The 520,251-nt window shown below is 42.3% G+C and overlaps 3 protein-coding genes and 4 pseudogenes across 38 annotated transcripts, besides 14 other annotated features; 4 read left to right on the forward strand and 3 right to left on the reverse strand.

Moving 5' to 3' along the window:
• On the forward strand, nt 16,905-17,014 carry RNA5SP505 (RNA, 5S ribosomal pseudogene 505; annotated as a pseudogene).
• PHF8 (PHD finger protein 8) lies at nt 44,531-156,787 on the reverse strand. Of its 12 annotated transcripts, none has more exons than XM_005261996.2 (24): nt 156,756-156,787; nt 152,726-152,800; nt 150,482-150,671; nt 130,609-130,694; nt 130,110-130,218; nt 125,512-125,672; nt 124,446-124,587; nt 122,228-122,414; nt 118,973-119,135; nt 110,446-110,533; nt 110,006-110,112; nt 107,721-107,812; nt 103,544-103,633; nt 101,452-101,754; nt 100,587-100,690; nt 95,617-95,795; nt 94,929-95,014; nt 93,667-93,800; nt 92,765-93,078; nt 70,695-70,790; nt 51,985-52,094; nt 48,031-48,367; nt 47,013-47,097; nt 44,531-45,910 (listed from the first exon to the last, which is right to left on the reverse strand). In XM_005261996.2, exons 2-24 carry the CDS (start codon nt 152,739-152,741, stop codon nt 45,832-45,834), a joined length of 3,258 nt encoding a protein of 1,085 aa, XP_005262053.1. In that variant the 5' UTR covers nt 152,742-152,800; nt 156,756-156,787; the 3' UTR covers nt 44,531-45,831. The 12 variants fall into 12 exon arrangements, with proteins under 12 accessions (XP_005262053.1, XP_011529080.1, XP_047297890.1 ...); XM_011530778.2 differs by lacking the exon at nt 156,756-156,787 and adding an exon at nt 153,276-153,365; XM_047441934.1 differs by lacking the exon at nt 156,756-156,787 and adding an exon at nt 153,276-153,337 and having other exon boundaries at nt 44,531-47,097.
• Nucleotides 80,547-80,841: a silencer, noted in NCBI's record as "tiled region #5322; K562 Repressive DNase matched - State 9:DNaseU". NCBI's record gives its function as "represses a minimal TATA promoter and a strong SV40 promoter by Sharpr-MPRA in K562 cells {active_cell/tissue: K562}" and the evidence as "EXISTENCE:reporter gene assay evidence [ECO:0000049][PMID:27701403]".
• Nucleotides 115,614-115,814: a silencer, noted in NCBI's record as "peak7381 fragment used in MPRA reporter construct". NCBI's record gives its function as "represses an SCP1 promoter by STARR-seq MPRAs in K562 erythroleukemia cells {active_cell/tissue: K562}" and the evidence as "EXISTENCE:reporter gene assay evidence [ECO:0000049][PMID:32103011]".
• Nucleotides 151,996-152,245: an enhancer, noted in NCBI's record as "active region_29668". NCBI's record gives its function as "activates an Ori minimal core promoter by ATAC-STARR-seq in GM12878 lymphoblastoid cells {active_cell/tissue: GM12878}" and the evidence as "EXISTENCE:reporter gene assay evidence [ECO:0000049][PMID:35858748]".
• Nucleotides 152,266-152,435: a silencer, noted in NCBI's record as "silent region_20860". NCBI's record gives its function as "represses an Ori minimal core promoter by ATAC-STARR-seq in GM12878 lymphoblastoid cells {active_cell/tissue: GM12878}" and the evidence as "EXISTENCE:reporter gene assay evidence [ECO:0000049][PMID:35858748]".
• Nucleotides 152,456-152,915: an enhancer, noted in NCBI's record as "active region_29669". NCBI's record gives its function as "activates an Ori minimal core promoter by ATAC-STARR-seq in GM12878 lymphoblastoid cells {active_cell/tissue: GM12878}" and the evidence as "EXISTENCE:reporter gene assay evidence [ECO:0000049][PMID:35858748]".
• Nucleotides 156,247-156,541: a silencer, noted in NCBI's record as "tiled region #9958; HepG2 Repressive DNase matched - State 3:PromF". NCBI's record gives its function as "represses a minimal TATA promoter and a strong SV40 promoter by Sharpr-MPRA in HepG2 cells {active_cell/tissue: HepG2}" and the evidence as "EXISTENCE:reporter gene assay evidence [ECO:0000049][PMID:27701403]".
• Nucleotides 172,928-173,080: a silencer, noted in NCBI's record as "fragment chrX:54091510-54091662 (GRCh37/hg19 assembly coordinates)". NCBI's record gives its function as "represses an EF-1alpha promoter that drives an FKBP-Casp9 reporter gene in an ReSE screen in K562 erythroleukemia cells {active_cell/tissue: K562}" and the evidence as "EXISTENCE:reporter gene assay evidence [ECO:0000049][PMID:32094911]".
• FAM120C (family with sequence similarity 120 member C) lies at nt 176,175-291,105 on the reverse strand. Of its 4 annotated transcripts, NM_017848.6 has the most exons (16): nt 290,351-291,105; nt 267,221-267,467; nt 265,540-265,622; nt 259,096-259,224; nt 244,342-244,441; nt 243,379-243,455; nt 242,682-242,962; nt 241,624-241,897; nt 240,543-240,714; nt 224,396-224,645; nt 199,163-199,277; nt 195,606-195,815; nt 193,566-193,767; nt 189,173-189,311; nt 188,083-188,140; nt 176,175-181,138 (listed from the first exon to the last, which is right to left on the reverse strand). In NM_017848.6, the coding sequence occupies exons 1-16, from the start codon at nt 291,047-291,049 to the stop codon at nt 180,884-180,886; spliced, it is 3,291 nt and encodes a 1,096-aa protein (NP_060318.4). In that variant the 5' UTR covers nt 291,050-291,105; the 3' UTR covers nt 176,175-180,883. The 4 variants fall into 4 exon arrangements, with proteins under 4 accessions (NP_060318.4, NP_001287717.1, XP_006724652.1 ...); XM_006724589.5 differs by lacking the exons at nt 176,175-181,138; nt 188,083-188,140 and adding an exon at nt 192,874-192,927 and having other exon boundaries at nt 189,225-189,311; NM_001300788.2 differs by lacking the exons at nt 193,566-193,767; nt 195,606-195,815.
• Nucleotides 236,280-236,800: an enhancer, noted in NCBI's record as "NANOG-H3K27ac hESC enhancer chrX:54154862-54155382 (GRCh37/hg19 assembly coordinates)". NCBI's record gives its function as "activates a minimal SCP1, AML or CMV promoter by ChIP-STARR-seq in naive H9 embryonic stem cells {active_cell/tissue: H9 hESC(naive)}" and the evidence as "EXISTENCE:reporter gene assay evidence [ECO:0000049][PMID:30033119]".
• On the forward strand, nt 255,217-255,510 carry RPL37P24 (ribosomal protein L37 pseudogene 24; annotated as a pseudogene).
• Nucleotides 290,598-290,647: a silencer, noted in NCBI's record as "silent region_20861". NCBI's record gives its function as "represses an Ori minimal core promoter by ATAC-STARR-seq in GM12878 lymphoblastoid cells {active_cell/tissue: GM12878}" and the evidence as "EXISTENCE:reporter gene assay evidence [ECO:0000049][PMID:35858748]".
• Nucleotides 290,658-290,867: a silencer, noted in NCBI's record as "silent region_20862". NCBI's record gives its function as "represses an Ori minimal core promoter by ATAC-STARR-seq in GM12878 lymphoblastoid cells {active_cell/tissue: GM12878}" and the evidence as "EXISTENCE:reporter gene assay evidence [ECO:0000049][PMID:35858748]".
• Nucleotides 291,438-291,537: a silencer, noted in NCBI's record as "silent region_20863". NCBI's record gives its function as "represses an Ori minimal core promoter by ATAC-STARR-seq in GM12878 lymphoblastoid cells {active_cell/tissue: GM12878}" and the evidence as "EXISTENCE:reporter gene assay evidence [ECO:0000049][PMID:35858748]".
• Nucleotides 300,674-466,751, reverse strand: WNK3 (WNK lysine deficient protein kinase 3). 22 transcript variants are annotated; one of them, XM_047442379.1, is made up of 24 exons: nt 466,394-466,611; nt 440,988-441,643; nt 418,970-419,142; nt 416,946-417,166; nt 415,773-415,930; nt 409,622-409,710; nt 406,026-406,245; nt 402,404-402,698; nt 400,985-401,178; nt 400,739-400,888; nt 367,125-367,189; nt 363,591-363,738; nt 361,810-361,926; nt 359,383-359,538; nt 359,250-359,301; nt 357,845-357,982; nt 356,548-357,485; nt 346,860-346,950; nt 346,193-346,323; nt 344,789-345,402; nt 340,660-340,871; nt 336,565-336,594; nt 309,842-310,044; nt 300,674-306,504 (listed from the first exon to the last, which is right to left on the reverse strand). In XM_047442379.1, the coding sequence occupies exons 2-24, from the start codon at nt 441,522-441,524 to the stop codon at nt 306,175-306,177; spliced, it is 5,262 nt and encodes a 1,753-aa protein (XP_047298335.1). In that variant the 5' UTR covers nt 441,525-441,643; nt 466,394-466,611; the 3' UTR covers nt 300,674-306,174. The 22 variants fall into 22 exon arrangements, with proteins under 22 accessions (XP_047298335.1, XP_016885233.1, XP_047298334.1 ...); XM_017029744.2 differs by having other exon boundaries at nt 346,719-346,950; XM_047442378.1 differs by lacking the exon at nt 466,394-466,611 and adding an exon at nt 465,658-465,897.
• Nucleotides 323,551-324,202: an enhancer, noted in NCBI's record as "NANOG-H3K27ac hESC enhancer chrX:54242133-54242784 (GRCh37/hg19 assembly coordinates)". NCBI's record gives its function as "activates a minimal SCP1, AML or CMV promoter by ChIP-STARR-seq in primed H9 embryonic stem cells {active_cell/tissue: H9 hESC(primed)}" and the evidence as "EXISTENCE:reporter gene assay evidence [ECO:0000049][PMID:30033119]".
• Nucleotides 331,154-331,920, forward strand: RPL7AP71 (ribosomal protein L7a pseudogene 71; annotated as a pseudogene).
• Nucleotides 431,793-431,993: a silencer, noted in NCBI's record as "peak7382 fragment used in MPRA reporter construct". NCBI's record gives its function as "represses an SCP1 promoter by STARR-seq MPRAs in K562 erythroleukemia cells {active_cell/tissue: K562}" and the evidence as "EXISTENCE:reporter gene assay evidence [ECO:0000049][PMID:32103011]".
• Nucleotides 451,397-451,503, forward strand: RNU6-434P (RNA, U6 small nuclear 434, pseudogene; annotated as a pseudogene).
• Nucleotides 496,631-497,295: an enhancer, noted in NCBI's record as "H3K27ac-H3K4me1 hESC enhancer chrX:54415213-54415877 (GRCh37/hg19 assembly coordinates)". NCBI's record gives its function as "activates a minimal SCP1, AML or CMV promoter by ChIP-STARR-seq in naive H9 embryonic stem cells {active_cell/tissue: H9 hESC(naive)}" and the evidence as "EXISTENCE:reporter gene assay evidence [ECO:0000049][PMID:30033119]".

Here is a 520,251-nt window from a genome sequence, read left to right on the forward strand (position 1 = left end):
AGCACATCGAAACGCTTATCCACCATGATCAAGTGGGCTTCATCCCTGGGATTGAAGGCTGGTTCAACATACGCAAATCAATAAATGTAATCCAATCAATAAACGTAATCCAGCATATAAACAGAACCAAAGACAAAAACCACATGATTATCTCAATACATGCAGAAAAGGCCTTTGACAAAATTCAACAATGCTTCATGCTAAAAACTCTCAATAAATTAGGTATTGATGGGACGTGTCTCAAAATAATAAAAGCTATCTATGACAAACCCACAGCCAATATCATACTGAATGGGCAAAAACTGGAAGCATTCCCTTTGAAAACTGGCATAAGACAGGGATGCCCTGTCTCACCACTCCTATTCAACATAGTGTTGGAAGTTCTGGCCAGGGCAATCAGTCAGGAGAAGAAAATAAAGGGTATTCAGTTAGGAAAAGAGGAAGTCAAATTGTCCCTGTTTGCAGATGACATGATTGTATATCTAGAAAACCCCATCGTCTCAGCCCAAAATATCCTTAAGCTGATAGGCAACTTCAGCAAAGTCTCAGGATACAAAATCAACATGCAAAAATCACAAGCATTCTTATACACCAATAACAGACAAACAGAGAGCAAAATCCTGAGTGAACTCCCATTCACAATTGCTTCAAAGAGAATAAAATACCTAGAAATCCAACTTACAAGGGACGTGAAAGACCTCTTCAAGGAGAACTACAAACCACTGCTCAATGAAATAAAAGAGGATACAAACAAATGGAAGAACATTCCATGCTCATTCGTAGGAAGAATCAATATCATGGAAATGGCCATACTGCCCAAGGTAATTTATAGATTCAATGCCATCCCCATCAAGCTACCAATGACTTTCTTCACAGAATTGGAATAAACTACTTAAGTTCATATGGAACCAAAAAAGAGCCCACATGGCCAAGTCAATCCTAAACCAAAAGAACAAAGCTGGAGGCATCATGCTACCTGACTTCAAGCTATACTACAAGGCTACAGTAACCAAAACAGCATGGTACTGGTACCAAAACAGAGATATAGATCAATGGAACAGAACAGAGCCCTCAGAAATAATGCCGCATATCTACAACTATCTGATCTTTGACAAACCTGACAAAAACAAGCAATGGGGAAAGGATTCCCTATTGAATAAATGGTGCTGGGAAAACTGGCTAGCCATATGTAGAAAGCTGAAACTGGATCCCTTCCTTACGCCTTATAAAAAATTAATTCAAGATGGATGAAAGACTTAAACGTTAGACCCAAAACCATAAAAACCCTAGAAGAAAACCTAGGCAATACCATTCAGGACATAAGCATGGACAAGGACTTCATGTCTAAAACACCAAAAGCAATGGCAACAAAAGCCAAAATTGACAAATGGGATCTAATTAAACTCAAGAGCTTCTGCACAGCAAAAGAAACTACCATCAGAGTGAACAGGCAACCTATAGAATAGGAGAAAATTTTTGCAATCTACTCATCTGACAAAGGGCTAATATCCAGAATCTACAATAAACTCCAACAAATTTACAAGAAAAAATCAAACAACCCCATCAAAAAGTGGGCAAAGGATATGAACAGACACTTCTCAAAAGAAGACATTTATGCAGCCAAAAGACACAAGAAAAAATGCTCATCATCACTGGCCATCAGAGAAATGCAAATCAAAACCACAATGAGATACCATCTCACATCAGTTAGAATGGCAACCATTAAAAACTCAGGAAACAACAGGTGCTGGAGAGGATGTGGAGAAATAGGAACACTTTTACACTGTTGGTGGAAAACTAGTTCAACCATTGTGGAAGTCAGTGTGGCAATTCCTCAGGGATGTAGAACTAGAAATACCATTTGACCCAGCCATCCCATTACTGGGTGTATACCCAAAGGATTATAAATCATGCTGCTATAAAGACACAAGCACACATATGTTTATTGCAGCACTGTTCACAATAGCAAAGACTTGGAACCAACCCAAATGTCCAACAATGATAGACTGGATTAAGAAAACGTGGCACATATACACCATGGAATACTATGCAGCCATAAAAAAGGATGAATTCATGTCCTTTGTAGGGAGATGGATGAAGCTGGAAACCATCATTCTCAGCAAACCATGACAAGGACAAAAAACCAAACACCGTGTGTTCTCACTCATAGGTGGGAATTGAACAATGAGAACACATGGACACAGGAAGGGGAACATCACACATCGGGGCCTGTTGGGGGGTGGGGGGAGGGGGGAGGGATAGCATTAGGAGATACACCTAATGTTAAATGACGAGTTAATGGTTGCAGCACACCAACATGGCACATGTACACATATGTAACTAACCTGCACGTTGTGCACATGTACCCTAAAACTTAAAGTAGAATTAAATATATATATATATGAAAGGTGAAAAGAGCCCAGATAGCCAAGGCAATACCAGGCAGAAAGAACAGAGCTGAAGGCATCACGCTACCCAACTTCAAACTGTACTACAAGGCTAAAGTAACCAACAGCCTCATTAAAAAGTGTGCAAAGGACATGAACAGACACTTTTAGAAAGAAGACTTACATGCGGCCAACAAGTACATGAAAAAATGCTCAACATCACTGATCGTTAGAGAAATGCAAATCAAAACCACAATGACGTATCATCTCACACCACTCAGAATGGCTATTATTTAAAGGTCAAAGACCAGGCGCAGTGGCTCACACCTGTATTCCCAGCACTTTGGGATGGCGAGGAGGGAGGATCACTTGAGGTTAGGAGTTCAAGACCAGCCTGGCCAATATGGTGAAACCCTGTCTCTACTAAAAAATACAAAAATTAGCTGGACGTGGTGGTGCATACTTATAGTCCCAGCTACTCGGGAGCCTGAGGCAGAGGCAACAGAGTGAGACTCCATCTCCTAAAAAAAAAAAAAAAAATTTTTTTTTTTAAAAAAGGTCAGGCCGGGTGTGGTGGCTCACACCTGTAATCCCAGCACTTTGAGAGGCCCAGACAGGCAGATCACGAGGTCAGGAGTTAGAGACCAGCCTTGCCAACATAGTGAAACCCCATCTCTACTAAAAATACAAAAATTAGCTGGGCATGGTGGTGCACACCTGTAGTCCCAGCTACTCATGAGGCTGAGACAGGAGAATCACTTGAACCAGGGAGGGGGAGGTTGTGGTGAGATGAGATCGCCCCACTGCACTCCAGCCTGGGAGACAGAGTGAGAGTCCATCTCAAAAAAAAAAAAAAGAAAAAAAAAAGTCAAAAAAAGGTCAGATGCTGGTGAGGTTGTGGAGTAAAGGCACCACTTATACACTGCTGGTGGGAACATAAGTTCAGCCATTGTGGGAAGCAGTTTGGTGATATCTTAAAGAACTAACACAGGAACTGAAAAACAAATACCACATGTTCTCACTTACAAGTGGGAGCCAAAGATTGAGTACACATGGATACAAAGAAGGGAACAGCAGACACCGGGGCCACATGAGGGTGGAAGGAGGGAGGAGGGTAAGGATCGAAAAAGTGCATATTGGGTACTATGCTTATTACCCGGGCGATGAAATAATCAAGACACCAAACCCCTATGACATACAATTTACGCATATGACAAATCTGCACATGTACTCCTGAAACTGAAATAAAAGTTACCAAAAAAACCCTCAAGTACTTTCTGTGATTATGCTAAAGAATCTCACATTGCTTGATTCCTGGGGCTAACTGTACAAAACCTAATTGTACAGTTTGACCATGTACAAATATATATACACCAGTTGAATGTACAGCCTAGCCAGAAATCTGTGAAAATCAGAGTGTTAATTGGGAAACAGTGAAACCTTGATATTTGGAATGGGCGTCTCTGGGAGGATTTGTGGATATTCTTTGCAGTGGACCCAAAACCGCTTGGGGACAAAAGCAGAGTCAAACGTGAAAAGAAGGCCAACACAACATGATGGCTACCGTAGGAATGGATTTTGAGAGTGCTTGACCAAGTAGGGGAACACGACTTTAGTTTGAGGTGAATTGTCAATATGGATGGGCTTTGCAGAATTTGCACCGTGTGAAATCCCTTGGCATGTTGTAGATAAAGTAATTTAAAATGTTAGGGAAAGCTAGAGGGAAACTGTCATGTATGTCACCCTACCCCCTGACTATGTCAAACTTGAGTGGGACCGCAGAGTCTCCCTCCACAGTTTGAGACTACACTGGGTGAAGAAAATGGTGATGTGTTTTTGAAATGCTCCATCAGCTGTTCTCAGTGGCCACAGAATGCTGATGGGAACCATTGCAGCTGAATTGGAATCCCTGCTTTTGATAAGGATGTGTATCCTGAGTGGCAGAGGTAATGGCACTTACCTGGGTGCCCTTACCAGGAATGTTGGTGTGGTGACCCTAATGGGCAGCAAGGTCAGGATAGTAGTCAGAGTGGCCTGATATGAGAGATCACACATTGTATTCAATTAATCATGGAGTCCGGAGGAACAAAATTGGCTGACGTCGCACTGGGGTCCTAGGGGGTTTGGAAAAGTCTTTGAGATGGTCACATCCCTTGTAAGGAGAACAGGGTTGACATGGTGAGATGGAGTGAGGCAGATAGCTTGGTGTGCTGATTCTGGGCCCATTCCTAAGTTCTCAAAGCTGGAGTGGCTGAGGGAAAGTTCATGCATTTAAAAAATAGTTATTAGGCTGGGCACGGTGGCTCACGCCTGTAATTCCAGCACTTTGGGAGGCCAAGGCAGGTGGATCACCTGAGGTCAGGAGTTCGAGACCAGCCCGGCCAACATGGCGAAACTGTGTCTCTACTAAAAATACAAAAAAAATTAGCCAGGCGTGGTAGTGGGCATCTGTAATCCCAGCTACTTGGGAGGCTGAGGCAGGAGAATCTCTTGAACCCGGGAGGCAGAGGTTGCAGAGAGCCAAGATTGCGCCATTGCACTCCAGCCTGGGCGACCAAAGTGAAACTCTGTCTCGAAAAAAAAAAAAAGTTATTAATCAACAAGTCTGTACTAAGCATTGTGGAGACACGGGGGGAACAGTCACAAGCCGGGATGCCTACTACCATAGGCTAGAAGGAAAGGTAGGCACGTTAATAAGAAGCAGTGTAAGTGCATCACAGTTGGAGAAGTACAGGGGCTAGAGGAGCACAGACATGGCAGGGATGGTCAAAGTCTTCTCCTAGAGGAACCGACTGCTGAACTTAAACCTGAAGTATGACAAGGAGTTAGCCAGGCAAAGAGAGGGCTAAGGTATGTTCTTCATGGAGGAAATAGCATGTATGGAAGACAGAGAGAGAGAATGGCATGTTTGAAAAACGACTGCGGGCCGGGCACGGTGGCTCACACCGATAATCCCAGCACTTTGGGAGGCCAAGGCAGGTGGATCACTTGAGGTCAGGAGTTCGAGACCAGCCTGGCCAACCTGGTGAACCCCCATCTCTACTAAAAATACAAAAAATTAGCTGGGCACGGTGGCAGACGCCTGTAATCCCAGCTACTCTGGAGGCTGAGGCAGGAGAATCGCTTGAACCCGGGAGGCGGAGGTTGCAGTGAGCCGAGATCGTGCCATTGCACTCCAGCCTGGGCAACAAGAGCGAAACTCCACCTCAAAAAAGAAAAGAGAAAAAAAGAACAACTGCATCTAGAAATAGAGAAGATTAAATATCCTGATTTACCATTCCCCCCTCCTCCCCCGACATACTCCAAAACTCTCGGACATGTTAGAGAAAATGGAGCAAGCATTCTTTCAAGTGTATAGCTGACGTCACAAAAAGATTAAGGGCAATACACAGGGGGCAAGAGTGAAGAGGAAGCCAAAACACAATGCTATAAGCACATGAGCTGACAGCATGGCTTTCCCGAGCCAGGTTACTGGTCTTGGTAACATAGCTTTTGGGTTTTAATGGCCATGTGAGGATGACAGAATGGCGTTCAAGACACTGTTGGCAGGGAGTTGGAAACAAAGATGAGCCTGTGTCTCATGTAATTTTTAGTTAGAATTTATACTGTCCTTATGGTCCAGGATCCCTCAACCTGATAAAATAACGTTAAATGTGCTCCCAGGCTGGTGAGACCTTGGGCCGTCTGCCTGACAGAAGCAAACATGTCTCTAGAGGGACACTCTCCACAGGACTCCCACAAGGCCCTGCCAAATAGGAGCTCGAATTTCAAAATCACAAAATAACGCAGGAAGAAACAATTTCCCACGAGCAAGAGCTGCAGAAACAACAAACAGCATAATTAAACCCCTAGGAATGTCAGCTGATAGGATTATCACACAGAAACTAAGAGATAGTATGTTTAAGTAACAGCCATGAAAGAAGACATGCAAATGTAAGAAGAAAGAGCAAGATGGTATTTTTAAAAGACAGGTGTGAAAAGAGTCAAAGAAAGCTTCTAGAACTGGACAGTATAGTCATTGAAAACAAACCTAATATACAAATTAAACAGAACATTAAACTGAAGAGAGACATAATGGTGTTGAAGATAGATCTGACAGAATTATCTAGAATACAGCACAAGGGGGTATAAACGTGGGTACTATGACAGACTGGTTAAGAGACATGGAGGAGAGACTGACATACATCTAATGGATGTTCCAGGAGAAGAGTCTAGAGAGAATATTTAAAAGCTTAATGGCTGAGAATATATCAGAATTGCTGAGAGACATGAATACTCAGATTCAGGGAGCAAAAGTTTTGAGCAGGATTTTTGAAGAAAGAAATCTATAACTAGGCACATCATAGTAAAACTAGAAAACACCAAAGACAAATCAGGCAGGGAGGCAATGCACATTACCATGATGGAATGGAAATTGGACTGACTGAAGACTTTGCAAGGAATAATAGAAGTCAGGAAGCAGTCTGGAATTATATACCCAGCTACCCTATCATTCAAGAGCGAGAGAAACACAGAGATATTTTCTGACAAGCATGGGCTGAGAGAACTTTTAAACAGGTGCTTCAAGAGAAAGAAGATTGTGCCCAGAAGAACTGAGATGAGGGAACAAATGGTAAGCAAAGAAACTGACTGAAATAAAGCCCATTGCAAACCAGCATATTTTATCTGTGTCAATACAGCAATTTAAAAGACCCTGGAAGTCTGTTGACTGAAGAGTCATTTGAACCACCATCCACTGAATTTCTGTCCCTGACTTGAGTCAGTTTATAGACCCAGAGGCCCTCAAATGAAGAGAAAGTCACAGAGCAAACTCAATGTATAATGTGAATCTTCATTCTAGTATTTCTCTGAGAGACTTGCAGCCAGTTAGTTAGGTACATAGGCACTGCAGAAAAGGGAAACACCGAAACAGTTAGTCATTATTGGATATTGACTCTAAGCTAATACTAATGGCTCGGAATGCAGAATGCCACCATGGTCCATCAGTCAGAGGGAGGCTTATCAGGATCAGATGATGGATGAAATCTTGAACAAAGTTCGTCTCATGGTTGTTTCTCTAGTTCCTGCAAGTATTTGTGGAGCACGTGCCCCCAGGTGCATGCGCACATGCACACACACTTATTCAGAAGCTGCAAGAATCTCCACGTTGCCTCTGTAACCCACCATGGAGTAAGAGCTATTATGCTAAAGAAGGCTAAGAAATTACTGGATTTCCCCCCACCCTTACTTCTTGCCAAGATACGAAATCCATAGAAATATCACATGCCTGTGGAAATATCAGGAAAAGCATGCCATGCAGAAAATAGTAAAAGACACAGAAGTAGTCATTTGTATCTCATTCACATGCCAATTCTGGCCAGTGCGAGAGATGAATGGACCTTGGGGTGTACATGTGGATTATCATAAATATAATCAGGTGGTGATTGCTGATTGCAGTTGCTATCCCAGATGTGACCTCCTTAATGGAGTAAATCAATATTCTTTTCTACATTCCAGCAAGCAGAGAACACTAAAAGCACCTTGCTTTCCTTAGCATAGAAAATTCTATACACTTACTGTCATGCACAGAGATATATCATTTTTTCCAAGTTTGAGCTCTAGTTTAGTCTTTGGAGATTTTAACCACACCACCTTCCACTGGGAATTACTCTAGTCTGCTCTGTTGATGATATCATGCTGATAGGACCTAGGTAAGAGAAAGTATGGGTATCTAGATACTTTGGAAAGACTCATGAGGGCCCAGAGACTTTGAGTTCAATTCTTTGAAATCACAGAAGCCTGCCACCTCTATGAAATTTGGAGGGGTCCAGTGACTTGAGGCACGTCAAGATATTTCTCCAAATGTGGAGGCCAAGTGGCTTCCGTTTTCATCCCATACCAGTAATGAGGCACAGTGCTTGGTGGGCCAATCTGGATGTTGAAGATAAAATTTGCCATATTTGTGTGTCCTGCTCCAACCCATTTTGTAGGTAACAAGAAAAATGGCCAGTATTCAGTGGGGCCCAGGGTAAATGAAGGCTCTCCCATTGTCCCAGGCTGCAGTTCACCCAGATCTGCCACCAAGCCCTTATGACTCAAGGGATCCGAAAGGTGCTTGAAATGTCTGTAACAGGTCATGACACCTTATGGAGTTGGGAGTAATCCCTGTTGAGAGAAACATGTCAGTAAACCCTGTGATTGGAGCAAATCCATGCCTTCATCAGCAAGGAACTATTGTTTTTTGAGAGACTGTTCCTAGCTTGCTACCGGCCCTGGTAGACTGGCCATGAGAAACCAAATTGGTCATGTGATCTGAGCTGTCCATCATGAACTGGGCGTTGACTAATCCACCAAGCCGTAAAGTCTAGCGTAACCAGTACAACCCCATCCCCAAAGGGAAATCATATATACCAAATTGGGCTTTTATTCCTCCCCGTGCTGCCACCTGTTCTTCAACCCACACCCATGGGTTCATTGGGAGTTTCTCATAACTCAGTGACTGGGGAGAAAACTCGGTAGCCTGGCCTAAAGAAGGGCTCTGCAGGACGTGCAGGAGCCATGTGGAAATGGACTGTGAAGAGGCTCCTAATAATTAAGTGAAATACACAGGACTGTCTGCGAAAGCCATTCAGGCTCTTTCCTGGTGTTTTCATCCACAGTGCAGTGAATACTCTTGTACAGACAGACTTCCTTTGGCACATATTCAAGAGAGCTCCTAGAAGAGAGTTTTGAAAGCTTTTCTGACAGAAACCCCAGGAAGAAATGTATTTTGTGTTGTGCCCTGGAGAACACAAGCTTGCCTACCCACATGCATATAAGCACACACGTATATGCCAGTGAAATAACATTTTCATAAAGTAGTACTCACCCTAACTGCATGCAATGCAATCAGATATTTTCTATTCTATTTTCTTCCGGTTCACTTGTTTAATGGCATCACAACCCACTAAAGTAACTCCACAACACATCCACTATAGTGTCATAGCCGGCAATTGAAAAATGTTCTCACATACACCTAAAAGTGGAATTCTTGGACCTAGATTACTGGCATCTTTGATTTGACTCAAATTTTCTAAATACTTATCTAAATTCTACTCTCTCAAGTGATTATGCCTTTGCTCCATATTCTCGTTAACACTCAGTATTTTCTTTCTTTTTTTTTTTTTTTTCAGATGGAGTCTCACTCTGTTGCCCAGGCTGGAGTGCGGTGGCCTGATCTGGACTAACTGCAACCTCCGCCTCCCAGGTTCAAGTGATTCTCCTACCTCAGCCCCCCAAGTAGCTGGAAAACAGGTGCCTGCCACCACACCCGGCTAATTTTTGTATTTTTAGTAGAGACCAGGTTTCGCCATGTTGTCCAGGCTGGCCTCGAACTCCTGACCTCTGGTGATCCGCCCTACTCAGCTTCCCAAAGTGGTGGGATTACAGGCATGAACCACTGTGCCTGGCATCACTCATTGTTTTCTAAATGTGAAAAAATTTGCTCATCTCTTTAGTGTGAAGTATCTAGAGTAGAAAAATATTATAGTAGCCAAAGGAAGAGGTAGAGTTTGGTCTTCATCTGTGGTCTTCTTTTCTTGTTCCTCTTTTTTTAATGTTTACTGATGTAATCAGTGTTTTGGGTTTTTTAAGTGAGATCTACTAGAATATGCTTAAATGCCTATGTTAATGATGTTGAGGGAAGGAAGAAATGAATGATTCTGAAAACCGTGTATTTGGAGGCAGGGAGTCAAAGGCTCAAAGTACTTGAAGTGGGATGGAAATCAAAGTGCACGTGAAGGGATCAGAGGAGAAATGTTTTCTCCCTTGTAACCAGAGGAGGAAGTTGGGTTAGAAGTAACATAGATTTAACATTTTAATGATGGGAAGATGAGGGGCTTTGTTTTAAGACAGACATGGTGCCTGTGCTCTGGAGCTTACAGTCCAGCAGAAAAACAGTCAGTAATTAGAAGTTACATGTGCTTAAAGTGAACATGGTGCCGTAGTGGGATTCAGTGAAGGATTTAACCTAGTTGCAGGACTCCATGGAAGACATACTAAGAATATGATGTTTAAGCTGCGACCTAAGTGATGAGGAAGAGTTACTGAGTCAAAGATTGGGAGAAAAGTATACCAGGCAACAAAACAGGGAACTTAAAGGAGTTTAAGTGGTTGAGAAAGTAAAGGAAAGTCAGTATTGCCAGTGTAGAGATTGAGGAGGACCGAAGTTGACTGGAAGCTAGAGAGGTAGGTAAGGTTGACATCATGTAAGGTCTTACAAGCCCTGTAAAGAGTTTGGACTTAATTACCACTTACATGGGAAGCCATTACAGAACTTTAAGCAAGAGGACAGACATGATCAGAAAGGTTTTCTGTAAAACATTACTACCGCTGCTTTTGGAGAATGTATCAGAGATGGGCCAGAGGAGATGTGGCCAGGACTATTTTTCAGTAGTCCATGTGATGACTGGTGACTTGGATTGGAGAAGGGGCAGCAGATATGGACAGATTTGAGAGATGGTGAAAAGACAGAATTGACAACGTGTGGTAATGGAATGTTGGGATGTGTATGTGCAGGGAGAGGAATGCAAGGAAACTCGTGTTTTTCATATAGGCGAGTGGGTGGATGTTGTACAATTTACTGAGATGGGAGAGACTGGAAGAGAATCAAGTTTAGTGGAGAGGATCATGAGTTCACTTACGTTCATTGTGATGCATTTGAAATAAATGTGTCTGAGTCAGTAATCCTTTTGTCAGCAGGTACCAAGAGACATACCAACAGGATACCCAAACAGGGCTTAAAGCTTTATGAAAAAAGTCTAGATGAAGTTGGTTGTTAGAATTGGTTCAGTGATTTAAAATGTCAATGCTGACATCTCCGTAATTTTCTTGGCCTTTTCCTCATGATCACAAATACTGTTCAACACATCCAAGTCCAAGGCAGGAAGACAGGAAAAAGAGGGAAAAGGTTTTCTTCTTTTGATAGGTTGTCATTTTCTTCAAGAAGAAAAGCTACCATTTATTATTTTCCTAATTAGAGGCAATTTTAGTGGCTTCTGCATTAAATTTCTCATAATGAACATTTTTTTTTCATCATCACACAGGTAGTTCTTAGCTGCATCATTGCATGTAAGATTGCTTAGGAGAAACACTAGACATTAAAACAGAAGATGAAAAAAGAAGAATATTAGGGAAATTTCTGAAGAGTTTTCACAGTTAATGATTGGCTGTAGTAAACGTTTCAGGTAAAATGGTAGAAATATGTTTTCAATCAAATTAGGGTGACATGTTCAACATGGGAATGACCAACTGTGTGTTCAAATGCTGATGGGGGTCAATAAGATGAGGTCTAAAAAGTGGCCATTGAGTTTAGTAACTTGTTGGTTATCTGGGACCTTTGCAAGAGCACTTTTAATACTGCTGGATGGCCAAACCACACTGAAGTGGGTTGAGAAGTGTATGAATGTTAGAAGATGAGGACCGTGTCACGTAGGACACATAAAAAACATAAATGTGTTTTAATACTCATGAAATGAGGCCGGGTGTGGTGGCTCACGCCTGTAATCCCAGCACTTTGGGAGGCCGAGATGGGCAGAACACTTGAGGCCAGAAGTTCGAGACCAGCCTGGCCAACATGGTGAAACCCCATCTCTACTAAAAAAAATACAAAAAATTTAGCCGGGCATGGTGGCAGGCGCCTCTGATCCCAGCTACTTAGGAAGCTGAAGCAAGAGAATCTTTTGAACCTGGGAGGTGGAGGTTGCAGTGAGCTGAGATCATGCTATTGCACCCCAGCCTCGGCAACAAGAACAAAACTCCGTCTCAAAAAACAAAACAAAACAAAACAACAACAACAACAACAACAAAAAACTCATGAGATGAATCCAACAGAGATGGTAAGGTTGTAAATCAGCAACACAAGGGGATAATCCACACAGCACAATGCTGATTATGCAGGAAGGATACTAAGTGAGGTGATGCTTGGATAATAAGAGGCAAGGAGAGAAGCTTGGGGCCAATGGAGATAGGTTATGTATTTAGTGGTGGAAGGTTAGTATTTCGTATCTTTATGAATATGAAGATTTCATAAAATATGAAGTACTTTGTATTATTAAGTATTCATTAAGTATCATCATTATTCAATCATATCATATATCATTCATATAAGTATTCATTAAGTATCATATCATTAAGTATTCATTATCATATCATTAAGTATTCATTAAGTATGAAGTATCTTTTTGTGATGAAATAATATTCTATTATAGTAATACCACTTTTTAAATCCATTCATCTGTTAAAAGATATTTGGCCAGCCAGGAGTGGTGGCTCACACCTGTAATCCCAGCACTCTGGGAGGCCAAGGCGGGAAGATCACTTGAGGTCAGGAGTTTGAGACCAGCCTGGCCAACATGGTGAAACCCTGTCTCTAACAAAAATACAAATAATTAGCCAGACGTGCTCACTTGAAAGCAGGAGGCAGGGCTTGCAGTGAGTCAAGATCACACCACTGCACTCCAGTGTGGGTGACAGAGCAAGACTCCATCTCATAAAAAAAAGATATTTGGCCATTGTGAATAGTGCTGCTAATAGCATTCATGTACCAGCATTTGTTTGAGTACCTGTTTTTAATTTTAGGGGGTATATACTGTAGAGTGGAATTGTTTGGTCATATGGTAATTACCTGTTTAACGTTTTGGGGAACTGCCAACCTGTTTTCCACAGTAGCTGCACCACACTGCTTTCCCACCAGCAATGTACAAGGTTCTGATTTCTCCACATCCTTGCCAACAGTAGTTATTTTCTGGGTTTTGTTTTTGGTTTTTGTTTTATTTTTTATTGTAGCCATCCTACTGCGTGTGAAATGGCATATCATTATGGATTTGCTTTGCATTTCTCTAATAACTAACGATGTTCAGAATTTTTTCATGTGTTTGTTGGTCATTTTAAAAATCTTCCTTGGAAAAATGTCTATTCAAGTCCTTTGCCCATGTTTTGATTGTGTTGTTTGACTTTTTTGTTGTCAAGTTATAAAAGTTCTTTATGTATCATTGATATTAGAGCCTTATCAGATATTGATTTGCAAATATTTTCTCTACATGTTGTCTTTTAACTTCCCTCATAGTGCCCTTTGATGCACAAAAGCTTTTAATTTTGATAAAGTCCAATTTATCTATTTTTTTCTTCTGATGCTTGTGCTTGTGGATTACCAAATGCGAGGTCATGAAGATTTATTCTTGTGTTTTCTTCTAAGAGTTTCATTTTTTTATTTACTTTTTTATTTATTTTTATTTTTTGAGATGGAGTCTCACTGTGTTGCCCAGGCTGGAGTACAGTGGCTCCATCTCGGCTCACCACAACCTGTGCCTCCTGGGTTCTCCTGCCTCAGCCTCCTGAGCAGCTGGGGTTACAGGAGCGGACCACCAAGCCCAGCTAATTTTTGTATTTTTAGTAGAGGCGGGGTTTTGCCATGTTGGCCAGGCTGGTCTCAAACTCCTGACCGCAGGTGATCCACCCATCTCAGCTTCCCAATCTTTTTTTTTTTTTTTTTTTGAGACAGAGTCTCGTTCTGTCACCCAGGCTGGAGTGTAGTGGTGTGATCTCGGCTCACTGCCCCCTCCGCCTCCCGGGTTCCAGCAATTCTCCTGCCTCAGCCTCCCGAGTAGCTGGGATTTGTATTATGTCTTAAAATAGGAAAGTGCGAGTCCTCCCATTTCGATCTTTTTCAAGATTGTTTTGGCCATTTGGAGGGCCTTGCAATGTAAATTTTAGGATGAGCTTCTCTATTTCTGCAAAAAAAGGCCATTGGGATACTTTTGGTACTTCTGCAAGTGGAGATGAAAGAAGGGTTAAAAACAGAAAGGTTGCATGAAAGTCTGTTTAAGAAGCACTTAGATTTCCAGATACTCCCCTCACTCTGCTAACTGGGTGATTTATCTCCTGCGCCCCGGAAGAAGATTCAAGGATTATTGTTAGGAGGGGAAAAATAGAGGAGCTCTGGAATGGGGGACTCCAGGCATAATTGAGGTTAAAAATCCCATATTGCAAAGTGGAGTTAAGTGAACATAATCAAACAGATTATCAGACATCCGAGGAAAGTTTCTAACATGAAAGATAGAGAGGGACAGGAAGAAACTAGAAAGAAACTATGCAGTAATAGGAAGCCTTTTAAAAAAGCCATTAACCATTCCTCAGAGAGCAATCCCCAACCTTTTTGGCACCAGGGACCTGTTTCATGGAAGACAATTTTTCAACCGACCAAGGAAGAGATGGGGGGATGGTTTCGGGATGAAACTGTTCCATCTCAGATCATCAGGCATTAGATTCTCGTAAGGAGCATGCAACCTAGATTCCTCACATGTGCAGCTCACAGAATGGTTCCGCTCCTAAGAGAATCTAATGCCTCCGCTGATCTGACAGGAGGCGGAGCTCAGGTGGTAATATGTTCACTCACCCACTGCTCACTTCGTGCTGTTCAGCCCAGTTCCTAACAGGCCACGGATCGATACTGGTCCAGTGCCCAGGGGTTGGGGACCCCTGCCTTAGAAGTAAGACAAAATAATATATCCATAAAACCAGAGCAAGATGCTATTTTTTTGTTTTTATTTGATTTACTTATTTTTTTTTTGAGACGGAGTTTCGCTCTTTCGCCCAGGCTGGAGTTAAGTGGCATGATCTCGGCTCCTCAACCTTCTGAGTAGCTGGGACTACAGGCACCCGCCACTATGCCCAGCTAATTTTTGTGTTTAGTAGAGAAGGGGTTTTGCTATGTTGGCCAGGCTGGTCTTGAACTCCTGATCTCAGGTGATTCACCAGCCTTGGCCTCCCAAAGTGCTAGGATTACAGGCGTGAGCCACCAGGACCAGCTTAAGATACTATTTTTTAAACAGAAAATGTGTTCTTTTATTTTTTTTTCACATTCAGGGAGCTGGGCTCCCTGTCTTATTCTTTTTTTTTTATTATTATACTTTAAGTTTTAGGGTGCATGTGCACAATGTGCAGGTTAGTTACATATGTATACATGTGCCATGCTGGTGCGCTGCACCCACTAACTCGTCTTCTAGCATTAGGTATATCTCCCAATGCTATCCTTCTCCCCTCCCCCCACCCCACAACAGGCCCCAGAGTGTGATGTTCCCCTTCCTGTGTCCATGTGTTCTCATTGTTCAATTCCCACCTATGAGTGAGAATATGAGGTGTTTGGTTTTTTGTTCTTGAGATAGTTTACTGAGAATGATGATTTCCAATTTCATCCATGTCCCTACAAAGGACATGAACTCATCATTTTTTATGTCTGCATAGTATTCCATGGTGTATATGTGCCACATTTTCTTAATCCAGTCTATCGTTGTTGGACATTTGGGTTGGTTCCAAGTCTTTGCTATCGTGAATAGTGCCGCAATAAACATACGTGTGCATGTGTCTTTATAGCAGCATGATTTATAGTCCTTTGGGTATGTACCCAGTAATGGGATGGCTGGGTCAAATGGTATTTCTAGTTCTAGATCCCTGAGGAATCGCCACACTGACTTCCACAATGGTTGAACTAGTTTCCAGTCCCACCAACAGTGTAAAAGTGTTCCTCTTTCTCCACATCCTCTCCAGCACCTGTTGTTTCCTGACTTTTTAATGATTGCCATTCTAACTGGTGTGAGATGATATCTCATTGTGGTTTTGATTTGCATTTCTCTGATGGCCAGTGATGGTGAGCATTTTTTCATGTGTTTTTGGCTGCACTTTTGAGAAGTGTCTGTTCATGTCCTTCACCCACTTTCTGATGGGGTTGTTTGTTTTTTTCTTGTAAATTTGTTTGAGTTCATTGTAGATTAGAAAATGTGTTCTTGGAAATTAAAATGTATTATCAAGGCCCAGCACGGTGGCTCATGCTTGTAATTCCAGCATGTTGAGAGACCGAGGTGGGAGGGTCCCTTGAACCCAGGAGTTCGAGACCAGCCTGGCAACATGACGAGACCCTGCCTCTACAAAAAAAAAAAAAGGAAAAAAATTGCCAGGCATGATGGTTCATGCCTGTATTCCCAGCTACTCAGGAGGCTGAGCTGGGAGGGCTGCTTCAGCCCCAGAGTTCAAGGCTTCAGTGAGCTGTGATCATGCCCGGGCAACAGAGCGACTCTCTCTCTCTCTCTACATATATATATAATATAAATATAAATATAAATATATATATATATATTATATATATAATATATATAAATATATATATATTATATATATAATATATATAAATATAAATATATATAAATATAAATATATATAATATATATATTATATATATATGAATGAAAAACTTTTTAGAAGTGTTGAATGATACTCATCTTTGGAGAAATCTTCCAGAAAGTAAAGCCAAATAATGAATTAGTAAGTAGAGGCACATGATAGATCGAGAGAGAGGGAGGGAGGGAGGGAGAGGGAGGGAGGGAGGGAGGGAGGGGGAGAGAGAGAGAGAGAGAGAGACAGAGAGAGAGAGAGAGAGAGAGAGAGAGAGAGAGAGTGAGAGAGAGAGAGAGAGAGAGAGAGAGAGAGAGAGGAGAGGTGGCCAATGTCTATGGCCATACCACCCAGAACATGCCAATCTTGGAAGCTAAGCTGGGTCAGGCCTGGCTGGTAGTTGAATGGGAGACCACCTGGGATTACTGGGTACTGTAGGCTTTTGCCGGGCGCAGTGGCTCACACCTGTAATCCCATCACTTTGGGAGGATGAGGCCGGTGGATCACGAGGTCAGGAGTTCGAGGCCAGCCTGGCCAATATGGTGAGACCCCCGTCTCTACTAAAAATACAAAAAAACTAGCCGGGCATGGTGGCAGGCGCCTGTAATCCCAGCTACTCAGGAGGCTGAGGCAGGAGAATCGCTTGAACTCAGGAGGCAGAGGTTGCAGTGAGCTGAGATTGTGCCACTGCACTCCAGCCTGGGCAATAGAGGGAGACTCCATCTCAAAAAAAAAAGAAAAAAAGAAAAAGAAGGAAGGAAGGAAGGAAGGAAGGAAGGGAAGGAGGAAGGAAAAGAAAATAGGAGAGGAGAAATAAGAGGTCTACACCAGAGTATCTAACATCCAAATAATAGGGATTCCAGAAAGAATAGGAGAAAACAGGTGGAAAGAAGTGATCAATAATTCAAAAAAAAATCTCCAGAACTAAGGGTCTTAAATGTCCAGCTAGGGCAGGAGCCTAAGGCAGGAGAATGCCTAGCACTTTCAAGGAACAGCAAGGAGGCCAATATGGCTAGAGTAGAGGGAGTGAAGGGGAGAGTTGAAGACAGGGAGGTCGGAGAGGTGACACGGGTGACAGACAAGTCCTGGCAAATTAAGGATTTGGGACTTTGACTCCGAATAAGTGAGGAATCTTCAGCATTTTGAGCTAGGAGTGATATGATTTGACTTACATTTTGAGACATTTTATTTTGAAAGTATAGATTCACAGGAAGTTGCAAACATAGCTCAGAGAGGTCCCATGTTCACCCATTTTGCTCTGATGGATGGATCTTACACAATTATAGTACAATACAAAACAGGAAGTTTACATTTTTGTGTTATGTATTGTTCTGTGTCATTTTATCATATATATAGATTCATGTAACCTCCACTATCAAGATACAACACTATTCCATCCGCAAATATCTTCTTTCTGCTTCCTCGTTATAGTTATACACTCTACTTCCCCCACAACTATCTCTAATCCCTGCCAACCAATCATCTTTTTTCTATCTCTGTAATTTTGTCGTTTCCAAAATATTGTATAAATGCAATTATGTACTAAACTGTATTGTAAAATTAGCTTTTTTCATTCAGCATTATGATCCTGAGACTCATCCAAGTTGTTGCATGTATCAATAGTTTCTTTTTGGTTGCTGAGTAGTATCTGATGGCATGGATGTACCACAGTTTAACCATTTACCTATGGACATATAGTATGTGACCTTTAGGGCCTGGCTTTTTTCACTCCACATAATGCCCTTGAAGTCCATACAAGTTGTTGTGTGCTTCAGGACTCATTCCTTTTTATTGCTGAGTAGTATTCCATGGTAGGGATGTGCCAGACTTTCTCTATTCATTCGCCTGCTGGTGGATATTTTGGTTATTTTCAGTTTTTTGCTATTACAAATAAGGCCAGGCACAGTGGCTCATGCCTGTAATCCCAGCACTTTGTGAGGCCGAGGCGGTCAGATCGCTTGAGGTCAGGAGTTTGAGACCAGCCTGGGCAACATGGCAAAACCCCGTCTCTACTAAAAATACAAAAATTAGCGGGTGTGGTGGCGCCCACCTGTAATTCCAGCTACTCAGGAGGCTGAGGCAGGAGAATCGCTTGAACCCAGGAGATGGAGGTTGCAGTAAGCCGAGATTGTGCCACTGAACTCCAGCCTGGGCGACAGAGAGAGACTCTGTTTCAAAAACGAACAAACAAACCCCACAAATAATACTGCTGCAAGCATTTGTGTACAGGTTTCTATGCAGACATATATTTTCATTTCTTTAAGATAAATGCCCAGGAGTGGGATTGCTGGGTCATATCGTAAATGTACGTTTAGTTTTTTAGGAAACTGTTTTCAGGGTGGCTGTACCATTTTGTTCTTAACAGCAATATATGACAGATGCAGTTTCTCCTCAGTCTTGCCAGCATTTGGGATTGTCACTATTTTTTACTTTAGCTATTCTAATAGGTGTGTAGAGATATCTCACTGGAGTCACAATTTGCTTTTCCCTAATGGATAATGACATTGAACATCTTTTCATGTGCTCGTTTGCCATCATATATCCTCTTCAGTGAAATGTCTCTTCATGACTTTTGACTGTTTTTTAAATGTCGAGTTTGGAGAATTTGTATATATACCCTAGATATGAGTCCTTCGTCAGATATGTGGTTTACAAATATTTTCTCTCAGTTGGTAGCTTGCTTTTTTATCCTCTTACCAGTGTCTTTCATAGCATGAAATTTTGATGAAGTCCAATTTATCGATTTTTTTCTTTTATGGACATGGTTTTGGTGTCATGTCTAAAAACTCTTCACCAAGCCCTAGGTCCTGAAGATTTTCTCCTATGTTATTTTGTAAGAGTTTTATAATTTATGTTTTACACTTCAAGTTATAATTCAAATAAAACATTCAACATTCTCTGTTTCTCAAGTACCACTTAAATTGAAATCTGGAAACATGGTTATTTCTGGATTTTCTATCTATTACATTGATCTATGTGTCTATCTCTTCACTAATAGCACACAGTCTTGATCACTGTGGTTCCGGTGTTCCTTGGCTTGTGGCTGCATAACTCCAATCGCTGCCTCCATCTTCATATGGCCTTCTCCTTTGTATCTGTGTCTTCTCTGCTTCTACGTCTTATAAGGAAAGTTGCCATTGGATTTAGGGTTCATCCAGATAATCTAGGATGATCTAATCTCAAGATTCTTTTTTTTTGAGACGGAATCTCACTCTGTTGCCCAGGCTGGAGTGCAGTGGCACAATCTCAGCTTATTGCAACCTCCGCCTCCCAGGTTCAAGCAATTCTCTTGCCTCAGCCTCCCGAGTAACTAGGATTACAGGCGTGCACCACCACACCCTGCTAATTTTTGTATTTTTAGTAGAGACTGGGTTTCACCATGTTGGCCTGGCTAGTCTCGAACTCCTGACCTCAGGTGATCCACCTGCCTTAGCCTCCCAAAGTGCTGGGATTACAGGCATGAGCCACCGTGCCTGGCCTCATCTCAAGATTCTTAATCACATTTGCAAAAATCATTTTACTGAATAAAGTCATATTCACAAGTACCAGGGATTTGGATGTGGACAAATATTTTTGGGGCCCAACATTCAACCTACTACAGCTATTCTAGTTCTTGTGCCTTTCCATACAAACATTAGAATAATCTTTTGTATATCTACAAAAAATTGGGCTGAAAGTTTTGACAGGAATTGCATGAAACCTGTGTGTCAATTTGGGAGAATTAATATCCTTACTATGTTGAGTCTTCTAACCAACGAACACAGAATATCTCTCTATTTAGATCTTTCTTTCATTAGCATTTAGCATTTTGTAGATATCAGCATACAATTCCTGTGCAAATTTTGTTATATTTACACCTAAGCATTACATTTTTTAGTGATTGTACATTTTTAGTTTGCATATTTTTACATATTTTTAATTTCAGCTTCCAGGTGTTGATTGCTTAGTACAGAGAAATACAATGGGGGGAGGTCACTATATGTTAATCTTGTATCCTGTCGCCTTGCTGAAGTCACTTAGTTCCAGGAATTTTTTTTTGTAGATTATTGGGATTTTCTATATAAACAATCATTGTATCTGCAAATAAGAACAGTTTTATTTCTTCTCTTTCAATATGTATGCCTTTTATTTAATTTTCCTTACTAATTGGTCTGGCTATGTCTTCTATACTAAGTTGAATAGTATATCAGACATCCTTACTTGTTCCTGATCTTAGGACCAGTAAATATGTTAGTTATAGCTTTTTTGTAGATGTTTCTAATTCAGCTTAGAAAGTTGTTACAGGGCCGGGCGCAGTGGCTCACACCTGTAATCCCAGCACTTTGGGAGGCCGAGGTAGGCGGATCACTTGAGGTCAGGAGTTCAAGACCAGCCTGGCCAACATCGGAAGACCCTGTCTCTACTAAAAATACAAAAATTAGCTGGGCGTGGTGGCAGGTGCCTGTAATCCCAATTACTTGGGAGGCTGTGGTGGGAGAATTGCTTGAACCCGGGAGGCGGTGGCTGCAGTGAGCCAAGATCACACCACTGCACTCCAGCCTGGGCGACAGAGCAAGACTCCGTCTGAAAAAAAAAAAAGAAAGTTGTCATGGACTAAATGTTTGTGTCCCCCAAAGACTCATATGTTGAAGCTCTAACCCCCAGTGTGATGGTGTTAGGATGTTAGATGTTGGGAGATAATTTGGTTTAGATGAGGTCATGAGGGAGGGATCCTCATGACGGGATTAATATTCTTCTAAGAAGAGAGAAGAGTAAAGTTGTCTCTCACTCCCCCCTCTCCACCATGTAAGGACATAGCAGAAGGCAGCTGTTTGCAAGCTGGAAAGAGAACCCTCACCAGAGCCCGACCATACTGACACCCTTATCTCAGACTTTCCAGCCTTCCACACTGTGAAAAATAAATGCCTATTGTTTAAGCCACCCAATCTATAGTATTTTGTTACAGAAGCTTGAGCTGACTAAGACAATTCTCCTCTATTCCAATTCTCCTCTATTTTTTAGTTTTTATTATGAATGGGTATTGAATTTTGTCAAATGCTATTTTCTGGATCAATTTATATGATGATGCAATTTTTCATTTTCACCTGATTTATGGTGGATTACATTGGTTGATTTTCAATTATGGAACCAACCTTGCATCCTTGGAATGAACGCACTTGGTCATGGTGCATTATTCTTTTTATATAGTGCTGAATTCTATTTGCTAATATTTTGGTAAGAATTTTTGTGTCTATATTTACAAGGGACATTGGTGTCCTCATACTATCTGATTTTGGTATAAGTATAATAATGGCTGAACACAATGAGTTGGAAAGTGTTTCCTCCTCTTCTGTTTTCTGGAAGAGATTGTGTAGAATTGTTACTTAAAGTGTCTGTTAGAATTATCTAGTGAAACCATCTGTGCCTGAAGATTTGGGTGGTGGGGGTGCTTAGGGGAGTTAAATAAGATTAAATTTCCTTAATAGTTATATGGCTATTCAAATATCTATTTCATGTTAAGTGAGTGGTGACAGTTTGTACTTTTTGAGGATTTGGTCCATTGTTCTAAGTTGTTGATTTAAACAAGCCACTACATTCCCTTAAGCCAAAGCCTAATCCAGAGCAAGGCCCTAATTCTCTTCAATTCTACGAATGCTGAGAGAGGTCAAGAAGCTACAGAAGAAAAGTCGGAAGCTAACAGGGATTGGTTCCTGTGGTTTAAGAAAAGCCATCTCCATAACATAAAAATGCAAGGTAAAGCAGCAAGTGCTGATGCAGAAGCTGCACACATTGTCTAGGAGGTCTAGCTAAAACAATTGATGAAGGTGGGGACACTAAACAATCGATTTTTGATGTAGATGAAACAGCTTTACATTGAAAGAAAATGCCATCTAGGACTTTCATAGCTAGAGAGAAGGCAGTGCCTGGCTTCAAAGCTTCAAAGGACAGGCTGACTCACTTGGTAGAGGCTAATGCAGCTGGTGACTTTAAGTTGAAGCCGATGCTCATTTACCATTCTGAAAATCCTAGGGATCTTAAGAATTATGTTAAATCTACTCTCCCTGTGCTCTATAAATGGAAAAAATAAAAGGCTATATGACAACACATCTGTTTAAAGCATGGTTAACTGGATATTATAAGTCCACTGTTGCAACCTACTGCTAAGAAAAAAAATATTCATTTCAATATATTACTGCTCAATGACAATGCACCCAGTCACCCATGAGCTCTGATGAAAATGTACAAGATTAACGTTGTTTTCATGCCTGCTAATACAACATCCATTCAGCAACCCGTGGATCAAGGAGTAATTTCAACTTTCAAGTCTTATTATTTAGGAAATACATTTTGTAAGGCTATAGCTGTCGTAAATACTGCCTCCTCTGATGGATCTGGAAAAATAAACAGAAAACCTTCTGGAGAGGATTCACCATTCTAGATGCCATTAAGAACATTTGTGATTCATTGGAGGAGATCAACATATCAACCTTAACAGGAGTTTGGAACAAGTTGATTCCAACCTTCATGGATAATTTTGAGGAGTTCATGAAAGAAGTAACTGCAAAGGTGGTAGAAATAGCAAGAGAATTATAATTAGAAGTGGAGGCCAGGCACAGTGGCTTATGCCTGTAATTCCAGCACTTTGAGAGGCTGAAGCAGGGGGATTGCTTGAGCCCAGGAACTCAAGACCAGCCTGGGCAACATAGGGAGACCTCATCTCTACAAAATATTTTTAAAAACTTAGCTGGGCACAGTGGTTCCAGCCTATGGTTCCAGCTACTCAGGAGGCTGAGGTAGGAGGATTGCTTGGGCCCTGGAAGTTAAGACTGTAGTGAGCCATGTTTGCACCACTGCTCTCCAGCCTAAGCAACAGAGCAAGACCCTGTTTCAAAAAAAAAAAAGAAGTGGAGCCTGATGATATGACTGAATTGCTGCAATCTCATGATCAAACTTGAACAGATAGGGACTTACTTCTTATGCATGAGCGAAGGAAGTGGTGTTTTGAGATGGAATCTACTCCTAGTGAAGATACTGTGAACATTGTTGAAATTACAACAAAGGATTTAGAATATATTACATAAACTCGGTTGATAAAGCAGCAGCAAGGTTTGAAAAGATTGACTCTAATTTTGAAAGAAGTCCTAGTATGGGTAAAATGCTATCAAACAGCATCACATGTTACAGAGAAATCTTTCGTGAAAGGAAGAGTTAACTGATGTGGCAAACTTCACACTGTTATCTTATTTTAAGAAATTGTCTAGGCTGGGTGCTGTGGCTCATGTCTGTAATCCCAGCACTTTGGGAGGCCGAGGTGGGTGGATCACGAGGTCAAGAGATCGAGACCATCCTGGCCAACATGGTGAAACCCTGTCTGTGCTAAATAAAATACAAAAATTAGCCGGGCATGGTGGTGAGTGCCTGTAGTCCCAGCTACTTAGAAGGCTGAGGCAGGAGAATCGCTTAAACCCAGGAGGCAGAGGTTGCAGTGAGCTGAGATCGCACCATTGCACTCCAGCCTGTGTGACAAGACCGAAACTCCATCTCAAAAAAAAAAGAAAGAAAGAAATTGTCACAGCTACCTCAGCCTTCAGCAACCACCACCCTGATCAATCAGCAGCCATCAACATTTGAAGCAAGACCTTCCACCAAGAAGCAGATCATGACTTGTTGAAGGCTCTGGTGATCAGCAGCAATTTTTAGCAATAAAGTATTTTTAATTAAGATATGTACATTGTAGGCCAGGCACCATGGCTCACGTCTGTAATCCTAGCACTTTGGGAGGCTGAGGCCAGGCTGATCACCTGAGGTCGGGAGTTTGAGACCAGCCTGACCAACAGGGAGAAACCCCATCTCTACTAAAAATACAAAATTAGCCGGGCCTGGTGGTGGATGCCTGTAATCCCAGCTACTCGGGAGCCTGAGGCAGGAGAATCACTTGAACCCAGGAGGTGGAGGTTGCGGTGAGCCGAGATCACGCCATTGCACTCCAGCCTGGGTAACAAGAGCGAAACTCCGTCTCAAAAAAAAAAAAAAAAGATATGTACTTTTTTTTCTTTTTTTTTATTGAGACGGAGTCTCACTTTGTCGCCAGGCTAGAGTGCAGTGGCACGATCTGGCTCACTGCAACCTCTGCCTCCCAGGTTCAAGTGATTCTCCTGCCTCAGCCTCCCAAGTAGCTGAGATTACAGGCACATGCCACCACACCAGGCTAATTTTTGTAGTTTTAGTAGAGATGGGGTTTCACCATGTTGGCCAGGATGGTCTCGATCTCCTGACCTCGTAATCTGCCTGCCTCGGCCTCCCAAAGTGCTGGGATTACAGGGGTGAGCCACCGTGCCTGGCCACATTGTTTTTGACAGAATGTTATTGCATACTTAATAGACTACAGTATAGTACAAACATAACTTTTATAAGCTTTATTTAGATATTGATTTTATTACAGTGGGTATGGAACCACACCCCTAATATCTGTGAGGTATGCCTGTATTGCCTTATCTTCCTTTTGATGTCTGCAAAGTCTGTAGTGATATTCCATTTCATTCCTGACATTAATAATCCGTTTCTTCTTTTGTTCTTTGTCAGTCCTGCTAAAGGTTCGTCAACTTTAATAAATTTTGTCAGAGAACCTGCTTTTGATTTTTCTCTGTTTTTCTGTTTTCAACTTCACTGATTTCTACTCTTTATTATTTCTATCCTTTGGCTTGGTTTTGGTTTATTTTGGTCTCCTTTTGTTTAGCTTCTTGAGGTGAGATTTGAAAGTTTTCTAAGTAAATTCTTAGTGCTATAAATAATCTCTCTCAGCACTGCTTCAACTGCATCCCACAGATTTGGAAATGTTGTATTTTCATTTTCATTCAGATCTATGTACTTATTTTTATTTATTTATTTTTAGACAGGGTCTTGCTATGTTGACTAGGTTGGTCTTGAACTCCTGGCCTCAAGCAATCCTCCTGCTGCCTTGGTGTCCCAAAGTGCTAGGATGAGAGATGTGAGCCACCACGCCAGCCTGTACTTTTTTATTGAGATATAATTCTCATACCATGAAATTCATCATTTTAAAGGTCACAATTCCACAATTCCACCTTTTTTTTTTTTTTTTTTTTTTTTTTTAAACAGAGTCTTGCTCCGTCACCCAGGCTAGAGTGCAGAGGCACAATCTCGGCTCACTGCAACCTCCGTCTCCCGGGTTCAAGCGATTCTCCTGCCTCAGCCTCTTGAGTAGCTGGGATTACAGGCCCACACCACCATGCCCAGCTAATTTTTATGTTTTTAATAGAGATGGGGTTTCACCATGTTGGCCGGGCTGGTCTCAAACTCCTGACCTCAAGTGTTCCACCCACCTCAGCCTCCCAAAGTGCTGGAATTACAGGCATGAGCCATGGCACCTGGCCAGGGTAATGCTTTTTTATCCACTGTCAACCTCTTTTAATTTGTGAATTTAGACCATTTACACCTAATTATTGATATATTATGAGTGAATTGCTTGATGACTTGTGATTTTATAAAAGAAAAAAATAAGGGTGAAGTGTGCCATTTTATTTGTATTTTCTGTTTAAACTGTTTTTCGTTTCTCTGCTTTATCTGTCTTCCTGATGGTTACTTGAACATTTTTCAGAAATCCATTCTTATTTATCTATAGTAATTTTATGCAAAACAAAATCATACACATTTATTTACAGATCACAATACAGCAAAATGTAAATGAAATCTGAGAAAATTCTTCATTTTTCTGATTGAAAATATAAAATAGAATTTCTTCAGAAAAAAGATTTACATAAAATTTACTTCGCCTCATGGTTTACGCTCTAAGAGTAAATTTTATAAAAATCAGCAACCAGTCTTCTTTTATGTTTAAAATGAACATGATAAATATAAATAACTTACATTTATGTAGTAGTAAAAAACGTTAATAATTCTTTTTAAGAAGGAAACTATTTCATTTCTACCCAGCTTGGATTCACCATAAATGCAATCTGTAAATGATATTAGAATCTGTAAAGTCCCCTTGTTGCACTCACTTTTTTTCTGTGCCCTAACTGAAAATTACAGAGTGCCCTGACCCACTCAACTGCAGCTTTCTCCCAGCAAGCTTGAACCCAAACTGGGCCTTGAACATTCCCAGACACTGATAAAGGTATTATCTAGGTTGTCCAAAACACTGAAAGAAACTGGCCCTGGCCTTGAACCAAATTCCTTAAACTCTTATGTAAATTCCATACCCTGATGTACTGGTTTATAACCTTGGTTGATAAAGCAGCAGCAAGGTTTGAAAAGACTGACTCCAATTTTGAAAGAAGTTCTACTGTGGGTAAAATGCTATCAAACAGCACTGCATACTACAGAGAAATATTTCATGAAAGGAAGAGTTAACTTACTTGGCAAACTTCACTGTTGTCTTAAGTAATCCCAGCACTTAGGGAGGCCGAGGCAGGCAGATCACTTGAGGTCAGGAGTTTGAAACCAGCCTGGCCAACATGGTGAAACCCTGTCTCTACTAAAAATACAAAAAGTAGCTGGGCATGATGGCATGCACCTGTAATCCCAGCTACTCTGGAGTTTGAGGCAGGAGAATCACTTGAACCCAGGAGTCGGAGGTTGCAGTGAGCCAAGATCCTACCACTGCACTCCAGCCTGGGTGACAGACGGAGACTCTGCCTAAAAAAAAAAAAAAAAAAGAAAGAAAGAAAGAAAAAGAAAGAAATTGCCACAGCTACCTCAGCCTTCAGCAACCACCACCCTGATCAGTCAGCAGCCATCAACATTGAAGCAAGACTTTTGATGCAGACATTCGCAGGTAGAACACTCCTTTTCTCTCGCTGTCTGTTGTGAGGATTGCTGCAGCACTCTAAGTTCCTCTAATAAATGCTTTGGACTGATCACTTTGGTATTTAGTGCTTCTTTCTTTAGCATCCCAACCAGCCCTCAGGACAGCTTGAGGTGCTCCCTTGTGTGAACTCCAGCCACAGGTTCAGCATCACAGAACAGAACCTCATCCAAAGTATAAATTTGCCACATTTAGGAAAGTTTCAGAATTTCTTTCTTTCTTTCTTTCTTTTTTTCTTTTTTGAGACAGAGTCTCACTCTGTCTCCCAGGCTGAGTACAATGGCAAGTTTCGGCTCACTGCAACCTCCACCTCCCAGGTTCAAGCGATTCTCCTGCCTCAGCCTCCCAAGTAGCTAGGATTACAGGCACGTGCCACCACGCCCGGCTAATTTTTGTATTTTTAGTAGAGACTGGGTTTCACCATGTTGGTCAGGCTGGTCTCAAACTCCCAACCTCAGGTGATCCGCCCACCTTGGCCTCCAACCAAAGTGCTGGGATTACAGGCATGAGCCACCGTGCCTGGCCCTTGTTGAGGCATTTTTATGATGGCTCCTTTATACTTCTCAGATGATTTTATAATCTGTGTATAGTTGACCTTTGAACAATGCAGGGTTAAGGGCAACAACCATAACCCCCCACACAGTCAAAAATCTGTTCATAACTTTTGACTGCCCCAAAACTTAATATATATTTTGTATATGTATTATATACAGTATTCTTAAAATAAATTAAGCTAAAGAAAATGTTATTAAGAAAATCATAAGAGAAAATATATTTACTATTTATTAAGTGGAAGTGGATCATCATAAAGGTCTGCATTCTCTTTTTTTTTTTTTTTTTTGTTTTTGTTTTTGTTTTTTTGAGATGGAGTTTCGTTCTGGTTGCCCAGGCTAGAGTCCAATGGCACAATCTCGGCTCACTGCAACCCCCGCCTCCCAGGTTCAAGCGATTCTCCTGCCTCAGCCTCCCGAGTAGCTGGGACTACAGGCATGCGCCATCACACTCGGCTAATTTTGTATTTTTAGTAGAGACGGGGTTTCTCCATGTTGGTCAGGCTGGTCTCAAACTCCCAACCTCAGGTGATCCCCCCGCCTCGGCCTCCCAAAGTGCTGGGATCACAGGCGTGAGCCACCACGCCTGACTGCATCCTCTTTGTCTTCACATTGAGTAGGCTGAGGAAGAGGAAGAGGAAGAGGACAGGCTGATTTTGCTGTCTCAGAGGTGGCACAAGCGGAAGAAAATCCATATATAAGTGAACCTGCACAGTTCAAACCCATGTTGTTCAAGGGTCAACTGTATCTTGGTGTTCACATCTGTTGATTGTCTTTCCTCATTCAATTTGAGATCTTCCTGATCCTTGGTATGATGAGCAACTTTTTATTGAAACCTGGATATTTGGGGTATTATGTTATAAGACTCTGGAATTCAGTAAAATCTTCTGAGTTGAACTCCTTTGAGCAGAGTCTGGCAGGAAAAGGTGTGGTGCTACCTCATTAATGCCAGATGGAGGTAGAAGTTCATGTTCTCCACTTGGCTTTCTCTGACACCACCTCAGTGAGTGGAGGGACATTTGAGCACCTCAACACAGCCTGGAGACTCTAGGCTCTTCTCTCAGTGAGGGTGGGGGTGGAGCCAGAGTTTTTCCACTGTGTGTGGCTGGAGTACAATGGTCATTATCTAAGTTTTCTGCGTTGCCAGGCTGCCCCTTTCTTGGTCCTTTATCTGGAGAAAGGCTATTTTTTTGGTCTGCATCTGTTGGTGTTTGTGGGTTGCAGGCTTCTCCAGTATCCAGTCTAGTATGTATGAGACAAAAAGAAAACCAAAGAACTCACCAATGTGTTGTTTCTTGGGTCCCAATGTCCGTAGTTGTTCTGCCTTCTCTCCACCTTTCAAAGTCTTATGTTTGATTGATTGATTGGTTGATGAAACGGGGTCTCACTTTGTTGCCCAGGCTGGAGTGGGGTGGTGAGATCATGACTCACTGCAGCCTTGACCTCCTCGGGCTCCAGTGATCCTCCCACCTCAGCCTCCTGAGTAGCTGGGACTACAGGCGTGTGCCACCATGCCCAGCTAATTTTTGTATTTTTTGTAGACACGGGGTTTCTCCTTGTTGCCCAGTCTGGTCTCGAACTCCTGGGCTCCAGCGATCCACCTGCCTCAGTCTCTCAAAGTGCTGGGATTTACAGGCATGAGCCACTTCATCTGGCCGTGTTTGTTTTATATATAATATCTAGAGTTTTTAGTTATACTTAGTGGGCAAAATAGGAAAAAGTATGTCTACTCCATCTTCTCAGAAGTGGAAGGCCAAGGTAGTTAGTAGCAGCAGAGATGGTGAAAAGATGTCAGAGTCTGCAAATATTTTTAGGTAAATCCAACAGGATTTGCTTTGTGAAAGGAAAATATCATGGGGCCCCAAAATCACTAAGCTAAAGGGAAAAATAAAGCTGGGAACTGCTGAGGGCAAACCTGCCTCCAATTCTATTCAAAGTCACCCGCCTGCTCACTGAGATAAATGCATATCTGATTGCCTCCTTTGGAGAGGCTCATCAGAAACTCAAAAGAATGCAACCATTTGTCTCTTATCTACCTACAACCTGGAACCCCCCTTCCCTGGTCCAGTTGTGCCGCCTTTCCAGACCGAACCAGTGTTCATCTTACATATGTTGATTGATGTCTCATGTCTCCCTAAAATGTATAAAACCAAACTGTGTTCTGACCACCTTGGGCACATGTCATCAGGACTTCCTGAGGCTGTGTCACAGGCATGCATCCTCAACCTTGGCAAAATAAACTTTCTAAATTAACTGAGACCTGTCTCAGATTTTTGGGGTTCACAGCTTACAGCTTGGATATGAAGTGTGAGAAAGGGCTGAATTAAGGATTCTCAAGGTTTTTGGCTTTCACAACTGGAAGGATGAAGTTGCCATCTACTAATATGAGGGAGGCCGAGAGAAAAACAGGTTTGGGAACAGATGATTAAGAGTTAAGTTTTGGATATATTTCCAAGTGAAAATATTGAATAGGCAACTGTATGTTACATCCCCCTGACCTTTCCCTATTTATTCCTTCTGCAACTACAATTACTCATTTGTGAAATCATCCCATTCTGTCAGAGGCGTGTGAACCAGAGCAACTCCATCTTAAATAGGAGCTGGGTAAAATGAGGCTGAAACCTACCGGGCGGCATTCTCAGACAGTTAAGGCATTCTAAGTCAAAGGATGAGATAGGAGGTCGGCACAAAATACAGGTCATAAAGACCTTGCTGATAAAACAGGTTGCAGTAAAGGAGCCTGCCAAAACCCACCAAAACCAAAACGGCGACGAGAGTGCCCTCTGGTCGTCCTCACTGCTACACTCCCAGCAGCGCCATGACAGTTTACAAATGCCATGGCAACGTCAGGAAGTTACTGTATATGGTCTAAAAAGGGGAGGCATGAATAATCCACCCCTTGTTTAGCGCATCATCGAGAAATAAACAGAGGCCAGGCGCAGTGGCTGTAATCCCAGTACTTTGGGAGGCCAAGGTGGGCAGATCACCTGAGGTCAGGAGTTCGAGGGCAGCCTGGCCAACATGGTGAAACCCTGTCTCTACTAAAAATACAAAAAATTAGCCTGGTGTGGTGGCAGGCGCCTGTAATCCCAGCTACTTGGGAGGCTGAGGCAGAAGAATCACTTGAACTCGGGAGGCAAAGGTTGTAGTGAGCCAAGATCCCGCCACTGCACTCCAGCCTGGGTCGCAGAGTGAAGCTCCGTCTCAAAAAATAATAATAATAAAAAATAAAAAAAAGACAAGAGAGAGAGAAATAACCATAAAAATGTGCAACCAGCAGCCATCAGGGCTGCTCTATGGAGTAGCCATTCTTTTATTCCTTTACTTTCTTAATAAACTTGCTTTCACTTTGCACTGAGGACTCGCCCTGAATTATTTCATGTGCAAGACCCAAGAACCCTCTCTTGGGGTCTGGATCAGGACCCCTTTCCTGTAACACATTTTTCTGTCTTGTAACATATTTCTGGCGACCACAGAAAGGGCTATAGTGCAGAAACCCTGACTCAATGGCTACCTTTGGGTAAGTATTGGGGTTCTGTAACATATTTCTGGCGACCCACGGAAGGGACGATACTGAGAAGACCCCCGACCCAAAGGAAAATCATCTGCATGCACCAGTTGGCTGACTTTAGGTAAGTGGGGTGCATATACCCGAGTAAAGAATGGGATTGGGGCAGGGCATGGTGGCTCATGCCTGTAATCCCAGCACTTTGGGAGGCCGAGGCGGGCAGATCACCTGAGGTCGGGAGTTCGAGACCAGCCCTACCAACAGAGAAACCCCGTCTCTACTAAAAATAGAAAATTAGCCGGGTGTGGTGGTGCATGCCTGTAATCCCAGCTACTTGGGAGCCTGAGGCAGGAGAATCGCCTGAACCCGGGAGGCGGAGGTTGCGGTGAGCTGAGATCATGCCATTGCACTCCAGCCTAGAAAACAAGAGCAAAACTGTGTCCCCACCCCCCTCAAAAAAGCCCAATTTAGGGGAGTTAGAGTCTCTCCTAAGACAGAGTGGGTTAGAGGCTCCTCTTAATAAACGGCAAGGACGCTTGACCGACCTTGGGTTAGAGGCCCAATTTAGGAGGGTGAGAGTCCCACTCGGTAAAGTCCCTCTTGGCTAAGAACAGGTTCCACACTATGGGATGTTAACTGCTATTCTCTTTGGATTAATCTGCCTTGCATTCTTTGCTGATGCCTATGGGTGACAGGGTTAGGCCTGTACAGGACTGTGGGACATGGGGAGCTTTTTTTCCTCCCTAAAAGGGGAAACCTTGAGAGCTGACAGGACTGCTGGAAAAACCCTTGCCTGAACTTTTCAGTGTCTCGGCAATTGGTAGGTCTTTCTCTGGCCTCCCTGATCATTTTGCTTTCCCCCTCACTCATCTTTCCCTTTTTTTTTTTTGACAGAGTCTTGCTCTGTGCCCAGGCTGGAGTGCAATGGCACATCTCAGCTCACTGCAACCTCCGCCTCCTGAGTTCAAGCGATTGTCCTCCCTCAGCCTCCCAAGTAGGTGGGATTACAGGCTCACACCACCACGCCCAGCTAATTTTTGTATTTTTAGTAGAGACGGGGTTTCTCCATTTTGGCCAGGCTGGTCTCGAACTCCTGACTTCAAGTGATCCGCCTGCCTCAGCTTCCCAAAGTGTTGGGATTACAGGCATGAGCCACCGCACCCGGCCTGCCTTTCCCTTTCTTTTCTGTTACTCAGGGCAACCATCTTGCCCAGAGACCATGTGTTGAAACTCCAAGCCAGAGGTTGGATTAAAGATGACGGGGCCCATCTGGGGGCAAATTTAAGCCTTGCCAGTTTGATATTGGGTGCTAAGCAGAGTGGCTAATGTCTCTGTTTTATCGCACGTAGCTTGCTCTGGCCAGAACAAAAAAAAATAATTTCCCTTTATGATGCAGCTTGGCCCCCAGGGCAATGGTGCCGCAAGCCGGATCACTAGAGCCACTCAGGGAAAGGGAACCCAGAAGCCTGGCATGCCGACGAAAGGGTAAGAATTTCTTACCAGTCAGATTTCTGGCTTCTCTCTCTCTGTGCAAATGGTTGAATGAATGGAAAAACAAAAAACAAAACAAAACGAAAACAAAAACAGGCCGGGCAAGGTGGCTCACGCCTGTAATCCCAGCACTTTGGGAGGCCGAGGTGGGTGGATCACAAGGTCAGGATTTTAAGACCAGCCTGGCCAACATGGTGAAACCCTGTCTCTACTAAAAAAAATACAAAAATTAGCCAGGCATGGTGGTGTGTGCCTGTAATCCCAGCTACTCGGGATGCTGAGGTGGGAGAATTGCTTGAATCTGGGAGGCAGAGGTTGCAGTGAGCTGAGCCACTGCACTCCAGCCTGCGTGACAGAGCAAGACTCTGTCTCAAACAACAACAACAACAACAAAAAAAAAACAGTGTTTATCTCCTCTGTAAAGTTTTGATTAATGCGAAAAAGAAGTCTAAGGTTAGGCCAGGGGTGGTGGCTCATGCCTGTAATCCCAGCACTTTGGGAGGCTGAGGTGGGCACATCACCTGAGGTCAGGAGTTCGAGACCAGCCTGGCCAACATGGTGAAACCCTGTCTCTACTAAAAATACAAAATTAGCCGAGCGTGGTGGTGCATGCGTGTAATCCCAGGTACTTGTGAGGCTGAGGAAGGAGAATCACTTGAACCTGGGAGGCGGAGGTTGCAGTGAGCCGAGATCGTGCCATTGCACTCCGGCCTGGACAACAAGAGTGAAACTCCTTCTCAAAAAAAAAAAAAAAGAATTAGAATTCTAAGTCTAGTCTTAAGCTGGTGTATTTTGTGCCATGAATTCGTTTTTCTGTGTCAAGGGGATACTTTAGGATAAAACGTGGGTTTAGAACACCTGTAAGCCCGCTTTTCAAGACAGCCCAGCAAGCTGGTCAGTAACAAACTTGGCTGCGGGTCCCTGAAACAAACAAAAAACTGGATGAAGTCTCCGCGTTCTTTTATGTCCTTGGGAGCTTGACCTTTCAACCACGTGGCGGTACTTTCTCTTGGTCTCCGCCTTTCAGGGAACAGGAATTTTAGGGTTCATGTCATAGTTAGCTCTAAAAATCATATTAAATAGTTAAAAGCCTTTGCAAGCTGAAAATTAACTACTCTAGACTCCGCCTGGGAAAGCAAACAGAGACTGCCCTGTGCTGTAGCTCTGTAGCTAAGGTCTTGCACTTTCACAGTTAGTGGTCCGGGTTCCATTCCCCACTAAGAAGTAAGTCATTTCTGGTTTAATATCTGTGTGACCTTGTTTATTCTCTTCTCCTCCTTGGAGTGTCTTAAATTTTCCTTTCTCTAAGCACCTAGGAGGTTACCTTTGGTAAAGTTCAGAAGCTAGAAATATTGGCCACTTGGCATGGCTAAAGTCGGATAATAAGAGATCTGAAAGGATTTCTTTTTTAGAGAGTACTATTGTTAAAAGTCAGCTTAATTAAAAGTGAATATAGATATAGATATATCCAAGCTATAGATATATTTAAAAGGCCTTTCTGTTTTTCTCTTCTTGAAACTTGTTTTTCTGGAAAAAGTTTTTTTCTTCTCAGTCAACTGAATTATTTTTCTCCATTTTTTTTTTTTGTCTTGCCACTCTTAATGCACACACGAGAGGCCCTAAGATAACTCTGGTAGCCTGGGACTCCTTGGGAAAAACAGAGGAGGCGCCACAGACTCCATTTTGGGAAAAAACCTCTGTTTTCCTCATGAAACTCCAGGAATTAAAAGCAAATAGATCCCTCTCAAAATCAAAGGCCCTCTTCTGTTTTGCATTGTGTTATCTGATGGTTTTGAGTTTTGTGGGTATCAGAAATTACTCTGCATTATGAGAGAGCTTCGGTGTATAATAACTAGGTAGGAAATATGCTTTAAGGGATGGCTAATAGTACTTATAGAGGGATACTTGACTCTGCACACTTGGATCAGAGAAGCATGTTCTTGGCCACCTGGAAGATAAGGAAACATCCCCACCCCCCACTGGGAGATGAGACTCCCATGAGGGATGGGCTGATTACAAAATGGGCTGATTGGCTTTGGGTTGCCTTGCAATGAGATGCAAGGTAGAAGCACTGCACTGTCTTCTGTGGTATTTCCCTCCTTTTGGGGATCCAGGAACCATTATAAAATGGCACCCTTAATTTTGGGGATCTGTATTTGCCTTCAGCTGCTTATTTGCTGCTTATTTGGCTCTGGAAACTGCATGCTTTCCTGGCCCTGTTCCTCCAAGGGCTCCGCCCTGAAGCCAGTCATACAATTAAGAAAATGGCAAATGAAAAATCTTACAAGTGCTGAATCTTCTGTCTGTGTATTTATATGTGTTGTTTGTTTATATATAAAAGAGCTCTAATTAATTGGCTTAGAAAAATAAGCTCTTAAATCAAATATTTTGTCAGAAAAAATAGAAGCTTTAATGCCTTTTTGTTCATGTGACTTTAGTAATCTTTTGGAAATAAAGACAGTTTTAAAGATTATTGGTTGGGTGGGTGCAGTGGTTCACGCCTGTAATGCCAGCACTTTAGGAGGCCAAGGAGGGTGGATCACCTGAGGTCAGGAGTTGAAGACCAGCCTGGCCAACATGGTAAAACCCTGTCTCTACTAAAAATACAAAATTAGCCCGGCGTGGTGGCGGGTGCCTGTAATCCCAGCTACTCGGGAGGCTGAGGCAGGAGAATCACTTGAACCCGGGAGGCAGAGGTTGCAGTGAGCAGAGATCACGCCATTGCACTCCAGTGTGGGCGACAGAGAGAGACTCCATCTCAAAAAAAAAAAAAAAAAAAAAAAAAGATTACTGGTAAAATAAAATGTCTTGAAAATGTAGACATTTGGTCTAAATTGAGGTCAGATATCAGATTTGCTAAATGCTTTAAAATCAAACTGTTTCATTGACTTTTGAAACTTGTTCAATTTACCTACCTTAACTCCATTAGATTCTAGATAAGGCCTGGGGACATGTGGAGTTAGCCACACCCCCTTGGAATAACTACTTATTTTGCTTTACTCTTGTGGAATATATTGCTGCTATACTCTGTGTAGGAATACAGGACGAACTTACTGAATGTTTTCTTAAACACATATTAATCTTCCAGATATCACCTTTTGTTGAAACTCAAGAGTTATGAATGGACCTTACCATAATGATGCTTTCTGACCGAGCTCCTCTCTACCCTGAATGCAAGAGACCCTCATAGTTAGGCAGGAATATCATGGCCCCTGCTCAACCTGAAGAAGTTACAGAAGATGGATCTTCATCCCTCTGAAACCCTTAGGATTAAGGGTTCTCTTATAAAAGGGAGGGGGGAAATGTCAGAGGCGTGTGAACCAGAGCAACTCTATCTTAAATAGGAGCTGGGTAAAATGAGGCTGAAACCTACTGGGCTGCATTCCCAGGCAGTTAAGGCATTCTAAGTCACAGGATGAGATAGGAGGTTGGCACAAAATACAGGTCATAAAGACCTTGCTGATAAAACAGGTTGCAGTAAAGAGCCGGCCAAAACCCACCAAAACCAAAATGGCGACAAGAGTGCCCTCTGGTCGTCCTCACTGCTACACTCCCAGCAGCGCCATGACAGTTTACAAATGCCATGGCAACGTTAGGAAGTTACCGTATGTGGTCTAAAAAGGGGAGGCATGAATAATCCATCCCTTGTTTAGCATATCATCAATAAATAACCATAAAAATGGGCAACCAGCAGCCCTCGGGGCTGCTCTATGGACTAGCCATTCATTTATTCCTTTTTTTTTTTTTTTTGAGACGCAGTCTTGCTCTTGTTGCCCAGGCTGGAGTGCAATGGCATGATCTCAGCTCACTGCAATCTCCCCCTCCTGGGTTCAAGTGATTCTCCTGCCTCAGCCTCCCAAGTAGCTGGGATTACAGGTGCCAGCCACCATGCCCAGCTAATTTTTTGTATTTTTAGTAGAGACAGGGTTTCACCATGTTGGCCAGGCTGCTCTCGAACTCCTGACCTCAGGTGACCCACCCGCCTCGGCCTCCCAAAGTGCTGGGATTACAGGCGTGAGCCACCGTGCTTGGCCTCCTTTACTTTCTTAATAAACTTGCTTTCACTTTGCACTGTGGATTTGCCCTGAATTCTTTCATGCGGGAGATCCAAGAACTCTCTCTTGGGGTCTGGATCGGGACCCCTTTCCTGTAACATATTTCTCTGTCCTGTAGCAATTCTATCCTCCACATATCCCAGCCTCTTATCTTTTGCCTCTTTTTAACTCTCTCTATTGCTATTTCCTGAGTAATTTCGTAAGATCTATCTTTCAGTTAAATGATCTCTTCAATAGTGTCTAATATCTATTTAACTCATTCATTAAGTTTTAAATTTCAATTATTGTGTTTTTCTTTTCTAGAAGTCTGCTTTGGTTCTTTTTTCAAATCTGCCTGTTCTTTTTTTCTCAATAGTGTTTGGTTCTTTTATGTTTTTATTTCTTCTTTTATGTACTTAATCATTTTATCATACTTTATTATCTCTATTAGGTTCTTCTGTTATATGAAGTTCATGGAAGTTTAATCTCGCTGTTTGTTGTGGCTCTTGCTTATTGTGGATTACTTCATTCATGTTCAACTTGGGGTTATCTATGAAAATCCTGTTCAGCCTTGCTTGTTAATCATGATTGTACTAACAGGTTTGGTATTTGCTTTTGCCAGATGCCCAGAGAGACCAATTTACCTGTTAATTTCACAAGTTGTAGGTTCTGGGACCACATAGGTAGTTTAGATGTGAACCAATCCGTACATTTAGAGTCTGTGCCTTTCTTTATATGTAGATTATACTTCAATTTAAAAGTACATAAAATCAAAAATCATTTTAAACCCTCAACAACATATCAGTTCAACCCAAATTGATCTACAGACTTAATGCAACTGCTTTCAAAATGCCAGCAAAGTATGTGTAGGCACAGAAAAACTTGTATTAAAATTTGTATGAAAAGGCACAGGTCCTAGAAGAGCCAAACAATCTTGAAAATGAAGAAAAAATGGGAGGAATCACTCTACGTGATAAGAATTCCTATATGGGTACAGTAATAAAAGCAGTATGGTATTGATGGAGAGATTGATACACAAGATTAACAGAACAGAATAGAGATTCCAGAAATGGACCCATACAAGTATGGCCACCTGATTTTTGGCAAAAGAACCTTGACCTAAAGCTCTTACAATGTACTAAAATTATCTAAAAATGTATCATAGACATAAATGTAAAAATTATTAAACTTTTAGAAGATAATATAAAATAAATTTTTCATGACCTAGGGTTAGGCAAAGAATTCTTAAACAGGGAAATCCATAAAATAAGTAAAATCAATACATTAGAATTTATCAAAATTTAGAACTTTTGCTCCATGAAAGACACTGATAAGAGAATGAAAAGAGAAGCTAAACACTGGGAGAAAATATATGCAAACCACATATCAAACAGAGGATTTATATCCTAAATAAATAAAAAGCTCTCAAAACTCAATTGTAACAAACAACCCAATTAAAAACATCAAAAGACTTGAACAGGCATTTTACCAAAGAAGATATATATAGAGATGGCAAATAAGCACAAGTATTATGTGGAAGTCATGTGGTTTATGTGAAATGACCTCACTCCCAACTCCAGAGGGTCCTTTTTTTCACCACAATGATTGCATCATATAATCCAGGCCTACATCAGTCAGTAGACGGAATTCCTGGGCCACAGGGATTGAGTCAGGGATAGTTCAACGGGAACAAAATTCAGGCCCTTTGAAAAATGATTGTGGAAAGTGACCATATCCCTATTTGTGGCAGGCAGCCATCTTGTGACCATGAAGAAGTATCCTGGAGACAAAGCTAACACACACAAAATAGGGCAGCACTGAGATCAGGACCACAGCTCTGATCAAACTGTGCCTAAAACTTACATACCTCTAGACTTATCAGTTACATGAGGCAATGTCCTATGCTTGACTCGCATTTTCTCTTACCTGCAACTGAAACATCTTTATGTCTACCACACTTAACAGTCAACATCCTTCCACACGTTACCTCCAGGGAACTTTTCATGGCTGGCAAATGCTCTTCTCTCTTTTCCTTTGAGCTCCTCCAGTCCCAAGAGTCTGAGTCACTCACCTTATCATTTCTCTCTCTCAGACAAACACACATATACATACACACACACCCCACACACACACACACCAAACCTCTGTGGCACTTTTGTGGTGTTTTCCCTAACTTTCCACCCTTCCCTTGGTTATAGCCCTGACCCTGGTACGATATAACATTCAACATTACACTGAATTGTGACTGTCAGTGCTTGTCTCCTCCTCCCCTGAAGACTGTTAGCTCCTGAGGGCCTGACAGTCCCTTGACTCAACTCCTTTCTGCTTCACTGTTTCATGCTTTGACCCAAAAAAGATGAGGCTTAGTAGGGAGAGAGGTGGAAGGGTGAAGGGCATCCATCCCTTTGTTTACTAACATTTGTGTGTCCCTCCCTAGTTACCTGCCTCCATGCCTTTGCTGGAGAGGAAGCCACCTAGGTTGACTCCACCTGGAATGTCTATTTTCACACATTCCAAATCCTACCCTTTCAAACTCAAGGCCAACTCTGGAAGGAGAAAGGGCTATGACTGACCAGGAAGGGACATGTGGGAACTTTCTGGGATTATGGTAGTGTTCTGTATCTTGATAGGGATGTGGGTTACACAGGTCTATACATTTGTCAAAACATGTGAAATTATACTCTTAAGATGTGTGCATTTATTTCATCGTATATTTTACCTTAAAAAAGATTCAAATATTGAACTCTAGTAAATGGCATGCATGCTGAAATGTTTAAAGGAATGTGTACACATGTCCAAAATTTTGAAATGCATAAAGCGTCGATACATGGGTATGCATATGTGATAAAGCCAAGTGTAGTAAAATACTAATTGTAGAATCTGGGTGGTGGATATATGGGTGTTCACAGTACAATTATTTTGACTTTTATGTCTGAAAATGGTCATCACAAAATGTTAGGGAAAAAAAATAAGAGATGTGGGTTAACATCTCTGGTCTCTGGTATCTTCATAGCCACAGACTTGGTTTATACCTCATTACATCTTTTTTTTTTTTTTTTTTTTTTTTTTTTTTTTTTGAGACAAGAGTTTTGCTCTTGTTGCCCAGGCTGGAGTGCAATGGCATGATCTCAGCTCACTGCAACCTCCACCTCCTGGGTTTAAGCGATTCTCCTGCCTCAGCCTTCCGAGTAGCTCGGATTACAGGCATGCGCCACCACGCCCGGCTAATTTTTTGTATTTTTATTAGAGACAGGGTTTCTCCATGTTGTTCAGACTGGTCTCTAAGTCCCGACCTCAGGTGATCTGCCCACCTCGGCCTCCCAAAGTGCTGGGATTACAGGCGTGAGCCACCGCACCTGGCCCTAGACCTCATTACATCTTAACTGGAATCTTGCAATCAACTTCACACTGGCCTCCAAGTTAGCCCACTGCAGTCTCTCCTCATCCCAAGGATCGCCAGAGAGAATCTTCCAAAACACTGGACTTCCGTGACCCAGTCCCTGCCAACCTCTTCAGCTTCATCCCTGACACTTGCTACCTTACTGCAGCCTGTACTCCAGCTCAACTCAAGGGCTTGTAGTTCCACTCACACACCAGGCTACTTTATGACTTTCTAAGTTTGCTCATGCTGTTCCTTTTGCTTGGAATGCTTTTTTCCAACTCATCCTCTGCCCTCTTTGCCTGGTGAGTGCTCTTCAAACTTAATCCAGGCATTACATCTTCCCAGAAGCATTTCTGGCCACTCAAACTGGGTTCGGTCTCCTTCTTTCATGCTCCCATAGCACCTCAAACTTATTCGTAACATAGTATTTACCCACTATGATGTATGTGGGTTTCCATGTCTGTATACTAAACTACATACTCTTTGAAGATCAAGCTCTCCAATGGTATGCACAGGGTCTGATACAACAGGCTTTAATAAACGACTGTAGAACTGAACAATTTATATTGAACTGGCATGGAAGGCACTCTGGAACCTTCCAACAACTTTGTGTCATAGATTTGCTTGCTATCTCTACTACAGTTTAAGGCCCACCACCCCTATTGACTCAGCCATCTCCCTATGTTTCTCAACCACCACCTCCCTCATGAAGCCAACTCAATTTCCCGCCCCAGTTTGGAATACTCTCCCTAATTCCTTAAAGATTTACTTTCTCTGTACTTCGAGATTCTAGGTGTTGGGCAAATTTTGACTGGGAAAAAATAAACTATGTTTGCTGATCACCTGAGTGCCACACATTGAATTTTCATATACAAATATATATATACGTATATATATATATATATATTAGGTAAAAGCCAGACAGAACTAAGAATTTTCTTTAAAGGCACTAGCTAATATAATTCCTCCCAAGAATCCTGTGAAGTAGGGAGATCGTATCTTCATTTCACAGATGGCAAAACTCAGGCAAGGAAATATGAAGCAACCAGTTCAAGATCATATAGGAAGCAGAGCTGTAATATAATCACTGGTCTTCTCAACTCCCAGGCACATCCTCTTTCCACCACATCCCATTGTCTCCAGGTTGGGCCAGGTTCTGGAAAGCCTTGAGAGCCAGAGGGTGTAATAAGCAGTTGCAAGTCATGAAGTGTTCTTAAGCAGGAGGGGATGATGAATATAGAACTCTGGGGAGATACTCCTGAAAGGTTGTGTATGACAGAATTTAGTGTGAGGGAGGCTACTGGACTCCTGACAAGGAAAATACAAAATGAGTACTGTAACTCTCTTAACACATTCATTGGTGAGTGCTGGCATTACGATGGGGTCCCATGGAAAAGGAGAGGGTCTGAGGTTATTTTGAGAATTAAAAAGCTGAAGGGGATATAGGAGTCCATCTTCTGTCTCTTGGGTTGAGTGGCCGACCTCATGGTCTGCCCCCTGGAAATGGCCTGGGATTTCTGCCTTTTATGGGATGTAGGAGTCCAGGAAAAGGTCCAAGTTGACTGGACAGTTGGGTGAAGGTTTCCTTAGGAAAGTGGCATTCGATGGGACACTAGATGAGATGGTGCCGTCCCCATCTCTCCTTCAGTAGCTTCCAAACTAGCCTTCTTGACTTCAGTCTCTCCCCGTCTTCACCCACCTCCAAAGGGATCCTTTTCACACTTATTTTGTCTTTTTTTTTCTTCCTTTTTGTGGAGAACGGGGTCTCGCTATATTGCCCAGGCAGGTCTCGAACTTCTGGGCTCAAGCTATCCTCCCGCCTCTGCCTCCCTGAGAGCTGGGATTACAGGCGTGAGCCACCGCACCCGGCCCAAAGGGATCCTTTTTAAACGCCAAGTTGGATCATGTGATTTTCTGCTTAAAACCGTTTAAAGGTTCTCTGCCATTCTTGGGATAAAGTAAGGTCTTTTGACAAACATCAAAATTACATATCCTCCATAACCTGGGATTTTAAAATAAATATTATGCCTAAAAACTAACCAATTATGATCATATGCCTCCTCAAACTACATATTCCCTCTTGGGGATTGTGCTGATGTTCCCCCAGGTGAGTCCCTGCTGCAGTTTACGATATTGTTGACCTATATCTATACACACACACACACACACCCCAACCTGTTTTTACTCAAGCTACTGCTTCGGCTTGGACTACTCTCCCATTGTTCTTAGCTAAACCAACTAATTGCTTTTCATCTTTCAGCTCAGGCACCACCCAATAGGAAGGCTTCCCCAATCTCCTTGTTTCTCTAGGATGGATTCCCTGCTCATCTCTATCAATGTGCTGTATCATACGATGCTCCTGTCCTCCATTCAACTTACTGGAGGGCAAGTGCCATTTCAGTTAACTTGGTGTGTATGGAGTCCTGATGAAGGGGCCTGTGTAGTTGAGGCAGGAGAAACAACATGAGATAGCAGAAATGGGGATCTGCACTCAGAACAAGTTAGGGCTAGAGGATTCGGTTTGGGAATTAACAGCATCCAGAAAGTTTAGGGGCAACCAAGCTTCTAGAGGGCTTCATAGTTAATTCCATCTTGCAAATGTAGAAACTGAAGACACAGACAAGCAGTTTCTCCCAAATTACTTGGTTAGTCATTGAGAAGGAGGGCTCTTTAGCCACAAGTCCTGTGCACTTTTCCACTCCATACTGGAAAGGGGGATGACTGAAGTTGGGTGCCTCGTTTCCCTCCCAATTTTGAGACAGGAACCTCTGAACTGCTGGCACCTCCTGCCTGGACTGAGGAATAAGGTGACCAAGATTCTAGCTTATCCTCTAACCTGAGGCTGGTAAAAACAAAGCACGAAAAAGTGCTTTGTCCCTTGACTGAGGAAGGTGGGGTGGGAATTGGTGACAAAAATAACCCAGCCCATCATTCCTGCAAAGGCTTTAAAGCCCTTCTTTCCTGTTTCCTTTCTACCAGGAAATACAGTTCTCTATGCTTCAGACATGAACATTATCAAAACCCCACCTACTCCTGAGACAGACTGTGAGAACTGGAGGAGGTCATTTAACCAGTAGGTGCCAAAACCAGACAGCCTCACTCCAGACCCACAGAAGCAGAATCTCCAGGAGGAAGTAAATCTTGACTGGGTTCAAAATACTTTAATAGATGACCCACAGACAGTAAGCAGCCTGCCCTGGCTCACCCACAGAGTCAGGGTGGTGGTGAATTTGAAACTGAGGCTCCCAAGATCACCCTGGGAGCTCTCCTTAGGAGATAACTCTCAATTCTGCATCTTGCACATAACAGAGGCTTAATAAAGATCTGTTGGGTGCTTGAGCCTCAGAAGATTTTCTAATATGGTGAAGGCAAAGAACATAAGTTTTGGAATCAGGCAGATCCTGCTGCAGACCACTGGCAAACTTCAGTCTCCTTAAACTGTTAAATAGGACGAATATCCTCATGGGGTTTTTCAGTGAGGATTAAATGAGATATCCCTAAGTAAAATCCCTAGCCCAATGCCTGGCACCCAAAAGGCACTTAATATAATGGTAGTGTTTATCAGTGAGAAGTGGTAGAACAGAGTGGTAAGAATACACATTCTGGAACCAGGTTGGTCCCAGAATTTTCATGTATGATACAGGAAGGTTACTTTGTTTCTTCGCTGGCAGGATGAGGGTGTTGGTGAGGATGAAATGAATCAATAAAGTATTAAGAGCAGTGCCTGGCACAAGAAAACAAGTGCGATAATCGTGAAAACAAGCTCTGATAATTATATTCTTCTAACCCATGTACTGGCCCTAAGCACAGTAATCAAGTCCAGATTGCACAACAAGTGCATGGAAGAGAGAGGGAAAGAAAAAAAAAATCCCACATTCACAGAAAGAGGACACACTTGAAAAAGCAGTCTCTGGAAAGCCCTCCCATTGAACTTGTTAGGCCCCTTTGAATTATTGCACCCTTTCTTTTCTGCTCAGTCTGCTTCTGATGATCTACTTCAGGTGTGTGAAGCGTGTCCCTCCTGAGGGTGGGAATACCCTTCCCACTTCAAGCATAAGGCTGAGCACCAGGGAAATGCCTGACAACTTGCTGAGGGAGAGACAAAGAGTACAAGGAGAAGGCAGCACTCCCAGACCCTGCACCACACCACCACCCTCATCACAAAAAAAAAGAATGCCAAGCAAAGCAATTGCCAAGATAAATCACTTTTATCTCTATAGGAAAGGGAGGATCTAAAAAAAATATAAATTACATTAGTAACACAACATAAGAAAAAGACAGGGACAAAAACAACAGAGAAGTCTGAATGATGCTACCCTAACCTATTTATAAAAAGGCCCTGCATCAGAAATTCACAATCCTACCCACTTCTAAAAATATATTTAGACATGTACAGAAGCGGTGGGCTTGTTTTTAAATTGTTTGCTTTTTTTGTAAAAATATATTAAAGGTGAATAGAAATCCTCTCTCCCTTCCCCCTGTCCAGCCCCCAGCTAGGGACTGGAGATCAGGGGTAACTATCTCATGGTGTTCTAAACCTTGATTACTAACACTCCCAACCCCTCCCCAACTCACTTCACTTAGAACCTGAAACATTAAAAAAAACAAAAACAAAGACATCAGCCTCTTTGGAAAAGCATAACTCTGAGGGTAAACTTGCTTTTCATTGGAAACAACACAAAACAACAAACAGGGGGCTCTAAGAACCCAACTAAGCTAAATGAAACCCAGTCAAACAGAGGCTGGGTTTCAGCTCCACAGAAAACTTCTAACAAAGAAATAGAGGGAAAAGGCCGGAATCGGGGGGATTTGCTAGCAATTAGCTGCCTTTGAAAGATCAAGAAGGGGTGTTAATGGACAAAAGGGCTGGGGACCTGATCTTGGTTACAGCAGTCACCGCATAGTCAGGCAGTTGCCTATACAGGACAGAGGCTTCTCCTGCTCTCCCCTCACTACCCTCTGCTGCCTTGAAATCCCCAAAATAAGCAAAGCTGGGCAGAAACAGAGGGGAGGGGAGTAGGGACTCACGTGCTAGGGGGGAGGTAGCCAGGCTTTTTGCCTTTGGTGTGACTAGATGGAGAACTGCTTGGCCCCTGGGGTCCCCAAGGTAGAGAAAGCAAATGGGCTAAAGGAACCCCTGATTCCAAGGAAGGAAAGTAGAGGCAGGGCTATGGAGAAAAGAAAGACAAACTGGAGATACAAAGATGACAAAAGAAGCCTCACAAATTCCCTGTGGCCTGCATGGTAGCTATTAAATTCCCCAGAAGCATTGGGCAAGCTGGGGTGAGGTTGGAGTGGGTGGTACAGGTGGAAAGGGCAAGGGTACACTCCACTTGGGTAGTGCCAAATGGAGGTGGGGGGATGTTCTCCATCGAGTCCAGATTGCCAGTGAGGCAAGGCGGTGGGAGGTGGGGGCACTGTCTGGACAATGGAGACAATCCACGAAGGAAGGACAGGGGAAGGGGAGGATCGGATGGATGGTCTGCTCCTTCACGGATGGGCGTCTCTTCTCTTCAACTTGGGCTCGTGAATGGCCTGTCTGCATTCTGCTTGAACGATGACCTGTCGTCTGGAAGTGCAAAGGCCCAGGAGTGAAGATGTGAGTCCTGAGGTCTTCTTCAGACCAAGACCTCAGGTGGAGAAAGAAGCATGAAAAGTTCCCGATGGAGGACCCAGGTGTGGGCCGTCCCGCCACACCCTCCATAATGTCCAGGCTGTGCTCTGTGGTATAGGCGGAGCAAGCAGGCTGTAGGGCCAGGGTTATCTGCGTCATTGGCAGGTGCTTTCAGGTTTCTGGGAGATGGTTTTCCACCTGCCAGGGCCCAGCCACAGCCACAGCCACAGCCACGTGGATAATGTTCTACATGATTTCAAAATCCAGGCAAATCCCTGGAGCTCACCCTAAAACAAGTGGCCTCATGTGTAGCCAGCTAAAAGTAGCTTCCTCCAACAGGCTACAAAACCGTGGTCAAAGGCTTGGGCATCTGACCTCTCCCTACCTTGACAAGTGATAGGAATCACCTTTCTTTTGAAAGGTAAGTGAAGTTGGCATTTCTAGGCCACTTCTGGAAATGGCCCACAGTGGGGCAGGAAGGAGGCTCTAGGCCTTCCTCTTCATTTCCATGAAGCATTTGGCAAGAGGGGGCAGAGACCACAGCCTTCTCCCATGAGCAAGTCTGGAGGTGGGGCATGTCCACTGGACTGGGGAAATGGGGCAAACAGAATGGGTGGAGGTGGGCAGGCTTCTGGATATAGGGCTAGAGTTGCAGAAAGTGTCAAGCACTGGGCTTCCCACTTCATGGCTCAGGCTCCTTCATACCTCTCCTCATCCTGCCTTCCAGCTCTAGCGGGGGATGAAGAATAAAGAACAGACAAGGCAGGTGACGGGAGTGGTTTGGACGAGTAGAAAAGAGGGTTCTAGTCAGCTGGAAACCTCTCCCATTTACCTGCTCCTCAGTGGAGAAGGCAGGCAGGATGCTCTAGTGAAAGTGGGGAAGGGAACTAGAAGGAGTCGGTGGAGGGGTCCGTGCCTTTGGTAAGTCCCAAGAAAGCAGGACAATGCACCTCAGCACCTTGTCCAGGGCAGATAGGATCCAGGAGTGCCCCAAGAGTTGACAATGGAGAAGGCAATGGGGGTAAAGGGGTGAGGGGTGGGACACAGGAGGGCTCACAGAAGTAGTTTGCCATTTCTGTGGATTTTCAGGATACGGCCGAGTCTCTGCTTTGCTGTGGCCAGGCCCTTTTTGGGACGCTTTCCTGTGGGGGAAGGGAAAAGTAAGCAAGGGCTTTGGCAAGGGCTTCAACATCAAATCTGGCACCAACTGCCCTCAGGCCACCTCCCCTTCCTGTTTCTCTACCCACAAAGTTTCTCCATCCTTAGACCATATTGGGCAGGAAGCCCTCCTTAACTACTTCCAACCAACACCACATGCTTTGACTCTTCCTCCTATGACCTCCTGTAGCAGCAAGACTCCCTGATTACAGTTTGTCTAGTTCTTTTTCTCCACTGATTACTCTGGTCCCAATCATTTTCCTTCCAAGATCCTGCAGGGAGGTAAATGTACTTCCATACCCTCTTATCCTACCCACCAGGACTGGACAAGTGCCTGGTTAGTGATTAGAGCTCAGTGTCCCTGAAGTTGCCATCCCTAGGGCCTTGCTTCATTAGAAACTCTCATCTTCATCAGCCTTCAACATCACACCAACCTCCATGCCCTTGAGCTGCGTACTCTAGGGACTGGGCTTTGAGGACCAAAGTGAGGGAAAGGAAGGCTTCAGTCCTCTAACTCTTTGTTGTCTCTGTCTCCCCACATTAAATCCCCTCCCATGTCCTATTTGACTGCCTCCATATTTGATCAGTTCATCTCCTTCCTCTCCATTCCCTCTGGCAGAGCCCCAGGTACTCTTCCTGCCTGCCTGAACTTGTATATGTGCCTCCTCCCTAGAGTTCCCATCTCTAGCCCACCCTCTACCTCCTTCTGGCCACCAGAAGGATCTTTCAAAACTAAAACCTGATCTTGTCTGTACTTCAAATCAGTCAACATCTCTCCATGGCCCATAAGATCAAATCCAAGCACCTTAGGTTGGCCTTCAGTGTCCCTCCCTGGTATTGTCATCTACTAGAGCACTTAGGATTTAGGGCAGGTGGCTCTAAGATCCTTCGGTTCTACAACCATATGGCCGTTGTACCTTGTCCTGCCTGATTGCTCTGGGAGCCAACTGAAGGGCGCCGCTGGGTCAAGAAGACACCGGGGGCCATAGGTGTGGTGCTGCGGTTTGCCTGGGCCATGCCAAAGGCATTGGGACGAGCGGTGTACTCATGGTCAGCGAGACTTCCTGACAGGGCCTCTTGTTTAGGCTCAGGAGGAGGCAGGGGTGAGGAGGAGGTGACAAGTTGTGGTGTGGCAGCCACAGTGGGGGCTGGTACTGTCAGACTGAGATTGGAGTCTTGAGGGCGAGGCTGTTCTACCTCCTTCAGCAAAGGCTTCTTCTTGATATATTTCTTCTTTTGGGCCTTCTGTAGCTCCTGAAACACAAGCCAAGTAGGAGGAGAGATTAAGGAGTGAAGAAGACAAGTTCCCAGGAAAGGAACTAACTAGACAATGTCCAATATGGTTGTGCAACCTGCCACCCTCTCCCTTACCTGCACCAAGTCTAGCCTGGATGTACACACAGCACATAACAGGCCTTCCAATACCTGAGATCATCTCTTTGTTACCATCCATCCTTAAGTCACCACTGTCACTTATTAGTACAGTGCCAAGAAAGCTGTAAATGAATTTGGAGACTAGGATTTTGGTCCTAGTGTTGCCACTAATGAGGTAGACCTTGGACACGTCTAATGATAATAACTAAATTTACATCAGCAGCTGAGACACTTTATATACTTTATCTCATTTAATCCTCATAACAGCTCTAAGAAGAAAAAATCCTAATTTTACATATGAGAAAATGGAAGTGCAGGGATATTAAGTAACTTGAGCCCAAAGCCTCACAGCTGAAAAGTAGTTGGGACCACTATCTAACCAGGTCTATCTGAAGAGACACCTTGCAAACTTCTCAAAGTGGAAAATCTGAGCGTAGAAAGATTAGAAAGATTATTAGTTTTGGAATGAGATAAATCTGGTTCAAATCCAGGCTTGTGTCCCTAAATTGGATGACTATGGTCAAACTGACTAACCTTTCTGAATCTCAGCTACCTCATCTATAAAACAGGTAAAATAATATCTGCTTTTTAGGATTTTTGAAAAGATTAAGTGATGACATAAAAATACACAGCACATAGTAGATATTCGACAAGTGGTTAATTATTATTCTATCTTCATCTCTTATAATGGCTTCACTTCCTCTTGCTGGTCTTTTTCTTTTAACAGTGGGCTTGACAATCCTCCAGGTCACTGGGTCTAAAAACCTCACTTTGGGGATGGGAATGACAAATAAGGAGTTGTGTCACTTCTCCCAATACCTTGTATTTCAACCATCCACTGCCCTATGGATCTACTATCCACTGCATGGTGGACACTTGTATAGTGGGCATCTGGAGCCCTGAGAACCTGGAAAGGTGGTGCTGAGAGCATGTAAATCACTTCACCTTCTGAAATGCTACACAGCCACACAAACCAACTCAGTGATCACATTTTTTTGCCTTCTCTTGGCAACACAAGCCTAATCCTGCCTTCGGAAGATCTCACAGGCTGTGGCTACCACGGGCATTTCTGGGGTACAATAATAACAATATTAGTAATACATGTCAACCACTCTTCTATAATTACTCATTTAATACTTGTAAATACCCAAGAAGTAAGAATTATAATCCCATTTGAAGGATGAAGAAACTGTGGCACAGAGAGGCTAAGTCATTTCCCTAAGGTTACAGGACCAGTAAGTGGTCAAACTGGGATTCACATCCAAGCCATTTGGCTTCAGAATCTCTTCCCTCAGCCAAACTGCTATTCTAACCATACCAGGAACTGCATTTCTGTCCCTTTTTCTCTCACTTAAATCCAGAATTACCTCTTCATATCTAGATCACTAGCCTAAATTTTGCTACCTTTGCTGCCAATCTCTTTCACATATAATTTATCCAGATACTCCCACAGACAACTAGACCATCTTATGACAGAACCACTTTCACCTTGCCAATCCCGTTGCTCAAAAAGCTGTTAGCAGATCCCCGCCCAAGTTCAAACTCCCTGGCCTGACATTCATGATCTTCCACAGTCTGGCTGTTTACACTTAGCCAACCCATAATGATAATGATGAAAAAAGCTAACAGGCCTATAGTACTTACTCCATAACAACTGCCATTCTAAAAGAGCTTGTACGTACATTACCTCATTTAATCCTAAAATGAAGTCTATGAGGAAATGAGGCAAAGAGAAATTAACTTGCCCAAATGGTAGAACTATTACATAATTTAAATCCAAGCAGGCTGACTCTAGAATCCATTCTTATAATCATTACTTATTTTAACTAATTCCCCAACATGAAATCTCCAATACAGAAAGATCTGTTTCTTTCTTTCGTTCATTCATTCATTCACTCACCCACCCACCCCAATACTGACTAAACACATTTTCTGACCATAGTGGGGATACCAAGTTAAATTAAATATATTCCCACTCTTGAAGTATTCATAGTTTAATAAGAAACACCAAAACATACATTTATGATTGTAAGTACCACGAATGTTGTAGAAGCATATAGAAAAAGGCCTCTGAAATAAAGTGGTGGTAGGTAGTATGAAGGGCTGTTAGGTAAGGGATCTGATAGGGTATGATTCTCAATGGGTAAAAGGAACATCTTGTGTAAAGGCACAAAAGCATGAGACAATCTGATATACTCACTGAGGGGACTATGAGTATTGCAGTGCACTATGGCTGTATAAAAGGTGTGCATGAGGGGCTGGAAGGAGGTCAGGGAGATGACTAGAGACCAAATCAAGAGGACTTTAAGAGGGCTTTGTGTGCTATACGAAGGAAGTCCCTTCTTTTAGAATGCCTCCCTGGCCCCTACCAGAAGCTTAGCTTGCAAAGCCCCTCCCCAATTTCAAAACCTCTTCTTTGAGGTTATCTCTGATCATCCCAAACAGAATTTAGCTCCTTAAAAGGCACTAAGAGTAATTTTCACAGCTTTACTTAATTTATATTTATATAAAACAGTAGAACCCCCTTTTTCAAATTACAGCTTACACTGTATTGGGATATACATAAGAGACAGAAGTTCTGGTCAAAGAAGATTGCCAAAGATTTAAACACTATTTAAATAGGATGTAATGACTGAACTACATAAGCATTTATTTAAATAGAAAGTAATATGAAATTTGAAGTTAGAGGATATGAGTTTGAGTTGTCTCCTCCATTTACTGGCTGTATTATCCTGAGTCAGTTAATGAGAGCTTCATTTTCTTCACCTATAAAATGATGAAAATATCACCTGTTGAACAGGGCTATTGGGCAGATAGATTACATTACACATTATATATGGAAGCAACTAACAAAGCAGATGCTTAACAGTGCTCTAAGCTATAGGATATGGGATTAGGAGCTAACGGGATATTGATTGCAAGATAACCAGAGAATTCACCTCCAAAGGCTCCTAAGCACATTACGCACATTAAAGAACTTTTAGATGTAATGCTAGGAGATGAATTTGATTCTAGTGAAGATCACTCTTTAGGACAAAAAAAAAATTTGTGGGTGAAGATTAAGATAATATTATTTCATAAAGAGGACAAGAAAAATTTCTAATCAACCAAATTCCAATACTGGTGGGTGGCTGAGAACTTGAGCGTACTCAGCTGAGTCACCCCCTCAGGGCTTCATATGAGAGCAAAGGAAGGATCTGGTCCTTCTCATCTGAGAGGTTTTTACACACCAAAAAAGGTAAGTGGGTTTTTCTCTGGCCTAATATTTTCTTTCATCCTGAATCATGTCAACTGTGTAACCTGTGGAAGTAGCTTATCATTGAGTTGGGATAAGAGGGATTTAAGAGGGGGCTGGGATACTGCCAAGGATAAAGATCAAAGGTTACTCAATCCCCATTGAGACAAAGGTGGGATCCTATCAGCCTGCAGGTCTAAGTGTTGAGGCTCTAAGTCAAACTGCTATTAGTTGCAGGGTGACCTGGGGTGTCAGCACCTACCTGCTGGGCCAGCTTTGCAGCTGCTGCAGCCAAACCTGTCTCAATAGAGGCTACCCGGGTCCCCTCACGCACAGGACGGTCCTGCTTCGGCAGAGTTGGGGTCACGCGGGCTGCAAGGGAAACAGGATGAGAAGGTGTCACTAAGACATTTATCCGAAGGCTAGCCATATTCCCTACCTCCAAGCTCTCCAAAGGTACTCTCATTGGTCTTCCTGCTTCTAGCTTTTTATGAAGCCAGATTTTGCTTGCCATCACATAAGAACCTAATTCACCAATGCTCAAAGCACACACTGATTAAAGGATAAAGGTAAACCTCCCAGAGGGAAAAAGAAAAAAAATGTGAACCTCCTTTGGCTGGGCATGATGGTTCATGCCTGTAATCCCATTGCTCTGGGAGGGTGAGGTGGGACCCTGTCACTACAAAAAATTAAAAAGTTAGCCAGGTGTGGTGGCATGTGCCTGTAGTCCTAGCTACTTGGGAGGCTGAAGTGGGAGGATTGCTTGAGCCCAGGAGTTTGAGGTTACAGTGAGCTACGATTGTACCACTGCACTCCAGCCTGGGCAACAGAGTGAGACCCTGTCTCTAAAAATAGAACAATAAGCCAGGCCAGGTGCAGTGGCTCACACCTGTAATTCCAGCACTTTGGGAGGCTGAGGCAGATGGATCACTTGTGGCCAGGAGTTCGAGACCAGCCTCGCCAACATGGCGAAAACTTCGTCTCTACTAAAAATACAAAAATTATCCCGGCATGGTGGTGCACGCCTGCAGTCCCAGCTGCTCAGGAGGCTGAGGCATGAGAATTGCTTGAGCCTGAGAGGCAGAGGTTGCAGTGAGCAGAGATTGCATCACTGCACTCCAGCCTCAGCGACACAGTGAAACTCTGTCTCAAAAAATAATAATAATAATAGTAATAAAATAATAATAAAAATTGGCCGGCACGGTGGCTCACACCTGTAATCCCAGCACTTTGGGAGGCCGAGGCGGGTGGATCACGAGGTCAGGAGATCAAGACCATCCTGGCTAACATGGTGAAACCCCGTCTCTATTAAAAATACAAAAAATTGGCCAGGCATGGTGGCGGGTGCCTGTAGTCCCAGCTATTCAGAAGGCTGAGGCAGGAGAATGGCATGAACCTGGGAGGCGGAGCTTGCAGTAAGCTGAGATTGCGCCATTGCACTCCAGCCTGGGCGACACAGCAAGACTCCATCTCAAAAAAAAAAAAAAAATTATCCGGCCATGGTGGTGCACGCCTGTAGTCCCAGCTGCTCAGGAGGCTGAGGCATGAGAATTGCTTGAACCTGGGAGGCAGAGGTTGCAGTGAGCAGAGATTGCATCACTGCACACCAGCCTCGGCGACACAGTGAAACTCTGTCTCAAAAAATAATAATAATAATAAAATAATAATAAAAATAAAAAGTTAATCTCCCTGAACTGGCATTTAAGTTTGTCCCATATTCTGCTTCTGGCCCACTTACCTCTCCAACCTTATTTCCACATCCATATTCTCAGCTTCTCCAGACGGATGGCTTCCTTATTACATCTCCAGAGTGTGTACAGCTCATCCTCTCTCCCTATGCTTTCATCCTCAAAATCCACACCACCTAGAGTACTATCTTCCTTTTTGTCTGCCTATTCAAAACCTACCCATTCTTTAAGGTAAGCTGAAATCAATCTCCTACACAAAACCTCTTTGGTTCCACTGATCTCTTTTTCCTTTGAACTTATGATCTGTATAAATTACTTGATACATAGCACATACCACCTTGTCTCATTCTCTAATGCTGATGTGTTATTCTGTCTACCAGCCAGGCTATGAGTTCCTGAAGAAGACCACCCTCTTGCATGACTCTTTTATAATGCCTTACCAACCTGAAATAAAAAAATACTCATCCCACCATTTCAAAAGGAAGTGTATTTCAGGATAACCAAACAGCCCTAAATGATGAGAGACAGCTCTTCTTTACAGAAGAAAGCCAGCTACTAAATGTAGAAGGAATGACAGAATTAGAAAACCACAAGCTGGCAAGTCCTAATGAAACAATTGATTCTAGGGAATTGGATATTCACACAGCACCAAAATATTACCCATTCACCTCAAGAAGAAAAAACTTATAATGATGAGATCAAGAGATTACCACTTTAAGTATGAACTTTACTGTCACTAATAGTGAGAAAGCACAACACAACTTCACACGCCTCTTGATGAGAAGCAATAGGAAATTCACATCACCTGAGAAGTAGTTTTGTTGAAGAGCTAAAATATAGCAAGCCATTCATATTACTTTCAGTGTTTAGGAAACAGGTACAGAAAAACAAATGACACCAGAAGAAAACAAGCAGACATTCTACAAGATAAACTGGCTTAGTCTCTTTAAAAAGACAATGTCACAAGTAAGCAAACAGACAAATCTAGAAGGTAGGACATGCTACAGGGCAATTACACCAGTGTCAACAACAAATCAATAGCACAGAACAAAAAAGGGGAGAGTGCTCTAGATTGAGAGGGTTAAAAGGCATTCAAATGCCACATGGACCCTGTTTAGACCCTGATTTAAACAAATCTAATATAAAAACACCTTTTCATGGTTTGACAATTTAGGAAATTTGATTATGGACTTGGAATTATATAAAGAATTATCAAATTATTGTTAGTTTTGTTATGTATAATAACAGGTTGTAAGGTTTGGTGAGAAAATATCCACTTTTTAGAAATACATACTGAAATACTTGGGGGAAACAGCATAATAACTGGGGTTTGCTTTCAAGCAAAGAAAAAAATTTAAAAAACAAGATAGTGATAAATGAAGCCAATACGGCAATATATTAATAACTGTTCATTCTCACTGGTGGATATATAGGAGCTCAATGAACTATTCTATTTTTATTTATTTTTTGAGATGGAGTCTTGCTTTGTCGCCCAAGGCTAGAGTGCAGTGGGGTCATCTCGGCTCACTGCAACCTCCACCTCCCGGGTTCAAGCTATTCTCCTGCCTCAGCCTCCTGAGTAGCTGGGATCACAGGCATGCAACACCATGCCCGGCTAATTTTTGTATTTTTAGTAGAGACGGGGTTTCACCATGTTGGCCAGGATGGTCTTGAACTCCTAACCTCAAGTGATCCACCCACCTCGGCCTCCAAAACCATAGGCATGAGCCACCATGCCCAGCCTTATTATATTTTTAAAGAAAAAAACTAATGTCACAGAAAAAAGATGTGGTGGTACTGCTGACCTAGATTTAAACTCCTTGGTTAGCTATTGCTATTATAAAGGAGAATTTCTGGATAAGCAGTATGCAGATTCTAGAACAAGCAATTCGGAAGGCTGAAATTCTTTCTTTAAAGGTAACATTTGTTTAAAACATGATCTGAAGCAAATTTACCAAAAGTTGACGCATAATTTTCAGTCATGGATACTTGGATCTCTTTTATATTGTTCTCTATAGTTTTGTATGTGTGGTGGTTTTAAAACATGACCCCAAATCCCATCACACCTTTCCTACTGATAGGTGAGATCTGTGCCCCACTCTTGAATCTAAGCAGGCTTATTTGCAAGCTATAGAATATGGTATAAATGACACTATATGACTTTTGAGGCAAGGTCAGTAAAGGCAATTTCAGTTTCCACACTGCTTGTTGGAACACTCATGCTTTTAGCAATCTGAACCGCCATGTAAAAAGTTTGATTGCCTTGAGGCTGCTGAGCAGTGAGGAAGCTAGTCACATGGAGAGGCCACATGTTGGCACTTTCAGTCTTTTGTGTCCTCCCAGGCCAGGCATCAAACATGTAAGTGAAAGACTTCAGATGACTCAAACTCTTGGCCAACAAGTCACCCCCAGCCTTCAAAGTTTTTCCAGCTGAGACCCCAGACTTCATGCAGTAGAGACAAGTTGTCGCCATTGTGCCATTTCCAAATTCCTGACCCACAGAATACATGAACATAAGAAAATGGTGGTTGTTTTAAGCTGGGGAAAAAAGAACCCTCCTTGATTAGACCTGGGTTTTGGGAGGGAAAAAAACCTATAAAAGATATTTTGTGTAAACAGTTGGGGAAATTTGGTTATGAACTGGGTATCTGAAGATCTTAGGGAATTATTACTAACTTTGGTAAGTATAAAAAAAAGTAGTGTGGTTACACCGGGGAATGGCGGATGTCCTTATTTAATTTTTTTGAGATGGAGTCTCACAGTCACGCAGTGGCGTGACCTCTACTCACTGCAACCTCCACCTCCTGGGTTCAAGTGATTCTTCTTTCTCAGCCTCCCAAGTAGCTGGGATAACAGGCACCCACCACCCCGCCCGGCTAATTTTTGTATTTTTAGTAGAGATGGGGTTTCACCATGTTGGCCAGGCTGGTCTTAAACTCCTGACCTCAAATGATCCACCTGCCTCGGTGTCCCAAAGTGCTGGGATTACAGGCGTGAACCATCGGGTAAAATATGTTATGATGACTTTGAAGTGGCTCAGCAAAAACTATAGATAGCCAGATAGATACAGATAGAGGAATCAAGCAACTATAGCAAAATGTTACAACTATAGAATCTGAGTATTAAGACTATGGGTATTCAGGTGCTATCCCTTCTACTTTTACATATGTTTAAAAATTGTCGGCCGGGCACGGTGGCTCACGCCTGTAATCTCAGCACTTTGAGAGGCCGAGGTGGGTGGATCACCTGAGGTCAGGAGTTCGAGACCAGTCTGACCAACATGGAGAAACCCTGTCTCTACTAAAATTACAAAAAATTAGCCGGGCATGGAGGTGCATGCCTGTAATCCCAGCTACTCAGGAGGCTGAGGGAGGAGAATCGCTTGAACCCAGGAGGCAGAGGCTGTGGTGAGCCAAGATCGTGCCATTGCACTCCCGCCTGGACAACAAGAGCGAAACTCCGTCTCAAAAAATAAATAAAATAAAAATAAAATAAAATAAAATAAAAAATAAAATTGTCATAATACACTTTGGGAGGCCGAGGTGAGCGGATCACCTGAGGTCAGGAGTTTGAGACCAGGCTGGCCAACATGGTGAAACCCTGTCTCTACTAAAAATACAAAAAAATTAGCCAGGTGTGGTGGCACGTGCCTGTAATCCCAGCTACTTGGGAAGCTTAGGCAGGAGAATCACTTGAACCCCGAGGGCAGAGATTGCAGTGAGCTGAGATCGCGCTACTGCACTTCAGCCTGGGCGACAGAGTGAGACTCTGTCTCAAAAAATAAAATAAAATTGTCATATTAACAAATTTTAAATAATGAACAAGACTAAGAGCTTATAATAACCAAATGCATTGTGTAATCCTTGAATGGATTCTGGTTTAAGTAAGCCAATTACAAAAGATATTTTTGGTGCAACTGGGGGAAATTTGAATAAGTACATGGTACTAGATGATATTAAGAAATAAATGTTGGCCGGGCGCTGTGGCTCATGCCTGTAATCCCAGCACTTTGGGAGGCCAAGGTGGGTGGATCAGGAGGTCAGGAGATCAAGACCATCCTGGCTAACACAGTGAAACCCCGTCTCTACTAAAAATACAAAAAATTAGCCGGGCGTGGTGACAGGCGCCTGTAGTCCCAGCTACTCAGGAGGCTGAGGCAGGAGAATGGTGTGAACCCGGAAGGCGGAGCTTGCAGTGAGCGGAGATCGCACCACTGCACTCCAGCCTGGGTGACAGAGCAAGACTCCGTCTCAAAAAAAAAAAAAAAAAAAAAAAAGAAATAAATGTTACTTTGCTTAGGTGTCATATAATGGCACCGTGGTTATGGAAGAAAATATCATTCAATGCATATTTAAGTATTAAGGATGAGATGTTATGATGGGCGACATCAGTAAACATGGCAAAGGACCTCCAAGAATTCACTCCCCAATAAAAACAACAAAAAAACTAGCAAAAATTGTCAGGATAAATTTTTTCAGAACTCTGGAAATTAACAAAAGGCTTGCAGCAACCTGGAAAGCACTTGATTCAAGAAAAACAGCTGAATCTCAGTAAGAACAATGAGCTTTGTGCATTTTAACTTGCCCTAGACACATCTACCTTACCCCAGCTTAGTGAACACCTTGAAAAACAGCAGTCCAAGTTCCCAGCAATGTAGTGAGCAGAAAGGAGCTAGAGCTTTCTTTCAAAGCCTAGTACTAAAAGCCTCTCCCTCCCTGATGGGTGTTTAAAAAAGAATTTTAAAGGCATGTGCTTAATGTCATAGCTGTTTAAGGTGATGGATAACAGTTGTGACAAACAATAGATTAACCCAAATGGTTAAAAAAAAGCTAAAGAATGAGATATCCATAAAGAATTTGACAAGTTCTCACGCATTTCTGCAAATTATAAGACCACATGCCTGTGTTGGCGCTGTAAGACTTGAGAAGGCCCTAAGCATGCACCTCTGTCTGACTTTGAGGTGCTACACAAATAGAAGTGAAGGCTACCGCAGAGTTGTAAACTGCCTGGCTGAGTGAAGGCATGCTCCAACATGCACATAGAGAGCCCCTCAGCAAGCACTGGGAGCACTCACTGGTTCCAGGCATTTCAGGAAATCTGTGTCCAATCATGAGACATCTACTAAGCTAAATGAGTAGAGACATCAGTGTGCACACACAAAAAAGTTTACAGACTTTACAGAATTAGTTCAGAAAAGCCACTAAACAAAACACAACTACAACAAAGAGTGTTCTCTGAGGAGCAGAGTGGAGAAAATCTGATTTTCAGAGTTGCCACGGCATTTAAAATGTACAGTTTTCAACAAAAAATTACAAGACATACAAAGAAATAAAGTATAGCCATTCACAAGAAAAAAAATCAATCAGTGGAAACTGTCCCTGACTTCCTAGACATAGTTGGAGTTACTAGACAAGGACTTTAAATCAGCTATTTTAAATGCTTTCAAAGGCTAAAGGAGACCATGTCTAAGGAACTACAGGAAAGTATGAGTATGATGTCTCACCAAACAGAGAATACCAATAGAGACAGAAATTATAAAAAGAAACCAAACAGTTATTTTGAAGTTGAAAAGTAAAATAACTGAAATGCAAACTTTAACTGAAATGCAAACTTCCCTAGAGGGTTTCAATAGCACATTTGAGCAGGTAGAAGGAAGAATTACTGACTTTGAAGATAAGTCAATTGAGATTATCCAGTCTGATGAGCACACATAAAAAGAGAATGAAGAAAAGTGAACAGAGCCAAAGGGATCTGAAGGACACCTATTCGAAGAAATAACAACTAAAAACTTTCCAAATTTGATGAAAAACAATTTATACATTCAAGAGCTCAACGAACTCCAAGCTGAACAAATTTAAAAGGCTACACATCATAACTCAAACCAAAGACAACAGAAATTTTTTTTTTTTTAGACGGAGTCTTGCTCCATTACCCAGGCTGGAGTGCAGTGGTGCAATCTCGGCTCATTGCAAGCTCTGCCGCCAGGGTTAACGCCATTCTCCTGCCTCAGCCTCCTGAGTAGCTGGGACTACAGGTGCCCGCCACCACGCCCGGCTAATTTTTTTTCTATTTTTAGTAGAGACAGGGTTTCATCGTGTTAGCCAGGATGGTCTTGATCTCCTGACCTCGTGATCCGCCCGCCTCGGCCTCCCAAAGTGCTGGGATTATAGGCTTGAGCCACTGTGCCCGGCCAACGACAACAGAATTTTGAAAGCAGCAAGGCAGAAGTGACTCACAACATAAAGTGATTTCTTTATCATCAGAACCCATGGAGGTTAGAAGACAGTGCGAAGACATATTCTAAGTGCTAAAAGAAAAACTATCAATCAGGAATTCCAGATCCAGCAAAACTATCCTTCAAAAATGAAGAAATCAAGATATTCCTAGATAAATAAAAACAAATAGTTTGACACTAGTAGACCTTACCTATAAGAAATGCTAAAGGGCCAGGTGTGGTGGCTCATGCCTGTAATCCCAGCACTTTGGGAGGCCGAAGCGGGCAGATTACGAGGTCAAGAGTTCGAGACCAGCCTGGCCAACATAGTGAAACCCGTCTCTACTAAAAATACAAAAAATTAGCCAGGCGTGGTGGCAGGCACCTGTAATCCCAGCTACTTGGTAGGCTGAGGCAGGAGAATTGCTTGAACCCGGGAGGCAGAGGTTATAATGAGCTGAAATCATGCCATTGCACTCCAGCCCAGGCGACAGTGCGAGACTCTGTCTCAAAAAAAAAAAAAAGGCATGTTAAAGGGAAACCTTCAGGCTGAAATGAAAGGACACTAGACAATTGAGTCTACATGAAGAAATAAAGAGCACTGGTAAAGGTAACTAGATAGGTATATTTAAAAGACATTATCAACATATTTTTGTAACTTTTTCTAACTGGATTAACAGACAATTACATAAAGCAATTACTATAACCCTGTGTTCATGAACACAATGTATAAAGATGTAATTTGTGACAGTAATAGCATAAAAGAGAAGGGTAATGGAGCTATATAGCAGCAAAGTTTCTGTGTAGTACTGAAATTAAGTGATAATAGGCTGGGCGCGGTGGCTCACGCCTGTAATCCCAGCACTTTGGGAGGCTGAGGCGGGCGGATCATGAGGTCAGGAGATGGACACCATCCTGGCTAACACGGTGAAACCTCGTCTCTACTAAAAATACAGAAAATTAGCCGGGTGTGGTGGCAGGCGCCTGTAGTCCCAACTACTCGGGAGGCTGAGACAGGAGAATGGCGTGAACCCGGGAGGCAGAGCTTGCAGTGAGCCGAGCCGAGATGGTGCCACTGCACTCCAATCTGGGCGACACAGCGAGACTCTGCCTCAAAAAAAAAAAAAAAAGAAAGAAAGAAATTAAGTGATAATAATGTGAATTAGAATGGTATAAATTAAGTTGTTAATCCCCAGGACAACCACTAAGAAAATAACTTGGCCAGGTGCGGTGGCTCGCGCCTGTAATCTCAGCACTTTGGGAGGCTGAGGCGGCCGATCACCTGAGGTCAGGAGTTTGAGACCAGTTTGGCCAACATGGTGAAACCCCGTCTCCACTAAACACACAAAAATCACCCAGGCTTGGTGGTGTGTGCCTGTATTCCCAGCTACTTAGGAGGCTGAGGCGGGAGTATTGCTTGAACCCGGGAGGTGGAGGTTGCAGTGAGTCGCGATTGTGCCACTGCACTCCAGCCTAGGCAACAGAGTAAGACTCCATCTCAAAAAAAAAAAAACAAAACAACAACAAAAAAAAACCCCTCACATATAGAGAGATAAAAAAAAAAGGAATTAAAATGGGATCCTAGGGCTGGGCACGGTGGCTCATGCCTGTAATTCCAGCACTTTGGGAGGCCAAGATGGGTGGATCACCTGAGGACAGGAGTTCGAGACCAGCCTGGCCAACACGGTGAAACCCCAACTCTACTAAAAATATAAAAATTAGCTAGGCGTGATGGCAGGCACCTGTAATCCCAGCTACTCAGGAGGCTGAGGCAGGAAAAGAATTGCTTGAACCCAGGAGGCAGAGATTGCAGTGAGCCAAGATCGCGTTGCTGCATTTCAGCCTGGGTGACAGAGTGACACTCTGTCTCAAAAAAAAAAAAAAGCGGGGGGGGTCCTAGAAAATAGCTATTAAACATAAAAGAAGGCAGTAACTAATGGAGGAATTGAGGAACAAAAAATAAGACACATAGAAAACAAATAGCAAAATGGATATTGAGTCGAACTTTGGCAGCTATTAGAACCCTCCAACTGATAGGCAGATGTTGGCAGAATGAATTAAAAATGACCCTACTATATGCTATCTATACAAGACACACAGTTTAGATTTGAAGACACAGGTCGAAAATAAATGGATGAAAAAAGAGATAACAATAAAAGTGGTACTCAAATGAAAACTACAATGGCTATACTAACATCAGACTTTGAGACAAAAATCATTACTAAAGACAAAGAAGAGCATTTTATAATGATAAAAAGGTCAATCCATCAACAAGGTATAACAATTACAAACATATGTGTACCTTACAACAGAGGCTCAAAATAGATGAAGTGAAAACTGACCAAACTGATGGGAGAAAATAGATAAATTCAATAATAATAGCTGGAGACTTCAATACCACATTTTCAATAATGGATAGAGCAATTAGAAAATCAGCAAAAAACGGACAGGTGTGGTGGCTCACGCCTGTAATCCCAGCACTTTGGGAGGCCAAGGTAGGCGGATCACAAGGTCAGGAGATCGAGACAATCCTGGCTAACATGGTGAAACCCCATCTCTACTAAAAAATACAAAAAATTAGCTGGGTGTGGTGGCAGGTGCCTGTAGTCCCAGCTACTGGGGAGGCTGAGGCAGGAGAATGACGTGAACCCAGGAGGCGGAGCTTGCAGTGAGCCAAGATCATGCCACTGCACTCCAGCCTGGGTGACAGAGCAAGACTCTGTCTCAAAAAAAAAAAAAAAAAAAAAAAAAGAAAAGAAAAAATCAGCAAAAAACTAGAGATGTCGTAACACGTAAGATTTTGCTTAAAATGCCTTGAAAAAAAGAATAAAGCAAATACAGCAAAATGTTCATTAAATCTGGGTGACAGATATATATATATATATATATATAGGTGTTCATGGTAATAACCTCTTGAATTTTATCTTATGTTTGAAAACTTTCATAACAAAAATTTTTTAAAAGGAAAAGTATTTACCGACTGTTCTGGTGCTTATGATTACTGTAGCACTATAGTATATTTCATTTACTTTCTCTATCCCAATATTCTTTAAGCTAATTATACCTGTTTACTTTTTAAATTACTTTTAGAATGAATTCCCCACAAAATTCCATTAGGATTTTGATTTAGGCTAGTGTTAAATGTATACATTAATTTGGAAGGAAATGACTCTTTACAACACTCAGTCTTTATAACCAGGCATATGGGAAATCTCTATTTCTTCATGTCGGTTCCACACTATCTTCTTACAATTATTCTTGCATATTTTATATGTTTGTTGCTATTGTCAATAGCATTTCTTTTTCTCAGTACATTATGGTTATTACTAATATAGTACTTCTTGATTTTTGGATAGCTGGTATATATCCAATGATTTACCCAATTTACTGAATTCTCTTATCAGTATTAGCAGTTTTTAGTTGATTCTCTTTCATTTTCTGATATTACATAATTATATCATATCTCTATTTTTATTTCTATTTTTTGTAGAGACAGGGTCTTACTATGTGGCCCAGGCTGGTCTTGAACTCCTAGGCTCAAACAATCCTCCCATCTTACCTTTCCAAAGTGCTAGGATTACAGGCATTAACCACCATGCTCAGCCCCATACCTGTGTTTTCTATATCGATTATACAATTATATCTTATCTTTCACTCATCAAATATTTGTTAAACATCTCCTACAGGCCAGGCACTAGGCAAAGTGCTACAGATACAATGATGGCCAAAAGTGAACAGGATTCTCACCCTACTGGCTCACATCATGATTTGGTCTCTTCTTTTCTTTTTTTTTTTTTTTTTTTTAATTTCTGCTTTACTTCTAATTACACTGGCATGAACTTCTAGAACAATACTAAATAATAGCAGTGTTAGTGGGCACATTAGTCTTATTCCTGATCTTAATGGGAATCCCCTTAGTAGAATGCCTTAGTAGAATGCATCTTTTGAGTTAAGAACTCACTTTGAAAATGTGATAAAAATTACTAAAGAAATATACATACATAGATGCATGCATTTACATAAAATTTCAATAGAATATTAATAGGAGATTCAAAGGTCCATGAACACCAGTTGATGCATCTGTGCTCTACAGTTTCATCCTATTGGGTTAAACTTGGTGTTCTTCTTCATTTTAAAGAACTATCTTTTTAGTTAACTAAAAGCCACTTTTTAAAAGTTTGCAGTTTTTTGGCTGGGCGTGGTAGCTCACACCTGTAATTCTCAGCACTTTGGGAGGCTGAGGCGGGCTAATCACTTGAGGTCAGGAGTTTGAGACCAGCCTAGCCAACATGGTAAAATCCCATCTCTACTAAAAATACAAAAATTAGCCAGGCATGGTGGTGGCGGGTGCTTTTAATCCCAGCTTCTTGGGAGGCTGAGGCAGCAGAATCGCTTGAACCTGGGAGGCGGAGGTTGTAGTGAGCAGAGATCATGCTACTACACTCCAGCCTGGGCAACAGAGTGAGACTCTGCCTCAAAATAAAAAAGTCTGTGGTTTTTCTAAGTCATAAATAGGTAGTGAATAAGTGAAATACCAGCACAAGAGCAGACAGAACTTTGATGGTACAAAATGGATGTGCCTCAAACAACCCATGATACGTATGAGTCAGTACACATGGCAAAGAAAGCATTTTCAGCTTAGTGGGAATGTGATTCTAGCACCAACAGTCATCTTTTTGGGGGGAATACCAATTTATATCTTCTGCTCAGTACCATATATTAAGCAATTCTTTGTAGATCAACACATTAGATATTTAAAAATTATGCTTAAAAAATACAAGGGTGTTAATTATCTACTCTCTGAATATGCAAACAAATGATCAACACTTGATACTGAAATATTCAAATTTTCCTGTAGAATGAGGAAGAAGTACAAGCACATTATAAGTATAAAATATGTGCGTGTGTGTGTGTGTGTGTGTGTGTGTGTGTGTATGAAACAAAGGATGACTATTCCCTTACTATATAAAATGGGCAACTCGAAAACCTTGAAGAACCACATGGATAAGTGGGCAAAGGATGTAAACAAAATTTACAATGGAAGAAACTCTGATGCTAATAAAACATAGAGGCTATGCTTAATCAAAAAAATGTAAATTAAATCAATGAGATACTGTTGTTTGCTTATGAATTACCAAGGATCAAAAATTCATGGTAGAAGCCGGATGTGGTGGCTCACACCTGTAATCCCAACATTTTGGGAGGCCGAGGTGGATCACCTGAGGTCAGGAGTTCGAGACCAACCTGGCCAACATGGCGAAACCCTGTCTCTACTAAAAATACAAAAAACTGGCCAGGCGCGGTGGCTCATGCCTGTAATCCCAGCACTTTGGGAGGCTGACATGGGCGGATCACAAGGACAAGGGATCGAGACCATCTTGGCCAACATGGTGAAATGCCGTCTCTACTAAAAATACAAAAAAAAAAAAAAAATTAGCTGGGTGCGGTGGTGCGTGCCTGTAGTCCCAGCTACTCAGGAGGCTGAAGCAGAATTGCTTTAACCCAGGAGGCGGAGGTTGCAGTGGGCCGGGATCTCGCCACTGCACTCCAGTCTGGTGACAGAACGACTCTGTCTCAAAAAACAAACAACAAAAAAAATTAGCTGAGTGTGGTGGCAGGTGCCTGTAATCCCAGCTACTTGGGAGGCTGAGGCAGGAGAATTGCTTGAACCCGGGAGGCAGAGGTTGCAGTGAGCCAAGATCATGCCATTGCACTCCAGCCTGGGCGACAGACCGAGACTGTTTCAAAATAAATAAAAAACAAACAAACAAACAAACAAAAAAACCCTCATGGTAGAGACTACTCATTCTCAACCAAATGTCATTCTCTTTCCTGCTTACTAACAAAAACACTGATTTTGTGGGACAGCAATATGCCTAGATAAAAACTGTATCTCCTAGCATCTCTGGCTGATAGTCTTGGCCATCTGACACAATTTCAGCCAAATAGATGTGTAAAAAACGTGGAACTTAAAACTCCTTGGGGAGAGGGAATGCTCAGCACTCAGCATGCCTGTCCCTTTTTCCTTTTGCTTTTCTCCTTCTTCCTGACTGCAGCCCAGACCCCAATGCTGGAGGTGAAGTAGCCATCTTGTGACTCTGAGAGAACAAGCACTCACTAAGGATGCTTGAGACATTACTCATAATCAAATACTACTCCTAACTGGTGTGTTCAATGCCTGCATACATTTCATAAACAAGCACTGCGGATGGAAGTGTAAATTGGTACAACTTTTCTGGAAAACACTTCTGCAATAAGTATCAAGAACTATTTTTTTTTTTTTTTTGAGATGAAGTCTTGCTCTGTCGCCCAGGCTGGAGTGCAGTGGCAAAATCTCGGCTCACTGCAACCGCCACCTCCCGGGTTCAAGCGATTCTCCTGCCTCAGCCTCCTGAGTAGATGGGACTACAGGCGTGCGCCACCATGCCCAGCTAATTTTTGTATTTTTAGTAGAGACGGGGTTTCATCATGTTGGCCAGGATGGTCTGGATCTCCTGACCTCGTGATCCGCTCACCCTGGCCTCCCAAAGTGTTGGGATTACAGGCGTGAGCCACCGTGCCTGGCCCAGATGTATTCTTAAGAGAGAAAAGCAAAGCACATAACAGCGTATAAAATACGTTTCCAACTGAGTTAAAAAAAAAAGGAGGGGGAGGTAGGAAAACATATACATGCATTTGCTTGTATATGTGCAAACTGTCTCTGAGAAGATAAATGAAAAAACTGATGGCCGGGCGTAGTGGCTCATGCCTGTAATCCCAGCACTTTGGGAGGCCGAGGCGGGCGGATCACGAGGTCAGGAGATCGAGACCATCCTGGCTAACACGGTGAAACCCCATCTCTACTAAAAGTACAAAAAATTAGCATGGTGGCGGGTGCCTGTAGTCCCAGCTACTCGGGAGGCTGAGGCAGGAGAATGGCGTGAACCCAGGAGGCGGAGCTTGCAGTGAGCAGAGATCGCGCCACTGCACTCCAGCCTGGGCGACAGAGCAAGACTCCCTCTCAAAAAAAAAAAAAAAAAAAAAAAAAAGCTGATAACACTAGTTGACTCCAGGTGGGTAAGTAGAAGGCTACTAACAGGGCTGGGAAGGAAACTTTTCATTGTATAACCTCACATACTTTGGCCCCTCTAAGGTTTCATGGTGATCCATCCTGAGTAAATAATCAGAGATATAAACATTTACATATAAAGATATTGACTCCAAATGTACTAATTGTAAAAACTTGAAAATAGCCTATATGTTAGAAATTACATATATATTAGGTATATCCATGGAACTGATATCTTGTAGCCATTAAAAATATTATTTATAAACAATGGCATAGGAACATGCTTATGATATAATATTAACTTAAAAGACCAGATGTCTCTATTGGTTTTCGATATTTACAGTTAATTTCTAGTCAATGTAGAGTAGTAACAACAATGTATATGTTAATAAACTTGACAGCATAAACAAAAAATTATGGTTCACAGAAGGTTACAAAAGGGAATGTACCCCTCCCCTATAAATGTACCTTTTACTTAATCCATACTCAACTCCAAGAGTCTCTGAATGTACCACATACAATTTCATGCCCTTCTACTTTGCATCCTTGCGGCAAATGTCCTTCTAGATTCACCTAATTCTGATTCATTCACACAACATCCATTTAGTGTGGTGAATAACTTCATGAGTTACTTTACTAACTCACCCTTCAAAATTCAGCTTTAGATTTACTTCCCACAAGGGAAAAAATGGTTCACAGAAGGTTACAAAAGGACCCTATGGATGTAGGGTCACCAACAACTGTATCTTACAAAGTAGGTAATCAAGAGAGATTGACGGCCTGTAATCACAGCACTCTGGGAGGCCGAGGCAGATGGATCACTTGAGGTCAGGAGTTCGAGACCAGCCTAGCTAACATGGCAAAACCCCATCTCTACTAAAAATACAAAAAAATTAGCTGGGTGCAGTGATGCGCGCCTATAGTCCCAGCTACTTTGGAGGCTGAGGTATGAGAATCGTTTGAATCCAGGAGGCGGAGGTTGCAGTGAGCCAAGATTGCACCACTGCACTCCAGCCTGGGCCACAGAGCGAGTTTCTGCCTCAAAAAAAAAAAAAAAAAAAAAAAAGGGAATGATGTAAGTTGATTAAAGGAGAAATAGACTTCATAAACCAAGAAAGGGTGGCATACTTCTCTTGAGTTTTGGAGGCATCTACCAGGAAACGAAAACTATGAGGTTGTCTCTTGGGAACGGGATTGCAGGTGGGGAAAGTAGGGGCAGAAGAACATTGCTTTTCCTCCTAAATTTTTCTATACTTTTTTGTGTGTGTGTGAGAGACAGAGTCTCGCTCTGTCACCCAGGCTGGAGTGTAGTGGCGCGATCTCGGCTCACTGCAAGCTCCACCTCTCAGGTTCATGCCATTCTCCTGCCTCAGCCTCCCGAGTAGCTGGGACTACAGGCGCCTGCCACCACGCCCGGCTAAGTTTTTGTATCTTTAGTAGAGACGGGGTTTCACCGTGTTAGCCAGGATGGTCTCGATCTCCTGACCTTGTGATCCACCCGCCTCGGCCTCCCAAAGTGCTGGGATTACAGGCGTGAGCCACCGCACCTGGCCTAATTTCTCTATACTTTTTGATATGCTACACCCACTACTTTGATCAAAAGCTCAAACAAAATTTTAAAGTACAGTGCATAATTGTATACATGTGGCCAGGCGTGGTGGCTCATACCTGTAATTCCAGCACTTTGGGAGGCTGAAGCGGGCAGATCATGAGGTCAGGAGTTCAAGACCAGCCTGGCCAACATGGTGAAACCCCATCTCTACTAAAAATACAAAAAATTAGTCAGGCATGGTGGCACCTGCCTGTAATCCCAGCTACTTGGGAGGCTGAGGCAAGAGAATAGCTTGAACCCGGGAGGCGGAGATTGCAGTGAGCCAAGATCCCGCCACTGCACTCTAGCCTGGGACAGAGCTAGACTCCATTTAAAAAAAATTTAAAAAAAAATTTAAAAAATTGTACACACATGTGATTTAAACAATAAAAATTAAAAAATGTATAGGGAAAAGACTATAAAGAAACATGTCAAAATGTTAACATTGGTTGCTTCTGGGTGGCGGACTCGTGGGTGGTTCCTTCTTCATAATTCCCTTTATTTTCAATATTTTCTAAATTTTCTACTGTGCTAACCAGAAAAATTTACTTTGACAGGAAAAATAAACCTGGAAATGATAGAAGAAAATAAAATTTAAAAATAGGCCTAAGTTTTCTTTTTTTTTTTGAGATGGAGTCTCGCTCTGTTGCCCAGGCTGGAGTGCAGTGGCATGGTCTCGGCTCAGTGCAACCTCCGCTTTCCGAGGTTCAAGCAATTCTCGTGCCTCAGCCTCTCGAGTAGCTGGGACTAAACGCACATGCCACCACATGCAGCTGATTTTTGTATTTTTAGTAGAGATGGGGTTTTACCATGTTGGCCAGGCTGGTCTCAAACTCCTGACCTCAAGTGATCCACCCGCCTCAGCCTCCCAAAATGTTGGGATTAAAGGCATGAGCCACACTGCACCTAGCCAAATTTTTTTTTTTTTCCCCGAGACGGAGTTTCCCACTTGTTGCCCAGGCTGGAGTGCAATGGTGCAATCTCAGCTCACTGCAACCTTGGCCTCCTGGGTTCAAGCAATTTTCCTACCTCAGCCTCCCAACTAGCTGGGATTATAGGCGCCCGCCACCATTCCCGGCTGATTTTCTATTTTTAGTAGAAACGACGTTTCACCATGTCGGTCAGGCTGGTCCTGACCTCAGGTGTTCTGCCCGCCTTGGCCTCCCAAAGTGCTGGGATTACAGGTGTGAGCCACCAGGCCCGGCCCCAATTTTTTTTTAAAAAGAAACATTTACTGATTAACTCACTAACATAACACTTCTGAGGAATGCCCTGCTACCCCTATGTCACCCCCTCGACCTCAAGCAAACACCAAAAAGTCTAAATAAGGCAGGGTGAGAAGAGCAAGCCCTTTATCTGCTGGGGAACCACAGGTACTGAAATCCCAATGACCTCTATGGCAGACTGTTGCAGTAATGGCCTTCAGTGTGCTCATGTATCCTCGTATGCATGATACTTTGCGATGTGACTTTGCAGTTCTCCTCTCAAAAGGTGCAATCTATTTCCCAACCATGGGATCAAGGCTTGGCCACGTAACTTGTTTTAGTCAATGGGACAACAGTAAATATGACTTAAGCAAAGGCTTGAAAAGTGCTTGCACATTGGGGCTTGTCCTCTCTTGCTGCTAGAAACCTTTCTGCCACCTTGTGGAAAAGCTTGGTAGACTAAAGACCATGTAGAGAGAAGCCTTGGCCATCTTAGATAGTAGGTCTTAGTAGGACTTAGATAGTAGGTCTGAGACACCTGAAGGAGAACTTTTGAGACCATTCAGCCCCAGGGAATCTGGCCTAGACTAGAAGAACAGCTCAGCCAACCTACAGAATTATGAAAAATTATTAACTGTTATTTTAAGCCACTAAGTTTTGGGCAGACTGTTAAGCAGCAAAAACTAACTGAAGGATGCATCCTCAGTGTGAATACTATCCAGCCAAGGAGACGAAGAAAATTCTTCCATTATCCTCTAAACTCCATGTTCAACTCAGTGGTCATTCTTCCCTCCTCAGAGATGGCCTCTCAGTATAGGTGATAATCTTGGGCCTTATAGAGCTCAACAGTCAGCAGAATTTCCCTCCTTGACAACAAAACTACCAGAGTACTGGGATGATGGTATCAGAACGTTCTCAGAAGCCTCAGACTGCTTGCTAAAATCTGTTCAAGGTCTTCCTTTCACCTCAAACCATATAATATCAAATGCAATATGCTCCATTACCTCTGATTTTATTGGACTAATTACATAAACTCTGTGTCTTATTAGTCATTTTAGCTCCAGAACCTAACACAGTGCCTGACACACAGCAGACACTCAACAAATGTTTGCTGAATAAACAAATGAGTGACTGAATCAGGTCTTCTGATATTAAATATCCCACCTACCTTGTCTATTTCCTCCTGACCACCCCTACAGAGTTTAAGGGACAAAATACTAGATTACCTTTAGGACTCCATGGAGCATCATCTGAATTCTTCTTTTTCTTGGGTCGAGATTTCAAAGCAGGGTCATCATCATCAGACTCCAGTGAAGGATAGACTGCAGGGAGAAGGGAAAACAGGGTAAAATGAGATTTCATCCAAAGGGTGAAGATAGAATGACACCTACTCCAGCTCCTGCCCTTCCCCTACAAATGTACCTTTTACTTAATCCATACTCAACTCCAAGAGTCTCTGAATGTACCACATACATTTCATGCCCTTCTACTTTGCATCCTTGCAGCAAATGTCCTTCTCCTAGATTCACCTAATTCTGATTCATTCACCCAACATCCATTTAGTGAATAACTTCATGAGTTACTTTACTTACTCACCCTTCAAAATTCAGCTTTAGATTTACTTTCCACAAGAACTCTTCCCTCCCTCTCCTAATCATGATTGAGATGCCTCCTACTTGGCTCTCCATAGCTTCCTGTGCATCCCTCTACTGAAGCTGTTATATGGTATTTAAGAGCTGATTAGCAAATCTGTTGCCTCCAATTTACCATAAGGGCAGGAATATGTATTATTTATTTCAAATTAAGGGAGCCTACTAGCACACTGAAGCACAAGTTCTCAGTAACTGTTTACTAAGTGAATGAAGAAATAAACAGTACATACTTAATGCACACAAAGGGAACAAAAAGATCACCTGGGCTGAAAAAAACAAACAATCCCATCAAAAAGTGGGTGAAGGATATGAACAGACACTTCTCAAAAGAAGACATTTATCCAGCCAACAAACATATGAAAAAATACTCATCATCACTGGTCATTAGAGAAATGCAAATCGAAACCACAATGAGATACCATCTCAAGCCAGTTAGAATGGTGATCATTAAAAAGTCAGGAAACAACAGATGCTGGAGAGGATGTGGAGAAATAGGAATGCTTTTACACTGTTGGTGGGAGTGTAAATTAGTTCAACCACTGTGGAAGACAGTGTGGCGATTCCTCAGGGATCTAGAACGAGAAATACCATTTGACCCAGCAATCCCATTACTGGGTATATACCCAGAGGATTATAAATCATTCTACTAGAAAGACACATGCACACGTATGTTTATTGCAGCACTGTACACAATAGCAAAGACTTGGAACCAACCCAAATGCCCATCACTGATAGACTGGATAGAGAAAATGTGGCACACATATACCATGGAATACTTTGCAGCCATAAAAAGGATGAGTTCGTGTCCTTTGCAGGGACATGGATGAAGTTGGAAACCATCATTCTCAGCAAACTAACACAGGACAGAAAACCAAACACCGCATATTCTCATTCATAAGTGAGAGTTGAACAATGAGAACACATGAAAACAGGGAGGGAAACATCACACACTGGGGCCTGTGAGGGGGAAGGGGGCTAGGGGAGGGATAGCTTTAGGAGAAATACCTAATGTAGATGACGGGTTGATGGGTGCAGCAAACCACTATGGCACATGTATACCTATGTAACAAACCTGCACGTTCTGCACATGTATCCCAGAAACGTATAATTTAAAAAAAGGAAAAATAAAAGAAAGTATGGTAGGTACACACAGCAGTTATTATGCAGCCTTAAAAAAAGGAAAGCTATCACATACTACAACATGGATGAACATGGAAGATATTATGCTAAGAAAAAAAGGCCAGAACAAATGCTATACAATTCCACTCTTACAAAGTACCTAAAGGTGTCAAAATCATAGAAATAGAAAGTAGAGGTCGGGCGCAGTGGCTCATGCCTGTAATCCCTGCACTCTGGGAGGCTGAGGCAGGTGGATCACCTGAGGTCATGAGTTCGAGACCAGCCTGGCCAACATAACGAAACTCTGTCTCTATTAAAAATACAAAAAAGTAGCTGGGCGTGGTGGCGCGCACCTGTAATCCCAGCTACTCAGGAGGCTGACGCAGGAGAATCACTTGAACCTTGGAGGCGGAGGTTGCAGTGAGCCAAGATCGTGCCACTGCACTCCAGCCTGGGCAACAAGAGCAAAAACTCTGCCTCAAAAAAAAAAAAAAAAAAAAGAAAAGAAAGAAAGTAGAAGGTGATGACCAATGGCTAGAGGGAGGAATTAGTGTTTAGGGGTATACAGTTTAAGTGTTGCAAGATGAAAAAGTTATAGAGATCTGTTGCACAACAATGTGAATATACTTAATAGTACTGAACTATACACTTTAAAATGATTAAGATGGTAAATTTGTCAAGTCTAACGGAGCTTAAAGGTAAATAATGGAAAAAAGATGATAAATTTAATGGTATGTGTTTTTTACCAAAAAAAAAGAACATGCACGTGCACGTGTGCACACACACACACGCACGCACACACACACGAAGAGGGTGCAGGGAAGGAGGAGTGACACCACTGATAATGGAGTAATAGGGAGCTAAAATGATCTGTCCCTCCACTGAAACAACCATCAACCTGGCAAAAACTGTCAGAACAACTTTTATGGAACTCTGGAGTCCAATAAAAATCTCACAACAACAAGGGGTGATTAACAAAGAAAAAGGCTGCTAAATCATGTCTTTAAGAAACTCCAGATGCAGGCGGATCACTTGAGGTCAGGAGTTCAAGACCAGCCTCGCCAACATGGCAAAACCCTGTCTCTACTAAAAATACAAAAATTAGCCACGCGTGGTAGCACATGCCTGTAATCCTAGCTACTCGGGAGGCTGAGGCACGAGACTTGCTTGAACCCGGGAGGTGGAGGCTGCAGTGAGCCAAGATTGTGCCACTGTACTCCTGCCTTCCAAACAAACAAAGTTGTCAGGAAATCTCTATCAGAAAGTCTCAGCTTACTAATGAGGCTAAGGAATGGAGACTCAGTAACTGCACAATAAGGAATACAATCTTTGTAAAAAGTAGTTGGGAAAAGTCACTAAATAATAGATGACTGCAGTTCATAACAAGCAACAAAAGCAAACTGAGGAAGGAAAATTTGACTTCCAGAGTAAACCACATTATAATATTCAAAATTTCCAGTTTCCAACAAAAAAAACCATGAGGCATGCAACGAAAAGGGAAGTATGGCCCATTTACGGGGGAAAAAAAAAGAGAAACTGACAAAAACTGTCCCTAAGGAAGCTCTGACATTGTATTTACCATACAAAGACTAAATCAACTAGGCTGAAAGAGCAAAAGGAAACCACTGACAAAGAACAAAAGGAAACCAGAAGAATGATGTCTTAACAAAAAGAACAAAAAGCAGCAATAGAAAGATAACTGGAATACCTCTAACACATAAAAATTAAACATACTTTTAAATAAACATGGGTCAAAGAGGAGATCCCACAGGAAAACAGAAAATATTTCCATTAATAAAAGTGAAATTGTCCCTCTCCCTCTCCCTCTCCCTCCTCTCCCTCTCCCCACGGTCTCCCTCTCCCTCTCTTTCCACGGTCTCCCTCTGATGCCGAGCTGAAGCTGGACTGTACTGCTGCCATCTCGGCTCACTGCAACCTCCCTGCCTGATTCTCCTGCCTCAGCCTGCCGAGTGCCTGCGACTGCAGGCGCGTGCCGCCACGCCTGACTGGTTTTCGTATTTTTTTGGTGGAGACTGGGTTTCGCTGTGTTGGCCGGGCTGGCCTCCAGCTCCTAACCGCGAGTGATCCGCCAGCCTCGGCCTCCGGAGGTGCCAGGATTGCAGACGGTGTCTGGTTCACTCAGTGCTCAATGGTGCCCAGGCTGGAGTGCAGTGGCGTGATCTCGGCTCGCTACAACCTCCACCTCCCAGCCGCCTGCCTTGGCCTCCCAAAGTGCCCAGAGTGCAGCCACTGCCCGGCCGCCACTCCGTCTAGGAAGTGAGGAGCGTCTCTGCCTGGCCACCCATCGTCTGGGATGTGAGGAGCCCCTCTGCCTGGCTGCCCAGTCTGGAAAGTGAGGAGCGTCTCTGCCCGGCTGCCATCCCATCTAGGAAGTGAGGAGCGCCTCTTCCCGGCCGCCATCCCATCTAGGAAGTGAGGAGCGTCTCTGCCCGGCCGCCCATCGTCTGAGATGTGGGGAGTGCCTTTGCCCCGCCGCCCCGTCTGGGATGTGAGGAGCGCCTCTGCCCGGTCGCGACCCCGTCTGGGAGGTGAGGAGCGTCTCTGCCCAGCCGCCCCATCTGGGAAGGGAGGAGACCCTCCGCCTGGCAACCGCCCCATCTGAGAAGTGAGGAGACCCTCCGCCCGGCAGCTGCCCCGTCTGAGAAGTGAGGAGCCCCTCCGCCCGGCAGCCACCCCGTCTGGGAAGTGAGGAGCGTCTCTGCCTGGCAGCTGCCCCATCCGGGAGGGAGGTGGGGGGTCAGCCCCCCGCCCGGCCAGCCGCCCCGTCCGGGAGGTGAGGGGCGCCTCTGCCCGGCCGCCCCTACTGGGAAGTGAGGAGCCCCTCTGCCCGGCCAGCCGCCCCGTCCGGGAGGGAGGTGGGGGGGTCAGCCCCCTGCCCGGCCAGCCGCCCCGTCCGGGAGGGAGGTGGGGGGGTCAGCCCCCCGCCCGGCCAGCCGCCCCGTCCGGGAGGGAGGTGGGGGGTCAGCCCCCCGCCCGGCCAGCCGCCCCGTCCGGGAGGTGAGGGGCGCCTCTGCCCGGCTGCCCCTACTGGGAAGTGAGGAGCCCCTCTGCCCGGCCAGCCACCTCATCCGGGAGGGAGGTGGGGGGGTCAGCCCTCCGCCCAGCCAGCCGCCCCGTCCGGGAGGTGAGGGGCGCCTCTGCCCGGCCGCCCCTACTGGGAAGTGAGGAGCCCCTCTGCCCGGCCACCACCCCATCTGGGAGGTGTGCCCAACAGCTCATTGAGAACGGGCCATGATGACAATGGTGGTTTTGTGGAATAGAAAGCGGGGAAAGGTGGGGAAAAGATTGAGAAATCGGATGGTTGCCATGTCTGTGTGGAAAGAAGTAGACATGGGAGACTTTTCATTTTGTTCTGTACTAAGAAAAATTCTTCTGCCTTGGGATCCTGTTGATCTGTGACCTTACCCCCCAACCCTGTGCTCTCTGAAACATGTGCTGTGTCCACTCAGGGTTAAATGGATTAAGGGCAGTGCAAGATGTGCTTTGTTAAACAGATGCTTGAAGGCAGCATGCTCGTTAAGAGTCATCACCACTCCCTAATCTCAAGTACCCAGGGACACAAACACTGCGGAAGGCCGCAGGGTCCTCTGCCTAGGAAAACCAGAGACCTTTGTTCACTTGTTTATCTGCTGACCTTCCCTCCACTATTGTCCTATGACCCTGCCAAATCCCTCTCTGTGAGAAACACCCAAGAATGATCAATAAAAATAAAAATTAAAAAAAAAAAAAAAGTGAAATTGCAACATAAAACTTGGGGGACGCAAAGAAAGCTCTGCTTAGAGGAAAATTTAAAGTACTAAATGTTTACATTAGAAATTAAAAATATCTCATGAGAAAGGAATCATTACAACTGATATCACAGAAATACAAAGGTAGAGACTACTATGAACAACTATACACCAACAAATTGGAAACTGGGAAGAAATGGATAAATTCTTGGACACATATAACCTACCATGCTTGAACCATGAAGAAACAGAAAACCTGAACAGACAAGAAGTAATGAGACTGAAGCAGTAATAAGAAGTCTCCCATCAAATAAATGCCCAGAACCTGATGGATTCACTGCTGAATTCTACCAAACATTAAAACAACAATTCTACCTTAACTCAAAAAACTGAAGAGGAGGGAATACTTCCACAAAACTCATTCTATGAGGCCAGCATTATCCTGATACCAAAACCAGAAAAAAATACAACAATTAAAACTACAGGCCTCGCCGGGCACGGTGGCTCACGCCTGTAATCCCAGCACTTTGGAAGGCCAAGGTGGGCAGATCACCTGAGGTCAGGAGTTCGAGATCAGTCTGGCCAATATGGTGAAACCCCATCTCTACTAAAAATACAAAAAATTAGCTGGGCGTGATGGCGGGCATCTGTAATCCCGGTTACTTGGAGGCTGAGGCAGGAGAATCGCTTGAACCCAGGAGGCGGAGGTTGCAGTGAGCCAAGATTGCGCCACTGCACTCCAGCCTAGGTGACAGAGCAAGACTCCATCTCAAAAAATAAAAATAAAAGAACTGATAAACAAATTTAGTAAAGATGGCTGGGTGCAGTGGCTCATGCCTGTAATCCCAGCACTTTGGGAGGCTGAGACGGGCAGATAGCTTGAGCTCAGGAGTTTGAGACCAACCTGGGCAACATGGTAAACCCTCATCTCTACTAAAAATGCAAAAATTAGCTGGGTGTGGTGGTGGGCACCTGTAGTCCCAGCTACTTGGGTGGCTGAGGTGAAAGGACCACTTGAATCCGGGGGACAAAGGTTGCAGTGAGCTGAGATCATGCCACTGAACTCCAGCCTGGGTGACAGAACGAGACTCTGTCTCAAAAACAACAACAACAAAAAAAACACCTCAGTAAAGTTGCAGGATACAAAATCAACATACAAAAATCAGTAGCATTTACATGTGCTAACAGTGAATGATCTAAAAAAAAAACTAAAAAAAGCAATCCCCTTTACAATAGCTACAAAAAACTTAAAATACCTGGGAATAAATTTAACCAAATAATTGCAAGATCTCTACAAGGAAAACTACAAAACACTGATGAAAAAAATTGAAGGGGACACACAAAAAATGGAAAGATAGCATATGCACATGTATTGGAAGAACTAATATTGCTAAAATGTCTATACTACCCAAAAACGATCTATAGATTCCATGCAATCCCTAACAAAATACCAATGACATTCTTCACAGAAATAGAAAAAGCAATCCTAAAATTCACATAAAACTGCAAAAGATGCCAAATAACTAAAGCAATACTGAGCAGTAAGAACAAAGCTGGAAGCCTCATACTACCTGATTTCAAATTATATTACAAAGCTACAGTAACCAAAACAGCATGGTACTGGCATTAAAACAGATACATGGGCCAACAGAACAGCATAGAGAATCCAGAAATAAATCCACCCACTTATAGCCCACTCACTTTCCACGAAGGCACCAAGAACATTCACTGGGGAAAGAACAGTCTCTTTAATAAATGGTGTCAGGAAAACCGAATACCCATATGCAAAAGAATGAAACTAGACCTTTATCTCTTGCCATATACAAAAAAATCAATTGAAAATGGATTAAAAGACTTAAATGTAAGACCTGAAACTATGAAACTACTACAAGAAAATACTGGGGAAATGCTATAGGACATTGGTCTGGGCAAAGATTGTTTTGGAGTAAGAACTCAAAAGCACAGGCAACAAATGCAAGAATACACAAATATAATTACATTAAGCCAAAAAGCTTCTGTACAGCAAAGGAAACAATCAACAAAGTGCAGAGACAACCCACAGAATGGGAGAAAATATCTGCAAACTATCCATCTGACAAGGGATTAGGATTAATAACTAAAATATATAAGGAACTCAATAGCAAAAAACAAATAATCCAATTTAAAAATGGGCAAAATACCAGAACAGACATTTCTCAAAAAAAGACATAGAAATGGCCAACAGGAGCTCCTAAAGGAAGTACTTTAGTAAAAACACACTGAAGTATACAGACCAGTGACACTATGAAGCAACCATATAAACAAGTCTACAAAATAACCAGCTACCATCATGATGACAGGATTAAATTCACACGTAACAATATTAACCTTAAATGTAAATGGGCTAAATATGCCCCAATTAAAAGACATAGAATGGCAAGCTGGATAGAGTCAAGACCCATCAGTATGCTGTCTTCAGGAGACCCATCTTAAGTGCAGACACACATAAGCTCAAAACGAAGGGATGGAGGGAAATTTACCAAGCAAATGAAAAACAGAAAACAGCAGGGGTCACAATCCTAGTTTCTGACAAAACAGACTTTAAATCAACAAAGATCAAAAATGACAAAGAAGGGCATTACATAATGATAAAGGGTTCAATTCCACAAGAAGACCTAACTATCCTAAATATATATGTACCCAATATAGGAGCACCCAGATTCGTAAAGCAAGTTCGTAGAGACCTACAAAGAAACGTAGACTCCCACACAAAAATAGTGGGAGACTTTAATACCCCACTGACGATATTAGACAGACCATCTAGACAGAAAATTAACAAAGATATTCAGAACCTGAACTCAGCTCTGGATCAAGTGGACCTGATAGATATCTACAGAACCCTCCACCCAAAAAACAAAATATACATTCTTCTCATCACCACATGGCACTTTAAAATTGATCACATAATCGGAGGTAAAACACTCCTCAGCAAATGCAAAAGAACTGAAATCATAACAGTCTCTCAGACCACAGCACAATAAAATTAGAACTCAAAACTAAGAAATTCACTCAAAACCACACAACTACATGGAAACTGAACAACCTGCTCCTGAATGACTCCTGGGTAAATAATGAAATTAAGGCAGAAATCAAGAAGTTCTTTGAAACTAATGAGAACAAAGAGACAATGTATGAGAATCTCTGGGATGCAGCTAAACCAGTGTTAAGAAGGAAATTTATAGCACTAAATGCCCACATCAAGAAGCTAGAAAGATCTCAAAATTCACAACTAAAAGAACTAGAGAACCAAGAGCAAACAAATCCCAAAGCTAGCAGAAGACAAGAAATAACCAAGATCAGAGCTGAACGGAAGGAGACAGAGACACGAAAAACCCTTCAAAAAAACAAAAAATCAACAAATTCAGGAGCTTCTTTTTTGAAAAAATTAATAAAATAGATAGACCATTAGCTAGACTAATGAAGAACAAAAGAGAGAAAATCAAACAGACACAACCAGAAATGATAAGGGAGATATCACCACTGACTCCACAGAAATACAAACAACCATCAGAGAATACTATAAATACCTCTATGCACATAAACTAGAAAATCTGGAAGAAATGGATGAATTCTTGGACACATACACCCTCCGAAGAATGAACTAGGAAGGAACTGAATCCCTGAATAGACCAATAATGAGTTCAGAAATTGAGGCAGTAATAAATAGCCTACCAACCAAAAAAAGCCCAGGACCAGAGAGATTTATAGCTGAATTCCACTACAGGTACAAAGAAGAGCTGGTACCATTTCTACTGAAACTATTCCAAAAAATTGAAAAGAAGGGACTCCTCCCTAACTCATTTTATGAGGCCAGCATCATCCTGATACCAAAACCTGGCAGAGATACAACAAAAAAAGAAAACTTCGGCCGGCTGCGGTGGCTCACGCCTGTAATCCCAGCACTTTGGGAGGCCGAGGCAGGCAGACCACGAGGTCAAGAGATCAAGACCATCCTGGCCAACATGGTGAAACCCCGTCTCTACTAAAAATAGAAAAATTAGCTGGGCATAGTGGTACGCATCTGTAGTTCCAGCTACTCGAGAGGCTGAGGCAGGAGAATCACTTGAACCCAGGAGGCAGAGGTTGCAGTGAGCAGAGATCACGTCACTGCACTTCAGCCTGGTGACAGGGCAAGACGCTGTCTCAAAAAAAAAAAAAAAAAAAAAAAGAAAAAGAAAACTTCAAGCCAACATCCCTGATGAACACTGATGCAAAAATCCTCAATAAAATATGAGCAAACTGAATCCAGCAGCACATCTAAAAGCTTATCCGCCACCATCAGGTTGGCTTCATCCCTGGGATGCAAAGTTGGTTCAACATATGCAAATCAATAAACGTAATTCATCACATAAACAGAACTAAAGTCAAAAACATGATTATCTCAATAGATGCAGAAAATACCTTTGATAAAATTCAACATCCCTTCATGTTAAAAACTCTCAATTATCTAGGTACTGAAGGAACATACCTCAAAATAATAAGAGCCATATATGAAAAACCCACAGCCAGTATCATACTAAATGGGCAAAAGATGGAAGCATTCCCCTTGAAAACTGGCACAAGACAAGAATGCCCTCTCTCGCCACTCCTATTCAACATAGCATTGGAAGTTCTGGCCATGGCAACCAGGCAAGAGAAAGAAATAAAGGGTATTCAAACAGGGAGAGAGGAAGTAACATTATCTTTGTTTTCAGATGACATGATCCTATATATAGAAAACCCCATCACCTCAGCCCAAAAGCTTCTTCAGCTGATAAGCAACTTCAGCAAAGTCTCAGGATACAAAATCAATGTGCAAAAATCACAAGCATTTCTTTACACCAACAACAGACAAGCAGAGAGCCATATCATGAATGAACTCCCATTCACAATTGCTACAGAAAGAATGTAATACCTATGAATACACATAACAAGGGAAACGAAGGACCTCTTCGAGGAGAACTACAAACCACTGCTCAAGGAAATGAGAGAGGACACCAACAAGTGGAAAAATATTCCATGCTCCTGGACAGAAAGAATCAATATCGTGAAAATGGCCATGCTGCCCAAAGTAATTTACAGATTCAATGCTATTCCCATTAAACCACTATTGACATTCTTCACAGAATTAGAAGAAACTACTTGAAAATTCACATTGAATGAAAAAAGAGCCCAAATAGCCAGGACAATCCGAAGCAAAAAGAATTAAAGCTGGAGGCATCACGCTACCCGACTTCATACCACAAGGCTACAGTAACCAAAACAGCATGCAACTGGTACAAAGACAGACACATAGACCAATGAACAGAATAGAGAACCCAGAAGTTAGACCACACACCTACACACATCTAATCTTCGACAAACCTGACAAAAACAAGCAATAGAGAAAGGATTCTCTATTTAATAAGTGGTGCTGGGGAGAACCAGGTAGCCATATGCAGAAAATTAAAACTGGATCCCTTCCTTATACCATATACAAGAATTAACGCAAGATGAATGAAGGACCTAAATGTAAAACCCCAAACTATAAAAACCCTAGAAGAAAATCTAGGCAATACCATTCAGGACATAGGCACAGGCAAAGATTTTATGACAAAAATGCCAAAAGCAATTGCAACAAAAGTAAAAATTGACAAATGGGATCTAATTAAATTAAAGAGCTTCTGCACATCAAAAGAAACTATAATCAGAGTGAACAGACAACCTACAGAATGGGAGAAAATTTTTGCAATATATCCATCTGGCAAAGGTATAATATCCAGAGTCTAAGAGGAACTTAAACAAATTTATAAGAAAACAACCCCACTAAAAAGAAGACATTCAGCCGGGCGCGGTGGCTCACACCTGTAATCTCAGCACTTTGGGGGGCTGAGGCGGGCGGATCACGAGGTCAGGAGATGGAGACCATCCTGGCTAACATGGTGAAACCCAGTCTCTACTAAAAATACAAAAAAATTAGCTGGGCGTGGTGGCAGGCGCCTGTAGTCCCAGTCCCAGCTACTCGGGAGGCTGAGGCAGAAGAATGGCATGAACCCGGGAGGCGGAGCTTGCAGTGAGTCGAGATTGTGCCACTGCACTCCAGCCTGGGCGACAGAGCGAGACTCCGTCTCAAAAAAAAAAAGAAGAAGACATTCATGCGGCCATCATATGAAAAAAAGCTCAACATCACTGTTCATTAGAGAAATGCAAATCAAAACCACAATGAGACACTATCTCACACCAGCAGGATGGCAATTAAAAACTCAAAAAACAACAGATGCTGGTGAGGTTGCAGAGAAAAAGGAACGCTTTTACACTGTTGGTGAGAGTGTAAATTAGTTCAAGCATTGTGGAAGACAGCATGGTGATTCCTCAAAGATCTAGAGGCAGAACTACCATTTGACCCAGTAATCCTATTACTGGATATATACCCAAAGGAATATAAATAATTCTATTATAAAGATACGTGCACACGTATGTTCACTGCAGCAGTATTCCCAATAGCAAGGACATGGAATCAACCAAAATGCCCATCAATGATAGACTGGATAAAGAAAAGCTGGTACATATACAGCATGGAATACTATGCAGTCATAAAAAGGAACGACATCACGTCCACTGCAGGGACATGGATGGAGCTGGAAGCTGTTATTCTCAGCAAACTAACACAAGAACAGAAAACTAAATACCCCATGTTCTCACTTGTAAGTGGGAGCTGAATGACGAGAACACATGGACACATGGGAGGCGGGGAACAACATATACTAGGGCCTGTCAGTGGTGGGGAAGGAGAGTACAAGGAAGAACAGCTAATGGATGCTGGGCTTAATACCTAGGTGATAGGTTGGTCTGTGCAGTAAACCACCATGGCACACGTTTACCTATGTAACAAACCTGCACATCCTGCACATGTACCCCAGAACTTAAAAGTTGGAAAAAAAATGTCCAACAGGTATATGGGGAAAATGTCCAATATCACTCATCATCAGGGAAATAGAAATCAAAACTGCAATGAGAAATCATCTCACCTCAAGTTAGAATGGCTATTATCCAAAAGACAAAAAGTAACAAAAGCTGGAGAGGATTTGTTACTCTTCAGCATTTGGAGAAAGAGGAACATTCATACTACTGTTGGTGGGAATATAAGGTAGTACAACTATCATAGAAAACAGTATGGAGGTGTCTCGAAAAAGTAAAAATAGAACTACCATATGATCCAGCAATTTGACTGCTGGGCATATCCAAAAGGAAAGACATCAGTATATCAAAGAGATATCTGCATTCCCATGTTCACTGCAATACTATTCACAATAGCCAAGATATGGAATCAACCTAAGTGTCCATCAATGGACAAATGAGTAAAATTAAGAAATGTGGTATATATAAACAATGGAATATTATTTAGCCATTAAAACAAATGAAATCCTGTCACTTGCAGTAAAATGAAGGAAAATGGAGGTCATTATATTAAGTGAAATAAGCCAGGAATACGCAGACAAATATCGCATGTTCTCACTCATATGTGAGAGCTAAAAAAGTGGATCTCACAGAGGTGGAGAGTAGAATGGTGGTTACCAGAGGCTGGGAAAGGAAGCGGGGGATGAAAAATAGTTGGTTAATGGGTACAAAAATACAGTTAGATAGAAGGAATAAATTCTAGCATTCAATAGTACAGTCAAGAAATTACAGTTAATAATTTACTGCATATTTCAAAACAGCTAGAAGAGAATTATAATGTTTCTGACACAAAAATAAAGGTTTGATGATAGATATATCACTAAGCCTAACTTCATCATTACACATTGCATATATGTATCAAAATATCACATGTAACCCCAAAATATACACAATATGCTGTTAATATATCAACTTTATAAAATACCAAAATAAAAAAAAAAGGCTGGGCATGGTGGCTCACACCTTTAGTCCCAGTACTTCGGGAGGCCAAGGAGGGCGATCACTTGAGGTCAGGAGCTCGAGACCAGCCTGGTGAAATCCCACCTCTATTAAAAATGCAAAAATTAGCTGGACATGGTGGCGCCTGACTGTAATCCCAGCTACTCGGGAGGCTGAGGCAGGAGAACCACTTGAACCTGGGAGGTGGAGGTTGGAGCGAGCGGAGACTGCGCCACAGCACTCCAGCCTGGGTGACAGACCAAGACTCTGTCTCAAAAAAATAAAATAAAATAAAATAGAATAAAAATAGCAAAAAAAGAAACGAAAAAGGTCTCAAATAAATAATCTAAACGATCATCTCTGAAATTAGAAAAAGAATAAAATAAAACTACAGCAATCTTAACTACATTAAGAGTGGAATGTAACTGACAAAACATAGAAAATGAAACCAAAAATATTGAAAAGATCCATTAAATTGACACAATAAGGCCTGGCTCACACTTGTAATCTCAGCACTTTGGGAGGTCCAGAAGAGATGATCACTTGAGGTCAGGAGTTTGACACAAGGCTATGCAACACAGTGAGACCCCCATCTCCATAAAAATAAAAAAACAGCCAGTGGCATGCACCTGTAGCCCTAAAAACACTTTTTAAGTTAAAAAAAAAAAAAAGACAAAGTGCCAGCAAGAATGGCAAAGGAAAAAAAAAAGAGAAGAAACAATTTACCAATATCAAGAATGAGAAGGGAAAAGGGGGATATCACTAAAGACCCCATAGACATTTAAAGAATAATAGGGGAATTCTACAAACAACTCTATGCCCATAAATTCTGTAAGTTATATGAAATGGACCAATTCCTTGAAAGATACAAACTATAAAAACTCACCCAAACTCTTTCCCCTCTTTTCACTACTGCCCTTGGCTAGTCTTAAAAAATAAATAAATAAAAAATAAATAAATAACTCACCTAAAATCAAACAGATAACCTGAAAATTCTATATCTACTAAAGAAAATAAATCCAGGCTGGGTGTGGTGGCTCATGCCAATAATCCCAGCACTTTGGGAGGCCAAGGTGGGTGGATTACTTAAGGTCAGGAGTTCAAGACCAGCCTGGCCAACATGGTGAAACCTCATCTCTACTAGAAAAAAAAAATTAGCTGGGGAATGGTGGCACGCACCTATAGTCTCAGCTACTCAGGAGGCTGAGGCATGAGAATCACTTGAACCCAGGAGGCAGAGGTTGCAGTGAGCCGAGATCGTGCCACTGCACTCCAGCCTGGGTGACAGAGCAAGACTGGCTCAAAAAAACAAAGAAAAGAAAACAAAAAGAAAAATTCATAGTTAAATCCTTAACAAGAAATCTTAACAATGCATTCAAAATGTCTGTTTAATGACACTTCAAAAAAGAGGATATATGAATGGCAAACACACAGAAAGTTGTTTATTATCATTAGCCATTAGATGAATCACTAAATGAGATATCACTACATACTTATTAGGATGATTAAAATAACTATATTGACAAAACCAAGTGCTGATGAGTATGTAGAGCAACTGGAATTCCACATATTGCTAGTGGAAATGTAAAACAACCATTCTGGGAAACAGTTCAGTAGCTTTTTTTTTTTTTTCTGAGACAGAGTCTCGCTCTGTTGCCCGGGCTGGAGTGCAGTGGTGCGATCTCGGCTCACTGCAAGCTCCGACTCCTGGGTTCACGCCATTCTCCTGCCTCAGCCTCCTGAGTAGCTGGGACTACAGGCGCCCGACACCACGCCCGGCTAATTTTTTGTATTTTTAGTAGAGACGGGGTTTCACCGTGTTAGCCAGGATGGTCTCAATCTCCTGACCTCGTGATCCACCCACCTCGGCCTCCCAAAGTGCTGGGATTACAGGCGTCAGCCACTGCGCCCGGCCTTTTTTTTTTTTTTTTTGAGATGGAGTCTCACTCTGTCCCCCCAGGCTGGAGTGCAGTGATGCAATCTCGGTTCACTGCAACCTCCACCTCCCAGGTTGAAGCAATTCTTCTGCCTCAGCCTCCTGAGTAGCTGGGACTACAGGCACATGCCACCACACCTGGCTAAATTTTTTGTATTTTTAGTAGAGACAGGGTTTGACCATATTGGCCAGGCTGGTCTCGAACTCCTGACCTCGTGATGTGCCCGCCTTGGCCTCCCAAAGTGCTGGGATTACAGGCACGAGCCACCACACCCAGCCAGTGGTTTCCTGTAAAGTTAAAACACCCACTGCCCATACCGCCCAGGAATCCCATTCCTAGGTATTTACCCTAGAAAAATGAAAACTCATATTCACACAAGAACCTATACCTGAATGTTCACAGCAGCTCTATTTGTAATCACCCCAAAGTGGAAACAACTGAAATGACCTTCAATGGGTATAATCCATACAATGGAATATTACTCAGCAATAAAAAAGAACAAGCTTTTGATATGCAACAACATGAATGAATATTAAAGCCATTATGGTGGGCCGGGTGCAGTGGCTTATGCCTGTAATCCCAGCACTTTGGGAGGCTGAGGCGGGCGGATCACGAGGTCAGGAGATCGAGACCAGTCTGGCCAACATAGTGAAACCCCGTCTCTACTAAAAATACAAAAAATTAGCTAGGTGTGGTGGTGTGCGCCTTTAATCCCAGCTACTCAGGAGGCTGAGGCAGGAGATTCACGTGAATCCGGAAGGCAGAGGTTGCAGTGAGCCAAGATCACGCCATTGCCCTCCAGCCCAGGCGACAGTGCGAGGCTCCATCTCAAAAAAAAAAAAAAAAAAGGCATTATGGTAAGCAAAAGATACCAGTCTCAAAATATTACATACTGCATAATTCCATTTATATGACATTCTGGCAAAGGCAAAAACCACAGTGACAGAGAGCAGATCAGTGGTTGCTCGGGAGTAGAGGGAAGGCATGACTACAAAGGGGGTAGTAACACAAAGGAGGTTAGGGAGTGATCAAAGGGCTCTGTATCCTGATTATGGTGGCTGGAAGAATATAAACATGTGTATACCAAGAGAGTCAATTTTACTTCATGTTAATTTAAAAAATAAAATTTCAGGCCAGGCACAGTGGGTCACGCCTATAATCCCAGCACTTTGGGAGGCTGAGGCGGGTGGATCACCTGAGGTCAGGAGTTTGAGACCAGCCTGGCCAATATGTTGAAGTCCTGTCTCAACTAAAAATACACAAAATTAGCCAGGCGTGGTGGCGTACACCTGTAATCCCAGCTACTTAGGAGGCTGAGGCAGAAGAATCGCTTGAACCGGGGAGGCGGAGGTTGCAGTGAGCCGAGATTGCACCACTGCACCCCAGCCTGGGTGACAGAGCGAGACTCTGTCTCAAAAATAAATAAATAAAATAAAAATAAAATTTAAAAAACGCTTTACCAAAAAGCAGATTGAAAATACATCAACAGAGCTTTCAACTCAAGATGTTGAATACAGAAAAATTAAAAAGAGAATAAAATATCAAACACTAGAGATGATCAATAAAGCCAAAAAACTAGTTTTTGAAAAGACTAGCAATCAAATAAACTAGATGAACTATTGTTAAACACCACAACCAAGTACAAGTACAGCTAATCTCAAGAAAATATCGATTCAAAATTAGTAATTTTATTAATGTCATTCACTGTATTAACAAATTAACATAGAAAAACTATGTATTTATGTCCAAATATGCCAAAATTATTTGGTAAAACCTAATTTGATTCTTGATTTTAAAACAAAAAAAAATCTTTTAAAGTAAAGCTAGCCTGGACAACATGGCAAAACCCTGTTTCCACTAAAAACACAAAAATTAACCAGGAGTGGTGGCGTGCACCTGCAGTCCCAGCTACTCGGGAGGCTGAGGTAGAAGGATCACTTGAGCCCAGGAGGTGGAGGCTACGGTGAGCCAAAATTGCGCCACTACACTCCAGCCTGGGTGATAGAGCGAGACTGTGTCTAAATAAGTAAATAAATAGCTAGAGACTCCCCTGAACTCTATGAGAGTAGTCTAACAGAGACCTATATATTGAGTGGAGAAAGACTGGCAGTATTCCCTTTAAAGTCTGAAAACAGCACAAGGATGCCCCCATCACCACTATGACTCAACACTGTAATAAAACTGGAAGCTAGAGGTATGAATACTGGAGAGGAGGAGGATATTATGGGTTGAATGGTGTCCCCTAAAATTCATATGGTGAAGACCTACCCCTAGTATTCAGAATGTAACTATATTTAGAGATAGAGCCTTTTAAGAAATAATTAAGTTAAAATGAGACCATTAGAGTAGGCCCTAAACCAATCTGACTGGTGGTCTTATAAGAGGTGGTGATTAGGACATACAGAGAGACGTCATGGGCGTATATGCACAGAAGTATGACCACATGAAGAGGCAGCAAGACGAAGGCCATCTGCAAGCCAAGCAGAGAGACCTCAGGAAAAACCAACTCTGCCAGCACCTTGATCTTCAACTTTCAGCTGCCAAAAGTGTAAGGAAATAACTTTCTGTTGTTTAAGCCACCCAGTCTGTGATATTTTGTTATGATAGCCCTATCAAACTAATACAGGACACACAGATCATCTACCTCAACAACTCAAGACAATAAACTGAAAACAAATAGAACTAATAACAGTATAATAAGGTAGTCCAATACAGGATTGATATGGGAAAGAATCAACTACTGTCCTCCGTATTAGCAATAGCCAATTAGAAAACGTAATACATAAAAAGATGCCAATTTTACGAACCAAAATAAAATTTCTAGAAATAAACTGAAGAAGAAATAAACCAAAGAAGAGATACATACAAGAAGACCTGAATAAATAGAGACAGACTATGTTTGAAGACAGAAACAAAAGATGGCTGCTGCTCATACCCAAAAGGTAAATAAGAGAAAGATGTCTGGCTGGGCCTGGTGGCTCGCGCCTGTAATCCCAGCACTCTGGGAGGCTGAGGCGGGTGGATCACTTGAGGTCAGGAGTTCAAGACCGGCCTGGCCAACGTGGTGAAACCCTGTCTCTACTAAAAACACAAAAAATTAGCCAGGCGTGGTGGCGTGTGCCTGTAATCCCAGCTACTTGGGAGGCCAAGGCAGGAGAACTGTTTGAACCAGGAAGGCAGAGATTGCAGTGAGCCCAGATCACGCCACTTCATTCCACCCTGGGCGACAAAGTGAGACTCGGTCTCAAAACAAACAAACAAACAACAACAAAAAGACAAAACAATGATTTCAATGCTGTTCAGAAGTTGTACCAGTTCAAAAACAATTTTCCATAGTTGTTTACAACCAATCAGTGGTAGACTTTTTCACAACTACAGAGAAAGCCTTAGCAACATAAGAAGACATACAGACAAAAATTAAAAATCACACAAGTTTGCCTACCAGAGAAAAAATAAATGGTGACTATTTTCTACAAAATTTAGTTCTGATGGGATAGGCTACCTGACAGAGCAGATAAAGAAGTTGCAAAGACATTTCCCTCTGTTTTTTTTTTGTTTGTTTGTTTTGCCAAAAAAGATTGATAGGGACTAGGCCCTGGATCAGATTTTGATTTGATGAAGCTGGTATCTATTTAACCAAATGCCCTCAAAAGAATCCAGATTTGGAAAGAGGAAGTCTGAGTCCAGAGCTTAAGGCCATAGAGAAGCCACTGACTATAATGCCGGGTACAAATGCCATTGGGCTCTAACTTAGAACTGCTATTATTTGAGTCTGTATTTTGGCTTCAAAGTCACATAGATTTTGAGGGCTGTGGCCCTAATCTCTTTTTGCCTGCCTTATTGTTTTTAGTGCACAAATTTTCAGGACATGAGGTTATATTCAGGAATGCGCAAATCCCAGTATAGCCGAAATGCCTCTGATGAAAGATAGGTCTCCATAAATTAATCCACAAACACCATGCAATCCTTTGAAAAGCTGATTCTAAAATCCATCTGGAATAGAAAAAGCTCAACAGCAGCCTCGAAATTCTGGAAAAATAAGAAAAAGTAGGGAGGTCTCTCCTTGGTAAGCTGCCTTTCCATGGTTGCTGGGCAAAGTAGGGAGGCGAAGGAGGGAGGAGAGGCTGAGTGAGCTGTTCTAAGAGGAGCGGTTAAATCAAGTCCAGACATCTTAGCTGCAGGTCAATGTGATTTGACTGCTCACAGTAGAGTGGGTGGCCAGGGGAACCTGGCATGTCCCTAAAACAAATCAAAGCTTAGCTCAAAGATGAGAGCCTTGGTGAGCATCTGTGGTCTCCTCAGGTTCACAGCAAGGTCTGCAGAGGGGATTTGCTCTACCAGAAACAAAGTCTGTGGTAACTAACCTACATGGTATTGTCACAGGAATAGACAAGTTGATTTTCATTTTCTTTTTTAGCATCTGTTTGGTAAAATAAAAATTTGTTTTGACAAGTTGATTTTATGGAACAGAATAATATTAATAATATCTAATACACAGTACTTACTTATCATGTGCTGGGCAATGTTTTAAGTGCTTTCTGTATATTTATTTAACTCTCATAACAACCTATGAGGTAGGTATGACTATCACAGAGAGGCATAGAGAGGTTAACTAGCCTGACCAAGGTCATATAGCTATTAAGGTACAGAACTTGGACTAAAGTGGAAAACAAATCCCCATATATATGGGAATTTCGTTTATGACAAAGGTAGAACTTCAAGTCAGGGGGATAATGATGAATTAGTCAATAAATGGTGCTGGGGGAAATGACTACTGATGTGGAAAAAAATAAAGTTAGATTCTAACCTCCCACAATTCACAAAAACTTAATTCCAGATAAAGAGCTAAAATTTTAACTCCTATACAAGTTTTAGGGGAAAATATAAGAAGGCCTTCTTAATCAAAACATAAAATACAAAAAACTATTAAAAACTGATAAAGATGGCTGGATGCAGTGGCTCACGCCTATAATCCCAGCACTTTGGGAGACCAAGGCAGGAGGACCACTTGAGCCCAGGAGTTTGAGACCAGCCTGGGCAACATGGCGAAACCCCATCTGTACAAAAAATAAGCTGGGTGTGGTGGTATGCACCTATGGTCCCAGCTACCAGGGAGGTTGAGGTGGGACTGCAGAGGTCTGAGGCTGCAGTGAGCCATGATTGCGCCACTGCACTCCAGCCTGGGAGACAGAGTGAGACTGTGTCTCAAAAAAAAAAAAAAAAATTGATAAAGATGACAATGTAAAAATCAAAATCATCTACATGCTAGAAAGACATAATAAAATTAAACACAAACCTAAAAGGAAATATTTTTCAATAAATCCAGAATATACAAAAAATACTCCAACACATCTAGAATATATAAGGAACTCTTACAAATCAATAAGAAAAACAAAACATCCCAACAGAAAAATGGGTGAAAGACTGAATGGAAAATTCACAGAAAAGGAATAAAGAAGAGTCAATAAACACGTAAAACAAACAAGACACCATCTTTTGCCATAAGGTTGGCAAAAATTAAAAAGGCTGATAGTATCCATTGCTGGTAAGACTATGGGTAAACAGGTATGTTTCATACACTGATCATGTACTGGCCCTTTTGGAGGGAAATTTGGCACTATTTATTAACATTTGTCTTCTACATACCCTTCAACTCAACAGGTCTATCCCCCCTAGAAAAATATTAACTGGCACACAGGTACAAAAGGTTACTGTAAGAATTTTCATTGCAGCATTGTTAGTAAAAGTAAAAACTTAGGAACAACTTAAATGTCAATCAGTAGGGAATGATTAAACATATGATATATTTCTATATTACAGAACACTATGCAGCAGATAGATCTCTGTATTGATAAGGTATATCTCTGCACTGACATTGAAAGAAAACTAAGCAAGTTGCAGAACCACACACACTAAAACTACACTTCTGTCTACATATGAATGTAAACACAACAAAATAAAAGGTATACATGAAAATGATGACAAAGGTTATCTTTGGGTTCAGAGAGGAAACAGTGTTAGTCAAAAAGAATTTTTGCTTTCTCCATCTTCTTCTAATTTTGGTCAATAAGCATTAACCATATTTGTATAACTTTTGAAATATTAAAACAATGGCCGGGCGCGATGGCTCACGCCTATAATCCCAGCACTTTGGGACGCCAAGGCAGGCGGGCAGATCACTTGAGGCCAGGAATTCGAGATCACCCTAGCCAACATGACAAAACCTTGTCTCTAGTAAAAATACAAAAATTAGCCAGGCGTGATAGTACACGCCTGTAATCCCAACTACTCGGGAGGCTGAGGCACGAGAATTGCTTGAACCCAGGAGGCGGAGGTGGCAGTGAGCTGAGATGGCACCACTGCACTCCACCCTGGGTTAATGAGGGAGATTCTGTCTCAAAAAAAACAAAACAAAACAAAACAAAAAGCACTTACATTATACAGTCACCTGTATTACACAAGAGTGCCTGATACACTGTGGTACTCAATAAAATCTTGGATTAAAAAAAGGAGTCATCTCTTAAATGTAAAAAGCTCACTGAAAGGTCATTATGTATCTCTGCAAGGGACAAACTGGCCAACGCAGGACACAAATGACACAGATGATGGCAGTCAAACAGGCAAGAGAAAAAAAGAGTCACCAGCGGTAAAGGTTGGACATTAGTAAAAATAGATGATAGCAAATTATAACTACCATTTTTTGAAGGCTTCCCATGAGCAAGAAACTGTGCCAGATGATCTGTGTGAGCATAATCTCAAATTCTTAACATTAACCTGTGAGATATTCCCATTTTACAAATTAGGAAAATATGGCTTAGAGAAACTAAGTATCAGGCTTAAGACCAGGACTTTGTTCACTACAAGCTGTCCTCTATTGGGACTAGGATGGAGACTGGGACTGAGGAGACCCCTTCTGGCCTGAACCCATGTGCTTAGCTGCCCTTACTATACTCTGCATCCTTGAAGCACGCTCCCAAGCTGTCCTGTTCATCCAGACTGGCGTTCTCCTCCTCCTCCTCGCTCTCGGTTCTCCAGTATGCTGGCCGCTTGATGGGCCGCTTCCCTGGGGTGCGCTGGGAAGCAGGACTGTTAGACACTGTGCCCAGCCCACTGCTGGAGCTCCCACTGCTTCGATCCTGTCCCCCAGTCCACCAGGCCTGCAGGCTAGAGGTAGCCGGTGAGGACGATGAGGACTGCAGGTTGGCCATGCACAGCATGCCCTGGATGGCCTCCTGAGTGCTGGGAGAAGCTGGGGCCTCGCTGCAAGGAACAGAGGAGAAATACTGAGAGAGTTGTTTTTAGCTGTCAGAGTAAATCGGTCATCAGAATACTCAGGGAGGAGGGATGATAGCTATGAGGATCAAAGTGGGAGGAAAAAGGGGAGAATCATCCAAAGTGAAAAATTTGGAATTAAGTTTAAGGATCAAGACAGTATCATAGATTGCTTTCACGAAAAGCCAGTCCTTTTTGTGTTGTCTCTCCACAGACAGCAGGCAAGGTGGCAAAAAAGGGGCACACTTCCCTCCCTGTTTAGGCATGCTGCATTCTTTCCTTTCATTGTTTTTGTAACAATTCTCCTTGCTTGACTCTTCCAGCCCCTCTTCCCAACTTCCTAAGTGCCCAAAATTGATTCCTCTTGAAGTCTATACATCTTATTGCCATCAGATCTTAAGTTCCTTAGGAGTGGTTTCATGCCTACTTTATTCTTTCACCCAAATGCCCTGGATAATTCTTTGTCCCTTTAAATAGCTCTATAAATATCTACTGATTGGCTGACCTGGCACCTTGGGCGGGAGCGGGGGTTGCTGTCTGATAGCCTGGAAAGGGGAGATAAAAGCCAGTACTCACGTGAGGGCAGCATAGTCAGGTCCCCCCACCTGCCTGCTGGCCTTGAGCAGATCAAGAATGCCACCAGCGCCACTACCATTCCCAAGCTTGCCTTCAACCCCTTCCACCATGTCCTCATCTGTTGTATAGTCCTCCTGTTGGAGAGAGAGTGTATCACCTCAGCTGCCCAGGATTGGTCTGGTAAGGCCCCAGTACAGGGGCGATGATCTGACTCCTGATATTAATATCTTCTGAGCACCAAGTATAGACCAAGTACTAAGCAGAATATTCATTCTTTTATCTTAATTTCCAAGGCATCTTTGTGAGCTAGGTAGTATACTCCCATTTTAAACAGATAAGAAAACTAAGGCTCAGGGAAGTTAAATAATTTGTGTAAGGTCACATCAGATACTCCATATCACATACTCTTTCTGCTACATCGCACTGACTTTTTATTTTTTGTTTTCAGACAGAGCCTCGTTCTGTCGCCAGGCTGGAGTGCAGTGGCACGATCTCGGCTCGCTGCAACCTCTGCCTCCTGGGTTCAAGCGATTCTTCGGCCTCAGCCTCCCAAGTAGCTGGGACTACAGGGGTGTGCCACCACGCCCAGCTAATTTTTTAGCAGAGACAGGGTTTCACCATATTGGCCAGGATGGTCTTGATCTCTTGACCTCATGATACGCCCACCTCAGCCTCCCAAAGTGCTGGGATTACAGGCGTGAGCCACCACGCCCGGCCCACACTGACTTTCATTCTATTCTGTATTAAAGGATGTTTAAGGTATTTCAACTAAATTGAAATCTTCCATTTATATGCTCAGCAGCACTTGGCACACAATCTTTCACTTAATAAATATTTCACTGTATGCAGTGGCTCACCCTGTGATTCCAGCACTTTGGGAGGCCAAGGCAAAAGATCGCTTGAGCCCAGGAGTTTGAGACCAGCCTGGGCAACACAGCGAGACCCTATCTCTACAAAAAAAAATTTTTTTTAAAGAATTAGCTACATTGGTGGTGTGAGCCTGTGGTCCCAGCTACTAGAAGGCTGAGCTGGCCCCGGAGGTCAAGACTGCTGTGAACCATGATCATGCCATTGTACCCCAGCCTGGGCAACAGAGCGAGGAGACTCTGTCTCAAAAAATAATAGTAATAATAAATAAATTATTCAGGAAATGAATGCAAAGGATGTCTTCCTCCCTGCATATCCCCCAACTAGAATGACAATCTGTCTTCTGTCTCTATCACCAGAATGAGCAGAAGACTAGATCCAGGGCAGAATCCTACCTCAATGTCAAACTCAACTTCTCCTGGTTCACGAACTCGGTTGGGGTCAGAGCAAGGCTTCGCACGGGGCAATTTCCGGGGAAATTCTAGAAAACAATGGAATGCACTTATTATGAAGCTATGATTAGCATTTCAGCCAAATACCCAGAAGAAAAAAATAAGACTAATTTTCTTGGAAGTAATGACCACAGATGACTAATTTAGAGGTTAGGGATCAGGTGATAAATAAATCTTTAGAACAAAGGAAACAATGAAGGCCTACAGAACATAGTATAGCAAAATGTCAACAAGCTCAGGCCTAAGGTCTTAAGTCTATCAAGAGGGCCAAAAACAAATATAAAATGGGCAAGGGCTGGGCGTGGTGGCTTGCACCTGTAATCCCAGCACTTTGGGAGGCTGAGATGGGCGGATCACCTGAGGTCAGGAGTTCGAGACCAGCCTGATGAACATAGTGAAATCCCATCTCTACTAAAAATACAAAATTAGCCAGGCATGGTGGCACATGCCTGTAATCCCAGCTACTCAGGAGGCTGAGGCAGGAGAATCACTTGAACCCGGGAGGCGGAGGTTGCAGTGAGCCAAGATCGTGCCATTGCACTCCAGCCTGGGCAACAAGAGCAAAACTCCGTCTCAAAACAAACAAACAAAAAAACGGGCAGGGGAGGAAAAAGAAAGAACAGACACACACTTGGTCTTATTATCAGGGTCGCCTTCTCCTTTCCCAATCTCTCGTCAATCTGCAGCTCATCATCTGAATCCAAGTCAAATTCGTCTTCCATCACCTGTTCTGCCATCAGCCTAGCCTTGTCTACCTTCTTTGCTATCTTGGTTCGCCGAGATTTGGATAAACTCTTCACCCTTTTCGTACTGAAGGGAAGGAGAACATAAAAACAGTCACTAGCAGTATTGTTAGTCGCTAGCAAGATTGCAATTCTCTCTACATTGACCTACAGATTCAATACAATCCCTATCAAAATCCAGCCAGCTTTTTAAATAAAAAGCTGATAGTAAAACGTACATGGACATAGAAAGGACCTAACACAGCCAAAATAATTTTGAAAAAGAACATTGGATGACTTATACTGCTCAATTCCAAAATTTACTCTAAAGCTATGGTAATCAAGGCAATGCAATACCAGCATAAAGACAGACATACAGCAGTGGAAAAGAGTTCCGAATAAACCCGTACAGTTATGATCAAATGATTTTTGACAAAAGGTGCTAAAGCAGCTCAGTGAGGGAAAGGATGGTTTTTTTCAGTAGAAGTTGCTGAGAAAAATGGATACAAAGAAATAAATGTGGACCCTTATCTCACATCATATACAAAAATTAACTTAAAATGCATCATAGATCTAAATGTAAAACCTAAAACTATAAAACTAGAGTAAAACACAGAAAAATATCATTATGACCTGGGATTAAGTAAAATTAAAAATTTTTGTATTTCAAAAGAAACCATTAAGAAAATAAAATATAAGCCACAGACTGGGAGAAAATATTTGGAAATCGTTTATCTGGCAAAGGATTTGTATCCAAAAAAAAATTTTTTTTTTTTTTTTTCTGAGACAGAGTCTCGCTCTGTCACCCAGGCTGGAGTTCAATGGCATGATCTCAGCTCACGGCAACCTCCGCCTCTCAGGTTCAAGTAATTCTCTTGCCTCAGCAAGACTCCGTCTCAAAAAAAAAAAAAAAATACTGTATTGTATACTTGAAATTTCATAAGAGAGTAGACCTATGTGTTCTCACCACAAACACACACAAAAATGGTAAGTATGTGAAGTGATGCATATGTTAATCAGCTTTACTGGCATAATCATTTCACAGTATAGATTTTATCAAATATCACATTGTATACCTTAAATATAGACAATTTTTATATTTGCTTTTTTTTTTTTTCTTTTTGAGATGGAGTCTTGCTCTGTCGCCCAGGCTGGAGTACAGTGGCATGATCTTGGCTCACTAAAACCTCCCGCCTCCTAGGTTCAAGCAATTCTCCTGTCTCAGCCTCCCAAGTAGCTGGGATTACAGGCACCCACCACCATGTCTGGCTAATTTTTATGATTTTAGTAGAGACAAGGGTTTCGTCATGTTGGCCAGGCTGGTCTCAAACTCCTAACAAGTGATCCGCCCACCCTGGCCTCCCAAAGTGTTGGGATTACAGCTGTGAGCCACTGCACCGGGCCACAATTTTTATTTTTTAAAAAACACATACAATGAGTTACCACTTTACATCCACCGGAATGGCTATAGTCAAGAAGAAAAAAAAAATAACAAATGTTGGCCAGTAAGTGAAGAAACTCATGATTGCTGGTTGAAATGAACATTGCCTTTGTCCAGAACTCAAAAGTGGCTTAGATAATCTTGTTACACATAGTAGATGATATTAACCAATATAAACTGCTGGAAAAACCTCAATGGCTACAGTCAAAAAGAAAAAAAAAACAACAAACGTTGGCCAGTAAGTGAAGACACTCATGATTGCTGGTTGAAATGAACACTGCCTTTGTTCAGGACTCAAAAAGTGGCTTAGATAATCCTGTTACACATAGTAGACGATATTAACCAATACAAACTGCTGAAAAAAACCTCATAAACAGTTAAAAAGAAACATGTTTTTGGTAAATCAGTAAATTGATACATTTAGCAACTAGTAATTTGGTTAAATTGACTTTCAGTGAATTGTCTGTCATTTAACTGACCTATTTTCTACTTCAGAGGGTTGAGGATTAAATGAGCTCATACAGAGCTTGATCCATGGCAACTGCTCCATGTAGGTAATATTATAAGGTTCTCTGACTCTCAGTTTTCACCTTAGTAAAATGGGGATACTACTACTTACTTTTGGGGTTGTGAGGATTAAATAAAATAGTGTATATAAACAGCTAAGATAGACTTTGACACAGAGGAGATGCTCAATAAATGACAGCTATGTATGCCCTGATCTTTTATTAACTTCTAATAATTAAAAATTTCAGCTGGGTTGTGGTAGTGCATGTCTGTAGTATCAGCTAACTCAAGAGGCTGAGGCAAGAGAACTGCTTGAGCCCAGGCAATACAGCAAGACCCTGTCTCTAATAATTTTTAAAAAAATTTTAAAGAAAAATTTCAAATACACAAAAATATAAAAGTAGAATTAATTCTCATATACCTATCACTCAGCTAAGTTTCAGCAATTATCAACCCAGCCAGTCTTGTTTCATCTACACCTCATTCTCTTCAAAACACCAAGTTTGGAGAGAAGCCCAGACATAGCATCACATCATCTGTAAATATTTCTATACTTTGACTATCTGGGTTCACTTAACAGCTTCTGACAGCTGCAGCGGGTAATAGGCAGCAGCACAAGAAGGACTGCTGGGGGTGGGGCAGGGGCAGGAAATGTCTTATTGTACCTTCAATAGCCATTATAGGCTAGACTCCTAGGACTCTGAATTTTCTCCTGTCCAGGAGACCTATCATGAGTTCTGGACAAAGGCAATATTCAACGGTCTCTCTAATCTTACACTTTAGTAACTGGATTCTCAAACCCCAAGAATAGCTCTGTTGCTTTCAGAATCTGCCCTACTCTCACTCCTTTTTCCCTTATTTTCCACCCAGATGGGCCCAGATGGACCTGAAGGTAACCTTTTCCTACAAGGAGGCAATTAAGCTACCTTTGTTGTTTGTGTTCCTACATCGTTCATACTCTGCACTTGGCTCTTGACTGCTGATGTCTAGTGTTCTGAGTATCTAGAAAATAGCCCTTACTGCCTTCCCCTGCCTCTATGTATTTCAGGGTTTCTGACAATCTTCTTGGATTCTGGTCATACCCACATCATTATCACCATCTTCATGGAGAATTCTTTTGTCTCTATCTTCATCATCATATTTATAAGAACTACCATGTATTAAGTATTAATTATATGGCAGGCCCTGTGGTTAACGTTCTACGTATATTATCTCATTTAATCCTCCAACAACCCTAAGGTAAGTTTTAACTATAGAATACATATAATGAGGACACTGAAGCTCAGATAGGTTCATTAGTTTGCCAAAGTAGAACACTGAATATGTGTCACAGCTGGGATTTAAACCTCGGACTGCCTGATTCCCAAGTCCATAATTTTGTTGTAAACAGCTTTTATTTTATTCTTTTAGAACTTGTTCTTTTAAAATTATTTAAAGAAAAGTAAATAAATATTTAAAGAAAAGTAAATACGTGCTCATTGTACAAAATTCAAATGCTACTGAAGTGAAAATTTGCTCTTACCTTCCCTATTGTACTTTCCAGGGATAACCACTGTTAAAAACTTGGTATAACAAGGCCGGGCATGTTGGCTCATGCCTGTAATCCCAGCACTTTGGGAGACCGAGGTGGGCGGATCACTCGAGGCCAGGAGTTCGAGACCAGCCTGGCCAACATGCGGAAACCCTGTCTCTACTAAAAATACAAAAATTAGCTGGGCATAGTGGCATGCGCCTGCAGTCCCAGCTATTTGGGAGGCTGAGACACGAGAATCACTTGAACCGAGCAGGGCAGAGGTTGCAGTGAGCTGAGATCGCACCACTGCATTCCAGCCTGGTAACAGAGTGAGACTCTGTCTCAAAAAAAAAAAAAAAAAAAAAAAACAAAACTTGGTATGAGAAGTATAAAATATATAACTAGGCCAGGCAAGGTGGCTCACACCTGTAATCCCAGCACTCTGGAGGCTGAAGTGAGAGGATCACCTGAGTCTAGGAGTTAGAGCTCAGCCTGGGCAATAACAGAGACCCCATCTCTATTTTTTTTTAAAGGTATTTACATATATATAACACACTATTTATTTGCCTAAATGTACATACATATCTCTGGAAGGAAACCACTGACATTGGTTGTCCATGGGAAGGTAACAGGGAAAGAGAGATGGGTGTGAGATTTTTCACTGTGTGCTCTTTCACACTGTTTTATTTCTAACGCTTGTATATTGCATTTTTAAACCTCTTCAAAAAATACAAATGTCTATATACAGCTTTTCCATACGTGCATACATATACACATGTGCATACATGCCCTTTTAAAAGTAAAAATGGAACTATTCCTATGTATTATTATGTAACCTGATTTTAAAAATATACCTTGAACATCTTTCTGTGTCAATATTTAACTGTCTCATTCTTTTTAACAGCTACATGATATTCCATTCTATAGATGTACCATCATTTATTTATCTAGCCCTTACTGATGAACATTTGGATGTTTCCAATTACTATTACAAACAATGGTGCAGTGAACACTGAACATTTATCGTTACACACTTGTGTGCAAGGATTTCTGTAAACTAAATTCCTAAAAATCTAATCGAAAGTCAAAAGGTATAGAAAAAACTAATGCTTTTAGTAAGTATGCTATACTTATTGCTGCCAGTGGTTCTCTCCCAATGACTTGCTGAAGTTTCTAGAACTGATAAAATCTTTCTCAGGCTTGCCAATTCGATTTCAGACCTCTCACTCTACCCACCTCCAACACCACACCATGGTTCTCTGAACTAAGCAACAATACATTATAATATCTAGGTATTGCCCTAAGTACAGTCCCTCCTACCCATGTCCCAACCCCTAGATTCCAATTCCATGCCCTGTCTCAGTGGCATATTACCACTGACAGTCCCAGTACCTCTGTGCTCCTCCTTCCCACCTCACCTGCCGTTAGACATCAATAGGGCCAATGGGCTCTCATTTCCATCAAGGTCCAAGTCTGGTGAGTCGTCATCTGAGTCATTCAAGCAGGCACCAGTGATGTTGAACTGTAGAAGTAGGAGACTCAGCCGTTACCTGTCTGGGACTCCCATGGGAATCACGATGGCAAGTTCCCTCTGGTTTCACTGGTTCAGTTCACTGTCAAAACCACCTGAGCCAAGGCCTTCTGCTATACTGTCCCCCCATACCCCCACTGATCACAGGAGCAGGAGGTTGAAAATGTGTGGTTGGTTCAGGGGACACCTGTCAATCTTGTGAACCATGTTCCCTTAAAAAAGAGGGGGCACATCTTCAGATGCCCATGGAGAGAATCACAATCTTGAGGCAAGATGGAGCCCTGGTGGAGGGCTTTTCTCAAGGACCTGCTCAAGACTACAACCTGACACACGCAATGTTTTCAAATCTCATTCCCGTCCCAGCATTTCAAAATTCAGCTAAGTGTTATGTTTTCTGAAAAGAGCTCCTGAAAATCTTCCCTACCCAGACAGAATCAACCCTCCTCTGTATCTCAGGGTCCCACACACACCCCTGATTGTGGCATTCACAATACTTGATTGCACTCATTTGTTTTTATGCCTGTCTTTCTCACTCGCCTGTCAGCCTCTTGAGAGTCACATCCACAGCACCTATCACAGTGCCCGGCATAGAAAAGGTCTCAATAAATGCCTATTAAATGAGTGGGACTGGTAGCCAAACAGCAGGGGGTCTAAGGGACATGGCAGCCAGACAGGATAGCCTGCTTTTTGAAACCCTGCTCTTCCAAGGGACACCCAAAAGGGTTGGGCTGAACCCATGGGCCAGCACCCACCTTTGCTTTCTGGAAAGAGCCTGTCTTCAGTGCCTGATGACTGTATGTGTCCATGAGATTATAGCTCAACTGGCCAGCAGGCCCCAAGGCTGAACTCTCCTTGCCCTTTCGCTCTGCCTTCTTGAAGAGTTCCTTGGGCTTCAGGCCTTTCTTCTTTGAACCATTTTTGGAGGGCAGTGACAGCCTGGACATGGACACTGAAGTGGAATGGGCTGGCCTGGTTAGGGGAATGGAGCCGGCTGGGAAGATCCTCTGCAGCCCAAAGATATTGCTCGTCTTCCCAACGTTCTGTTGGAAGATGTCCTACAAGAGTGTTAGTACATGAGGGGGTTAGAGCTTACTCAAGGGTTCTCTCAACACTAACAGCAGAGGTCTGTTCCTGGTACTGGTGGTACTGCCATGGAAGTGGCTTATAGATGCTCCACATATGCACACCCTAGCTTTTACATAATGAGTCATCAAGAATTTATTGGGTGGCATTTCTTTACCCAGCCATTGACAAGTAAGAAGACGAGCAAAGCACTACTGTCAAAACTGGAGAGAAAATACTCCATTAAGTAGCTGACATGAGACAGAAAATAATCAAGTACTAATCTGTGTGGTTCAAATTCTAAGGACTACAGGATTTGAGAGAAGGAGAGGTTCTAGTCCTAATTCTGCTGCTAGCTAGCTCTGTAACTAGCTCAGGAAAGTTATCTGACCATTTGAGACTGTTTGCTTAGCTGTAAAATTAAAGGACTAGACTGGAAAGGTGATTTTTGAAGATGTTCTGTGGCTCCTTTGAGCTTCTTGGGAGGAGCCCCGAGAATCGGGGGAAGGTAGAAGGCGAATGAGAAGAACAAGTGGAGCCCTGGGCCTCCCACCTTCATCTTATTCAAAGCAGTTATGCTTTGAATATTGGGCTTCCACCTAAGATGTCATTTTAAAAAAAGGATTCCATTGCTTTAAAACATTTGAAAGCCCATGGACCACATATAATCTATCTCTAAGTCCTCTTCCAACCAGCCCAAAGTTTTGTGGTTTAAGTGAGAGGCGCTGGAGAAAAGGTAAGCCTTTAACTATCCTGAATGATTTTGACAGATGGGACTGGAGGAAAATGAGAGGTAGGAGGTGGACACTGTAAGCTATGGTGTAGGCAGTGAAACATGCTGCAAGCATTGAGGCTAGAAGCACAACTTCCCAGCTCACTTTGACCACCCTTCAGCATGGATGTATATATCCTGGGCACTAAATAAAACTTTACAGCTTCTGAGCTTAAAGGAATTCTCCTCTGGTGCCTCTGCTACTTCACCATCCCACACCAACTTCTCTCTTTGCTATTAAAGTCTACTAATAACAATGGCTCACATTTATTGAGTACTTACTCTGCCAGGCACTGTGCGAGGGGCTCTACATATATTAGCTTTTGATCCTAACAAAATCCTGAAAGGTTGATGTTATCCTCACTTTACAGATGAGGAAACTGAGGCTCTGAAAGGCTTGCAAGTGACAGAGCAGGAACCAGAACCCAGGTTTCTCTGAATCTCTTACCACTATACCTTACTGCCTCGTGGTATATGCCACCTGTTGAAACATGGCTTTGTAATCATCTTCACCCCGAGAGAACTGTCATTTTGCAGAATGCAGAGACTGAGTCAAAATATTAATAATAACAACAACTACAACTACCACCACCACCCACCACCACGACCCACCGTCAGAATTTACTGTGCACCTACTGTGTGCCAAGCACTCTATTTTTGTGCTCAACCCACATTACCTTATTTAATCCTTTTAACAATCCTCGAGTAGGTACAATTATCCCCATTTTAGAGATGAGGAAACTGAAACTCAAAGAGGTTAACTTTGCTCAGGGTCCTCTATTAGGCTGAGTTCTTTGTGGGCAGGCACTATTTACGTATTTTAAGAGCCTAGCCCAATGTGCGGCACACTTGAAACACAGTAATAATTATTTGAACGAATGAATTGGGTCTTTGGTAGGGTCTTCCCGACCCTTCCCCTGGGCTCTCATGCTAACTGCAGAGGCCTAACCTGCCACTTGAGCCTCAAGGCCTTTCCAAATGCCTTTTCTTCCCTGCCCCATGCTCCTTACTTCCACCAGGCGGATCTCCCTGGCCAGATCTTTAATGAGCTGTACGGTTCGCACTGTCTCCGGGATCTCATCCTCATGGTCTGGCAGAGCCTGTCAAACAAGAGGCATGAGGAATAAACCCACACATAAAGAGACAACTGATTTTGGACAAATATGCCAAGGCAATTCAATGGAGAAAGAGTAGTCTTTTCAACAAATGATTCTGGACCAATTGGATATCCACATGCAAAAAAAAAAACAAAAACAAACAAACCTCAATCCCTATCTTGCACCATACACACAAACACAAACTTAAAATGGATCATAGACCTAAATGTAAAACCTAAAACTATACACCCTTTAGACCATGCTTGCCCAACCCACTGCCCAAGATGGCTTTGAATGCAACTCAACACAAATTAGCAAACTTTCTTAAAACATTATGAGACTTTTTTTTTTTTTGAGATGGAGTTTCACTATTGTTGCCCAGGCTGAAGTGCAATGGTACCATCTCGGCTTGCTGCAACCCCCGCCTCCCGGGTTCAAGCGATTCTCCTGCCTCAGCCTCCACAGTAGCTGGGACTAGAGTGAGCCACTACGCCCAGCTAATTTTTTGTGTTTTTAGTAGATACGGGGTTTCACCATGTTGGCCAGGCTGGTCTCGAACTCCTGACCTCAGGTGATCCACCCGCCTTGGCCTCCAAAGTGCTGGGATTACAGGCATGAGCCACTGCACCCAGCCTATGATATTTTTTGTAATTTTTTTTTTTTTTTTAGCTCATCAGCTATCGTTACGTATGGCCCAAGACAATTCTTCTTCCAAGGTGGCCCAGGGAAGCCAAAAGGTTGGAAACCCTTGCTATATTTTATTTACTTCTTACTATTTTCTTGAGACAGAGTCTTACTCTGCCACCCAGGCTGGAGTTCAGTGGTGTGGTGGTCTCGGCTCACTGAAACCTTCACCTCCTGGGTTCAAGCAATTCTCATGCCTCAGCCTCCCCAGTAGCTGGGATTACAAGCACGTACCACCACGCCCGGCTAATTTTTGTAATTTTAGTGCAGATGGGGTTTCGCCATGTTGGCCAGGCTGGTCTCAAACTCCTGACCTCAGGTGATCCACCCGCCTCGGCCTTCCAAAGTGCTGGGATTACGGGCGTGAGCCACTGCACCCCGGCTGGAAACCCCTGCTTTAGACAGAGGAGGAGTTCTTTGTGGCCTTCAGTTAGGCAAAGATTTCTTAGATAGGACATAAGCATGGACCAGAAAAGAAAAAAGTTGATCAACTGGACTTAAAAAGCAAAACTTTTTTGAAAAACCTCTATTTCAGCACCTCTGCTACTTTGTAAGGCACAGACTGAGAGAAAATATTTGTAAAACATCTATCTAATAAAAGAGTATCAAAAGGTATTAGGAACTAAGTTGTGGGTTTGGGCCACACCCCTCAAAAAAGTCAAGGACCTCAGGGAGATCAGTGGGGACAAACCAGCCTCTCCACTTGTGAGGAAAGAACTCTGTGCTGAGCAGCTGCTGGCCCACAGCTAGCTCAACAGCAACCCAGAGCGATCCCTGTTAGTTGTCTCTCTTTCGTTTGCCCTCTTTTTGAGTACCGAGATTTACATTTTTATGTAGATCTCAAGGTTTTCTTCCTTTGTGATTTTTTTTCTACCACTTTTCACTTCATTTCTGTATCCAGAGGGCTGATAAAAAATTCCTCAGCATTTCCTTGTTTCTCATGGTTTAATTCTCTTTTTTCCCTTTAACTCTTTTCATCTATCTGGTGGAATTTATTTTGGTGGCTAGGCGGGGAGCTGAGAATCCATGTGACCCAGCTAAATAATCTTATGGCTTCCTCCTTCCCAGACCAGGGTCTCTGGAAAGGTGAGGGAGCAGGTTCCTCCCCTACAAATCATCTGCACTTCACAAAAGACTCCTTCCATGAGCATGGGCTTCTCAGAACTGTGTTCTACTCTACTCCAGCTCCCACTGATCACTCTGTTTGGGGCCATCCCTTGGTCCCTGGGTCCATCCTGAGTCATGAGTGCTTGGGCCACACCCACCTCCCTTTTGGTGTTTTTGGGACACAGTCACTCTAAAGTTCACTCCATGGGAGGTGTCAGAGATGAAACCCAAGGTAGCCACACCTGAGAGGTGTGGAGAAACAGAATCACAGGCTAAGGTCCAGGTGTAGGTGAGCCCAGGGAGCAAGGGAAGGCTCAAAATATGAAATCCAAGAATATCCGAGGGGAAGGTTGGCAACAGGAACTAAGGAGATTGTACAAGTTAAGCCTGCAGTGCAGTGACCTTTGGTCACAGTATACACAGGAAAGGGAGTATCTGAAGCCTAAGATTACATGTTGACATTTCTTCTTCTCTTGATTTCTTGGTGTGTTTTTTAAATTCAGTATTCTGAAAAGTTAATTCGTTCACATAGGTCAAAAATCAAATATTGGTGCTGAGAAGGAAATTAACAGCTAAAGGCTTACATTAGAAAAGAAAGGCAGGCCAGGTGTGGTGGCTCATGCCTGTAATCCCAGCACTTTGGGAGGCTGAGGTGGATGGATCACTTGAGGTCAGGAGTTCGAGACCAGCCTGGCCAACATGGTGAAACCCCGTCTCTATTAAAAATACAAAAATTAGCCAGGCGTGGTGGCACATGCCTGTAATCCCAGCTACTCAGGAGGCTGAGGCACGAGAATCGCTTGAACCTGGGAGGCAGAGGCTGCAGTGAGCTGAGATCGTGCCACTGCACTCCAGCCTGGGCGACAGAGTGAGGTTCTGTCTCATAAATAAATAAATAAAATAAAATAAAATAAAATAAAATGATATTGAAAAGCTTCATTCCTACCCTGTCCCTGCCATCAATCCCACCCTGCCCCTGCCATCAATCCCATCATCCCACTCCCACAGGTAACCATTTTCATTAGTTTCTACATCCCAGATCATATATCCAGGCAAGTATATACTAACATAATTCTTATTTCTCCCCTTTTTACATATAAAGTGGCACACTATACACACGGTTGTGCACCTTGACAAATTTTGGAGATCTTTCCAAATCAGTACATACAGAGCTTTCTTATTTTTTTTTATAGTTGATTAATGTTCAGTTGGATAAATGGACATTTGTACATTTCTAAAACCCACTTTGGCAGTATGCATCAAGAGCCTTACATTTTTTCATATACTTTGATTCAGTAATTGTTCTTCCAGGAATCCATCCTGAAGAAACAATCAAGAAATGAGGGACAAAGACTGATATTTACTGTCTGATTCTTTAAAACTATCCCCTCAAAGAAATAAAAAGGAAGCAGCAATAAGCAAGTAGTTAGGCAAGGATGGTACATTCCTGCAAAAGAATATCACATAACTATTAAATGTTTCTGGAGAACTTTGGTGACACAGGAAAATTAAGACAAACCAATAGATTCAAACACAAAACTGGATATACAGTTGACCCTTGAACAACATGGGTTTGAAATGTATGGGTCCGTTTATATGCAGATTTTCTTCTGCCTGGGCCACCCGGGACAGCAAGACCAACCCCTCTCCTTTTTCTTCCTCCTCAGCCTACTCCATGTGAAGACAAGGATGAAGCCCTTTATGAGGATTCATTTCCACTTTATGAACAGTAAACACATGTTTTCAGCTTACTTTATTGTAATAATACAGTATACAACACAAATAACATATACAAAATATGTGTTGACTATATTACTGGTAAGGCTTCTGGTCAACAGTAGGCTGTTAGCAGTTAAGGTTTTAGGGAGGCAAAAGTTATATGTGGATTTTTGACTGCATTGGGGGGCAGGGTCTGCACCCCAACCTCCACATTGTTCAAGGGTCAACCACACAGTGTGACAGTAATTATGTTTTTAAAATGCACATAAAAAAGACCAGAAGGAAATGTACACAAGTGTTAATAGCAGTTCCCGCTGAGTGTAAAAATCATAGGTGATAATTTTCCTTCTTTATGCTTTTCCTCATTTTTCTAATTCTCTAGTGTGATGTTGTATTACTTTTTATCATCAGAAAGAAAGATTTTAAAATGTAATCAAAGGAATCCTAGCCCACACCTCCACTCTACACCCAGGAGCCCACAAGCTTCTCTGGTCTCTTCTGTCTCTCCAAAACATCTACCCAAATCCAGTCCCTACAAAGGGCAAAACTCCAGAGGAGGTAGAGAAATATGCATATTTACTTCTTTCCTTGTCCAGGCTCTAAAGGCCAAGTTCAAGGCTTTGCCACCATGGACCAGGTAGGAGGCAGGGTGTCTCCTGTTCTCTCGCAAACCTAAAGGAGGAAAGAGGAAAGCAGAGTGTCAACAAAGCCATGCAGGAAAGTGAAGGACTTGGGACTTTTGTTAAGACAACCAGAGAAAATGCTCAAGGTTCTGAGCACAACTGCAGATCTCAGTTCTTCTGATAGTGTTCATTCACTGAGTACCTACTAAGTGCTAGGAATGTGATATCTATTATCTCATTTAACACTTATACCTATCCTGTAAGCAAGGTATTATCTTCATTATACAGCCCAGAAAATTGAGGTTCAGAGAGGCAAAGTCAAGACCCAGGGCACACACCTAGCAAGTGCTAGAGCCATGACTAAAACCATGTGTATTTGAATCTGAGGCTTGGGCCCCTTCCATGACATTACTGTGCCTCCTGGGTTTCAAAATGAGAACACTCAGGAGGACTATGAGCTCTACCTACACAGACTTTAAGGGCCATTAATGTAGAAGATGGATTAGCTGTGTTCTGCCTTATGTCAGGAGGCTACTACAAACAGCCAGATTTAGGCTCTATAAATAATTTTCTACTGAACCAAGCTGTTTAGAATAAGTAATGAGCAGTTAGTCATCCAGCATCTGATTGAACACTTAAGTGACAGTCTAGGTGGCAGAATAAGAGCTTGAGGTATTGGCTACGAGGCTGTACTCATGGCCCCTGAGATTCTTTATAACTCATCAATACTGATTTCTCCTGGCCAAGTCAACTTGAAGAATCTCAGGCCTAAGTAAGGGACCCATTCTATTCTGGATCAGACAAGGAAAGAGGAAACCCAGTAAGTAAAGTGGCTTCCAACTGGGCTAACGCCCAGGAACCAAAACAATGATGCCAGGACGGTCAGGACTGGGCCTTATCCCCAGGGGAAGCAGATCCAGGAAACTCTCAGACTATCCAAATTGAACTTTTTATCTTAACCAGCAGGAAATAGAGATCATTTCACTGTGATCCAATATTTTCAGTCACACTTGCTAAACAAAAAGGTTAAAATCCATGCCTTGCCATGTATTATGCTGAGTAAAAAAGTGAATCTAAGAAGGTCACGTACTATAATGATTCCATTTATACAATATTTTTGAAATGACAAATTTGGCCAGGCGTGGTGGCTCACGCCTGTAATCCCAGCACATTGGGAGACTGAGGCGGGCGGATCACGAGGTCAAGAGATTGAGACCATCCTGGCCAACATGGTGAAACCCCGTCTCTACTAAAAATACAAAAATTAGCTGGGCACAGTGGCGCGTGCCTATAGTCCCAGCTACTCTGGAGGCTGAGGCAGAAGAATCACTTGAACCCAGGAGGCAGAGTTTGCAGTGAGCAGAGACTGCACCACTGCACTCCAGCCTGGTGACAGAGCGAGACTCCATCTCAAAAAAAAGAAAAAGAAAAAAAAAAAGTATAAAAACTAGCCGAGTGTGGTGGCGGGTGTCTGTAATCCCAGCTACTCAGAAGGCTGAGGTAGGCAAAGCTTGAACCCAGGAGATGGAGGTTGCAGTGAGCCAAGATCACGCCACTGCACTCCAGCCTGGGTGACAAGAGTGAGACTGTGTCTCGGAAAAAAAGAAAAAAGAAATGACAAAATTATAGAAATGGAAAACAGATTAGTGGTTTCCAGAAGTTACGGATGGTACAAGGGAGGAGAGTGGGTGAAACTATAAAGGGACTATAAAGGGGTAGCATTGCTGGGTACTGTGGCTCATGCCTGTAACCCCAGCAAAAGGAGTCTGAGGTGGGAGAATCACTCGAGGCCAGGAGTTTGAGACCAATCTGGTCAACATAACAAGACCCTGTTCATACAAAAAATTTACAAAATTATCCAGGTGTGGGGGCCCATGCCTGTAGTCTTAGCTACTCGGCAAACTGAGGCAGGAGGATTGCCTGAGCCCAGGAGTTTGAAGCTGCAGTGAGCCATGATCACACCACTGCACTCCAGCCTGGGTGACTGAGTGAAATCCTATCTCAAAAAAGAAGGGGCTCGGGGCTGGGCGGGTAGCACTAGGGAGATTTTTTTTAAAGCACTAATTATCACTTTTTAAAAATTGAACATATTTACGGTACACAACATGATTTTAATTTATATACTGAGATCTTTCTGGTAATGAAATAGTATCATGTCTTGACTGCGTTACTTACACATACACACATACTCATTCACTCAGGGGAGAGGGGCAAAAAGGACAGTTGGCAAAGGGCTCCATACCGCGAAAGATGTCCAGGATGTGCTTTCCCACATACCAACAGATGGTCTCAAAGTTGGGGAATCTGAAGAGGTCTGCTGTGCTCAGCCGCTTCTCAATCTCATAGGCTCTAGAAGGAGGAAACACCAACAACAAAAACAAGGATTCATTTACTGAGCACCTACTATGAATCAGGTTTTGTTCTGGATGCTTTGTATCTCTAATCCTCAAAATGACTCTGCAAGATCTGACTTTACACATTAGGAAACTTGGGTTCAAAGGTTATATAACTTGCCCAAAGTCAAATAACTACTAAGTGCAGAAAAGGTGTTAATCTTCAGCTGAACATGATCAGGAACGAGGAACCATTCCTTTCTGGCCATGTCCCCTCCTTCTACATTATACTCCTCACTCTAGCAGACAGGAATGGCCAACATAGAATCACCACAGTTTCAGTACTCACTTGAGCTGCATCTCGATGTTAAGGCTGTGTAAGAAGTTCCCTCCAAAGGCAAGGCAGTCCACAGGCGTCAGCACAGCATGGATCCACCCTGCAGTGTAACAAGGCAAAATCAAAGCTGGAAGAGGGCCTTTCTTCCTCTGATTATCTCCACTACCTACTCATCTCAAACCCAACTCCTTAAGAGCAGTTAGCCTCCAAACTGGCTTCCCAACACCAGATGTTCTCAAGGTGTGGTCCAAGGAATCCTTAGGCTCCCTGAGACTCTTTGAGAGAAGCTGAGATGCCACTCAGAACTATATTCATGAGAATATTATGATGTTCTTTGCCTTTTTCACCCTTATTCTCATGGGTATACAGTGGAGTTTTCCAGGAAGTACATGATGTGACATCCAACAGAATGAAAGCAAAAGCAGATCTGGGGTTCTAACAATTTTTGATTAACCTAGATATTATAGAGATTTGCAAAGATGTAAAACAATGTCATTCTTCCCACTAAACATTTTTGAAAACAGTTTTCATAAAAAAAATTTTATTTATGCTAACATGTAATGGGCTTATAATTATTTTTTAATAAGTTAACAAGTACTTTTAAATTTTCTATTTTAATTTATATGGTAAAAATTGATAAATATAAACCACATAATAAAAAGCTCTTCTGGGTCCTTAATAGTTTTTAAGAGTATAAAGGAATACCGACTGTTTGCAAACCACTGCTCTACAATAATCTCAAATCTATCCTTCACATCCATTCCTAAGCGATATATCTAAAATATAAATTAGGGTCAGGCACAGTGGCTCATGCCTGTAATCCCAGCATTTTGGGAGGCCGAGGCGGGTGGGTCACCTGAGGTCAGGAGTTTGAGACCAGCCTGACCAACATGGCGAAACCCCGTCTCTACTAAAAATACAAAAACTAGCTGGGCATGGTGGCAGGCACCTGTAATCCCAGCTACTCGGGAGGCTGAGGCAGGAGAATCACTTGAACCCGGGAGGCAGAGGTTGCAGTGAGCCGAGATCGCACCATTGCACTCCAGCCTCAGCGACAGGCATGAGCCACTGCACCCGGCCTATATTGTTCTTTATATCTTTTGGTACATCTGAAATATTTCATTAGAAACTAAATAAACCTTCAATGGCCCTCAATCGCCTCTGTGGTAAGTTCAGTCGGCCTACCTTTTCACTTTCATCCACCCCAGCCCTTGCTCTTTAAGCTCTAGTATCCATAAGCTGCTTCACACAGTTTTGGTTTTCTTCCACCTTTCCCTATGTCTGAAATGCCATTCCTGTCTTTCTTTTCATAGTTAATCCCTACTCACCCTTCTAGTGTTGCTCTCCTAAGACTTTCACAAACCTATGGCTAGACTAAGCACTCTTCTCTGTGCTTCCAAAACTAGTGGTGAATACCCCTATTGGTGCTATTGTGGCTAGTAGAATATTATACTGAAACAGCCTATCAATCTTTTGTCCTTAGCACTTAGCCCAATACCAGGGCACACAGTAGACACTCAATGCTTGTGGCCCTAAGTAGATTGCACCCGGTGTGTGGGCATTTCTACCAAGATGTCAATTAATTAACTCAAACCGCTAATGGGCAAATTCAATCCATCAGTTACTAAATGCCCAGTATAGAAAAGTCATTATGGACTAGACCAGGCAAAGGATTCAAAGATGGATGAATAAATGCCTGGGAACAGAAAACTATAAAAGAGAAAAGCAGATGGGGGTGGGAGTTGGGTGGGAGTGAATGACCTGCCTCACCATGTATTAAACATTCTAAAAAACCAATGAAATCGTATCAATAATATTGATAATTGAAGAGAAAAACAGACTTGTAAAACAATAGACAATCCAATATATATAAGACAATATATGGTTAGACAAATATAGAATTATGTAACAAGAATTTGAAAGAAATCATCATAAGAAATCATCATAAGAATACCTTAGTGAGCAATTCCAAACATGCTTGACACAAAAATAGGAAATAGAAATTCTCAGCAAAGAAATACACAAGAAACAAAAGAAAATTTTAGAAATGAAAAGTACTGTATCTGGGCCAGCTGTGGTGGCTCACGCCTGTAATCCCAGCACTTTGGGAGGCCGAGGTGGGTATATCACGAGGTCAGGAGCTTCAGACCAGCCTGATCAGCATGGTGAAACCCTGTCTCTACTAAAAATATAAAAATTAGCCGGGCATGGTGGTGCGTGCCTGTAATCTACTTGGGAGGCTGAGGCAGGAGAATCACTGGAACCCAGGAGGCAGAGGTTGCAGTGAGTTGAGATCACGCCACTGCACTCCAGCCTGGGTGCTAGAGAGAAACTCTGTGTCAAAAAAAAAAAAATACTGTATCTAAAATTAATGCAATTGACAAACTCAACAGAAGAATGGAGACAACAGAAGAAAGAAACAGAAAATGCAAAGACAGAGAAACCGAAATTACCCAATCTGAACTTGAACAAAGAGAAAAAAGACACAGAAAAATAAACTCAAGGACTTGCGGGACTAAGACAAGATACAAAACATTCATGTAATCAGAGATCCAGCAGAAGTTAGAGCATGAGTCTAAAAAAGTATTTCAAGAAATAATGGCAGCCTGGCGCGGTGGCTCATGCCTGTAATCCCAGCACTTTGGGAGGCCAAGGCAGGCAGATCACCTGAGGTCAGGAGTTCAAGACCAGCATGGCCAATATGGTGAAACCCTGTCTGTACTAAAAATACAAAAATTAGCAGGGCATGGTGGCACATGCCTGTAATCCCAGCTGCTCGGGAGGCGGACACTGCAGTGAGCCGAGATCGCTCCACTACACTCCAGCCTGAGCAACAGAGTGACACTCCCTCTCAAAAAAAAAAAAGAAAGAAAGAAAGAAAAGAAAAAAAAAGGAAAAGAAATAATGGCTAAAAATTTCACATATACAGCAAAAGACATAAACCTACACATTCAAGAAGCTCAGTGAACACATTCAGCATTATAAACCCAAAGAAATCCACACCAAAAAAAACACAGCATGGCCAAACTGCAGAAAACTTAAAAAAAAAAAAAAAAAAGAATGAAAGCATCAAGAAATGATACATTATCTATAGGGGAAAAACAATTCAGATGATAGCCAAAATCTCATCAGAAACCACAGAGGCCAGAACGAAACAGCAAAACATTCTTTAGGTGTTGAAAGAAAAGAACTATTAACCCAGAGTTCTATATCCAGAAAAATATCCTTCAGGAATGAAAGAAAAAAAAAATCAAGACATTTACTGATGGAAAAAAACTAAGAACTTGTCGACAGTAGACCTACCCTGAAACTCTAAAGACCAGAAAGGAAAACAGAATAAACAGATGAGTAAAAACATGGGTGAATACCATAGAATTTCCTTCTCTTGAGTTTTCTAAATTATGTTTCATAGGGAAAGCAAAAATTATAAAACTTTGTGATACAGTTCTCAACATACGCAGAGGATAGTAGCCCTCTTGGTGTAGTGGGTAGCACGTCAATCTCATAATCAATGTATGAAGAGAAATATTTAAGACAAATACATGGAAAAATGTAAAACATGACTAATTGTAGAAAAATGCGAAGGATAAAGGGATGTAAAAAGAGGTAAGGTTTTGGGCCCGGTGCGGTGACTCACGCCTATAATCCCAGCACTTTAGGAAGCCGAGGTGGGTGGATCACTTGAGCTCAGGAGTTCAAGACCAGCCTGGGCAACATGGCAAAACCCCATCTCCACTAAAACTAAAAAAATCAGCCAGACGTGGTAGTGTACATCTGTGGTCCCAGCTACTTGGGAGGCTGAGGTGGGAGGATTGCTTGAGCCTGGGAGGTCAAGGCTGTGGTGAGCTGTCATCTTACCACTGCATTCCAGGCTGGGTGACAGAATGAGATTCTGTCTCAAAAAAAAGAGGTATGGTTTCAACCCTTCCCTCAAACAGGTAATATGTAAATACTAGTAGACTGTGATATGCTATGTATGTATAAAGTAATAATTAGAGCAAACACTACAAAATAACTAGAAAACCTATATGAAAGCTGAACCAAAAAATTCTTATGAAAATTCAGGGGACCGGCTGGGCCCTGTGGCTGACGCCTGTAATCCCAGCACTTTGGGAGGCCAAGGCAGGTGGATCACCTGAGGTCTAGAGTTCGAGACCAGCTGAGCCAACATGGTGAAACCCCGTCTCTACTGCAAATACGAAAAAATTAGCCGGGCATGGTGACGGGTGCCTGTAATCCCAGCTACTCGGGAGGCTAAGGCAGGAGAATCGCTTGAACCCAGGAGGCTGAGGTTGCAGTGAGCTGAGACCGCAACCATTGCACTCCAGCCTCAGCAACAAGAACAAAACTTCATCTCAAAAAAAAAAAAAAAAAAAAATTCAAGGGGCCAAATAATCCTGAAAAAGAAAAAGTTGGAGCACTGGCACTTCCCAATTTCAAAACTTACTACAAATGTACAATAATTGAGATGGTGTGACACTGTTAGAAGGATCAACAGAATAGAATTCAAGGTCCAGAAATAAACCCTTATCTTTGGTCAACAGATTTTTGACACAGGTGTCAAGACAATTCAATGGGGAAAGAACAGTCTTTTCAAAAGGTTCTGGGACAACTAGAACTACATACAAAAGAAAGAAATTGGACCCTTACCTCATACCATACACAAAATCAATATAAATCAAAATGGATGAAAGATCTAAATGTAAGAACTAAAACTATAAAATGCTTAGAAGAAAACATAGGCATAAATCTTCATGACCTTGAATTAAGCAAGCCTCTTAGACACCAAAAGCATAAGCAAATAAAGAAAAAAAAATAGATAAATTGGGCATCAAAATTTGTAACTTTTGTCCTTCATAGGACACTATCAAAAAAGTGACAAGACAACCCCAAGAATGAGAGAAAATATTTGCAAATCACATATCTGGTAAAAGTCTAGTATCCAAAGTATATAAATTCTTGTAACTCAACAATGAAGAGACAATCTAATTAAAGAATGGGCAAAAGATTTAAATAGATATTTCTCCAAAAAAAACTATACAAGTGTCCAATGAACATTTGGAAAGATGTTAAACATCAAAGGTCATCCAGAAAACAGAAATCAAAACCTCAATGAGATACCACTTTACGCCCATTAGGATGGCTATAATCATAAAGAGACAGCAATAAGCATTGGGGGAAGATGTGAAGACACTGAAATTCTCATACATTACTGTTGAGAATATAAAATGGTACATGTAGCTGCTTTGAAAACAGTTTGTCAGTTCCTCAAAAAGTTAAACACAGAGTTACATATGACTCAGCAATTCCCCTCCTAGATATATACCCAAGAGAAATGAAAACTTACGTTCACACAATAACTCGTACACGAATGTTCATAGCAACACTATTCATAACAGCCAAAAAGTGCAAACAACTCAAATGTCTATCAACTGACTAATGGATAAACAAAATGTGGCATATCCACACCACAGAATATTATTCAGCTGTTAAAAAGAACGAAGTGGTCGGCGCAGTGGCTCACACCTGTAATCCCAGCACTTTGGGAGGCTGAGGCAGACAGATCACGTGGTCAACAGATTGAGACCATCCTGGCCAACATGGTAAAACCCCGTCTCTACTAAAAACACAAAAATTAGCTGGGCATGGTGGCGCATGCCTGTAGTCCCGGCTATGCGGGAGGCTGAGGCCAGAGAATCGCTTGAACCTGGGAGGCGGAGGTTGCAGTGAGTGGAGATCGCGCCACTGCACCACTGCACTCCAGCCTGGCAACAGAGCAATACTCCGTCAAAAAAAAAAAAAAAAAAAAAAAGATGCACTCGCCAGGGAGCAGGAGTAGCTCACGCCTGTAATCCCAGCACTCTGGGAGGCCTAGGTGGGTGGATCACCTGAGGTTGGGAGTTCGAGACCAGCCTGGCCAATATGGTGAAACCCCATCTCTACTAAAAATACAAAAATTACCCAGGCCAGTGGTGGCAGGTGCCTGTAATCCCAGCTATTCAGGAGGCTGAGGCAGGAGAATCGCTTCAGCTTGGGAGGTAGAGGTTGCAGTGAGCCAAGATCGCGCCACTGCACTCCAGCCTGGACATACTGATAAATGCTGTAACATGGATGATTCTTGAAAACATTACAAGTGAAAGAAGCTAGACACAAAAGACAACATATTACAACATTCCATCTATATGAAATATTCAGAAGGGCAAATCCATACACAAATGAAGTGAAAAAGGGGTTGTCAAGGGCTGGCAGACAAATGAATAAAGAGTGACTGCTAATGAGTATAGGGTTTTTTTAAAAAACAATGAACATTCGGGCCGGGCACAGTGGCTCACGCCTGTAATCCCAGCACTTTGGGAGGCTGAGACGGGTGGATCACCTGAGGTCAGGAGTTCAAGACCAGCTTGGCCAACATGGGTGAAACCCCATCTCTATTAAAAACACAAAAATTAGCCGGGTGTGGTAGCACAAGCCTGTAGTCCCAGCTACTCGGGAGGCTGAGGCAGGAGAATCACTTGAACCCGGGAGGCGGAAGTTGCAGTAAGCCGAGATTGTGCCACTGCACTCCAGCCTGGGTAACAGAGTGAGACTCCATCTCAAAAAGGAGATAAATAACATAATGAACATTCTCTGGTATTAAATAGCAGTGATGTTGCACAACCTTGTAAATATACAAAGAACTGAATTGTACCCTTTAAAATGGTAAATTTTACAATATTTAAGATGTATCTCAATTTTTCAAAACCTCATTTAACTTAATGAAAATACAACATGTCAATATTTGTGTGACACACCTAAATCAATGCTGAGAGGGAAATTTAGGGAAAGCCTGAAATCAATAAACTAAGCTCTCATCTCAAGACTAGAAAAAGAACAAAATAAACCCAAAGCAAGCAGAGGGAAGGAAAAATAAAGATAAAAGCAGAAATCAACACAACTGAAAACAAAAAGACAACAGAGAAAAATCAATAAAACCAAAAGTGGGCCGGGTGCGGTGGCTCACCCCTGTAATCCCAGCACTTTGGGAGGCCAAGGCAGGCAGATCATGAGGTCAGGAGATCAAGACCATCCTGGCCAACACGGTGAAACCCCAACTCTACCAAAAATACAAAAATTAGCCAGGCGTGGCAGCAGGCACCTGTAATCCCAGCTACTCAGGAGGCTGAGGCAAGAGAATCACCTGAACCTGGGAGGCGGAGGTTGCAGTGAGCCGGGATCGCACCACTACACTCCAGCCTGGGTGACAGAGTGAGACTCTGTCTCAGAAAAAAAAAAAAAAAAAAAAAAAAAAAAAAAAAAAAAGTGGCTCTTTGGAAAGATCAATAAAATTGACCAACCTATAGAAAATTGACACAAACAAAAGAGAAAGCACAAATAACTAACGTCAGGAATGATACAAAGAATACCACTAGAGACTTGGAAGACATCAAAAGGGTAATAAGAAAATACTATGGCTGGGTGCGGTGGCTCACGCCTATAATCCCAGCGCTTTGGGAGACTGAGGCGGGTGGATCACCTGAGGTCAAGGTCAGAAGTTCGAGACCAGCCATGGCCAACATGGTAAAACCCCATCTCTACTAAAAATACAAAAATTAGCCGGGCGTGGTAGTGCAAGCCTGTAATCCCAGCTACCCAGGAGGCTGAGGCAAGAGAATCTCTTGAGCCTGGGATGCAGGCAGTGGTCACAGTGAGACGAGATCGCATCACTGCACTCCAGCCTGGGTGACAAGAGTGAAACTCCATCTCAAAAAAAAGAAAACACTATGAACAACTCCACACATATATTTGACAATTTAGATTAAATAGACCAATTCCTTGAAGAGCAGATGATCGCAACTTATTTAATATGAAATAGAAAATCTGAATAACCTTAAAGATTTTTTAAATTGAATGTTAATTTAAAACTTCCCAAGAAAACAAATCTCCAGGCATATGTGATTGCACTAGAGAATTCTACTATACATTTTAAGAAAATTTAACACTAATTCTGATTAAAGAAATCAAAGAAAATCTAAATAAATGGAGAGATACCCTGTATTCATATAAGACCTAATCAAGTAAAGATGTCAACTCTCCCCAAATTGAGACAACTGGGGGATTTTTTCACAATAAATATACTCAGATCCCACCCAAGACCTAAGAATTCATAATTCTAAGAGTGAAGCCCAGGTACAAACTGTTTAGGGAAAAAAAGCACTATCCCCACCACAGGTCATTCTGACTTAGAGCCTAGAATGCCAGCCTCCCAGGCACTATCCCTAGAGTTACGGGGCTTAGAGTCATGTTCTCTGTTCACCCAGATGACATCAACCCAGGACAAAGAAGTCCATCAGCCTCCTCCTGGACATTCCCCACTTTCAGCCTCCCCAGGTGACCATGCTGCCCACTGACTACCACATGAAATTTCTTGAAGCCCAGTTCTGCGCCTTTCGCTGATATGAGAAAGACATCCCACGTAATCAGATTAATATGCTGTGGGGCCAAAAGCTCCCTTCTTCTTTCCACCCTCCCCAAACCCTCCCAGAAGCACCCAAGGGAAGACCTGTGGGAATGAAAAGTGTCTGTCCTTGCTTCACGGAACACTTGTAGCACTTGTCCACCTGGTCCCCAAAGAACATCTCATTCTGATTAGAGGAACTGCTCCAGCACTCAAAGAGAGTCAGATTGGCATTTGTTGGGCGGATCAGGTAGAAGATCTTTTCACCCTGAAACAAAAAGAGGTTGAAGTGACAAAAATACCAAGGGTTTCCAGAAAAGTCCTTAACGGGTACTCCAAAGGGGTATTTCTCCCATGCTCCAAAACGATGGCAATATGCCAGAGTTCTTGCCCAAACCCATCCAATTATCATTTCTTTGTGGATTTGGAAAACTTCAAAAGGTCACTTTGCTTTTTGTACTTTTAAGTTTCTATAAACTTGACAAAAACAAATTGGAAAGGGCATTTCAAACAAAATTGTTCAAGTTAAGACATATGTACACCAAGTGTTCCTATTTTAGACACAATGCCAAATAAAGAATGGCCTCTACAGATGAGTAGATCAATACTAGTAGCCTTAGGAGAATTTAAGGCCACATTACTGATGAGAAGAAAATTGAATTTGCCTTCAAATGCCATTTACAGAGTGTTCCTTCCCACACCTGCAATCAAAGCTAATAAAAGTTTAAAAGTTCAGTAATCGCCCAAGGACTTCTGGAAGATTATATGTTATGTGATTATCTTTTGGAAGAACATTTATTTCCTAATTGTGTTTTGCCTGGATAAACACCAGAAAGATAATTTGGCAAAAAAAAAAAAAAAAAAAGAAAGAAACAAAAACCCAGTAGCACAAATATATTCTCACAGCATGATTGGTTTAACCAGTATTTCATGATAATAAATTTCAATGTAGAAAAGTAACACTAGAAATATCAGGTGTACAACCGGAGAATTTTGAATCAGGTCTGTAGATTAGGTACTAGTATATCAATGTTAACTTCCTGATTTTGATAACTATACAAATTATTTAAGACTTTGTCTTTGTTTTTAAGACAAAGTTTTAAGACAAACTTGTAGTTAAGAACTACAACTGAATTATTAAGATATAAAGAAATATTATGTCTTTACGCACAAATGTCTCAGGAAAAAAATATATATATAACCATTTTATTGTGTTTGCTTTAGAGAGAGAATATAATAAAATGGTAACATTTGAGGAATCTCAGGGAAGGGCAGACAGACATTCTTCCCATTATTTTTTAACTTTTCTATAAAATGAAATTATTTTAAAATAAAAGAGTTAAACCTAACATTTGCATAATAGCACTTTCATTTACACATTCTACTTCCTAAATGATAAACCAATGGAAACAACTAGGTAAGGACTTGTGATCACTTGGACAAGAGCCACAATCCAAGTTTTCCATTCTTTCCTTTGACTTTTCTGATAAGAAAACTAGGCCAGGCATGTTGGCTCAAGCCTGAAATCTCAGCACTTTGGGAGGTTGAGGCAGGAAGATCACTTGAACCCAGGAGTTCGAGTCCAGCCTGGGCAACACAGTGGGACTCTGTCTCTACAAAAAATAAAGTAAAAAAATTGTCTGGACACAGTGGCTCACGTCTGTAATCCTAGCACTTTGAGGGCCAAGGTGGGAAGACTGCTGGAGCTCAGGAGTTTGAGACCAGCCTGGGCAACATAGTGAGAGCTAGTCTCTACAAAAATAATTTTTTTTAATTAGCCAGAAGTGGTGGTGCACACCTGTAGTCCCAGCTACTTGGGAGGCTGAAGTGGGAGGACAGCTTAAGCACAGCAGGTCGAGGCTGCAGTGAGCCATGATCATGCCACTGCACTCCAGCCTGGGTGACAAAGTGAGAGACTGTCTCAAAAAAAAAAAAAAAAAAGGTAAAAAAAATTAGCTGGGAGTGATGGCATGCACCTATAGTCCCAGCTACTCAGGAGGCTGAGGTGGGAGGATCCCTTGAGCCCAGGAGTGAGAGGCTGCAGTGAGTTATGACTGCACCACCACACTCCAGCTTGGGTGACAGAGACAGATTCTGTTTCTAAGAAAAAAATAATAATAATAAAAAAGAAAACTAAATAATCTGAACAATGGTGAAAACCAAAATCATTTAAGAAATTTGTTTTCCAGACCTCAAAAATCCTTCATAGTCACTGACAATACACTAATTACAAAATTGTAACAATTACTAAAAATGAAACTATGGAAATCCTGACTTTAAAAAGACTTCTCATACAGGTTTTATCTTGACTGTGGTGGCAGTTAAATGACTATATACAACTGACAAAATTCATCAAATTGTACAATTAAAATGGATGAATTTTATAGTATATAAATTATACCTCAATAATGTTGGAGAAAGGGAAGTTTCTCATGTTACCAGGAATTTCCAAAGTAAATGTGGACATTTCCATACATGCTGATATGAGTATAAACTGGTTCAATTAAGAAGGTAAGAACGGCTGGGTGCAGTGGCTCACGACTGTAATCCCAACACTTTGGGAGGTGGAGGCAAGCAGATCACTTCAGGTCAGGCGTTCGAGACCAGCCTGGCCAACATGGTGAAACCCCGTCTCTACTAAAAATACAAAAATTAGCTAGGCGTGGTGGTGGGCGCTTATAATCCTAGCTACTTGGGAGGCTGAGGCAGAAGAATCGCCTGAACCCGGGAGGCAGAGGTTGCAGTGAGCTGAGATCACGCCACTGCAGTCCAGCACTGGCAACTGTCATCTTAGGTGACAGAGCAAAACTCCATCTCAAATAAATAAATAAAATCTTTGTTTTTACTCTGCCTCAACAACAACAAAAAAGAAGGTAACAACCAGGAAAACCTCAGGCATCTGCTATTATTCAAAAACGTTTGATTCGTCAAACATTTTTGAATCAATTTTTTTTTTTAAGATGGAATCTCGTTCTGTCGCCCAGGCTGGAGTGCAGTGGCACAATCTCGGCTCACTGAAAGCTCCACCTCCCAGGTTCATGCCATTCTCCTGCCTCAGCCTCCCAAGTAGCTGGGACTACAGGCGCCTGCCACCAAGCCCGGCTAATTTTTTTTATTTTTAGTAGAGATGGGGTTTCACCGTGTTAGCCAGGATGGTCTCAATCTCCTGACCTCGTGATCCGCCCGCCTCGGCCTCCCAAAGTGCTGGGATTACAGGCGTGAGCCACCGCGCCCGGCCAAATCAAATTTTTTTTATTCAAAATGTAAATCAAACTGATTCAAAATGTTTCTGTGCTGCCATGTGACACGTACAGGGAGGCCCAAGGCCTGGCTGCCTCCAGAAGCCATGCGCATTCCTACCTTGAGTACATGGTACCAGACAGAGGTGCCACCAAAGTCAATGTGAAAGTCTGTATAGCTATCTCGCACACTCATGAGGCAGTACTTCTGTACATTGGGTCTCTCAAAGACACATTCCTCTGGCCACAAGTTTTCGACCCATGACAGCTTTCGAACAATCTTCGGTGTCTCCACAAGGTTAGAAAGTCTACCAAGGAAGGGGTGGAGAGCAGATGTCAGCTGATTAGGAAGAGAAGATTGAGGCCTGAATAAAATACCCCACAGTTCAGTGAGGGTCAGATAAGTCAGAGAACAAGTTCCCTCCACAGAATCCCCAAAGGCACATAGGACACTTATTTCTGTTCTGTAAGTCTGGTCAGTATCCTCATTCTACTCATCTCCAGAAGTCCCAAGTCCAAGCTCCACAGGCTTCTCCAGTCAAAGGTGTTCATTTCCTCCACTAAATGCTCATACTCCCCAGCCCCACTCCAGACTACTCACTTGGCATGTGGATTATAGAAGTTATTGCACTATCCCCATCTCATAGTGTCTTCTTTATGAGAAACCACTAGAGCAACCTCACAGGGCTCAGTTCCAGGTAAAGAAATGTTTCTCTGAAACATCTGTTGCTTTTATCCTACGTAAAGCCACAAATCTTACAATACTGCACTCCTCTCTTTGTTCTGACCTTCAGGAAATTCACTGAAAACTCTATAGTCCATTTCCACCAACCGGGAAATGTGCTGAGCACCCACCACATGCATTCTATTTCCCAATCTTATTTCACTTTTGTTCTAGTTTTCTCTCTTTTTTTTTTGGCTTCTCCACATCTCTGTAAGCTACCTTGAATAGTCTTTCAGGATGAAGTGAAGTATAAACAAACAAATACAGTTTTTAAACACTCTCAGGTTGTTTAACCTTGCATCTTAAAAACAACAGCGCCGGGCGCGGTGGCTCACACCTGTAATCCCAGCGCTTTGGGAGGCCGAGGTGGGTGGATCACGAGGTCAGGAGATCGAGACCATCCTGGCTAACACAGTGAAACCCCGTCTCTACTAAAAACATAAAAAATTAGCCGGGTGTGGTCGCAGGTGCCTGTGGTCCCAGCTACTCGGGAGGCTGAGGCAGGAGAATGGCGTGAACCAGGGAGGCGGAGCTTGCAGTGAGCCGAGATCATGCCACTGCACTCCAGCCTGGGTGACAGAGCGAAACTCCGTCTCAAAAAAAAAAAAAAAAAAAAAACACAACAGCAAGGGTCTTAATATTGTACCGTAATTACATAATACGTTACCATTGAGGGAAAGTGGCTAAAGAGTACACAGGACCTCCCTGTACACTTTTTTGCAACTTCCTATCAATCTACAAATTAAAAGTTAAAAATGTAAATAATCAGACAGTAAGTTTCCTAAGGGCAAAAAGATACATTATGATTTCTTGGTATTTCCCACATTTCTGACCCAAAGAGAAGACTATATACGTATCTACTGTGTGTGTGAGTCCAGATAGAATCATTTAAAGGTAAATAGGTTTCTCTTTTTCTTTTTAAATGTAAGAAACCTACATGGGGGTAATTTTAGTAAATCTATTTCCAGGAACTGAGGACCTATCCCACCAGTTACACAGTGACTGTGGCACTGTTGTATATAGGAGGAAAAGGTCAAAGAAGGGTGTCCTAAGGTCTTGAAAAAGGAGACAAAAATTAATTAAAATAGCTACTATGTAATCTATCCAATGCTAGAAACTGTGGAGGAGAAATATGACTCAACTGTTACAACGTGAGCAGCTACCCTAGAAAATATAACCCAGCTCGCCATCCCAAAGGAAGAAACCACCAGGAAGAAGAGAAAGGAACACGAGGCAAGGTGCGGTGGCTCATGCCTGTAATCCTAGTACTTTGGGAGGCCAAGGCGGGCAGATCACCTGAGGTAGGGAGTTCGAGACCAGCCTGGCCAACATGGTGAAACCCCATCTCTACTAAACATACAAAAATTAGCCAGGCATGGTGGCGGGCGCCTGTAATCCTAGCTACTCAGGAGGCTGAGGCAGGAGAATTGCTTGAACCCAAGAGGCGGAGGTTGCAGTGAGCCAAGATCGTGCCACTGTACTCCAGCCTGGGCGACAGAGCAAGACTCTGTCTCAAAAAAAAAAAAAAAGAGAGAGAAACACGAATATACACTAGATATATCACACAAGTTTCAGGCACTTTGTCAGGTTTTTTTGTTATTCCTGCACCTCTTACCTGGTATCAGAGAATTCCAAACTAATGACATTGAGGACTTTCTCCCTCTTCCCGCTGTAATAGTATTTCACAAAATCACCAAGCTTCATCTTGCAGTCAGCCTGGCGGGTCACATCAATCACATCAATCTCTTTGTCAGAACCTGGAGTAAAGAGATAGGTTCTGCACCAAGTAGTCTCAGGGACTGTGGAAGACTCTCTTGTCCCCTCATCAGTCCCTAGAATGGCCTTACACTCAAAGCTTCTCTCCACTGACACTGTACATATATGTGTGTGTTTGTTTGGGGGGCAGGGGAAGGAACCCATCGCACTTTCCTTAGATCTATGTGCCCTGCTAGGGCAATGGAACTACCAGACACACAGCCTCACACATAGTAGTCCATCTGCCTGGGCCTTGCTTCTCCATTTCTTCTCTTCCTCTCCCCAGAAACTCATGCCCAGACAACAAGTGGCATGTGAGAACAACAGTCAAAAGCTTTCTCATTTCAACAGAAGACAGACAATGATCCCTAGAACTTCCCAGGTAAAAAACGGAGCTCAACCTGGGGTTTTATGGACTATTAAAAGGAGAAGGGGCTGGGCGTGGTGGCTCACGCCTGTAATCCCAGTTGGGAGGCCGAGGCAGAAAGATCGCTTGAGCCCAGTAGTTGGAGATCAGCCTGGGCAACATAGTGTGACATCATCTCTACAAAAAATAAACAAAACTAGCTAGGCATGGTGGTGCATCCCTGTAGTCTCAGCTACTCAGGAGGTTGAGGTTTGAGGATCCCTGGAGCCCAGGAGGAGGTGGAGGCTGCAGTGAGTTAATTGCGCCACTGTACTCCAGCCTGGGCAACAGGGCGAGACCCTGTCTCTGATAAACGAATGAGTGAATGCATGAAAGGAGAACAAAGAGGAGACTAGGATTTTGACTCTATCTCTGCCAAAGAATGACTTTGGACAAGGCATTTCACCTGAGATTCCCAAGATGGTTACAGAGGAAATGCAAAAACAGATTGGAGGGGAAGGGACACAGATCTTGACAGGAATGAACAATGTTACAGTTAAAAGGGTCTGTAGTGTCTTACCAACATAGTGTTCAACATCCCTCACAGTGAATGATGGCGAGGGCAGCGTCATGCCCAACCCATCCTTCTTCAGGACCAGGATGGGCACACTGAAGCTATTTTCTTCCAGGAATTCCACGGTCAGTTGATTTCCAGTGGGCTTCAGAATCACTTCATCTGAGCTGTGGGCCGCAGGAGAGAAAGCTTGAGCCTGAGGCCCTGCCCACTAAAGGCCTTATTGGAGGCTGCCACTCACCCAAGAGGTGGGGTTTTTATGAGGGGACTTAATGTGAGCTGGCAACTAATGCCAAAAACCTCATCTGCCAGGGAAGAAATGATCTGTCCAAGGCAAGAGACCAGGTCACTGGCAGAGGTGGGGAGTATTCTGCCAACATGGTGCTCTTCTCTGGGTGACAAGAAGAAATCAGTCAACAGCCTGGCCAGAAAGAAAAGACACATCTGACAAGTTTGACAGATTTGTTCAAACCAAGAGCAGCATTACCCAATTTAAAACACTGTCAAAGAGAAAAGACTGATTTAAACAAAACAACAACATTTTTACAACAACTTTCTCAACATGCATATACAACAACTTTCTCAACGTGCATACTTAATGAGTTTCAGCCTGGGCATCATTTCTAAACCCGTCTCCACAAAAAAATTCAAAATTAGCAGGGCATGGTGGTGCAGGCCTACAGTCCTACGTACTTGGGAGGCTGAGGCAGGAAGATCACTTGAACCCAGGAGTTGAGGTTACAGTGGGCTTTGAACATGCCACTGCACTCCAGCCTGGGTGACAGAGAGAGTCCCTGTCTTTTTTTTTTTTTTTTTTTTAAAGAAAAGAAAGAAAATAGTTTTCTTTAAATCATGGTGCAGAAAATAGTTTTCTTTTAAATCATGGTGGAGGAAAGATTTGTATTTGACAACTCTGACAACTTGTGTTGGGACAAATATATTAAGCTCAAGCTCAATGCCTATCTCATTCTTTTTTTTTTTTTGAGACAGAGTTTTGCTCTTGTTGCCCAGGCTGGAGTGCAATGGCACAATCTCGGCTCACCACAACCTCCGCCTCCAGGGTTCAAGCGATTCTCCTACCTCAGCCTCCCGACTAGCTGGGATTACAGGCATGCGCCACCACGCCCAGCTAATTTTGTATTTTTAGTAGATAGGGGATTTCTACATGTTGGTCAGGCTGGTCTTGAACTCCCGACCTCAGGTGATCTGCCCGCCTCAGCCTCCCAAAGTGCTGGGATTACAGGCATGAGCCACTGTGCCTGGCCTGCCTATCTCATTCTTTACATAATCCTAGATGGTCCAAAGATTAAATTCCAAAAAATAAAGCTTTAAGAGTAGAAAAACCTGGGAAAAACCCAGCAGTCATTAAAAATAGTAATAAACTTAACCATATAGAAATTAAAATTTTCTCCAAGAAAGCTGTTATAAATCAGTAATAGTAACACAACAGAATGCCTATAAAACAAGCAAGTAGTTCACAGAGAAAACAATCAAGCTGGTTTATAAATGTATGAAATCTAAGGCTGAGTGCAATAGCTCACAACTGTAATCCCAGCACTTTGGGAGGCCAAGGAAGGCAGATTGTTTGAGCCCAGGAGTTGGAGACCAGCCTGGGCAACATGGCAAAACCCCGTCTCTACAAAAAATACAAAAAAAAAATTAGCTGGGCGTGGTGGCACACACCTGTAGTCCCAGCTACCCAGGAAGCGCAGGTGGGAAGATGGATTAAGCTAGGGAGGTCAGGGCTGCAGTGAGTGGTGATTGCACCACCCGACTCCAGCCTGTCTCAAATGAGACCCTGTCTCAAAAAAAAAATCTACTTATTTCCTTCATAATTAAAGAAATACAAGTGTGAGCTGAGTACAGTGGCTCACACCTGTAATCCCAGCACTTTGGGAGGCCAAGGTGGGCAGATCCCTTGAGGTCAGGAGTTTGAGACCAGCCTGGCCAGCATGGTGAAACCCCATCTCTACTAAAAATACAAAAATTAGCTGGGCATGGTGGTACGTGCCTGTAATCCCAGCTACTTGGGAGGCTGAGGCAGAATTGCTTGAACCCAGGAGGCGGAGGGTGCAGTGAGCTGAGATTGCACCACTGCACTCCAGCCTAGCCAACAGAGCAAGACACCGCCTCAAAAAAAAAAAAAAAAAAAAGAAAGAAAGAAAAGAAGTACAAGTGGGAACAGCAGGATTTCACGATTTATTTTATCAGAAAGGCAAAAAAAAAATTGATAATAAATAATATTGGTGGCTGGGCACGGTGGCTCACACCTGTAATCCCAGGACTTTGGGAGGCCAAGGCGGGTGGATCACCTGAAGTCAGGAGTTCAAGACCAGCCTGGCCAACATGGTAAAAACCCCGTCTCTACTAAAAATACAAAAATTAGCCGGGCGTGGTGGCAGGCGCCAGTAATCCCAGCTACTCGGGGTGCCGAGGCAGGAGAATCGCTTGAACCCAGGAGGCGGAGGTTGCAGTGAGCCGAGATCACGCCATTGCACTCCAGCCTGGGGGACAAGAGCGAGACATCGTCTCAAAATAAATAAATAAATAAAATAAAACAAACAAACAAACAAATATTGGCTAGGATATAGGAAAATCGGCACCCTCCGCACATTATCTGTGGGAGTGTGAAATGGTATAGCCACTATGGATGTAACTGGCAACGTATGCAAAAACTTAAGTGCAAAGATATTCATTACAGTATTTCTTTCTAATAGCAAAATACTGGAATCAACTTAAACGTCCCTCAGTAGAGGACTGGTTAAATAAATGTTACACCATGCAATGTAATATTAAACAGCCATGAAAAAGAACATCTGTATGTGCTATTATGGATTGATCTCAAATATATATTTTTTTAAAAAAAAGCAAGATACAGAACAATATATAGTTGTTTCCATTTGTGTCAAAAAAAGGAATTAAAAAAATCTATGTTTGTATATGCAAAAACCATTTCTGAAAGGATCTACAAATAACGGGTTGACTTTGGAGAAAGAACCTGAGGAGTCCAGAGTAGAGAGGAGAAGTTTCTGCCTTTAAATAAACAAATAAAACAAGAAACATTAAGTTGAAGGAACACTTATTCCAATTAACACTTTGGTTACAGAAAACCTGAAAAGAAGTAAAAAAAAAAATAACAGATCCTGATAAGCCTGCAGAGCAAAGGGAATACTTATACCATGTTAGTGGGAATGTAAATTAGTTCAGCCACCATGGAAAGCAGTTTGGAGATTTCTCAAAGAACTTAAAAGAGAACTACCATTCGACCCAGCAATCCCATTACTGGATTTACACCCAAAGGAAAATAAACCATCTACTAAAAAGACGAATGCACTGATATGTCTGCAGCACTATTCACAATAGTAAAACATGGAATCAAACTAGGTGCCCATCAACAGTGGAATGGATAAAGAAAAGTGTGGTACATATATATCATGGAATACTACATAGCCATAAAACAGAAGGAAATCATGTCCTTTTCAGTAACATGGATGCAGCTGGAGACCATTATCGTAAGCCAATTAATGCAGGAACAGAAAATCAAATACTGCTTTTGTTCTCACTTTTAAGTAGGAGCTAAACATTGGGTACACATAGACAAAGATGGGAACAATAGATACTGGGGACCACTCAAGTTGGGAGGGAGGTAGTAGGGAAGGGGCTGAAAAACTAGCTACTGGGTACTATGTTCACTACTTGGGTGATGGGACCATTTGCACCCCAAACCTCACACATGCAATATACCCACGTAAACAAACCTGCACATGTACTTCCTGAATCTAAAATCAAAGTTGCAATTATTTTTTTTTTTTTTTTTTTTTTTTTTTTTTTTGAGACGGAGTCTCGCTCTGTCGCCCAGGCTGGAGTGCAGTGGTGGGATCTCGGCTCACTGCAAGCTCCGCCTCCCGGGTTCACGCCATTCTCCTGCCTCAGCCTCCCGAGTAGCTGGGACTACAGGCGCCCGCCACTACGCCCGGCCAATTTTTTGTATTTTTAGTAGAGACGGGGTTTCACCGTTTTAGCCGGGATGGTCTCAATCTCCTGACCTCGTGATCCGCCCGCCTCGGCCTCCCAAAGTGCTGGGATTACAGGCGTGAGCCACCGCGCCCGGCCAGTTGCAATTATTTTTAAAAAACCTGAACATGGTCTACTGAATTAAAAAACCAAGCAAAGGAGAATGCTTTGTTCCTTTTTTTAACTCATTATTTTTGCTTATTTCATGTAATTTACTTTTAACAAGGCCAGCTTAATTTTAAAAAGATAAAACCTCTTTTCGATCATAAAAGAGATATATGACCAATAATTTTTTTATATTAAAAGAGTTTCTTCTTCTCTATGAGAGAATTAAACTTTCTGATCCTAAGACTCCTTCTAGTCAGCATTCCTTGGATGAATGTAAGTATCTAACTTAGGTGAATACTGCCTCCCAACTACCAGAAGTTTTCCAGGAATTGACCAAACCAGAAGGAATTTGCAGAGCCCTGAAGATACTCACAAACTGGGGAAGCTCCTAATGGGACAGCCACTGGGAAAGCTGGGAAGAGGTGAGTTCCAGCTTCCCAGAGCCCTGGCATTCACCAGCCACTGGAGGCAGGGTTCCTCACCTGTCAAAAGTCCTACTCCGGAGCTCTCTGACGAACGTAGGGCTCCCGGTCTTCACTGGTTTCCCCTTGTGTGTATCATGCCCCTTTGAAGATCCACGGCGTTTTTTCACTAAGCCAGAAAAACATGAGAGATTGTGAGTCAGAACGGTCATGAGCTATGATACCAAGAACAAAGGCCTCAGCAGATCCTTCTCTTCCAATCTAACCACCCCTTGGAGCATCTGGAGTCAATGAGGCCCTCACAGATTCAGGAAAGTTCCTGGTGAAGATGGATGGGTACTTTCTCTAGATAAGCCTTAGGAAGGGAGGGAGGTGAAGTTATGAACTTCTGTCCTCTTAGTGAGATAGGTGCTGGCCTGTGGAGCCTGCATAGGCTTCTGCTATTTCCTGAGGAAGAAGAATCACAAGTGCTCAGGCAAAAGCAATCACTCCCCCAAATTTCCTTTCCTTTGTCTCTCCTCTGGATTGTCTTCTCTAGGAAACCCTAAGATCTACTTACTAATGGAGGGCCCATGCAAGACTTCACAGTTGGGGCAGTGGTAGAGGTCAATGTCAGCAGCCTTCTCCTCTTCAACACCAACACAACTGAAAAAGAGAAAAACAGCCAAGGTTTATGGAAATTTTATTTTTTATGAGGTCTAGAACAGTGCTGTCCAGTAGAACAGCTATTAAGTACATGTGGCTATTTATGTTTAAATCCATTAAAATTAAATAAAATTTAAAATTTCAAGCGCTCAGCAGCCACATGTGGTTAGGGGTTACTGTATTAGGCAGTGGTGTGATCATGGCTCACTGCAACCTCTGCCTCCTGGGTTCAAGTGATTCTCCTGCCTCAGCCTCCCAATTAGCTGGGATTATAGGCATGTGCCACCATGCCTGGCTAATTTTTTGTATTTTTAGTAGAGACGAGGTTTCACCACATTGGCCAGGCTGGTCTCAAACTCCTGAGTTCAAGTGATCCACCTGCCTCTGCCTCCCGAAGTGCTAGGATTATAGGTGTGAGCCACCACGCCCAGCCTTATAACCTAATTTTTAAACTTGAGATACTTTATTAAACGAAAAAGACTAAAAAAAAAAATTTATAGTCAACAGTAGTTCTAAATGAAAAATTACAGATAATCCTTTTTATCTTATCTGTGCTTCTAATTTCCTACAATAAACATCTGTTGCTTATTTCACATTTTAAAGACTTAAAAAGATTTACTTAATTTTGAAAATTTGACTTTGCATGTATATGAGGTGGTAATCTCACAAAATTCAACCTTCCCTTACTAGGGAAGGCACCAGCAGCCCTCCAAATAAATTCTTGCTAAAATTAAACACCTAGGCCAGTCACAGTGGCTCATACCTATAATCCCAGAACTTTGGGAGGCCGAGGCAGGAGGATCACTTGAGCCCAGGAGTTCAAGACCAGCCTGGGCAACAAATTGAGACCCCCATCTCTACCAAAACAAACAAAAAAATTTAGCTGAGCATGGAGGCTGAGCTGGGAGGATCCCTTGAACCCAGGAGATTGAGGCTACAGTGGGCCATGATTGTGCTACCGCACTCCAGCCTGGGTGACAGAACAAGACCCTGTCTCCAAAAAAAAAAAAAAAAAAAAAAAGAAGACCCAAGTCTTAAAATGTTTGGTTTACCACACACAGCAGAGAACATTAAGGCAGAGCTCAAGTTGTTTCAGCCAAGATCATGCTCATAAATGGACTTCCTGGGATTAGGACTTCCCAACTAATAATCTTCCCAATATCCCAACTAAATATATTCCCAACTAATAATCTCATGCCTATAAACCAGCAGCTTATCAATAAACTAGGGATATCACCATCAACTTTGTAGGGTTTTTAAGGATTCAATAAGATAATGTATATAAAGTGCACAGCATGGCCAGTCGCGGTAGCTCACACCTGTAATCCCAGTACTTTGGGCGGCCAAAGTGGGAGGATCGCTTGAGGCCGGGAGTTCAAGACCAGCCTGGGCAACATAGGGTAACCCCATCTCTACAAAAATAATACTAATGTGTGTAGCACAGTGAGCATAAAGTCTGATACACAGTAAGTATCCGGTTTCACAGTAAGTGCTAGAAGTCCAGTCCGGACCTCACCTTTCACCTGCCTAAAACTTCTTCAAAGATATTCCCCAGACCTTGTAGCATTAACTCAGTTCCCTGGACTGCATGCTTTCTATCTCATACCCCTGTTCCCTCTGGACACCTCTCTCTCCCCTAAACTTTCACCCTATGTGGCTATGTGCTTTCTCTACTCTAAACACCCGCTGCTCATCCCCTTTCCCAACTTGGTAAACAAACTGCTCAACATTGGCACTCTCTTCAACAAACACTCCTTCACCTTCCAGGCTTAACTGAATGCAGCTTCTCCTACGGGAAAATCATTTTCTCTACACCGGTGCCACTCAAAGTGTGGTCCACAGACTAATGCCGGTCTGTGAACTATTTACTACAGGTCTGTGGTAAGTACAGAAAGTAAGAGTAAGCATCACTATTATGCAGAAGTTTTTACAGCAATTTAACAGAATAATTTTATATCCGTTCAATCTAAGAATAAAATTTTGGGCTTGTCTTTTATATGTCTTTTGGTTCATACCATTTTTTTAAATTTTTATTTATTTATTTATTTTTTGAGACAGAGTCTCGCTCTGTCACCCAGGCTGGAGTGCAGTGGCACGATCTTGGCTCACTGCAAGCTCTGCCTCCTGGGTTCACGCCATTCTCCTGCCTCAGCCTCCCGAGTAGCTGGGACTACAGGCGCCCACCACCACGCCCAGCTAATTTTTTGTATTTTTAGTAGAGATGGAGTTTCACCATGTTAGCCAGGATGGTCTCGATCTCCTGACCTCGTGATCCGCCCGCCTCGGCCTCCCAAAGTGCTGGGATTACAGGCATGAGCCACTGCGCCCGGCCGGTTCATACCATTTTTTTCTAGTAATTCTTTTTTTATATCATAAAAGGATCGGCCCATTATAGATTGGAAATTTTAAAAGTGCCTTGGTTCTTTGCCACAGAAAATCTAAGCAGCATTGTGCTAGAGCCCTTATAGCTGCACATTCTCCCATACCCTCATAACTCAGGACTGGGTTGTGGGTAGCCATCCCTCTCACTCTCTGGTGAGACTTCCAGATCATCTCTCCTCTACCCTTGTGTAAGAGCTCCCACTCCTCTGAGTTCCACACCATCCAGCCATACCACTTCCTACTCCTCTTCATCACTGCCACATACCCATCTCCCCAACACACCCCTTCACTCGCTGAAGAACCTGCTCAGATCTTCCCCATCCCGAGTCCTGACAACATCCTACATGAAATCAGTATCCATCTGGAGACACAACATTCCAGGCACTTAGTTCTTTGATCTTCTCATCTTCAGAGACTGTTACCTCTACTCCCATTTCAGCTACCAACTCTCATGACCATCCCCCAGACCCTGTCAACACCAGCAACTGCTGTACCTCTGGAATATGAAACTCATACATCGCCCTCTCTGACCACAAGTCTATCTATCCAGCTCTCATTCACTACAACCTGTTCTTTGCCCTCAAAACTCTTTATCCTCATACTTTTCACCTATTCACACATTCTTGACTTTACCCTCCTTCCCTATCTAGTTGAGATTCCAGCATTCCTCACTTCAATCATTCTCTTACAGATACCCTCACTTGCCCCACTGCCTTTCATCCCCATATGCAAACCCTAACCCTGGCTCAGTACAACTACCTAACTCTAGACCACTAGATGTGGCTAGAGAAAAATAACCCATTGGATTGGTGCCATCATAAATTCACTGTCCAAAATATTTGGATTGGCCAGGCACGGTGGCTCACGCCTGTAATCCCAGCATTTTGGGAGGCTGAGGCGGGTGGATCACCTGAAGTTAGGAGTTCAAGACCAGCCTGGTCAACATGGTGAAACCCCATCTCTACTTAAAATACAAAAATTAGCTGGGAATGGTGGTGGGCGCCTATAATTCCAGCTAATCAGGAGGCTGAGGCAGGAGAACAGCTTGAACCCAGGAGGCAGAGGTTGCAGTGAGCCGAGATCATGCCACTGCACTCTAGCCTGGGCGACAAAGCAAGATTCCATCTCAAAAAAAAAAAAAAAAAAAAATCTGGATCATGCTGCCTGACAATCCTTCTGAAATTCCCCACTCAACTCTCTCTCATTATCTACTGTGGCTGTGTCAAATCTCTCACCCCACTACCTGCCTCTTCTCTCTCAAAAATTACCTTGCTTCCTACTACTTCTGGTTTTTGGTTTTGGCTTTTGTTGTTGTTGTTGTTGTTGTTGTTAAGCACTCTTTGCTTTCATTCTTTGAGTTCCTTAATGTTTTTGTTTTGTTTTGTTTAGAGTCAGGGTCTCACTGGGTTGCACAGGCTGGAGAGCAGTGGTGCCAATCATAGTTCACTGCAGCCTTTAACTCCTAGGCTCAAGTGATCCTCCTGCCCCAGCCTCCCAAGTAGCTAGGACTACAAGCACACACCACCACGCCCACCTAATTTGTGTCTGTACGTGTGTTTTATAGAGAGGGGGTCTTGCTTTGTTGCCCAGAATGGTCTCAAACTTCTGGCCTCAAGTGATCCTCCTACCTCAGCCTCCCAAAGTGTTGGGATTACAGGTGTGAGCCATCATGCCAGCCACTTCCTACTTCTACACTTGATCTTAGCCAAAAGACCAAGAAGCGATGCACTTCCTACTTCTTAGAGAAAATTAAGTAATCAGAGGTGAACTACCTTAACTTCTCATCACCAATCTACCTCCTTCTACACCCATCCTTTTTTTCCTATCACAACAAAAGTACTATCTTTCCTTCCTTCTAAAGCCAAGTTTTCCACCTGGGTCACATGTTTTCTTACCTTCTCAATCAATTATTCCTTCTTTCTGCAGTATCTTCAATCTCTCTCTTTCTCTTCACAATAGCATTTAAACAAGTCTATTGATGTTTACAAATTAAAAAACCAAGACCTACCCGCCCTCCCATCCTCCCTCCCTTCTGTCCGCCCCTTCACAGCCAAACACATTCTTTCTTTAAACCTATGCAGCTTAAAAATGAAGTAAATAAACCTACGAAGCTTGATAATGACTCCTCTTTTGAATAAGTAACAGCTGTACATGGTGCAAAACTCAGAGTACAGAAGTATATACAGTAAAAAGTCTCCCTCCCACCCTTAGCTGCCTAGTAGTATCCAGAGGTGTTCTATCAGAGCCAAATCGATACTTTTTTAGGGTTGCTATATGCACTTTGTGATTCATCTCCTGCTAGTCTGATCTTAGTCCCCACCTTCTTTAAAATAGATCTCACTGGTTTCCTGACCTCCTTGTTGATATATGCAATAAGTACTTCTCTGCTTTATCTCCCTTAACCTCTTAGCACCATTTTCGCCCTGCCAACCCTGTACACTCTCCACCTGACAAGCTCTCTATCCTTGACTTCTATAACGTCCCATCTGGCTGGTGCCCATTCCTTCAGCTGACATTTAATGAGCATCCGCCAGGCTCTGGTCTAGGTGCTGGTGAGACGAAGACAAAAAACAAAGCATACAAAAATCCCTGCCCTCATAGAGCTGATGTTCTAGTGGGGAGGCAGACAAGAAACAAGATAAATCAATGCAATTGGTGAAACACATTGTATGCTGGATAGTGAGAAGACCTAGGTAGAAAAAAAAACAGGAAGGGGGATATAGAGGAATATGTATGTGTGAATATATAACTATACACACCACACACACACACACACACACACACACACACACACAATGGGGGGGCCAGGAAGAATGGTAGTGAGGGTGAAATATTAGATAGGGAAGACAGGGAAAGACTGACAAAATGGCTTTTGAATAAAGACCCAAAGGGAGTAAGGGAGCAAGCCCCTCATGTGGCTATGAAGGAAGAGCATCCCAATAAGAACAGCAAGTACAAAAGCCCTGTGGTGGGAGCATCCCTAGACTCCGAAGGTAGCAGAGAGGAGGAGAGTGTTCTAGAGTAGAGAGGTAGGAGGACAGTAATAAGTCAGAAAGGCAATAGACTCATGTAGTAGGGTGTTGTAGGCCACTGTAAAGCACTCTGGCTTTTCCTGGGTAGCCACAAGAACTGGGGAGTAACAGCCACTATGAGTAGGGATGTGATGTGATTTTAATCATGTCTTTGGCTGTTCCTTTTTCCCGATGAACTCTTTTTCTCCTGCCCAGTCCTTAAATGTTGAAGTTTCTTAGGTCCTCTTACCTGGGCACTCTTTTCTCCTCACTTTTCCTCACTGTTCTCACTCCCAGGGCTCCATGTGCCCTCTATGCACTCATAACTCCAAGCCAGATTAGACCCTTCCCTCCAAATGTCTCCTGGGTGAGACATTTCTACTGGATAGCCACTTACGTACTTCAAATTCAACATGTCCAAACTCAGTTTCTCCTTCTGTCTGTCACCTAAACATGCTCCCTTCTCTTAGGTTTCCCACTTCTGCAAATGGCTCCATAACCTCACCAGGCATTCAAGCCAGAAACCTGGCAGCCATCACTGATTCACCTCTAGCCCTCTCCCTCCACTATACCCTGAAGTAGACGTTCTAGCATCAAGTTAAGAACACTGACTTTAGGTCCAGATTCTCTGGGTTTGCATCCTGGCTGTGCCACTTACTAGCTGTGGGATCTTGGACAAGTTACTTAACCTCTCTGTGCCTCAGTTTCCTCATTGTAAGATGGGGATAAAAACTGTACCTACTTCACAAGGTTGTTATCAAAAGCAAATGAACTAAATATATAGAAAGTGTTTAGAACAGTGTCTGGCCCATAGTAAGTGCTGTGTATGTTTGTTGTTATTATCCAAGTTATCAGCATGTCCTATCAACTCTCTTTATTAGCTATCAATTGTGTTAATTTGTCATCCTTACTGCCCCTGCGCTAGTTCAGGCCACTATTATCTCTAACTCAGTTATTGTCCTGCCCTCCTAACTGGACTCCTGGCCCCTATTCTGTCCCTACCCAATCGGCCCTCCACACTACAGCCAAAGTGATCATTTAAAAACACAAATTTGATCCTATCAACCCATGCTTAAAATGCCTCACAGGGTCCCTATTTTTCCTAAGGTAAAGTATAAACTTACCATGGCCCAAAAGGCCTTGCCTCTCTGGCTGAGCTCACGTCTTTCCCCTCACACACAGCGTATGCTGGGGGAGACATTCCTACTGCATAGCCCACTTACAATCTGTGGGGCCTAATGGAAATGAAAAGTGGGAGCTCCCTGTTCAAAAAATAGAAAAGCTTTTTCCTTTCTTCCATGGTCTCTCTCTCAACTTACCATGCAGTTTTAATATGCTATTTACTGTCACGCTCCCTTGGGTATAGGGATAACTCAAGGGGCGAGTGCAGGCCCACACAAGTACCCTGGGGCCCTGCCCGGTGACTTAGTACACAGGGTACATGAACCCAACCGACTCTGTCCACACCTGCACCTGGGCCCAGTGCCCCAGGCAGCTAGCCAAGAACCTGTTCGGGGAGGTAGAATGGCAGCAGGAGGTAGAACCACATATGAGCCAAGACTCTTAAATCCCCAGCGCACACTCCATTGTTCCATCACATACCAATCACAAAATCAAAGGCAAAATTATTAAGAATTTCAAGACAACCACCACAGAACATTAAACCTCAGGCATGGGGCACCATGTGACTATAACGATTGCACACCCATGAAGCCAGCTCTGCTCTAAAAAGCCAGCGGACTCTCGGTGCCATACTCTGTCTAGCTCTAGCCTCTGGGTTTCATCACAGGTATCTCCTTCTACCTGGAACATTCCTGCTCTTCCTTTTCCCTGCTGCTGTGGCACCCCCACAACACTATCCCTATTTCAGCCTTCACCACGAGGCCTTGGAATTGCTCACTTACCTGCTGTCTGTCCCCACTACATTTGCCAGATAGTGTATCTTATTTACCAAAAGTCCTCACCTTTCCCATCTCTCAGTCTTGCCTTACTTATTATTCAACAAACATCAACGTGCTAGACAACTCCTCATATCAGGGAGGCAGACAAATGAAAAATCGGGCTTCTGGCTGCACTGTCTCGATAGTTACCACCTGGGACCAAGGGTGGTAAATGCTGATTTGCTCTGAGTAGCTTCCTTAGTCAAGAGGATAATTATTATAGCACCAGGTCTTGTGATTAAGATGAGTTATCCCCATGGTATACTGCAAAGCCAAGCACACGGTAAGCAGTATTTGTTAAGTAAATGAGTGCATAAATTCAACAAATATTGATTGAGCAGACACTGCCCTCATGGACTGGACATTTTAGAGCGGGAGACAGAGAGGCAGTGTCAAAACAGTTTCGTAAGTGCTATAAAGTCAGTAAAGCAAGGTAACAGGATAGTGAGTGAATGAATTTGAAGTTAGCATAAAAGGCACTGAGAAAAAAACTGAGCTATGAACTTCACATATTATCACATTTAATCTCCACAACAAATCAGGGCCTTCCGTACAACATTCACAGACATTAAACACAGAAGCAGAGGTTTAAAGTACAGGCTTAGGAGCCAAACTGCCTGGGTTTGAATCTCACCTCTGCCACTCACTAGCTATGTGAACTTAAGCAATTTATACTTCACCTTTCTGCATCTCAGTTTCTGCATCTGTGAAATGGAAGTACTAATAGTACCCACTTCACAGGGTGGTTAAGAGGATTAAATGAGCTAAAATAGTTAAGTACTTAAAGTTCCTGGCACATGTTAAGTATTAGCTATCATCATCATCATCGTTAATATTATCCTAATCTAACAGATGAGAAATCTGGGTCTGAGTGGTTAAGTAAATTGTTGGCAATTACAAAACTACTAAGTAGCAGAGCAGGATACAAATTCAGGACTTTGTGACTCTACTATATCACTACAATATGTAACCAGGATATAATGTGGGGTGATTAATACAGTCAAGTGTTATGAGCACTCCAAAATGGACACTCAACTCTTCCAGGGATGTGGAACTGAGTGGGAGCTGAGACTTGGAGATGCCTGAGAGATGATGATTTTGCTCAAGATCCTGTCTGGCTTCTTATCTCCTCAACCTCTGCCTTCTGAGGGTACCCAAGGATCCAGGTCCAGACAGAGCACCATCTATAAAACCAGAAGCTGAAGCATCCACCATTCCCACCGCCCCACCCCTCCAACTCCAGGCACACAGGACTTAAAGGAATGCAAAGGACACAGCAAGTTCCAGCGTACCTAGGAAGTGTCTCCTTTATGAGTTTGTCATATAACAGGTTTCACTGAATTCTGGATGCACCAACGGAATAACTTCATATGCACTGACATGCACACAGACAGACTGTTCTATCTCCAAAAAAAAAAAAAACCCAAACAAAAAACCCTTTTGTGATCCCCTCAGTCTCTGCCCCATTACTCTAGTCCCCTTTACACCAAATTCTTCAAAATTGAGTCATTCTTGAGTTCCTTCTTCCACAACCCCAATCCAATCTATTAACAAATCCTGTATCAATATATATTCAAAATCCAACCACTTCTCATCATCACTGACTCTGCTTTAAGCCACCACTGCCTAACTAGACCAAAGTTTCTCAGATTTTAGGGAATATTAGAAACACCTGGTAAGCTTGTTAAAATACAGATTCCTAGGCCCCATCCCCAGACATCTTGATTCAGTAGGACTGGGTTGGGCCTATAAACGTGCATTTCTAATGACCTCTCAGGTGATGCTGATGCTGCTGGTCCAGGGACCACACTTTAAGGAATAATGATCTACAGTAGCCCCGAAATTCTCCCTGCTTCTACCTTGCTCCTCACCTTTAGTCTATCCTCACAAGAGCCAAAACCTAAATCAGATCACAACTCTCACTTGCTCAAAAAGCTTCTGTGGCTCCCATCCAGAGTAAAAACCAAGTCCTTACACCCTATACCCATGGTTTTTAAACTTTAGCGTGCATCTGAAAGGCTGTTAAACCACAGATTCTAGGGCTCCATCTCCAGAGTTTCTGATTCAGTCAGTCTGGGGTGGGATCCAAGAATTGGCCTAATCAGTTCCTAGATAATGCTGATCCTGCTGGTCTGGGAACCATACTTGGAAAATCACTGCTGTATATGATCTGCACACCCCTGACCCTTAACCTCAGCTTCTATTACTCTCCCCTCACTCACTCTGTTCCAATAGCATTGGACTGGACTGGTAGCATGCCAGGTCTGCTCCCCACTTGGGTCCTTTATGTCCTCTACTTGAAACACTCTTCCCCTACTTACCAGCATGGTTCCCTTCCTCGCTTTCCTTCAGGCTCATAGGTAACCCATCTGTAATCATCCTGTATAAAGTAACCACTACTTCAACCCTGGGGTGGTACTCCTTCTCCTGCTCACCCTACTTTACTTTTCTCTAGACCATGTATTATCACTTGACACACTATATATTAAGCTGTTAGTTTACTGTCTCATGTTCACTGCCGTATCCCCCCTCCCCCACCCCGGTGTCCAGAACAATGCCTGGCACATAGCACATATCTGATTTTCCCTATCTTCCATAACTTCTAACAACTTAAACAGTGCTTATATTGTCTATAATACTGTATTCTACAGTGAAAGTAGAGGAGACCCAGGTTTGATCTGTGGTCCAGCTGTCTGTGTAGCTTTGGGCACATTATTTAACCTATCACTGCTGGTTCTGGAACAATATGAAGTAGATGCACTCCTCCCTATCCCTCCAAGTACAGCTAAAAACCCTGGACAATATATACAAAACAAACATAAAACTCTGAAAGGTGAAGGGAAGAAAGCAGACCGACTAGAGACAGCAGGATCCACCCACCTAGCAGGTGGTGGATAGCACCAAAGACCAAGTGGGGAACCTGTACTTCCACCCCCACCTGGCAGTCATGAAGTGGTACCCCCTTTCTGCCACCGGAGCGCAGTGTCTGAGAAGGCCTGCAAAAACAGAAGTCTTAAATAAGATCCAGGATCTCGTGACATAATGCCCCAAATGTCCAGAATATAATTAAAATAATTATTTGTCATACCAAGAACAAGGAAAATCACAACTCGAATAAGAAAAGAAAATCAACAGATGTTAAGACTGAGATGACACAGATGTTGGAATTATTTAAGAATTTTAAAGGCGCCATCATAAAAATGTTTCAATGAGCAATTAAGAACATGCCTGAAACAAATGAATAAATTGAAAGTGTCGCCGGGCACAGTGGCTCATGCCTGTAATCCCAGCACTTTGGGAGGCTGAGGTGGGCAGATCACGAGGTCAGGAGTTCGAGACCAGCCTGGCCAACACGGTGAAACCCCATTTCTACTAAAAATACAAAAGATAGCTGGGCGTGGTGGCATGTGCCTGTAATCCCAGCTACTCGGGAGGCTGAGGCAGGAGAATCACTTGAACCCAGGGAGGCAGAGGTTGCAGTGAGCCGAGATCGCACCATTGCACTCCAGCCTGGGCAACAGAGTGAAACTCCATCTCAGAAAAAAATCATCATCATCATAATAAAATAAATAAATACATAGAAAGTGTCAGCAAAAATTAGCCAGGCATGGTGGTATGTGCCTTTAATCCCAGCTACTTGGGAGGCTGAGGCAGGAGAATCACTTGAACCCAGGAGGTGGAGGTTGAAGTGACCCAAGATTGCACCACTGCACTCCAGTCTAGGCCACAGAGCTAGACTCTTGTCTCAAATAAAAAAAAAAAGAAAGTGTCAACAAAAAATAGAAAATCTCTTCAAACAAATAGAAGATATAGAAAAGAATCTAACAGAATTTTTAGAACTGAAAAATACAGTAACAATGAAAATTCTTTAGTAACTTAAATGAAAATTCAACAGCAGAATGGAGAAAACAGAGAAAAGAATCAGTAAGTTGAAGATAGAACAATAGAAATTATCCAATCTGAACAACAGAAAGAAAACAGATTGGAAAAAAAATGAACAGAGCCTCAGCAACCTACAGGACTACAACAAAAGACAAACCGGAACAAATCCACACTAAGACATGGCTTAATCAAATTCCTAAAAGCAAAAGACAAAGGAAAAATCCTGAAAGCAATGAGAGATAAATGACACATTACCTCAAGGAGAACACCAATTTGAATGACAGAGGCTCTCTCATCAGAAACCATGGAGGGCAAAAGGAAGTAGCAGAACAGTTTTCAAGCGCTGAGATAAAAGAACTAGAAACCCAGAGTTCGATATGAAGTGAAAAGATCCCCTAAGAATTCAAGGGAAATCAAGATATTCTCAGATTAAGGAAAACTAAACGTATCTGTTGCCAACACTTATCCTAAAAGAATGAGTAGGCTGGGCACAGTAGCTCATGCCTGTAATCCCAGCACTTTGGGAGGCCGAGACGTGTGGATCATTTGAGGTCAGGAGTTCAAGACCAGCCTGGCCAAGATGGTGAAACCCCGTTTCTACTAAAAATACAAAAAATTAGCTGGGCGTGGTGGCGGGCGCCTGTAATTCCAGCTACTCTGGAGGCTGAGGCAGAGAATTGTTTAAACCTGGAGGGGCGGAGGTTGCAGTGAGCCGAGATCACGCCACTGCACTCCAGCCTGGGCGACAGAGCGAGACTTCGTCTCAAAAAAAAAAAAAAAAAAAAAAAAAATCAGCCAGGCATAGTGGTGCATGCCTGTAGTCCCAGCTACTGGGGGGTGGGGGGCTGAGGTGGGAGGATCACTTGAGCCCAGGAGGTTTAGGCTGCAGGTGAGCCGTGACTGTTCCACTACACTCCAGCCTGGGCAACACAGCAAGACTCTGTCTCAACAACAACAAAACGATTAATTAGATTATAAACAAAAGAGCATTAAGGCATATAAAGAAAAGTAAAGTTTCAACCGGACATGGTGGCTCACGCTTGTAATCCCAGCACTTTGGGAGGCTGAGGCGGGCAGATCATGAGGTCAGGAGTTCGAGACCAACCTGGTCAACATAGTGAAAACTCGTCTCTACTAAAAATACAAAAATTAGCCGGCTATGGTGGACCACACCTGTAGTCCCAGCTACTCGGGAGGCTAAGGTGGGAGAATCGCTTGAACCCAGGAGGCAGAGGTTGCAGTGAGCCGAGACCACATCATTGCACTCCAGCCTGGGTGACAGAGTGAGACTCTGTCTCAAAAAAAAAAAGGAAAAAGAAAAGTAAAGTTTCTACTCTTCAATCAAACTGGTAAAATGTCAAGAGCAGTTGCTTATGGTAAGTTATATGTATAATGTAATACCTAGAGCAAGTACTGAAAAAAGCAATACAGAGATAACTCGGGCCAAGAGCAGTAGTTCATGCCTGTAATCCCAGCACTTTGGGAGGCTGAGGTGGGAGGATCATCTGAAGCCAGAAGTCCAAGACCATCCCAGGCAACAAAGGGAGGTACCACCAACCTACACCCACACCCTCCCCACACAAAAAATTTTAAAAATTAGGGCACACAGTGGCACATGCTTGCAGTTTCAGCTATTGTAGAGGCTGAAGCATGAGGAGATTGCTTAAGCCCTGGAATTTGAGGCTGCAGTAAACCATGATCAAACCACTGCACTCCAGCCCAGGTGACATAGAGACCCTGTCTCAAAAATAAATGAATGAATGAATGAGTAGGCCGAGTGCAGTGGCTCACACCTGTAATCCCAGCACTTTGGGAGGCCGAGGCAGGCGGATCACCTGAAGTCAGAAGTTCAAGACCAGCCTGACGAACATGGAGAAACCCCGTCTCTACTAAAAATACAAAATTAGCTGGGCGTGGTGGCACATGCCTGTAGTCCCAGCTATTCAGGAGGCTGAGGCAGAAGAATCGCTTGAACCTGGGAGCCGGAGGTTGCGGTGAGCCAAATCGCGCTCCAGCCTGGGCAACAAGAGCGAAACTCCATCTCAAAAAAAAAAAAAAAAAAGAAAAGAAAAAAGAAAAAATCAGCAAGGATTAGAAGAATTCAGCAACACCATTAACCAACAGTAGTTAATTGACATTTATAGAACACTCTACCCAAAAATGGCAGAATACACATTCTTTTCGAGTGATCATGAAACATTTACCAAGATAGACTCTGGGCTATAAAACAAATCTCAATAAATGTAAAGGAATTGAAATCATACAAAGTATATTCTCTGACCACTATCAAACTAGAAGTCAGTAACAGAACGATAACAGGAAACTCTACAAAAACTTCAAAATTAAACAACATACTTCTATACTTCATGGGTCAAACAGGAAGTTTCAAGGGGAATTTAAAAATGCCTTGAGGCAGCAGGAGGATCACTTTAGCCCAGGAGCTGGAGGCTGCAGTGAGAGCTATGATCCTGCCTCTGCAGTACCGCCTGGGCAACAGACTGAGACACTGTCTCAAAAAAAAAAAAAAAAAAAAAAAAAAAAACTTTTTTTTTTTTTAATGCCTTGAACTACATGAAAAGGGAAAATGTAACATATTAAAATCTATTGGTGCTGAGAAGAAACTTAACAGCTAAAGGCTTACATTAGAAAAGAAAGAAAGGCCGGGTGCTGTGGGTCACGCCTGTAATCCCAACACTTTGGGAGGCCGAGGCGGGTGGATCACCTGAGGTCAGGAGTTCGAGACTAGCCTGGCCAACATGGTGAAACCCCATCTCTATTAAAAATACAAAAAATTAGCTGGGCGTGGTGGCGAGCGCCTATAATCCCAGCTAGTAGGGAGGCTGAGGCAGGAAAATCACTTGAACCCGGGAGGTGGAGGTTGCAGCGAGCCGAGATCGCGCCATTGCACTCCAGCCTGGGCAACAGGCTGTTTCAGAAAAAATAAAAAAAAAAAAAAAAAGAAAAGAAAGTCTCAAATCAATAATCTAATCTCCCACCTCAAGAAACTAGATAGAGAGCAAAATAAACCAAAGGAGGAAAAAAATAGTAAAGGCAGAGATCTATTAAATTGAAAACAGAAAGACAACAGAAAAAGTCAATGAAACAAAAAGCTTGTTCTTTGAAAAGATCCATAAAACTGACAAACCTCTAGCAAGTCTGACAAATACGAAGACAAATTTTTTTTGTTTGTTTGTTTTCGGTTTTTTTGAGACAGGGTCTCGCTCTGTCACCCAGGCTGGAGTGTAGTGGCATGATCACAGTTCACTGAGGCCTCAACTTCCTGGGCTCAAGCAATCCTCCCACCTCAGCCTCCCGGGCAGCTGGGACTATAAGCATGTGCCACCCACCCTGCTAATTTTTGTATTTCTTGTAGAGACGGGGTTTTACCATGTTGCCCAGGCTGGTTTTGAACTCTTGGGCTTAAGCAATCCACCAGCCTTGGCCTCCCAAAGTGCTGGGATTATAGGCATGAATGACATCACATGCCCAGCCTGATACATTTTTAGTATCACTAATGAAACAAAATTATCACTACAGCACCTGAAGATATCAAAAGGATAATAAAGAAATACTATGAACAATTCTACAAACATAAATTTGACAACTTAGATGAAATGGGTCAATTCTCGGAAAGTACACATCCAACATAAAATAGGTAATTTGAATAGTCCTATAACTACTAAATGGAATAATTTTTAAAACTCCCCCAAAAGATAAAGATAATTAGGCGAAGTGGTTAGCATAGTGAGTGGAACACTAGCTTGTGCTCAATAAACGATAGCTATAACCATTTTATTTAAATCATCACAACCTCTCAGGGAAACTAAGGCTTCACAGATAAGAAATTATTTGCTAATATGTAACAGAATCAGAATTTGAACCCAGATCTGAAATCAGTGTCCTTTCCTCTAGAGTTAAAAATCCACACCAAAGTTATTCCCTTGGGCATGTATCAACCAATATTTCTTTTATAAACAGGAAAACTGTAGAGTGAAATTTGTGCTAAAAATCCCAGAAATCAATAAATGCTTGCCAACTAGTTTTCTCCACTATTGTACAGCAATGATTCTCAAATGTTAGGGTGAATCAGGATCACTTGTTTGTTAAAATATAGACTGCTGAGTCCAAGTCCTAGCCCAAGAAATTGCATTTTGAACAAATTCCCAGTTGATGAACTGTACTTTAAAAAAGGTCGTTCCTCCTGTGTTAGCTCACTTAGGAATTAAAAAAGAATAATATAAAAAGAATGTTCATTCCAATTTTTCTGTACCAAAAAAAGAGAATGACTGGTGTACAGTAATGATATGTTAGTCCATCCATCCCTCAGTATCAGAAGCTATCACACTCCGCAGAAGGGGAAGGAATCAAGACAGGATAATGTTCTAAATCAGTGGTTCTCAAGGGTGGGCCCTTCTTACCTACTGAATCAGAAATACTGTAGCTAGGGCATCCCTAACTTGTGTTTCATCAGGTCTTCCAAGTGAGTCTGATACATGCTGAAGTTTGAGAACCACCGCTGTACAAATCAAAGTGTTTTTGCAAAATCCAGCTTCTTACAGGAAGAATGAAGCAATACCATGTTTTTTGCACTTCTGAGAACCTGGGCTCTGGAATCAAATAATTCAAAGTTCAAATCCACACTCAGAAAGTCACTTAACTTCCACGAATTCCAGATTCTCAGCTGCAAAATGGAATAGTTGCCTCGCTTGTTATAACCTTTCCAAAAAGTAACTTGGCATTATATTCCATAATCCCTAGCTGGACTTCAAGAAATCTATCCTACAAAAGTCACTAGAGGCCGGGCATGGTGGCTCACACCTGTAATACCAGCACTTTGGGAGGTCAAGGTGGGTGGATCACGAGGTCAGCAGTTCGAGACCAGCCTGACCAACATAGTGAAACCCTGTCTCTACTAAAATACAAAAATGAGCCGGGTGTGGTGGCGCGCACCTGTAATCCCAACTACTCAGAAGGCTGAGGCAGGAGAATCACTTGAACCCAGGAGGCAGAGGTTGCAGTGAACCAAGATCGTGCCACTGCACTGCAGCTTGGGCAACAGAGTGAGACTCTGTCTCAAAAAAAAAAAAAAAAAAAAGAAGTCACTAGAGATATGAACAGATTTCTATCACCTCTAGGTATCTGTGGATTTAAAATTTGTTGGCTTAACTCTTGCAAGCAACCATAAAAAGTCCACAGTATGTAGTAATTTCCAATTGTGCTGAAGTACAAACTTAAATGGCGCACTATAAGCCTGGTGTGTTTCTGTGAGCAATGCACTGAGTAAGCAAGAGCAGCCACCCCCAAGGACCTGATTCTCAGCTAGCTTCCTTGTTCAGTGGGGGCCCATAGAGAGAAGCAAAAGAGATTTTTAAAATTTGGTGTATTTCATGGAAAAAAATTAAGGCAGTTAACTTGTGTTAGAGTGTACACAGAAACACACAACTCACCACAGAAATGTGATTAAAGAGGGGCCTGGCCCATAAGCCCATTTCTGTATTTGTAAGTTTAGAATTCTTTAAGGCCTCAATGGTGCTCCTTATAAATAAATGTCAAGTATCTACTAGGCAAAGATGCTTTCCATAATGTTTTTGTTTTAATCAGCACTCATATCAAGATGCAAAACCTTTCCAGAACGCCCAAAGTTTCCTCACATTATTTATAATATAAAAAAGTACAAATAATGTTCAAAAAAGTACAATGTCCAACCATAAAGGAAATTACCAAATTAACCGGTGACACATATATATTGTGGGATATCAGAAATCAAGTTTAGCTGAATATTTAATGAACTGGCAATTACATTGTAACATTAACTAGAAATAAAAAATAGGTTGTAAAATGGTATTTATAACGCAATCCCATCTTGTAAAAATATGTTTATATTCTAAGTCAAAAGATGGGAGTTAATGCAACAACAAATTTAACAGTGGATTGTGCCAGACAGTAGTAGACTTAGGTGAGTTATATTTCCTTCTTTATTCTTTTTCTGTGTTTTCTACAACAAGCAGGTCTCACTATAAGAGCAAGAAAAAATTAAGAACATTATTTAAAAGAGAAATATCCAACTTTCAGGCTTGCATATAGACTAAATAATTTGTCCCAAGTCCCTGTCATGGGGTCCGGCAGACATAAGCAGTCAGGAAGCATTCATTCCTGTTCCCTGTTTCCAGAGTGAGGAGTTAGCAGGAGCCCATTTTACAGGTCTGAACCTACACATTTCCCATACAATCCAAAGTAAGGGCCCCAGGCAACAGCTTTTTTTCATGAAGACTCATTAACTCATTCAAAAATGTACTCAGCATCTATTACATGTTTAGCACTGAACTAGGTTCTGGGGATACCAAAAATGAAAAGAAGACATCTCTGCCCTCAGGAAGCTCTGGCTAACGAATGACACAGATATATTTATAACTATGATATGATTAAATAATTACTTTTTAATAAAGACGCACACAAAGTGCAATGGGAACCAAGAGGAAGAAGGACTTTTACACCTTTTACAGTCTGTGAGTTGCAAAGGGGAGAGGGCATTAGTGGGAGTTTGCACGTACAAAGACAAAAAGGCATAAAGGAGTATAAAATTTTCCCAGAACTATAGGTAGTTCAGTCTTGCTAGGACATAAAGAACAAGAGAGGAGGAGTGGCAGGAAATGAGAATAAACAAGTAGATCACAAAAGGTCTTGTCTGTCATATAAAGGATACTGAATTTTATCCCAGAGACGAACCACTGAAAGAAGAATGTTAAGCTGAGGAGTGACTTGATCAGCACTAGCAAAGACACCAGGAATCCTGAAAGACATCTTAATCCCCACTTATTTTCAGGGCAAAGGAAAAGGTCCCACCCTCTAGGGTTGTCCCCTCTTAAATAACATGAGGCAGTAAAACAGAACTCTGTGCCGGGCACACAATAAATATTCAATAGAGATCAGTTAAACATGAATTTGGATACGGGGCAAGGGGGCAGTCCCTGCTGAGGGCAGGATTTTAGCAGCACCAGCACCTATAGTTTGGTCTTGAGTGTGATAAACAGAAATAGCTTGCTGGGCATAGTGGCTCATGCCTGTAATCCTAGCACTGTGGGAGGCTGAGGCGGGCGGATCGCTTGAGGTCAGGAGTTTGAGACCAGCCTGGCCAACATGGTGAAACTCCATCTCTATCAAAAAAGTACAAAAAAATTTGCCGGGCGTGGTGGCGTGCACCTGTAATCCCAGCTACTCGGGAGGCTGAGGCACGAGAATCGCTTGAACCCGGGAGGCAGAGGTTGCAGTGAGCTGAGATCATGCCATTGCACTCCAGCCTGGGTGACAAGAGTGAGACCTTGTCTCAAATAAAAAAAAAAAAAAAAGAAAAAAGAAAAAAAGAAAAAGAAATAGCCCCTCTGGAGGAGACCAGACAACTGAAAATTCTAGAATCTAACAAGCAACAGGAGGAGGGTGCCATACACTGTTTTGTTGTGCTCCAGTGTACAAAGCCCCCTCAAGGTTGTCTTTCCATAGCTGAGATTTAAATCCCATTAATGAAATATTAGTTTTATCGTACACACTAACCTCTCCGGAATTCTGGGTGACAGGTGCTTATGTGCACACACGGTTAACTGAAGGAAATTCATCAGTGGTTTTACTCCTGTTTTACCCAGCATCTATTCTGCTTAATTCAATTTAGTTGGATGGTGCTGCAGATAAATGCTGTAGAAATAAAATACTCTTCCATTTCTGCCTCCATTTATGGAGTACATCCAAACTGCTTTGCAAAGTCAGAAAGGATGTATTTGATAACATTTTATAGCTGAAGACAATGAGGCTCAGAAAAGCAAAGCAACTTGTGCATGGTCACTCTGAAACTAAGTACAAAGCCACAACTTAAATCCCTGTTTATGGACTCAACTACCTCAAATAAGCAACACTGTTTTCCCAAAAGCCAGTGTGTGAGGCAGAACATAATTGTCAGACTATAAAAATGATGACCGGGCACGGTGGCTCACGCCTGTAATCCCAGCACTTTGGGAGGCCGAGGCAGGCAGATCTCCAGAGGTCGGGAGTTCCAGACCAGCCTGATCAACATGGAAAAACACCGTCTCTACTAAAAATACAAAATCAGCTGGGTGTGGTGGTGCATGCCTGTAATCTCAGCTACTTGGAGGCTGGGGCAGGAAAATCGCTTGAACCTGGGAGGCAGAGGTTGCTGTGAGCCGAGATCGCGCCATTGCACTCCAGCCTGGGCAACGAGCGAAACTCCGTCTCGAAAAAAATAAAACAAAATAAAAAATAAAATAGAGAAGAATATAAAAATGATTCTTTGTAACAGGAAAGAAAAGGGGGGGGGGGTCTTATAAATCTAAAAAAACACTCAAAAGAAAAGTGCAAAGAAGAAATACATAGGGGAAAACACAGGAAAAGGAGAAACCAGAGGCTAATGTCAGCTAGGTCCTGTTCTGCAAGGAGAGATGGCAGAACCTGAGTCTGGGAGAGGGGGTCCTGAGCCGGAATCTAAAAACAGAGCTGAGAAAGGAAGAGAGAGCAAGTGAACACACCTGGCCACCGCACCCTGTGTAGCCTGGCCTGCCCTCCTTACCTGCCATGAAACCAGTCCTGGCACATGTCACACTCGATCATGAAGCGGGTCACATCGTAAGGCAGCCGGCAGAGGCAATACACCGGCACCGAGGCCATCTTCGCTCGGCCCTGGAGCGTTCTGCGGCCGGCCAGGTTCGTCGTGTCAAGAGGGGCGGGAGGCGGCAGCACGCGTCCTCTCTGGACGATAGCTAGGCACAAATAACACTTTTTACAGAGTGAATCAGCCCCCGCCCCCCACCCCCTTGCACCAACCCTCAGTTCTCCAATAGAGTTACCGCCGCCGGGATGCAACACAGCTGGTGCGGCTGTAGGGGGCAACCAGAGAAAGTCCACCCGGCCCTTAGAATTTCTTTCACACGTAAAGAACGGAGCTCAACCTTCCAGGCTTCCCACCGCCCCCACACTCTCCACTCCCCACCCCCCACCTTCTTCGGCCCCGTTGTCAGTGATAACTTCTTTCCGGGTTTCAAGAAAATACCTGAAGCCTTTTCGGGAAGCTTCTTTCATCTCTCACTGAACCCTCCCCTAGCTGACCCCTGTTTCACAGGGCTCCCTCTATTATGACGCAAACCACAGCGTCAAAAATGAGGCTGGGGGTATCTCAAGACAAGACCCTCCTCTCACCACCTGAAATAGGGCCAACCAGAGAGAGATAAGGGATCCCTGAAAGTCTCTTCAGGTTACTCAAAGCCTTCACGAACAAGACAGACAAGACTAGGCGCCCAACTCAAATCACAGTTCTGGGGTCGTGTTCGGAGAGTTTAAATAATCCTTTCCATCACTCTCAATATCATTCCTTCCCCGACCAGTCAGGAGTCTCATCACCCCCAAAACTGAAATAAATATAAATCTCTAAACTGACCAGCTCGTTCTGTACTTTAAAGATGACAGGGTTCTGGCTGCATCCCTGAAACTCAAAAGGATCTATTCAAAACCCCTCAAACTGACTAGAATTTCCTCACACTCCCGAAACTAAGCAAGGATTCTTTTGCATCGCTCGGAAACTGGCAGCGTTTCCTTGCAGCCCCCCCTCAAACTGATGAGAGCTCCCTAGTCTCCCCAAATGTTCAGGTACCTCACAGTATATCCTAAAACTGACAGTAATAGCCTCGCAGCCCCCAAAACTTACAGGAATCTTAACGCTTCCCCAACTGACAGGAACCTCCTCACGCCCCAAACCTGACAAGAACGTCTTCAGTCCAGAATCCTACAGGGACCTCCTCATGCTTTGGGCTGCAAGGACTCCACGCCCGCGGAGCTCAGCCCCAGCGACACGCCGGCAGCCGGGCTAGCTCCGGGACTGCGAAGCGCCTCAGCGGAGGCTCGTCCGGTAGTTCCGGCCCCTACGGCGACGCGCGTCGAATTCTGGGATAGTCCCCGTACCGCCGGGAACCTCGCTCGCCTTCCCCTCGAGCCCCCCGCTGGGTCGCGCGGCGCCAGCCGCTCAACGGTGCTTCAGAGCAGCCTCCTCCACAACATTCCCCTCGGCCCGGCCGTTCGGGCCTACTGGAGACCGCGGCTTGGGCCTAGTCTGGCGGCCGCCCGGCGAACGGGCAAGTGGCGTCGTCGCTGGGCCGGCAGGAGATACTCGCGAGCAAACCAACGGGGAAAGAGATGAACCGGCCGCCACGTCCGAGGCACACGGCCCGAAAAGTCGCTGGGAGAAGCCCAGTGGCGGTGGTAGGCAATTCGGAGTAGTCAATAAAGTTTATTCAAAACAATGAGGAAGTTGAGGCGGAGAGGGGAGGAGAAATACGGGATAAACAGCTACCATGTTGAGAGTGGCGGCGCTACCCAGACAACCAAGGCGACCGCCATCTTATGAGGGCTGGACTCGCGAGGTGAGCGCGGCGGAGGCGGGGAACCGCGAGCCGCCGGCTCCCGGGTGACGTCATCGGGGGGGCGGGGCGCCACCTTGAGAAAGGAGGGCGGTTCTCAGCCACCTTTGGACCCGCTCGTCTCTTTAAGGTGCCCAATCGCCGCTGAAGACCTTGAGCCCAGAGGCGGAGAAGCCGCCATCTTAGGCGAGGCAGACGTTTGGCTCCATTTTGAGTGGGGCCCGAAACTTCCTAGCCTTCCCCCTCCTCCGGGCAAACAGGGAGTTCAGCTACCCCGACTCGCACACTCCTCCTCCCCAGCCTTCTCCTCCTATGAGAGGAGGTGAACTCGGTGACTCCAAACTACAAAATTAATAGGTGGCGGCGGGGGCGGGCTTCAGCCGGGGTAGAGGCGGAGTACTCACCGCGGCTCCTGTTCATTGAGCACCTTCGATAGGCTGGGCTCTTTCCCACGGTCTCTGCGTTGTTGGTTCTTCCCCCTGTGAAGGAAGCTCTGTGATTATCACCAAATGAAGGCAGGGGCTTCGAGAAGCCAAGTGACTTGAGTCCCGGAGCAGGGACGTTGAACCTTGTGCCCTGTGCTACCCGCGTTCTGTCCCCAGGCCCTCAGTGTAGTTCCTCTGTAAAGCTGCTGCCAACTCCACAACTCCCTCTGAACTCTTCTTTGACCCTACTGTTTCACTTCAGTTCAAATACAGTTCAAGGATTTGTTTGCACCTGTCCCACAATTTTCTGACTATAGCCTGAGGGGAGGGGAGAGGAGGGGGGATGAGAGGAAAGGCTGAGTTAGTGGAGCTTTGCTGAGTTAGTGGAGCTTCGTACATATGCTTCAAGATGGCCTAGGTTTTCTCAAACATTCTAGAAAATTCTCTAGGAGTTATCTTACTATTTCATTTTCTTAAAGGGTCCCATTGCTTTAAAAAGGAAATGTGTGCGTGCACACAATTTACTAACCAGTGATGGTGGGGTAGGCCCTGGGGATGCAATGGTGAAAACAGGGCCTCTGGAGTGGGAGGGCATCTGCCAGTGCAGGAAACAAAGTTGCGAGTAAACAATTGGAATAGAAGGCACAGTAAGCACACAAATACCACCTGCAAAATGACCTTTGCAAAATGCAACATGAAGCTACAAAAGAGCCTTACAAGCTGCTTGCAGCTGCTGTAAGAAAGACGGCAGGGGGACATGGACGATTAAGTTCACTTAAATAAACAAGCGAGAACATTGTACTCAAAAGGATCAACGTGTACAAATGCATGGAGGCACATAGAAAAATATTTACTAGAAGTTGAATATTGTTGGAACAAGGAAAACAGAAGAGAGATAGGTAGGAGGTCAAACAGTAAAGGGTCACAACATGAAAGATTGCGAAATGCAAAAGAGTTTAGATTGTATGCAGTTAGCAAAAAGAAAACACAGGTTTTTGAGCAGGGGTAGCTTAGTCTCATATTTGTGACTTACCCAGAGGATGGTTTAGGGTTTTTTTTTTTTTTTATGTTTGTTGTTTTAGAGACAAGGTCTCACTCTGTCAACTCAGGCTGGGCGGTCATAGCTCACTGCACCCTAGAACTCCTGGACTCAAGCGGTCCTTCCGCCAGAGCCTCATGAGTAACTGAGACTATAGGCGCACACCACCACACTCGGTTATTTTTTATTTTTTATAGAGCCCAGGCCTCGCTATATTGCTCAGGCTGGTCTCAAACTCCTGGTTTCAGATCCTCTAAAAGCGCTGGGATTACAGGCCTGAGCCACTGCACTGAAAGGTCCAGGTTTAATGGGACCTGAAGCTTATATGGTTTGGGGGAGGAAGGGTGAGACGTCTTTAAGAAAAAAATAGCCGGGCGCGGTGGCTCATGTCTGTAATCCTAGCACTTTGGGAGGCCGAGGCGGGCGGATCACAAGTTCAGGAGTTCGAGACCAGCCTGGCCAACATGGTGAAACGCCATATCTACTAAAAATAAAAATATTAGCCGTGTGTGGTGGCACATGCCTGCAGTCCCACGTACACAGGAGGCTGAGGCAGGAGAATCGCTTGAACACGGGAGGCGGAGGTTGCAGTGATCCGAGACTGTGTCATTGCAGTCCAGCCTGGGTGACAGAGCGAGACTCCATCTCAAAAAAAAAAAAAATGACTTATGAATACAAAATTAGGTTCAAAGGTAGGCAGTAAGAGTATTTCTACAAGCAATTCCTTCACCTGGGTAATAATTACGAAGAGAAGTGATACAAGGCACATGTAAATGTACCATGGGGCCGGGTGCAGATTGCATGTCTGTAATCCCAGCACTTTGGGAGGTCAGGATGGGAGGATCACTTGAGCCCAGGAGTTCAAGACCAGGCTGGGCAACATAGTGAAACCCTGTCTCTACAAAATAAAAATAAAATGAATTTTTAAATAACAAATATCCCATGAAACCCAACCTAAATATATCCCCCAAATCAACTTCCCCTTAGGTGGATCTCAAAAATGTCAGGCAGCTCCAACACCACCTAATGCAAGGGAAAGTATGGCCAGGCCCTCAGTGGAAAGGGACAGCACTTTGAACCAATTGTTGTTTAAATGTATTTTGTGAACTTTATAAAACACATCACCATGTGACCCTATGGAAAGTGACAGGTCCTGCAGTTTAAGATGTCTTAGCTTCACAAGGAGTCAGGAGGAATGAGGCTGTTTCACTAGTGTTGGGGGGAAAAAATTGGTCCAGGATAGTTTGGGAAAGGGTAGAAAAAGATGAGATAATTTGGATATTTTGGAGGTTGACTAGGCAGTGTTTGGAAACTGATAATAGCAGATGAGTGAGTGAAAGGGGTGTGAGTTCACTTCTGGGTTGAGTGTCAGCATAGATGACGGTGCCACTGAATGAACTGGGCTACGCAGAAGAGAAAACAGATTTGGTGGGGAGGAGACTAAATTTAATTTGGACTATGTTGAGTTCAGGTGTGTGTGGAACATTAATTCCCTCACCCAACAGTTCTTTATTAATCTACTATGCATCATGCACTGTGCTAGGTGCTGAGGATGTTGAGGTACCCCAGATAAGGCCCTGGCCTGCATGCAGCTGACAGTCTACTGGCGGAAACAGTCAATGATCAAATAAAATTTCATTAATATGTGAATTTCATTCACATATTTTCTTGAACACCTACTGTTAGGCACTGGGGATTTAGGGGTAAACAAAACAGACAAGTCCCCGCCCTCCTGTGACTCATTTCCAGCAAGGGAGACGGATAAAAAGTGAGGCAAATCAGAGAATTTCCAATTGAGGTGAGTGCTATCAGGAAAGTAAGACCAGTTATGAGATAGAGAATGATTTGAAAGGAAAGCAGTCTATTTTAGATAAGGTAGTCAAGGAAGGGTTCTCAGAGAAGGTGACAGGAGCTGAGACCTGAATAACAAAAAGAGCTAGCTAGGGACAAAGGCAAAAGGAATCAAAAGTGTTGGCCGGGTGTGGTGGCTCACGCCTGTAATCTCAGCACTTTGGGAGGCCGAGGCGGGTGGATCACGAGGTCAAGAGATCCAGACCATCCTGGCCAACATGGTGAAACCCCATCTCTACTAAAAATACAAAAAATTAGCTGGGTGTGGTGGCACGTGCCTGTAGTCCCAGCTACTCAGGAGGCTGAGGCAGGAGAATCGCGTGAACCCGGGAGGCAGAGCTTGCGGTGAGCCGAGATTGTGCCACTGCACTCCAGCCTGGGCGACAGAGCAAGACTCCATCTCAAAAAAAAAAAAAAAAGTGCTAAAGCCCTAAGATGGGGGCAAGAGGACTGGGTGGGCTACAGGTGGGGGTCAGGGTCTCCAAGCCTGAATTAGAGACCCTGTGTGTACCCTTAGGGAATAGACGATCTAATAAATTAACAAAACAAGGAGGCTGGAAAAGGTCAAACCCTAAGTGCTACATAGAGGTTTGAGCAACCTGTGTGGTGTGGGAACAAAGAGGCAGTCACAGTTAATTCAAACACATTCAGTGGGTGTGTGAGGAAAGGCTTCACAAGAGGTAGCATTGGACCTAGGTACAGTGGTTCCTACCCCGACTCCTAAAATTCCTCCCCAGTGTCCTTGAGAGGTGGGGAGTGGACAAAGGATATTAGGAAAGGCAAAGCTGCCAGGGGTCTGAACCAGAGGCAGTCAGATTTGCTGACAAAGCAAGTCTTGCCACTGCTAAGGATGGGAGGCAGCTGGCTGCTGCCCTGGAAATGTGTGGACTGGTCCAGTCTCAGAGGATGCAGCCCATGATGGGACCTGGCTGCCACAGCACCAGGCTGCCCTGGAAGCCTACCTCCCCCATCCCACCTCCATTTAACAGTTGTAAACATTTATTTTTAATAACACAGATTCAGTTCCATCCCATTGTAATGTAAATGCATTCCCATTATAAACATTCAAACAGCCAGGCTGAACTTTCCCCGTGACAGGGCATTTCAATGCCTGCTTACCTCTCTAGAGGGAACCTCAGCAGGATCTTTTCCAATTCATTTCTCTACATATATGTTATAGCTATTGAGGTAAAAAAAAAAAATGATGAGGGCTACAGTGAACTATAAAACACATGAGTGGAAAAGGGGGGATTGGGGGGAAACTTACATGAGGAAAAACAGGTGTCCTCTGAAACAGACTTGAAAGTACAAGGACAGTAAAAACAAAAGACAAAATAATACTAAATAACATTATCTGAGAACTTACTGTGCTAAGCACTGTTACAAACTCGCTACAAGCATTAAGTCACTGAATCCTTAGAACAACCATATGAAGTAGATATCAATACTGTTAGCATTGTATGGATGATGAAGCTGAGTACAGAAACTTTAATTCACTTGCTGGAGGTCACTTAGCTAGTTTGTATCCTAGCAGGGGTTCCTGGTGATACAGGCTCAGAGACCAGGCTCTTAACCACTCCTTTATACCACTAGTGTGGATTTAACAGCAACTGGTGTATAAATGTAATGGGAAGGTAATCAATTAATGGTTCTTTGCATAATTTGAAACACAGAAACAAAATGTGGTTTGCACACACTTGAAATAAAAACTAGCAGGATGGTGCCCCAGGTGCCAAACTAAGCAATGGAGAACACCAACCCACGCCTCCAGGGCCAGCTTCATGGGCGTGCCTGTTCACCGAGCTCTGCTCCTAGAAGGGGCCTTAGGCTTGGTTTAATGTAATGCTGTGGCTGTCTTGAAATTGATAATTTTATCTTTGAGCTTGTCTTTTCTAAGTGTAGTCCACTGTGACAATGGATCATGGACATGAGCAGAAGGGATATGCTAAGTGGCAGCACCCACAGCCTATGGAAACTGCAGGCAATGTGCATGCCACCAAGCAGTTTGACAGGCCGCCTGGTGTGCAGAAACACACCAGAGGGGGACATCAGGGCCCAGAGGGGACGTCAAGCCAGTGACTACAGTGGCAGCAGTAGCAAAAGCAGCAGCACAGGTAGCAGTGGCTATAGATCTGGGAGAGAGGAGGGCCTCTGTGCAGGAACAGTGAGGAGACCTGTTGTGAGAGGCAAGCTTGTCCTGTCACCAGGGCCTGTACAAAGATTAACGCTTTGGCCTGCATACTGGCACAGGAACTGCTGGCACTCAGGCAGTAAACTTTGCAAGGAAATGATTATGAAATAAACGAGTACCCATGGACATTGCAGTAAAGTGTATGGAGAGGATTATTATAATTTTTCAAAGAGTTTAGAATCTCTGGTTTTAAAAACTGGTGCAACACAGCAAAACAAATATCCAAAGGCTTAGAAATAGAAATTAAAATTAAAGATTGTCACAAAAGACACATTAAATGAAAAGTTTCAGATAAAATATCAATGAAGAAGACAATATAAAAGTTTCTTCCCTGTAATTGAAGAGACAGGCCAGGCGCAATGGCTTATACTTATACTCCCAACACTTTGGGAGGCCGAGACGGGGAATTGCTTGAGCCCAGGAGTTTGAGACCAGTCTGGACAACAAAGTGAGACCCTATCTCTACTAAAAATTAAAAAACAAAAAATTTGCTGGGTGTAGTGGTTCGTGCCTGAAGTCCCAGCTACTCAGGAGGCTGAGGTGGGAGGATTGCTTGAGCTTTTGAGGTCAAGACTGCAGTGAACCATGATCTCCCATTGCACTCCTGGCTGGGCAACTGAGTGAGATGCTGTCTCAAAACAAAACAAAACAAAATAAAACGACAACAAAAAAAGACCAGCCTGGGCAACAAAGTGAGACCTCGTCTCTATAAAAAATAAAAATATTAACATATTAGCCAGGCATGGTGGTGCGCACCTGTAGTCCCACCTACTGACGAGGCTGAATCGGGAGGATTCCTTGAGCCCAGGAGGTCAAGGCTGCAGTGAGCTGTGATCCCACTACTGCATTCTAGACTGGACAACAAAGTGAGACCCTGTCTTAAAAAAAAAAAAAAATGAATGTGGCCGGGCACAGTGGCTCACGCGTGTAATCCCAGCACTTTGGGAGGCCGAGGTGGGCGGATCATGAGGTCAGGAGTTCGAGACCAGCCTGGCCAACATGGTGAAACCCCATTTCTACTAAAAACACAAAAAAAATTAGCTGGGTGTGGTGGTGGGTGCCTGTAATCCCAGCTACTCGGGAGGCTGAGGAAGGAGAATCACTTGAAACCAGAAGGCGGAGGTTGCAGTGAGCCGAGATGACGCCACTGCACTCCAGCCTGGGCAACAAGAGTGAAACTCTGTCTCAAAAAAAAAAAAAAAAAAAATGAAGTTGCGGCCGGTGGCTCATGCCTGTAATCCCAGCACTTTGGGAGGCGGAGGCAGGTGGATCACCTGAGGTTGGGAGTTCGAGACCAGCCTGACCAAAATGGTGAAACCCCCATCTCTACTAAAAATACAAAAATTAGCTGGGCGTGGTGGCACATGCCTGTAATTCCAGCTACTTGGGAGGCTGAGGCAGGAGAATCACTTGATCCTGGGAGCGGGAGGATGTGGTGAGCTGAGATCACGCCATTGCACTCCAGCCTGGGCAACAAGAGTGAAACTCTGTCTCAAAAAAAAAAAAAAAATGAAGTTGCTAAAAATGTTGATGACCAAATAATTGAATTTGCAGAAAAGGGAGTCAGAAAAATCTTATGATCATGATATATTAATAACACTATTTTTGCCGGGCACAGTGGCTGTCACCTGTATTCCCAGCACTTTGGGAGGCCGAGGTAGGTGGATCACTTGAGGTCAAGAGTTTCAGACCGACTTGGCCAACATGGTGAAACCCCGTCTCTACTAAAAATACAAAAATTAGTAGGCTGTGGTGGTGCACACCTGTAATCCCTGCTACTAGGGAGGCTGAGGCAGGAGAATCACTTGAACCTGGGAGGCAGAGGTTGCAGTTAGCCAAGATCGTGCCACTGCACTCCAGCCTGGGCAACAGAGTGAGATTCCGTCTCAAAAGAAAAAAAAATCATGTAAAATTATAACAAAAATATTTTTCTGTAATTTGTCATTATTCATGCATTACTATTACACTTACTATGTTTTATAAGTAAAAACATTTTTTTTAAGGAAACAAAATTTTTTTTTGATACAGAGTCATGCTGTGTCACCCAGGCTGGACTGGAGTGCAGTGGCGTGATCTCTGCTCATTGCAGTCTCTGCCTCACAGGTTCTAGCGATTCTCCTGCCTCAGCCGCCCAAGTAGCTGGGATTACAGACAGGCGCACACCACCACATCTGGCTTTTTTTGTTTTTAATTTTTAGTAGAGACGGGGTTTTACCATGTTGGCCAGGCTTGTCTCCAACTTCTGGCCTCAAGTGATCTGCCCACCTTGGCTTCCCAAAGTGCTGGGATTATAGGCGTGAGCCACCAAGCCCGGCCTAGGAAAAAAACTTTTTTTTTAAATTTTATTATTATTATACTTTAAGTTTTAGGGTACATGTGCACAACGTGCAGGTTTGTTACATATGTATACCTGTGCCATGTTGGTGTGCTGCACCCATTAACTCGTCATTTAGCATTAGGTATATCTTCTAATGCTATCCCTCCCCCCTCCCCCCACCCCACAACAGTCCCCGGTGTGTGATGTTCCCCTTCCTGTGTCCATGTGTTCTAATTGTTCAATTCCCACCTATGAGTGAAGCCCACTTGATCATGGTAGATAAGCTTTTTGATGTGCTGCTGGATTCGGTTTGCCAGTATTTTATTGAGGATTTTTGCATCAATGTTCATCAAGGATATTGGTCTAAAATTCGCTTTTCTGCTGTGTCTCTGCCAGGCTTTGGTATCAGGATGATGCTGGCCTCATAAAATGAGTTAGGGAGGATTCCCTCTTTTTCTATTGATTGGAATAGTTTCAGAAGGAATGGTACCAGCTCCTCCTTGTACCTCTGGTAGAATTCGGCTGTGAATCCATCTGGTCCTGGACTTTTTTTGGTTAGTAAGCTATTAATTATTGCCTCAATTTCAGAGCCTGTTATTGGTCTAGTCATATGCGGGATATAATCTCCTGGTGTGCCATTTTTTAAGCCCGTTGGAAAAGTGCAGTATTAGGGTGGAAGTGACCTGATTTTCCAGGTGCCGTCTGTCACCCCTTTCTTTGACTAGGAAAGGGAATTCCCTGACCCCTTGCGCTTCCCAGGTGAGGCGATGCCTTGCCCTGCTTCGGCTCATGCACGGTGTGCTGCACCCACTGTCCTGCACCCACTGTCCAGCACTCCCCAGTGAGATGAACCTGGTACCTCAGTTGGAAATGCAGAAATCACCCGTCTTCTGCGTTGCTCATGCTGGGAGCTGTAGACTGGAGCTGTTCCTATTCGGCCATCTTGGCTCCACAGGAAAAAACCTTTTTAGGTTGGGATCTTTAATTACACTTCCCCTCCTTTTTTCTTTTTTTTTTTTTCTTTTGAGATGGAGTCTCGCTTTGTCGCCCAGGCTGGAGTGCAGTGGTGCAATCTCGGCTCACTGCAACCTCTGCCTCCCAGGTTCAAGCAATTCTCCTGCCTCAGCCTCCTGTGTAGCTGGGACTACAGCTGCCGGCCACCATGCACGGCTAATTTTTGTATTTTTAGTAGAGATGGGGTTTCACTATGTTGGTCAGGCTGGTCTCAAACTCCCAACCTCAGGTGATCCATCCACCTCAGCCTCCCAAAGTGCTGGGATTATAGGCGTGAGCCACTGCACCCGGCTTTCTCCTCTGCTTTTTGAACGTGAGGCTCTCCATTCCATTTTCACGTTGTGCTGGGCTTCACCAATTATGTAGCTGACTCCCATGCCTACTTGGTGGTAATTGTGAGGTGAACTGGGATTGAAGCCACTCAAACAGCCTCACTGCTCAAACCAAAATCCTCTCCACTGGGAGTGGGGGTCCGGGTGGGTAGTGGCAGGATAGTAACACAGAAATATGGAGGTTGGTGTGGGTATTTATCATTTTCACATGAACAGGATCATACTGTTCAATCAAATTAGGCGGCCAACTGCTTTCTTCAGTTGACAATAAGTCTTGGAGATCTTTCTACCAAAAAAACAAAAAAAAAATCAACTTTATTTTTTGTTTTGAGATGGAGTCTCACTCTGTCGCCAGGCTGGAGTGCAGTGGCGTGATCTCGGCTCACTGCAACCTCCACGTCCCGAGTTCAAGCGATTCTCCTGCCTCAGCTTCCTGAGTAGGTGGGACTGCAGGCTCGAGCCACCATGCCCAGCTAATTTTTGTATTTTTAGTAGAGACGGGATTTCACCATGTTGGCCAGGATGGTCTCGATCTCTTTACCTGGTGATCCACCGACCTCAGCCTTCCAAAGTGCTGGGATTACAGGCGTGAGCCACTGCGCCCAGCCAACTTTCTTCTTTTTAACTACTGCAGGGAATTCCATCACTGGGGAAGGAGGCAGTCTTAATCTATTTCTCCTCTCCCTTGATGGATATTTAAAGTGGTCTTAATTTTTCACTATTACAGGGCTGCAGTGAACATCGCCGTAGGGACCTCTTTGTGCCCAGGCATGTTTCTCTAGATGGACACTCAAAAGAAGGTTACTGAGTCATGGAGTGTAAATATTTTGCTCACGCTTGTAATCCCAGCACTTTGGGAGGCCGAGGCAGGTGGATCACGAGGTCAGGAGATAGAGACCATCCTGGCTGACACGGTGAAACCCCGTCTCTACTAAAAATACAAAAAATTAGCTGGGCGTGGTGGCAGGCGCCTGTAGTCCCAGCTACTCGGGAGGCTGAGGCAGGAGAATGGCATGAACACAGGAGGCGGAGCTTGCAGTGAGCCGAAATCACTCCACTGCACTCCAGCCTGGGTGACAGAGCGAGACTCCGTCTCAAAAAAATAAAATAAAATAAAAATATTTTCAATTTTAATACATACTGCCAACTTGCCCTTCAAAGGCACTATGCCAATTTTTGAATACCATCAGCAGTGTATCTTCACATTTCCTAGGACCCTGGCATTTAGGTTGTTTTGTTTGTTCGTTTGTTCTTTTGGAGACAGAGTTTTGCTCTTTTTGCCTGGCTGGAGTGCAATTTTGCAGCCTTGGCTCACTGCAACCTCCGCCTCCCAGGTTCAAGTGATTCTCCTGCCTCAGCCTCCCAAGTAGCTGGAATTACAGGTGTGTGCCACCATGCCCACCTAATGTTTGTATTTTTAGTAGAGATGGGGTTTCACCATGTTGGCCAGGCTGCTCTCGAACTCCTGACCTCAGGTGATCAACCTGCCTCGACCTCCGAAAGTGCTGGGTTTACAGGTGTGAGCCACTGTGCCCAGCCTTTTGGATTGTTTTACAATCTGACTGATGAAAAATGATAACTCATGTTTGTTTGTTTGTTTTTAATTTGCATTCCCCCATCACTATTGAAGTTGAGCATGTTTTCATATGATGTTTATTATTGGCCCATCCTCTATGAACTATTTGTAACCTTTGCCTATTTTTTCTTACAGCATTGTCTTTTCCATGTTGAGTTGTAGGAGTCATTTATATTTCTAGATATTAATCCTTTGTCTAAAATGTATGTTGCTAATATTTTCCCACAGTATGTAACTTGTTTATGGTTTGTGTTATCATGCAGAAGTTTTCAGTGTTTATATAGTTTATACTTACATCAATCTTTTCTGCTATGGTTTTGCTGCTTTGTTTATTGTTTTAGAAGACCTTCCTTATCCAAAGTAACAACCATATTATCTTTTTTTGTTTTTCTGTTATGATACTTTCCATTTAGATCTTTAATCTACCTTAAACTCATTTCCTCCTCAGAACCTTTGCATTTCTCCTATCTGGAACTCTCTTCCCCTACATCTTCCTATGGCTGACACCTTCAGAGATCAACTCAAATATTGCTTCTTCAAAGAGGCCTTCCATGGCCACCCTAACTAAATTAGCCACTCCTCTCTCTGCCAAGATATGCCCTATTATCTTGATTATTTTCTTCAAAGATCACCTCCCTCTGAAGTTACCTAATTTGTTTATTTGTTCATGGTTATTCTCCCCTTAGATTGTAAGCTCTGTCAGAGTACAGACTTTGTCTTGTTCCCAGCTTCTAGAATGCTTTTAGAGTTTTAGTTAATTTGATATGATGGAGGGATATAGCTTAATTTTTTCCAAAAGGATAGATGATTGTCTCAACATCAGAACTCCCTTTTCTAAAAGAAAATTTTTATTTCAGTTTTCTGTTTTTCTATCCTATTAAGTATTGAGGCCGGGTGTGCTGGCTGACGCCTGTAATCCTAGCACTTTGGGAGACTGAGGTGGGCGGATCACTTGAGGTCAGGAGTTCGAAACCAGCCTGGCCAACATGGTGAAACCCCCATCTCTACTAAAAATATAGCAAATTAGCCAGGCGTGGTGGTGGGCACCTGTAATCCCAGCTACTTGGGAGGCTGAGGAAGGAGAATTACTTGAACCCAGGAGGCGGAGGTTGCAGTGAAGTGCTAGGATTACAGGCATGAGCCTTGTGCCCAGCCCAGAGTATCATATTTTTAAAATCTGCTTTCACTATGTCTGGAGTGGAGGCCCAGCATCCCTAATTTTATTTTGCTTTTGTAGAAACAGGGCCTCATTATGTTGCCCAGGCTGGTCTCAAATTCCTGGGCTCAAGCAATCCTCCCACCTTGAACTCCCACAGTGCTAGAATTACAAGTGTGAGCCATAGCACCAGGCCAACCTCCTTAATTTTAAATTTCACTGACTTGACAAGTAATATCAATGTTCACCTGGAAAAGTAATAATGAGAACATTTCTGAAAAAAAAAGAAAATGACAGAAAACAAGTTCTGTCAGATATTAAAAATACTACAAAGCGGCTGGGTGCGGTGGCTCATGCCTGTAATCCCAGCACTTTGGGAGGCTGAGGCCAGTGGATCACCTGAGGTTGGGAGTTCAAGACCAGCCTGACAAACATGGAGAAACCCCATCTCTACTAAAAATACAAAATTAGACGGGCGTGGTGGCACATGCCTGTAATTCCAGCTACTCGGGAGGCTGAGGCAGGAGAATCGCTTGAACCTGGGAGGCGGAGGTTGCGGTGAGCCGAGGTTGTGCCATTGCACTCCAGCCTGGGCAACGAGAGCAAAACTCTGTCTCAAAAAAAAAAAAAATACTACAAAGCTTAGCCAGGCGTTGTGGCACGCACCTGTAGTTCCAGCTACTTGGGAAGCTGACGTGGGAGGATCACTTGAGCCCAGGAGGTGGAGGCTACAGTGAGTCAAGATTGGGCCACTGCACTCCAGCCTGGGCAACAGAGTGAGACCCTGTCTCAAAAAAAAAAAAAAAAATACCGCAAAGCTAAGATGATTAAAACAGTTTAGTATAGTAAAAAGAATTAGATTGGCTGGGCATGGTGGCTCATGACTGTAATCCCAGCACTTTGGGAGGCCAAGGTGAGTGGATCACCTGAGGTTAGGAGATCGAGACCAGCCTGGCCAACATGGTGAAACCCTGTCTCTACTAAAAATACAAACATTAGCCGGGTGGGGTGGTGCGTACCTGTAATCGCAGCTACTCGGGAGGCTGAGGCAGAAGAATCGTTTGTGGTGCGTACCTGTAATCGCAGCTACTCGGGAGGCTGAGGCAGAAGAATCAGTTGAACCTGGGAGGTGGAGGTTGCAGTGAGCTGAGATTGTGCCATTGCACTCCAGCCTGGGTGACAAGAGCAAAACTCCGTCTAAAAAAAAAAAAAAAAACAAAAGAAAAAAAGAATTAGATCAATGGAACAAATAGATTCCCTAAGTAGACTCAAGTACATTAAAAAAATAATTTATGATAAAGGCCACAATTGAAATCAATGGAGAAAATGGTGCTGAGATAACTGGCTAGTTGGTAGTGAAGGGGTGGGGGAATTATCTTTATCTTACTCCTTATACCAAAATAGAATTCCAGGTGTATCAGAAGTGAAAGTAGAAAAAAGTGAAAACAAAATAATTTTGGAAGAAAATGTTAATGTACTTATTTGTACTCTAGAAATGGGGAAGGCCTTTTTTTCTGAGACAGAGAAAAAAAGCCTCTGTTGTCCAGGCTGGAGTGCAGTGGCGTGATCTCAGCTCACTGCAACCCTCGCCTCCCAGGTTCAAATGATTCTCCTGCCTCAGCCTCACAAGTAGCTGGGATTACAGGTGTGCACCACCACACCCGGTTAATTTTTGTATTTTTAGTAGAGACGGGGTTTCACCACGTTGGCCAGGCTGATCTGGAACTCCTGACCTCAAGTGATCCACCTGCCTCGGATTCCCAAAGTGCTAGGATTACAGGCATGAGCCACTGCGCCCAGTCCAGGAAGGCCTTTTTAAAGCAGAATCTCAAACTCAGATGCCATAAAGAAAAAGACTGATAGATTTGTATGGAAGTTCAAAGCTTTGGGAGGTAAAAAATACCATGAACAAATTCAAAAGATCAGCAAAACTGGGAAAACATATTTACAACATACATGACAAAGGGCTAGTTTATTTATGAGGAGTTCAGAAAAATCTGTTAAGGCTGGGCATGGTGGTTCACACCTGTAATCCCAGCACTTTGGGAGGCTGAGGCGGGCGGATCACTTGAGGTCAGGAGTTCGAGACCAGCATGGTCAACATGGTGAAACCCCATCTCTACTAAAAATACAAAAATTAGCTGGGCATGGTGGCTCATGCCTGTAATCTCAGCTACTTGGGAGGCTGAGGCAGGAGAATCACTTGAGCCCAGGAAGCAGAGGTTGCTGTGAGCTGAGATCGTACCACTGCACTCCAGCCTTGGCAACAGAGCAAAACTCTGTATCAAAAAAAAAAAAAAAAAAAAAAAAAGAAAAGAAAGAAAGAAAATAAAAATCTGTTAAAAAAAAAAGGCAAAACCCAATAATAAATGAGCTAAGAAATAAGCAAGTAGTTACAGAGAAAGACCTAGATACATCAACAGTGATTTGAAAAGATATTCATCCTCATCCATGATTAAAGAAATAGAAATCAAAACAATAAAATACCATCTTTTCTTATTAGATTGGGACAATTTTTAAAGTCTGATTACATACAGGGCTAGTGAGGGTATGAAGAAACATACTGTCATATGCTGCTAGTGGGACTGTAAGCAAGTGCAATCTTTTGAGGGTACAGTTTGGATATATCTATATCTATCTCTATATCTATCTATATCTATCTATATCTATATATCACACACATACCCCTTAACTAAATGTTGTAGGCTTTGCTAGTACCTTCTCAGCAATCGTTCCCCACTTTTTCCTTCCTAACAATTCCTAAATTTTTATTGTGTATCCATTCCTTCCACTTGTAGCCCATGTATTTTGGAGTAAATTGATCCTACTCCCACTTCTTCTGGTCACAGACATTATTAATTCAGGGGAAGACTTGTGACCTAAACAAGCCAATTAGGGCAAGTCTTGGGAGTCCTGCTTGGAATGCTGGGTCAGATGTTTTCTCTTTCCTGCTAGACTTAAAGGAAGAGACTCACAGCCTCCATTGCCACTGGCAGCCATCTTAGGGTCACCTTGGCCAAAGCAATGGCTTTCTATCTTAAGCATGCATCAGAATCACTTAGTTTGTTAAAACACAAATTGCTGGTTGCTACCCCCAGCCCCTGCAAGTTTCAGATTCTGTAGGTTTGAGGTAGGGACTGATAATTTGCATTTTTTTTAGGGTTTTTTTTGTTTTGTTTTTTAGTTGGAATCTCATTATTCTGTTGTCCAGGCTGGAGTGCAGTGGTACTGTCTTGACTCACTGCAACTTCTGCCTCCCGGGTTCAAACGATTCTCCTGCCTCAGCCTCCCCAATAGCTGGGATTACAGGCGTGTGCCACCACGCCCAGCTAATTTTTGTATTTTTAGTAGAGACAGGGTTTCGCCATGATGGCCAGGCTGGTCTCGAACTCCTGACCTCAGGTGATCAACCTGCCTCGACCTCCCAAAGTGCTGGGATTACAGGCGGAACCACCGCACCCGCTTGATAATTTGCATTTCTAAGAAGTTCCCAGATGATAGTGATGCTGCTGGTCCAGGGATCAAGGCAGAGTGATGGGTCTACACATAGAAAACTACCTGGAAAAAGTATGGACTGCAAAGTGGAAAGACGGAAAGAAACTGGGTAGCTCTAGCTCACCCTACTGCTGGCTGGAAGTGTATTTTGTTACTCGCAACCAAAAGCATCCTAACTGATACACCCAGCAATCTTGCCATTACAAATTTATCCTATGGATATCCTTGCAGAAGTTCACCAAGATATGTGCACAGGGATGATCACTGCAGCATTGTTTGTAATAGCTAAAACTGGAAACAAAGCACTTATGAATAGGGAATTAATTCATCTAATGGAATAGTATGTAGTGTTAAAAATTATTAAATATAGGCTGGGCGCGGTGGCTCACGCCTGTAATCCCAGCACTTTGGGAGGCTGAGGTGGGCAGATCGCCTGAGGTCAGGAGTTTGAGACCAGCCTGACTAATACGATGAAACTCTATGTCTATTAGAAATAAAAAATTAGGCCAGGCATGGTGGCTCACGCCTGTAATCCCACCACTTTGGGAAGCCGAGGCGGGTGGATCAACTGAGGTCAGGAGTTCAAGACCAGCCTGGTCAACATGGTGAAACCCCATCTCTACTAAAAATACAAAAAATTAGCTGGGTGTGGTGGCGGGCACCTGTAGTCCCAGCTACTCGGGAGGCTGAGGCAGGAGAATGGCTTGAACCCAAGAGGTGGAGGTTGCAGTGAGCCAAGATCGTGCCACCGCCCTCCAGCCTGGTGACAGAGCAAGACGCCATCTCAAAAAAAAAAAAAAAAAAAAAGAAATACAAAAATTAGCCGGGCGTGGTGGCGGGTGCCTGTAATCCCAGCTACTCAGGAGGCTGAGACAGGAGAATCGCTTGAACCCAGGAGCCGGAGGTTGCAGTGAGCCAAGATCGCGCCATTGCACTCCAGCCTGGGCAACAAGAGGGAACCGTCTCAAAAAAAAAAAAAAAATTAAATATATACTGCTCGGGTGATGGGTGCACCAAAATCTCACAAATCACCACTAAAGAACTTATGTAACCAAACACTACCTGTTCCCCAATAACCTACGGAAATTAAAAAATTTAAAAAAAATTAAAAAAACAAAAAGGAATGGTTTTGAGAAAAAAAAATTATTAAATACAGGTGGGGTGTGGTGGCTGATGCCTGTAATCTCAGAACTTTGGGGAGCTGAGGCGGGAGGATCACTTGAGCCCAGGAGTTTGAGACCAGTCTGGGCAACATGGTGAGACCCCGTCTTTACAGAAAATAAAAAAATTAGCCAGCCATGGTGGGTGGTTTCTGTATTCCCAGCTACTCGGGAGGCTGAGGTGGGAGGATCACCTGAGTGCAGGGAGGTCGAGGCTGCAGTGAGCCATGATCGTGCCTCTGCACTCGTCTGGGTGACAGAGTGAGACCCTACCTCAAAAAAAAAAAAAATAGTAATGTCTCACGCCTATAATCTCACCACTTTGGGAGGCCAAGGTAGGAGGATCACTTGAGGCCAGGAGTTTGATACCAGTCTGGGCAACATACAGAGACCCTGTCTCTACAAAATCAACAAACAAATAATTTTTTTAAAAAAAAGCCTATCATTTGGAGCTACCTGGGTAAGGCATGGGCCAATTTAAATTTCCTTCTTTGTATTTCTTTTTTGTTTTTGTTTTTGTTTTTTTGAGACAGAGTCTTGCTCTGTCGCCCAGGATGGAGTGCAGTGGCATGATCTCGGCTCAGTGCAAGCTCCGCCTCCCAGGTTCACGCCATTCTCCTGCCTCAGCCTCCCAAGTAGCTGGGACTACAGGTGCCTGCCACCACGCCTGGCTAATTTTTTGTATTTTTAGTAGAGATGGGGTTTCACCGTGTTAGCCAGGATGGTCTCCATCTCCTGACCTCATGAACCGCCTGCCTCAGCCTCCCAAAGTGCTGGGATTACGGGTGTGAGCCACCCGGCCGCTCTTTTTTTTTTTTTTTTTTTTGAGACGGAGTCTGGCTCTGTCACTCAGGCTGGAGTGCAGTGGCGCCATCTCAGCTCACTACAACCTCCGCCTCCTGGGTTTAAGTGATTGACCTGCCTCAGCATCCCAAGTAACTGGGATTACAGGCAGGTGCCACCACGCTTGGCTAATTTTTGTATTTTTGGTAGAGACGGGGTTTCACCATGTGGACCAGGCTGGTCTTGAACTCTTGACCTCAGGCTATCCACCTGCCTTGGACTCCCAAAGGGCTGGGATTACAGTCATGAACCACCACGTCTGGCCTCTTCTTTGTATTTCTATATTGAAAAACAACTAGTGGATGTTATAAATCATGAAAAGATAAATGAAAAAGATTTCTGAGGTATTCTGATATGCAGCCAGGCTTGAGTGGCACTGACACGGGGCATAGGTTATAAACTGGTGAAGACTTACAGCTATCCAGATTGAGACTCAACTAGGGTACTGCTTATTTTACTGTATTTGTTTATTTCAGAGACACAGTCTTGCTCTTGTCACCCAGGCTGGAGTGCAGTGGAGCTATCATGGCTCACTACAGCCTCGACCTCCTGGGCTCAAGCGATCCTCCCACCTCAGTCTCCCGAGTAGAACTACAGGTGTGCACCACCACACCCAGCTTCTTCTTCTTTTTTTTTTGTAGAGGATGAGGTCTCACTATGTTGCCCAGGCTAGTCTTGAACTCCTGGCCTCGAGCAAGCCTCCTGCCTCAGCCTCCCAAAGTGCTGGGATTACAGGCATGAGCAACCATGACAGCCTGTTATACTTTAATGTGCATATGAATTATACAGGAATCTTGTTAAAATGCAGATTCTGGCCGGGCGTGGTGGCTCACGCCTGTAATCCCAACACTTTGGGAGTCCGAGGTGGGCAGATCACGAGGCCAGGAGATCAAGACCATCCTGGCTAACACGGTGAAACCCCGTCTCTACTAAAAATACAAAAAATTAGCCAGGCGTGGTGGCAGGCACCTGTAGTCCCAGCTACTTGAGAGGCTGAGGCAGGAGAGTGGCGTGAACCTGGGAGGTGGAGCTTGCAGTAAGCCGAGATCGTGCCACTGCACTCCAGCCTGGGTGACAGAGAGAGACTCTGTCTCAAAAAAAAAAAAAAAAAAATGCAGATTCTGACTGAGTAGATCTCAGGTAGGGCCCAATAGTCTGCATTTTTTTTTTTGAGACAGAATCTCACTCTGTCACCCAGGCTGGAGTGCAGTGGTGCGATCTTGGCTCACTGCAACCTCTGCCTCCCGGGTTCAAGCGATTCTCATGCTTCAGCCTCCTGAGTAGCTGGGATTACAGTCATGCGCCACCACGCCTGACTAATTTTTTTGTAGTTTTAGTAGAGACAGGGTTTCACTATGTTGGCCAGGGTGGTCTTGAACTCCTGACCTCAAGTGATCCGCCCGCCTCGGCCTCCCAAAGTGTTGGGATTATGGGTGTGAACCACCATGCCCGGCCAATAGTCTGCATTTCTGTTAGGTTTCCAGGTGATGCTAATGTTGCTGAACCACTTATCACATTTTGAATGGCAGGAAAAAAGAAGAAGAGGAAGAAGTAAGATGGGGAGGAGCCATGAAAATGAAGAGGGGCAGATATGAGACACTGCAGAAGCAGAATGTTTGAGCTTGTGGATGAGGAAAGAATCTGGGATGACTGAGGTTTGTGGCTTGGGTGACTATGAGGATAATGGTGACATTAATCAGAGATAAGGGAATCAAGCTGGAGGAGGATGGGGTATAGGAAACAATGGAGAGGTAGGAATGAGACATCACATTTAAGTTTGGGCACAGTGGCTCACGCCTGTAATCCCAGCATTTTATGAGGCTGAGGCAGGTGGATCACTTGAGGTCATTAGTTCAAGACCCAGCCTGGCCAACATGGTGAAACCCCGTCTCTACTAAAAATACAAAATTAGCCAGGCGTGGTGGTGGGCGCCTGTAGTCCCAGGTACTCAAGCGGCTGAGGCACGAGAATCGCTTGAACCCGGGAGGCGGAGGTTGCAATGAGCTGAGATCATGCCACCGCCCTCCAGCCTGGGTAATAGAGCAAGACTGTGTCTCAAAATAAAAATAAAATGAAATCAAGATGCTGATTACCTCTGGGGAAGGTAAAGAGATGGGATCATTATTAGGTTAGGCGGTGGGTTTGAGTGTTCATTTTATTATTGAATTTCATAATGTATGTTACATATATCCTTTTGTATTTATCAAATATTACATATATTTTTAGGTAGTCCAAAAGTTAAGAGAAACAAGAGAGAAGTGTCAGGGAAGTCAGAGTTTCAGTAAATGGGTTGTTTTGCAGCATCATATTGGTATGGAAGACCTCAGCAAGATAAGGCCTGTAGGGAAACCCTGAACTTCATGACAGAGCACACAGGTCACCTTTGGAAGCAGCCACATTCAGATGGGGAGGGCTGATGTCAGATTATAGAATGGGAAGGAATGTGGGAAGTCAGGACTGGGAGTGTACGTAAGTCTTTCATCTACTACCATTTCTTCCCTAACCCACAACAGCTAACATTTATCTAGGCTGTAGTACATGCCAGGCCCTTTGCGTACACATTTAATCCTCACAACCACCCCACAGGGTGGGCTACAGGGACTAAGCTCAGTGCTTGTATTACCACCAGATTATGTTCACCTCCGACCACATGCAGAGAACCCCTACTGAAACACCGAAACGGGAATGAATGTTTAGCTATTACATTCCAAATTTTAGACTGAAGGTCTCAAATGGTTAAGTAATGGGTACCAACCAAAAGTGAATTAAGTCAACCAGAAATGGACCATTTCTTCCTGTGATGCTGTCATTGTGACTCACCAAATTTAACCAGTTTTATCGCCATTCAGGCACATAGTACAATTGTTCTTTTCCACCTCTATAAAATTAGCTGCAACCACGTGGCTTGCTTTGGGCAATGAAAAGAGAGAAGTGATCTGTGACACTCTAAGCTTTAAGGGCCAAGGTATATTTTGGTCATATGCCTTCCCCTGACTCAGTGATGGAACTTTTCTTACTTAACATATTGATGCTCTACACATTCAGAGAAACTTCTCTAGTAACGAACTATGGAAATGATCCTTGAAAGTAGACTCTTGGTGGCCAGGCGCGGTGGCTCACGCCTGTAATCCTAGTAGTTTGGGAGGCTGAGGCCGGAGGATTACCTGAGTTCAGGAGTTCAAGACCAGCCTGGTCAACATGGTGAAACCCCGTCTCTACTGAAAAATACAAAATTAGCTGGGTGTGGTGGCACACGCCTGTAATCCCAGCTAACTCAGGAGGCTAAGGCAGGAGAATCACTTGAACCTGGGGGGCAGAGGTTGCAGTGAGCCGAGATCATGCCATTGCACTGCACTCCAGCCTGGGCAAAAAAAGAGCGAAACTCCAACTCAAAAAAAAAAAAAAAAGTAGAGTCTTGGTGATGAAATTTTTCTTTTTTCTTTTTTTTTTTTTTTTTTTGAGACGGAGTCTCGCTCTGTCGCCCAGGCTGGAGTGCAGTGGCGGGATCTCGGCTCACTGCAAGCTCCGCCTCCCGGGTTCACGCCATTCTCCTGCCTCAGCCTCCCAAGTAGCTGGGACTACAGGCGCCCGCCACTACGCCCGGCTAATTTTTTGTATTTTTAGTAGAGACGGGGTTTCACCGTTTTAGCCGGGATGGTCTCGATCTCCTGACCTCGTGATCTGCCCGCCTCGGCCTCCCAAAGTGCTGGGATTACAGGCGTGAGCCACCGCGCCCGGCCCTTTTTTTTTTTTTTGAGACAGAGTTTCGCTCTTGTTGCCCAGGCTGCAGTGCAATGGCGTGATCTCGGCTCACTGCAACCTCTGCCTCCCAGGTTGAAGTGATTCTCCTGCCTCACCCTCCCTAGTAGCTGGGATTACAGGCATGTGCCACCATACCGGGCTAATTCTGTATTTTTAGTAGAGACAGGGTTTCTCCATGTTGGTCAGGCTAGTCTCGAACTCCCGACCTCAGGTGATCTGCCTGCCTCAGCCTCCCAAAGGGCTGGGATTACAGGTGTGAGCCACCGTGCCCGGCAGTAATGGAATTTCTATTAGTCTATTAGTGTCCACCAGTCACCATGCATGAACAGAGTTCTGCTGTCAATCCCAGTTGGACATATGAGCAATAAGTATACTTTTGTTAAATTACTGAGATTTGGGGGTTATAATTGCAGCAAAACCTAGCCTATCCTGACTGATACATTCTCCTTTTCTCAAGTTAGAAATTATACATGTATAAGGACTGAATAATGAAAATATACATAAAGTGTCTAGAACTCTCTCCTGTGCACATTGTAGGCCCTCAATAGATGCCTTTGTGTATCTGCTATTAAATTATTACGGAATTTTCATATTTTTCACATGCAATAAAGGCTAGTTTTGGAAGATGTAAACAGAAGGCAGTGTTCCAGGCTCACATTATTCCTAATGCTTGTATTCTTAAAAGAGATATTTTCATTCTTCGTAACTTTCTCCCTCAACTCCATGAAAAAGCACTACAATTGGCCCTGCTTAGGTCACCTACCCCTCCATCCCCGTGCTGGGGGAGATGAAGCCACATGACTGATGGTCAACCCAACTCTACCCCAAGATAGATGGCCACTTCCCCCAAAGGAGAAAACTGGGCTTAATTGCCAGAATAAGGAAGGAATGCTGGGGAGGCAGAAATGAGTTATCGAAGTCAAAACAGGCTTAGGTTTAGAACCCGGAGTTTATTACTTATTAGCTGTGTGTGAACTTGGGCACCACTCAATCAGTTTGCTCATATGTAAAGTAGGGATCGTACTTTGGAGAGTTGTTTAAGGATAAGAAATAATGTATGAGAGTTTAGTACTATGCCTGGTACCTAATAGGTCTGCAATAAATTCATTTTAAAAAGCCAGATGCTAAATATTTCCTTCTATTAACTTTTCACAGTCCCAACACTCAAAGATCAAAGGCCAGGAAAAGACATCTGTAGCTATAATGAACCCATATAAGACAAAAGATGTTACAAATAATTTTTCATTTAAGGATAAAGTGTTTACAAGCTTCAGCAGGCCTCTAGTGCTCACCTTGAGGCTCAGCTGTTTCCTTTTAGAATCTGTACACACAAGGCACAAAGTGGTTAGAGAGGCCAAGCCCAGCTAGAGTCACTCAGCAGAAGCAGTAAAGAATGCCCTAGAGTCCTGGCTTCAGACTCTGCTCAAAGCATCCCTCTATTGCTCAAAGGTGACTCAGAGCTCAATTTTAAAACACATTTAAGTGAATACCATCCAGGGCTGAAACCTCATACTCAATCTTCCTGAGTTTTTGCCACCATATCCTCTGCCTTCAAAGTCTGAAATCTGCTTTGTACCAAAGGACTTATTCAAAAGTGTTTTAGCTGTTCTTGACTTATTCATCAAACATTTACTAAGTGTGTGCTGTGCAGTAGGTGCCAAGAACACAGAGATGGTTAAGCACAGTCACTGCTCACAAGTGTAATCTAGGGGCAAAGATGCAGCAAAGCACTAGAGGGGCTGGCTGTGATGAGTCTATACTCATCACCGAATTGGGGATCAGAAAAAGAATCATAAAGACACGAGCTGAATCTTGGGGCAATAAGTTAAGTCTGCACCAGAAACAAAGGGAGAAAGGAATTTTAGCAATGGTACAAGCAAGTGAGAAGAAATGGATATTGACAGCTCAATGTGTATGGGATGCATTTTATTATGGCTGGAGTACGGAGGTAGTAAATGAGCTGAGATGTGGTCAGGTGCCAGATCATGAAGGGACCGTGGAGTCAGGGGAGCAGCATGTTAGAGGGACACTTTAGAAGCTACTAAGCATGGTGGATTAAAGCAATGGTTCTTAACATCCTTTTGTGTCACAGATTCCTTTAAGAACCTGAAAAAAGGTATGGGCCCTTTCACTGGAAAAAGGTACATACACTTAGACATAAAATGTTGCTTAAAATTGCCCAGTTAAGGAGTAAGACGGGGAGCAACTGCAACAGTCCAAGTAAGACACGATGAGGCCTCCACTAAGCCACAGGAGCCAGGACAGAAATGAGGAAACAGATGTGAGAAATAGAAAAATGGTTGGGTGTTATCAACAGATGTTTTCATCAACTGGATTTGAGAAGTGAGGGACAAGTCTAAGACAGTTCACTCCCAGGTCAGTCTGTGGTTTAGGCAATTGAGTAGAAAGTAGTGTCACTGATGGAGAGGCACAGGCTTGCACAGAAAGGATGGGTTCAGTTTGGGAAATGTCAAGACAAAGGTGCCTTTAGGACATTCAAATAAAGAAGTTAACTAGGAGGCTAAATATGCTCTACCTTTTGATGATTCTTGTACTTGGTCTCTTGCCCTGATATTACACAAACAGACTCCTAAATCTCTGTGCAACACTTCTGAATTGAGACAAGTATATCCCCCATTTGCAGAAAGGGATCCAGAGATGGGAAAAGAAATCAAACTTCGCACACCCAAAATTATTTCACAATTTTTTTTACTAAAAGAATAGATTTTTATTAAGCGTTGTAAGTTTCTTTCCATCAGCATTAACAGAACAACAGACCAATTTCCATCACAGAACAACTCCTGAGGCATTCTCATTCCTTTCTGAAACTCTTCCATTAACTCCTGAAGTTTCCCCAAAGAAGCATCCATTCAAACTTACATTAATAAACTATGGAGCTTTTGTGGTGAGGTGGGCCAAAAAGGCAGGGAATTTGGAATCTGGGAGTGGGAAAGAGAAATACATATTATCCATCCACTAAACACACTGTCAAAAGCACAGGAGAGGAGATAGTAATACAGGAAAAAAACAATGAAATAATTTTTTACTTTTGTCAATAACATCATTTATCAGGGAGCACTAAAAGTCACTGACTCCTTGCAGTTAAAGTTTCTTTACCTAGTGTGTTATTCTAAAAACAGAATAGAACAGAATAGAACAGAATAGAATAGAATAGAATAGAATAGAATAGAATAGAATAGAATAGAATAGAATAGAAGGTAGGAGGGGAAGTGCTTTCTGGGAAGCAATTAAAATGAAGTCATCAGATTTGGCTGGGTTATGAGAGATTAATAAAATCTGAAATATTTATTTTGCTTCATTTACATGAAAATTCACTAGTCATTAGTTACTACCAACACGGACAAAAAGAGCATCTATAAAAGTACAGGGGCAATGTCAAAAGCTGAAATGGGCACCCTAGCACAGGGGATTTTTTTATTTTGCTTTTAACTTGGAAAAGATGATTTTGTAAAAAATGACTTTATATTCTTAGAACATCAAAATAACCTCTGACAATATTCAAGATAATTAGCAGTAACAGGGGAATAGGTGCACTGAGCTCTCTACCTGCACCAGCAGACTACTGCAATAAGCCAAGGGAAAAGAAAATAGAAAGTCGAGTAAGATGCCAAAGTCACAGGATGGAGAAAAATATAAGATGACACGCAATGGAACAGTGAAAACTCAACCCCCCACCCCACACCCCAAGCATATTTAGGAAATATGCACCAGGAAGTGAACAAGTATAATGATTAAACCTTAGTAGAATTATACTAACTACTTTAAACTGTGGTCTACTTGTACTGACTTTTCAAAGGTGGGTGGGTCGTAGAGGCTGTAATGGTAACATTGACATGCCCACAGGAGCCTTGTAAGGTTCCAAAGGACTGGATCACCATAACCAAACAGCTACCCCCACATTCTTTCTATCCTACATAAGCATTCCTGCCCCCCACCCTCTACCTTAACCACCCTCTGTAATGCCTTGTTCGACTGTTTTTCTCAGTGATCAAAAAAAGTTAATGTGACTTGGCCAATGATGTCAGAAATCAAGATGGAGACAAAAATCAAATGTCACTAGCCAAAGCGAGTACCAATTCTTGGGCTTTAAAGTCTACCCAAAGTCCTACTGGCTCAGAATGAAAATGATGCAAGTGAGCAGAAGTTTGTCAGGCCTGGTCCAGACCAGACTGGACTGGTCACTGACTAAGTAAGAGTAGGAGTTATAAGCTGATCCCAAGACACACCAGCAGAAATAAAAAACTGCAAGTCCTTGGGGATCAGTGACTATACACAACCAGTGTTTTGCTTATGGTCCTACAATGTAAAGGGGTCATTTCTGGGGGTTCCCAAATGACTTTGTTCAAGAGAGGTCACATAAAAGCTAGAAATGGAACCTCAGGTGAAGGATGACAGTCTCTTCAAGTGGTGAAGCAAAGATCAGACCCCACCTTCCACAATTTGTCCTCCAATTAGAAAAAGTTCATCTCCCTGTAATGAACCTTAGTTTTCCTGGCTTTTAAGTTGTGTATTTTGTCAGATAAATAAAAATCTAGGAATATGGCCATTTATGGTTCCTTCTTGTAACCTTCCAAACCCAAAATGCTGAATCCAAATAAAAATCAAGGTTGGAGATGACCCACTTGTTTCACCCTGGGCTAGGGGAAAAAGAGGTTGTGGAAGGAAGAAAAGCCGTTTGGCAAACTGGAATCATACCTGCCAAAGCAGCAATTTTACCTCTCACAGTGAATGCCTACAAAATAAGAAATTTTCTTAATGGTGTGAGAGTTAACAATACTGTCATTTGATTGTGTCAGATAGATTCAAGATGCACAGAAATAGCAACTGCAAAAAATATCTTAGCAATTTTAAGTCCAAGTGCTTCCTATTAGAAAATGGAGATATAGGTATCTCACAGCTCAGTGATACTGGTTGCTTTTAGAGCTCCAAAGGATTCATCCCTCTGTGGCTCCAGAAAGAAAATTCCAAGCCATGTAAATTTACTACTATCCCTTCCTTTGCTGGATATAGAAGTCCTACCTTCAAGACGTTGTGAAAGGTTGGGCAGGTCCAAGAGAAGGGGGACCACATTAAGGGAGCTGATTCCAAAGAGGAGGTTTTTCTATACTTTGTTTCTACTTCTGTCTGGTTAGATGTACACTCTTGTCATTTTTCTTTGGTTTATGTAAGAAGTATCTGGGCAGGGGTCAAGGCATTGCAGGGCTCCCTCCCCCTGAAAATCATGGATTCTCTTAATCTGGGACAGATTAGGACTAAATAGTCTGACACTGTTTTCAATTTCCTATGATCTGGTCATTGTAAGTGGGCAGTAAGCAAATAGCCTTCTGGTTGTCTGGGCAAAAATCACCAAGGACCTGCTGTGGGTTAAGGTGCATGGGGTTTTTCAAAAAGAACCCTGCTAGAAGATTAGTCAGTTGTATTTCTGTAGAAATGGTACTTCTTGGGCAAGAATATCACAAAGCCCAAAAGGAGGTATATGAGGCTGGAAGCCTCAATTCCTGAATGAAGACACAATGCTAATTTATTGCAAGCCATGTTTCCCTCCCTCATAGTTAGGCTGCCCAAGGAGGGAAACTGGAAATGCAAGGTTGTCTCAAGATTATCTCCAGCAAGGAGGAATAGCCTCTTTATCCTGGGCAGATCCTGGCCACACAGGAGGCTGAGAATCTTTTAATAGAATTCTTCTCAAGGCCCAGGCCAGAGTCCTCTAAAGTCTTCCTTGCAAAGCAAATGAAAAGATCCAGTAGTCAGAATGTCAATGAACAAATGAAACAATCTAGGCGTGTAAAATCAAATAGTTTCCTCACACTTCCCTACCCTATCTTTCCAAAGCTAGTCCTCTCTCCTTCAGGGATTCATGTCAATCAATTCTAGCCTGAAACCAATTTGACCCTGGAGTTCCAGAAGAGATTTCCTCCAAATTGGCTGAAAGCCCTTTCAAATGGTAGTCACCTCCCATCCCCCCTTTTCTCTCCAAACCTTCATAAGGAAATGCCCAACTCTTCCCAATCCCATTCCAACCTCCTGTTTTCACCATATGGGATGTGAGGGCTCTGTTCAAGATTAAGCTTGTAACAACCCAAGAGTTTATTGTTCTGAACAGGCAATTTCTGGAAAGTACTTTTTGTCTGATTTAGAGAAGCCCATCCAACTTCTCATAGTTGTGAATGCACTGTGACTTAGTAAGAATTTCAGATTAAAAGTGTGGTCTTTTGAAACCTTCCACTCCATAGCAGTGGAAGCATTTCTGGGAAATTGAGTAAATCCTCTGGGACATCACCATGTATGTATGTATGTATGTATGTATGTATGTATGTGTGTATATATGTGTGTATATATATATACACACATATATACACACATACACACACACTTACATATATATAAAATATGTATAGATAAATAGATCTGTCTCTTTATATAAAGGGTATGTGTATGCATATACACACATTCATATATACACCCACCCACACAACATCCACCCACACCCACACACAAGCACACATTCACACACACACACACACACACACACACACACACACACACACAGTCTCTTGAGTCCCTTTCGTACTCAAGTTCATTACACTGATTCCCACCCTTTCATGGTGTGGGCAATAGGGAGTGAATGAACTGTGCCACATCTTCTATTTTACAAACAATGCACTGGTTGAGAGGCAGGAAAAATCTGCCCAGTACTTTTCTGATTCACTTGAATCCCCCAGTACAAAGGCCATTGATAGTTTTTTTGAAGTGTATAAAATAAAAAATAAAAATTAAAATAACCAATACTACCTTACTTTTCTGAAAACATCTACCTATCTGATTGTCAGGCCAAAGCTAGAGGTGGTGGTACAAAATCCAGGGGTAGGTAAGTTGGAAGGAGTGAAGAAGAGGTAGATACCACTTCATAGAGAAAAAAAAAAAACAAAAAAAAACCTCAGGAGGCCACAGCTGTCCCCACAACCTCATAGGTTTATCATATAAGTCTTTGATAATGAGTATCATTATAAATGCTCAGAAAAACCAAAGCTAGAGCTTTTCTATAGGACCTTATGTGATGATACCCAATTTCTGACAGCTACTGCCTTACTAGGCTCCCAGAGGAGATAAATAAACTATTGGTGCTATATCTTCAATTTGAGACTAGGACCTAGTCTTACTGCCATTCATCTTTGACCAGAACTTCTCCAGAAACAGACCACTGAATCTGAAGTCCCAGAAACAGGCAGGGAAGGGGAAAAGATGGACACAATAGGACATCCCACCAAAATCCTGGAGAAATCTAGGGTAAGCATTTATATCCTCCTCTAGCTTGGGCCTAAAATCAGAAAAGTAAAAGTTTTTCCCTCTTCCTGGTTTGGTGAAGCCATCTTCAGCTTATCAGTCCTCTTTCCGTTGTGCCACAGTTTCTAGCTTTTGCTCTTGTAAGTGGTTCTTCTCCCTATTATTCATAGGGAGGTAGCGGTTACCATTATTACACTCATTGCTGTCTCTGGATAAGGCACATTGTGATGGAGCTGGAAGACGATGATCACTCTTCTCTTCCTTGATCAATGCGCCACTGTTTCCATTTACCTGGGAGCGAGACCGACCTTGATGAAGCTCCAGGGATTTAGAAACTCCATCTGAAGAGCCCTGTTAAAAACAGAGATACTCAGTGGAAATGGGAATCCCAGACTGGCTGACCCTTCCTAAGCATATTCATAAGCTAGCCTGAGGAAGCGGCTTCAGTTCTTCAAAAACACCAGAAGACCTCAAGCTGGTTGACAACTAGTACAATCTTTTTTTTTTTTTTTAAGACGGAGTCTCGCTCTGTCGCCCAGGCTGGGGTGTAGTCTGCAATCTCGGCTCACTGTAACCTCTGTCTCCAAGGTTCAAGCAATCCTCCCACCTCAGCCTCCTGAGAGTAGCTGGGATTACAGGCGCCCACCACCATGCCTAGCTAATTTCTGTATTTTTAGTAGAGATGGGGTTTCCTCATGTTGGCCAGCCTGGTGTCGAACTCCTGGCCTCAACTGATCTGCCCGCCTGAGCCTCCCAAAGTGCTGGGATTACAGGTGTGAGCCACCACACCCAGCCGGATACCTAGTACATTCTGATATTATCTTGAGAAGTTAGGGTGAAAACATATAGACCCAAATGAAATCCAATGGCAATGACAACACAATAATGACACAGCTTTTTCTTTTTTTATACAGGGTCTTGCTCTGTCACCCAGAGTGGAGTGGAGTGCTGCGATCCTGGCTCACTGCAGCCATGACCTCCTGGGCTCAAGCCATCTTCCCACCTCAGCCCCCCAAGTAGCTGGGACTACAGGCGTGCACCACCACATCCAGCTGATTTTTGTATTTTTTGTAGAGACAGGGTTTCACCATGTTGGCCACACTGGTCTTGAACTCCTGAGCTCAGGTGAACTGCCTGCCTCAGCCTCCCAAAGTGCTGGGATTATGGGTGTGAGCCACCGCACCTGGCTGACACTGCTACTATTTACAAAGCTTTACAATATGTTTTTCTAATACTATGGGGATCCTAAATGGTAGATATGATCATGCCCCATTTGCTGATGAGGAAGGTGAGGCTCAGAAATATTAAAGCAACTTGCTCAAGGAGACACAGATACAAAGTCATAGGGCCAGGATTCTACTCCTCTAAAGTCTGTTCTCTTAACTGCCATGCAACACTGCCCAACGCTGACAATTGAACAGGCAAATGCAAGAAAAGGAAAAAAAACACAGAAGATCTATGTGCAATATTCCACAGAATCTTTCTTTTCTTTTCTTTTTGAGACAGAGTTTCACTCTTGTTGCCCAGGCTGGAGTGCAATGGCACGAACTCGGCTCACCGCAACCTCCGCCTCCTGGATTCAAGCAATTCTCCTGCCTCAGCCTCCCGAGTAGCTGGGATTACAGGCATGTGCCACCATGCCCGGCTAATTTTGTTTTTTAGTAGAGACGGGATTTCTCCATGTTGGTCAGGCTGGTCTCGAATTCCCGACCTCAGGTGATCCACCCGCCTCAGCTCCCAAAGTGCTGGTATTATAGGCGTGAGCCACAGAATCTTTCATAACTAAAAACAATCACCTGGTTTTTGTAAATCCCAGGAATATGGTAGCTACTGCTAATGATATGAACTACATTACCTTGTAGTGCAGTGCTGGCTCTTAATGAATGGTGCTAGGAATAATAACAGCTTCTGACTACTAAGTGGTTGGACATGCCACATACTCTGTTGTTCCTTTTACAGATAAGAAAACTGAAGCTCCTAGGAGGCCAAGGCGGGCAGATTGTTTGAACTCAGGAGTTTGAGACCAGCCTGGGCAACATGGCGAAACCCCATGTCTACAAAAATTACAAAAATTAGCTGGGCGTGGTGGCATGCACCTGTAGTCCAAGCTACCTGGGAGGTTGAGGTGGGAGGATCGCTAAAGCTTGGGAGGTCCAGGCTACATTGAGTCATGATTGCACCATTGCATTCCAGCCTGGGCGACAGAGTGAGATCCTGTCTCAAAAAAGAAAAAATAAACAGGCTCAAAAAGTACGAAGACTTTACTATTAGTCCTCATGTAACAACTCTACAACATAGATACCAATTTCTCCAATTTTATAGATGAGAAAACTAGGGCAGAGAGGCTAAGTAACTTGCCCAAGGTCACAGAACTAGTAAGTAGCAGAGCCACATTCAAAGCTAGATCATTTGGTTCCAAAGTCTGTACAATATGGGGCTTACTGTGAAGTATTGTCCAACAACCTGGAAATAACATGAAACAAGTAACAGCCATACAAATGGATGGAATTAGCCACCTGAAGGAATCACCAAATACATCAAAACATTACAAGTAAGTGACTTAAGAATTTAAGAACAGGCGGCCAGGCGCTGTGGCTCATGCCTGTAATCCTAGCACTTTGGGAGGCCGAGGCAGGCAGATCACAAGGTCAGGGGTTGAGCACCAGCCTGACCAACATGGTGAAACCCCGTCTCTACTAAAAATACAAAAAAAGTAGCCAGGCGTGGTAGCGGGCGCCTGTAATCCCAGCTACTCAGGAGGCTGAGGCAGGAGAATTGCTTGAACCCAGGAGGCAGAGGTTGCAGCGAGCCAAGATCACGCCACTGCACTCCAGCCTGGCGACAGAACGAGACTCTGTCTCAAAAAAAAAAAAAAAAAGAATTTAAGAACAGGCCTGGCCGGGTGTGGTAGCTCACGCCTGTAATCCCAGCACTTCGGGAGGCCGAGGCGGGCGGATCATGAGGTCAGGAGTTCGAGACCAGCCTGGCCAACATGGCGAAACCCTGTCTCTACTAAAAATACAAAAATTAGCCGGGTGTGGTGGTGGGCACCTGTAATCCCAGCTACTTGGGAGGCTGAAGCAGGAGAATTGCTTGAACCTGGGAGGCAGAGGTTGCGGTGAGCCAAGATTGTGCCACTGCACTGCAGCCTGGGCACTTTGGGAGGCCGAGGCAGGCAGATCAACTGAGGTCTGGAGTTCAAAACCAGCCAGGCCAATATGGTGAAACCCTGTCACTACTAAAAATATAAAAATTCGCCGGGTGTGGTGGTGCACTACTGTAATCCCAGCTACTTGGGAGGCTAAGGCAGGACAATCGCTTGAACCCAGGAGGCGGAGGTTGCAGTGAGCTGACATCGCGCCAGCCTGAGTGATGGAGCAAGACTGTTTTTTTAAAAAAAAAAAAATACAAAAAAAAAAAGAATTTAAGAACATATAAAACTCTTGTAGCCTAGGAATAATCTCAGGAAGACAGGATTACAGTGTAACCAGATTTAATAAGCTGGAACATTTTATTAATTATCTCATACTCTTCTTTTTCTGTCCCGACTGAAACAGAAAAAGAAGAGTCAAAAACGAAGTCAGCAGCAGCTCTGTCCAGAGAAGATGGCTTGCTATAAACCAAGTTGAAATGAGGATTTCCTTGGCTAGGTGACCTCTAGAGCAGATAATAGTGTCCGCAGCCATCTTAGCTAAGAGAAACTTAAGATCACCTACCATCCCTTGTTTTCTGTCACTTTCCTCATCTGTAAAATAGATAGAATAAGGGTATCTACTTCGTAGGTTCCTGTAAGTATTCAATGAGACACTATATATAAAGCACTTAGAACATATGTGTTTGGCACAGTGTAAGAACTCAATAAATGCTCACTAAGCCTGGGCACAGTGGCTCATCCCTGTAATCCCAGCACTTTGGGAGGCCGAGGCAGGCGGATCACCCGAGCTCAGGAGTTTGAGACCAGTTTGGCCAACATGGCGAAACCCTGTCTCTACAAAAAATATAAAAATTAGCTGGGCATGGTGGCATGCACCTCTAGTCCCAGCTACTCAGAAGGCTGAGGTAGGAGGATCACTTGAGCCCAGGGGTTTGAGGCTGCAGTAAACTATGATTGCAACACTGCACTCCAGCCTAGGTGACTCATTAAAAAAAAAGCTAGCTAATATCATTGGTCTGATTCCATGCCCCCAAGCAAACTTCTGATACCAAGGCCTCTCTTGTAGCTTGCCCTTAGAGAAAGAAAGCTCTAGTAGTAATGGTTAAAGGCATGTACACTAGAGTCAGCCACACTTGAGTCTGATGTTTGTCTCTAACAACTAGAGTTGTTATACTATATTGGAATTAGCATAGCACGGGGCTTTGCAATCAGTTAGCTCAGGCTGTAATGTCAATTCTGATACTGACTTCATAGATAATTTGGGGCAAGATACTTCATTCTTCTGAGTCTCAATTTCCTCCTGTTTAAAATGGGGAACAGGCCAGGTGTGGTGGCTCATTCCTATAATCCCGGCACTTTGGGAGACCCAGCTTGAGGCCAAGAGTTTGATACCAGCCTGGGCAACATGGCAAAACCCCATCTCTACAAAAAATATTTAAAAATTAGCTGGGTGTGGTGGCTCACACATGTAGTCCCAGCTTACTCAGGAGGCTGAGGTGGGAAATTTGCTTGAGCCTGGGAGGTTGAGGCTGCAGTGCACTGCACTCTAGCTTGGGTGACAGAGCGAGACCCTGTCTCAAAAAAATAATAATAATAAAATGGAGAATAATAAATACTTCACAGGGTATTTATGTGGTTTCAATGAGCTCACGTGTTTGTAAGAGTGATTAGAAGAGTAAATGTGTAATACATTGTGATAACTATTTCTTATCATAAATCAGTTCTTTATCTCTCACCCCCTTCTTCCCCCACCCCTTAGCCATATCCACACAGCTATTTCTATAATCTTGGTTAGTGTGAGTCAACCACTAAGAGATGTATTCACTAAGAGATCCAATAAGATCTACTCTTTTTTTTTTTTTTTTTTTTTTGAGACGGAGTCTCGCTCTGTCGCCCAGGCTGGAGTGCAGTGGCGCGATCTCGGCTCACTGCAAGCTCCGCCTCCCGGGTTCACGCCATTCTCCTGCCTCAGCCTCCCGAGTAGCTGGGACTACAGGCGCCCGCTACCACGCCCGGCTAATTTTTTGTATTTTTAGTAGAGACGGGGTTTCACCTTGTTAGCCAGGATGGTCTCGATCTCCTGACCTCGTGATCCGCCCGCCTCGGCCTCCCAAAGTGCTGGGATTACAGGCGTGAGCCACCGCGCCCGGCCGAGATCTACTCTTATTGTACCAAAAGTATCAGGCTTTTCAGACTGTATGCCTGATGACCAGACCCTGAATCGCGGTGAATTCACCAAGGCTATACTACCTTACGAGAGCCTATCTGGTGATTAGCTTTCCTTCTAGGTGCATCCGTTTACCTTACTGAGCAGCTTCAAGAAAAAGCTGAGAAGCTTTGGAAAAATCACCAAAGTCACTGTTCTCTAGCTTTGGAGTGCATTATGAAATGCTTTGCGTGGGAGACTTACTATCTAGTTCCATTTTTGCCTAAAAATAACATTAAACCAAATTTATCTTCTTTGAGGAAACATTAGATGATGGGGATTAACATGGATGCAGTGAGGGCTGGCTGTATACAGAATAGATTTAGGATTGAGAACTGATGACAAAATTGCCCAGGATTACAGACTACATGTAGAATGTCTAGAGGGGGCTTGGTAGAAAGTAGGTACTCAAGAAATGGTAGCTGCTATACTATAAGAAGCCCAGCAGTTTGAGTCTACTACAATATTTTGGATCACTACAAGAATAGGTCCTCCTAGTTTGTATTTGGGTGGGGTGGGGCATACCTAATGAGGACCAGTGGGAACTGTGATATAATCCAAGGCATGGATTAGAAGAAAGTTTAAAGGCCGGGCGCAGTGGCTCACACCTATAATCCCAGCATTTTAAGAGGCTGGAGGATCACTTGAGCCCAGGACTTTGAGACCAGCCTGGGGCAACAAAGTAAGACCCTGTCTCTACAAAAAAAAAAAAGAAAAACTTTGGGAGGCCAAGGCGGGCAGATCATGAGGTCAGGAGATCGAGACCATCCTGGCTAACACAGTGAAACCCCATCTCTACTAAAAACACACAAAAAATCAGCCGGGCGTGGTGGCGGGTGCCTGTAGTCCCAGCTACTTGGGAGGTTGAGGCAGGAGAATGGTGTGAACCCGGGAGGCGGAGCTCCCAGTGAGCCGAGATCGCGCCACTGCACTCCAGCCTGGACAGCAGAGCGAGACTCATCTCAAAAAAAAAAAAAAAAAGAAAAAGAAAAACTTAGCAGGGTGTGGTGGCACACACCTGTAGTCCCAGCTACTTGAGAGACGGAGCTGCGAGGATTGCGTGAGGCAAGGAGGTAGAGGCTACAGTGAGCTGTGATTGTGCCACTGCACTCCAGCCTGCCTGAGTGACAGAGTGAGACCCTGTCGAGAGAGAGAGAGAGAGAGAGAGAAAGAAGAGAGAGAGAAAGTTCAAGACATTTCTGAGTCATTAAGAATAAGCAGGCCGGTTGCGGTGGCTCACGCCTGTAATCCAGCACTTCGGGAGGCCGAGGCGAGTGGATTGCCTGAGGTCGGGAGTTCGAGAGCAGCCTGACTAACATGGAGAAACTCCATCTCTACTAAAAATACAAAATTAGCCGGGCGTGGTGGTGCATGCCTATAATCCCAGCTACTCAGGAGGCTGAGGCAGGAGAATTGCTTGAACCCGGGAGGCAGAGGTTGTGGTGAGCTGAGATCGTGCAATTGCACTCCAGCCTGGGCAACAAGAGCGCAACTCCGTCTCAAAAAAAAAAAAGCAGAATGGTAACGCTCCCGCCACATATATTCAGCAAAGGCAAAGAAGTCCAATTTTTTAAGCATATCTGGTGGCCCCTCAGAAGCTCAGGCAGGCTGTGGGCAGTCTCACTGTTAGCATCACTCTGGCCCCTTTCTGGCTGCATGCTGCACATAGTATACTAGGGGCAGGTCTTTAGGACACAGTACCTGGTTTCTATCTTGTGGCCTCACTCGGAAAAGGGTAAGACTCGCAGCCCTGTGGGAAAAGCTTGAGGCAGGCTAACCCTCACTATACCACTAGAATGAAATCAAATGCCTGGAGGAGTTGAGAAGCTCCCCTAAGCAGCTCAGGTTTCCATGCCTGATGTGATCTCTTTTAGTTTAGCTGAAAAGGCAAAAGGCATCAAACAGAAGCTAAATAATCTCAAAAAAAATACTTACTTGCTTATTTCCTTTTTTGTGTCCCTTGGATCCTCTACCAGTCTGTTCTTTTCCATGCCTTTAGCAAGTGAGAAAAAAAGTGATCATGAGAAACATAAAGCCCACACACCCCTTTTCACTTGGTTAACTATTCGTCTCCTCTTAGAAGTTTGACCCTCTTCAGTCAGATGCCCCTTCTCAGTGTTACTACTGAACATCTATCTTGGTCATTCCTATATTGTACTGAACTGAATTGTTCTGTATCCCATGTCCTCCTCTAAGGCAAAAACTCTTTCATTAAGGCAGGGCAATTTATTATTTATTTGCTGAACTAAACTGAAAACTGACTTTAAAAAATGGAAAGTTGGGCCGGGCGCGGTGGCTCACACCTGTAATCCCAGCACTTTGGGAGACCGAGGTGGGTGTATCACCTGAGGTCAGGAGTTTGAGACCAGCCTGGCCAACATGGTGAAACCCCATCTCTACTAAAATACAAAAATTAGCCTGGCATGGTGGTGGGCGGCACCTGTAATCCCAGCTGCTTGGGAGGCTGAGGCAGGAGAATTGCTTGAACCCCGGAGGTGGAGGTTGCAGTGTGCCAAGACCACACCATTGCACTTTGACCTGGGAAACAAGTGAAACTCCATCTCAAGAAAAAAAAAAAAAAAAGGAAAGTTGGTCAGGCATGGTGGCTCATACCTGTAATCCCAGCACTTTGGAAAGCCAAGACGGGAGGATTGTTTGAGCCCAGGAGTTTGAGCCCAGCCTGGGCAACATGACAAAACCCCAGTTCTACCAAAAATATGAAAAATTAGCCAGTCATGGTGATGCACATCTGTGGTCCCAGCTACTTGGGAGGCTGAGGCAGGAGGATCACTTGAACTCGGGAGGCAGAGGAGGTTGCAGGAAGCCGAGATGATGCCACTGCACTCCAGCCTGGGCAACAAAGTGAGACCCCATCTCAAAAAGAGAAAGAAAGAAAAAAAGAAAAAAAAAGTAAAGTTAGTACTTCTTGCCTTAATAGAAGGATTTAATACCTAGGCATTTTTCCAAGGAGGCCTAGGCATTTTCCCAAGGGGACTAGCTCATATCAACCTATTTGGGTACATACCCCTTTCCTGGCCCACCGACAGAAACCACTTGCATGCCGAAGGATCCTCGGCCCCTGGAGGATCTGCTGCCAGCCCACTGGCCCACAACCATCCCAGCAATCTCCAGTTTTCCTCCTTGGGGTGGGATTGGATGGAGACCTGGCAAGATAGAAAGAATGGTGGTAATGGGCCAGGTGTGGTGGTTCACGCCTGTAATCCCAAAACTTTGGGAGGCTGAGTCGGGCGGATTACTTGAAGTCAGGAGTTCCAGAGCCAGCCTAGCCAACATGGTGAAACCCTGTCTCTACTAAAAATACAAACAATTAGCCAGGCATCGTGGTGTGCGGCTGCAATCCCAGCCACTCGGGAGGCGGAGGCACGAGAATCACTTGAACCCAGGAGGTGGAGGTTGCAGTGAGCTGAGACTGCGCCACTGCACTCCAGCCTGGGTGACAGAATGAGATTCTGTCTTGAAAAAAAAAAAAAAAAAGAAGAAGAAAAAAGAATTGTAAGTACAAGGCAGGATAAGAGGTGGACAAAAGATCCTACAACCCGCTACCTACTCTTTTTTCCATTTCTCTCTGATAAAAAGACTCTGTGGCAGGGCACGGTGGCTCATGCCTGTAATCCCAGCACTTTGGGAGGCCGAGGCGGGTGGATCACCTGAGGTCAGGAGTTCGAGAGCAGCCTGGCCAACATGGGGAAACCTCGCCTCTACTAAAAATACAAAAATTAGCCGGGCGTGGTGGTCCGTGCCTATAGTCCCAGTTACCCAGGAAGCTGTGGCAGGAGAATCGCTTGAACCCAGGAGGTGGAGGTTGCAGTGAGCCAAGTTCACACCTCTGCACTCCACTCCAGCCTGGGGGACGGAGTAAGACTCTGTCTCAAAAAAAAAAAAAAAAAAGATTCTGTGATAACAGAAAGGTGTCATGATGGAAGCACATTTAGTGAGGAGGGCCGGAGATCTGTACACATCTACTTTACCAAGTATGGTGCAGGTGACTCATTTTTTAATCACAGATCATAGCATATAGTAGGCATTCAGTATTTGTTGAAAGAATGAATGTCTTAACATCTAGTTATTGGAAAATTACAAGCCTAAACTACTCTTTTTTTTGTTTTTTTGAGACAGAGTCTCACTGTGACACCCAGGCTGGAGTGCAATGGTGCAATCTCGGCTCACTGCAACCTCCACTTCCCAGGTTCAAGTGATTCTCCTGCCTCAGCCTCCTGAGTAGCTGGGACTACAGGCACATGCCACCATGCCCAGCTAATGTTTGTATTTTTAGTAGAGACAGGGGTTCACCGTATTGGCCAGGCTGGTCTCGAACTCCTGACCTCAAGTGATCCACCTGCCTCAGGCTCTCAAAGTGCTGGGATTACAGGCATGAGCCACCGTGCCCGGTCCTAAACTACTTTTGATACAAATATACATCATTACAGATTGTAGAATTAGCCAAACAACCAACAACCAAACTAAACTGAAAATAATGAAACTAAACTAACAGTAATTTATAATTAAAAAGCAAGAATAGGCCGGGCATGGTAGCTCACACCTGTTATCCCAGCACTTTGGGAGGCCAAGGTGGGTAGATCATTTGAGGTCAGGAGTTCGAGACCAGCCTGACCAAATGGTGAAATCCCGTCTCTACTAAAAATACAAAAAAATTAGCCAGGCGTGGTGGCACATGCTTGTAGTCCCAGCTACTCAGGAGGCCGAGTCAGAAGAATTGATTGAACCTGGGAGGTGGAGGTTGCAGTGAGCAGAGATGGCACCACTGCATTCCAGCCTGGGTGACAGAGCGAGATTCCATCTCAAAAGAAAAAAAAAAAAGCAAGAACAGCAACAATTGAAAACCAGAACCAAGTCACAAGCACAGTGGGTTTTGTAATTTAGCACAAAAATAAGCCTTCATAGAATATGGAGTTCTACTAGGCCTTTAATTTTAGTTTATGACAAGAAACCAAATGAACCCTTAACTCATTTAGCAGGTTGTTAGTAAAGAGTACTTCATTTAGGCCAGGCATGGTGGCTCACACCTGTAATCCCAGCACTTTGGGAAGCCAAGGCAGGCAGGATCGCTTAAGCCCAGTTCAAGACCAGCCAGGGCAACATAGCGAGACCCCATCTCCACACACACACACACACACACACACACACACACACACACACACACCAAAATATTAGTCAGGCATGTTGGTGCATGCTTGTAGTTCCAGCTATTCAGGGGGCTGAGATGAGCGAATCACTTGAGCCCAGGAAGTTGAGGCTGCAGCAAGCCATGATTGCACCACTGCACTCCAGCCTGGGCGACAGAGTGAGACCCTGTATCCACACATACACACACACACGAGTCCTTCATTTATATAAAACTTTATAAAACTTGAGAGTCCAAGGAACTAGAGTGCTAGTTACCTTTTTGTTTGTTTGTTTGACACAGAGCCTCGCCATGTCTCCTAGGCTGGAGTGCAGTGGCTCGATCTTGGCTCACTGCAATCCACCTCCCGGGTTCAAGCAATTATTGTGTCTCAGTCTCCCGAGTAGCTAGGATTACAGACAGGTGCCCGCCACCATGCCCGGCTAATTTTTATATTTTTTGTAGAGACAGGGTTTCACCATGTTGGCCAGGCTTGTCTGGAACTCATGACCTCAAGTGATCTGCCCACTTTGGCCTCCCAACGTGCTGGATTACAGGTATGAGCCACTGCTCCCTGCCTAGAGTGCTAGTTACTTTTAAGAGGGACAAGAAAGACTTGCATTTGAGGATCCTACTGTGGGCTTTCAGGAGGCAAGAGGCTCCTTGTGAACCACCAGTAACTGGAGACTAAGCATCACTGGTAGGTAGGGCAGTGGTGACCTTCCAAGAACCTGGCTTAAATTAAGGCTGTCTTTTGAGACTTACAAAATAAAATCAACACATAAAGAACGGAGAAAGGATCTGTAAAGTCATCTGAAAGGGATGGACTGGCTGGCTCCCTGGTTTTTAAGACTTGATCATGATCTGACTGAACAGGGAGTTACCAGAGCAGACTTTCACACTGTTCATCTAAGCCCAGCCTTGAGCTAACCACCCATACTGAATTTTGTCACCCTAAAAAACTAACTTCAACTTCCAGCTTTATTACTTTTAAAGGGAGGAGCAATAGATAACAAACACCTTCAACCACAGCGATGACACTCTGACCCAATCACAGAATCTTGCTATTTTATGTTGAAATGTCTCCACTAAAATATCCTGTTTCACTGCCAGGTGCCATGGCTCACGCCTGTAATCCCAGCACTTTGGGAGGCCAAGGCGGGCAGATCATCTGAGGATGGGAGTTCAAGACCAGCCTGACGAATATGGTAAAACCCCGTCTCTACTAAAAATACAAAAATTAGCCGGGCTGTGGACAGAGGGAGACCAGGCCTCAAAAAAAAAAAAAAAAAATCTTGTTTCACCACGGGACAGGTTGTCTCAATTATCAGGATCAGTATCTGAGCAACCTAGGCATGATTGTGTATTCATCGTTAAACTGTAGCTCAAGTGCCACCGTAATTTATACATATGTTTGTGTGTACATATGTGTGTGTGTGTGTATGTTTTCCTCACTAAACTGCAATCCTCTGGTGGCATGGATGGTGACATATTTCTCTCCATGCTTCTGGAGCTGAAGGAAGGGAAATGTGTCAAGTATATTCGCAGAGTGGAAATGGATACATCAAGCTACTGTTGCCTACCAGCACTGGCCGTTTACTCTCACTGATCTTCCTGCAAGCTCCTGTGTGCATTGCCTATATGGAAGGAATGAACAAACAGTAACCATGAAGAGCCAGTCCATATGACTTACGGTTCTCTAAAGTAATAAAGTGGGTTCTGGTTTCCACATCAGTCACTTCATGAGTTTGGTTGGTGAGAGTCAAATCCCTGGGGACCAACGACCTCTATGAAGAATGGTCTTAAAAGTCAAAATGGATATAAGCTGCTCTTCAAACTACATAGCACAGAATATAAATGAGATGAGGCCGGGCGCTGTGGCTCACGCCTGTAATCCCAGCACTTTGGGAAGCTGAGGCAGGTGGATCACCTGAGGTCAGGAGTTCGAGACCAGCCTGACCAACATGGTGAAACCCTGTCTCTACTGAAAATACAAAATTAGCCAGGTGTGGCAGTGCATGCCTGTAATCTCAGCTACTCAGAAGACTGAGGCAGGAGAATCGCTTGAACCCAGGAGGCGGAGGTTGCAGTGAGCCGAGATCACACTATTGCACTCCAGCCTGGGCGACAAGAGTGAAACTCCGTCTAAAAAAAAAAAAAAGTCAATGAGATGAGATATATGTGAAACTGTTGATCCTGTTATTGACAATAATGACTGGATAGATTATTATGACATAAATTGAGGATGGTAAATACCTCATTCTTTGGTACTGACCTGCAAATCCCCGGCTCCTCCCTTGAGGGGGAAGTGGCATGGAGCCCATAGCTCGGGAATAAAGTGAAACAGGGTAGAGAGAGGGCACCATGGGAGGCACAAAAGTAGGTGACGGAAGTAGAGCAGAAGGCGGTGGATGATTCATGTTGACTCCTTCAAGGATGCTCTGTCTCATCTTTTCCACTTTGGTTGCCAGGTCAGCCTTCAAATGAGGAAGAGTAATAATAGCAGCTGCCATTTTTCGAACTTGTCCCATGTTTTAGGCCCAGGATGGAGCACTCTAGGTACAGTCTCACAATTCTATTCCCATTAAGTGAACTGAGGCCTGTCGTTAAAGGGCTCAAAGCTACACACTCAGGAAGCCTGTCTGGCACCAAAGCCCCGACTCTTTACATGACATCACACTACCATCATATGAGTTCTGACTCAGGGCTTGTGATGTACATTGACTAGGTCAAGGAAGACAAATTTAACAATAAGAATTACTGATGGTCTATTACATGGCCGGCATTGGGCTGGGTCACTTTCTAAGGGAGATGTAACAGAATTAGATAAAAGAGAGAATAAAAATCTGACAAATAAAAAGCCTTTTAACCTTCTCCCCCATATCCAAGATTGGAGATCCTGATACCTCTAGTACAAAGGTCTGCAAACTTCTTCTGAAAAGGGTCAGATAGTAAATATTTTAGGCTTTGTAGGCCATATTGTCTCTGTCACAATTATTCCACTCGGCTACTGTAACATGAAAGCAGTCATAGGCCAGGCGTGGTGGCTCACGCCTGTAGTCCCAGCAATTTGGGAGGCCAAGGCAGGTGGATCACCTGAGGTCAGGAGTTCAAGACCAGCCTGACCAATGTGATGAAACCCCATCTTTACTAAAAATACAAAAAATTAGCCAGGCATGGTGGCATGTGCCTGTAGTCCCAGCTACTTGGGAGGGTGAGACAGGAGAATCACTTGAACCTGGGAGGCGGAGGTTGCAGTGAGCTGACATCGTGCCACTGCACTCCAGCCTGGGCGACAGAGCAAGAATCTGTCTCAAAAAAAAAAAAAAAAAAAAGAAGAAAGCAGTCATAGATGGTATGTAGATGAATGAATGTGGCTATGTTCCAATAACATTTTATTTACAAAAACAGAGGGTGGTCTGTATTACAAAAAACAGATGGTTTGTAGCACTATGGATAGCGCAAAAAACTATGGATAGTGACAAAAAACAGGAGGTGTGCTGGGTAGTCTGCCAACCCCTGCTCTAGTGCCTCAGCTCTTTCCCCACCAAAATGGATAAAGGAGTTAAGTAAGGTTTCCTTTCCCTTGCCTCCCCTCATCTTTCCCAATGTTTCATTAAAAAAAATCCCTTTGGGAGGCCAAGGCAGGTGGATCACAAGGTCAATAGATCGAGACCATCCTGGCCAACATGGTGAAATCCCATTTCTACTCAAAATACAAAAATTAGCTGGGCCTGGTGGTGCATGCCTGTAGTCCCAGCTACTTGGGAGGCTGAGGGAGGAGAATCGCGTGAACCTGGGAGGTGGAGGTTGCAGTGAGCCGAGGTCACGCCACTGCATTCCAGCCTGGCGACAGAGCAAGACTCCGTCTAAAAAAAAAAAAAAATCCTCTGCTTCTACTCTACCATCAACTTTACTACCCTCTTCTGTTTCCAAACACAGCTCCTTTACAAAAAAAAAAAATTGCTTGCAAAAGAGACAGACAGTTTTTGTAAATAAGAGAAATGAAATACTGAGTTGGAGGGAAGGTATATAGTACATCTGAATATTCCATGGATAAGAAATACTCAGAGTAAGAAAAAGGATATGAAAACTTTAAGCTCATTAAAAAAAACTTTCCAACATAAAATTTTACAACATGTACATATCAGACTACGGGCCTTTGGGACCACTGTTGACTGAGTCAGGTTAAAGTGAGACACATTCTCCTGCTTCCGCCCCATCCCTCTCCACTATCTCTGCTCCTTTCCCCTCCCTGCCCATTCACTCCCACAGGAGATCAGAGCTAGTCCTTAGCAGCCTGACATGCTGGTACCTGGCCATCACAGAGCTCAACCAGAGATACTCGCTCTCGGCCTGCTTTAATTAGCTTGCTCTGGAACAGCTTGCCATCAAAGTAAATCCATGGACAGCAATGCTCCCAAGGGACTGGCTGGCCACAGGCATCATTAGCAAACAGAGCTGTGTCGACTCCACTCATGAAGAGGGCAGCAAGCTGGATCCCTCGGGCATCCAGTTTCTCAATCTGAAACCACCACAGATGAAATATTACTATTAAGAAACTACTATTCTTGGTAACATTTACTCTTATTCCTGTCATGCTGATTCTTCCAGTTAAATTTGAACATGCTGTCATTCAATGTAGACATCTCAGTGCATAAGCAGCTTCTATCCATGTCTTTCCCCTAAGATGATTTGAAAGGTACTTATTACAACATTAAAGACACCAACCTGAGACATTTTTTTTTCACCTGTCCAATTAGAAAAAAATTTAGAAAGTAAAGGCTGAAAGAACACTCAATGCTGCTGCTGCTGATGCAGTGAAATAAATGGGCAATCATATAAAGCTGGTAAGAAATGTATATTACATGGCCAGGTGCAGTGGCTCACGCCTGTAATCCTAGCACTTCGGGAGGCTGAGGCAGGCAGATCACCTGAGGTCAGGAGTTCGAGACCAGCCTGGCCAACATGGTGAAGCCCCGTCTCTACTAAAAATACAAAAATTAGCCAGGCATGATGGTGGGTGTTTGTAGTTCCAGCTACTAGGGAGGCTGAGGTGGGAGCATCATTTGAACCTGGGAGGTGAAGGTTGCAGTGAGCCGAGATTGTACCACTGCACTCCAGCCTGGGCAACAGAGCAAGACTCCATCTCAAAAAAAAAAAAAAAAAAAAAACGAAAGAAAGAAATGTATATTACAATTAAGCAATATGTATGAAGAACCCTGAAAATGTTCACATTTGTTGAGTTAGAAATTAAACTTGCAGATACCAGCACCATGTTTCTTGTACAGTCTGAAAAACTGTGAACCAAAGAAAATTCTTTTCTTGGCCAGGCACAGTGGCTCATTCCTGTAATCCCAGTATTTTGGGAGGCTGAGGTGGGTGGATCGCTTGAGGCCAGGAGTTTGAGACCAGCCTGGCCAACATGGCAAAACCCCGTTTCTACTAAAAATACAAAAATCTGGCAGGCATGGTGGCATGTGCCTGTAATCCCAGTTACTCAAGAGGCTGAGGCAGGAGAATCGCTTGAACCCGGGAGGTGGAGGTTGCAGTGAGCTGAGATTATGCCACTGCACTCCAGCCTGAGTGACAGAGTGAGACTCTGTCTCCAAAAAAACCTCTTTTCTTTACCAATTACCCCACTTCAGGTATTCCTTTATAGCAACTGTAAATGGAGTAAGACAACACATAACAGAGGAAAACTGAAAACAACCTAAGTCGCCAATATTATAACAATTAAATGATACATCCATATGATAAAATACTATTTATTAAAATTTTTAAGACACAGAAAATATGTGCTATGTGAAATGGAAAAAAACTACAATATATAATTACATAAATACTACCTCAACTATGTAAAAAATGTATGACAGAAGACTGGAAAAAAACCTCAAAATTCCCACAGTGGTTATCTCAAGCCACTGTGTTAGAAGACAGCTTTAACAGGAAAAGGGGAAGTGTTTGCAGGTCCCCTCCTAGGTGTCGTTTAGCACGAGCAGTTATTCTAGGACAAGCAATACTACATTTACTGCAAAAGGCAAGCACTAACTGGTTGTCTGAGTCTATTCCACCTTTCCTTAGTTGACCTCACTTAAGATTTTGCAAGTCTTATTGAACTTGATCTTCTAGCTTACTTTGGGTGCTCAAAGGAACAAGGTTACTAAAGTCAAGGGAGGGATGTTCTGCATTAATGGCTACATTTATTGAGTATTGTGTATATAAAATATGTGAAACACTAGCCGGGCATGGTGGCTCATGCCTGTAATCCCAGCACTTTGGGAGGTCAAGGTGGGCGGATCACCCGAGGTTGGGAATTCGAGACCAGCCCGACCAACAGAGAAACCCCGTCTCTACTAAAAATACAAAATTAACCAAGCGTGGTGGCGCATGCCTGTAATCCCAGCTAGTCGGGAGGCTGAGACAGGAGAACCGCTTGAACCTGGGAGGCGGAGGTTGTGGTGAGCCGAGATCACGCCACTGCACTCCAGCCTAGGCAGCAAGAGCGAAACTCCATCTTGAAAAAAAAAAAATAGTGAGACACTGTTCTAGGGGTTTTACATGGATTACTTTACATAGTATCCTCACAAACTGACACAGTTGGATATGTGACCCCTCCAAATTGCATGTTAAAATGTGATCCCCAATGTTGTAGATGGAACCTAGTAGGAGGTGTCTGGGTCATGGGGGCAGATCCCTCATGAATGGCTTGGTGCCCTCCCTGTGGTAATGAGCGAGTTTTCACTCTATTAGTTCATGCAAGAACTGATTGCTAGAAAGAGCCCAGCACCTTGCCCTTCTTTTTTTTTGAGACAGAGTTTCACTCTTGTTGCTCAGGCTGGAGTACAATGGTGCAATCTCGGCTCACTGCAATCTCCGCCTCCCGGGTTCGAACAATTCTCCTGCCTCAGCCTCCCGAGTAGCTGGGATTACAGGTGCCCTGCCATCACGCCCAGCTAATTTTTGTATTTTTAGTAGAGACAGGGTTTCACCATGTTGGCCAGGGTGGTCTCGAACTCCTGACCTCGTGATCTGCCCATCTCAGCCTCCCAAAGTGCTGGGATTACAGCACTGCTGCCCTTCTCTCTTACGTGCCCTCTCTCACCATGTGACACACTGGCTCCTCTTGTCTTATTCCCCTCACCTTCTATCATGAGTAGAAGCTTCCTGAGACCCTGACCAGAAGCTGAGTAGATGCTGGCACCATGTTTTTTGTACAGTTTTCAGAACAATGGGCTCAATAAACAAACCTCTTTTCTTTATAAATTACCTAGTTTCAGGTATTCTTTTATAGCAACACAAAATAGACTAATATACAATTGTACAAGTAAGGAAACTGAAGCTAGAGAGATTAAGTAACCTGCCCAAGGTCACACAGCTAGGAGGTAATGAAGCCAGGATTCAAACCCAAGGCAGCCCGGCTTCAGAGCCTCCCCTCTATACTACTGTGCTCTACTGCCTTCAGTGGGTGGGTTTATTTTCTTCCTTATGCTTTCCTATACTTCTACTTAATACTCAATACATATCACTAAAAGGAGGTGTGTCTGAGTAAATAGACACAAGCAGGGGACATTAGGATATGTCCCCTATAGTGTATCTTGTAAGAGTCAGAAACCTTGCCATGGCCTATGGGCCAATATTTATTTTCCTTGCGTAATATCCATCTTTTCTGTCCATTCTCATTTATCAGTATGAGAGCAGCGTAGCAGGCACCTCTTGGCTTTATTCATAGACATAAATATTTGGTTAAAGTAAATCAAACAGTTACCTGCAGAACTTACTATTTTCCTCAGCTTCAGGAAAAAAAAAAGACCTAAAGTAGTGCCATAAGCTCATAAAAGAAAGAACTTAAATGAGGGTACATGAACTCACCTTGAGTTCTTGGAGTCGATCTGGTTCATAAAGCTGGGTAGACACTGCCTGTGCAAGGAAGGTGTCTAGCTCATGGCGATGCAGGATTCGGCCACCAGGCCACTGAACCATGTACCTAGAAAATAAAAGCACTGTTATTAGGCCACAAAAGCTCACTTATTCATGTCACAAAAACTTATTAAGCTAAGAACCTATCATGAGCCAGTACTTGGCTAGATTTTGGCAATACTAACTGAATGAAGGAAAAAGAATCTCTGCTTTCATTACTTCCAGTCTGGGTGGTAGAGGAAAAGAATCATGTACATCAACAATGACAGGACAGTGTGTTAAGTACCAAGATGGAAGAATGCACAGAGTGCTTGCTATGAGAGCATAGAAGAGGGCCATGACTGTAAAGATGAAAGATGGTATCCTGAGAAAAGTCAGCAAGAGTTCAGTTTCAAAGGGCCTGTAGAATTTAGTGAGACAAAAGGTGGGGAAAGGATGTTCCAGGTTGAGCGAAGAGTATGATGTGTGAAGGCCTGATGGTGTGGTTCAGCACAATGCACCAGCTTCCATATTGCTGAAGCTAAGCACGTTTGGAGTGACAGGAGGCGAGATTAGGAAGTAGGTCAGATTGGTGGCAGCCTGAGGAACACTGAGGGCTTCAGGTGGTGGAAAGTGCGGTCATGAACCATATCATGGTACCCAAGACATGGCCCAGGATAAGTGAAGTTCACATAAAAGCCCAGAACGTTTTAACAGAAAGAGTATGAATTTTGAAGAGAGAAGATCTCAATTTGAGTGTTGGTTCCTCCACTTACTAGTTGATAGCTATGGACAAATTATTTAACCTTTCTGAGCCTTGCATTTCCTCATCTACCAAATGGGGATAATAAAATTTGCCCTGCTCTTTTTACAGGGTGGTTGTGAGGATTAAATAGGGTTACTAAAGAAAAAAATGAAAAGAAGGCTGGGTGCGGTGGCTCATGCCTGTAATCCTAGCACTTTGGGAGGCTGAGACGGGCAGATCACTTGAGGCCAGGAGTTTGAGACCAGCCTGGCCAATGTGGTGAAACCCTGTCTCTACTAAAAATAAAAAAAATTAGCCGGGTGTGGTGGCGGGCACCTGTAATCCCAGCTACTCAGGAAGCTGAGGCAGGACAATCGCTTAAACCTGGGAGGCGAGGGTTACAGTGAGCTGAGATTATGCCACAGCACTCTAGCCTGGGCGACAGAGTGGTGGGGGGAGGGGGAGAGGGAGAAGGAGGAGGAGGAGACGACGAAGAAGAAAGTGTGTGTGTGGGGGAAATAAAAAAGAAAGTAGACCAGAGAACAGAGACTCAAAAACAGGATTAAGGAATTTGGATCGTCATCCTGAAATTGTAGGAAGACACTGCAGGATTGTCAGAAGGACTGGTTTGATAATGACTGGCTCAGGTTATTAATATTGTTTCTTTTTTTGGATTTATAGTTCCTTGATTTACCTTTGCCCATTCTTTCATTTTTAACCTTTCCATCTTATTTCATTGGCAAAATGTAAAGCAAAAATAGAAGAAAATGAATGCAAATGCAATTACAGTGGGAAATTTTAATATACCACTATTAAGCTATAATATGTAAAACATACCTAAAATACATTTAAATTCACAGAAGATTTGAATAGTACAATAAATAAGGTTTAAATACTTGACTGACTTAATACACAGAAAACACATTCTTTTCAAGTGCCCATGTCAGTTCCCATGAGGTCTAGGACCTTGCCTGTTTGCCTTTGTTTGTGTTTGTTTATCATCCTTTATTTATTATGAACTATCTAGCCAAGTACATAGCATAGAATAGGTATTAATAAATATTTATTGGAAGAGTGACTGATGCATTAATCTGGTCATGCCAAGCCAAAAACAAAACAAGACAAAACTCAAAAAAATCCTTCAAAGCAGAATTGTACCAGTCATATCCTGAACCACTGTGCAAGAAAAATTGACCTAAAGGAGCTCCTAAAGGAGTCAAGTGTGGGAGAACAGCGAACTCACAGAAAGACTAACACAATGCAAGGGGTGTGATTTTAGAAGTTGAACAGATTGTTCTGGGTGCTCTGAGTCAGTGACTAAATTTACCTTGGAGAATCTAGAGAAGGCTCCACAGAGGAGGGAACATTTCCTAGGGGTTGGAGCTTTTTGTTTGGTTTGGTTTACACTTTAATGTTAATTTGCAATTTTAAATGTCTCTCTAACCTTAACAGAGTACATGCCAGAGTGGATGCTTAATAGATGTTTGCTGAACAAATAAGTCAATGTCAGGACATTTATAAGGAAATGCTAGCTCCATCTTTGGGCCCGCACTACTATTCAACTATTTTTGAATGAATTATGAGACAGAATGTAGGGTCTAATGAGTCAGAGGAGTGAGAGGCTCAGAAATGGGGCAGCAGGAAATAATTATTAAATCAACCAATATTTATTGATGCTTCATCATGTGCGATTTTTGGAATTACATGATTCCACTGGGGATTTTCCCCAGAAAATAACAGCATTACTTATTCCCAAGGAATTTCCTGAATTTTAATGATGACAGCTTTATTATTGCTATTAGTAGTTACATTACTACAAATATTACATACAAGCTTTAATATATGCAGCAAACTATAAGTTATACATAAGAATAACATTTACTAAATGCCTCTGATATTCTAGATACCTTGCTAAGAACTTTAGCTACAAAGTATGTCGTGGCAAAGAATGCAAACTTAGAGACTGACATCCTTGGTTCTAATCTAGGTTCCACGACTCCTTTTTTTTTTTTTTTTTTTTTTTCTGAGACGGAGTCTCGCTCTGTCGCCCAGGATGGAGTGCAGTGGCATGATTTCAGCTCACTGCAAGCTCCAAGCTCCGTCTCCTGGGTTCACACCATTCTCCTGCCTCAGCCTCTCGAGTAGCTGGGACTATAGGTGCCTGCCACCACGCCTGGCTAATTTTTTGTATTTTTAGTAGAGACGGGGTTTCACCGTGTTAGCCAGGATGGTCTCGAACTCCTGACCTCGTGATCTGCCCGCCTCGGCCTCCCAAAGTGCTGGGATTACAGGCATGAGCCATCGCACCTGGCCTCCACTACTCCTTTTCTATGTGACCCTGGGCAACTAAATCCCCTGGACCTCTAGGGGATTTAGTTTGCTAATCTTTAGAATGAGGATGGCACCACCTACATCTCAAAAGGTTGTAATAAGTAAAGAAGAAAAAGCACATAAAAGCACTAAGACTAGCCTGGGCTAGTCTTTTTGTAGAGACCCCCATCTCTACAAAAAATTATCAAAAATTAGTAGTGGCAGCCAGGCACAGTGGCTCAAGCCTGTAATCCCAGAACTTTGGGAGGCCGAGGTGGGCAGATCACGAGGTCAGGAGTTCAAGACCAGCCTGGCCAACATGGTGAAACCCCGTCTCTACTAAAAATACAAAAATTAGCTGGGCATGGTGGTGCATGCCTGTAATCCCAGCTACTGGGGAGGCTGAGGCAGGAGGGCAGGAGAATGGCTTGAACCCAGGAGGCAGAGGTTGCAGTGAGCCAAGATCGTGCCACTGCACTCCAGCCTGGGTGACAGAGCAAGACTCCATCTCAAAAAAAAAAAAAAAATTACTCATGGCTCATGCCTGTGGTCCCAGCTACTCAGAAGGCTGAGGTGGGAGAGAGAATTGCTTGAGCCCAGGAGGTCAAGGCTGCAGTGAGCAGAGATTCCACCACTGCACTCCAGCCTGGGCGACAGAGCAAGAACTTGTTTCAAAAACAAAACAAAACAAAACAAAACACCCCTCCAAAACCAAAACAGCACTCAGCATAGTGCCTGGCACAGCAGGTGCTTTTAGTTACCATTTGTAACTGAACGAATTATGGTATAATCCTTCCTTTACAATTTGGTAAAGTTCTCCTTTTATTATATATTACATTCTCATACATACGAAAATCTGCTCCTATCCTATTTATTCTATGTCTATTTCTCATGCCAGCACCATAGTGACTTAAATTTTAAATGTGCTTTAATACTCAGTAGCTCCCCCTTTACTCCACATCTTTTTTTTTTTTTTTTTTTTTGGAGACAGGCTCAGGGCAGTGGTGTGATCACGGGTCACTGCAGTATTGAGTATTGATCTCCCAGGCTCAGGTGATCCTCCCACCTCGGCCTCCTGAGCAGCTGGGACTACAGGCTCATGTCACAATACCTTGCTAACTTTTGTATTTTTTATTAGAGTCAGAGTTTCGTCATGTTGCCCAGGTTGCTCCTAAACCCCTCAGCTCAAGTGATCCGCCAGCCTCGGCCTCCCAAAGTGTTGGTATTACAGGCGTGAGCCACTGCTCCCAGCCCACATCTTTTTTTTTGGTTTGTTTTTTGAGATGGAGTTTCACTCTTGTTGCCCAGGCTGGAGTGCAATGGCACCATCTCGGCTCACTGCAACCTCTGCCTCCCAAGTTCAAGCAATTCTCCTGCCTCAGCCTCCCAAGTAGCTGGGATTACAGGCATGCACCACCATGCCTGGCTTATTTTGTATTTTTAGAAGAGATGGGGTTTCACCATGTTGGTCAGACTGGTCTCGATCTCCTGACTTCAGGCAATCTGCCTGCCTCGGCCTCCCAAAGTGGTGGGATTACAGGCATGAGCCACTGTGCCAGGCCACATCTTTTAATTTTAAATAACATTTACAACTTTATTCTATATACAAAAGTATATTACAAAAGTTTAAGTTCATTCTCATTCAGAAAATGTAAAAAAGCATAAAGAAAATAAAAAAATATGGTGTGAGTTGGCTAAAGGTAATACAAGAAAAAAATATTAATAAGAAAAATAAGGCCAGGTGTGGTGGCTCACGCCTGTAATCCCAGCACTTTAGGAGGCTGAGGCAGGTGGATCACTTGAGGTCAGGAGTTTTAGGCCAGCGTGACCAACATGGTGAAACCCCATCTCTACTAAAAATACAAAAATTAGCCAGGTGTGGTGGCGTGCGCCTGTAGTCCCAGCTAGTCAAGAGGCTGAGGTGGGAGAATTGCTTGAGCCCAGGAGGCGGAGGTTGTAGTAAGCTGAGATCATGCCACTGCACTCCAGACTGGGCCACAGAGCGAGACTCTGTCTCAAAAAAATAAAAAATAAAAAAATGAAATAATTTGTAATCTTACCATTTAGATATAAGCACTGTTAAGATTACTATGATTGTGGCTTCTTCATTCCTAGCATCTGAATTCTCAACTTTTTCTCTTTCATACTATATAAAGAATATCATATCTTGCTTTTTTCACTCGACATTATACTATGAGAACTTTTTGTTCATTAAATACTTTTCAAAAACATGATTAATGACTGCATGTTCAGCATGTGGGTGTATCAGTTAGCTTAAACATTCCTATAATAAAAATTCATATAATAAAACATTCATATAATAAAAATTATAAATAATACTACAAAGATATTAACATATTAAATCTTGCCTATATCTCTGATTATTCATTCCCTTAGCATAGATTCCTAGAAGTGGAATTATTGGGTCGTAGGTTATATTCATTCTGAAGGTCTTTAATACATACAGCAAAATTGTTTTCCAGACCAGACCCAATTTACATCCTATCCCAGCAGTGTGTCAGCATTGATTGTCACCGTTAATCACTGATGATTTAATGGGCAGAAAATAAGTCTCTCATTATTTAAATTTCTTTGATTCCCAAGGATGAGGTTGCATATATTTCCCAAGCACTTATTTACCCCCTTCTCAGATAATGCCCCTTCTCAGATAATGTAAAGCCCCATTTTTATAACAATGACAGCTATTTGGACAAGGAATGGATACCTGATCCAAGTGAAACAATTCATGGCTTGTCAATCGGAGTCTTCAGAATTTGAGCTAAGTGATGCAGCGACTTTATACAACACATGCAGAAAGAAGAGCTACCTATGCAGGCCTATGAGAGAGTGGGCAGTCTCTGTTCCTGCCTTTCCAGGACCATTCCCTGTGTATACTACTTTTCTTGTCCTTGGATGACTAGGAGACTACCTGTTATACCTTTACAGTAAGATAGCTAGAGTGGGCTGGGCATGATGGTTCATGCCTATAATCCCAACACTTTGTGAGGCGGAGGCCAGGAGTAGCAAGACCCTATCTCTACCAGAAAATAAAAAAAGAGAGGAAAAGCGAGAGAGCTAGAATGGCTTCTGTTTCTTCTAAGCAAATGAGTCTGAAGAGACTGTCATTTACCCATCTGTGCTATCTTAGATAGCTATTCTGATATCTAAGTCTTTATATATTGTGAATATTAACAGTGTCCTAACTGTTGCAAATATTTCCCCGTTTAGTCTTTTTAATTTTATGTATTTTGGGACATAGATACAGTCACAGTTACTGATCTTCTCCTTTTTATATCTTCTTTTTTGAAGGAGGACTCAGTCTTTATTTATTTTTATTTATTTATTTATTTTGAGATGGACTCTCGCTCTGTCACCCAGGCTGGAGTGCAGTGGCACGATCTCGGCTCACTGCAAGCTCCACCTCCCAGGTTCACGCCATTCTCCTGCCTCAGCCTCCCGAATAGCTGGGACTACAGGCGCCCGCTACCACGCCCGGCTAATTTTTTGTATTTTTAGTAGAGACGGGGTTTGACCGTGTTAGCCAGGATGGTCTCGATCTCCTGGCCTCGTGATCCGCCCGCCTTGGCCTCCCAAAGTGCTGGGATTACAGGCGTGAGCCACTGTGCCCGGCCTATTTTTTTATATTACTTTTTTTTTTTTTTTTTGAGATGGAGTTTCGTTCTTGTTGCCCAGGATGGAGTGCAGTGACACGGTCTCGGCTCACTGCAACCTCTGCCTCCCGGGTTCAAGTGATTCTCCTGCCTCAGCGTCCCAAGTAGCTGAGATTACAGGCATGCGCCACCATGCCTGGCTAATTCTGTATTTTTAGTAGAGACGGGGTTTCACCATGTTGGCCAGGCTGGTCTCAAACTCCTGACCTCAGGTGATCCACCCACCTCGGCCTCCCAAAGTGCTGGGATTACAGGCATAAGCCACCGTGCCCGGCCTATTATGAATAATTCTACATGAACATTTGTGAACATGTTTTTGTGTGGACATGTGTCTTCATTTGATGTTCTCATCAGCAATGTATGAGGGTTCCGATTTCTCCATATCCTTTTCAACACTTGCTGGATGTCTTCTTTTTAAATCTCCCACCCGATCCCTTGTCTTTTTGATTATAGCAACTGAATGGGTGTTAACTGGTTTCTCATTGTTGTTATGATTTGCATTTCCCTGATGATCATTTTTTCATGTGCTTATTGGACATTTGTATATGTTCTTTTTTATTTTATTTTATTTTATTTTGAGACAGAGTCTCGCTCTGCCACCCAGGCTGAACTGCAGTGGTGCGATCTCAGCTCACTGCAATCTCCCCTTCCTGGGTTCAAGTGATTCTCCTGCCTCAGCCTCCTGAGTAGCTGGGATTACAGGCACGCGCCATGCCCGGCTAATTTTTGTATTTTTAGTAGAGACAGGGTTTCACCATGTTGGTCAGGCTGGTCTCGAACTCCTGACCTCGTGATCTGCCCTCCTCGGCCTCCGAAAGTGCTGGTATTACAGGTGTGAGCCACAGTGCCCGGCTGACATTTGCGTATGTTCTTTGGAGAAATGTCTATTCAAATCTTTCACCCATTTAAAAAATTGATTTATTCATCATTTATTGCTTTACTTGTAGGCTTTTTTTTTTTTTTTTTTTGAGACAGGGTGTTGCTCTGTTGCCTAGGCTGGAGTGCAGTGGCATGATCATGGCTCACAACAGCCTCTACCTCCTGGGTGTAAGCAATCCTCCCCCGACAGCCTCTGGAGTAGTTGGGACCACAGGTGCACAGCTACGCCCAGCTGCTTTTTAAAGATTTTTTTGTAGAGGTGGGGTCTTGCTATGTTGCCCAGACTGGCCTCAAACTCTTGGATTCAAGCGATTTTCACACCTCGGCCACCCAAGGTGTTGGGATTACAGACATGAACCAAGGTATTGGGATTACACACATGAGCTAGTGTGGCCAGCCAATTGTTTGAGTTGTAAGAATTCTTTATATATATTATGGATACTAGGCCCTTATCAGATACATGGTTTGCAAATATTTTCTCTCATTCTGTGGGTTGTGTTTTCACTTTATTTGTAGTCTTGTTTCTAGCACACAAATTTTAAATTTTGATCTAGTCTAACCTGTTTTTCCTTTTGTTACTTATGCTTCTGGCATCATATCAAAGAAACCACTGCCTAACCTGAGTTCGTGAAGAATACCTCTTGTCTTCTAAGTGTTTTATAGTTTTCAGTCTGACATTTAAGTCTATGATATATTTTGAGCTAATTTTTGTATATAGTGTGAAGTAGAGGTCTAACTATTCTTTTGCATGTTAATATCCAACCATCTGTTGTAAAGACTATTTTTCCCCCATTGAATTATCTTGGCACCCTTGTCAAAAATTAATTGACCACAAATAGCAGAGTTTATTTCTGGACACTCGAATGTAACTACATTAATTTATATGTCTATCCTTATTCCACTGTTTTTGGTTACTATACTTTTGTAGTAAATTTTGAAACTGTACAGTGTTTGTTCTTTTTTTCAACATTATTTTGGCTATTCTGAGTTTGTATTATTAGTCCATTTTCTGTTGCTTATAACAGAATGCCTGACAGTGGGTTATATATAAAGAAAATGAATTTATCTCAAAAGCCCAAACTCTCATCTGTGAGCCTGTGAAATCTAAACAAGTTATCTACTTCCAAGATCTTAGAATTGGCCTGTAATCCCAGCATTTTGGGAGGCTGAGGCGGGAGGATCGCTTGAGTCCAGGAGTTTGAGACCAGCCTAGGCAACGCAGTAAGGCTCCATCTCTACAAAAGATGTAAAAATTAGCTGGCCATGGGTTGGGCGCGGTGGCTCATGCCTGTAATCCCAGCATTTTGGGAGGCCGAGGCGGGCAGATCATGAGGTCAGGAGACGGAGACCATCCTGGCTAACACGGTGAAACCCCATCTCTACTAAAAATACAAAAAAAATTAGCCGGGTGTGGCAGCGGGCACCTGTAGTCCCAGCTACTCGGGAGGCTGAGGCAGGAGAATGGTGTGAACCGGGGAGGCGGAGCTTGCAGTGAGCCGGGATTGTGCAACTGCACTCCAGCCTGGGTGACAGAGCGAGACTCCATCTCAAACAAACAAATAAACAAACAAACAAAAAAATTAGCTGGCCATGGTGGTTAAGTACCTGTGGTCTCAGCTACTCGGGAGGCTGAGGTGGGAGGACTGCTTGAGCCCAGGAGTTTGAGGCCCCAGTGAACTGCACTTCAACCTGGGTGACAGAGACTCTGTCTTAAAACAAACAAACAAACAAAAAACACACACATACACACATACAAAACAAAAGATCTTAGAGTTGGAGAATAATCTTTTTTGACTCCATGTGGGGACTCCTGGACACACTGTGGTGGGAGCCCAACCTGCAAGGCCTCAGGTAGCCCTGTCTGTATGGGTGCAGAGTATAGGCCACATGGTTGCTCAAACTGGTTGGAATCCACTGCCTGAAGGTTTCCCAGGTGGGCAATGCATGCTGCCAGTAACCTCACAGTTCTAGGGACTCAGTGGCAGTCCTGTTCCCATGGCTCCACTATGCATTGCCCTGGTTGGAGACTCTGTGGCAGCTCCAACCTTATGTTCCTACTGGGCATTGCTACAGTAGGGGATCTCTGTGGTGGCTCTGGCCCCGCTACAAGTCTCTACCTGGGCTCCCAGGCTTTCAATGAGATCCTTTTAATGGGTAGAGGTTGCGAAGCCTCCACAGCTCTTACTTTATGCGGGCCTGCAGAATTATCACCATGTGGATGCCACCAAGGTTTACGACTTGTACCTTCCTGAGCTGAGACATGAGCCACACCTGGGTCCATGTGAGATATGGCTGCTCCAGCTGGAGGGGCTGAGATGAGGGAAGCAGCTTTCCCGAGGTGGCACAGGGCAGTTGTGTCCCAGGCCTCCTCCACTCCCAAACAATTCTGTCCTCCAAGGGCTGTAGGCCTCTAAAGGGAGGGGCTGCCTCAAAGATCTCTGAAGTGCCGTTAGGGCCTTTTCCTCATTGTTTTGACTATTAGCACCTGGCTCCCTTTTAGGCATAAAGTGGTGGCTCCTCTGCACCCTTGGTTCCACTCCTGAAAACTCTTTTTCATTCTCTACCACATGACAAGGCTGTGAATTTTCCAAATGTTTCTGCTCTGTTTCCCTTTTCTCTAGCAGTTCACTGTAAACAGTTAGACATAACCATGCAGTAGCCTGAGCACTTTGCTGCTTAGAAATTTCTTCTGCCAGATACCCAAATTCATCATTCTTAAGTTTGGCCTACAACAAAGCCCTTGGAGACGGACACCATTCAGCCAAGTTCTTTGCCAATTTATAACAAGGATGGCCTTTACTTCCATTTCCAATACCTCGCTCATCAGTTCCATCTGAAACCTTATCGGAATGGCCTTCGCTGTCCATATTTATATCAGCATTCTGGTTGTAACCATTTAATCAATCTCTAAGGAGTTATAAACTCTCCCTAGTCTTCTTGTGCTCTAAGCCTTCACTAGAATCTTGGTGTTTTGTAGCCTGCTCCTCCAAATTCTTGCAGCCTCTGCTTATTACCCAGTTCCAAAGCTGCTTCCACATTTTCAGGTATTCATTATCAGAAACAGCCACACTTCTCAGTAACAATTTTGTTTGTTCTTTTTTTTTTTTTAGAGCCAGGGTCTTGCTCTGTCACCCAGGCTGGAGTGCAGTGGCGTGATCATGGCTCACTGCAGCCTCCACCTCCTACGCTAAAGTGATCCTCCCACCTCGGCCTCCCAAGTAGCTGAGACTACAGGTGCATGCCACCATGCCTGGCTTGTTTGTTTTTTGTAGAGATGGGGTCTATGTTGCCCAAGCTGGTCTTGAATGCCTGGGCTCAAGTGATCCTCCCACACCTTGGCCTCCCAAAGTGCTGGGATTATAAGCATGAGCCACTGTGCCCTGCCTCTTAGTCTATTTTCTGTTGCTTATGGCAGAATACCTGAAACTGGGTAATTTATAAAGAAAAGGAATTTATTTCTTACAGTTATGGAGTCTAAGAAGTCCAAGGTTAGGGGGCTTGCATCTAGTGAGAGCCTTCTTGCTGGTCATATGGTAAAGGGGCTGATCACGCTCATGTGCTGTATCAGGTCTCTCTTCCTTTTCTTATAAAGCCACCAGTTCCCCTCCCATGATAACCCATTAATCCATGAATGGATTAGCCCATCTGTGAGAGTAGAGCCCTAAAGATCAAATCACATCTTAAAGGCCCTACCACTCAATACTGCCACACTGTGGATAAAGTTTCAATATGAGTTTTGGAGGGGACATTCAACCACAGCAGGGTCCCTTGTATTTACGTGTTTTTTTTTTTTGGAGACAGAGTCTCTGTCACCCAGGCTGGCTGGAGTGCAGTGGCGCGATCTCAGCTCACTGCAGCCTCCACCTCCTGGGTTCAAGCGATTCTCCTGCCTCAGCCTCCTGAGTAGCTGAGATTACAGGCGCGCACCACCACACCCAGCTAATTTTTGTATTTTTAGTAGAGACGGGGTTTCACCATGTTGGCCAGGATGGTCTCGATCTCTTGACCTCATGATCTGCCTGCCTCGGCCTCCCAAAGTACTGGGATTACAGGAGTGAGCCACTGTGCCCAGCCTGTATTTACATATTAATTTTAGCATTAGTTTGTTAATTTCTGCAAAGAAGAAAGCTGGGAATTTGGATTCCATTGCATATGTAGATCAATTTGGGGAGTATTGCCATCTTAACAATATTTTATATTCTTTTTTTCTAGTTAGAAATCAACAAGAAGGATTTTATCTTATCTATAAACATGGGGTATCTTTCTGTTTACTTATATCTTTTATGATTTTTTTAACAGTGTTTTGTAGTTTTCAGTTTGCCTATATCTCAGGCAACTGAGGTATTTGCCTTTCCTGTCACCAAGATAGTTACTGTCTCTGACAATACTCTGGGCTTAAGGCTTGTGTACTCTCATTTAAAAAATTCCTTTCCTAAAAGAAATGAACAACAAAAAAAATCCCTTTCCTATCTCAAGGTCAGCAAATCATTGCTTAGCTTTTATTCTGCCTTTTATCTTTTTTACATTCATCTTTATAATTAATCCATCTGGAATTTATGTGAGGCATGGCTCTAAATGGATGTTTTCTCCCCAAATACAAATCCAATTCTCTAAATAATTATTTAAAAAATGCATCTCTTCCTCATTGATTTGTGATGCTTTCTTTAGCGTATTTTAAGTTCTAACGTGTCAAGGATCTTATTCATTATTATCTGCTCTAAAACAATGAGCTGTCAATTTTTGTGATAATACTACATTATTTTGGTATGAGTTTATAATACACTTCGGTACGTAATAGGTCCAAAACACCTCTTTTTTTTTTTTTTCCAATAACAGTCTTGCTGCAGGACCAAGATATATCTTATTATTATTTTTGTTACATTTTCTAAGCTAATCTTGTTCATTTGCCTTTCCTGATGGACTTTAGAATTATTCTGTCAAGTGAATGAACACTAGTTCTTATGTATCTTTATTCTTCATGTATCGGGATGGCACATGGTTAATCCAAATATCTTGTTATAGCTGAGAGTGAATCCACTGCTTCTTAAACGATTTGCTTCTCAAGAGAGATTCCTCAACTTTACCCATAAACAAAGAGGAGAAACCTTGTCCAATTTCATGTTCCATCTCTGGAAAACTGTTGATATTTGAATGAATTTTTGCTAGAAATGATAAAGCCTTGATGCATGCCTCTCCCATTCAGCAGGGCTGCCCCTCACCTCCCCTCCAGAAGCCTGACTGAGTTCTTCAGTATCCCTCCCTCCTAAGTGATGACTATTGTATGCGCAAAGGTTCTGCCCTCCTCAAACTGTATCAACCTTTCCTAGAAGACTCAATTTCTCTAGGACATCTAGGAATCTTTTACCTACAGTTTGTGTAAGAAATTGAGGAGTATAGGCTCCTAGCACTCAGTTAGGCTATAACTTCAATGTTCCTACCTGGTGTTTACTTGATATTGCTGGACAATGCAGTATTAAGGATAAGTTAATCTTCATTTAAAATTTAAATTTCCAACCAGACTTTATGCTAATTGTTAAAACTGCATTTTTTTCCTACCATTTTGTCTTCTTAAAAACACAGGAGGCCGGGTGTGGTGGCTCACACCTGTAATCCCAACACTTTGAGAGGCCGAGGCGGGCAGATCGCCTGAGGTCAGGAGTTCAAGACCAGCCTGGTCAACATGGCGAAACCACGTCTCTACTAAAAATACAAAAATTAGCCAGGTGTAGTGATGGGCACCTGTAATCCCAGCTACTTGGGAGGCTGAGGCAGGAGAATCGCTTGAACCTGGGAGGCGGAGGTTGCAGTGAGCCAAGATCGTGCCACTGCACTTCAGCCTGGGCAACCGAGCGAGACTCTGTCTCGGGGGGGGAAAAAAAAGAAAAAGAAAAAACCCCTCCCAAGACTAAACCAGGAAGAAGTCGAATCCCTGAATAGACCAATAACAAGTTCTGAAAGTGAGGCAGTAATTAATAGCCTACTAACCAAAAAAAGTCCAGGGCCAGAAGGATTCACAGCCGAATTCTATCAGACGTACAAAGAGGAGCTGGTACCATTCCTTCTGAAACTATTCCAAACAACAGAAAAAGAGGGAATCCTCCCTAATTCATTTTATGAGGCCAGCATCTTCCTGAAACCAAAACCTGGCAGAGACACAACAAAAAAAGAAAATTTCAGGCCAATATCCCTGATGAACATCGATGCGAAAATCGTCAAGAAAATACTGGCAAACCGAATCCAGCAGCACATCAAAAACCTTGTCCACCACGATCAAGTCGGCTTCATCCCTGGGATGCAAGGCTGGTTCAATATACACAAATCAATAAAAGTAATCCATCACATAAACAGAACCAAAGACAAAAACCACATGATTATCTCAATAGATGCAGAAAAGGCCTTCAACAAAATTCAACAGCCCTTCATGCTAAAAACTCTCAATAAACTAGGTATTGATGGAACGTATCTCAAAATAATAAGAGCTGTTTATGACAAACCCACAGCCAATATCACACTGAATGGGCAAAAACTGGAAGCATTCCCTTTGAAAACCAGCACAAGACAGGGATGCCCTCTCTCACCATTCCTATTCAACATAGTGTTGGAAGTTCTGGCCAGGGCAATCGGGCAAGAGAAAGAAATAAAGGGTATTCAATTAGGAAAAGAGGAAGTCAAATTGTCCCTGTTTGCAGATGACATGATTGTATATTTAGAAAACCCCATCATCTCAGCCCCAAAATCTCCTTAAGCTGATAAGCAACTTCAGCAAAGTCTCAGGATACAAAATCAATGTGCAAAAATCGCAAGCATTCCTATACACCAATAACAGACAAACAGAGCCAAATCATGAGTGAACTCCCATTCACAACTGCTACAAAGAGAATAAAATACCTAGGAATACAACTTACAAGGGATGTAAAGGACCTCTTCAAGGAGAACTACACATTACTGTTCAAGGAAATGAGAGAGGGCACAAACAAATGAAAAAACATTTCATGGTCATGGATAGGAAGAATCAATGTCGTGAAAATGGCCATACTGCCCAAAGTAATTTATAGATTCAATGCCATCCCCATCAAACTACCAATGACTTTCTTCACAGAATTGGAAAAAAACTACTTTAAATTTCATATGGAACCAAAAAGGAGCCCTCATAGCCAAGACAATCCTAAGCAAAAAGAACAAAGCTGGAGGCATCATGCTACCTGACTTCAAACTATACTACAAGGCTACGGTAACCAAAACAGCATGGTACTGGTACCAAAACAGAGATATAGATCAATGCAACAGAACAGAGGCCTTACAAATAACACCACACATCTACAACCATCTGATCTTTGACAAACCTGACAAAAACAAGCAAAGGGGAAAGAATTCCCTATTTAATAAATGGTGTTGGGAAAACTGGCTAGCCATATGTAGAAAGCTGAAACTGGATCCCTTCCATATACCTTATGCAAAAATTAACTCAAGATGGATTAAAGACTTAAACATAAGACCTAAAACCATAAAAACCCTAGAAGAAAACCTAGGCAATGCCATTCAGGACACAGGCATGGGCAAGACTTCATGACTAAAACACCAAAAGCAATGGCAACAAAAGCCAAAATAGACAAATGGGATCTAATTAAATTAAAAGCTTCTGCACAGCAAAAGAAACTATCATCAGAGTGAACAGGCAACCTACAGAATGAGAGAAAATTTTTGCAATCTATCCATCTAACAAAGGGCTAATATCCAGAATCTACAAAGAACTTAAATTTATAAGAAAAAAAAACTCCATCAAAAAGTGGGCAAAGGATATGAACAGACACTTCTCAAAAGAGAAGACATTTATCCAGCCAACAAACATGAAAAAATGCTCATCATCAGTGGTCATTAGAGAAATGCAAATCAAAACCACAATGAGATACCATCTCACACCAGTTAGAATGGTGATCATTAAAAAGTCAGGAAACAACAGATGCTGGAGAGGACGTGGAGAAATAGTAACGCTTTTATGCTGTTGGTGGGAGTGTAAATTAGTTCAACCATTGTGGAAGACAGTGTGGTGATTCATAAGCTATTTTTAATTGTTTTTATGTTCCTGGATCTAGTCCATGTAACGTAGAGAACCAAATAAATGGGAAAATGAGCTATTATATGTATTTTGTTTGTTTTGGTTTTTTTTTTTTGAGATAGAGTTTTGCTCTGTCGCCCAGTCTGGAGTACAGTGGTGCAATCTTGGCTCACTGCAACCTCCGCCTCCTAGGTTCAAGCAATTCTCATGCCTCAGCCTCCCAAATAGCTGGGACTAGAGGCGTGTACCACCATGCCTGGCTAATTTTTGTATTTTTACTAGCGACGGGGTTTCGCCATGTTAGCCAGGCTGGTCTCAAACTCCTGACCTCAGGTGATCCACCCGCCTCAGCCTCACAAAGTGCTGGGATTATGGGCATGAGGCACCGCACCAGCCTACTATATATTTTAGAAAGAAGGTAAATGAAATGTACAACTCCAGAGTTAATATGGGACAATGTAGGGCTGTGGCCCAGGAACATGTTAGGCAGTAGGAAGAATAAATCTTTATCATTATTCTTTAAAAAAATTTTTTTTTTGAGACAGAGTCTTACTCTGTCTCCCAGGCTGGAGTGCAATGACGCGATCATGGTTCACTGCAACCTCTGCCTCCCGGGTTCAAGTGATTCTCCTGCCTCAGCCCCCTGAGTAGCTGGGATTAGAGGCGTGTGCCACTACTGCTTGGCTAATTTTTGTATTTTTAGTAGAGACAGGGTTTCACCATGTTGGCCAGGCTGGTCTTGAACTCCTTGACCTAAAATGATCCACCCTCCTCGGCCTCCCAAAGTGCTGGGATTACAGGTGTGAGCCATGGTGCTCGGCCTCATTATTCTTACTGGGAAAACTTTGTAAGTCACTAATCTTAATGTTAAGGTGGTTAGGAAATTAGTATATATTGGGGATCTAGTATGTGGTAGGGTCCCTGAATGTTATCTCCATGTTCAAACTGCTCTGAGACGTAAAATTATATCCATTTATGGTGAGGAAAGAGATGCTCAGAAAGGCTAAAGTGACAATATCCAAGCTGAAAAATGCCAGAACCAGCATTCAAACTAAGGTCTGCCCATTTTGAAAGCGAAGTGCTCTGCAGTTCTCTGGTGACTTGTAGGGCTTGACTTCCCCTTTGCACAAAAACTTACTTTTTTTTAATAATGAGAAAGTATAACAGAAACTAGAATATCACACATAATCATGGCGATATCTATCAAGTACCTAGAAATTAATTTAAAATGTAGGAGATCTCAATGGAAAAAAATTAACTATACTAAGACATAAAGGAAGAAACCTGAATAAATGGGAGAGGTAAACTATTATCTTTGGATGGGAGGACTTAACATTATAAAGATGTCAAAGCTCCCCAAATTAATCTATAAATTCAATTCAATGACAAAAAAAATCCCAACAAGATTTTGGTGGAAACTAGACTGATCACAAATTATATATGGAAGAGTAAGGGCTCCTAAGGTGCAAGGATAACTAGTATAAGTCTCAAAAAAGAAAAGAGTGGAGATTTGTGCTGCCTGATATTAAGGCAAATTGCAAACCCTTAATAACTGAAACAATGTGATATTGATGAGGACCCTAATGGGCAGTGAAACAAAATAGAATCCATGAATGAACTTATACAGATATAAAAACGTAGTACATAATGGCCAGGCGCGGTGGCTCACGCCTGTAATCCCAGCACTTTGGGAGGCCGAGGCAGGTGGATCACTTGAGGTCAGGAGTTCAAGACCAGCCTGGGCAACATGGTGAAACCCGGTCTCTACAAAAATACAAAAATTAGCTGGGTGTGGTGGTGCGCGCCTGTAATCTCAGCTACTCAGGAGGCTGAGGCAGGAGAATCGCTTGAACCCAGGAGGTGGAGGCTGCAGTGAGCTGAGATCGCGCCACTGCACTCCAGCCAGCCTGGGTGACAGAGACTCTGTCTCCAAAAAAAAAAAACACGTAAATACAAGGGACCCTGCTGTGGTTGAATGTCCCCTCCAAAACTCATATTGAAACTTTATCCACAGTGTGGCAGTATTGAGTGGTAGGGCCTTTAAGATGTGATTTGATCTTTAGGGCTCTACTCTCACAGATGGGCTAATCCATTCATGGATTAATGGGTTATCATGGGAGGGGAACTGGTGGCTTTATAAGAAAAGGAAGAGAGACCTGATACAGCACATGAGCGTGATCAGCCCCTTTACCATATGACCAGCAAGAAGGCTCTCACTAGATGCAAGCCCCCTAACCTTGGACTTCTTAGACTCCATAACTGTAAGAAATAAATTCCTTTTCTTTATAAATTACCCAGTTTCAGGTATTCTGCCATAAGCAACAGAAAATAGACTAAGAGGCAGGGCACAGTGGCTCATGCTTATAATCCCAGCACTTTGGGAGGCCAAGGTGTGGGAGGATCACTTGAGCCCAGGTGTTCAAGACCAGCTTGGGCAACATAGACCCCATCTCTACAAAAAACAAACAAGCCAGGCATGGTGGCATGCCCCTGTAGTCTCAGCTACTTGGGAGGCCGAGGTGGGAGGATCACTTTAGCGTAGGAGGTGGAGGCTGCAGTGAGCCATGATCACACCACTGCACTCCAGCCTGGGTGACAGAGCAAGACCCTGGCTATAAAAAAAAAAAAAAGAAAAAAGAAAACAAAGAAAATTGGTACTGAGAAGTGCGGGTTTCTGGTAACGAATACCTGAAAATGTGGAAGCAGCTTTGGGAGGCTGAGGCAGGAGAATCGCTTGAACCCAGGAGGTGGAGTTTGCAGTGAGCCGAGATCACGCCACTGCACTCCAGCCTGGGTGACAGAGCGAGACTCCGTCTAAAAAAAAAAACCAAACATGGTACATAAGAAAGGTCGGGGAAAGAAAGGATCATTCAATACATCAAGCTGGGAAACTGGTGTATTATGTAAATAAAGTTAGATCCTTTCTCACAGCATGTACAAAATATCTACTGTATTAAGGACCTGATATGGAAGACAACATTATAGAAGTATAAGAAAACGTAGAAAAATATCTTTTTTTTTTTTTTTTTTTTTCTGAGATGGATTCTCGCTCTGTTGCCCAGGCTGGAGTGTAGTGGCGCAATCTCGGCTCACTGCAAGCTCTACCTCCCGGGTTCACGCCATTCTCCTGCCTCAGCCTCCTGAGTAGCTGGGATTACAGCCGTATTTTTAGTAGAGACGAGGTTTCACCGTGTTAGCCAGGATGGTCTCGATCTCCTGACCTCGTGATCTGCCCATCTCGGCCTCCCTAAGTGCTGGGATGACAGGCATAAACCACCACACCCGGCCAGAAAAATATCTTTATGACTTAGGGGTAGGGGAGAATTTATTAAATAAGACACCAAAACACACACCATAAAGGTAGAAAATCATGGGCTGGACAGAACCAAAATAAATACTTCTCAGTGAAGGGAGAAGTATACTGATGTCTGCAATTTACTTGGAAATGCAGTAAAAAAGATGGAAAAATCAATGCCTAGTGATGAATAAATGGACAGTTATATGAAGTAAAGCAAATATAAATATTAATTATAGAATCTAGGTGGTGGTTATGAGTGTTCACTGTACTATTATTCTAATTTTTCTATATATATGAAATTATAATAAAAAGTTGGCAAAAATTTGCCCACTTTCTGGCTGGGCATGGTGGCTCATGTCTGTAATCCTAGCACTTTGGGAGGCCAAGATGGGAGGATTGCTTGAGCCCAGGAGTTCAAGACTGGGCAACATAGTGAGAGCCTGTCTCTAAAAAAAAAACTTTAAAAAATTAGCTGGGCATGGCCGGGTGCAGTGGCTCATGCCTGTAGCCGCAGCACTTTGCGAGGCTGAGGCGGGAGGATCACTTGAGGTCAGGAGTTTGACACCAGCCTGGCCAACATGGAGAAACCCCGTCTCTACTAAAAATACAAAAATTGGCCAGGCGTGGTGGTGGGCCCCTGTAATCCCAGCTATTCTGGAGGCTGAGGCAGGAGAATCACTTGAACCCAGGAGGCAGAGGTTGCAGTGAGCCGAGATCAAGCCACTGCACTCCCGACTGGGTGACAGAGCGAGACTCTGTCTCAAAAAAAAAAAAATTAGCTGGGCATGATGGTGTGTGCTGTAGTCCCAGCTACTTAGGAGACTGAGGCGGGAGGATCACTTGAGCTCAGGATGTTGAGTCTGCAGTGAGCTGTGATTGTGCCACTGAACTCCAGCCTTGGTGACAGAGCAGGATCCTGTCTCCAAAAAAAGTAACTTGCCCACTTTTACCACTCCTATTCAACATAGTACTGGAAGTCCTAGCCAAAGCAATCAGGAAAGAGAAAAAAAATATAAGACATCCAAATGGGAAAAGAGAAAGTGAAATTATCCCTGTTTGCTGATGATATCATCTTATATCTAGAAAAACCCTAAAGAATCCTCCAAAAGACTCCTAGATTTGATAAATGAACCCAGTAAAGTGTCAGGATACAAAATCAATGTATGAAAACCAGTAGCATTTCTATACACCAATAATGATCAAGCTGAGAACCAAATCAAGAAGTCAATCCCATTTACAATAGCTACAAAAAAAAAAACACCTAGGAATATATTTAACCAAGGAGGTGAAGGATCTCTACGAGGAAAACTACAAAACACAGATGAAAGAAATTATATATGACATAAAGAAATGGATAAACAATTCATACCCATAGATCGGAAGAATCAATATTGTGAAAATAACCATACTGTCCAAAGTAATCTACAGATTAAATGTAATTCCTATCAAAATACCAACATAATTTTCCACAGAATTAGAAAAAACAATCCTAAAATTCATATGGAGTCAAAAAAGAGCTTAAGTAGCCAAAACAATACTACACAAAAAGAACAAAGCCGGAGGCGTCACATTACCTGACTTCAAACTACTACAAGGCTATAGTAACTAAGAGAGCATGGTAGTGGCATAAAAATAGACACATAGATCAATGGAACAGAATAGAGAACTCAGAAATAAAGCCACATACCTACAGCTAATTGATCTTTGATAAAGTTGACAAAACACATACTGGGGAAAGAATACCTTTTTAATGGTATTGGGATAGCTGGTTAGCTACATGCAGAAGCATGAAACTGGGCCCCTATTTCTCACCACATACAAAAATCAATTCAAGATGGGCTGGGTGTGGTGGCTTATGCCTGTAATCCCAGTACTTTGGGAGGCTGAGGTGGGTGGATCACCTGAGGTCAGGAGTTCGAGACTGGCCTGGCCAACACAATGAAACCCTGTCTCTACTAAAAATACAAAACTTAGCGGGGAAGGGTAGTGCACACCTGTAATCCCAGCTACTCGAGAGGCTGAGGCAGGAGAATCGCTTGAACCCGAAAGGCAGAGGTTGTCGTAAGCCGAGATCGCGCCACTGCACTCCAGCCTAGGCGACAGAGCAAGACCCCACTCAAAAAAAAGGCTGGGTGCAGTGGCTCATGCCTGTAATCCCAGAATTTTGGGAGGCTGAGACGGGCGGATCACCTGAGGTCGAGAGTTTGAGACCAGCCTGACCAACATGGAGAAACCCCGTCTCTACTGAAAATACAAAATTAGGGCCGGGTGCGGTGGCTCATGCCTGTAATCCCAGCACTTTGGGAGGCTGAGGCGGGCGGATCACAAGGTCAGGAGACTGAGACCATCCTGGCTAACACAGGGAAACCCCATCTCTACTAAAAATACAAAAAATTAGCCAGGCATGGTGGCGGGCGCCTGTAGTCCCAGCTACTCAGGAGGCTGAGGCAGGAGAATGGTGTGAACCTGGGAGGCGGAGCTTGCAGTGAGCCGAGATCGTGCCACTGCACTCCAGCCTGGGTGACAGAGTGAGACTCTGTCTCAAAAAAAAAAAAAAAATACAAAATACAAAATTAGCCAGGCATGGGGGCACATGCCTGTAATCCCAGCTACTCAGGAGGCTGAAGCAGGAGAATCGCTTGAACCTGGGAGGCGGAGGTTGTGGTAAGCAGAGATCACGCCATTGCACTCCAGCCTGGGCAACAAGAGCAAAACTCCATCTCAAAAAAACAAAAACAAACAAAAAAACACAAAAGTCAACTTAAGATAGATTAAAGACTGAAATGAAAGACCTGAACTATAAAAATCCTAGAAGAAAACCTAGAAAAAACTGTTCAGGACATTGGTCTAGGTGAAGAATTCATGATTAAGACTTCAAAAGTGGCCGGGGGCGGTGGCTCACACCTGTAATCCCAGCATTTTGGGAGGTCAAGGCGGGTGGATCACCTGAGGTCAGGAGTTCAAGACCAGCCTGGCCAACATGGTGAAACCCCATCTCTACTAAAATAAAAAATTAGCCGGGCGTGGTGGCGTGCACCTGTAATCCCAGCTACTCAGGAGGCTGAGGCAGGAGAACTGCTTGAGGCTGGGAGGCTGAGGCTGCAGTGAGCCAAGATCACGCCACTGCACTCCAGCCTGGGCAACAGAGCTAGACTCCATCTCAAAAAAAACACCTCAAAAGCAAATGCAACAAAAACAAAAATAGACAAAGGGGCATAAATGAAAAAGCTCTTGCACAGCAAAAGAAATAAGAGTAAACAAACAACCTGCAGAATGAGAGAAAATATTTGCAAAATATGTATCCAACAACCACAACAAAAATGCCTGCACCAGGCCGGGCGCGGTGGCTCACGCCTGTAATCCCAGCATTTTGGGAGGCCGAGGTGGGCAGATCACCTGAGGTTAGGAGTTCAAGACCAGCCTCAACATGGAGAAACCCCGTCTCTACTGAAAAAAAAAAAATACAAAATTAGCCGGGCGTGGTGGTGCATGCCTGTAATCCCAGCTACTCGGGAGGCTGAGGCAGGAGAACTGCTTGAACCTGGGAGGCAGAGATTGCGGTGAGCCGAGATCGTGCCATTGCACTCCAGCCTGGGCAACAAGAGCGAAACTCCATCTCAAAAAAAAGAAAAGAAAAAAAAAGCCTGCACCTGTATGTTTATTGCAGTACTATTTGCAATAGCAAAGGTATGGGATCAACCTAAATGTTCATCAATGAATGAATGATTAAAGAAAGTGTGATACACACACACACACACACACACACACACACACACTGGAGTACTATTCAGCCATAAAAAAGAATGAAATCATGTCTTTTGCAGCAACATGGATGGAACTAGAGGCCATTATCTTAAGTGAAATAACTCAGAAAGTCAAGTACCACATGCTCTCACTTATAAGTGGGAGGTAAATAATGTGTGCACATGGACGTAGACAGTGGAATAATACACATTGGGGACTCAGAAGGGTGGGAAGGGGGTGAGGGATTGAAAATTACTTAATGGGTACAATGTACACTATTTGAGTGATGGCTACGTGAAAAGCCCAGACTTTACCACTATACAATATATCCATGCAACAAAAGGACACCTGTACCCCTTAAATCTATAAAAATAAAGTTTTTTTTTGTTTTTGTTTTTTTGGTTTTTTTTTGTTGTGTTTTGAGACAGAGTCTCGCTCTGTCATCCAGGCTACAGTGCAGTGGCACAATCTCGACTTACTGCAACCTCCACCTCCGGGGTTCAAGTGATCCTCCCTCCTCCCAAGTAGCTGGGACCACAGGCGTGCACCACCATGCCCAGCTAATTTTTGTATTTTTAGTAGAGACAGGGTTTTGCCATGTTGGCCAGGCTGGTCTTTAACTCCTGGCCTCAAGTGATCCACCCGCCTCGGCCTCCCAAAGTGCTGGGGTTACAGGTGTGAGCCACTGCACCCAGCCTAATTTTGTTTGTTTGTTTGTTTTTTTGAGACAGAATCTCACTTTGTTGCCCAGGCTGGAGTGCAGTGGCACAATCTCAGATCACTGCAACCTCTGCCTGCTGGGTTCAAGCGATTCTCCTGCCTCAGCCTCTCAAGTAGCTGGGATTACAAGCACCCACCACCATGTCTGGCTAATTTTGTAATTTTTTTTCTTTTTTTTGTATAGATGGGGTTTCATCATGCTGTCCAGGCTGGTCTTGAACTCCTGGCCTCAAGTGATCCACCCACCTTGGCCTCCCAAAGTGCTAGGATTACAGGCATGAGCCACCACGCCCAGCCAAGTTAAATTTTTAAAAGGCTAGTAAAAACGAAATACTGCTGGTAAACAAAGAACACTATATATAAAGTTTAAACAAATTGTGACTGATACACATGCACAGACACATGCATGCACACTCAAATATAGAAAAGATATTTGCTACATGTGTGTCTGAGTGTACACACATACATATCTGACAAAGAACTTCTGTAATCAGCAAAATAAGACAAGTAACCTAATAAAAAATTTGCAAGACAAATAAAGAAGCACTTCAGAGAATGAGAAAACTCAAATGGCTAATAAGCATAAAAATAGAAGATCAACCTCCTCTGTAGTCAAATGCAAATTAAAATTAAAGATACTACTTGAAAACACTAGATTGGCAAAATTAAGAAGTTTTATGGTATTAGTACTGGCAATAATATGAGGAAATGAAACACGTATTGTTCACAGGAATATAAATTGGTGCAGCTATAATCTAGAGCAATTTGGCAGTATTTAGTGAAAAAGCTACATGCGTATTTTACAGGATCGAGAAATTCTACTTCTCAGTATATGCTTTAAACTGACTCAGGAACACAAAGAGACACAGACATCTATGAAGAAATCCCCTGCAGCACTATTTGTAATACTAAAGAACTGGAAACAATTATCTATCAATCAGTATTAGTATTTGATAGAACATAACCCAACAGTGAAGAGGAACGATTGATATATGAACATGGACAGACCTCAAAAATAATATTGAGTGAAAAAAAGAAACAGGCCGGGCGGGGTGGCTCATGCCTGTAATCCCAGAACTTTGGGAGGCCAAGGTGGGCAGATCACCTGAGGTCAGTTCGAGATCAGCCTGGCCAACATGGTGAAACCCCATCTCTACTAAAAATACAAAATTAGCCAGGCATGGTGGCACATGCCTGCAATCCCAGCTACTTGGGAGGCTGAGGCAGGAGAATCATTTGAACCCAGGAGGTGGAGGTTGCAGTGAACCAAGATTACGCCATTGCACTCCAACCTGGGCAACAAGAGTGAAACTCCATCTCAATAAAAAAGGGAAAAAAAAGAAACAATGAGATGTACAGCACAATACCATTCATGCCATAAAAGGAAAAATGTTTACCCATAGAAAATACTATAGGCTGTGCATGAATACATGGATGTCTAAACAAATATATGAAAGATGGCTTGGAAGGACACACATCAAATACCCAAGAGTAGATGACTATGGGTGAATAAAAGAAGGAAATTGGATCAGGGACGAGGACTGAACAAGACAAAAACTAAACTAAAACCAAATATAAAAGAGGAGTCATGCATGGACCGATATGACCAAGGATCATAAACTGAGGAGGCTGTCTGAACAATCATTTTCGGTGTTTCTGGCGCATAAGCCAAACATAAAATAAAAATTTCCCCACCTTGAAATACCATAAAAGCAGGTGCTTAAAGGAAATATAAAAAAAGTAAAAGAGAAAGAACAGGCCACCTGCCTGTCAGGTAGCTTACCGGAGTACACAACACATGAGCAGCAGATGGGTGGGGACATTAGCTGGATTGAGCATACTGGGCGTGTCCGACTTCATACAGGCCAGGAAGGCCCGCATCCTTCTGTTCTTGTCTTCAACTGCTTTGCCTAGCCAGAGCTTCTTGAGGTTTGGGCAAGTCCATTCCCGAAATGTCAGTGCAGACACCAGCTCAGGGGTTTGAGGTGACTTCCCTTTATAGGCAGACCACTCTTTAAGGATCACTGAAGGAACTGGAAAACAGAAATTGAGGAAAAAGAGGCTCTAGAGAATCTCTCAGCATTTCTACGGCTAGCCACAGGACATTGACAGGCTCCATTGCATTTCAACTCTTAATTTTCTGTCACAATAATTTTTATTTTTAGCAGCAGGAATAGTACACGTTTATTAAGTGCTTGATATGCAAGTACTTTATATATATCATCTCATTAATCCTCACAAAAATCCTGAGAGGGAACTATTATGATACATTATCACAAAACAAAAGGCTTATTTTGCAGATAAAGAAATCAAGGGGCTGGGTGTGGTGGTTCACACGTTTAATCCCAGCAATTTGGGAGGCTGAGGCAGGAGGATCGCTTGAGCCCAGGAGTACAAGACCAGCCCCGGCAAGATGGAGAGATCCCACCTCCACAGAAAATTTAAAAATTAGCTGGGTGTGGTGGCATGCGCTGCCAGCGACTTGGAAGGCTGAGGCAGGAGTATCCCTTGAGCCCAGGAGTTTGAGGCAGCAGTGAGCTATGATCTTCCCACTGCACTCCAGCCTGGGTGACAGAGTGAAATCCTGTCTCTAAAAATAAAATAAAATAAAATAAAATAAAATAAAATAAAATAAAATAAAATAAAATAAAATAAGGCCAGGCGTGGTGGCTCACACCTGTAATCCCAGAATTTTGGGAGGCTGAGGTAGATCACTTGAGGTCAGGAGTTCAAGACCAGCCTGGCCAACATGGTGAAACCCTGTTTCTACCAAAAAAAAAAAAAAAATTAGCCAGGCATAGTGGTGGGTGCCTGTAATCCCAGCTACTCTGGAGGCAGAGGCAGGAGAATCGCTTGAACCTGGGAGGCGGAGATTGCAGTGAGCCAAGATCAAGTCACCGCACTGCAGCCTGGGCGACAGAGCGAGACTTCGTTTGAAAAAAAAACAAAAAAAAACAAAAAGTAACTTGGAGAAATAAATCAAGGTCCAATGTCACACATTTCTTAGTTACTCTGAATCTTATTTTTTCAGTAGATGCACCAGGGTAAACAAGGAAAGAAGCACAAGGAAGAATTATGTAAATATCTGGCTTTATAATACACAATGAGATACACCAAAAGATATTAAGATATTTCACAAAATTCTCAAAAAAATCAACATCTTTTAGATTCACAAAGGCAGGCTGGGCGTGGTGGTTCACGCCTGTAATCCCAGCACTTTGGGAGGCCGAGGCGGGCGGATCACCTGAGGTCAGGAGTTCGAGACCAGCCTGACCAACATGGAGAAACCCCATCTCTACTAAAAATACAAAATTAGCTGGGCATGGTGGTGCATGCCTGTAATCCCAGCTACTCGAGAGGCTGAGGCAGGAGAATCGCTTGAACCCAGGAGGCAGAGGTTGCAATGAGCCAAGATTGTGCCATTGGACTCCAGCCTGGGCAACAAGAGTGAAACTCCATCTAAAAAAAAAAAAAAAGAACCTGGCATTTTCACTCAGCATATGCCCTTAAGATCCATCCATGTTGCTGCATGTATCGATAGTACATTCTTTTTTTTGCTGAGTAATATTCCATGGCAAGAATGCACCACAGTTTAATCATTCACCCATTGAAGCATATCTGGGTTGCTTCCAGTTTGGGGTCATAATGCTGTCTTGTGAATATGTTCCTGCATGAAAATAAGTCTTTATTTCTCTAATATAAATGCCCAAGAGTGTAAGTGCTGGGTTGTATAAGTCTATTTTTAGTTTTGAAAGAAACTGACAAAGTATTTTCCAGAATGGCAGTATCATTTTACATTCCCACCAGCATTTACGGGTGATCCAGCTTCTCTGCATCCTCTCCGGGATATGGTATTATCACTATTATTCACCATTGCCATTTTGGTAAGTATGTAGTGATATTTCATTGTGGTTTTAATTTGTATTTTTCTTTTTTTCTTTTTTTTTTTTTTTTTTTTTTTTTTAATTATACTCTAAGTTTTAGGGTACATGTGCATATTGTGCAGGTTAGTTACATATGTATACATGTGCCATGCTGGTGCGCTGCACCCACTAATGTGTCATCTAGCATTAGGTATATCTCCCAATGCTATCCCTCCCCCCTCCCCCGACCCCACCACAGTCCCCAGAGTGTGATATTCCCCTTCCTGTGTCCATGTGATCTCATTGTTCAGTTCCCACCTATGAGTGAGAATATGCGGTGTTTGGTTTTTTGTTCTTGCGATAGTTTACTGAGAATGATGGTTTCCAATTTCATCCATGTCCCTACAAAGGATATGAACTCATCATTTTTTATGGCTGCATAGTATTCCATGGTGTATATGTGCCACATTTTCTTAATCCAGTCTATCATTGTTGGACATTTGGGTTGGTTCCAAGTCTTTGCTATTGTGAATAGTGCCGCAATAAACATACGTGTGCATGTGTCTTTATAGCAGCATGATTTATACTCATTTGGGTATATACCCAGTAATGGGATGGCTGGGTCAAATGGTATTTCTAGTTCTAGATCCCTGAGGAATCGCCACACTGACTTCCACAATGGTTGAACTAGTTTACAGTCCCACCAACAGTGTAAAAGTGTTCCTATTTCTCCACATCCTCTCCAGCACCTGTTGTTTCCTGACTTTTTAATGATTGCCATTCTAACTGGTGTGAGATGATATCTCATAGTGGTTTTGATTTGCATTTCTCTGATGGCCAGTGATGATGAGCATTTCTTCATGTGTTTTTTGGCTGCATAAATGTCTTCTTTTGAGAAGTGTCTGTTCGTGTCCTTCGCCCACTTTTTGATGGGGTTGTTTGTTTTTTTCTTGTAAATTTGTTTGAGTTCATTGTAGATTCTGGATATTAGCCCTTTGTCAGATGAGTAGGTTGCGAAAATTTTCTCCCATTTTGTAGGTTGCCTGTTCACTCTGATGGTAGTTTCTTTTGCTGTGCAGAAGCTCTTTAGTTTAATTAGATCCCATTTGTCAATTTTGTCTTTTGTTGCCATTGCTTTTGGTGTTTTGGACATGAAGTACTTGCCCACGCCTATGTCCTGAATGGTAATGCCTAGGTTTTCTTCTAGGGTTTTTATGGTTTTAGGTTTAACGTTTAAATCTTTAATCCATCTTGAATTGATTTTTGTATAAGGTGTAAGGAAGGGATCCAGTTTCAGCTTTCTACATATGGCTAGCCAGTTTTCCCAGCACCATTTATTAAATAGGGAATCCTTTCCCCATTGCTTGTTTTTCCCAGGTTTGTCAAAGATCAGATAGTTGTAGATATGCGGCATTATTTCTGAGGGCTCTGTTCTGTTCCATTGATCTATATCTCTGTTTTGGTACCAGTACCATGCTGTTTTGGTTACTGTAGCCTTGTAGTATAGTTTGAAGTCAGGTAGTGTGATGCCTCCAGCTTTGTTCTTTTGGCTTAGGATTGACTTGGCAATGCGGGCTCTTTTTTGGTTCCATATGAACTTTAAAGTAGTTTTTTCCAATTCTGTGAAGAAAGTCATTGGTAGCTTGATGGGGATGGCATTGAATCTGTAAATTACCTTGGGCAGTATGGCCATTTTCACGATATTGATTCTTCCTACCCATGAGCATGGAATGTTCTTCCAATTGTTTGTGTCCTCTTTTATTTCCTTGAGCAGTGGTTTGTAGTTCTCCTTGAAGAGGTCCTTCACATCCCTTGTAAGTTGGATTCCTAGGTATTTTATTCTCTTTGAAGCAATTGTGAATGGGAGTTCACCCATGATTTGGCTCTCTGTTTGTCTGTTGTTGGTGTATAAGAATGCTTGTGATTTTTGTACATTGATTTTGTATCCTGACACTTTGCTGAAGTTGCTTATCAGCTTAAGGAGATTTTGGGCTGAGACGATGGGGTTTTCTAGATAAACAATCATGTCGTCTGCAAACAGGGACAATTTGACTTCCTCTTTTCCTAATTGAATACCCTTTATTTCCTTCTCCTGCCTGATTGCCCTGGCCAGAACTTCCAACACTATGTTGAATAGGAGCGGTGAGAGAGGGCATCCCTGTCTTGTGCCAGTTTTCAAAGGGAATGCTTCCAGTTTTTGCCCATTCAGTATGATATTGGCTGTGGGTTTGTCATAGATAGCTCTTATTATTTTGAAATACGTCCCATCAATACCTAATTTATTGAGAGTTTTTAGCATGAAGGGTTGTTGAATTTTGTCAAAGGCTTTTTCTGCATCTATTGAGATAATCATGTGGTTTTTGTCTTTGGCTCTGTTTATATGCTGGATTACATTTATTGATTTGCGTATATTGAACCAGCCTTGCATCCCAGGGATGAAGCCCACTTGATCATGGTGGATAAGCTTTTTGATGTGCTGCTGGATTCGGTTTGCCAGTATTTTATTGAGGATTTTTGCATCAATGTTCATCAAGGATATTGGTCTAAAATTCTCTTTTTTGGTTGTGTCTCTGCCTGGCTTTGGTATCAGAATGATGCTGGCCTCATAAAATGAGTTAGGGAGGATTCCCTCTTTTTCTATTGATTGGAATAGTTTCAGAAGGAATGGTACCAGTTCCTCCTTGTACCTCTGGTAGAATTCGGCTGTGAATCCATCTGGTCCTGGACTCTTTTTGGTTGGTAAACTATTGATTATTGCCACAATTTCAGAGCCTGTTATTGGTCTATTCAGAGATTCAACTTCTTCCTGGTTTAGTCTTGGGAGAGTGTATGTGTCGAGGAATGTATCCATTTCTTCTAGATTTTCTAGTTTATTTGCGTAGAGGTGTTTGTAGTATTCTCTGATGGTAGTTTGTATTTCTGTGGGATCGGTGGTGATATCCCCTTTATCATTTTTTATTGTGTCTATTTGATTCTTCTCTCTTTTTTTCTTTATTAGTCTTGCTAGCGGTCTATCAATTTTGTTGATCCTTTCAAAAAACCAGCTCCTGGATTCATTGATTTTTTGAAGGGTTTTTTGTGTCTCTATTTCCTTCAGTTCTGCTCTGATTTTAGTTATTTCTTGCCTTCTGCTAGCTTTTGAATGTGTTTGCTCTTGCTTTTCTAGTTCTTTTAATTGTGATGTTAGGGTGTCAATTTTGGATCTTTCCTGCTTTCTCTTGTAGGCATTTAGTGCTATAAATTTCCCTCTACACACTGCTTTGAATGCGTCCCAGAGATTCTGGTATGTGGTGTCTTTGTTCTCGTTGGTTTCAAAGAACATCTTTATTTCTGCCTTCATTTCGTTATGTACCCAGTAGTCATTCAGGAGCAGGTTGTTCAGTTTCCATGTAGTTGAGCGGCTTTGAGTGAGATTCTTAATCCTGAGTTCTAGTTTGATTGCACTGTGGTCTGAGAGATAGTTTGTTATAATTTCTGTTCTTTTACATTTGCTGAGGAGAGCTTTACTTCCAACTATGTGGTCAATTTTGGAATAGGTGTGGTGTGGTGCTGAAAAAAATGCATATTCTGTTGATTTGGGGTGGAGAGTTCTGTAGATGTCTATTAGGTCTGCTTGGTACAGAGCTGAGTTCAATTCCTGGGTATCCTTGTTGACTTTCTGTCTCGTTGATCTGTCTAATGTTGACAGTGGGGTGTTAAAGTCTCCCATTATTAATGTGTGGGAGTCTAAGTCTCTTTGTAGGTCACTGAGGACTTGCTTTATGAATCTGGGTGCTCCTGTATTGGGTGCATAAATATTTAGGATAGTTAGCTCCTCTTGTTGAATTGATCCCTTTACCATTATGTAATGGCCTTCTTTGTCTCTTTTGATCTTTGTTGGTTTAAAGTCTGTTTTATCAGAGACTAGGATTGCAACCCCTGCCTTTTTTTGTTTTCCATTGGCTTGGTAGATCTTCCTCCATCCTTTTATTTTGAGCCTATGTGTGTCTCTGCACGTGAGATGGGTTTCCTGAATACAGCACACTGATGGGTCTTGACTCTTTATCCAACTTGCCAGTCTGTGTCTTTTAATTGCAGAATTTAGTCCATTTATATTTAAAGTTAATATTGTTATGTGTGAATTTGATCCTGTCATTATGATGTTAGCTGGTGATTTTGCTCGTTAGTTGATGCAGTTTCTTCCTAGTCTCGATGGTCTTTACATTTTGGCATGATTTTGCAGCGGCTGGTACCGGTCGTTCCTTTCCATGTTTAGCGCTTCCTTCAGGAGCTCTTTTAGGGCAGGCCTGGTGGTGACAAAATCTCTCAGCATTTGCTTGTCTATAAAGTATTTTATTTCTCCTTCACTTATGAAGCTTAGTTTGGCTGGATATGAGATTCTGGGTTGAAAATTCTTTTCTTTAAGAATGTTGAATATTGGCCCCCACTCTCTTCTGGCTTGTAGGGTTTCTGCCGAGAGATCCGCTGTTAGTCTGATGGGCTTTCCTTTGAGGGTAACCCGACCTTTCTCTCTGGCTGCCCTTAACATTTTTTCCTTCATTTCAACTTTGGTGAATCTGACAATTATGTGTCTTGGAGTTGCTCTTCTCGAGGAGTATCTTTGTGGCGTTCTCTGTATTTCCTGAATCTGAACGTTGGCCTGCCTTGCTAGATTGGGGAAGTTCTCCTGGATAATATCCTGCAGAGTGTTTTCCAACTTGGTTCCATTCTCCACATCACTTTCAGGTACACCAATCAGACGTAGATTTGGTCTTTTCACATAGTCCCATATTTCTTGGAGGCTTTGCTCATTTCTTTTTATTCTTTTTTCTCTAAACTTCCCTTCTTGCTTCATTTCATTCATTTCATCTTCCATTGCTGATACCCTTTCTTCCACTTGATCGCATCGGCTCCTGAGGCTTCTGCATTCTTCACGTAGTTCTCGAGCCTTGGTTTTCAGCTCCATCAGCTCCTTTAAGCACTTCTCTGTATTGGTTATTCTAGTTATACATTCTTCTAAATTTTTTTCAAAGTTTTCAACTTCTTTGCCTTTGGTTTGAATGTCCTCCCGTAGCTCAGAGTAATTTGATCGTCTGAAGCCTTCTTCTCTCAGCTCGTCAAAATCATTCTCCATCCAGCTTTGTTCCATTGCTGGTGAGGAACTGCGTTCCTTTGGAGGAGGAGAGGCGCTCTGCGTTTTAGAGTTTCCAGTTTTTCTGTTCTGTTTTTTCCCCATCTTTGTGGTTTTATCTACTTTTGGTCTTTGATGATGGTGATGAACAGATGGGTTTTCGGTGTAGATGTCCTTTCTGTTTGTTAGTTTTCCTTCTAACAGACAGGACCCTCAGCTGCAGGTCTGTTGGAATACCCTGCCATGTGAGGTGTCAGTGTGCCCCTGCTGGGGGGTGCCTCCCAGTTAGGCTGCTCGGGGGTCAGGGGTCAGGGACCCACTTGAGGAGGCAGTCTGCCCGTTCTCAGATCTCCAGCTGCGTGCTGGGAGAACCACTGCTCTCTTCAAAGCTGTCAGACAGGGACACTTAAGTCTGCAGAGGTTACTGCTGTCTTTTTGTTTGTCTGTGCCCTGCCCCCAGAGGTGGAGCCTACAGAGGCAGGCAGGCCTCCTTGAGCTGTGGTGGGCTCCACCCAGTTCGAGCTTCCCAGCTGCTTTGTTTACCTAAGCAAGCCTGGGCAATGGCGGGCGCCCCTCCCCCAGCCTCGTTGCCGCCTTGCAGTTTGATCTCAGACTGCTGTGCTAGCAATCAGCGAGATTCCGTGGGCGTAGGACCCTCTGAGCCAGGTGTGGGATATAGTCTCGTGGTGCGCCGTTTCTTAAGCCGGTCTGAAAAGCGCAATATTCGGGTGGGAGTGACCCGATTTTCCAGGTGCGTCCGTCACCCCTTTCTTTGACTCGGAAAGGGAACTCCCTGACCCCTTGAGCTTCCCAGGTGAGGCAATGCCTCGCCCTGCTTCGGCTCGCGCACGGTGCGCACACACACTGGCCTGCGCCCACTGTCTGGCACTCCCTAGTGAGATGAACCCGGTACCTCAGATGGAAATGCAGAAATCACCCGTCTTCTGCGTCGCTCACGCTGGGAGCTGTAGACCGGAGCTGTTCCTATTCGGCCATCTTGGCTCCTCCCCACCGACCTAGAAGCTAATTTGTATTTTTCTAATGGCTACTGATGTTGAACATCTTTTCATGTCTTTATTTGCCATATGTATATCTTCTTCAGTGAAATGTCTGTGCATGTCTTTTGCCAATTTTCTAATTCAATTGTTTTTGTTATGTTCAGTTTTGAGAGTTCTTTATATATTTTAGATACTAGTATAGATATGTGGTACTTGTTCAACTATGGATGTCCAGTTGATCTAACACCATTTATATAAAAGAAACAAAAAACAACAAAAAAACTATCCTTCCTCCAATGAAGTGCTTTTGCAGCTTTGTCAATAATCAGTTTGCTGGCCAGGCATGACGGCTCACACCTGTAATCCCAGTTGAGGCTGAGGCAGGAGAATTGCTTGAGCCCGGGAGGCAGAGGTTGCAGTGAGCGGAGATTGTGCCACTGCACTCCAGCCTGGGTAATAGAGCGAGACTCTGTCTCAAAAAAAAAAAAAAAAAAATCAGTACTCATATGGGACTATTTCTGGATGCCCTGTTGTATTCCATTGATCTACATGTCAATACCTCTGCCTAGTCTTTTTTTTCTTTTAAGACAGGGTCTCGCTCTGACACCCAGACTACAGTGCAGTGGAGTGATCTCAGCTCACTGCAACTTCTACCCACTGGGCTCAAGTGATCCTCTCACCTCAGCCTCCTGAGGAGCTGGGACCACAGGTAATACACTACCACAACTGGCTATATATATTTTTTGTATTTTTAGCAGAGATGGGGTCTCTCCATGTTGCCCAGGCTGGTCTCAAATTCCAGAGCTCAAGGGATCCACCCACCTTGGCTTCCCAAAGTGCTGGGATTACAAGCGTGAGCGGCCATGCCTGGCCTACAATCTTAATTACTGTAGCTACCTAGTAAGTCTTACAATCAGGTTCAGCAATTGCTTTCAACTTATTCTTCCTTTTCAAAAATCATTTTAGCTAGTTTAATTCCTTTGTCTTTCCATATAAACATTAGAATCATCTTGTCTATATTTACAAAGAATCTTGCTGGGATTTGGATAGGAATTGCATCACACCTGTGTTATCAATTTGGGGAGAACTGACATCTTTACTATGTTGAGTTTTCTAATCCATGAACATCTGTATCTCTCCATTTATTAAGATCTTTGATTTCATCAGCATTTTGTGACTTTCAGCATACAGATTTTCAACACCTTTTGTTAAATTTTTATTTCATTTTCTTTGGAAGGACTGTAAATGGTCTTGCACTTTTTTCAGTTCCACATATTCATTGTTAGTATATAGAAAGGTAATCAATTTTTATATATTTATCTTGTATCCTGCAACCTTAACAAACTCACTTATTAGTTCCAGGAGTTTTGTTGTAGATTCCTTGTGATTTTTCTACACAGACTGACTATATGCCATCTGCAATTACAGTTTTATTTCTTCCTTACTGATGTCTATGCCTTCTATTTCATTTTCTTGCCTTACTGGTCTGGCTAAAACTTCCATTAGTATGTTGAAGAGCAGTAGAAAGAGCAGACATTCTAGCCTTCTTCCTGATTTTAGGAGAAAAACATCTTTCACCATTAAGTACAGTTGATCCTTGAACACAAGTTTGAGCTACACGGGTCCACTTATGCACAAATTTTTTTCAACCAAACACTGATAGAAAACACAGAATTCACATGATGCCAAACCCACGTATATAGAGGGCCAATTTTTCATATACACAGGTTCTGCAGGGCCTACCTACTGTGGGACTTGATTATGAGTGAATTTTAGTGTATGTGGGGGTCCTGGAACCAATCCCCCACATATGGCAAGGAATGACTGTATGTTAGCTGTAGGTTCTTTGTAGATGTTCTTTATCTTCAGGAAGTTCCCTTCTATTCTTAGTTTCCTGATAGTTCTTATCATGAATGAGTATTGAATTTTGTCAAATGCTTTTTCTGCATCCATTGATATAATCACATGATTTTTCTTCTTTAGCCTGTTTATTTGGTGGATTATATTTACAGATTTTTCAAATATTGAACAAGTCTTACAACAATGGAATAAACCCTACTCGGCCTTGGCCATGGCATGTAATTCTTTTTATATATTGCTGAATTCCCCTGGCTGATATTTCATTAAGAATTTTTGCATCCATATTGTCTTAGTCAATTTGGGCTGCTATAACAAAGTACCATAGACTGGGAGGCTTATAATCAACAGAAATTGATTTCTTACAGTTGTGGAGGCTCGGAAGTCTAAGATCAAGGTATTGGTAGAGGCATCTGGTGGGAACCTGCTTCCTGGTATGCAGATGGCTGTCTTCTCATTGTATCCTCATATAGTGGAGAGTAGAAAGAGCTATCTGGGGTTCCTTTTATAAGGGCACTAATCTCATTCATGAAGGTTCCATGCTCATGACCTAATTATCTCCCAAAGGCCCCATCTCTTAATACCATCACATTGGGGGTTAGGATTTCAACATAAGAATTGCGGGGGACAGGAACACTCAATCCATAACATATATTGATGAAGGATACTGGTCTGAAGTGTTGTTTTTATGTAATCCCTTTTCTTTTTAAGAGATGAGATGGCCGGGTGCAGTGGCTCACACCTGTAATCCCAGCACTTTGGGAGGCCGAGGCGGGCGGATCACGAGGTCAGGAGATCGAGACCATCCTGGCTAACATGGTGAAACCCTGTCTCTACTAAAAGTACAAAAAATTAGCCGGGCCTGGTGGTGGGCGCCTGTAGTCCCAGCTACTCGGGAGGCTGAGGCAGGAGAATGGTGTGAACCCGGGAGGTGGAGCTTGCAGTGAGCCGAGATTGTGCCACTGCATTCCAGCCAACAAACAAGACTCCATCTCAAAAAAAAAAAAAAAAAAAAAGATGAGATCTTATTCTGTTACCCAGGCTGGAGTGCAATGGAGTGGAGTGATCACAGCTCACTGCAGCCTCAAACTCCTGGATACAAGCAATCCTCTGGCCTCAGCCTGCGGAGTAGCTGGGACTACAGGTATGCACCATGCTCAGCTATATTAAAAAAAATTTTTTTTTGTAGTGATGGGGTCTCACTATGTTGCCCAGGCTGGTCTCAAACTCCTGGCCTCAATCATCTTCCCACTTGGGCCTCCCTAGGTATTGAGATTACAGACGTGAGCCACCATGCCTGGCCCAGGTATCTTTTTTGATATAATGATTTCTTTCCCTTTGAATGTATGCCCAGTAGTGGGATGGCTAGATTGAATGGTAGTTCGTTTTTTAGTTGAGAAATCTCTGTATTATTTTCTATAAAGGTTGTACTCATTTACATTCCTACCAACAGTATATAAGCATCCCCTTTTCTCTGCATCCTTGCCAACATCTGTTGGTTTTAGACTTGGTTCACGGCATCCTCCACCACCCAGATTCATGCAATTCTTGTGCCTCAGCCCCGCTTCCCTTCTCACCACCCTCCCACCCCCTCAAGAAGCTGGGATTACAAGTGTGTGCCACCATGCCCAGCTAATTTATTGTGTTTTTAGTAGAGACGGGTTTCGTCATGTTGGCCAGGCTGGTTTCAAACTCCTGGTCTCATGTGATCTGCCCGCCTCAGCCTCCCAAAGTGCTGGGATTACAGGCGTGAGCCACTGCACCCAGCTCACTGTGGTTTTAATATGCATTTCTCTGATAGCTAGTGATGCTGAGTATTTTTTCATATATTTGTCGGTCACTTGTACGTATTCTTTTGTAAAATGTCTTTTCTTGTCCTTTGCCTACTTTTTTTTTTTTTTAATTGATCATTCTTGGGTGTTTCTCGCAGAGGGGGATTTGGCAGGGTCATAGGACAATAGTGGAGGGAAGGTCAGCAGATAAACAAGTGAACAAAGGTCTCTGGTTTTCCTAGGCAAAGGACCCTGCGGCCTTCCGCAGTGTTTGTGTCCCTGGGTACTTGAGATTAGGGAGTGGTGATGACTCTTAACGAGCATGCTGCCTTCAAGCATCTGTTTAACAAAAACATCTTGCACCGCCCTTAATCCATTTAACCCTGAGTGGACACAGCACATGTTTCAGAGAGCACAGGGTTGGGGGTAAGGTCACAGATCAACAGGATCCCAAGGCAGAAGGATTTTTCTTAGTACAGAACAAAATGAAAAGTCTCCCATGTCTACTTCTTTCTACACAGACACAGCAACCATCCGATTTCTCAATCTTTTCCCCACCTTTCCCCCTTTTCTATTCCACAAAACCGCCATTGTCATCATGGCCCGTTCTCAATGAGCTGTTGGGTACACCTCCCAGACGGGGTGGTGGCCGGGCAGAGGGGCTCCTCACTTCCCAGTAGGGGCGGCCGGGCAGAGGCGCCCCCAACCTCCCGGACGGGGCGGCCGGCCGGGCAGGGGGCTGACCCCCCACCTCCCTCCCGGACGGGGCGGCCGGCCGGGGCGGCTGGCCTGGCGGGGGCTGACCCCCACCTCCCTCCCGGACGGGGTGGCTGCCGGGTGGAGACGCTCCTCACTTCCCAGACGGGGTGGCTGCCGGGCGGAGGGGCTCCTCACTTCTCAGACGGGGCGGCTGCCGGGCGGAGGGTCTCCTCACTTCTCAGACGGGCGGCCGGGCAGAGACGCTCCTCACCTCCCAGACGGGGTCGCAGCCGGGCAGAGGCGCTCCTCACATCCCAGACGGGGCGGCGGGGCAGAGGCCCTCCCCACATCTCAGATGATGGGCGGCCGGGCAGAGAAGCTCCTCACTTCCTAGATGGGATGGTGGCCGGGAAGAGGCGCTCCTCACTTCCTAGATCGGATGGAGGCCGGGCAGAGACGCTCCTCACTTTCCAGACTGGGCAGCCAGGCAGAGGGGCTCCTCACATCCCAGACGATGGGCGGCCAGGCAGAGACGCTCCTCACTTCCCAGACGGGGTGGTGGCCAGGCAGAGGCTGCAATCTCGGCACTTTGGGAGGCCAAGGCAGGCGGCTGGGAGGTGGAGGTTGTAGCGAGCCAAGATCACGCCACTGCACTCCAGCCTGGGCACCATTGAGCACTGAGTGAACGAGACTCCGTCTGCAATCCCGGCTCCTCGGGAGGCCGAGGCTGGCGGATCACTTGCGGTTAGGAGCTGGAGACCAGCCCGGCCAACACAGCGAAACCCGGTCTCCACCAAAAAAATATGAAAACCAGTCAGGCGTGGCGGCGCGCGCCTGCAATCGCAGGCACTCGGCAGGCTGAGGCAGGAGAATCAGGCAGGGAGGTTGCAGTGAGCCGAGATGGCAACAGTACAGTCCAGCTTCGGCTCGGCATCAGAGGGAGACCGTGGAAAGAGAGGGAGAGGGAGACCCTGGGGAGAGGGAGAGGGAGAGGGAGAGGGACACCGTGGGGAGAGGGAGAGGGAGAGGGAGACCGTGGGGAGAGGGAGAGGGAGAGGGAGAGGGAGACCGTGGGGAGAGGGAGAGGGAGAGGGAGAGGGAGAGCTGCCTACTTTTTAATGGGGTTATTTGCTTTTTTCTTGTTGAGTTCCTTGTAGATTCTGAATATTACCCCTTTGTCCAACGCATAGTTTGCAAATATTTTTCCCATTCTGTAGGCTATTTACTCTGTTGATTGTTTCTTTTGCTATGCAAAAGTCAAATATGTTTATAACTGTTTATCAAAGCATTTTTATGGTGGCTGTTGTGAAATCCTTGTCAGATAATTCAAACTTCTGTCATCTCTGTGTTCGTTTTGTTTTCTTGAGGTCTGAATTTGTTATCTTTCTGGTTCTAGGTATGATGAGGAATTTTCCATTGAAAACTGGACATTTTGGGTATTATTTTAAAATACTCTGGATCTTACTTAAACCTTGTGTATTAGTAGGCCTTTTCTGACCCCACTATGGTGGGTGAAGGGGGACACTGTGTCATTATTGACAGGTGGAAGTGGAAGTCCTGGCTCCCCACTTGACCTTATCTGACACCTCCCCAGCAGGAGCAGGTAGGGGCACCTCATTACAGCCTGGGCAAGTATGGAAGTCTAGGTTCTTCATTTGGCCTTTGCTGGTAGGGGTGGGGGTAGACCATTGTTTTCCTGTGGTATTTGGCTGGAGTACAGAGATTATTATTTAAAAATCTTTGTGTTGTTAGGTTGTTCTTTTCTGGTCCTTTGGCCAGAGAAAGTAGGTTTTGTGGTGGGCTTATAATGGTCTGCAGCTGTTGACATTTATGGGCTGCCAGTTTGTCCTACACCCAGTCTGGGATACGTGAGGCAAAAAGAAAATTCAGGGAACTCACCACTGCACCACTGCGTCATTCCTTGGGCCCCAAGATTTCTACTTTCTAGAGTGTCTTGTCCTTGTTTTATGGATAATGTCCTGGGCTTTTAGTTGTACTTAGCATGAGGACTAAGGAAAAATACATCTGATCTACTCTATCTTCCCAGAAACAGAGAAATGTTCTTTTGAACACACTAATTTGACTATGGCACTGTGTAGCTTAAAATACTTCAATGTCTCCAACTACCTACAGGTTCAAATCCCAAAACAAAAAATTCATGGGAGAGAGACTGTTAGATACACCTCTATGTTCCCAAAGCCCAGTATGGTTCTTTCTTTTTGTGTGTGAGACGGGGTCTCCTCTGTCACCCAGGCTGGAGTGCAGTGGCGCGATCACAGCTCACTGCAGCCTCAACCTCCCAGGGTCAAGCAATCTTCCCACCTCAGTCCCACAAGTAGGTGGGACTAGAGGCACATGCCACCATGCCCAGCTAATTTTTTTTTTTTTTTTTTCTGAGACGGAGTTTCGCTCTTGTTGCCGAGGCTGGAGTGCAATGGCACGATCTCGGCTCACCGCAACCTCCGCCTCCTGAGTTCAAGCGATTCTCCTGCCTCAGTCTCCCAAGTAGCTAGGATTACAGGCATGCGCCACCATGCCCGGCTAATTTTGTATTTTGGGTAGAAACAGGGTTTCTCCATGTTGGTCAGGCTGGTCTCGAACTCCTGACCTCAGGTGATCCGCCCGCCTTGGCCTCCCAAAGTGCTGGGATTACAGGCATGAGCCACTGCACCTGGCCTGTTTTTCTTTTTTCTTTCTTTCTTTCTTTTTTTTTTTTTTTGAGACGGAGTCTGGCTCTGTCGCCCAGGCTGGAGTGCAGTGGAGCAATCTCGGCTCACTGCAAGCTCCGCCTCCCAGGTTCATGCCATTCTCCCGAGTAGCTGGGACTACAGGCGCCTGCCACTGTGCCCAGCTAATTTTTTTTTGTATTTTTTAGTAGAGATGGGGTTTCACTGGGTTAGCCAGGATGGTCTCGATCTCCTGACCTCGTCATCTGCCCGCCTCGGCCTCCCAAAGTGCTGGGATTACAGGCGTGAGCCACTGCGCCCGGCCTTTATTATTATTATTATTTTTTGAGACAGGGTCTCACTCTGTCACCCAGGCTGGAGTACAGTAACACGATCAGGGCTCACTGCAGCCTTGACCTCCCAGACTCAATCAATTCTCCCATCTCAGCCCCCCAAGTAGCTGGGACTACACGTGTACACAACCACGCCTAATTTTTTCAATTTTTAGTAGAGATGGAGTTTCTCCATGTTGCCCAGGCTGGTCTTGAACTCCTGGACTCAAGTGATCCATCCACCTCAGCCCCACAAAGTACTGGGATTACAGGCATGAGGCACAGCACCCGGCATTTTTTCTAGTGATGGAGTCTTGCCACGTTGCCCAGGCTGGTCTTGAATTCCTGAGCTTAAGTGATCCGCCTGCCTTGGCCTCCCAAAGTGCTGGGATTACAGGTATGAGCTGCCATGCCTGGTCCAGCATGGTTCTTATAAGTAGTAGTCACTCTAAATGCTTGAATAATTGCAGAATTGGGGCTTAAGTTAATGTATTCCCAGTATCAGTATGCATTTTGTTGAATGTTGCATTTTCTTAAAGACTACTCCATAGCCAAAGGTACCCAATGTGCCTGGACAGACATATCTGCTGTGTCAAGTGCTGAGAGAATTGTCATAGCTAGAACTACACTTACCTTCCACAGGCAGCCGCCGTCGCATGGCCAAGCGTTCCATTTTCCTCTGTGTCTCTGCCAGACTAAAAAGAACTCCATATACATATTGACGAGCTGACCGGAATAAGAGAGCAGCTGGAGGCAGCTCCATGTTACACTCATCCTCAATACATACGGGGATCTTAATTTCACCCTAACAAGAGAACATTCCAGGGAAAAGGAAAAAATGAGTTACCTCAAGGTTTAGAACTGAGCTGAGAAGAGCCAATAATAAACTGTAGCCTCTGTGGCCTACTAAATTTATTTGTATTTAGACAGTTTCATACTAAAAAGAAGCTGTAACAAGCTTAGCTGATTGCAGCCTACTTATAAGCTATATTTCATTTTTAAAGTCTCAACGGCTGGGCATGGTGGCTCATGCCTGTAATCCCAGCACTTTGAGAGGCTGAGGCGGGTGGATCACCTGAGGTCAGGAGTTCTAGACCAGGTGAAACCCCGTTTCTACTAAAAATACAAAAGTTAGCCAGGTGTGGTGGCAGGTGCCTGTAGTCCCAGCTACTCAGGAGGGCTGAGGCCGGAGAATTGCTTGAACCTCGGAGGCAGAAGAGTACAGCACTCCAGCTTGGGCAACAGAGCGAGACTCTGTCTCAAAAAATAAAACAAAATAAAATAAAATAAAGTCTCAACAATGACTATAGCTAATGAATGGGGAAAGTCCACCTTAGGCATTTTGCTCGAGGATGGACATGTATAAGACCAGAGGAGGGGAACAGCTTTGTGGAAGTAGAAAAAGAAATAAGGAAAAGGGCATAAAGCCTCTTAGACTGTGTCCATCCCTAGAACCAGACCAACTTGGTGCATTATCTACTTCAAAATCTCACAATTACACTTCTCTTCTAGGGGACTCATTTACCACACAGTCCCAACTCCTGCTAGTCTGGCCTCACCTAAGGCCTTAGTAGGATGAGGGGCCCACCACATGTGGCCTTCTTTTTCTAACTTCATATACCAGTGACCAGAATGTTCTCTGTAACTTACAGTCCTAGGAAGTAGGAAGTACAGTGTTAAGAGCAGGGAGGTAGGTGCTGATGTGCTGCCTCACCTTAGTGAGGACATGGTAGATATATGGGTACATAAGACCCCTCCGGTGTCTGTGTTCAGCAACTCTCAAGACTTCTGGAGCTACTGGAGGTAAGGGTGGAATGGTGATATCCATGTGGTTCCTTGTAGACATAGACAGCAGAGATGGGATGTGGGGCTCACCATCACCTAGGCTCGCTTCTGAAACTCCAGTATCAACAGGCTGTGCCCAGGACCCTCTGTCACGATTGGGATTTCCCCACTCAGGCTGGTGATGAAATGCTTCTGTGATATGACTAAAAAATGTAGAAAGACAGTGTCAAACAGAAAAGGGAGATTGATAAAGATATTCCTACTTAAGATGCCTGTTCTGGACCCAAGGGGTCTCACAAACCCTTTGGAGGGCAGGACACTGGGTTAGCACTGGACTGGTACCTTTCCTCTCAATGGCCATTACTGACTTCCTGGTTTCTTTCACCTGACACCAACCAAAGTGATCAAAAGTCATGGGAATCACTCTGGACCCTTTATACCTTGTAAGAGGCCATGTTTAGAGTTTGCTTATGTTTTAAGAAAATAATCACAATTACAACCTCAAAGCAGCTCTGTTTCCCAGGACTAATCTGCTTAGAGGAATAATCAACGAACAAATGAGCTAGCACAAATCCCACTGTTTTAATCCTCAGAACCCTGTCTTAGTTACTAAGCAATAAAATTGCTTACTCAACGATTCCACTATTTCCACTCTATAAATGCTTTTCTTTTTTTGACATTTAATCTGCCCTCCTCACAAATTAAGAAATGACAGCCACAATACCCATACCAAGGCTTCCTTAATCAGCTCCTATGCTGCCTTTTACTTCAGTGGCCTGGGTGTTTGAAAATTACCATCTGCACAGGGCCAAATAAGCATGAAGTGGGCAAGCATAGAAAACGTTTTCCTACTTTGCTTTCCTAAGAGCAAAACACTACAGAGGAAACCCAGGAATACACTTTCCCACACCCTCCACCCATCTAACAAGCAAAATAATACAGATGCCTCAGAAATCTACTTCCTTAGGTGTCTACAGAGATACTTACTCAGAGCTAGCTCCATTTGGCTCATCACCATCAGAGGAAGAGGAGTGGGAAGAGTCTGGTCCCAAAGGAGGTGAGGCTTTAGAAGGCAGGTAATTGGGAAACTGGGATGCAGAAGAGTCATAGGAGACAGCCCAATTGGCAAAGGGGCTGTTCTGCAGCATGGGATCCTCAGAAAAAGCATGGGATTCCCCCAAAGCATGGGAGGAGAAGAGAAGAGATGAGTTGGGTCCCACTGGGAATGGTGGTGGATATTTCACTTTCTGGGGCACTTGATGAGAAAACTAAACGATAAAACAGACAGAAAAGCTATTTAACATTTTATAAGGCTCCAAGGTGGCTCCCTCAGAAGTTGTGACACAGTGGATGATGCCAGCAGTGGAGATTGTTGAGATACAAAGCACCTAATGAGAATAATGAGAAATGATGTATGAACAGAATCCTCCACAGACAGGACAATGAACAGTTGAAGTCTCCTAGAACTATTCTCTGATATTAGCTAATCTATTTTCACAATGACTAGTGGTTACTGATTTGGATGCTTTTTTTGCATAGTCTTCCAGCCTTAAGTTGAGAAGGTAATATAGTATATATAGCCCTGACAGTCTAATAACACTGAATCACCCTAACTCCTCAGATTATAAAAATCAGGAAGCAACCTGAGTCTAATGCTATCTCAGGCTTCTTAAAGGATGCTTACCATTGGCTTTCCAGCAGAAATGGTGCCCACTTGATTTCGTGGAAGGGGAGGATTTCCAAGCCTATTATTCCGAAAACCTGAAGCCAAGAGAAAGAGCTATACTTCAGTCAATCCTAATAATTTTACCATGTTATATTCTGCTCACCCCATATCACCTGAAAAAGTGTTATTAATAAATAAGTTACAATTTATTGAACAGCTACTATGTGCCATGCTGAGAACCTTACATAAATTATTTCATCTGATAAGAATCTTATAAAGTAGGTATCATGAGCCACATTTCATATAAATGTGACTTGCCAAGGTTCACTTGCTGGTAATTAGCAGAAGTGGAATTCCAACTCAGGCCAGACCCCAAAGACAGGGATATTTTACATATACCAGGCCAGAATGGGGGTTGGCATCAGAAGAAGCCCAAGCTAAGGAAATGGCATTGCACCCCATCTGTAAATTTGAGAAAGCAGGGCCCTTCTTTTTTTTTTTTTTTTGAGGTGGAATTTCACTCTTGTTGCCCAGGCTGGAGTGCAATGGCGCGATCTTGGCTCACCGCAAACTCCGCCTCCCGGGTTCAAGCGATTCTCCTGCCTCAGCCTCCCGAGTAGCTGGGATTACAGGCGCCTGCCACCACGCCCAGCTAATTTTTTGTATTTTTCATAGAGACGGAGTTTCACCATGTTGGCCAGGCTGGTCGTGAACTCCTGACCTCAGATGATCCGCCCGCCTCAGCTTCCCAAAGTGCTGGGATTATAGGCGTGAGCCACTGTGCCTGGCCAGGGCCCTTCTTATGTTACGTCTCTTATGACACAGAAATCAAAAGGAGAAAGCCTACCAAACAGGGATGAGGAATGACTTGTAGGAGGATATAACACGAATGAGTGATTCCACTCTGGCCCTGGAGTTCCTGAGGGACCAACTCAGTTTCCCCTATGAACAGAGCAGCTTAGGGTCAGATGGAAGCCTTACCTAGAAAGGAGGGACCCACTGGCAGCGAAGAGAGTTTGGTTGTGACTGAATAATACTCAACTGCTTTCTTGAATCGCTCTATTTTATCTTCTGTCCTGGACTGGATGTTGGAACATCAGATTTTCAGAAGAAAAAACATGAGAGTGTTTTTTTAATACAGTTCATAATTTGGGAATCAAAATAATTATCAGAAATCAAATATTTAAAGAAACCTAAGAAAGCAAATTTTCGCTTTGCAGACAAGATTAGGCAGGGAGAAAGCATTATGAAACATCAAATATGGAATACTTAAAGCTTATATTTTGTGCTATTCTAAAATGATTACATGATCATTACAAAAAAATACAATGGGATAAGGGGGAAAAATCACATAGTACCACCATCCAAATATATTTTGGTGTCTTTCTAAAATAATTGGTGTCTTTCCTTACAGTATGTTTTAATTTTATTATTTTATTATTATTATTATTATTATTATTTGAGACAGAGTCTCGCTCTGTCGCCCAGGCTAGAGTTCAGTGGTGTGATCTTGGCTCACTGCAACCTCCACCTCCCAGGTTCAAGCGATTCTCCTGCCTCAGCCTCCCGAGTAGCTGGGATTACAGGTGTGTGCCACCACGCCCAGCTAACTTCTGTATTTTTAGTAGAGACAGGGTTTCACTATGATGGCCAGGCTGGTCTCGAACTCCTGACCTCAAGTGATCCATCTGCCTTGGCCTCCCAAAGTGCTGGGATTACAGGCGTAAGCCACGGTGCCCGGCCAATTTTTTTTTATTTTTGCTCAGGCTGGTTTTAAACTCCTGGCCTCAAACAATCCTCCTGCCTCAGCTTCCCAAAGTGCTGGGATAATAGGCATGAACCACTGTGGCTGGCTTACAGTATTATTTTGTATAATTTTGTTGATGTATAGCTGGTCTATTTTAATATATGTATTTTTCTATAGTTGACAGTATGCTTTATGTACAATTTTGTATCCTGCTTTTATAATAATAATCTAAGTAATTTTGAATGGCTGCATATTTTGTCATTATGAATGTGTCATAAATTATGTAACCTCTTCCCTAATAAAAACACTTAGGTAATTTTTCACATTTGGCTTTTGTAAGTTATACAGCAAAGAGTATATATTGTCTATATAAATTTTTTTCTGGATTTCAGATTATGCTCTTAGGAAAATATCCTAAAAATGAAATTATTGGTTCAAAAGGTATGAACATTAAAACCAAAGGCACTTAAACATATATAAAACCACAATATGACACCACTACATATCCACCAAAATGGCTAAAGTAAAAGACTATCAATATCAAGCACTGGCAAGGATATGAAGTAACTGAACTCCAGTACATTGATGGTGGGAGTGTACATTGGTACAGTTTGGAAAACAATTTGGCAGTTTCTTATAAAATTAAATTACACTTACCATATGATACAGCAATCCTACTTCTTCTAGGAGGATACAGTTAAATACTACCCAAGAGAAATGAGTACATATATCCACCAAAAGACATGAACAAGAATGTTAACAACTACTTTATTCATAATAGCCCCAAACTGGAAACAACTCAAATATATATCAATGGAAGAATAAATAAATTGTGGTATATTCATACAATGGATTACTATACAGTTATAAAAAAGAACAAAGTATTGATATACACGATAATATGTGTAAGTCTCAAAGATATTATACTGAGTGAAGAAGGGAGACACAAAAGAGTACACATAAACTGGGCCTGGTGGCTCACACCTGTAATCTCAGCACTTTGGGAGGCTGAGGCAGGCAGATCACTTCTGCCCAGGAATTCAGACCAGCCTGAGTAACATGACAAAACCCCGTCTCTGCAAAAAATACAAAAATTAGCTGGGTGTGGTGGCGTGTGCCTGTAGTCCCAGGCACTTGGGAGGCTGAGGTGGGAGGATCGCTTGAGCCTGGGAGGTCAAGGCTGCAGTGAGCCGAAATTGTGCCACCGCACTCCAGCCTGGGCAACAGAGACACTGTCTCAAAAAAAAAAAAAAAAAAAAAGAGTACATATAAAGTTCAGGTAAAGGAGGGCCAGGTGCAGTGGCTCACACCTGTAATCTCAGCACTTTGGGAGGCCAAGGTGGGGCTCACCTTTGGCCAGGAGTTCGAGACCAGCCTGGCCAACATGGTAAAAACCTGTCTCTACTAAAAATACAAAAATTAGCTGGGCATGGTGGTGCACGCCTGTAGTCCCAGCTACTTGGGAGGCTGAGGCAAAAGAATCGCTTGAACCCAGGAGGCTGCAGTGAGCCGAGATCTTGCCACTGCACTCCAGCCTAGGCGACAGAGCGAGACTGTCTAAACAAACAAACAAACAAAAAGTTCAGGTAAAGGCAAAACTAATCTGTGGCAACAGAAGTAAAAATTAATGTTTATCTCTGTAGGGAAAGGGCTAAGAAGGGGCTTTTTCATTTATCAAGCCTTTTCCAAAGTTATTTAAAAGTCTCCTTGAATATAATTTTAAGACCATCATAATATTTCATCAAGTGGAATGGAAGATATTAAAGTCATTTTCAGTTTCTAATTATAAATAATACTCTCACATAGGCATATTTTTATGTAGGTCTTCTGGGTTATTTCATAGGGCAAATTTTTAGAAGTGTAGTTACTAGGTCAAAGGGTGTGATCGTTTTCACAAACTCTTGACACATGATACTAAATCTCTTTCCAAAACAGATGTCTCAAGTTATACTACCATCATGAATGTACAAGAGTGTCCCACCATACAGCCCTAGTGTTGAGTATTCTCTACAAATAAAAAACTGTAAAACATGTATAATGTTATCTCTCATAGATTTTGATTTTTTTTTTGCTTTTATTTATTTATTTATTTATTTATTTATTTATTTGAGATGGAGTCTTGCTCTGTGCCCAGGTTGGAGTGCAGTGGCACAATCTCGGCTCACTGCAACCTCCTGGGTTCAAGTGATTCTCCTGCCTCAGCCTCCCGAGTAGCTGGGACTACAGGCACCCGCCACCATGCCCAGCTAATTTTTTTTGTATTTTTAGTACAGACGGGGTTTCACTGTGTTAGCCAGGATGGTCTTGATCTCCTGACCTCGTGATCCGTCCATCTCGGCCTCCCAAAGTTCTGGAATTACAGGCGTGAGCCACCTTGCCTGGCCCCTGCTTTTATTTTTAAATTTTTTTATTTATTTGTATTTTTGAGACAGACAGGGTCTCCTCTGTTGCCCAGGCTGGAGTACAGTGGTGTGATGATAGCTCACTGCAGCCTTGAACTCCTGGGCTCAAGTGATCTTCTCACCTCAGCCTCCTGAGTAGCTGGACTACAGGTGTGTACCACCACACCTGGCTAGATTGTGATTGTTAACACTCCAGGATCTATACAGCATTCCAGGCCTCTTTATTTGCAGCGTGCATGTACATAAACACAAGAGTTGAGGTCTTCAGGTCCTCTAGCCTAACTTAAAAACAAAATGGCTCTCCTTTTTCCAAAAAGCTGAATTTCATGTAACTATTTGAAAGAAGGGTTCCCGGCCGGGCACGGTGGCTCATACCCATATTCCCAGCACTCTGGGAGGCCGAGGCGGGCGGATCACTTGAGTTAAGGAGTTCGAGACTAGCCCAGGACAACATGGTGAAATCCCGTCTCTATTAAAAATAAAAAAAATTAGCCGGGTGTGGTGGCGTGCACCTATAATCTCAGCTACTTGGGAGGCTGAGGCAGGAGAATTGCATGAACCCAGGAGGCGGAGGTTGCAGTGAGCTGAGATCGCACCATTGCACTCCAGCCTGGGTGACAGAGACTCTGTCTCAAAAAAAAAAAAAAGAAAAAGAAAAAAGAAAAGGAAAGAAATAATAGCTGGGCGCGGTGGCTCACACCTGTAATCCCAGCACTTTGGTAAGCTGAGGCGGGTGGATCACCTGAGTTCAGGAGTTCGAGACCAGCCTGGCAAACATGGTGATACCCCATCTTTACTAAAAATACAAAAAAGTAGCCAGGCGTGGTGGCGGACACCTGTAATCCCAGCTACTCAGGAGGCTGAGGCAGGAGAATCACTTGAACCTGGGAGGCAGAGGTTGCAGTGAGCTGAAATCACACCACTGCACTCCAGCCTGGGCAACAAGAGTAAAACTCCGTCTCAAAGAAAAAAAAAAAAGAAAAGAAAAAGAAAAAAAGAAAGAAAGAATAGCTGGCCAGGCACAGTGCCTCACTCCTGTAATCCCAGCACTTTGGGAGGCCGAGGCAGGCGGATCACTTAAGACCAGCCTGGCCAACAAGGTGAAACCCTGTCTCTACCAAAAATACAAAAATTAGCCAGGCGTGGTAGCAGGTGCCTGTAGTCCCAGCTACTTGGGAGGCTGAGGCAGGAGAATCCCTTGAACCCGAGAGATAGGGGTTGCAGTGAGCCAAGATTGTGTCACTGCACTCCAGCTTGGGTGACAGAGTGAGACTCCGTCTCAAAAAAAAAAAAAAAAGAAAGAAAGAAAAAGAAATAATAGCTAAAAACTCCTCAAATTTAGTGACTGACAAACAGAGATGCAAGAAGCTCTAAACAGTATAAATTCAAAGAAATCCATGCCAAACACATCACTGGCAAATTCTACCAAACAATTAAAGAAGAAATAACACCAATTCTACAAAATCTCTTCCAATAACAGAAGAGGAAAGAACTCTTGCCAACTCATTTCATTAAGTCTGGCATTGCCTTGAAAATAAAACCAGACTAAGGACAGCACAAAAAAATTATAGGTCAATATCCCTCATGAAAATAAATGCAAAAATACTCAATGAAATACCAGCAATTCAAATCCAGCAATACAAAAAGGGACTAATATACTACAATCACATCCTGGGAATATAAGGATGGTTGAATATTCAAAAATCAATCTAAAATATTAATGGACTAAAGAAGAAATACAACATGATCCTATCAATATATGTGGAAAAATGCAATTGCCAAAATACAAACACCCAGGAAACTAGGAATAGAAGATAACTTCCTCAACCTGATAACATGCACAAAAACTACAGCTAATATCCTATGTAATGAAGACTGAATGCTTTCTCTAAAGATCGGGAACAAGATAAGAATATATATTCTTAGCATTTGTATTCATATCATTTGGAAATCCTAGACAGTGCAGTATAGTCAAGAAGAAAAAGGCATACAGATGGGAAAATAAAATAAAATGGTCATTATCCATAGACAATATGATCACCTACACAGAAAATCCCAAGAAATCTACCAAAAAACTCCTAGAAGTAATAAGTGAGTTTAGAAGAGTCATAGAATACAAGGGCAACATTCAAAAATCAATTGCATTTCTATATATTAGCAATGAACAATTAGAAATTTAAAAAACAAAATATCCTTTATAATAGGTGTCTCAAATATGAAATACTTAAGTATAAATATTTTTTATATGTACAGTTGTATGCTAAAAACTATAAAACTTTTAGCTGATGAAAAAAATCAAAGAAGACCTAAATAAATAGGCAAATAATATTCATGGATTCAAAGGCTCACCAAATTCATCTATATATTTAATGCGATTCCAATAAAAATTGCAGCAATATTTCTTTTTTGTAGATGTATAGACAAGATTATTCTAAAATTTATATGAAAAGGGAGGAGGTTCCAAGATGGCCAAATAGGAACAGCTCCAGTCTACAGCTCCCAGCGTGAGCGACACAAAAGACGGGTGATTTTTGCATTTCCAACTGAGGTAGTGGGTTCATCTCACTGGGGCTTGTTGGACAGTGGGTGCTGGGTGCAGCCCACAGAACAGGGTGGGGCATTGCCTCACCTGGGAAGCGCAAGGGGTCGGGGAATTCCCTTTCCTAGCCAAGGGAAGGCCATGACAGATGGTACCTGGAAAATCGGGACACTCCCACCCTAATACTGCACTTTTCCAATGGTCTTAGCAAATGGCACACCAGGAGATTATATCTCACGCCTGGCTCGGAGGGTCCTACACACGGAGCCTTGCCCACAGAGCCTCACTCACTGCTGGCACAGCAGTCTGAGGTCGAACTGCAAGGCAGCAGCGAGGCTGGGGGAGGGGCGTCCGCCATTGCTGAGGCTTGAGTAGGTAAACGAAGCCACCCAGAAGCTGGAACTGGGTGGAGCCCACCACAGCTCAAGGAGGACTGCCTGCCTCTGTAGACTCCACCTCTGGGGGCAGGGCATAGCTGAACAAAAGGCAGCAGAAACTTCTTCAGACTTAAACATCCCTGTGTGACAGCTTTGAAGAGAGTAGTGGTTCCCCCAGCACAGAGTTTGAGATCTGAGAATGGACAGACTGCCTCCTCAAGTGGGTCCCTGAACCCCGAGTAGCCTAACTGGGAGACACCTCCCAGTAGGGGCCGACCGACACCTCATACAGCCGGGTGCCCCTCTGAGATGAAGCTTCCAGAGGAAGGATCAGGCAGCAACATTTGCCATTCTGCAATATTTGCTGTTCTGCAGGCTCCGCTGGTGATACCCAGGTAAACAGGGTCTGGAGTGGACCTCCAGCAAACTCCAACAGACCTGCAGCTGAGGGTCCTGACTGTTAGAAGGAAAACTAACAAACGGAAAGGACATCCACACCAAAACCCCATCTGTACATCACCATCATCAAAGACCAAAGGTAGATAAAACCACACAGATGGGGAGAAACCAGAGCAGAAAAGATGAAAATTCTGTGTAGAGGGAAATTTATAGCACTAAATGCCCACAAGAGAAAGCAGGAAAGATCTAAAATTGACACCCTAACATCACAATTAAAAGAACTAGAGAAGCAAGAGCAAACACATTCAAAAGCTAGCAGAAGGCAAGAAATAACTAAGATCAGAGCAGAACTGAAGGAAATACAGACACAAAAAACCCTTCAAAAAAATCAATGAATCCAGGAGCTGGTTTTTTGAAAAGATCAACAAAATTGATAGACCGCTAGCAAGACTAATAAAGAAGAAAAGAGAGAAGAATCAAATAGACGCAATAAAAAATGATAAAGGGGATATCACCACTGATCCCACAGAAATGCAAACTACCATCAGAGAATACTATAAACACCTCTACGCAAATAAACTAGAAAATCTAGAAGAAATGGATAAATTCCTGGACACATACACCCTCCCAAGACTAAACCAGGAAAAAGTTGAATCTCTGAATAGACCAATAACAGGCTCTGAAATTAAATTGAGGCAATAATTAATAGCCTACCAACCAAAAGAAGTCCAGACAGATTCACAGCCAAATTCTACCAGAGGTATAAGGAGGAGCTGGTACCATTCCTTCTGAGACTATTCCAATCAACAGAAAAAGAGGGAATCCTCCCTAACTCATTTTATGAGGCCAGCATCATCCTGATACCAAAGCCTGGCAGAGACACAACAAAAAAAGAATTTTAGACCAATATCCCTGATGAACATTGATGCAAAAATCCTCAATAAAATACTGGCAAACCGAATCCAGCAGCACATCAAAAAGCTTATCCACCATGATCAAGCTGGCTTCATCCCTGGGATGCAAGTCTGATTCAACATAGGCAAATCAATAAACGCAATCCATCATATAAACAGAAGCAAAGACAAAAACCACATGATTATCTCAATAGATGCAGAAAAGGCCTTCAACAAAACTCAACAGCCCTTCATGCTAAAAACTCTCAATAAGCTAGGTATTCATGGGACGTTATCTCAAAATAATAAGAGCTATTTATGACAAACCCACAGCCAATATCATACTGAATGGGCAAAAACTGGAAGCATTCCCTTTGAAAACTGGCACAAGACAGGGATGCCCTCTCTCACCACTCCTATTCAACATAGTGTTGGAAGTTCTGGCCAGGGCAATCAGGCAGGAGAAAGAAATAAAGGGTATTCAATTAGGAAAAGAGGGAGTCAAATTGTCCCTGTTTGCAGATGACATGACTGTATATTTAGAAAACCCCATCGTCTCAGCCCAAAATCTCCTTAAGCTGATAAGCAACTTCAGCAAAGTCTCAGGATACAAAATCAATGTGCAAAAATCACAAGCATTCCTCTACACCAATAACAGACAACCAGAGAGCCAAATCATGAGTGAACTCCCAGTCACAATTGCTTCAAAGAGAATAAAATACCTAGGAATCCAATTTACAAGGGCTGTGAAGGACCTCTTCAAGGAGAACTACAAACCACTGCTCAATGAAATAAAAGAGGACACAAACAAATGGAAGAACATTCCATGCTCATGGATAGGAAGAATCAATATTGTGAAAATGGCCATACTGCCCAAGGTAATTTATAGATTCAATGCCATCCCCATCAAGCTACCAATGACTTTCTTCACAGAATTGGAAAAAACTACCTTAAATTTCATATGGAATCAAAAAAGAGCCTGCATTGCCAAGACAATCCTAAGCCAAAAGATCAAAGCTGGAGGCATCACACTACCTGACTTCAAACTATACTACAAGGCTACAGTAACCAAAACAGCATGGTACTGGTACCAAAACAACGATATAGACCAATGGAACAGAACAGAGCCCTCAGAATTAATACCACACATCTACAACCATCTGATCTTTGACAAACCTGACAAAAACAAGCAATGGGGAAAGGATTCCCTAGTTAATAAATGATGCTGGGAAAACTGGCTAGCCATATGTAGAAAGCTGAAACTGGATCCCTTCCTTACGCCTTATACAAAAATTAATTCAAGATGGATTATACACTTAAATGTTAGACCTAAAACCATGAAAACCCTAGAAGAAAACCTAGGCAATACCATTCAGGACATAGGCATGGGCAAGGACTTCATGACTAAAACACCAAAAGCAATGGCAACAAAAGCCAAAATAGACAAATGGGATCTAATTAAACTAAAGAGCTTCTGCACAGCAAAAGAAACTACCATCAGAGTGAACAGGCAACCTACAGAATGGGAGAAAATTTTTACAATCTACCCATCTGACAAAGGGCTAATATCCAGAATCTACAAAGATTTACAAGAAAAAAATCAAACAACCCCATCAAAAAGTGGGTGAAGGATATGAAAAGACACTTCTCAAAATAAGACATTTATGCAGACAAAAGACACATGAAAAAATGTTCATCATCACTGGCCATCAGAGAAATGCAAATCAAAACTACAATGAGATACCATCTCACAACAGTTAGAATGGCGATCATTAAAAAGTCAGGAAACAACAGATGCTGGAGAGGATGTGGAGAAATAGGAACACTTTTACACTGTTGGTGGGACTGGAAACTAGTTCAACCATTGTGGAAGACAGTGTGGTGATTCCTCAGGGACCTAGAACTAGAAATACCATTTGACCCAGCCATCCCATTACTGGGTATATACCCAAAGGATTATAAATCATGCTGCCATAAAGACACATGCACACGTATGTTTACTGTGGCACTATTCACAATAGCAAAGACTTGGAACCAACCCAAATGTCCATCAATGACAGACTGGATTAAGAAAATGTGGCACATACACACCATGGAATACTATGCAGCCATAAAAAAGGATGAGTTCACGTCCTTTGTAGGGACATGGATGAAGCTGGAAACCATCATTCTCAGCAAACTATCGCAAGGACAGAAAACCATACACCACATGTTCTCACTAATAGGTGGGAATTGAACAATGAGAACACTTGGACACAAGGTGGGGAACATCACACACCGGGGCCTCTCGTGGGGTGGGGGAAGGGGGGAGGGATAGCATTAGGAGATATACCTAATGTAAATGACGAGTTAACAGGTGCAGCACACCAACATGGCACATGTATACATATGCAACAAACCTGCACGTTGTGCACATGTACCCTAGAACTTAAAGTATAATAAAAAAATAAATAAAATTAAATTAAAAAAAATAAAATTTATACGGAAAGACAAAGGAACAAATATAGATAACAGTGAAAAATAATATAAGTTGGCTGGGTGCAGTGGCTCATGCCTGTAATCCCAGTATTTTGGGAGGCCAAAACAGGAGGATTGCTTGAGCCCAGGAGTTTGAGACCAGCCTGGGTAACATAGCGGGACCTTATCTCTACAAAAAATTTAAAAATTAGCCAGGCATGGTGGCACACACCTGTAGTTCCAGCTACTTGGGAGGCTGAAGCAGCAGGATCACTTGAGCCCAGGAGGTTGAAGCTGCAGTGAGCCATGTTTGTGCCACTGTACTCCGGCCTGGGCAACAGAGTGAAACTCTGTCTCTAAATGAATGAATGAATGAATGAATGTGGTGGAATCACTAACCAATTTTAAGACTTATTATAAAGCTACAGTAATCAAGATAGTGTATTACTGGTAAAAGGATAGACACATAGATCAACTGAACAGAACAGAGTCCAGAAGTAGACCCACACAAACATGGCCAATTTATTTTTAACAAAAGTGCAAAGGTAATTCAATGGGGAAAAGATAGTCTTTTCAACAAACTGTGCTGAAACAATTTGACATCCATATGAAAAACACAACCTCTCATACTTTATACAGAAATGAACTAAATATGGATGATTTGTTCTAAAATGTGAAGTGCAGAACTATGTAATTAAAAAAGAAAAGCAGGCCGGGCGTGGTGGCTCATTCCTGTAATCCTAGCACTTTGGGAGGCCGAGGCGGACGGATCACCTGAGGTCAGGAGTTCGAGACCAGCCTGGCCAACAGGGTGAAACCCCATCTCTACTAAAAATACAAAAGATCAGCCAGGTGTGGGGGCGCGTGCCTGTAATCCCAGCTACTCAGGAGGCTGAGGCACAGTAATCGCTTGAAGCAAGGACGTGGAGGTTTCAGTGAGCTAAGATAGTGTCACTGCACTCCAGCCTGGGTGACAGAGTGAGACCCCATCTCAAATAAATAAATAAATAAATAAATAAGAAAAACAGAAAGTAGAAGTGAGGTGACGAAGGGAACGTCATCATTTGGAAAGCCTCACATTAAGACGCACACATTGCGCTGCTGCTACAGCTCTAATACCTGCCACTTTCAGAAGTCAATGTGTGGCAAATGTCGTTACCCTCCCAAGCATAAAATAAAGTATAACTGGAGTGCTAAGGCTAAAAGACAAAATACCGCCGGGATTGGTGTTACTAGTTACCTAAAAATTGTACACCATGAATTCAGGCATGGACTCTGTGAAGGAATAACACAAAAACCCAAAGGGGCAGCTGTAGCAGCATCCAGTTCCTTTTAAGAATTTCAATGATTGGTCACGCAATAAATGTTTTGTTGCTTTTTCTTTTTTTGAGATGAAGTTTCACTCTTGTTGCCCAGGCTGGAGTACAATGGTGCAATCTCGGCTCACTGTAACCTCCGCCTCTCGGGTTCAAGCGATTCTCCTGCCTCAGCCTCCTGAGTAGCTGGGATTACAGGCACGCGCCACCATGCCCAGCTAATTTTTTGTATTTTTAGTAGAGATGGGGTTTCACCATGTTGGCCAGGCGGGTCTCAAACTCCTGACCTTAAGGTGATCCACCCACCTCAGCCTCCCAAAGTGTGGGGATTACAGGTGTGAGCCACCACGTCCGGCCAATGTTCTGGTTTTTAAAAAATATTTTTAAAAAAGAGAACAAAAGAATATTGTCATGCCTGCGGTTGGGCAAAGAGTTCTTAGACATCACACCAAAAGCATGACCCATAAAAGATAAAAACTAATGAAAAATTTAAAACTTTGCTCTGCAAAAGATGCTGTTAAAAGAAAAGACAACTACAGACTGGGGGAAAATATTTGCAAACCAGATATCTGTCAGAGCACTCATATGCATTATAAAGAACTCTCAAAACACCACAGTAAGTAAATGAACAAACCAATTTTAAAAAAAAAAGGAAAAGACTGTTCATGAACAAATCATTTACCAAAGAGGATATATGAATGAAGTATGCTCAGAACAAAAATGTTGGCCAGGTGCAGTGGCTCACACCTGTAATCCCAGCACTTTGGGAGGCCGAGGTGAGCAGAAGGCTTGAGCTCAGGAGTTTGAGACCAGCCTAGGCAACACAGCAAAACCCTGTCTCTACGAAAAGTACAAAAATTAGCCAGGCATGATGGTGTGCGCCTGTAGTCCGAGCTACTTGGGAGGCTGTGGTGGAAAGACTGCTCAAGCCCGGGAGGCGGAGGCTGCAGTGAGCAGAGGTCGTGCGACTACACACCAGCCTGGGCAATAAAGTGAGACTGTGTCTCAAAAAGAAAAAAATGTTCATCATTAGTCACTTGGGAAACATAAAACTATGACGAGCTACCACTACGCACCTATTAGAACAGCTATAAAAAACACTGACAATCTGTTGTATAACATGGCGGCTACAGTTAATAACAACGTATTATATTTTTGGAAATTACTAAAAGAGTAGATTTTAAATGTTCTCACCACAAAAAAATGAAAAGCATTTGAGGTAATATATATGTTAATTAGCTCGATTTAGCCATTCTATGATGTATACATATTTCAAAACACGTTGTATGCAATAAATATATCTAATTTTCATTTGTCAATTAAAAAAATAAATGGAAAAAAACCTGACAATACCAAATGCTGGTAAGGAATGGAACAGCTACTTTGGCAAGGTCTTATAAATTTAAACATACACTTACCACATGACCCTGAAACTCCATTTGTAGGTATTTACACCAGGGAAATAAAAACTTATGTTCATACAAAAACCTGTACACAAATGTTTATAGCAGCTCTATTCATAACACCATAAATCGAAATAAATCTAAATATTCTTTAACGGGTAAATGTATAAACAAACTGGCATATCCATGCAATGACTATTACTCAGCAATAAAAAGGAATGAATTATTGATACAGGTAACACGCAACAACTTAGAAGAATCTCAAAGGTAGTATGTTGAATTAAAGAAGCCGTTCTCAAAATATCACATACTGGGCCGGACGCGGTAGCTCACGCCTGTAATCCCAGCACTTTGGGAGGCCAAGACAGGTGGATCACCTGAGGTCAGGAGTTCGAAACCAGCCTGGCCAATATGCTGAAACCCCCTCTCTACTAAAAATATAAAAAATTAGCCAGGCGTGGTGGCGGGCGCCTGTAATTCCAGCTACTCTGGAGGCTGAGGTAGGAGAATCTCTTAAGCCAGGGAGGCGGAGGTTGTAGTGAGCCAAGATCATACCATTGCACTCCAGCCAAGGCAACAAGAGCGAGGCATTGTCTCAAAAAAAAAAAAAAATCACATACTGTATGATTCATGTGATATTCTTTAGAGGATGCAACCATAGTAACAGAAAATGAACTGGTGGTTGCCAGGGGTTAAAGGTAGGTTTGGGTGTTATTACAAAGGGATAGCATGTTTTTTGGGGTAGTACAACTGTTCTGTATTCTTATTGTGATGATGGTCACATAAATCAATACATGTGTTAAAATTCACAAGTCAGCTTGACTGTATGTTAATTTTAAAAATAAGTGAGAAATCCAAATTGAAAAATATAAATCAAATTGTTAAAAATAAAACTAACTTATTTTCATAATTTTTAGTTTCATTTTGTAGAATAAAATCCCAGTTGAGCTCTTTTTCCACTATTAACAATGAAATTTTCATTCTTGTTTTATGTGGACTCACTTTAAGCAGTCTTTTTTCTTTGCCCATTATCTTCCATTGAGGAAGAACTCCTTTATGTTAAGATACACAGATGCTCCTTGATTTATGACGGGGTTATGTCCCAATAAACACATCACAAGTTGAAAATATAGGTCAACAATCCATTTAATACACCTAGCCTACTGAACATCACAGCTTAGCCTAGCCCACCTTAAATGTGCTCAGAATACCTTACATTAGCATATAGCTCATCTAACACAGAGCCTATTTTATAATAAAGTATTGAATATCTCATGTAATATACTGAATACTATACTGAAAGTGAAAAACAGAATGGGTATATGGGTACTCAAAGTACAGTTTCTACTGAAAGCATATTGCTTTTACACTATTGGAAAGCAGAAAAATGTTAAGTTGAACCAACGTTAAGTCAGGGATCATGTGTACATTTTTAAAAATTTATTTTCAAATTTCTTTGGGGGAAAGAAAGGTCTTGCTATGTTGCTCAGGCTAGTCTCAAACTCCTAAGCTCAAGTAATCTTCCTGCCTTGGCCTCCCAAAGTGCTGGTATTACAGGTGTGAGCCACCATGTGTACACTGAAACAAAAAAAGACTAGAAAGACATATGTCAGAGTGGTAACTATAGCAAGTTGTTTATGGGTAATGATATTTTATGTAATTTGTTTTCATTTTCTAAATTTTCTAGAATGGGCTTATATTACTTTACCGATTTATTTTTTTTTAAGACGAAGTTTCACTCTGTCACCCAGGTTGGAGTGCAGCGGCGCAATCTCGGCTCACTGCAACCTCCGCCTCCTGGGTTCAATCAATTCTTCTGCTTCACCAAACCCAGCTAATTTTTTGTATTTCTAGTAGAGATGGGATTTCATCATGTTGGCCAGGCTGGTCTTGAACTTCTGACCTCAAGTGATCCACCCACCTTGGCCTCCCAAAGTGCTGGGAGTACAGGTGTGAGCCACCGTGCCCGGACTAGAATGGGCTTATATTACTTTAATCATCAGTAGAAAAAAAGGTAAAGGGCACTTTCAATCCAGGCTGTGTAATGTTTTTTAAAGGAAATTTTGGAGCTCTCATTTGTAAGCATGGAGAAGACAAGCAGCTAGGAAAACTTAGGTGTCACAGAAAAGATCAGGGACCTGCTGGTGTTGCTGAAGAAGGTAAGAAAACGGAGGACTCTTAGGAAGGGGAATGCTAACTTACCTGAGACTGTTTGAAAACATCCTTCCCAACTACATCCAGGTTTGAGGGATCTTTGATGGAACTGACATACTCAGAAACAGCCTTGATCACCACGTCACAGGGAGGAAGAACCAGCTGATGAGCTCGAACCTAGAAAGGCAAGATAAGCAAGGGACACTGACATCAAAGATGGATCACTAAGAAAAAGAGTGAAGTTGAGGGGAGATATGGAATTCACATTTGGTAAATCCACAGAGAGACAGTTAAAATATTTTCTTTAAAAATAGTTTTGCCCCTTCATTCTCAGTACAGAACACTTGGAAAAGATGGAAAAGTATAAAGCAATAAAAACATATCATCCATCTTCCTGCAGAGATAACTACTGTATATGACACTGTCACAATTAATCAGGCTTCCTTTCATGAGACATTTTGGCTTTTTTGCTATTAAATGTAATATTATAATGAGTTGACATTTGGATTCTGATTTGAACTAATCACAAAAGGCCATTTTAAGACAATCAGGAAAATCTGAAAATGGACTGGATATTAAGATGATACCAAGAAATTAGCATTAATTTTGTCAGGAGTAATAATGGCATTATGCTTATGTAAGAAAATGCCCAAGTATTTTAGAGATGTGTACTGAAGAATGTGAAAGGGATTTGCTTTAAAAAACATTAACAACAACAAAAAAACCCAGAAAGTGTGGCAAAATACTGGTAACTGTTGGATCTGGAACACGTTACAATGGTGATTTACTATATATTATGTTTCCTGTTTTTGTGATACCTAAACATTTTTTTTTTTTTTGAGACAGAGTCTCACTCTGTCATCCAGGCTGGAGTGTAGTGGTGCAATCTCGGCTCAATGCAACCTCTGCTTCCCGGGTTGAAGCGATTCTCCTGCCTCAGCCTCCCAAGTAGCTGGGATTATAGGCACGCACCACGACTGGATTTGCTCATAAAATATTCCCACTCTGAGATTATACAAAATTTCCCTCATGGTGTTGTCTATAATTATTATTATTTGTTTGAGACGGAGTCTTGCTCTGTCGCCCAGGCTGGAGTGCAGTGGTGCAGTAGGGATTGTCTAGAAAACAATTATGTGCACACATGTGCAGTTCCTGAGTTCAAGTAATTCTCCTGCCTCAGCCTCCCGAGCAGCTGGGATTACAGGCACCTGCCACCATGCCCGGCTAATTTTTGTATTTTTAGTAGGGACAGGGTTTCACCATGTTGGCCAGACTGGTCTTGAACTCCTGACCTCAAGTGATCCGCCTGCCATGGCCTCCCAAAGTGCTGGGATTACAGGCATGAGCCACTGCGCCTGGCCCTTAACAAATTTTTAAAGAAAAAGTTTTTAATGCTTTCATAAACTATAAGTATGACGTCTTGCCCACTTTCCAATTATTTAATTACAAGCTTCCTCAAACTGTAATTACTGAGGCAGAGGGTATAAATTTTCCAAAGGCTTCTGAATTTTTATAAATTGTTTTGCCAAAAGGCTTTATTATTCATTCCTTAAATATTTACTGCCTACTATGTGCCAGGCACTGTCCTAGGCACCAGGGAAACAGCAGTGAACAAGACAGACAAAAATCTCTGCCCTCATGGGAGCTTAAATTCTAGTGTAGATGTGTTGGGATAGGGTGAGGGAAGTTAAACTAAATAAGTAAAATGTATAGTGTAGGCTGGGCGCGGTGACCCATGCCAGTAGTCCCGGCACTCTGGGAGGCGGAGGCTGGCGGATCACCTGAGGTCAGGAGTTCGAGACCAGCCTGGCCAACATGGTGAAACCCCGTCTCTACTAAAAATACAAAAATTAACCGGGCTTGTACTAGATGTAGATAAGTGCTGTGCAGAGAAGAGTAGAGAAGAAGCTAGGGAATGCAAATATGTATGTGCTAATTGTTTTCTAAACAATCCCTACTGCAGAAGTGTGTGCATATAATTTTTTATAGGGTGATCAGGAAAAGCCTCACTGAGAATGAAATTTTAGAAAACCTTCAGGATTGAAGAAATAGCTATGAGGGGAAAAGTATTCCAAGTAGGGAGAATGATAAGTGCAAAGGTTCTAAGAGCAAAAGAAAGAAAGAGATCAGATATGAGAGGGGGCCACAGTAAAGGGCTTTGCAGGCCATGGTAAGGATTTGGAGAGTGACATGAAGAGCCACTGGATAATATATTTTTTTTTTTTTTTTGAGACGGAGTCTTGCTCTGCCACCCAGGAGGAAGTACAGTGGCACGATCTCGACTCACTGCAACCTCTGCCTCCTGGGTTCAAACAATTCTCCTGCCTCAGCCTCCCGAGTAGCTAAGGTTACAGGCACACAACACCACGCCCAGCTATTTTTTTTTTTTTTGAGACACAGTCTTGCTGTCGCTCAGGCTGGAGTGCAGTGGCATGATCTCGGCTCACTGCAACCTCCACCTCCTGGGTTCAAGAGATTCTCCTGCCTCAGCCTCCTGAGTAGCTGGGATTATAGGTGAGCACCACCATGCCCAGCTAATTTTTGTATTTTTAGTAGAGATGAGGTTTCACCATGTTGGTCAGGCTGGTCTCAAACTCCTGACTTCATGATCTGCCCGCCTTGGCCTCCCAAAGTGCTGAGATTACAGGCTTGAGCCACCACGCCCGGCCTTTTAAAAAATTTTTAGTAGAGATGGGGTTTCACCATGTTGGCCAGGCTGGTCTCGAACTCCTGACCTCAAGTGATCCACCCGCCTCAGCCTCCCAAAGTGCTGGGATTACAGGTGTTAGCCACAGTGCCCGGCCAAGGATTTTGAATGGAGAAGTGACAGGATCTCAGTGGTTTTTTTTTTTTTTTAAAAGGGTCGCTCTCCTGTTATATTGAGAATAAAATGGAGGTAAGGGGAAGAGTGTAAGTAGAAGACCAATAGTTAGTAAGCTATTATAATAATCCAGGCAAGAAATAATGGTGGCTTGGCCAGGGTAGCAGCAGTGCAAATGTTAAGAAGTAGGTATATTTTTGAAGGGAGAGCTGATGGTATTTGCTGACAAATGAGATGTGGGGTATGGGAGGGGTGGGGGGGAGTCAGGATGACCCCCAAGGATTTTAGCCTGAGAAAATGGAAGGATGGGCTGAGTGCAGTGGCTCACACCTGTAATCCAGCACTTTGGGAGGCCAAGGTGGGCGGATCACTTGAGCTCAGGAGTTTGAGACCAGCCTGGCCAACACGGTGAAACCCTGTCTATACTAAAAATACAAAAATTAGTTGGATGTGGTGGCACACACCTGTAGTCCCAGCTACTCAGGAGGCTGAAGCAGAAGAATCACTTGAATCCAGGAGGTGGAGACTGCAGTGAGCTGAGACTGTGCCACTGCACTCTAGCATGGGCAACACAGCGAGACTCCATCTCAAAAAAAAAAAAAAAAAAAAGGGAAGAAAGAAAATGGAAGGATGAAGTTGCCTTCAACAAAAATGAGGAAGGCTGTGGGAGAAACATGTTTAGGGAGAAGATCAGGAATTTCCACTTGAACATATAACTTTGAGATACCTATTGGATATGTAAATGAAAATATTGAATTGGCAGTTAGATATTAAAATCTGGAGTTCAAAGGAGAGGTCAGAGCTGAAGACATAAAACTTAGGAGTCATCAACGGACAGATGGTATTTAAAGTCATTAAGACTATATGAGATCAATCGTATGTGGAGACAGAAAAGAGAAGGGGCCGGGCATGGTGGCTCACGGCTATAATCCCAACACTTTGGGAGGCTGAGGTGGGAAGATCGCTTGAGCATAGGAGTTTAAGACCAGCCTGGGCAACATGGTGAGATCACATCTCTACAAAAAATACAAAAAAAATTAGCCAGCCGTGATGGCATGTGCCTGTAGTCCCAGCTACTTAAGAGGCTGCTGCAGGAGGACCAATTGAGTCCGGGAGTTCGAGGCTGTAGTGAGCCATGATCGCCCCACTGCACTCTAGGCTGGGCAACAGAATGAGACCGTGTCTCAAAAACAAACAAACAAACAAATAAAACAAATCAGAAAAGAAAAGAGAAAGGAACCAGGATGGAACTCTGGGCTATTCCACCTTTAACAAGTGGAAAAGACAAGGAAGCAGCAACAGAGACTGGGAAGCGGCAGTCAGCGAGGTAGGAAGGAAATAAGAAGAGAATAGTGTCCTTAAGGCCAAGTGAAAAAAGTGTTCTATGGAAGAATGGGTGAGTATCTGTGTCAAATGCTGCTGACTGGTCAAGTAAAATGAAAACTGACAGCTAGCCACTGGGTTTATTAACTGAGAAGTTATACTGGTGACCCTGTTGAGAGCAATTTCAGCAAATCAATTGAAAAGCAAACAGGGGAAGGGAATAGTAAGCAACTCATGTGTAGACAAGTCTTTAGAGGAGTTTTCTATAAGAAGAAATATAGAGCAGTAGCTTGGGTGGGGAGAGTGAGGTCAGAGGCTTTTTTAAAAAAAAAATAAAGTTGTATTTTTAAACTTCATAGATGCATGCTTACACAATCTGGAAAGAGCCAATGAAAAGAGGAAAATTGATGATGCAGGAGAAAAAGGGGGAGAATTGCTGAACTGATGCTCTTAAGTTGGCCAAAGGAGATGGGAGCTGTGCCTGATAGTCCCAGCTACTCAGGAGGTTTAGGCAGGAGGATTGATCACTTGAGCTATGATTGTGCCACTGCACTCCAGCCTGGGCAGCATAGCAAGACCCTGTCTCTTAAAAAAAATTTTTTTAAATAAATAGAGATGGGACCTAGTATAAGTAGAGGGATTTGCCTTAGATAGGAACATGGACAGGTCATGCACAATTAATAGGAGGCAGGCAGAATATGTGGCCACAGAGGGGATAACACCTTCATATAGGTGAGGTGAAGAGGGGGTAAGAACTCATCGAAGTTTTCTTCCCATTGCTTCCATTTTCTCAGTAAAACAGGAAGTGAGGTCATGAACTGAGAGTGAGCAAATGAGGAGAAAGTATTAGAGGCTTGAGGACAGAGAAGGTATGAAACAGTCATCTAGGAGAATGAAAGAACGAGGGAAATAGAATACAATCACCAACTTATACTACCACCAGAAGTGTATGCGGGTATCAGTCTCACAACAGTCTTTTTTTTTTTTTTTTTTTTTTTTGAGTCAAGAGTCTCACTCTGTCACCCAGGCTAGACTGCAGTGGTGCGATCTCGGCTCACTGTAACCTCTGCCTCCTGGGTTCAAGCGATTCTCCTGCCTCAGCCTCCTGAGTGGCTGGGACTACAGGCACGTGCCACCACACCTGGCTAATTTTTGATTACAGGCATGAGCCACCGTGCCCTGGCTGCAACAGTCTTGATAACAGTGGGTAAACTAATTTTTCAATATTTGTTCAACTGTTAAGTTAAAAAAAAAAATTCACAGTGGCCGAGTGTGGTAACTCATTCCTGTAATCCCAGCACTTTGGGAGGCTGAGGTGGGAAGATCACTTGAGATCAAGAGTTCGAGACCAGCCTCGCCAACACAGTGAAACCCTGTCTCTATTAAAAATACAAAAATTAGCTGGGCATGGTGGTGCATGCCTGTAATCTCAGCTACTCGGGAGGCTGAGACAGGAGAATTGCCTGAACCTGGGAGGTGGAGGTTGCAGTGAGCTGAGATTGCAACACTGAACTCCAGCCTGGGTGACGGAGTAAGACTTTGCCTCAAAAAAAAAAAAAAAAAAAAAAATGAGCCAGGCCTGTAATCCCAGCTACTTGGGTGGCTGAGGCACGAGAATTGCTTGAACCCAGGAGGTGGAGGTTGCAGTGAGCTGGCTGAGATCGTGCCACTGCATTCCAACCTGGACAACAGAGTGAGACTCTGTCTCAAAAAAAAAGAAAAATCACACTGATCATTTAATTTACATGTCTGATCAATAGTGAGGTTGAACATCTAGTCATTGTATTTTCTCTCTTGTGAATTTTCTGCTTCTGTCCTTTGTTCATTATTTCATTATTGGGTTATCGGTATATTTCTTTATAGACTTGTATGAATTCTTGAGATATTAAGGGTATTGATCATAACCAAGTTTTTCTTTTTTGTCTTTTTTTTTAGATGGAGTCTCGTTTTGTTGCCCAGGCTGGAGTGCAGTGGCACGATCTTGGCTCACTGCAATCTCTGCCTCCCAGGTTCAAGCGATTCTCCTGTCTTAGCCTCCTGAGTAGCTGGGGTTATAGGCGCCTGCCACTACGCTCAGCTAATTTTTGTATTTTTAGTAGAGACGAGGTTTCACCATGTTGGCCAGGCTGGTCTTGCATTCTTAACCTCAGGTGATCTGCCCACCTCGGCCTCCCAAAGTGCTGGGATTACAGGTGTGAGTCACCACCGCACCTGGCCATAACTAATATTTTTTTCTTTTGTATGTATGTGAAATATTTTAAATCTAATGTAAGATAATTATTCCATCAAAACTCCAATCAAAACCTCATATCCCCTAATCTGTATAGGCAAGAAATAGGAAACATTACCTTAAGTGATGCAAGAGGATGTTCTGGTCCCAAGAGGCTCCAGTGAAAAGCAGCCAGGTCCTCATCTGGGAGGATGTGGTTACCTATAAAGTACATTTGTCATTCATTGACTGTACAAATGTTTTCTTAGAACCTCCAGGCCATGAAAGGGGTCCTGGGAGAGAAAATGATCAAATAATTCACATAGGTCTGTATTCTTAATGTAATACTTACAGTAGTTCTGTGTTGATCACTTAATATGTTTCATGTGCATTATATGTATCATCTTTATAATGCCTATGGATGGTAGTATTATCATTTACATTTACAGATAAAGAAACTGAGGTTCAGACATGTTTGGTGACTTGGCCCAATGTGGTCTGGCCAATAGGTACACACACCAAGATAAAAAGCTAGGAATGTAACTCCAAAGCCCATGCTATTACTTATCCCCTAAGTCATGTTGCCTTTTATAATAGCAGCCACCAATTACTAACTGCCTAATGAGTGCTGGGCATTTTGTACACTTTATTTCATTTCACTTTACCAATAACATCATGAGGTATTATTATCCGCATTTCACAGATGAGAAAACTGAAACCAGGGAGATGTCACTTCAGTGATTTGCCAATGGCCTAATTCCAAAACTTGTGCTGACTCCACTATATTATCCAAACTCATGTCCTTTGGAATTATAGAGCAAAGGCCATGCCTGAGACAGAATACTAACCTTCATGCGCTAAGTACTTGAAAAACCAATTCAAAACATAATCAACTCTCTGCAATTTACTTTGAAACACATCTTTAAGAGATATATTGGGCCAGGCACGGTGTCTCACGCCTGTAATCCCAGCACTTTGGGAGGCCGAGGCGGGTGGATTGCTTGAGGTCAGGAGTTCAAGACCAGCCTGACCAACATCGTGAAACCCTGTCTCTACTAAAAATATAAAAATTAGCTGGGCATGGTGGCAGGTGCCTATAGTCCCAGCTATTCAGGAAGCTGAGGCAGGAGAATCACTTGAACCTGGGAGGCGGAGATTGCAGTGAGTCGAGATCGTGCCACTACACTCCAGCCTGGGCGACACAGCGAGACTCTGTCTCAAAAATAAATAAAATAAAATAAGAGACAGATTGATGGATGGGTAAAGGAATGGATAGATATATAAGGCAATTAGAGTAAAATGTTAATGGCAGAATACAGGTGGTGGATATAGGGTTTTTACTGCAAAGCCCTTTTTCAATTTTGCTGTATATTTGGAAATTTTCATAAAAAATATTAGCACAAAAGAAACAAAGAGAAAAACATAATGAACAATTTGTCTTTCCGATCTAAATTGAGACACTGGGGAAGAAATGTTAATGCTCTGTGTGGGGAACCAAAGTTGTCTCGGCCTAATAAAACATTTGGCTTGAGAATACTCTGCATAAAAGAGTTATAAAATGTAGCAAAAGAAGGCGGCTTACAGGAATCTAAATAATGTTCTGGAATAACCTGTAGCAACCCACAAAACAAACATGCTGAGTTTTAGTGTGCTCTACCAAGAAGCCCAAAAACCATGCTGAGTTCTCCCCAGCAGTGTTTAGCGTGAAGACTTTAAGAAGACAAATCTAATGATGACAGGCTAAATCACTCTAGTCCTCATCTCTTAACACCAGAAGAGGAAACTACCAATCACTGCAGTCTTTTCTTTGGATGACCTACCTAGCAGTGCAGCAAATATGGGGAAATTCATCCTCTTCAGGCCCAGCTGCTTGGCTACTTCTTGCATCAGGAACTGGTTGGTAGTGAGGTTCTTCCCATTCCAGCTCAGTTTCAGAGCATGGGAACTGTAGTAAGAGGGAATATTGTAGAGAGCATACTCGGAGTCATGGGCAAGAAGGCCATGGAAGCCATTTTCCCTGAAAAACGCCACCACTTCCAAATGGTGGTCTTCAAGGCTCTGAAAGACCTAGAAGGGAAGAAGAGAACGTGTCATGCCACAGAACCTGATTTGTATTGTTAGAAGGTCAGGAGGTTTAGCAACTAAATTTTATAGTTTGGTGAAATTTGAAATTGTACGTGAGAGAACAGAACATTCTTTTAACATTTTTTACTTTTTTTTTTTTTTTTTTTTAAATACAGAGATGAGATCTCACTGTTACCCAGGCTGGTCTCGAATTCCTGAGCTTAAGTGATCCTCCCGCCTTGGCCTCCCAAAGTGCTAGGATTACAGGTGTGAGCCACTGTGCCCAACCAGAACAGAATACTCTTAAAAAACAAAACAAAAATGCTCTCCCACTCTACAATTTGATTATTACTGTAAACACAGACAGCGTTTGTGTTTATTCCCCTGGTTTTTTTTTCACTCCTTTCATGAAACTTGCCCTGAGGCTCTTCAAAATTAGAATACTGAAATTAACGAGGTATATATTACTTTTTACGTCAAACAATAACATTAGAGACTTCTGTTAGATAATAAAGCTATTATTTATTGCTCAATATCTATGTGCTGTACATATTTTATATATATTATCTCATCATTAACCTTAGGTAGGTACATATGGATGAAAAACTTAGACGTAGAAATAGACACAGAAATCTAAGTTTATCTAACTGTTTTCAAAAAGTCTTTGCTTTTTTTCTTAGTAGCACTGTACATCGCAGGGCACCCAAACAGTTGCACTTCCAACAGTGAGAAGTCAGAAACTACACCCCATTTTAGAAATGGGGAAACTAAGGCTACGAGAGATTGGCTGCCCCCAAAGTTGCATAATGGGTGAGTGTGGTAGACAGGATTCAAATCCAGGCTGATCTCACTCCGGAATGCACACTTTCTGTTGTACCACGCTTCTTCCTGGAGATCACTATTTTTTATGTAATAGAGGTAAACTGTTAAGTACTCTTCCTGTACATGCCTCTATTGCTGTACTTGAAGTATACTGAAATTATCTGTATACCGGCTCCACCAAATTAAGTTCCTTGACCATAGAGAGAAATTACCTCTGTATTCCTGGCTCTCACATAAGACCTGGTACGTAATAGTAATAATAATGGCTAACAGATACTGAATATGTACTATGTGCATTAACTCATTTAATACTCACAACAACCTTGTGAGGGCATACCTATTATTACTATCCCCATTTTACACATTGTTAGCCCCAAGGTCATATGGCTAGGAGGAGCAAAGCCCAGATTTTGGCTCTAGAGCCTGTGGACCTTGATAGTTTTTTTCAACTCAACTATCTGTCATTTAAGTTGGAATGGTAGTTTTCTGGAGTTTAACAGGAGTTTCAATGCATTAAACTTTTGCTAGATTATGGAAAAGGAGTCTAGTTACAGTTGCTAGTCATGTCACACACAAGGGGAGAGACACCAGTAAGCAGACAGTGAAGCAAGGTCGATATTTATTTGATATCCAGGCAAAGGAGCCAAAAAGTATTGTAACATATTTATGCCTTAGAGATATGAGTAACTCCAGATGTGTCAGGGTAGGAGTAAAGTTTTATGCTGTCCCCTGGTAATAGTTTCTTCCAGCACACCACTCATACAAGTCATTGGTTGAGCATCCATTTACCTTGTACCAGAGATAGTTACTAAGTGTGATATTTTCTCTCTCTTCATCACAACCTCACCATGCAGGTATTAGAAGCCCCATTTTACAGATGAGGGAACTGAGGCTCAGAAAAGTAAGATGCCATACTCAGAGCTATCGAGCTGGGAAACAGCAACCTGGGTCACATTGACATCAAAGTCTCTAGGTGTCACCAAAGACCCTCTCCACTACAACACTTAATCTTCAGCTGGTCTGAAGCTGATTATGCCACCATTCAAGTGATTTCAACTCCAGAAAGCCAAGGACTAGTGATTTTTAATCAATTTGGTAGCTCTTAAAACACTAGGAATGTATATCACAACCACCTGGAGATCTTTTTCAAAATATACAAACCTAAGCTTCACCTCAGATCTGCTGGAATAACTTATTTCTTGTTTTGTTTTTTGGAAACAGAGTCTTACTCTGTCACCCAGACTGGAGTGCAGTGGCCTGATCTCGGTTCAGTGCAACCTCCATGTCCCAGGTTCAAGCAATTCTCCTGCCTCAGCCTCCTGAGTAGCCGGGGCTACGGGCGCATGCCACCACACCTGGCTAATTTTTGTATTTTTAGTAGAGACGGGGTTTCACCATGTTGGCCAGGCTGGTCTCAAACTCCTGACCCCAGGTGATCCACCGGCCTTGGCCTCCCAAAGTGCTGGGATTACAGGCGTGAGCCACTGTACCCAGCCTGGAACAATGTCTTGAGTGTGATCCAAACACCTACATTTCAAAACAGTTTCCAGTAGGTTCTCATGCACACCTCCAATTAAGAATCACTGAACTAATCCAATTATTCATTTTATCACATAGGCAACTGAGGCCTAGAGGGGATAAATGACTTGACCTAGCTAATTGCAGCCGAACCAAGATTAGAACAAAAGTCTCATGATTCCAGGTATAGGACTTCTTTCACTAAATATTCTGGAGTAGGTAATGAAAAACAATAGAGTAAGAATCTCATGAATTCCTCTCACAATTCCGCAATACCTCTCTCCTAACAGGCTAATTTCCTAACTACCCATTTCCAAGATTACTCCTCCTTCCCTGTCTTTGCTCACTTGGTTTCCCTGCCTAGAATGCCTTACTGCCTCTCTTTCCCAATGTTCTGAATACTTTCCATAGGCCTGCCACCTCTTGGACAAATTCCTTGATAATTCCCCTCCTCTTCACTCTTATAGCACAGAGACAGATGACACAGTCACAGAACTAATTTGACAATACCATCATCTTCAAGTTTTAAGGTCACAGGTTCTATCTTACTCTTTTATCTCCATGGTTCTAACCATGTCCTTCCAACTAGAAAGGACAGAGAACAGGAGTTGATTGGTACAGAATAGTAAAGAAAGGCCTAGTGAGATTGTTAAAAACAAAAACAGCTCTGGCAAATGAGAGGGCACTATCATCTCAGCGTTTAACTTCTACAGCAGATGTAGTGAAGTCACTAGATTGCAAGCTATCCAAGCTCGAGTAGCAAAGTAGTATTAGGTATCAATTAAGTACCTACTATGTACCAGGCACTGTTCCAAACCCCCCTCACATCCACTAACCTTGCAATAACATCAGGAGGCATTATTATCTTCATTTTAAAGACAAACGATCAATGAGGGTCAGAGGTTAGAGAACTTGACCAAAGTCACATAGCTAAAAAGTGAAGCTAGCCAATAAGCACATGACAAGCTGCTCAACATTATTAGTCATTATAGAAATGCCCATCAAAACCAAAATGAGACACCAGTTAGCACCCACTAGGATGGCTATAATCAAAAAATGGAAAATAATGAGTGTTGGCAAGGATGCAGAGAAACTGGAATCCTCGTAAATTGCTAGTGGGAATGAAAAATGGTGCAGTCACTTTGGAAAGTGGTCTCAGAGGTCCTGAAATGGTTAAACATAGTTATCTCATATGATCCAATGATTTCACTCCTAAGTATATACCCAAGAGAACTGAAAATCTATGTTCACACAAAAACTTGTACATGAAAGTTCACAGCAGGCTTACTCATAATAGCCCAAAAGTGGAAATAACCCAAATGTCTATCAACTGATGAATGAACAAAATGTGGTATATCCATAAAAGGAAATATTATTTGGCAATAAAAAGGAATGAAGTGCGGATTTATGCTACAACATCAATGAACTTTGAAAACAGAATGCTAATGTGAAACAAGCCAGACACAAAAAGCCATATATTGTATGACTTCTTTCATATGAGATGCCCAGAATAGGCAAATCCAAAGAGATGGAAAAATAAAATAGTAGTTGCCAGGGATTGTGGGGATGGGGAATAAGACTAGTACGTATTGGTTTACCCTTTGAGGTTATAAAAATCTTCTGGAATTAGTGGTGATAGCTGCACAATGCTATGAATATACTAAAGACCATTAAATTGTATACTTTAAAATGTTGAATTTTATGGTATATGAGTTATACCTCGATTTTTAAAAATTGGAGCTAGGATTCAAATTCAGCTCTGTTTACAAATCCCAAGCTCCCCTAAGGCTTTAAGAACTTTAATAACTTTTTATTATGGAAAATTTTAAATATACAAAGGTAATGAGACCCCATGAAAGCATTACCCACTTTCAATTGTTATCAATGTTAAGTCATTCGTTTCATCTACCTTGCCCCCCTCCTTTTTATGTTGTGTGTGTGTGTGTGTGTGTGTGTATGTGTGTATATATACATATATATATATATTTTTTTTTTTTGAGACAGAGTCTCGCTCTGTTGCCCAGGCTGGAGTGCAGTGGCGCGATCTCGGCTCACCGCAACCTTCGCCTCCCAGGTTTAAGCGATCCTCCTGCCTTAGCCCCCCTAGTAGCTGGATTATAGGCACATGCCACCAGGTCCGGCTAATTTTTGTATTTTTAGTAGAGACAGGGTTTCACCATGTTGGTCAGGCTGGTCTCGAACTCCTGGCCTCAGGTGATCCACCCGCCTCAGCCTCCCAAAGTGCTGGGATTAGAGGCGTGAGCCACCGTGCCTGGCCTTTTTATGGTATTTTAATATTTTTTGTTGTGATTGAAAACCACATAAAATTTACCAACTTGACTATTTTTAAGTGTACAGTTCAGCTGTGTTATGGATATTCACATTGTTATACAACGTATCTCCAGAATTTTTTCATCTTGCAAATCTGAAATTCTATATCCATTAAATAACAGCTCCCTTTTCTCCCTCCTCCTAGCTCTTGGTAACCACAATTCTATTTTCTGTCTCTATGAATTTGACTACTTTAGGTACCTCATATAAGCGGAATCATATGGAATTTGTCCTTTTGTGACTGGCTTATTTCACTTAGCATAATGTCCTCAAGTGTTCATCCATATTGTAGCATGTGACAGGATTTCTTTCCTTTTTAAGGCTGAATAATATTCCATTGTATGCTATACATTTTGTTTATCCATTCATCCATCAACAGACATTTGGGTTGCTTCCAACTCTTGGCTACTGTGAATAGTACTGCTATGAACATGGGTGTGCAAATATCTCTTAGAGATCCTGCTTTCAATTGTTTTAGATATATACTCAGAAGTGGAATTGCTGAATTATATGGTAGTTTTATTTTTAATATATTAAGGAACCTCCATACTGTTTTCCACAGCAGCTGCAGCATTTTACAATCCCACCAACAGTGCATAAGGGTTCCAATTTATCCACATCCTTGTCAACACTTATTTTTTTGTGTGTTTTTTTTAACAGTAGCCATCCTAATGAGTGTGAGGTAATATCTCATTGTGGTTTTGATTTGCATTTCTTGGAGGATTAGTGATGTTGAATATCTTTTCATAAGCTATTGACCATTCCTGGCATATCTTAAAGCAAATTCCAGACATCAAATCACTTCACCCATAAATACTTCATTATTTAACTCTCACAGTTAAAGTAACAAACACTACCATTATTACACCCAACAAAATTAACAATTTCTTAATATCATAATATCTAGTGCCTATTCTACTTTCTATGATTGTCCCGAAAATGTCTTTCGATGGTTGCTTTGTTCAAATCAGGATTCAAACAGAATCCACATGCTGTATTTCGTTGATATGGCTTCTAAGGACCTTAATGTATAGCAGTTCCCCTTCCCTTTATTTATATGCCATTTATTTGTTTAAAAAATCCAGTTTTTAGATTAGAAAAGTAATATAGATTATTTAACAAATGGTGTTGGGATAACTGAAGAGTCATTTGAGGAGAAAAACATGGATCCATACTTCACACTTTAACTAGGATAACCATGAAAATCATAGGCCAGGCACGGTGGCTCATGCCTGTAATCCCAGCACTTTGGGAGACCAAGGCGGGCAGATCACTTGAGGTCAGGAGTTCAAGACCAGCCTGGCCAACATGGTGAAACCCCGTCTCTACTAAAAATACAAAATTTAGCCAGGTATCGTGACTGGTGCCTGTAATCCCAGCTACTCGGGGGGCTAAGGCAGGAGATTTGCTTGATCTCAGGAGGTAGCGGTTGTAGTGAGCCAAGACCGCGCCACTGCACTCCAGCCTGGGCAACAGAGCAAGACTACATCTCAAAAAAAATAATAATAATAAAAATAAAAAAATAATAAAATACACCATGAGGGAAATTTTGTATAATCTCAGAGTGGGGATAGTTTATGAAGAAATCCAGTAACACCCCCAGAAAACGGTCAATACTCTTGACTATATGAAAATCAAACATTTCCACAGTATGAACGTATAAATGACTGATGAATAAGAAAAAAAAATCAAACATTTCTGCTTGGGAAAAACCCATGTAAGTAAGCTCAAAAGACAAATGACAATCTGCAAAAAAATTTGCAACTTACAGTGCAGAGGACTAATTTCCTTAATAGAGAAGGGAAAAAACCTAACAATGTAAGAGAACATTTCACAAAAAAGGAAACAAACAGATTTTAAGCATATAAAAAGATGATCAAACTCACTGGTGATAAGAGAAATAAAAATTAAAATAATACTGAAACATGATGTTTCACGTACAAGATTAGCAAATAATGTATTGGTGAAGGAAACAGGCACTTGCAAACATTCCTGGTAGGGGTATAACGGTAGAATCTCTAGGGAGAGCGATTTGGCAAGACCTTTCAAAATTACAAATGTGCATACCCTTTGCCCCAGCAATTCTCCTTTCAGGGATTTATCTTTTAGATATGTAAAGCACTTGGAACAACAATGAAAGTGCCTAAGTGTGAGCAACTCCTTTGCAAACACAAAATATTTACTGGAGCATTATTTGTAATAGGTGAAGACTGGAAACAACCTAATTAATTGCCCATCAATAAGGGACGAGTTAAGTAAATCATAATGTATACGTACAATGGAATAGTGTAAAACCATAAAAAGTAATGACAAAACTCTATCTATACACATAGAAAAATCACCAAGATATGGTAAATGGTAAGTGCAAGGTACAGAACATTATGCATAGTATGCTGTTTTTAAAAGGTATTTTTTGTGTAGAATATGTATATATGTAAAATGTGCATATATATATAAAATGTATACTTATTTGCTTTTATATCCATAGTATCTCTGAAAGAATACACAATGAACTGATAATATTGGTCCCCTCCAGGGAGGAGAACCTAGTGACTGGGAAAGGGGTGGAATATTTTTTATCATATATCCTTTTGTATCTTTTGAATTTTTGTACCATGAATTATAAGTTAATCAAAAGATAAAATTGCAGCTGAATAAAAGCAGAACATATTCAGGGAAAAAAAAAAGCAAACAATATGGCAGTGTGTAGAATGAAAACAGTCCTTTTACTCTCATTCCTTGGAAGTAATCGCTGTTCTAAGCCCCACCCCTGAAGAGTCTGATTCAGTAGGTCTAGGGTCAGGCTGGAAATCTGTTTTTTAACAAGAACCCCAGATGATTTCGTGATGAAGCAAGTTTAAAAAACACTTATCTAGTCAGATCACACAACATGGCAATTTATTCCTAGCAAAATACAATCTGCATTCAATCCTGACAGGGCAAAGAGCCAACAATGACCGTCAGAATAGTGAGCACTCTGGCTCAATTTACACATTTATCATCACTGTTACCACCTGTAAGCGCCTGGCCCAAATTGGTCCAGTTTAGTCGTTAACCTTGCAATTTTCCAGGAGAGTAAAATGATTTAGGAGAGATTCAACTATAACATAACCAAACAACTGATCAGAGAAAACAGCACATTTGAGTTTTAAAGAAAGCGAGAGTTGAGATTCTGAACGACTATCTATAGCTTTTAATTGCTGGTTCACCATTCAGTTCAGTGAATAGGGGTTGAGGGCCTACTAAGTGCCAGGATGCAGACAGCACAAAGCAAGACACTTAACTTGTGAGAAGTTATGGAGCACAGGGTACCATGGGAACACAGAGTAAAGGCACCTCAACAGTCAGTGGGGTGATGGTTTTTGAGAGGAAGTGACACCTGTTTATAGAACTCAGGGGAGGCCGGGTGTGGTGGCTCATGCCTGTAATCCCAGCACTTTGGGAGGCCAAGGCAGGCAGAACACAAAGTCAGGAGTTTGAAACCAGCCTGGCCAATATGGTGAAACCCCGTCTCTATTTAAAAAAAAAAAAAAATTAGCCGGGTGTGGTGGCAGGTGCCTGTAGTACCAGCTACTCAGGAGGCTGAGGCAGGAGGATCGCTTGAACCCGGGAGGTGGAGGTTGCAGTGAGCTGAGATCGCGCCACTGCACTCCAGCCTGGGCGACAGAGTGAGACTCCGTCTCAAAAAAAAAAAAAAAAGAAAACCTCAAGGGAAAAAAGCTCTCTGAGAAGACGTGTCTCATTTCCAACCATAGGTAGTCTAAAGAAGTGGCTTGCAAACTGTGCTTCCCCAAACCAGAATTTTGGTAGGTGGAGACCGGACCAAATAACTAAAGAGAATTGGTGTTTCTACTTTTTAAAATTTTTATTTTTTGAGGGTATCATTTTGTCACCAAGGCTGGAATGCAGTGGTGGGATCACGGCTCACTGCAGCCTCAGCCTCCCGAGCTCAAGCAACCCTGCCACTGCAGCCTCCCAAATAGCTGGGACTACAGGTGTGCACCGCCATGCCTGGTTAATTTTTGATTTTGTGTAGAGACAGGTCTTGCTATGTTGCCCAGGCTGGTCTCAAACTCCTGGACAGAAGCAATCTTCTTACCTTGGCTTCTCAAACTGCTGGGATTACAGGCATGAGCCACTGCACCTGGCCTGGTGTTCCTAACTTTCTCTTCAACCTGAGCTCATAGTCACCATTTTATGTATTATATACTGCGGCTCTTTCAGAAATATTTGAAGAGTATTTGATATTAAAAACCACCAGAAGTATTATTCAGTAGAATGTAAGCTTCAAGAAGGCTGAGGATTTTAAAAATCTGTTTTGTTCACTGCTGTCATCTCCAGTACATAGACCACTCACACGGAGTAGGCAACCAATGAACTGTTTCAACTTTCAACCAATAGGTACTGAACCAGGCACTAATATACGCCAGGCACCAATCTAGGTATGGAGACACAGCAGTAACAAGAGCCAAGAGTCTTTGACCTCATGGAACTAACTGTAGTGATTAACATTTCAAGATAGACACTGGGCTAGGCATATTTCATTTATCCTTCTAACTCTGTAAAATGGGTATTAGATCATTCATCCCCCTCCCTCTCTTTTATTTAAACAGAGAAAACAGAAGCTTGGAAAACTTAAGTAACTTGCCCCAAATAACACAGCTAGCAATATGGCAGTACTTGGATTTGAACCAATTAGGTCTGACTTTAAAATAATGCTCTTTCAGGGCTGGACATGGTGGCTCATGCCTGTAATCCCAGCACTTTGTGAGGCAGAGGGAGAAGCAGGAGGATCGCCTGAGCCGAGGATTCCAGCCTGGGCAACACAGTGAGATCCCATCTCTACCAAATATTGTTTAAAAAATTAGCCAGGCATGATCGTACATGCCTGTGGTCCCAGCTACTCAGGAGGCTAAGGTGGGAAGATCGCTTGAGCCCAGGAGGTTGAGGCTGCAGTGAGCCGAGATCATGCACTGCACACCAATCTGAGCAACAGAGTGAGACCCTGTCTTTAAAAAAACAAATGGTCTTTCCATTAAGTACATTGTTTCTCAAATAAAGGAAACTGGAAAAGTGGGCATAATCTGAGATCAACTCACAAGTAATACAATAAACACAAGGGCATAAAAAAAATAACTAGATTGTAAGCCCATTAGTGGCAGAATTATGTTAGCACTCTGCCTGGACCATAAAAAGAGTGTAATAAATGCTTGTTAAAGTAACTTCAAACTAGAGGCAATACTGCTTTCTGACCTCTGCGGTACTTGACTTCCTCCAGCTTGTCCCATATTCCCTCAAGCCCCTCTACCATGCTAAATACACCAAACTAGTGACTAACTTGGGCTGAGTTCTGTGGTCTATCTTCACTACCTGTTCTCACCAAGGCAAAAAGAAATCAGAGATAGTAAGGAAGTATCACCTTATAAGAAGATTCGAGGGCGGGATGGATTATGTATAAGTCTGGTTCAGCAATAGAAATATAGATGATTTACATTTCAACTGGAACTCTAACTACTAAATAATTACAGACTGAAACTACTGTTGATGCAAATATGCATCACTACATTGTGGAGTTCACCAACCAACCATTAAGAGACCAGACTGATAATCACAAAGCTAAAGAATAATGTATTAAAAGAATAGCAGCAATTAGGAACCACAGTTACTTCAAGGAAACATTGATAAAGTGGCCTTCCCTCTCAACTGTAGGAATTTCAATTATCTACAGGCACATACGTGGTAGTCTTTGCCATGAAATACGGCAGTCAAGCTAGAGGTAGTAGAATACTGATCCAGTGTTCAGTACACACTATTAAGGTACTAATTTTAATTTGCGAGTACCCAATTTTAGTACTTTTTTCTCTTTTCTGAGATGGAGTTTTGCTCTTGTTGCCCAGGCTGGAGTGCAATGACGTGGTCTTGGCTCACTGCAACCTCCACCTCTGGGTTCAAGCAATCCTCCTGCCTCAGCCTCCCAAAGTAGCTGGGATTACAGGCGCCCACCACCACGCCCAGCTAATTTTTGTATTTCTAGTAGAGAGTTTCACCATGTTGGCCAGGCTGGTCTCGAACTCCTGACCTCAGGTGATCCATCCGCCTTGGCCTCCCCAAGTGCTAGGATTACAGGCGTGAGCTACCGTGCCCGGCCCAATTTTAGTACTCTTAATTACTCTTAGGCTGCCAGAAGCCAGCCCATTTCTGCAGATGAAATCTTCTGTCACATTTAAGAACAAAAGGGAAAACTTGGATTTTTAAAAAACCTGTTGTGTGTCAACCATGGGCTGGAAACTGTACTTTAGATACTAACTTTTGTTATCAGTATATACAGCAGGAGCTTTGGCATCCAGTGAACCTATGATCAAAGTTTGTGGGGACAAGTCACTTAGCTTCTTCATCTGTAAAATGGAGATTTACTTAATTCATACCCAATTCTAAGACTTACAATTTATAATATAATAGCTGGCACAGACTGAAAAAGTAGCTATGAAAGTCTGTTTTGCAGAGATGAAGTCTGTGGTATGTACTACTGCCTGAAGGTCCTCAGAAATAATTTGAGACAAGTAGATACCAGAATAGGCATTTGTTTAGCCCAAAGCAAATCTTCACGACTGAGAAGTCAGAGGTATCATGAAAAGTATTCTTAGGAGAAAGAGAGCGAGAATCCAAGGGAACCTCTGGGTTACCTCAGAAAGGAGGACGGGAACTGCAGAGAAGACAATGATCACAAGAAATTTCTAAGTCTTTGAACTAGGGACTGGAAATGCTTACAGGGATGGGCAGCTAACATGAATGAAGGGGTTGAGTAAAGAAAAATTAACTTCCAAAAATGTAATATTTGGCCAGGCATGGTGGGTAATCCTAGCACTTTGGGAGGCTGAGGCAGGAGGATTGCTTGAGGCCAGGAGTTTGAGATCAGCCTGGGCAACCTAGCAAGACCCTGTCTCTAAAACAAACAAACAAAACAAAACCTTAAAAATTATCTGGGTGTGGGTGGCACATGCCAGTAGTCCTAGCTACTGGGGAGGCTGAGGTGGAAGGTTTGAGCCCAGGAGTTCAAGGTTATAGTGAGCCATGTTCACACCACTGCACTCCAACCTGGGCAACAGAGCAAGACCCTGTGTTTAAAAATAAAAAACACACACACAGAAATGTATTTTTATTTAAGCTGTGGGTGTTTATACATGCAAAATACTGGAGTTTACATTTTACATTAACGACATAAGTGAAAAACTAGAAAATTTATCATTACACTTTTTTTTTGTTTGTTTATTCTCCTTTGACTTGGAACTGGTGGCCTGACACATTTATGTGCCAAGAGGTCAATGTTAGGTCTTATATTTTTGTTACAACATGCAGTACAGAATTGAGCCTTGAATGCTTTCACTTCAAGTGACTAATTTGATCCTATTTCATAATGGAAAACAGCTGTTTAGAAATGTAGGCATTTCCAAACACAGAAGTTTGGCATAGTGTTTTTTATATTTCGGTAACTACTTCCGAGGTATTTGTAGAATTCGGCATTTCAATGACATCATGCTTCATTTTCAGTACCATGGCACAGTAATTCTGAATCTCCATTGTAGCTCTTCTTTCATACTCTGAACACTGAGAAAGGCTAATTGAACAATATTAGTTCATTTTCATCAAATATGTCAGAGAACCTTTTCTGGAATTCAACAGACAACTCCACAACTGTGGGAATGTAATTCAGGCCATCACTTTCAATTCTTGGAAACCAATTTCAGCAAAGGAAAGTCAGCCAGTTTATCTCTTGCCAAATGAGTTTCCCAAAGGCATAATTTTGCTAGGAACAAGCAAGTACAACCATACATTTGTGAAGGTATTTCTGAACAATGCTGTTTTTATTCATAGTGTCTAGATGAGTTGTAAAATCAACCAAACAAGCCAAATATTTTATTTCAATCTCTGCGGGTGTGGTGAATGCCCTTTGGATGCCAAATCATTTTTTTCAGCATCTTGAGTATCATGTTCAACTAAGCCAATCAACCTCCATGTCATAGGGCAGATTTCCATAACATGCACCTAATAATTCACCAAGCAAAGTATTCAATTGTGGTGCAAACCACAATGTTAATTACTAGTTTCTGATCTGACTGATTCATTTTGAAGCTTTTAGCAGAAATAGCTTTAAGTTTAGGTCCCTGGAAAGTGTTTCTGCTTCAAATTGTTTCTTGGGTCCAACAGTTCTTAACACTATTGCAGAAGCACAATCTGTAGCCATACTTACTAATTTTGAACAATTGTTATTAAAAATCTCAAGACTTTTCTCATCACACAAAATCCAGGTATTTCCAGATGTACCTGTGATGAGTCCAAGAGTCAGGTTACATCAAATTCTTAACACATAAATCATACCTAAGTGCAGTGGCTCTCGAACTTCAGCATGTATCAGAATCAGCTGGAGGGCTTGTTGAAATGGATCCATAAGCTCCCCCACCTTTCCCGCCAGTTTCTGATTCTGTAGGTCCGATGGGGTAGGGGACTGAGAATGTGTATTTCCAACATGTTTCCAGATGGTACAATGCTGTTGGTCTAGGACCATACTTTGAGAACCACTGGCTACGTATACAGCTAAATGTATAGCTATGTGGATGGAGTTTTTAATCTGTTGTAACCAGCTGCTATGTAAATCTCCAAAAATAATTTAACTTTTTGACTAAATCTGGCCCAAGAATGTTTAGCCATCGATGTTTGACATCCTGAACAAAAGTATTTCCTACCTTTGCAAATGCTTGTTTATAACATAATTTCTGTTGTACTCAACAAACACTTTTATAAAACTACTGCTTAAAAAAGCTTTCAACCCCTGGCAGTTTTTTCATTTAATACATAATTGCCTTTTGTGGCATCACTTATTTTATCTGTATCTAGAAATATAGCCTGTTGAAATTCCAAGTACATTTTTAAGTTCTTTTCATTTCAGCATTCATCATTTTTGTATAATGATATTTCTTTTTTTTGAGACGGAGTTTCGCTCTTATTGCCCAGGCTGGAGTGCAATGGTGCAATCTCGGCTCACCACAACCTCTGCCTCCCAGGTTCAAGTGATTCTCCTGCCTCAGCCTCTCGAGTAGCTGGGATTACAGGCATGCGCCACCACGCCCGGCTAATTTTGTACTTTTAGTAGAGACAGGGTTTCTCCATGTTGGTCAGCCTGGTCTCGAACTTCCGACCTCAGGTGATCCGCCTGCCTCGGCCTCCCAAAGTGCTGGGATTACAGGCGTGAGCCACCGCGCCCGGCTGTATACTGATATTTCTTACAATGGTTTACTTTTAAATGGTATCTTAAATCGTAGTCTTTCAACAGACACATTTTATTTAGACGTATATGAAAATTCATCAATTCCACAAAGAAATAGGCTCTCTCCTGTTCAAATACGTGAACTTCTTCCATAAAAAAGATTTTTTTCACTTTGCACAGATGTAGGAGAAATATTTCATATTCATCAAAAATATTATTTAAAAAGAACAAGCACAACAATCAATGGTGTTTCAGTTATCTATTTCTGTGTAACAAAGTAGCCCCCAAACTTAGTGGCTTAAAACAACATTTATTATCTCATAGTATCTGTAGGCATGGCTTAGCTGGGTCCTCTGGCTCAAGGTCTCCTACAGGCTTCAATCAAGGTGCCAGCCAGGGCTGCAGTCATCTCAAGGCTTGCCTGGGGAAGGATCCGCTTCCAAGCTCACTCACGTACGTGGCTGTTGGCAGCAATTCAGTTCCTTGCAGGCTGTAGTTGGACTGAGGGCCTCAGTTCCTCACTGAGTGTTGGTTGGAGGCTTCCCTCAGTTTCTTTTCCTGTGGGCCTCTCCATAGGGCAGCTCACAACATGGCAGCTTGCTTCATCAGAGTGATCAAGCAAGAAGAGCCAGAGAGAAAGAGAGAGAGAGTGCAAACAAGATGGAAGTCACAGTTTTTTATAACCTAATCTTGGAAGTGACATCCCATCACTTTTGTTGTAGTCTGCTCATCAGAAGCAAGTCACTAGGTCCAGCCCACAAACGGGGGGGACAGGAGGAGATTACAAAAGGGTGTGAATACCAGGAGGTGGGACTCATTGGGAGCCACTGTAGAAGATGTCTACCATGAATGACAAGTGGCACTTCATCATTGTGGCAGGGAGACACCATGGAGCTGTAGAGACCAATAAATGAAGACCATGTGGTTCACCAAAAGGGGTCAACCAGTATTGCCAGAGGATCTGATATTTCAGGAGTGGTTGGAAAGAGACTTTTTTGCAACATTTCTCAATTTTTAAAAGTTGGCAACAAATTCGAACTTGTTAAAAAAGAAGTGTATTCATATAATGCAAGTTAAATGACAGCAGGAAATGATAATCATTCAATTCATTCAACTAGATGATGCCTTAATATTCAGTCCAAGTGCATTATTTGATTTCAGATCCTGGTGAACACTACTGATCAATGAAAATAAACGAAGTTCTTTCAAAAAGAAAAGGAAAAAAATGTGTGGGCCAATGCAAAAATACATGCATGGGCCACATAAGGCCTACGGGCTGCCAGTTTGCCATCTTTGCCATAACCTTTGTAATTTCCTCATGTGATACAGATGAACGGGCAAGGGTTTTGCTTCTGGTATGCAAATCCTGGTTTCTGCCACTTCTACTGGTTATGTCCCTGGGCCTAATGACAAGGGCCGGAGAAATGATCCTGGGGACTTATACCATAAGTATTTTCTTACTTGTCTCCTCTACTAGATAGACTATGAGCTCCTGGAAGGGTAGGGTACCATGCTTTGTACCCCTGACTTCAACACTCCTTATCTCACTTCCCTACTTCATTTTCTCCACAGCATTTCCTATGTCACAAAACATATTTTGCCTATTTATCTTGTTTGTTATTTTCTCCATTAGAATACAAGTTTCATGAGGTCAGAAATCTGTTTTATTCACTGCTGTATCCTCACAATCTTGAACTTTGCCTGGCACACAGGAGTCCAATACATTGGCTGAATAAATTAATTCCGTTGTTCATAGTACTTAGCACAGTGTCTGGCACAGAACAGGTGCTCAAAAATATTAACTGAACTGAAAAGCATTGTCCTGATAAGAAAAATGGGGTAAAATTAGGCTAGATAATGGTGGGCAGATCATGAAGGCATGCCATGGCATGCCATGCTAAGCTTAAAGCATGAGAGTGAGGTGATCAATGTCCAACCTACTAGGTGCACAAGATATTTTATACTTTTTTTTTTTAATATATACAGGGTCTTAACTCCGTCGCCCAGGCTGCAGTGCATTGGTGCGATCTCAGCTCACTGCAACCTCAACCTCTCAGGCTCAAGCAATCCTCCTGCCTCAGCCTCCCAAGTAGCTGGGACTACAGGTGCGCACCACCATGCCCCGCTACAAGATATTTTAGTCAATATAATAGTAGCTGGCATTTATATGGCATTTACTACATGCCATATGATGTTCCAAGCATATTACTTAAATCATTTAACACTCACAACAAAATTTGTGATGTAGGTATTATTGTTAAACTGAGGCACAGAGCAAGTAACTTGCCTAAGCTTACATAATGAGTACTTAGAAGAATAGGGATCTAAACCCAGGCAGTCTGGCTCCAAGGCCTGTGTTGTCAGCCATTATGCTACACAAACTAAATATAGGAAAAAATGTTCTAGAAAAAGTTATTAAAATATAACTATAAAAACGCAATTATACTGTTTTGAGATATGTTAAAGATGAAGGATTTTGGTGTCAAATATCTTTAGGTCCAAATCTTGGTCCAACCATGTTCTAGCAGTGTATCCTTGGGCCAGTAACTACACTGAGCCTGTTTTTTTGTTTTTTGGTTTTTGGCTATAAAAAGTAGAGATTTAGGCCAGGCGTGGTGGCTCACGCCTGTAATCCCAGCGCTTTGGGTGGCTGATGCAGGCAGATCACCTGAGGTCAGGAGTTCGAAACCAGTCTGGCCAACACGGTGAAACCCCGTCTCTACTAAAAATACAAAAATTAGCTGGGTGTAGTGGCACGCACCTGCAGTCCCAGCTACTTGGGAGGCTGAGGCAGGAGAATTGCTTGAACCCAGGAGGTGGAGGTTGTAATGAGGCAAGATCATGCCACTGTACTCCAATCTGGGCCACAGAGCAAGACTCTGTCTCAAAAAAAAAAAAAAAAAAAGAGATTTAATCTGTCATAGGAGTAGAGGAAAAAATAGAGATTAATACCTCTCCTGTTGGGTGGTTGTGAGGATTAAATGAATATTGGTGAGGTACCTCGCCCATGTGGTAGCTATTATTACTACCATCAAAGGGGAATATATTCTATAAGTGCATTGCTAAGTAGCTACAAAACTTCTGAGTAAAAGGAGTTTGGCAATTCAGTTTGCAATCTGAGTTTATTTAGATGGAATTAACATATAACATTGTATAGCACTGATTCTAAATTCTTCATCTGACCTGTAAAGCCCTCTGTAGTGATTCAGTCAGTAAAGGCAAATCAACCAATCTCTCTCACGGCAAACATTATTTTATATATGTCAAGTCCTAGAGCAAATCTCCGCCCTCTTAGAACTCATTTAAAAGAGAATTATGCGATATGAAAATACTATGAAAGAGAAAAAAATATGAGAGAGGTAAGAACAGAGTACTCTGGTAGTAAAGGGAAGGCTTCATCTACCACAGCTGACAGAGGCTGGCTAGGAAAGATTCTATAGGATAACTTTTGAGCAGGAATAAGGGGGAATTTGCTATGCAAAGGTCAAGATAAACATAAGAAAAATACTATGAGAGAGGACACGGTATGTCTAGGAAACTAAGAAAATATAGAATGGTTGGAACAGGGGTGGCCAGAGGTGAGCACCAGGTAAGTCTGGAGAGAGTTTGGGATCAGATTGTGAAGGGCGCTGTCTGCCATGCTGAGAAGTTTGGACTCGGTAGGGTGGGCAAATACACCTTTGGGCATATAACAGAGTCAGCTTCTGTTTTCAGAATCGTGTCTCTGGCAGCAATATGGCAGATGGAGTCCGGAGAGTGTTATGGTAAAGGAACAAGTTGACACTGTCTTCCTGGTTCAGGTAAGAAATTTTGGCAGCCTGAACTAAAGCAATGGGGGTGGAAACAGACAGAAGTAGCTGGACTCAGGAGACATTTCTGACGTAGAACTCAAAGGATCCGATGACCAAGTAAATGTGGGAAGTGACAGGAGAGTGAAGAATTGAGGACTCCACAGCTTCTGGCTTGAAACTGATGAAAGACACCATTCATAGAAAAAGAGAGTACCAGAAGTGAAACAAGTTTTGGGGAAACATAATGAGTTCCATTTTGGGTATTTTTTAGTTTAAGTGACCTAAAAGACATCAAGTAGTAGAGAGCTGAAAAGATGTGTTGAAAGCTCATGAGAGAGGTCGAGGGTAGAGACAGAGCAATAGGAATCATCAGAATTTAATTAATACTTAAAGCCACAATAATGGATGAGATTGCTCAGGAAACAAAAGCAGAAGAATATGACTAGGACAGAAGCCTTGAGGGCACCAACATTTAAAGAAGCAGGCAGAAGAGGAATAAGGAAAAGAGAAGAAAGAACTAGAGGGTTACAAGGAGAATCAGAAGTGAGCTGAATTATGAAATCCAAGGAAGATAGTTCAAGAATAGGATGGCTTGATATTAATGATCTTAAAGAGGACCAAGAAAGGCTAAGAATGGAAATGCATGTGGCAGCTTCAGAGTGGTGACATCAGATATAAAGTAGCACTAGGCTAGGGAATGGGAATTAATACAATCTGCTTCTTTAAGAATAATGGTGAATAGGGAAGAAAGGAGATAAAGATAATGGCTCGAAGGAATTAGAAAATAAAGGGGAAGTTTTTGTTTTTCAAAGATTATTTGTGCATGCTGTAAGTGAAAGAAACCAGAGAGGCAGAGACTGAAACTGTAGAAAGGACAGGGATTACTACTTTTGAATTCCTATAACATCACTGTATGACTCACTTACTTGGCACTTAGCTTACACATTTGCCTTGTACTGGCAGTATTGTACATTTAGCAATGCTGGCACAAACTAAGTGCTCAAAAAATCTACTTATGATTGTCTTCTATGCATATTGTCTAGCCAATAACAGTGTACGATCATACACAAGAATGTATAAAATGAAGGAAACAGGATGGTGGGATTGTGTAAACTTTGAGCAATATAAACCTAGAACAATAATTTTTATCCACCACTTACTAGTACTTAGAACAAAGAAAAATTATTTTACCTCTTGGTTACCTCAGTTACTCAACTGTAAAATGGGGAGAATACCATGCACCTTGCAAGCTCTTGAGGATTAAATGAGATATTTTAAAAGCTTTTAATATACAACTTGTTGCCTAAGAAGTAATTATTATTTTGATTATTTTCCAACGACTAGAGCATCTAGAAAAGTCAATGACTTTTCAGAATGTCTATGACTAATGGTAAGTAAACAATCAGGAGGCATAGCAGCCATTGCTTTATCGTATTCTAGAGAACCAAAGCACAAAATGGTATCTGTTCTCAAAGTCTGGTTATTCATATGCCACCAACATGATTTCTGCCATATCCACGTACTGCAACTTAATAGCTTTCTTTAAATCAACTCATTTTATGTAATCATAATCATTCTAAAAAAGTATAGCTGTGAAATGGTGAGTCTGATGTGCTGATCATTTTTTTCTAATTACACAGTAACCATTAAAACAAAGCATTCATTCCCTTAATCACCCTAAATTATCTCCTGAATCACAATCTAAAACTGCTTTAGGTTGCTTTATTTCTGAGACCCTTAGGAAGCAATCAGGCAAGCAATTTGTGGGTTTACTTAATTTTCCTTCTACTGATTATCATTTACAAAGCTTTGCAGAGCATATAAATGAAACCAACCAAATCAAAAAATTCATCCCAGCAATACACACTGGATCTTTTCATGGGAAGTCCGAAGTTGTCTAAAGCTAAACAGACAACCCAGCAATTTATCTATTATTTAATCCTTCCACCTCTACTTTCTGTATCACAAATGAAAATGAGACTGGGAATAAAGGCCCATCTTGTGGTCTAGCCTGAAGAACAAAACCAAAGAGGGGAGAGATACAGTAGTGGGTTTTGTTCTGAGGCACTGACATTCAGTCAAAAGAAATAGTAGGCATGCAGATCATCCAAGTGAAAAATTCCCACCTTCAAGACAGTAGAACACTCCTCTGAAAAGGGAAACCACAATCGGTTATTAATCAATACTTTCAAGTCTGTGCTACAATCCAGGGAGTTCTTTATCACTCCAGTAACAACAAAAAAGTCACTGACCAGAACCGAGAGAGAACTTCACTCATTAGTAACATCGACAGACACTTTAGATATGCAATTTTGGAGCTGGTCTTAAATCCATTATATTAAGAGCCACACTACACTCTTAAAAAGTCACTTCTACAATCCATTCTCTTAGGATCATTGACCTATTCACTATGGAAAAAAACAATGTACCCTGCACCCAAAGTACACAGGACATTATGGAGAATACAAAAAGATCAGAGTTTGTTTATAATCTAGCACAGGGAATAAGATTTATACATTCCCCAAGAGTGCTTCTAAGGACTAAAGAGGACTGCTGGGAATTTTTCCCCAACATTTTATTATGAAAAACTTCAAACACATGGCAAAGTTGAGATAATTTTACAGTGAACATCTGAATACCCGTGACTGAGATTCTACTATTTTTACTATACCTGATTTATCACATATCCATCTATTCAATCCATCTTTTTTATTAACTGCTGGGATTTTAAAAATGAGACTGTGTAGTGAAGTATGACAAAAATATACTAAGGGCTGCTTCTCTAAAGATTTTGACTGATGGGGTATATAAACAAAAAAAACTTTGGAAACCACAAACCCATACTCAAGTGTTCAACTCTCCTGCCAACCTCCAATCAAAATCTATTCAGAGCTCATAACTGGCTATTCGGGTCTCCACACCCTTGTCCGCTATCTGAACTATCTACAGCCCTCTTCATGGCTTAGCACCATCGGTGAAGCCTTCCCCAACTTTCACTCCCTTACTCAAAATTAACCATGCCCCCTATAGGGGCCACATTTTTCATCACTTGCAATTAGCCCACAGTATCTGCAATTTATTATCTCTTTCACTAAACCTTGTCCTCCTTGAGGACGGGATCCCCTTATTTACCTCTCAGTCCTCAGCAAGCAGCTAGTACTTAGCCTACAGCAAGCACTCAAATAAAAAAGTAAGTGAATGACCTGAACACGTCTTTACCCAGGAGCCAAGGAAGAGTTTAGCTGAGTGGGGAAATGATCTAATCACAGTGGCACTTTAGAAAGATTCATTTTAGAGCAGCACTGTTGTTTAGAGTATGAGCTTTGGAGGAAGACCACATAGGCACAAATCTCAGCCCTGCCACTTATCTCTGGGTGACTTTGGGCAAGTTTCTAAGCCCGTGCCTCAGTTTCCTCATTTGGAAAACAGGGATAATACTGCTTTCATAGGTTATTGCGAGGATGATGAGGTAATTTTTTTTAAAAGAAGTGCACAGATCGACACCTAAAACATAGTAAATATTCCATCAATGTGGTCACTATTGCCAGCAACCAGGTTAATAACAACGAGGTTAAAAAGTCCTTAAAAGCCTGGGTGGTAGCAGTGAAAACAAAGTGGAAAGAATGGCCATGAATAAAGAATCTACCTTAAAATGTTCAGTCAGAAGAGCAAGCAAATGTGTGCCTTTTTTTTTTTTTTTAACCTTGTATGAGATAGCTCACGTTTGGATTAGTTTAAATTAAAACAACTATAATCTAGGCACTCTAGGCACAGATTTGATGCTGAGAACGAGTCTAGCATGACTGGACTCTAGCCACAAGCTCTATAACCACTGCAAGCTTCTCTGTTTAGGTCTTTTAGTCTCTGAGCTAAAATTTCTTTCCTCCTCATTACTCCAGCCGACACCACTTCTTAAGTGATTCCCACAATCCCCTGTTCTGTCTAACTGTAAGGACAACCCCCAAGAACCTTGGTTGGGGAAATAGGTTTGCGGTTTCTTTCTACCCAACCCTGTACTACTTTTCTTTTTCTTCTTCCTGCCCACCTCCTTTACTTCCCAAGCCTTGCTATTCTCTACACGTAGGAACTTGAAACCTAAGAGTATGGGAAAGCAACAGAGCAGCAGCAGTGGTGCCAAGAACTGGGGATGCTGCCAAGCTGTTCCCCAGGCCCCATATGCAGTGACCCAACTACATGCAGATTGGACTTAACTGCCTATGGGGCCTTGCACACTTAATATTCCTTTTTGCTTCTGCTCATTTTCTTCCTCCCACTTAAAGCAGCCTCCTCCCAAGCTTGTGACTCATTCAAATCCAATCCACCTTTGAAGACCCAGGTGAGGTCCGACTTCTTCAGGGAAGCCTCCCCTGACCACTTTAGTCCAAAGATATCCCACCACTCCCACATACAGAAAACAGGAACTGTACTTACTGTCTGGACCATAAGGCATAATCACATACACATTGCTATAATTAAATGTTTCATGTGTATACATTTAACTTTCCAAGGGCATGAGCAGTGTCTCACATGTCTTTAAAACCCTTACACTCAGTGAGTTAATACTTGCTGAACAGTGACTGAATCAGTGGGTTTTTATGTGTTTAGGCTAAGGCAGGAGGAAGAAGATGCATGTTGAAATGAAAAAGGCTGAATGGACACAGATGGGTAAAAAAGCAGCAGTGGGTGAAGACGGAAAAACAATGTAGAAGAAAGGTGTTCAGTTCACACCTGCTTAAGTGATTTACTGCGAGGTTGGAAAGAGATACAGGAGAGAGATGTCAACTGGCAAAAGCAGGGTAAAGGCATTTCAGTTTGAGGCAGAAGACACCAGGAGAAAGATGAGGCTACAAAAGAAATTCTGACTAGATTCTGCTGAAACCTAGTGGTAGGCCAATTGGATAAGGGAAGCTAAAGGGAGCTACTGGGATGACATGAGTAGAGATATGGCCATGTAGGTGAGTGAATCCGTAGGGGGTGGTATGAAGGGGGAGGTAAATGGATAAAATGGTAGAGGGTAGTTAGGCAGGTAGGTTAGCTGTTGGGCGGGTAGGTGGGTGGGTAGATGGGAGGTAGGGTAGTGGGTAAGTGGGTAGGTGGTTAGGTATTTAGTTGGGAGGGAATAGGTGTGGGGCTTATTATTTAAGATCCGGCCCCTCCCTCACCTTGACCCGGAAGCGGATGAGTGCTAGCCTCACGCAGTGGCTCAGGCAGGCCGGTGGCAGGAACCAGGCCCGCGGTGGAGGGGTGCCCTTGTTGCCCACGTGTCCCACGATCAGTTGCGCTGTCTGCCGCTCGGCCTGGCACCGACGGCCCCACTCGGCCAGCCGGTCCTTGCCCAGGCCCCCCGGGAACATGACCACGAGCTCCAGGCCGTCGCCGCCAGGATAGGCACAAGCCTGGCACAGCGCTGACAAGTAGCCCAGCATGGCGTTCCATTGGCCGCCACACACCCAATCCGTCTGGTAGCCGCCATAGAGCCGCGGCAGCGCCGAGCCGGCGTCCACCAGCACCCGGGCCCCGGGCAGCTGAGGGGGCGGCGGCGGCGGCAGCGGAGGGTGCAGCCCGGGCTGCGCTTGGCCATGATGGTGGAAGTGGTGAGCGGGGTGATGGTGCCGAGTCGGCCCCGCGCCCCCGGAGTAGGCACCCAAGGCAGCGGGCGGAAGCGGCGGTTGCAGAGGCACGGAGCCCCTGGCGGCGCGTGGAGCCCCGGGCGCTAGGGCTGCAGTCGGCGGCAGCTGGCGGTGCAAGTGCTGCTGCTGCTGCTGGCGCGAGACCGTGCGCGCGAGTTTTAGGAGGTCCACGGGCACCACGGCCCCGGGACAGCGCTTCTCCAGGAACTCTTGGAAGCCCTGGACACCCATGCTTCGTCGGTGGGCAGACGCGATAGCGGCTGCGCAAGCAGGATAGGCGACGATCTGGGCGCGAAGCTGGGGGCGGGCGCGTGCGCACTCCGCGGGGGGCGAGGGGGGGCGGGAAAAGGATTCCCGAGGGGAGGGGTGAGGAAGCGAGGGAATGAGGGCGGGGAGGGGAGGAGACCACAAATTGGATTTGGGTAGAGAGAAGGGGAGGGGCAGACCGGACCCGGGAGAGGCTGGGAGGATAAAAGCGAGGATGGGCTCTAGTCACTTCTCTTTTTTCTCCTTTCCGGCCGCTCTTCTTCCCGCTTTAGAAGGGGTGAAGCCTCTTTCTTCCACCTCCGGGAGCCATGTTGCCTCGTCTTCTCGGTGGTACACGCTTTCTAGCTGGAGGAAGGGGAGCGAGGAGGGGCGGGGCGGGGCGGGGAGAGGGGCATCTTGGTAGTTGTAGTCTTCTCTATGGCCTTAGGATATAGTCGAGGAACCAGACTACCACCCTTCTCAGCCCTTGTGCTCACAGGGTCACAGGAAGCGGGGCGTGATGATGAGTGTTTAGGAGTTGCACTCCAACTCCTTGCATCTCACTGAGTTGCTTAGGTTATTTACTGCTTTTTCCTGGAAAAAGAGTTTTGGGGGATGGATTGATGCATCATGGGAATGGAAGTTAGAGTGGATTGACTGAATTCAGCTAAAGTGAGCTAAAACTCCCCAGGAGGGAGGATTTTCCCCTTAGTGGAAAGATAATATTTAAAGAGCTGTTGGTCCCAATTAAGAAAGACGTAACTGGTCGGGCGCGGTGGCTCACGCCTGTAATCCCTCCGAGGCGGGCAGATCACGAGGTTAGGAGATCGAGACCATCCTGGCCAACATGGTGAAACCCCGTCTCTACTAAAAATACAAAAAGTAGCCGGGCGTGGTGGCACGTGCCTGTAATCCCAGCTACTGGGGAAGCTGAGGCAGGAGAATCGCTTGAACCTGGGAGGCGGAGGTTGCAGTGAGCCAAAATCATGTCACCGTACTCCAGCCTGGTGACAGAGCCAGACTCCGTCTCAAAAATAAATAAATAAATAAAAAGAAACTTACATTATTTACTTGCCTAAGGCAATGCAGAGACAAAGTTAAATCGAATATCCTTGCCCTCAGCATCTCTTTGGGCAGGGAGATAATTACCAACACAAATTACATTACAAATTGTACCTTTTTGGTACTCCTAGATCCACTATGTCCTATGGTTAGGGCCTTTGGTTTCCAAACTTCATTGTGTTTTAGTCTGTCGGGAGCTTTTCTAAATAGCTGCAAGGGCTCTAATTTCAGATGTATGGAGTCATAATCTTTTGAAAAATGTATTTTCAACATACTGAGATGAAACAGATGCAGTGCCTGTCTTCTTTCTGGCTTTTAGGGCCGGCCCACTCTTTCAGCAGGAATAAAGCAGAAAACAAGATCTGAAATGAGTAGTAGCCAGATCTGGCTTGGAACTTACTGGAAGATGGGAGATAATGGCAGGCAGAGTTAGAATGCAGAAGTGCAGAACCCAAGAGTGATCGGGATGAATGAGATAGGGGAATACTCTATTAGGATGCAAAAGCAAAAAAGCTTCAAGCTACATAAAAGAAATTATAAAATAGTGGAGATGGAACAAGCCAGATTGTCAAAGAATAAGTAGATGGCAAGGCAGTGTACATAGTTAACTCTTGAAAGCAAGCAGTGAAAGGAGAGAGCAGTGGCTTGAAGGGATGAAGGATGGAAGGAATGGAGGTTTTTTAGTATAATGGACACGTGTGGGACGGTCTGCCCAGCCCCTCTTTTCCGGGAATTGACCCTCCACCTTCCCCCATTTATAGGGTTATGGCAAAAACTGTCGTGTTCCTATAACCATAGCTTATTGGGTCAGAGGTGGGCAGCTAATCCAACCTGGGGCAATCAAAATCTCATTTTCTAGAAATTTGCAATTAGACAAGAGATACCAGCTTTTCTCTAAGTGTAAAGCTTGGAAGCTGTCAACCAATTTTCCCACCAGAGGGACAGAAGTGAAAGATGCTGGTCTGCAGAAAGAGAGAAAAAATGCAGACTTTCAGAGAAGAACAAAGGTGAGAAATAGAGTCTTCATTGTGTTCAATTCCCAGCTTCCAGATAATGCAGTGGTGTGATTACAGCTCGCTGCAGCCTCGACTTCAGCCTCAGCCTCCTGAGTAGCTTGGGACTACAGACACATGCCACCATGCCTGAATAATTTTATTTTTTGTAGAGACCCTAAAATGTAGAACAGATAGAGATCAGAGACCTCTGCATCAGTTGATAGGAAGGAAGTTGGCATTCTGTGTTATTTGGCAGTGAAGCATTTGCTTATTGCTCTTGGGACTCAAAACAGCAGCCCCTTTTGCTTATAACAAGAGATCTGCATTTGCTGAGGGTCAGATATTCATTGGCCTTGCTGAATTACAGCAGAATCTCAATTTTGTCTCAAAGGTTTCACCAGTTAGGAAACTGGCATCAAGGCAATTGGAACGAAGTTATCTATATCTGCCTCCTAAGTAGTACTCCTTGTTCTCCAGCGCTCCTAAATGTGATGAATAGAAGCCACAACAGGATGATCCAGGCTGTTTCCTTTAGCAGATCTGAAGCTTCAAAGAGCCTAACTTGACAAGATTCTTGGCACTTGTTTTTAGCATTCTGAGTCCCCTCAAAATGAAACCAACAGGCAGTCAAATAAGGTTTTAAAGAATCTGTATCACTAGAAGATCAAATCTGTGAATAGGGACCATAATTGATCAGCCAGAGCAGTGATTCTCTTTTTTTTTTTTTTGAGATGGAGTCTCACTCTATCGTCCAGGCTGGAGTACAGTGGCGCGATCTCGGCTCACTGCAACCTACACCTCCCAGGTTCAAGCAATCAGGTGATTCTTCTGCCTCAGCCTCCCAAGTAGCTGGGACTACAGGCATGCGCCACCACGCCTGGCTAATTTTTGTATTTTTAGTAGAGACAGGGTTTTACCATGTTGGCCAGGGTGGTCTCGAACTCCTGGCCTCAAGTAATCTGCCCACCTTGGCCTCCCAAAGTGCTGGCATTACAGGCATGAGCCACCGTGCCTGACCAGAGCAGTGATTCTCAAAAGTATGTCTCTGGAGCAAGCACATCAGCATCACCTGCAAACTATTAGAAATGTACATTTTCAGGCTTCACTTCAGACCTCCAGGATCAGAAACTCTGAGTGTGGGGCCAGAAATCTGTGGTTTAAGTAACATTAGTTAAAGCAGTGAAGACAGATTTTATTCAGTAACTACTGACAGAAGAGGAAAGAGTTGAGCTTCATTCTGATTTGCACAGAGGTGACTGGGCATTTTAGAGGGAAAATGAGGGAGTAGGGAAGGAAAGCAAGCAGGGACTCAGTAGCGTCATGGAAGTGAAAAATTACAGAGGGTTTCTCAGTATAAATGTGATTAGGCCAGCTGTGTCTGCTACCTGGCAATTACTGAAGTTAGATTTTTATCCTCCCAGAGACTGGGAGACAGAGGCCCTACCCTACATTTCAAAGGACTGGCTTCCAGGCCCTTGAGAAACAAACACTCTGTAGTTTGTAGGAAATACATAAACATCTCAAAGGAACAGAGGAAGGATTTACAATACTAAGCCCTTTTTTACTAAATGCCCTAAGAAAGGGAAGCAGGCCAGGCTTGGTGGCTCCCGCCTGTAATCCCAGCACTTTGGGAGGCCCAGGCAGGTGGATCACCTGAGGTCAGGAGTTCGAGACCAGCCAGGCCAACATGGTGAAACCCCATGTCTATTAAAAATACAAAAAAACTAGCCAGGCATGGTGGTGCACACTTGTAATCCCAGCTACTGGGAAGGCTGAGGCAGGAGAATTGCTTGAACCCAGGAGGTGGAGGTTGCAGTGAGCCAAGATTGCGCCACTGTACTCCAGCCTGGGCGACAGAGAGAGACTCCATCTCAAAAAATAAAAATAAAAATAAATAAATAAATAAATAAATAAATAAAATAAAGAGAAGCTGAGGCCTATCCTTAGGTGTGGACTAGAACAAACTGAAAGATTTTCCTGACAGGGAATTCAAAAGTGAGCTGGGGCTGGGTGCAGTGGCTCATGCCTGTTAATCCCAGCACTTTGGGAGGCTGAGGCGGGCAGATCACGTGACGTCAGAGTTTGAGATCAGCCTGGCCATCGTGGCAAAACCCCATCTCTACTCAAAATACAAAAATTAGCCAGGCATGGTGGCGCACACCTGTAATCCCAGCTACTCGGGAGGCTGAGGCATGAGAATCACTTGAGCCTGCGAGGCGGAGGTTGCAGTGAGCTGAGACTGCGCCACTGCACTCCAGCCTGCTCAATAGAGTGAGACTCCATCTCAAAAAAACAAAACAAAACAAAAAGTGAGCTGGGTCTTCTCAGGGATTCAATCTTAAGACTGCCAGAAACCATGCTAATGTTTGGTAAAGTCTCTTAGTGCAGGGGTTTGAATGGAGTGTACCTGCCGAGTTTTTGCAGGTCTTACTAGCCCTTCAGGTGATTCTAGCCGCACTCTTGAGTTTGAGAATCACTGCTTTTCTAGAAAAATACTCTTAGGCCCATGTCCAGACTGGTTAAGCAAGGAGGTACATCAGTAAATTGATTGCCATTTTTTATATGCCTGTAATTTCTTTCTTTTATTCTGATCCAGGTGGAAATGGACCTGGTGGCTGATAATGGTGTGACCCCTCCTTTCCTAAATAGGCTTTTTTTTTTTTAGATGAAGTCTCGCTCTGTCGCCAGGCTGGAGTGCAGTGGCGCAATCTCGGCTCACTGCAACCTCCACCTCCTGGGTCCAAGTGATTCTCCTGCCTCAGCTCCCCTAGTAGCTGGGACTACAGGCGCGTGGCACCACACCCAGCTAATTTTTGTATTTTTAGGTGAGACGGAGTTTCACCATGTTGGCCAGGATGGTCTCGATCCCTTGACCTCGTGATCCGCCCGCCTTGGCCTCCCAAAGTGCTGGGATTACAGGCGTGAGCCACCGTGCCCGGCCTAATGGGCTTTTTTTTGAGACAGAGTCTCACTCTGTCACCCAAGCTGGAGTGCAGTGGTGGGATCTCAGCTCACTGCAACCTCCGCCTCCCAGGCTCAAGCGATTCTCCTGCCTCAGCCTCCCCAGTAGCTGGGATTACAGGTACATGCCACCACGCCCAGCTAATTTTTGTAGTTTTAGTAGAGATGGTGTTTCACCATGTTGGCCAAGCTGGTCTCTAACTGCTGACCTCAAGTGATCTGCCCACCTTGGCCTCCCAAAGTGCTGGGATTATAGGCGTGAGCTACCGTGCTGGCCCCTAAAAGGGCATTTTGATTGTGGTTATCTAATTATTTCTCTACTCTTGCATATTAGATCTATTGGTGGCAATTAAGTTTATCAGAGGTTGTGAGATCAAGAGCAGCCATATTTACATTGTCACCGAACTAGAGGAGGAAAGGTTATGTCCTTGCCATACCATTGCTTCTGAATGCAGTAGTTGCATATGACCAGCAGTTGTCCATGGCTAATGTTAGGTGCTGGCATTTTGGGAATTGTAGGTATGGGGAAAACAGCATGTTTATGGGACAGCCAAGAGGAGGTTTATAGATAAATATCTATTAGACTGTCTCTGCAGCACCCCTTTTCTACCATCTTATCTACCTTATCCTCATGGTTGCAGCAGGAGCCATCCTTTAGGGACATTCCCAGAGAATTTGATTGAGCTGGAGAAGAAGACATGAAAAATCCTGGCTGTATTCAGACACCTGGTTCATTTGCTCCTAAGGCCCATCTGTATTATCCCTGGGTTCTTTGAGGCACCCCTATCTTTATAAATTCCTATTTTTGCTTAAACTTGTTCAAATTGTGTTTATACTACTTAAACACAAGATTCCTAACATAAATAGTACAGGAGAAACTATACAGGATGGAAGTCATAGAATAGCGTTTCAGAATGTGTGCTTTGGAGCCAAGAACTGGTTTCCAATACCAGTTCAACTTTTTATTAGCTGTATAGTTTTAACAAGTTGCTTAGCCTCTTGTACCCTTCCTGTATCTGTGAAATGGGGGCCCATTAATTTATTCAACAGATTTATTTAATACCTACTACATGCCAGGAATAAAGCTGGGCACTGGAAGAAAGCAGTTTTAAAGACAGTCAAGGAGCACAGAAAGGTGATAAGTAATGATACCTTAGAAGCTTGTGAAGATTAAATGACATTGTAGAGCACTAGCATAATAACTGGCACAATAAGCACCTAAGAAATGTTAACTCTTATGAAGGGTGGGGAGAAGCATAAAGAGGTTATATGGAGAGTTCACATCAAACTCAATCTTATGTCATCATTCCACTGAAGTAGGAACTAGGTGTTCAGTTTCTGAAAGAGGTCCACTTAGCTTTCTCTATTGCCCAAATCCTTGGGGCCTCTTTGAGAGGCTATGAGGTCATAGAGTTATAGGAAATAATTCATCAGAAGGTCTAATGAGGTTGCCATATTGCTTGTGTTACCTGAATCAGCAACTGGCTGACAGTAGGAAAGTCATTTGATTAGTAAACAATGACAGTGGTTCTCAACCCAAGTCACCTATCAGTGTCACCTGGGAAGCTTTTTAAGATGATGGTGATTCTAGAGATGGGGCCCAGACACTAAATTTAAAAATTTTATTTTTAATTGTAAAATACACATAAAATTTACCATCATAACCATTTTTAAGTATATGGTTCAGTAATATTAAGTATATTCATATTGTTGTACAACTAAAACATTTTTTAAAATAGTTCCCAAGGTGATTCTAATATACAGTCAGGGTTGAGAACCACTGAGCTGGAATGGAGAACGTTTATAAATACTGGTTAAATTCCTAAGCCTACTTCCTCATTTGTAACATGCATGTGAACTAGTCCTTTCCAATTCCAAAATTTTATGATAGTCTTTTCTCCACCTAGCCCGAGGTCTTGCTCCTATCTAGACCATCATTTATGCTATACTTCACTCCTGTCTTGAGCTCCTGTTATAATGTCCGTCTTCTCCCCACTCCCCAACTACTTCACCTCTTTCTAAACCCTAGTCACAGATGTAATTCTGTTATGTCATTCTGTGTGTGTGTATGACGGAGTGTCACTGTGTCGCCAGGCTGGAGTGCAGTGATGCGATCTTGGCTCACTGCAACCTCCACCTCCTGGGTTCAAGCGATTCTCCTGCCTCAGCCTCCTGAGTAGCTGGGACTGCAGGTGTGTGCCACCATGCCCAGCTAATTTTTGTATTTTTAGTAGAGACGGGGTTTCACCATGTTGGCCAGGATAGTCTTGATCTCTTGACCTTATGATCCACCCACCTCGGCCTCCCAAAGTGCTGGGATTACAGGCACGAGCCACTGCGCCTTGCCTGTTATCTCATTCTTTTACTAAGTGGTGCTCATTAATGATGGCGTATTTTAAAAGGGTCTATGTTGGTCTTATTCCCCAACTTAAACACTCTCACCTCTACACCTCACTTTATTACATCATCTTGCCCCTTTTGGGCCAACACCCAATTTTTTCCACCAACAGACCTTATGTTAACCCACGGATTGAGTTCAGTTTTTTTGTCACCTCTGTTTTGTCCTCATTTACAATAATGATCTGTAAGGTCCCTTGTGTAAGTTATTTGAGCAAACCTACTATGTATCAGGCACAGTGATAAGCCCTTTATATGCTTTTTCATTCAACCTCAAAACAACCTCACTGAGGGAATTATCCTTTTTACAGATAAGGAAATTGAGGCTAAAAAGTCAAGCAATTTTCCCAAGTCCGTAAGATAGAATACAACTCCAGGTCTGCTGGACTCCAAAAGGTATCTGTATTAACTATAATCAGAATCAGGGCCCATTTCCAAACCAGTTTAATTTCCCAAGTGCAAGTTTACTGTGAAAGTCACCAGTGATATCTAACAATAAGTGCAATTAGTAGAGACAGGGTTAGTTGCCTTAACACGTCTCATTTAATACTCATAACCACCTCATTTTACAAGTGAGGAAATATAGGTTCGAGAGGTCTGTGAATCAAAAAAAACCCATGCTTATTCCACATGTACCTTGTTACCTCCCTTTAAGGATCACCTAAGATAGAATGACTCACAGTCATTGGGTCAGTAAATCAAGATAACATATATTTAAAAACACCTTTAAAACACTCATCTAATCTTGAATATTTCTGATAGGCCTATTACTCTTCATCCAGGGTTGTTTGCATAAGCATATGCATGTCCTTCTCCCTAAGTTACCAGATGAGCAAGTGATCTGACCCAGTCTTGAGTTTCTCAAGTCAGTGCAGAGTGACGAATGAGAAGTGTGGGAGGGAGATTTCCAAATACGTGTTTTTCTAAAGGTGGATGATACACACTATCAACATGAAAGGAAATACTTCTTAATAAGTTTGTGCATAGGGAACACTTTGAATCCTTGCTTGGGCCATAAAAACCTCCTTCTGAAACTGTGAAATAAGCACTGGATACAACTTCATGAAAGACATGTAAAAAGTGTTCATACAGGTTGGGTGCAGTGGCTCATGCCTGTAATCCCAGCACTTTGGAAGGCCGAGATGGGAGGATTGCTTGAGCCCAGGAGTTCAAGACCAGCCTGGGCAACATGGTGAAAACCCATCTCTACGAAAAATACAAAAATTAGCCAGGTGTGGTGGCAGGTGCCTGTGCTCCCAGCTACTCGGGGAGCTGAGGAGGGAGGATCAATTTGAACCCAGGAGGTTGAGGCTGCAGTGAGCCGTAATTGCACCACTGCACTCTAGCCTGGGTGACAGAATGAGACCTTGTCTGGAAAAAAAAAAAAAAAGTGGGCCAGGCAAGGTGGCTCACGCCTGTAATCCCAGTAGTTTGGGAGGCCAAGGCGGATGGATCACGAGGTCAGGAGTTTGAGACCAGCCTGGCCAATATGGTGACACCCCGTCTCCACTAAAAATACAAAAATTAGTCGGGCGTGGTGGCACATGCCTGTAGTCCTAGCTACTTGGGAGGCTGAGGCAGAAGAATCGCTTGAACCCGGGAGGTGGAGGATGCAGTGAGCCAAGATCGCACCACTGCATTCCAGCCTGGGTGACAGCGAGAGACTCTGTCTCAAAAAAAAAAAAAAAAAAAAAGTGTGTACATACAAATCCTATTAGATAAAGGCCTACTCTAAATGTATCTGAATTATTATGCATGTAGTACATCTGAGAATCAGTGTGGCCTAGGGTTTTTCCCATGAGCTGTGCAGACAGACAGATCTGGGTTTGGATCCAGGCTTCACTACTGACTAGCTATGTGGCCCTAGTAAATTCTTTAATCTCTCTGATCCTCAAATTTGCATTGTAAGTGGAAATAGTAACAGACCCATCTTATAGGATTTTGTGTGAATTAAAAATATCGCAGGTAAAAGCCTAGCTAACACAGTATGTGTTCAGTAAATGAGAGCAACTGTTACAATTATGGCTCATGTACAAGCGTGAAAATGAAGTCCAACTCAATTTGTTGGAACTGTAAATCAAGAGGTAACATGCAGCTTGGTTAGTTTTTTTAGGCCAGCATAGTTTACAGGACTAAATGTTCTAAATCTGCTAAATTACATTTGGTAAATGAAGAACCAGTTTTAGCCAGATGATTGCAGTGACTATGGCAGCATTTTAATAAGATAACATACTCATTTAACACAGCCTTTATTTTCTGTTTCAAAACAGAATTTCCAGGAAACAAAACAAAATACTTACAATGGTTGGGTACAAATGAAATAAAAATCACAGTTTCAAAGAACCAAAATAAGACAGTTGCTGAAAGGCAGATCACTTGGTTTACCAAAAAAAAAAAAAGGTTAATGTCAAAAAGGATTAAAATTAACTTTAACAACATTCTATATAATGCTACATTCCCCAATTAAGAAAGGAGAGTTCACATATACAACTAAATGTTAAGTGTGGAGAAGAGGGTGAAATTCTGCATACTTCATAGTAAATTATGCTGAAAGTTTATTAATTGCATAAACTTCCTGAGTGGCTCCCATGCTGCACTAGGTCTACATGCTTAATATATCAAACAAATTATAGCTTTAGGTGATTGAGCATGACAGACCTTGAACAACTGCACTTTCCAGTTAGTCACTGTATCTGCTGAGGGTATGTTCTGGACCGCAAACCTCAATCTCAAATCTTAAGTTACAGTGGAAAAGAAATTCAACTTAAAAAAAAACTAGAGGATGACAAGCACGCATTTAGGAGTTTATTTTATACTGGCACATTTTTTTCTCAGAACCCAGTTTCTCTCTTCCCTTCTTGCTTGACTTTTAACCTTGTTTGAATTTTTTTTAATAAAAAGAAAACCTTCCAGAATAGGAGCTATTGGTTTGTACACTCGTCTAGCTATCTTAGTTGAAAATAACTTTAGTGTAACCTAGTTACTATCCCAGGCTCCTTCATATATTGGCTGTCAGGGTTCCTGACCAATGTTTGTGTTGATCTTTCACATACAAAGACTATTTCCAGGGTGACCTGAAGGCATTTGGTTCCATAAAAATTTCATACTAATTTCAATTCAAAGGATTTTATCAAGTTTGAGTGTTACTATCTTACGATCTGCATTTTTAAAATTTCAATCTTAGAAATTACACCTATCAAATCAAAGGCCTTTTCTACACACCACCCCCCTTTTCTGATTCCTCTTCTAAACAAAGGGAGGGGGGGAACAAGTCCTTGATAAACTACAGATTCAAAAAACAATCTTCTAGAAAATGGCCTGCATACCACCTCAGATAGTTCAAGTTTTTCTGACCCAAACAGAAGATAAAATAACTGAATCCCAAAATGATGGCAAATATACCTCAGGAATGTACTTATGCATAATGACTGAAATACAGTATTTACCAATATTAAATATGCTGTAGTGTTACACAGTAAACATGTGAAACAAGGAACATCTGGTTACAAACATTTGCTGAGTTTTCAAGGAAAAAAAAGGAATGCATCATTTTCATCACTCAGAAAAGACAGCAAAGAAGAAAGTCAATGCTTCCATAAACTTTAGAGATTGGATAAAGTTATATAAAACCCTTACTATCAACTACATTTCAACTAAATGCATTTGGCCGTTTTAAGGTAACAAAATACCACTGCAAATACCTAGCACTGTGCTAATATATGTTGAATGATAGGCCATTGCTGAAGGATTTGTCAAATATTTCGCTGTGGTAGTTAAAGCAATTTCAACCCATTGCCCTTTAGGCACACAGACGAGAAATGCATCTCTAATAAAAAATGCAAAGTTATAGGCACTGGATTGTCTAATTCAGGTACTTTCTTACCATTTGTTTATTTTATAACTAACTCCTACACCTAAATCCTATATTGCCACCAATTTCAATTATTCTTCTGCTCTCCACCCCCAAATCCCCAAAGCATATTTCACAGAAGCACATGGCTCTCCACTTAAACACAGATGAGAGTGATGATCCCTCTCATCTCAAACTGTTGGCTAGCACTGGGAAAAAAGAGGCAGACCAGATTTATAATCTGAAAGAATACTGAGAATCAAGGCAAAAAAGCAAGTTTCACAGGTAGTGTTTACTTGTGCACCCAAAACAGCACTGAAAACGAGGTAGTTAAACAAAATTAATTGGACTAGAATTAAATCTGGGGTTCTAAAATGATATATCCCATCAAACTGTACATAACACTCCACACTCAATCCAAAAATCACAGCAGAAAAGTGCCTTTTAAACTTTCACAGATAATTTTGCTGTCAAACCATTGGAATTCATGCTTGATATAAAACTGGCAAGGAAGGGATGAAAAACAGAATGAATATTTGTTATATTACAGCAAATTACCTTAAATAGAGATTCAAGACTGCTACAAATATACATAGGGTTATTTTCATTAGATTTACACCAATACTGGTTTCATATTCTTATGATGTTACACCCAACTTCACAGACATAGCAGCAGGTACTTCATGATGAAATGCTCACATTACCACATATGGAGATACAGTACTATTCATCAGACTTGCACTTTGAGAAGTAAACATGGTGGCTGGACATACAGACTATCCTCTGAATAAACTTTACAAGCAGGATGGTTAAGTACAACCATTTTCTCCTCTACAAGAAGGAAAATGAAAAGGACAGGTTTGTGTGTTTTTTGGAAAGGAAGGCCCTTTTTATATAGTAGGCTCTTTGTTAAGAAGGGAATTTCTGAGCTTTACCTCAAGTTAATTATTTCTGGGGAGGAAAAGTACCTCAGACAAGGATGAAAATAGCACTATTATATGATTTAGCAAAATTATGAAATAATGCAAAAGCCCTGGATAGAAAACTAGCCAGTATTTACAGTCAAAGTGACTATAATCTGAACCAAACATGTAAGTCATGGGAAAAAATAATTTTAATAAAACCCCACAGTGATGAGAATAACATTGTTTTCTCCATTTCTGCACAAGCTCACTTTTTTCTGTATTTTTAAATGTACACATGTTATATATACATAATGTATACATAACATATATGATAACCCGGTTACTGCAGTCAGCATGGAGACAGCAGTACACTATTCACCATCTTCAAACTTTAGAAGACTACTTTTCTTTCCAGCAAAAACCTGAAAAGATTGTAAATATTACAAGGCACTGCAAGAGTCTGCAGGCAAACAAGAATGATGAATTATATGTGGAATAGAGGTGGTGGCCAAAGGCAGAACATAGGATGTAGAGCAGTCATTAATACATGTAATTGTACATGTCAGCCATGGAGCTTTTTTCATCCTGGGGTACACTGTTTAAAATGATTGTGACTAGAGAAGAAGGGGTCCTAAAATCTGCAGTATTTTCACTTTATAGGTTGTATGGCTCGGTGTAATTACACAAAGCCAACTTTTTATAATGAAACACAGGCAGTTTTAAAGAATTAGGGATTTTAGGAGCATTGTTTTTATACATATGGAAAACAGTGCAATGCAAGCATTTGCATTACACTAATGTCCTAAAATCACTTTAAACTGCAAACCAATACTGTACAAGAAATTTGAAGAATCTGTACTTAACATTTGGAAAGACTCATACAAAACAGATCATGTTCTATGAAAAGAAACAGTGGATCTTATCAACAGCAATTCTCAAAATGCTGCCCTAGATGCCTCAAATTATAGCGACAGAATCTTCTTGATAATGGATGTGATCCTCAGGTAAGCAACATAAAACACATTTTTTTTTTTTTTTGGAAAAGAGGTACTTAATGTCACAAAGTAGACTGTGCAAAAAAAAAAAAAAGTACACCCATTAAGTTTTCGTCATTACCTGGCAAGCCCATGGGGTATAATTTTTAGAAGAATACGGAGGAAAATCTGTTAACAGTAATGTTGGGTAGCAATTTGGAATGTTTACTAGTAGACAGAACTCCTAATTAGGTAAATGTGTATTAGAAATGACCTTAAAGTCTTCAGAGTGGAAGGTAAGTAATTTGAACATGAATACTTAGTTGGTAAATAACATTTTAAGAATTCTATTTAGGTTTCACAGACTGAGCATTAGGTAACCCTGTGACTAGCCTTTAACATTATTATAGTTAACCTTCTTAAAAACCAAAGGTGTACATTTTGACATTGCCTCCCCTCCTCCTAAAACTGGATAAAACCCAGTAAAGTGCAACTTGACAGTGATCTCTCTCAGATTCTAAAGAGGCTGCCAAACTCATTTAAGATCTAAAATCATCTAAGATACTATAGATACTAAAAAGAAATTCTAACAACTAAAAATTGTAATTAAAAAGAGCTAAGGACAACTTAAATAGTATCCTTCTAGGGTCTACTATCTCACTGCAGGACAGTGTATACCCCACATCTCTGAGAACCCTGTAAAGCCAGTGTTTCATATGTAAGTCTCGAAACCTACTGTGTCAAGTAAATTTCACTTCAGAAGAATGGATTGAGGTGTAGCTTTAATCCCCCTTGTTAGGAATACAAGGATTCCCCCCAAACGAGATTCATATCAGCTGCAATATATGCCTTGCAAAAGAATGCAAGACAAACCAATGCCTCTCAGATGCTCAAAACCAATGTAGTATGCATGTGAGAAACAAGGAGACAGCTGCTTTGAATTATTACTGAAATCGTAAAACAGCAGCAGTATCTGCAGAATCAAGGAACTGTTACAATTCTGTTTTTTCCCTTTCCCTCTGTCTCACCCAAAACAAGGCTTCATCCTACTGCTGTGATGACGGGAAATCACATTTAAAAAGGGCTCATGTTCTGTATTGGTTGACAAAATTATTGTAATTTTTTGGGGGGGCTAAGGAGGGCGGATCACAAGGTTAGGAGTTTGAGACCAGTCTGGCCAACATAGTGAAACCCCATCCTCTACTAAAAATACAAAAATTAGCCAGGCATGGTGGCTGGCGCCTGTAGTCCCAGCTACTCAGGAGGCTGAGGCAGGAGAATCGCTTGAACCCAGGAGGGGGAGGTTGCAGCAGTGAGCCAAGATCACACCACTGCACTCCAACCTGGGTGACAGAGAGAGACTCCATCTCAAAAAAAAAAAAAAAAGTGATTCTAATTTTATACACCAAAACGTTTCCTGCAGCAAGTTACCCTGCCTTCTGTGAAAGGTAAACCTAAGACAAACATGTGAAGTGAAGATCCCATAAGACTCTGGCTGATGGAGGGTCTCAGTTCATCCACATTTGGGGAGAATCAATCTAAATAATTTTTAAACATTTTTAAAGAAGAGTATCCAGCTGCAGATAGCAGCAGTTAAAAAAAAAAAAAAAAAAGGCGGGGGATGGGGAGCTTCTCAACAATTCATGGAAAGTGTCCTGGAAATGGTAATGCTCAAGCTGAGCTTATTAAAGCATTCTGAACAGTATTTTTAAAAAATCAAGTATCAAAGAGGATAGAATTTGAAGTGAAAAAACATTTCTGTGTGCAGTGTTCTATCTGCAAACTGCACATTTCTACAGAATGATGAGCTGTATCAAATACCACACTGGAACAAAAAATATATAGTCTAAAGTAAACTCAAATGAGGGAAAATATGACAGAACCCAAGAGGAAGAAACTTTAATATCTTGGGTGTCCTGAAAATAATTCTGAAAAAACCTCCCTTTTTATCACCATCTACTCTGATTCATTTAGGACCAGGAGGGATTGTGGCAGGATTCTGCACTGATGAAGTTGGAAATGCCTGCATATTCATCCCTGGCTGGAATGGTCCCCCAGATTGGGCGGGAATTACTACAGATTGTTGTGTTGTTCCTGAAATTCCTACCCACTGTACTGGATACCCCGCCCCCGCCACAGCATTATACTGACAAACGTGAGGCATTCCATATGATGATAATGGCCCAGGAAATGAAGGGAGTGAGAGTCCTTGTGGCAAGGAAGTTGGGACAGCTCCACGGATTTGGGACAGAGAAGAAATCCATGTTGATGTGTAGCCCATAGTAGACGGAGTATTCTAAGAAAAACAAAAATAAAAACAAAAGATCAGTTTATTTGGTATAGACTTTTATCAGTCTATATTCCTTCCTATTCTTTTTTTTTCTATTGCTGCTGCACAAATGAATATTCCTTCCTAGTCTTTTTGGCATACTATTCCTATTGTTACTATTAGGGACTACCATTTTTGGAGCACCTTTCTGTGTGCTAACCATAATTATGTACCTTAATTAATGCCATCTTCATAACTGCCCTGCCTTACATTTTTATAGTTATTTCCATGCATACATACATAGAAAGATATTTGACATGATGTTTATCTAAAGTTAATGAAAATTATTTCTGGGTGGTGGGATTTGAAGGTGATATTTTAAATTTTGTACTTTTCTGCACTGATTAAATTATATAATGAACATTATTAGTTTATAGATAACCTGATTTTTAAAAAAAGACAAATTGGAGAGGTTATACATTTTCTCCTGGATATTTCAAAGGCATCTCAGAAACAAATGCCTAGAAATCAAATGTGTGATCTTCCCCTACCAAAGCACACTGTCTGCTCACATTCCGCATCTCGGTGATTGGTACACTAGAATAGCATCCAGTTATGGGAGCCAGAAACCTAGCCTTAATACCTCCCCTTCACCATACATCCATTCCATCACCAAATCTTGTCCATTTAATCTCTTAAGCATTTTTTGGAATCTGTTCACTTCTGTTCAACTCAACTTCTCCCATTTTCCAGACCAGTTAAGAGTTACCATGACTAACTCTTAACTGGTCTGCCAACATCTACCCTTACCTCCAATAAATAATCCTTTTCTCTTGCTTGAGTCAGAGTCATTTTTTCAAAAAACAAGTCTGATCATGTCAACCCTAGGGCTTAAATGGCTATTTATCTTTCTTCAAATACAGACGGCTGGGCGCGGTGGCTCACGCCTGTAATCCCAGCACTTTGGGAGGCCAAGGCGGGTGGATCAGCTGAGGTCAGGAGTTCAAGACCAGCCTGGCCAACATGGTGAAACCCTGTCTCTACTAAAAACTCAAAAATTAGCCAGGTATGGTCGCGAGCGCCTGTAATCTCGGCTACTCAGGAGGCTGAGGCAGCAGAATTGTTGAACCTGGGAGGCATAGGCTGCAGTGAGCAGAGATCGCGCCATTGCACTCCAGCCTGGGCAACAAGAGTGAAACTCCGTCTCAAAAAAAATAAAAACAAACAAACTAACAAAAAATACAGATGAAGTTCCTTATCATTACCACTTTTAAGACTCCATCTACCTTAGATCCATTGTGCACTAACTCCTCTTTGCTCTCTTCACTTCAGCCAAACTGGCCTACTTTCAATCCCTTCACGCTCCTTTCCTCATACAGGGCTTTTGCGTATGCGATCCTTTCCGCATGGAATCATTTCCTCTTTTCACCTAGTTAACACCTACTCATCCTTCAGATCTCTGCTTAATCATCACTTTCTCAGTGAAGCTTTCCTTGACTTTCCTTTACTAGGTCAAATTTCCCGTATTATAGCCTATATCTTTCTTTTGTAGTTCTTATTACGGTTGCAATTTTATATTCGTATATGCAATTCTGTTATGTCTAACTAGCTGTCTTAGCAGAGCATAAATTCCATGAGGATAGGGATCATACTTGTTTTTACTCACCAAACCCATGTCTAACAGAGGGCTTGGTACATAACTGTTAAGCAAACAAGTATTTCTGAGTAAGGATACAGAGCAATACAATGTAAGAGCATTAGTGAGATGGGCTTGCCACACAAAAGATATAACCAACTGAACCTACAAATACAAAAATAGTTACTAGATATAGGGTACCTACTATGTAACACCTATAAAGGTACAGCTTTATAGGTGTTATCTCATTTAATCCTCACAGCAATCCTGTAAGGCAGGTATTCTGTTTGAAAGACATGAAAACTGAGGCACAGATAGATCAAATGACTTTTCTAAAGTCACACAACTAGTAAGTGACTGAGCTGACATTGGAACCCAAGTCTGTTAAATGACGTTCACTACTTTTATTCACACACCATTTTCTACTCACCCTTCCTCCAAACATCCTCCATTATACTCCAGTAAACAGCCCTCCAACTAGTCAACAAAAGCCTCCATTCACACAGTACTCAGAGGTTCTCTCACTGGCAGTACAAATGCATTTATGTCTTGAAATTTGCCTCTAAAGGCTTCCAATTTTTACAATGGTGATGCTATCTGTGTATAAATTGGTGCCACAAGTAAGATAAATACACAGAGCTCCCAAGGAGATATACTGCTCACTAGCTTGGGAAATCGAGGATTTTGAAAATTTTTATTCAATATTAACAATAAATGCATTATTTCTTTAACAAACTATATGACTATACATGTACACATATGACAATACATGTACACAAATGTAACACACAGAGATAAATCTCTTTCAATTAAGAGGGTTAAAATTATAAGCCCTGATTCCATTTTAATAGGTTTACTCATTTTGAAAAAAAAGTCACTTACTTTAAAAATACAAAAACACAGAAATGTACAAAGTAGAATAAGGCCCAAATTCCACCATCCAGCATATTTTTCATGGCTTTTCATATTTCTCTATGCATATCTAATGTATATAATTTTGCATAAATTATATTATACTATGTGTGCTGTTCTGTAAGCCTGACTTCTTCCTACTCCAGAATGCATTGTGGGCATCTTTCTTCACTTCATTGCATGTACACCTGACTAAGGCCACATGCAATAACTAGGCATCTTTTCTTTAAAACACCTCTTATAATATTCCAGTTTAAATAACTTTAAAGTTCTTTTTCATAATGAACAAATAACTTATCAGATCTAAGAATATTGACGTGAAACACAGGAAAACTTTTCCTTAAAACCCAAACTCTTCTTGAAACACTGGACTGAATTAACCTTCATTCCAGACGCTTTCTTCTTTGATACTTGCTGGATTTTTTTAAAAAAATAGAACAGTCTAAAACAAGGGTCGGCAAACCACAGCCCACCACCTCTTTTTGTAAATAAGGTTTTAATGGAACAAAGCCATGCCCATTTGGTTACATATTCTCTATGGCTGCTTTTGCACTATAACAGAGTTAAGTAGTTGTAATAGTATAGCTTGAAAAGCCTAAAATATTAACTAACTGGCTCCTTCCCCCCAAAAGTTTACTGACTCATGGTCTAAAATATAATTTGCTCAAAGACATAATGAATCTAAAAAAGGATAAAAGTCTCTATGTTATCAAGTCATACTACTCTCTCATAGTGACTGTAACTATAGGCCTAAGCGCATCAATTTTTATGGTTTTAGTTCTTGTAAACAAAGTGAATTGGGTATAAACAACTTACTTCAGATACTTTATTCCAGTTTTCTGTCTCTAGTTTGTGTTGACTTTGTTTAAGTTGGTTTAAACTTGGCTTAATAAGAGAATTTCCTACTGCTTCCTTTGTCCAGTCATCCACCAGCTTGTGTAAGTCATCTGTGAACATCCCTTTTTTACTGGCTGGAGACTGTTGGCATGATGCTGCATTACTCTCCACACACAGTGGATCTATAAGACAAAAAAAACAACAACAGGGAAACCATGAAAAAGAATTAAAACTGATAATCAGATAACTCTTTGGCCAACAAAGCAGTTAACAGAGCCACACATGGGGTGCAATTAGGGTGAACACACACTCTAGTTTACCTGCGTCGTCCTGGTTTAAAGCTGTTGTCCTGGAGTAATTGCTAACAGTACTCCCTTTCACTCTCAAAAGTTTCCTCTTGGCTGGGCGCAGTGGCTCACACCTGTAATCTCAACACTTTGGGAGGCCGAGGCGGGTGGATCACGAGGTCAGGAGTTCAAGACCAGCCTGGCCAACATGGTGAAACCCTGTCTCTACTAAAAATACAAAAATTAGCCAGGCATGGTGGTGGACGCCTGTAATCCCAGCTACTCGAGAGGCTGAGGCAGGAGAATAGCTTGAACCCGGGAGGCGGAGGTTGCAGTGAGCTGAGATCACACCATTGCACTCCAGCCTGGGACAGAGCAAGACTCCGTCTCAAGAAAAAAAAAAAAAAGTTTCCTCTTGTTTGGACAGCAAATTATATGGTTACCTTAGGTATAAATCAAGGGTAATAAATAGTACTCATAAAAATTAGTATAAACTCTAATCTTTTCACCAGCTCCCTCAGATAGATACTTTAAAGATTAAAAAAGAATCAAATAATGTTAAAAACAAAAAAAAAAAGGTCTAGTGCAAGCCACTTTTATAATGGGAAAACAAGGCCCAGAATAAGTAAACTGACATGCCCAAGTTCTTGCAACTAATTACCAGCAGAGACAGGCCTGGAACTCTAAAGCCTAGACAAAGACACTCTATCTTTTCAATGTACCATACTGACTTTTAAGAAGCTTCAGAAAACTAGAATCTCATTTTATTTTTTACCGATATTTCTGTTTACGATTTAAAAAGATGAATGTGTATCTAGAATAGCAGAAATGAAGACACAGATGGTTTGATGAGCCTCATGAGTTGTGGAGCATAAGATGTTCAAATAAATGAAAGAAATCAATTACAGAGAATTCCATAAGTATACTTTCCTAATCTGAACATCACACTAAGTCTTTACATGATAATTGAGTACTATTACTCATGCTTATGATATCATTCTTACAGGAAATATTCATAGAGTTCCAATTCCTCTGACTGAATTATAAGCCAAAAACTTACAGAGTGGTTCTAAAATTAATTTTAGGAAATACAGTTGTAAATTTAAGCACAATAACAGTTCCAGGGATTTAACAAGCATGTGAAGATGCCTTATACATGTGTTATGGTACTTCTTTTAATCATGAAAAAATACAAAAAAAATTGCAAGAGGTAATGCAAGAAGCTTCCATATTAATACTTTTTGAAACTTATAACAGGCCTGTGATATAAACAAGTGTCATTCTGTTTTATAGACAGTAAAACTGGGACCCAGAAGATTAACAACTGGCGTCATATGCTGGGGCTAGAATCCAGATATCCTGACTGTCAGTTCAGTGGGCTTTCCGTTGTACTCCATCATAAATGCCAACTGCTGAGGTGGGCGGATCACCTGAGGTCAGGAGTTCAAGACCTGCCTGGCCAACATGATGAAACCCCGTCTCTACTAAAAATACAAAAATTAGCCAGGCGTGGGGGTGTGCGCCTGTAATCCCAGCTACTCGGAAGGTTGAGGCAAGAGAATCGCTTGAACCAGGGAGGCGGAGGTTGCAGTGTACCGAGATCACGCCATTGTACTCCAGCCTGGGCAACAGAGCAAGACTCTGTCTCAAAGAATAATAATAATACAATAAAATAAATGCCAACTGATATAATAAAGTAGGAAATGGAAGAAGATATTACTTAATAAAGGGAAACATGACAATCTCAATGATTGCATATGCATAGTCTGTGATTTTCTATGAACCCTGTGCTACTGAAAATTTAGATTCAAAGGTGATTAAATATTTTTGTTTGTTTTTGAGACAGAGTCTCGCTTTGTCACCCAAGCTGGAGTGCAGTGGCGCGATCTTGGCTCACTACAACCTCTGCCTCCTGGGTTCAAGCGATTCTCACACCTCAGCCTCCCGAGTAGCTGGAATCAAGGCGCACACCACCACGCCCGGCTAATTTTTGTATTTTTGGTAGAGATGGGGTTTCACCATGTTGCCAGGCTGGTCTCAAACTTCTGACCTCAAGTGATCTGCCTGCCTCAGCCTCCCAAAGTGCTGAGATTACAGGTGTGAGCCACTGCACCCAGCCTTAAATATCAAAGGGAAACACAGTAGTGTTGTATAAGAAGAGTTTAATGAATTAATCAGAACATTCACATATACAAGAGTTTTAAAACAACATTTACTAATTTGGGGCAACCATGATATATCAAAATGACATACTAACTTGTTGGAATCCCAATTTTTCTAAGACATAAAATCCTGAGACACAAAAGTCAGTCTATAATAAAAGTATCATTTCTTCTTGTTATCCCTTTGCACATTCAACTAATTCTCTGCTTATTCCAGCGAGGGAGCAAAGAGCACAACAAAGTTGGGGAAGACTTTAGAGCCTAAGCTTTTATAGACTGTGTTCTCAACCTAGAAGAATGTCAGCAGGTAGAATTAAAAAGAGAAGATAGCCAGAAACAGGAATGTATCAATGCCCACAGTTTTGCCTATCCGTCTTCTCTTAGAAATATTTTTGTGCCCAATCCCTTCAGCTTCTAAAGCATTTGTTGCAGAGAGGTTAGGTCTAAATGTCATTAATTTAAGAACATTTCTGGGGCTGGCACAGTGGCTCACGCCTGTAATCCAATCATTCTGGGAGGCCAAGGTAGGTGGATCACCTGAGGTCAGGAGTTTGAGAGCAGCTTGGCCAACATGGTGAAACCCCGTCTCTACCAAAAATACAAAATTAGCTGGCCATGGTAGTGGGTGCCTGTAATCCCAGCTACTCAGGAGGCTGAGGCAGGAGAATTGCTTGAACCTGGGTGGTGGAGGCTGCAGTGAGCCGAGATCACGCTACTGCACTCCAGCCTGGGAGACAGAGTGAGATTCCACACACACACACACACAAAACCAAACCAACCAACCAACCAACCAACCAACCAACCAACCAAACAAACAAACAACAAAAAAAAGAACATTTCTGGGTGGGAGGGAGAAAAAGAAGAGAAATGAAAAAAGAACATTTCTCCACTAAGGGAAATAAAATGTTAGGACTCTTCTTGTGTATAACTCTGGTCTAACAAGTTATCTTAAATACTCAATTGGCAGTAAATTAAGGCTGCTGAACTAGTGGCACAATAGCCAACAAGTGGAGGAAAAAATAATTAACAAACTGAAGCAAGTATTTAAATGAAACAGGGACTAGGGCAACAACCACTGCACTCCAGCCTGGGCGACAAAGCAAGACCGTGTCTCTTAAGCAGGCAACAGAAAGAACAACTACACACACACATACACACACAAACACACACAAAGTTATGAAGAACAATGTGCCATATGAAAAGGAAAAAAATGCTATTTGAATGTTATTCAGTATCTATGCTTTACATAAAGCAGGATCATTTATTTACTGATTTCATTTAAAAGTTATTCATATCATAATATAAAAGACCACTTAATTCAAAGCTCACAAGCCAGAAAATACCCAATCAATGCACATTAAAATAAGTACTATGCAAACGTGGTTTATGATAGGTAGTAATAACATATTAACTTCAAATGTGCTCTTTAATATTCATTTCTTATTGATGAAATGAATAAAACCAGAGTTCAGTCCTTGATGTTCTTTTTTGTTCTTTCCTCCAAGGTGATGCCTATATTCAGACAGTTTCAGTGATCACTCCACTGCATTATTTCTATCTCTTATCCTATACCTTGATTTCTCTCTTCAATCACAATCTCACAACCAATTCCCAAATGTATTTTTCTACTTGGATGTTAATAAATTATTCAATTCAGGCCAGGCATGGTGACTCCCATCTGTAATCCTAGTACTTTAGGAGGCTGACACAGGAGGATTGCTTGAGGCCAGGAGTTCAAGACCAGCCTGGGCAACATAGGAGGATCTCGTCTCAAAAAAAATTTGCTGGGCATGGTGGCACACACCAGTAGTCCCAGCTACTTGGGAGGTTAAGGTGGGAGGCTTGATTGAGCCCAGGAGTGCAGGGTTATGGTGAACTATGATCACGCTACTGCATTCCTACCTGGGTGACAGTGAGACCCTGTCTCTAAAAAAATTAAATTAAAAAATAAATAATTCAAGTCAATATACCTGGGGTCAAACCTATCACAATCCTGGCATGACGATTTGCTTAAATGTCATACTTCTGTTTAAGATACTGCATTTTTTTCCAAACCACTCAAACTCAGATCCTTTGGATCTCCCCACCAATACACAAATCTCCAGTCCATCACTACGTCATGAAATTCCTCCTATACAATGTCTCTTGTCCACTTTCATTTCTACCATTCTATAAGCTCTTAATTATCTCATGCATAGACTACTATGATTGCAGTGATCTAAATGGACTCACTCCTTGGCTCTAGCCAATATATTCTTCAAACTACCACCAGATTAATATGAGTGAAGGCTGGGCACGGTGGCTCATGCCTGTAATCCCAGCACTTTGGGAGGCCGAGGTGGCTGGATCACATGAGGTCAGAAGTTCGACACCAGCCTGACCAACATGGTTAAACCCTGTCTCTACTAAAAATACAAAAATTAGCTGGGGATGGTGGTGCACACCTGTAATCCCAGCTAATTGGAGGCTGAGGCAGGAGAATTGCTTGAACCTGGGAGGCGGAGATTGCAGTGAGCCAAGATCCTGCCACTGCACTCCAGCCTGGGCAACAGAGCAAGACCGTGTCTCAGAAAGAATAAATAAGTAAAAAATAATATGAGTGAAATGCTGTTTTCAGATAAAATGCTGCTTAAAAAAAAAAAAAGCTTCAACAGTTCTTTACTGCTAACAGCATGAGGGTTCCCACTTGTTTAGGTGGCAAAGACCTGGGAAATCATGGTTGTCCTTGCAGAACAAGTACATTATTTTATTTATTATCCTTAAACTAACATGTATCACTTATTAAGCTTAAATATATAATTGTTTTAGATCAGATTCATTATCTTACACTAAACACTAACAGAAACATGCTGTGGCAGCTGCCAAATTTTTTTAAGTACAGAAGGAAAACTTTCTACTGTAAATCCTCCATTTCACCCAACTATTTGAAAGTTACATGTCTTTCTTGCAAATCTTGCATTTTTACCGTTTGCATGCCTTAATATCATGAAATTCTATCTATTGACAATACTCTTTCCACTTCCCTTAATTTCAATTCTGCCCATTTATCTTTTTTTTTTTTTTTTTTTTTGAGATGGAGTTTTGCTCTTGTTGCCCAGCCTGGAGTGTAATGGCATGATCTCGGCTCACTGCAACCTCCGCTTCCCAGATTCAGGCAATTCTCCTGCCTCAGCCTCCCGAGTAGCTGGGATTACAGGTGTGCACCACCACACCCGGCTATCCTTTGCATTTTTAGTAGAGATGGGGTATCACCATGTTGGTCAGGCTGGTCTCAAACTCCTGACCTCAGGTGATCCACCCGCCCCAGCCTCCCAAAGTGCTGGGATTACAGGCGTGAGCCACTGCACACCTGGCCAGCCCATTTATCCTTTGAGACCAACTCAAATCCTATCTTCTGCGTGAAGCATTCTCAGACCACTATCATCATTCATTCCCCTCAACCCACTACAGGTAAAATTTATGGTTTTGGGAAGCAATGCAGTATAATAGTTAAAAGCCAAGGCTTTGAAGTCAGACAGATTTGGATTCTCTCACCTATTAACTGAGATCCAAAAGAAGTTACTTAACCTCACTAACCTCAGTCTCTTCACCTAAAAAAGACAAACATTAATATTTATCTACCTTACAGAGATGTTCTGAGGATTAAGATAATATATATAATATATACTATATATGTTTTTTTGAGATGGAATCTTGCTCTGTCGCCCAGGCTGCAGTGCAGTGGCGCGATCTCAGCTCACTGCAAGCTCCGCCTCCCGGGTTCATGCCATTCTCCTGCCTCAGCCTCCCAAGTAGCTGGGACTACAGGTGCCCGCCACCACGCCCAGCTAAGTTTTTGTATTTTTAGTAGAGACGGGGTTTCACTGTGTTAGCCAGGATGGTCTCAATCTCCTGACCTCGTGATCCACCCGCCTCGGCCTCCCAAAGTGCTAGGATTACAGGTGTGAGCCACCGCGCCCGGCCCAATATATACCTTTTTAGACAGGGTCTGGCTCTGTCACACTCCTGGACTCAAGCAATCCTCCCACCTCAGCCTTCTGAGTAGCTGTGATTACAGGCGTGTGCCACCATGCCCAACTAATTTTTGTATGTTTTGTAGAGATGGGGTTTCGACATATTGCCCAGGCTGGTCTCAAACTCCTGAGCTCAAGTGATCTGCCTGCCTTGGCCTCCCAAAGTGCTGGGAGTACAGGCATGAGCCACACGCCCAGCCTAACACATGCAATATTTTTATTATGTCTTGGGATCTCCCAGACCACCCACACATTCAGTGATTCACCAGGTCTCCAAGGACTCAAGATATAGTTGTATTCATAGCTAAGGTTTATTACAGTGAAAGATACACATTACGGTCAGCAAAGGGAAAAGACAGGAGTCTAGAGAAATTCATGCTCAGACTTCCATATGTTCTCTCCCTATCCTTTCTCCAGCAACAAAAAAATACAGCAACAGGTGTACACATTTCTACCCAGGAAAGCCCATTAGAGACTTAGTGACCATGGTTTTCACTGGGGGCTGGTCTCAGAGGCACGTACTAAAATTCCAGACTCTGAGGAGGAAAACATGTGTTCAGGATAAATCACATTATTTGTACCAACAAACCAGGCAAACTGAACTATTTACCGGTTAGGGAACAGAGGGAAACCAAGTTCCCACATACCAGCCAAGGGCCAATCTTGCCAGCAGGCCTGTCTAAAGATAGCAGTCTCATGTCTGTTAGGTTGGCTCTATTCTGTACAGTTTACTACAATGCTCATATTATAAGTTAACTACACACATACATTGTGGATACCATTACATTGCAATACCATAATTAGCCAGGCGTGTTGGTGCGCACCTGTAATCCCAGCTACTCGGGAGGCTGAGGCAGGAGAATCACTTGAACCTGGGAGGCAGAAGTTGCAGTGGGCCGAGACCACACCACTGCACCCCAGCCTGGGTGACAGAGTGAGACTCTGTCTAAAAAATAAATAAATAAATAAATAAATAAATAAATAAACATAGCAATACCATGTATCAACTCATGTTTCCAACAAAACATGTATAATTGTGGGCAGGGAAGGATATATACGTGTTAAGCAGTGCTTTTTTTTTTTTTTTTTTTTTTTGAGATGGAGTCTTGCTCTGTCACCCAGGCTGGAGTGCAGTGGCGTGATCTCAGCTCACTGCAACCTCCGCCTCCTGGATTTAAGCTATTCTCCTGCCTGAGCCTCCCAAGTAGGTGGGATTACAGGTGTCTGCCACCACGTCTGGCTAGTTTTTGTATTTTTAGTAGAGACAGGGTTTTGCCATGATGGCCAAGCTGGTCTCGAACTCCTAACCTCAGGTGATCTGCTCACCTCAGCCTCCCCAAGTGTTGGGATTACAAGCATGAGCCACCGCACCTGGCCAAGCACTGCTTCCTAAAATGGGTTCCCTGGTAAAATTGTTTTGGGAGATTTTGTATATTATTTCCTTTCTTGGACATTCTCAATTCATATTAGCACATTAAAGGACCTAAGAAATTCTACAGTGGAGAGACTGGTATTTATATTATTTAATACCACATTTCGCATTTGACCATGTAACACCTATTAACTCCCTGCTGACAACTTATGAAATGCTGTGCTAAGGCCAACAAATGTGTCCACCAATCTTGGCCAAATGGGAAAAAGATGAAATGTCAGCAAGTTTTGAAAGAGCACTATTGGAGCTAGAAATATGAAATCACCTGTTCCTGTGAGAGGCAATAAGGTAACAAAACTACTGGAAGGTACATGTGGAGCATCCTGTCTTTGTGAACTTGGCCTCCATGAGTTATAAAAAGAAAAAGAAAATGAAGATAATTTAGTTCCTACTTAAGAAGACATGACCATTTTTATATTAAATCTGGTTCGAGGGCCTGACATAGTGGCTCACGCCTGTAATCCCAATGACTCTGGAGGCAGAGGTGGGAGGATTGCTTGAGGTCAGGAGTTTGAAATCAGCCTGGGCAACATAGCAAGACCCCATCTCTACAAAAAAAATTTTAAAAAAGATTTGCCAGGCACAGTGGCACACGCCTATAGTCCTGGCTACTTGGGAGGCTGAGGCAGGAGGATTGCTTGAGCCCAAGAGTTTGAGGTTACAGTGAGCTATGACTGAGCCACTGTACTCTAGCCTGGGTGACAAAGCAAGACCCTGTCTCTAAAAAATAAATAGATAAATAACAAAGTCTGGTTTGGAACCCATCTAAATATTTTAATAAATAAGTTAATTTAACAGAAGTACAATAATCAGATACTCTCCTTCCTGCCTACTGAAAAAAAATAATTTCTGGCTTCCAGTATGACAGAGTGAGGACGTTAAGAAACCTCCCTCAAAAGGAATCCTAAAATTGGACAAAATTCAAAAACAATCACTTTAGTACTCCAGAATTTGTCCTAAGGAATACAACAAAATCAGAAGCATTTATTCGTGAAAACTACTGAACTTTTCAGGTAAGAACTGTGCAATCTGTGGTGTTTTTGCACAAGGCTGTTCCCATCACCCCCACCCAGCTCTGTTGCCCAGCAAAGTGGGGCATTCTGAGAAAACAGTAAGTTTGGCTGCTGTTGCTGCTACCATAGGGGATTCACTTGATTTAGAACTTTAGAAGCAGGTACTCCATTAGCCTGAGGTTAACAGGGAGATCTGAGAAGTGAGATAGCCATAGGGACTTGATAAATTCTCCACATGTCAGGCTGAGCGTGGTGGCTCACACCTGTAATCCCAGCACTTTGGGAGGCCAAGGCAGGTGGATCACCTGAGGTCAGGAATTCGAGACCATCCTGGCCAACATGGTGAAATCCTGTCTCTACTAAAAATAGAAAAATTAGCCAGGTGTGGTGATGCGTGCCTGTAATCCAAGCTACTCGGGAGACTGAGGTGGGAGGATCGCTTGAACCTGGGAGGCAGAGGTTGCAGTGAGTCAAGATCATGCCACTGCGCTCCAGCCTTGGGAACAGAGCTAGACTCTGTCTCAAAAAAAAAAAAAAAAACTCCACATATCTCAGACTGACTGGATGTTCTCTAACCATAATGATTTTAAAGTACAAAAATAAGAGATAATGAGTGGTGGCACACACCTGTAATCCCAGCACTTTGGGAGGCTGAGGCGGGAGGATCACAAGGTCAGGAAATCAAGACAAGCCTGGCCAATATGGTGAAACATCGTCTCTACTAAAAATACAAAAATTAGCCGGGCGTGGTGGCGGGCGCCTGTAGCCCCAGCTACTCGGAAGGCTGATGCAAGAGAATCAATCGCTTGAGCCCGGGAGGCGGAGGTAGCAGTGAGCCAAGATTGCGCCCCTGCACTCCAGCCTGGGTGACAGGACGAGACTCTGCCTCAAAAAAAAAGAGACAATGAGAAAAATCTCCAAACTCTTCAAAATTAAACAACACACTACCAATAATCCATGGATAAAAGAGGAAGTCTCAAGGGAAATTAGAAAACATTTAGAACTCAAAAAAAAAAGAAAATATAGGGCCGGGTGCTGTGGCTTACGCCTGTAATCCCAGCACTTTGGGAGGTTGAGGCGGGCGGATCATGAGGTCAGGAGATGGAGACCATCCTGGCTAACACAGTGAAATGCCGTCTCTACTAAAAATACAAAAAATTAGCCGAGCATGGTGGTGGGTGCCTGTAGTCCCAGCTACTCGGGAGGCTGAGGCAGGAGAATGTCGTGAAACCGGGAGGCAGAGCTTGCAGTGAATGGAGATCACGCTACTGCACTCCAGCCTGTGGGACAGAGCGAGACTCCGTCTCAAGAACAACAACAACAAAGAAAATATAATATATCAAAACCTAGGGAATACTGGAGTACAAAGAATAAACTTCAATGTATGCAAAGGTAAAAAAAAAAATCATTTAGGAGGTCATGAGATCCCAGGATAGAATGTATTTGTCAAAATGCACAGAAAAGGCACAAAGAATGAACCTTAATATATGCAAGTTTAAAAAGCAATTTAGGAGGTCAGGGAATCCCAGAAGGGAATGTAGAATTTGATGAAAGCATCTAATCATATTGAAAATGTATGAAGCAACCTCATATAAGCGGGTAAAAGAACAGATGCTGAACTATATATAACTTTGGAAATGAGTGGCACCTGTAATACTGAAGGCAAAAGAAACTGTACATAAGCATTGTATTTTACTTTATAAAAGTATTTCCCACTAGGGTTTGGGTTAAAATTCTGAAACTACGATACCTGTACACTGGAATTAAACAAGTAAATGGCTGGAGGATGGTGGGAGCCAGGTTTCTCACTTCTGGAGTGGGAGGTTACAGATAAGCAAATAGATAAGTCGATAAGGGCAGAATGATCCATGTGGTAATGGATTAGAGTTGGAGACATCAATATGAATGCAAATTTACCTTAATATAAATACAGATGATTACATATAGAAATATTCATAGGTAGGGATATGTGTGTGTATATATATGTTAGTATACACATGTATAGTTCCTTATCAGCTAAGAGGGCCTAGAAGCAATGATACCTCAAGCACTCAAATCTTGGTTTCTTTTTTGTGAAAAAGGGTCTCACTCCGTCACCCAGGATGGAGTGCAGTGGTGCAATAACAATAACTGTTCACTGAAGTCTCAACCTCCCAGGATCAAGCAATCCTCCTACCTCAGCCTCCTGCGTAGCTGGGACTACAGGTGTGCGCTACCATGACGGGCTAATTTTTTTTTTAAATTTTTTGTAGATATGGGGTGTCACTATGTTGCCAGGGGTGGTCTTGAAATCCTGGGCTCAAGTAATCCTGCTGCCTCGGCCTCCCAAATGATTTTAAAGGACAAAAATAAGAGATAATGAGCGGTGGCTCACACCTGTAATCCCAGCACTTTGGGAGGCTGAGGTGGGCGCATCACAAGGTCAGAAGATCAAGACCAGCCCGGTCAACATGGTGAAACCGAGTCTCTACTAAAAATACAAAAAATTAGCTGGGCGAAGTGGTGGGCGCCTGTAATCTCTGCTACTCGGGAGGCTGAGGCAGGAGAATCGCTTGAAACCGGGAAGTGGAGGTTGCAGTGAGCCGAGATCGCGCCACTGCACTCCAGCCAGGGCGACAGAGTGAGACTCCGTCTCAAAAAAAAAAACAAACAAAAAAAAAAAAACTAGGGGAAAAAAATGATCAAAATAACCACAAGGCATGTAGAAGGCAGAAAATAATAAAGAGCAGAAATCCATAAAATTTAAAATGGGAAAACAGTAGAGAAAAACATCAATAAAAGCAAATACTGGATCTTTGTAAAGATAAAATTGATAAGCTTCTATCAAGAATCACAAAGAAAAAAAGAGAAGACAAATTAAATATCAGGAATGAAAGGTGACGTCATTCCCCAGATATTAAATATAATGTTCATATTATCTGTAAACACAAAAATTCAACAGCATAGACAAAATGGAACAAGTCCCCCCCAAAACCACAAACTACCGAAACTCACCCAACATGAAATACGTAATCTAAATAATCCTGTAACTACTATTGAAGAGTTTGATTTATTTTTGAAAAAAAAATTTTTTTTTGAGATGGAGTCTCACTCTGTCACCCAGGCTGGAGGGCAGTGGCACAATCTCAGCTCACTGCAACCTCCACCTCCTGGGTTCAAGCACTTCTCCTGTCTCAGCCTCCCTGGTAGCTGGGATTACAGGCGCGTGCCACCGCTACCACACCTGGCTAATTTTTGTATTTTTAGTAGACACGGGGTTTTGCCATGTTGGCCAGGCTGGTCTCAAACTCCTGACCTCAGATGATCCTCCCGCCTTGGCCTCCCAAAGTGCTTGGATTACAGCCGTGAGCCACCAAGCCTGGCCAAAAGTTTGAAAAGTTAAAAACCTCCCAAAAAAGAAATCTCTGAGCCCAGATGGTTTCATTGGAAAAATTTCCCAGACATTTAAAGAAGAAATAATACTAACTCAAGACAAACTCTTCAGAAAATAGAAAAGGAAGGAGAAGATGGACTTCTAAAAATGCAGAATAAGGGCCTGGGTAAACTTTCTTGTATTCAAAAACAATAAAAATATAGGCAAAACAACTAGAACCAACCACCCCTGACAATTATCCAAAGCCATAGAATAAAACTAAAAACCTCTATGAAAGACAAACTATGGAAACTACTGGCATCTGTGACACTTTGACTTGGGGCAATTCTCATTCCCCCTTGTTCCCCAGCTCAGCGTTGTGGTAGCCAACAAACAGCAGCACTGCAGACAATGGAGCAATCATACCTCTTTTTGAGCTCCCTTAAAAACACCATCTCCAGGCTGGGCGCGGTGGCTCACGCCTGTAATCCCAGCACTTTGGGAGGCTGAGGTGGGCGGATCACGAGGTCAGGAGATCGAGACCATCCTGGTTAACACGGTGAGACCCCTGTCTCTACTAAAAATACAAAAAATTAGCCAGGCGTGGTGGCGGGCGCCTGTAGTCCCAGCTACTCAGGAGGCCGAGGCAGGAAAATGGCGTGAACCCAGGAGGCGGAGCTTGCAGTGAGCCAAGATCACGCCACTACGTGGTGGCGGGTGCCTATAGTCCCAGCTACCTGGGAGGCTGAGGCAGGAGAATGGTGTGAACCCGGGAGGCGGAGCTTGCAGTGAGCCGAGACTGTGCCAGTGCACTGCAGCCTGGGAGACAGAGCCAGACTCCATCTCAAAAAAAAAAAAAAAAAAAAAAACACCATCTCCAGTGCACAGTCAATATTTTGCAGCACCCTGGAGCTCTCCCTCTCTCTCCGTCTCCTCTCTCCCTCTTTGCACGGTCTCCCTCTGATGCCCAGCCCAGGCTGGACTGTACTGCCGCCATCTTGGCTCACGGCAACCTCCCTGCCTGATTCTCCTGCCTCAGCCTGCCGAGTGCCTGGGATTGCAGGCGCGCGCCGCCACGCCTGACTGGTTTTCGTATTTTTTGGTGGAGACGGGTTTCCCCGCGTTGGCCGGGCTGGTCTCCAGCTCCCGACCGCGAGTGATCTGCCAGCCTCGGCCTCCCGAGGTGCCGGGATTGCAGACGGAGTCTCGCTCACTCAGTGCTCAATGTTGCCCAGGCTGGAGTGCAGTGGCGTGATCTCCGCTCGCTACAACCTCCACCTCCCAGCCGCCTGCCTTGGCCTCCCAAAGTGCCGAGATTGCAGCCTCTGCCCGGCCGCCACCCCGTCTAGGAAGTGAGGAGCGCCTCTTCCCGGCCGTCATCCCGTCTAGGAAGTGAGGAGCGTCTCTGCCCGGCCGCCCATCGTCTGGGATGTGGGGAGCACCTCTGCCCCGCCGCCCTGTCTGGGAAGTGAGGAGCCCCTCTGCCCGGCCGCCACCCAGTCTGGGAAGTGTACTCAACAGCTCATTGAGAACGGGCCATGATGACGATGGCGGTTTTGTCGACTAGAAAAGGGGGAAATGTGGGGAAAAGAAAGAGATCAGATTGTTACTGTGTCTGTGTAGAAAGAAGTAGACATAGGAGACTCCATTTTGTTCTGTACTAAGAAAAATTCTTCTGCCTTGGGATGCTGTTAATCTATAATCTTACCCCCAACCCCGTGCTCTCTGAAACATGTGCTGTGTCCACTAAGGGTTAAATGGATTAAGGGCGGTGCAAGATGTGCTTTGTTAAACAGATGCTTGAAGGCAGCATGCTCGTTAAGAGTCATCACCACTCCCTAATCTCAAGTACCCAGGGACACAAACACTGCGGAAGGTGGAAGGCGGCAGGGCCCTCTGCCTAGGAAAACCAGAGACCTTTGTTCACATGTTTATCTGCTGACCTTCCCTCCACTATTGTCCTATGACCCTGCCAAATCCCCCTCTCCGAGAAACACCCAAGAATGATCAATAAATACTAAAATATATATATATATATATATATTTTGCAGCACCCTGGAAAGATTTCTATTTCCCAAGTGTGGTGGAGATTTGATTTCACTCAAAGCTCTGCTCACCTGGCAGTGGAAGAGCATAGTGGGATGGAGAGTAGGGGGCTACCTGCAAGGCATTACTGAAACTATGGGAAAGTGCAGGCAACAACTCAGCTGCCTAAGGCTGAGATTTCAGTTGGGGCAAATAAGAACCTAGACTAGAATTAAAAGGGAATTCTGGGAGAACTAGATGACCATAAGAAACTTTGAAAACCTCTAACATATTCTTGGCAATATAAAAGTCTGGCATGCCCACGAAAGACCTAAGAAAGGAGAAGGTGCCAATCACTCACTTCTGGTTGACCTTGAGTTCCTAGGCAAGCAGGAAGTAAATCAAAGGTTGTCTTACAAACTGTCTGAAGTTTGATCTCTAACAGAGATCCCTTTGGAAAAGATATCCAGGCAAGGCACTTAGTGAACTCTTCTGACCAATCATGGCTCATCACTAAACGGCACTAGCCCAGGTGTGAACCTTGGGAAACCAGGCTTAAAAATTAAAAATAAATAAATAAAAACAAATCCAACAGGGAGGCCAGGTGTATTGGCTCATGCCTGTAATCCCAGAACTTTGGGAGGCTGAGGCAAGAGGATCTCTTGAGGCCAGGAGTTTGAGACCAGCCTGGACAACATAGCAAGACCCCATCTTTACACAAATTTTAAAAATTAGCCATGTGGGCCGGGCACGGTGGCTCACGCCTGTAATCCCAACACTTTGGGAGGCCAAGGCAGGCAGATCACGAGGTCGGAGATCGAGACCATCCTGGCTAACACGCTGAAACCCCATCTCTACTAAAAATACAAAAAATTAGCTGGGTGTGGTCGTGGGCGCCTGTAGTCCCAGCTACTTGGGAGGCTGAGGCAGGAGAATGGCATGAACCCAGGAGGCGGAGCTTGCATTGAGCTGAGATTGCACCACTGCACTCCAGCCTGGGCGACAGAGCAAGACTCCATCAAAAAAAAAAAAAAAAAAAATTAGCCATGTGGGCCAGGCGCGGTGGCTCACACCTGTAATCCCAGCACTTTGGGGCGGGTGGATCATGAGGTCCAGGAGATCAAGACTATCCTGGCCAACATGGTAAAACCCCATCTCTACTAATACACACAAAAAATTAGCTGGGTGTGGTGGCGTGTGCCTGTGGTCCCAGCTACTCATAAGGCTGAGGCAGGGGAATTGCTTCAACCCAGGAGGCGGAGGTTGCAGTGAGCCGAGATCACACCACTGCACTCCAGTCTGGTGACAGAGCAAGGCTTGGTCTCTTAAAAAAAAAAAAATTGCCATGTGTTGTGGCATGCACCTATTAGTCCCAGGTACTAAGGAAGCTGAGGTAGGAGGATTGCTTGAGCCCAGGAGTTTGAAGCTGCAGTGAACTAGATCATGCCACTACACTCCAGCCATGGCTCTTTGAAAAAGAAAATCCAGCAGGGAATTCAATGGCCATACACTGCAGGGAATGTAAAATTTGTCCAGGAAAATCACTAAATAATTAGCAACAAGAAAAACAACAACAACCCTTGAGGGGTAGAAGAATCCGATACTAGAAGTTCTTTAATATATTATTTAAAATGTCCAGTTTGCACCACAAAATTAAGAGACACGCAAAGAAACAGGAAAGCATGACATATGCAGGAAAAAAGGGGACCCAACAAAAACATCCTGGAGGGGGCCTATATTTTGGACTTAGTAGACAAAGCTTTTATATCAGCTATTATAAATACAGTTGACCCTTGAACAAAACAGGTTTGAACTGTGCAGGTCCACTTATATGTGGATTGTTTTCAACCAAATATGGATCGAAAATACAGTATTCTGGGATGTGAAACCTGCATATATGGAGGGCTGACATTTTGTATATATGTGCATTCCTCAGGGCCACCTGTGGAACTTGACTGTGTGGATTTTGGCATACGCAGGAGTCCTGGAACTGATCTCCGCATATACCAAGGGACAAACTGTATATCCAAACTTAGGGAAACTATGCCTAAAAAAATTAAAGGAAAGTGTGACAACAATATCTCACCAAATAGAGACTAGAGATGGAAGTTGTTTTTAAAAAGCAAATTCTAGAGCTTAAAAATACAGTATCTGAAGTGAAAAATTATATAGAGGGGCCCATTAAGAGATTTTAGTGGGAAAAAGAAATAATCAACCAACAAGAAAACAGGTTGATGAAGAAATCCACTTTGAAGAACAGAAAGAAAAAAGAATTAAAAAAAAAAAAAAAAGAAAAGAAAAGAAAGAGGCCGGGTGTGGTGGCTACGCCTGTAATCCCAGCACTATGGGAGGCCAAGGCAGGCAGATCACTTGAGGTCAGGAGTTCGAGATCAGCCTGGCCAACATGGTGAAACCCTGCCTCTACTAAAAATACAAAAATTAGCCGGGTGTGGTGGTGCGCGTCTGTAATCCCAGCTACCTGGGGGGCTGAGGCACGAGAATTGCTTGAACCCGGGAAGCGGAGGTTGCAGTGAGCCAAGATCACACGACTTCACACCAGCCTGGGTAACAAAGTGAGACTCTGTCTCATAAATAAATTCACAAAATGAGACTCTGTCTCATAAATAAATTGATAGATAGATAAAATAAAAAATAAAAAAATTTAAAAAAGTGAAAGAGCCTCACAGACCTGTTGGACACCATCAAGCATGACAAATATGCATAATAGGAGTTCCAAAAATAGAAGAGAAAAGGGCAGAAAAAATATCAGAATAAATAATAACTCCAAATTTCCAAAACTGAATGACAAATATTAATTTACACATTCAAGAAGCTCAGTGAACTATAACTAAAGTAAATTTAATGAGATCCATACCTAGACACTCATAATCAAATTGATGAAAATCAAAGACAAAAAGAAAATCTTTAAAGAAGACAAAAAATAGACTTGTCATGTATAAGGGACTTCAATAAAATTAAGAGCTGACTTCTCATTGGAAACCATACAGGCCAAAAGACAATGGGATGACACTGTCAAAGTGTTGAAAGAGTAAGACTATCAAAGAAGAATTCACCTAAATCTTTCAAAAATGAAGGAGACCCGGCCAGGCACGGTGGCTCACACCTGTAATCCCAGTACTTTGGGAGGCTGAAGCAGGCAGATCACTTGAGGTCAGGAGTTCGAGACCAACCTGGCCAACATGGTGGTACCATTTCTACTAAAAATACAAAAATTAGCCAGGCCTAGTGGCGGGCACCTGTAATCCCAGCTACTCGGGAGGCTGAGGCAGGAGAATCACTTGAACCCGGGAGGCGGAGGTTGCAGTGAGCCGAGATCGCGCCAGCCTGGGCAACAAAACGAGACTCCATCTCCCAAAAAAAAAAAAAAAAAAAAAAAAAAAAAAAGGAAGGAGATCCACACATAACACTGTGCTATAAACTCCTTGAAGAGGGTGACCTTCTCATAGACATCATGCTCTGCATGTAGTTGGAGATTGTTATGTTTTAAGAAAATGAGTAACAGTTTTCTATAGGTGAATTTTAATCTATAGGAAAAGAAGTGTGTCTTGTGAAAAGTATGTAATAGAGTTAAGGGCACCAAACTGTGCACTGTCTTTTGGGAGCCAACTGTTCAGTTGTGAGAGTTCAAAGGTGGATAAAAGCTAGTCTATATACCAGGGGAGAAGTGGATAAGGTATATACAACTGAGATTTGGAAATAACCAGTTATAACAGTAAAGTAGCCATGCCTCTAGATTTACTCTTTTGTTTACCTATTCTTTATTTCAGAGACCTAATGTTAAGTATCAAAAGCAAAATATTTGTTGTAAAAAAGATTTGAAAAATGGAAGATGACTAACTCTTGGGAACATGCAAAAGGAACTTTATACTTTCAATGCTCATTCTAATAACTAGTTCTTCTTGATGACTGGAATACAAAGAATACTAAAAAATCTGAATTTCCATTGAACCAAGCATTTTTAGAATAAGACCTTTCCTAAATAATCCCAGCACTTTGGGAGGCTGATGTGGGCAGATCACTTGAGCTCAGAAGCTGTAGACCAGCCTGGGCAACATAAGGAGACCCCATCTCTATTAAAAAAAAAATTAGCTGGGCATGGTAGTGTGTACCTGTAGTCCCAGCTACTTGGGAGGCTGAGGTGGGAGGATCACTTGAGCCCAGGAGGTCGAGGCTGCAGTGAGCTGTGATGGCACCACTACACTTCAGCCTGAGGGACAGGGTCAGACCCTGTCTCAAAAACAAAACAAATGGAATCTTTATTTTTTTACATTATTTCCCAAAACCCTAGAAAGTCTAAATCCAAATGGCTTTATTTTACAAGAATGATTTTGCCTTTCAAATTTTTAGGTGTCTTATTGCATAAAATAAAACTTTATTAATAGACTTATTAAGCAAAATAATTTTTTTTCAATTTTGTACTTTTCAGTATTTTTTCTATCAACTTTATGGCTGAAAAGGAAGCATCAATAAAGAGAAGAGTTTTAAATAGCTAGCTATTTTAGAGTTCCTATTAAAATAGGATTCTACTTGTTGTATATAATTAAAGAAATTTAACCTGGGCCAGAATAGAAGGTATTAAGAATACCAGATGTTTCTGTGAGCTGGAAGCTGTCACAGCAGTGACACACTTGAATTGGAAATCACCAAAATTTCCTTCTTATTTTCTACTCACCAAACAAAACACAGGCATACTTTCTCATACCTTATGTTTTATAAGGTGAATTGTACCAGGACCTTTAACAGCCTTTGATCCAATTTAAGCTAGTCCTTTATGTCCTTGTTTTTTAAAAACAAATTCCATAAATGGAAAAAAAATAAAAATAGAAACACTTCTAATAAAAAACTGGAAATTCATTGCTAGCTGACCTAACTTACAAGAAATATTAAAGTGAGTCCTTTAGGATGAAATAAAAGAATGCTAGATAGTTACTCAAATCCACATGAAAAAATAAAGCACACTGCTGAAGAGAACTACATAGGTAAATATAATATTCAGTATAAATGTACTTTGTATTTATAACTCTACTTTTCCTACCTGATTTCAAAGTCAACTGCATAAAGCAATAACTATAAAATTGTGTCAATGAGCTTATAACATGTAAAGATGTAATGTGTATAACAATAATAGTACAAAGAAGTTGTGAGGGAATACGTGTGTGTATGTATTACACACACATATATTAGAGAAATGTTTTGTGTACCATTGAAGTTAATTTAGTATTAAACTGAACTAGAGGCCAGGCGAGGTGGCTCACACCTGTAATCCAGCATTTTGGGAGGCCGAGGCGGGCGGATCACCTGAGGTTAGGAGTTTGAGACCAGTCTGGCCAACATGGTGAAACCCCATCTCTACTAAAAATACAAAAAAATTAGCCAGGCATGGTGACGCACGCCTGTAATCCCAGCTACTCAGGTAGCTGAGGCAGGAGAATCGCTTGAACCCAGAGGCAGAAGTTGCAGTGAGCTGAGATCACGCCACTCAACTCCAGCCTGGGCAACAGAGCAAGACCCCATCTTAAAAAAAAACCAACCAACCAAACAAACAAACAAAAAAACATGACTGGGTGTGGTGGCTCACGCCTGTAATCCCAACACTTTGGGAGGCTGAGGCGGGTGGATCACCTGAGGTCAGGAGTTCGAGACCAGCCTGGCTAATATGGTGAAACCCTGTCTCTATTAAAAATACAAAAATTAGCTGCACGTGATGGCAGGTACATGTAATCCCAGCCACTCAGGAGGCTGAGGAAGGAGAATCGCTTGAACCTGGGAGGCGGAGGTTGCAGTGAGCCAAGGTCGCACCATTGCACTCCAGCCTGGGCGACAAGAGCAAAACTTCGTCTCAAAACAAACAAAAAACACACAAAAAAACTGAACTAGATTGCTTTTAAATTAAGAAGCTCATTGTGGCTACCACAAGAAAATAACTGAAAAATATAAGAAAAGAATAATATAGGGCCAGGTACTTTGGCTCACACCTGTAATACCAGCAATTTGGGAGGCTGGGTAGGAGGATTGCTTAAGCCCAGGAGCTCGAGGCCAGCCTGGACAATACAGTGAGAGCCTGTATTTAAAAAAAAATTTTTTTTTTTTTAATTAGCTGAGCATGGTAGCATGCGCCTATGGTCCCGGCTACTCAGGAGGCTGATGTGGGAGGATAACTTGAGCCCGGGAGGTTGAGGTTATAGTGAGCTATGATCACACCACTGCACTCCAGCCTGGGTGACAGGGTGAGACCCTGTCTCAAAAAAAAGAAGAAAAATGAAAAGTATAGTATAATAGGCCGGGCATGGTGGCTCACGCCTGTAATTCCAGCACTCTGGGAGGCTGAGGTGGGCAGATCACCTGAAGTCAGGAGTTTGAGGCCAACCTGGCCGATGTGGCAAAACCTCGTCTCTACTAAAAATACAAAAATTAGCCAGGTATGGTGGTATGCACCTGTAGTCCCAACTACTTGGGAGGCTGAGCAGAAGAATCACTTGAACCCGGGAGGTGGAGGTTGCAGTCAGCAGAGATTGCACCACTGCACTCTAGCCTGGGTGACAGAGTGAGACTCTGTCTCAAAAAAAAAAAAGTATAGTATAATAATAATAATAATAATAATATATATATATATATATATATATAAAAAAAGACACAATAGAATTTAAATGCTACATTGGAAAATATCTATTTAACATAAAAGAAGGCAGGAATACGGAGAGTCAGAGGATGAGGAAAAAAAGAAAAAAATCGAAGATATATAGAAAACAAAGATAACAAAATGACAGGCATAAATCCTACCTTACATTAAATGGAAATGATTTAAATGCCCCAATCAAAAGACAGATTGACAGAATAAAAAACATGATTTAACTATATATGATAACAATAAACACAATTCTGATTTAAAGACAGAAATACATTCAAAGTAAAAGAACAGAAAAAGATATGGCATGCAAGCAGTAACCAAAAGAAAGCTGGATTGGTTGTACTAATATCAGAAATAATCTCTCCTCTAGCCATTCAAAATGCCAAAAGGAATGAAGGCTAAGTGGAAGAAGATGGCCCCCTCTCCTGCTATTGTGAGGAAGCAGGAGGCGAAGAAGGTGATGAATCCCGTTTGAGAAAAGGCCTAAGAATTTTGGCACTGAACAGGACATCCAGCCCTAAAGGGACCTCACCCACTTTGTCAGATGGCCCTGCTATATCAGGTTGCAGCAGCAAGGATCTATATATCTTCTAAAAGCAGCTGAAAGTGCCTCCTGCAAATAACCAGTTTACCTAGGCCTTGGACTGCCAAATAGCTACACAACTGCTTAAGCTGGCCTATAAGGACAGACCAGAGACAAAGCAAGAAGATCATTGGTCCAGACTGAGAAGAAAGTTGCCAGAGGGATGTCTCCACTAAGGCCTTTGAGCAGGGATTAATGCTGTCACCACCTTGGTGGAGAACAAGAAAGCTCAGCTGGTGGTGACTGCACGTGACAATGGATCTCATAGAGCTAGCTGTCTTCCTGCCTGCCCTGCATCATAAAATACAAAGGGAAGAGAAGACTGGGATGTCTAGTCCACAGGAAGACTTGCACCACTGTCGCCTTCACACAGATTAACTTGGCAGACAAAGGAGCTTTGGCTAAGCTGGTGGAAGCCATCAGAACCAATGACAATGACAGACAGGATGAGATCCACTGTCACTAGGGAGGCAATATCCTGGGTCCAAAATCTCTGGCTCTCATTGCCAAGCTGGAAAAGGCAAAGGCTTAAGAACTTCCCATTGGCCAGGCGCAGTGGCTCACGCCTGTAATCCCAGCACTTTGGGAGGCTGAGGCAGGCGGATCACCTGAGGTCAGGAGTTTGAGACCAGCCTGACCAACATAGAGAACCCCATCTCTACTAGAAATACAAAATTAGCTGGGTGTGGTGGCACATGCCTGTAATCCCAGGTACTAGGGAGGCTGAGGCAGGAGAATCGCTTGAACCTGGGAGGCAGAGGTTGCAGTGAGCTGATATCACGTCATTGCACTCCAGCCTGGGCAACAAGAGCGAAACTCCATCTAAAAAAAAAAAAAAAACACCTTCCCATTAAGCTGGGTTAAATGTAGACTGTTGAGTTTTCTGGACAAATAATAATAATAATTCTCCTTCAGCCAAATAAAATGAAATATAAATTAAGAAGACATAACAATTATTACATATGTGTGCAAGTGTGTTCCAAAATACACAACGCAAAATTGACAGAATTGAGGGGAGAAATTCAACAATGGTTGGAGACTTCTTTTTTTTTTTCTTTTTGAGATGGAGTCTCGCTCTGTCGCCCAGGCTGGAGTGCAGTGGCAAGATCTCGGCTCACTGCAAGCTCCGCCTCCCGGGTTCACGCCATTCTCCTGCCTCAGCCTCCCGAGTAGCTGGGACTACAGGCGCCCGCCACCACACTGGGCTAATTTTTTGTATTTTTAGTATAGATGGGGTTTCACCATGTTAGCCAGGAGGGTCTTGATCTCCTGACCTTGTGATCCGCCCACCTCGGCCTCCCAAAGTGCTGGGATTACAGGCGTGAGCCACCGTGCCCTGCCAGTTGGAGACTTCTATAACCCACTTTTAATAACTGATAGAACTAGGCAGATGATCAACAGAGAAATAGAAGACTTGAACAGCCCTCTAAACCAAAGAGGCCTAACAGACATATATGGAACGCTCCACCCAACAACACCAGAATACATACTTTTCTTTAGCATACATGAGTTCAAGACCAGCCTGGGCAACATAAGGAGACCTTGTCTCTAAAACAAATAAAAAAAAAAAATAGCAGGACATGGTGGCATGTGCCTGTAGTCCCAGCTACTTGGGAGTCTGAGGCAGAAAGATCACTTGAGTGAGACCAGGAGGTTGAGGCTGCAGTGAACAATGATCATGCCACTACACTCAACCCTGGACAACAGAGTGAGACCCTGCCTCAAAATAATAATAATAATAATAATAATAAGCACAAAACTTATACACTAAAAACTAAAAATGATTGTTGAAAGAAATTTAAAGACAACCTGGCTGGGCGTGGTGGCTCACGACTGTAAACCCAGCACTTTGGGAGGCTGAGGTGGGTGGATCACATGAGGTCAGGAGTTCAAGACCAGCCTGGCCAACATGGCAAAACCCTGTCTCTACCAAAAATAGAAAAATTAGCCAGGTGTGGTGGTGCACGTCTGTAATCCCAGCTACTTGGGAGGCTGAGGCATGAGAATTGTTTAAACCCAGGAGGCAGAGGTTGCAGTAAGTTGAGATCATGCCACTGCACTCCAGCCTGGGCAACAGAGAGAGACTCTGTTTCAAAAAAAAAAAAAAAAAGAAAGAAAGAAATTTAAAGACAATCTGAATAAACAGAAAGACATACCATGTTCACAGATTGGAAGACAACATTTTAAAGATAACAATACTCCCCAAATTGATATATAGAGTCAATACTCTAAATTCCAACTGTTTTTTTCAGAAATTGACAAGCTGATTCTAAAATTTACATGAAAATTCAAATTACCCAGAATAGTCAAAACAATCATGAAAGATAAGAACAAATTTAGAGAACTCAATTTACAATTTCAAAACACATGATAAACTATAGGAATCAAGATGGTATGGGATTGGCATAAGGCCAGACACAGAGATCAACGGAGTAGAATTAAGATTACAGAAATATATCTGTCCATTTCTGGTCAGTTGATTTTCAATAAGGGTACCAAGACAACTCAATGGGGGAAAAATAGTCTTTTCAACAAAAAGTGCTAGGACAAGGAGATATCCACATACCCAAAAAAAAAAAAAAAAAAAAAAAAAAGAATCTGGATCTTTAACTCACACCATATGCACAAATTAACTCATAATGGATCAAAGAACTAAATGTAGCCGGGTGCAGCGGCTCAGGCCTGTAATCCCAGCACTTTGGGAGGCCGAAGCGGGTGGAACACCTGAGGTCAGGAGTTCGAGATCAGCCTGGCCAACATGGCGAAACCCTGTCTCTACTAAAAATATAAAAATTAGCCAGGCGTGATGGCATGCACCTGTAGTCCCAGCTACTTAGGAGGCTGAGGCAGGAGAATCGCTTGAACCTGGGAGGTGGAGGTTACAGTGAGCTGAGATTGTGCCACGGCACTCCAGCCTGGGCGACAGGGTGAGACTCTGTCTCAAAAAAAAAAAAAAAAAAAGAAGAAGAAAAAAAAAAAGAACTAAATGTAAGAGATTCACTATAAAACTCCTAGAAGAAAATATAGGAATAGGCCGGGCACGGTGGCTCATGCCTGTAATCCCAGCACTTTGGGAGGCCAAAGTGGGCGGATCACCTGAGGTCAGGAGTTTGAGACCAGCCTGGCCAACATGGTGAAACCCCGTCTCTACTAAAAATAAAAAATTAGTGGGGTGTGGTGCCACGCGCCTGTGTCCCAGCTACTCAGGAGGCTAAGGCAGGAGAATCGCTTGAACCTGGGAGGCGGACGTTGCAGTGAGCCGAGATCGCGCCACTGCACTCCAGCCTGGGCGACGGAGTGAGACTCTATCTCAAAACGAAACAAAACAAACAAACAAACAAAAGAAATTATAGGAATAAATCTTCATGACCTTAAGTTAGGCAATAGATTTTTTTTCTTTTTTCTCTTTCTTTTCAATTACTATAGAGTCAATGGTGAGCCAACGGAATTTTAGATATGACAGTAAAAGCACAAGTAACAAAAGAAAAGAAACAGATTAGATTTTAAAACCATTAAAAACTTTTTGTGCTTCAAAAGACACTATCAAGAAAGTGAAAAGACAATCTAAGAATAGGAGATGATTATTTGCAAAATCATATTCAGTAAGGCTCTAGTCCTTACTCACAACTCAACAATTTCTCTACATTCCCTCCAACACTTGCTACTGTCTTAAAAATTTTTTTTTCTTTTTTTCGCCTCATATGTCCTATGTCCTTGGGAATTGCCTTTTTAAATTTCAGCCATTTTAAGTGGGTGTAAAGTTTTATCTCATTGTGCCTTTGATTTACATTTCCTTAATAACTAATATTACAGAACATCTTTTCATGTATTTATCAGTCATTCATATATCTTCTTTAGAAAAATGCCTATTTGAATCTTTTGCCCATTTTAAAATTGGATTTTTGAATCTTTTATTGTTGAGTTGTTGAACCCTCATGTCCTGCTGTTATGACTGTAAAATGGTGCAGCTATTTTGGAAAAAAAGTCTGGTAATTCCTCAAAAGATTAAACATAGAGTTCCCATGTCATCTAGCAATTCCACTCCTACATATCTATCCAAGAGAAATGAAAACAAATGTCCACATAAAAATTTGAACACAACTGTTCATAGCAGCATTATTCATAATAGCAAAAAAAAGAGAAAACAACACAAATGTGTAATCACTGATGAATGAATAAAATGTGGCATATCCATACAATGGAGTATTATTTGGCAACAAAAAGAAATGAAGTACCAATATATGTTACAACACAGTTAAACTTTGTAAATATATGCTAAGTGAAAAAAGTCACAAAAGACCACATGATGTATGATTCCATTTACATGAACTGTCCAGAGTAGGCAAATCTTATTTTATTTTATTTATTTTATTTTATTTTTTTGAGACAGGTCTTGCTTGTTGCCCAGGCTGGAGTGTAATGGCGTGAACACGGATCACTGCAGCCTCAACCTCCTAGGCTCAAGCAATCCTCCTGTCTCAGCCTTCTGAGTAGCTGGGACTACAGGCGTGCGCCACCATGCCTGGCTAATTTTATAGAGATGGGGTCTCACTTTGTTGCCCAGGCTGGTCTCCAACTCCTGGGCTCAAGCAATCCTCCTGCCTTGGCCTCCCAAAAAAGAGCAGGCAAATCTATAGAGACAAAAAATACTTTAGTGATTGATGAGGCTGGAGGATGGGGGAAGTGGGAATAAATGGCGGGGGCTACTACTCATAGAAAAGGGATTTCTTTTTGAGGTGATGAAAGTGTTCTAATGGATAAACATACATTTTAATATTATACAGCAATAAAAAATGAAGTACTGATACATGTTATAAAATGTTTGACTCCCAAAAACATTATAAGTAAAAGAAGCCAGTCACGAAACCACATATTATTGTGTAACTGTATTGATACAAAATGTTTCAGCATAGGCAAATCTATAGAAACAGAAAGCAGATTTGTGGTTGCCTAGGGCCTGTGGTTGGGGGTTTGGGGTAGAGGAGCTACAATGAGGGATGACTATGAATATGTACATGTTTCTTTGTGGAATGTTGAAAATATTCCAAAATCAAATTGTGGTAATAGCTGCACAAGTCTGTAAATTGTATAAGTTAAATGAGTGAACATTATGATATGTGAAATATCTCAATAAAACTGTAATTTTTTAAAAAAATTAAAAGTAAAGAAGCAAAAGAAATACTTACTTTCCAACTCATTTATAAGGCAGCTTTTCCCTGATATCAAACCAGAAAAAGATAGTATCAAAATTTTCAAAATATAAAACAAAAAGATGAAAACTGTAAACCAACATACTTATTGAACTTAAATTAATAAAGGGCATATACGAAAACTTACAGTTAACATTATAATTTATGGCAAAAGACAGAAGGCTTTCTCCTTGGAAGAACAAGGCAAGGATGTCCAATATAAAGTTTTAGCTAGTACAATAGTAAGAAGAAATAAAAGGCATAAAGATTAAAAAGGGAGAAACAAAAAAGTCTATATTCGCAGATGACATAATTGCTCACTCAAAAAATCCCAAAGAATCTATAAGAAAACTTCTAGAACAAATATGTTTAGCAAAATCTTCAGATGTAAGGTCGATACACAAAAATTAATCATATTTCTCTATCAATGTGTGATTGGAAACCCTGTAGAAATAAAATAAATCCTTAGGTATAAATAAATCGAAACACATATAGAATCTGTAAGCTGAAAACTATAAAAAGCAGATAAAACATATCTAAGAAGACCTGGAGAAATAAACTGTACACCAAACCCCCATGACATGCAATTTGCCTATATAACAAACCTGCATATGTACCCCTGAGCCTAAAATAAAAGTTAAAAAAAAAGACAAAAAAAAGGAGAGATAGCCTACGTTTATTGATTGGAAGACTCAGCACAGTAAAAATGTCAATTCTCCCCAAAATTGATATATAGATTTAACATAATTCCAATCAAAATCACAGCAGGATTTTTTTAGATATAGTCAAGCTGATTCTAAAATTTATATGAAAAGGAAGAGGAAGTAGAGTAGCTAAAACAGTTTTGAAAAAAAACAAAGTTTCAGGAAACATAATACCTAATTTTAACAATAATAATTTTAAAAGTTGCTATAAAACTACAATAATCAAAATAGTGTGGTATTGGTGAAAGGACAGACACATAGATTAATTGGAACAGAATAAAGAGTCCAGAAAGAGATTGACACATATATGGCTAATTGATTTTTCAAAAAGGTACAAAAGCTATTCAATGGAGAAAGGACGGTCTCTTCCACAAATGGTAATGTAATAATTGAATATCAATATGCAAAAAAGAACCTCACCCAAAACCTCACACCTCATACAAAAAGTAATTCCAAATGTGTCATAAATCTAAATGTAAACATAAAACTATTAAACTTTTAGGAGAAAACATAGAGGAAAATCTTTGTGACCTGTGTTTAGCCAGAGTTCTTAAATATTACACCAAAATCACAATTTTTAAAAAAAATTTGATAAAGTATACTTTATTAAAATCACAAACTTTCGCTCTGCCAATGACACTGTTAAGAGAATGAAAAGACAAGCTATAGACTTGAATAATATATTTCTAAATCACATGTCCTACAAAGGATTTTTATCAAAAATACAGAAAAAACTCTCGAAAATCAACCATATGAAAACCAACAACCTAATTTTCTAAAATGACAAAAATTGTTGCCTTTGGGATAAACTGAGTAAAGGATACATAGGTACATAGCATCTCTCTGTATTATTTAACTGCATGTAAATCGACAATTATCTCAATGAAAATTTCAATTAAAAATAAAACAGGATACAAAAAAATAGCAAAAAACTTGAACAAACACTTTACCACAGAGGATATACAGATCACAAATAAGTGCAAGAAAAAAAATGCTCAACATCACTAACCATTATGGGAATGAAAATTATAATAAAATAACCACTTTATATCATCAAATACCTATTGGATTGGCTAAAAAAAGAATGCTAGTAATACCAAGTGCTGAAGAGCATCAGAAAAACTGGAAGTCTCGCACATTGCTGACAAAATGTAAAATGATACAGCTGCTTGGGAAAATGGTTTGTTAGTTTTTAAAAAATGTTAAATATGCATACCATATGATGCAGCAATCTCATTTCTGGGTATTTCATCCAAGTGATCTGAAAACTTATGTTCACCCAAAAAGCTGTATGTGACTATTTACGGGAGCTTTATTTGTAAAACCCCAAACTAGAAACAACCCAAATGTCCTCCAACCGATGAATGGATAAACAAACTGTGGTACATCCATTATAACACAAAATAAGTTGAGGAATCCCAAAGACAGCCTCCAGAGACATGTTTTTACCATGAGATCATACTTCTCTGGCCATGCTTACTTAGAAACAGGTGGACACCTGACTGTAGAACAGCCCAACTATAGGCCAGGCAATGGGCTCTGACCCATTTCTTGGCATGAAAAAGATGAGCAGGGACAGTCAAATTTTCTGTCCCTGGAATCTAACAAAGGTCAGTTAAATAAGGACCTGAAAGTGAAAGAATGCTTTGGGATCACGAGTAACCAGTGTTATCTAACAGTTTTGGGAAAGCAGAAACTATGCATAAAATGAAGCCATTTGGGAATGAAACAGAATAAAATAAAGTATAGCTATTAGTGATACTGCATCAGACTGAAGGTTCATGTACTTCTGCTATTAAATCCCCAGAGCTGCCTTCAATCTAAGTCTACCCCTTAATTCTGTCTTTACAAGATCATCCAAGTACAGTTCCTTTTCTTGGGTTCTGTATTAGTTGTCTATTGTTGTTGTAACTAATTACCACAAACTTAGTGGCTTCAAACAACACAAATTGATCTTATAGTTCTCTAGGTTACAAGCCTAACATGGGCCTCACTGGCCTAAAATCAAGGTGTTGCCAGGACTGTGTTCCTTCTGAAGGCTATAGGAGAGATGTGTTCCCTGGCCTTTCCAGCTTCCAGAAGTTGCCTCCATTCCTTGGTCTGTGGCACTCTTCCTCCATCTTCAAAGCCAGCAATGTTGCACCTTTCTGACACTGTTTCCCTTTTCTCTGACTCTTCTGTGTTTCTTCTCTTCTACTTTTAAAGATCCTAGTGATTTTACACTGGACCTACCTGGATAATCCAGGATAATCTCCCTATCTTAGAGTCAGCAGATTAGCAACTTTAATCCCATCTGCAAGCTTAATTCTCCTTTGCCATATATCCTACCATGGTCACAAGTTTCAGAGATTTGCACATGGACGTTTTCGGGGGGAATTATTCTGCCTACGACAAGTTCCATTGGGATTTCACATATGTCCTTACAATACATCCTTAACCCCCACCTTGACTATGCACATATAACCAAAGAGGCCTGACCTGATTAACAACTTCTATATTAGTTAAGTAGAGATTGATGCTCTTATTTTTCAAAGTCAAAGAAGTATATTTTACTAATATTCTTATAACTAATAAAGATCTCTTCAGATAAGAGCATGAGTGTATATATATGTATGTATTTCTTTTTATGAGACGGAGTTTCATTCTTGTTGAGTGTGTGTGTGTGTCTGTGTATATGTGTGTGTGTGTGTGTGTATATATATATATATATATATATGTATGTATGTATGTATGTATTTTAGATGGAGTTTCGCACTTGTCGCCCAGGCTGGAGTGCAATGGCACAATCTCGGCTCACTGCAACCTCTGCTTCCAGGGTTCAAGCAATTCTCCCATCTCAGCCTCCTGAGTAGCTGGGATTACAGGCGCCTGCCACCACATCCAGCTAATTTTTGTATTTTTAGTAGAGATGGGGTTTCGCCATGTTAGCTAGGCTGGTCTCGAACTCCTGACCTCAGGCGACAGGCCCACCTCAGCCTCCCAAAGTGTTGGGATTACAGGCGTGAGCCACTGCGCCTGGCCGAGTATAATTTTAAGATTATCTTGTTACCAACAAACTCTCCAACAAACTCTAAATGCTAGACCAGAAGTTCCCACTGACTGATAACATTTCAAAAATTATTGTGGGGATTGGCATTGGGCTTCCAGCTGCTGGTTTTCCAAATAAAAGCATGAACCATACTCAGCTTCTCTTTACAATCTATCAATTATCCTAATCATTACTACATAAAAGGACATTTAACATCAAAAACAGAAAATAATCTCAGAATAATGTGTACTTCTTTAAATTATTTTAGCCTAATTAAAAATAAATTGTATTATAATCATTTTACTAATTTTGCTAATCTTGGACTAGATTTTTTAAAAATTACTTTTATGACTGATTTACCTGTAGCAACTATGCCATTGTCCACATGTGTCAAGGACTGGGGGCGGCTTCGAAGTTTGCTTTTGAAAGATCTTGGTCGACGTGGTGATGCAGGTGGCAAAGGAATCTCAGTAGATTGGGTTTTGCTATCTTTAATTGACCGAAGGCGTTCATAGAGCTCCTGCAGCTCCTTATTCTGCTGGGTTTGAAGATTTACCACCTCCTGAATGTGTCTGAATGAAAATCATGCAAAAAGCATTTTAATGGCACTGGCTCCATAAAGATGAGCCAAGAAACTCTAAACCAGTATAAGTAAAGTTTAACAAGGAATTTAGATTAAGAATGGGGAAATAGAGACTAGGCACAATGGCTTACATCCATAATCCCAGCACTTTGGGAAGCCGAGGCAGGAGTATTGTTTCAGACTAGAAGTTCGAGACAAGCCTGGGTAACATAGGGTGACCCTATCTCTCTAAAAAAAAAAAAAAAAAAATACAAAAATTAGCTGGGCACGGTGGTGCATGCCTGTAGTCCCACCTACTCAAAAGGCTGAGGTGGGAGGATCACTTGAGCCCAGGTATTCAAGGCTGCAGTGAGCCAAGATCACACCACTGCACTCCAGACTGGGTGACAGAGAGAGACCCTGTCAAAAAAAAAAAAAGAAAGAAAGAGAGAGCGAGAGAGAGAGGGAGGGAGGGAGGGAAGGAAGGAAGGAAGGAAGGAGGAAATACAGAGTATTTTCACAATTTCCGGAGGGGAAGTGGGAAATGCCTTCCTAAGCATAACATTTAACTGTAATAATCACTCATGAAGAAAAAGATTAACAAATTTCTAAAACTGAAATACAGTGAAAGTCAGTAAAACAAAATGTAAAGTCAAATAGTATTAATAATATTAACATTTTTTGCCAGACGCAGTGGCTCATGCCTGTAATCCCAGCACTTTGGGAGGCTAAGGCAGGAGGATCGCTTGAGCCCAGGAGTTCAATACCAGCCTAGACAACATAGTGAGACCCTGTCTCTCTGAAAAAAAAAAAAAAAAAAATCAGCCAGGTATGATGGCACGTGCCTGTAGTACAAGCATCTCGGGATGCTGAGGCAGGTAGATCTCTTGAGCCAGAGGTCAAGGCTTCAGTGAGCCATGACAGCACCACTGCACTCCAGCCTGGGTGACAGAGCAAGACCTCATCTTAATAATAATAATTGTAATAGTAATAAAAGAAAGAATAATAAAAATCGGTGAAGAAACCATAATGCTAAAAGAACACTGAAGGATGAATAAATTATCTTTTAAGATCCCTTCTAGGCCAGGCATGGTGTCTCATGCCTATAATCCCAGCACTCTGGGAGGCTGAGACAGGAGGATGGCCTGAGGCTAGAAGTCTGAGACCAGCCTGGGCAACACAGGGAGACCTCATCTCTACAAAAAAATTTAAATATTAGCTGGATGTGTTACACGTCTGTAGGCCCAGATACTTGGGAAGCTGAGGTGGGAGGATGGCTTGAGCCCAGGAGGTAGAGGCTGCAATGATCCATGACTGCACCACTGCACTCCAGCATGGGTAACATAGTAAGACTCTGTCTCAAAATAAAAGATCCTTTCCAGGTCTTGGGTTCTATGAGGTTATGAGAATCCATGTCTCACATTCAAAATTAAGTAGATATTCATAACCACCCAGTTACAAAAAACTAGCCAGCTACAAAAGCTACCAGTCATTTGACAATGGTTTAAAAGAACCATTAAAAACAGCAATAGAAGGCCAGGTGCAATGGCTCACGCCTGTAATCCCAGCACTTTGGGAGGCTAAGGCAGGCGGATCACGAGGTCAGGAGATTGAGATCATCCCAGCTAACACAGTGAAACCCCGTCTCTACTAAAAATACAAAAAATTAGCCAGGCGTGGTGGCGGGTGCCTATAGTCCCAGCTACTTGGGAGGCTGAGGCAGGAGAATGGCGTGAACCCAGGAGGCAGAGCTTGCAGTGAGCCGAGATCACGCCACTGCACTCCAGCTGAGGCAACAGAGCCAGACTCCGTCTCAAAAAAAAAAAAAACCAAAAAAACCAAACCAAAACAAAACAAAAGCAATAGAATACTTATATCACAAATATGAAACTGCTTTAATAACTTTTATTATAAAAAGTATCAGTGTACATATACTGTATAGTACTTAATATATAAGTTGACGTATACATAATGTAATGTCAAGCCTGTATATATATTTTAAAGTGGAATATCAGCCTTCTGGTGATGAATATTTAAAGTATATATTCACAATTTTCTTGCAAGCTCAAGTTAAAAACACTGAAACAAGTTAGAGAGAAAATATTATAATTATCTATCATTGGAATGACAGTTTTGGGTTTTTTTCTTCTCTGGGCAAGGCCCTAGAAACTAAGAAATTTCCAAGGATTTTAACCTGCTTTAATTCTTGAAGCACTTGAACGTAGCATCCAAGTGGAGCATTATTCAAGCTTGTAAGAACTTGACTAAAATCCAGCTTTTTATTTTATTTTTTGAGATGGAGTCTCGCTCTGTCACCCAGGCTGGAGTGCAGTGGTGCGATCTCGACTCACTGCAACCTCTGCCTCCAAGGTTCAAGCAATTCTCCCTGCCTCAGCCTCCTGAGTAGCTGGGATTACAGGTGCGCGCCACCACGTCTGGCTAATTTTTGTATTTTTAGTAGAGACGGGGTTTTGCCATGTTGGCCAGGGTGGTCTCAAACTCCTGACCTCAGGTGATCCACCCGCCTCGGCCTCCTAAAGTGCTGGGATTACAGGCATGAGCCACTGTGTCTGGCCAAATCCAGCTTTTTGCGTGCCTATTTAGTCCTCCCTGGTTCTCCCTGCTTTACAAATTGTTCAAGTCCCAGAACAGTGTGGAAATTCTCTAAAGCATAAGATATATTCAAAAATTGCTAGAGTTGGTTTCAACTTTTCAAAGTAAGGGCATGGGGTCGTCAATAGGAGGCTAGTAATTAACTTATGAGTATATACATATAATGGAATACTTTGAAACAGTCAAAAATATAATGATACAGATATATATCCAAGATACTATGAAATGGTAAAGAAAACCAAGATATAAGAACAGTCTTGCAGTGTAAGTTACTATTTGGGGAACAAAGAATGAAATATGCATATTTGTTTGTACAGTTATAGACTAACTGGATATACAAGAAACAGGTAATATTTATTGTGTCTAAGGAGAGAACCTGGATAGTTCAGCTGCAGTGCTAGGAGGGAGACTACTGGTTACCCTTTTGTACCTTTTGAATTTTGAACCATGTGGATAGAATTAGAATTCAGCAACTTAAATATGAATTTCTTTTCTTTTTTTTTAGACGGAGTCTTGCTCTGTTACCCAGGCTGGAGTGCAGTGGCGCACGATCTGGGCTCACTGCAACCTCCACCTCCTGGGCTTAAGCGATTCTCCTGCCTCGGCCTCCCAAGTAGCTGGGAGTACAGGCGTCTGCCACCACACCTGGCTAAGTTTTGTATTTTTTTTTTTTTTTTTAAATACAGACAAAGTTTCACCATGTTGGCCAGGCCGGTCTTGAACTCCTGACCTCAAGTGATACACCTGCCTCTGCCTCCCACAGTGCTGAGATTACAGGCATGCGCCACCATGCCCAGCTGGCCTGAATTTCTTTTTTTTAAATGACCTATTTTATAAAACTAAATACAAAACAGCATTCTATTGACAAAATATATTATCATAATATCACTAGTGAAGGTTGATTACCTCAGTCACCAAATAATAAGCTTGATCTTGAAAGTATCTTACCTTTTCCTAAAGAAGATGAACCACTATCTCTGATTATAATAAATCAGCTGTTTACTTATCAAATGTGAAATTATATAAGAATAGTTGTAAAATCTAAAACCAAAAGTCCTGAAGAATAAGGATTGTAAAGGTTAGCAAAAAGAGTAGTTAAATCATATTGGTAAATAAGCAACTGTAATAGTCTTGAGACTATGAAAACATTTTATATATAAGAACTTTTTCTCATTCATAAATGTTTAGCATTAGCATTCTTTGTAGTTTTCAATCATTAAAATGTCACCAATCCTAAATTAGTTACCAATCCAATACTAAGTTCTATAAAACCTAGGGCAACCAGATTTGTGACAAAAGAGAAACAGTCCTTACTTTTCTCGTAATCTTTGAAGCTCCACCTTCAAGTCCTCATCCTCTATTTCTGATTCATCATCACTGCTCATTGGGGAAGATGGCGAATAGAAGAGTGAACTCTGTGTTTGAGCATAAGCTTGTTCTTCGTGGTGTGGTAAGCACTGATTACTCTCTGGACCAGTCTTTGCCACTGACTTTCCACTGCCAGCAAGACTGGCTGAAAATTCACTATCAGAGCTAGGCTGTTTCCCAGCAGTCAATATCTCTCTCTCTTTAAGCAACAGTTCAGATCCAGACTGCATGCTACTTCCTGTGGCTGAAGTTTCTTCAAATTCCTTTTCTGGGGTCACTGAAGATACATCAGTCTCACAAGCTGCGCTGAAAGATAAGAAGTTGTCACCTTGTTTGGGAACTCCTTTATTTTCTTTACAGGTTTCCTGAAGAGCTTGTAACTTCTCATAAGAAAACGAAGTTTTTGGATTTTGTGTGGCAGGTTCTATTTCTACCAACTGAGACTTTGCTGTTTTAATAAAGGCTTCTTCACTAGAATGGTTTGTCTCACTGAACACTGATATGTGTTCTATTCCAAAAGATGTCATTTTTGCTGACTGCTGCTGAGGAATTGTAATCACCTGAGATATAAAAACGTAAAAGTGGTTAGCATAGCACAGACAAGTAGATGCTCTGCTGTGATGTATATGTATTGATACTAGCAAAACTTAAAAATTTAATCTATACCCCCAAATTCACTCTTTCAATCAGGCCCCTTGGGTAAAGAGAGTGGGCATCATATTGCTCAAATAAAATTCCACAATTAGAGTTGCTGAGATTCTAAAGGACGTGAAATTACATTTATAAAAGAGGACCCACCCACCCGCCAAAAGAAAACCTATTTCTGTGCTCTCTACCAGCTATGAAAATCTCCATTTCTTTAGATTCATCTTTACTGATGGCTTCAAAAGGTGAGGGGATGCATGCAAGATGAACAAATTAAATATGACAATGATCTACATTTAAAGTAAGTATCATCGGCCAGGCATGGTGGCTCATGCTTGTAATCCCAGCACTTTGGGAGGCCGAGGCAGGCGGATCACCTGAGGTCAGGAGTTCAAGACCAGCCTGGCTAACATGGTGAAACCCCGTTTCTACTAAAAATACAAAAAATTAGCCGGGTGTGGTGGCGCGCACTTGTAATCCCAGCTACTCGGGAGGCTGAGGCAGTAAAATCGCTTGAACCAAGGAGACGGAGGTTGCAGTGAGCTAAGATCACACCATTGCACTCCAACTGGGCAACAAGAGTGAAACTCCATCTCAAAAAAAAATAAAAACAAAAATGGAAGTATCATCTACAGACCAAGATCTCCACTGGCTGTTATATTTTATAATGCCCTTGTAGATAAGGATTCAATCAAAGACACAAACCTGGAACCGACCCCGCTGAAATGATCCACTCATCGCTTTACATCTATTCAAAGCCCTAGTATCAGCTGTGGACTCCCGTGTCAGAGGAATGGGATCAGGAGCAATTGCTGATCTCATCTCTTCTGTTTCCACTGCAAGTTTTGCCAAATTGTAAGTAAAAAAGAGAAAATTGTTTGTTAAGACTAAATTTGTTTACATTACCAAAAATGAAGAAAAGTAGAAAAAGCTTAACTCCTGCTAGACAATTAAAAGGTGTTAATGTAATAAGCAACATTGTATTAAGTCCCTAAGTCTAAATCAGACATTGCAAGATTTATCCCAAGACTTAGTATCTATATGAAATGAATAACCGGAAAACCAAATTAGTTACAAAAGGAAAAAATAAAATGGCAATGACATTAATGGGACATGTCACATACATGGGCTATGTGGAAAAAGTGGCAAGATTTGTATATGAACAACAAAAAAAATAAGTAAATGAAAAGTGATGTTACCTAGTCTATGTCCCTGACTGTAAGCACACTACCTTGACGGACTTTTGATCTCTTGAAAAAGCTGGTTGACTGCCGTAGCCTGTATGCCCAGCTTTTTAATTTGCGAGTCCAGGATTTCTTGCTAATAGGATTTTTGAGACTAGGACAAGTAAAGCTTAGGCCAAAATATCCACCTCCTGTCTGCAGATGAATGGCTCCACCGCTTGACACAGCAGCAGGATAGGCCTCTGGATCCCCTGGAAGTGAAGCATCTGAGGACATCTCCTAATGGAGACAAAACAAAACAAAACAAAACAAAACAAAACAAAACAAAACAAAACAACCGAGAAAAACCAAAGTGGTAATAATTTAGGTAAGGTGAAGCTTTTAAAAAAAAAAAAAAACGGAATTTCTTGTATAGACTAATCTTTAACCCAAAATAGAGTATTACGTATATAGTTGCATTAATAGTAGCATATCAGACTGAACCCAAAGTACTCAATTTATAAAAAGCCTTGTTTCTTTAAAAATATTATTTAGACTTTAGTAAATAAAAGAGAAGATTATTAATCTTCTACCCCAGAATATTTTTCATCATTATACAAACTTTGAAAACTGAAAATCAAATTAAAATTTCCTTCATATGTGCCAGTTTACTAAAAAGGTTACTAAAACTCCATGCTATTATCATGGAAATTTTCATTTATGCCTATATTATTTAAGAGACTCAGTTAAAGATGCTTGAAACACATAAAAACAGAAAAAAACAAGATATCTAGGCACTTAGATTTACAGAGAAGTATCAGGAAATCAAGTTTCTTACTTTATGAAAGCATAGGGAAATTTATAAAGGACATCAAAATTACTTCAAAATCATGCTCTAAAAATTCTTGTTAACGTCAGGCTATGCTGGCTATAAAATCAATCCCCTCTTCTTGTCCTTCTACTCCCCGCAAAAGGGCCCCAGATATAACTGTTGTATCTAAATGAGTGCTTTAAAGATAAATCCCCTATAATAATTAATATGAAAAGTTAGCACAGACAACCACAAATATTTTGGGAAACATGAGAAGGGTCACTACTAATCTAGAAGATTAAAAAAATATATAAAAGCACAAAGAATGGGATTTAGCATTTGCCTGAAAGAAGATAGCCTACATGGCAGTAAGTATGATGTCTTGGGTAAGCATTATTACTACTTAGGGCAGGGCTGGGCGCAGTGGCTCACGCCTGTAATGCCAGCATTTTGGGAGGCTGAGGTGGGCAGATAACCTGAGGTCAGGAGTTTGAGACCAGACTGGCCAACATGGTGAAACCCCGTCTCTACTAAAAATACAAAATCAGCCTGTCGTGGTGGTGCCTGCCTGTAATCCCAGCTACTTGGGAGGCTGAGGCAGGAGAATAGCTAGAACCCGGAGGCGGAGGTTGCAATGAGCCGAGATCGCACCATTGCACTCCAGCCTGGGCAACAAGAACGAAACTCTTGTTTCAAAAAAAAAAAAACAAAAAAACAAACACAAACTTATGGCAGGTCAGGACATATTAAAAATAAAATTGTAAGCAATCAGTTTTTACTTTCTGAAGTCTCATTTTAAACTAGTAATAATTAGTTTCATGAGAAGAAAAAAATCAGTATTACAATTTAGAAAATGTTACATTGGTCCCACTGAAATTACAGAAAAGAATTTTAATATGTAGTAACTGGATCAAGATGGCAAATTAAATATTTGTTCTAGCCTTCCTTATCAATCCAAATTTACAGACACAACAGGAAAATATACATAGACACATGCATATATGACTGACAGAGGAAAAAGTAGACCATGACATATGTAGGAATTGTTTCAAAATGCTGCAAACCTGAGTGGCTGATACGGGCAGCAGGAGAGAACCCTGGCCAACTAAAAAGATGAGTGGTAGGCTAGAATGCTTACAAAACTCTATCAGATCTATCTTCTGTCTCTTTCAATGTTATCTCTTAATGCTCTCCTGTTTACTGGCCGCCTTTTGGTTCCTTGAACAGATCTCTGCCTATGACTGTCACCATCACATACAAGTCTTTCCCTGACTACCATATATAGGTTTAGTATCCATTTTCTTCTACTAGATGTAAACTCCACAAAAACAGAGGTTTTGACTTATTCACTGCTAAAGAGATATTTACTGAATGGAAGAATGAACTGGTTGGGATAACAAAGAAGGAACAGGCAGGCAGTTCTGTCCCTTCTCTCCCCACCTCCAGACCAAGCAAAGGGCAGCAGAGGCATGCGCCCCCAAATAAGAGCAGTAAGAGGAAAAGGTTTTGTGGCCAAGAAAGAGGTCAACGATGTAGGAAGGAGACGACATCCAGGAAGAAAGGTAAGCCCTCCTACATTTGGAGACTAGCTACTGGGCCACCCTCCAGGCAGCATTAGAGATAAGTTACAAAATACAGTGCCAGGGAGCATGTCCCATACCTTTCCCACAATTACTGAAGGAAAGTTACGGTAATTACATAAAACACTTACAGACAGATGAACAAGGAATCTCATGAGTGAAAAAGAAGAGAACACAACTAAGAATCACTAAACACCAAGGGAAAACTAACATTATAAGAAAATACTAAACTCGGCAAACAGAATAGCCAAGGAAATAGCATTAATAACACAGAATAAGACTTCAATATATTCAGAGAGATGTGTGAATATACTACATTGATAAAGAAAGGAATGAACTACAGTTACTAGAAATTAAAACAATGTAATACTTGATACAAAAAATAGCTGAATAGGAGATGCAACCGCTTAAAAATTGAGAAATTATCCCAGTACAAAAAGCAAAAGGACAAACAAATGAAAAGCATAAGTTTATAGATAAGAGCTGCGCGCAGTGGCTCACACCTGTAATCCCAGCACTTTGGGAGGCTAAGGCGGGTGGATCATCTGAGGTCAGGAGTTCCAGACCAGCCTGGTCAACATGGTGAAACCTCATCTCTACCAAAAATATAAAAATTAGCTAGGCGTAGTGGTGAGCGCCTGTAATCCCAGCTACTTGGGAGGCTGAGGCAGGAGAATTGCTTGGACCTGGGAAGTGGAGGTTGCAGTGAGCTGAAATCATCCCATTGCACTCCAACCTGGGCGACAGAGTAAGACTCCATCTCAAAAAAAAAAAAAAAGTTTGTATATAAGAAAAATAAAAATGGGAAATGAAGAAATAAAACTATCTCTATTCACAGTTGACATGCTCTTATATATAGAAAATCCAAAATAATCCACCAAAAGTTATTGGAGCTAATAAACAAACTCAGTAAAGTTGGAGGATACATCAACACATAAAAATCAGTTGTATTTTTATATACTAGCAATGAAGAATCCAAAACAGAAATTAAGAAAACAATTCCATTTCTAATAACAATAAGAAAATACTTAGGAATACATTTAACCAAGGAGTGAAAGTCTTATACACTGAAAACTACAAAACATCAATGAAAGAAATTCAAGGATACTGAAATAAATAGAAAGTTCATGGACAGGAAGACTTAATCTGTCAACAGTCCACAGAGTGACCTACAGATTCAATGCAATCCCTATCAAAACCCCAATGGCCTTTTTCACAGGAATAGAAAAGCTTATACTAAAATTCATATGGAATCACAGGGGACTCTGAATAGCCAAAAAATATTTAAAAAGAACAAAGTTGGAGGACTCACATTTCCTGATTTCCAAATGTACTATAAAACTACAGTAATCAAAACACTGTCATTTTGCTACTGGCATAAGGATAGATATTGGGAGTGATGAATTGAATTAGTCCAGAAATAAATCCATACATCTATATAGTCAGCTGATTTTTTACAAGAATGCCAAGACCATTAAATGGGGGAAAGAATAGTTTCTTCACCAAATGGTGCTGAACAACTGGATATCCAAATGCAAAAGAACGAAGCTGGACCCTTGTCTCATACATATACAAAAATTAACTCAACATATATCAAAGACGTAATTATAAGAGCTAACAAAGCAATACAAGGAAAAGTGGATAATCAGACTTCAACAAAATTAAGAACTTTTGTGCGTTAAAGGATACCATCAAGACAGTGAAAAGACAAACCTACAGAATGGGAGAAAATATTCACAAATAAAATATCTAATAAAGACTTAGCATCCAGAATATACAAAGATTTTTTTTATTTTATTTTATAGAGATGGGGGGTCTCACTATGTTGACCAGGCTGGTCTTGAACTCCTGGCCTCAAGCGATCTTACTGCCTTGGCTTCCCTAAATCCTGGGATTACAGGCTTGAGCCACCATGCCCAGCCACACATATAAAGAATTCTTACGGCCGGGCACGGTGGCTCACGCCTGTAATTCCAGCACTCTGGGAGGCCGAGGCGGGCGGATCACGAGGTCAGGAGATCGAGACCATCCTGGCTAACACGTTGAAACCCCTGTCTCTACTAAAAATACAAAAAAAAAAATTAGCCGGGCGCAGTGGTGGGCACCTGTAGTCCTAGCTACTCGGGAGGCTGAGGCAGGAGAATGGCGTGAACCCGGGAGGCGGAGCTTGCAGTGAGCCAAGATAGCGCCACTACAGTCCGGCCTGGGCGAAAGTGCGAGACTCCGTCTCAAAAAAAAAAAAAAAAAAAAAAAAGAATTCTTACAACTCAACAACACAAACAACAACCCAATTAAAAAATAGGCAAAGGACTCGAACAGACATTTCTTCAAAGAAGATATACAGATGGCCAACAAGCACACGAAAAGATTCTCAACACCACTAGCCATTAAGCAAATGCAAATCAAGACCACAATAAGATACCACTTTATACTTACCAGGATGGCTATGATCAAAAAATTGGAAAACAAGTGTTGGTAAGTATGTGGACAAATCGGAACCCTCACATTGTGCTGGTGGGAATGTAAAATGGTGTGGCTGCTTTAGAAAAGAGTTTGGTGGTTCTTCAAAAAGTTAAACGTAGAATTACCATATGCCCCAGATAATTGAAAACAGGAACTCATATGAATACTTTATATGAATGTTCGTAGCAGCACTATTCACAACAGCCAAAAGGTAGAAACAACCTAAATGTCCACAAACCAATGAATGGATAAACAAAATGCAGTATAGCCATAAAATGGAATATGAACCTTGAAACATTATGCTAAGTGAAAGAAACCAGACACAAAGGCCATAAACTGTATGGTTCCATTTATATGAAATATCTAGCATAAGCAAATCTATACTGACAGAAAGCAGATTTGTGGTTGCAAGGGGCAAGGGGGAAGGGAGAATGAATAATGACTGCTTAATGGGTATGAAGTTTCTTTTTTTGGGGTGATGAAAAAGTTCTGGAACTAGATAATGGTGATGGATACACAACCTTGTGAACAAATTTAATGTCACTGGATCGAACACTGTAAAAGAGTTAAAATTCTAAGAAATCACAAGACAAGTTTCCATATTTATAGAGCACAAAGAATATGAAATAAGATGAATAAACAATAAAGAGAATATACCAAAGGCATCCAGTAGCCCTTTAAGTAGGTACTATTATCTCGATTTTACAGATGAGGAAATTAAGGCTGGGTAAAGGGTGTAGATAATTTGCCTAGTATTACATAGTAAATGGCAAAGCAAGATTTTGAAACTGGTTTGTGGGGTTCAAAAGCTGTTTTCTTTCTAACACTGTTTCAATAAGAATGTTTTCATTTAAAAAATATTACAAGTATTACATTGTGAAAGGAAAACAAAAACTCAGGACCCTAATTCACTATGCCAAAAAGAAAAAAATTAAGCTGAAAGCTGAGTCATGCAAGAAACTGCATTTCATTTTGTTCCTAAGCAAACAGCTACAAATAAAAGGTTAAATATCTCCAGAGGTAGCTACCCTATGTTCACCTTATCTTATGTAAAGTGCTGATTTACTGAGCAAAATTGGGAGATGAATACATAATTGATTATTCTCCTACCTGCTCCTTTTCTCTTGCAACATGTGGATTACCATAACCTCCCTCTTTCCCCTCCAGCTTGCTTTTCTCCTTTAAATACTGAAGCCCTCAAAATCATCTTTGGAGAAAGGCACAGACCACAGACTGTATCTGTGATTCCATGTTTCCTTTCTTCTAGGCATGTCCCTAACCTTGGCAAAATAAAATTCTAAATTGATTGAGATCTGCCTTAGATATTTTTTGGCTTATAACATGAATAACTGTTTTCTGTAAAAGATCTAAACCATTAGATAAAACAAAAATCCCTGTAACAACCCTCCTTCCCAGTCTCCCCTGGAAGATATCCACTAATATCAATTTATCTTTTCAGAACTTTTTTGTGCATTTATGTACATATATATGCGTGTGTGTGTGTGTGTGTGTGTGTGTGTGTGTGTGTGTGTGTTCCTTTTTAAAAATACAGGCCAGGTGTGGTGGCTCATGCCTGTAATCCCACTGCTTTGGGAGACCAAGGCAGGAGCATTGCTTGAGGCCAGGAGTTCAAAACCAGCCTGGGCAACACTGCAAGCCCATGTCTCTACAAAAAGTTTAAAAATCAGCCAAGCATGGTAGCACGCACTTGTAGTCCCAGCTACTTGGGAGGCTGAGGCAAGGGGATCACCTAAACTCAGGAGGTTGAGGTTACAGTGAGCCACGATCATGCCACTGCACTCCAGCCTGGGTAATGGAGTGAGACCCTGTCTCAAAAACACACACACACATACACATACATACATATACACACACACACACATACACACACCTCATCATACTGTCTGAATTATTCTGCATATATTTTTCCTGATGATTTTTCCTGGAGATATGTCCATGCTAAAATAAAGATGATAATAGCTAACATATATTTATAGGTCTACTTCATGCTTTTAAATTGCTTCATAGTATCAGTGTCCCTCAATTTCTATTTACAAATATTTAAACTTGTTTGTGAATCCTTTCCTGTTACCAATAATCAAACAATGTTACACTGAACATTCTTATACATGTTCCTTTGTTCATATGTGCAAATACTTCTCTCAGGTAGAATTTGACAGTGACATAGCTCAGTCACAGGAATGTACACATTTCTAACTTTCATAGTGTTAAATTGCCCTCCAAGTAGGCTGTACTGATTTTATTCCTACCAACATAAAATGAAAATTACTGCGCCCAGCCATCAATTTCTTTAATATTTGCTAGTCTGATTAGCAAAAAACTATTTTTCCATAAAATTTTGCCTTTCTCTCATTACTAAGAAAGTTGAAAATCTTTTCACATGTTTAGCAGGCATTTATATTTCCACTTCTGTGAAATGCACGTTCAGATGCTTTGGATATTCTTCCACTGAGTTGTCTGATCTTTTCTCAATGATTTGTAAGCATTCTTTATATATTTTAGAGTTAATATTTTGTCAGTTTTCTGAGAAAAAAGCTTGGAACAAAAATATATGCAAAAATAGGTTGCTATGAAAATGGAGCCAAGAATAAGAAAGATTTAAAAAATCAAATTCATGACTGCCAAATGAAAAATTAACTGGATACAGCTGAATACCAAGAGAGTGATCTGAAATTTAAAAAGAAAAAAAAAACTGAAGACATATCTGAGAACATAAGGTTTTAAAAAATGAAATTAAAAGTGAGAGCAAGCTGTTAAGAAACATGGGGAATAATCCAAGAGGCCATATATCTCCTACAATTTCTAAATGGAAATAAGCAAGACAATGAAGGGGAAGAAAAAAAAGAAATGAAAATAGTTACCGGAGCTGAAAAAAGACACAAATCTTCAAATTCGAAACATCCACAAAAGTGATATACAAAATGAATGGGAAAGTGATATACCAAGATACAGTCTGATAATCAGAGCTCTAAGATAGTTCCCTAAGAGCAACTAGACCTGTGCTAACTGAATACAGTAGCCACTAATCACATGTGGCTGTCTAAATTTAAATTAATTAAATTAAATTAAAAATTCAGGCCCTCAGTTGCACTAGTCACATTTCAAGTGCTCAATAGTCATATCTGGTTAGTGGTTACTGTATTGGATAGTGCAGATACAGAACATTTCCACGTTGTAAAAAGTACAAGAGCATTGCAGTGGTCTAGAGTAAAAACAGGTTACCTACAAATGAATGATAAACAACTGACATCACTCTCATCAGGAAGGCTAATAAAAGACAATAAAACACTGTCTTCTAAATTGAGAAGAAAAAATTCTGATCCTACCATCTGTACTTAGTCAATCAAGTGTGAAGCAATATAAAGACATTTTTGGACATGCAAAAGAATACCAAATAGGATACTCATGCAATATATTTGAAAATATTACTCATAGAAGTATTTTAGGGGAAAAAAGAAGAATTCCATGACACCAGAAACAGTGGCAGCTAAGTATGATCCAGATATAGCAACAGACACTTGAAACAAATAAATGAATTCATTTGACCTTGACACTTGGGAGAGTCTCCTTCAAGCAACAAAGTTTAAATGACAGAAATAACAGTTCATTTCTTAAGATTCGAATCACATTATGTGATATTTATTATTTAAAATAATTTAAAAAATTTTTAAATCTTTAAATTATATGTATCAGTGGAATATTATGCAGTTGTTTCAAAAAGTTGAGTAAGATGGAACTATGTGTACTGACATGGATAGATACCCATAAATGAAAAAAATGCAGAATAGCATATATGTAAATAAGTATATGTATATAAATATTAACATGTATCTATATCTATATAAAGATACAATATATCATATATAAAAAGTATGTCTTTATAAATATTTGTATATTAATTAAAATCATGTCTGGAAAGATTTGTTAACAGCTGTGTCTACAGGTTTGGGGATGGGGTGGATTTTACTTGTACGTAGTACATATATACTATGTACAAGTATATATTATTACTTATATAATAACAAAAATGACAAAAAGATACAGCAATAAAGATTTAGAAAGATGTCCATGATCTACTGTAAAATGAAAAAATTAAGTTGCAGAACAGTATGTATACAGCACAGTATTTTTATGAATATAATGTTATATGTATGTAAATAGATCTGTATAAGCTTAAGAAAAGTCAAGAAGAATAAGCATCAAATTATTAGTGGTTACTTTTGTGATTTGAAGGGGCAGAAAAGGAAAATTAAAGTTCCTACATTATATAACTCATAAAATAAGTCAGGCCAGGCACAGTGGCTCATGCCTGTAATCCCAGCACTTTGGAGGCCAAGGCAGGTGGATCACGAGGTCAAGAGTTCGAGACCAGCCTGGCCAACATGGTAAAACCCCGTCTCTACTAATACAACAATTAGCCGGGCGTGGTGGCACGTGCCTGTAATCCCAGCTACTCAGGAGGCTGAGGCAGGAGAATTACTTGAACCCGGGAGGCAGACCGAGATCATGCCACTGCACTCCAGCCTGGGCGACAGAGCAAGACTCCGTCTAGGGTTTAAAAAAAAAAAAAAGTCATGGTATTAATGATGATTTTTACTTTCTTTTCTTCTCTTTTTTTGTCAAATTAAATCCCCCCAAACATGATTAAATTAAAAACCATAACTTTTTTTTTTAAAGAAGGAAACGGATAACTGGCATTTTAAGTGAAAATCTAAAAGTTCTTCCTACCCACTAAAACAATCCATGAGTCAGTTTTCATTCTGTCATTAATACAAATATAGACACTGCTTGCAAGTTCTTAGCTAATTCACCAGAGGGCTCTCTTACCAAAGATAGTTTGTCATCTCTACTGAGAGGTTCTGAACACCTGCAGCCTAAGTCATAGCCTTCTTAAATACCTGTGACCTCAGCATCTTGTGACATAGACCATTTCATCTCAAAGGACAGAATTTTAGAAGAGAAGGCATTTCTTTAAAACAATAAGCAAAGAGTAAGGAATTGGTTAGAAAGAATGATACTTACATGTAAACACAATTCGCTGGGTACAGAAGTTATCACATTCAGGTCCCTTTTGAACACTGATATATTAGCAGGCTGACTTGCAGCCACATTGGACAGAAGCTTAGAGCCTGTCTGTTGGAAATTAGGGGATTGTACAGGGCTATCTTTAATTCCACAGTGACTGATGGCTATGACTTCTGTCACTGGACAGGAGAGGGTATCTTCAGCAGAGGAAGAAAATGGAGAGTCTATGCTTTGGGTATCCTTCTGACTCTCGGGATAGATGCTAGAGATGCTGTGCTCCTGATAGAGCAAGTTTCTTAATTTTTCATCCAGAGTTTTAATTCGGTTGTCTGCAAACTCCAGTTTTGGAGGTCTTTCTCCATCTGATTCCAGGACAGTAGTGGGTTGAAGGGTAGTTGGTTCAAGGCCAGGGGTCTGAGTGGGAATGACTGTCTTAGGAGAACTTGCTTCAGTGTTCACTGTAGTTTCTCCTTCTTGAGAAATAAACTCTGCATCCATAGCTGGCTGCTGTACTGATAAGGTTTGAGGCTTTTGATCAAATGCCAGAGTTGTAAGAGAGTTACCAGAAGTCTGAGTTGATTCGCCAGGATGGGACATAAGTGCATCAGCCTGACTGGCAGTTTGGTGACATGGATACACAGGTATGAATATGCTTGCTTGTTTGGTGAGTCCCTCACATTCAGCTGGAACTGCACGAACTGAAGTAGTAGAGTAACTGGAACTATTAGTAACTGGTGCCATTATCTGCCTGTTATCTTCCACTTGATAAAGTATAGCTGGCTGCTTGGTTTCTACACTAGCACATTCAGAAATCTTACCATCAACCACATCCTTGTGTTCTGATTTGGAGGTGAAAAGTGCACGGTGGCATGGATTATTTTCTATAGTGAGCAATGTGTCCCGTGATATTTCCTTATTACTTGTGTTTTTTGGACCTGGAACAATAATAAAGAATGGCTAAGCACGTACTGACGAGTACAAAGCACAGACTAGTACCCTAAGTCAAAAGGAACAGGAGGACAAAGGGGCAAATGAGAACCTGTGTGAAAGTACTCTCGTAAATAAGACTCAAAACACAGAATTCAACCTGTCAAGGGAAATAATGTTTTCCTTTTTTCTCATAAATATTAAATAGGAAATGGCTTAAGTTGTATCCTAATATTAATGTCTTCAAAAAAGCTTATGAAAATTCTCATAAGCATAAAATTCCCATGGAAACCAGTTAAAGATATCATATGTATTTTGCATCCCATCCTTTGAGTCTGGACAAAGCTGGCAGAGAAGAAAAGCTTACTAGGAAGTGGATGTCGGCCAGGAACCGCAGACATGGAATGCTGAAGAGAAGGAGGAGACTGAGTCTCACGGTTTCTTATCGTCTGATTGATACAGAATCGCCACCGACCAACTGGGGATGACTGAGGAGCAGATTCATCTGCAGAAATAATTAGCAAAAAATAATATGCTAAGCTATTTTCAATTTATTTACCTTATTGACTGAAGAAGCCAGGTTAAATAAACAATTTGTCTTATATCTCCATTTCTAATAGTACTAGAATATATGTAATTGATAAGACCAGCCCTTTTAATACTGACAAAAAGTCTAAAGTACTAAGCACACAATATCTTTAGAGAAGGATTTTAGATTCTACTGAAACAAATATTGCTTGAATAGCAATTAGAAACAGGGTACTCTTTGAAAAAACTGACAGCACTTTTCTCATTAAAACCTATATCTCTTATTCTGTATCCTGATTATGATAGTGCTTATATAAATCTATACATGTATTAAAATTTACAGAAGTGTACACCAAAAGAAAATCAGTTTTACTGTATGACATTTTTTAAAATAAAGTAAAATAAACCCCTACATCTTAACTGCTACTTTGTAAATGTACTCAAATAAGTAATTCTCTTTTAAACTCTACCCAACTTTGTTAGTCAGAAACCTACTCATATCTTGGCTAACCAGAAAAATAAGATATAGGAAGGACTGCATCCTAACACAGTCAAACTAAATTTCAGGATAATGGTATCTGGTTCTATTACTCCCACACCACCTTTTGCTTCTTTACGTTCCTGTAATTTCTTCAGGGGTGCTCATTTGTCTATGGCTCTTATCCCCCTCCCAGACACTCTTTAATATACCCATGACCAGAACTGAGAAGAATGGAAAGATAAAGTCATCAGAAAAGAAAACAGGAGACCCTAGTTTTCGCTTCTGGAAGTTTATCTGGTATCTGATTTACTAAAAGTTATCAGTGACCAGCGCAAGTAGAAGCATATCATTCATCGTTAGTAGAATAAAATCAAGATACGAATGACTATTGAAATATGAGGCAAACTTAGAAAATGATGACTTTTGTTAAAAAGTTTCTATCCATCTCAAATCAGAAAAAAATAACTTACCAGTTAAGTTTCAAACAGTTATGCCATTTAAGGTCATCAGTACTGTGACTGCTTTTCTGGTAACATGACCACCCAATAACTCAAAAATAAATCAATCAGATAAAGAACCAACACTTGGGGAAAAGTCAGGGGATGGATTATTACCTTTGGGCCTTTCAAAGTGTGAGAAAACCTACACTAATAAGTTACCAAATTAATTTATTGGCTAACATCTTTCCCAATGAAGGTGTGTTAAAAGTTTTCAAATGTCTTGCTTCAAAAACCAAATGATAAATTTTACTAAATATACTTACTGCTGGTTTGAGTAGATGTAGAATTTATCTGTACTTGTTCAGATGACCCTGTCTGAATTAAAAATGAATAGATAAATTAAAAAGTTCCTGATTCATATCTGAGAAGATCTGTTTGCTAAACAATTGTTCTCACCTGGCTACTGTTGGAGTCCACAGTAATAGAATCAACTCCAGTGGCTCTTTCTGTGGCAAAGTGGACATGAAGGATCTCCTGGGCTTGACCTACAATAGCTCTCAATTCTTCTACAAATTTTTCTTTCTCACTTTCCAGCACAAAGTTATCTTCAACCTGCCCAAAAGTAAGTCTATTCATGAGAATGAATTCAGTTTCTTCAAAGTTATAATATTATATAAATAGTGACTATCACATAAAGAAAGAAAATTGGGCCAGGCACAGTGGCTCATGCCTGTAATCCCAGCACTTTGGGAGGCTGAGGTGGGTGGATCACCTGAGGTCAGGAATTTGAGACCAGCCTGACCAACATGGTGAAACCCTGTCTCTACTAAAAATACAAAATTAACTGGGTATGATGGCGGGTGCCTGTAATCCCAGCTACTTGGGAGGCTGAGGCAGGAGAATTGCTTGAGCCCAGGAGGCGGAGGTTATGGTGAGCTGAGATTGCACCATTGCACTACAGCCTGGGCAACAAGAGCAAAACTCTGTCTCAAAAAAAAAAAAAAAAAGAAAAGAAAAGAAAAAGAAAAAGAAGAATAAAATTAAAATTAAGTATCTAAATCCAAGTGTCACAATAGAATTCACAAAGACCAGCAATAAAATGCCAAAAAATACATTAAATTATTCTGAGACTACTGACATTTCTCAGATTGGCACTACCTACCAGAGAAGGAACCAGCATTTTAAAAAATATGTCATTCTATAAATTGGTTATTTGAAGAACATAACTGAGGCAATGTTTAAAACTAAGATGTCCAAACCCAAAAGCTTTTAAATCACAAACCACAAAATGAAACATCTCCAAAGAAAATAAAGAATAGCTCGGAAGGCTGGGCACGGTAGCCCAGCACTTTGGGAGGCTGAAGTGGGTGAATCACCTGAGGTCAGGAGTTCGAGACCAGCCTGGTCAACATGGCGAAATGCCATCTCTGTTAAAAATACAAAAATTAGCTGGGTGTGGTGGCGTGCGCCTGTAATCCCAGCTACTTGGGAGGCTGAGACAGGATAATCACTTGATCCCAGGAGGCGGAGGTTGCAGTGAGCCAAGATCACACCACTGCCCTCCAGCCTGGGCAATAGAGCGAGACTCTGTCTCAAAAAAAAAAAAAAAAAATAGCTCGGAAGACCACTAATTAGGTTAAACATTCCTGAAAAGAATGAAAGAAGAGACAGTTCAGAAAATATTACGTTAAACAAGAACAGAACTGATGATGAAATAATTAACTTTTAAAATGTTTAATTCTGCTTGGCTAGAAATGCATACACAAAGAAAGCTGGCAGAAACAAAAAGCATTATATGCACTCTTCCTGCCATCCTAGTCCCATCCCCATCAAAAAAGGGGAAGATGGAAAAGTAACCTAGAAAATAATAAAAAAAAATAATAAAATAAGGGGGGAAGAAATACTAACTTAAACCTAACAATTCAAAGAAAATATTAAAAACTAAATGAAACAATAACATGCAAGATGTTAGATCAGTGACTAACACATTAGAATTACAAGGGGAGGGATACCCCATTTACCTTTACATCATTCTTACACATTGTATACCTACATCGAAATATCTCATGTACCTCATAAATATATAAACTTTCTATGTAGCCACAAAAATTAAAAAAAAAAAAACAGAAAGAAAAAGAATTACCTGGGGCTTTAGCTTTTTCAAAGCCTGTTATAAAAAATAAAAATAATAAAAGGTAACTTTTTTTTGAGACAGGGTCTTGCTCTGCTGCCCAGGCTGGAATGCAGTGGCATGATCATAGCTCACTACAGCCTCAATCTCCTGGGCTCAAGCAATCCTCCTCCCTCAGCCTCCCAAAGTGCTGGGATTACAAGTGTGGCCACCACATCTGGCATTTTTTAATTTTTTGTGAAGACAAGGTCTCACTCACTACATTGCCTAGGCTGGTCTTGAACTCCTGGGCTCAAGTGATCCTCCTGCCTAGGCCTCCCAAAGTGCGGGGATTACAGGCATGAGCCACTGTGCCCAGCAAAAAATAAACTAAAAAAAAAAGAATTACCTGGGGAGCTTTACAAACTATTGATGCTTGGGCCTCACCTCCAAATATTCTGATTTAATCAAGGGACCAGGCAATACAATTGTTTTTAAAAAGCTTGTCAGGTGATTTTCACATGCAATCAGAGATAAGAGCCATTTAGCTATATTATCTCTAAATGAAACCTCTGCATATTTTCCAGTTAAATATACTGAAACCGGAGGAGATGCAGTGACTTACACTTGATGATAACCCAATTTACCTCTGTACAAAATTTTAAAACTAATCGTACTCTAAAAAACAATGGCTCAAAATAAATGGAGACAGAATTATAGGGGAAAAAAGACAGAATGCTGAAGGGAAGATAATTTGGTCTTACTGCACTTACCATATAGTCTGCAATATCCTCTGGCGCATCACCATCAACATCAAACTTGAAGGTGACCATCTTGTTGTTGTGTGTCTCCAGCTGACACTCTACCATGTTATCTCCAGAGGTTGATACCTGAGTACAAACATTTTACCGGTTTAAGAGTCAATCACTGTCTTCTTTTTGCAAATTGTGCAAGGAACATCTACACTAGTTCACGTACAATATATGTGGAAAATGGCTTAAATAGTTCAGAATGTTTTCCCTTGGTGGAATACCATCTAAACAGCCATTCTATGACTAAACTAACAGGTTCAAGTTACTCAGTAAAAAATAAGTTATAAATGTGATCCTGTGGTAAAGAAAACAATACAACTTTTATAAGAAAGCAAAAAAAGTTATAATAGTCACTAGAGCTATCTGCAATGCAAAGATTTAAATTTAATAATTCATTTCCAAAATTATCTTAATCTATAAATTGACTCTAAGCAAAAGAAGAGGCACTGCAAATGGAAATGTAACCTGGACCAATCTTTATGGACAGCAATCTAGCAACATGTATCTAGAAACTTTAAAAATCTTCATATTCTGATCCATGAATCCGTCTCCTATGGATCTAATAAGGAAATAATCAGGGATAGATACAAAGATTTATGTTCAAGGATTTTGCTGCAAAGATATACAGACAGACAAAAAGAGTAAAAGACAGCAAGTTAGAAAAAAGACAGACTGGGAAAAAGATGGAAAGAAAGAACATAAACCAAGAACATAGGGAATGTAAGTTATTTCTCTGTATAAGCAGCTATCTAATGTAGCCATTTAAAATGTCATGTTATTGAAAAATTAATGATACAGGAAGGCATACATGATATATTAGGTTTTTAAAAATGCAGGATATAAAATTATATATAGGTTTAAGCAGCCAACTAAAACATACATTATATTGGTTAGAGATACGGGCTTTAAAGTCCGATCTAGGTTCAGATCTGACATTATCACTTGCTAGTTGAGTGATCTTAGGCAACTTACTTCGCTCCTCTGATTTCATTTTTTTTTCAGATGGAGTTTTGTTCTTGTTGCCCAGGTTGGAGTGCAATGGTGTGATCTCAGTTCACCGCAACCTCCGCCTCCTGGGTTCAAGCGATTCTCCTGTCTCAGCCTCCCGAGTAGTTGGGATTACAGGCATGCACCACCATGCCTGGCTAATTTTTGTATTTTTAATAGAGACGGGGTTTTATCATATTGGTCAGGCTGGTCTCGAACTCCTGACCTCAGATGATCCACCTGCCTCGGCCTTCCAAAGTGTTGGGATTACAGGCGTGAGCCACTGCGCCCGGCTCACTCCTCTGATCTTTAGTATCTTCATTTGTAAAGATGAGTATATACTATGACCTATCATACAGGGTTATTGAAGGATTAAATGGTAAAATGCATGGATAACATTTAGGGTGCCTACCACAAAAGAACTCAATAGATTTTTGCTGCGATTACTAGTACTATTACAACCTCAATAATGTAAAACACTACATGTACATACAGGAAAAGGAGAGAAAAACAAACTAAAACATTAATAGGAGCTATCTCTGAATGGTGGTTAAAAGTAGATTTTATTTTCTTTCTTATATTTCCTAAGTTTAACAACGAACACATAATACTCACATTGGAAAGTCTGTAACGGAGAAAAGGTTAGTTTAGAGAGGGTCTCGCAATATTCTACAACTCACTTCTGCAGCACTGCCCCTCTCTGACCCTCCAGACCTCTATATGTACTCTTAACCAAACCATATTTACAAACTGACCTGAAGGACGGTAAGCTGAAATTTAGTCCCCTTCTCTGGTCGGGGACAGGAAGCTCTTCTCTGTTTGATCCGATCCTGTTTGCCATTTCCACTTGGGTTATCAGGGCTACTGACGTTTTCCTTCGTAGTTGCCACATCTTGATTCAAGCTAGTAATATTTTTAAAAAAGTAACTCATTCCAGTCTTGACAGTAAAATTCTAAGAAAAACTCCCAATTATAAAACTATAAATAATGAATTTAAGAAAAATTAATACTACAATCTTTTTAAAAGTTATGACTGCACAACTCTGTGAATATACTAAAAGCCATTAAATTACACACTTTAAATGAGTGAATTATATGGTATGTGAATTATATTTCAATAAAGCTTTCTTAAAAAGCTGAAAAATCAAGGTCACACTGTATTTATTTAGCATTTAGCAAACCATCTCACAGTGATGAGAATGAAAGAAAAATATTGCCAGTGATAGACCTCTGTGGAGCCTTTTATTATAGGGTGCTCTTGATCAGTTTTATCTTGTTTGTTTGGTTACTTTATTAATATCTTCAAACAAAACTTCTAAAACCAAAACAAATTATCACTCAAAATATACTTGTTTATGTAATGAACTCAACAGGGTAGACCAGGTATGGGAGACAAGAATAGTGTTCTGCAGGAGGCAGAACAAGATATGAAAATGAATGATGTAAAAATAGCTCAACATTATTAATTCTAATTAGTTACATTTTACAGGTCTACATCAATATTATTATGAAAGGGGAGGCTACCTTTTAGTTTATCTGCGTCAAAGGCATTTTTCAGGTTTTTCTTTAAACTCAAACATATTTCAACAAATACAAAAATTTCAATAAACACGTTTGGAATTTAAATGACAAGCTCTAAGTCTCAGACATCTTTTTGAAATAGATATCTTTCAAGTTAATTTAAGCAAGTTATTTCTCCTAAAAACTACTCATGAAGCATCTATATATAGATGTACAAGAGATAAAAATAACTCCTAAATTTTTTATGTCCATATGACGTATGACATAAATATAAGTAGTGGAAGAAGATACATTAATACTGCCCTTAAGAGTTTTTTAAATACACAGAGAAATGGCAGTAACAAGTAATCAGAGGATAAAAGGAATATAATTTTAGCCAATGGGCTATATCATTCACATTCCAAAGTTACTTAACACATCAGTTTAGGGTTTGGGACAAGATGGCAGAAACTCAACTCTCCCTGCTCCTCCCCTCTAAGTACAGCTAAAAGTTCTAGAAATAATGTAGTAGACAATGACAGGAGGGCACAGAAGAGTGAAAAGATGAAAGCGGACTGGCTGGGGACCCCTAGGACTTGAGTAACATCATAGCAGCTTGGTATCTTCCAATTATCCACCCAGTGAATAAAGGCAGTACAGGCAGTGTCTCCCAATTCCCAGTCCAGAGGCAAAGGCAGCCCAAGCACAGTATCTCCTGATCCCCAACCCAGCAACAGAAGAGGACTTAAGTAGGCCCTGTCCTTCCCCAGTGCCGCTGGTAGGAGCCCCACCAGTAAGTAGAGTATAGCCTGTAGAGCACACCTGGGGGAGCAGGCCTAGGGAAGCACTCTCCACCTCTTGGCCCAGCAGTGGGGGCCAGGGGTTCAGGTGAACAAAACAAACCAGAATAGCAGCACTGTAAGGATTTTGAAAACTAAATTGTCATCAGAATCACGGCCCACAAAAGCAGGCCAGAACCTATGCATCTAAACAAGGGCGACTGCTTGCTAACATAGAAGATTTCAATAGGCCAGGCATGGTGGCTCACGCCTGTAATCCCAGCACTTTGAGAGGCTGAGGTGGGCGGATCACCTGAGGTCAAGAGTTTGAGACCAGCCTGGACAACATGGTGAAACCCTGTCTCTACTAAAATAAGTTAGCTAGGCATGGTGCCATGTGCCTGTAATCCCAGCTACTCAGGAGTCTGAGGCAGGAGAATCGCTTGAACCCAGGAGGTGGAGGCTGCAGTGAGCCAAGATCACGCCATTGCATTCCAGCCTGGGCAACAGAGTAAGACTCTGCCTCAAAAAAAAAAAAAAAAAAAAAAAAAAAGACTTAAATAGGATCTACAGTCACCTGACAATATCCAAACGCCCAGGAGACAAATGAAAATAAACTCCTTTGTCATACCAAAAACTAGAAAAATTACAACTTGAATGCAAAAAGGTAATCAACAGATGCCAACACCAAGATAAGTCAGTTATTGAAATCATCTAACAAGAATAAGATGAGGCTGGGCGCTGTGGTGCACGCCTATAATCCCAGCACTCTGGGAGGCCGAGGCGGGCAGATCATTTGAGCTCAGGAGTTTGAGACCAGCCTGGCCAACATGGTGAAACCCTGTCTCTACTAAAAATACAAAAATTAGCCAGGCGTGGTGGTGCGAGCCTGTAATCCCAGCTACTTGGGAGGCTGAGGCACAAGAATCACTGGAACCCAGGAGGTGGAGGTTGCAGTGAGCCGAAATCGTGCCACTGCACTCCAGCCTGGGCAATAGAGTGAGACTCCATCTCAAAAAAAAAAAAAAAAAAAAGAACAAGATGAATCAGATATTGGAATTATCTAACAAGAATTTTATTTATTTATTTAGACAGAGTCTCACTTTGTCACCCAGGCTGGAATACAGTGGTGCGATGTCAGCTCACTGCAACCTCTGCCTCCTGGATTCAAGCAATCCCCCAGCCCCAGCCTCCCAAGTAGCTGGGATTACAGGCGTACATCACCACACCTGGCTAAATTTTGTATTTTTAGTAGAGGCAGGGTTTCACCATGTTTGCCAGGCAGGTCTTGAACTCCTCACCTCAAGTGATCTGCCTGCCTCAGCCTCCCAAAGTGCTAGGATTACAGGTGTGAGCCACTGCACCCGGCCTCTAACAATAATTTTAGAGCAGCTATCATCAAAATGCTTCAATGAGCAATCACAAATAATCTTGAGGCAAATGAAAAAAAACCAAAATCTTATAAAAGAAATAGAAGATTTTAAGAAGAACCACATAGAAAGTATAGAAATAAACAATCACAGAAAAAAAAAAACACCTCACTGAATAGGCATAATAGTAGAATGAACAGGACAAAGGAAACAATCAATGAACTTGAAGAAAGAACAATAAAGACTATCCAATCTATATTTTTATACAGAAAAATACTAGTTTTCAAGTACTAAATAATAATACAATTAAATATCTAGTTGTAATTTATTTCTTTAGATTAGCTAGAATTCTACTCTAAACTCTATTGTTTCTTCCTTCCTTAACCCTTACCAGCTTTTCCTAGAACAGAATGGTATAAATAAACACAATAAGAAAATGATCAATTAATTTCACAATCCATATGATCCCTACTGACATAAAAAAGCAAAAAAAAAAAAAAAAACTATCGTCTTTATTAAACATCCACACAAGTACAAGAATACAGAAGCTTCTCTAGTCAGGATGCACTAAGCACCTAATGAGTAAACAAACTTCAGCATATCCTCATTGTTCTCATGGTATTAATTTGAAGATACTTACCTTCGAACTAAATCTGGTTTTAGAAGAGCTGCTTGTTGTTCAGCTCCAACTGGTTGGGATACAGGCTGTAAACAGTACAGACATAAAACTTGCTATGATAACAGTAAAATTCAAGCTAAATATACAATTTGTTACTATTCAGAAAACACGATAGTTTTGGTTACCTTGCAAACCTGGTAGAATATCTATGTTATTGAATGTCTGTATCAATCCTATTATTAACATTATTACCAAAGATAAATAAAATTTAACAATACAACAAGTACATCTTATACATGAAGATTTTTCATTTGAAAAAGTTATTACTGTTATATGTACTTTTGTTTTGAGTTATTTTTCAATGGAAGACACTACTATCGAGCTTCCAGTCCTAGTTGTAAGACTACTACTTAAAAGAAGAGGTACTACCATTCTACAAGAAGATAAATCAATGACTCAAGCATTAACTTATTGTGTAGTCTGTCTGTCTGTCTCTCATCTCTTTTCTCTAGACTATTTCAACTATCCCTTCAAGGAATTAGTACTCAGCAGCTGCAACATTGGCTTCCAGGAGAAAAGTGTTTAAGCTCTTAATAGGGCAAATACCAATTCTACTGGAAAATAATTTTACATTTACCTAATCCATCCTCTATGCACTGCCACTAGTGATAGCAGAGTGATCTTAGAATGCAAATCTAACAAAACTGATAATTTCCTTACCCAGTTTAAACCCTATATGATGGTGCCTCATCTTCTATAAGATTAAGGTCCTTCAGATGGCAAATAATGTTCTCAATGAACTGGCCTATACCTGATTATCTAGCCTTATCTCTCTGTTTGAAGCCACGCTAAACTGTAGCTCCTCTGTATAAATTAGGCTCTTCTGCATATTGTGACTCTACTTATATTCCTCCACTTCCCTAAACTATTTCAAACTATTTCATCATTCTAATCAACCCATACTGAGAAATTTTTTCCTGCATAAATTAGACTAGCTTCTAATTATAGATTAGTTAATTAGCTCTTTAACATAATTACTGTTTAAACATTGAGAGCAAATATTTCGGCAAATAGTGTTTTTGTACACTTAAGATTCAACAAAATGTATCTAATTTAACTAATGTTTGTACAGTCCCCGTAAGTTGGAACAGCAACTGGCATCCTAATGCATAAATCCAGAGACAAGTGTATGTACTAATCAAAGAGAAACAAAACATAGCTACTATACAATAATATGGAAATATATTTTATAATCACTTGCAATTATTAATGGGGTTATTAATGCTACTTTGTGCTGGTGCTCAGAATCATGGCTAATGTTTGGTTTATCTGCCTTCATATCTGATAGGTACAAGTTAAGCTCTGTCATAATATTTCTAAAGGTTTCAAAATTAATATTTACAAATAGGTGCTGGGCCATTTTTGCAGATGTCTTTCAAATTTAATGAAATGTTTCATTTTTACTTTCATTTGTTTGTTTTTTGTTTTGAGATGGAGTCTCGCTCTGTCACCCAGGCTGGAGTGCAGTGGCGTGATCTTGGCTCACTGCAACCTCCACCTCCTAGGTTCAAGTGATTCTCCTGTCTGAGCCCCCGAGTAGCTGGCACTACAGGCGCGTACCACCACACCCGGCTATTTTTTTTTTTTTTGTATTTTTAGTAGAGATGGGGTTTCACCATGTTGGCCAGGCTGGTCTCGAACTCCTGACTTCAAGTGATCCACCTGCCTTGGCCTCCCAAAGTGCTAGGATTACAGCCGTGAGCCACCACGCCTGGCCCATTTTCACTTTTGTTTAAAACTGCAGCCAGCCCTTTTATCTGTGGATTCCACATGCATGGGTTCATCCAATCTTGGATTGAAAATGTAATATTCTGCCTGGGCATGGTGGCTCACACCTGTAATCCCAGCACTTTGGGAAGCCAAGGCAAGAGGAATGCTTGAGCCCAGGAGTTTGAAGTTACAGTGACCTATGATTACACCACTGCAGTCCAACCTGGGACCCTGTCTTAAAAAAAAGAAAAAGAAAAAGACAAGACAAGACAGGACAGTATTTTCAGGATTCAGAACCCTTGGATATGGAGGGCTGACTTCATGTGTGTGATTCCACAGGGCCAACTGTAGGGCTTAGCATCCTTGGATTTTGGTATCCAAGAAAAGTCCTGGAACCAATCCCCTACAGATACCAAAGGACGATTGTACTATAGTGTTGCATATTGATATAATGATGACCTACCCTAAGATTATCAGATTTGAGGCTTGGTAAGTCTGTTTGTACAAAGTTGAATTTATTTTTTTCTTATTACCAAAGCAAGATGAATATAGATAAGCTTGTTTAACACCTTGGTGTATATTCTTTGAGACCATTTTCTGTACACAAACACACACACACACACACGTTTTTAATGTAATCATAATGTATGTACTCTTTTATAATCTTCTTTTTACTGAAAACATCTTAAGTGTTTAAGAACATGTTAAGGGCTACATAATATCCTTTAGTGTAAACATACCATTATTTATTTAATGGTGCAAGTAAGGGAGACAAACATCTAATTTTTTTGCTATTTGCAACTATATTTCATATTGTGAGGAACATTCTTGTAGCCAAATCTTTGTATGCATTCTTAATTATTTCCTTAGGAAGCCTTTCTAAAAATGGAATTGCTAGACATTTTTAAGGCTTGATATATATTGCCAAATTGCCCTTCAGAAAGGTCTAACCAGTTTACAGTCCTACCAGAGGTTTGTGAAAGTATCCATTTTCCTCTACATTTGGTATTTGCTATCCTATAAAAATGTTTAATTATTAAATGTATATAACATTATAAAATGTAGGAAAATGGGAAAAATCACCTAGAATGCTGTTTTCCTAACATGGCTGTGATTATAATATTTGTTTCAATACTATAGGCTTTTGTCATGTGTATAAATGGTTGTAATTATACAGTTTTTTCTGCTTTTTAAAATGTATTAAGTATTTTTCCTTACCTTTATTGGCCTGCATTACTTCAGTTTTTAATGGGCACATGATAGGACAATAAGTATTCATATTTATCTAACTCCTCCCCTATTCCTGGATAACTAACTTACTGCCAATTTTATTACATATAAATAAAAATACAGCAAAAATACAGAGATAGCTAACATTCACTATGAAACAAGCGTTGTAGTATGTGCTTTTTGCTTCCTTTTTATTATTTTCTTCAGATTTATTTCCAGGATTGGCAATATCAGATCATGAACATTTTTATGGCACAGTTTTTCTTCCTATGTCACCCTTTCCTTTCTTATTTCTACCTTCACACATTTATTGGAAACCTAGTGTGTAGCAGGCACTGTGCTAAGAGGCAGTGAGGATACAAAATGAATCTGATGGAGTCCCTGGAGTCAAACATTAAACATATATAATAAAGAGTGGGCTGGGCGCAGTGGCTCACATTGGGAGGCTGCACTTTGGGAGGCTGAGGTCAGAAGTTTGAGACCAGCCTGACCAATATGGAGAAATCCCATCTCTACTAAAAATACAAAAATTAGCTGGGTGTGGTGGCATGCACCTGTAGTCCCAGCTACTCAGGAGGCTGAGGCAAGAGAACTGCTTGAACCTGGGAGGTGGAGGTTCCAGTGAGCTGAGATTGAGCCATTGCACTCTAGCCTGGGTGACAAGAGTGAAACTGTCTCAAAAAAAAAAAAAAAAAAGAAAAGAAAAGTAGATACAGCTACTTCTGCTGGGGCAGGAGCAGGGAATCAATCTTGGTTATATTCTTGAGGCTCCCCTAACTGGTTCTGAGGTCTTATGTAATGCCAAACCTCGGGAAGGTGTTGAGGAGGATCTTTCTCCTTTACTTGCTCCACCACTCCTCTCCTCCTCCCATTAGTGGTTCTCAGCCCCAGAAGGGGAGATGGGAGGACAAAAGAGATAAAAAGCTAAGCCCATGTACAACATCCCAGAGATTCTTATTCAGTTATTATGGAGTGAAGGAGACCAGTAAAACTGGGATGTACTTTTAAACATTTCATAAATTGCTTTATTATGTTATTGATGTTACAAAGCATATCTCTCCCCTGAAGTACTTTTAACAACCACTATTTGTTGAGTACCTATTACATGCCAGACACTTCTCATATTTTATATCACCTAATCCTAATAAGCCTGCAATACAGGCATTTTTTCTAACATTATAAAAATTTTCCAACACATAGAAAAGTGGAATTGTTCTGTGAAAACCTATATATCTAACACCACCCATAGTCTACAGGATTTTACTATATGTACATTATCCCATATATTTCAAAGTAGGTTGCAAATGCAAGATAGGCATTTTAAAACTTTTACAACCATTTAAAACCATTTCACACTAAAAAGAACCAAAGCTGGGCGAGATTAAATAACTTTCCTCAAGTCACACAGTGAGTTCAAAGAGCCAGAGTTGAAATCCAGGTCTGACCAATGACACAAATTGGCTCAAGCCTATATGTATGCTGTATATACCTGGTTAACAGTGGAATTTTTGCTTATTTAATTAAATAAAATTATCACTGTGCATGATGCCCACTTCCATATTTTTATATTTATATAGAATTCTTCATCTATAAAGACGTTGTCTTGTATAAGGCCAATTGTTGGTGAAGGCAAGATTCTAAACATTTTTTTTTTGAGACAGGGTCTCACTCTGTTGCCCAGACTGGAGTACAGCCCCAACCTCCCAGGCTCAAAGTGATTCTCCCAGTTCAGCCTCCTGAGCAGCTGAGACTACAGGCATGTGCCACCACACCTGGCTAATTTTTTTAAAAAAAATTTGGGCCAGGTGTGGTGGCTCATGCCTATAATCCAGCACTTTGGGAGGCTGAGGCAGGCGGATCACCTGAGGTCAGGAGTTGGAGACCAGCCTGGCCAACAGGGTGAAGCCCTGTCTGTACTAAAAATACAAAAATTAGCCAGATGTGGTGGCACATGACTGTAATCCCAGTTACTTGGGAGGCTGAGGCACGGGAATTGTTTGAACCCGGGAGGTGGAGGTTGCAGTGAGCCATGATTGTGCCACTGCACTCCAGCCTGGGTGACAGAGTGAGACTGTCTCAAAAAAAAAAAATTGGTAGACATGGGGGTGTCAGTGTGTTGCCCAGGTTGGTCTCGAACTCCTGGGCCCAAGCAATCCTCCTGCCTTGACCTTCCAGAGTGCTGGGATTACAGGTACGAGCCACCGTGCCAGGCCTGAACGATGAAATTTACCCTAAGTTAAAAAACTGATCCAAAAGCACGGTTCCTGGGATAAAACTCACATAATGACATCCAGCCTATTACATAGGCCAAAATGATGAAAACATACCAGCACTACAAAGACTGACACATAAAAGAGTGATAGGAACTATGAGAGATGAAAGAGTGATAGGAACTAGGAAGAAGTTCCATTAACTGTAAGGCAGATAGAACTGAATTGAGGGGAGCCTAACTTCATGAAAGCAGACTTAAATTCCAAACTTTTATTCTAATACTGCCCCGTTAAGTGATCAAAGGTCTGTAAGAACTAACAAACTGATCAGGCACAGTCTTGCCTCAGCCCTGCAAAGCTTTCTACAGATATTTGGAAAGAGCAACTAACATTTTTTTTTTTTTTAATGGCAAGAATGAGAATGCATACTGGAGAAGAAAAGGAGAGGACAGACTGAGCCATTTCGCAGTCTGGAAGGTAGAGATCTTATAAGTAAAGCCAAATGAGCAAGGATGCAGACACATTTTGGCAGCCCTGCATGTTGGAGATCATAGTCTTTAAAGTATTTGATTATTTCAGAACATTGGATAATTCATTATGGGAGTAAAAAAAGTAAACCACACTTCAGTACAGAAGAACCAGAATAAATCAATGCTTACTAATACACAGAAAGTGTGCATCTCCTTGTCCTCAAGCTATAGGCCTATGAAAGGGTTTAATCATCATTCAAGAGGAAAATGGGGCGGGGTGTGGGTGGCTCATGCCTGTAATGCCAACACTTTGGGAGGCTGAGGCAGGCGAATCATTTGAGGTGAGGAGTTCAAGACTAGCCTAGCCAATATGGTAAAACCCCGTCTCTAGTGAAAGTACAAAAATTAGCCGGGCGTGGTGGCATGTGCCTGTAATTCCAGCTACTTGGGAGGCTGAGGCAGGAGAATCGCTTGAACCTGGGAGGCAGAGGTTGCAGTGAGCCGAGATTGCGCAACTGCACTCCAGCCTGGGTGACAGAGCGAGACTCCGTCTGAAAAAAAAGAGGAAAACGGAAGTCAAAGAAAATCTACATGAGGTCAGAGAGTTGTGCAGGGGAGTCCAGATCCTGTAGGACTTTGCAGGCCATTAGTACATTATTGTGGCTTTTACTATCAAAGAGATGAGCAACGAGAGGTTGTGGGTCTCTGAGACATGTTGTGACCTGCATTTTAAAACTATCACTGCTTCCTACAATAAGAAAAAGGCTACAAAAGAACAAAAGCAAAAGCAAGAACAATTAGGAGACTACTACAATTATTCAAGAGATGAGGCTGGGCACAGTGGCTCACGCCAGTAATCCCAACACTTTGGAAGGCCAAGGCAGGCAGATCACTTGAGGTGAGGAGTTCGAGACCTGCCTGGCCAACATGGTGAAACCTGGTCTCTACCAAAAATACAAAAAGTAGCCAGATGTGGTGGCGGGTGCCTGTACTCCCAGCTACCTGGGAGGCAGAGGCTGCAGCGAGCCGAGATCGTGCCACTGCACTCCAGCCTGGACAAGACAGCGAAAAAAAAAAAGAGCTGAATTAGACCAGCACGACAATGGTGAAGGTGTTGAGAAGTCAGGATGCAGATATATGTTAAAGTAAGAGTCAAATCAAATATACACAACAGAGCACTATGCAGCAATAAACAAGAATGAGATATTGTCATAGATGGAACTGGAGGTCATTATATGAAGTGAACAATAAGCCAGGCACAGAAAGATGAACTTGGCATGTTCTCACTTATGTGTGGGAGCTAAAAATTATAACAATTGAACTCATAGAGATAGAAAGTAGAAGGATGGTTACCAGAGGCTGGGAAGGGTAGTGGGGAGAGTCAGGAGGGGAGTGGGGAAGGTTAATGGGTACAAAAATTAATCAGAAAAACTGAATAAGATCTAGTATTTAATAGCACAAGTCAACTATAGTTGATAATTTAATTGTACATTAAAAATAATTAAGAGTATAATTAGATTGTAACACAAAGGATAAATGCTTGAGGTGATAGATACCCCATTTACCCTGATGTGATTATTATGCATTGTATGCCTGTATCAAAATATCTCTTTTTATTCTTTTGAGACAAGGTCTTGCTCTGTCAGCCAGGCTGAAGTGCAATAATGTGATTAAGACTCACTGCAGCCTTGATCTCTCAGGCTCAAGCAATACTCCCACTTCAGCCTCCTGAGTCGCTGAGACTACAGGCATGGGCCACCATGCCCAGCTAACTTTTAATTTATTTATATATATATATATAATTTTATTTACTTTATGTTCTGGGATACATGTGCTGAACGTGCAGGTTTGTTACATAGGTATACATGTGCCATGGTGGTTTGCTGCACCTATCAACCTGTCATCTAGGTTTTAAGCTCCGCATGCATTAGGTATTTGTCCTAATGCTCTCCCTCCCCTTTCCCCACATCCCCCGACAGGTCCCGGTGTGTGATGTTCCCCTCCCTGTGTCCATGTGTTCTCATTGTTCAACTCCCACTTATGAGTGAGAACATGCAGTGTTTGGCTTTCTGTTCCCGTGTTAGTTTGTTGAGGATGATGGTTTCCAGCTTCATACATGTGGGTATCTACCAAAAGGATTATAAATCATTCTACTATGAAGACACATGCACACGTATGTTTACTGCAGCACTATTTACAATAGCAAAGACTTGGAACCAACCCAAATGCTCATCAATGATAGACTGGATAAAGAAAATGTGGCATGTATACACCATAGGAAACTATGAAGCCATAAAAAAGAATTTTTTCTTTTTGGTAGAGACAGGATTTCGCCATGTTGCCTTGGCTGGTGTCAAACTTCTCGGCTCAAGTGATCCTCCTGCCTTGGCCTCCCAAAGTGCTGGGATTACAGGGGAGAGCCACCATCCCCAGGCCTAAAATATCTCATGTCCCCCATAAATATATGCACCTGCTATTTACCCACAAAAATTTGTAAAAAGAGTCAAAAGACATGCTGATAGTTTGAAGTGGAATATGAGAGAAAGCAAAGAATAAAAGATGACCATAGCTAACTGAGTGTGGTGGCTCACACCTATAATCCCAGCACTTTGGGAGGCCGAGGTGGGGGGATCACTTGAAGTCAGGAGTTCGAGACCAGCCTGGCCAACATGGTGAAACCCCATCTCTACTAAAAATACAAAAATTAGGCGGGCATGGTGGTGTGTGCCTGTAAGTGCCTGTAATCCCAGCTACTTGGGAGGCTGAGGCAAGAGAATCACTTGAACCCGGGAGGCGGAGGTTGCAGTGAGCCAAGACAGCACCACTGCACTCCAGCTTGGGTAACAGAGCGAGACTCTCTCAAAAAAAGAGCAACAACAACAACAAAAAAACCATAGCCATATGGCTTGAGTAAGGAAAGACAGAGTTGCTATTTGTTGAGATGGGGATGACAGTGAAAAGAGCAGGCTTGGGGTGGTGGAAAGTGCAAATGTAAGTGTTCGATTTTGGATATACTTAATTTGAAACGTCATTATACAACCAAGTGGAGATCTTGCATGTACACTGGAGATACATGGCAAAAAATATATAAATTCTCTCCTAGAACACAAAGTCAAAAGCAAAGTCACCTAAGATATCTGAATGCGTGCACACACACACACACACACACACACACACACACACACACACACACACTTCCTAGCCTGTCTGCTGAGAACTCTAGAAGCAATAACTCCCCAGTAGCAGCAAACACACCCAATACTCAGGCTTTTTTTCTAAATTACATTACCCACTAAAAGGAATAAGGGGGAGGCTGAGGCGAGGGGATCGCTTGAGCCCAGGAGTTGATGACCAGCCTGGGCAACTGAGCAATACCTCGCCTCTACAAAAAATAAAAACTAAAAAAATTAACTGGCCGTGGTGGCACATGCATATAGTCCCAGCTATTTGGGAGGCTGAGATGGGAGGATTATTTGAGCCCAGGAGCCAGGTTGAGGCTGCAGTGAGCCATGATCTTGCCACTGGCACTCCACCTTGAGTGACAGAGCAAGACCCTGCCTCAAAAAAATTTTTAAAAATGCAAATAAATCAATAAATTAAAGGAATCAGAACTCCATGGAGAAATAGCTGGATTCCAGGGTAGGGGCAGGGAAAAGACAAAATGAGCCTGGAATATCTGTCTTGCTGTGGCCAGAAAATAAGGAAGTGTTCAAAGAATGATGGGAAAATGTCAAAAGGACACAAATGCTACCATGAATGGTCCCCCAAATCTAGGGCATTTTAACCATCTAAATAAATAATGATAGTATTATACTATAACCTAGTAAATAAAATAAGGTCCCCATGAGTTCATACTAACATAAATAAATAAATAAATGAGGGAGAATGGCCAACTAATAAAGAGGAATGATGGAGCTAGAAAATCATAAATGGATGCTAAAACTAGTAAGTGAAAGGGATATTTACATAGCTTCAAAATATCTCCCCACAAATAACTCATAAACTATAAGGGAAGAAACGATAACTTTACAGTAGAGAAGCTTGGCAGGCCCCACTTGAACCAAGTAATAAAAGTTAACTTCACCAATATTGGGACAAACTGGCATTACTTCTATTATGATGCACTGATAAGAAGACAACATCACTCACACAGTATTCCTGCCAAGAATGCATTATCTGAATATAATCATGAGGAAACTTCAAACAAACCCAAACTGAGAGACATTCTATAAAAAAAAACAACTGGCCTCTGCATTGCAATACTGTCAAGAAAGACAGAAAAAGGTTGAAGAATCGCTCAAAATTAAAACAGACTAAATACAAAAATTAAAAGATTTGAATAGGCACTTCACCAAAGAAGGTATTTGAATCTCTAATAATTATATGAAAAAACACTCAACATCATTATTTATCAGGAAAATGCAAGTTAAAAACCACAATATATAACCACATCAAACTCATCAAAACAGCTAAAATTTAAACAACTGACAACAGATAAGGATGCAGAGTAAATGGAAGTCTCATACATTGCCAGCGGGAACGTATTTCAGTACAATAGCTTTGGAAAACTGTCTGGCAATATAAGGTATGGCTAAAACTACCCTTATTCTGTGACCTAACAATCCCATTCCTAAGTATATACACAAGAGAAATGAGTGCATATATTCACCAAAAAATATACAGGAAAGCTCACAGCAGCTTTATCCATAAGAGCCAAAAACTAGAACCAATCCTAATGTACATGGATAGGAGAATGGATAACTGAATCATGATATATTCTACAACAGAACAACTACCAGCAATGAAACAAACTATTGATACATGCAACAATGTAGATGAATCTCGGTGAACTTTCTAGGGGGCTGGAAGTGTTCTATATCTTCATTTGCATTTCATGAAGATATATATATATGAACACTCATCAAACTGTACATTTAGGATACCTTAATGAATGTATATACCTTTGTAAAAAAAAATTTGAAGAACAGCTGGTATGATTCAATTCTGATAAAATACCACACATTTTTCATACACACATAGCATGGAAAATGTCTAGAAAAACTACAAAAGTTTTGTTTTTGAGAGGTAGGATCATAGGTAACTTTAACTTTCTTTATACATTTCTGTACTTTAAAAAGTATTTATGAGAAGAAAAGTTATTTTTAAAAAGCTCCTTTTTTGTGTCTGTGTGAGATGGAGTTTTGCTCTTCTTGCCCAGGCTCGAGTGCAACAGCGTGATCCCGGCTCCCTGCAACCTCCGCCTCCCAGGTTCAAGCGATTATCCTGCCTCAGCCTCCTGTGTAGGTAGGACTACAGGCATGCACCACCACGCCCAGCTAATTTTGTATTTTTAGTAGAGATGGGGTTTCTCCACGTTGGTCAGGCTGGTCTTGAACTCCCGACCTCAGGCCCACCTCGGCCTCCCAAAGTACTGAGATTACAGGCGTGAGCCACAGCGCCCGGCCTCTTTTTTTTTTTTTTTTTTCTTTGAGACAGAGTTTCTTTCTTGTTGCCCAGGCTGGAGTGCAATGGCGTGGTCTTGGTTCAATGCAACTTCCACCACTGGGTTCAAGCGATTCTCCTGCCTCACCCTCCCAAGTAGCTGGGATTACAGGCACCTGCCACCACACCTGGCTAATTTTTTTTTTTTAATTTTAAGTTCTGGGATACATGTACAGAACGTGCAGGTTTGTTACGTAGGTATACATGTACCATGGTGCTTTGCTGCACCTATCAACCCGTCATCTAGGTTTTAAGCTCCGCATGCATTAGGTATTTGTCCTAATGCTCTCCCTCCCCTTTCCCCCGACCCCTCAACAGGCCCGGTGTGTGATGTTCCCCTCCCTGTGTCCATGTGTTCTCATTGTTCAGCTCCCACTTATGAGTGAGAACATGCGGTGTTTGGTGTTCTGTTCCTGTGTTAGTTTGCTGAGAATAATAGCTTCCAGTTTCATCCATGTCCCTGCAAAGGATATGAACTCATTCTTTTTTATGGCTGCACGCCTGGCTAATTTTTTTGTATTTTTAGTAGAGACACAGTTTCACCATGTTGGCCAGGCTGGTCTTGAACTCCTGACCTCAGGTGATCTGCCCGCCTTGGCCTCCCAAAGTGCTGGGATTACAGGCGTGAGCCACTGCGCCCAGCCTAAAAAGCTATTTTTATGTGAGGAAATAAAAGATCCATACCAAGACATATAAAAGATGTATGCCATACCCAAAGAATTCTGAAAATTAAAAAAATATATATACCAAACTTTTTACTTATAAAGATAAAGAATACCACCTATAAGCACTTAGGAGGAAAAGGGAACAAAAAAAATCAGACAGGCCTAGGCTTCTCTTCTGAAGCATTAGCTAGAAGAAGACAAAAGAACAAAATATGTAGATGGGAAAAAAAGACTGTAAACTGATTTTTTTTTAATGCCTAACAAGTTTTTGTTCATGTGTGAATGTAAATGAAACGTCAGTTTCGGATATCCAAAGAATCAGAAATTTCAAACCCAAGTAACTTTGAAAAATTACACAAAGCCATTCTTCAAACTACACAGGTACTTAGCAAAATTTAAAAATCAAGAATAGAGAATATGTGGTATAAAAACTGGTGATCTATACTAAAACCAATAGTTAATATTGAGTCCAAATTGTTAGAATTGTAGTTTCAAAATTGAATGTACACATATAAATCAAGAATATAACATGTATAATATGATAAAATTATTTTAAAAAGCTTTCATAATTGCTATCCTCCCAAAACAACAGTTTGCCTTTTTCTTAAATACCTTATCATGGTAATCCGCAAATAATCAGTCTTTTAGCTCATTCAACCAACCTCCCAAATTGAAGAGTTCAACTGTGCTGCTATTTACGAAGCTGGCTCCTTCCTGGAAAAATGAGATCAATCTGAAAGGTTCTCCCCACTTCAACATCTTCAGTATTCTAACTGATTTACATTACAAAAGGGAGAGGGCTGAATAATGTCACTGGAAATCAATCCAAATGACTAATGTCCTTATTATTACCAGTTTCAACAATATGAATAGATACAAAGCAATACATGCCTTTTGGGAACACTTTTTGACAATGTTCAGCAAACACACCCACTGTTTAAACTGATTTCCCTTCAATTAGAATAAAGCAATTTCACATAAATACAATACTGTGCTAAATAGCATTTTTACAGAAATAGTCTGATTCCCTGGAAACTAGAATATCTCTCTAGAGAAATCAGTTATAACTTTCTCGATTTTTACACAAATATTTCCATGTAATGGAATTAACTACTTTATAGAGGAAGCTACAGTGAAGATTAAACGAAATGACACTGCTTGATACATAGCAGGTCCTCAAAAAATGTCAACTCCCTAACTATAAGTTTCACTCCATTAGAATGCCTCAGACTCAGCTACCTGGGAGGCTGAGGCAGCAGGATCACTTAAGCCCAGGAGTTCGAGGCTGCAATAAGCTATGATAGTGCCACTGCACTAGGTGACAGAGTGAAACCGTATCTCAAAAGAAAAAAAAAAGGATGAAAAAAGAGGGTGGGAAGAAGGGAGGGAGGAAGGAAGTAAGGAAGGCAGCCAGCTAGTCTCAGAAACTGGTTACATAATAAAATGGTCATTACCAGAATACAGGTGTGGAGTGTTTTAATAATATTCACTCACAGTAGGCCCATGGATATTTCTGAACAAACTGAACGTAGAGAATCTTTTGCCAATTAATGTCAGTGTTATACACATCAACAGAGTCCATTCTTCATATAGTTTCTGTACTGTTTTGTAAGCACTAAAAGAATAGAAATGTCACCAGAAACAAAGCCAATTTCTTAAAACCACTGATAACCACAGTAACTATATGGGTCTAAAACATACCATGGCTAGAATTAAGATAAAGACTGAAGTATAAAGATATTACCTTCACTGATTAAGAAACTGGAATTAACAAAGCAAATGATTCCATTGGCTAAGCTATGAATAGTAGTAAAATAGAAAATAGAACCACAATTTCTAGAGTAATCTTACAAATACACAACTCAGCTATGCTAATATGTAGATTTAGCCATGAAAACAAGTAATACATAACCTTTCAATGACTCCTCATGCATTCAAAGTCTGAAATCTGGCCAATCCAGTCAGTACTTATGAAAACAATATCAACAAAAACCTGAATGAAACCCCTGCTTCTAGTTGTCAACGCTAGATATTTGCAACAACAAAATCACTAAGTTATTTTCCCTTTTAATGTCAATCCACATTATTCATGTAGATAAGAGAAATTCTGTGACTGAATCAATATGGTAACAACGAACGTATACATCTGTCTTACCAACTACCTAATACTCTAGAAAGCAACAGAAATTATTACTTTAAAAACCTAGAATTGGCCGGGTACGGTGGCTCACGCCTGTAATCCTAGCACTTTGGGAGGCCGAGGCGGGTAGATCACTACAGGTCAGCAGTTTGAGACCAGCCTGGCCAACATGATGAAACCCTGTCTCTACTAAAAATACAAAAATTAGCCAGGAATTGCTTGAACCCGGAAGGCGGAGGTTGCAGTGAGCCAAGATTGTGCCACTGCACTCCAGCCTGGGCAACAGAGCGAGACTCCCATCTTAAAGCAAAAAACAAAAACTAGAATAAAGTCATAACATCCCAGAAAAACTAAAAAGAATGCCATCCACAGACCATAAATGGTAAAGAACCTTCCAAAAGAACAGAAACCAATAGATCACATCCATGGGGAACAAAATATATGGAAACCAAAGCTTCAAACGCACATATAGGAGAAAACTATTGCAAAGTTAGGAGTGATTTGGGGAAGCTCTAAAACTACTCAATGGATACCAGAAGATTGCCTGGCTTTGGGGAATTCATCTGGGAGATTAAATGATATGGTGAATTAACAGCAGCTAGGCTAGGCAATCCTATCCTCTCCTAACCCCTCATTATGCTAAATAGTGAGCAGCAAGGAAATTTGCCCAAAAACTCAAGGTAGAGCCTGAGAGGAAGAACAAATCTACAGGTAACAAACTACTAAGAAAACGTGCTCCCAACACAACTTGTCTCTCCTCTACAGTAACTGGCAGCAAGGCAGGCTACTGTAAGTAAACAAATCAGACAGGTGAACAGGACCCTTAAATATGACTGAATAAAAAACCAAGAATCACCAAATCCTTGAGAAACACTAAAACTTAGAAAAAAAAGAAGCACCAAACTCAACAAAGAGATTAACTCTTTAATTAACTTCAAGAGGATCCTTAATGCTGCCTGGCAATCTCACTACATTTCCCTTGTTCATTCATTCTACTACCATTCTTCTATGTAACTATTTAATACTTTTGCTTCCATCATTAAACTTCTAATACACACTCCCTCCCCTAACTTCATTCTCAGCTGATGACATTGCTTCCATTTCACTGAGAAAATAAAAAAGGCAACAAAAAGATAATTTCCATAACATCCACCCACCTAAATAGCATTTATGGCCATAATCTCTACCTTCACGCTTATTATTATGGACAACTGTACTCCTATGCTAAGGCCAACCCCTCTATGTAGAAACTAAATGTCATCTCCTCTCATCTTCTCAAGGACATCACTACGGTAATTTTTTTCCTATTTCAAGAAATTTTCCCTCATTCCTAAATCATTCTTCCTATAAATGAGATTATTTCTCCATGAAAACAAACCCTCTCAACCAGAGCTCACTGGAGATGACTGATTATAAAGCTGGGGCAAGGAAGAATAGGATAGGTCTGGAACATCTTCTTGTGTACAGATAAGTTCAAAGATGATGGGAGCTGATGGTGGCTAATGCCTATAATCCCAACACTTTGGGAGGTTGATGCAGGAGGACTGCTTGACGCCAGGAGTTTGAGACCAGCCTGGGCAATATAGCAAGACTCCATCTCTACAAGAAAACAAAAACAACAAAAGGCTGGGCATGGTAGTACATGCCTAGAGTCCCAGCTACTTGTGAGGCTGAGGTAGGAGGATTGCTTGAGCTCAGGAGGTTGAGGCTACAGTAGACCATGACTGAGCCACTGCACTCCAGCCTGGGTGACAAAGCAAGACCCTGTCACATAAAAAAAAAAAAAAAAAAAAGGTCGGGCCTAGTGGCTCACGTCTGTAATCCCAGCACTTTGGGAGGCCGAGGCAGGGAAGATCACTTGAGGTCAGGAGTTTGAAACCAGCCTGGCCAACATGGTGAAACCTCGTCTCTACTAATAATACAAAAATTAGCCAGGTGCGGTGGTAGGCAGCTGTAATCCCAGCTACTTGGGAGGCTGAGGCAGGAGAATCGCTTGAACCTGGGAGGCGGAGGTTGCAGTGAGCTGAGATCGCACCATTGCACTCCAGCCTGGGCGAGAGAGTGAGACTCCGGCTCAGAAAAAAGTGGGAGTGGTAAACAGATCTAAATGGAACTCAGATTTCAATATTTTACTAGAGGTGGTAAAATGTCGGTATCTGTAGGGTATAAGTTCATATGTGTGTGTGTGTGTGTGTGTGTGTGTGTGTGTGTGTGTGTGTGTGTGTGTGTGTGTATGGATACCTTAGAGCAACCACTAAGAAAACTGTACAGTATAATATACTCAAAACAGTATAAATAAAACAAGAAGTTCATGACCAAGCAAAAGAAAACCAAGAAGGAATCCTAAAAAATTTCAAATAACCCACAGGTGGGTAAGAAAAGAGAAGCATAAGAAGGAGAAACATAGAGAAGAAACAAAATGCAAATACTAACATGATAGACTTAAATCCTAGCATATCAAAAATTACTTTGAATGCAAAACAGTCTAAATATGCCAATTAAGAGACATTGACAGAAGGGATAAAAAACATGGATAAACATTAACTATACACTTTCTACAAGAAACTCACTTGAAACATAGGATAGGCTGAAAGTAAAAGGATGGAAAAATATATCATGTTGACATTAAGCAATAAAAAGCAGCAGGGAGTACATAATATCAGATAAAGTTGACTTCACAGGAAAGAAAATTACAAGAAATGAAGAGGGATATAATATAATGATAAAAAGATCAATCCACTAAAAAGACATAGCCATCCTAAACGTGGATGCACCAAATAAGAGCTTCAAAACAGAAGTAAAAAAAAATGACTGTGTAGGCTGGGCGCGGTGGCTCACATCTATAATCCCAGCACTTTGGGAGGCTGAGGCGGGTGGATCACCTGAGGTCAGGAGTTCGAGACCAGCCTGGCCAACATGGCAGAAACTCGTCTCTACTAAAAATACAAAAATTAGCTGGGCATGGTGGTGCACGCCTGTAATCCCAGCTACTCAGGAGGCTGAGACAATTGCTTGAACCCAGGAGGCGGAGGTTGCAGTGAGCCAAGATTGTGCCACTGAACTCCAGCCTAGGTGACAGAGCGAGACTCTGTCTCAAAAACAAACAAACAAACAAAAAAAAACAAATTACTGCGTTAAAAGGAGAAATACATATATCTACAATTATACTTAGAAACTTCAACACCTCACTCTCAGCAATTAATAATAGAAAATTAACAAAGACATAAAACTGAACTACAAATCAGTATCTGTCATGAACTTAAGGTTCAAAAATCTTCAACAAAGTATTAGTAAAGTGAATCAAACAATGTATGCAAAGAATCATATGCCATGACCAAATGAGTTTATTCCAAGGACATGAAGGCTGTTTCGATATTTGAAATCCATGTCATCCACTATATATCAACAAGTAAAAAAAAACAAAACCATATAATCATATCATTAACACAGAAGAAACATCTGAAAAAGGCAACATTCCTTTTTTTTTTTTTTTGAGAAGGAGTCTCGCTCTGTCACCCAGGCTGAAGTACAGTGGCACGATCTCAGCTCACTGCAACCTCCACCTCCCAGGTTCAAGCAATTCTCCCTGCCTCAACCTCCCGAGTGGCTGGGATTACAAGCACCCACTACCACGCCCGGCTAATTTTTGTATTTTTTAGTAGAGACAGGGTTTCGCCATGTTGGCGAGGCTGTTATTGAACTCCTGATTTCAGGTTATCCACCTGTCTCGGCCTCCCAAAGTGCTGGGATTACAGGTGTTAGCCACCGCGCCTGGCCAACATTAATTCATAATAAAACTTCTCAGTGAGTCAGGTAATAGAGGGTAACTACCTCAACTGGATAAAGAGCATCTATAAAAAATCTGTAGCTCATATCATACTAATGGTGAAAGACTTGTCCCCCCTAAGACTCGGAACAAAGCAAGGAAGTTCATTCTCACCACTCTTATTCAAGACAGTACATTCTCACCACTCTTATTCCAGTACAGTACTGGAAATTCTAGCCAGCACAATAAAAGGAAAATAAGAAATAAAAAGCATACAGATTAGAAAGGGAGAGATCACACTGTCTCTATTTTAGGAGATTATATGATTTTCTTTTTTTCTTTTTTTTTTTTGAGACGGAGTCTTGCTCTATTGCCAGGCTGGAGTGAGGTGGTACGATCTCGGCTCACTGCAACCTCCGCCTCCTGGGTTCAAGGGATTCTCCTGCCTCAGTCTCCCGAGTAGCTGGGACTACAGGCACGTGCCACCACGCCCAGCTAATTTTTGTATTTTTAGTAGAGACGGGGTTTCACCATGTTGGCCAGGATGGTCTCAATCTCTTGACCTCATGATCTGCCTGCCTCAGTCTCCCAAAGTGCTGGGATTACAGGCGTGAGCCAACGCGCCCGGCCATGATTTTCTATATTTAAAAAAATTTCCAAGGATTCTACCAAAAAAACAAACAAATCCTCCTAGGACAAATAAGTAAGTTCAACAAGGTATTTGAATTCAACATCAACACACACGATCACATTTCTATACTCTAACAAGGAACATGTGAAAACTGACATTAAAAACTACAATATTAGCCAGGCACAGTGGCTCACACTTGTAATCCTAGTACTTTGGGAGGCTGAGGTGGGTGGACCGCTTGAGCCCGGGAATTCAACATCAGCCTGGGCAACATGGCAAAACCTCATCTCCACTAAAAGTACAAAAATTAGCCGGGCATGGTGGCATGCACCTGTAGTCCCAGCTACTTTGGGAGGCTGTGGTGGGAGGATTGCTCGAGCCTGGGAAGCAGAGGCTGCAGTGAGCTGAGATCACGCCACTGAACTCCAGCCTAGGCAACAGAGTGAGACCCTGCCTCAGAAAAAAAAAAAAAAAAGAGCACAATTATTTATAATCCTTCAAAATTAAACCAGATACTTAGGCACAAACTTAACAAAAGAGCCTTAGGATTTGTATGCTGAAAATTACAAAATGCTGATGAAAGAAATCAAAGAAGATCTAAATAAATGAAGAGACATATCATGTTCCTGAACTTGAAGGCCCAACATAGTCAAGATGTCAATTTTCCCCAAAGTCATATATAGGACTAATACAATTACTATCAAAATCCCAGCAAGGTTTTCTGTGGACATAGACTAGATTATTCTAAAATGTATATGGAAAAACAGAAATCCAGAAGAGCTAAAAAAAAAAACTTAAAAAAAGAATAAAGAATATTGGGTAGCAATCACACTACCCAATATTAAGGCTTTCTATATAGCTATAGTAGTCAAGAGAGTATGTAATTAACAGAGAGTTAAAAACATAAATGAATTAAACAGAATAGAGAACCCAGAAGAAAAGACCCACGCAAATAAGCCAAACTGATTTTTGACAGAAATATAAAAGCAATTGAATGGAAGACAAGCAGTGTTTTCAATGATGCTATGGCAATTAAACATCTACAGGGAAACTCCCTCCCCAAAAAAAAACCCTGAATCTAAATCTCAAAACCATATACAAGATTAACATATTACCTTGTGAATGCCTCTAACTTAAAAAAACATTAACATAGGCCGGGCGTGGTGGTTCATGCCTGTAATCCCAGCACTTTGGGAGGCTAAGGCGGGTGGATCACCTGAGGTCAGGAGTTTACCAGCTTGGCCAACATGGTGAAACCACGTCTCTACTAAAAATACAAAAATTAGCTGGGGGTGGTGGCGGGCACCTGTAATTCTAGCTACTTGGGAGGCTGAGGCAGGAGAATCACTTGAACCCGGGAGGCGGAGGTTGCAGTGAGCCAAGATCGCGCCATCGCATTCTAGCCTGGGCGACAAGAGCGAAACTCCATCTCAAAATAAATAAATAAATAAATAAATAAAATAAAATAAATAAAAACATTAACATAGATCACACTGAAATGAAAAATGTAAAAGTAGAAGAATATCTCCAGTTCTAAGGCTAGGCAAAGAATTCTTAGACTTCACACAAAAAGCACAATCCAAAAAAAAAAAACTGGACCTCACCAAAATTTAAAACTTTTTCTCTTCGTAATTTCTTGGAAAAGGCATATGTTTATATAAGGCAAAAACTATAACATTGCATTGTGCAGTTTATAATGTATGTAGATGTAATATACATAACAATTATAACCAGCCTGGGCAACACAGGGAGACCCGTCTCTACACAGATTAAAAAAATTAGCCAGGTGTGGTGGTGCATGCCTATGGTCTCAACTACCTGGGAGGCTGAGGTGGGAGGATTGTTTGGGCCTGGGAGGTCGAGGCTACAGTGAGCTGTGACTGAACCACTGTACTCCTGCCTGGGCTACAGAAGGACATCCTACCTCAACAAACAAACAAACAAAAATAATTATAGCTTAAAGCCTGCAGGAAATAAATAGTTGCATGGTCCTTACATTTTATAATATTAAATCTATGTAAAAACTGTGAAGAATTCAGAATGTAAATTAAAATCCCTAGAGTAAACACACACATACAAATACTGAAAAGGGACACAAGAAACTTTTGGGTGTTCTGGAAATGTTCTGTATCTTGATTATGGCATACATCTGTCAACTCATTTAACTGTACACTATAAATATATGCATTTATCGTACATAAACTAAGCCTGAATAAAGTTCTTTAAAAGTAAAAAGACACAGATAACATCATACTTAATGGTGAAAGACTGAAAATTTTCTCACTAAGATTAGGAAAAGCAGGATATTTGCTCTCAACTCCTACTCAACATTATACTAGAAGTTCCAGCAAGAATAATTTTTTAAAAAATAAACATCTAGGCCGGGCGTAGTGGCTCACGCCTGTAAATCCCAGCACTTCGGGAGGCCGAGGCGGGTGGATCAGGAGGTCAGGAGTTCAAGACCAGCCTGGCCAAGATGGTGAAACCCTGTCTCTCCTAAAAATACAAAAATTAGCTGGGCACGGTGGCAGGCAACTGTAATCCCAGCTACTCGGGAGGCTGAGAAAGGAGAATCGCTTGAACCCGGGGAGCGGAGATTGCAGAGAGCCAAGATTGTGCCACTGCACTCCAGCCTGGGTGACAGAGTAAGACTCTGTCTCAAAAAAAAAAAAAATATAAATTGGAAAGCAAAATTAAAACTATCTCTAGTCCCAGATGACATGATTTTATTAGAGAAATTCCTACAGAATCTACAAAAAAACTATTGGAGCTGATAAACAAATTTAGCAAAATTACAGGATATAATGGAAACTCACAAAAATCAGTTGTATTTGTATGCCTTAGCAATTAACAATCCAAATGGAAATTAAGAAAACAATTCCATTTATAATAACAACAAAAATAATAACTTAGGAAAAAACTTTACAAGGAATTGTAAGGACTTGTGGAATACTATGCAGCCATAAAAAAGAATGAAATCATGTCCTTTGCAGCAACAAGGATGCAGCTGGAGGCCATTTTCCTAGGCGAACTAACACAGAAACAGAAAACCAAATTATCACATGTTCTCACATATAAGTGGGAGCTAAACACTGGGTACATGTGGACATAAAGATGAAAAGAGTAAACACTGGGGACTATGAGAGGGGAGAGAAAGGGATGGGGAAAAAAGCTGAAAAACTAACCATTGGGTACTATGCTCCATATCTGAGTGATGAGTTCAGTCATATCCCAGACCTCAGCATCATGCAATATACCTCTGTGACAATCCTGCACACATACTCCCTGATTCTAAAATAAAAGTTGAAAAATTAAAAAAAAAAGATTTTCTGAGAACTACAAAATACTGCTGAAATTAAAAACCAGCTATTTTTTCCCAGCTTTACTGAGGTATAATTGACAAATAAAAATTGTATATATTCAAGATGTACAATGTGATGATTTGCTATACATATACACTGTGAAATGATTACCACAATAAAATTAATTAACATATCAATCACAACACAAAGTTACCCTCCCTTTGTACGTGTATGTGTGGTGAGGATACTTAAGATCTCTTTTAGGGCTGGGCACAGTGGCTCACACCTGTAATCCCGGCACTTTGGGAGGCTGAAGTGGGCGGATCACTTGAGGCCAGGAGTTCGAGACCAGTCTGGACAACATGGTGAAATCCCATCTCTACTAAAAATACAAAAATTAGCTGGGCATGGTGGCATACGCCTGTAGTCTCAGCTACTTGGGAGGCTGAGGCATGAGAATCACTTGAACCCAGGAGGCAGAGGTTGTGTGAGCCAAGATTGCACCCCTGCACTCCAGCCTAAGCAACAGAGTGAGACGCTGACTCAAAAAAAAATTTTTTTTCAACTAAATAATACATTGCATCCCTAGAACTTATTCATCTTATAAGTAAAAGTTTATACCCTTTAACCAAGTGTCTCCATTTCTCCTACTTCTCAGCCCTTGCCAACCACTGTTCTACTCTCTGCTTCTATGAGTTTGATATTTATAGATTCCACATATAAGTAAGATCATACAGTATCTTTCTGTATCTGGCTTCACTTAGCATAATGTCCTCCTGGTTCATCCATGTTGTCACAAATAGCAGGATTTCCTTCTTTTTTAGTGGCTGATTTCCTGAATTTCCTTCTTTGTATGTGTGTGTATACACACATATACATGTATGTATATGCACACACACCACATTTTTGTTATCCATTCATCTGTCAACACTTAAGTTGTTTCCATATCTTGGCTATTGTGAATAAAGCTGCAATGAACATGAGGTTGCAGATATGTCAAGATACTGATTTCTTTTCGTTTGGATATATGCCCAGAAGTGGAATGGCTGGATTGTATCATAGTTTTTTTTTTTTTTAATTTTTTGAGGAACTTTCATACTGTTTTGTTTGTTTGTTTTTGAGACAGGGTCTTGCTCTGTTGCCCAGGCTGGAGTTCAGTGGTGCAATCACAGCTCACTGCAGCCTTGACCTCTTGGGTTCAAGGGATCCTTCTGCCTCAGCCTCCTGAGTAGCTGGGACTATGGGGTACATGCCACCACACCTAGCTAATTTTTTAATTTTTTTGTAGAGACGAGGAGGTCTCACTATGTTGCCCAGGTTGGTCTTGAATTCCTGGGCTAAAGTGATCCTCGTGCCTCAGCCTCCCAAAGTATTGGGATCACAGGTGTGAGCCACTGCACCTAGCCTCATACTGTTTTCCATAATGGCTACACCAATTTACATTCCCATCAACAGTGTACAAGGGTTCCCTTTTCTCCACACCTTTGCCAACACTTAAAGAACACCTAGTTTAATGAAAAGACATCCATGTTCCTGGACTCGAAGACTTCATATTACTAAGAGACAATACTACCCAAGCAATATACAAAGTTAACACAATGCCTATCAAAATCCCAGCTGGCTTTTTGGACACAACTTGACAAGCTGATCCCAAAATTCATGTGGAAATGCAAGGGACTCAGAGGAACCAAAATAATCCTGAGAAAGGAAAACTAAGTTGGAACACTCATACTTTTATGGTGAATTGATTGTCAACAAGGGTGCCAAGGCTATTCAATGGGTGAATAGTCTTTTGAATAAATGGCACTGGAAAAACTGGATGTCCACATGGATAGAATGAAATTAGACCCCTACCTCAAACTATATACAACAATTAACTCAAAATGGATCAAAGACCCAAATTTAAGAGCTAAAATTTAAAACTCTTAGAAGAAAATATAGGAGAAAATCTTCATGACCTTGGATCAAACAATAGTTTCTTAGATATGACACCAAAAGCACAAAGTAACGAAAGAAAACATTGAGAAATTGGACTTTATCAAACTTTTAAAAAAATTATGCCACAAAGGACACCATCAAGAAGGTGAAAAGACAACACACAGAATGGGAGAAAATATTTTAAAGCATACATCTGATAATGGTCTAAGTATCCAGAATATATAAAGAACTCATAACTCAACAATAAAAAGACAAAAAGATACCCAATTAAAAACTGGGTAAAGGGGTTAGGCGCAGTGGCTCATGCCTGTAATCCTGGCACTTTGGGAGGCCAAGGTGGGAGGATTGCTTGAGACCAGGAGTTCAAAACCAGCCAGGGCTATATGGCGAGACCTCATCTCTACAAAAAATAAAATAAAAGAATAAAATAAAAACTGGGCAAAGGATTTCAATAGATATTTCTCCAAAGATAATAAAAGAAGATACATGAACGACCTATATGCATATAGAAAGATGCTCAACATCATTAGTCTTCAGAAAAATGCAAATCAAAACCACAATGAGATACCACATCACACCCACTAGGATGTCTACAATAAAAATGACAGATGGGCTGGGTGCAGTGGCTCACGCCTGTAATCCCAGCACTTTGGGAGGCCGAGGCGGGTGGATCACGAGGTCAGGAGATTGAGACTATCCTGGCTAAGATGGTGAAATCCCGTCTCTACTAAAAATACAAAAAATTAGCCGGGCGTGGTGGCAGGCGCCTGTAGTCCCAGCTACTTGGGAGGCTGAGGCAGGAGAATGGCGTGAACCTGGGAGGCGGAGCTTGCAGTGAGCCGAGATCGTGCCACTGCACTCCAGCCTGGGCGACAGAACAAGACTGTCTCAAAAAAAAAAAAAAAAAAAAAAAGATAACAAGTGTTGGTAGAGATGTGGAGAAAGGGATGTCTTTTCAACAGATGAAGCTGTTAGGATATTCCTAGAGGAAAAAAAAAAAAAAAGAAACTTGACCCCTTACTTCACAGCATTCATAAAAATTAATTCAAGATGAACCATGGACTTAAACATAAAACTATAAACCATATGAAAGTTTCCTTGTAACTTGGGTGTAGGCAAAGGTTTCATGGGCCACAGAAAGTAGTAACTACAATAGAAAAACTTTGATGAATCAGACTTCATCAAAATTAAATACTTTGTCTCATTAAATGAGACCATTACAAAAACGAATGGGCAATATAAAGACTGGAGAATATATTTATAAAACATGTATCTGACAAGGGACTTGTATAATCCAGGATATATAAGGAATTTCTGTAAATCCATAATAAAAAGACAAACATGAGCAAATAAAATGGGTAAATGACTTGAACAGGCACTTCACAAAGATATACAAAGGCCAACAAATACATGAAAAGGTACTCAACATCATAGTCATCGGGGAAATACAGATTAAAACCACGATGAGATACCACTATACAACAACTAGAATAACTAAAATTAAAAATGCTGGTGAGGGTGTGGAGCTCTCATACATTGCTGGTGTTAGTGCAGCCAATTCGGAAAACTTGCAATTTCTTAAAAAGTCAAACACTTATTCTATGACCCAGCAATTCTATTTCTAGGTATAATTCAAGAGAAATGAAAACATGTTTACAAAAAAAAAAACTTATATAGGGATGTTCATTGCAGCTTTATTCACAATAGCCCAAAACCAGAAATCACTTAGGTGTCTGTGAATAGGATAGATAAACAAATTTGGTATATCCATAAAATGGAACATTATTCTGCAGTTACAAAAAAGAATGAGCTGGCTGGGCATGGTGGCTTGTGCCTATAATCCCAGCAGTTTGGGAGGCTGAGGCTGGCAGATCACCTGAGGTCAGGAGTTCCAGACCAGCCTGACCAACACGGAGAAACCCCGTCTCTACTAAAAATACAAAATTAGCCGGGCGTGGTGGCTCATGCCTGTACTCCCAGCTACTTGGGAGGCTGAGGCAGGAGAATCACTTGAACCCAGGAGGTGGAGGTTGCAGTGAGCCGAGATCAAGCCATTGCACTCCAGCCTGAGCAACAAGAACGAACTCCGTCTCAAAAAAGAAAAAAAAAAAGCTACTGATACATACACAACATGGATCAATCTCAAAAACATGTTGAATCAGAGAAGCCTTACACAAGAATATATATTATATTGTTCCATTTATATGAAGGTCTAGAACAGGCTAAGCTAATCTATGGTGAAAAAATTGGCTAGGCATGGTGACTTACATCTGTAATTCCAGCACTTTGGGAAGCCAACGTGGGAAGACCCTATGAGCCTAGGAGTTCAAGACCAGCCTGGGCAACATGGCAAGACCCCGTCTCTATAAAAAAATCAAAAACTTAGCCAGGCGGAGTGGTGCGCACCTGTGGTCCCAGCTACTCAGGAGGCTGAGGTGCAAGGATGGCTTGAGCCAGGAGGTCAGGGCTGCAGTGAGCTGTGTTTGCACCACTACACTCCAGCCTGGGCAAAAGAGGAAGACCTTGTCTCAAAAAACAACAACAAATAATCAACAGCGATTGACTCTAACGGGTGTGGAGAAAACTCACTGGGAAGGGGCATGAGGGAACTTTCTGGAGTAATGGCAATATTCTCTATCAGGTGGGCAAGCCACAGCCTTCAGGCCAAATCTGGCACACCACCTGTTTTTGTGAGCAAATGTTTATTGGAACACAGCCGCGCCTATTTGTTTACATATTTATGGTTGTTTTCATGCATACAACAGCAGAACTGAGTAACTGTAACAGAGATTATATAGCCTGCAAAGCCTACAATATTTACTATCTAGGCCTTTACAGAAAAAGACTGTCAACACCTCTTCTATGTCTTGATAATGGTTGGGGTTACATAGGTGTAAGCATTTGTCGAAACTCATGAATTATGATTTATGCATTTTACTGTATATACATTTAAACTAAAAAACATAAATACTGAGTTCTAGTCAATGATATGTATTTATGGATGATGTATACTGATGTTGGCAACTTCCTTTAAACTTTGAAATGCACCAGAAAAATAAAATGGATTAATAAAGGGATAAATAGGTATGTGATAGAGCAGATAGAGCAAAAGTTAACTGTATAATTTAGGTGTTAGGTATATGGGTGTTCATGCTACAATTTTTTCCAATATTCTGTATATCTGAAGTTTTTCTTAATAAGATGTTGGGGAAAACGTTTTAATTAGGTAAGGAAAGTATACAACACGTGCAATCTGCCCACAGAATGAACATTAAAATCCAAAATACTTTGTTAATTACATCTGTGTAGTGCAGGAAAACAAACAAACAAAAAAAAAAAGGTGGGGGGGGAGAAGAAAAAATGGTTTGTTAAACCCCTTAATCTGAAATAAATAAATCCCAGAATAGTATGCCCCTGTCTGAAGAAACTTCAGCTGCAAAGATCTTTATTTATTCTCGCTCAGTCCTGTTAGGAGTCAGCACGCACATACTGAAATCCATTATAATTTATGCCCTTGATGAAGAGGAGATTTTATAAAATACAGAATACCTGAGGTAATAGCTGTTTGGTAGAGTAATATATTATCACTAGAAAATAACTCATACAGCATAGCACACCTTTTATCTAAGGACCTCAAAGTATTTTATTAGCCAAACAATAAATTCAGTGTGTTTTAGATATACCTAAAGCAGGGGAGAAGAGCAAAAAGAATAAGTCAGATTCTCAGTTCTTTGCTTTAATTAATTCAATCAAGGGCTGGGCATGGTGGCTCACGTCTGTGATCTCAGCACTTTGGGAGGCTGAGGTGGGTGAAACACTTGAAGTCAGGAGTGCGAGACCAGCCTGGGCAACATGGTGAATCCCTCTCTCTACTAAAAATACAAAAATTAGCTGGGTGTGGTGGTAGATGCCTGTAATCCCAGCTACTCAGGAGGTTGAGGCAGGAGAATCAGTTGAACCCAGGAGGCAGAGATTGCAGTGACCCGAGATGGCGCCACTGCACTCCAGCCTGGGTGACAGAGCAAGACCCCATCTCAAAAAAAAAAAAAAAGCAATCAATTCCCCAAATTAACTAAATCTCACTGAAGCCATCATAACCTTTTTCTCCAATTCTGGTGGGGAGGGTAACTATCTTTCAAAGCAGATGGGTAGTAAAATGATTGAATATGCTGGGTTCAAATGCTAGCTTTTGGGTATGACACTAGAAAAGTTACTTAACCTCTATGAACCTCAGTTTCTTCATCAGTAAAAAAAGGTAATAATGGGATTCCTAGGGTTGGTGTGAAGATGTACATGTAATGCCTTTGGGATAGTATTTGGCAATAAGAATCACTCAATAGTATTATCTCACAAAGGCAAATGCTTTATTATAAATGTAGAACAATAAGAGAACCATAGGTTCCAAACGTTTTAGGACTAAAGGATCTTGGAAAGCTACATTTGCCTCCTGGCTGTTTTCCAAACATGCCAGACAAACTTCTCCCTTAGGGCCTTTGCACCTGTTATTCCCTCTGTCTGAAATATACATTACTGACTCCCTTATTTCCTTCAAGTGTCTGCTCAAATGTTACCTTCTCAATGAGACCTACTCTGATAGCCATCTTCCTTAAACCTGCAACCCACTTTCCTCCTTTTCCTCCTCTACATTTTCCCCAAAGCACCTTGTACTGTATAATTTCCTTTTTATAGTGGTTATTGACAATCTTTCCCCATTAGACAACAAACCTCAATGACAGAAGGGGTTTTTGTATTTTATTCACTGTTATATCCTAAGTAGGTCCTCAAATTTTTTTTAATTGTAGTCATCTGGTCTGATCCCTTCACTTTACAGATGAGAAAATTTAGAAAAGACCTGAATCAAGGTCACTCAGTAAGTAAGGAAAAGAGTCAGGAACAGGGACCATGACTCCCACTGAAGTGCTGTATCTATTATAGTTCACTATCATCCTGACCCTTAAACATCACAGAAAAATCACAATCATCCTTATTTTCCCCCACGAGGATTTACCGTTGGAATTTCTTGGCCTTGTAAATGCTGCTGTGTGTGTAACACAGAAATGCTCTGAAAAGCAGTGGAAGCGTCTACCAGAATGCTAAGTGTCAGGAGATGAACTGAAGATTGCTGATTTGGAAGGGCTATCCCAGAGCTTTGATAGAGGGTCTGCTGTTGTAATTGTGGCTCTGATGACCCAGAAACAGGTGCTAAGCTGTAAGATGGCTACCACTGCGGCCAGTCAGCAGACTGCTGCTGGATGTATGCTGGCTGGTATTGTGCTAGGTTTTTCTGTAGGGGAAAAGTCAGACTGTTATCTAGTGCCTGAAGTACTTGAGGCTGCTCTAAAGGCTGTATTATATATTGTTGTTCCAGGGCTGCCAGTTGCAACTGTTCTTGCAATGGATGTATAATCTGGACCATGTTTGTAATGGTGTTTGGAATACCTGGTAATGGCTGAACTTGCTTAGGTGCCTGTCAATGAGGTACCTGCTGCTGGAGAGCAGCATGTTGACTAAATAAAGATTGCTGTTGATTTATGGGACCTTCCTGAGTAGACAACTGATGGGTTTCCTGTGCTTGTCTATGAGATGAATGAGTCATCTGCTGCTGCTGAATGAAAGCTAAGTGAAAAACCTGGCTTGGTGCTAGATGTGATTGGGAAAACTGTGCTGAGAAATGTGGGGGCTGGATCTGTGCCTGTGAAGAGGCCTGCTGAATGAAGGACATCTGCTCAGGGTTTTGAAGCTGTCCTTCCACTGCCCTCTGAGATATAATGCTAGTTGCCTGGGCCTGAGTTTTTAGCTGCTGGTGTCCAAAACTGACATCTGCTTGGGATGGAGTCGCTGAAAGCTGGACATTAAATAAAGGCTCAGTAGAATGTGTCTGTGTATCTAAGGTTGGTATTAAATACATCCTTTGTTCCAATGTTGAAGAAGAACTACCTTGGGGTTGTGTTAAATAGGCTTGTTGCTCAAAAGTCTGTGCTACAAATGGTGGTACAGAGTATAACTTCTGATGTGCAGAGTTTGTCTGTCATGTGTACTCACTTGCTATCAGGAGGGCTTATTGTATATACCTGCTGGGTTATGAAGGTTGCATGTTCAGTTATCTGGATAGTGTAAGCAGTTTGTCCTAAATAAGATACATGCTCAAGAGACAGTGTCTGATAAGCAAGCTGTTCCATAGGTTGCATAAGGTAAGCTGCCTGGATTGCATATGCTGCCTGGTCTGGAAAAGGTGACTGAAGCAGAGGTTGCACTAGATAAGCAGACTGCACGTGAGTCTTTGCCAAATATGAGGGCTGTACTGCAGCTGGGACTGGATAAGAAGTCTGCACAGAATAGGCTGGCTGTGATCTCGGTGGTTGTACAGTGTAAAGAGGATGCTCCAGGACTGGCAGTGAATAAACAGGCTGTTTATGTAGTGGAGCCTGAATTGAGTAAGTTGGCTGTGATGAGTAAGAAGTTTGTTGCTGGGGACATATCACAAAGGGCAGCTGCTCAGGAGCCTTCAATGGGAAGGATGATAATTCCGCAGGTGGCCCTGGAAGTGTGTTGAACAGAATAAGAAGGCTATTCCAGGGGCTGAATCACACTTTCAATACCACCCTTTGGCTGTTGCTGACTTGCAAGAGCTTCAGACTCTTGGAGAACATAATCCTGCTGAACATTTTTCTGTGGAGATGCCAAAATCTTAGGTTGTAAAATTAATGATTGTTGCTGAATACAAGCTTGGAAACAATACTCCTTGCACAGTCTGGCTTTGTGGCATTGAAGAATCTGAAGTTAGAGACTTCTGATGGGTATGGCTGTGATACTGAATGTATCTTTTGTGAAGGCTGATGGGCCCCTGAATGCCCCCCAATGGAATTAGAAGGGAGCTGAGCTGTACTAGCAGCATTCTGTGCACTGCTCACATGTTGGACAGAAGAATGATTCAACAAAGCTTGAGGGTGATTAACCGGTAAGAAACTAGAAGTCTGACTGGCATCTGGTGCTTTGGTTAATGCCTGATTCCCATTTCTAGGATCACGCTCAAGTTGAAGACCAACTGTTGGATGCTGGGAAGTCATCTGTGAAGCAGAAAACGTCTGAAGAGAAACTGCAGAAAGGATTGGTTGTGGCCAGGCATGGTGGCTCACGCCTGTAATCCCAGCACTTTGGGAGGCCAAGGCGGGGCAGATCACTTGAGGCCAGGAGTTCAAGACCAGCCTGGCCAACATGACAAAACCCCATCTCTACTAAAAATACAAAAATTGGCCAGGCATGCTGGTGTGCTCCTATAGTCCCAGCTACTTGGGAGGCTGAGGTGGGAGAATCGCTTGAACCCAGGAGGCGGAGGTTGCAGTGAGCTGAGATCACACCACTTCACTCCAGCCTGGGTGACAGAGTGAGACTCTGTCTGAAAAAAAAAAAAGAAAGAAAGGACTGATTGTGGAACTCCAGTAACTGACAAGTCTAAAGTCATAGGTTGGGCTAAAGTTTTTCTATCTGCTCCAAAGGCCAGCTACAGGTACAAGGAGAATTCAAATTATAAATGCATATACTATGCCCATTTTAATGGGACTTTCCCGGACATACTGATAGAGAAAATAATGCTATGTTCCAAAAATTTCAGCAAATTATCAAAAAGGTGCTAGGTATAGCATTAGTCCTATAAAAATCCTAATACCATGAGTAAATGCTAGTTAACTGAATACACTAAGGGGTTGAGACAAGTCACAGCAATATACCACTCATGGTTTCTTATTTATCGCAATTTACTACATAACTCATTCAAACCCTGGCAGAGATTCTGAGTATCCGAATCTGACATTGTCACACACCTGACAGTGGAAGTCCCATGAGAAAGCTCAAAGGATTTCAGTATCATTCCTAAAATGAATATAGATACTCTCTCAAGAAGAGAGGAGAGAGTTGGCAGAAATAAATACTGATTGGCTGCAATAATTCCTAGAATTTGGGCTACCATGCTCATAAAAAGACCCATATAATCAAATTTCTTGCTTATGTGGCTTCTATATATTAGGTGAAAAGGGCAGGCTACAAAAAATCATATGTATGTGATATACATGTGTATATATAAACAAAGTTATACATGTGTACACAGAAAAAAAGATAAATCTAAAGGCTATACCTCAAACATAAACAATAAGTTGTTGGCCGGGCACGGTGGCTCACACCTGTAATCCCAGCACTTTGGGAGGCCGAGGCGGGCGGATCACGAGGTCAGGAGATCGAGACCATCCTGGCTAACACGGTGAAAGCCCGTCTCTACTAAAAATACAAAAAATTAGCCGGGCATGGTGGCACGTGCCTGTAGTCCCACCTACTCGGGAGGCTGTGGCAGAAGAATCGTTTGAACCCGGGAGGCGGAGGTTGCAGTGAGCCGAGATCGCGCCACTGCACTCCAGCCTGGGCGACATAATGAGACTCCATCTCAAAAAAAACAAAACAAAACGAAACAAAACAAAACAAAATGAAAAAACAATAAGTTGTCTCTAGCTGGAGAAATAACAAGTAATTTTTCACTTTCTTTTTCATAACTTTATGGGCTTTATTTTAAAATAAGCAAGTAACATTTTGATAATTAAATTTTTGGAACACATTTTAAAATACACATACCTGTATGCTTATGTAAATTGAACCTAAGTTAAATTTAAGCTCCCATTCAACACACTTTGCATTATAGGCTTAGAAAGAGGCAAATCAAACTACCACATGAGCTCAATTACAAATAGGCACCATATCACTTATAAATACTAGCCAAATATCTGGCATCTTCAACTATATCAAACTAAATCTACCCCTAGCAGATTTTAAATGCATCTGGCATTTGTCAAGTACATACATGCTTTCCCCTAAAAGACTGGGCTCTTTGAGGGCAAGGATCATGTTTATTTTATTTCATATCCCCAGAAGGTGGTAATCATTAAAAGTTTGATGATGAACTGATAATATACTAATCTCTTAAAAGATGCACCAGCAACTAGCTAAATCAGGCATTCTCTGTTAGCTAGCAGCTATTAGATCATCTCACTCCCAGAGAAGGAAGACAAACGCAAGGTATGGTGGGAGGTGAGAGGAGAAAACCGGGTAATGGCAAAGAAAAATGCAACCATGCATCCAGAATCCATAACCTAGGGAACCAGGATATAGTCTTAATATATAAACTCACACAAAGACTATTAACTCATTGTCAGAAATGAATAATGCTGACTTTAAGAGTCTGAAAGACAAAAACACTTCTTATTTCTCCTACAGAAATAAACATGAACCAAAACAAGTCAAGAGTTTAGATGAACATGCTAAAAATCATGAAAATCTATGAAACACTATTTCTAATTAACTGCAACAGACATCCTTCCATGTTCAAATCAGGCTGGAAAAGTTTAATACAAAGAACAAATAATCATGAATAAGAGGAAGAGATCAGTCCTAAATAAATCTTTTGTCCATATATACTGAGTTCTCTGTTTCTTCTCCAATTATACAAGCAGTATCTCAAGATTCTAGTTACACAATATTAGACACATTAAGAGGAACATCTTGGGCCGGGTACTGTGGCTCATGTCTGTTATCCTAGCACTTTGGGAGGCCGAGGCAGGCGGATCACCTGAGGTCGGGAGTTCGAGACCAACCTGACCAACATGGAGAAACCCCGTTTCTACTAAAAATACAAAAAATTAGCGGGGCATGGTGGCACATGCCTGTAATCCCAGCTACTTGGGAGGCTGAGGCAGGAGAATCACTTGAACCTGGGAGGTGGAGGTTGCGGTGAGCCGAGATTGCACCATTGCACTCCAGCCTGGGCAGCAAGAGCGACACTCCACCTCAAAAAAAAAAAAAAAAAAAAAAGGAATGTCTTGGGTGAAGGAAAGCATAAACAACTTTTAGCTTTTGGTGACCTTTCTCTAAACTATAATGAATTTATAAAAGAGAACTTTTGCCTGTCAGAAAATCTAGGCAGTGTTTAATTTGTTTAAATGAATACAGAACCTCTAAAATGTGTCTTACCTTTATCTGTGGGACCTTCTGAACAGTTAATGGGGAAACCTGGGGTTGTGAAACAACTGTCGGTCCAAGGACATGTACAGGTAAAACAGTGGACTGACCTTGAACCAAAGGCAAAATCTGCGGCTGAGTCAGCTTTGAATGCTTCTGTAACTGTTAAAATAAGGGGAAAAAAAGATTAAAGATAAACTTTCCCATTTACAGTAAATACACTGATTATATATTTAAAAATATAACAGTTCACCTCACCCCTGAAACTTGCTGGTAATGTCCTACTAGTTGCTGAGATGAATAAATTTGCCCTGGAACATTTACTTCAGCCTGCGGGATATTAGAAACCATTTGAGAGCCCATCGTTTGATTTGAGGAATAGGCTACACTGGGCTGACTTGAAGTATCTGAATGTATAACTGATGCAGCTCCTGCCTCAGACAAATTGTCACCTATAAAAAAAGAAAATAAGTAACAGGTAGAAGGGAAAACTTGAAGCACAAAATGTCCAAATGGTATAGGTAATGGTGTTTCTTTAATGGCTTTTTTACTCTGAGAACCTGACATAGCTTCAAATAAAATATTTACACTACAACATTAATCAAAAACCAGCATGTAAACTCTTATCAAGCAATGAAATGTTGACATTGTGGTATAACTAAAATTTTCTTAGTAAAGCCAACCTAAAAACAGAGAATCAGATAAAAATCAACTCCATTTGCTGGCCATGTCATGTATATCCCTAACTAATCTACACTTGACATAAGGATTTCAGTAAAATATATCATATTCTCTTTCTCCTATAACCTAGAATACTGTCTTTGTAGAACAATAGGTTATTACTATGCAAATACTGTGTCCTTCTGGAAAAGAAAATGCATTACAGCAGAAAATTAGAGGAATTGTGTTAATGTTACACTTGAGCCTAAAATACAAAGGGTCTTAAAGACTAGAAAATTCCTTCTTGAGGAATAAATTTTATCTTTAGTTCTAAATTTTCTTTATTAAACGATGTACGTGGCTGGGCGCGGTGGCTCATGCCTACAATCCCAACACTTTGGGAGGCTGAGGCGGGTAGATGGCTTGAGCCCAGGAGTTTGAGACCAGCCTGGCCAATATGGTGAAACCCCATCTCTACCAAAAGAAAATACAAAAATTAGCCAGGTGTAGTGGCACGCACTTGTAGTCCCAGCTACTCAGGGGGCTGAGGTGGGAGGATCACCTGAGCCTGGGGAGGTCGAGGCTGCAGTGAATCATGATCACACCACTGCACTCCAGCCTAGGTGACAGAGCAAGGCCCTGTCTCAAAAAAAAGAAAGGATTTATGTTAGACCCTCAAAAATGATAATAAGATCATTTTATTTATACCCCAAACAAAACCAGATGCTAGATTATGATCCTTCTGCAACTAGCACCTTAGAAGAATCACTTAACAAAACAGTTTCTTAATTTTAAAATAAGGAAACTAGCTGGCTTGTCTATTTCAGGGGTTTTGTAAAAGGCTTGATGAAATGATAGAAGTGCTATTTAGAGCACAGAAGTGCTATTTAAAGATAAGCAAACATACAAAAAGGAAAAGAAACAAAATAGGTCATTGACCACTGCCCTTCAAAATAAATAAAGATTAGAGAATATAATTGCACATGCGTTTGCTTTTACAAGCTGTAACTGTGTTACCTGTAACAGAGGAGCAGTGCTGCTGTGGTTTTCTTTGTAGAAGCTGTTGTCTAACATGTTGATCAACTTCAGTTTCTTCACATTCAGCCCCAGTTTGCTGAGCGGGAGCAAGGGGTAAAGTTGTATTCTGGGGCTGAGGGAATACATTCCCCATAGACTTGCACTGAGAATCCCTGCGTTCTTCCAAACAGCCAGCAGGCTTCTTCTCTCTTGTCTTCTTTATTGGCGTCACCCGGTCTCTAATGGATTTAGCAACAGCTTTGGAATCACTTTCATGGAAGAACCCAGACTTGACCTACAAACAAAACATAATAAGCAAACTACTTCTTTAACATTTAAGATTTTAACTTTTTTTTTTTTTTTGAGACAGAGTCTAGCTCTGTCGCCCAGGCTGGAGTGCAGTGGCATGATCTCGGCTCACTGCAACTCTGTCTCCTAGGTTCAAGCGATTCTCCTGCCTCAGCCTCCCAAGTAGCTGGGATTACAGGTGCCCGCCACCACGCCCAGCTAATTTTTTTGTATTTTTAGTAGGGACGGGGTTTCACTGTGTTGGCCAGGCTGGTCTTGAATTCCTGACGTCGTGATCCACCGCCTCAGCCTCCCAAAGTGCTAGGATTACAAGCATGAGCCACCGCGCCCGGCCAATTTTAACTTTTTTTTTTTTTACTAGCAGTTATTTTATGCCCCCAAATTCCAAATTAACAGTTAATCTGTTTCTATATTCTCTCTTAAACAAAGACATACATAAATGCCAGAGCCTCTAATTGGCATGAGAAAAATCAATAGTATTACCAAGCATTGTTAAAATAATTCAGGCTTTAAACAAAAACGAACAAAACAACTTGATGTTTCAGAATATGCAGTCTTATCACAGGTAATTTAGAACTGCCATTACGTTTTTTGAAGGATTAAAAAGGTTTCCTCATTCAGCAACATTAAGTGTCTACAATGTGCACAGTACTAGGCACCAGATACAGGTGACTAAGTTGGTCCTTTGTCCTGTATGAGCACACTATCAGGTGGTGTGAAATGGACATAACTTAACTTGAAATGAGCTGCTGTAAAAGTCTTAAGTAGGAGCACGCTGCATCTCTGAAGGTAATAGAGTAAGTGTTTTCACAAAAGAATTCTATTTTATTTGATTTGTTTTTGAGAGACAGGTTCTCACTCTGTTGCCCAGGCTAGAATGCAGTGGTACAATGATAGGTCAATGCAGCCTTGACCTCCCAGGCTCAAGTGATCCTCCCACCTCAGCCTCCCGAGTAGCTGGGATCACAGGCATGCACCACCACACCTGGCTAATTTTTAATTTTTTGTAGAGATGGGGTCTCCCTATATTGCTTGGGCTTTGGTCTCGAACTCCTGGGCTCAAGCAATCCTCTCACCTCGGTCTCCCCAAAGTGCTGGGATAACAGGCATGAGCCACCACATCCAGCCTGGAAGGTAAGTTCTGACCTGAATTAAAGCCAAAAAAGGAACGTGCACACTATTGAGGGATGTGCAGAAGTTTGGAGTGGAGACCAACATTCTAGGCAGAGGCAAGTATGCTAACAGCAAAGTGCTACATCTTACTAGGCATTAGAGGAGTGAGAGAAGAAAAGGTTCTGCCTCGTCATCTCAGAGGAACAGGGCTGAACAGTAGAGAAGATCATTTGAGGAGGTACCATGACATATCATTCTCAGTCCTGCAATCTGCTTTAAGATGATCCCTCTTAATCCCCAAACCTGTGCATATGAGATATCACTCCCATCATTGTGTTTGCTATAATATATAGCACAATTGGCCTTAATCTAGGGAGATTATCTCGGTGAATCTTTTACCAGCTGCTGACACTAGAAGGATTCAATATGCCATTGCTGGCTTTGAAGACGGGGTGGAGACATGGAAAGGACTGAAGAGTGGCTTCTAGGAGCTGAAAGTGGACCCAGCTAATCCCATGTCCCCTGAAGACATGGGATTCAGGAAATCCAAAATTAAATACAGGAGTGAAGCAGAGAAGTCTAGGAAGATGGTAATGGGAAATGCCAGGGTGATAGTTGTGTACCAGATGTCCAAAATAATCATTCCAGTTTAGAACAACAGTATGATCAGAAAGACATGTTAAAGGCTATCATTTCCAGGTTCCCACTGTCATTGCCCCATCCTTCTTTTTAACCTGAGGCCAGAATGCCCAGGTGAGCCTGGCGCAGATGGTTTGTACTCGGCTGGTTTTGAGTACATGCTGCTGCGGCTCCTGCACACCCTCCCATCAGCACTGCAGCTGCCTGGAGCAGGTATGGACATGCATTTCACCCCACAGAAGTTGCCTTCTGTGATCCACTATTGAGAGTGGGGGCTGGTCACAGAGAGATTGGAAGCAAAGAGTCAGAGTGGCCCACTCCCCATCAAACCATATGGTAACCAGACAACTAATTTCTGGTCTGCACACTAGCCCTGCCGGTGCCCTGACTGCGCTGAGACATGGGTGTATTTTCCTGGCCTCATTTAGAACCTTACCCTCTGACTTCTCCAGAAGTAGCTCTTGTAAACTCTTAGGGAAACTGAAGCTGGAATTGCTATAACTGAGAAAGTCTCTTCAGCTTATCCTCTCCTGGGACTCTTCACCTAATTGTACCAATACTGCCCCTTCCCACCAACTAGGTGCATGCTTGCCATTCAGTTTTCAAAACAAAACAATATATTATGCAGGTAAACTATGATGAAAAACAAAGAAATGAGTAACACAAAAGTCTGGGTAGGGGCCGGGCACAGTGGCTGATACCTGTAATCCCAACACTTTGGGAAGCTGAGGTGGGGACAGATCACTTGAAGTCAGGAGTTCGAGACCAGCCTGGCTAACATGGTGAAACCACATCTCTACTAAAAGTACAAAAATTAGCTGGGAGTGGTGGCAGGCGCCTGTAATCCCAGCAACTCGGGAGGCTGAGACAGGAGAGTCGCTTGAACTCGGGAGGCAGAGGTCGTGGTGAGCCGAGATTGTGCCACTGCACTCCAACCTGGGCAACAGAGTGAGACTCCATCTCAAAAAAAAAAAAAATCTAGGTAGATATTACTCATGGTGATGAGGGAGGAAAATGCAAATGAGAGAGGCACTCAGGTGGCTTTTAAGGTAATGGTAATGTTCTATTTCTTAATAAATGTAGAGCTTTATTATTCTTTATACTCTACATACAAATTTAATACACTGTCACAGCGATATAGTTCACAACAACATAACAATTTAAAGAAAAAAGGAGAAGGTCAGGCTCGATGGCTCACGCCTGTAATCCCAGCACTTTGGGAGGCTGAGGTGGGCGGATCACAAGGTCAGGAGTTCAAGACCAGCCTGACTAACACGGTGAAATCCCGTCTCTAGTAAAAATACAAAAAATTAGCCGGGCGTGGTGGCGGGCTCCTGTAGTCCCAGCTACTCAGGAGGCTGAGGCAGGAGATTGGCATGAACCCAGGAGGCGGAGCTTGCAGTGAGCCGAGATCGCACCACTGCACTCCAGCCTGGGTGACAGAGCGAGACTCTGTCTCAAAAAAAAGGAGAAAATGAGAGGAAAGAAAGCAATGAGAAGGAGCAAGGAATGAACTCTGATACAATAAGAGGTGAGGGGAATAGTGGTATGATTAACTTACCATTTCATATGCTACTTCCTCAGGTGTATCTGTTTCTAAGTTGAAACTAAATTCAATAGCTTCATTGTCTTTGTGTTTGCCTTTCAATTTTTTAGGGTCTTCAACCCAGAGTCTTAAAGCAAGGGATGAATTTGAGCAATCATCTTCTTCTGCTAACTCCACCCTCAGTCCTGTATCCTCAGCAAAAAATGCATGGTTTAATAGGTCCCTGATAGACAACCTAATAAACAAAACATATATCTCATTATCAGTTCTTCCAATCATAGCAAGACCCTTTAATTACTAAAAATTAATTGTATAAAAGCAAAAAACTTATTTGAAATTTTCTATCAATTTAATCATTAATCTGCCTTGTTATAAAAACCAAATCTCTTTAACAGATCCTGTGGAAGCAAAAACAACAATAAATCTTATATCCAATTTATTACCAGGGATGCAAAGAAATCCCAACTAACATGCATACGGAGTGACTTCAATTAAAAATGAATTCTTACAAGTAATACATCTAAATAACAAAGTTTAACATACACAAAATTATGCCTAGTGAGAACTGGAGAAGTAGCTTAGTACATGTTAGGCAAATTTCCCTAAGCCACTGGCTTAAGTTACTCAGACTCAAACAGTAGATTCTCAGCAAAGGGAACCAAAAACTTGCAGATTTATAAACTCTAAAGTACGTTAAAAATTCAAACTCTTTTTACGAATGTTATAAATAGAAGTCACTGTCTCCATTAACAATAATCTAGTCAAAGTACTTTACAGAATGCCATGGGTGAAGCTAATGTGGTTCAGCAAAGTCCAGTGGTTTTCGTATTTAACTCTGGTTTTAGACCAGAGTATACATATAACAGATACAACCCTAGCCTAGTATTAGGGATTAACCATCTCTGAAGAGAAACAAAGGACATAGCTTCAAAAGATTTGTTTACAAGCTGGACAAGTTAATTTACTTTTACTAACTTTTAAAACAGATACATAATATTTAAACTCTCTGTATTACAGGCCAGTGAGAGCTGAAACTGATGTACTGCATAATGTCTACAGAGACCTCTTCTTACACTACATAAACAGAAAAAGTATATACACAGCATGATATCCTGTAAGTTGAGGATTTTCAACCCCCTACATTTTTAGTGACCAAGTGACAAATACTTAACTAAGATGGTGTCATAAATAGAATAAGCCATCATTCCATACAAAGTTGATTTTTTTGAAAAAGAAAAAGTTGCTCAAATGAATTACTTTTAAGACTAAAATGAGATGTGTGTTTTGGTGTTTTTTTTTTTTTTTTTTGGGACGGAGTGCAGTCGCGTGATCTTGGCTCACTGCAACCTCCACCTCCCAGGTTCAAGCAATTTTCCTGCCTCAGCCTCCCAAGTAGCTGGGACTACAGGTGTGTGCCACCACGCTCAGCTAATTTTTATATTTTTTAGTAGAAACGGGGTTTCACCATGTTGGCCAGGATGGTCTCAATCTCTTGATTTTGTGATCCGCCCCACTCAGCCTCAGGCGTGAGCCACTGTGCCCGTCCCTAAGACTAAAGCGAGATGTGTTTAAGGAGGCACAACCAAGTAAAGCCCTCTGCTTCCCAATAAAAATTTTTACTGTATTATTTATAGTGAATTTTTACTGTAAAATTTTTATTATTTACAGTAGAATTATTTTGGTTTATTAGTTTGCTTGTTTGTTTGCTTGCTTGTTTTGGGATGGAGTCTCACTCTGTTGCCCAGGCTGGAGTGCAGTGGCAAGATCTCGGCTCACTGCAACCTCCACCTCCCAGGTTCGAGCAATTCTCCTGCCTCAGCCCCCAGAGTAGCTGGGATTATAGGCACCCACCACCACGCCCAGCTAATTTTTGTATTTCTTGTAGAGATGGGGTTTCGTCATGTTGTCCAGGCTGGTCTCAAACTCCTGACCTCAAGTGATCTGCCCGCCTCAGCCTCCCAAAGTGCTGGTATTAGAGGTGTAAGCCACTGCACCCAGCCTGTTTGTTTTTAAGACAGGGTCTTACTCTGTCATCCAGGCTAGAGTACAGTGACATGATCATAGCTCATTGTAGCTTCCAACTCCTGGGCTCAAGCAATCCTCCCACTTCAGCCTCCCCAGGGGCTGGGACTACAGGCGTGTGACACTATGCCTGGCTAATTTTTTCATTTTAATATTTTGTAGAGACAAGGGTCTCATTTTGCTTCCCAGACTGGTCGTGAACTCCTGGCCTCAAGTGATCCTCCTGCCTCGGCCTCCCAAAGTGCTAGGATTACAGGTATAAGCCACTACCCTCAACCTATTATCCTTTTAGTTATCAAAATAATACTTGTTTTATGTAATTACTAACTTGTTCAAGGTCACACAGGCTAAGTGTGAGCCCAGATTTGACTTTAAGTCTGATGATGAAGACTGTGCTTTTCCCAATATACTAATATGCTATAAATCCTTTGCAATATTCCAGTGCTCTTTGGTAATAGAACATATTTAAAGGCTGTACAAACAACAATCAGAATCCAAACTAAAATAGCTACTTCTATATAGTGTTTTTAGCTTCATTTTTAAAAGCATGCCTAAGCTCCTATCTCAACAACAAAAAACCAAACAAGCCAATTAAAAATGGGCAAAAGAGTTGAATAGATATTTCTGCAAAGATATACAAATGGCCAATAACCCCATGAAAATTTCTACTAAGGATATATCGCCTTTACTAATAATCATCAATAAGGAAGTAAAAATCAAAAGACAAACCCACCAATTTAAAGTCAGCAACTGTCCAAAGCTGAAACTAAAGGGAGGCAGGTTGGGCGTGGTGGTTCACGCCTGTAATGACAGCACTTTGGGAGGCTGAGACGGGTGGATCACTTGAGGCCAGGAGTTGGAGACCAGCCTGGCCAACATGGTAAAACCCTGTCTCTACTAAAAATACAAAAATTAGCCAGGTGTGATGGCATGCACCTGCAATCCCAGCTACTCAGGAGGCTGAGGCAGGAGAATCGCTGGAACCCGGGAGGCAGAGGTTGCAATGGGTCAAGATCGTACCACTGCACTTCAGCCTGGGTAACAGAGCGAGACTCTGTCTCAAAAAAAAAAAAAAAAAAAATTAAAAATAAAATAAGAAATAAAACCTAAAGGGAGGCAAAAGCTAAGAGTAATGGGAGTTGTCTATAAAGCAAATTGTGACACAAATAAATGTGGAATACGATTTCTTGAATACATATTTCTTCTATCCATATTAGCTTTATCATTATCATGACACTAAAGATATAGAATCAAATTTTTAAAATTTTGTCCACTCTCAACTGTTAGAAGCAAATTAACTTGTGAGGGCCTACTGACTGTTAAGCTGATGGCTGAAGGTGATGAAAGCTTGTCAAAAGGCACACACACACACAAACGCAACCCAAACGTCAGTTCAAGAAAAATTCAGCACATGATATCCAAGTCTAAAATGGTAAACAACATGCACTGATACACTTCAATCTAGAGTATGGTTTGGCTTCTACTCAAAAGTCAAACTCAGCATGACTGAAAGGTCAGAAAACGACCCAATGCAAGATAAGAGAAAAATGCATCTTTCAGTTATGTCATTTTGCTACAATTGCACCCACCTTTCAGATTTGTTTTGACGAATACATCCTTCAATGATTTCTTTGACTTCAGGATCAGTGACTTTATTGAAGCTGGCTGGTTTTATGCCCTAGGAGAAAAAAATGGTTTCTAGTAACAATGATGCAATTGAAAGCCCAAGTCAACATGACATTTATTAAACATTATTTTTATCACTAAACCATAGTCAAGTTTTAAATGAAATATTTAAATATACATGTGTATATATAGAGAACATAAGTTTAATAACCTTTTGACAAGGATGTTGTCTACAAATAACAGTAAAAAAACCTTAAATAATCTAAACTTCTGACAACAGAGGCAAAGTTACACATATTATGTTATATATATAGTATGATTTTCAAATCTAGATCTGCAGGTATATATGACAATATACAGAAATTAAAAATGTTCTCAGAATAATTAATGACATGGGAAATTCTCATAATGTACTATTAAGTAGGGAAAAATAGGATCCCCAAATCTACATACAGTATAATCCCAATTAACAATATATAATAAACAAGTTTATTTATTTATTTATTTTGAGATGGAGTCTCGCTCTGTCGCCCAGGCTGGAGTGCAGTGGCGTGATTTTGGCTCACTGCAACCTCCCACCTCCCTGGTTCAAGCAATTCCCCTGCCTCAGCCTCCTGAGTAGCTGGGATTACAGGCGCACGCCACCAAGCCCGGCTAATTTTTCTGTATTTTTAGTAGAGACGGGGTTTCACCATGTTGGCCTGACTGGTCTCAAACTCCTGATCTCAGGCAATCTGCCTGCCTTAGCCTCCCAAAGTGCTGGGATTACAGGCGTAAGCCACTGCGCCCAGCCATAAACAAATACTTTTTTGAAATCAGAAAATAATTAATGCTATTTTAAAAAACTTTTGAAAATTCAAAATAAAGGCTTCTCTATTTCAAACATTCCAATTCTCTCTCTCTCTCTCTCTCTCTCTCTCTCTCTATATATATATATATATATATATATATTTTTTTTTTTTTTTTTATTTTTAAGACAGGGTCTCACTCTGTCCACCCAGGCTGAAGTGCAGTGGCATGATCACAGCTCACTGCAGCCTCAACCTCCCAAGCTCAAGTGATCTTCCCACCTCAGCCTCCAGAGTAGCTGGGACTACAGGCGCATGCCACCAAACTCGGCTAATTTTTTTTTTTTTTTTTTTTTTGTAGAGACAAGGTCTTGCTATGTTGCCCAGTCTGGTCTTGAATTCCTGGGCTCAAACAGTCCTCCTGCCTCAGCTTCCCAAAGTGCTAGGATTACAGGCATGAGCCACTGCACCCAGCCCAATTCACTATATTTCAGTCTTCTAGAATGGCTAGAAGCCATCGGTAGACGGCAATCAGTAGATACATATGTGTATGTATGGGTATATATGTATATATATGAACATATATACCTATATATTTAAGAAATCTGTATTATTTTTATCCTTAAACAATAATAAAATATTGAGAGCATGTACCTCAAGCTAATTATCAGGTTCTAGGAATTCAAGAACAAATAAATGAAGTCCAGACAATTCAAAATGTTTCTATAATAACTGTGTTGGCTTCCTGAATCTGCTTATTTTATATTCTATTACCTTTTATTTAAGATTTAAAAAATAACCCAAGTAAGATCATTGCAGTCATTTAATAGAAAATTCCAAATTAAGCTGGAAGCAGAAAGGTACAATGGAAAGAATAATTGTTATGGAATGAAGCAATCTAACATCTACTTCTACGCCTGTCATGCTACCTCAAAAGACATAGAATCAGAAAGCCCAGCATTACATCGTAGACAAATATGATGAAATTAGGAGTTAATTTAGTTCCTAAAATGTAGAAGCTTAAGACAGATGGAAATCTGAATTGTGATATGGCATTTTTAATGACTTTACTATAAAATAATAAAGTCACTATTCAAAAAATAGACCTATTAAAACAGCAACTCAAAGTACAATAAAAAATTAAAAATAAAAATAAATTTTCTAAAATAAATACATTTAAAAAATTTTTAAAAATTGACCTGTTATTCTACCTATGGAAAAAGCCCTCTTTGACCTTCCCACTGATATACTCATTTCTCATCTCTGGGTAAATTACTGCCTTTCTCTGCTCCTACGTAAAAACAGTTCAGGAGCTGTAACTTACAAAATCTAACACGAAATTCTTTTCTATTTATGGCCTTCCAAAATATGGGCCAAAACTAAAAACACATTCTAGCCTTATCTCTTTTTCTGAGCTCTTATAGAAATTTTCAAACATACTTGAAAGTAGAATAGCATAATGAAGTCCCGTGTAACCATCACCAGTTTCAACAACAGTCAACATTTTGCCAACCTTGTTTCAGCTATCTGCCCCCACACATATTGTATCCTGGAATATTTTAAAGCAAATCTCAGGCATCACGTCATTTCACCCATGAATTTTCCAGTTTACATCTCTAACAGATAAGAACCTTTTAAAAAAAAATCGTGTAGCTCAGGCATGGTGGCTCATGCCTGTAATCCTAGTACTTTAAGAGGCCAAGGTGGGTGGATTGCGTGAGCCCAGTAGTTCAAGACCAGTCTGGGCAACATGGTGAAACCCCATCTCTACACAAAAATATAAAAAGAAAAAAAAAATAGCTGCGTGTGGTGGTGTGTACCTGTGGTCCCAGCTACCAGGGTGGCTGAGGTGAGAGGATTGCCTGAGCCCAGGAAGTCAAGGCTATAGTGAGCCAAGATCGTACCACTGTACTCAAGCCTGGGTGACAGAGCAAACACTGTCTCCAAAAAAAAAAAAAAATCATATAATCGTCCCCCCTAAAATACTCATGAATAATTCCTTAATATCAAATATCTGAAACCCAGTCCATACTCAAATTTTCAAAATTGTCTAAATGATGTCTTTTTACAGTTGGTTTGTTCAAATCAGGATCCAAACAAGGTCCATAGGGTAGGGTGTGCATGAGCTGGCTCATACCAGCTCACAAATGCTATTAAGTTTTCAGAAATTCTGCAATCCAATTGTTAAACATGGCCATTTAAAATAAAACTAAATTATAAAAGTTTACAATTAAATAAATTACATTAAAAGCCAAGGTAAGCTGGGCACAGTGGCCCACACCTGTAATCCCAGTACTTTGGGAGGCCGAGGTGGGCAGATCACCCGAGGTCAGGAGTTTGAGACCAGCCTGGCCAGCATAGCAAAACCACATCTTTATTAAAAAAATATATATATATATACAAAAACTAGCCAGGTGTGGAGGCGCATGCCCGTAATCCCAGCTACTTGGGAGGCTGAAACATGAGAATCGCTTGAACCCAGGAGGCAGAGGTTGCAGTGAGCTGAGATCGTACCACTGCACTCCAGCCTGGGTGACAGAGTGAGACTCTGTCTCAAAAACAAAACAAAACAAAACAGAGCAAAAAAAAGCCAAAGCAATAAATACTGAAAACATCACTCCCTAACTATTTTACTACAGTTTACTATTATTTATGTGTTTGAGGTTATTTACAGCTACTCTATCTGCATGGTAGAAATAACCATACAATGAGTGCAACAGTGCATCTCTTCCCAACTCTTCATTCAGTGAGGTCACATTGGTAACCTGAAATCAGCCATAGTGGGAGTACTTATACCACAAAAATCAGCAAATACTAGAAGTCAGCATTCTTTCTTTCTTCAGAGAATCAGGTGTTAAACATTTACCAGCTCACCACTACTCTTAAGTCTCTTGTATTCTATAAAAGCCTCCCTCCCTTCCTGTTTGTTTCATAAAATGTATTTGTTGGAGAAACTAGGTCATTTGTCCTACAGAATGTCCCACATTCTGGATTGTAGCCTTATTTCTTATTGTCTCCTTACACAAACTTCTAGAGTCAGACAGACTTGGGGTCAAAACCCACCATTATCAGTAGCTGCGGGAAGTTGGGCAAGGTACAACCTCTGATTCTCAGTTTCATCATCTGTAAACTGAAGATTGCACCTATCTCGTAGGGGATAAAGATTAAAGTATGTGGTGGCCGGGCGCAGTGGCTCACGCTTGTGATCCCAGAACTTTGGGAGGCCAAGGTGGGTAGATCACGAGGTCAGGAGTTCAAGACCATCCTGGCCAACATGGTGAAACACCATCTCTACTAAAGATACAAAAAATTAGCCGGGCATGGTGGTGCACGCCTGTAATCCCAGCTACTCGGGAGGCTGAGGCAGGAGAATCACCTGAACCTGGGAGGTGGAGGATGCAGTGAGCCGAGATAGCGCCATTGCACTCCAGCCTAGACGACAGGGCAAGACTCGGTCTCAAAAAATAAATAAATAAAGCATGTGGTATACCGCATGCATTAAAAAACAGTATCTCCTCACATCTGTTAGAATGACTATTATCGAAAAGATGAAAGATAAGTGTTGGTGAGGATGCAGAGAAAAGGGAACCCTTGTACGTTGTTGATGGGAATATAAATGGTACAGCTGTTATGGAAAATGGTATGGAACTTCCCCAAAAAAACTAAAAACAGAACTACCATAGCAATTCTACTTCTTGGTACATACCCAAAGGAATTGAAATTAGTATGTCAAACAGATATATGCATGCCTATGTTCACTGCATCACTATACACAATAGCCAAGATATGGAAATGACCTACATGTTCATCAGTGAATGAATAAAGAAAATGTGGTATATATATACAATGGAATACTATTCAGCCTTTAAAAAGAAGAAAATTCTATCATTTGTGACAATGTGGATGAACCTAGAAGACATTATGTTAAGTGAAATAAACCAGCACAGAAAGACAAATACAACATGATCTCACTTACACATGGAATCTAAAAAAGATGACCTCATAGAAGAGTAGAATGATGGTTACCAGAGACTGGGAGTTGTGGGGGAGGAAATGGGGAGCTATTGGTCAAAAGGTACAAGTTGCAGTTAGACAGGAGGAGTAGGTTTTGAGATCTACCGTACACCAGGGTAACTACAGTCGATAATAACAATAATATACTGTAAATTTCAAAATAACTTAGTAAATTTCAAATGTCTTACCACACAAAATAATAAGCAAGTGGGGTGACAGATATGTTAACTAGCCTGATTTAATCATTCCACATTTGTGTGTGTGTATCTCAAAACATCACATGGTACCCCTTAAATATGTACAATAACAATTTGTCAATTAAAAATGATATTAATTTTGGCCAGGCGCGGTGGCTCACACCTGTAATCCCAGCACTTTGGGAGGCCGAGGTGGGCGAATCACAAGGTCAAGAGATCAAGACCATCCTGGCCAACATGGTGAAACCCCATCTCTACTAAAAATACAAAATTAGCTGGGCGTGGTGGTGCACACCTGTAGTCCCAGCTATTTGGGAGGCTGAGGCAGGAGAATTGCTTGAACCCGGGAGGTGGAGGTTGCAGTGAGCCGAGATCCCGCCACTGCACTAAAGCCTGGCGACAGACTGTGTCTCAAAAAAAAAAAAAAAAGGTATTAATTTTAAAAGGATTTAAAAAACCAATACCTACTAATGTTAAGCTACCTGAAACAATCTTTCACAGCCTGTCTTGAGCTGCCCAACTGGATATGAAGCAGTCCTCCTTTGAACAACACTTTGCTTCTACCTTCCTTATGTCCCTTACTATACTCTCATCCTCTTATTTTATAGTCATTTGTGAATTTATATTATTCCCTTATTAGAAATGTAAGCTCTTTAGGGTAGCAAACACTTCTTACTCATGTTTGCATTCCTTACAATTTCTAACACAAAAATTTACTCATAGCAGGGACCCAAATACTGTATCTATTGAACTATATTTTGAATGCCCTTTCATAAAAAGGCTTTTAGACCTAGAAGAAACCATGTAGTCGGTCTCTATTATTCAGCTTTGAAAAATAAGATCCATCTAATAGATAACTAAAAATTCCTTACAAACAAATATATATAGATGATATACCTGTACATTTTCCCAAAGATACTAATACAGAGCATTTTATATGACTCCAATGAAGCATAGTCATATGGTATAAATCTAAGGCTTGTTGCATTACAATTGTTAATTTTAATACTGTTACCTAGAGCTAAACCAAAATTAGTTTTGAGTAAGTCAAACTTAACTAATTTCAACATGAAACGTGGCAACTGATAAAGTAAAAAGAAAAAAGTTATACCTACACTAGTTACTTTCCGGTATATTTGAGCTGCATTCTGACACTCAGAATAAGGATACTCCGATGTGGCCATTTCCAGCATACACATTCCAAAAGCATAAACATCTACGGATTCATCATAGTGTTCTTCATACATCTCTGGAGCCATAAACTCAGGAGTTCCTACAAAATAACACCACCACCACATTCTTATAGAAGAGAAAAACGTATCCACCAAGATCACATCCCCTTTCCTATAAGGATTATCTGTGTTAATTTCTACTCCCCCAAAGCAAATTTCTTTTTTTTTTTTGAGACATAGTCTTGCTCTGTTGCCCAGGCTGGAGTGCAGTGGTGCCATCTCAGCTCACTGCAACCTCTGCCACCCGGGTTCAAGTGATTCTCCTGCCTCAGCCTCCCGGGTAGCTGGGATTACAAGCGCCTGCCACCATGCCTGGCTAATTTTTGTATTTTTAGTAGAGACGGGGTTTCACCATGTTGGCCAGGCTGGTCTCGAACTCCTGACCTCGTGATCCACCCGCCTCAGGCTCCCAAAGTGCTGGGATTACAGGCGTGGGCCACCATGCCTGGCCGCAAATTTTTAAGTATACAATTTGTTGAATATTTGCTATATCTACATAAAGCACTGAAATAATTTATTTAATTTTCCATACTGATAGAGTGTAATTTGTAATGCTCAAGATTAGGTAACGATTAATAAAATGTTTTTATTTCTATCCTTTTTACTTAAATTTTTCTGAATTAACTTAATAAACTCTCTTACTTACATCCTTAGAACCTTTCAATAATCCTAAATATAAATTATTATCCCACAAAAAATACATTAGGATGTCTCTGAAAAAAGCCAATATATAATAGGTATTTCAAAGCAAATTCAGTCTAAGCCCAGTATTGGCAAACTTTTCTGTTAAGGGCCAGATAGTAAACTGTTTAGGTTTTGCAGTTTGTATGGTCTCTGTCACACAACTACTCAACTCTGTCACTTGTAGGTGCAAAAGCAGTCCTAGACAATCTGTAAATGAGTGAGTGTGACTGTGTTCTAATAAAATTCGATTTACAAAAACAGGCAGTGAGCCACATTCATCCCACTGGCCATAGCTGGCTGATTCCTGTTCTAGACCTATACAATTGAAAAATCTCTCTTTACCCAACCAGTAAACTGTAAAACTTTAATCACCAATGACACTCTTAGCAAATGAGGTACGCATTAAGGTGGCTAATCCTAGATCACCAATCTTCACAGATCCAGTGGGTCCCGTGATGAAAATATTGTCACACTTCAGATCCCGGTGAATAATAGGAGGAGTCCTAGTGTGCAAGAACTGCAACCCCTTTAAAATTTGCCTGCACCAGCTCCTTAAGACCTTTGGTTTCATGACTTTAAATCGTTTTAAGTACCTATACAAAGAAACAAAAGACCATGTGTAAACAAACATATCCAACTTATTATATGAACACTATTAAGGTAAGTTACATAAGCAAACAACTTATGCACTATGATTCCCATCACTGAGTTGTTTTCTATTGTCTGTTATGGCAAAACAAAAATTTAATCTAATACTTCATTCTTAGATAAGACATCCTACCAAGCATAGCTGTTTTGTTTGTTTGGTTGGTTGGTTGGTTTTTTTTTAAGACGAAGTCTCACTCTGTCTCCCAGGCTGGAGGGCAGTGGTGCAATCTCAGCTCACTGCAGCTTCCGCCTCCCAGGTTCATGTGATTCTCATGCCTCAGCCTCCCAAGTAACTGGGACTACAGGCATGCACCACCACGCCAAGCTAATTTTTGCATTTTGGCATAGACGGGGTTTCACCATGTGGGCCAGGCTGGTCTTGAAATCCTGACCTCAGGTGATCTGCCTGCCTCGGCCTCCCAAAGTGCTAGGATGACAGGCATCAGCCACCACACTTAGCCAAGTGTAGCATTTTTAATTCAAACTAAAAATCATTCCAGAGTGGCCTTTTGTAGAATGGCAGCACAATTTTAAAAAGAAAGTCCTTCTCTACTACCTAATAACTGCTTATATAAAGTCACTAGAGGGTTAAACTATGTAAAATTTTAGTATATACACAAATGTTAGGAAACAAAAAGTTTATACCATATTTAATATTTGCAAGTGATTAAACCACATTTAATATTTACAAGTCATTATTCACCAAATGAATAATTGTGGTTAGAAATAAAAGACTATAATTAATAGTCTATAATACTATAATATTATACTATATAATACTATAATAATATACTATAATACTATAATATCATAATAGTATCGCTCACTAGATATTTGAACTTGACCAAGCCCTCCAACCTTCCATTATCTTCTACAAAATAAAATTATGGCCGGGCATGCTGCCTCACTCCTATAACCCTAGCACTTTGGGAGGCTGAGGTGGGCAGATTGCTTTAGCCCAGGAATTCGAGACCAGCCTGGGCAACACGGCGAAACCCCATCTCTACAAAAATTATTTTTAAAAAAATTAGCCAGGCATGTTGCTGCATGCTTGTGGTTCCAGCTACTCAGTAGGCTGAGGTGGGAGGGTCACTTGAGCCCAAGGAGGTCGAAGCTGCAGTTAGCCATGATCATGCCACTGCACCACTCCAGTCTGGGTGACAGAGTGAGACCCTGTCCCAAAAAATAATAAAATAAAATAAAATAAAATAAAATTATATTCTCTATAATAGATTTTTAATTCTAAAATTCTATAATATCCCACAAACATTAACTTCTCAGTACTGTATTTTTTTAACAAACTTCATTAACATCTCAATTGTTTAACCTAACTTAAAACAGTCACTAGATTCGAATCTACAAATTCTTTTTTTTTTTGAGACAGGATCTGGCTTTGTCAACCAGGCTGGAATACAGTGGCACAATCATGGCTCACTGCAACCTCCATCTCCCAGGCTCAAGCCATCCTCCAACCTCAGCCTCCTGAGTAGCTGGGACTACAGGTGTGTGCTGCCACATCTGGTTACTTTTTGTATTTTTTTGGTAGAGACAAGGTTTCACCATGTTGCCCAGGCTAGTCTTGAGATCCACCCTCCTCAGTCTCCCAAAGTGCTGGGATTACAGGTGTAGCCACTGCGCCTGGCCAGATTCTAAAAATTCTTTGAGTAGTTTTATTTTATAAAAATTGTTATGACTCCTGAAAATTATTTCCAAATAAAACTACATTGGCACTATCAGGGTCAACTTACGTCTTTAAGGTCCCAGATGTCATTAGTTCAGTCACTAATACAATACATTTCTTTCCTTTTAATATAGATTCCCAGGAATCATAAAATCGAACTATATTGGGGTGCTGGAGACCCTTCAACATCTCTGCTTCTTCCTTGAATCTTTGCTGCTCAGCTTTGGTTAACTTTCGGTCCTGAAAAGGAATAACAAGTTCCAAAATAAAGTCATGAAAATTCTCATGCACATTTCTAATACCACTCAACTGAATGCTTTATTGCATATATGCATGGATGTGTATATTTATTTATTTTTGCCTGTCAATGCTTTTCTCAAGACTTGTATCATCACAGATATCCTTTATTAGCTACTGTGACTCCTCCAACATGGCAATGCAGCACTATTATATTTCATAAGTACATTATAAACCCACCTGGGTAATAAATCAGTATCTTGAAAAACAGTATCTCAAAATGAATTGAGAAAAAGCAATAAAGCAGATAGGAAAGTTTCCCTAAGAAATCCCTGAGTTTCCATATCTAAAACATCTGTAATGTCAGAACAAGAACAATAAAAATGTTAAACATCTAGACATTTAATCTAATTAAATTTCTGAATTGCCAAAATAAAAGTGCTCTAGGTTTCCATACAGAAATATTAGTTTATGAACCAGTGAGACATTCAAATAGGCATTGGACCTCTAATCTGCTACATTAACTGCTAGAAGTCAAAGGAACAATTTTACAGAATTCTGAGGGAGAACTATGGCCCTAAAATTCTGATCCCAGACAAGCTATCCATCAAGTTTAAAAGTGAAAAAATCCTACATTTCTAGACAACAGGGACACAGACAGTACACCACCCCATACACCGTCTCTGACCATATTACTCAAAGAACTTCAATAAAAATTTGGACACAAAAAGTTAGAAAAGGAAGGTATGGGCTGGGCACGGTGGCTCACACCTATAATCCTAGCACTTTGGGAGGCTGAGGTGGGAGGAGCACCTGAGCCCAGTTCGAGACCAGCATGGCTAACATAGTGAGACCCCCGTCTCTACAAAAAAATAATAATAAAAACAACAGCTGGGTGTGGTGGTGCATGTTTATAGTCCCTAACTACTCGAGAGGGTAAGGTGGGAGGATTGCTTGAACCTGGGAGGCAGAGGTTGCAGTGAGCCAAGATCATGCCACTGCACTCCAACCTTGGTGACGGAGTGAGACCCTGTCTCAAAAAAATTAAATTAAAATAACAAAATGTTAGAAAAATTTTGTTATCAAAGTTGTACATGACATTATCTTCTAATTTCTTTTATTCTCTTTCATAGCATGCTATGTTTTATTTCTCATTCCTTTTTTTTCTAGACGGAGTCTCGCTCCATTGCCCAGGCTGGAGTGCAGTGGTGCGATCTCAGCTTACTGCAACCTCTGCTTCCCGGGGTCAAGTGATTCTCCTGCCTCAGCCTCTTGAGTAGCTGGGATTACAGGTGCCCACCACCACGCCCGGCTAATTTTTGTATTTTTAGTAGAGATGGGGTTTCACCATGTTGACCAGGCTGGTCTTGAACTCTTGACCTGAAGTGATCCACTTGCCTCGGCCTCCTCCCAAAGTGCTGGGACTACAGGAGTGAGCTATTGCGCCCGGCCTTCTCATTCCTTTCCTTGTGTATTTCTGCCCTATTTTCTTCATCAGGTACATTAATCGTTTTTCAGAAAGCCCAAAATAATAAAATCTATTTATCCTATTTTTATGTATATAAATTTTAAATTAATTTCAGTTTTTCTGAATTCCCTCTTCCTTTCTTTTGCTGTTATTTTCCTAATTTCTTAACATGAGTACTAAATTCCTTTAGTTATTGTTCATTAATAATGAAGATATTTTAGGCTATAAATTTTCTAACAGGTACAACTTTTGCAATGACCCACAGGTTTTGTTGTAATGTCTTCTCTTTTTCATTGCTTTCTAGTTTATAATTTTCATTTTCATTTTCATTTTCAGTTTTCAGTTTCTCTTTGATTCAAAATTTACCTAGGAATGTGATTTCTGCTCTCTAATTAGTTAAGAATCTTTTGGTTATTTATTTCATTATTTATTTCTAATCTTATTGAGTAATGCAAGTACAAAATCTCTCTGCTTTAACTTAAGGGTTTTTGGGGGCCACATATAACAATGTATATTTCTTGCTTGAAGGATATAAAGTTCTATACATCCATCAAATAAAGTTTGTGGATTGTGGATTATATTATTCAACTCCTCTGTATTTTTTTTTTTTTTGAGATAGAGTTTTGCTCTTGTTGCCCAGGCTGGAGTGCAATGGCGCGATCTTGGCTCACGGCAACCTCCGTCTCCCGGGTTCAAGCAATTCTCCTGCCTCAGCCTCCCGAGTAGCTGTGATTACAGGCATGCGCCACCACCCCGGCTAATTTTGTATTTTTAGTAGAGGTGGGGTTTCTCCATGTTGGTCAGGATGATCTTGAACTCCTGACCTCAGGTGATCCACCTGCCTCGGCCTCCCAAAGTGCTGGGATTACAGGCGTGAGCCACCTCGCCTGGCACAACTCCTCTGTATTTACTCACTTTTTGTGCACTAGATCTCTCCTATGCTGAAAGAAATGTACATGAAATTTCCCACTACAAATACATGTTTGCTTTTTTGAAAATGCTATTAGAGGTTATTTAGCCAAAATGTTGTTGATGTCTACAAGTTTTTGATACATCTTCGTAAACTATGAAGTATATAATTTCATAATATCCTGTCTAATGTTTCAACCTTGTTTTCCTCCTTTTTTGATGTACATTAACATTGCCACTTTGGGGCCAGGTGTGGTGGCTTACACCTGTAATCCCAGCACTTTGGGAGGCCAAGGCGGGCAGATCGCCTGAGGTCAGGAGCTCGAGACCAGCCTAGTCGACATGGTGAAACCCTGTCTCTAATAAAAACACAAAAAATTAGCCAGGTGTGGTGGCACGTGCGTGTAATCCCAGCTACTTGGGAGGCTGAGACATGAGAATCACTTGAGCCCAAGAGGCAGAGGTTGCAGTGAGCCAAGAGCATGCCACTGCACTCCAGCCTGGGCGACAGAGTGAGACTCTGTCTCAAAAAAAAAAACAAAAAAAAAAAAAACAAAACACATTGCCACTCTTGTTTTCTCTTTGCTTGTTTACACCTTTACCTTTTCTTTATCACTGCTTTAAGTATGATTTTAGTAAACAACACATGTGAGTTTTGTCTTTTAACTCTACCTGACAATCTGAGTTTCTTATTAAGTAAATGCAACATGTCCACATTTGGTATAGCAAATAATATACTTAATTTTACTCCTTCAATCTTATTTTATGTTCTTTATTTATTTCACTTTGTTGTTTTCTATTATTAACTAAGAGATGTAGCAGGCTAGGCACAGTGGCTCACATCTGTAATCCCAACAATTTGGGAGGTCAAGGTGGGTGCATTGCTTAGGCTCAGGAGTTTAAGACCAGCCTGAGCAACATGACAAAACCCTGTCTCTACAAAAAATACAAAAATTAGCCGGGCATAGTGGTGTATGTCTGTAGTCCCAGCTACTTAGGGGGCTGAGGCTGGAGGATCGCTTGAACCCGGGAGGTCGAGACTGTATAGTGAGCCATGTTTGCGCCACACTGCGCCACACTGCACTCTAGCCTGAGTGACAAAGTGAGATGCTGTCTCAAAAAACAAAGAGATATATAATATTTTTCCTTTTTTACTAGTGGATAGCCTCCCTTTCCAGACACTCAAGATCAAACATATTTATCTGTTTTAAGAAAGTAACTCATCTACTCGTTCTCCCTACTTCACCTAGCCCCCATTCACCAAAAATAAATAAATAATCTAAAATACTAATATTTCCCCCCTTTCTATCATGCCACATAGACAACACATGTAGAAGACTTAATCACTGGTCAGGCACGATGGCTCATGCCTGTAATATCAGTACTTTGGGAGGCTGAGGCAGGTGAATCGTTCGAGCTCAGGAGTTCGAAATCAGCCTGGACAACATGGCAAAACCTTGTCTCTACTAAAAATAAAAAAAATCAGCTGAGCATGGAGGCACGTCCCAATAGCTGTAGTCCTAGCTACTTGGGAGGCTGAGGTGGGAGGATCACTTGAGCCTGGGAGGTGGAGGTTGCAGCAAGCCAAGATTCTGCTACTGCACTCCAGCCTGGGCAACAGAGGGAGACCTTGTCTCAAAAAAAAAAAAAAAAAAAAGACTTAATCACCCCTACACTGTCCACTTCTATATGATTGCCCCTCCCCCTGACACACTTCTGTTCTAGCTGTAGAGTCTTTACTTAGCACTTTTATCAAATATTCCATTCATTCAATGTCAACATATGTTAGTTACATAGATCTAGCTTCATCTTTTCAACTATTACATAGTTTTCTGCACTATGGTCCATGAATATCTTTTTCACCCTGGGAGATGATATCTTAGTTGATTAGAGATTCTTGGATGGTGTAGCCTTTTCCCCTTAATGGTCTACTGTCTTTTAGCTTCTAGCATTGAAGATAAGAAGAAAGGTGCATGTAAGATTCTTTTTTCTTGGTTAGTCTAGTTATTTACCAGATTTTACTAGATATCTACTTTTAGATACTACTTCTTTTTGATTATCGAGACTACTAATTCAAGTCAGAAAAGTGATTATTTTCCCCTCATATTCAATCCTCTTCTGAGTCCTTGATTTACTCAGGGGAGCCCTGGGGTACCTTATGTAGTCCCATGAGTGATGGAGCTATAGCAGTCTCTCCCCTGAGGGCTGTTCTGTAACAACTAACATCTTGTTAGACATCGAGGAAGTGTGTTTGCTCCTTATTCTCCTAGAATGCAAAAGCTAACTCTCTCTCCTACTCTGCAGACTAAAAATGACCCCGTCTACCCTTTAGACCCTCAAGACTAAAAGACTGGTCAGCCCACTAGTCTTTTAGCTCTGCTCACACTTTTGAGGGGGCATAACTATACAAAGAGATCAGCAGATCTTCCCCTGTATTATAGATGGAATGTTTGTGTCCTCTCTCCTCCGCCAAAATTTGTAAGTTAAAACCCCAACCCCAATGTGACTGTATTTGGAGACGGGACCTTTATGTCATAAGGGTGGGTCCTTGATCCAATAGGATTAGTATCCTTATAAAAAGAGATAACAGAGGCCGGGTGCAGTGGCTCATGCCCGTAACCCCAGCACTTTGGGAGGCCAAGATGGGTGGATCACCTGAGGTCAGGAGATCAAGACCAGCCTGTCCAACATGTTGGAACCCCGTCTCTACTAAAAATATAAAGAAGTAGCCAGGCGTGGTGGCAGGCACCTGTAATCCCAGCTACTTGGGAGGTTGAGGCAGGAGAATCGCTTGAACCCAGGAGGCGGAGGTTGCAGTGAGCTGAGATCACGCCACCGCACTCCAGCCTGGGCAATAGAGCGAGACTCCATCTCAAAAAAAAAAAAAAAAAAAGACAAGAAGACAAGAGAAAGCTCACTCCCAACTCTCCTCACCAAGCCATGAAGAGAGCCCTCACCAGAAACCCACCAAGCTAGAACTTGATCTGGGACTTATAATCTCTACAACTTTGAGAAAAGATGCTCAACATCATTAGTTGTCAGGGCAATGCAAATCAAAACCACAATAAAATACCACTTCACACCCATTAGGATGGCTATTATCTAAGTAAATAAATATATAAATAAATAAATAAGAAGTGTTGGCAAGGATATGGAGAAACCTTGTACATTGCTGGGGAATGTAAAATGGTATATTCGTTGTGGAAAGCAACATGATGGTTCCTCAACATATTAAACATAGAATTATCATATGCTCCAGCAATTCTACTTTTAGGTATTCTAGGTATATACCCAAAAGAATTGAAAGCAGAGACACAGACATTTGTAGAACCATGTTCATAGCAGCATTATTCACAATAGCCAAAACGTAGAAACAACTCAAATGCCCACCAACAGATGAATAAACAAAATATGGTACATACATACAATGGAATACTGTTTAGCCTTAAAGAGAAATGAAATTCTGATACATGCTACAAAACATGGATGAATCTTTTTTTTTTTTTTTTCCTGAGATGGAGTCTTGCTCTATCACCCAGTCTGGAGTACAGAGGCACAATCTCGGCTCACTGCAACCTCCGCCTGCCGGGTTCAAGCAATTCTCCTGCCTCAGCCTCCTGAGTAGCTAGGATTACAGGCACATGCCACCATGCCCAGCTAATTTTTGTATTCTTAGTAGGGACGGGGTTTCACCATGTTGGCCAGGCTGGTCTCGAACTCTTGACCTTGTGATCCGCCCACCTCGGCCTCCCAAAGTAGCTGGGATTACAGGTGTGAGCCACCGCACCCGGCCAACATGGATGAATTTTGAAAACGTTATGGTAAGTGAAATAAACGAGACAGGAAAGACAAACATTGCTTGATTCCACTTATATGAGGTACCTACAATAGGCACATTCATAGAGACAGAAAGTAGAATAGTAGTTAACAGGAGCTAGGCAGAGTGGGGAATGGGAAGTTAAATTTTTTTTTTCTTTTTTTTTTGAGACGGAATCTCGCTCTGTCGCCCAGGCTGGAGTGCGGTGGTGCCATCTCAGCTCACTGTAAGCTCCGCCTCCCGGGTTCACGCCATTCTCCTGCCTCAGCCTCCCAAGTAGCTGGGACTACAGGCACGTGCCACCATGCCCGGCAAATTTTTTGTATTTTTTAGTAGAGACAGGGTTTCACCATGTTAGCCAGGATGGTCTCGATCTTCTGACCTCGTGATCCACCTGCCTCGGCCTCCCAAAGTGCTGGGATTATAGGCGTGAGCCACCGCGCCCAGCCAGGGGAAGTTAAATTGTTTAATGAGTATAGAGTTTCTATTTGGAATGATAAAAAAGTACTGGAGATGGATATTGCTGAGGGATGTACAATGATGTAAATATACTTAATGCCACTGAAAAACTGCACACTTAAAAATGGTTAAGATGGCTGGGCACAGTGGCTCACGCCTGTAATCCCAGCACTTTGGGAGGTCAAGACGGGCAGATAACCTGAGGCCAGGAGTTCGAGACCAGCCCAGCCAACATGGCAAAACCCCATTCTCTACTAAAAATACAAAAATTATCCGGCTGTGGTGGCACGCGCCTGTGATCCCAGCAACTCGGGAGGCTGAGGCATGAGAATTGCTTGAACCCAGGAGGCAGGGGTTGCAGTGAGCTGATATCATGCCACTTCACTCCAGCCTGGACAACAGAGTGAGACTCTGTCTCAAAAAAAAAAAAAAGGTTAAGATGGTAACTCTTGTTATATATTAGACATTTTGCCACAATAAAAAATATTTTTTAGAAAGTTAAGGAAGTCAGCAGGCACAGTGGTTCACATCTGTAATCCCAGTACTTAGGGAGGCTAGGAAGGAGTTCAAGACCAGCTTGGGCAACAAAACAAGACCCCAACTATACAAAATAGCTGGGCATGGAGGCATGCACCTGTAGTCCTAGCTACTTGGGAGGCTGAGGCAGGAGGATCACTTGAGCCCAGGCGTTCAAGGCTGCAGTGAACTATGGTCACGCCACTGCACTCCAGCCTAGGTAAGAGAGCAAGACCCTGTCTTGAAAAAAAATAAGGAACTCAGAGAACAAAAGCAAGGAAACAAGTAGAGTCTTTATGCTTTACTATCTGGCCTAATAAGTCTTTTCTTTTTTTTTTGAGATGGAGTCTTGCTCTGTCATCCAGGCTGGAGTGAGTAGTGTGACCTCGGTTCACTGCAACCTCCACTTCCCGGGATCAAGCGATTCTCGTGCCTCAGCCTCCCCCAGTAGCTGGGATTACAGGTGCCCGCCATCACGCCTGACTAATTTTTGTATTTTTAGTAGAGAAAGGGTTTCGCCATGTTGGCCAGGCTGGTTTTGAACTCCTGACCTCAGGCGATCCGCCCACCTCGGCCTCCCAAAGTGCTGGGATTACAGGTATGAGCCACTGCACCCAGCCCAACCTGACTAATAAGTCTTAAGTGCCCCTATAACTGGCTAGAAGTCCTCTACTCATGATAGACAGCAGATCTACTCTGAAGAATAATTAGTAATTCTTTTTTGAGACAGGGTGTCACTCTGTCACTCAGGCTGGAGTGCAGTGGCGCGATCTCAGCTCACTGCAACTTCCACCTCCCAGGTTCAAGCGATCCTCCCACCTCAGCCTACCAAGTAGCTGGGACTACAGGCACATGCCACCACACCCAGCTGATTTTTGTATTTTTTGTAAAGATGGGATTTCGCCATGTTGCCCAGGCTGGTCTCAAACTCCTGAGCTCAAGTGATCTGCCTGCCTCAGCCTCCCAAAGTGCTAGGATTATAGGCATGAGTCACCATACCTGGCCAGAATAATGAATAAATTTTGATGCCTTCTGATTAAATTAGTAGAATGCCAAGTCTTTCATGTGCCATACTAAACTACCCTACTTCATCCTTTGATTCTACAGATTGAAAGTAGTCAGCATTAGGAATAAACAACTTTACAAAATTACAACTGTTTTCCCAGATATACTGCTGGAGGTGAAGTCTACTAAAAATGTAGAGCCAAGATCTTCAAAACTCCACTTCACATTTAGCAAGGGGAAAGTAAACCTGTTAAAGTAGCACCAAAATCCAGAGGAAAATACTTAGAGTAGAGCTTTCAGCTACCACAGTAACATCCTTTAAACACACACACCCCTACATGCATTATTGTATTAATGACAACCACTTTGGTAGAGAAACTTTCACACATCATCAATAAGAATTCTTACACAAGAAAGGAATGATGAGCCACAAAAGACAAACCAGAGAACAGCACTAGCTAATGAAGCTGACATAGTCAAATGCTGGGAAAATTCTGGTCTATGAAAATGATCCCTAAATCTTGCTGTCTCAAGGTAAGGACACCAAGAAGAAAGCATCAAATATCAATTTTATGTCAAATATCAGTGTTATAAATGTTCATTTATATAGCTGATAAATAGGAGTCAAATACAAATTTATCAAATAGATTTCAACTACTCCACACTACTGTAAAAAGAAATATTATCCTTTTATAAATGTTAACTAAACATTAAATCTATTATAACATATGGAATGCTAAAAGTGTACACAAAACCTTTCCTGAGACATGGCACAATACCAGTATGACCAACCTGTATATATATTTATTCAAGATAAGAAGCATTTCATTTCCAAAAAGTAAACTATGTCCTTATCAGGTATATATCTTAATGCAAACACCAACAATGATCTACAGAAACAAGTCAGAGGCTACATGGATCTGTTTCCGCAAATGTGAAAGGAGAAATCATTAACAATGATATAAAAGCTATATTATAAAATAACCTAATCAAGTAAGGATGAATATTACAAAGGCTTCAAAATGATGCTTAGCTTATAAAGCACTCTATCAATGAATATTTTTTTTCTTTTTAGAGAGACAGGGTCTCACTCTGTGTTGCCCAGGCTGGAGTGCAGTGGCACGATCATAGTTCACTGCAGCCTTGAACTCCTGGGCTCACATGATCCTCTTGCCTCAGTCTCCCAAATACCCAAGACACTACTGGGACATGCCACTATGCCTATGCTCAGCTTTTTTTTTTTTTCTTTCTGTGGAGATGAGCCCTTGCTATGTTGACCAGGCTGGTCTTGAATTCCTATCCTCAAGCTATTCTCCTGCCTCAGCTTGAATATTCTTGATAAACATGAGGTTGCTCAGTATTTTAACACTACCATTTATTGAACACTAAAATGCGTCACATGCTTTAAAAGTAATCTCTCTAATCCTCAATGTTTTCTTTTCTTTTTTTTTTGAGATGGAGTCTTGCTCTGTCACCCAGGCTGGAGTGCAATGGCATGATCTGGGCTCACCGCAACCTCCACCTCCCGGGTTCAAGCAATTCTCCTGCCTCAGCCTTCTGAGTAGCTGGGATTACAGGCATGCGCCACCATGCGCCGCTAATTTTGGTATTTTTAGTAGAGGAGGAGTTTCGCCATGTTGGCCAGGCTGATCTCGAATGTCTGACCTCAGGTGATCCACCCACCTCAGCCTCCCACAGTGCTGGGATTACAGGCGTGAGCTACCGCCCCCAGCCAATGTTTTATTTCTTAAACTGGGCAGTAGGTACACAGTTTCCATTATGTTACTCTTTATTCTTTTTAGTACATCCAAAGTATTTATCATGTTTTTCTTTAAAAGAAAAGTAAAAAATTAAGGCTCCAGTTAAACTATCTGGCTTACCCAAGGTACCTAACTGGCACAGGCAACACTGGAACCCCGTACGCTGAATTCTGAATCCAAAGCACTTTCTGGTTCACTACTCTGCCTCTCAGAAACAGCAGTCATGGCAATGAGTGCAGATATCTCATTCACAAACCACTTTCCATGGAGAGATGGTGTAGTACCCCAGAACTCATGCTAAATGAAATAAACAGACACTGAGGATAACGATAATTTGTAAAAGGTGACATCAACATATCAATTAAGAAATCACGGTATAATAGTCATAATCTGGTCATATTACCATACTAAAGCTTTGAGACAGCAATGGTATTAATACCTAAAGAAAAGTGCTTGGCTGAGCGCGGTGGCTCACACCTGTAATCCCAACACTTTGGGAGGCTGAGGCGGGTGGATCACCTGAGGTCAGGAGTTCGAGACCAGCCTGGCCAACATGGTGAAACCCCATCTCTACTAAAAATACAAAAATTAGCTGGGCGTGGTAGCGCATGCCTATAATCCCAGCTACTCGAGAGGCTGAGGCAGGAAATTCGCTTGACCCGGGAGGCAGAAAATTCGCTTGACCCCGGAGGCAGAGGTTGCAGTGAGCCGAGATCACGCCATCGCACTCCAGCCTGAGTGACAGAGCAAGACTCCATCCCAAAAAAAAAAAAAAAGAAAGAAAAAAGAAAAGTGCTCACAAGTGGTAGTCAAGGTAATAAATCAAAAGGCAATAAACCATGCATAGAACCAGGTTCACTTATCTTCCAGAACTGCTGATCAAAGATGTCCTCATCCAATCAGAATGTGAGCATTCGGTTCATTTGGTCAGGCTCTTGCCTTAGCAGGAGGACATACAGGAACATCTAGCTCCTTTGTTCCGACTCTATAAGCACCAAGCCAGCTTCTGATTATAATTTAGCTCCCCATGTAACTAGCCTAAAGACTATATAGAACATTTTACCTAACAACTATATTTCTCATTTTAAAATAATAAACTTGTATCCTAGATTTAGGAGCTGGAGTGAACACAAGTCAGTCTCCCCAACTCCCCAACCTCTGGACATTGACAAAAGGTGAAGGCCAGATACTGAACCATGACCATCTAATCACGAAACTATTCCTCAGGTGCCCTTCAATGACACCATTAACTGACATCCCTTGAGTTTCGGTAGTTCAATGTTAAGAATCTTAAACAGGATCCGTTTAAGAAATCATTTGTTCTAAAATGGTTAAAAACATAAAAGAATGATCTGCCCAAGTAACTAGTGAGTGGGAAATTCTTCAATCATCTATGTAAATGCTTTACATAGATATAATTGATGGAATACAAATCCTGACTCTGCTCCATTGGGAAAATTGCTTAACATATCTAAATTTCAGTTCCACCATCTGAAAACTAATAATCCTTATCTCATATACCTATTCTAAGGATTAAATAAAATATTCAAATTAAGTACCAGTATAAATGTTCCATTAATGTTAATTTTGATAATGGAAAATATATGATACCTGCTATTACTAACTATACCAAAGTATCTCAACCATAAATTCTCCTATTGTTGGGTTTCCAGAAACTTAACAGGTATACTGGGGAGAAATCACATAAAACTAACAGGTTAATGCCAATTAATAAATGCAGAAGGAATGTGAGAAAAAAATCATTAGAACACTACAGTTATAATGATGACATGCAAGATACACCAACGGATGCTAAAATCAGCGGGCAAAAGTTTAAAAGAAAACAGTATATTTGCATAGTCTCAAAGATCTACCCCCAAGATATTTACTAATATACAACAGGAAAAACAGTAACTTTACAGGAGAGAAAGCCTGGCAGATACCACCTTAACCAAGTGATCAAGATTATTATCACCAGTAATACAAAACAACACCATGTACCCCCAGTTATGATGCACTGAGGATGGTGCATCACTTCTGTGGTATTCCTGCCAAAAATGCATAGTCTAAATCTAAGCATGAGAAAACATAAGACAAAGTCAAATTAAGGGGCAATCTAAAAAACAACTAAGGGGCAATCTAAAAAACAACTAAGGGCCAAGCATGGTGGCTCACACCTGTAATCCCAGCACTTTGGGAGGCCGAGGCAGGAGGAATGCTTGAGGCCAGGAGTTAGAGATCAGCCTGTTCAGCATAGCAAGACCCCATCTCTACCAAAAATAAAAATACAAGATATTAACATAAAGGGAGTCTGGGTGATGGGTATACAGGAACTTTCTATACTCTTTTTGCAACTCTTCTGTGAGTAGAAAATATATCAAAATAAAAAGTTTTTAAAAAAGAAAACTATGTAATAAAGGAGTGGTATCCCTGTTGCCCCCTACTGTCAACCCTACCATTTCCTTTAAACAAACCTATATTAAACAGCCCTTTCATCATTTCACGAACTCCAATTTCTAAGCCTTCTTATAACTGTAAACTCCTTCTACTGTAAGCTTTGTGAAAATGAGGCCTGTGTCTGCTTTTTCTCCCCATTATGTCCCTAGCACTTGGCATGTGTCTGGCACATTGCAGGTACTATTTATTTGTTGAATGAACAAATGGCAGCTATAGTCTATTGTATTCATTTCCTATTGCTACTGTAACAAATTACAACAAACACAGTGGCTTAAAACAGAAATGTATTATCTGCTAGTTGTAGGGATTAAGAAATCCAAATTGAGTCTCTCTAGACTAAAATCAAGGTATCAGGAGGGCTGCATTCCTGTGAAGACTCTAGAGAAGAATGTTTCCTTATCTTTTCCAGCTTCTGGAGACTGTCCACATTCGTTGGCTCATTGTCAGCAACTGCATCACTCCAGCCTCTGCTTCCATCATCAGATCTCCTCCTCTGACTATGGCCATTCTGCCTCCCTCTTATAAGGACCCTTGTGATTACACTGGGTCCACCCAGATAATCCAGGGTAATCTTCCAATCCCTAGATCTTTAAGTTAATCGCATCTGCAAAGTCCTTTTTGAAATGTAAGATGACATATTCACAGGTTCCAGGGATTAGGACATGGACATCTTTGGGGGGCTATTTTCAGCTTACCACATGTATCAATTTTTTAAATCTATCAAGCAAATAATTAGCTCAAAACTAACTCACTCAACTAACTGGGGAAATTAATGCTATTTCCCAGACAAAGGCTATCTCCTGCCACTCCCACCCTTTGTCATTTTGTAAAAGCATTTGCCTTTGGTTTATATTTAATAAAGTTCGTGACTAGTTTTTAAACAGAGATGAGAACATGTATATTTAAGCAAGCTCTATCCCTCCTCCCTTCAATGTAATCACGCTTTGTCCATGACTGAATTCTACTTTTAGGGCTGGATCTGATGAAGAGAGTGGGAAATCAAACTGAATCAGACTATTTGGCGTGTGCCTATAATGTAATGAAGCACTTTCTTACACGGCTAAACAGAATCCAGAAACATTTCCAAGAGGGACATAAAAATATTTGGGGAGCAAAATTAAATGTCCCAGTGCGAATACTGTAAACAACTATATTCAGAAACAGAAATTCTAGCATCTTTTTAAATTACTTTTTCCTTTATTGGAAATTCAACTGTTTTCGTATCTAATTCTAATTTCACAATCAAATGTAATAGGGCTAATGTCTCAAAATATAGTTTTCCCCAAAGTATACTTAGATGATGAATGAAAATAAAATAGAAATAAGTTCTTCCACAATTTTGATAGATGCTTCAGGTGTGGAAGTATGGATTTTTAAGCTGTTACTTCCACTGCATTGCTTTGAGTATATTCATTACTATAATGAAAGTATATTAGAATGCTCACTCAACGTGTCAACCTGCTATACTCTATTGTGCCATTTTTTTCCTTTTGGTATTTCTTTTCAGTGTCATGTTTGGTTCGGTTAACAGGCTATAGCTCGAGTTGTTAGATATCTAAGTGCTATTCAAAGGTCTGTTACCCTCCAAAGTACACAATCACATATCTGACCACAGAGTGAGGCTTATTACAAGCACACTCAAATACATTTCAGAAAAAGTCAACAAAACATATTTCAAATCTCTATGATGTTTCTATATTTAGAAAAAAGTTCCATTGGCCGGGCGTTGTGGCTCACGACTGTAATCCCAGCACTTTGGAAGGCCGAGACGGGTGGATCACTTGAAGTCAGGAGTTCAAGACTAGCCTGGCCAAAATGGTGAAACCCAGTCTCTACTAAAAACACAAAAATTAGCTGGGCATGGTAGCACATGCCTGTAATCCCAGCAACTCAGGAGGCTGAGACAGGAGAATCGCTTGAACCCGGGAGGCGGAGGTTGCAGTGAGCCAAGATCATGCCATTGCACTCCAGCCTGGGCAACAAGAGCGAAACTCCCTCTCAAAAAAAAAAAAAAAAAAAAAAAAAAAGGAAATAGTTCCATTATATGAAGAAAACAAATGATAAATGTACTGGTGTAAGTATTTTCCAACTCATCATAGAGCAAAAACTGGTTGTATTTCCATGTGTAAAAGCTAAGTGATGTTAATTTTCAAATTGTTAGTGGAGGAAGAAACTATTACAAACTCCTGTGACTGATTCTTTCTGAGAGTTGCTAAACTGGTCTTTCAGTAACATGTGACCAAGTCTTTCAACATCATAAACTAAAATATAGTCTTCTAAATAGCACTTACGACTTATAGCCCTCACTCACAGTAATTTACTAATTTACCAAGTAATCACCAAGTAATTTACCAAAGTTTTTACAAAGAACAATAGGTCAAAGTCTTTCCATTAATTTTTGTTTGTTTGTTTGATTTTTTTTTTTTTTTGAGATGAAGTCTCGCTCTGTTGCCCAGGCTGGAGTGCAGTAGCGTGATCTCAGCTCACTGTAAGCTCCGCCTCCTGGGTTCACGCCATTCTCCTGCCTCAGCCTCCCGAGTAGCTGGGACTACAGATGCCCGCCACTACACCCGGCTAATTTTTTGTATTTTTAGTAGAGACGAGATTTCACTGTGTTAGCCAGGATGGTCTCAATCTCCTGACCTCGTGATCCGCCTGCCTCGGCCTTCCAAAGTGCTGGGATTACAGGCGTGAGCCACCGCACCAGGCCCCATTAATATATTTTTTAAATAAAGTTATGGGAGCCAGGTACAGTGGCTCATGCCTGTAATCCCAGTGTTTTTGGAGGCCAAGGTAGGAGGATCACTTGAACCCAGGAGTTCAAGACTAGCCTGAGCAACATAGCAAAACCCCATCTCTACAAAAATTAAAGACTGGGTGCAGTGGCTCATGCCTGTAATTCCAGAACTTTGAGAGGCCAAGGCAGGAGAATCACTTGAGCCCAGGAGTTTGAGACCAGCCCAAGCAACATAGTGAGACCCTGCCTCTAAAAAAAAATAATAAAATTAAAATGAAAGAAATTATAGCCGGGTGCAGTGGCTCACACCTGTAATCCTGTACTTTGGGAGACTGAGGCAGGCAGATCACTTGAGGTCAGGAGATCGAGACCATCCTGGCTAACACAGTGAAACCCCGTCTCTACTAAAAATACAAAAAATTAGCTAGGTGTGGTGGCAAGCGCCTGTAGTCCCAGCTACTCGGGAGGCTGAGACAGAAGAATTGCTTGAACCCAGGAGGCAGAGGTTGCAGTGAGCCGAGATCATGCCACTAGGAAGTCTGAGCGGGGAAGACTGATGGAGCATAGGAGTTTGAGGTTGCAGTGAGCTACAACATGCCATTGCATTCCAGCCTGGGCAACAGAGCAAGACCTTGTCTCTTAAAAAAATCAAGTTATGGAAACCATAAAATATGAAAAACTTGAAATGCAGGTGTTTATAGCCAAATCCTAAATCTGAGAGTTTGTTTTCAACATCCTCAAAGTCAAATATCAGCAGTAAAATTTATCGCTCCCAGTTCTTTGCAGCACCATAAGGTCAATGTATTCTAAACAAATGGAGTGGGGCTGTTAAGAATTATTACACAATTTGCCTTTGCTTTGTTGGTGATAAAAAAGACAGAATTAGGCTGGGCATGGTGGCTCATGTCTGTAATCTCAGCACTCTGAGAGGCAGAGACAGGAGGACCTCTAGAAGCCAGGAGTTCGAGACTGGCCTGGACAACATAATGAGACTGTCTCTACAAAAAGCAAACAAACAGAATTATTTCACAAGACTCAAATATCCACAATGGGGAAGAAGGGAATGCCATCAAGAGAAAAAGGTATTAAAACCTATTGTTGAGCTATAAATTTCAAATCAAACACGCAAAAATAAAATTTAAAAAAAAGAAAAGTACCAGGTACAGTGGCTTGTGCCTGTAGTCCCAGCTACTTGGTTGGCCAAGGCAGGAGGATCACTTGAGCCCAGGACTTCAAGACCAATCTGGCAGACAGAGTGAGACTCTGTCTCTAAAAATCAAAAGGCCAGGTGGTGGTGGCTCATGCCTGTAATCCCAGCACTTTGGGAGGCCGAGACGGGCAGATCACTTGAGGCCAGCCTGGGCAACATGGCAAAACCCCGTCTCTACAAAAAATACAAAAATTAGCCAGGCATGGTGACACACATCTGTGGTCCCAGCTACTAGGGAGGCTGAGGTGGGAGAATCAATTAAGCCCACAAGGTCAAGGCTACAGTGAGCTGTGATCATTACCACTGCACTCCAGCCTGGGTGACAGAGGGAGACCCTGTCTCAAAAAATAAAAAAGAAAAAAAAAAAGAAAAGAATTACCTAACATTAGGGGAGAAAATTAAGCAAGAGGTAGTGTCAATGCTATAGTTTATATATTTTAATAATGGTAATAAATAGAACATATATCAAATTGATAAGACAAAAGTATGGACATATCAATTATATATATATTATATATACAATCTCGCACACACATATAAAAAAAGAATGAAAAAGAATCTAGAATAATTTAGACATTCAAACTGCTCACTGGGGTCTTCTTCTACAGACTTGTTTAATTATATAATAAATAAGACTGTAGAAGAAGAATGAGAAATTGTACATTACAAACTGCATTGTACTCAGGAAGTAATTCAAAGATGATGCCCCTTATTCTCCTGGGATTATAAATAAGCTAGTTTTTCTTAATTTCAAATATGCAGGCTGGGCACGGTGGCTCATGCCTGTAATTCCAGCATTTTGGGAGGCTAAGGCATCTCTACAAAATATTTCAAAAAAAAAAAAATTAGCTGGGGATGGTGGCCTATGCCTGTAGTCCTGGCTATTCGGGAGGATCCTGAGCCCAGGCATTCGAGGTTACAGTGAGCTATGATCATGCCACTGTACTCTAGCCTGGGCAACAGAGCAAGACTTTGCCTTTAAAAAAAAAAAAGGAGAAGACGAAGCAATATCCAAAAACTGATTAAATAAGTCCACTAATTCTGACATTCCTTTTAGAACAGAAAATTACAATTGTTGTTTTCTGTGTAAATTAAAATGTACTTTATATATTACATTTCCTCCACATTAGAGATTCTGAAATCTGGCTATGTATCCAATCACCTAGGGAACTTTTTTTTGAGACAGGGTCTCATTCTGTCACCCAGGGTGGAGTGCAGTGGGGCACAATCACAACTCACTGCAGCCTCAAACTCTGGGGCTCAAGTGACTCTCCTGCCTCAACCTTCTGAGTAGCTAGGACTATAGGTGAGCACCACCATGCCCAGCATCTTGGGAACTTTTAAACAGTAAGTTCCTGGAGCTCATCTCCTAAAGATTCCAATTTGAGAAGTCTGGACTGGAAGCCGGAAATCAGAATACATAATATAATATAAAGATCATGTTAGTGTATTAAAGGAATGCCTACTGTGTTTCAGCTAGCTTTTGGGTTTGGTCCCATATTTCAAGTGCTTCCCAAACTCTACTTAACTGTGCATACAAATCACTTGGATGTGTTACCAAAAGTCAGATTCTGATTCAGAATGTCTGGAATGAGGCCTGGGAATATGCAGTTCTGACAAGCTCCCAGGTGATGTCCATGCTGCTGGTCCAGGGACCACACTTCGAGTAGTAAGACCTTATGAGATTTTTAAACCTTTCCAGAGGTGAATGATAGAAGTCAGTATCCTACAGCCAGGTGCGGTGGCTCACGCCTGTACTCCCAGCACTTTGGGAGGCCAAGGCGGGCAGATCACCTGAGGTCCGGAGTTCAAGACCAGCCTGGCCAGTATGTTGAAACCTGCCTCTACTAAAAATACAAAAATTAGCCGGGCATGGTGGTACATGCCTGTAATCCCAGCTACTCGGGAGGCTGAGGCAAGAGAATCGCTTGAACCCAGGAGGCTGGAACCCAGGAGGTTGCAGTGAGCCGAGATTGCACCACAGCACTCCAGCCTGGGCAACAGAGCAAGACTCTGTCTTAAAAAAAAAAAAAAAGTCAGTATCCTATGCAGTTTCTCCCACTGAAATATTTTCAAGTTTTACCTAAACATCCTTTAACATAACTAGAGTACACAGCTTGCAAAATGACTGACTTATCTTTACTATGTACCCTACTACCAAGTGAATGGAAATTATTTCCCTCATTTACAGATGGTATCATGCAAAGTTGAGTGCTACTGATGTCACAATGCAGAGATGAAATTAAAATTTACATAACTTTCAATATTATACACAAGGATGTTCATCATAGCCATGGTTATAATAGTAAAATAGTAGAGAGGAAAAACCTTGGCAGGCTACAGTGGCTCATGCCTATAATCCCAGCATTTTGGGAAGCCGAAGTGGAAGGAGCACTTGAGCCTAGAAGTGTGAGACCAGCTTGGGCAAAATAGTAAGACTTCATTTCCACAAAAAATAAAAACACGGCCAGGCATGGTGGCTCACGCCTGTAATCCCAGCACTTTGGGAGGCCGAGGCAGGCAGATCACAAGGTCAGGAGTTCGAGACCAGCCTGGCCAATATGGTGAAACCCCTATCTCTACTAAAAATACAAAAATTAGCCAGGCGTGGTGGCACACACCTGTAGTCCCAGCTACTAGGGAGGCTGAGGCAGAATAATCACTTGAACCTGGGAGGTGGAGGTTGCAGTGAGCCGAGATTGTGCCACTGCACTCTACCCTGGGCAACAGAGCAAGACTCCGTCTAAAACAAACAAACAAACAAACAAACAAAAAACACTATTACCTGAGTGTGGTGGCACACATCCGCAGTCCCAGCTACTAGGGAGGCTGAGGTGGGAGGATCACTTGAGCCCAGGACGTTAAGGCTTCAGTGAGCCAAGACAGCGCCACTGCATTCCAGCCTAGATGACGGCGTGAGATTATGTCTCCCAAAAAAATAAAAGGCCCTACATATCCAACAATATGGGACTGCTTAAATAACCTAGAAGAACCTTATAATGAAATAGTAGGCATCTATTTTAAAAAAATTATGTAGGCCAGGCACAGTGGCTGACGCCTGTAATCCCAGCACCGTGGGAGGCCAAGGCAGGCAGATGGCTTGAGCCCAGGAGTTTGAGACCAACCAGGGCAACACGGCAAAACCCATCTCTACTAAAAATACAAAAACAAACCTGCACGTTGTGCACATGTATCCTAAAACTTAAAGTATAATAAAAAAAAAATACAAAAACAAAATTAGCCAGGAGTGGTGGCACACACCTGTAGTCCCAGCTACTCGAGAGGCTGAAGTGGGAGAATTGCTTCAGCCTGGGAGGTGGAGGTTACAATGAGCCGAGATCATGCCACTGCACTCCAGCCTGGGCAAAAGAGTGAGACTCTGTCTCAAAAAATAAAATTAAAAAATTAATAAAATAAATAAAAAATAAAAAATGGGGGTGGGTGGGAGGAGGGAGAGCATCAGGAAGAACAGCTAATGGATGCTGGGCTAAATACCTAGGTGATGGGATGATTTATGCAGCAAACCACCATGGCACACGTTTACCTATGTAACAAACCTGCACATCCTGCACATGTACCTCTGAACTTAAAATTTGGAAATCAAAAAATAAAATTTAAAAAGAAAAAAAATTATGTAAATATACACTAACAAAAATAAATAAATAAATATACACTTACAGATAATGAAAAGAGATTCAAGATAAGTGAAAATAAAGATTATAAAATTTTATAGAAAGATATATGTGTGTGTGTGCATATATATATATATATATACACACATACATATACCAGAAAGATGTATATACTAAAATGTTTAAAGCCTTGTACTCAAAGTACTGGAATTTTAGGTCATTCTGATGCTTGCTTGCCTGCATTATCTAATATTTCTACTACAATGTATACCATATAAAATTCTTAAAGGGTAAAAAGCAGGTGAGAAGAAAACCAAGCAAACTCCACACATGCACATACCTTTCGAGGCCCACCGGAATGGGTCTGACTGATAAGTAACTTGCTTTCTAAAGAGTGTTCAAGGGACTCCCTAAATTAGAAGCACTTAGAAAGTTTTTAAAAATTGCAGTCTTGCACCCCAATCCAGATTTATTGAATCAGAATTTGTACCAACGGGCCCTAGAGTTTGCATATGAAGCAAATACTGACTCTTATAAACAGTAAAGTTTGGAAACCATGGCATTAAACAAAAAGCTTCCTAGAAATGCAGAAACCTGGACTAAATTCCAACCTATCTGAACAGCAACCTACAGCAAATTCAGAATGAGTGAAATCATGGTGTTTTCATACATATACACCTACACTCACGGAGACCACTGGAATTTGAGCAACAGAAACCTGTTCTTAGCAACTGGCTTTATTCCATCCTAATTTTAAGCATCCCATGTGATCAATAACCAACCATTTCCTATGGGCTGACTGAGGTCACAGAGGTTTTCCTTATATTTGACCCACATCTGTCTAAAACTTCTCATTATAACCCCTTCTATGATGTTCTGTCCCTATTTAGTTCTTCATTAATTAAAAGTACTACATGAACATTTATTATGGAACCAAATATGTAGGCAATTCAATCATTCTCCTGTTGCTTTCATTTCTCATTTCTAAACACATTCTAGCTGAATAACTTCAATAGATTCTGGTGATTATTTCTTCCAGAGATACTCTCTGAGGTAAACTCAAAGGCATCATGAGCTTCTATCAGTAAAGGTCCTCAAAGAATCAAGTAAAACCTTTCCTGTTCTGAAAAACACCACATGAACCCCCAAGATTTTATTGAAAGAAAAAGAGAAAAGGTATATGCCACACTGAATATATTTCCCTATCACATTCTCAAGTACTTAGTATAACAATCAACTCATAAGTCATATATTTATGAAAAGTTTTCAAAAGGAGACATTAAGAGTTTGGGGACTTTCCTAAAGCTAACAAATTAAAACAATTTTTCCAAAAGAAAGTCATGATAGGCCAGGAGCCATGACTCATGCCTGTAATCCCAACACTTTGGGAGGCCAAGGCGGGAGGATCACCTGAGGTCAGGAGTTCAAGACCAGCCTGCTCAACATGGTGAAACCCTGTCTCTACTAAAAAACCAAAAAATTAGCGGGGCGTAGTGGCGTGCACCTGTAATCCCAGCTATTTGGGAGGCTGAGGCGGCAGAGGTTGCAGTGAGCCGAGACTGCACCACTGCACTCCAGCCTGGGTGACAGATCAAGATTCCGCCTCAAAAAAAAAAAAAAAGAAAAAAGAAAAAGAAAAACAAAGCCATGATAGATTTTTTTTTCTTCCCCTTTAAAACAGAAAAGAAAACAACAGGAGAAAAAAAAGTTTGGAGTGAGCTCCTAAGAGGATATAGGAAAGGACCATAATTTCTAGGATGTGGGGGACAAGCCCTTTATTTTATTTTAATCCATGATACATGGATAATCATGAATCACACAGAAGGCCAGGCCAGCTAAAACTTGAATTTATTATAACCAAGAAGATTATATACCTACCTGCAGCTCACACCAAGCAACCTCAACCCATGTTTCAGTGTCCAGTCCTTTATATACTGTTTTAAATGCTCCTCTTCCTAGTTCTATGTCAAATTTCAGGAATCTGCCACTAGGAGAAGTAGCTACAGCCTTCATTTCTGCTTCTTCTTCCATTTCCTTTTCATTTTTCTCCTTGAAACAATCTTTTGAGATTTCTGAGGTTGACTTTGAACACTGTTCATATTTAACTTCTTGTCCACCTCTCAACACATTTGAAGGAAGCTTATCTACTCTTGGAATATTCATTGCAGCCTTAATTCTCTCATCTTTGGGGGATGATTCGGCAACTTTGTCATCTTCCGTCATTTCAACACTCTTTCGGAAAAATCTCTTCCTTTCTACAGTTTCCCCAGAAGCAGAGAAGGTACTGTTTTTCTCCTTTAGTCTAGCTTCTACTGTCAAAGTTGCAGCGACCTGGGGAACTCTGTTTTCAAATGAAATTCCATCAGGTTTCTCAGAATCTTCTGTGCTGGCTGGATCCCCTGAATCAGTGGCCATTGTAATTAAAGTTGGCACTAAAATTTTTCCTGTTTCTACTCTTCAGTCCAGTTACATCTCAGGTATCAGAATTATCAGAATGGACTTCCTTTTGCGTGGTCATGTATTTCCATAGCAACCTGAAGGGGGGGAAAAAGATATTTTAAAATCACCCTACAAAGGAAATCATTAAGGAGAAAACAAATCACCTGATTTTTTAATCCCTTTTTCCTTAATAAGAAGTTTATTCTTTTTTCTGTCCAATCTTAGGAACCAGCAGACTCTAGGGACTGTGTCTTATCTTGTTTACCATTAGTCCTCAGTGTCTAGCAGACTACTTAGTATATAGCTCAATCTGTCTTCATATTGCATGAATATTGGTTAGAAACCTAGTTCTCAGCTCCATCTGTCAATCCATCAAATTCAAAATGAGTACCCAAACCCTGAGTTCACTTAGCCACAATGTGACAAACACAGTAAGTAAAACAACCACATGGTTTCTAGGTGGTTTTTGTCTAAAATTCTGGAATTCATCAATAGTAGTTTCTTTTACTGTACTAAAATATACATATCGTCAAATTTACCATTTTAACCATTTTTAATTATACAATTCAGTGGTGTTAAGTACATTCACAGTGTTGTGCAATCATCACTACTATCCATGCCCAGAGCTTTTTAATCATCCCAAATTGAAACTCTGTACCAGTTAAACAATGATTCCCTATCAGCCCCCACCCACCCCTGGTAACTTCTACTTTCTGTCTCTATGAATTTGCTTATTCTAGGTAATTCATATAAATGGAATCAGACCACATTTGTCCTTTTGTGTCTGGCCTATTTCACTTAGTATAATATTTTCAAGGTCCACTGATGTTGTAGCATGTATCAGAATTTCATTCCTTTTTAAGGCTGAATAATATTCCATATGTTATAGACCACATTTTGTTCATCCCATTCATCTGCCAATGGATTGGATTGCTTCCACCTTTTGACTATTGTGAATGTTGCTGCTATAAACATCCAACAGCAATTTGAAATAATGCAAATATTTATAAGCTTGCCTTCAGATTTTAACAGAAACTATTGTCAAATATTAATACACTATCCTAAAACAATAGCAAGAAAGACTCAAAACCACGTATTCTTTTAAACTAGCAATTCTACTTATAGGAACTTGCCTTAGAAAATAGTCAAGAATCTGTGCAAAGATTTAACTATAAAGATGTTCATTCTAGCACTTATGGAAAAAACTAAACATAAGCCTAATTGGTGTTTAATTAAGTATCTCAAAATGAGGTATGCCACAACATTAAAAATAACACTGTAGGCTGGGCACGGTGGCTCACACCTGTAATCCCAGCACTTTGGGAGGCCGAGGCGGGCAGATCACTTGAGGTCAGGAGTTCGAGACCAAACCAGCCTGGTTTAGTGAAACCCTGACTCTACTAAAAATACAAAAAAATTTAGCAGGGTGTGGTGGCGGGCACCTGTAATCCCAGCTACCCGGGAGGCTTAGGCAGGAGAATCACTCGAACCTGGGAGGCTGAGGTTGCGCCACTGCACTCCAGCCTGGGCGACGGAGACTCTGTCTCAAAAAACAAAACAACAACAACAACAATAAAACACTGTAGTCTTCAGTGAGATAAAAGACGTTCCCTATATATTATATGGTTAAATGTAAAAAGGAATATATACAAGCTTACAGACATAATTCTGAAATTATGGATTTTTCTTTCTGCTTTTTTGTATTTTCTAAAACTTTGCACAATAAACATGTGAAAATATGTGGGAAAAAGTTTTTCAAGTGAGTAGTCAAACCACCAATAAGAAAATGCTTCCCTTCTCACCACAATCATGCACTGCAAAGTTAAGCCTGTATACTTCTTACTATGTTACGCACCTCAAAGGGCGCAGTTTGTCACAAAGATTTGTTAAGAATTATGTCAAACCAAAAATGCACAGAAATATCAATTTGAGAAGCTGAAGAAAAAAAACCTTGAACTAAAATAAACAAAATAAAAATAAAATAAAACAAACAAAATAGAGACAAATACTCCAAGTTGTTCTACACATTCAACTCACTTCATCAAAATTCCAGCTGGTTTCTTTGCAGAAAACATCAAGCTAATCCTAAAATGCATATAGAATGTCAAGGGACCCATAATAATCAAAGCTAATACAATCTTGAAAAAGAACAAATTTGGAGGATCCATACTCCTTAACAACCTACTACAAAGGTACAGTATTAAGACAGTATGGTTCTGGCATAAGAATAGATGTATAGATAAATGGAATAAAAATTGAGTTCAGAAATAAAGCCATATTATTTATGGTTAATTGATTTTCAACAAGAATAGCCGGGTGCAGTGGCTCACGCCTGCAATCTTAGCACTTTGGGAGGCCAAGGTGGGTGGACTGCCTGAGCTCAGGAGTTCGAGACCATCCTGGGCAACATGGTGAAACCCCATCTCTATAAAATACAAAAAATTAACCAGGCATGGTGGCAGGTGCCTGTAGTCCCAGCTACTCGGGAGGCTGAGGCAGGAGAATCACTTGAACCTGGGCAGTGAAGGCTGTGAATCGCTTGAACCTGGGAGGTGGAGGATGCAGTGAGCTGAGATCTCACCACTGCACTCCAGCCTGGGTGACAGAGTGAGACTCTGTCTCACCCCTGCCCCACCCTCCCCATCCCCCCAAAAAAACCCACAAGGTTGCCAAGAAAATTCAGTGGGGGAAAGAATATTTTTTCCAACAAATGGTGCTGGGACAACTGGATATCCACATGCAAAAGAATGAAGTCAGATCCTCTAGTAAGTTTTTCTGGGAAAAAAAATGCCTGAGTTGAGTCTCAAAGAAAGATAATTAGCTGATCCAGGCAGAGGGAAGATCACAAGCAAAGGCATTAAACAGTATGGAGTAAGTGTATGAGTGGTATCATGAGCAGTTGTTTACATGTGTATCAGAAGAAGCAGACAGATGAGGACAGAGAGGCAGATAGACACCAGGGACTTCTATGCCATACAATGTAAAACAAGGAGACCCATTAAAAAGCTACTGCAACAATCCAGAAGAGATGATGAGGTTTGAATGAAAATAGTGGCAGGAGGGATAGGTTCAAAACACATTAGGGAACTACTAAATGCAAGAAAATTTACTGTCTGAATGAATATGGCTGTGAGGGAAAAGAAAGAGTCTTACGGTGACTCACAAAAATTTGCCAACCAGATGACATTACTAGGACATATCTATGTTAATACCAAAGCTAAGAACTGAACTCATGAAGGTCTCTATGAGGTTACATTGCCAAATCACTTCCAAAGTCACTTAATAAGACTAGTATTGTATGCAAGTGAAAAAAAGTTAACTAGTTTAACTCTTTATTCTGAAATAATTTTTGACTTGGGAAAAAAAAACCTGCAAGAGCATAAAAAGAATCCAGTATTCACCGACGTTCCCCAAATGTTAAACATTTTAGGTGAGATTTTAAACCTCAAGAGCAAAACTCCACAAGTTAGACAAAAGGGCATCTAAGCAAGGAGCCAAAAATAGTTAAGCCAGAGAATTTAAGTTGGAAAGCCTTCAAAATTTTTTTTACTACAGAACCTATTTAAAAAAAATAAAATCTTTGGCTGGGTGCGGTGGCTCACGCCTGTAATCCCAGCACTTTGGGAGGCCAAGGTGGGTGGATCATGAGGTCAGGAGTTCCAAGACCAGCCTGGCCAAGATGGTGAAACCTCATCTCTACTAAAAATACAAAAATTAGCTGAGTGTGGTGGCGGGTGCCTGTAATCTCAGCTACTCAGAGGCTGAGGCAGAGAATTGCTTGAACCCGGGAGGCAGAGGTTGCAGAGAGCCGAGATTGCGCCACTGCACGCTAGCCTGGGCGACAGAGCGAGACTAGTCTCAAATAAATAAATAAATAAATAAATAAATAAATAAATAAATAAAATATTTGAGGCCAGGTGCAATGGATTACGCCTGCAATCCCAGGTACTCAGGAGGCTGAGGCACAAGAATAGCTTGAACCCAGGAGGCAGAGGTTGTCGTGAGCCGAGATCACACCACTGCACTCAGGACTGGGTGACTGAGTGAGACCCTGTCTCAAAAATAAATAAAATAAAATAAAATCTTTGGCCAGACACAGTAGCTCATGCTTATAATCCCAGGAATTTGGGAGGCCAAGGAGGGAGGATTGCTTGAGCCCAGGAGTTTGAGACCAGCCTGGGCAACATGGCAAGACCCCATCTCTACAAAAAAATTACAAAATTAGCTGGGTATGTTGGCATGTGCCTGTAGCCCAAACTCCAGGAGGCTGAGGCAGGAGGATCCCTTGAGCCCAGGAGGACAAGGTTGTAGTAAGATTGACAGAGCCACTGCACTCTAGCCTGGGTGACAGAGACCTTGTCTCAAAACAAAACAAAAAAAACTTTGCCTTCAGGTCCATGGTGTTGGGAAAATTTTTTTTTAATTTAAAAACAATAGGCTGGGCTGGGCACGGTGGCTCACACCTATAATCCCAGCATTTTGGGAGGCCAGGGCAGGCCGGTTACCTGAGGTCAGAAGTTCTAGACCAGCCTGGCCAACATGGTGAAACCCCGTCTCTACTGAAAAATACAAAAATTAGCCAGGTGTGGTTGTGTATGCTTGTAATCCCAGCTACTTGGGAGGCTGAAGCTCAAGAATCGCTTGAACCCAGAATGCAGAGGTTGCAGTGAGCCAAGATCACGTCACCACATTCCAGCCTGGGCGACAGAGCAAGAACCTGTTTAAAAAAAAAAAAAATACTTAGCCAGGCATGGTGGCATGCACCTGTAGTCTTAGCTACCGGGGAGGCTGAGGTGGGAGGATCACCTGAGCCTGGGAAGTTGAGGCTGCAGTAAGCCACTACAGTCCAACCTGGGTGACAGAGTGAGACTCTGTCTCAAAAAAAATTAATTAATTAAAATAAAAAACAAAATAAAATCTTATTCAGACCCCTAATATAATAGAGGAGTGGCAAGTACTGGTGCTCTGGTATAATAATTCTAACACCTGGCTTCCCAAAGTATAGGATAAGAAGCAAATAAGACCTGGGCGTGGTGGCTCACACTTGTAAACCCAGCACTTTGGGAGGCTGAGGTGGGTGGATCACCTGAGGTCAGGAGTTTGAGACCACACTGGCCAACATGGTGAAACCCCATTTATATTAAAAATACAAAAATTAGCCGGGTGTGGTGGTACGTGCCTATAATCCCAGCTGCTCGGGAGGCTGAGGCATGAGAATAGCTTGAATCTGGGAGGCAGAGGCTGCAGTGAGCCAAGACCATGCCACTGCACTCCAGCCTGGGTGACAGAGCAAGACTCTGTCTCAAAAAAAAAAAAAAAAAGAAGCAAATAAGAAGGATGAAGAAAGAAATCTTCCCTCAGTCTTTTAAAAACCAGTACCCTAAGACAAAAATATGTTACTAGAGAAAAGGAGGGGCATTTTACGTGGATAAAAGTTAATTCATCAAGACAATATACCATAAACGCATCTAACAACAGAGTCCCAAAATACATTTAATAAAAACTGACAAAACTGGAGAAATAGATAATTCAGTAATAGCAAAAGATTTCAATACCCCACTCTCAATAATGGAGAGAGTAACTAGACAGAAAATCAACAAGTATATGGAAAACTTGGTCAATACTATCAACCAACTTGACCTAAGTGACATCTACAGAACACTTCACCCAACAATAGCAAAATAGACATTCTTTTCAAGCACACATAGAACATTCTCTGAAAAAAAAATCATATGCTATGCAATAAAACAAATCTCAACAAATTTAAAGAGATTGAAATCATACAAAGCATGCTCTCCTACCAAAAATGAATAAATTAGAAATGAACAACAGGGTAAGGACAGACATATAGGTCAATAGAACTGAGAGTCTAAAAGCCGTAACATTTATGGTCAATTGATTTTCAATACAGAGGTTAAGACCATTCAATAGGAAAAGAACAGTTATTTCAACCAAACTTGTGGCATAACTGCAATCCACATGCAAAAGAATGAAGCTGGACCCCGACCTCGTACCATACACAGAAATTTAAAGTGGATCACAGTCCTAAATACAAAAGCTAAAACTATAAAACTTTTAGAAGAAAACATTGGAGTAAATCTCAGTAACTCGGGTCAGACAATTCCCAGCCACAACACTAAAACCACAAGCATAAAAGAGAAAATTAAGAAGCTGCACCTCGGCTGGGCGCGGTGGCTCACGCCTCTGTTTGGGAGTCCAAGGCAGGTGGATCACTTGAGGTCAGGAGTTTGAGACCAGCCTAGCCAACATGGTGAAAACCCATCTCTACTAAAAATACAAAAATTAGCCAGGCATGGTGGCATGTGCCCGTAATCCCAGCTACTCAGGAGGCTGAGGCACAAGAATCGCTTGAACCTGGGAAGCAGAGGTTACAGTGAGCCGAGATCACGCCTCTGCACTCCAGCCTGGGTAACAGAATAAGACTCAGTCTCAAAAAAACAAAAAACCAAAAAAACAGAGAAGCTTCACCTCATCAAAATTTTAAACTTTTGTGCTTCAAAGGATACCTTCAAGAAAGAGGTGAAGACAACCTACAGGGGAGGAGAAAGTATGTGCCAAATCATATATGTGATAGGGGATGGTATCAAACTATATCAAGAACTCAATAATGGCCGGGTGCATTGGCTCACACCTGTAATCCCAGCACTCTGGGAGGCTGAGGCGGGTGGATCATTTGAGATCAGGAGTTCAAGACCAGCCTGGCCAACATGGTGAAACCCCATCTCTACTAAAAATACAAAAATTAGCCGGGCAGTAGTGGCGCACGCCTGTAATCCTAGCTACTCAGAAGGCTGAGGCAGGAGAATCGCTTGAGCCTGGGAGGTGGAGATTGCAGTAAGCTGAGATCGCACCACTGCACTCCAGCCTTGGTGACAGAGTGGGACCCTGAGTAAAAATAAAAAAAAAAAAGAACCCAATAATGACAAGACAAATAATCCAATTTTAAAATAGGCAAAAGATCTGAATAGACATTTCTATAAAGAAGAAATCCAAAAGACCAATAAACACATAAAAAGTTGTTCCACATCATTACTTATTGTGGAAATGCAAATCAAAACCACAATGAAATGCCACTTCATACCCTACAATAAAAAAAGACAGTAACAAGTGTTGACAAGCACATGAAGAAAACAGAACCCTCATACACTGCTAGTGGGAATGTAAAATGGTACAGCTGCTTTGGAACACAGTCTGGCAGTTCCTCAGTAAGTTAAACAGAGTTACCATATGATATCATCTACCTAAGAGAAATGAAAACATATGTCCACACAAAAACTTGTACAAGTGTTCATAGCAGCACTATTCACAATACCCAAAGGTGGAAACAATCCAAATGTCTATCAACTGATGAATGGATAAACAAAATGTATTAGGTGTAATAGAATATTAATGGGAAGGCTGGGCACAGTGGCTCACACCTGTAATCCTAGCACTTTGGGAAGCCGAGGTAGGTGAATCATTTGAGGTCAGGAGTTCGAGACCAGCCTGGCCAACATGGTGAAACCCCATCTCTACTAAAAATACAAAAATTAGCCAGGCGTGGTAGTGGGTACCTAGAATCCCAGCTACTCAGGAGGCTGAGGCAGGAAAATCGCTTGAACCCAGGGGGCAGAGGTTGCAGCGAGCCAAGATGGCGCCACTTCACTCCAACCTGGGCGAAAGAGTGAAGCTCCATCTCAAAAAAAAAAAAGAATATTACTGGGCAATAAAAACGAATGGTGTCAGGTGTGGTGGCACACACCTATAATCTCAGTTACCCAGGAGGCTGAGGTGGGAGGATCACTTGAGCCCAGAAGTTCAAGGCTGCAGTGTGCTATGATCATGCCCATGAATAGCCACTGCCTGCTACCCTGGGCAATATAGCGAGGTCCCATCTCTAAAAATAAAAAATAATAAAAAAAAAGGAATGGAGTATTGATATATGCTACAACAAGGATGAACCATGAAGACATTATGCTAAGCGAAAGACGTCAGAGGAAAAGACTGCATACTATATGATTTCATTTATATGAAATGTCCAGAAAATACAAAACTACAGAAACAGAAAATAGATTAGTGGTTGGGGCTGGGGCATAGGAACAGGATTGACTGCAAATAAGCACAAGCAATCTTTCAGGGATGATGGTAATGAACTAAAATTGAGTTGTAATCAAGATTTTACAACTCTATAAATTTACTGAAAATCATTGACTTTTATATTATATTTGTAAAGTCTATGTTATATAAATTGTATCTCAATAAAATATGATGTCCTGGCCAGGGCCAGTGGCTAACACCTGTACTCCCAGTATTTGGGGCGGGAGTTGCTGAGGCAGAAGGATAGCTTGAGCCCAAGAGTTTGAGACCAGCCTGGGCAACACAGGGAGACCCTGTCTCTACAAAAAACAAAATTAAAAAAAATAAGCTGGGCACGGTGGTCCACGCCTATAGTCCCAGCTACTAAGGAGGCAGAGGTGGGAGGATCACTTGATCCCAGGAGGCTAGAGTGAGCCATGATTGCAACATTGCACTCCAGCCTGGGTGACAGAGAGAGATTCTGCCTATAAAAAAAATTTTTTTTAAATATGGCTGGGCGTGGTGGTACATGCCTGTAATCCCAGAACTCTGGGAGGCCAAGGTGGGCAATCACCTGTGGTCAGGAGTTCCAGACCAGCCTAGCCAACATGGTGAAACCCTGTCTTTACTAAAAATACAAAAATTAGCTGGGCGTGGTGGCGGGCACCTGTAATTCCAGCTACTTGGGAGGCTGAGGCAGGAGAATCACTTGAACCCAGGAGGCAGAGGTTGCGGTGAGCCAAGATAGTGCCATTGCACTCCAGCCTGGGTGACAAGAGTGAAATCTGTCTCAAAAAAAAAAAAATCTGAAAGCAAAACATTTTGATGAAAATCAAAACCATCACATTATCAAATATGCCTTTTAAAAACTATACTTACCCTCCCACCCCTCATTGTGTCCACTCTCATCTTTAGCCTGGCCTCCTGGGTTAAGAATCCCAGGAGAAAGTAAAGGCCTGACAACAATAAAATGTAATAGCTGGTGACCTAAAGGTAAACAACGAATAAGAAAAACTAGGCCAAGAACTTCACTAAGTATAACGTATCTGGGGCCATCGTGGATTCAAATAGCTTCCTTTTTTTCTTTTTTTTGAGATAGGGCCTCACTCTGTTACCCAGGATGGAGTGCAGTGGAGCAATCATGGCTTCCTGCAGCCTTGACCTCCCTGGGATCAAGTGGTCCTCCCACCTCAGCATCCCGAGTAGCTGGGACTACAGGCGTGAGCCTCCACACCTAGCTAACTTTTTGTATTTTTTTGTAGAGACAGGGTTTTGCCATGTTGCACTGGCTAGTCTCAAACTCCTGGGCTCAAGCAATCTGCCTTCATCACCCTCCCAAAGTGCTGGGATTATAGGCATGAGTCACCATGCCAGGCCTCAATAGTTTCTTGACTATGGTATATGTGGGGCCATCGTGGATCTTCACCATAAAACAGTTTAAGAACACAGGCTCAGCCGGGCGCGGTGGCTCATGCCTGTAATCCTAGCACTTTGGGAGGCCGAGGAGGGTGGATCACGAGGTCAGGAGTTCAAGATCAGCCTGGCCAAGCTGATGAAACCCCGTCTTTACTAAAAATACAAAAATTAGCCGAGCATGGTGGCAGGCGCCTGTAATCCCAACTACTCGGGAGGCTGAGGCAGAGAATTGCTTGAACCCGGGAGGTGGAGGTTGCAGAGAGCCAAGATCGCACCACTGCACTCCAGCCTGAGCAACAGAGCAAGACTCCATCTCAAAAAACAAAAACAAACAAACAAACAAAAAACACAGGCTCGTGCTTGTTTTGGCAGCATATATACTAAAATTGGAATGATACAGAGAAGATTAGCACGGCCCCTGCACAAGGATGACATGCAAATTCGTGAAGCGTTCCATATTTTTAAATCCCAATATCCACTTTTTTTTTTTGAGACAGGGTCTCACTCTGTCGCCCAGGCTTAATTGCAGTGGTGTGATCACGGTTCACTGCAGCCTTGACCTCCCAGGCTTAAGCGATCCTCCGACTTCAGCCTTTTGAGTAGCTGGGACTACAGGCACGTGCCACCAAACTCCTAATTTTTAATTTTTTTTGTAGAGATGAGGTCAAGCCACATTGCCCCGGCTCCTCTCAAACTCCTGGGCTCAAGAGATTCTCCCTCCTTGGCCTCCCAAAGTGCTGGGATGACAGTCATGGGCCACCATGCCTGTCCCCAAAATCCACTTTTAAAGATAATTCCATTCTATTTATCTAGCAACTTTGTAAATTAGAATAATTTAATTTAGCCTTGCAACTTAATAAAAAAAACTTTGGGCTTCAATATAAAAATATAAGTATTTTCTCTGGCAAAGGTGGGAAAATTCACATTTTCCATGAAAAACTAAGGAAATAACATTAATTAAAAGCAAATTCTGGCTGGGCGCAGTGGCTTACGCCTGTAATTCCAGCACTTTGGGAGGCCGAGGCAGGCGGATCACGAGGTCAGGAGATCGAGACCATCCTGGCTAACACGATGAAACCCCGTCTCTACTAAAAATACAAAAAATTAGCCGGGCGTCGTGGCGGGCGCCTGTAGTCCCAGCTACTCCGGAGGCTGAGGCAGAATGGCGTGAACCTGGGAGGCGGAGCTTGCAGTGAGCCCAGATCGCGCCACTGCACTCCAGCCTGGGTGACAGAGCGAGACTCCGTCTCAAAAGAAAAAAAAAAAAGAAAAAGCAAATTCCACTCCAAAGTCAGTATATTGAGCATAGAAGGTTCACATGTTCCTTTTGCAGTCTTTCAGCTTTGTGGTTCTGACCACAATCAATGATCACAAACATATGAATAACTCACTGCCTTGTAGTACAAAACTGAGTCTTGGTTCTCATAAACTAATATAAGACCTGACTAAACATAAAAATATTTGAGGCCGGGCGCCTGGGCGCGGTGGCTCACGCCTGTAATCCCAGCACTTTGGGAGGCCGAGATGGGTGGAACACGAGGTCAGGAGATCAAGACCATCCTGGCTAACACGGTCAAACCCCGTCTCTACTAAAAATACAAAATTTTAGCCGGGCGTGGTGGCGAGCGTCTGTAGTCCCAGCTACTCGTGAGGCTGAGGTGGGAGAATGGCGTGAACCCGGGAGGTGGAGCTTGCAGTGAGCGGAGATCGTGCCACTGCATTCCAGCCTGGGCGACAGAGCGAGACTCCCTCTCAAAAAAAAAAAAAAAAAATTTTGAGGCCGGGCGCGGTGGCTCCCGCCTGTAATCCCAGCACTCTGGGAGGCCGAGGCGGGCGGATCACGAGGTCAGGAGGTCCAGATCATCCTGGCTAACACGGTGAAACCCCGTCTCTACTAAAAATACAAAAAATTAGCTGTGGCCGGCGCCTGTAGTCCCAGCTACTCGGGAGGCTGAGGCAGGAGAATGGTGTGAACCCGGGAGGCGGAGCTTGCAGTGAGCCGAGATTGTGCCACTGCACTCCAGCCTGGGGAACAAAGGGAGACTCTGTCTCAACAACAACAACAACAACAACAACAACAACAACTATATATATATGTATGTATGTATGTATGTATGTATGTATGTATGTATGTATGTATTTGAGTGGATTCTTCAAAATCCATTTAATTTGGTGGATGTTAAAATATAAGGGCATTTAAATATATTTATCTAGAGTTATTAAAACATACTCGGAATGAACTATTACCAAAGTGAATTCATATTTCCCAGAGTTTTAAAAATATTATTTTGGCAATTATAGGTACTGATGAGAAGAAATTAGAACCACAAAGAGGCGATTCTAGAAACAGCATTTTTCTTCTCTTATTTCCTATCCCAGATCCTTAGGAGTTGAACTACCTTCATATGAATAGAAACCCCATCTCTACTAAAAATACAAAAACAAAATTAGCCGGACATGGTGGCACATGCCTGTAGTCCCAGCTACTCGGGAGGCTGAGGCACGAGAATCGCTTGAGGCCAGGAGGCAGAGGTTGCAATGAGCCAAGATCGCGCCACTGCACTCCAGCCTGGGCGACAGAGTGAGACTCAGTATCAAAAAAAAAAAAAAAAAGAAAACAACGAAGGGTGAGCACCAAACCTATTTACATGGCAGTATAAAAATAGAGATCATCTCTATCTTGAGGTTCAAAGAACTTTAGGGAAATGTCAGAACACAGATCGTTTTCTGTGTAAAATACTTCCAAGCCCTATAAATTCAGAAAGAAAAGAATAAAATAAATAGCATTATATTCATCTTGCAATCCCAATATAAATATATAATTACAAAAACTTTCACTTAAACCTTTGTGTTTTTTATTTTTATATCTTATATTCCTATTTTCAATATATAAATTTAACTCAATGATATATATATATACACACACACATATGTGTGTGTATATATATATATATGTTGTGTTTATAAATGTTCTGGGAACAAGATAGTATCTCAGTTAAACTTTGTAAATCACCTTGGGTGTTGAATATTTTCATTAATAATAGCTTTTGTGAACTTATTATTTTGGAATTCAAAATTAGCTGATCAGCCAAAAAAAAAAAAAAAAAAAAAAAAGAACACAGGCTCGGTCGGCCGGGAGTGGTGGCTCACGCCTGTAATAATCCCAGCACCTGGGGAGACTGAGGCTGGCAGATTGCTTGAGCTCAGGAGTTCAAGACCAGCCTGGACAACATGGCAAAACCCTGTCTCTACAAAAAATAAAAAATTAGCTGGGTGTGGTATTGTGCGCCTGTAGTCCCCGCTACTTGAGAAGCTGAGGTGGGGACGATCACCTGAGCCCAGGGAGGTTGAGGCTGCAGTGAGCTGTGATCACACCACTGTACTCCAGCCTGGATCACAGAGTGAGACTCTGTCTCAAAAAAAAAAAAAAAAAAAAAGAACACATGCCCTGGAGTGGGAGAAATCTGGAATCAAAGTTCTGCCTTTCAATCCTTGGAAGAGATTTCGGGCAAATTAGTTAACCTCAATCATTCTTCATTGCATTTGTGAAGTCTCACAGGACCAATATGAAAATACACATATAAAATATTTAGCACAGTGCCAGGCACAATATAATAATCAATAAATGCAAGCTTTTATTTTCTATGTCTCAAAAACCCCTAGGGACAGCACTATATTAAAGTACTATTCAACAATACTCCAGAAAACATTAAATGATTTTCAGGAGATTCTATTTAGGAAGGCAGAAAACCATATATTTTCTAAAGTTTTTCAGTAATGAACCATGTTGGCATTGCCAAAGGGATATGCTCCAGTGACCAGGATAATATCTCTTCTACATTCAGCAATGTAGAAACATGGCCCAGTGAAAAAGTTTACAAAAATCAGGCCTCAAACCTGGAGTCTCTTACTAAGTTCACAGTTATATATAATTACCTACATGTAGCCATTTTTCCTTCATAAAATGATAAATACACTTATCTAAGCCCTAGGAATATATATAAAGACAACCGTGGCTGGGCACAGTGGCTCACGCCTATAATCCCACCACTTTGGGAGGCCAAGGTGGGTGGATCACCTGAGGTCAAGAGTTCGACACCAGCCTGACCAACACAGCGAAACCTCGTCTCTACTAAAAATACAAAAATTAGCTGGGCGTGGTGGCATGTGCCTATGATCCCAGCTACTCAGGAGGCTGAGGCAGGAGAATCACTTGAACCCCGGAGGCAGAGGTTACAGTGAGCCAAGATAGCGCCACTGCACTCCAGCCTGGGCAACAGAGCGAGACTCCATCTCAAAAAATAAAAAATAAATAGCCAGGCATGTAGTATGCGCCTGTAGTCCCAGCTACTTGGGAGGCTGAAGTAGGAGGATTGCTTGAGCCTGGGAGGTTGAGGCTGCAGTTAGCAGTGATTGTGCCACTACACTCCAGCCTGGGTGACCGAGTGAGACCCCGTCTCAAAAAAAATAAAAGACATATATATATATACACATATATATATATACACATATATATATACACATATATATATATAAAACACAATGTATGTACTATATTATATATATACACATGTACATATACATATACATAATACAATCATGTGGCTCAAATATCAAGTAAAGAGGTTTATAAAGGGCAGGCTCATTCCCAACTCTATCTCCCTTCCATTCAATTCCATTTGCCCCATCAACAGGTAACCACTCAACAGATTCTTGTGTATTCCTCCAGAATCTCTTTAGGCAAATTAACAAATATATGTTCTCTCCTTCACTATCTACACAAAAAGGAACACAGTACACACCAAGCTCTTTTTATAGTCATAGTAACTTAAGATACATGTTTTTCCTTTTCAGTACATATAAGTTTCTCATTCTTATTTTGTAGTATGCAATTGTTTGCTATTATAAATAACATTGTAGATTTCATTGTATATATGTGTGTGTGTGTGTGTGTGTGTGTGTGTATCCCTGAACTAGAATTGCTAGATCAAAGGAAATTTTTTTTTTAAGACAGTCTCGCTCTGTCATCCAGGCTGGAGTGCAGTGGCGTGATCTCAGCTTACTGCAACCTCCACCTCCCGGGTTCAAGCAATTCTCCTGCCTCAGCCTCCAGAGTAGCTGGGATTACAGGCGCACGCCACCATGCCTGGCTAATTTTTGTATTTTCAGTAGAGACGAGGTTTCACCATGTTGGCCAGGCTGGTCTCCTGGGCTCAGGTGATCCGCTGGCCTCGGCCTCCCCAAAGTGCTGGGATTACAGGTGTGAGCCACTGTGCCCTGCCAAGATCAAAGGAAATTTGCATATTTATTTTTTAAACTTTTATTTATTTAAGTATACTAATATATCCAAAATAATGTATGTAATACATGTGTATCTTTATATAATGCTGCCAAATTGCCTTCCATGGGCAATGTACCAATTTAAACTCCTACCTCCAACGTATGAGTGTCTTTTACCCCAGAGTCTTGACAACAAAGAGTGTTATCAAACATTTTGATTTTTAACACTCTGATAAGTTTAAGCAAGGAATCTCAGTGTGGTTTCAATTAGCATTTATCCTACACATGAGGGCAAGTATCTTTCACATAAACAATCGTTAAAGTCAGGAATAAGCCAAGATTTCCTACTACCAACTGAGGAAATAAAACAAGACCTACACATGTTAGAAAGTAGGAGACAAAACTCAAAACTTGCAGACTACATGATTATCTATCTAGAAAATCCAAGAAAATCAACTAAAAAACTATAACTAACAAGGAACTAACAAGAGTTCAGCAAACAGGCCAAAGACAAAATCAACATACAGAAATCTGCCATATATCTCAGTAATCATTACAAAATGTAATTTGAAAAAACAACTATCGACCAGGCACAGTGGCTCATGCCTGTAATCCCAGCACGTTGGGAGGCCCAGACAGGTGGATCACCTGAGGTCAGGAGCTCAAGGCCAGCCTGGCCAACATGGCAAAACCCCGTCTCCACTAAAAATACAAAAAAATTAGCCAGGCATGGTGGCGCACGCCTGCAGTCCCAGCTACTCAGGAGACTGAGGCAGGAAAATTGCTTGAACCAGGGAGGCGGAGGTTGCAGTGAGCCGAGATCGTGCCACTGCACTCCAGCCTGGGTGACAGAGCAAGACTCCATCTCAAAAACAAACAAACAAACAAACAAACAAAAACAATTATCCTGTTCATAAGAGCAACAAAGCTATAAAATACTAGTCTAGGAACAAACTCAAGAAGAAATATACAACACCTACATAAAGAAAACCATGAAATTTTACTGAAATACACAAACTACACCATGTTCCTTGATGGAAAGACCCAATATCAACATCTTCACAATTCCCCTCCCCCCACTATTATTCCAAAATCAATGCAATTTCAATCAAAATCCCAAAGAGATGTTTTTGTCTGAAACTGACAAGCTGATCCTCTAAAGAGTAGAAGGAAAGCCAAGAAAATCTTGATAAAGAACAACAAGAACTTGCCTTACCAGATAGTAACATATAGTTATAGTAAGTTAAACAATGTGGTTTTAGCACAGAAACAGACAAATTAGCTTAGCTGGCATGGTGGCATGGGACACTAGGCCAGGAGAATCTTGTGAGCCTTAGGAGTTGAAGGCTGCAGTGAACTATGACCATGCCACTGCACTCCAGCCTAGTCAAGAGAACAAGATCCCACCTTTAAAAAATAAAAAATTTAATTTAAAATAGACAAATGAACTAATGAAATAGAACTAGTACAGAAACAAACACATGTATGTATAGGAATGCAGTCTATGGTAAAAATGGCATTTCAAATTTGTGAAGAACAGGTAGTATAATAAGTTGTGTTGGGATAACTGGTTATCAATTTTGAGGAGTGGTAAGCTAAAGCCCTACCAAAAACCAGTCACAAAAATAAATTCCATGTGGACTTAAAAGCTAAACATAGGCCAGGTGCGGTGGCTCACGCCTGTAATCCCAGCACTTTGGGAGGCTGAGGCAGGCTGATCACGAGGTCAGGAGATCAAGACCATCCTGGCTAACATGGTGAAACCCCGTCTCTACTAAAAATACAAAAAAGTTAGCCAGGCGTGGTGGCGGGCACCTATAGTCCCAGCTACTCGGGAGGCTGAGGCAGGAGAACGGCGTGAACCCACGAGGTGGAGCTTGCAGTGAGCCGAGACTGTGCCACTGCACTCCAGCCTGGGTGACAGAATGAGACTCTGTCTCAAAAAAAAAAAAAAGAAAAGTAAGTACAAGTGGCCAATACATGTATGGTAAGGGGATTACTCAAACTCATTAGTAAACAGAGGGGTACAAACTCAAATGATTCAGTACCATTTTTCATCTATCAGGATGCAAAAAATAAATATCTGTTAAGTTTGAGAATTGTATAAGAAATTTGGTATTCCATGCATTGTTGGCAGCTAAACTGGAATAGCCTTTTCATAGGGCAAATTCCAAGTATCTAGTGCATAACTGTCACCCAGCAATTCCAATCCTTAGTAGTATCACTTGAGAAATATTCCTGCATGTGAACAAATATGTAGGTACAGGGCTTTTTTAAACTGAAACATTGTTTTAAATAGCAAAACAAACAAACAAACAAAATCAACCTGAAAAGAACTTAAATATCCATCTATAGGAGAATGCTGAAATAAACATGGTACGTCCATACTGTGAAATAATAAGCATCTGTTTAAAAAATGCAAGATGGATATATACTGATATATAAAAATCTCCTACATATATATACTATAAGGTGAGAAAAGTAAGTTGTAGTACAACATGTATATTACATCTACATACTATTTGTGTTAAAAAAAAACCCACAAAACTATGTATTTCTAAATGTACTCATATATGGGTGAATGCATATAAAAAAGGCTAGAAAGACATACTCTAAACTGACCCTAGTAGTCAAAGCTAGAGAAGCACACAGGAAGAAATACTATGTATCAATCAAAAAGAATGAAGTGAACATATAAATACTGATATGAAAAGAGCCCTAAGTGACACTCTTCGGGAGAAAAGTCATAAAATATATATCACATACTTGTTATTTGTATATGTACAAACATATGCATGCAAATACAGAGAAAAAAGGACTATAACTATTCCACAACCAACTCTTTTTTTTTTTTCTTTCATCCTTATTTTGGCAACCATGGAACCAACTCTTAACAAATGGTTATCTATGGGAGGACAGGAAGTTGGGTTAAAAGGCGTTTTAATCTAATGCTATATTACTTTAATCCTTTAAAGAAGAGTTGCCCATTAACAATCTGTACAAAAGAGTCAGTTAAAAAGGCCAGGTGCGGTGGCTCATACCTGTAATCCCAACACTTTGGGAGGCTGAGGCGGGAGGATCACTTAAGCTCAGGAGTTTGAGACCAGCTTGGGCAACATAGCAAGACCTTATCTCTATTTTTACAATAAAATAAAATACTGGCTGGGTGCAGTGGCTCACGTCTGTAATTCTAGACCTTTGGGAGGCCAAGGCGGGTGGATCATCTGAGGTCAGGAGTTCGAGACCAGCCTGGCTAACATGGCAAAACCCCACCTCTACCAAAAATACAAAAACTAGTTGGGCGTGGTGGCACGCACCTGTAGTCCCAGCAACTCGGGAGGCTGAGGCACAAGAATTGCTTGAACCTGGGAGGTGGATGTTGCAGTGAGCCGAGATCTCACCACTGCACTCCAGCCTGGGTGACAGAGTGAGACTGCATCTCAAAAACAAAACAAAACAAAACAATAAAATAAAGCAGAAAGACAATTCATGGAATGGAAGAAACTTTGCAAATCACATATCTGATTAGGGTCTAGTATCTAGACTGTATATTTTTTAAAAAACTCTTAAAACTCAACAATAAAAAGACAAACAACCAAATTTTTTAATGAGCAAAGAACTTAAATAGACATCTCTCCAAAGAAGAAATACAAATAGTCAACACGCCATGAGAAGATGCCCAACATCATTAGGGAAATACAATTCAAAACCACAATGAGATACCAGTTCATACCATTATGATGGCTATTTAGAAAGAAAAATAAATAAAAATAATTTTTTAAAAAACAAGTAAAAAACAGAAAGCAACAAGTGTTGGTGAGGATGTGGAGAAATGGAACCCTCATACATGGCTGATGGCAATGAAAATTGGTGCAACTGCTATGGAAAACGGTTTGGTGGTTTCTCAACAAGTTAAACATAGGGCCAGGCACAGTGGTTCATGCCTGTAACCCCCATACTTTGAGAGGCTAAGGCAGGAGGATCACTTGAGCTCAGGAGTTTATGACCAGCCCAGGCAACACAGGGAGACCTTGTCTCTACCAAATGTAAAAAATTAGCCTGGTGTGGGGCGTGGTGACACACACCTATAGTCCCAGCTACTCAGGAGGCTGAGGTGGGAAGATTGCCTCAGCCTGGGTGGTTGAAACTGCACTAAGCCATGATCATGCCACTGTACTCCAGCCTGGGCAACAGAGCCCTGTCTCAAAACAAAACATAACATAGGATTATATATGACCTAGCAGTTGCGCTCCTAGGTATACCCAAAATAAATGAAAACAGGTATTCAAACAAAAACTTGTATACAAATATTCATAGCAGCACTATTCACAAAAGCCAAAAGGTGGAAACATCCCAAATATCTATGAACTGATAAATGGATAAACAAAATACGGTATATCCATACAAAGGAATAATACTCAGCCATAAAAAGGAATAAAGTAATGTTACATGCCATAACACAGATGAATCTCAAAAACATGCTGAGTGAAAGCCAGACACAAAAGGTCATATATTATATGATTCCATTTATGTGAAATATGCAGAATAGACAAACATTAATGGTCACCTGGGACTTGGAGGAAGGGACAATGGGGAGTGACTGCTTACTGGGAACAGAATTTCCTTTTGAGGTGGTGTTAGCTGCACAACATTGTGAAGTTACCTAATGCCACTGTACAACTGTACACTTTAAAATGGTTAAAATGGGGCCAGGCGCAGTGGCTCATACTTGTAATCCCAGCTCTTTGGGAAGTCAAGACAGGCGGATCACCTGAGGTCAGGAGTTGGAGACCAGCCTGACCAACATGGAGAAACCCTGTCTCTACTAAAATACAAAAATTAGCCAGGCATGGTGGTGCATGCCTGTAATCCCAGCTATTCGGGATGCTGAGGCAGGAGAATCACTTGAACACAGGAGGCAGAGGTTACAGTGAGCCAAGATCGTGCCATTGCACTCCAGCCTGGGTGACAGAGAGAGACTCCATCTCCAAATAAATAAAATAAAATAAAATAAAATGGTTAAAATGGTAAGTTTGTATTACATGAATTTTATCACAATTTTTAAAAGTTACTATGCTACCAGCCTGGCTAACATTGTGAAACCCCGTCTCTTCTAAAAATACAAAAATTAGCCGGGCGTAGTGGCGGGCACCTGTTATTCCAGCTACTCGGGAGGCTAAGGCAGGAGAATCATTTGAACTCAGGAGGCAGAGGTTGCAGTGAGCTGAGATCGCACCATTGCACTCCAGCCTGGGTGACAGAGGGAGACTCCCTCTCAAAAAAAAAAAGTTACCATGCTAAAACACAGAAAACAATGTACTTCATTTCTTTCAGCCAGGCACAGTGGCTCACACCTGTAATCCCAGCACTTTGGGAGGCCGAGGAAGGTGGATCACAAGGTCAAGAGTTCGAGACCAGCCTGGCCAATATGGTGAAACCCCATCTATACCAAAAATACAAAAATTAGCCAGGCGTGGTGGCATGCACCTATAATCCCAGTTCCTCGGGAGGCTGAGTGAGGCAGGAGAATAGCTTGAACCTGGGAGGCAGAGGTTGCAGTGAGCTGAGATCGCACCACTGCACTCCAGCCTGGGTGACAGAGCAAAACTCTGTCTCAAAAAAAAAAAAAAGATTCACGAGAAAAATATATCCCTGAAAGGGCATCAAAGCTCATTTCTGTAGTGAGTCAATCTCAACATTTGCCAAACCAAATCTCATAACAAGCTCTATCAAAACAATTAAAAATTGTATCAATTCTACTTTTAAAGCTTTAAAATTTCTGAATGAATGTCTTATAGATGTCTTTCAGTCATCAAATATCTCCTAACGGCATCATAAATGTTATGATCTCAAACAAAGGTGGAAAAGACCCACTCGTTTGAAAGAATTCTGGCTTTTGGCCAAGAGACAAAATCGAGTATATCTGTAAATAGAGCTGGTCTACTTATATTGAGAGACTGAGAAAGGAGGGGTTTTTTTCCTTATACACAATTCCTTCCCCACGAAAACATACACAAAAAATTTAAGCCCTCCAGGAACAACAGTTAACTGTGGCCTGTCAGGGAGGCGGAAGGAGGGGAGAGTACTAGGGAAAAGAGCCAACTCATGCTGGGCTTAATAGCTGGGTGATGGGTTGATAGGTGCAGCAAACCACCATGGCACGCGTTTATCTGTGTGACAAACCTGCACATCCTGCACATGTACCCCGGAACTTAAAAAATAATAAAATAATTATTTTTTTAAAAATCAGTTAAATATGCTAATAAGTATTATTTAAAAATAAAAAAAATTAGGCCCTCTGTTAATTATTTTTATTTCAATTATCTGACTAGAAATCTGATAGCGGGCCCATGCCTGTAATCCCAGCACTTTGGGAGGCCGAGGCGGGCGGATCACTTGAGGTCAGGAGTTTGAGACCAGCCTGGCCAACATGGGGCAACCCCATCTCTACTAAAAATACAAAAATAAGCCAGGCATGGTGCCACGTGCCTGTAATCCCAGCTACTAGGGAGGCTGAGGCAGGAGAATTGCTTGAACCTGGGAGGCGGAGGTTGCAGTAAGCCAAGATCACGCCACTGCACTCCAGCCTGGGTGACAGAGCGAGACTCCCTCTAAAAAATAATAATAATAATATCCATTATTTTCTTTACTTCTGCCTACTCTGGTTCTTTGCAGCCACTGGCTTTATCATTTACCGGCTCAGCAATGAACAATATAGTAAAAACAAAACTCTATGGAAGAAAGTTAAGTCAACACTACAGAAATCTAACTCCTAAAACTATAATTATTTAAGCAAATGTAAACTTGTGATATGAAGATCAACAATGGTCTAGAAGTCAGAACTCCGGGGTTCACCACTTACTAGGGCATGTCTTGTTTTTCTGGGCTTCATTTCTTTTTCAGATAGAAGGAGAAAAATACCTTTCCTACCTGCCTCCCAACCAAAGTACCGTAATAAAATTATGTACAAGGTATGATAGAACTCTAAAGAGGGGGACCTAACCTAGCTTGGTGGAGGATGCTGGGAAAAGGAAGAAAGGGAAACCAGGAAAGGCTTTCAGGAATAGCTGGTGACAAATGTTAAGTTTTAAAAGAATGAGTTCAAATTCTAGGGGAGGGGGAGAGAGAGCATTCCAGGTAGAGGGGGACATCAGAAGCAAAGGCAGAGAGAGAAACACCATAAATCTGTTTATGTTATTCCCCTTCTTAAACAATCAAGAGTTCCTAATTCACCCCAGCCTCAACCTAAGATTCCAGCCTTATCTCATTCCATTCTCCAAATATACCATGCTTACACTTTCAAGACCCAAAATGTGAATGTCCTTCATCTAGAAACATCTAGTTCAAAACTGGGAGGCCGCCTTGCCTGGTTGAGTTAGTGCAACATTTCCAGGCTCTTACAGTGCCTTTATACTTCTACTGTACTATTTAATACATTAAGTATTCATCTCAATCTGAGAGACTATGAACAGAATATGACCTTTTGTATTCAAACTGCGGGTAGCCTAAACAAGGATTACACTCTTTCCAATATCAAAGCAGAATAAAAGAAAAACAGCATGGGAATGTTCTCAAGTTTGCAACATTTCCAAGAAAACTAAATATATATCAGTAAAATGTGTAAAAAATAATCACAAAAGATTAAAATCCATAACCGTTAATCTTGACCCAGAACAGAATGAGACCAGGACAAGACATCCTTATCAGAAGATAAGTATTCAGAGAACAAAATGTTCACGTAATCTGTTGTAATTTAAACTCACACCAAAAAGCGAGTGCCAATTTTCAAAGATAAATTCGTAATGACCAAAAAAAATGTACAATTATTTTAGTTCAAAGTCAGCTTTAGTGGATTTTTTAAGACAGAGTCTCGCTCTGTCGCCCAGGCTAGAGTGCAGTGGCACAATCTTGGCTAGCTGCAACCTCTGCCTCCCAGGTTCAAGAGATTCTTCTGCCTCAGCCTCCCAAGTAGCTGGGATTACAGGCACGCTCCACCACGCCCGGCTAAGCTTTAGTGCATTTTTGCTATCCTTTAATGCAAGGTATCTTTCCCTTGAGCTGTCGAGTTTAAACAATTTTTAAACTCATCAATCCAAAGGATAGAGACCGTCTTAAAAGACACCCGCTGCTCTGTCACATACTAAGACCTCTTCAAAAGTTCTCTTGGTATTACAACTTACTATAGATGAAAAACAGATAACGGTATCTCCAAAAATTGGATACAATCACTACTATGCAGAAGATTTTCACAACTCAAAAGCTGTTTTATTCATATAATTGTCTCAATCAACAGTAACTCTTAAGAAAAAATAGCCATACTATTCGCATCTGTTTTGAGGGTTCAGTCTCATTTTAACAGTCTCTCAACCCCCAAGATACGGAGATACTCACGTGCAGGATTTCCACCCCCACCCCATTATATAAATGTTTCACCACTTTTAACTAGTCAAACAAAACCTCTTTCAGTACAGTGAAGCCACCTCACCACTTTCATCCTCACCTATCATACCATCTCCTCCCCATCCCCAACCTGTCAGTCACACAACACACACCACCCCTTCCCAAATAACACCTCAGAATCTCCTTGAGCCTAACACATTTACACAAGCCAGCAATATTTCTCACCCCATCCTGTCCCTCACACATCAGCTGAACCTCTGAAATAAATCTACTCTTTCCTTCATCCTATTCCCATCAATACAACTGAACTTCCCACACCCGAAGCGATCTTCCCTTTCAGTAGCTTCAATCTCACTTAAGTGATCACTCAGTCCTTTGTCAACCGTCTCCTGTCCCCCTCCTGTATCCTCCTCACCTTCCCCGTCCCCTGGTCTTCCATCAGCTCCCAAAGTTGTCACCCCTCAACAACAACCAAAAAAAAAATCAAAAACAAAAAAGAAAACAAAACAAAAAACGCACCTCAGCCTCAAACCTGCCCTTCCCCACTTTCCCCCTGTTCATTTTCCTCTCCGCCTATTCAGCAGTTTCGACAGCCCCTTAGCCCGGAGCCCGGCCTCGTCCGGTACCGACTGGTGAAGGCACTCACCCTGCTTCGGTCAAGCCGCCCCCCGCTAGGGCGCTTACTCCTAACAGACTCTTGGCCGCCGCTGCCTCCCTCCATTCATCCCTGGCCCATTCATCTCTCAGCCCGATCCCAGACACGCCCCCCGGCCTCCTCCCTCTCTCCTAGCGCCCCGGCCGGCCCGGGACCCTCACCAGATTAGAGGCTCTCGCAAAGGAAGACTCTCTTACTCTTTTCGCTTCTCCCTCGCCCTCTCTCGAGCCTCCTCTCGCCCCACGACGAGCCACACCGTAGAATAGACACATACACACACACCGCCTCCTCCTCGATCGCCTCCTCCGATGCTTCTTACTCCTCTCCTCGATGTCTCGAGCTCCGCTCCGCGTCGTGTGCGCTTGCGCGCGCGAGCGTCTCCCCGCGAGCCCACCGGGCCAGCTACGGCCGGTAGGTAAAGAGCGGGCGGAGAGAGGGGAGCGGGGTACGAGCCCAAGCTCGCGCTCGGCCCGGAGCTGAGCAGACGCACGCGTACTCCAGCCAGGGAATTCGGACGGGTAGGAGAGAGGGGCGGAGGGGGGGCGGGGAAGGGAGGGGAGAACAGAAGAGGGGGAGGGGCGGAGAAAGCCAACGGAGCAGCCCCAACTCGGAACCGCCCCTATCGCAGCGAGGTGCCGAGTGGCCAGCCAACTAGAGTGCGCGCACGCCTCCCGCCCCCCTCGGCGCCGCGGGAGAGAGGGATGCGCGTCGAGGAGAAAGGCTTCTCCCCATTCCAAAGAGAAAATCTCTTAGAGGAAGCACGCGCGACATCTCCTGTGTGTTCCGAAGCGCTCTCGCTCTCTCTCAGCTGCTCTACCCTCTCCCCTCAGAGAAGAAGAAGAAGAAGAAAAGTCCAAGCACACACTACTTCCTAGCCCCCCACTGCCCACCCTTGGGTCTCCGCGAGCCTCTGAATGCTGTAGCGCCGCTGTTAGGAGGTGGTACCCGCCGGCACCTTTTCGCCCGCCACCCCTGACTCCCTTTTTCCAACTCCCGGGATTTCTCGCGAGACCCATACCTGCCGGCTTTGGGATTAGAAGTCGAAGCACCGATTTACAAATACTGGCCTCCCAGTTACGTTGCGGGGGCAACAGCCACGGCATGTCTCCCCCGCCCCCCAGGACCGCAGTGCGCGCGCGCGGGGGCTGGGAAACGACCAAAGCAGGGATGGGAAAGGGAAGCTATGAAACTGATTTTTGACGGCATGTAACCGCTAGGCCTGGGCACGTGCCCTGCGCCTCGCAGACGGGTGCGATGTACCCTGGGAATTGTAGTTTTTCTTCCCACCTATGGTCCGACTCCCACCCTCAGTTTTACTTAGGCCTCTGACCGGGAGGGGGATTTCCGACGCCATTTTGCCGGGAACAATGGCCCTCGGCCCTGATGGTGGCAGGTGGGGGAGGGAGCAATGGTTTTAAGGGTTCGGTGAACCTCCTCGGCCCCTTGGTGCCATAGCAACCCCTTCAGAGACCTGGTCCCGCCCCCTCGCCGCCGCCAGGCTTCTAGAGCGCGCGCATGCGGAAAGGCTGCCTCCCACTGAGACTGGCTCTCTGTGTCTCCCACCGGCCACCTCCTTGAAAAACTCCCAGATCCTCTAGCTGGTAGTGAATGCTGCCTCCTTCGAGCTTTCGGTACATGTTAGCCTCGGCGCAGCGGCTTCAAACTGCTTCCTGTGCTATGCCAGAAGCAGTATAGAATTGTTTCCGTCATTCTCCCATGAATAATCCCGGCCCGACAGAGGAGGAAATTGAGGCTCAGGAGGGGAAATGGACATGAATTGCTCAACTTCATACTATTTGTGGAGTTAGAACTTGAACCCAGGTGTGCTCACTCCAGAGCCGAGGCATTTTTCAATCTCCCGGGAGTCATCTGGTGGCGCAGCTAAAGGGCAGGGCATTCTTTTCGAATGCCCCTCAAGCTAGGAGGCTGTGTGGGAAATATCTGACTAATGCTTTCAGCCCTCCAGCCTCGGCCCTATCACTGAGTTATCCCTTCTCCACTACCTATTTTTCTTTTCCTGCTGTAGGCCTCAGAAATCTCAGTCTTTTTCAGCTCTTTAAAACAGCACAATCAATACATTTAACTCAGGTTTCCAAAGTCCAAATAAAGTGTAATGGTTTATCTTTGACTTTGTAAGGGGGGGGTGAGTATAATGATGGGAGGCCTTGTAGCCCTATCTCTTGCCTCTGTCCCTTCCTTATTAATTTCCATATTGCCAGAATATGTAAGGAAACCGGACCATGCCCTTAATACATTCAAACTCCCATCTTTCCGTTTTGACAACGGAGGGAGATGCTGAGGAAACAATAGGGCTATGAGGTCCAGCCACTAGAATGGTGGAGATCTTCCTTCCTGGCCGATTTGAAAGAGCAAGGTGTGGTTTCTCCAAATAGCTTCACCATTCTACCTTAAGAGTCTCTGAAGTCTCAATTAGCTGAAAAATGGATGGGGTCTCCCACGCTCCTTTCCTCACTGTCCCTGAAGATAGTCCCTTTTCCCTGTTGATTGGTTGACTAGTGTAGGAAAAACAGAGGAAGAGTAGCTGAACAACCAGTAAGGGGCAATTTCAAAGTTTCAAAGGTTACCAGTTTATCCCAAGTCTTTGTAGGTCCTGACTCCCATGAGATGGCAACTAGAAACTTGTGGCCACCGTTTCTGTTTCTCAGTGTCACCCTATTCCCACCACTGCCACACACATCACCTTCATGAAAAGGCATCTAGCTCAGTTGTGACCTGCTCCTCTTCCCTTGTCTCTGAGCCTGATGATGTAGGTAATGAATAAAGAACAACACTTGGAAATGTTAGCCCTTCAATCTGCTTAGATGTTAATTCTTTTGAGCAGTACCTCTTTGATAGTTGAATACTTGTTAAAAAAAAAAAAAGCTATTGAGTAGAGTGACTTTTATGACCTTTAGAAATTTGAAAATCAAACAAGTCGGCTCCCCATCCAAATACAGGTCCTTCTCAATTTAGACCTTTTATTGACATATGTGCTCTTCTGTTTGGGACAATCTGGTCTGTAACTCAGCACAAATGCCACTGTAGGCAGAAAGGGGAGCGGGCAATTCTAGCTAATCACCAAGGTATGACAGGGAACATTCCCTTCCTACCCACTGGTTTCCACTGACTCTCAAGTGACATTTGCAATGTTCCTACTCATCAAACAGAAATTTTGATTTATATTAACTATTTGTAGTTTGGTTTTACATTGTTCCAGGAAATCATCCTTCCAATAATCTAATTCATTTTTTTCTAGAGGCTCCGGTGCCAATAAATTACAAAAAATTTAACTGGAATCATTTTTAAACCCCAAAATCCCACAGGAGTGGGGGTAGGAGGTTAGTTTCATGGCCCTACTATCTGTTGGTCTCTTTCCTACCACACAGGATGGTAACTCCTTCAGTCAACAAGATGGAGCTGAAATGAACCTCAAAGTTTGTAGTTAGCTGACCACTGCAACCATGGGTAGAGTTGTGACTGTTTCTGGAACTTAATTTCTGACCCGGTGCCCTCTTTTTAACCAGGTTATTGGGGCGGGGAGGTAAACAATGTCCATCATTCTTGATGTTCATTTCCCTTAACCCAAGTGATACCACAGTTTGGGGATCTTAGGTAATGTCCAGGCATGGGTGTAAGTGGGAGTGGAGTAAGGATATCTGCTTCTAGTTATTTAGATCCTGGCAGTTTGTGCTGAGCCCTCTGCCCACATGGGTCCTTTCCAGTGCTGTGGTCCTCTCCAATGTCTCTGCGACATGGGGCACAGAATTTTTCCCGAAGTCCCAATAGATATTGGGCCATCTACCTAGACATTCCACACAGCTCTTCCTCTCTTGAGTCTTCCCCATCAGCTAGGTGTTGCTCCTGGGAAGCTGAGGCTAATCAATGCTGCTTGAGCTCCCACAGAGATCTCTCTCTGCTCTTGTTGTCTCTTTCTCGCAAGGAGAGGGGAGTGAGGAAGAGAAGAATCATTTTTTAGGTTTGTGCAACTCTTTCTTCTAGTTTTCTGGCCCAGATACTTGGTCTCTGCCCCTACACCCTAATACCCCTTGCTTAAGGACTTATGTTTTGGAAACACAGAAACCAGAAAGAGTGGCAGAGTATTTGTTTTACTGCCTTGCCACCTCCCTCCCCTGAGGTACACCACAAAGCTATGTTATTTTGGGGGCAGAGACAGGTAGAGAAAAAGAAAAATACAGGAAAGAAAAAAAATATATTATATTCTCTAGATAATACTGAGCCACATTCTCCTTCTATTAAATCTTAGCATCCCAGCAAGGGAAAGTGTACTTCTCATCCAGGTGCCTCTGTTCAAGGCAGTAACTCCCAGGGCTTGGATGTCTGGGTGATCTTTTCTCCAGCCAAGTCTTTCCACTAGGGGAATTTCTCACCAGGATCATCTAAGGGTTATTAATGTCCTCCCAGAAGGTTCTCTTTCCTCCCAGCACAAGTTGAGTATTCCTTGAGTAAGGGCATACTCAGAAGTGAACAGCTATCTTTGGCTTAGCGACTGACTTAGAAACACTCCACGTTTCAGGCTGGATAATGCAATTTCTCCAGCCTTGCTATTGGTCTAGTTTCTTCTTCCTAGATGCAGTCTTTCCACATGTGCCCAGAGCATACGTCAGGGGGCAATTTATTTATTTATTTATTTATTTTTGAGACAGAGTCTTGCTCTGTCGCCCAGGCTGGAGTTCAGTGGTGCAATCTTGGCTCACTGCAACTTCCGCCTCCCGGGTTCAAGCGATTCTCCTGCCTCAGCCTCCAGAGTAGCTGGGATTACAGGTACGTGCCACCACCCCCGGCTAATTTTTATATTAGTAGAGACGGGGTTTCACCTTGCTGGTCAGGATGGTCTCAAACTCCTGACGAACTCGAACTGAGGCTGGGATTACAGGCTTGAGCCACTGCGCCCAGCCATCAGGGAGCAATCTTAAGGTAAATGTCTGTGCCTTGACAACTGACTCTCAGAATGCCTACAAATGACTAAGCCCACATCACTTCTCTAAAACTTGCAAAGTGTCCAAGATCTTAACTCCTCTGCAAAATTCCCATGTGGCCAGACTACAGAGCCTGAGTTGGGGTTGCTGTAACAGCCCCTCCCTCTCCAGAATAAGATCAGTTCTTTAAGAAATGTACAGTCTGACATAGTATATTCTTTTGAGAATCAGAAACTTCAGTCTGCTGGGCTAACTAACCAGGCTTCATTTGCTGACCTGCCTTTCCTTCCTCTCCCTCCATTCCTTCCATGGACTCTCTGGATCTATTCCAATAGTCTGTAGTAGTCTTTCAAAACAGTCTTGTCACAAATCCTTCATGTAGCAGGTATGAATTGTAGTCTCCCTACTAAGGTGTATAATAATAATAGTAATAACAACAATAATAATAATGTCGGCTAATAATCCAATAGCATTTACTATGCGCTTTATACAAGCCCATTGAATCCTATGAGGTAAGTGCCATTATTAACACCAGTTTTTAAATTAGTAAACCAAGGCACAAAGAAGTTAAATAACTTGCTCATAGTAACACAGCAAGTAAGTTTCAGAGCTAGAATTTGAACCCAGTTAGTTTAGTAAAGAGTCCATGCTCTTAAACATTTTTTGTTGCATCTGTCTTTATTGTCTATGATTCCATTTAACTTTGGACTCCAATATCCCCTATTCCTTGGGGTTGGAAAATAACCTATATTATTCTTGATGTTCCTCCATCTCAGGTTCAAGCCGCAGTGCTAAGACCTGGGAACAGAGGTCCATTAAATCCTTAATCATAGCCAGGCACAGTGGCTCAAGCCTGTCATCTCAGCACTTTGAGAGGCTGAGGCAGGAGGATTGCTTGAGCTCAGGAGTTCAAGACCAGTCTGGGCAATGAAAAAAAAATTTTAGCTATGTGGCCACACAGGTTAGCAGTCAGAGGTCCATTGCCTCTTCCCACAGTGTTCCTTTATGGTCTAGCAGGCCCTTGTTACACTGGGTCCCTCCCAGTGACTTGGGAATTTTTGTTAAAGTTGCCTAGAACAGCCTCTGTTCTCTCACGTTTTGCTGTCTACCCAGGGATGGTGCCAGGAAGCAGAACACAGGTCCTTTCTACCTGGAACCCAAGGATCTCCCTGATAGCATTATATTATCCTCAGACCTAGGGGGTAGGAGGGACTAGAATCTCTGTTTAGGGTGGATAAAATCATTCTCCCTTTATATTTTCTGGCCAAGACAATTTGACTACACCCTGACCCTCTTCCACTAAGGACTTCGGCTTTTGAAACACAAAAACAAAGAGATGGGCAAGTAAAATCTGCTCTTAGTCTCTTGCCACATCCCTTCCCCTAAAACAATAAAACCTGGGTCGGGGTGGGGGAAGAGGGTGAGGAAGACAGAGAAATTAAAAGCAATAGGACGGGCGCGGTGGTTCATGCCTGTAATCCTAGCAGTTTGGGAGGCCGAGGCGGGTGGATTACCTGATGTTGGGAGTTCAAGACCAGCCTGGCCACCATGGTGAAACCCTGTCTCTACTAAATATGCAAAAAATTAGCCAGGTGTAGTGGCGCGCGGGTGTGTGCCTGTAATGCCAGCTACTTGGGAGGCTGAGGCAGGAGAATCGCTTGAACCCGGGAGGCGGAGGTTGCAGTAAGCCGAGACCACACCACTGCACTCCAGCCTGGGCTACAGAGTGAGACTTCGTCAAAAAATAAATAAATAAATAACTACAGAAAATATAAGTAAATCTCAATTTCAATTATGTGCAAAAAAGACAGTTTATTTAATAAATGGTGCTTAAAAATTGGTTATCCAGCAAGAAGTAAGCAAAATTAGGTTCCTACTTTATACCATATACAAAATTAAATTCCAGATGAGGCCAGGAACAGGAGTTCAAGACCAGCCTGGGCGACATACTGAGACCCCCCTCATCTCTACAAAAAAAGTTAGCTGGGTGTGGTGGTGCTCGGGAGGCTGAGGTGGAAGGATTGTTTGAGCCCAGGAGGTCGAGACTGCAGTGAGCTGTATTCATGTCACTGCACTCCAGCTTGGGCAATAGAGGGGGCCCTCTGTCTCAAAAAAAAAAAAAAAAAATCCAGATGAATGTCCATTTCCCTACATGCATCCATTGCTGCTAGGAGTATGAATCACTATTATCTTTTTTTGTTGTTTGCAAAGTAATCTGGAAGAATCTAATAAAATTTAAAATCTATGGTATTAGTTCAGAATGGTTTGGGCTGCAAGCAACAGAAAATCTGACTAATAGTAGCTTAAACAAATAGAGTTTTGTTTTCTTTCTCACATAACAAGAAATCTAGAGGGACGCAGATGCTAATATTGGATCAGCTGCTCAACAAGTTCATTAAGAACCTAGGCTTCACAAGACAATCCTAAGCAAAAAGAACAAAGCTGAAGACATCATGCTACCTGACTTCAAACTATACTACAAAGTTGGCTGGGCGCGGTGGCTCACACCTGTAATCCCAGCACTTTGGGAGGCCGAGGCGGGTGGATCACCTGAGGTCAAGAGTTCGAGACCTTCGAGACCAGCATGGCCAATGTAGTGAAACCTTGTCTCTACTAAAAATACAAAAATTAGCCAGGCATGGTGGTGCATGCCTGTAGTCCCAACTACGCAGGAGGCAGAGGCAGAAGAATTGCTTGAACCCGAGAGGCGGAGGTTGCAGTGAGACAAGACCGCACCATTGCACTCCAGCCTGGGCAACAGAGCAAGGCTCTGTCTAAAAAAAAAAAAAGCTATACTACAAGGCTACAGTACTACAGTAACCAAAACAGACATATAGACCAATGGAGCAAAACAGAGACCTCAGAAATAACACCACACATCTACAACCATCTTCAACAAGCCTGACAAAAACAAGCAATGGGGAAAGGATCTCCTATTCAGTAAATGCTGCTGGGAAAACTGGCTAGCCATGTGCAGAAAACTGAAACTGGACCCCTTCCTTACACTTTACACAAAAATTAACTCAAGATGGATTAAAGACTTAAATGTAAAACCCAAAACCATAGAAACCCTAGAAGAAAACCTAGACAATACCATTCAGGACATAGGCATGGGTAAAGACTTCATGACTAAAATGCCAAAAGCAATTGCAACAAAAGCCAAAATTGACAAATGGGATCTAATTAAACTAAAGAGCTTCTGCACAGCAAAGGAAACCATTATGAGAATGAACAGGCAACCTACGGAATGGGAGAAAATTTTTGCAATCTACCCATCTCAGAAAAGGTCTAATATCCAGAATTTACAAGGCACATAAACATACTTACAAGAAAAGAACAAAAAACCCCATCAAAAAGTGGGCAAAGGATATGAATAGACACTTCTCAAAAGAAGACATTTACACAGCCAACAAACATATGAAAAAAACTCAACATCACTGATCATCAGAGAAACGCAAATCAAAACCACAATGAGATACCATCTCACGCCAGTCAGAATGGTGATTATTAACAAGTCAGGAAACAATAGATGCTGGTGAGGCTGTGGAGAAATAGGAATGCTTTTACGCTGTTGGTGGGAATGTAAATTGGTTCAACCATTGTGGAAGACAGTAAGGCGATTCCTCAAGGATCTAGAAGAAGAAATACCATTTGACCCAGCAATCCCATTACTGGGTATATACCCAAAGGAATATAAATCATTGTACTATAAAGACAAATGCCCTCATATATTTATTGCAGCACTATTTACAATAGCAAAGACATGGAACCAACCCAAATGCCTATCAATGATAGACTGCATAAAGAAAATATGGTACATACACACCATGGAATACTATGCAGCCATAAAAAGGAATGAGATCATGTCCTTTGCAGGGACATGGATGAAGCTGGAAGCCATCATCCTCAGCAAACTAACACAGGAACAGAAAACCAAATACTGCATGTTCTCACTCATAAGTGGGAGTTGAACATTGAGAACACATGGACACAGAGAGGGGAACAACACACACCAGGGCCTGTTGCGGGATAGGCAGTGAGGTGAGGGAACTTAGAGGACGGGTCAATAGGTGCAGCAAACCACCATAGCACACGTATACCTATGTAACAAACTTGCACATTCTGCACATGTATCCCATTTTTTAAAATAAATAAATAAAAGAACCTAGGCTTCACCTCATACCTGTTAGAATGGCTATAATCAAAAAAATGAAAGATAACAAGTGTTGGGGAGGATGTGGAGAAAAGGAAACCCTTGCACACTGTTAGTGGAAATGTACACTAGTACAGACATTATGGAAAATGGTAGGGAGGTTTCTCAAAAAATTAAAAATAGGGCCAAGCACGGTGGCTCATGCCTGTAATTCTAGCACTTAGGGAGGCCAAAGCAGGAGGACTGCTTGAGCCCAGGAGTACAAGACCAGCCTGGGCAACATAGCAAGACCCAATCTCTTATAGAGGAAAAAAAATGTTTAAAAAATTAAAAGCAGGATTATCATATGATTCTGTAATCCCACTACCGGGTATATATCCAAAGAAAATGGATATCAGTGTATCAAAGAGATATCTGCATTCCCGTGTTCATTGCAGCATTATTTACAACAGTCAAGACATGGAATCAACCTAAGTGCCCATCAATGGATGAGTGGATAAAGAAAGTGTGGTATATACACAGTAGAATAGTATTCTTCCTTAAAAAAAAGGAAATCCAGCCTGGCGTGGTGGCTCACGCCTGTAATCCCAGGACTTTGGGAGGCTGAGGAGGGAGGATGCCAGCTGCTCAGGTGACTGAGGCAGGAGAATCGCTTGAACCCGGGAGGCGGAGGTTGCAGTGAGCTGAGATGGCACCGCCGCGCTCCAGCCTGAGTGACAGAGGGAGACTGTGTCAAAAAGTAAAAAAAAAAGGGATATGTAAGTCCAAAGATACTACCATATTACTAGAATCTCATTCAATCATTAATAATCAATCTGGTTCATCATATTGTATAAATATGTCTTCTAGGGTGAGGTCACTCAGGTTTGCAGGCTTCCATTCCATCTTGTTAGGTTCCAAAAGCAGGAGTGGTCTTGGCAAACATAACTCTTTCAGGCATCTGGGGTAAGTGAGCTAGAAGACAATGTCATCTCTTGTCCTTCAAAGTGCTAATGTATCTCTTTTTTGTTGTTGTTGGTCCTTGTATGTGACAATCAAGGTGTCAAGGTGTTAACGTAGTATTGGATTTTTTTTTTTTTTTTTGAGAAGGAGTCTTGCTCTGTCCCCCAGGCTGGAGTGCAGTGGCACAATCTCGGCTCGCTGCAAGCTCCGCCTCCTGGGCTCATGCCATTCTCCTGCCTCAGCCTCCAGAGTAGCTGGGACTGCAGGCGCCCGCCACCATGCCCGGATAATTTTTTGTATTTTTAGTGGAGACGGGGTTGCACCATGTTAGCCAGGATGGTCTCAATCTCCTGACCTTGTGATCCACCCGCCTCGGCCTCCCAAAGTGCTGGGATTACAGGCGTGAGCCACAGTGCCCGGCCACCCATTTATTTATTCTTTTAGCCTCAGCTACTATTTGTCTTTCTCTTCATTTATCTCCAAATTTTTCCACCTTGTGTTTTTTCAGTTATTTTCTTTTTTCTTTCTTTCTTTTTTTTTTTTTTTTTGAGACAGAGTCTCTGTTGCCCAGGCTAGAGTGCAGTGGCACAATCTTGACCCACTGTAACCTCCGCCTCCCGGGTTCAAGCAATTCTCATGCCTCAGCCTCCCAAGTAGCTGGGATTATAGGCATCTGCCACCACGCCTGACTAATTTTTTTGTGTTCTTAGTAGAAATGGGGTTTCACCATGTTGGCCACATTGAGATACCATCTCACGCCAGGCTGGTCTCTAACTCCTGACCTCAGGTGATGTGCCCGCCTCAGCCTCCCAAAGTGCTGGGATTACAGGCATGAGCCACCGTGCCCAGCCCAGCTATTTTCTTTTTACTTAAATTTTTTTTTCTTGCTTCAAATCAACAACAGCTCATTTTTATTTATTTATTTATTTTTGCATGACCATGGTTAATTGCAACCTCAAACTCCTGGGCTCAAGTGATCCTCCCAACTCAGCCTCTGGAGTAGCTGGGATTACAGGTGTGAGCCACCACACCCAGCCTTTTCCATCTTTGTAAGGGATATTAGGTTCTGCTACTGTGCTTGTCTAGACTGCATGCAGCAATACTAGTCCAACAAGTGCATCACCCTCAGTTCATTCCCATTGAGATGCGGTAAGGTTACATAGGTGCAGAACTAATGGGCCATTTTCTACCACCAGAAAATATAGCCACACTCTGTGTTAACCCTAATGTTGCTAGATAGGGTGAAGCACAGCCCAACCCCATCAGGTCCTTAGGAATTATAACATGAGGTTTTTTGTTTTTTGGTTTGGGGCCTCTTTTTTTTTTTTTTCTTGAGATGGAGTCTTGCTCTGTAGCCCAGGCTGGAGTGCAGTGGCGTGATCTTGGCTCACTGCAACCTCTGCTTCCTGGGTTCAACAGATTCTCCTGCCTCAGCCTCCTGAGTAGCTGGGACTAAAGGCGCCCACCACCACACCAGACTAATTTTTGTATTTTTAGTAGAGACGTGGTTTCACCATGTTGGCCAGGCCGGTCTCAAACTCCTGACCTCAAGTGATCCTCCTGCCTCGGCCTCCCAAAGTGCTGGGATTACAGGCGTGAGCCACCGTGCCCAGCCAAACATGAGGTTTCTTAGGAATCATCCCTACTTCCAGCATTTATAGTTGCAGACCTGGTCCTATGACCACTGCATCAAGGAGGGGAAATTTTTTTAAAAAAAGTTGAGGTGATATGGGGAAGAAAAAAAAGTATAGTTGTTATACCACTGTACTCCTCCCTTGGCAAGAATTGCATAGTCATACTGGGATCCTTTCCCATCCCCTCTTCCCCAGATCTACCAGAAAAACAGAAGAATCTCTAGTGCGGACACTCCTTTAGTTCCACTCATGCTGAGTGTGAGCACACTCTCATGAAGGCGTGTAAGTCAGCCCCTTATGCCTTTATCCCTCTCCATTTTAGATAACCAATCTTTCGATTGCCAGTTCTCCATCTCTATCAGACTATTTTTCCTTCCAGTGACCTTGTTTCTGACTCTATCAAACTACTACTCAGAGGAGGGTGTCCCTCTGCCCATTGTTGGGCATTATGGGCTGTACAGTGTTCCTTGGGCTGAAGAAATGATGGATGGCCATCGAAATCCATGCAATATCTTCTGTCCTGGTTCTTCCATAGCACTCTGGGCATTTGCATATTCTACCAAGTAAGCAAAGTCCAACCTATCAGGATCCATTTGTAGCCCTCCAGGGCTACCAGCATTAGTCTGACTTGTCAACTATGTTCAGGGCCTTTTCACCAGGGAATCTGCCACATAGTCATTGGCAGTCTCTGTCTCTTTTGTGGCATACAGAACAGTTCTTAATTGGCATTGTGTGCTTGAGAAGGTGCAAAAGGAATATGTCTCAATTCAGCCCATTTCTGCATAGCTATAGAATTCTGATATCCAGTCATTTCTTGACCCAGGTGTTCGCCTTATAAATGAGCACATAAGGATAGCTACTTGATGATTCTAATCACGTTCCAAAACAAAAGGGAGTTATTGTGATGGCCATTGACATGTTCTACTTTTTAAAAACTTGTTTAAATTTAATTTAATTAATTTATTTTTTTAGACAAGAGTCTCGTTCTGTTGCCCAGGCTGGAGTGCAGTGGTGCGATCTCGGCTTACTGCAACCTCCGCCTCCCAGGATCAAGTGATTTTCGTGCCTCAGCCTCTCAAGTAGCTGGAACTACAGGCGCCCACCACCCTGCCCAGCTAATGTTTGTATTTTTAGTAGAGACGGGGTTTCATCATGTTGGCCAGGCTGGTCTCAAAGTCCCGACCTCAAGTGATCCGCCCACCTCAGCCTCCCAAATTGCTGGGATTACAGGCGTGAGTCACCACGCCTGGTGACATGTTCTACTTTAATGCACCCCTCAGATTTCCACAGGGCTGTGCCCCATGTGGGCATCCCCTTAATAGGCCACATTTCCATTGCCCTCCTGCCTGAGTATATAACCAGGCCATTGGACACTGCCCAGGAGTCAGTAAAAATCCAAACACAGTGGTTGTCTAATCAGCTGGCATTCTTCTCCTCCTTTCCTGCTAACAGGTAGCATCATCCTGTATAAGCCATTTCCATTTCATTATGGAACTCTTCTGGATATTGCCATCCCTGTTGCAGTGTTTCTTTGACTTCACTTAAGACACCGTGGATATTTTAGGCTTCAAGATTTATAAGTGATACAGATGAAGAGATGCATAGGGTGAGGTATCAGAAGGGGCCCAGAACTTCCATGCCCTCTCCAGGGGTGCCACCTTCCATGAAACTCCAAGTGCTGAAGCTATCTGGAAGCTCTCTGAATCTAGTCCGGCATGTTGCCTTTTTGTCCCTAGGCTTTTTACTTTTTATTTTTTAAAGTCCTTTTCAGGGCACTTGTCCCTAGGCTTTTTGCTTCATGCTTGCAAGATGGGCTGCTGAATCTGGATATCATAATCGCATTCAAAGGCAGTAAAGGGGGTGAAGGTATGGCAGTGGCCAGGGAAGCAAGAGAGATGCCACTTTCCTTTTTTCAGGGAAAGCCCTTTTTTCCAGATATCCCTCAAGAAACTGGCCGGGCGCCATGGCTCACACCTATAATACCAGCACTTTGGGAGGCCAAGGCGGGCGGATAACCTGAGGTCAGGAGTTTGAGGCCAGCCTGGCGAACATGGCGAAACCCCGTCTCTACTAAAAATACAAAAATTAGCCAGACATGGTGGCTCATGCCTGTAGTCCCAGCTACTCAGGAGGCTGAGACCAGAGAATCGCTTGAACCCCGGAAGTGGAGGTTGCAGTGAGCCAAGGAAAGAAAAAAAAAAGGAACTTACCTATATATCTCCTTTGCCATAACTGATGACATTAGGCCAGGGAGTAAGACCACCTTTCTTGAGATCAGGGTTCTCTGCCTAATACCCGAACAAAATTAGCATTCTGTTAGCAGGAAAGGAGGAGGAGAATGCCAGCTGATTAGACAACCACTGTGTCTGCTACATATACTTACCCTTTGACTGAGCTGTTCGGAGTAAGGAATAAAAGTACTAAGAGGCCAGGTGTGGTGGCCCATGCCTGTGATCGCAGCACTTTGGGAGGCCAAGGCATGCGGATCACCTGAGGTCAGGAGTTCGAGACCAGCCTAGCCAACATGGTGAAACCCCGTCTCCACTAGAAATACAAAAATTAGCTGGGCGTGGTGGTGCATGCCTGTAGTCCCAGCTACTCAGGAGGCTGAAGCAGGAGAATTGCTTAAACCCAGAAGGTGGAGGTTGCAGTGAGCTGAGATCATGCCACTGCACTCCAGCCTGGGCAACAGAGCGAGACTACATCTCAAAAAACAATAATAATAAAATAAAACGAAAAATAAAAGTACCAAGAAACCTGCATGCCCATCAAGAGGGAAATGGTTGAATAAATTGTGGTACATCCACACTAAAGCATATAAAATACGCTTTAAAATTTTTTAAATAGGGTGGGTGCAGTGGCTCACACAGGCAATTACAGCACTTTGGGAGGCTGAGGTGGGCAGATCACGAGGTCAGGAGATCGAGACCATCCTGGCTAACACGGTGAAACCCCGTCTCTACTAAAAATACAAAAAAAATAGCCAAGCGTGGTGACGGGCACCTGTAGTCCCAGCTACTCAGGAGGCTGAGGCAGGAGAATGGCGTGAACCCGGGAGGCGGAGCTTGCAATGAGCCAAGATCACGCCACTGCACTCCAGCCTGGGCGACAGAGCGAGACTCCGTCTCAAAAGAAAAAAAAAATTTAAATAATGAGTTATATTTATACCTGTTTTACCTGTTGACCTGAGGAAAATTTTGAATAATTTAAATAATGGTTAACTCATTTGGAAATGTGTGAAATTAGGAGTGGTTTGCACATGTTACTTCTGTAGCAAAAATTTTACCTAGCCAAAATGGAAATGGCATAATGAAGTCTTTTACCATAATTTCTTGAGAGAAAATTGCTTTTGATTTGCACGGTTTTAAGCCATGCATGCCTTTTCAAGAATACATCCTTGCATATGCCAAGGAATATGTATAAATTACCTCGGTAAACTATTTCTGTTCAAGAATGCTGGTTAATGAGTTTCATGTTAGGGGTATGTTTAAAAAAAAAGAATGCTGGTTAAGTAATATAGTTTTAAAAAATTATTGAACTGAGAGTCAGGAAACTTGGGCAAAATAATTATACTAATGCTGCTACTTATAAGAAAGAGAAGCACACAAGCTGGGTGTGGTGGCTCACGCCTGTAATCCCAGCACTTTGGGAGGCTGAGGCGGGCAGATCACCTGAGGTCGGGAGTTCAAGACCAGCCTGACCAACATGGAGAAACCCCGTCTCTACTAAAAATACAAAAAAATTAGCTGGGTGTGGTGGTGCATGCCTGTCATCCCAGCTACTCGGGAGGCTGAGGCAGGAGAATCGCTTGAACCCAGGAGGCAGAGGTTGCTGTGAGCTGAGATTGCGCCATTGCACTCCAGCCTGGGCAACAAGAGCGAAACTCTGTCTCAAAAAAAAAAAAAAAAGAAAGAGAAGCACACAATCACAGTTTATGCCTTTGGTGGACTTAGAATGCAGATGAAGAGATAAGGAATAAATAAGTGTATAATAATTCAAGAATGATCATAAGGTACTGAACATCTAATTATCATGCACATGTTGCTGACAGTAAGTGCTACAGGCACTCAGGAATTTATTCATTCATTCATAGGGTATTAGTGCACAAGCTAATACCCTATGAATTAGCATCCTCCTTTCTCAAAATTGGTGTCTAAAATTTATTTCTCATCTGGTTTTCCAGTTTTGGTGATCTCCTGGCTTGTTATCATCTATATAATCTGTTCTATGCATTGGACTTTGGGCTCAGCCTTTCTCTTACCTGTCCCCCTCCTTCTCAGACACCAGTCCTGAAATCTGTTCTGGAATTGGATGAGTTTGTGCTTCTTACTGCCAGATTTCTATGATGTTGCTTACATAGATCTAAACCACACCATAAAAGCCGGGCACCATGGCTCACACCTGTAATCCTGGCATTTTGGGAGGCTGAGGTGGGCGGATCACCTGAGGTCAGAAGTTCGCCACCAGCCTGGCCAACACAGCGAAACCCTGTCTCTACTAAAAATAGAAAAATTAGCCAGGCCGGGCGCGGTGGCTCATGCCTGCAATCCCAGCACTTTGGGAGGCCGAGGGGGGCGGATCACCTGAGGTCAGGAGATCGAGACTAGCCTGACCAATATGGAGAAACCCCGTCTCTACTAAAAATACAAAATTAGCCGGGTGTGGTGGCACACGCCTGTAATCCCAGCTACTAGGGAGGCTGAGGCAGGAGAATTGCTTGAACCTGGGAGGTAGAGGTTGTGGTAGGCTGAGATCGTGCCATTGCACTCCAGCCTGGGCAACAAGAGTGAAACTCCGTCTCAAAAAAAAAAAAAAAATTAGCCGGACGTGCTTGCAGGCACCTGTAATCCTAGCTACTCGGGAGGCTGAGGCAAGAGAATCACTTCAACCCAGGAGGTGGAGGTTGCAGTGAGCCGAGATTGCACCACTGCACTCCAGCCTGGGCAACAGGGTGAGACTTCGTCTCAAACAACAACAACAACAACTAAATAAATAAATAAACTACACCATAAGGCTTGAGTGCTTTTTTGTTTGTTTGTTTGTTTTTGAGATGGAGCCTCACCCTGTCACCCAGGCTGGAGTGCAATGGCGCAATCTCAGCTTACTGCAACCTCTGCCTCCCGGGTTCAAACGATTCTCCAGCCGTAGCCTCCCAAGTAGCTAGGATTACAGGCGCCCGCCACCGCGCCCGGCTAATTTTTGTATATTTAGTGGAGACGGGGTTTCACCATATTGGCCAGACTGGTCTAAAACTTGTGACCTCATGATCTGCCCGCCTTGGTCTCCCAAAGTGCTGGGATTAAAGGCATGAGCCACCACGCCCGGCCGAGTGCTTTTATCTCACTAAAATAAAATAAAATAAAATAAACTACACCAGCCTCCTTGCCAATCTCTCTGCCTGTAGCCCAATACTACCACTCCATCTCTCATATCATTTAATTTTTTTTTCTTTTTCACACCTTCCAGAACAAACGAATCTCTGACATCACCTATCAGTAGAGATCTGTCTAACCAGCAGATCCATCCATGTCACGTACCTGCTTAAAGCTCTTCAATGGTCTTCCAGCCATGATAGAATAATAGGGGACGTATTTACTCTCTGCCTTAAACAATTTTTAAAAAAACAGACAAAATATATGAAAGAAAGGTTTTCAGATATTGGAAATCAAGCAGTGCAGAAGAGTGGGCCCTGAGAGACGGGAAACAAGTGAGGTAGTTCTTTTTTTTTTTTTTTTTTGAGACGGAGTCTCTATCTGTTGCCTAGGCTGGAGTGCAGTGGCGCATCTCGGCTCACTGCAAGCTTCGCCTTCCGGGTTCACGCCATTCTCCTGCCTCAGCCTCCCAGGTAGCTGGGACTACAGACGCCCGCCACCACACCCAGCTAATTTTTTGTATTTTCAGTAGAGACAAAGTTTCACTGTGTTAGCCAGGATGGTCTCGATCTCCTGACCTTGTGATCCGCCCGCCTCGGCCTCCCAAAGTCCTGGGATAACAGGCGTGAGCTACCACGCCCGGCCTTTTTTTTGAGACGGAGTCTCGCTCTGTCGCCCAGGCTGGACTGCAGTGGTGCGATCTCGGCTCACTGCAACCTCCACCTCTCGGGTTCACGCCATTCTCCTGCCTCAGCCTCCCGAGTAGCTGGGACCACAGGGGCCCGCCACGATGCCTGGCTAATTTTTTGTATTTTTAGTAGAGACGGGGTTTCACCGTGTTAGCCAGGATGGTCTCAATCTCCTGACTTCGTGATCCGCCCGCCTTGGCCTCCCAAAATGCTGGGATTACAGGCCTGAGCCACCGCGCCCGGCTTTTTTTTTTTTTTTTTTTTTTGAGATGAAGTCTCGCTCTTGTCCCTCAGGCTAGTGTGCGATGGCAGGATCTTAGCTCACTGCAACCTCCGCCTCCCAGGTTCAAGCGATTCTCCTGCCTTGGCCCCCGGAGCAGCTGGGATTACAGGTGCCTGCCACCACACCCAGCTAATTTTTGTAATTTTAGTTGAGACGGGGTTTCACCATGTTGGCCAGGCTGCTCTCGAACTCCTGACCTCAGGTGATCCACCAGCCTCGGCCTCCTAAAGTGCTGGGACTACAGACGTGGGCCACCGTGCCCGGCCACAAGTGTGGTAGTTCTATGATTGGCCCTGCTTACCCCCAGAGAGAGTTTACAGGCCACAGTGCAGATAGGGGGAATCCTTTTTATTTTTATTTTGTAAGACAGAGTTTTGCTTTGTCACCCAGGCTGGAGTGCAGTGGTGCAATCATGGTTCACTGCAGCCTCAACTCAAGGCTTAAGCCTTAAGCCTGAGCTCAAGCAATCCTCCTGCCTCAGTCCCCGAGTAGCTGAGATTACAGAAGTGTGTGCCACCATACCTGGCTTTTTTTTTTCTTTTCTTTTTTTTTTGTAGAGACAGGGTCTCCCAATGTTGCCCAGGCTGGTCTAGAACTCCTGGGCTCAAATGATCTTCCCACTTCCACTTCAGCCTCCCAAAGTGCTGGGATAACAGGTGTGAGACACCACACCTGGCCAGGGGGGAATCTTAATGGAGCTCCCTAAGTTGAGGAGATGGAGCTAAGGATTCAGAGAAGCCACAATTGCTAGAATTCATAAAGTAGAATACCAAAGAAGGAAGAGCTGCATGGAAAGTAGAGAGCTGAACAAAGGAAGAACTCCAAAGACCTGCATGGAGTCTACAGCAGTGTACTGATCAGCACATGTGTGTGAGGATCTTATCCAAAGCAGAGGAAAAAGATCCCTGAAAAAAAAATTCATAAAAATTATTGGGGGTGATGCAGAGCTGGGATAATTATTATTTCCAAGAGTCAGAGTAGAGAAACCTTGTAATAACATGGGGCATCAGGAAAAGTACTTGGAGGAGGTATTGCTTCAGTAGTACGGCAAAATTAGTCCTAAAGACTACTCTGGTCCCATCTACAATGCTTGAAAACAAGGCTCAAATGGATAAATTGTTTTAAAGTAACTTAATGGTGTCCAAAAACAAGCTCAAAATAATTTAAAGGAATAAAAATAAATAAAAGCCAGAACCCAACATGGTAAAATTCATAATGTCTGGTGTCCAGTAAAAAATTATCAGGTCTGGGGCCGGGCGCAGTGGCTCACACCTGTAATCCCAGCACTTTAGGAGGCCGAGGCGGGCAGATCATGAGGTCAGGAGATCAAGACCATCCTGGCCAACACGGTGAAACCCCGTCTCTACTAAAAATACAAAAAATTAGCTAGGCGTGGTGGCAGGCGCCTGTAATCCCAGCTACTCGGGAGGCTGAGGCAAGAGAATCGCTTGAACCCGGGATGCGGAGGTTGCAGTGAGCTGAGATCATGCCACTGCACTCCAGCCTGGGCGACAGAGCAAGACTGTCTCAAAAAAAAAAAAAAAAAAAAAAAAAAAAAAGAACTCAAAGCCAATGTAACTAGAGGGCAAAAAAAGTAAGAAAAATGATGTGGGAGTCTTTGAATGAATAAAAATTTTTTAAAAAATTATCAGGTCTGGGTTGGGGTTTTATATATGTAGCAGAGCAGCTCTCTTGTTGTGAGCTATTGAAAGCCCTTGACACATTTAAAATATAATAATTAAATAAAAATTATCAGGCAGCTTGGTGTGGTAGTGCATACCTATAATCTCAGCTACTCAGGAGGCTGAGATGGGAGGATTGCTTGAGCCAGGAATTCAAGACCAGCCTGGGCAACAGAATGAAACCCTGTCTCAAAAAACAAAAAAATGGCCGGGCACAGTGGCTCATCCCTGTAATCCCAGCAGTTTGGGAGGCCTAGGCAGGTGGATCACCTGAGGTCAGGAGTTTGAGACCAGCCTGGCCAACATGATGAAAGCCCGTCTCTACTAAAAATACAAAAAATTAGCTGGGTGTAGTGGCAGGTGCCTGTAATCCCAGCTACTTGGGAGGCTAAGGCAGGATAATCAGTTGAATCTGGGAGGTGGAGGTTGCAGTGAGCCGAGATCGTGCCATTGCACTCCACCCTGGGCAACAAGAGCAAAACTCTGTCTCAAAAAAAAAAAAAAAATTATCAGGCATGCACAATAGCAGGAAAATGCAACCAATACTGAGAAGAAAAACCAATCAATATAAACAGACCAAGAAATGACACCTTAAAAACAATATTAAATAGCTATTATAAATATATTTTATATGGTGAAAAAAGTAGGCCGGGCACGGTGGCTCACGCCTGTAATCCCAGCACTTTGGAAGGCCGAGGTGGGCAGATCACGAGGTCAGGAGATCGAGACCATCCTGTCTAACATGGTGAAACCCCGTCTCTACTAAAAATACAAAAAAAATTAGCCAGGCGTGGTGGCGGCGCCTGTAGTCCCAGCTACTCGGGAGGCTGAGGCAGGAGAATGGCATGAACCTGGGAGGTGCAGCTTGCAGTGAGCTGAGATCACGCCACTGCACTCCAGCCTGGGTGACAGCGCGAGACTCTGTCTCAAAAAAAAAAAAAGAAAAGAAAAAAAGTAGAAGAGTAGTGAGCTTTTTGTTTGTTTGTTTGTTTTGTTTTGTTTTGTTTTTTTGAGATGGAGTCTTACTCTATCGCCCAGGCTGGAGTGCAATGGCATGATCTCGGCTTACTGCAACCTCCACCTCCAGAGTTCAAGAGATCCTCCCATCTCAGCCTCCCAAGTAGCTGGGATTAACAGGTGCCCACCACCATGCCCAGCTAATTTTTCTATTTTTAGTAGAGACAGGGTTTCACCATATTAGCCAGGCTGGTCTCAAACCCCTAATGTCAGGTGATCCGCCCACCTCAGCCTCCCAAAGTTCTGGGATTACAGTTGTGAGCCACCATGCCTGGCCGAAGAGTGAGCATGTTAAAGGAGAAACATGTAATATATTTTTTAAAGACCCAAATTGAACTTCTAGAGATGAAAAATTGTCTGAGATGAAAAATAAACTGAGGAAATTAACAGAAAATTATATGTTGCAGTAAAAAATATTAGTGAACTTGAAGACCTAGTAATAGAAACTATTGAAAGTGAAACACTGGAAAAGTGAAGAAAGGCTGAAAAAAATAAACAGAGCATCAGTGAGCTGTGAGACAACTTCATGGGGCCTAATATACATGTCATTAGGGTCCCAGAAATGTAGAAGGGATCATAAAATTATTTAAAGAACTAATGGCTGAAATTTTTTCAAATTTGTTGAAAATTTTGCCTTGCTAAGTAAAAATTGCCTTGCTAAGAAAATTAAATTTATGTTCAATTGCTATTTCTTTGCAGCACCAGGGAACAAGCATTCTGTTTCTAAATAAACATTTTACATATAACAGCATGGCATAATCAAATTGCTTAAAATCAATGATAAAGAGAAAAAATTGAAAGCAGTTTGTGAAAAAAGACACTTTCTGTATAGAAGAACAATAAGGATGATAGCAGACTTCTTGTTGGAAACAATAATATAACCTATTGGTTACAGAAGCTCCCTTCACAAGTAAGCCTTACACTTGAAAGCATTCTACTTTCAAGAATTGTTATTTTGCCAGCCGCGGTGGCTCAGGCCTGTAATCCCAGCATTTCGGGAGGGCAGAGGTGGGCTGATCACCTGAGGTCGGGAGTTCCAGACCAGCCTGGCTAACATGATGAAACCCTGTCTCTAGTAAAAATACAAAATTAGCTGGGCGTGGTGGCATGCGCCTGTAATCCCAGCTACTCAGGAGGCTGAGGCAGGAGAATCACTTGAACCCGGGAGGCAGAGGTTACAGTGAACTGAAATCGCGCCACTGCACTCCAGCCTAGGCGACAGAGTGAGACACTGTCTCCAAAAAAAAAAAAAAAAAAAAAAAAAAGAACAGTTATTTCTCCTATGGACCTCAGCAAATACTTGTTGGATATTTGGAAAATAATAAGGTTCATTTATTCCTTAAACTTATTATTATTATTATTATTATTTTATTTTTATTTTTTTTTTTTTTGAGACAGAGTCTCGCTCTGTTGCCCAGACTGGACTGCAGTGGCGCGATCTCGGCTCACCGCAAGCTCTGCCTCCTGGGTTCAGGCCATTCTCCTGCCTCAGCCTCCCGAGTAGCTGGGACTACAGGTGCCCGCCACCGCGCCCGGATGATTTTTTGTATTTTTAGTAGAGACGGGGTTTCACCGTGTTAGCCAGGACGGTCTCGATCTCCTGGCCTGGTGATCTGCCCGCCTTGGCCTCCCAAAGTGCTGGGATTACAGGCGTGAGCCACGGCGGCCGGCTCTTCCTTAAACTTATTAATTTTTTAACTTGATATGGGAACCTAGGATAGAGGGTTAGCCCAAGTCCCAATGCTTGAACTCACAGGAACTCAGAAAAAGATCTGTGGTTTTGTAATGTTCAACAGATTTTGAAAATTTTTGGCCGGTAGTTCTTCAAACATTTTTGGTTTTAATGTTGAGAAGAGGGACTTGTTGATAAGTACTCTCAAAGGATTGAGCAGGGACTCTTCATGCTGACTTTGAGGTGTCTTTTTCACTCTCTTGACAAAGTTGTCCAAATGAAATTAAACAGCAGCCGGCCAGGGGCGGTGGCTCATGCCTGTAATCCTAGCACTTTGGGAAGCCCAGGCGGGCGGATCACGAGGTCAGGAGATCAAGACCATCCTGGCTAACATGGTGAAACCCCGTCTCCACTAAAAAATAAAAATAAAAAAATCAGCGGGGCGTTGTGGCGGGCGCCTTTAGTCCCAGCTACTCGGGAGGCTGAGGCAGGAGAATGGCGTGAACCCGGGAGGCGGAGCTTGCAGTGAGCCGAGATCGCGCCACTGCACTCCAGCCTGGGCGACAGAGCGAGACTCCGTCTCAAAAAAAAAAAAAAGAAAAGAAAGAAATTGAACACCAGCCTTCTTTTTTGTTTAATAGCATTGTGTGTAAGAAGCTCTGCCCTAATCAATAGCTCTGAGGAGCTGTGAATTCGTCCTTGATTCTGGAAACCTGTATATATCAGCAACCTACTGATTCTCAGTCCAAAATGTAAATACTTTCTCCATTTCTTTCACCATTACATTGTACCTTTTTCTTGCTTTATTTTTTTGAGACAGAGTCTGGCTCTGCCACCCAGGCTGGAGTGCAGTGTTGCGATCTCGGCTCACTGCAACCTTCACCTCCCAGATTCAAGCAATTCTTGTGCCTCAGCCTCCTGAGTAGCTGGGATTATAGGTGTACACCACCACGCTGGGCTATTTTTTTTTTTTTTTTGAGATGGAGTCTCGCTCTGTTGCCCAGACTGGATTGCAGTGGCATGATCTCGGCTCACTGCAAGCTCCGCCTCCCGGGTTCACGCCATTCTACTGCCTCAGCCTCCCAAGTAGCTGGGACTATAGGTGCCCGCCACCACGCCCAGCTAATTTTTTGTATTTTTAGTAGAGACGGGGTTTCACCGTGTTAGCCAGGATGTTCTCGATCTCTGACCTCGTGATCCGCGCGCCTTGGCTTCCCAAAGTGCTGGGATTACAGGCGTGAGCCACCGCGCCCAGCCAATTTTTTTGTATTTTTAGTAGAGACAGGGTTTTGCCATGTTGGCCAGGCTGGTCTCAAACTCCTGGCCTGAAAAGATCTGCCTGCCTCAGCCTCCCAAAGTGCTGGGATTACAGGTGTGAGTCACCACGCCCAGCCACATTGTACCTTTTGACTCAATTTTCAATGATGTATTTTCAGTCATCTGTACATATTCTTTTACTTTGTTCTTTTCCTTCACAACCAAATCTCCAGTTAACCAGCTGCTCTAATATGCTTACATCAAGAGTCATTGCTTTTGGCATGTTTAATAGTATCTGTCCTTGTCTAAATTGCAGTATTAATACTTTCATGTTTTTGGCTTTCCATTTGCAAAAAAACAACCAATCAGAGGTACTTTCAATTTCCCATCTGCTGCTCAGAACAGGTGAAGGTTTGCAAAGGGAGTAGCCTCTGGTCCTTTTGTTACTTAGGCTTCGAAAGTTAGGGTTTTCCTTTCAATTTAGTCCTAGGAAGTCGGCTTGAAACGGCCTTAGGTTCCCTGCCTTCAGACCCTATTTTCCTGCCTCAGTAGGAACTGGAGAATTGGCCGACAGACAGTAGCTTGAAATGTTTGTCACCTGATGTATTTAAGTCCAAATTCAGCACAGGGAAGAATGTTTGGGTATGTTAATGTGTAATGTATGATTGCATAGATTTTATAGAAGTTATATGGATACAAGCTGAAAACTTGTGACATCAAATAACTCTAATACAAAGTAGAATATCACGGCTGGGCGCGGTGGCTCACACCTGTAATCCTAGCACTTTGGGAGGCCGAGGCAGGCGGATCACCTGAGGTCAGGAGTTCGAGACCAGCCTGGCCAACATGGCGAAACCCTGTCTCTACTAAAAGTACAAAAGCAGCCGGGCGTGGTGGCGGGCGCCTGTAGTCCCAGCTACTAGGGAGGCTGAGGTGGGAGAATCGCTTGAACCTGGGAGGCGGAGGTTGCAGTGAGCCGAGATTGCACCACTGCACTCTGGCCTGGGCGACAGAGCAAGACTCTGTCTCAAAAAACAAGACAAAACAAAAACAAAGCAGAAAATAATGTGTGCTGTAAAAAGAACTCCAGGCTGGGTGTGGTAGCTCACGTCTGTAATCCCAGCACTTTGGGAGACTGAGGCCGGTGAATCACTTGAGGTCAGGAGCTCCAGACCAGCCTGGCCAACATGGTGAAACCCTGCCTCTACCAAAAAATACAAAAATTAGCCCGGCGTGGTGGCACATGCCTGTAGTCCCAGCTACTCTGGAGGCTAAGATGGGAGAATCATTTGTACCTGGGAGGTGGAGGTTACAGTGAGAGATCACTCCATTGCACTCCAGCCTGGGTGACAGAGTGAGACCCTGTCTCAAAAAAAAAAAAAAAAAGAGGAAAAAAAGAAAATCCAGCCAGGCTCGGTGGCTCACTCCTGTAATCCTAGCACTTTGGGAGGCTGAGGAGGGAGGATCCTTTGAGCTCAGGATCTCGAGACCAGCCTGGGCAACATAGTGAGACCCCATCTCTACAAAAAATATATATATTTTTTAATGTAAAGAGAACTACATAAATAAATTAAAAATAAATCCTTGCCGGGCGTGGTGGCTCATGCTTGTAATCCCAGCACTTTGAGAGGCCGAGGCGGGCAGATTATGAGGTCAGGAAATCGAGACCATCCTGGCTAACACAGTGAAACCCCGTCTCTACCAAAAATACAAAAAAATTAGCCGGGCGTGGTGGCGGGCGCCTGTAGTCCCAGCTGCTGGAAAGGCTGAGGCAGGAGAATGGCGTGAACCCGGGAGGCGGAGCTTGCAGTGAGCTGAGATCGCGCCACTGCTCTCCAGCCTGGGTGACAAAGCAAGACTCCCTCTCAAAAATAAATAAATAAACAAGCAAATAAATAAATAAATAAATAAATAAATAAATAAATCCTTGCTGGGTGCGGTGGCTCACGCCTGTAATCCCAGCACTTTGGGAGGCCGAGGCCGGCAGATCATGAGGTCAGGAGATCGAGACCATCCTGGCTAACATGGTGAAACCCTGTCTCTACTAAAAATACAAAAAATTAGCCAGGCGTGGTGGTGGGTGCCTGTAGTCCCAGCTACTCAGGAGGCTGAGACAGGAGAATGGCGTGAACCTGGCAGGTGGAGCTTGCAGTGAGCTGAGATCTCCCCACTGCACTCCAGCCTGGGTGACAGAGCGAGACTCTGTCTCAAAATAAATAAAAATAAATAAATAAATAAATAAAATTTGAAAGAGCTAGGGGAATTATGGGGGATTGAGTAGAAGCAACACTGATGTGGACCTTGAAAGACTGGAAAGCTGTAGACAGGCCAAGATGGTGCGAAAAGGCATTCTGAGTGGAGGCAAACTTTGGAAGCTTGAACTTACTTGGGTCAGTAGGAAGAGTTTAACTTGGTTAGGTGTGGTGGCTCATGCCTGTAATCCCAGCACTTTGGGAGGATGAAGAGGGAGGATCCTTTGAGCTCAGGATCCTGAGACCAGCCAGGGCAACATAGTGAGACCTTGTCTCTAAATTGTTTTTTAAGAGTTCAAGTTTTCCTTATTCTCATCTGCTTTCAAAATGGAGGTCTTGTGATAGGGTTTGAGGACACATAATTGAACCACTTTCTTGGCAGTAGAGCTTTATCAGGTAATAACTGAGAGGTAAAAAGCTGTTGCTATGGGGATGTCTATTTTGGCATATCTCTATTTTCCTTTTTTTTTCATGTCATTGAATGAAGCTCATTGGCATATCTCTATTGGCAATCTTGGCCTTCCCCTTGCTTGGACATCGTTCCCTAACTTGTTGGATTGTGCCTTTCCTCCTGTGCAGGTGGAGGAGTAGAAATGTCCACCCCTAGACCATCATTCTTCTCTGAGCAGACTAAGTGGGAACTTCAATGGAGTCCAAAAGATTGGAAGCCTGGAATTGAGGAGTGAGAGTAAGGCATGTTCTGCTCTAAGCCCTCTAAGCCAAGCTTTCTCAACCTCAATACTATTGATATTTTTGTTGTGGGGCTTCCCTGTGCATTATAGGGTGTTTAGCAGCATCTCTGGCCTCTACCAAGTAGATGCCAATAGCACCCCCTGCAACACACATACACACACACACACACACACAGAGTTGTGACAACAGAAAATGCCTCCAAGCATTGCCAAATGTCCTCTGGGCATAGGAGGAAGGGGACAAAATCCCTCCTGGTTGAGAACCACTACTCTAAGCCTTATGAAAAGGAGCTCTGTTCTTTGGGTTTGGTTTTCTATGCCTCCTACCACCGTAGTCTGGGTAGTACAATAAGAGGGACAGAACACAGGTTATGAGCCCAGAGGGAAGTACCAAGGATCTCAACTGTCCAGTCTCTAGTTTATTTTTTTATTTATCTTTTTATTATTATTATTATTATTTTGAGTCTGAGTCTCGCTCTATTGCCCAGGCCGGAGTGCAGTGGTGCAATCTCAGCTCACTGCAACCTCCGCCTCCCAGGTTAAAGAGATTCTTCTGCCTCAGCCTCCTGAGTAGCTGGGATTACAGGTGCCCACCACCACGCCCAGCTAATTTGTGTATTTTTAGTAGAGACGGGATTTCACCATGTTGGCCAGGCTGGTCTCAAACTCCTGACCTCAAGTGACCCGCCTGGCTCAGCCTCCCAAAGTGCTGGGATTACATGCGTGAGCCACCGCACCCTGCTGGCCAGTCTCTAGTTTAGACCTTGAGCTGGAAAGATTCATTCTTTTTAGACTCCCTGTGGTGCATATATGCTCTAGCTCCTCTTCCTGGGTTAAGATTTGAAGAACTTCCTGATCTTGCATTGCAATGTTTTTCCTCAACATAACTAATATTTACTGTTGCTCAACAGCCTGTTATATGCACACATAATATGGTGATGCCAATACCTCTGCTTACTATCTGAAATATGATAGTGAATGTCTCTCAATATTTTATGGAGGTTTGGAGGCTGGGCAGAGATCATGGAAAGGGGCCTAATGATCTCTTTTGTGCTTAGGGAGATATCTGCCAGTTTGTGGATGTTGCTATCTGACACTTCTCAGGCTGGGGAAAACCAAGGCAACCCTCAGCTTTATCTCAGCAAGAGCTAGGCCTCTCCCCTTCCTAAGAACTTCCCAAGGCCAAACAAAACAGCAGTGGTGGAAGATAGCCCACACCATAGCAACAGAATTAGGAATTTAGGCCACCATCAGGCAACCAGATGAGAGATAAGATGCCTGGATACATTTGGAGCTTTAATTTTTTTTTTTTTTTTTGAGACAGAGTCTCACTCTGTCACCCAGCCTGGAGTGCAGTGGTGCCATCTCAGCTCACTGCAACCTCTGCCTCCCAAGTTCAAGCAATTCTCGTGCCTCAGCCTCCTGAGTAGCTGGGACTACACGTGTGCACCAGCACACCTGGCTAATTTTTGTATTTTTAGTAGAGACGGGGTTTCACCATGTTGCCCAGGCTAGTCTTGATCTCCTGGCCTCAAGTGATCCACCCGCCTCGGCCTCCCAAAGTGCTGGGATTACAGGTGTGAGCACTGTGCCTGGCCTGGAGCTTTAATTTTTTCTTGGGAAGAAAAGATTAACTTGCTCATGGAAAAGATGATATTATTAAATGTTATTGGTTATTGATTGTGATAAGTCATTGTAGTTAACTTGATACACATTGTGAAATCCAGTATGTAGAGCTGGGTTAGATAGCAGGTCCATTGTTTTCAATTGCCCTCCCCTATATTCACTTCTCACAGAGCCTTCGCATAGCCCCACTGAGTGGGTAATGGGCCTTCGTTACCTCATTCCCAGGCTACAGCTGAATGGACCAGGGTAGACACCTAACCTAAGCTGAGGAAATCTTCTCTTCCCTAAGAATTTGGAAGAGGACTCAGACACTCCAGTTAGCTAGCTACAGGTGCAGAGCTGATAAGGATATAAAGTTGGAGTTTGGGGGACCATGTTTGGGCCACATGAACTGAATCAGCTAATGAGAAACCAAGTTTTCATCCAGTCTGTTTAATGTCTGTCTTCCCTACAAGATTATAAGTTCAAAGAGCACAGGAACCATGTCTCTTGCACACCACCATAGTTCTAGAGTCTGGTACAATGCCTGATGCATATAGGCACTCAATAATATTCATTGAGTGAAATTTTGACCAGTGTCACCACTTAAGAATATAAATAATGGCTATTTGTCTCCTTTTTCCTATTAATTGTTTAAGCATGCATTGGCTTTTATTAATAGGAAGTTATTTTCCTTTTGAGGCCTCTATTCCTCTTAACTTGGTAAAGAACTGTAGGTACTTATTCATTCCAGGGCGATGAGTCTTATTTATAAGCTCCATACAGAGTTTATAAAGTCTAGTGAGGAAGTCCAGTCATTCCACTAGCACTGCTGCTTTTCCTGTGGGTCCTGCACAGTACAAGGGTTTAGAATACCAAGGTTACAGCTCTTTAAGTTAATTCTTCATGCTCAGCTGTTGTTGATCCTCAAAATACACCACTGTACCTGCCAGGTTCAGTCCTGGTGCTTTAAACAGAAACATCCCAACCCCCAAGAGCCCTTAGGCTCTAGTGTTGAGCTAAGATAATTAGCCCGGATTCTTGCTGCCTTCAAGGTAATCTTTTCTGCCTTCTTTTATTTTCTTTCTTGTCTTTCTTTCTTTTTCTTTCTCTCTTTCTTTTCTTTTTTTTTTTTTTTGAGACGGAGTCTCACTCTGTCTCCGAGGCTGGAGAGCAGTGGCACTGTGTCAGCTCACTGCAACCTCCGTCTCCTGGGTCAAGCAGTTCTCCTGCCTCGGCCTCCCGAGTAGCTGGGATTACAGGCATGCACCACCATGCCCAGCTAGTTTTTATATTTTTAGTAGAGACGGGGTTTCACCATGTTGGCCAGGCTGGTCTTGAACTCCTCACCTCAGGTGATCCACCTGCCTTGGCCTCCCAAAGTGCTGGGATTACAGGCGTGAGCCACCGCGCCCGGCCTCTCTCTTTCTTCTCTCTCTCTTTCTTTCAGGCAGACTCTCACTCTGTCACCCAAGCTGGAGTGCAGTGGCACAATCTTGGCTCACTGCAACTTCCGCCTCCTGGGTTCAAGCGATTCTCCTGCCTCAGCCTCCCGAGTAGCTGGGACTACAGGCTTGTGCTACCACAGCTGGCTAATTTTTGTATTTTTAGTAGAGACAGGGTTTTGCCATGTTTGCCAGGCTGGTCTCGAACTCCTGGCCTCAAGTGAGCTGCCTACCTTGGCCTCTCTCGCCTCGCCTTGCCGCGCCGTGCCTCTTTCCTTCTCGTTTTTTTTTGAGATGGAGTTTCACTATGTCCTCCCACCTCAGCCTCCCAAAATGCTGGGATTACAGATGTGAGCGACTGCACTCGGCCTAAGGTAATTTCTTCTTTGAGACCACTAGTGTCTTTTACTGCCACCCCAACAGATTTTCAAAACTTTAGATCTACGGAAGAAGAGATTGGATTCTTGGCCCCTTCCTTCTCAGAAATCCCCTTGCTTTCTTATGCAAATTCATCTACTCTCTCCCCAAGACTCTCCAGAACTCTGAAAATTGCTATACCTGTAATCTCGACTACTCAGGAGGCTGAGGTGGGAGGATTGCTTGAACCCAGGAGGCAGAGGTTGCAGTGAGCCAACATCACGCCACTGCACTCTAGCCTGGGCGACAGAGCGAGACTCTGTCTCAAAAATAAAAATAAAACAAAAGAAAAAATCATTGTTATTCCTTGCCTAAGAGTGCCTTCTTGCCTTCAATTTACATAACTAAGAGAACTAGCCAAATGATTTTTCTTTTCTTTTTTTTTTCTTTTTTCTTTCTTTCTTTCTTTTTTTTTTTTTTTTTTTTGAGACATACCTCTTTCAGGAATCTGCAGAGGTTATAAGCCAAGGATTTGGGTCATCTCATCTATCCCCTGAATTACCTAACAACGTGTAAGGGCAAGAGAGAGGAGTATCCAGTTTGACCTCATCTTAACTTGATTACATCCACAAAGGCCCTGTATCCAAATAAGGTCACATTCACAGGTATAGGCAGAGAGGGGGTTAGGATTCCAACTTATCTTTTTGCAGCATACAATTCAACTCACAACAGAGGCCAACACTCACTAAACACCAGCATGTTGTCAAGGGTTATATCTCTTGCTGCTTTCAATGTTTGAGGTGCTAGAATTATGCTGTCTTCTGTATAGAAGTTCCACCTCCTCCACTTTTGTCCCCCTGTGCCTTATAGGGTCCCTTGTAAAACCAGCTCCTCATATTCTGCCTGAAACCTCTTTCTCTGCAGGGTTCAGACACCAATCCACAAGGCTAATGAGGTGACAGACAATACCTAAAGCAGGCCAGGAGTGGTGGAACATGCCTGTGATCCCAGCTACTCGGAAGGCTGAGGCATGAGAATTGCTTGAACCCAGGAGGCAGAGGTTGCAGTGAGCCAACATCGTGCCACTGCACTCCAGCCTGGGTGACAGAGTGAGACTCTGTCTCAAAACAAAACAAAACAACAACAACAACAAACTCTAAAGCAGAGTGGTCAAGAGTGTGAGCTCTGCTGTTAGACCTTCTGGATCTAGTAGCATGTATAATATTTGTTAAACTATTTAATCTTAAGCCTTAGACTCCTTATATTGAAAGTTGGGGCCGGGCTCAGTGGCTCACGCCTGTAATCCCAGCACTTTGGGACGCCAAGGTGGGCGGATCACCTGAGGTCAAGGAGTTCGAGACCAGTCTGGCCAACATGGTGAAACCCCGTCTCTACTAAAAATACAAAAATTAGCCGGGCGTGTTGGTGGGCACCTGTAATCCCAGCTACTCGGGAGGCTGAGGCAGGAGAATGGCTTGAACCCGGGAGGCGGAGGTTGCAGTGAGCCGAGATCACGCCACTGCACACACTGGCCTGGACAACAGAGTGAGACTCTGTCTCAAAAATTAAAAAAAGAAAGCACAAATCTTAAGTGGTGATTCAGTGAACTTTAACAAATGCATGTATCTGAATTTACCAAACCCCTATAAAGACACAGAACATTACCATCAACCCAGAAAGTTATTTCACACCTCTTCTCAATCATCCACCCCTAGCCAGGCATGGTGGCTCATGCCTGTAATCCCAGCACTTTGGGAGGCGAGGTGGGAGGATTGTTTGAGCCCAGGAGTTAGAGGCCAAGCTGGGCAACATAGTGAGACCTCGTCTCTACAAAAAAAAAAAAAAAAATTGTTATTTTAAAGACAGAGTCTCACTCTGTTGCCCAGGCTGGAGTACAGTGGTGCAATCTCAGTTCACTGCAACCTCCACTTCCCAGGTTTAAGCCATTCTTGTGCCTCAGCCTCCCAAGTAGCTGGGATTACAGGTGTGCACCATCATGCCTGGCTAATTTTTGTATTTTTAGTAGAGACGGGTTTCATTACGTTGGCCAGGCTGGTCTTGAGCTCCTGACCTCAGGTGATCTGCCCGCCTTGGCTGCCCATAGTGCTGGGATTACAGGTGTGAGCTACCATGCCTGGCCAAAAAAAAAAAAAATTACTGAGGTATGGTGGAGTATGCCTGTCGTCCTAGCTACTCAGGAGGCTGAGCTGGGAGGCCTGCTTGAGCTGAGGATCTTGAGGCTGCAATGAGGTGTTTATGCCACTGCACTACAACCTGAGTGACAGAGCAAGATTCTGTATCAAAAGAAGAAAAATTATCCAGCCTCTGCCTCCAGGCCCCAGACACTGTGGGCAACCACTGTTCTGATTTTTTTTCCACAAGAAATTAGCAGTTTTGTCTGTTACAGAACTTCATGTAAATTGAATCATATACTATGTATTATTTAATTAGTGTAAAACTTCTTGCACTCGGTCTTTTTTTTTTTTTTTTGAGACAGGGTCTTGCTCTGTCACTCAGAAGTGAAGTGTAGTGGTGAAGTGTAGTGGTGCGATCTTGGCTCACTGCAACCTCCATCTCCTGGGCTCAAGTGATAGTCCTGCTTCAGCCTCCCAAGTAGCTGGGGCTACAAACGCGCCTCAAGATGCCTGGCTAATTTTTGTATTTTTTGTAGAGGGGAGGTTTCGTCGTGTCGCCCAGGCTAGTCTCAAACCCCTGGGCTCAAGTGAACCACCTACCTTGGCCTCCCAATGTGCTGGGATTACAGGCGTGAGCCACTGTGTCTGGCCCACTCAACCTTTATACTGTTGAATAGTATTCTGTTATATGAATATACCATAGTTTGTTTATCTATTTTCGCATTGATGGACATCTAAGCTGTTTCCAGTTTGGGGCTGTTATGAATAAAGCTGTGTGGTAGGCAACCTTCAAAGTGGCCCCAAATGATTCCTGCCCCCTGGTATGTATGGCCTTGTAGATCCACCCCTTCATGCCTTCAGATCAGCCCATAATCCCAGACGATGCCTTAATTGCAGCCCCGAGACACCCTGAAGCACAAGTATTCACGTTCAGTATGTCTGGATCCACAGAAACTGTGAGATAATAAATATTTGTTGTTTTAAGCTGCTAAGTTTTGGGGTAATTTGTTATGCAGCAGTGGATAATACAACAGCTATGAACATTCTTGTAAAAGTCTTTTTCTGGACATGTGTTTTAATTTATCTTGCTATGAATCTAATTTTACTAGGCATTGCTGAATTAATCTCCAAAATGGTTGTGCCAATTTATACTCCCACCATTAACATCTGAGTTCCCTTTTCTTCACTTTCTCACAAATACTTGGTATTACCAGAGTTACTTAATTTTTTTTAAATTTTATTAATTTTGACCAGGCTTAGTGGATCACGTCTGTAATCCCAGCACTTTGGGAGGCCAAGGCGGGTGGATCACCTGAGGCCAGGAGTCCAGCCTAGCCAACACAGGGAAACCCTGTCTCTACCAAAAAATACAAAAATTAGCCAGGTGTGGTAGCATGCGTCTGTAGTCCCAGCTACTCAGGAGGCTGAGGCAGAAGAATTGCTTGAACAGGGGAGGCGGAGGTTGCAGTGAGCCAAGATCGCGCCGCTGCACTTCAGCCTGGGTGACAGAGTGAGACCTTGCCTCAAAAAAAAAAAAAAAAATTATGCCAGGCACGGTGGCTCATGGCTGTAATCCCAGCACTTTGGGAGGCCGAGGCGGGTAGATCACCTGAGGTCGGGAGTTCAAGACCAGCCTGACCAACATGGAGAAACCCCGTCTCTACGAAAAATACAAAATTAGCCGGGCCTGGTGGCGCATGCCTGTAATCCCAGCTACCCGGGAAACTGAGGCGGGAGAATTGCTTGAACCTGGGAGGTAGAGGCTGCGGTGAGCCAAGATTGTGCCATTGCACTCCAGCCTGGGCAACAAGAGCGAAGCTCCATCTCAAAAAAAAAAAATTAATTTTGCCAATTTGATGGTTGTGAAATATTACCAATCAAATTGCTTTGAGGTAAGAATAAGTCCCATCTCCTTCACTCTGTGTCATTCTACTTTTAATTTTCCTGATTACTAGTAAGATTTACCATCTTTTCACATGTTTATTGGCTCTTTTGTGTTTCATTCTGTGTGCATTATCTGTTCATATAATTTTCCCACTCTTTTTAGACAGGGTCTTGGTCTGCCACCCAGGCTGGAGTGCAGTGACTCAATCTCAGCTCACTGTAGCCTCGGCCTCCTGGGCTTATGCAATCCTCCCAACTCAGCCTCCCAAATAGCTGGGACTACAGGCATGTGCCACCATGCCTGGCTAATTTTTTTTTTTTTTTTGAGATGGAGTCTCGCACTGTCACCCAGGCTGGAGTACAGTGGCGTGATCTCCACTCACTGCAAGCTCCACCTCCCGGGTTCACACCATTCTCCTGCCTCAGCCTCCTGAGTAGCTAGGATTGCAGGTGCCTGCCACCACGCCCAGCTAATTTTTTGTATTTTCAGTAGAGATGGGGTTTCACTATGTTGGCCAGGCTGGTCTCCAACTCCTGACCTCGTGATCCGCCCACCTCAGCCTCCCAAAGTGCTGGGATTACAGGCGTGAACCACCGCGCCCAGTCTCCTGGCTAATTTTGTTTATATTTTGTAGTGATGAGGTCTTGCTATTTTGCCCAGGCTTTGTTTTCCCATTTTTAAATTGAGTTACCTTTTTTGATTTATGAGAGTTCTTTATATGTAGTGGGTATTCATTATTTGCTGCTATATTTATAGCAATTTTCTTCTCCCATTTGGTGGCTTAATTTTTTATTTTATTTTTTATTTTTATTTTTGAGACAGGATTGCACAGGCTGGAGTATATTGGTGCCATCACAGCTCACTGCAGCCTTGACCTCCCAGGCTCAAGGGATCCTCCTGTCTTACCCTCCCGAGTAGCTGGGACTACAGGTGTGTGTCACCATGCCCATCTAATTTTCCTTTTTATTTTTTTGTAGAGATTGGGTCTCACTATCATAAACCAAAAACAAACTCTAAGCCCCCCAGCCAATTGAATGGACCCCTCCTCTTGGCCAAAGGCATTCCTAAGTTAACCTGAAAAACTAGTTGAGGCCATGATGGGAAGTGGGGGTCCAAAATGCCTCATTATTTTCTCCTCCCATTGGAATTCAGACACAGCTGAGCAGCATTTAACATTAAAACAGAGACCTTAAGTGCTGGGAGCGGTGGCTCACGCCTATAATCCCAGCACTTTGGGAGACTGAGGCGGGCAGATCACGAGGTCAGGAGATCGAGACCATCCTGGCTAACATAGTGAAACCCCATCTCTACTAAAAATACAAAAAATTAGCTGGGCGTGGTGGCAGGCACCTGCATTCCCAGCTACTCCGGAGGCTGAGGCAGAATGGCGTGAACCTGGGAGGTGGAGCTTGCAGTGAGTGGAGATCATGCCACTGCACTCCAGCCTAGGCAACAGAGCGAGACTCTGTCTCAAAAAACAAACAAACAAACAAACAAACAAACAAACAAAGAAAAAAACCAGAGACCTTAAGACAAACAAAGCAGACTCTTTATAGCAATAAGATACCAACAGGACAGATAGCAGGCTCTAAAAGAAATCAAAGTATTTTCCCCACCAATATATTTATTTGACATATTTTGAAATGGCATGGCCCTGCAAAGCTGTTTCTTGTGGGGACAATCTACATACTGTAGTGAATCCTCTACCCTTTCTAGATCTTCCCCCGCCTATCCAGGAGACAATTAACTAAGAGTATGGCACCTCTTTAAGTCTAATAAGAAACATTTATAGTCTATTCTCTCTGAAGCCTGCTACCTGGAGGCTTCATCTGCATAATAAAAACCTTGGTCTCCACAACCCCTTATCATAACCCAGGCACTCTCATCTATTGATTCCAGGTCTTTAGATAAACTCTTTCAAGGAATTGCCAGTCAGGAAATCTTTGAATCTATCTATGACTTGGACCTTCGACTTGTCCTGCCTTTCTGGACCCAACCAATGTACAGCTTACATGTATTGATTGATGTCTTATGTCTCCCTAAAATGTATAAAACCAAGCTGTGTAGCTCAACCACCTTGGGCACACGTTCTCAGGACCTCCTGAGGCTGTATTATGGGCATGTCCTTAACCTTAGCAAAATAAACTTCTAAGTTGATTGTGACTTGTCTCAAATACTTTTCGGTTTATACTATGTTGCCCGGGCTGGTAAATTCCTGGACTCAAGCAATCCTCCCGCCCAGACTCCCAAAGTGCTGGAATTACAGGCATGAACCACCATGCCCAGCTTAATTTTTTCATAAAATTTTCCCCTGTACAGCTGTCATCCATCCACTCATCTATATCATTCTGGCTCTTAGAATATATCCTATAGATGTGTTCATGAACACAGATGTAAAAAAAGAAAAAAAGAGATTATATCCAATAGAAACTTCACCAAGGCTGGGCACGGTGGCTCATGCCTGTAATCCCAACACTTTGGGAGGCTGAGGAGGGCAGATCACCTGAGGTCAGGAGTTTGAAACCAACCTGGCCAACATGGTGAAACCCTGTCTCTACTAAAAATACAAAAAAACTAGCCAGGCATGATGGCGCACGCCTGTAGTCCCCAGCTACTTGGGAGGCCGAGGCAGGAGAATCGCTTTAACCTGGCAGAGGTTGCAGTGAGCTGAGATCGCACCACTGCGCTCCAGCCTGGGCAACAGCGTAAGACTCCATCTCAAAAAAAACAAAAATAAACTTCACCAATTGTTAACTCTGGTTACTCCGGGATGTGAGATTTTGGGGTTCTTGTTGCTTTGTTTGTTCTTTGTCGATTGACTTTTCTATAAAAAGCATATTTGATTTTTTAAAAGCAATGAAGTCTGCATTTCCTGTTTAGTTGGAGGTGTGAATTGAGAATCTGGAGAATGAGAAAAGAAGGAAAAGAAAAAATTTATTTGCAATTTGCTTGGGGGAGGGTGGGATTGGGAATCAAGTGAAGTTTGGCAAGGAGACTCAAACCAGTTGCTGTCTCTCACTTCCAGCTGAGGTAGGAATGAAGCAAGTTTACCAGTGAGTGGCAGGCCGCCACATTTCATAAAAACCTACATATGTGGCCCGGTGCAGTGGCTCATGCCTGTAATCCCAGCACTTTGGGAGGCCGAGGCACGTGGATCACGAGGTCAGGAGCTCGATACCAACCGGATGAACATGGTGAAACCCTGTCTCTACTAAAGATAAAAAAATTAGCCGGGCATGGTGGTGCATGCCTGTAATCCCAGCTACTCAGGAGGCTGAGGCAGGAGAATCACTTGAACACAGGAGGCAGAGGTTACAGTGAGCCAAGATCGTGCCATTGCACTCCAGCCTGGGCGACAGAGCAAGACTCTGTCTCAAAAAACAAACAAACAAAAAACAAAAAATCCTACATATGTGCTCAGAATTCCACATGGATGAGTAGTGACCAATCCCCCAGAAGCCCTTCTCATCATGTGTCCTCCCAGTCACTGCTCATCTCAAAAGTAACTACTATCCTGACCAAAGCTTAATTTTCCCTCTTTTAGAATTTTATATAAATGGAATCATACAGTATGTACTCTTATGTCTGGCTTTTTTTTTTTTTTTTGAGACGGAGTTTCACTCTTGTTGCCCAGGCTGGAGTGCAATGGCGCGATCTCGGCTCACCGCAACCTCTGCCTCCCGGGTTCAAGTGATTCTTCTGCCTCAGCCTCCCTAGTAGCTGGGATTATAGGTGTGTGCCACCACGCCCGGCTAATTTTGTATTTTTAGTAGAGACAGGGTTTCTCCATGTTGGTCAGGCTGGTCTCGAACTCCCGACCTCAGGTGATCCTCCTGCCTCGGCCTCCCAAAGTGCTGGGATTGCAGGCATGAGCCACTGCGCCCGGCCTGTCTGGCTTCTTTAACTCAACATTGTGTTTGTAAGTCTTCCATGTTGTTGTGTGTTGAGATAGTTTGCTTCTCAGCCCTTTGGCTAAGATCAAGTGTAGAAATATGAAGTATTGGTTTTAAGTCACTTTGATTGTATTATCTTCACTTTCATTTTGTATTCTGGATACAAATCCTTCCTTGGATATATGTATTTGAAACATCTCCCTCTCTGTCTTGCCTTTTCACTCTCTTTTGTTAAACAGTGTATTTTGTTAAATAGCAGTTCTTTCTTTTAATTTATGAAGAAAGGAGGTTTAATTGGCTCACAGTTCTGTAGGCTGTACAGGAAGCACAGCTGGGGAGGCCTCAGGAAACTTACAATCATGGTGGAAGGTGAAGAGGAAGGAGATAATGTGTGTGTGTGTGTGTGTGTGTGTGTGTGTGTGTGTGTGTGTTTTGTTGTTGTTGTTGTTGTTTTTCTTTTCTTTTTTTTTTTTTTTTGAGACGGAGTCTCACTCTGTCACCCAGGATGGAGTGCAGTGGTGAGATCTTGGCTCACTGCAAGCTCCGCCTCCTGGGTTCATGCCATTCTCCCACCTCAGCCTCCCGAGTAGCTGGGACTACAGGCGCCTGCCACCATGCCTGGCTAATTTTTGTATTTTTTGTAGAGATGGGGTTTCACTGTTAGCCAGGATGGTCTCGAGAGTTGACCTCATGATCCGCCCGCCTCGGCCTCCCAAAGTGCTGGGATTACAGGTGTGAGCCACCGCGCCTGGCCAAGGAAGGAGATATGTTTTACATGGCCAAAGCAGGAGGAAGAGCAGTTATTTATTTCAATCAAGTCCAATTTATCATTTGTTCCTTCAATGGTTAGCACTTTTTGTGTCCTGTTTAAAAAATCTTTGCTAACTTCCAGATAATATTTTTAAATATTAGGCTTTTTTCCTCCCTGTATTTTACCCTTTCTTTCTCCCTTTCTAGAAAATAGCAGGCTCTGTGCTTTATTACCTTCTAGGAAGTAGGTGGCCCAGCTGAGAGCAGATTAGCTTGCAGGATATTTGAGCTTTCCTTTCTTTTCTTTTTTTTTTTTAATGACACGGAGTCTCGCTCTGTTGCCCAGGCTGGAGTGCAATGGCATGGTCTCAGCTCACTGCAACCTCCGCCTCCTAGGCTCAACTGATTCTCCTGCCTCAGCCTCCCAAGTAGCTGGGATTACAGGCACCCGCCACCATGCCTGGCTAATTTTTGTATTTTTATTAGAGACAGGGTTTCGCCATGTTGGCCAGGCTGGTCTTGAACTCCTGACCTCAGGTGATCCACCCACCTCGGCCTCCCAAACTGCTGGGATTACAGGTGTGAGCCACTGTGCCTGGCCTGAGCTTTCTTTTTCTTTTCTTTTTTCTTTTTCTCTTTTTTTTTTTTTTGAGGCAGAGTCTTGCTCTGTCACCCAGGCTGGAGTGCAGTGGCTCAATCTTGGCTCACTGCAGCCTCTGCCTCCCGGGTTCCAGCAATTCTCTCCTGCATCAGCCTCCTGGGTAGTTGGGATTACAGGCACACACCAGCAGGCCCAGCTAATTTTTTTATCTTTAGTAGAGACAGGGTTTCATCCTGTTGACCAGGCTGGTCTCAAACTCCTGACCTCAGGTGATCTGCCTGCCTCAGCCTCCCAAATTGCTGGGATTACAGGCATGAGCCACTGCACCCGGCCGGATCTTTCTTTTCTAAAAGCCCAAGCACTTTAAGGAGAATTGGGTTTGAAGGAGAATGGGGCTCCCATCAGATTATAAAGAGATGTCCCTTGGGTTGCAGGCTGAAGGGGGGAAATTTCAGCTGGGGAGCTGGGCCTGACTTCTTACAGATTCCTGGTAAGGGCTCGCAGTGGAATAGTTGCTTAATGAATGTGGGAGCTAGGAATGCAAGGCCTGTGTTGACATGTATTATAAGAAATTTCTGTGTCCCAAGCATGGCACAGAAGCCACAGAGAGCCTACCAATCTAAAAATACCAAGTGAACAATGTCCCTCAGTGATAACCTGTGGGGATAAACAATCCTCCTCAACACCTTGCCAAGGTTTGGCATTACATAAGACCCCAGAACCAGTTAGGGAAGCCCCAAGAATTTAACCAAGATTGATTCCCCACTCCTGCCCCAGCAGAAGTAGCTGTATCTACTTCTTTTTTTTTTTTTTTTTTTTTTTGAGATGGAGTCTTACTCTGTCACCCAGGCTGGAGTACAATGGTGTGATCTCAGCTCACTGCAACCTCCACCTCCTGGGTTCAAGCGATTCTCCTGCCTCAGCCTCCTTAGTAGCTGGGATTACAGGCGCCCGCCACCACGCCCAGCTAATTTTTGTATTTTTAGTAGAGACAGGGTTTCACTATGTTGGCCAGGCTGGTCTCGATCTCCTGACCTCAGGTGATCCGCCGGCCTCGGCCTCCCAAAGTGCTGGGATTACAGGCGTGAGCCACCGTGACCAGCCTGTATCTACTTCTTTATGTGGCAGTTTCTGGCGTTTGAGATTGAATTGAGAAAGGGGATCATTAAAAACTATTTAAAGATGTAATCATGGAACATGGATGGAAATTACTTGATGTGAACTGCAGGTGAAAGTGTAATCTTCTTAATAAATTCCAGTTTCAGCCAGCATAGCTTCCTGAATGATCTAGGATTAAAATAATAACATGGTTTAAAATGGAAGGTTTTTTTTCCCCCCTGAATTGTATTCCTTTTCTTGATCCTCTTAGGAGCTCACCAAACTTTTCTTCCTTCTGTATTTTTCCTTTCCCTTAAAACAAAATGAACTTTGTTGCTTTCATTAGACCTAAAAAATGCTCTTAATTTTTATAATATGAAGTTTAAAATGCTCATAATTTATTTTTTTTATTTATTTATTTGAGACCGGGTCTCACTCTGTTGCCCAGGCTGGAGTCCAGTGGCATGAACACAGCTTACAGCAGCCTCGACCTTCCAGGTTCAAATGAACCTCAGACCACCTCAGCAGTCCCACCTCAGCCTCCTGAGTAGCTGGAATTAGAGGTGTGCACCACCATGGCCAGCTAATTAAAAACTTTTTTCTTTTTTTTTTTGAGACGGAGTGTTGCTCAGCTGCCCAAGCTGGAGTGCAGTGGTGCGATCTTGGCTCACTGCAACCACCGTCTCCCTGGCTCAAGCGATTCTCTCATCTCAGCCTCCCGAGTAGCTGGGATTACAGGCACCCAACATCATGCCCGGCTAATTTTTGTGTTTTAGTAGAGACGGGGTTTCACCATGTTGGACAGGCTAGTCTTGAACTTCTGACCTCAGGTGATCCACCTGCCTAGGCCTCCCAAAGTGCTAGGATTACAGGCGTGAGCCACCTCGCCCGGCCTAAAACAATTTTTTTTCTTTATTTTTTAATTTATTTTTTTGAGATGGGGTCTCACTATGTTGCCCAGGCTGGTCTTGTACTCCTGGACTCAAGCAAGCCTCCTCCCACCTAGGTCTCCCGAAGTGCTGGAATTACAGGTGTGAGCCACCACGCCTGGCCTACTTTTTTTTTTTTTTTTTTTTTTTTTTTTGAGATGGAGTCTCGCTCTGTCATCCAGGCTGGAGTGCAATGGCGCCATCTCGGCTCACTGCAAGCTCCGCCTCCTGGGTTCACGCCATTCTCCTGCCTCAGCCTCCTGAGTAGCTGGGACTACAGGCGCCCGCCACCATGCCTGGCTAATTTTTTTGTATTTTTAGTAGAGACAGGGTTTCACTGTGTTAGCCAGATGGTCTTGATCTCCTGACCTCGTGATCTGCCCACCTCGGGCTCCCAAAGTGCTGGGATTACAGGCGTGAGCCACCGCACCCGACCAACCTGGCCTACTTTTTAAAATGTTTAAAATAAAATAATATTTGATGTATATGAAAGAATATTTGTAATTTGTTATTTAAATTATAAAGCTTAATAATAAACACCCATTTTTTTTTTTTTTTTTTGAGATGGAGTCTCGCTCTGTCGCCCAGGCTGGAGTGCAGTGGCGTGATCTTGGCTCATTGCAAGCTCCGCCTCCCGGGTTCACGCCATTCTCCTGCCTCAGCCTCCTGAGTAGCTGGGACTACAGGTGCCCGCCACCACCCCCGGCTTTTTTGTTTGTTTGTTTGTTTTGGTATTTTTAGTAGAGACAGGGTTTCACCGTGTTAGCCAGGATGGTCTTGATCTCCTGACCTCGTGATCCGCCTGCCTCGGCCTCCCAAAGTGCTGGGATTACAGGCATGAGCCACGGCGCCCGGCCTAAACACCCATTTAAAAACTAGAAAATTACTATTAACTTGCATCTATCTTTTTTTTTTTTTCGAGATGAGGTCTCACTCTGTCGCCCAGGCTGGAGCGCAGTGGTGCAGTCTCCAGTCACGGCAACCTCTGCCTCCCGGGCTGAAGCAATTCTCCTGCCTCAGCCTCCCCAGTAGCTGGGATTATAGGCACCCACCAACGCATCTGACAAATTTTTGTATTTTTAATAGAGACAGGGTTTCACCATGTTGGCCAAGCTGGTCTTGGACTCCTGACCTCAGGTGATCCACCCTCCTTGGCGTCCCAAAGTGCTGGAATTACAGGCGTGAGCCACCGGCCCGGCCTCATTCAACATTGTATTTCTAAGATTCATTCATTTTGTTATATGTGGCTGCAGTTCATTTGCTTTCAAATATATTCCATTATGTATATATACAACAATTCATTTTTCTCTCAATGGACATTCGGGTTGTTTCCTTCTTTTTACTATTTTTTATTCTTTTTTGAGACGGAGTCTTGCTCTGTTGCCCAGGCTGGAGTGCAGTGGTGTGATCTCAACTCACTGTAACCTCTGCCTCTCGGGTTCAAGCGATTCTCCTGCCTCCACCTCCCGAGTAGCTGGGACTACAGGTGTGTGCCACCATGCCCAGCTAATTTTTGTATTTTTAGTAGAGACAGGGTTTCACCATATTGGTCTGGCTGGTCTTGAACTCCTGACCTCAGAATCTGCCCACCTCGGCCTCCCAAAGTGCTGGGATTACAGGCATGAGCCACGGAGCCCGGCCACTTTTTTTTTAAATTTTTAACTTCTGTGCATATATAGTAGGTGTATATATTATGGGGTGCATGAGATGTTTTGATACAGGCATGCAATGTGAAATAAGCACATCATGGAGAACGGGGTATTCATCATCTCAAGCATTTATCCTTTGAGTCACAAACAATCCAATTACACTCCTTAAGTTATTTTATTATTATTTTTTGAGACAGAGTTTCTCTCTTGTTGCCCAGGCTGGAGTGCAATGGCACAATCTCGGGTCGCTGCATCCTCTGCCTCCCAGGTTCAAGCGATTCTCCTGCCTCAGCCTCCCTAGTAGCTGGGATTACAGGCAGGAGGCATCACACCTGGCTAATTTTGTATTTTTTAGTAGAGTTTCACTATGTTGGTCAGGTTGTTCTCGAACTCCTAACCTCAGGTGGTCCGCCTGCCTCAGCCTCCCAAAGTGCTGAGATTATAGTCATGAGCCACCATTCTTGGCCTTTAAGTTATTTAAAAATGTACAATTGGCTGAGCACGGTGGCTCACGCCTGTAATCCCAGCACTTTGGGAGGCCGAGGTGGGTGGATCACGAGATCAGGAGATTGAGACCATCCTGGCTAACACAGTGAAACCCCGTCTCTACTAAAAATACAAAAAAATTAGCGGGGCGTGGTGGTGGGCACCTGTAGTCCCAGCTACTTGGGAGGCTGAGGCAGGAGAATGGCGTGAACCTGGAAAGTGGAGCTTGCAGTGAGCCGAGATCGCACCACTGCACTCCAGCCTGGGCGACAAAGCAAGACTCCATCTCAAAAAAAATAAAATGTACAATTAAGTTATTATTGGCCGGGCACGGTGGCTCACGCCTGTAATCCCAGCACTTTGGGAGGCTGAGGCAGGTGGATCACCTGAGGTTGGGAGTTCAAGACCAGCCTGACCAACATGGAGAAACCCCGTCTCTACTAAAAATACAAAAATTAGCCGGGCGTAATGGTGCATGCCTGTAATTCCAGCTACTAGGGAGGCTGAGGCAGGAGAATCGCTTGAACCAGCCTGGGCAACAAGAGCAAAACTGTGTCTCAAAAAAAAAAGTATTATTAACTATAGTCACCCTATTGTGCTATCAAATGGTAGGTCTTACTCATTCTTTCTATTTTTTTATGCCCATTAACCATCCCCACCTCCCCTCCCAACCCCCCTCCCTTCCCAGCTTCTGGTAACCATCCTTCTACTCTCTATATATATGAGTTCAGTTTCAAAGTTCTTAATTTTAATGTGGTCTATATAAGATCAGGTCTTATTATCAATAAGTTACAAATTACTTGAAAACGTAGTGGCTGTGGTCTCACCTGAAGGGTTGAGTGAAGGAGAATCCACTTCCAAACTCACTTATGTGATGATTAATAACCCTGGTGTCTTGTCTTGGGTGTCTTTCTATAGATCTGCCTCATGATGTGGAAACTGAGTTCCAGGGTGAGCAATCTGAGAGAGAGAGAGAGAGCTAGAGAGAGAGAGAGAGAGAGACTTTGCAGACAGAAGCCACCATGTTTTTGTGACCTAATCTCAAAAGGGCTATTCCATCACTTCCGGCCTATTGTATATGTTAGAAGCAAATCACTACATCCAGTCCATTTCCAAGGAGAAGGGATCATACAAGTGTATGAATATCAGGAGAAAGGGATCATCGGTGCCATCTTAGAGACTGCCTACCACACAGGGGGAAGTATGCTCCATAGATGGGGGAACTATAGTATTCTCCAGTATTTTCTTCTAAAGATTTTGAAGTTGTCACTGCCCTGCAGCCAAAGACCACCAGTAAGAGACCTGAATTGAGTATGGACACACTTGAACAAGTTGGGTTTATTACTCATTGTAGCAAGGGAGGACATATCATGAGCAATCAAGGGGTTTCTCAGTAAGATCATGTTAGAAGGAAACTCTTATTTGACTTTGGTTTGGTGATTTGGAGGAGGGTCTAAGATAGTCGTGGTTTAGTCTAGGTTGAATGCTATCAGAAAGCAGGGACAGTTCTATGATTGTATATCTCAATAAATCTTATCTATAGGGAGGGGAAAATATTGTGAAGATAAAGTTGAAATTGGTAAAGAAGTAACAGTCACTTATTTTGGGCCAGAGAGGGGTCATTTGGTATATTGTGGGTGGCACAGTGCTTAGACAAAATTATGAAGTGACCTTGATTTGTCTCATTTTTTTTTCATGGTCTCAGAATAAACTTGTTTGAGGTTGATATTCTGTGAGATTGTTTATGTCTAAATAGGAGAATAACATAGCCTACCTCTGAGTGTTAAGCCAGTTTCTGAATATCAGGGGCTGCTATTTTTTGTTTCTTTTTCAAAGTTTTGCCTGTATTTTTAAGTGATTAAGAAGCCTAGAATTGGATTTTTGAACATGACATAGTTAGTGTAAGGATGAAATCTGATTTCTCTCTCTCTCTCTCTCTTTTTTTTTTTTTTCCAAGACAGAGTCTCGCTCTGTCATCCAGGCTGGAGTGCAGTGGCATGATCCTGGCTCGCTGCAACCTCCACCTCCCGGGTTCAAGCGATTCTCATGCCTCAGCCTCCCAAGTAGCTGGGATTACAGGCGCCCACCACCAAGCCTGGCTAATTTTTGTATTTTTAGTGGAAACGGGGGTTTCACCATGTTGGCTAGGCTAGTCTCGAACTCCTGACCTCAAGTGATCCAACCCCCGTCCCCCACCGGCCTCCCACAGTGCTGGGATTACAGGCTAATTTTTGTATTTTTAGTAGAGACGGGGTTTCACCATGTTGGCCAGGCTGGTCTCGAATTCCTGACCTCAGGTGAGGAATTTTATCTCTACTAATCCCAGCTACTAGGGAGGCTGAGGGCGGAGGATCGCTTGAACCTGGGAGGCGGAGGTTGCAGTGAGCCAAGATCATGCCACTGCGTTCCAGCCTGGGCAACAGAGAGAGACTTCGTCTAAAAAAAAAAAAGAAAAGAAAAGAAAAAGAAAGAAGGAAGGAAGGAAGGAAAGAAAGAAAGGAAGAAAGAGAAAGAAAGAAAGAAAGAAAGAAATGAAAACAGGAGAATGATTGAATTACCTAGATATCTGGCTCCATAATAAATGTTTACGTAGTACTTTTAAATAATGAAGGACTAAATGGGGAGGGGACAAAACATCATAGAAAAGGTTACAAGAATAGTTTTAGACAGATGTAGGTCAAATATAAAGAATCTGAATTTGCTGTAAGTTGCCATTTAGATAGCTTGAAATTTAGTCTATGTTCTTGGATTTCTAAAAATCTTTTGTTTTTGTTTTTTTAAAAAAATCATTTTATTTTTTAACTACTTTATTGAAGTGTAATTGACACACAAAAAGCTATACATATTTAATGTGTACAACTTGATTAATTTGGAGGTAAGTATACACCTGTGAAGCCACTACTGCAATCTATGCCATAAACCTATCCGTCATCTCCAAAACCTTCCTCCACTCACCCTCTTTATAATGTTTGTTTATTTATTTTTATGTATTTTATCTTGATTTTTAGTAAAGACGAATTCAACCTGGGAGGCGGAGGTTTCAGTGAGCCGAGATCGCGCCACTGCACTCCAGCCTGGGCGAAAGAGCAAGACTCCGTCTCAAAAAAAAAAAAAAAAAAAGCCAGGCACTGTTCTAAGTATGTCATACAGACTAATTTATGTGTATCTCACAATAACCTATGTTCACTTTATAAATTAGGAAACTGGTGCACAGAGAGGGGAAGTTATTTTCCCAAGATCATGCTACTAGCAAGTACTAAGTCAGAACTAGAACCAGACAGTCTGACTCTAAAGTCTGTGCTTTCTTGCCAGGTGTGGTGGCTCATACCTCTAATCCCAGCACTTTGGGAGGCCAAGATAGGATGTTTGCTTGAGCCCAGGAGTTTGAGACCAGCCTGGCGAACATAGCCAGACCCCATCTCTACAAAAATTAGCCAGCTGTGGTGGCACGTGTCTGTAGTCGAAGCTACTCGGGAGGCTGAGGTGGGAGGATCACTTGAGCCTGGGAGGTTGAGGCTGCAGTGAGCTAGGATCACACCACTGCACGGAACAAGAACTTGTCTTAAAAAATAAATAAAATAAATAAAATAAAGTCTGTGCTCTCAATCTGTATGATATTCTACACTGCCTCCCAAAAAGGCGTGCCCACTACCCCATCTGACTAATTTTTGTACTTTTAGTAGAGACAGGATTTCACCATGTTGGCCAGACTGGTCTCAAAGTCCTGACCTCAGGTGATCCGCCTGCCTTGGCCTCCCGAAGTGCTGGGATTATGGGTGTGAGCCACCGTGCCTGGCCTCACAGTTGTATATTCAACTGCCTGCTGGAACTTTCCACATGGATGTCTCATAGGCTTCCCTAATTTAGCATGTCTAAAATAGAGTCCTGATCTTCCCACTACCACAAACCTATTCTTCCTTCAGTCTTACCCAGCTAGGTTAGTGGCAACTCCATCCTTTCAGTTGTTTGAACTAAAACCCTAAGAGTCATCCTTAATACTTCTCTTTCCTTTGGATTCAAGTCTGTTATTAAAACCTCTTACCCTCATCTCCAAAATATATTCTAAGTCTGTCCACTTCTCACCATCTGCACTAAGAAATCTTGGGAATCACTACTAAGAAAACAAGAGGAGAAGGAACATTTGTACTTTCCCAAATCAAGAGAGCAGCATGAGCCTGACAAGGTGGCTGATACCTGTAAATCCCTGCACTTCGGGAGGCCGAGACGAGAGGATTGCTTGAGCCCAGGAGTTCAAGACCAGCTGGGCAATATGGCGAGACTCTGTCTGTACAAAGAGTAAAATTAGCCAGGCGTGGTGGCGTGTGCCTGTAGTCCCAGCTACTTAGGAGGCTGAGGTGGGAGAATTGCTTGAGGATGGGAGGTCGAGGCTGCAGTGAGCCATGATCTCGCCACTGCACTCCAGCCTGGCGACAGAGTGAGACCCTGTAACAACAACAACAAAAAAAGCCGGGCGCAGTGGCTCACGCCTGTAATCCCAGCACTTTGGGAGGCCGAGGCGGGCGGATCACGAGGTCAGGAGATCGAGGCCATCCTGGCTAATATGGTGAAACCCCATCTCTACTAAAATACAAAAAATTAGCTGGGCGTGGTGGTGGGTGCCTGTAGTCCCAGCTACTCAGGAGGCTGAGGCAGGAGAATCGCCTGAACCTGAGAGGCAGAGGTTGCAGTGAGATGAGATGGCACCACTGCACTCCAGCCTGGGCGACAGAGTGAGACTCTGTCTCAAAAAACAAACAAACAAACAAACAAACAAAAAAACAGCACTCTTCCTGTACCCTTGGCAGATTAGACAGGGGTTTGGGAGGAAAAGTATCATAGTACTTGCTGCTATTAATCACTGGAGTCCACAGTGTGATAGACTCACAATTCACTTTTTCATCTACTTATTTAAAGTAAGATTTTAAAAACTCCTCAAGGCTGGGCGCGGTGGCTCATGCGTGTAGTCCCAACACTTTGGGAGGCCGAGGCGGGTGGATCACCTGAGGTCAGGAGTTCGAGACCAGCTTGGCCAACATGATGAAACCCCGTCTCTACTAAAAATACAAAAATTAGCCAGGCATGGTGATGCATGGTGACGCGTGCCTGTAATACCAGCTACTAGCGGGGCTGAGGCAGGAGGATCCCTTGAACCTGGGAAGTGGAGGTTGCAGTGAGCCGAAATCATGCCACTGCACTCCAGACTGGGCAACAGAGCAAGAGTCCGCCTCAAAAAAAATAAAAAAATAAAAAAGATAAAAAATAAAAACTCCTCAGGGGCATACACACTCCTTGCCTTCCAAGGAGCTGGAGTGTGTGCTTATACCTTTGTATATTTGCACACATTGTTCTCTCACCTGCAATTCCCTCTTGTCTGTTTAGCCAACTCCTAACTCCTCCTAAAGTCTTAGTCCAGATTTACATTCCTCTGATAACTACTTATTAAATGGTACCTATAGACCAGGCTGTGGTCTGAGGTGTTAGCGAGATGAATGAGACTGTTCATTCTCAAGTAGCTTCACAGGCTGGTCTCAGAGAAAGAAATATAAAGGAACAGATGCTGCAAGGAGTTACAGGTGCTATGATAGAGGTCTCAATGGATTTCAACATGGAAATGTCTAGTTCTACCTGAGGGCATCAGATGAGTCTGGAAAAATAAATAGGTGTTCACCAGGTACAGAGAGAAGCAAGAGAAAAGATACAAAGGTGTGAAAAAAAACAATCTGGTGAATATAAGAATGTTGAGCTGGCTGGGCACAGTGGCTCACACCTGTAATCCCAGCACTTTGGGAGGCTGAGGCGGGCAGATCACGAGGTCAGGAGCTCGAGACCAGCCTGGCCAACATAGTGAAACCCCGCCTCTACTAAAAATACAAAAATTAGCCGGGCATGGTGGCGGGCACCTGTAGTCTCAGCTACTCAGGAGGCTGAGGCAGGAGAATCGCTTGAACCCAGGAGGCAGAGGTTGCAGCGAGCAGAGATTGCACCACTACACTCTAGCCTGGGCGACAGAGAGAGACTCAGTCTCAAAAAAAAAAAAAAAAACCCAGAATGTTGAGCCATTCAAAATCGGTGGGGCATCAGGGTGGTAGTTTGGGTGGTTTATGAGATGAGGATGGTGAAATCCACAGTGGGTAAATCACAAAGAAATGTAAATGCCGGGCTGAACAACTTGGGTATTTATCCTGTGGGAGAGGGAGAGTCATCGAAAAGGTTTTGCATTTTTTTTTCCAGTTTCATTCCACAGATGAAAATGGAAAGGTTTTAATCAGGGGAGTGACCTGGTAAATTTGTGTGTTACAAAGATTCAGCTGTGTCAGTGATTTTTTTGGAGCTGGCTTCTACCAACTCCCAAGAAAGACATTTGTTAAAATGTCAGGAATTTTGCAAGCTAACTGACATCGTATTAGTGGCTTGAAATTGGTATAATGGGAATATTTACACCATGGAAATCAGCAAATGCTACAAATTGAGTTTCTTTTTTTCTAGAGAGTCTGTTAAACATTTACCAGGACACAGCTGGCAGTGGCCATTGTAGCAGGTGGACTGGAAGAGGAAATTGGAGAGAGGCAAATGCAATAATCAAGGAGGGGTAGAGGCCATGCACCGTGGCTGACACCCATAATCCCAGCACTTTGGGAGGCCAAAGTGGAAGGATCACTTGAGCCTAGAAGTGCCTGTAGTCCCATCTACTTGGGAGGCTGAGGCAGGATGATTGCTTGAGCCCAGGAGCTCAAGGCTGCATGCAGTGAGCTATGATTGCACCACTGCATTTAGGCCTCAGTGACAGAATGAGACCCTATCTCTATTACAGTAAAAAAGGAAGTAAAAAGACAACCCACAGAGTGGGAGAAAATAGTTTTAAATCACATATCTGATAAGGGACTAGTATCCAGAATATATAACAAACTCCTACAGCTCAACGGCAGAAAGATAAACAACCCAACTAAAAATGGGCCGGGTGCAGTAGTTCATGCCAGTAATCCCAGCATTTTGGGAGGCTGAGGCGGGAGAATTGCTTGAGCCCAGGAGTTCAAGACCAGCCTGGGCAACATAGTGAGACCTCATATCTACAAAAATTTTTTTTAAAGCTGGGTGTGGTGGCATGCACCTGTGATCCCAACTACTCAGGAGGCTAAGGTGGGAAGATCACTTGAGTCCAGGAGTTGAGGCTGCAGTCAGCTATGATTACACCACTGCACTCCAGTCTGGGCAACAGAGCAAGACCCCGTCTCAAATAATAATAATAATAATCCACCTAAAAATGGGCAACAGGTTCGAATAGACAGTTCTCCAAATAAGATATACAAATGGCCAATGAGCACATGAAAAAATGCTCAACATCATTAGTCATAGGGAAATGTAAATCAGAACCACAATGAAATATTACTTCCTACCCACTAGGATGACCATACAAACAAACAAACAAACAAAACAGAAAGCAACAATTGTTGGTGATGATGTGGAGAAACTGGAACCCTTGTACGTTGCTGGTGGGAACGTAAAATGGCGCAGCCACTGTGGAAAACAGTTTGGGTTCCTCAACAGGTTAAAAAGAATTATCATATGTCCCAGCAATTCCACTTCTAGGTACATACCCAAAATAATTGAAAGTAAGTGTTCAAACAAAAGCTTGCACATGAATATTCACAGCAGCACTATTCACAAAAACCAAAAGGTAGAAACATCTCAAATGTATATGAATTGATGAATGGATAAACAAATGTATGTCCATACAATAGAATATAATTCAGCCATAAGAGGGAATGAAGCACTGACACATACTACAATATGGATGAACCTTGAAAACGTGTGACATGAAAGAAACCAGACCTGGCTGGGCGTGGTGGCTCACGTCTGTAATCCCAGCACTTTGGGAGGCTGAGGCGGGTGGATCACGAGGTCAGGAGATTGAGACCATCCTGGCTAACACAGTGAAACCCTGTCTCTACTAAAAATACAAAAAATTAGCCAGGCGTGGTGGCATGTGCCTGTAGTCCCAGCTACTCAGGAGGCTGAGGCAGGAGAATGGCGTGAACCCGGGAGGCGGAGGTTGCAGTGAGCCGAGATCGTGCCACTGCACTCCAGCCTGGGCGACAGAGCGAGACTCCGTCTAAAAAAAAAAAAAAGAAACCAGACCTGAAAGCCACATATTATATGATTCCATTTATACGAAATATCCAGAATAGGCAAACTCATAGAGACAGAAAGCATATTTGTGGTTTTAGCAGCTGAGGGGAGGAAGGAGTGGGGAGTGATTGCTTAATGGGCATGAGGTTTCCGTTTGAGGTGATGAACATGATAATGGTTGTACGTAACATCACTGACTTGAATACTTTGAAATGGTAAATTTTGTGTTATATGTATTTTATCACAATAAAAAATGGAAAAAAAGAGACAGAATTAAATAAAAGGGTCTTGTGGAAACAGCTAAATTAAATATCATTGTCCTCCAGGCAAGATGCTCCATGATGTGCCAAATAGGGTAAGGACACAAGATGCCAAATAGGGTAAGGAATGGTCCAGAAACCTGTGAACTCTGCAGAGATGGCAAAATGGATATCATAAGCAAGCCTCAATAGTGTAAATGTGGAAGTTATTGGGATGAAGACGGGACCACCATCCTTCAACAAGAAACAGCCTAAAAACACTGATGTATGTACCACAGACTGTTCTAAGTCATTTACAAGATTAAAATAATGGTATCTCTATAATAGCCTTATGAGGAAGGTGCTATTATTATTCCCATGTGGTACCATGTCTAGGTTGATGATGAGACCACTAACTAAGGAGTATGATTGTTTTAGTTTTCTTTCTTCCTCTTTTTTTTTTTTTTTTTTTTTTTTTTTAAGATAGAGGCTCACTCTGTTGCCCAGGCTGGAGTGCAGTGGTGCGAGCTCAGCTCACTGCAACCTCCGCCTCCTGGGTTCAAGTGATTCTCCTGCCTCGGCCTCCCGAGTAGCTGGGATTACAGGTGTGCACCACCATGCCCGGCTAATTTTTGTATTTTTAGTAGAGATGGGGTTTTGCCATGTTGGCCAGGCTGGTCTCGAACTCCTGACCTCGAGTAATCTGCCCACCTCAACCTCCCAAAATGCTGGGATTATAGGTGTGAGCCACCATACCCGGCCTGATTGTATTAGTTTTCTACTGCTGTGTAACAAACTACCATAAAGTTTGTGGCTTAAGACAACACACATTTATTGTCTGTTTCTGTGGGTCAAGATTCTGGGCACAGCTTAGCTGGATTCTCTAGAGTCTCATCAGGCTGCACTACAGGTGCTGGCTCAAGGAAGAGTCTCTAATCCCAGTCTTCTAAGGTGGAGTCATATATAATATAATGTTATGTTTTAAGTGACATCCCATCACCTTTGCCATATCATGTAACCTAATGAAAGCAGTGACAACCCATCAGCTTTTCCATGCTCTGTTGGTGAGAAGCAAGTGTGCCTATATTCAAGAAGAAGTGATACAAAAGCACAGATGTCAGGAGGTGGGAATCTTTGGAGCTCATCCTTAGGGTCTGTCTGCCACAATGATTGAGCGAATCAGTTTAATTCTGGGTCCCTGAGATTCAGGATTTTTTTAAATTTCTTTTTTTTCTTTCTCCTTTCTTTTCATTTTAAAAACATTTTCTGGCTGGGCATGGTGGTTCACTCCTGTAATCCCAGCACTTGGAAGGCCGAGGCAGGCAGATTGCTTGAGCTCAGGAGTTCAAGACCAGCCTTGGCAACAGGGCAAAACCCCATCTCTACAAAAAATTCAAATATTAGCTGGGTGTGGTGGCACGAGCCTGTGGTCCCTCAGCTACGCAGGAGGCTGAGGTGGGAGGATGGCTTCAACCTGGGAGGCAGAGGTTGCAATGAGCCAAGATGGCGCCACTGCACTCCAGACTGAGTGACGGAGCCAGACCCTATCTCAAAAAAGAAAAAAAAACTTTCATTTTTATTGTTTTTAAAGCGCTCTGCCCAAAGAGATTCAGGATTTTAAACAATTTTTTTTAATTTTTTTTTTTTTTTTGAGACGGAGTCTCCCTCTATTGCCCAGGCTGGAGTGCAGTGGGAAGATCTCGGCTCACTGCAAGCTCCATCTCCCGGGTTCACGCCATTCTCCTGCCTCAGCCTCCGGAGTAGCTGGGACTACAGGCGCCTGCCACCATGCCTGGCTAATTTTTTTTTATTTTTAGTAGAAACAGGGTTTCACCGTGTTAGCCAGGATGGTGTCGATCTCCTGACCTCATGATCCACCCGCCTCAGCCTCCCAAAGTGCTGGGATTACAGGCGTAAGCCACCGTGCCCGGACAGGATTCTAAACAATTTTAAAGGATTTTTTTTTTTTTGAGATGAAGTCTCACTCTGTCGCCCAGGCTGGAGTGCAGTGGTGTGATCTTGGCTCACTGTAACCTCTGCTTCCCGGGTTCAAGCGATTCTCCTGCCTCAGCCTCCCGAGTAGCTGGGATTACAGGCGTGCGCCACCACGCCCAGCTAATTTTTGTATTTTTAGTAGAGACGGGGTTTCACCATGTTGGCCAACGTCGTCTCGAACTCCTGACCCCATGATCCTCCCGCCTTGGCCTCCCAAAGTGCTAGGATTACAGGCGTGAGCCACTGCGACTGGCCTAAATGATTTTTTAACTGAAAAAGCTTTAAAGAAAAATTCCCCCAGAAGAGATTCATCTTCAACTTGGTGGGAGATGGACTCTATAGCCTCCTTGCTTCCCACAAAAGGACATAAATATTACTTAACTTTACATTTTATTAGGTATTTAAGTAAAAACATAAGTAAATAAATGTATATACTACTTGACCAGTTTTAACACTCAGTGTGGCTTTGGCTTTGCATTTCCTGCAAGGATGGCCATACCAGCCAATACCTTTAAACATCCCCCCTTCCACTTCCTCATGGAAATTGTCAAGTGGTTGCTTCAGACTGAGGCTCCCACTTCATCGCCTAAAAACATGACAGTTGTTCTTTTTGGGGGCTATCCAATTTCATACTTTCCACTGTGTGCAGTCTTGGCAAGAGGGGAATTCCTAACACCTGCTTCACACTGCAGGCTCCCATTACAAAAACTGAAGGGGCCAGATCTTTTCTTTACCTGATCCCTGGTATAGACATGGTATGGGCACTTGACCCAAATTTGGCTCACTCTTAGGACTTTGATGCAATGATGGAAGAAATTTTGGAAGTAAGACTGTTCCCTGAAATTTCAATGATATCACAAATACTTTTTCCTTCCCATTCCTCCAGATAAAGAATCAAAAGAACTTGTGCTCTGGGCTCTATTGTGGGCCTCATAGAACCTAGGATATCCTAAGTCTGTTCCCTAAGTATCAGCTTTATTCCCCAGTGTGTGTGAGTCTATTATAGGGGACCCCTAGCCGAGGCTGCACTTCTGGTTATCAGAGAAAAGTCATAGATTGATTCATTCAACAAAAACTTATTCAGTACCTGCTTTGGGTCA

The sequence above is a fragment of the Homo sapiens genome, chromosome X (assembly GCF_000001405.40).
Source record: "Homo sapiens chromosome X, GRCh38.p14 Primary Assembly".
Classification (NCBI taxonomy): domain Eukaryota; kingdom Metazoa; phylum Chordata; class Mammalia; order Primates; family Hominidae; genus Homo; species Homo sapiens.

What these genes read in the sequence shown, in the direction of transcription:
- PHF8 (XM_005261996.2), bottom strand. An exon ending in CTGCAAAGCTGGCCCAGCAG is followed by an intron (nt 48,368 to 51,984) that starts GTAGGTGCTGAC and finishes CTTGTGTTTCAG; the next exon opens with GAGCTACAGAAGGCCCAAAA. An exon ending in GAGCAATCAGGCAGGACAAG is followed by an intron (nt 47,098 to 48,030) that starts GTACAACGGCCA and finishes CTTCCCCCACAG; the next exon opens with GAAAGCGTCCCAAAAAGGGC.
- FAM120C (NM_017848.6), bottom strand. Translation starts at nt 291,049, where the DNA reads ATGGGTGTCCAGGGCTTCCAAGAGTTCCTGGAGAAGCGCTGTCCCGGG. An exon ending in ACGGCGGCTGCCTGTGGAAG is followed by an intron (nt 224,646 to 240,542) that starts GTAAGTGTAGTT and finishes TCTGTTTTCCAG; the next exon opens with TTCCTTCAGTGATCCTTAAA. An exon ending in CTCATGTGTTGTGTACTCCG is followed by an intron (nt 199,278 to 224,395) that starts GTAAGCTACCTG and finishes TTTATTTTCTAG; the next exon opens with GTACATGGTTCAGTGGCCTG.
- WNK3 (XM_017029744.2), bottom strand. Translation starts at nt 441,524, where the DNA reads ATGGCCACTGATTCAGGGGATCCAGCCAGCACAGAAGATTCTGAGAAA. An exon ending in AGAAGGTCCCACAGATAAAG is followed by an intron (nt 367,190 to 400,738) that starts GTAAGACACATT and finishes TACTGTTTACAG; the next exon opens with CCTGTATCCCAACCAGTTGG. An exon ending in TGGACTCCAACAGTAGCCAG is followed by an intron (nt 359,302 to 359,382) that starts GTGAGAACAATT and finishes TTTTTAATTCAG; the next exon opens with ACAGGGTCATCTGAACAAGT.